Source organism: Bombus terrestris, chromosome 2 (genome assembly GCF_910591885.1).
Source record: "Bombus terrestris chromosome 2, iyBomTerr1.2, whole genome shotgun sequence".
NCBI classification, from domain to species: domain Eukaryota; kingdom Metazoa; phylum Arthropoda; class Insecta; order Hymenoptera; family Apidae; genus Bombus; species Bombus terrestris.
In genome coordinates this window covers 15,856,640-16,280,684 of record NC_063270.1, presented here as the reverse complement: position 1 = coordinate 16,280,684, position 424,045 = coordinate 15,856,640, and the positions used below count along the sequence as shown (strand labels likewise).

The window sequence follows — 424,045 nt, the reverse complement described above, 5'->3', positions numbered from 1 at the left end:
TGACAGCCATTAGTTACAACTGCAGCAACCTAATTTTGTTTATGTATACTGCCTCGTCTTGTTGTACAGATTACATATAGTTATACTTATGTATACTATATACCAGATGGCGCAATACATATTCTGTTTCTCGAAAGTTACGAAAATCTCTCTCGATATATATTTGGAAAAAAAATACAAGTTAGGTTGTAATACATTGTCATATCCATAGGAATTTTTGCATGTTTGTTTCAGGACAAATGATTTTTTATTAGAAAAAATTAAATGATTTATTTAATTATTATTCAATATGATTTATTGATTACATTGTACTTTTAGAGTATTTAAGAGAGTAAGTACGTTATTTTTCTTTATGCGGAAGGTAAAATTATAATGTACAAATATTTTCCTAGAAAAAGCGCAGCATAATAATATTTAGATAATATTTGTGAAAACAAATATATGCCTAAGAAGTTCTTATGTAGGAATGAGCTTACTAATAGATTCCTGGCGCAAGATATGCCTTAAACCTTCATTACTACATATTTTTTCGAGGATATATAAAAACTGAAATTTTAAACTCCAAGTTTCAATTATTACTCAAATATACCAAGCATCAAATAGACACAATAACAATAAATACGAAGGATTATTTCAATATCGAATCTTTAATTATCAGGATGCGGCTAGATCGATTTTATGGTAAGATGATCATTAACATTATAGAAATATGTCTATTACAGACAAAATACGGGAAGTAGGAAATAGTGATATGTCTATATAATTCTATGTTTCTATATAATCACGGTCTTACAATTAACATAATTTATTTATCTTAAAAATATTTCGAAAAGTGATTTCCATGCACATTGGGAGGCATATGCATGTATACATATAGATGCATGTACATATAGATACATACATTGCATTCTAAAGTTTCTCTTAAGTAAGTTAACAGAATAATTAATAGATGGTTTAAGCATTATTATTTTACTCGCAATAATAAGAATTCTATAAGCTATATATAAGTTGAATAAAGTAAAGTAATGAATGCAATATTTTTATATATCATATCCATCTGAATATTTTATGTCTGGAAATTTTTAAGTGTAAATTTATGCAAAATTATAAAAACGCCATTTTACAAAATTTAATTTTTGGTTCTTTGATTACTAGTACTCGGCATTCATACGTATATGACCATTGGCCATTTTCGGATTAATTCTTTATTTTTCTACATATCTACAGCAAACCATGTACTACTAGCATCAAATTATAAATAATTTATATTCAAAAATATTTAACTTTTGTTCGAAACATTTTCTAGTATTACGAATAATAATTACAGTGATATTCATAGAAATCGATCTAAATGAGACACTCTGTATACAACAATATAACTACATATTGTTATAAAAGCAAAAGACGTTACATATTCTGAGATGTACTCTATAATTAAACTTAATGTGCTCTATAATTAAGCTTATTAAATTTTTGAGTACAGGGAAATTTATTTACATATGAAATCGTGAAACTTATATTAATTGTTATACATATTTAATATAGCTTTTTGATGATTTATTACCAGGTTTTAAAACATAGTCTTATAAATAATTCAAGATTATTACAAATTTGTATGCGTATGTAAAAATTTTATGAAACGTACATTTCAAAAGTTAATGATATACGTTACAAAACGTTCTATAAATATTTTTAATAAGAAAATATCTAAATGAAATATTTCGGTTTTTAATATTAACACCGAGTTTGAGAATAAAAATTGTAATTTATTAAGTCATTACAATTCTACAATGAGATATATAGGTTCAACAAATTTTAATCGATATGACACCGATTTAGGAAATGTAAGAACATGGAATTTTAGGAAATGTAAACACATGGGAAATGTATATATAAATGTATATAAAAATTATATAAAATAAATTAGTCCAGTATTTAAAACATTAAATTCATTAAAGAAGAACAATTCAAAATCTTAATTGTAAAAGTGGTCAATATTATCGTAACTTGTAACTTGGTCTTCCGGAACGTTGTATATTTGATTCAGAGAATATATTAATTATAAACTGCGGTCAAAAGTAAATTGTTTATCCAAAGTATAAGATCAATAAAAAACAAATAAAATTACATAGCAAATAACGATATAAAATGATAAAAATACTTATAAGAGTAGAATATATAATAATAAGATTTATATTTATTTTTCGTTCCTTTTACTTTTTCTTGTTAGAAGAAATTTAAGGACAATTCATTTTCGATAACTTTTATTACAAAACCTAAAATTAGAATTAATCGTCTTTTATTAAACGACTGACGCTGTAACCGATAGATGGCTACAGCATTATAACTTTTCTCGTAAGAGCTACAATCTTTATAATAATGTATAACTACTACGGCACATATGTAAAACGCAATACTCTGTATTTAATATCCATATTAAATTTTTGATTACTAGAAAATATTAGAATATTTCTAGACATAAGCAATTGCAAAATTTACATTGAACGTTATTTCTTGTACGCGTATGTATTTGTAGTTTTATTTATGTTTACGTCCATGTTTTCATAAATGTTAATCAGAACTTAGAATGCGTTCTCGGAAGATTGAGGTACAATATATATTATTACAATCGCTATGTGAACATGTAACGTTTACGATAATTGTAGACGAAACGATCGCCAATCCAATCTTAGCAACGCAGATACTTAAATTCAAATGCTACCTACTTGTAATTAACCTGCTGATCAAAATTTAAACCAGTCCCACCTTCAGTATAATTATTCCAGATAACTTTTCTCAGTTATAACTGTTTTTCCAGAAATTTTCGTGGCTCAATTTTTCGTCATATCCAACGTTCACCAAATCCTCTGATCTTATTAGAAAGAGCAACGACAGAATTTAATGTCACGAGACTGTACTCAAACGCAGATGATCTATCTAAACTCATTTGCGAAAGTTCGATTAATGTAACGACTTGACAGGATCAGTCTTGTTACGAATTTATCAAGTTTCACATTACACGAATCAAGATGAAATAGAATATGAAGATTTTTCACTTTCTTACGATATTATATACGTACATGTACATATATCCACCAGAATCTGCATTAGAAAGTTAGATCTTGAGTTTTTTTAGACGACTCACTGTTTCGCGATTTCGGTTCCTCTTTTCGAGCGTAACTCGAAACAGCTACGCTATATACGCTATATATGATTGATTTGCTGCAGAAGATAGAAGAATGAAGCTGAAATTATGAAAGATCAACTACGAAGAAGTACGGGAGCATCGTCGCTGTATGATGTCTCTGCTACGAGTCAAATTTCCGTAATACGTTTATTTATTTATTACCTTGCACGCCGAAGAGTAGATTGCGAATAACGTGGAGTATAAAAGAAAAAAGGGGAAAGATTCGCAGCATGTTTTAGCGTTCAAGAGCGAATTGATTCTTTTAAGAGAGAAGAGTAGCTTTTTCTTGAAGATTAGATGGAAATACGACCAGGGAATATCTACGCGTAGAAATGAATACGCGTAATGGCTGAAAAATCTTTCATTCTGGAATATTCTATTTAGACAATTTTCCTGGGCCCATCTGTGAATCATAAACCATTATATATAGTGGTATTTTAATAAATTGTTGTTAAGTCTGAAAACATCGTCTCGTAACTTTGTAATTATTACGAGTGAATAGGTAAAAATTTTGCGAGGTATGAGCTTTAAAGACGTATTTTTGTTTCTAAATATCTTTGTTAGAAATATCTTTTACCGTGAAATATATAGGAATAAAATATTTTTGGTCCTTCGTGTTAACATTAATTACAAATGTTATTAATTCCTCTCAATTTTATAAGGATTGTATGAACATGTGTATAACATGGAGATGGAAAGAAGTCCTCTGGAAAGAATGCGAGCCTGATTGGTTGTTTTTGACAGACTCAATACAATCTTAGAGCTAAGCACGAGTATTAGTCGAAAGTATTACATATATTTGTAAACATAAACGATGTTGCATCGCATGGTGCAATAGAGAACAATAAGTACCTCCCTTGCTCTTGTACCTTTCCGCGAGACTCCTTCCATCTCTGTTATATTGTAGATAGTTGACATTATATTCGATAGATGGCTATGTAACTTTTTTCTCACTCACAGTAGTAGGTAAATCCATAAACTTTAAATATCGTTCCGTAAGATAGGTGTGATTGCAATACTCTGTAAATATATCCATATTTTTATCATTTTTTGAGGCGTTATTAATTTCATTCTTAACGTGTTGGATTATTCAAATGCTATTTACTTGTAATTAACCTGCTGATCAAGATTTAAACCAGTCTTACCCTCGGTATTATTATTCCAGATAACTTTTCTCGCTGTAACAGTTTCACTAGAAATTTCCGTGACTCAATTTTTCGTCATATCCAACATGCACCAAATCCTCTGATCTCATTAGAAAGAGCAACTACGGAATGTAATTTCCGAGACTGTACTCAAACCCAAATGATCTATCTAAACTCATTTACGAAAGTTCGATTAACCCTTTCGCTTCGGGTGCCGCTTATAGACGGTGCCCGCGAGATGACCTGTGGGTACAAACATCGTTTATAGGCAACATCCACGAAATGACCTGTGGATACGAGCGCCGCATATAGGCGGCGGCCACGCGACGAATCCTGGTTTCGGCACCCCATATATCGGACATACACCAATGCCATCTGTAGTCAATAATATATTTCTTCGTTATCGACAGAACATTTTCTGTCTGATTTTATCGATATATTGGATTAATCGCTTCTTAAAAGTTACTCATTGTTGAAACAACATCAAAACGTTTTACGCAATATATTTCAAACGTCCAAACGATCGTATACTGTTTCGTGTTAAAAAATCTGCTAAATCCATTGACAATGAAACGATATTTCATATACGGTTCTTACAAGAATTATTGTTACTTAAGACCAAGAAAAACGTATATACAGCAACCACGCACACAGTGCGCATTTCTGGCGCGCGCTTCCATTCAGTGACTGTACTTCGGCGGACCGGGCTGCCGAAGCGAAAGGGTTAATGCAACGATTTAACAGAATCAGTCTTGTCACGAATTTATCAAACTTCGCATTACACGAATCGAGATGAAATAGAACATGAAAACCAGGAGCCGGCGATTTCAACGCAGACGGTCTATCCGGACTGATTTCCGAAGGCTCGACTAATGTAACGTCTCAACAAAATTTTAGTCGTATCACGATTTTGTCCATTAGTTTTACTATACGAATCAAAGTAGGGTATTTTATGAGTCAGAAAGGGGAAAGTTATCGACACCCAGTAAATTAGCTGTACCATGGCCTCAAGATTTAGAATCGAAACGAATCGATATCCCAATTACATGATTCGTTATTTCTATACAGAGAATCTTGAACCAAAGTCGAACGGCATGTCTGGACTACAAAATGAGAAGCAAACCTTTTATTTACTGTATCCTTTAAACTTACGTTTCGACGAACCAGAGTATAAAAATCCATTTCGATGTCTGCAAAAATTAAAACTACCGACCAAGAACGAAGAATTTATATCTCTGGCTGCTAAGAAAGAAGCGCACTAGTGTGAAATCAGAGATCGGTTGAACGAGCAGTGGACATTTATATTTCCGAAACAACGAAGTTAAATTATTTAATTTGGAAAGTATTACACCGCAAACTGCTGAAGAACTGGCGGCAAATTTTGAAAGAAAATCTCGACGATTAACTATCCGGATATTCTGGTAAAACTTGTACAAAAATCGAGGAGCGACGTTACTGGCCGTCTGTTAGATCGGATATAAGGAAATATGTACGATCGCGTAATTCTTTTCGAACAAACGAAACAAATCATAAGCCAGCCAAACGATCTACGGAAGTAACCACCACGACCACCACAAACCATTTGGAAAGCTAGCAATAGTCATGGTGGGGCTATTAACCGCTCACCGAAACTAGGATCGGATTTATTTTTACCGAGCAGGATGATTTAAACAAATATGGCTTTGCCGAAGCTACGTCAAATCACGAGTCATCGAGTGCTGCGAAAATATCAATGAAGATATCTACACAGTTTGGAATCTCAAAAACGTTTTCTACTGACCACGGTGCAGACCTTATGTCCGAGTCGACGAAACATTCGAGTAATTTGTTTAGAAGCGAACGTACTTGCGCTAGCCTTTGCCATTGCAAACCCGGTGGATCATTAGAAAGATATCGTCCGAATCTAAAGGATTAGCCGAAGCATTACATCAAGACCAACCGAACCGAACCGATACGCCTCACTCGCAAGGTTCAGTTCGAGCGCTTCAACGCAGAAATCCGCTGACTCAACGGCATACGAGCCTCTATTCGGTCAAAAGGCTTCTCTACCGTCGTCGATTTTAACCCTTAGAGTACCGTGGGCGCATATATGCGTCTGGCGAAAGCTATCGGTGTGGACTAAGGACGTATATATGCGTTTTCTGTAAGTGCCCGGCATGGACTAAGGACGCATGTATGGGTTTTTCGATCGAGGTGGTATGTGGCGATAGGTGCGGAAGGAATACTCGGATGTTCAACAAAAAGTTTATTACTATTAACAATCAACGAGTCAACAATTTATATGATTCACGCTTATGATCAACCATCGAGAGTTTACAATCTCGGCTTGTGTTTGCTTCGCTACGATACCGAACCTTTCGCGCTTCGCGGCTTCAGGCAGGATGACTCTTTGTTCGAAACCAAACGGATTCTTTTCTTAGTTGCCCTTCGATATCCCTGCTACACACGCGTTTATTAGATGTACCGCGGCGGTTGCCATTCTTCCAAACATTCGGCGGAAGAACCATAGGGATATCGATGGCACATTAGGCACGTCGGCCTTACGCTTTGAAGATATAGCGCTTTGTGTCGCGAAGCCGTTGGAAAGTTGCGTGCTCGTGTGCCGCCACACAATTTTTCCCAACACCTACGCGGAAGTAATACTATTACGTTTGTGTGAAATAAATATTTTTTTTTTATTTATTAGAATATTTATGTGGCGACACTCGACCTCGGAAATTTCCAACGGTTTCGCGGCACATCTATCGCTTTATCTTAAAAGCGCTATGCCGACGAGCCTTAGGTGTCATCGATATCCCTACGGCTCCTTCGCCGAATTTTCGGGAGACCGCACACGTAGCAGTCGTCGCGGACTTCTAAACAAACGCGCGCGATATCGATGGCTAACAAAGAAACGAATCAGCGTGGCTTTCGAATCAAAGAGATTCAGTCTGCCCCGAGCTGCGAAGTGCGAAGGATTACGCGAAACGAGCGCTCTACTTCCTATAACCTGCGTTAAGCACTGATCGTTACCAAGCGTGCTAACTGTTAATTGTTAATTGTGTTAATTGTTGTTTGTTGCTAGTTGTTATTGGACGTCGGTTGTTAAGTTAATAAGCGTTTTTTGTTGAAACATCTGAGCATTCCTTCTACACCTGTCACGACATACCACTTCATTTACGATCAATCCTCGTTGAGAATTTTCAGTAACTTCATTTGGCGTGATACAATGGCATGGCTTCTAATAGTTTAATATTGTCGGTTCTAGTAGAATCTAAGGATTTAATCTAGAGGGTATTTTCTTTTTAGTCTGCGGATCTGGTCCGTCGTGTCTAGTAGTTGGGTGACTAATGGCTTGTGGTGGTTGTTCACTCTTGTGTTATATCTGCTTCTGGACTTGCGTATTTCATCTTTGACCGTAGGTATCTTGAGGTCACGGTGGATCGTTTCGTTGGTAACATACCAGGGTGCATTTAATAGGCTGTGAAATAAATATAAATGCATTCCTTACGGCAGTAAACAAATGCCAATAGTGGCCCGTTATCGTTGAAGCGGTCACCACTCGTAAGAAAACTCTACATCCGGTTTTTTCAGTTTTCTCAAGCACTGAATTTTTCACGCACAACTAAATTACTAACTTGCGTTATATTTACTAAATTTACTTTCCTAGTTTATCGTTTTCTAGTTTATTAGCCAAATTCTAGTTAACTGTAAATTTCGATGTTTCTAACAAATAATGAAAAATAACTACAAAATAACGCTCTCGAGTCGTTTAATCTCGCGCAGAAGAATTACTATAACTTATTACGATTTGCGCTTTGAACAGTCGATCAACAGAGTTCGGTCTAACGACAAAGTATTCCGTCCACAGCGATCGTTAGCGCTAGACGCGCGCCGTCCGCGCGGACGGCATACGCCGCGAGTATTCGGCACTCAAAGGGTCGAGAACTCGAATTTCGCTGCACCTACGACGATGACGCTCTTACGTCGTTACGAAATGAAGAGAATATCTTGGTCGAAGTAGCAAAGGAAGACTTCGCGCGTTCGAAAGACGGAAACGAGGAGTATTACGATAAGAAGTCCAAGGCAGTAAAGTTTCAAGCAAACGATCTCGTTTTCACGTAGCAAGAGCGAACTAGGGCAGCTTTGGATGGAAAGTTGTCGGGTAACTTCAAGGGTCCGCGCAGGATCGCTCGAGCGTATTCTAACGATGCCTTGGAAGCTCGAAGAGGAAAGGGAAATGTCGAGTATCGTCCTGACATTTTGAAGCTCTGTGTTTCGAGCAACTACGATTCTGTCACGACCGGCATACTTCAAATTCGATGGACCGATGACGGAGATAGAGATGTGGCGGCCTTGGCGACAATGTATATCGCCGAAGTGCCTAATGAGTCATCTGTATCCCAACGGTCCTTCCACCGAATGTCCTAGAAGCGTGACAACGGTCACGTACGCCTACAGGGCAGTGGGGATATTGAGGGATGACAAACAAAGAAGAAACAGATGTTACCGAAAGTCAAATTGTAAGAGCTTCAGTCTTGGAAAGTGACGGCTGGAGCTGAGAACAGAATCGCAGTCAGTGTAAATTCAGAATACAAGAAATAAATTCTCTGTTTTCTTTTTGTTACCTTAATTTTTTCTTTTCGTTCGAGCCTCCTGCTTTTTATTTTACGTGACAATTCGAACGATCTTGACTCCGATCGTATTTCCTAATCTCGCGTTCGACACGCTCCAAGTCGATGCTTCCCTTCCGCATTCGGGCGGATTATTTTATAACGCGAAGAAGCCTCGTCGAGACATCAAATTCCGTCTGTTAATTAACTCTGTCCACGCGCGTCAACGTGAGCTACTTCGTTGAGATTATTAGATGTGCAAAGAGAGAAACGCGTGGATAAATTGCAAGGTAGAAACTATATTTTAACACAGAAGTGTAATTACAAGTGGGAATAGAATTTGAGCTGGTCCAGATCCGCGCGCTAGTGTCACGCGAAATATATCAAACAAGCTACGAAAAATATAACGTCGATCTGCAAACAGAAGATCGAACTCTTCATTTCCACGCGATTGATACGATGGTAAACGCAACGACAGATTTTATATTCAGACAGAAGCTGAATGGAGCTGGCTGAAGTCTCCGTTTATACATTTTTTGGTTCGGGCATGTCGAGGAGCTCGGTGTAGCTTATGACGTGGAAAAGTGTCCCAAGGTCGGGGGTTCACGTCTTATCTACGACGTGGACGAAGGTGTGTCATAGCTCCTGCGTAGGCTACGATGATAGTGTAACCCCGAACTCTTTTACCCTGACGTCACCTTAGGCGACCACTTCTGAATATTCTCAGGACAGATGATACCTCTAAATACCCTCCGGACGGTTGACGCTTCTAAATATCATCCGGTCAATTAACACCTCGCCACCCTGATAAGAAAACTTCCAGGAACAATATCCCCTCCATCATTTTCATCGTTGCTGCTTAGTATTTAGACTCCGAATAATGACGGCCGAGCCAGTCTGAACTGTGAGCCGATACTTGAACATCGTAAGTGGTAGCCGAGGGTCTTGGACTCTTGAGAAATAAAGTCTTTTTGTATCATCAAGAGAGTTTCCTTTTTTTTACGCGACAATAGGGTGGTGATGCGTCTAAAGGAGTCCGAAGCTCGGCGATGGATGTCCTATGTTCGATGCAGGTTGCGACGTGATCGATGTCGCACTAGCAGTGTTACCCTATAACCGAAAGCCCCGAAGCCAACGTCGCCTGTCTACCGTCTATGGTCTGCCTTGGTCCCAGTCCAGTCTTTTGTCTACGCGTCGTCGACGGCTTCGGTGCTGGAGGAAACTAAAAAGACCAGATGTAGAGTCTTCTTCGAAGCGGTGACCACTTCGACGTACTCGCACGAGGCAATCTGCACTTTGGGAACGTTCCCTGCCGAGTCGTAAAATCCTTGTACGTTTGAGTCGGAAGCTCCCGCGGAACACAGTCGCGGTATCTTCCGCTGTGGCTAAACCGTTCGGATTTATCTCCGAAAAATTGCGAAACGCATCCGAGAAGAGTCACATTTCAAGCGGTCTCCTGGAACCACCGAAGCAACGTAAGCGTCGAACAGCGAGTAATTGGTGGAATCTCTCGCGTGCTAAATTGGCTAATTGGAATAGCCGACGCAGACGATGCTCGACATTATCGATATAGGCAGTATTAAAATCGCTCCTCGGCGATAACGAACAAACACACACGCTTCTGAAATCTCCAAGTCCAAACAATTTGAACGGCGTTACGAAACCTCGACAGATCCCCGCAGTCTTTGAAGACCACCTCGGATATGCTAAATATTAATACAAGCGTCGTTAACAAACAGATATGCAAACGAACGCGACGTTAACTCGTCTGTCTATCCGAATGCGCGAAAACCGAGCGTGTAGCCTACGGTTGATCCACTGCGCTCGCGTCTCCGCCGAATATCGCGGATATACCGAGGCGATTAATGCAGGAAGCCACGACGCGTAGTCTCGCCGTTCGCGACAATCCCCAAGAATCTCTGCGACGAGTTAAATAATTACGAAATCGAGCTGGAAGCCAGAACCAGTCGCAACAGCGGACTACGACAATTCACCAACAATTTGCAAGCCAATAGGAACGCGCATTCTGGTTGCTGTCGCGATCTCGTGGCGTTCCTTTCGAAATTCCTCCTCGCGAAGGGAGCCTCGTTCGACTCGTGCGAATTAATTCCGCTTCCTGTACGAAGTTCTCATAGTCCAAGTTCGTCCATCTTCCTCCGTGTGGAACCCAGACGATCGCATTCGATGCTGTCGCGATCCAACATTTATTTCTCGCTCCTGTCTCGATCGTCGGATTGCAACGAACACCTGGCCGACGCGCCAACGTCCGCATCCGCGAGGCTACGGAGCGAGCAACGCGCGAGGCGACCTTCACGCTGGACGCCTGATCGACCGCTCGATGACCGCGAGACGAGGGCTGCAGGGTCCGAGATCGACGTACACGGAGGTACACAGCGGCCAACCGATGGACCCGCGTTCTACGGCGCACGCTGTGCCGCCGGAAGGTAATTTGCGAAGAATGGCGCGGCATCGCGCGTAGGACGCAGCGCTGCGTGGAAGAGGATCGCCGAAATAATTGTGGGAAATAAGCGCAAGGGCTACGCGCCGTACGTTCCGGAACCTTGGAATCGCGTCGACGAGAATATTCGCCGCCGCGTGGTTGCGATCGGCGCAGGAAAAAGAGACCGCGAGATGAACATCGAAACGCAGGAAACAGAAACTGAATTTGCCGAGGCGAATTAAACCAACGGTCGATACGAATTAATAACTCGACGACCGGAGAAATAACTCGCGCGTAGTGGTTTACGATAGCGCTGCGTGCGATCGGTGCTCTGTGCCGCTTCGAACGATCTACGGAAACCGTCGCCGTTATTTCGGCTGCGGGAAACTGCGAAGATCGTTCTGTCTCACGAGGAACCGCAACGACGGCGAAGTAGATCGTAAACGACGAGAAAGTCTCGTTAGTTGCGCTTTAACGACGATATTCGCATGGAACATAGAGAAAATTGCAGTGGAATCGTCGCGCGGCGATCAAGTCGCGTTACCGATCACGCGGACGCCGCGCGAAGAAGTACGAAGAACTACGAGAAGCGCCGAACTCCGTTTCGTCGTGTATTTTACGAAGAACGAGTGCTCGACTGGTCGTATTTTAAGAACTCGGAAGACAGGGCAATGTACGCTTCAGGGAACGCGAAATTAGCGACTTCTTTTGCGGTCTCGTAGCTTTCGACGTGTTTCGATCGAAAAAGCAAGCTTTCAAGCCGCGGAACCCGCTGGTTCGAATGTTACGCGTGCTTAAAGTCAAGCGTTTTTGGCGTATTTGATAGGATGCTCTCACGCCATGTTGCTTTCTAGCTATCGTTTGATTGGCTCGCATCACGGTCGTATGGTAAATCTGGAAACTACCGTGGCGAGGGTACGGCTCTCAGAGAGGAAATGATGTCGCAGGAATTTGTCCGCGGTTAGACGCTTCGATCGAGTAATTGGGACTTGTCGCGTAACGCCATCGCGCGGAGGTAACGAGAACTTGGTTGTTTCTGTCTTTTTGTGTTCTTTCTTAGTGTGTCGTGCACTCGTGGTAAAACGAACAGCAGCGGGTATGGACGAAAACAGCTAAAATGCTACGATAACGATAATAGAGAACAATTTTTGTCTTAAATATATGATCTTTACGATTACATGGTCGTTATTTTGTATTCGACTAGTGTGTGATAAATGTTACGTAATATAAATATCTTTTTCTTTATCGAAAAGCTTTGTAAATTGTAGAGTCATACTGTAATCTTGCTTTTCCATTAAAGAATTTAATAACATTGAAACGTTTCATTCGCGAATAATATTTTGCACGTGATATTATTTACACGTGTTACAGATAGCGTTAATAGTTACACAATTTTCTGACGATTCAAAGAAAATTGAAAGCTAATTTACCTTCCGATATACGCGTCGAATATAAAAGTATCAAACATATGTGCACGTGCTTGATTTTAAAGTTGCAGTTCTTTGACGTAAAACTTTTTTGTTGTTAATAAAAATACATATGTAATAAAGCTTCGTAATTAATATTCATTTGAACAATATCCTTCCATACCAAACGAAATACCGTATACGCGCTTATTTTAAATAAACGTTGAAAAATTATGAACAGTAGTTCAATTTAGTCACTGAAAAATCTCGCTAATGTAGTTTATATTCTTTACCTTGATGCTTTCACCGAAAGATAGCGTCACATACGAAATCCTAGCTTCTCCATCGCGGCGTTTACGGTGGCCAATTCGTAAAGCACAGCTCTCGAAATTCAGAGCCACGCCCCCTCCATAGGAGTTTCCAGATTTGTATACGCGACCGTGGCCTACAGCCAGCGACCACGCTCATTGGTCGAATCGTGGCATAGAAAACCAATATGGCGTCAAGTAGCCTATCAAATACGTCGAAAATGCTAGATTTCACGTACGCAACGCCCTTGCGCCAACGAATTCCACGCCCTGAAACTTGTTTCTCAGATCGAAACGCGTGGAAAGTTAGGGAATCGCAATGAAAAAGTCGATAATTTCGCGTCCCCTGAAGCGCAGCAAAGCCCGAGAAAGTATCACTTCGTTGCAAATTGCTGCATATACATTTCAATATATAACAATTTCTCCCCTTTTGGATTTTTCCTGCGATTACGATTATAACGATCGTACGTAGCATAAATTACAATCTGACGAGCTTAACTGCGATATTCATACGTTCACACGGTCCTTAATATTCTTCTATTCTTACGTCATAGTGCTTCTACGAACTATATTCTCTTCTATTTTAATATTCCCATTTCTTACGCTCTCGTCGATCCGATACTTCCATCTCTTACACATTCTGGCAACACTGTACGCGCAATCGTTCGTTCCTTTTGCTCTTCCATGTTAAAGCGAAGGATTGAGGTTAGTTTTAGACGTCGCGGTCCACGCGTTATGCCGATATAATAATCGTAACACTAGCGCCAAGTAAAGCCAAGTTCCGTAATACGTTTATTTATTTATTTATTACCTTGCACGCCGAAGAGTAGATTGCGAATAACGCGGAGTATAAAAGAAAAAAGGGGGAAGATTCCAAGCATGTTTTAGCGTCCAAGAGCGAATTGATTCTTTTAAGAGAGAAGGGTAGCTTTTTCTTGAAGATTAGATGGAAATACGACCAGGGAATAGATATTCCGCGTAGAAATAAATACGCGTAATGGATGAAAAATCTTTCATTCTGGAATATTCTATTTAGACAATTTTCCTGGGCCCATCTGTGAATCATAAACCATTATATATAGTGGTATTTTAATAAATTGTTGTTAAGTCTGAAAATATCTTCTCGTAATTTCGTAATTATTACGAGTGAATAGATAAACATTTTACGAGGTATGAGCTTTAAAAACGTATTTTTGTTCCTAAATATATTTGTTAGCAATATCTTTTACCGTGAAACGTATAGGAATGAAATATTTTTGGTCCTTCGTATTGACATTAATTACGAATGTTATTAATTCTTCCCAATTTTATAAGAAGGGTTGTATGAACATGTGTATAACATGGAGATGGAAAGAAGTCCTCTGGAAAGAACGCGAGCTTGATTGGGTGTTTTTGATAGATTCAACGCGATCCTAAAGTTAAGCACGCGTATTGGTCGAAAGTGTCACATTTATGCGCAAACATAAGCAATGTTGCATCGCGCGATGTTGAGCAATAGAGAACAACAGTAAGTAGTTAACCACCTTGATTCTAAACTACTGTTCCTCGAGACTCTTCTTTCCATCTCCGTGTTATACGTATTAAGTTTGGCAATTAAGTGGTTGCAGTTTTTGTCAATAAGTGGTATTGACAAACGATTTTCTTCCTATCACGCATCTTCCAACCATAAGAATTTCTTTGTTATACTTTAACGCGAGAGATATTGCGACGAAAAATTATAGCATATACTTCTGTAATCTGAAACTTTTTGAATCGTATCAACCTTAAGGAATGGTATTTAAAGTGCATGGGTTTACTACTACTGCGAGTAGTAAAATCATGTTAACTATTGGATTGGCAACTAAATGATTGCGGATTTTGTCAATAGGTGGTATTTTTTCATCTTCTAATTTCGAGTTATTCAATATTTCTTTTTATTATTCCAATGTATACCTGGTATACCATTAAAAAATAGAAAGAATAAAATAAAAAATAATAGAGGAAAATAAAATAAAAAATAATAAAAATAAAGAACATAAAATTTGAATATGTTCAGATAAGAACTGATAGGGTAAACATGATATACTTTCAAATTCTTTTTTTTCGGAAATAAAGCATCTTACGGACAAATTTTACTCTATTTTATTATTTTTATATTTATCACGTATCAAACATATGTGTGTTTGGGAAATGTACAAATAGTTTAGAAAATTTGAAATACAATAAAAGATTGTAAGGATTTAAGCTATTTTTGAAGCCTAAATTCAACTTTCCTCGATATATAATTAACATAGCAACCAATAGGTGGCTTCGGTATTATCATCTTACTCGCAATGGTAGTTACCTTGTAAACTGTATATAAGTTGAGAAAATAAATTTGCCGATGCAATACTTTTATAAATCATATCCATATTAATTTTTTGCACGGACAACTAGTAGTACTATCCGCGAAAATTCTAGCGAAAAAGCAAATAATATACTACTTATCATCTTATTGAGATTTTCTTTAGTTATTCGATTCGCTTAGGAAAGACTCAATACTAACTAATTATACTTATCATTTTTTTTGTGATATGCTTAGAATTGGAATTCATGGTTATAAAATAAATTGGTCCTTCCAGTATTTAAAATACTAAATTTATTGAACAAGACAAGGCAACTCAAAATCTTAATTGTAAGAATGGTAACTTGTAACTTGGTCTTCCGAAACGTTGTGTATTTAATTCAGAACAAATCAAATTACATAACAAATAAAATAAAAAATTACAAAAATACTTATTAGATGAGTAAGTATTTACGATAAGGTGATTGAATTTGAGCACAATATTTTTTTATTTTGACCAATCCTCCTTTTCTAGCAATCATGAGTAAATCCAGGAGATGTAATAAGATATTGAACAAAATTGTCAACATCAATGAAGATTGTTCTGAGGATACCTCCAAAGAAGATCAATATGAATTAAGCCAAAGCGAAGCTGACAGTGAAAGCTCTGAATACATTGAAAGTGGAGAGATAAAAGGATCTTCGGATAGCGAAGAGAAAAACTTCTTGAAAGCGTGTCGTAACAAGAAAAGGATGCGTATTCTTTCTAGTTCTGACTCCGAGGATGAGAGGACGAGCATTCCAAGCACATCCCAAAATGTAATAGGTGAAATTGAAATTGCAGTTGACGGGACACAGTGCATAAAACTGAAAGCAGGCGGATCTAGGGGTAGAACGTACGAATCGTATGCTATTCAAGGATATCGCAGGGCCTACTGGCTATGCTAAGAGAAATATTATGTCGTTGTTGTGTAACTAGTGCTTTCGAATTGATAATTGACAGACACAAAACGGAATACGTAAAAGATTGCACCGAAACCGAGGCGCATCGAGTTTTGAAAGAGGACTGGACAATCACAGTTGCTTAGTTACGTACTTTTACGACAGACAATTTCTTTACTAGCATCCCGCTAGCTAAAAATTTGCTTGCAGAAAAAACAATCTTGGTTGGGACCATCCTGTCGAACAAAAGAGAACTGCCGAAACCAGCGAAGGAAGAAAAGAACAAGATGACTTTGTCTTTCTCACATTTATATAAATCAGAAAATTGCACGTTTACTGTAAAAGTAAACCTAACGTAAAAGTCCTCCTTCTAAGCACCAAACATACAGGTGTACAAGTAGAAGACAATTATACACGTGTTCCAAAAACCATTACTTTTTATAATAAAACAAAGTTTGGTGTGGACGTCGTTGACCAGATGCCATGCAAATATAATGTGACAGCGGGGAGTTTCCGATGGCCCCTTCAAGTTCTTTTTAATATTTTAGATTTGGCAGCGATAAACGCGTGGATATTATATAAAGAGTGCACCGGATCGAAAATATCCAGAAAGGAGTTTATATTTTGTTTAGCCGAGGAATTAGCTGGAGAAGATAAGGAGAATATTTGCCAAAGATCAGACGCTTCATTTCTGTCACCTTCAACGTCAGAAGTGCGGAAAAGTTGCCAAGTGGGTTACTGCAAAAAAGATGGAAGCAATAATTGTTGTATATATTGCAAAAAGATCGTATGCGGAAAATGCACAAACAAAATTCAGTATATTTGTAAAAAATGTGCTCAGTAATTATGATTACCCTATAATAATTAATAATTAATTATCATTTCCGTGATAACTAAAAAAAAAAAGACTTTTTATTTATTAATAATTCATTTAAATGTGAAGCCTAATATTGTTCAATTCAGACTTAATTTGAGTAAATCGATTTTTAAAAAAAAATGCGTATTTTCGTTTAGCCGTCAATTTTACGGGTGCTCATAGAAATAAGTATATAAGAAATGCCCGTGATCCTAGTGTTTATCGTTTCCGACAAATTGATTTTTTCGCTAGGTTATCGCCAAACCAATTTTCGAAAATAGTCCTTTTGCTGATATCGACGTAACCACGAATGAAAGAAATTTTTATGTCAATATATGTAAATTCTAAAATATTTTTGTTAGGGATATTTTTTACCGCAAAATGTATAAGAATAAAATATCTTCAGACCTTCATATTAGTATTAATTAATTAAATAGTTTCATAAACATATATACGTTCAATAAATCTGTATCGAGATAACATTTCTTACTAGATGCTGACTTTGTCTAGGCACGTTGAGTTCAATAATAAGCTGTATTCAAAAGTACATTGTCCATACAAAGCACAAAGTCGGATAGAACGGATTAATATTTTTATATTTGTCATATTTCAAACATGTAAGTATTAAAAATATGTATAAACAAGTTTTCAAAATTTAAAACAATAGAAAATTGTAAAGGATTAATTTTTTAAAGCCCTGAATTAATTTTCCTCAATAATTAACATAGCAACCAATGCTTCTGAACTGTTCTACGAGACTCTTTTCGATCTCCATGTTACACATATTAGGTTGACAACTAAGTGATTGCAGATTTTGTCAATAAGTGGTATTTTTTCATCTTCTAGTTTCGAGTTATTCAATATTTCTTTTTATTATTTCAATGTATATCTGCTATACCATTAAAAAACAAAAAGAATAAAATAAAAAATAATAAAAATAAAGAAAATAAAATTTGAATATGTTCAGATAAGAACTGATAGGGTACGCATGATATATTTTCAAATTTATTTTTTTCAGAAATAAAGCATCTTACGGACAAATTTTATTCTACTTTATTATTTTTATATTTATAGCGTGTCAAACATATGTGTATTTGAAAAATGTACAAATAGTTTGCAAAATTTGAAATGCAATAAAAGACTGTAAGGATTTAAGCTTTTTTGAAGCCTAAATTCAATTTTTCTTGATATATAACTAACATAGCAACCAATAGGTGGCTTCGGTATTATAATCTTACTCGCAATGATAGTTACCCTGTAAACTGTATATAAGTTGAGAAAATAAAATTGTAGATGCAATACTTTGATAACATATCCATGTTAAATTTTTGGTGCTGGAGAATCCGTTTCTCAAAGATAATTCTAATGCAATAGCCAAATATTAATTTTATTAAGACTTTACTTCTCAAAGATAATTCTAATGCAATAGCCAAATATTAATTTTATCAAGACTTTACTCTAATTATTCGATTCGCTTTAAGAAGTCTCAATACAGGCTAATAAACTACTTGTTTTGTTACATATTTCTTACAATTAGAAAAATTTTTCTGGGCCTCATCTGTGAATCATAAACCATTATATACAATAGTATTTTAACAAATTGTTGTTAAGTCCGAAAACATTACGAATGAATAGGTAAAAATTTGGCGAGGCATGAGTTCTAAAGACGTATTTTTGTTCCAAAATATCTTTGTTAGAAACATCTTTTACCGTGAAACGTATAGGAATAAAATATTTTTGTTCCTTCGTATTAACGTTAATTACAAATGTTAAAAGTCATCCTAATTTTATAAGAAGGGTATATGTTGTACATATGTATAACATTGTGATGGAAAGAAGCCCTCTGGAAGGAATGCGAGCATGATTGGTTGTTTTTGACAAATTCAACACAATCCTAAAGCTAAGCACGTGTATTGGTCGAAAGTGTCACATTTATGTGTAAACAAAACAATGCTGCATCATGTGATGGCGATTGTACCGTTCCACGAGACTTTTTTCCATCACCGTGTTATAGATAGTTAACATTTTACTCGATAGATGGCTATGTAACTTTCCTCTCACTCCCAATAGTAGTAAACCCATACACTTTAAATATCGTTCCTTAAAGTAGATACGATTGCGATACTCTGTAAATATTCATATTTATATTTATTTTTGGGTGCAAGTAATAAAAATATTTGCGTCAAGTCAATCTATGTGACAAGAGAAACAAAAGTGACAAAAGAATTTTTTTTTCGGCAGGAGGCAAATATCATGAAAATATATTGACATAAGTACCACCGGTCTATTGTTATATCAATAGTTCATAGATATATCGGTATAAGCATATGTAGATCTTAATGATATTAATACTATTTAAAAAGAAAGGCGGTGGGTAATAATTCCATCTAAATTTTCATTTTCTAATTTCGAATTATTCAATATTTCTTTTTATTATTCCAATATATATCTATCTGATCAACCAGTTAAAAATATGAATATCGTTTTCGACAAGTGAGTTTCTTCGCTAGATTATCGTCAAACCAATTTTCAAAAAGTCTTTTTGCTGACATCGACGTAACCTCGAGTGAACCTCGAAAGAAATTTTTATGTCAATATATGTAAATTCTAAAATATTTTTGTTAGGGATATTTTTTACCGTAAAATATATAAAAATAAAATATCTTCGGACTTTCATGTTAGTATTAATTAATTAAATCATTTTATAAACATATATATGTTCAATAAATCTGTAACATAGGAACTTGAATTTGGCTAATTCCGGACTGAGCAGCAGTAAATAATCGACAAGAGCTTAAATTGAGAACATGAGAAAATAAATGAAAAATGCAAAATAAAATTTTTCCACTTAAGGGCACATTTCCAAGAAAATAAAATTTGAATATTTTATATATCGGACAAATTTTATTCTATTTTATTTTTATATTTATCACGTATCAAACATATGTGTGTTTGAAAAATGTACAAATAGTTTACAAAATTTGAAATGCAATAAAGGATTGTAAGGATTTAAGCTTTTTTGAAGCCTAAATTCAATTTTCTCCGATATATAATTAGCATAGTAACCAATAGGTGGCACCGGTATTATCGTTTTACTCGCAATAGTAGTTACCCCGTGAACTGTATATAAGTTGAGAAAATAAAGTTGCTGATGCAATACTTTTATTAATCATATCCAGATTAATTTTTGTGTAAAGAATTCGTTTATGCATTCTTATTAATATTATCGGAAAAAAATATTCTATTCATCTTATTGAGATTTTCTACTTATTCAAGTGGCTCTGAAAATGCTGTGAATATTAGTTGATTACACTTCTTAGTTTGTTACATATTTGCAATTAGAATTCGAGGTTATAAAATAAATTAGTAGTCTTCACTATTTAAACTATTAAAGGTTATAAAATAAATTAGTAGTCTTCACTATTTAAACTATTAAATTTATCGAAGGACAATTAAAAATCTTAATTGTAAAAGTGATGAATGTTATTGTAATTTGTAATTTGTTTTCCGAAACGTTGTATATTTAATCAAATATACAGAACAAATCAAATTACCATAACAAATAACATAAAAAATTGTAAAAATTATAGATATGTACAAAACATAAAAAACCTATTATTAGGTGGACACATGAAAAACGTTAATGTATTAATGTATTATAACGTAAAATGAGGTTATTTTTATTTAAAAGCGTTTCCTATGTACTCTTACTTTTCTATTCTTTCTATTCTATCTTTCTATTCTTTCTATTCTATTCTTTCCTAGTAGTAGTAGAATGATGGAATAATATCATTCTTTAAGATGGTATCCCGCTGGGGGTTGCCATCCACATGTTATTTAGCAATTAAGTTGGAAAAATTTACCAAATGTCCAACTGGACAAATTGTAAAGCACAAATTAAATAATAAGAAAAAAAAAGAAATAGAAGAACTTGTAGACAATTTGGGAATGCTTTTGAATAGTCGTTCTTAATACTGTGTCCATTTGCGAGGAATGATGTCGAGAGCAATTGGCGATAGTTTTACTTTCAAGTGGACACTGAGCATTAGATGTAGGTTAAAAAGATTTTTCTTAATTTTTTTATTTTACTTCTTTAAATTGTGACACTTAATGAGAGAATGGTGTATGCAAAATTTTAAAGTAATCGTTTTGGCCGCATTTGAGTTAGAATTTTGAAATTTTTGTGATTTTTCGTAAGTTTCGAATGTATCACTCCGCTGTTTGAGAGAGCTATTGGTGAATATTTTTAAATATAAATATTACTGCCAAAAAATACACTTTGAATATTTCTTGGGGGTGTTCTGAATTAAAATGTTAAAAAAATCGTTTTTTTATTCATAAATCGATAGATAAACTAAGAATATGTTTACAAAGTGACAGAGGCCAATTCTAAGTATTTCCAAGAATATAAAGCCGAAAGCAGACGAGCGTCGAGCAGGTATGCCAGCGCTCGCCACTTCGACGGTATTCAAAAACTTTTACAAGTATTTTGAAGATAAATCCGTACGGTGATGATTGTCCTGTTATAAAAAATGAGTGTGTGGGGCACGTACAGAAACGCGTGGGTTCACGACTTCGAAATATAAAGCAAAAAAAGAAGCCTTTTTTTCAGTTCTCGAATTAATTTTTATATTCTATAAACATAAACTTTATTAAACAAAAACAATTTACGATTTGACTTGTAAAAGTGGCAAATATCACTAAGGTATACGTGCTTCATAAAGGATAGCTTGTAACTTGCAACTGGAAACATTAGTGTCTTCTATTTATCGTTACTTGCCAGCTGAGTCGTCACGTGCAATGCGGTGATCGCGCCATCTCGGCAATTTCGTACCTATTAAATAGTTGACGCTATCTTCGTTAGATGGCTTAGGTAATTATTTTCTTCCTCATAGTAGTAATAGATCTATAATCTTTTTACAAATTGATTCGTTACATAAATTCGTATGGATTACTGTACATTATATTCTGATAAGATGTTTTAATGTTTTAGTTAATTTGCGTTATAGCACTTTTCAAACAAGGTATTGAACAGCTCAATCACCTACAAAATTATCTAAAAAAACAATAAGAAATAATTATACATAATGACACTTATTACAATTATAATAATTATTAATAATAATATTACTTTAATATTTCCCAGGTTACATAGCTATGTTAATAAAGAAATTAATTCCGGAAATTATAACCAAAAATACATTGTTTGTACGAAACATACGATAAGTAAAGAACAAATCAAATTATATAACAAATAACACAAAACAATATATACTACATATGCATAAAGTAGGCACATGGAAAATATTTCGTAATGTAAACTAATGTGAACTTATTTCACTAAAATCAGCTAGTTTCACTCCCATGAGCTTATATATTACTAACGATAAATTTCAAAATATATATAATACTTTCCTCTAATTTTCAATTTATGGCTTGATCACTATGGCTTTTAAATGATAAAGAATAGATAATATAAAAGTTCTTAAATACGATATACAGTATACCATAAAGATACGTGTATTATAAGATAGAATGCATCAATTTATAGCATTCATTTATTTTTTCAACATGTTTACTGATATAAAAACGATTATTACATAGCAATACTTTTTAATACCGAAATAAGGAATTTTACTTCGATTTATTTTACACCGTAACTTACATCATTGCTTAAAAAAAAAAATATAAATATAAAAAAGAAAGAACCCTCTTTAGCTCCCTGTGGCTGGTAACACCTGGACCAAAAACTGTTCACCCTTCCAATTTTTTTAGCTCCCTTTCTCCTATCTATACATCAGATTTAAAATTTCACCCCTCTCAGATCGCCCGAAGGGTTGTTTTATATAAGAATAGAGTACCAAATATATTCGCAGCTTATCCTTCAGTCTCTCGACGTAGTGCGTAGCCTTCGCTTGCTCGTGTTCCACATACCTTCTTATTTACTGTATTTTTATTAACATTAGTGTAAAGTGTCTTGATAAAATCTGCTTCCGAAATGCAATTACAATTTAAATACTTTATACATAGCAGAAATTGTGTATAACTTGGTAATAACATCTTTCAATTAATAACAGTAAATAAGCTATTTACATACAAATAATACATTAAAATGTATACCAGTATATCGCATTAATAAAGTTTATAGTAGAAAGTTACATTTCGCGAAGAGAGTAACCTCATAAATAAAACATTTAATCGTTAAATGTTTCGAATTTCTTATACTAGGACTCGATAATTTTAAATTTATATAAAATTGCGAAGGTTCGAAATATGTTTTTTTGAATTAACAACAAAATTATATAAATATTTTATTAAATTATTACTATCAATTAAAATTACAATTAATCTTTAATTGTTCATGAAAGTACACATTTAACCTACAAACAAGGTAACGAATATATACAATAAATTCTACTGTAATTCTATTATAATTATCTATTTCTGGAACTTTTATTTTTTATAATACGGATGTAATATGGTGATTATATATACATACATTTGTACGCCATTTTGTATCCGATCGGTCATTAAGAATGCTGTCAGAACATCAAAACTAGCCAGGGGTTGTTTGGACAATATACTGGTTTCTGGAAACGGATTCGAGGAGGTGCACATAAGAATCGCCTTTCACCCTCCTATTTTGATGCCCCATTGGTCAGATCAATTGCTATCCCCGGTCAGGACTATCGATTATTTGTTACGGTTTTTCAAACTTATCTACAGTGGCTAATTTCAATAATTTAATAAGTATGGGATCCATTGTCAAATAATTCTCTGTTTATTCTAACAATATCTTTTAAATTAAATTACTTTACAGCTAGCATAAGGATAATGTTTAAGAGAATTCTACCAAAAACAGTGATAAAAGGTTCATAAAAAAGCTCAATATTGTTATTTAGCATGTTTACGACTAGTGTAGAATATTTCTTAAAAATTAAATTCTTTCTGATAATATATTTTACGAATGAAAGGTTACCTGTCCGAACATGTTATTTCCAACATACGTGTACGATACGTAAATCCAAATTAAAGAACATTGAACCATTTAAAGTAATTTGAAACGTAATAAAAATGAAAGTTTAATATAGCAAAATTATTATCCTAAAATAAATTGCAGATAAAAATATATATTAGGAAACTACGTAAAATAAAGTTAAACCAACATTTCTGCAAATTAAGGAATTCCTTAGAACGGTCATAAAAATTTTCTTTAATCACTATTTATGAGCAATCATTTTTACTTTCTTATCTCTACGTGATATGCGAAGAAGGTGCATTTACACAAGTAAAAAAATTATCAATAAAATGGTCATCATGAAAAAACGCCATTTTGTCTACCGTAATTGCGTTGGTACGCCTGTGAGAATGCGAACCCGTGATACCGATGCGCATATGTGCTGCGTAGTCAAGGGATGGTTAGAGGGTGGTGAGTCACGTGATTTTGACGGAGACGTTTTCGGATTGGTTGGTTGATGTCTGATGACGTAATAAGTTACACGACGCGCGAACCGAGTCTAGCCACAGGATGACCCGACCCGAACGATGACAGACTGACGAACGTATCCACCCACTCCTATGTGTTTAAACACTTGTATTATTTATACTTCATAATCGTTTTTCCTTATGTTGGCTCTCCATTCTAATTCTGAGAACTAGTTGTCCGTTCATTTCACACTGAAAATAATCTTCTTTAATAAATAGCGTCTCGAAGGCTTGATCTATCGTTTCAATTTTGGAATTAATCTTGTTTGCCTTCCTCGTTACAATCTGTGAGATATTTATGTAATCGAAGTACTTAAAATTGTCTGTTCTCCATTTTCTAAATTTGTCGAATTTTCGATTAGATTACACGAAACATTGGATTGATAATCCTTCTCTCTGAAGGTAAGGTACAAACATAGTAAATGATTCATTTATGATTCGTATTTCTGAAACTCCTGACATTGATATTATCTTTTCACATTATGCTATAAAACGTTAAAATTACTTAAAAGACGATGAAAGTTTTACTTGTGACTTCTATATGTATAAGAATATAGCATAAATTAATATTCAGCAGAAATTTCGTATAAAAGATCGCTGACGTATCAATACATTATATATAAGATATCAAAGATCGTATTTAACAGAACGTAGCTATTATTGCCTCGACTGATTGTACTTGAGTCGAACATTCTTATCTTACTGACTTTGAAACAATATATTTGACGTGCATCATCGAGTGATCGTTAAATGAATTGACAATAGATTATCGAGAAGTATCGTGGGTTTTAAAAAAGTATAAGGGACTTTGTCGTAGTGGGGGTAACGAGCTACAGGAGAAAGATCGGGCACGAGTGTTCCAGCATTCCGTAACGGGCGCTCGTGATCGACGGAAGTGTTGTGCCGGCGTGAAAGAGCTTTCATTCAGAAACATTGAAAAAAATCGATCAAGACGATCTCGTCCGAGATAGAATGACCTCATTTCGCGGTAGAGGTTAACGATGTTTATCGTTATCGAGAATTTGTCATCGGGACCACATGAGGACAATCACGCGGTATCCTAACCTCACACGATGCTTTTTGAACATGACAGAAGACACACTGACGTCGGAAGATTCTACCAGGTATCTTGAAATTAATAATTTATAATACTTTTTCCTATAATTAATAAAAAATACATAATGCAAATACTATTAGAGCATGTTCTAGAATGCCTCTGTTTATATATTTCCACTTTTTATCATACGCGTGGTACCATAGTAGTCCGGTACCATAATGTCAGAATAAATGTTAATATTGTGATTATTGAATAACAGCAGAGTTGTTCGTATGAGAATCGATGAAAGTTTATTTCTAAACTATACTATTTCCCAATTCTGCTAACGAATACCACGTTGTTCTATACGAAAAGAATTGCACGTTTTATATGAATAATTTGAACGAACTAAATCTGTTAACCTAGCTTTTTAAATGTAAATTTTTCCATAGTATATTCCGACCAACGTAATTACGCATAACCTAAAAATTAGAAGAATGAGAAGGTATAAATTTCTTTCATCGCACGATCCTCCGATTACTTCTTAAAGATCAAGACATTTTTAAAAGTCTTAACGTTAATTACCAATCTCTCGGCTCGAATATATTTCTCATTCTTGGCAATAATGGCTGAGAAAGTGCGACAGAAGTTGCAGCAACGTTTATTTAAGAAGCGTGAAGTGAGAATAGACGGTTGAAGAAAAAATATAAGAAAAGGAAAAAGAAAGTAGAAAATTATGTAGAAGCGGATTGCATAAATTGAATTTCGCACGATGCAAGCTTCGTGATTATCTTTTCGCCGTGCGCGCACTGTCAGCATACTTCTTAATTGACGCTAACAGGTTTCCTTCCTGTACGAATACCGTCCTTTTTCTTTTTTTTACCTCTTTCTTTACCTCTCTCTCTCTTTCTATCTTTCTTAATCCGCAGATCTATCTTACGCGATAAACGATGTTTTTCACGTGAACGTGACGTCACGTTGGCGGGTATAACGACCCCTTGCATGGCTCATGTATTATCATGTTATTATAATTGAACCGTGCTTTCGGCGCACTAATTGAGAGAGTGAGCATAATTAATTAGGAACGGGCTAGCCGCCGTTTCGAATACCGTTTCGGATTGTTCGCGTTCGACTATTTGCTAAAAAAATCGTACCGCGTTAAAATATCGCCTGCTGGGAATTAACCGGTCGGCCATCCGCCCGTAAATATAATTGCATTTCAAAATGCATCACCGTAAAGCGTTGATCTAACCAGTCGATAATTGCAACGAACTCTCGAAGAATCATTTATGACAGGTACTTGTACTTTCGTCGTGTCTTATCGTGTTTTATATAACGTAGCTTTTATTAGATTAGATTTTTTTTTTATAATATTCTATAATAAGCATTCTTCAAGAATATATAGGGTGTCTTATTTTTGTCTTCTTATGGAAATATCTTAGAAACTTTTTCTATTGGACGAAAATGTTTCTAACGAAATTCATTTTACTTTAGAAATATTTTATTATGATCTGCAATTGTGTAAACGAAGGCTGTACCATGCTTTAAGCCTCATTACAATACGTACATACGTAGTTTGTAATGATTCCTTTTAATAAAATAATTCTTCTCTAAGTGAAGATATTTTCAAACTTTCAAGCTAATTTTTATTTTCCCTAAACAGAACTATAATATTGCATACGTAGTATCAGTATTAATAATAGTAATATCGATATAACAATATTTGAATTAATAATTATTCGGATTAAATATTCGGGTATAATAATTTCGAATAACCAGTAGTTTCAAGAAACTCACGCAGAAAACTTTTATTTGGTCACCCTGTATCATATGCAGCTTAACAAAGTTGCAAATTGAAGAAGCCGGTGCGGGAGAAAAGAAGGGAAACTCGATCAAGATATAAAACTGCACCATATTTATAAACACAAATTACCGTCATAAATTACTCTTATATAAATGCTGGTATATCTCGAAATCGAGCAAATTATCTTTTCCTCTTGGTAGGCTGGCGTACAAGCGACCTTGCTGCTCGGTCAATGTTCTCGCTTTCGAATTCGAGAAAAATACCGGAGCCGCGTTTTACATGGCGGTGAAATATCGAAAGCGGTCTGGTCGTTTACTCGTAAAAACAAAATCAGTTTTTTCACGGAGACAGACAGACAGACAGTCAGAGAACGGGCAGCGAGCTTTTTTTCAACGGAATGATCGGTCGTGCCAGAATAATTCGATACGCTTCCCCTTCTTTCTTTTTTCTCTTCTTCAGTGGCCTTTTTCTCGCGCGCTTTTTCTTCGTTCCGCTCCGTTGTCGTCGCTCAACGCCGCAAAATCGTTCGATCGATCGCTTTCACGATCCCGTATTAAAATGATCGCTCTGCCAAAGCAAAAATAATCGTAACACATCGATTTTCGTCCAAGGAAACGTTGCATAACGCAAATCGAATGTTATTTACATGGAGATATACCGCGAGGAATTTAAAGTTCAAGCGAATTATCCGATTTCGCAAAAATTTCTCCACATCCGTAGCCTTAATTTAAGTTATGTTACCTGAATTCGATCAATTCGAAATTAGTTTCTCAAGGAGTTGCTCGGATTAGTCACGCTATCTGATTTCAAGCCACTTGAACGACTTTATCAGCGAGAACCTGTTATTTATTTCATTCGAAACGTTCTTTCCAGTTTCTGCGTTTGTTCCCAACAGTCGACTCGCTTCACTTCGTGTCGCTTGAATTCAAGCAATTTCACCGATGTGAACTTACACTGAACGCGAGCTTGCACAACTTGAAACAGTTTTTCATGTCTCAAGCGCACTTGACTTTTTTCTAACTATTCCTCGAGTTCGAGTAACTTGTCCGATTCGACGAGGATCACGGTGAACTCGCAGAGCTTGAAGTGTCTTCTCACTCGTCAAATGCTGTTGATATTCTTTTTTAACTATTCTTCGAGCCAAAGTATCTCGGCTAATTCGACGAGGATCAACGCGAATTCGAACAATTTGAAATATCTTTCCACTTTCCCAGTAAAATTGAGATTCTTCCAACTATTCCTAGACTCGGAACGTAATTATTACGTAACGTAATATCATTCCGAATTTCGTGCTTTCTGATCCCTATTGATTTTCCAATTTGACGATGATTCGTTTATCGGTATCCGATTAACACGATCCGCATGATCTTAGACACACGCCATCCTGGGTATCCATTTTCCACGAGGAATCCATTCGAAGTCAAATTACTTCAAATTAAACGAAGATTATTTGATCTCGATTCGAGTAACTCGCACGAACGCAAGTTCGAAGTTAGAGTAATACGAGGCTCGTGGTAGATTCGTAATAAATCATTAGGTGTAGCGTGTTACTTTGCCCGTACAAAGATAAATGTACTTGCTAGACGCTTGTCGTAATTCACTCATTAGACGTTGTTCGTTTTTCCAGCGAAGAAAACGAATTATTATATCGAATAGGATAGAAACAATAAAAATAAAGAAATCCGCACGAAGGATACCAAATACCATCTTCGATTACATACGCTCATCAACTTCATCCAGTCTAGTTTCTACCTTCTTTTTCCCCCGATTCCATCGAATTGCTTCATAAATCTTGCCGTTTGAAATTTTTACAACCAAACCGAGAGTTTCTTGTTGCGGCTATTAAGGTGTACAAAGAATCGGCCAACGATCCTCGAGTTTTATCGATTCCGGGCATTAGCGTTCCGTCAAGTGTGTCGAGAGATTCGGTCCGAAAGAAAGTACCGTAATTGCCGTCGCGTTTGCGTTTATTCTTCCACGATCCGCCGATGGAAAAGGGAAGAAAATGGTGCAGGGGAAAATGGCGGAGCGTGGCTATGGCGTTTCGACTATGACTCATCGGTAGTAATCGTTTTTACGACGCTACCACGGGCTCGCTAATTTTACGCGATATTTTACAGCCTCTCCGGTGACCTCGTTTTTCATAGTCAAACCGCAGAGAGCCGACGAGACGTCCAACGACATTGTTGGAATCTCGCGAATGGACTGCGCGATTCCATGAAGTCATCGAATGCTCGACATTCCATCCTAGCAATTCCTATCGATTGGTTGCGTTTAATAAAAACCGATGTTACGGACGTTAGAAATGTGATCGTGATAATCGAATGAGACGAATATCGATCATTTTTGGAGCAGATCCTTCTGAGTTGGATTTATTTAATGCCCGAAAGAATTGGTCAAACGTGTCTTTCAGAGAGTTTCGCTCTTTTTTAAGCTTTTTTAACATTATTTTATACTATCGTGAGTACTATTATGGTACTACTATGTATGATACCAGTATGATACTGAAATGGGATTGCAACAGTTTCTATTTAGCTCCAAATCTAACTTTGATTCCTCAGATTTTGAGATAATTAGAGACTTCTTTAAACGACTATGATATAAATACAGATTTCAATATTCTGCATTAGACGTAACGTGAATGGAGTAATTAGCTATTCATATCACGACAATCAATAACTAATGATTGTATAAGTAATAGCTAAACAAATCATAAGCAAGCGGTTAATAACAGAAGTGAAGAGAATAAGTAAATAGGAAGATATTTCTTACGAATAGGGTTTACATAGTATAATAAACACCTATATCTTATTTGATAGTTGCAATATTATTAAACTATACCATTATAGGTTTTATAAGCGATATATGTAATGTATAAATGGATATTGCGATAAGTACTACTACTCGTGTATCTTTCTTGATAGATAAACAGATAGATAGATAAATTAGGTCAATGTTTCAAAAAATTGTGCAAATATTTAGCCAAGACTTCACGATGCCAAGTACGCTTCACTGTATTCTGTTCCTTATCATTCTTTGGAGAATCAGAGGATTAGTCGTAATGACAATAATAATCTACAAATATCCCACGTGTATCTACGTGTTACCTAACTATTCGACAAAAATTCCGTCTTATTACATTTGGCCGTATCTCTCGAATCAATCCGCGTTATCAAATAATCGCATATTCAAATAACACGTACGTTGTATATTCTCCGAAAATCGAACGATTACACGAACTAAGTCGGCCAGACCTGCAAAAGTTTCTCGATAAAGATACTACGTATCTAAAGGTGACACAAACTTTCTTTATTCCTGTAAACAGCAGATATCAATTACTATCATCAGGACCAAATAAATAATCAACGTTGCTATTGCCACGATGATTCACTCGGTACAAAGTTTCCTGGCCTAATAAAACAAGTCGATATGATTTCTTCCGAGGTTCGTTCGTTCTCGATGCGATTAAAGGAGGTTAAAAACCTCTTCTTCCTCCTCAGCTTTCCTCTTTCTCCTTTTTATTTATCGATCACCTCGAGGTATATACCGTTGTCTCGGACAATCGGTAACTTCTTCACGGACCGGCGGAGATTAAAATATTTGCGACACGATGAGAGATATTCCAGTGGCGTTTCGGCTCTCCCTCGGATAGAAACTAATAAACGACACTCTGGCGAGCTCGTCGCACCTGAGCCACGTACCGTTCTCCGTTCGATCATTCATTCCGGGACGAATCCGATTTTAATCGCGCGCGAGACTCGCGCGTTTCGAAACAGGGATTTCCCCCTTCCTTCCATCGATTCGATTTAGACTTTAAAAACGCGCAGCTTTTTGTCGTCGTCTGGATCGAACGATCTTCGACCTTCGAAACGCGAAGCATCGCCGATCGACGCGCAACAAAAGAGAGAGGGGTGAAGGGTGGCGCAAGCTGGGAGAGGGAGAGGTAAAAAAAAAAGGAAAAAAGGCTTTGCACGGGCTGCATGCTATCACACCACCTGGATCGCATTGTTCTCCCGGATGCATTCATCAAATAAATTGCTTTCATCGAGCCGAGTGTCGGGTTAGCCTCTCGATTCGCGCGTTTGTTACTTTGTTCTGGTTTCAGGATGACGATATGTGTTATAGAGATATAGTATATATATATATACACACATATATATACTAAAAAGGAAAGAAAAGGGAACGAGAGAGGGGTGAACGCGTTCCTGGTAAACGATTAGAAACAGCAACGGTGGAAATTTTGGTGTAACAGTTTCTAAGGTGAAAAAGCGTCACGTTTTTTTTTCTTCTCTCTTTTTCGGTCGAAGGGTGAATTCGTGGCCCGACTATAGGGGTGAAAAGCTTCGCGTCATCGGTGTTGCGTACGTGTGTTCGCCGGCAGCCACTCGCAAGATGGTTCCTTCGGCTGGAAAAAAAAAAAGGGAGCATTACCGTTGCTTATCCCTATCCTGACCCATCGTTACCATGGTGACGCACACCACGGCCAATCCCACCCTTTTACGTTAGGGGAGTCCTCCAAGGACCACGGGAAATTTCATTTCTCTCTGATCAACGGACAAAAAAAATATATAGCTAACTGCGTATTTTTTTCTCTCTTCTCTCTTCTCTCTTCCACTGTCACCGGTATCCGGGTAATTTTCTGTACGTTCGTTCGGCCCTGATTCTTTTGTCGGTTTAAAATCCACCCCGTGGATACCACGGGGATGAAAGGTTTTCTCCAACGAAAAACCCGAAAACGTACCGGTTTCACCAGTTTCAAAGGCTTCATATTCCTCCCTCCCCCCCTCTCCCTTTCTTTCTCTTTTTTTTTCTTTTTTTATCGTTAGCCAGTTCGCTAACCGGAAATTTTTCGATATTTCTATACGGACGCAACAAGAGCGTCGAGTATATCTCGCGTCATCGGTGTGCACAGCTGCGAAAGCAGATACTCGCGATATTGTACAGTTTGTTCAACTTCGTATCAAAAATCTCAAAAGTGCCACTGTACGTTTCCATCCTATGTAGCGACTTCCAAGTCTCTCCTCTTCTCCTTCTTCGTCTTCCTTTTCCTACTCCTTCGTCGAGCCTTCTCGACGCCACGATCGTCGATGAAACTTTCTAATTAACCCGGCAAACGTTGAGTCCCCGTTCCGCGAATTTCTCGAAGCTCATCCGCAGCCCTTTTAGCAGCGTTCGAGGCACGGACCTCTTACGATCCTGGTTTCAGGCTTCGTAGTTTGTACTACTTATGCTCGATCGTAGACCGGTTCGACTTGACGCTTTTTACCTGTTCGGCTACGTATGTATGCATGTTCGTGTTTGTAAATCGCGATATCGGTTATTATCGGAGCCTCGAAGAGAACTGGCCTTCACACGTTACTGACGACCAGCCGTTCTGACGAAACCGCGATTGTCTTTCATCGAGATGCCACTCGAGAAGCTTTCGGCCTTCGATCACTTTTTCATCGATCCTCTTTGTATTGTACGTAACCGATGGGCTCGATGTTTCGTCGAAGCGAAGTTTCAAGGAAATCGTAAATTCATAGATGGGTTAGATGGGTCTTTTATAAAGTACTTTGGAATCGAAGAGTTTTCAGGATAATATCGTTTCGTAGCTCTTTGTTCGATGGTTCAGAAGTCGATTCTGTACGGCTAGTTGGACGTTTCATGAATTGCAAGTATACTTTGATCTTTCAGGAATTTTACAGTAAATTCGTTTAGTAACTTGTTCTTTGCTCGTTTGTTGAACGTTTTTTTACGGCTATTTTCTGGCGAGTATCTCGGTCGAATTTGAAGAATTTTTAGAATAAATTTAGTTATCGAAACCACGAATTTCACAAAGCAATTAATTCATTGTATAAACTTAACACACGATTTATTGCACGCGTGTACACCTGTACGTAAATTATGGGTTTTTATACATTTATGGAAAATTTGAAAGTGCAAAATTGTACAGAATACACGTGATATGAGAAAATATATAGAAATATAAAATAAAGAACATATATCCAGATTACAGTGCTTTTTACAACATTCGATAGGTAAGACAATTTTCTTCCAAGATTTTACTTTCTGAATTATATCTTCAAAAATATCTGCATAAAAATTCGCAGTTTACTTCTATATATAAATAATATTGTACTGGGTATAACCCTCGTACAATAAATAAATAAATAAATAAATAAATAAATATGTATAAACACATAATAAATACCATTATTAATGAAATACTGTTTCTTGTTTACTGTTTTACAACGGAAGAAGGAGAAATGGTATAAGTGAAAGAAGTCGGTTCGGGAAAATAAATTCCAATAGAAATATTTGGATCGAAGTAAAAAGGTCTGGAAATTCATAGAAGGAAAAGGATAGGATAAATACGAATTCTGTATAACGTTTCCTATATTTGTCTCGCTCTTCAACAAATATCACTTGTCATCTTTATCTCTCAGTTGTCTGTTTTATATTCGATTGACGATCGAAATATTTCTCTCTTATCAAGAATCTGTCAGTCTCCGTTCTCAATTAAACTCTCTCCTAATTTACCCCATTGTTCTCTAATTGGAATACCGACAATTCCACTTAATCTCTTGATAGAATCGAGAATATTTTATCTTCAATTTCGTACTGTGTCTTTCCATCGATGTCAAAGTTACCGAAGCTGTTGCTGTTAATACGTCACTGTATACGTGTACTATACAGATGTTTGGTCCCGTATATCGAACGCTGGGTTTATAATGCCAAAGAGAGAGGCAGACAGAGCGACAGAGAGGAAGAGAGAGAGACCGAGAGCGGGGAAGACGACGACGCGAGGGTTAGCGGATTATTCTCTACCCAACGGGTGTAATTGAATTTTAAACTCCCCAAGCCCGCGTGCATATGCGCCCATTCACGGCTACGTAGTTCAGCCGCTTCGTAGAAGTCGCGGATTTCATACGTGAGAGAATCAATTGAACGTTTCCGCGCAGGAAGTGTTTTGTCCCTGCCGATATCCGTCAACCACCGTACGTACACTGTACCACGTGTTCCGCTATTTACACGGAAAAAATGTGCATGGTTCGTCGTAAGCCGTGAAAGAAAAAAGAAAAATAAAAGTCCAGCGTTGCAGTTTCCATTGTGATCGTACAATGTGTATAATAGCATCACCTTATCGGACGGTATTTCGCATTCCTCTTGCTCAGCAGCGAGCAGACAAAAGGAGAGAAGACCGTGTTGTAAACGAGAAATGCATATCGAGTGGTTTTAGTGCGTTTTAGCGCAGCTTCCGTGGAAAAGTTGTACGATTCTTGAAATGGCAAGTACGCGGTCCACTTGTTAACCCTTTTATTCGTAACAATGATTATGACCAACGTCCGCAAAGCGACTGTGAGAAGATATTAGCATTGAATTTATGGAGCGACTGCACCAACGGTCTTTGCAGACATTGATCATCTGAATTGGTTTAATATTTAACATCTTTACGCGTTCTCTGAATGCCTATACGTATCGTATCTTTGCTTCAGAATCACATCTCGTTGGAAGCATTACCTTTTAAGAAAATGCAAAGATATTTTCGTATATATAGCAGTTATATATATTATGTAGTATCGATTATGGTAATATATATAGAATACAGTATTAAATATGGTAATTGAATAACACTTTTAATGTAGTAATATTATTTTGTTAGTTAAATTTATCATTAGCGTATGCAATTATAAGAGTATACTTTTGACGTGGAATTAGAACATGCTCGCACAATTTTTTTTTCTTGTGGCGATAATTTTACACACGCATTTTATAGTATAATTGCAATATATACATATTTGATTAGCAGACGGCGGATGTTTATCCACTTGTGAAAAATTTTATAACGCAAAAATGTACAGAACGCACGTAATGCTATGCTATTACAGGAAATATATAAAGCAAATTAAACATGGTAATATTTCATAGCGTAAAAGATCACTGTTTAGTTTTTATTTTTTCAATTACCTCCGTAAAAACGTAATTTTGCATAAACATCCGCAGTCTATTAATTAGCTACTATTCTGCCAATTCTACCACGCGTTATATCTTCCTTCCTTCTTTTTATATACTATCATAAATTCTATCGTTCATACACGCGAATAATAGCAAACATACTTTCTAGAATATCCTACAATAATTGCTTTACCCATCCTGCGCAATCTTATTTTTATTGACGTCGTCTATGTACTTTGTTTAGATCTATCGAGTTCTTTCAGATTTTTATGGTTTAATAAATCGCCAAGAATTCTTGGATATCCTTCCAAGTTTTTAAAATATCAGCCAATGATTTTTATTGCTACATGTTGCCTTAATTTTCTGAAGGAGGATTTCTCGCGTAACAAGTTCAGAAAAGCAAAAACATTTTTTACGTAAATCGATATAATAAAACATTTCAAAAGAATACTTCGAAAAAGTGGACTCTAAAAGATAAAGAAGTTACAGGCTGATTTGTGAGATGCGTCACAGTTCAAGAATCATCGACGATGTACTTTAAACGCGATATATTTTCACGAAGCTGTGTCGTTTAAACTGGTGTGCGCGAGAGCTGAGAAATTAATTGACGAATCAATTTCGAACAAAGATCGTTCAATTTCTTACAAATTCTTCCAGGACTGGAGCCCGAAATTTTTATTTGCTTCTTTATTTATGATATTCTTCTAAATAATACGAGCTCTACCTATTCACTGGAAAATTACATTTTTCTTCTAAACGCTAGAACTTTTCTACTTTTCCATGGTTTCTTCCAAAATAGAGTCAAAATTTCTCAACTAAGCCACGACGAGTATACTCGTCAAACACAGAGTATGGTTTTTATAATATATTAGGTTGTCTCAAAAGTTTCTTTCGTTTTAGAAGGAAATAATTCTTCCTTTTATCTTTTTAAAAATTCATCTTTCTAAAAAGGAAGGAATTATTATAGAACGAAAGAAACTTTTGGAACAACCTAATAGAATTAAATCGTAATGAAATAGCTCTTTCATTTTTTAATTTTATCACTGACAGGACTCGTGGTAGCAGAAAATGTTGCCATTTCTTCATGACGAGTATCCTCGTCGAAAACAGCTAACTGTTAGGCAAAGCTAAATTTAAACAAAAGTACGAAAAAAGAAATGATAAATTACCTAAAATTAACGGTTACGAAAATAGGTCAATATGCAGATGGAAGGTTAACCAACGTCATCCTAAAAAATGATGAATATACCGGGAATAGAAGAAATTTCAGGTTACCCGACTAAATTACGTAAATTCGTAGGCTCTCTATTAATTCGTCTACCTGAAACGTTGGGAAATTATCCGTCGAACACCCGCGAGACATCATTTTGTTTCCAGTCCCGGGATAAAAGCCTTTGAAAATCTGTCTTCTGCCCCACGTATACGCGATCTTGAACGTTCCCTACTGCAGATCGAGTGTCCGTACGTGAGATGGTGCGCGGAGAGGCAAACAAAGCTGAACGTTATACGGGGTGAGCCTGTGGGACTTGGTTGGTCGCAGGGCTCCTCGATCGCGTGGAAAATACGAGATACAAGTGTTTGATTCGTGGAAAATGTTTAATCGGCGAAATGCACGCTCGTTTTGTTCTCGAGGATGATAGGATCGCGGGAGTGTGACTTTCGTAGCTAATGTTTGAGCTAAATAGGCTAATGCACCGGGGACAATAGTGGTTCTCAACACGGTGATTTTCTTTTCAATGCGCGACGCTCTAGGACGAACAACTATTTTGTGAAAAACAACATTTCGCGAAAATTCCGAGGTACGAATTTCTTTTTTACGTTGACGTAAAGATTAAAAGTTGCGAAATTTCGTATTAATATCATCGATCATTCAGTCGATGGCTTATGCTCGATATCAGACTTATGACCTCGATTGTCATCAATTAACTGAAAGGCTTTGATGCTGACTATGACAAATTTACACACTCTGTTATTTATACTTTATCTTGGTGTCGTGTGCGTAATCTTCCCGAATCTTTGAATTTTAACGTCGACTTTCTTTACAAAATTCTTTCATAATATAATAGAGCTTTGAGATGTAAAATAAAATTTCTGCGAATCTTCCGACTCTTCAAATTTTATTAACAAAATTCTTTAGAAAATGCACTAACGTCTAACGTAAAATTTCTATGGATCTCTTGATTCTTCTTCAATAAGGACCGCAAAAAGAAATTTATGGAATTATCACCGATCGAATCTTCATTCTTTATCCGACTTTCTTTCGGAAGAATCGCTTGATCCAAAGGAATGAAACAATCTCCAGGACTTTGTTTCCAGGTGGATCGTGGAGAGCCTCTGCGGGGAATGCGCTCCTCCAGCATGACTCGTATTTACCAGACGCGGTTCCTCTGCCACCGCCGCAGATTCTTAACTCGTCCCGGCGACCCATCGTCGGGCCGGATCACGGACAATGTTTCGGATTTCCAGCAATGCGGTTCGACGTATTACCGGTATCCAGGTAGGAACATAACGCGCCGTCTTATCGCCCAGGTGAATCCAATTAATTGGGAATCAAATTCTAATTAAGGAACGCGCGCCTGAATAATTGATGTGCTTGTACTCAACAGAGCGTGATCGGTTGCCATATTGCAGGCGGAACGCGTTTCCGAATTAATTGCATCGCGGACTAATCACCTGAAATAAAACAACATTTCACCGACGTTCATTGCCTCGATCATGTGAATTTTTTGATTTTATATCGTTCTACTTTTATTCGATTTCTTTCGTTTTTTCTTTTTTTTTTTGAGATGTAAAAGAAATTTCATACAGCGTAGAAAATAAACATATTCGTAAATTAATTATCGACGATACGAATAGAAGATAAAATTTCTATCCAATTAGAGGAAAATATTCTTCGAATCATTTTCCTAACAAACTATGTAAGCAGACTAGATAGACTTTCCAAATTTTTCTACAGTTTATATATTATTCTATATATTCTTCACTTTGCTTCAAGCTTTTGTCGATATCTTATTTCTTAAGGCATAATAGCAGAAGGAGCTAATGTAGAAAATATTGCTTACAACAATTCTTTTAAGAAATTTAAATTGTACAAGTACGTAACTGCATAGTACAATCTGTCCCAAGTTCGAGAGTTATGTTTGACTAATCGGTAGATTAATTCACAATAGACATGAGAATTTCGAGAGTTTCGTAAGTTATAAGTAGCATATAACCTGGTACATAATGTGTTTAACCCACTGTCTTGATCCTTGGAATTAGGTAACAGACCGTCTTGACTTGGAAACACTTGGGACGCTCGCGGAATTCGCACCTTACCGCGCTTCGCTCTTGAAACTTGTTCTCCTAGAGCGATGAACTTTGTGGTATCGCTATAGACCAGTTGGCGCTCCTATGTAGCTGATTCTATTACTCACTGCATCTAATTCGATGCAATTTCATTCACTGTATTTCAAGCTTGGCAACGAAGAACAATACTCTACATTCTCCTCAAAAAAGATAGAGATATTTCATACGCGCATGTAAATTATCTGGGTTAAATTGGACGTGTATTTAAAAAATTTCTCCAACTCGAGTCTTACATTTTTTAATCTATATATTTTATGTATTTATATATATATATTTATATACATATTATATAATTATCAGCAAATTTCTCATATTGATTTATTTTGACAATGACAAGTTTCTAAAATATTAAATGCTTCGATAAGAAGTAAAATTGTTCGAGACTCTATGCTTCGAAGTTCATACAAAAGAAATATCATAAATTCCAACAAAGAAGAGGATTCTCAATATCCTGGGAAAGACCGAAAATATATTTCCCTCAAACTTAATGGAATTTTTTAACGATAGAAAATCATGATTGGATTATGTTGCAAAAAGGTTCTAAAAATGATAGCAAAGTTAATTCTGAATTTATATAAATCGGGCCACTGTTCAAACTACACTCTATCTTTATTCTTTCCAATATATCACCCGACAATTTATACTTCGATTATTCCAATTATTGCATGATCGAACTTGAGTCTCGTTCCGTGCCTTATCGAAAGGTAGTTATATCTGTATCACGACGAGGAAAGGAAAAAGAGGGAAAAATGAAAGAATAGAAATATTTTACGATAGCGGTGGAAGAACAATCGCTCGATTTCCTTTGTTACTTTCGGTGTGGAATTCTCGCAAGAAGCCCAGGAAGTGGCGGGTTAAGCGTTCCTCGCCGCACGGAATCTTTGCCAAGCGATGCTTGCATTACGTTTATTGCCGCTCTCTCGGAGGCCGAGTTCTCGGTATTACATCGTTTCTAAGCGCATTTGCAACCGCCGCCTTCCTTCCTTCGGGCTACGCTCGCAGATGCTCAAGGCTGTACGACAAACGGATCTATCTCCTACCTTTCGAATTTTCCATTCTTTTATTTCAACGTCAAACGGATGAGAAGAAACCGTATTTTCCTTTTTATTCGTATTCGTCGTTGTTTTTATAGCTACGTTGTAGTTACTTTTATGGGATAGTTTCCGTTCTTGGAACAAAGAATTTTTTACCATCGTCAAAATTCTCTTTCAACTTCCTCCATCGAATTATCCTTATATCGTTCTCCGCATTTCGGACGATGTTTCTATACTAGTTTCGCGATACGAGAGTTCCGACAGTCGGATTTATCTTCCAATATGTTTAGCGATATAGGAACAATTATTACGCAAGGTAATACCTTGCGCTTTTTAACGTAGCGCTTTTTAACGTAATACCTAACATCGTAGATTACGTCTATACTTAAACGAGAAATATACGTATAAGGACGACAGGAATCCCTTTTTCTGCAGCCCGACTAAATCGACGAAGAAAAACTCCGACACTAATTCGAACAAGGTAACTTATCTCCTTCGTTCCTCTGATTTACGTATAGCTGTGAGTCAAGGATGACACGAATCTAAGTAAAAAAGCATGTAAAGTACTACGGGGACGGTTTTCAAGTGAAATTTCTTGGAAACCAGATCGAGATCATGTTCCAGAACGTGCAACACCATAAAAAGTTGAAGGAGTTTTGCATCTCGAATGACATTTCACACGTTCTCACTATAAACCGAGAAAGCGATAACACGAGCCTGGAAAAGTTTCTCAAAAATCGGACACGAAGATATCCTAACGCGATTGAAACTATAGAACCTCAACTGGCTGATGTGCCACGAAATCCAAAACGACTAACAATCCAAGTACCGCGTATATAAAATCACCTTCTCCTTGGGAATAAACATCCAGCAAATGAGAAAGACAGGAGTCTTGCTTCATTGCAAAAGCTTTCAACATGAAACGCACGGACGAATGTCCTTCTTCGACCGTAACAAAACTCGAACTACATAAAACGCGCAGGATAAAAAGCCGATAGTCCACTTGCTACAACTTTAAAGTGGACTAGCCAACTATAGCGAATGAACATCACTTTTGGCACATCTAGTCAACAAAACACCGACTTTCAACCCACGCATACACAATCGCTCGACTCGTCACGAGTCGTTCGTTCAACTTCCTTTAATCGCTCAATTCGCTTTAACACTCGCCAACAAAACACATCGACCATTAAAATCCTACGCGCAGGCTGTCACTGTACAACCAGAGCTTAGCGGCCAAGTTCCAAAAAACGATTAGCCTCGATGGGATCATTCAAACCATCTGCCAAATCAAAATCGTGTACAATTTAAATCGTATCGCGTGTAGTTCTAGGCAAAACGTGAAATTTAAAATCGTGTTATCAAGCTATAAACATTTAGCTGAAAGGCTTAAAACACGCATTATTTACGTAGTTCATTCGGAAGGATAATATCTTCTTAGAGACGGTAGCAAAGGCGTATATTAAAAGTGTGCAGGAAAAATTCGAAACCAATTTTTGAGAGTCGCTGTAGACACTACAGTACATGGACATTACACGAGGATACAAAAATAGCTTATCTCATTACTTTACACGTAAAGCTTTAAACGAATTGACATTCCGCTAGTAAACGAAATAGCCAGCTACAAAATTGGCGAAAGTTCGTATAAAAATATTTAGACGAAATATCTGTCAACTCCTAAAACCCCTAATCTCACCTATTTAGCTTACATACGTACTAGGTTTTGAAACTATTTCCTGCCTCATTTATCTAATACTAAAAGTATCTTGTTGATAAAATTCTAATGTATAAAAAGAATACAAAAAATCAATAATAAAGCTAATTCATTCTTGTAGCAATTAAACGTACGCAAAAGTGACAGAGGAGAAGAAATCAGAGAAGAAGAAAGAAGCCAAAAAATATACACACTTATGAACTTTTAACAATCGATATCGATAATATGTTATTTTCGCCCATGTGGGTTTGTGCATTGACCCCTTTTTCTTGGTCTTCGGTTCGACCTACAAGTTTTATGTGTGTTCTGAACCATCAAAGCCACGCTGAAGTAAGCACAATAGCAACTACGAATAAATCAAGTTGCAGAGGAGCCGGCTGAAAAATCGACTCGGACGACTCCATTTGGGGCTCGAGCCGAGGAACCCTCGATTATGAGCCAAAGCAGATAATCCATTCAAATAGAGCCATTCGGATGAAAGAGGTGGTCATTCTTGCTACATCGAATTTCCACGAACTTAGCATACGTATCTTTTAGATGGCGCAATACCAAATATTCATTTCCTATGATATCTGACAATAATTTATGCAAAAGAACCTGTCAGGTCGATTCGAATCCATCCGAATAGCTCTATCGACTAGATTAGCTCTTTTATTTCAACGTTCAAGAAGAAGTTGTATTTTTCCTTTTTGTCCCCAATATTTTTATACTATTTTTATAGGATACCTTCGTCTTCGGATAGCCGATTTCCTATCGTTATGTTTCTTCTGATCTTGCTGCTTGGAATTATATTTACAGAATTCTCTGATAGATATATATAGTAATCGTTATTTTTACGTTACATTTATACGACAGCTTCATTTCTGAAATACGCAATTATAGTTTTCTCCATCCTCATCGAAGTTTACTCTCAAGTTTCTTATCGTATAGCATTCAATCCTCAGTTCAGCATCAACTTTCTACGTAGAATTGTCGTTGTAATATGTATCAATGTCTTCATCGATATTTCTAGTACGCGAAGAGTTGCATGTTCGAGGTAATTGGTTTTCCGTCTTCATAGAATTTTCCTCTCGACTTTCTACCATATTATCCTTCGCTTCTCACTTACGATGGAATCATGTTCTCAACGTTGGTCAATATTTTCATCAATATTTCTACGCGCCTTCTAAATAATGGCCTCATCTTCGAAACAGGCAATTTTCTATCGTCATTCAAGTTTCCTCTCAACTTCGTATTGTTCTCAACTTCTCACATGGAATTATCTTTACAGTCACTGATGACACGTGCTACGCCGATGGCGCGGTGCTCGTTTCCACGAAAAACCATTATTCACCGTTAGCAATCATCGCATTGTGCCTTGGCAAATGACAGAAAATTATCCTCGAAAGTAAAGTGTTTCCTTAGGAGGACGACGAAGAAGCTGGTTTCTAAAGCTATACACCTAGAGATCCTGTAAGCAAAATATCGACACGCTTACCAATCGAACAATCACCTTTTTTTCTACAAAGAATTGCGTTACAGACAGGTGAAATTGCAGCTGTCTTTAATTAATCGAGTCTTGTTGCATGCAATGGCACGGTTTCGATTACACCTTATTATTGTTTCTTCATTTTTGGCATTTTCTTCACTTTCGTATTACGAAAAAGGGTTAAGACAGAGCTACATCTAATTTAAGAGAGTTTGGAATTTTTTCGTGGATCTTCTTTAGGTCGTTGCGCAGAACCATCTGAAGGTAGACGATTGCTTGCCCGGGTCCTTTTATAGTGACCATTATAACGCGTCCAGAGAAGTGTAGGGTTTATCGGCTATCATGACTTGCCGTATTATGTATATTGCTGGTCCCGGGTCTTTCCACCTGCGAGACCACAAGGTTCTATCTTCTTCCTCCTTCTCGTTCTTGACCAGTCAATTTTTTCGTTCCTGATCGATCTAAAGTTTTCTGTGAAAAGATTCGAAGCGATCGTATCCTTAGCATCCTACACGAACCTCGACTAAACCAACTGCTTTCTATAATTCTTTGGGTACGTTGAATTTTCTATCTCCTGTTAACTTTGTTCTTCATTTAAACAAGAGAATACGTATAGAACAGAAATTATGTTTTAAAATAAGAACTGATATATTAACCTTCTCTAGGCAAAACAGTAAAATTTCACCCTTAAATTTCTTTCCTCTGAATTTGTATTTTTCTTGATAAATATTTCAGACATTTGGCATAATATGAAAATGTAGGTCTGCGTACGAACGATTCAATTTGCCTATAGAGGATCGACTGTAAAAATTAGAAATTTTGTTATTAGGAAACAGAAAGCTTGATCGTTAAACGAACTAAACGTCAAATTTCAAAGCTGTTTCGCGATAAATATTTCCCAATTATTTCAGCCGAGGAAGCCAAATTACCAGTGCAATTATTCCCGCTTCAAACGTAAAATCCTCAAACGTAAATCCACGAATAAACCCGTTGACAATGGAAGCCGCATAGTAGCTCATTACCGCGTGGACCGTGTGATCATCCCTTTAATTAAAAGCGCCGGTGCACCGATTGTTCCCCGGCGGTCTACGCAAACAAGCCATCATCCGTTGATCGACGTGGAAGAAACGAAAAATACAGATATTATATCCGGAGGAACTTGGAGAAATATCATTATGGGATAAAATCCGACATTGCGTCCGGATGAGCTGGGCAGAAATAAAGGAAACGGCAAGGACGGGTCAATTATTTTTCTCTCGTTTGTCGTTTATTGGCAATGAACGGTGTAGCCGGTAATTGTTCCATCACGGCTGGCTGAAAAAGCGCGTGACCAGCCAGCCGCGAATTTCTCAAGAAACGAACGATGGAAGAGGCCAATGAAGGAGCCGATGAACTTTTCTTCCGATTAATGAGCAGCCAGAGGAGGCCACCGATATCCGTCCGCCTCTCGAGAAATCTAACCTAGTTGCCTTGGAACAGTCTTCAAACCTTTCTTACGCGATTCTTCTTCTTCTTCTTCTCCTTCTCCTTCTTCTTCTTCATCGTCATTTCGGTTCGTTCAGTGGCCACGAGCGTAACATGGATTTATTTCACGAAAGCCAAAGGACGGGTTATTTTATTACACGTCGTATTTCATAGCGCCAAATCGTTCTGTTCCCTGTCACGTTTGCGTCACTGTGTTCACGTATTTTCCTCTCCAATTATTTTTGATTTGTTACGAAACAAAGGGAAACATCGAACAGGCCAAAGAGCTACAGGCAAAATGGACGTGAGATGGATTATACGGATGGATAGCGGTCAGCTGTGCCAGCGATGATACGTTCGTGCGGTGAACTACGTTTCCTGGAATATTATGTAATTGTTATAATAAGATTCTTAATGACATACCTTTGTAGCTCGCGACATTTTCCAGCCGCGTAGATTACTCGAATCAAATTGCGCGTATTTAGAAAATTTCACAAATTCGGATCTTAAAATTTTGTTAATCGTTAAATTTCGAAGACCAGTTTGCTGAAAACGAGAAGCTCGATATTAAACGCTTCGATAAGAAATAAAATTATTCGAGTCCTTTTATTTCGAATTTCGTATTAACCAACAACGCGAAAACCTTTGTTGTACCTACAAGATGTCTTCCTCTAAATTAGTCGTCATTCGTAAATTGTTTTATGCGTTTCTTTTTAAATTATCCATCGTTCGTAAGACGTCTCTATCTAAAATATCCTACATTTCTCATTTCCTTAACGATATCGTTACAATCACGAGTAGAAAAATCGCTGTGCTCTAAAGGACGTTCAATGTAAGTCTTCGGTAATTCTACGATTCGCCACGGTATAAAATAGTATAAGAACCGATTTGAAAGAGGAGACCGTGACATTGGACCGAGATTTTTCCTTGGCGGAAAGATCGAGCGATTGTTCGCGGGCCAGCGTTTCCGGCGCTTCACTCTCACGATCGAACCGTTCGATTTCTTGCTCCTGACTCCTCGCGGATCTCTCCACGAATCCAATTCAGCCGTTTCCTCGAGGTATCCGGATAACCGTGGCGAGGAATTCTTCTCCGCTGTGGATAATAGAACCCGTCCTGTCGTTTTCTGCCGCATCACCGTGCGTAACCGTGCTGCCCTTCGGTAATAGCGTTCTAATGTTCCCCGTAGTCCCCGATTCCGGGCCCTTTTTATTCTTTCCTCCTTTTTTTTCTCTCATTCCCCGTTTTTACTCCCCTTTTTTTTCCGCAAACAGACGTTAACGCGTTATTTCGTAAGTTTGCTACTCTTGTTGAACGGTGACGCGACTTTTCTGACCCGTGGAAAATAGGATTGTTCGGAGAAAGTTTAATTAAGTTCGAAAATCGAAGCATACGGTGGCTGGGTCGTGTTCACGCTCGATTTTTCGGGATCTGTTGCGTGTAGGCTTGCGGCATTGTGAGGATGAACGAGAAACGACGCGATAAATGACTTACGAAGATAGACAGGCCGATACAGAAATCCTAAAATATCTCTATCCAGTGGAAATATTTTACTTTTAAGAATCGATACTCTCGATGTTATTTTAATTACATCGTTCTCTATTAGGAGGAATTTAATTTATATAACGATAGCAGACTCTGGGAATATTTCTTGATCAGACGAATTAATCTTTTTGCTATCTCAAATATGATAGTTTCTTCAGGACAAGAATCATTTTTTGATACGTCTATTTTCGTTCAATAACTCTGATAATTCCGTTGGTTCAATCTTTATTCATAAAACTGACTCTCCTTTATAAATTCTTTTCCTCCTCTGACTTGTTCTAAATGATCTGACACACGTGTTACAATAATTGCATCTCTACTTGTTTCGATACTTTCGAAAGTTTTCCTAATTAATAGAAACCATCAGCTATAAAAAAAGGTAATATCAGGAAGAAAGTATATTAAAGTTCGCCTCTACATGAGACGCAAAGATGTTTTCTAAAAGTATACATACGGTGACGTAAATGGTCCGATACTTTTGCACAGCGCTGTATGTTAGCCAGAGGGGAAGGTTAAACAGTCAGAAAGTATTAGATACCTGAACAGAGTCGTATCCACTTTTATTCCAGCGATGTTTGCCTTGCCTTGATACGCCGTGAAGGTGATTTATCGCGCGGAATTTCAGACCGTGAAAATATTTCGCGGGAAAGTTCACTGTTACGCTTTTTAATTATCGAAAGAACGATAGGATATCCCGAGAGATTGAAATCTAATACGCAAAAAGCCTGGCGCAATTTTTCCTACAAGATATCCAATTTACGTAATAAAAAATCAATATTGACCTTAGCGTACTTCACCGAGGAATTTAGAAACTCACGTTTGAACTATTTAATTCACCCATCACCGACCGTGGCTATATTAATAAATCACGCGATTGTTCGACGAGTTTCGAAGCTATTGAAAACGTTACAGCTGCGCAAACACGCATCATCAGGTGAAATCGTTCACAGTGCACACGATTTCCTGCCCCGTTTTTCCTCTATAAAGAAACAATTTACACGCGATCCTGCATTCGAATGCATTTAACGGAGATCAAATAGAATCGCGTTCAAAGATTATCCATGTCGAATATATCATAAAACGAACGTTTTACGTGCGGTAGAACGTTTGTGAAAATATTTTACGAATATATTATGTTTGTTATACGAAACCTTTTGAAATGTTACGAAGGCTGTAACGAAACACGACCATCACGATCGTGTCGATAAGCCGTAAAACGAATCTGAAATTTTACGTACGTAGAGTTTATAGATTTTAAGATTATAAGATTAAGATTATAAGATTTTTATTCGCATATCGAATGGTCGATAGTTCGTTACGTTAAGAAACTACGGTATTTGGTGGAATCATTTTTAGTGCTAATTCTGTTCAAGACCACTGCTCGTGCTATGTAACGTAAATTATTTCTTACGCTAGATATACAGAGTGTTTCATAATATGTGAGACCCATTTCAGGACTAGGCAGGTGACACAGAAAGAGCGAAAAAGATTCCTACAAACGTGTGTCATATTTGATCTCGTTTCAAAGTTACAGCCACTTTTGTCTTACAATAATACGCGCCAGATTATTTTCATAAAATGTACTCGGAATGGTTATCCTGCGTCTGTATTATTCAACGTACACCGGGAATTTTTAAAAGATTGCGAAATTCTCTGACACGGTGACTAGCGTGCGAACCGAGGTTGGTAGTTTCATTTCTTTTACGAAGATAATTTGTCGTGGCTTACTGTAGCGCAAAAGGTGGCTATAACTTTGAAACAAGGCGAAGTAGGACGCGCGTTTATACGAACTTCGTTCATTGTTCATTCCCTGTCCGATCTTGCCACATATTATGAAACACCCTGTATACTTGGAATAAATATATCTTGCAACTTTTATATACATTAAAAAAAATACCGATACAACTATGACAGCCGTGTTTCGTTATGAAATTAATAAAATTTCAAAAACGTACATACAATATATTCGCGAGAATCGTCCACGATAAATGTCCAAATATTTCCGTGACTCGCTGTATGTATCTATATCGTGCGCCATTGCGATTATCAATATCGTAACGAAGATTGAACTTTGCCGACCACCCTATTGATATTACACGTCCTTCTATTACACGTCTTTCCCCGTAAACGCAAGATACTCGATTAAATTGGCAATCTAGGGACGTTGAATTTCCTAGGCCGTGATTAGTCTCGCGTTTGTTAACCGGTTTGCCACGTCGGACGTCCCGATATCGAAACGTTAATTAGAGCCGATTAGAGGCCAGTCGCGATCGGATCCATTAACGTTAACGTGAGCGGTAGAACCGCGCAAATTGGACCACCCTATAGACGGCAAGTACGCGGTACACGTTCGAGGATTCTCCAGCGAACATGATTTGCTTCTCAACTCGGTGCAATTCCAAGTTCAAAGCCACTGTGTGTGCGAGCGTGTACGTGTCTCGTTTCCTTCTCGGTTTCACGGATCCTCTTTGTCTTCGCCTCGATCTGCACTTCGTAGCAGACCTTTCTCCACGTCGCATTCGTCGCTATAGCTTGCGAACCAGTGACGTAGCCAACGTGGCTGCCAGCAATTAAGGGCATTCGATAATGATGGAACTGTGGGGAACCAGGAACCGCGTGTATCTCTCTTACTCGCTTTGGACGTCTTCTAAGCTGCTTAGAGAGGAGAACAAATCTGTCACTGTCAGACGTCTATTCACGATCGTACCGTGCGCGCTAACTCGATGAAAAAGCAGAGGACGTAAAGCAGTGAAATCGCAGCAGCCGAGCCGCGGATGGGCTTCACGGTGATTTTAAATCGTGTTTTATTCAACCGCGCCGGGGATGTTCTGTTAGAAGGAGTGGCTCGATACAGTAGATTCTGGAGAAATGACGATTCACGTAATTATGTAGAGACGTTGGCGAGAGGTTTGCCGGATATTTAAGACGTTCGAGAGGTCTCAGACAGGTCGGCGATAATTCGTTTGAAGGATTACAGCGCCGAGTAACAGCGGTCCAATTCTTACGTTTCAAATTAGACTCAATTTTCTCGTCAATCTTTTGTAAATCCCAATTAAATTCCTATTGTCAAATACAAGTCTTGCTTTTGATTTTGAAATTTTTTACTCCGAAACTTAACAGAGTTTGATATTTTTCAACCACTTTTTCCCAATTTCACTTCATCGTTGACTCACGTCTCTTCACACGCTGAACGTTTTCCTCGGCCGGCTATGTATCGAACGATTTTTTCCCCCTTGCCTTTAAAAACGTGTAATTTGCAAGGTTCGAGCGTACCTTTAAGAAACGAAAATTATAGATCGAAACTGGAGATAGAAGGTAGCGATAGGTTTTCGGAGCGGAACGACGTGCGAGCGTAACGCGCGCGCAAGAGGGGAATATTTTCGATTCTATTAGGCCACGGTTTAAATTTGACGCGGAGTTCGTTCGAAACTTGAGGTATTTGTTTAAGGATCGGAATTCTATCAGGCTTCCCAATTGTCATCGATGCTTTTCGATTGAACAGATTTGCCTGGAGTGGCTGGTGAATATTATCTTCCTTCTTTCTCGCTCCGTCCCGTTACCTCGCCGTTTTTTCTTTTTTCTTTTTGTCTCATTCACCTCTCGAGAACTCTCTTCCTCGAGTACAGCTAGCACGTGCTCGTTTCTCAGCGTACGTACTCGATGGGCAGGATTTTCGAGGGTAAAAAACTCGTGTTCCAACGCGGGGACAAGGCTAAAAGCACGACACACATCGGATTACGTGTCTAAAAAGAGGAAGAAACTGATCCACGGGGAAAAACTGAAGCCTACTTTATTTCAAAGCCTTTGCCAACCGCGATCTCTTCGATAATCCGTTATACGTCTGCTATAAGAAACTTTCTCAAGTTTTTAACATTAGGTCGCAACATGCGAATAACGATCCGTTTCTTTCTGCTAAATTTGATTCTACTTTCCAGTAGAGTACGGCTGTCGACTTATCGATCAGGTTACTGGTTAATCAGAAGTTTCTATAATCAGATAATTATCAAGATGGCTAAACCTGGAGTCAGGAAAATGACTCATATTACGTATATATTCATTGTATCTATAAAAGGAGAATTTAAGAAAATTCTACATATATATTGTACTATGTATTTTGGTATAATATGCGAGATACGTTACTTGATACAACTTTGAAATATTTGATACATGAAACAGGAAATATGCTGGATAATAAATGTCATAAATATAAGAGGATATAAAAATAATTCCACCGATAGACGATACATTTACCGACATAAGTAGAAGAATGTAATGCGTTCGAACAGACGTTTTATTTCCTGATACTAATCGATCTTTGCTTGCTGAAACTTGGAAAGGCAACAAAAATAAAACGGCAATAAAAATCGAAGAGCCGCGTATAACCTTGACTCTGCATGACTCTGGGACAATTAGGGCCTCTGTATTTTAAGTAATAAGGACAGAAATCCAGAAGGAGAAACTCGGATCCTCGTATTTCAGTATAAATTAAGCATATCCCCTTTCCAAGCGGAGTTTAAAAATATCTCGCTCGTATAAATCGATATTCCTCCACGTGTCTCTCTTTTGTCCATCTAAAAATCATTAAACCCCGTTTAAACTGCCTTTGCCAGCATTCGTCCGGCGTTTTTGTCCTATGTGCATCACAAAATCCAAGTTAATCCAAAGGTGGTGTGTTTCAACGGTCGTGAGGCAACTAAAAGGACGTCTGGAAGCGAAGAGAAAGGAAGAAGAGACGCGGAGAACCGACACCAAAGGATTATCGCAGCCGTGTTGCATAACATGTCGTTGACCAAGCAGGCTGGATTACTCATGCTCCGCGTCGGGTGACCTTGTATCACAATCGAGCCTCTAACCCGTTCAGGCTAGGCCGATTCCCTCCGAGCCGACGATCCTGGACCAACCGGTGGCCCTGGATTCGAGGGCAATGCACCTTCTCGCCGGCTTCGTATCCTCCTCTTCTCTTTCTCTCCTAGAACAATGCTATATAAAGATCGTGTGTCACGCGTGTCTGTCAGGATTTACACGTTTTGCTCGCTCTAACATGATAATAACGTCGGGCAAATTTCTTCATGGATGCACACGTAGTCGTTTTATTATCGAACACGACGCGTCAACAGGTCGATGTTACGTTTTAATGATTTGCAAGATTCGCTTCGATTCAGCAGGAGTGGGGGATGTCGGTCTCGTTGATTTGGAAAACAACGATGCGAAATCACGTAGTACGTATTTTTGGAGTTCTTGGTTGCGACTCTTCTTTGTCGAATACATCGTAGAGTCGCGTGTGATTTTCATTCTTTCGATAGAGTTGATGGTTTGACCTTTGAAATTTGTCACTCGTTGGAGGTCTTTGGAATTTGTTGGGAATTGTTGTATTTGCGGGACTAGAAGAATTCCTCTTGAGACTATTCCCCGAAGAAGTTTTTGTAATACGAAGTTTCGTGCAGTGACTGATTGCAACGTGAGTGTTTGGAAAGTAAATATTCGCGAAGTGGGTATTTTTAAATCGAATACCTGCGATGTGAATATTTGGAAAGTGAATGGCTGTAAACTAAAGATTTCTAAAGCGAATGCTTGCAAATAAAATATTTGCAATAGGAAAGCTTGGAAAACGAATGCGCGTAAATGAAACTTGGCAAGTGGAATATTCGAAAACCGAGTGCTTTTAAATTGAACAGTTGCAAAATGACAACAGGGCAAGTGAGTGCTTTCGAATTAAATAATTGAAAAGTGAATCCTTCCAAATTGAATAATGGCAAAGCGAATGCTTTCGAATTAAATAATCGCAAAGTGAACGCTTCCAAATTGAATAATTGCACGATACTTCCACGGCACTCTGTTTTTAACGTAAACTAACTTTTACTGAAAAAGACGAAACGTCGATAATATCCTACGCTCCAGAATTTGATTATTTCTCTCTTCGATAAAAATGCGCTTGCAACTTTCTTATTGCCACAGAGAGTGCGTAATTTAAATAGACAAAGTCTATATTTTCTTACAACTTACTTTTGGATATCATCAACGCTAACACGCTAAATAGAAAGCTACTTGTTGCCTTATTATACGAGCTGATTTTATCTTCTTCGTCGTATCATTGTTTCCTTTTTTTCGATGGAAATTTTCGTTTCCAAGTCGAAAGTCAATTTTAAGTGACACAAGATGAAAGAGGACAAAGAAGGAGACACGTGCCTCGTCTATTTTTGAAAATGACTTCCCTGCACGATTCAGTAACTTGAAATTTTAACGCGAATTCCCTCGTAACGAGCTTAATCTCGTTAACGGTATTCGCCTCCAGGATTCTACATAATGTAATCGTATCTTCGTTTCCAGCCGATCTAATTACGAAAATGAGTTATGCATCTCGGATGCTTGTCATATTTTCGCGAGCCACGTCGATAAAAATCTGCAGTTGCGTTTTTAATCAGCGGATACGCGATAAACTTCGTGATCTTGCACAAAGAATTTCGTTTATGAATTTTCTACTTTCACAAGGTTTGTACCGTCAAACGTGCTGTAAAATTATCGACACGTAATTCGAATGAACTTCGCATCACATTCCGCAGATTGTCTTTTTTAATTCTTATTTGATCTTCTTCTTCGAAGACTTTAGTACGAAAAGAAAAATTTAGTACGCTTTAATACAAAAAATTAGCGTACGAATGAACGTAAAAGAGTATCAATAAATTAAAATCTATGTACGCGCAGTTTCTCTTTCCTGCTCGAAAAAAGAGGAAAAACAAAAATGGATACGAAAGAAAGAGACACTCGACTCTCATCTAAAATTACTTTGTATTTCAATAACCAAAATACACACGGCTCTCTTTCAAAAAAGCAGTAGGAGGATGAAAATTAAATGCCAACAAGAAACATCCGAGTCTTTCCTAAAATTATTATTTCAATTTGAAAAACGTACGAAATATGGGAGAAACAAAACTATGAAAAAAAAAAAAAATATCCTCAAAAAAAGAAAGACAAAAAAGAAGAAATAAGAGGAACAAAAGCAACTGTCTGCGAAAAGCACTCGGCTCTTTTCTAAAATTACTATTTTAATTTTCAAAAGCTCGCAAAATATAGGAGAAACAGAAATAGCCAGCGAAAAAGAAACAACCGGTTAGTTCGCTTCCAATCTCCGTGATGCGCCAGTTCGATGGAGTTACAGAGGATAATGGAATCAATGCTCCTGACGTATCCGGAATTGCAAGGATCTGTCCTGCGTGCCTGGATCTGTCTCCGGCTGGCAGGTATCCGCGGAAGCGACGCTGTTGCCTAATTAATAAAATAAATCATCCTCCGGTGCATCGACCCCGTCGCTGCATCAAGCCAGTTTGACTGACAGTGTTTCACCTCCGCCGTCGGCTAATTGTCAAATTACAAAGATCGAGAATATCTAATGGACGTCGAGCATAGGACGCGGGCGACGCGGCTCGTCGCCGATTTTGAACGACTGCCTCCCCTCTCCGCTGTCGCGCCGATCGCCGTTGCGCCGATCGTCACTGCGCAGAAGCGAAACGCGCCCCCACCACTGACCACGGCTAGCAACCCCTACCCCTTTTGCACCTGCAACCCTTCCGTCGGTTTCCAAGTTACGTCATTCGACTCCGGGACTCCGGCGGTCGTGGTCCAACGCTTCCGCTTCCGGTTCTCCCAGTCACGAGGCACGCTCCTTGCTTCACCAACAGCTGGACCTTGGTAAAGACTTTTCACTTCTACTCTATGGACTTTGTGATACGTGGTATACACCGAGTAACATTTATACGTATATTTTGTAGATCGTAGAAGATTGTTCGATCGGTATTGCTTTACCGTTTGATCTTTTCGTTCTTCTTTCGTTTCTTTTCATTTTGTAGATTTACTTTTATCTCGTAGTGACTTGTCTCTTCGTTTGGTTGCTATTTGATTCGGTATTGTGTCGTAGATCGTTGTAGATATCGGACGTAGAATTAATTTTTGTTTCGCCGCTATTGGTAGCTTTATGTGTAATATAATTAACAAGGCTTTTGGCGTAGAACTGTGCTAGGTGCAATTGTAGATTTAGGTTTCGATCGTGGTTGTAATCGATCATGTATATTAAATTGTGAATCGAATTGCTTTCGCAGTGTCTTAAATTCAAATACGCGCCACGGGATTTAAAAAAGCAACACGGTCGGTAAAGAAGAAATCCGCTAAAGTACTTCGATTTTAATCCGAAGAATTTACGTTGATCTCTCTCACGACGATTTCGCTTAACCGAACGAGCCTTTAATCGAAATTTATCGAAGAATATAATTAAAAAAGTATCGCCGATAAGGATCTTGTCGAATCATTGTACGTACCTTCCGCGTAAACGAACGAAAGAAGGAAGATCCGTCGGCTGCCATAGCTGTACCAACATGTGTTCGATACCTTACGTGTAATGAAATTATGATTCGATAGCCCCGCTGGGCCATTCGTCTCAATCATGTTTCCGAGAAGATTGACGAGCGTGCAAGGTAGTTTCGATGTTTTCCAAGCTTTCGCGATTCTTTTCAAGCCTCATAAGGAACCTTCATCAAAACGAAATTACCTGCATGTCGTTGTTAATACCACGATTCCAATGTAATTTTAACTATTTTTTACATTTCCGTAGATTCACACAATTTCCAATAATCTCTTTATTCTGTGTTGCAGATTACGAAGAAGCGATCGTTCTCCGGATATTCGTCCTGTAAACGCTCTTTATGCTTTTGATTGTTGCTCAGAAAGCCTTGATTACGATATTGGCTTTCGGGCAATAATCATAATCACGAAAGGGCAGAACCTCGACTCTGCCTGTTGCCGATGGCACCTGTTACTTCGAGACACAGCGCAATTTCAGATTTCGTTTCTTCTCCACGATCGCGAATTCTACGATTAAGGAAGAAACTGTTCTTCCACTGAAGCGTATATATCAAGAATATTTATTAGTGACGCGCGAAGATTATTATCCGAAATAATTCCAACTAATATCAGAACGTGACAAGTCAAAGGAAACGGTACAACAAAACGTTGTCGATCTAATAAGCTTTTGGAAAATGAAGCGAAAAATCTTCTGCACACCACTGAACGTAATTAGAATTGTAACGATAGTTACATTATTATTATTATTGTATCAGTAGTATTAGTATTACTTGTATACATTCTATAGTGCGTTATCAATATATGTCCATCAATATGTTGCATGTATTTAATAATATGTCAATATTATTTGTATAAGCTCTTCTATCGTTACAAACTCAGGCTCTAGTTACAACGTATATATACATATATGTGTATGCGTGTGTGTGGGCGTGTATGGGCGTATAAAAACGTTCTTAATTTCTCCTACAAATATTATATAATAGAGAAACCGATATTACTCTGCTTTCATAGTTTTTGTTATAAATCCATCGTTTTAGAAATCCAATGAATACCAGGTTGATTAAAGCACAAAAGAAAGTGGAAAGGCGAAAGGAATTGGTTTTAAAGCCTGCAGGCATTTAAGTTGAAAACAAATTGATGCCGTTTGCTGCTGTAGATCTGCGTCGGAATAAAAATAACTAAAAGAAAAGATCCTCTTTCATGATGCTGCACTTTATTCAATTTCATCCGCGATACCCTCCGCCAATCCCCTCCTTCCTCCTCCCCCCCTCTCTGTCTCTCTCTCTTTCTCGCTCTCACGGAAACGAATTAAATTATTCCTTTGAAATTATAATTGCACACTTGACTCGTGGAACCATCGACTAATTGTTACTTGAACGATCGATTGACCGATACTCGTAGCTAATTGTACCGCCACCGATATGTATCGTATACTCGATAATAAACGATCGTTTATCTCGTATATCTGCCTACCTCATCTGTTTCGCTTGTTTTTCACGCACTTTATACAAGTGGCATTCGATAACTGTTCTTCGACCACGTAAGAAATTAATTTACTATTTTCGTTGCTGTCTTCACTACGAATTACGATATCTTTTTTCGTTATAAACCGATGATAATCGTAAGTAACCGGTGCTATTGGAAAACAGAAATTTTCATTTCAACGTTTATTATCCAACAGAAGAAACGTTCAACGCGCCCGTAACCGTGAATTCGATCGGTGAAATAATATTTCGATACATTCATCGTCGTTACGTCCGAAAATATCTCTATTTGTTATATCCTCGCAGAAATACTTTTCTAGTACGTTTCCACAGTGCTATTATATTTATTTACGATCTTTAAAATACTTACAATTCAATTTCCTTCGACTACTTTTATCAATTTATTTCGATATCAACGGAAAGAAGGATCTATTTTACTCTAATCCTAATTTCATCATCTTGCGGATCCACTGCAACGATTCTCCGCATCTATCGTAACTCTATTAACGATTACCATATTTCCTCGAACACGGCGTTTCTCCTCTAAAAATTCTATTTCTTCCAATTTCTATCTCTAGCAACAGCAAATGCAGCGTCGTTGTTCAAATATAATGTTCACCCACGCTTGCTCAAATCCAACATTTCCCACGCAACAATTCTACTTCTGTCAATTTTCATTTTCCATACGTCAAACACAACTCCATCAATGCCTAACAATTCCGTCGAGTATCGTTATTCAGCTGCGACGCGCCCCGATACCGTTTGTTTTAATCCGAATTTTACCATCTCCAGGATCCACCGTATCCTTCGGCAATCCTATTTCCCCTACAAATCCATCGAACACGTTCGCTCGCCGATAACTCGGTTTCTTCCAATTTCCATGCTGCACAATTCCGTCGATTCCCAGCAATTCTCCGTCGTTATTCAAATATAACGTCCATCCATATCGTTTATCTGATTTTCCAACGGCGAAACGGATATACGATGTACACGCGAGGGAAGGAGCCCGATAAAATTCATAAAGAATTCAACGTTAATTACCGAAGATGGCCCCGCCTGGAAATCCGGTTTTTTTATATCCTCGGAGAGCACGCGATATTTTCGAAGCTCAGCGAGAACTTTCTTCCACGCTACATCCTTGTCAGCCACCTTCGTTTCCAGAAGAGAGCAACGCCGAGACGAGCGAGATACATCCGGTTTCGGCGCGTCGATGGTAACAGGTTGCGACGTCCGGGCGTTCCTCAAAAACTGCCAAAAAGTCGAGGCAACGAGGGTCGACAGGTGAAGGAACACGGACAATGAGAAATTCCGGTGCCGCGAAAAGGGGCAGACGGGTCGGCCAACGATGCATTATTTAAATTTTAAAAGCGTTTCGGAGTGCCGGCTTAATTCGACGTCTAGTTGGCTCATCCCTCGGTTGTCGTGCGTGGACGACAAACAAGCATCGAAATCGCATACGAGAACCTTTCACTCTCCACCCTCTGTTGCATCGTTGCGCCTGCATTATGGCAGAGAGATAGCTCGCGTGAAAAGCTATTTACGTTTGCCATTTCGATCGCCGATAAACGCGGCAAGAACGGAGATTTTAAACAAGTTTTGCGCTATTGAATTAATAGAACTTTTAAGTATGAAACGTAGATTCCGTTAGGAATTATAAAATATGGCAATTTTAATATGTCGTGAAAATAAGATTTACATGTGCAATTTTTTTTAGCAGAAGCTGTCTAGGTAAATGTTGATCGTTCGAGTGTGGAAGAAAGCCTCGTTCGGCTTGCGAGCTTTTAACACCTGTTCAAGCCAACTTCAAGCATTCTTGTTGTGATTCCACGTCAGATACAAAATATTCTATTTTATACGTACTTTCTATCCGATCGATTCTCGATCGAAAGAATCGAAAGTAAAGTTTGAGAAGGAAATAGACTTTGTTATGCAAATGCAATCTGTCTTAGCGACATACCATTTAAAATACAAATCGCAGTTATAAACGGAGAATTTAATTACGAAGTATCTTCCGATGTCGCTCGGTGGAGGAAACGAGTTTAGAAATTGCAGTTAAACAAGTAGAGTATGGGCACGTGTGATCAGACAGTAGAAGATTTAACGATACGAACAGCATTTAGGACAATTCTTATATTTTATTTATATACTAATCGTTTTAGGAAATAAATATATTAGAAAAATAACTAATTCATTTTATAAGGGATAAGCAGTATATGTTTAACGGGAACGTGTGTATGTGACTATTAAACAGTCGTATTTTTACGACTGTCCACCAGCAAAATCCGTCTCTTTAAATTTCTCGACAGTCCTGATGATCTGTCGTTCCTCGAAACCCGTGGAAGTGTAATCCCCTGATAATACTCTGACAGAGATATCCCGAAGCGCAAAGTTTCGTATCACGGAGCATACTATCGAATCTTAAATCTTTGTAACGTATATACATTTCAGTCGAATTTACACGGATCATCGTCGTAATGTTTAACGCGGTACTTACGATAATTAAAAAATAAAAGAAACAGATTCCACGTTACATCGTATGGCGCTACATTAACTAAACGTAATTCTCATTCCATATTTACACGCAGGTACGTTCAAGCGTTAAGAAAATTATTAAAAGCTCTAGAAATAGTTTCCGAAAATAATAGAGCAAAAGTCATCTAATAAATCTTATCGTCCCTATTTTCCTGACAAACATGATTCGATCCTAATTTCAGCGTCGTACTACTGGCATTAAATTAATCCGTTAAACGCCCATCGGCGGATCGAAAAATGTTTAAAACATTTTCTATCTTTCTACTGTAAATCTATATAACGCGCGGAATCTCGATGGCAGTCCATATTTATATAGTCAAAGAGGTTGACAGATCGACGTTCAGTCGCGCCTCGTTCGCCTTGTGCCGATGAATATTTCAGTCACTCCTGGCTTCAGCTGTCAGTCCACGGGACAGGATGCGCGAGAAAGAGAGGAAAGGGTGGAAAGATCAAGAGAGGAGGAGGAGGAGGATGTTCAGTCGCTTCTATGTATAGAGACGTATGGCCCGACGAACTTTCGACCTGAAATGACCCGGGATGCAGTCACCTCCGCGAGTTTCTACCTTCCACGGTGGTAACCTCCCTCTTTAGCCTGCAACCATTTAATGATCGATTTTAATCCAGGATACTCAAACGATTGTCTATGAATAACAGGAAATTACATATTTACCTGCGTGCGTCCTAGATCAACGAGCGGCTTCCACGTACGCTCCGGACGAACGATGATCTTTCGTAGGATGAATTTAATAACTGGAACCTCCATCGAACGATCATCGTATCGATCCCCTCTTTTCTTTTTCTCCAGCTGAAATTTTATCATCAGGCTAGACACCGTTCGAAACGTACACGAATTACTAAAACCATGGCTACTTAGCGATGGCGAGCGATGTTCGAGTTATTAGCGGTGTTAGTATGCCGGAATAAATGTAACCAGGCTCCTCTTGTACGATGGAACTTGTACTGTTATCATCTTCACACGCTATAATTCGAGTTTCTTGAGAAATTCTCTCCTGAAAGAAAGAAAAAGAGGGAGAGATATGTGGAAGATTTTGTCCTATATCTTGTTGCGTGATTTTTCTAAAATTTATTTCGTTTATACGGTTTCATATAGTTAATGTACATGTTATAATTTTTATTTTGTTAAGGACAGAGATTTAGTTAGAAAAATGTTATTGTATGAAAAACTTATTGTATGAGCTTACGAATAAACTTTGGTCAAAGCTAAGTCGTAACACGTAAAGATTACTCTTTGTTCTATTTTTAATCTAAATACTTGTTAAATATCTAGTAATCTAGCTTGTAACATATAAAATTAAAATAAAAAATTAATTAAAAGGAACGTCTGCGTAATGGAATTTTACTTTTTACGAGCTACGATTTGTAATTCGTACGTTCATTAATATTAATAATTGACAAATTATCGTGCAAGAAGATATGCCACGGTGAATTTTACATTAATAATATTGGCATATATTAAAAAATTCGTACGTACATTAGCAAAGGAGTTTAATAATATGTTACCAGAACCGATATTATGTATTATGATACAACGACATATGTACATACATATACATATTACCATGTTACTTTGAGCGATAATCTCTTTCGGCGTAATTGAGTAATTAATTGCGGCACGAAATTGCTGGCCGTCGTCATTTGCAAGAATAAGATGTACGTGTTAATGTAATTAAATTTAATAAAGAATTAGGTGAGAATGAACCCGATATATACGATATCGTTAAAAGTGTCTGACTTAAACTCTAATTACAAATTAGAACAAATTCCACGGTGTACTAAATAAATTGAATTATTCATTACGCCATTTTTCCGATTTAGAAATTTCATCGTTACAATTTCGCATCGTTATTCATATTTGAAGCTAAATCAACTTTTGTGAGATTCAACGTCGCGTGAAGTACAGAAACTGATTTCGCGGCGTATCTATACGATGAATTAAATTGAGGATAAGTGCAACTGTCAACTGACGTCGACTGCTTTTCGTGAATATTCATTTGCATCGTGAAAGGATCGTTGAACTTCACAATTGGATTTATAAAATGAAATCGTATAGATACCCTTCACGTTTCCAAGGAAAATCTATCGTTATATTATAATCGATCGTTTATACAATGGTCGAACATTTCGATTTAATTTATGTTTTTGTAATTTTCTTTTGCGTTTGGTCCTCTCTGATCGTTAGACCGGGATATAAAAATGGAATACTCGAATTTATGATTGCCTTTGCACGGAGTACTTAAATCTCTCTTATCTTGTTGATAAGAAGACTTTTCGTTATTGAATCGTTGTCATTTAAATCTTAGGAATTTTTTAGTAATTTTTTTAATAATTCTTCAATCTACCTTTTGCTCGATGTGAATAGACGAATAAGATATGCGAAGCTTGTACGATTATTTTGTATTATCAAAACTTAATTAACCCTTCGTGATATAAATGTAAACTCCTTTGGAATAGCAATTAGGAAAAATATATTGCAATTATTGCAAAAGTGGATATAGTGATTGAATATATATAGAAAGTTCAATTTATTTTAATTAACGAAGTTTTATCGTGTTTTAACCGCGATTAAAAGTAAATAACGAAATAAATTAGAACATAACAAAACACTATCGGTGGCTGTTCTTTCGTCTGACGGCAGCTCGATATAATGCACATATCCGCGCACACAAATGCAATTTATATATAAATTTACAATACCGTTGAAATTATTGAAAATATTCGTTTCGCGATATATACCGGTTTTCGTTCTATGTAATGCGTTTGATAACCATTTGTTGTTACATTTCGTAAAAGTTAGAAATTTTGTAAACTGTTGAACAAAATTGACATCTTGTATCAGGAATGCATGAGCTTCGAAGAGGTATTCTTTATTTTGCACAAAAACGGACTTCGTAACCGCGCGATTTTAGCTACCTTTCACTCGCGTGTTAAAATCGCGAGGCACATAGATTTTCGCGTTCTTGGAATGTTTTAATATTCTAATAATTTCAAATAATTATAAAGAACATTAAAACGCTTTATTTTATATTTAAATTAATTTTTATATAAAATAAAAATATAAGCAGTAAAAGATTACGTGAGAAATAGATAGAATATAATAATCATTTAATTTGATCTATAGTTAATATTATAGATTTATAATTAAGTCCAGTTTATCTGATTAGTGGGACACGTGGTGCTAGTTTGATATTAGTCACGTGTATAATCACGTGTTCATGGAGTATAATATAATTTACATGTAAAGTACAAAATTTGACATGAATGAAGACAACGAATCGAATTTACGAAAGCTTTTCATAGAATCATTAGCGAGCGATAATGTTTTTATAATAGCAACGACAATAGATACAGGTAGCTAAATGTTCCCTAATTAATAAGATTAAAGACACGTGGCTACTTAGAGTAACCTATAAATTGTCTAATTTTAGGTTTTGAATGGCAAGCAGTGGATGAATGCAAAGAGAAATTAGATAAAAATGTTAAGATTGTTAAGGAACGCGGCAAGATTTATTTTAATGTATATTGGAGTCAATTCGCACAAGTAATATTATTTTTGTTTATTTTAAAACTGATGTTTTTAATATGTAAATTTATTTCTGTGGAATAATATTATTATTGTACAGAAAACGAGTTAATAATATTATTTTATTTGAGTTGTAATTTTAGGTACAAGAAATGAGATCGATAGACAATGTTTATATTGTCGCAGATGTTAGAAAATTTGAATTCTCAGGAAATAGTAAAGAAGCTGATTTACAATTATTTAAAGATGCTGTACATAATGATATGAAATTAGAAAAAGCTTTGAATACTTGGAAAAGTATTACTGGTTTTCGAGGGAAAATATATCCAACTACCGATGAATATAATGTAGCAGAAAAAGATCGTAAGCTTTGTAACACAACTGTTACACCAATCACGGTTAAAGGAAGAAAAAGAGGGCAAGATCCATCTGACACTAAGGAAGATGAAATATTAAGATATAGAGTAACGTGTGAAAGAACTGGAAAACATACATTTGGATCGGCAGAGGTTGCCAGAGCTATTGGAGGAGAATTGCAAGATAAATATCTGTGGCTTGTGGATCTATCAACATATTATTTAGAAGTAGTTTGTAAAGTAATTGACAGTAAGTGAAATAAATTAATATGTGGTTGTTTTTTATTGTAGAGGATAATATGTATTATATCATGAATAGATGAATTGATAACACAGTTACGTATTACACATGAATCTAAGCATCATAGGAATATCATATGTTTTGGACCAACTACTCTTAGAGCAACTGTATCTTATAATTTATTAAGATTAGCTCATCCTAATCCAGGAGACATAATAATTGATCCAATGTGTGGTAGTGGTTCCATCCCAATTGAGGTAATACAGACACATACATTTGTATTTCAATATAACATAAATATATTATGTTAAAGATAACAATTATTATTATTGAAAATTACAGGCAGCTTTAGTATATTCCCAATCTTATATTATTGGAGGGGACAATCATCCAAAAGCTGTACATAACACAAAATCTAACATAGAGGCATCTTCCTCTAAATGTAAAATTGACTTACTACATTGGAATGTTTCACAATTACCTTTTAAAGATTCCTTTGTTGATATTATTGTTACAGATATGGTATTGAAGTATTTAAATATTATAACATTTTTATTATACGTTACCCTATTTATTTACTTTATCAAATTATCCTTATAGCCATTTGGGAAAAGGAGTGGACGAATGATAGACAATAGAATACTTTATAAGCAATTCTTGATAGAGTTAGGACGAATTATGAAACCCTTAAAAGGTCGGAGTGTTTTACTCACTTACGACAGGCGCAGCCTTAGTATGGTACGCTATTAAAATTTTGAAATCAGATTTTTGTAGAATTACGATTGAGGTTGTTTTCTTTGTTACAGGCTTTACAAGCAGCTGGAGATTTGTTCTATGTAACAAAAACTTTGAGTGTGAATATAGGTGGTCTCCAAGCTGCAGTTTATGTCTTAAAACGAACAGATATACCCTATGAACAATTTAAACCGAAAGTTATTAAACGCATGATGTGCAAAAAGAAATAAAGTATTCTTATTAACTCATGTTAAAAAATAAATTTAAATATCTTTATTTTATATCTACACAAGTTCACATTTTGTAAAAGTTTAATAAAAGGAAATTTTTATATTTCTTATAAAAGAGTTTTTATTTAGTTTATTAAATAATAAACTTTATAAGAAAAATTTTCTTCTACTCGTTTCCATATCGTGTCTTTTTCCTTGTATAATCCATTCGTATTCTCCATATTTGCTGTCAAATGTTCCATGTTGTAGTGACTGTAATTTTAGGGTAAATCGAGGTCCTAACTCTCTCAATCTGGGTTTATTCCTTTCCATGTCAAACTGATATCTGTAATATCATTTGTGTAATTGTATGTTCATTAAGCATTCTACCACGATAAAGACTAAATTATTATACCTATGATGCCTGAAGAATATATAGTCTCTTTGATTATGGAATGTTACCACTCTCCTGCCTTTAAATTCAGGTTCATAATGAAACAGTGCCCCTAACATTCTACCAATTGTGCATCCTAAGCGAGTAGTAAAATTATTTAAAATAACTTCTGGTCTATGTTCAGAAATTTCTTTGTGACTACGTTTTAAATCTACTGTTAATTTAACATTGCTAAGTTTAAAATGTGCTGTTGGTCCATCAGGTAAATGAATAACTAACAAACCATCTAAGAAAACTTATAAGGAAAACATTAAATATACAAATAATACAAAATTGTTCTAAATAATTCAGTTATAAATGTATACAAAGGATACTTGGTTTGCACTGATCTTCATTAACAATTACAATATCAGTGAAATTCTTTGCTATAGCACTTTTTACCATTTTTTTTACTCCAGAACGATTTCTATATAAAGAGATAGAATTCGGTATTATCCTTGTTAATTCTCTGCCAAAAATTCTGGTTTTTCTTGTCGGATTGTCACAAAAGCTAATCAAAACTTTAGGTTCGTAAGCATGCTTATAAAAAGGAGCAAATTCATCATGTTCAAAATCAACTTTAAGCTCTGCATTCTCTTCATCATCAAGATCACCAGAAACAATAGTTTCATCTTTCTCCCTTAAGCTCTCAAGAGTATGTGGTACTTGTTTTGGACCACCTTCTTGAATTCTTTTCTTCTTGGCTTCTTTTTTGGCCTTTGCTTTCTCTTTCATTAACTTTAGACATTTTTGATGTCGGACTGCCTTGCATTTTATGTGATTAAAGTTGCTGTCAGATGGCAAAATAACCTCTGATGTTTTGTGTTCTGAAGTACTTGGTTCTTCTTCCTTTTCCCCTTGTTGAATTCGACTCAAAGGATTTATTCGTAAACTTTTGAGCTTCATTTTTATAAATTATTTGTTTTATTTCGATATAAAGTTATTACTTAGTACCGTGTATAACCAAATATCTTACACGTGAATATTACTCGATAGTCAGGTTATAATAGGTTATCATTTACTATCTAGTTGCAGTTCATTGCCGCCAATTTTCAAACATCACTCGACGAAAATTTCTAAGATATACAATTATCTTTATTTTGCATTAAAAAATTTAAATATATATACCTATTTATGCGTTTTATCTTAACATAAAAAATATTTTTGATCATTCTTACAGATTATTTAATTTATGTACAAGATATCAAAAAATTATTTGTCATGGTTTTGGAAGATGACTACATTTTCGGATCGGTGGAGATTTGTTAAAAAAAGTGAACCGCAAAATTGACCTGATTTTCAAGGTTAAATTCTTTTTTTATTGCATCACGATGAACAAAAGTCATGTAGGAACCACAGATCACAACTTAACCATTTCTGTCTGCAAAAAGAATATGAAAATTCCATTAGTTTTTAACAAGCAATAGATATTCACTTTTCCAAAGGTCAAAAAATCACTTCCAAAAACTATGACAAATAATTTTTTGACATCCTGTACATGTAAGTGTAATATTAGGATAAAATTTTTTATACATAGAATTCGGCTAAAGTTTAACTGTACAGCTTATTGAAATAGGTTTAAAATGTTATTTCTTATACACAAATATTAAATGTTATGCTTGGAAATTAATATGAACACGTGTATAATAAAACACTTCATGGGAATGAATCCTGTTTTTGAATACCCCTTTGACATTAGAATGTTCTAGTTAAAAGAATTTCACTGTTACCCATAATATGAAAAAGACAAATATGGAAAACAACATTAAATATAAGATGTAGTAAGTATGACTTCCTTTAGATAAACGTAATACACGTGTAACTGCGTTTGTTAATGAACCACTTGTCCTTTCAACATCCTCATCCTGATAACAAAAAGTTTCTTCTATATACTTCTATCTTCTATATATACTCAGTAGATTTTTATCTACACTAATGTGTTATTCACCATTCCACGGAGCATTTTATCCTGATATTCCACTTCATTTCCAATGTCAATCGATAGTGACTTTAGGGCATGAATTTTGTTTTTCAAATGATCTGTCATTCTTTCATTCTCATCTTCCAAATCTCCATGGCTCGATGTAGTTGGTACTGGTTCATAGCCATAATCTATCATAAAATATCAAATCATATTAAGTTATAACAATTAAACATTATATTGAACTTTGAATATAGGTTAACCTACTTGTATGAATCCTTCGCATTTTATTCTCAATTTTGGCGGTTAATTAATGTACTTTTGCAGGAAAAAAATTATAGTGAATCTAAACAATAAACGTGTCACATAAATATTAATACAATAAGACATAAATTAAACAAACAACTGATATTTTAATTATAAATATTACTTAATATTTGTAAAATATCTATCGTTTCTTTTAATATAACTTTTTACTATTTTTAAATAATTTGATAAAATATTGGAACACATATAAACATGAGTTTTACAAGTTGAAATTTGTATTTTTAATTCACATAAAAAGTTTGAATTAGAAATTAACATGTCATATGCAATATTACAACAAATTGTTTGTTTTATTTCATATTATATATTCGCGAAATTAATAAAAATATTTAATCTGTTTTCATACATATTGATTATGTTAAAACACAATTACAAACCATGCGAAAGGAACTGTCAAGGAAGCGAGCAAATAATATACGTTATACACATATGTATACGTTAAACGTGGTGAGAAGTGATGCATGTACATATGACGTATATATGTCAACGTCAACGTCACGTTACGGTCATGATCATGATATGTAATCAGCACTGATCATCATTATCAATCAGGGTTGCCAACTTCGAAATTCGAAACTTTAACCTACTTTAACTTGGATTTCAAATATGATATAAAGTGTTCAAACTATTAACAATCAAATAAATATGATTGTACTATTTAAAATTACGGTTTTGAAATAAATAATATTGGGATCAATATATAGTTTTTATGAGAATATATTTCTATTTGAAAGAGGACTATTACTATCAAAATGCTGAAATTCTAATAACGTATATGTATATTAAATTGATCCAATTTATATTTTATCGACAAAGTATTCTCTGCTGATCATAGGACATTAAACTTTACCAAAATTTGCTTTTTATTATCATTAGTACATTTATGACGGTTAAGGGTTTCATATAAGTTTATAACATAAAGTGAGGATTCCGATTAATTCATAATGTATTGTTTACATTAATTTTTGGTAAATTGTAGTATCATACAATTATTTTATGTTGTTTCTTCTCGATTTTATTATCAATTACAATATTATGTTAAATATAAAGGCACAAACAATGAAAAGTAGTTATCTAATTTCTAGATTCCTACGAGTCTATTACTTGTTTCAGTACAATCTTTGATACATAGTTGTCACTTAACGTTAATATAAATCCTTAGCGATAGGAATACTCATTATACCGTTAAACCTAAATCTTTGATGTTGAACTTAAATACGTTTGTTATTTCTAGATATTCACAACCCTATGTAAGAATACGTTCAACGTTAAGATTATTCTTATACATCCAATTCCTAACACGAGGGTAACACAGATAAACGAGGAATGAAATGAAATTACATCTTTTGTATTGTGTTCTATATAATATAATATATAATATATAATATATATATATATATACTGTATCCTGAAATAATTTCAACAACTATTAAACTTAGTAAATTTTCCTCGTATGCCCTCCGATATTTTGTTATGTACGGATGCTATATTTATACTTTCACATCTATAACATTTCTACTTCAACATCGAACGATCACCAATAGGTTCTACAAATTTCTCCGTATATAAATTCAACATTATAGTCACGGGAATTAGAAATCTCGTATTTGTGCACCATATAATCATTACACATATTGTATCGTTTTCCTCTATGTGTATCAGTACACAATTATTCTACGGATAGTTTGATCCCCAGGATTTAACGGAAATTAGGCCTGACAGTTACAGAATATGTTATAGAGTAGATATAAGAAAAACTTTCTGCGACAAGAAATTCGGATTGTTTGTTGATTCGTTCTTTTTTTTTTTGGAATGTTCAATGTCACAGGATGTTGGAAGACATTACATACTTAATTCTTTCCCTGTGTGGGCTCGTATTTATATATAAGAAATTTTTTTGTACTTTCACACATGGTTTCTAAAAATGTAAAAATTGAATTTTGAAGTTAACCATTTAGTCATCGTGACATCGTATAAAATTTATTAACAATGAAAATGGATTCATCTTTTACTTTGATAGCACCTAGAAAGAAGTTTCAAATTTTATACAAATCCCTCCTATCTACTAACGATATGAAACAACACGTTTCACAGATACCTTTCCTATGGACTAACTTTACAAAACATCCTCAAACTTTTTTTGAATAATTGTATACAAAGTTGAGCAGTTAAATACACATCTTAAATTAAATGTTTGCGCTGAGACTGATGAATGATTAGGCAAGAACATGATTGTTTCATCTTAAAAAATTAAAATCCTAAAATATTATAAATCGACGATAAATACTAAAACACGTTAGCAATAAATATAGGAAACACGGAACGCCGATTGTATTATTGCTTATTTGTATGATGCGATTATAATTCAAATTATTTACTAGTACGTTAAATATCAATAAAAAAAAAGTCTTCGAATATTGTAAATTATTTAGCAGAATATTTTGAGGTGTTTAAGGAAACTGTTGAAGAATGAATTCGCCGGGATGGAGCTGGGCTTACAGGAGCTGAAGGAGAAGGGCCGGTAGGTGTTGTTGGTTTGGAACTTCTTCTACTACGTCTCATCGATGAATATGGACTTGTTCCTCTATTCACGCGCTCGTGTGCATAGAGCAATACACCGATATCTCGATTACCTGCTTCTAACGCGATTTTTAGAGCGGAACTACCATCTATATCAACGATCGATGGATCACAGTCTGGATGCGCAAGTAACAATCGTACGATGTCCGTGTGCCCATGTTCCGCGGCACACATTAAAGCTGTACTGCCATCTTCATCTTGAATGTTAACCGCAGCTCCAGCATCCAGAAGTAACTGTGTCATGTCTTTACGACCATGAGATACTGCCAACATCAAGGCAGTTTGACCATGCTGAAAAAGATTACAAATTTTAAGTATACAACAAAAAAGGCAAAAAGTAAAATCATACTAAAGTCACTACTTAAAGTACTCACTAATTTTGCTCGAATATTAACATCTGCAAGCTGGAATAACCTATTAGCCACTGAAGCATGAGTGGAATTTCTGACTTCAGCAAGAGCTGCCAACATCACAGCCGTGTATCCGGCCACATTTGCTTTGTTAATATCGCAAACTTTTGAATCAAGAAGTATAGATACAACATCAAAATTTCCATGAGATACTGCATAATGCATTGCGGTGTTCCCACTTGAGTCAGTCATATTAACAATATATTCCAGCAAAGTACTTGAACATTCTTCAAAACAGTCTAGATAATCTTCAACTTCTAAGGGATTGGCATTTACTGTACTTGAAACTTTGAACCATTCTTGTTGGATGATATTAATAGCATTTTTCATTTGATGAGAGATATTTTTACTAGGAGATTTTTTAAAGCTGTCGTTAAGAACCTTCATGGCGGCCTGCATCTCTTTCGATGGTTCAACTTTCTTCCTGGGTTTTTCTTGTATAGGTTGGAACAATGCAGATTCTGGAAGTTCGTGTTTTTCTTCACTATCTGCTTGTTTTTCTGTATTATATATTTCTTCTGATTTATCATCTTTTCTTTTCTCTCCTTGCAATTGTTGGATACTATAAAAAGTATAGAGAAATGTAAATATAAAAATATATAATATATAACAAACATATAATAAACATATAATATGTAAAGTATATAAAATATATGATATACGTTTTGTTATTGGAGAGGATTAAATAAAATAAAGTGATTAAAAAGAAATCAATTACCCTTTCTCAACGAAACAAGCAGAATTTATTTCGGTGAGTTCGGTATCGTTAACTAAACGGGTAGTGTGTTGTTGTTGCTGCTGTTGCAGCATCGATTTGTTGAGATCGGATACACGATTTACTTATTCACCATAGCGAAATCGCAATGATTTTAAGTGCACTTTTTTCTGTCACTGACCTCTACGACGTTATTTACGATTTGACCTCTGCGCTCTGCTCCGTGAAAATACTTATGACGCATAGGACGCGCAACCATGGAGTTCGAAAAAACCAACAAATCCTTGATATGCACTTGATTGTCACTGACTATGCGATAGATTGATTCACCATGGTGCCAACTTCTTTACTACCTTTTTTACCGAACTACCCTTAATCTGGCCTTTCCACCCTATAGATGGCGTACGTAACATTTTCTAGCGCTTATATCGACAGATATCGAACGATCTTATAAGATAATTTTTTGAAAAAATAAATCTTAATATGTAATTCAAATGAATTAATAATGATTACACATTACTAATTTCTAATCTACATAAGGTTTTAAGTATGTAAATAATAAGATTTACCATCGTGTTTCATTGAGAAGAGTAATTAACATAATAGAGATGAGAGAAAAATAACGGGAATGTTATCCTTAAATAAATTACTAACCGATTATTGTTGTCATATTGTTCCTTGTTATCGGAATCATATCGAATCACACCTGCAGGTATCTTCGTATACGTATCCTGTCGTTTAAATTGTCTTCTGTAATCTATCGTATTGTTCAACGGTATTTGAGACGGTCTCGGTATCCTCGAGACGAGATTCGTGTTCTGATGATTCATATTATTTTCCGCGTTGTTGACAATTTGTTTCGCCAAATTCTTTATAGTCTCCTTACAATTATCACAATAATTAGCAGCGCATGAGATAGATATGTGTGGTTTGATCGACTCTCCGACCGAGACGTCCGTGAATTTCTTTTTTATCGGCGAAGTACCAAACTCTCGTTTTCTAGGCGCTAGACCGGAAGTGTCGGTACTCTTTACCGTGGTTCTCACTAAATCATCTACCATAACGCTAACAGATTTTGTAGTCTTTCTTTTTAGCTGAGTATCGCCGTAATTAAACGAATGACTTCTCGAGTTCATCGAATGTAAAGATAACGACTGAGTAGCAACTGGATCGGGACCAACAGCGACGGTTCTCGTTGCAGGATCAGTTCTAACCTCGATTCCAATTTCAGACATCCTCGGTTTTGCCATGACTCCTACGTTCGTTCTCATCTTAAATGGTTCCGCCACCTGTATGTACTGATCCTTCTTCTCGACTATTTTTACCGGATCTGGGGTACACTGACAACCCCTAGACACTGTATCTTTAATTAAAGTACTCTTATAAATCCTGAGAGCATCATCCACGATAACCGCGACATCTTCTTTCGTTAAAACGTCTTTCATGTTTAACCCTGTCGATGTTCCACACGATCTTTTCTTCGCTTCTTTCTTTATTTCAGGTGCTATATCCTCGATCACAAATCGACTGTATACAAGATCCTTTAACTTGTTCCTCGTGTTAACCGCAACATCATGAAATTTCTTTACATCTCTGGCCAATTTCGGGCTGGTAGGTGGTATCGTTTCCATTTGAAGTGGGCTCCTTTTCAAACGATTCCTCATTTTTGCCTCCAACGTTATGTCATCATACAGTCGTTGGTTACGGGTTAAAGTCGATCTCCAACTGTCGTGGGAATCGCTCGAGTACAGCTTATCAAGGCTCGACGACGTTCGATCGTCGAACAATGTGCTCTGGTCTTTAATTTCAGGTACGATTTCTTCGATTTGCAATCGACTCTTTTGCAAGGATCGTTTTATCGGCGTGCTCGTTATCATGCCGACGTCTCGGGTTCGAACCTGATCGCGTGACAATTCAACGTGTTACTACGTAGACGTACTACGTACGCTGCCATAAGTATCAGGATACCCGATACTTGATACAAATCTAATGCTATCTACTGCTTTTATTTTCTAATTATTTTATTATAAAATGTCACTTATTGTGTTCTTCCACTGTCATCTTCACACATATATAGATGAAATAAAATTTGTACAAGTCAATCAATAAATATAACAAGGTAGATGTCCTGATACTTATGCGCGAATACGTATCTTTCATTTATTCGATTAGTTAGAACACTACCGTTGGCTTTTAGAACGAAGAGCTTAGAGAACTACTACTTCGCGGAAGCTAATCGGCGCAAGTTAATTACCCAGTTCGCAGCTAGTTTTGTAACAAAGTTTTCGATGCAAACTTTATTTTGATTTACGTAAGCGACGTACCTGACACGATGAGAAAATTCGCGCAGATTCTATCGGCTTAACCTTTAATTCAATTACAGCGTAAAAGTGTGATGCAAACGAAATGTGCACGGTGACCCATTTTCGTTCGGCTATAAATACAAACGCGTATTAGGAAGCGGAATATCGGGCTCGTAATTAGAATCAGCAGATGCCAGGCAACCAAGAGAGAGAGCTAACTCGTAAAGGAGACTTAATAAAATAAACCGTCCAATAAAAACCATTGCATACCGTCTATTATTACTCCTTTATGTTCACCGATTAATTTATTCCGCCTCAAATAAAATCAAGTAAAACGGACGGTTGCGTTCGAAAAACTTTTCTTTCATGCAAATGGTAACAAGCTAATAGAAAGGTGGCTCGCGCATATTCATAAGAAACCCAAGAAGTAGAAACTGCATGAAATTAATTGCATAGAATCATCCTGCCGAAAAGAGACGGGCTCGCGTTTCAACGGCGAATTTAAGCCCCATACTTTCTCACCAGATCCGATAAAGCAACATTCGCCTAACTATTTCGCCGCTGTGAGTGCAATTAAAAGGTAACCGAGCATCGGGTATATGCAAATTTTCCACCTCGGTCCGTTGAAGTTGGTTCAACGCCGCGTTCTCAACGTGTTACGGTTTCTCAAGCGATGGAACATAAGAGAGCGAGAACAAAAGGAGATCGAGGGGGCCGATAAAACGGCGTGAAACGGAAGTCGACGGCGTACCTGCTGGTGCGAAACACCGACGTCCCGTGTCATTACGCCGCACATCGTTCCCATGTCTCTCGTTGGAGTGGTCGTGTTCCTCAGATTTCGCTGGGAGTCGCGTTGTTCCGAGAAAGACTGGCTGCGATGCCTGTGCAATACGCTATCGTCGTACTGCTTCGTTTTGCTCAGCTCGTCCACTTGTCGCAGCAGATTCCGCTTCTCCTCTTTCAGCACCGACACTTGCACCTGCGTTCCAGACGTCGTCAAAAGGGGAATGTTATGGCATTTGGGTACCGTCTAATGTTGGTTTTGCTGTTTAGCGTTTCGGTGACACGGGGAACTACTTGGATGGTATAGAGTCAAGGGTTTGATAAATTTTGGATACTTGAAAATTTAGGCACTTGAGATTTTCGAGGTTTTGGTGTTTTGAGTTTGGTAAACTCTTAGAGATTTGCATATATCTAACAGGGGTTTAGTGAATTTTGGAAACGCAAAGCTTTAAGGATTCAGAGGCGTTTAGGTGTCTAAGGTTCGGTGATTTTCGAAGATATAAAGATCAACGCGTTTAGGGTTTAGTAAATTGGACTCTTTGGAAGTTGGAAATTTCAGGCTTTAGGCGTTTAAGATTTAAGGAACTTTTCAAGATCTCGAAATTTGTGAATTTAAAGGTCCAGATGTCGTCCAATATTGGAATATTGTTAGTTCCACACGTTTGTCCTTGGAATTGAAATTAGATCAAAAAACTTAGTTTTGACGTTACAGCGATACATTCTTTTTCAATGTTTACTGTATGGAAACTTTGCTTCCGAATAATCGTTTTGTGTCACCGATAAACGCGAAGCACGGAACGTGCCACTGCGACCGTCAGCATTTACTTTACGACACGTAATTACGTTTGCTTGACGAGAGTATCGCAATGAAAAGAAAGAAATTAACTCGTGTTATAACGAGGTACGAACGCCGAGAAAAGCATGCTAAACGAAATGTGAATTTCTCGAGTGTCGGTTCAACGAGCAACGAAAGTCTCTGTGCGAAGTTATTGTCTTTCCTTCTTCAAAGTTCATTATGTTGTTGAGTCACGAGTTTGCGATATTTAAAAGGACGACCCTGCCCCCCTCCCGTAGAAATTTGAACACGATTACGTTATCGAAAGAAGGACAAACATGATTCATGAGATTTACGGTAAGAAAAACGCTTCAGATTGAAATCAAAATTATTCTGTTCACCTGCAACATGGGAATTGCCTTGACCTGTTCCTCCAACTCCCGCATCCGTTCCAACGACGCTGCCATCTGTTCTCTGATGTTCTACAAATACACAGGTTTGCGTTCAGAGTAATACGATCTTATTGTCGTAGACATTGTCAAGCGTACGAGTTCGATTTTGTTTACTTGTTGCTCCTACCTGTAGCGCGCCGGTGCTGAGATTCGAATTTCCGCTTCCGACGCTCGCGTTGTCAAAATCACCCCCGGCGTGTTCCGTTTGCGCGTTGTTCTGCGCTGGTGTGGCCGTGTTCGTTCCATCTAGAGAAATATTTTTATCATTTATTCGCAATATTTATTTTTTATTCCTGATACTTTGGAATCGATATCGCGGAAACTAGTCTATGTCCTCGTTTATCATCGGATGAAAATTAGAAGGATCTAAAATTATCTTTATCAAGGTTCCATAACTTCTGATTTTAATTACTGATTTAATTAAATACATTTCGTCTATGATATAGCTACAGTGTACAACGATTACGTGTATAACATGCCAAGTATTTTGTCGAAAGTGTGTCAAGTATTTTGTTTCTTTGAGAAGAGACAAACACGGATAAGGGTTATTTTTGTTGCGAGCTCTTCAATTTATCTTATAATCGTGCAGTGTATGGAGAACATGTAATATACGTGCCGCTACTATTGCGCGCATATTGTACTTTTTAACGACTAAGGATCTTGCTTTTGACATTTTGCACGAAACCAGCAAATATTAAAAAAAACTCACGTGCGGTGAGGTACATATTTCAATTAATCGCACGTGAACGATATGTAATTAAACTTGGTGGATTCAATCCCGAATTTAATTTCAACTGGCAGCCGACGGAATGATTCTAATTATAAGAATGTCTACTCGTGAATGCCACAGAAATTCGTATTAAAACACAATTCTATGTAATGAAGTCAAACCTTCGTATCGTGCTTTGTTCTTTATTAAAGCGAGCTGAATTTTTCTACGTTATTACGAAAACGAAACACGTATTACACGCGACATTCGGAAAAATTGCTGCTTAATGAAAACAGAATTGTTTGATCTTTGCTTCGATGAAAGTGTACGTTATTTTAGCCAAGGGTTTCCTCGATATATCTGTTGAAATCAGTTTGATCGTTCTCTCCTTAATTTAATTATCGAAATAATTCTACGAAATTTTATGAAGTAAAACATTTCGTTATTGATAACGAACGGAAGTATGTCGCCCTGAATACAAACAAATTGTTCGTGTAATTAAATTAACAAGCGAATGAATATTTGATTGATATTATTATTGATATTACTCTAATATATGATACGAGTGGCACGTGTAATATGTGCAATACGATGTATAATAGTAACGTATAAATCGACGTATAGGACGATACAAATAATAAAATGGACAGTTGCGCAATGTGGGAACATCTCGTTGCGATAATGTTTTCCTTGAATATCCAAATTCCCCTGGTGTACGTTTCAATCCAGATAGCAAAGTTGTGTAACCGATTCATCAGAAACTAAGAGAAAAGTAAATATCTTAGCGCGCTGATGAAATTGTATCGATTAAATAGAAAATGTATACGAATGTACATGTTGCTCGCGAAAAGTATAAGAAAGTTGTTATAGCGCAGCGAAAAATATTGGACACTGTGCAACATAGTGATACCTTTTAGCGCGATGTTCAATTACCGTAGTTACGCAGAATGCGTCACGTAATATACACGCGAATAGGTTAATGGGACACCTGTTTCGTTGAAGGCGTAGAAATATCGCGATGGAAAAATTGCACAGCCATGGAAATTACCTTTTCCATGTGTACAAGATTTTTATTTTAGATATAAAATAACGCGTATCTTTTGCATAATTGTATAAACATGTCGTTCGACCATGGAAACATTAGGGTAACGAATAGAAGATACTTCCATAGATGAACGCTTTTGTCGAAATCATTAGCGCCTGAGGTCATTAGACGATCGTAAAAGATGATTGAGATGATGTTGTTAGAGCTCTAGGTTATTTGGGAGCTAAGTGGGGTCATTGAGATTATATCATCGAAACGCATTTGGAGGTCAAATGGGTTCACTGAGATCATGCAATCGATATTCAAGATCATCTAACGACTACAAAAGGTCATCGACCTTATGTTATTCACGTCCACGGTCGTTTAAATGTCCGAGCCAGTCACTGCGTGCAGTTGTCATTCGCAGTTATGATCATTTAAAAATTGCAAAATATTTTATGCAGAATACTATTGAATAAATAAATGTCGATTAAATTATTTGGTCCTGACTCATTCGTAGATTAACACGAATTGATTAAAAGGAGATCCGTAGCTTTGCTATTTAAATTATAGGATATCTGGTCTTTTATCTCAATCGTAAAAAATATATCGCTGATAACAGTATTTAATTAAAAGGAAACGAACGATCAATTCTAACACGTTATAAATGTTCAATTAATGTCTCTATTTCTAAAAACTGGAATTACGCGTTATCTGCATGTGAAGTCCGAGGGAACGGCAATCTAATTTTCTGCGTACACCCCTCGTTCGTAACAATACGGTTCTCCACTGGAAACAGCCGGAGGAACAGCGTACGTTACGCAAGCACTGCGGCAGCGGTGTTCACCTGCGCTGTCGGTCAATTTTTCTTTTAATTGATTGTTGCGTAACGGACCGCGTGGCTGCATGGAAACGAGCTTGGACAATAAAGAAACGCGCCAGACGGCGGCATTTCGAATGCGTTTGACGATATCGTGACACACGTGTCTCAGGCTCGGCCTAATGCCAAGGGGTTTGCCGCACGCGAATCGCGTCACGCGCTCTCGCAGAACAACGTTCGTCCATCGTGTGCCACTTTTTCCCTTCGTTACAGTCGACGCAAGCTATATAACCGAGTCATGAAATCGGTCAGGCATCAAAGTATGCATGTTTTATTTAAGAATAAGCGCCGAGTAAGCGGATTGACAGAATAGAAGAGAAAAGGCCATAAAACTTTGATTCTTGGACGGCGAACGATCGGTCAATTTCGAGTCACACGCATACCGCATGATCACTTTCCAAGTTATATTTATTCTTATTTCGTGTAATTATTTTGTTAAACCGCGCGAACGGTTTTATTTGTCAAGCAAATTTAGTTATATCCTAGTCGTGGATTTTTATGCATTTATGGAAAATTTAAGGATTACAGGGTAAATCGACTCTCTCTCTTTCTCTCTCTGTTTTTAAATTCTAGTTTCTTAGCTACGCTCATGGAAATATAAAATTGCATAAATACCAGAAAGGAGTAAAGTAGGGGTAAAGTAAAATATTCGAGACTCGTGATCGTAATAATCCGGCTTCCGTTGGATCTCGTTAATCCTTAAACGGATTAGTCAAGTTATTTAAATTTAAGTAAAAGGACTCGAAGTCAAGTTAGTGGAATTTAATTTGAACCCGAAGAAGGGGGTGTAAAGTTGTTTTAGCTAACTGGATGAAAGCATAAATTTTGTGACAGATTACTTCTTCCTTCGAATTAATCGGTTGTTTAAGCAATGGACGTTCGATGTCTGCTTTCAAAGCTTCGCTATTGAGACTCTCGAGGAATCTAGGACTACCTCGTTGACCTTTTTGAGGATACAGAATTAACGAGTATCAAAGAGCTCGCAGGCTCATTGAGATAACCAACACGATATACAAAGGGTACGCTTTAAGATCGGATCGATCTGCCATTTATCAATAAAATGAAAGTATCGAAGATGTTTATTCATCTTGTTCCTTTGCGTTTTCCTTTATAAAATGACATTTTTCAATTTCCCTTATAACGAGATAAAATAGCTCGTAAATTCGACTGTTATAAGATCAATACGATTTTATTAGCCATACAGTCGTTTGTATCAGAACAGTTAGAAATAAATTCTGCACCCAAAGGTGCACCTGCAGCACGCGGAACGAAGAAACTTCGCCGTTATCGATCGATCCTGTTGCTCGCTATAAAATTCATAGATTTAAATCGGCTTTCTAACAGCTTACTCTTTAAATCACAGGAGATTCTAGAATCAATTTTTACCTTTGAAACTTCTTTCCATTATTTTTACCGAGTTTACTTTAAGGCGTTGGCTGAACGAATATTATTTGGAAAAAGAGCATACAGATTTTTTAAATCTTTCAATTCTTCCAACTGAAAGCTGCTTTTCATTTTGCTCTTTTTCACTTTATCCCGTGTACTGTTATTTTTTCCCAGAATCGCTTATATACATATAAAACGTTTATTTTCTTAAAAAAACATTGTTACGGTAGCATTTCGAAATATCCAAAATTTCACAAATATGACCATTTTATTTATCTCTTCCTAGACCGATGCAACGACATAACCCGAATATTTAAGAGGTAATTTTTAAAACGATTGCTGGATTACTATATGATATATATAACATAATTATATATTATTTTTGCTATTATACGATATATATACATAACACTATTGACATCACTGAGATCAACTGGGACATCCTAGAAATTATACTAAAAACTATAGCAATCTAGGTTAATGAAAAATACACTAGCGATCACCATGAAAATCAATCTTTGTTAAGAAGTTAAGTTTTTGCATTTCCATCAAAGAATTTCCCAATTATAATTTGATATCGCAGGAACTTTAGAAACTGACAGGACATGTAACATCTACGTTGACGAAAAATTTGTTGAGGAAGTCAAGAGCCTTACGCAGCCTTTTAGTACTATTGAATGTCCTTAAAAGGACTCGACACGGTCCTCACGCGAGCCGTGACAACGCGAAGGATACACGAACGATCCAGCCATGTAAATAATGGCGCGCAATCGTTACGTTGCGCTTTATATGGACGAAACTGTGCTGGTTTCTCGCGTACGTTGTACATGTGGATTAGAAACAAGTACAGATTCCTTAAAAAAAAAAAAAAAAAAAAACAAAAAAAGAAAAACGAAATAACCGTCATCGGTCGTGAAAGTCAAATTAAAAAGGAGCACTCGATTTCCCTTTCTTCTTCCTTCCACAAATTGAAGGATTTGTAGCAATAAACGAGCAAAACATCTTTCTTTTCCATACGAACTTTTAAGAGAATTTAAGTAGTTTCTTCGTAATGTCGCGTATTTCATCAAAACATTAAATTTCCACATTATTCGATGCATTTTCCTAACGACTAACCAGTTTCGTTATTTATGAGACTCTTTATTGGAATTTAGAATCTAAATATACTTGGGACGAGACTGTTACAGGAATATTTTGAAAGAATTTGTTTATCGAAAAATTGCTTGGATGTAACAGAAGATGTCTGTAACGATAAACCTATGTCTTTGCCAGTTTTCGTGATAGCTTTTCCTCATATGAGAAAATTAAACGAATATTCTGGCCATTTATCGATGGCCAATAATATCTAAGATTCTTATTGCGACACTGTGGCAACATTTAATTCACGTGGTTTATATCGAATCTCCTCTTTCTTAATATGATTGTTAATCTATAAGTGACAGACGATAAATTTTAACCGATGGTATTAGCTCGTTGAATTCAAACTCCAAATGAACGATATTTATCGACGATAAATCGGCGACGATCTTAAATACGAAGGAATCAAAAAGATCTTCGAAATGATTGGGTGAAAAAGGACGAAACAAAGGAACGGTTGCCTGTGAATAATTTCCGATATATCCTCGCTCCTCGTCCATTCCTATATAATTTGATTCCATGTCAAACACTCTAATTAAACGAACTGCTAGGCAACGAAAGATCGTATCCATTAAAATTTCTTCCACTTTCCATTCGATTACTGCCGGACGTTTCGTTTCTTCCTCTTTCTTTCTGGAGGGGAGCGAGAAAACGTACAGATACGAATTTCTAGGGTCAAAGTGGCCAAACACGCGGTAGCATGATTCTCCTATCGCGATGATAATGAATTCTTCGTTTGTTTTAGCCTTCAGATAAAGTATCTTTTAATTGCTGTTGACGTTGAAACACGCGCGTCTCTGGTAGGAAAAGCGTAGTCTAAGCAGCGGTTAGTTTCGAGTATGCGAAACGATATGCAAACAGCAGACGATAATTCACGCAAAAATATGATGAGAAAAATCGATATGACGTAAGGATTTGTTATCGTAACGTTTCGTAGATATCGCGAAGAAAAACAGACGCGCAGACTTGTGTATTGTTCGCCACTATCTATCGTTGAAATTCGAAATATATGTAATATGAAATTTTTCCATTTGATGATCGTATAAAATAAATAAATATTAAAAGAAATATACACATATTTAACTAAATAAACGTTTCGTCGTAATTCCGTAGCATCGTCGATCGCGACCTACTCGCGTACTGCTCGGCAAAATGTGAAAAAGTAGGAAAGTAAGGAAAATAGGCTCACGGTACTTCCTCTTCGCCTTCATCTTGCAGAAGGGTATCCTCTTCATAATAAAATTCTTCACCCCCATTTTGCCAATGTCTCGCCCGCTATTCGACCCGCGAGAACCAAACTATCAAAACGAAACACTTGTCCACAGGTGTAAAAACCGATTAATTATTCATCCAAACCCGATAACAAGATGTTCCTCTAAGATTCAATATTTCCATACGCACTCTGGATCGCACGAATCGCTGCTGACTTCATGGAAACTCGAAAACTTTCTCTGAATTATCAGTCAGTGGAAAACCGAACATGATGATTTAAAGCGGTTGCATGGTTCGTTGTCCGGTGCTTAGTCGTTGTTTCGTTCGTTCGTTGTCGCATCGATCGATCGATCGTGGAGTGACGCAACGAATCCGGCTGAGAATCGCGCGATAATCGAGTTGCCCTGATAATCAGAGCAGTCGATTCTCTTGGACTTGGATCCCCATGGATTGCATGCCGTGTCCGGGGTTTCTGTCGTTGGTTTTTCCAGCATTCGTGCCACTGTTTTGCCGCGGCCACTGTTTGCGTTTGACTGTGACGCCGAACTCTGGGCTATAGCCAACCAGGACTCTGACTACTCACGATGAGGTGAATGGAGAGGGGAAATGTGCCTCTTCTCCTGTTCTTTGCCCGTAGCGACGGTACACTGACTGACGAGCGTGTGTGCGTGGTGCATGCATGCTCGGCGATTTCTTAATCGCCGTGGAAATAATGTTTCGCCCTCTCTAATTCGTCTAAACTGTCTGCTTACGAAGCTTCGTTTTGGCAACGATTCGCAGACGTCGAGAAGACATTGCTAGATATTTTGGTATATTTTCGCGATTGTTTCGTGATTGTAAAATTTAATTTGACAATTAAGTTTCTTCTTTTTTTCCTTCTTCTTAAATTATTAACAACGACCAACTCGAATAATAATTTCTTCATTTAGAGTTCCCTTATCTTCTTTCGTATATTTTGTTTCATTTTTCCTGTACAAATAAATTATATCATATTTGCATCTGCAAGAGCTACGATCGACCTAAATGAAATCGATGCTTCATACGTTTTATAAGTCCAAAGCGTCGTATTATTGTTGCAATTCTCCGTAATACTCTGGTTTTGCAATTTCGTAATACTCCATCGTCATAATATTTATCAAAGCGCAAAGCTTCTCGCAAGTCTATCTCTTTGAAGTACAAAAATAACAGGCTCGAGGTGGTCGAATAATCTAGTTTAACCGCGATGCACTAAATCGTGTATGGTACCGTATAAACGATCCGGCTGGTGCAATCGTCGAATCAAAAGCATCGCGTTTACGCGCGTGAACAACATTTTAAACGTCCTCGAGCGCGTTGAAACGTTTAGTCGGCCGACCATCGATCGGCATTTTCGCTTGACCATCGCTTTCACGCGCCGCGCGTTTCCTGGTTGCCTGATCGTTGTCACCGTAGTCCCAATCGTCGTGGGCCCATCGATCGTGTTGCCACTTTTTTTAAATGCCACCGGTTTTACAGCTCGTCGTCACGAAGAGCAGTTGCGACAGTTGCTCGTACATGCGTTTAGGTCGCTGACAGGTGCACGCCGCCATATGCGACCACCTTGCTCCGACAAGGTTGCACCAAAATGGTTTAGCGTTCTCGATGAAGTCACGTCATACCTTCCAAATCGAGTTAAATGGAGTGCCACCGCATTCGCGCACCGATGTTTCGCACAGTGATGTTTCGAATGGAGAAGTCCATCGTGTTCCCATCTTCTACCACAGACGTTTCTTCGTCCGTTGCGTTGCCAGAAACGCTTTTTCGATATTAAACCACGTGTATTTTCGGACGTGGAATCGCGGCCTCTAGCGAATTCGTGTCACACATTTACCAACGTGGTATTTTTGTACCGCTAAAACGTCTTTCGCAATATCGTGTCCCTTTTTTGAAAACCACCGATACGTTTGGATTGTTTGCTTTCGAGTGGAAAATTTGACGAAAGCTATCGTTGATACGGTGTCAAAGTACTCGTCACACATATATCTTCCTGGAACTTTCTTCCCTTGGAACTTTCAATAGCGCTTAATGTGAAAATTCTGGTACGATGGCGAGGAATACGAGTTATACTTAAAACACGAAGCTTTTAATTTCCAGCTTATGAAAGTTATAAATTACGACTTTGTACGTACGCGATTATCGTATCATGATAGGTCTATCTTCTAAACGACATAAAGTGTTTCTATTCCCAATAGGAAAGAAGGAATTTCAAATGATTAAGTGGCTGATTTTATCATATGGAAAAGTAATAGTCATAAAAGGAAATTGTAGAGCAACAAGTTAATCAGGATGCTGCTCTCTGTTCCTTGTGAGATTCGATTAGCCGCTATCTAACATCTATAAGATACACGCGCGATTTCAACGCGTCACGCAAAAGCGAAATTACGAGAATCACGGAATCTTCGCCTGTTTTTTTTTTCTACTTTCTAAGCATCCTCGCGAAGCGGTTGCTATTGTTAACGCTTTAATAACGTCTGGAATAATGTCGACCGGTATGCCGACGCTTTCGTTAAATTGTACGCGTCTACACGCTGATGTTTGATCGCGGAACACTCGGCGATATAACGTACGAGCCGAACGTAATTTTCGGAACGAGTTTTTTTTTCAGCGATCAACGAGTCGTTTCTGAAACAAATTACATTATTTTACGAGTTTTACGGCTACGTTCAAGTTCCTAATGAACCGTGTCAGTCCGATTTGATGCACTTTCGCGAAAAGTTCGGGTGCTTTGAGAATCCTGTTACCAACGTCGAGAGAAAGTTACGCTCCATTAGAGTAATGGGCTTGTTCTGTTTCTCCAGAAAATCCTAATCTCTTTACGCGAAACAATTTTTGAACGTGTTCCCATGTACATTTTTAGGAATTTATTAATTTAGTTCCGACAAATATTTGCAATTTCCATGATTCCTGATCTTACTCTCGTTTTAATAAACAAATAAATAGATATTTAATGTTCTAAGAGGATGTAAATAATGATTCATGAATTTATCCCAGTAATTTCCGAATGTTCATGTGCTCTCGCGTAGGAAAATACAGAAATTTCTGTCGTTTTAAAAGAATCGTTGTCGTAAGATCGAAATGAAAAACCAGCGACATTAACGACGATTCTTTCGTATTTGTTTTGGGCTCGGGAAACTTTTTAGAAACAAGAGAAATGTATAATTGATTTGAAACAGCCTTAAAGAGCATAACGAGAGTAAATCGCGTATTCGTTCCCTATGTTCGTAAAACTGGCGAATAAAAAGTTGCCGGGCTTGTTTGAAAAAATGTAGTAAGATGATACCAGATAATTCAATTTCCAATGTAGGAAGAATTGATGGAAAGCAATCTCGATATTCAATCGCAGAAACCTCTGATGCTGATCGATAAAACAGCATAAAAGGAACCTCTCGCATAATATCTCTCTTAATAGAATCGACTCTTTCAAGAATAGCTGCATCCTAACCAAGAGGAAAAAGGAGAATCATGAAACAGGATACGAAACGCAAAAGGAAGCATGGAAAACGAGGGGAGAAAAAAAAAACTAGACAGAAAGAGAGAAAAAGAAGCTAAGAATAACTCCCTCTTAGTCAAGAGGAGAAAAGAAAATCATGAAACGAGATACGAAATGCAAAAGGAAACGTAGAAAACGGAAAGAGAGCCAAGCTAAGAACAGAGAACGACAGTTCGATGCATAATCTTTTCGCATTCCTATCCGCTGGCGTGCAGATCCTACTTTTGTCAGGGAAATCGGCCCGGACGAGGAACTTGGAATTAGTTTGGTTGAAAGAGGACAGAACTTCGAACGTTATTGCCATGGGGTTGTAACACAGGTGCCGTTGAAGCGACGGTGCAACTGACGCGATGCCACGAGCACCGGAAGCAGGTGGTTCCAGCCACGCACCGACGACTTTGCTGACGCGTTCCGGCGGCGTTCGAGCGCGGACTCTGCCGAAGAAGCCACCGGGACTATCTTTAAACCGCGATTTACCAGTCAGCCCAGCGATCAACGGCCGCGTGAACCATTCGCGATTTACTCGTCACGGAAACACGGGAATTGTATCGAACAACCGTTTCTCGCGATTACTTAACGGTGCGGCCGGACCGGTGCCGCGTTTTATTCGCCTCTCGATCGAATTATTAGCTTAGGCCTCTGTAACCGGAATTTTACTTGCTTCGAGGGATAGAAGCGGTAGTTGATTATGTCTTGCCACTTTGATTTGAAAATTAGAAAGCGATTAGATCGTACGATCTTAGATTACCGTATAGATTAATGATTATTGGTAGAATGGTATAGTAAGAAGAAGTATACATAATGGTACGATAACGAGCGAATAAAATGTACGAGTTAGAAATGCGAATATATAAATAAGGAAAGCGTGTGGGAGAAACGTACGAGTGTATGTTTCTTGGTTTTTCGATTTTTATGTCAATCGACGGCTAAGATAATTGCAAAAGGTATACATAATTTACTTCGAACAAAATTATCAAATTTTCTGAACGATTAAAGATACGTTTGAGAAGATCGAAGGAGAAGCACAGAATATCGTAATTCGAATTTTAAAATTGCCTCGTTGTACGCAGCGTAGAAACTTCCTCGAAGAACACTGAGAAGAACGCACACGAACGAGTACCGATTCTCCTAAAATCTCTATCTGTTAATTCGTCTTACGTAAAACATGTATCCTGTTCGCAACCGATCTCGCGTTCCTATTCCCTCAAACGCATTACCTTCTACACTATATAATTTTCTATTTATTCAGTTCCCATTGTTAGGTTTCATACTCGGCGCCGAAGAAGTCCAATTTATCGGAAAGTGGAATCAAAGAGAGGAAACAGCGTCGTTCTCGTCGGTAGGACGCGCGTTCCCGGTTCAAGAAGCTTCTATTGTCTGACGACCGATAAGACAGGAAACGGGAGCAAGTGCGACCCAGGTTGCGAAACGTGAGAATCTTCCTGCAGACGAGCGTGCAGCCACGTCTTGGGATTGAGTTTGCGGTCTCGTGAGAAAATGACACGATCGTCGTATTTCGTCAACCGAACCGTCAACCGTGTCATCAGTAAAAAACTGAGCCGCTTTGTTTCAGCGAAAGTGAAAACCGTACCAAGTCGAAGCGAAGCGTTCACGAGGACGACGAACCGAGGACCGAAGAAGTTATCCTTGATGGCGATCTTTCATCTTTAATGAGTTTTAACGTACAAGGTGTACGCGAACGAAAGAAGTTGTGCGGTCGTTCGTGTGTCTCCTATCGAGTGTATTGTAGGCGCCACTCTAGGAGTATTCGTCTTAGGTTGCTGCATAAATTCTCCTTGACTTTTTGTTCGTACAGGTAAGCTATAGATGTTGATAGAATAAAACTATAATATTGTTATGCAAGTCGATGTAAACGCGTTACTAAAGCTCACGAAAGATAAGAATAAGATATGTATTTTTATGTTAGGTATAGAGAAAGCTTTTTCCAAGTACGATGACCTTGGTGGCAACGGATTTTTATCCTTTCAAAAGATTACAAAACAATTTAGAAAGAAAAGATTAAATAATTCTTAGGTCGTAGAGAAGAAGAAGTTTCTTTTAGATATAATAAACCCGAAGATAAATCTGAAGATTTTTTTAAAAAAATGTACAATATCCACGCAGATGGATGATAGATTTGTGGAGGATGTGCTCTGACGGATACAACTCAATGTCTCAGATTTCAGTGTTTTAATTCTAGGTATATTTAGGACGAAAAATTGAGAAGCAACTGTGCAATAGAATTGTATCTTTTATTTCTATCAAAATTAAATTCAAACTTTTTAAACTATGGGAAATATAGACTGCTATAGATTGGTTCTTTTCTTCAAGCCACCATGTATACAGAAAAAGTAGTTCAAATCATAGAAGCATTAGCAGGTGAACCGTTCTCCGAGTGGAATCCAATTGACGGGGCAATTATTCGATTTTCGATCGTGAATCGCCCGCACTTAATTGAAAGGAGAAAATTGTATTCACCTGTTTAACCGATTGCCTCCTATGACGGGCCCGTTAAACGGATAGTAAAATAGACCACTCGTTAAATCGCATGAAAACCATTGAAACATTCTGCAATAACAAATTTTTGATACGACGAAATACATTACCGCTGATTGGTCTCCACATATCATATACGTACGTATTTTAGTTGATTTGTAACAATTTGTAAAACGTGTAAATGAACGAGTAACTCGTGATTAAATGGAATTCTTATCATTTTACAAAATCACGAAATATTACGTTCTATTTATACGCTTAAATTATACGTTGCTACGAGTCTAGAAGTATCTTTCGTACGTGAACTTTATCTTAGAGATCGGATACTCTTTCCTAGGAAATTGTTATATATTTTCTTTTTTTTTTTTGTAATTTTGAATCACTCTTTTGGTTTATCTCACTTCTGCAGGGTACTGCTAATTATCTCTATCGATGTTCTTCAAGTCAATTTCTCCATGCCATAAAAACAGCACATTGATACAGAATGCGATCAATACAAAATTTTGACCGGCGATTCGAAGATCAAATTACATCTCGTAAAAGATGAACAAGCGTCCGAATACCTTCGAAGCAACAGTGTACGTACGTAGGAAAGCGCACACGAGAAATTACGAAGAGAAATTTTCATATAGTTCGTATGCATTCCTCGTCAACTGTAATTACACGATGAGTTGTTGCGTTATAGTTTCGACCTGCCACTCGTTCGATCGCGAATACGTTTCGTTTCGTAGGAAACGTCAGCCAGTTCCAAGATTCATTTTCTTCCTACGCGCGATTCACTTCTGCTTTTTATTTCGTTCCTCTCTTTCGTTTCCTCGCTGGTTTCTACTTGTCTCTATGCTCGAGCCCCCACGTTACAAGCGTATGCATTTCGCGGCGAGAAACCACCTCGAGGCGATTACGACGGAAAGCAACTCATTAGCGAGACCCGTGCATTTATTTAACCGGTGTACGAAGCATTTCAGCGAAACAGTGACTCTAAAGCGAAGGAAGCATTTCTCTTTGCACGGCATTATCGTGTATCAGGTCATTGGGCCATGGAGAATCCAAAGATGGCCGAAAGGATTCAGCGCGAGGAAATCAAATGTGCGTGAAATTATCGGATCTATTCCCTTCTTTTTCTCTTTTTTCTTCCCCCTTCGTTTCTTCGCCGCTGGAATTAATATCGGCTGTGATCGGTTGCATCGTACGGTTCCTCCTTTTTGTATCGTTCAACAGAAAGACGCCTCTGTTACGACACGTAATCAGGCTGCACTTCGCGAGACGCCAATTGCGAGCGAATGGAATGAACAAAAATTAAACAATTTAACAATTCTTGTCTTGTGATTTTTTTACGAGATATCTACGTGATCGTGTGATATCGAAATAGAGCTGCGGAATCTCGATTATATCGGAACATTAATTAACCCATTAAGAAGCAACGTTGCGTCAGCGCTACATTTTATCTGTCATCTTTTTCGATCAACTTATATTATCGAATTCTATCTTTTTAACGTCGCGGCTACGAAAGAGAATTCCAAGGATCGGCTCGATATTTTTCTCTACGAAGATTCTACAATTTTATGAAACCTAAAGGATTTCAAGCATTTATGACATCGATGACACATTTTTTGCTGCATTTCTATCTCAAAGTTTCTACTTAATATTAACGTTCATTGAGCGATTCAATATAAGCGATTTTCGTTCATACGTAATGTAATAAAATTAGATGATTATCGGTATGGCAAATATCATGATCGTTTCGGGCAATCAAGTTCTATCGTATATTACACGTAATCCGTGTTCGATAACATACAATTCGAGGAATTTCCAACCAAAGTTACAATTCAAACTGTATTTTATTAGAAATACAGCCTGCTTTTATCGAAACCACAATTACGACTCGATAAATGGGACGAAACGATTGAGTAGAAATGAAAAATAAATATGTCTGACCGTTCTCTGTGCGATCCTCTTTATCGAGAGTCTTGGTGGATTTGGATGAACGTTTCAAGGTCGCCTCGAAATCGCCCACCACGTCGCTGAGGTCGAGAGCCGTTGATACTTGCGTGCACTCTTGCTTATCGTGGGTCGACCTCGGCAGAGTCGTCACGCCATTCGTTGTAGCAGGTTCCTGTGGTATTTTCGGTAATTCCGCCTCTATTCCGACGAGGGCTGGACTCACCTAAGATTAAAAATATCAAACAATTTACGAAACGACCTTCCTTCTGTTTATTACGCTTGTCTTTCATTCTTTTCCTCGAGGTGAACATCGTTGGACTTTCGTTCGACCTAACTCTTCGAGGACCAACCAGTGAAGTAATGTGTCGATGTTGCGTAAATGCAACATTTAAAATACGGAAATAAATCGTTGTCGAGTTACAGAAAATGTAGGTAGTATAGTCGATACGTTATATTATTACGCAAATCAAAGATATGGAAAGAATTCCTATAATTAAAAAGATATGTCTTATCTTAAAGATATAAGATACCTCAATCTCTTTAAATTTCATGAAACTGTACCGAGGAAATAATAACGAAAAACTATTGAGCCAATTTCCATTGATTGTAAGTGTAATGCGAATTTACATATTCAGAAATATTACGTTAACAGAATCCTGGTTTTTAATGGATCGATATAAGGTGATTCTCGCGATATTACACGAGATATAAAACGAAGAAAAGGAAGATTAAAGAGGATTCTATTATCACGGAACGAAAGTCCATCTGATCTAGGTAACGTTAAACCGTTCAACGATTGACGTTCGAAATGGAGCGTCCTAGATTCACAATTTGGATCTAGGAGCAGTTTAATTATGGAATGAAGCGATCAATTACCAGACCCAGGAGAACCTCCATCGACTGGCATTGCCTTCGACGTTCTCTTTTCTTTCGTCTTTCGATGCTAGACCTGTCGCCGGCACTTCCTGCTGCAACCGCCTCGCAATATCGCACGAAGTCCAGGTCGATGTGGTAGCCGTAAGGGCAGCAAAGACACTTGGAGCCTGTCGAGCCGGAAACGTAGGCCTGCGTCCCCACTGAAGTATACCGGCAACAAGTATTAAAAATATCGTTATCTATTTCATAAAAATTTTTATCTAACGCTTGAATCAAATGACACATAAAATATTTATGTTAACCACTTAGCGCACATATTACGCGCGGTTGGTGACATATACAGGTATAAATCACATTTACTTTAGCTTTATGAATTTAATACGATATATCGTACGTGTACGTGGATACGTATTGTGTATGTTGATGCAAATTCATATTTTTATGAACAAAATTAACTGAAAGAAATGAAAGGATTTCCAGGCAGAAATCCGATTCACTCGCCAAATATTCTGGAATATATCATACACGGTACATTTTAGATATTTCTGCATGTTTCGTGCATTTTATGTATTTTTTGTATATTAAAATATTTCATTACTCGTATTACCAAATATTAGAAAATGTATTTTCGTTTGCATGTTACTTTTGTATATTCCGAATCAAGCAGAGCATGGACAATGGTAACAGTTCTTTCATCGATGATTCCGATTAAACCCATAACCGATGTCCCAATTACGCACTGTATCACGTACACATTTTTTATCGAAGCATCTTTCGCAGAGGATTCACCGACCGAATCCTCGAATGCGTTATACTAGCAATTTAGAGCAACATCGATCTTCTTCAAGATACTCGAAAATAAAATGACCTTATCCTTCTTCGAATAGATCGAACAGAAAATCGAAGGAAAAATATCTTTCGAAGTTAGGTTCGGTCGTATTTTATTTCAAGAGGCGGATATAGCAAACGTCCAACCCTCCTAATGATATTCGAAAAGAAAATGATCTCGTCTTTGTTTGATGGATTCGATAGAAAGGATCTATCTTTGGAAATTAGATTCGATTGTGTTTTATCTCGAGAGGCTGATTGTTCGAGGGTAATGACCGATGCGAAGCGTAAACCGAAATATGTTGTAACCATTGGCGATCATCCAAAGCCACGGTAATAATAATCTGGCAAAGTTCGTTAGCCGCGACAACGTGGGGATCCCATTTACGTGTCATATTGGTCCGTTCATGCTATCGCAACGTATACGTGGCAATGACTCAATGAAGTCCTGCCGCTGTATTTAAAGATCGTAGAAAAGATAATCGCGGTAAACATATTTTTCTTGATTTTCTGATTTTAGTGGACGTCTTTTGGTGATTTGAAGGAAGAATTTTAATACGAAGTAGTCGAAGAAAGGAACAGACTTAAGGTCAATTAAAAATAGATAGGAAATGCACGATCTAATAATAGTATTCCTATAAATCGATTAATTAATTTATCAATTAACTTTAAATGTACAAGACATATTTATTCTTAAAAACAAACGAAAAGATAATTCTAGCGTGGAGTTGATCGACACAATATCAAAAATTATTCTTTTGCACGAGACGAGAAATTGTGATTTATCGTATTTTTCATTTGCGACTTTCACGCATTGTCGTCTTTTACTTGTTCATTTTATTTATGTACGCGATACTTCTTCAGATAATTAAGGGATCAAGCTGATCATGAACTGCAGTAAAGCGTATAAAGGAAATGGTGCCGGAGATTCGCATGAAATTTCAATTTAGAGTTTAGGGAGAATCCGGCTGCTTCATTAGTCGGATCGTTTGTACTTTGTTGAGAAAGTTTCCTCGGTTAGAGGCGCGCTACCGGGTTTCCAAAGTTTTATTGTATTTATTTATAACGATGCGATGCAACGAAAACAACTCGTTGTTTTATCTGATAAGACGAAAAACTTTATAACTTTTTCATTCTGCTATTTTTTAGGACTCGAGTATTTTCAACTAGACAGAAAATTTGGATTATCAGCAGAGTATATCGTTATCGCTAAAATTATCACAATGTTATTATCTATTAATGTCACTTACGTAATATTACTTACACGTTTTCGTTGAAAATGCAGATCGAAGATACATATCGAATATTATATAATAAATTAATAATAAATTGTATAATCTTTTGCAATCGAAATAAAGGGTTTTTCGATACGCACTTTAAATCGTATGAATTATACTCGACATTGCTAATGCATATCATTATCAATAGTCCACGGATTAATATTCATTTATTTATAGGAAACATAAAGATGCAGAAATAATTACATGTAATTCATATAATTTGAAAAGATATATAAAATATTCAAAGTATAGCACTGCTTACAATATTTAATCGTGTTCATAAAAGTATAAATTTATATAGATATCCGCAGCCTAATTATCGATAAAATTATCGCAATGTCGTTGTATGTTAATGCGACTTACCGTTTCCGTTGAAAACGCGAGCCGAGGTTACAACGGTCAAAGCCATTTTTCTACACAATCAGTGTCACTGTGTTTCACCACCAATCACAGGAAAACATCCTCACCACCCTGAAAATAGAAAGAAAAGCCTTCGTTAGTCTCTCTTTCTCGTATTATAAATTTATTATATATTATAAATTCATATCGTGTAGTAACACGCATGAGAACAACGCTCGTAACAAACGGAAGGAAATTCATTCAGAAAATATGTTGTAATTTAAAGAGAGAAATATTTCGGAGAAATACGTTTATTACATGTATCTGACTAGATTTATTAGAGAGCGGCGCTAGTATTATTCTACGAACAAAGATTCTCAGAAACGTGTAATTTCATTAGGCGTTCGTTGTACATTCTCTATTATCCGTAGTATCGTGGAAATTTAGGTATACATTTTTTCCTGATACTATTTGTAATTTGCAATTTATTTACAATAAATTAGTTATACAGATATTAATTAGACAGAAAAAGAAGATTGTTTAATTTGGAACTAAATGTAACAGTCTTACTCTAATTCGACCACTCTCGCAACTGCACAACGCCAACAACTCAATCTCTCAGCTATGCTAGTAACTCACGCAACTCGACAACGCTAACAACTCCATTCTCAACAACATTAACACCTCTCGCAACTCGACAACGCTAACGACTCTACTCTTCGATTCCTCGATTAACTCTGACCTCTCGACTCACTCTCATTTTTCGATCAATCGTTCAACGCTTCTCGATCAACAACAACTTTTTTAGATTCAAATCGTCCTCCTTCGTTGGCGTTATTTTTTCCCTCTCTAATCCCGTCCTGTTAACGCTCCCCAAGAACTAGGTGACTTTGGTCACATAGGCTTTTTTCCCTATGTAAACTAACGACCGAAGGACAGACGACATTGTTTTGATCGATTCCTAATCAGACTTTTTCCTCGCGATACTACATATCTATCGTCAGAATCGCGTTAAACGTTGAAGTTCAACCCTGAAGATCTGCGACCTTTCTTTCGCCGATTCTTCACCAGCGAAATCTTCGTTTTTAATAAAATGCGCTATGGAATTCCATGCAGCGTGCGCGGCAAATAAATTAGTTTCGCGGAATTTCAGGCTGTCGGATATAATTGACGATACAAAGAAAAATCGCGGGATGAATCGCGATAAGGTTCGATACGGATGAGCGACAGCGATACGGTTGCCGTGTTTCAATGATCTGATTATGCGATCAAACCAACGCAAGCAAACTTATACCTTCGGTATATGTATATGAATTTGTTATTATGGAAAATGTACGAGTTATGATTGGTAGTATAAGGTTCAAAGCCAGAGAGTTAAAGAAATTTGTTTCTAAAATTTTCAGTTTTTCGATGCTTCAACGCGACAAAATTTAATTACGAGTATGCAGAATCAAATAATTGGGCTTATAGAAGTTACTGTTATAAATCGTTTCATTGCATCCTGATATTAATTTTTGTAAAAGGAAATATTCTGTTTTCTTCTGTTTTCCTTTTTTTGTCAATAAATTTATTTATCATCTTTGGGAATGGGAAGAATAAATGGAGAAGAAAAGATTTTCAATACAATTTCCAACGTGATATATAAAAAGTAGAAGTTTTTAGTTCATATTAGAAGAATATAAAATATGCAATTGGAAAGATAAGGATTAGTGCAGTGTATTACAACGTTGTTATGATTTCGCAGTGGAGGCACTGTGCGATATAACAGCTTCATTTCTAACAATGAAATTCCATGTTAATATACACTGTGTCGATCGGAGTACGAATTTGCCAAATTGCAGAGTCACCGCTGTAAAATTCCAACGATATCGCATCGTTCGTCTGCGCTGGGGACGTAGAAACATAAATCTGTCGAAACGCATAGCACGGTGCAATTTAACAACAATGAAACTGTGGAAGGTCGTAACCGAATAACCACGATAAAAGCGTCCTGCAACCAAATTAAATTTGTGATACGTCGATCGAAAGAGCTTCCCAGAAAAATCATTTCGACAAACCTATTATTAGGATAGTTATTGACCTAAACGTGTGATTTACAGTTTATGCTTGACTTATTTGTTGTATCCAAAGAAAAATTATTTAAAACATCTGAGATACTGTAACCACGGTATTACATATCTGGGAATTTTGTCAAATTTTTTGACTGAAGAGCCTAATTTTAAAAAATTAAGAAACTTTTAAAATGCCAATTTTTTCTATCAAACTTATTAAATGACTACATTTATATTTCTACGGAAGAAATTGTTGCGAATTCTCAACTAGGTGACGATCAGTCAGCAACTGATCGGTTGATATCGCGAACCGTGAACGCTATTAACGCTCAAGGTAAAGGTAGATTAAAAATGTCGAGTAAAATATAACGTAACACGAATAATATAACACGAGGAGTATGACGCTCTGACGAAGACTGTTTTAAAACTGTTTGAAGAAGCTTCGCCTGATCCTAATATACCAACTCTCCGTCCGGGGGTTTTCCTTCTTACCATGGTTTCTATGGGATGGGAATCTATTTCTTCCAATCTTGTAATTGCGTATCTTGGTGGGCGCATATTCTCTGATGTTGCTGATTGATACCAGCTGTTTACTTTAGAGCGGACCCACCGAGTACTTAGAGCGTTAATTAGCCTCTTAATGAGGTCTGCGTCGTAAAGTTTACAACTTGGGAGATGGGAAAATCAGGTTTTCCTAAAAAAGGTAGACGCGATGTCCGAGTCGTAAACGGACGTTTATTAACCAATAATTTTATCAGATTTTTCGTAATGGTGTGACATATTGTATCATTAAAACTACGACTCCGTTGAATTGGTCCGCGTTATTAGTGCGAAATCGCAGCAATTGAATTGGTAATCCAAACCGGATCTTAGGATCAATGCAGGCGACTGAAACGTCGCTGTGATTTCGCAACGGTGACGCTGTACATTTTGGTAAGTTTATATTTTTCACGAAGCGATCTACGAAATTGTATTGCTCGTCGACATCGAGTCTTACATTGTCAATAACGGTATTACAAATTTATTTGCGCTGGATTATTAAGAGTATAATATTGCCGAATCGCGCAATGTCATCGCTGTAAAACTGCAATGCAAAGTAAAGAGAAAATCGCGTTATCGGTCTGCATCGGGTCTCTACATTGTCAATAGCGATATCATAAAGTCGCGCGTATCGGATTATTAAAAATACAACCCAGCCAAATTGCACAATGCCATCGTTACGAGGCTGCAACAAAATCGCAAGGTAATCGCGGTTAATTACGCGCTTTGATACGCATTGAATTGTTAAAAACATAATCCTATCAAATGTCTATCACCGATACGAAATCACAACGACGTCCGATTGCTCATCCGTGCCAGTCTTAAAGGGATAGAAACGTTAACACGAAGGCTCATAATGCCATAGCAATGCAAGAGCTTTAAACGCGATATCTACGATGTCCCGTACCGTGCGGCTAATTCCGTATGCCGGATTTCTGGTCTGACGGCAACACGTCCTCTTGGCTTCTCTTCGACTTCGCGAACTTTAATTGTTCCACGCTCAGCTTCGTCCAGTTTCGTGCGGATATTTTTACTATCGTTTCCGGTGAAGATTCTTAGCGGATGATTTGCCTGGCTTTCGCGTCTCCAAGAATTCACCCGATGACTACATAATACAGCGTGTGATTTCGCTGCGAATATATTTAGATATACCGCGGATAAATACGTTTCGCGCTGTAGCAAATAGAGAAACCGTGTTTTCGTTAGATGCAAACTAAACGAGTCGTGTCGATACGGGACCACTGCGGTAATTTTCTTCGTTGTATCACGTGAAAATTCACCTTACGGAGTAATTCGTTGTATCTTTGTCTAGATACGTCTCGAAGATAGGAATGATTTCCCTATTACAGTGAGAATAATCAATTTCACCTAAGAGGGTAATTCGGAAATTAGTTTGGAAATTATGTTGGAAAGTGATTTCGCATAGCCAGAGGGCTGCTACGAAATTCTCTAGGCCCTTTTTAATCCTTGGCCTGGAAACTTCGCTCCGTACTACGTGATACATTTACCAAGGAATCATTCCCCGAAGTAATTAGGATTCACGTCGCGATCTGCTTGAGGTCGTAGGGCCGGACGGAATAAGGGACCTTACGGCGAACACGTAACAACGCATTTCCTCCTTTCCTCGACCGACGAAGTCACGACAGTTCGTTAATCTTTAATGAGCCGCCTAACGTCCTCTTCGCTTCAAACTAATCGGTATTAATCGAATAATCGTGAGTTAAAGGAGTAAATGTTCGAATATCGCAGAAGGAAAACACGACGAGTATGTTTTTATTGATTTTCTGGTTTTCGTGTTACTCTGCGATTAAATTTGTATTTTTATACGGCACAATCGAAAATCGAAACGATCTGTTAAATTCGGAGATGCAGATTTTTTCAAAATACCTGATATATTGACGAAATTTGGCAAGCCAAAGATATGTATAGTTATCAAGGCAAAGAATATTTTAATTTCTTCGATGTTTTATACATTCGAGTTTTAAGACAATTTCTTTTCTACTTTGAAGAAAATAAAAGAATAGAATTTCGGAAAAATTGACGAACGCCATACAGAATCTTAAAACCGTTTGGTTGTAAAAAAGCAGGCAACGTGGCTTATCGTATTCTTCCCAAGTCCTCGTTTACATTTATCATAAATCTTCCGACCCTTCCGATCAATTTTTTCGAACGAGGTAAGGGGACAATCGAGTTTTCTCGAAGGGAAAGTCTGTCGATTTTCTTAGATGAGACCGGCATTCCTCTCACGAATGAGGGTTACTTCTTCGAATCGAAGTCCACGCAAAATGGAAACTTGCGGCTCATTACGTATGGAGGTTGATGCAACGAGACGTTACCTTGGAATCTTCGAACGGATACGTTGATCTTTACCAAGATAAGAATATTAAATTTAAGACTCTGCCGATACGTACTAGCGAAATTTCCGTTTTTCTCGTTGGCGAAAGATTCGCGAGATTCGAATGAATTACAACGGGCGGTAACGATATTTTGCAATTTTTATTGTCCAGCGTTTCCCGTTGAAAAATTGATAAATTAATCTGAATGTAAAGAGATACGTATGGCACAAACGATTAGCAAAAGATAAATAATAATCTGTTGAGTTACGAAGCTATAAAATGTCTACGGTTATGAGATGGACCGACGGTATGCTAATACATTTATTTTTAAGTATTCATTCGTTCGTTTAAATATTCATACGCTGTCATTTGTTTCTGTGACGTTATTATAAAGCGACACGAAGGCAATCGTTATCTAAGAAGGTACACCATGTAAAACGTTGTTTATAAGCGGTAGCTGATAAATGGAAATAGTGTGTAAATATTTACCATGGTGTTAGGATGGCTCGTGTTGAATTTCGGCGGCGTGGATAGAAAGACAAACTCTTTCACTCGAATCCTTTGAAAGTAGTAAGCATTGAAATTCAAGCAACGACAGCGACAGCGTGCGTGTGCAACGTCGATTCATCGACGACTGATTGCTTTTGCTCTGACTAGCTCACGCTTTGCCACGTTTATCTTTGTAGCGTTGATAATTTCGTCAATAAAGATCCGTACACGGTATATGATCGTACGCAGTCGTTATTGTGATCGATATGTCGTATTTGTTAGTCATCATCGATGATCGAACAGAATTGTGTAGAAACGATGTATGTAAGTAAGCAAAGGTCTACACAATGATAATAATCGATAACATTGCAGATTCGTATTAGCAACTCGAGAAAAGATTTATTACGTAGGATTTATTACGCGAAGGCATTTTTTAAAATAAAGTATCTTAATTAAATTCAACATTTAGCTCTTTTAATGGATTATTCTTTCGTTAATCCCGCGTGTGATTAATCTCAAATTTGAAAATTTTAAAAGGGAAGAAAAAAGTGGCACGACGTCGCATTATGAATTCTCTGCTTTAAAACGTATGGAAATTTATAATTGGGAATATCGATTTTTTTTTCATTATTTTCAATAGAAAATTATTATTTATTTCTCGCTATATTCTTCCTTCTTTTGCCTTAGAATCATCTATTCGATCGATTGATGGGAAAAGAAAGAACAAGTAAGTTTTGGATGTTTCTTAAAATGTTATTCGTCACGCAAAGGATTAATAGGCAAATTCTATTAGCCGCAAGCACGTAAATACGACATTGACCCATGTAACATTAACTTACCGCTCGTTAGTGCTAAACCATCAAAGCCAACACGTGTTTCAATATTCTATACACTCGGTTCAAAGACGTTACAAGACACGACGTTTAATCCTCGTTATCGAACATCTTTGAACTATCTTCTGGTAAATATTCCAAGGCCAACAAACAGTGTACTCATCTTCAGCATCACACGAAACTTCTTAATGATTTAACTTTCGACTATACACGACAAACTACGAGAAGACACAAGGTATACGACTCTGTTCATCGATACGATCGAATCAACGACGATATTACGAAGGAATAACTGACAAGCAACTCACGTACAGTGGCTCAGAAAAGTATTCGAACGGTTATAGAAACCTTCCATGAATATATTATGCGTATTATGTAAACCATCTTGAACTAGCAGTGCAGTAAGACCCGCTCATCATCATGATTATACCGATAAATATTGAAACCAATTTGAAAATACAAATATAGAAGAAATTTCGCGCAAATATACGTTTCGCACAGATCACAAAAATATTTACACGATCAATTATCCATTAGACGAATAAGCTTCGACATTCAGTGGACGTATTTATCATTAATGTGTGTAACTGCATAATAATTTTTCACTAACAGTAAACGTATTTGCGATAAACATCTCGTAGCTTTAATATACATTTTCAGATTGTTTTCAAATTCACTGGTTGAAAAACGCTGCTAATGAGATTTCACAATGTCTTGTGTGATAATGTAACACGTACTATATAAATATAAATATGTCGTGCGATAAGTGTTCAAACACTTTCATGGATCACTGTAAACGTAACTAAAGCCATAGAGGAAGATTTCGTCGAACGAAAAGCAAAGTAGTTGATTACACGCGAACCGTGGCCTAATTTCAGAAATTTAGTCGAAACCAGCATCGAACGATACGCGATGGCCGAAATTTCACGTTGGATTTAGATTCGACACCGACGGAAGTTTGCGAACGTGAAATAGCTACAACACGACACTGCCTACCGCCGAATGGATCGATACGCAGTTTAGTTGATAAACTGACCAACTGATAGCACAGTTCGCTCACGAAGCCTGTTTGCGAGGATCTATCAAACGTTTGCTGCTTCTGTCATATGACATTCCTCGTTGCCCTAAATTGATAATTTGTGAGGTTTGAAGGTTTGGACGCGAGCCGACTGCTTTCCGATGCTTTGGTCACGAGTCATTCGATACTTAATCGATCACTTCGTTCTGTACTCGAGTTCTGCGATTTTACTGAATTCTTGAAAACTTTTAGAAGAATTAAAGTCATTATTTTGGCGATTTTGAAGTTGGCTAAAAGGTCTTCAAAGATGTTCGAAATCTTCAAAGATCTTCGAGATCTTCGAGATCTTCAAGGTAGACAGTTTTTGACAATTTTTATAAATTCTCTCTTCACAAAAGAAGTTTTATCTCCGCAATTGTCAAGTTCGAGTATTCTGCTTTTTTAAAAAGTCTTTTTTTGTTTTCATCGACATATTTTATTTTATTCGTAAGATGAAATAAATGAACGTCTTCGTCGTAAAGCATAATTATACAATTATGGCATGTCGTATAAGCTGTACGTATATTCATTTCGTTTATGGACATATTTGAGAACCGTGCGATGAAGATGTCTTCGTCTTTATCATCAAAGGAGTCCTCTGCGTTTTTATTTTAACACAGGTCTTATGGCTGTAAAGAACGACCGGATCAAGAAGATTTTTCCTGAAAATGTTTACTACGTTCGCAATACCTTAACTTAATAAAGTTCCACTTTTATTAAATATTAAATTTCACGTTGGAGTTTAAAAGTTGTACTTCTGCTAATTAATAAACATATATAAATGTTATTGCTTTCCCATGTTCCTTCGGTAGACAAGTAATTTATCGCAAACTAAAGAACTTCTCTTTTGCCAACCAATTAATTACGCCGAGCTTTCATAAAAACTCGATACAGCCAGCGTAAAAAAGTTCTTCCTTTCTGTTGCCTTGAAATACCCCCGGTATATACGAGCATCAAAACCGGTATCTCAAAAAGAACAAAAAAGGAAGGAAACAAAACCATCCATGTTTCCATAGTGCACCTATTGCGATTCGTTGAAATATACGTTCGTTTTGTAATCAAAGTCTGTCTCTAACATTCGAAAAAAGTATCAATACCCATATTCACTCGTATATTGTATAGATTTTCGCAATACCTATGCAACCTGCGAAAGTGAAATACTTTAATTGTAAGATTAAATAACTGGGCACAAAACACGATCCAACGATATCAAATCCAACTAATCGACGATGCAATCGATGCAATTATGCGTGCAAATATAATATTTCTATGCATTGTGTCACATATTGAAATAGAAATTTTTTCGGTGCAAAAAGTTAGGATGGTGGTAATTTGATTCAAATATACCCAATTACCTACGACCCTATGCCAATTAGAAGCTAAAATCTCAATTAATGCAACTGTGTATTTATCGATATTTACAGCATTTTGATCGTACTTTATGCTTATATACTTTTATTTATATACTTTACTATAATACTATACTACTATATAATACTATATTTATATACTTTATATATTTATATACTTTTTATTTATATACTTTACTTTATATACTTTTTTCGGTGCAAAAAATTAGGATGATGGTAATTTGACTCAAATATACCCAATTACCTACGACCCTATGCCAATTAGAAGCTAAAATCTCAATTAATGCAACTGTGTATTTATCGATATTTATAGCATTTTGATCGTACTTTATGCGTAATTACGAAGCTATAAAACAGTATGTAACACGTTTCGACTACAAGTTAACACAAATGTAAAAATATTATCAGAGTGCATAGGGGTAAATCATTTAGAGTATCTCGCTGGCGTCCTTGCCAGATTAACCTTGCGCGGCCACTTTCATCCCCCAGCCCTCGTTATCGTCGGAAAATTACCTCGTTAGCAGAGTGTCGAGCACGACACACAGTTCCATTGAATGAAACTGTATTGGAACCAGTACTCTTCCATACAGAGTCCAGCATTACGTGCTATGATTAACGTTCCGTTGTTTGTACAACGATAAACAAAAAGGAAACCGAGGAAAATTGGTTTTATCGTGTCGACACTAGGGAAAGAGTTGTTTGCCAGCGCGTCCAACGGTTCTTCTCGCATCAGATAAGAGATTCTGTCGCTATATCGCGAACAACCTTCTGCATTGTAGCTCGTCCTCTTTGTCTGTCTGCGAGATACTCGCATGCTAGGCTGTACAATGGCCTGTAAACAATAGCGAAGAAATCACACGACAAACGTTTGCGTGATTATGAAGTTTCTCTTGAAAAGAGAGGCGTCGGTGCGTTTCTTTCGAGCGGCCATTGTCCAGCCAATTTGTTCGCTATTTTATTTACGACTTCGTGACTTCGACGCGGGTAAACCGTCGTTCCGAATGCGTGGGTGGCGGTCGTTCTTCGAATGCAAGGCGAGAGAGAGGAATGACCGCTGTTCGAATAATTCAATTTGGAACAATTGCCGAGGAAGCGAAGGAGAAACTCAGGAAACTTGATATTGTGAATTTTTGTTTCTTCGCTGGTTGTAAAATCTGCCACTCGCCTAGTTCTCGTAAATTACTATGTTTCGAATAGGAACACGGATATACTTGTCGCATTTACAGAAGAGCGATCGCAAAGTAATTTCATTTTATGATTTTCGATAGAACTATTTACATTGCGTAAAGAGCGTCTTAGAAAGATATCCATTTTGTTCTTTTTAAATTACCTTTTTAAAATATGAAATCTAAATTACCTGATACAAACATTTAGTCCGTTCGAACTCCGAATAAAAATATAACTTTGAAAAACATGGCAAAAAGAATTCAACAGTTTTTCCATGGCTACAGTACCTCAAGCTTAGAAAGCAGATAATTTGAAGAGAAATTAGTTCAGTATGTACAGAATGTTTCATAACACGTGGAATCCATTTCAGGAGTGGATAGGGGATACGATAAAAACGAAAGTAATTCCGTACTCCTATTCGACATCCCTTCAAAGTTATAGCCATTTTTGTGTTTCAATAATCCACGACAGTTTATGAAAGAATGCTCCGCACGTCGGCGAAATTCGTTCCTACGACTGTATACAAACCGAGGATGGTCATTTCGAGCACCATCTATAGAGATAACCTGTTGCGGATTATTTTACGTGTTATGAAATACCCTGCATATACAGGGTGCGGCTAAACAACGTACAACGAATAACACAAGTTGGTACGAGGCGATTCCTTATGAAAAAATAAGAACAAAATATGAAATAAAATTTGTTCGTTGGAGGCTTAGTTTAAACATGGCTAATTCCGGACTAGACGGGACTAAATAATCGACAGGAGGTCGTTCTACGCGTGAAAATAAGTCGAACGCGCAGAGTATAATTTTTGTCTCAAGGCAATTTGTTTTGGAAAAAAATAAATTTGAAAATTTATCATACGCGTGTATTAGGTCGATTCTTGACTAAACATGATGGAATTTTATTTTCTTGAAAACGAAGCCCCGAAAGGAAAAATTGTATTCTACATCTTCGACTTATCTATTAACTCGGTCCAATAGTTCAATTTCCATCACTTTGCACAAATGTTATCGGATCGTTGTAACGTACATAGATGCAACGCGAAATAAGCGATAAACTCATTTTCTTTTCCTTTTTCTCGACTTAGAGATCATCTCCATATCACCGGCACATATCCCATCGAAATTCCTATCGTTCCTACGAAGTATATCTTCCGATTTTCTCTTTTCCTACGCCGCAGCGCTAAAGGCGCAACAGATATACCTCGAGGCGTTGTATCGGTCGGTTAAAAATCGCATCGGTAATTACAAAGCGTGTATAATTAAAATGTAATGCGCGGGTGCGTCAAAGTATCGTGCAGGAGTCTGTGGAAGGAATTAACGGAACACGAGAGCAATTAATTTCCTGTTTTCCTGCCGTTTAATTCCACCTCGCTCCGACTTGCCGCTTTTTCTCTCCGTCTTTTTTTCCCTTCTCTTCAAAGGGTAACATTAACCCCGCGTTGTGCGGTCAGATAGTAACGAGCACACGCCAGCCACGAGGCTCGCGAGTGTATAAATAGGAGAAGAGAGCCGTGCAACCGGCGAGAGAAACGCGCAAGATAAAAAGTCATACGTGCCACGGTCAAAGCAGCCGCCACAGATGACGAGGAGGAGGATCCTGATGGAGATTAAACATCGGGTCCCCACCGGCGACCATCTTCAACGTCTTCAAGGAAGCACTTAAACTTCCGTGCACCGGTGTAAATCATACGCTTAACCGCGTCGTTGATCTCCTGTGTTTCCTCTCGAGACTCTTGTTTTGGTAAAAGTATACACACGAGTCTATCCATCTGTCAAGAGGAACTTGTATCTAAACCGTGGATGTTTATGAAAAAAGATGCAACCACAATGGGTATCTACTTCACCTACTACGAGTTACGGCTATTTTGTATATTTATGTTGTGTTTTATATATTTTTGCGTCTTCGAATTTCACATAATAGTGCTTATGAGAAGTCGAGGAGCTCGTAACGACGAGATAACTCTTCGTCAAATTCGACTTTAGGAATGACAAATAACAATAACACGTTCTAATGGTCAGAAGCTAGATAAATTCCGTAACACGGTGGGATTAGTATTATAAAAAGCGAATTACGGTGGTGTGCAAAAGTACAGAGCTGGTAGATTTATATTTTGAAGGCGATATCAAAGCACTGTGTATAACCAGATATAGCAGTGTTTATTTATTTTACTGTCTTTTACTTGCTTATGTAAAAATTATATAGTGTAACGAATATTTTGTCAATAAAATCGAAATACATTGAACAAAAGTCAAAGACGTTACGGTATACTTTTTCTTCAGAGACAAATATGGATAAGGATCGTTTCTATCATGAACCCTTCGATTGTTTCTCATCTTTACTTCCTTTGCTTTTTTCTTTCTTTTGTCTTTTATCGAACAGTGTACGATTTAAAAATATCTAGAATTCCCGGAATGACGTTGTCTCGCGTACACACCCCTTGTTTGTTAAGCAAACAGAAGAACGACACCGTAGAATCTTTAACAGTCGACAAAATGGAGAAGGGAGATCGTAAAGGAGAGACGGTTCAAAGTTCGCCATGAGATCTTGCGAATCGTAAATTTTATTTACACGCTCCGTAAGCGCCACTTCATTCAGACGGTCGCCTGGTCGCCTGGCTGCCTCTGGTCGCCTCTTTAAATAACCAACCCGCGAAAATCGGTGCAAAGGCAAGCCCACGAAGGTCAAGATTTAAAGTAGCTGCTGCAATAAGGAGGCAGCTCCAATTTTTAGTAATTTGGCTGAATCGACAGAAACCGACTCGAAGTTAATTAAAATCGAATCACCTTCTGCAACGTATTATAAATTCATAGTCAATTAATGTTCATAGTGATAAACGTTTTTTGAATATCTCCCTTTAAACGCACTCCTTTGAATATGAAAGCTATTCATTTCTTCTCCAATAAACGTAATTCAAATATCGCAGTTGGCACCCTGCAATTTTTAATTCGACTTTTTCCTGTCTTCTTTATTCCTTCGTATCTTTCATCCTCATTTTATCCTTTCGCATATTTCATCAGCTTTAATTTTCTCGTATAGCCTTTCTCTTCTGTCATTTTTATCTCTGTTCTCAATTTAGTAATACAAATTTTCGAGCTTTCGTATAATATACGAAATCTACGATATTTGTTCTCCATCGACAAATACAATTCCAACACTGGAACTGCCTCCTTATCGCTGCAAACTTTTCGTCTCTTCTTTCGCCTCTGTGATACTGGCTTTCTTTGCATGCTGTTTAACAGGATGCGATTTATGAGTTTGAAGGAGTCTTGCATATGTCTATATCGTAAATACGAGAAGCGTCTACGTTAGCATGTACTCTAGGCCCATTAAAATTTTTCTCAATGAACGTACGACGAAAATATCATGGGCAACCGGATGACGAGACCATCGCGTATTTTTGTCATTTTCTTAGGCCGGTTCTGCGTCTTCGTTCTTTCGGTGCTTGTATAAAAACAGGAAATACTTTTTGCCCGTTGACAGCAAACACGAACGAATAAGCCGAGGAGGAATGAACTCTGTACTTACTAGACTGACGAAGTGCAGTTATTTTTCTACGCGATGTTATGGTTAGTTAATCATTTCTGGGGAAGAATGTTCTCCTTGTTAAATTTTCTAATTACCTGCTATTTATGGCTACAACTGGTCTTACGGTAACGTACAATGCAAACGGAGAACAATTCGTTCAAATAAAAGGACAATAGTTTTCTTTCGGAAGAATTGTTCTACCAGAAACGTTATCTGTTAAGCTATTAAGGTTGAGGCAGTGATGTGCAGAAATTATGTAAACGTATATTCTTGGAGAACGTATGCAAATAAAGTAATCTACATCGTGAAAGTACCAAACTTCGCGAGCTTTTTAAGGCATAAAAAAATCTATTTGAATAATAAATATTTTATGGAAGCTTGGGAATATAAATCAAATTTCCATAATTTGGCAAAAGGTAGTTTGTATCGTGGAAGATAAAATAATAGGGATAAAGAAAGATATTATACAAATCCGCGGAATTCTCTACCACGAGCACGATATTTCAAAAGTAGAATTCGGTTAGGTAAATTGATTGAAAGAATTGCAAATGAAATTAACGGGATGTGAAAATAGCAGATTATGATATTAATAAAGATTTTATCGTATTTTATCGAGTTTAAGAATTTCCTTTAATTATATTTAAACCGTTTCTCACAGTAAATGAGTTAAGTTAATTCATCGCCTTTGTAAATGTTATCTCTGGCGTAGGATGAGCTGGTCTGTCTATCGAGAGTTCCACATTTATTTTCATCAACTGTATTCTCTTATAAAGTATAAAATAGCACATGTAAAATATCAAGCTTCGTCAGGTGGATTGGAACGTATGTGGATCCTGCGAAATTTACCCTTTCATCGCTCTGACAACGTTTAATTAAAATACACACACACACACACGAACAATCCATTCATCACTCCGACACAATGAACTGCACACAGATTCAAGGATTTCTCGATACACGACACGCTGATAATCGCGATTTAGTTGAGCATGAAATTGATCTCTCTATTTCTTGCATAGCTCGGTAATAGGATATTGATAGAAATTATATCCGCCTGGCGAATCACATCGATGGAGATAAAATTAAGCTGCCATTGATCGCGATCTAAAAGATCATCGCGATAAATGGTCGTTCCATGGATCGTTTCACAACATCCTTTGATCCCAACCAATGATAAGATATTTATGCAAATTTGTATTTTCGTGGAAACGGACAAAGAAATAATATCTAAGAGAGTTGTTTCGTCCACTAAATATTAGAACGAGTATCTTGCGACTATACTTTGGATATTTTGCATAGTTATGTAACTTTATACTTTCCATGCATACATAAATATTTGCGGTCTCGCTTTGAATAGAAAATGACGGTTTTCTGAATAGAAAAATCATAAAATTACGTCTCCGGCATTTACGTACAGAATATTTTAACGTTTCATAGAAATTAGAATAAACAGATGCTTGAAAAATTTGTTAATGTATATTACATCGAACGGCTATGTACATAGTTTCGCTGTTGCATTTCGCGAAACTGCACTTTCTTCCCCTTCAAATATCTCTCTAACTTTCCCCTTTATTCCCGCCATGTGCCTTTTTTTACACCTCTTCGACGCTTTTCCTCAATGATTATGCATCGATTAGAAAATTTTCTTGAACGTGCATCGATTCTAATTTAACGTACATTTATTCGCGTGTCTACGTTTATTTATGATTGTGATATATTTTGTCCTCGATCAAAATTATATTAAGAACGCTTTTATTTCTGTTTAATTACCATAAATCTGGTTTTGCTATTTGCCGTGAAATAATAGCAGTAAATCCGGTAAATAAACCAGCGTGTAAATTTAACCAAGCTGTCAAGCACGCACGGATTTATTTTCGCGTTGGAAGAAATTAGATTGACTTCTCAGCCTATCGACCGCGTTTAATTATAGGTAACAGAGCCGGTCATATTTTTAACCGAAAACATTCCCGTCATCAGACTGCTATCGAGTAAGCGGCGCAATGTCAATCCTGTTTCTAGCGCAGCAATTTGTCCTCGTTTCTATCTTACTTTTATCATTCAAATGTGAGATAAAAGACACAAGTATTCCAAGAACGAATATTTTCTTGTTCCCTTCACGCGTTAGTTACCTGGCATTCTTTTGCATAATCAAGCCGATATTATTAATGAAATTTTACACGTCACTAGTTACAAGTTACGAACGTTAATAAAATCTTATATAAACACATACGTTACGACAGTGACAAGTTCGATGATTAAACAACCCAGGTTTTACGAATAGCTTTTACAAATTACACGTCAGAATCCTGTTACAAACAATTGAACCGATATTATGAAATTCTACGAACAGCGAAATTTTGCATGCTGCTAGTTACAAGTTGGCAACAAATTCCCTCGCATAACAGCGACAAGTATGATAACGAAACGAACGAAGTTGTAATAGGAGAGGAGATAGTATACAAAAAATGTTGGATGAGTCAAAGGTTCTAAGTGACCAAACGTTTAAAAATATAATAATTGCGCAATTGCGTATGACACATACCTTTGTTAAAAATCCGTTGGTATTTACCAGATTACAAGCATCGAACACACGTTCCACGCAATAACTTGGAAACGATACAAAGTTCAAAATTACCACCACTTGCTCTCCGACGATTTACCAACGTCTGCTTAATGATCGAAGATCGAAGTTTTAACGAGGTAATATTATACGAAGGTTAGAACAGCGTTTCGTATGAAATTATGCATTATGCACTATGGAAGAGGGCGACGCGTACAGGTGTAACTTGTGAAAAATGACGAAATGCAATTATCGAAGTGCTGTGCCGCGGATCGATGAGCAAAACAACGTCGCGAGTACAATCGCGTCGGCATCAAATATCGTTTCCTAGCTACCATTTACTATCCAACGAAGAAATCGAATAGCACGAGCCGGAGAACCGCGAGAGCTCCTCGGGCTTGACTTTGTTTTGCATAGATATGGTCGGGCAAATGAACGACTTCCGGCCGGTTGGACTTGGAATACGGGATCCTCGATCGCGCCTACGACTCGTGATCTTTGTTCATCTCGATAAGAAACGCTGTTAACACGTTGACCGCCGTTGAATTTTGCCTTCAGAGTCACGATGAATGGAAATATTCTACACCATAAGATCGCAAAATTGTAAGAGATTAATCGAACGAACGAATCGATTATATGCTAATATTATCTGCGTCATTCGCGTTGTTGAACATTTTCTAATCGTTGAAGTTTATCTTATTTTAATCGATTAAAAAAATTCAGTAAAAGCGATATCAATCGGTGTCTGTGTGTTCGAAACGGAAGAGTATCCTCTGTACGTTTACAAACCTGAATTGATAATTCGAACGTAGCAACTGACGTGTAATTTAAAATTGTTAATGAGATACGATTTCAATTGTTGCTGTAACATACGTACGTAGCAATTAATTAATGAAGTAACTTTATCCGGGAATTAATAAGGTAAACAGAAGCGGGAAATAATTTATTCAGCCATCGTGGATCATTTTCGATATTGAGAGAGTTATGTAATCAGATTTCAGTATTATATCAAGCAGAGTAATTTTCAATGATTTTTCCGACATCGACCATAGTTAACGCTGTACAGGTAATAATATGCGATTACACAGAACTTAATTAAACCATGCGTATTACTGAATACGTGAAATCAGTTTCGAGAAATTAACAGATGCAGCGAACAGCTTCTAATTTGAGCGATCGCTTAATCACGCAGTACATCCACTATGGAACTGGTCGTTAAATAACGGAGAAAAAGGAAAAGACAGTTATGAAGTTGTAATGATTACAGGAAGGAGCGAACTAAACAACAGACTTGTGCTTTATAATTTGTTAAGCAGAGATCGTACGACGTAAAGAGTGGCATTGGTGTTCTTTGATCGACTGCAACGACAAAAATTAGCTAGACTCTGTCTATAATTTTTAACTTAAATTCTATAAGTTTAATTAAATTCTATTTACTCGTGTCTTTCATTCTTCTGTCATATTAATATATAAAATATAATATAAAAATCTGTTATATTTCACTTTCTCTAATATTCGCAAAGGTATCGTTAGTCGAGCTGTTATCGACTATAACTACGAAACTTAAGAAGCAATTGGTAACGAGCACATGTTCCAAGCAAATTGGTTACGCTTGTTCGACTCTGATACGAAACTTTGTGTATCGAACGGCGCTCGAACCTGGCTGTCGTCGAAGCTGCTCGACCCTACACCAGTGCGCAAACATCAATTTACAATCGACGCTTTAGCGTTGCCGCAACGAGTAGATTTAATTAACCTCATAACAGCTCGGCCTGCGTTAATTTAGTCACGAGGTACGTATGATTCTTTTGCAACGATTATCGATAATACATCAACGCGGAGAAGTGATTCTTAAGATACGTTATATTTCATTTAATACGTTATATTTCATTCCGAGTGATATAGCAAGCGGTGAGTAGCCGGTATGATTAACTACTAGTTCGAGAAATTAGAAACGCGCATTAATCTCGTCTATCGACTAGTCATTCTCTTGTTCCTTGCCTCGCAGCGTAAAGTCCGACGTCTTACGGTCGATCGGCAGACTATTCTCTTAGACCATTATATTACTTTCTATCGCATCATTCATAATAAGTAACATTTCACTTTCACAACATTGTTACGTAAATTAATAAAATCGATTTCTAACGCTGCCGCTATTAATTCTCACGTACGTGAATCTTTTTTATCGATCTCTTCGGAAACTTTCTTACAAATTCTATATAATCTACGTAAAAGTACGTAACGGAGTTTTCGAGCTTCTCTATTAAACGAAGAAATTTATTCAAAATACGTATCACCCGAATTAATCATTTTTACGTTGCACATTACCTAACATCATTTTTACACAGAATGACGAGAGGATTTTACCTATGCAACAAATTACACACTTCCACTGAGAAAAATCGTGCAACTTGCATGATCGCACTAAAATGCACGTGCATGATTGCACTTGCGAACCATTCATCATCTTCCAACATTTTTTCTAATTACAGTCAGAAACAGATATGGCTTGTTCCAATTACGTGAATTGCTCTGTACATATATATATATATATATATTTAATTCGTATACATCTAAACTATACCGACTATATAGATCTGTCCAATCTACGCTGGATCTTAGCTGTAAAACAACCTTAAAGCTCCCAATTCTTACATAGGCCCAACGTAGCGGATGTAACGCGACAAATGTAATCATATTACGCAATTATATCCAATTGGATTTATAAAATCCATGCAAAATTGAATTTTTATATAATTAAATATTCTACGTTGGTTCCGGCAGTTATAGGACAAGAATAGACCGAATAGTATTTTACACGAATCTACGTCCAAATGTCCAGAAACAGCATAAACCTATTCGATCGTAATTCGTTCGAGTAACAATTAATTAACAGGCATCGAAAGGACGATCGTAGATTTAGGAACGAAGCAAAGGGTCAGTTTTGCGCAATCCAAGAGGGAATTTCTCTTCTCGGCGTCTTCCAGAGCTCGTTTCAGCTCGCGTGAATTAATTATCCCGCGAGTTTCTCTCCTCTTGTCGTTCCTTTATTTTCTCCTTTATCGCGGCTCGTTTTACCCGCTCTGCGCGTGTGTGAGTGCTCCTTTATTGGGCCTGTAACACTGGGGCCTGATGCAACGAGCCGCGAAGGCGTAAGCCGCGTAGGCGTACGCACGACGTTGTGTTGTCTTCTCGTACGCGATCGCGTGCACAGTGTGGGTGATCGAATGTAAGGGGTGCCTGGAAACATTCGTACACCTGACGTAACGAACACGGACCAGGATACGGCGAGGACACGCGTCTCTGTCCCTGGCTGGAAAGCGGGAACCAAAGGGATCCGCGCTCGCTTAATCACTATCGTCCTCGAGTCACGTAAATTTCCGCGCTGTCAATATCAGAAGCCATTCTCAGCTGCGTCCTCTATCGATCGATAGAATCGCAGCAGTCGGAGAAACGACTCGCTGGTAATCTAGACCGGAAGTTGGATAATAGAAAAGGAGCTGAAAAGCGGTTCGGAAAAATCCTTTTGACCAAGTTTGCTTTTTTGTTGAGTCCAAAGATCGAGAATTTATTCAGAGGCTGTGAATGTAGGGTGCAGGCGATGACAAGTTTCGGCCGCCGTGGAAGATCAGTTTCTTGCTTTTGACATACGAATGCGTTCATTTGGAAAAATAGAGTAGTCAGAAGACTAGTTTTGGGGAATCAAGCAGGTTTAAACCTTTATCTTCGGTGTATTATACACGGTACACACGATCATTCGCGGAACTGGATGTTAGAAAATTAAACTTTCCAGTACCAAGAGAATTTAATTTCTTAAGTTTGATATAAGCGCTGTTTTAATTTCTTGTCTTTAATGTCTCGCGCTGGTACGTTCGTTCGTCGAATTGGATAATAGATGGTAGAAAGTTGACGTTTAAGGAGCAAGAAAGTTTAATCGTTATTTTGCAACCTATTGAATTGTAAAACTGGATAGTCGAGGTTAAAAAAGATCGAACTTTAATGGACTCAGGAAGTTTCATTCCTTCCTTTCGCGACGTATCACGTCGATGAGATTCACGAAAGTAATTAATCAAAATTAGAAAGTGGAAGTTGAGAAATCACGAGATTATAATCTCGCGTTTTTAACCTACTAATTTCTGAAATTGAATAATCCACGACAGACGATTGAGATCTATACAACCAATGAAATTTAATTTCATCCTATATAATATGCCGACACATGTAAAATCGAACGATGAAAATTAACAAGTTCGAGTTCGAAGTATCGAGAGAGTCGAATGATTTACGATACTGACTAATCTAACGAGGTTAAAAGGTTGAAATATTCTTTGCCCGTTTCACCGTGTTAACCATGTTCGCATTATAAAGCCTCGAAGGACGAACACGGTCTCGTTCTTTCCTTTTCTTTACGAGAAAACATCAGTTCAAGGTTATGGTTTCCAATCTAAACATCTCGAAGGCGCCGATTTTACGATCGCTAGAGGTTGGGACACTTGGTTCCACCCGGTACATGAAAAGGAACATAAGAGAACCCACGTGGGCTCACCTATCAGCCTTTCTCGTTCGCCCATGCACATTACGCACACGCGTGTGTGACATGAATAACGCACGACCCGGTTCGCGATCATACAGGCATATTCCTTTAAAAGAGCTTTAAAGACCGGCAATCGGGAACATTACGCGCGAACAACGTTCTCCATATACGCCATTTTGGTCGTTTGCAGATTCCATTAGATCGTTCGTGACAATCTCGAAAGTAAGAGGAGCGTATCGTCGTTCAAATATAATTTCATCGTCAGGCCAGCTGCGTATCTTTACTGTTTTTATTTCGAGGTCGTACATGGGAAATTGTCGGCCTGTTTTCTCGAATGGGAGAATCGAAACACCATGAAATACCGGAGTATACTATATCGAGACGATGATGGTTAAGCTACGTCCTTGCTGAAGCAACAACGAGGTATTTTTCGTTTCTTATTGAATGAACGAGGATCAGAGAAAAAGAGAACAGCTGTAAATTATATGTTACAGAGCAGTTTGATTAAATTCACTTTTTATAAAGTTATGAATTTCACGTTATCCAGCTAGGTAATTCGTATTCAACGTCTGAAAAAAAGAAATCTTATTTTCATAAATATATTTCTCATAATGATACCGCGTAAGTAATCGTCGATTCCAAAGAAAATTTCTCAAAATAATGCACGTAATTGTCATTCCTCCATACAGCTGATACGTAGCAGCTTTTACGTAGCTGATCGGTTTGACTACCGAGAGGCTTACTTGTTTCTATCGCTATGCTTCCTTACGTTCCTTTGATCTTTACCGCTTTGAACGGAAACAGGCAACAAGCATTACCTTTTGTTACTACGTATATAGCGCTAAGAACCCGAAGAAACACGAACAAGCATCGAACAATAACTAACAACTTTTTCAACAAACGATAGAACATCCACAAAAGGTTCCTGGTTTTTGCTTCGGCGAGGATGCAGCTTCAGCGCGTGTATACGATACGCACGTGCAGAAGTAAAGGAAAGATCGAAGGAGGCACGGAATGAAACGCGAGGCGTAACGACGGTATAAATAACGCTGACACGAGGAGCACGCGTAATGCCGATCCTTGAAGACGATTTTCTCGGTCGCGAACCAAGGAATTCCGAATGACACGCGTATTTTCTGTGAACGTGCCTAAATCGCCGGCTCAAGGTGAGGAGTACCAACGACCACGGCGGTAAACCTTCGCTTGGAACTATATTGGCATTCGTGTTCCGAGCACGAAACGTGTTCGAGCTTCTTCGAAGTCAGATCTCCCCCGCGGATCTCTGTATGTGGCAAACGCATACGATTAACTTTATTTTCTCTCGTGTTCTCTGTTCTCGATTCTTTTCCCTCGTCCTCTTCCCTTTCTACCATTTATTTTCCTTTCTTTATCTTCAATTTTACAAACGTATAACATGTAGCTCATTTAATTTGCCTCTCCCATTCGCGTTCTCTCATTCTTTCTCCTGCCCATCCGTATTTTCCCCCGTTATCCGGTCCTTTCATCTCTAACTTCGATTTTACAAACATACAACGTAGTATTAATTCTATTTGTTTCCCTTTCGTACTATTCTGTTCTCTTTTCCCCTTCGTCCTCTCTTCTCTACACTTTCCTACCATCTACACGATTTTCCTTCTCTATCCTCTTTACCTATACGAATGTACAAACCTTTTGTCAATTCCCAATTATCACAAAGTATCGAAATATCGAAAAAATCTGAATGGCATTCTTCCGGCTGCGTTTATTCTTCTTCCTACATTGTTATTACTGTTGTCATTTGTTCGTAGTGCACGCATTGCGACTTAGGATGGCTTTACATTCTCTTGAAATACGTGTTTAAAACATTTCTATGTTATAACGTTTATGCTTTTTTCTCCCTTGTCTAGAAAAAAGTCTCGCTTTTTTTCCCGCACTTTGCCTTTTCCACGAATTTCTTTATCTTCGACTTTAACGATCCAATGTTTTTCCCATTCTTTTTACCTTTGCTCGTTCCCCACCTCTCCTCCCAACTTTAACGTTCTTGTTACGCGTCGTTATCTCTTATGCCCTTTTCTATTCGCTTCACCCAAGCATCGCGGTTATTCCCGCTTGAGTTTTTGTGCGTTTTTCATTGCCACGGGCGATCATGAACACGTCCCAAGACCGGAATATGCGATTGTTTCCTGGTTGTTATACCGAACGAGGCATTAAAAAGCGCAGCCAGAATGCTCCATGCGTCTTGCGTTTGACATGCACGAGTCCAGCGTGGATCGTAGTCGTTTTAAACGAGCAGGCATTCAAAGTTCTTCTAATTGATTTATCTAGGTGATTTATGTTATCTTTGACAGTGATCGGGGAGGAAATGCAGCTCGTTCTATCGTTCGTATCTATGAACGAAATATTTCACGATGTAACGCCGTGCATGCAACGTTATGCACCGGGTATTTCGCGTGTCTTTGTAATAACACGTTTATCAAAATAATAGTACTTTTATAGAGACTTCAAAAGCAGAAAATCACAAGCTTCCACGAATAAGACAAACGACAGTTCGAGCAATATTCTTTCAAATATTACGCTCTGTATTAATTCAATCCTCTTTTGTTCTTTGGTTCCTGGAATACTTTTATCGTTAAAAAGTTGTTCGAGCGTGAAAAAAAATACGAGAAAATTGTTCTTGTTACGGATAAATTTTTGCTCCAATTTCATGCTACAGTTTCTCATAAAATATTCTTTCCGAGTCTTTCCGACTGTTGGAACGAAAAAAGAGACTGCGATATAAAAATTCAAAGACCCTAGTAAGATTACCTCGCCTGGCATCGTTATAGGATAATAGATATTTTCTTTTTCCTTGACATATTCTCTTTTATGTTTCGTTTATCAGGGATCGGGTTCCCGAATTACAATAACAAAGCTGGTGTTAAAAGGTGCATTCAGCTTGTTGAATGCGCCCGGAGTTGCATTGTGTCGGGAAGAAACGGCTGCCCAATTAAAACGGTGATTTATATTTCTGTCGTTGAACGAGGAAACCGAGATTCAGCCGAGGTCAGATTCGGATTCAGCTAAAAGAAACGGTTAGTTTTTGAGCGCGCATATCGAGCATCGTAGTATACTTTTTGAATTAATGCGTTTCATACGTTGCGTGGGAATTTCAAGTCGGCGAGTTTTATGAATCCATTTAAAATTCACCCGGTTTTTCGAAATGTTCTCCGTGTATTTGATCAACTGTACGAATCTGAATTTTAAATCGACTGAATATAAAATCAGGTGATTTTAAAATAATAAGAGAACGAGATTGATATGTTCCGTTATAATTACATTCCGAAATTCATCTGAACGCATCGAATATTCCGTCGAATCTAATTTTACCGACATTTTTACGGCAATTTCATCGATGATCGAGACACACAAAAATGAGGAAGGAAATCCCATAAATTTTTCTTCGCGGTTTAGCCTCGTGCTATTTAATTCCGAAGATGATGTAATATATTCGAAAAATATATACGTAAATTTTCGAAAGATAAAAACATCGCTCCAACTGAACGGAAAGTAATCGAAATGAAGCTTCTAGACATCAAGTTCTCTTTAGTATTTCTTTCCTATTTCTCGAGCACGCTGTGACATACTGTTTCAATTATTTCGATCGAAAGATATATCAATTTTATTCTAACGAAGCTAAATATCAGCCAAGTTCGAGTTACTCGATTACTTTTCAGAACCGCGATATAAAACACTGGTATGGCTGAGTGCGCGTCAAAAAATTAACGAGTAAAATCATTGAATCGCGATTGAAGTTAATTTTTAATTCCAAGAGAAATTTCGTGAATCTCTCGTCCGTCAATAATCATTTTCCAATTTCCAATATCTATTGTGTCTGAATCGTATTATTTTTTTTGTTTAACCATCCGTGCTATCGTCATTGTTGCAATTTACAACAAACGCTGCAATTTCAGATCCGTTATCGTGTCGATGAGTTTAAGCTTTCCGGGTGGAGCGATTTTGTCGACGTTTGTTTCTATTCGTTTCTATGAAATTGTATTAAAAATACCTTTATGTCATTTAGCAAATCACGCAGAAACGATTAAATCGATACGATAACATCGATCTTGAAGCTTTTCAAACTTCAATTACATTTGATTTTAATTTGTTATATTTGATTACCAAGGAAGATCGATCTAAAGTTCGCCTACTTGCTCGACGCGAATCTTTCGATTTCACCAATATTAACGATGACTAGGTGACTCGTCGGCTACTGCACCATACTGGATCCATCGATCGCTGATCCAACACGCAAAATAAATTACTGTCGTCCACGTTATACACAATGCACAGACGATCGATGATTTATGCAAGTTTCTCTCGCGAGCTTCGCTGTTTCGCGTTTTAACTTAGCTAGTCATGGTTCGCGAATGTTTATGGTAATAAACGAGTCTCGCCTCTGCGTATAAATAGTTATAGCCATCTGGCGATAAAAGCTATCTTAACCCAGGTAAACTCGACTTATTCACACTTCACACTGAACTCATCATCGTTGGTTGTATACTCTTCCTATATTTCCTAAGATAAGATAATCGAATTTATATTGACGCTTCTTGCGTCACTGTCATTGTCGTCTTACATAATGACTAATAATGACATACCTTCGTGTCGTAAGTCACGTTTCCTTTTTTTTCACGCTATTTCGTCGTCGCGTAGGTCAGAATAATTTCCACGTTTTCGGATTTCACTTTTGAAACGATCGCACAGCATGTTACTAAATTTAATTGTATTTACGCTGCGATATCGCATCTTTCCTATGGAATTATTTTCTTAGAATTACGAAATATTTGTATGGATTGATTCTCCGGCATTGACAGAATGACATTCTTCTGTATTATTTGGTGGGTTGCTAATTAGCTCGGAGAAAGAATTTCATTCAGAATCCGAAGTTACGTAATCGAATATCTGTGCTAGGTAAATATCGAGAAACCAGTTCTTTCGTTTCAACTATGTATCGTCGAGACATAGGTAGATGTAAGAGGATGGATCGTTTAATATTCAATTGTATTTTATATTCTATATTTTACGCAATGAACGCTGTTCATATTTTTACATTGCTTTCCTTCGTCGTATGAACCAAAGCAGCGCGTTAAACTCTGAGACAAAGGTAAGACACAGAATACCGTATTATTAAAATAAAGATTTGAAAACAAAAATAAATTTTGTCATGATGTATTATGAAACTGGAACTCGATATTGCGCTAGAAAGAAAGTACAAATTTAAAGAAACTCATGAATTTTTCACAAACGCGCTTTACATAGCCAAGTATCGAACAGCTTTGGCTCCGTATCTTCTCTTTTTCATATATATATAATTTTCCGATACATAATTACCATTATTCCCTTTTTTTCGTTATATCCGGTTTGATGTTCACGGCGGAAAAGCCACAGGCTGGTTGGTAATGCGGCACGCGCTCACGAGTGTTGCTAATTTAATGAAAAGATCGCATACCGGGAGTGCATCAACATGCTGACCGGGCACGATTATCGGTCATTCGAATAATTACCAAGCACGAGCCCGACGAGGACAAAAACTCGGCCGAAAGAGCCAACTAAGCGAACTATAATTTATTTCATCTGATTTATTATCTACCACGACTCTATAGTTAATTCTCGATTCAATGATTTCCCTACTTTCCACGCTGTTCTTGTTTTCGCGCAACGTGTGCCAACCTGGCAACATTAAAACAACAGAAAGTTCGTTGAATATTCCACGGGAAAAAATGATTCTAACGAGATACGTGAAAATATCGAGTCTGGGATAAAATATCAGAGAAAAATCATCGAAATATGTATTATTGCTGGTTAAATCTCCGGAAAGTATGGCAAGGCAATGTTTAATTCGATTCGAAGGTTTTCAAGCTTTTTGCACTAAAAATTTTCGGCAAATAAGTTTTCGAAGATCGGAGAGAACGAAGTTTTGATAAATAGATCATTGATTTAACGTTGCACTTCTATCGATGCTACATCGACGAGATAACTTTACGGTTTTAGGTTTTGCAACGTAGAGTACACACATCAATCCGCTTTTTTTTGTTTGTTAAGCAAAACGAACACGAGAAACGCATCCGACAGTTTTCCGATGATACGAGTAAAAGCAGTCGCGTGTCTTGCGACTACTTTGCGAAATAAAAGTTTACATTTTCTCCGACGATGCTGTGGCATGAGGTAATACGACAGGAGAAATTTGTTCTTTTTCCGGATCATTTCAAAAGATTCATTTCCGTAGCCGTAAGGAATTTCACTCTGAACCGACGTTATTCGAAGACATTACCTTGCACATTCTACGAAGTGACAATTTTAGTAAATATGTAAATATGCGTGTTGTAAAATTCATTATCGTTTGTTAGACTCTTTGTGGCGAAATAAAGAATATCTAGAATATTTATTCATGATTTCAAATTCCCTACAGTGAAATTAATTAGAAATACCGCTGAACGAGTTAAATAAGAAAAGAAACGATTTAAAATTTCCATATAGAAAATTCTTTATCCAGTGAAATAAGCAATGTTTGTATAGATATCCTTTTCACTTATCGTTCAAATTATATGAGAATATGTTTGCTTAATTTTACCTCAGCATACTAATAAACCATCGCGAGCTACAAATTGTACATGAAACGTGATTCGTGTTTCTCTTTTAACGAACCCAGAGGCAATGCGAAAGAGGTGGAATGAAATTTAATATTCAATCAAATTCGCAAAATATTAAATTTTTAATTCTTTCCCTGTTAATTTTTGCCTAAATTCCGTTTTTATACTCTGTACGGTTCTCTTTAATTCCAGACATTTAAAAAATAAAGGTTCGTTTTTTAACCTTCTGAAAAACACGTTGCAACAAATTTTTTTAATCATTTGGTTTATTAAAATTTATATCACAAAAAGAAGAAACGACGATTTATCGTAACATAACATATTTGTCATTTTTCCACAAACACATTGTTGTGTCACATTTTTTAAATCAGTTTGCATACTAAACTCTACCCCATCAAACATATAAACGTCCTACTTCGAAGAAGCTAACAACAAGTACCCATAGTCTGAAATTTTATCTTAAGGCTTCCTATAATTTTATTCAAAGAATGTCACGTAACTCGCGTGGAAGGTAGAAAAATTCCTCGTTTGTTTCGATCGGATAGCGTCACTGTTGGCATCTGGCTGCGATCGAGCGGCAAACGTAACGTTCGATTAATTAAGAACGAACGCGCATCTCGCGAATAACGATGTTGCCGCAAGCGGATTATATATTCGCGGAGCGTATTTCAAGGCGATTACGTTTGCTCGATGACGACGTTATACGCACCGTATACCACGAGTTATTCCCATAGCTATCAAAAGCGCAACTCTGCCGCGCCAGCCTGCCTGACGATTATTAACATCGTACTTATTCCTACTGCTGACTGAGGAAATAATGTCAAGGTCGTTAGGCGTGTCTGCAAAACTATACCAATTGAATAAACTTGTAAGAACATAGTGGAATAAACTTGATAAAACACATAACATTATATATTCATATTCGCTCAAATATATTGATTATTATATATAATAATTAATATACGTAATATACATATAAATAATAATAATATTATAACATATTTAATATATTAAATATTTAATAATATAAATAATAATATATTTATATACATATAAAACGATTACACTAGATTTTACGTTTATGATTTGATGACAACATAGATTGATTGCATCCAACAATTACAATGCACGAATGAATGAATAAATATAAATGTATTTAATTAATAAATGACTATAACACAGGTATCAACGTGTCAAATAGAAAAGTAACTAATAATTGTGACAGTGGAGAGAGTACTAATATAAAGAACTTGTAAAATAAAACTGTTTACAGATAACTGAAAATAAAGATGTAGCTAATTAATTACCTCGATCGTAATATGATAATGATAATAATAATAGATAGGGGGGAAACTGTTATCCAAATAAGTCTATGAGGAATAAAACAAGTTGCTGAATCTTGGGAAAATTCCGCGGAATTATGTATTCATTTCAGCAAACAGTGAACTACCTCGTTAAGCAGGGCTCGAGCAAATACGAACGAACAATGCCACGTGAAACTCGCTTTTCATCGAATGAAACTGCTACAGTCAGGAGATCGGATCGTTTTACGATTTCAGCCAGGAAAGTCGATTTCGTTTCCGCGAAATGTCACGAAGCGTTCTTGTGCGTACTTATGCTTACGGTTCTATGAGAAATCTCCTACTTATGTTAGTTCCTATCGATATAGTATGGTAGCCATTTGGTCAAGCGGACAAGTTTTCGCGAGATTTCAGAGAAAACTTTCAGAAGTTTATAGATATTGTTACTTTATTACTCTAGCAATAACTAAACTACAAATTTTTATGCCATTTTATTTTACTCTTTTTTATATAGAAGACGCATGATATGCAAAAATGTCCAAAATATACAGCGTTCGTATTTCTATAGATATTCACAGTCTATCGATTACTTTACGCTGTAAATTCATTTACTGGAACGAAATTTTAGTTAACGTTCGACTAGATAAACTCGCGTCCATTGCGAATCTACTTATTTGACTGCGAGCTCCGATTATACGAATGAAAAATTATAGCGAGAAAAATCATTGAATTCCTATTATTCTAAATTTCAATCATATCGTATCCCAAAGCTACAAAATCTGCGATCGTTAATAAATACTAATACACAAAAGGCAAAGAGTATCTTCCGCGTTACGCACATGTCACACAAATAAAAATATCTAAGATCTCGATAGAGTACCATTGCACTTTATGGTAGTGGAACGGTTGAGGTATCTTTCTATTCACAGAGAAATACCAATTTCCATCGAATTCGTTATTACACCAATTACAGGTTAAATCTCGAAATAGCTATGTGCACGCACGTGAGATTCGTGGGAACAAGCAAACGTGGAATTCTGGAAAATGATCGCAGCAAGAAGTTAAAATATCACTGGGCCAGCCTGGAAAATTGCCGGCGAGTTATCGATAACGTGGCCAATCCCTTCGCGTTGGTTTGCCTCGGTTCGTCGTTGCTTTCGATGAACTTTCTACGGTCGCTTTAACGAGCTTCGGAACGAAGTCTCCGCCAAATAAGGATTCCGTTTGCCTGAACGGACGGTCGATGAAAGGTAATGAATAAGTTGAGATACACTTGAAAGCGGTTGCAAAGCCAGCAGCCCGCTGTCTCGACTGGTAATTTATTTGTTTAATCTCGCAGACGGTGTAATTAACAGAGAATTTGCTGTATTCGAAATACGTTCGCTTGAATTACAACAGAGAAACGCCCTTTCGTTTGTTCCTTACTTCGCTATACAATTAATTTTGCGCCGAGTTTTGATCGCATAAACGGTTTTACCATTTCGGTTTAATTGTTCTTGCATGTAATTCATACTTACTACATCTTCCCTTGTTATTATATCGTAAAATTATATCCGTTCCTGGTCATACATCTGAAGCTTTTCCTTCTTCCTACGGCTTTCGTACGAAATGGTTCTTTCGAATTACTTTAGACTCGAATGTGGTCTTTTATCGTCAATAAATTTCTTAAATAAATTTGAAGAAAGTACGAAAGAATCGCCGCTCGATTCCTCGCTTTAGACGTACGTCACAGATCTTTTTGAAACGTTAAAAATCTTGTTTCTTAAAACAAGGATGAGATTCGAGAATAAAAATTCTTGGATCGCAAGTAAGTTGTTACTTTTTAATCTATCTTTTGAGATTTGAGTTCATTGACTTGTTACAGATAGTGTTTTTTTAGCATATTTCATTGTATTATACCGCATTATCGACTACTCGGAAGTTAGATCGATTAACCCAATAATATTTTGGAAATTACAATACGTATAACTAGTTTCTAATTTGTTTGAAGAAAGGGTTAATCAGTTTCAGTCGTGGGCTTATTAACTCGTTAGTAATTGTGTTTTTAATATATTATGGGTCGCTCGATAGCTAAACCGATTAATTCGAATGATTAATAAATCGATCGGTTTGACTTGCGTGTGGCTCGTGCTTTGATTAAGTATGATATATTCTCGTTGGTATTAACTGTTGGTGGCATAATATATTAGCTACTGTTCGACAGCAAAAGTGTTAGCGTCATGCCAATTCACGTCCCAGATAAAATGCACACGGATTAGCATAGAAGTGACTAGAACGTGCATGTGCTAAATACCCTCCTTTGTCCAAGTCAAACAAAACGAGTATTACAAATAGTTACGTAAGGCTGCACATGTGCAACGATGCTTTTAGACGCACATGTTCGAACAACGTCAAAGAACCGGAATAAGGATTCTTCTGCCGATGCTCTAAGTCCACGAATTAATATAAAAGTTCACTTGTGCATATACACCATATACGTAGAATAAATATAAAATCCTTCATCAAATAATGTGTCTATTAATAGAGAGTCTATCTGTACCCGAGTGTTTAAATATGTATCTTCATGAAGGTAAATTGACTCTGATTTTTAATACTGAATCAAGCAATTTCAATTCTGTTTACAAATGTCCTAGTTCCAAGCTTGAATATACATTAGCCGAATACGAATATGACTTGCACGATGCAAATTCTATGCATAAATGAATGTAAAAAAGGTACAGAAAGTTTAAAAAATACTTGGCTACACTCTAATGGACTACATGTACATATACACACGTATGTATAATATAAGACCGTATAGCCTCTAGCTCTTATCATTAAACTATTCATAGCTCCAATTCTAATTACGAATACTTCAATTCCAGTTATAGGCGGTTTTACTAGAAACATAATTTGCACGACACAAACTGTACGTGCGAATAAAATAAAAAGTGTACGAAGGAATTAAAAAACGTCTACTAATTTCTTCCCTCTAATTACCAAACTTTTCAAACGTAATTACTTGCCGAAAGAAACAATACCGTCGTTACCTAAAATTCGTAAATACATAAAAAATCTCACTCTAGATATATTCGTAAAACCTTCTTTAAGAAAACGAAGCTCGTTTTATGGCAAAGACGATCGAGAAGAGCGTGGAAGGCGTCGATGAACTTTCACCCGTTTCAACGAGTCACGTAACAGATCGAATCGTTTTCTATTCGTTACTATGGCACATGTCAAAAGCGACACGCTCGATCAAGAGGAAGAGAATAAATACGCGACTGTACACAAGGGTTAATAACTCTCTTTGCTAGAGGGACGCTCAAACGACGCGTATACAATATGATATATACGTTAATGGCAGCCTAATGCTTGGGTGATCGTTGCAGGATTATCAGAGATAACTTGGTATTTGCAGCGTTAATTGCACGCACTTAGGGATCGTGCACGCTTCGGGATATAACTGGCCAGCAAAGAGAAAAGAACAGAAGAGGCAATATATACTTGAGAGGGTTTGTTGCGATGCCAACAGGTATCCTTATATGTATCGACAGAAAAGCCGCGGATCTTGATAAGTTACGAGACGAGGACCGACTCTTTGCCGGCTGGATTATAAATATCGCATCTGTCGTTGGATTTAAAGAAACTTTGCGACGTGTCAATTGGCAAGAGCGCGAGGAAATCGTAAATAATCGATGCTTCGAGCAACTGTTGGTGATCTTCGAAACGTGGCAATATCGGCCAACTTTTGAATCGATAGAAAATCAGTTTAAAAAGGAAGATTCGACTTAACGCGCAAGTTTCTCTTTGCTTCGCTAGGAAATTTACTAGTAAGCAAAAGTTTTCTTAGAATTATACAGAATCGAAGAGGCAGCTCCGCTTTTCAGTACCTTGAGAAAACCAACAAAAACGAAACTCATAGTCAATTAATATTTGTCGTAATAAACTAAGATGTGGTGCACTTTGATACAAGCTACACGTCGATTTGTAGATTGCATTCGTAAAGACGAATGGCTAAAATAACGAACTTCGTTTTATAATTTTAATTCATAACGTTACACACAGTTGGGCGCTTTTTTGACGTAAAATCTCTCTAAAAATATTCCTCAACATTTGTCGCTGTGTGTTTAAGGAATTGACACGTTTGAACGGAGACGTGATTAATATATCGATCGCGTGGGTGCGAACACTCTTCTCGATTCCTTGGTTAGAGTATTTATTTTATGACAGTGCATCATATAGGATATTAAATTGTATAAATTCTTTTGTTTAGATATATAAATAAAATTGTCATCAAATATTTAATTGGCCTTATACCCTCGATAGTTCACCGAGTGACTGTCGTTCAAACAGATAATCTCCTATCTATTTAGCACAGTGTATTTTGCGCCTATCTTTTCTAAATTAATCATCACACTTCATATTTCATATTTTCAAGCAATTAATCTATTCGACAGGATGTACCATATTTGAAAGACGAAACAAACACTGTGTGCATAATATTCGATTCGCGCATTAGAATGATTTGCATTTTGCATTTAGGCGATGAAAATGTCGCAGGAGGCGTTCTCTTGGGCGTCACTTGCAAAATTGTCTATTTCCATTGTTTAATATTTATCGTTATAGAACTAATCTTTTCTGCTTTTATGCTTACTAGTAAATGAATCTACGTTTGAAAAAATAAATAAAAAAACTAGATAGTCCGATAGCTCGTACCCTAACAAACGAAATAAGCTTGTTCACGTGCATTGTTTCGAAGAGATTTTATATTAAATAAAACCTTGTCCGGAGAAACAAATAAAGAAATAAACAAACTATCGGCATATACTTTAACAAACTGGATAAACCTGTCCACTAACTCGTTTAGTCATTTTCAAATAATTTCACGAATGTGTTGCTTTATATTACCTCGAGATTGAATTGAAAAGAATCTGGAGGTCGCAATCGGTAACGTTTGATCCAGGCAGTAGCGACAAAAGCCAACATGTGTTATCGTCGTACGTATTTCCACGTAACCGAAGTCCACTTGTTTCCACGAGCACGAGATTATGCGCGTGCGGAATGTAAGCAGCGATCGGATCGCTCGTAAACACGAAGAAATAGCGGAACGCGATATGTAAATTGTAGACGGCGGTGTAGGTGTAGTTTGAGCAACCGATAAAAAGCGTCGAGTTGGATCACCATTTAAATTCGAAAGAAATTATCATTTCCTATAAATCGGTATTCTCTGGTCGAGCTAAAAGTATACGAAAACTTGCTTCCTATATAGTGTATACAAACGCGTCGATCTACAATTATATTAGAAAGAACTTTATATAATAATTTTTCAAATTGAACGAAACAAAAATTAAATTGAAAAATTAGTTAAATATTATGCGTAACGTTAAATTGTCATTCTGAAATTAATAGTATTAATTATTATTTCTCTAAACATTAGATGTCTGAAATTGAAGAATTGATCTTCTTTTATGTCCTATTAATTCCATCGACGTCAATTTAATCGTACACTGCGTCTCATAAGTATAAAACCGTCTAAATTTTGTCTATTTTACTTGACATACTTCTAATCAAATTTTCTCGTATCTCATCTTATACCTGCGTGCGACTGAAAATTTTAGATTAGCTTCATGATTATGAGACGATTAGTGTATAATACGAAACATTGCGTTTTCTATCGATTTAATGTAGACACGTCATAGCTCGCAGCTATCAGAATTTTATCGCGGATTTACGACTTCGAGATCGTAGCCCAGGTTATTGACTTCGCTGTTGTGGCACGTAAAACGTGTATACGACACGCATGAAATAATTATTCTTAATAAACTAATATATCGACGCAACCTATACGGAGAAGACGCTTTAATGAATGCATCATCGAACCCTGTGTGCTCCGAATCGCTGGTGAATACGATCAATGGATAACGAGTGGACGTTCAATCACCAGGCAAATCAATTAATCGTACATCGAACATCCTCTTAGTACGTGTTTATCTTCCGTTGCTCTGTTTTTGCATCGACTAATTACCTACTAATTGCCAGTTTCAGTCTGTACTAAATTTATGTCGTCTACATGGCAGTTACGAGATGCGATACGATGAATTTTAATATGTCCCACGCTGATTCGCGTCATTGTCCTTCGAATATCGTTTGCTTTACCAATTATCAACGACAGACGGAAAGTCAGCTACGCGATTTCGAGATTCAGCTTCTGATTCGTGGCGCCTGACCGATCGCAATTGGCACCTCTATACCACGATCTTGCGATAAAACGATAAACCGTAGGACGCAGATCGAATTTTCATTTATGACTTGTTGTAACGATAAAGAGTAACGTACATGTATATACGACAAATGATAAAATTAATTGAACCATCCGGTATTATCCAAAGTAATCGACTCCGCTTTCTGTAAATTTCAGGATTTCGTTACATAGGTACAGGATTAATTCAATTTTTGAGAAACCAACCAGTTATTTCCATAAGCGCTAAGCTTTAAAAAGATCGTATAAATAATAGTAAACTCTAAGGTAAAATTTAAAAAATCCTCTTTGCAATATGATAACGTTTCTATACTTTCTATACTTGACGAAATCAACTATGCGCCGAAATCCTATCGATAGATATAGGAATAATACGTAATATCCTTTCGTAGATAATTTCTTCGATTCTCGTTTATCCATGTACGTGCATAAATATAAAAACAAGTATGAGGCGCTTGCAAATCGTTCAAGGAATGCTATCCCACGGTAAAAGCCGTGTATCCTACACCGCTAAAAATCACGAATATCCCAAAGAGAATGATGAAAGAAAATCAGTTACAAATATCGTCTATCACTGTCTATAGATCGAGTAATCTATCAATAAATGCAATTGCATGGCGGAATTTCGTTGCCGGTTAGATACCGGTTTTTCGGCACAATGTCACGAAGGCTTGCAGTGGGACAGCGCTTGTCGATCGCTTTTTGCGCGGCTCGAAAATCGACTCACCGACCTGTCAATCGTCCGCGTCCTCGACGTGTATCCCCGTCGTCATCCTGGATCGATCGATCCACGCGATCGTGGTTGCGCACCGGGAGCGGGAAAATGTCGAGGTGTACACGATCGAGACAAATCCACGCGCTGGTCCCCGTACAGACTCGAAGAGGTGACTGGGAGATTCTGAGGACCGACGGTTCTGGTTCACGACTGGTTCTTCTCCTTCTCCTTCGGCCTCTGGCCCCTTCCATTACTCGCTATAGCACCAAGCAAAGAGAGACACGCGTATAGTCGTATTGTGAACGTTAGACGAGGTCGGATAAAACGCGTGTTCGAAATAGAAAAAAAAAAGAGAGAGAAGAGAGGGAGAGAAAAAGAGACCACGGATGCTAGAGAGATCCAGCAGAGACGCCAGCAACGGCAGGTTGCTCCTTTCGAAGAGAACCTTCGGAGGGACGGGGTGAAGCCCTGGTTGGTAGGCCCCACCGGGCGAAAAGAAGTCGATCAGGTAAGGGTCAGGGACGCATTCGCGATTTCTGCCTCGGTCGCCAGATGCTCGATCATTCTGTGTCGTTGGAATCAAGCAGCTTTTTTGCCATACGCACTGCGTGATAGGAAGAAGAAGATATACGGACGTTGATTTAACGATGCTTGTTAATATCTTAATAATTACGAGAATATATGGATAGTTTAGTAGACAGCTGTGTGAGTATTTCGATCGTATGTTGATAAGAGGCGAGGAACGCGTTATTAGAGGAGAGGAATTACTTTTTCGAAAGAGGGAGTCAAAGCGAAGATTGCACGATCACCGTACAAATAGCGCATCAACGAGTTTTCATCTCGGTTTACGTAATCGCTGGTAAGAGCGATATGAGATCACACAGCCGAGTAATAATCGGCGGTGCTTTCACGCCGATCGTTTTACGATTATTACTAGCTACTTCTCGATTTGCGCTGATGAAGGTAAATACAGACCGGGAAAGGAAGCGTCTCGAGAGAGTGATACGATCTTATATACGTTCGTAAGAGCGATTCGAAGAAAACGAGGGATAATCTTCTGGCGAAGCCACGGAGAATGTATTTTTACCTGCGCCCGGTTTCACCACAAATTCGAGCAGGGAGTTCGCTCGTTTTCCTTTGAACGCTAGCCGAAAGCAGGAAGAACGTGACAGGGAAGAAACAAATGACGTCACGGGGTACTATCTCGAAGAAACCGGCTATTCAGTTCGCGAATCTTCGGCCCTGAATAGAACCGTTCAGGACCTAAACCTCACCGAGTTAGCCCGGTTTGGGCGCAGATTAGTCTGCGGACGTTTGTAACTTCGTCCCAGGTAGAGGAGATCTGACCGATAAACTCGACGCTATGACCCAAAAACGAGCACGAATACAGGAAACGTCTTATTTTTTTTGATTACGTCAGGAATCGTCTTACTCGACGAAGGACCGAACAGGTACGTCTCGTAACAGTATGCACCGAGTAACTAGCCTCGACCGGTCGGCCGGGGTTAAAACGACGCGCATTGTTCTTTCGAAACACGGTGTCTCGTTACTTGCGGTGCTCGTGTGGTTGAGCTACGGAGGGCTTAAAGTTATTCTTGTTGGTAGATCTTTATATGTAAAACGAAGAATATTACAAGAATAGCAAAATCGATTTCAAACACTGGCAAGAAGTTGCTCTATCGATCATAGAGATAAAGCTACCTGTAAGTATATACGCGTGATAACGTATCTTTTGGAATTTGGAATAAAATCGATCCATTTTCGCTCTCTGTCTCTGCTGTTTGTCTCTCTTTCTCTCTCTCTCTCTCTCTCTCTCTCTCTCTTCCTTCGCTGGGAACCCTATTTGCGTCACCCTACCAGTCGAGGGGTTAACGAGCCAAGCTCCGTAATAACGTAACGTCTTACCAAGAGCAAGGCGTGTTTGCCTTGAGAGTGACGCGATGCTCCGCTCGCAATGGACATACGCATACACCGACATCCGTAAATTCTAGTCACGTCGTACACAGTTGCGTTCGGAATCAGATGAAACTGATAACCGGTACACCGCGGTGACTTTGCGGTGATTTGTTTCCCCGGATTCCAGGGCCAAAGTCAACAATAACCAATGGAGACTCGATGTCGGCGCGAGCAGTGGCAATGACCCCGAGAATCGCGCGAATCTCTCGATAGGGTCCAGCTGCTGCTTCTGCCGCTAGTTTAGTCGACAAATAGATCTCGTGCTTTTCCACCTCGCCTGTGCTCTATGCATTTTCGAGCGGGATGAGTCAGTCTTCCACTCGAAGTTCTACCGGTCACTCTTCTATTTTAATAATTGCCGCGGCGGTCCACCTCTAATTTTACCTCGACAAGAGGTCTGGTAGCGAGACGGTGCAGCGAAGCTACGAGCGCGAGCCGCCCTCTTCACGCTTCGTTAACGCGAGCGCTTTTGTTACGATCGAGCGGAGCTCCAGCTGAAAACACGCAGAACAGTGGAGCGGGCTGAATTAACCATGTCGTGCGATTTCATCCGTCTGACACATTCTGTTGCGCGTTCCACCAGCTCCAAATCGAGCCACGGCGAATTAAACGGTCTGCTTCTCCTTACCTAACTTCATCAGCCGCTTCTAAATAAATGGAATCTGGCTTCTGCGGACTGTCTGATGTTGTAAGTATATGTAAAGAGGTGTTCCTTGATGCGCGAAGCCTAGTTTAAAATAAAAGAGAAAAAGAAATGAGAAAGGCGAGATTCGTTGGCAGATCTCTGAGAAATAATTTTGGAGTTAATTAGCAGAAATATAGGACTTACCTTTATATGTATAGGTCGCTGATGAAGTGCGTGTCGTATGTAGAAATCGTACGAACTGTCTGTAACTTAGAGACGAATGTTACAACACGGTGCGAATAGTACTTTGGAAAAATATAATCTCGAAGAATCCGTTGCCTGGATGGATGCTCTAACAAAAATAAACGGTTGAAGATAGCAATTACGTTTTAAGATCTCCGGGATGACTAATGGCGAGGAACGCTGCGATGAGATAGAAATCGGTTGTCGAGTAATAGGGCTTTAAATGCCGGAATTAAATTGTAGCGGAATAAACATCGAACAATATCGAATCACTTTTTCCATTTCTCTCGACTCTTGGTACCTTGACTTTGCCTGCGAAGCATATTATCCTTAACATAAACATCCTTGTTGTATATGCGTGCTAACTTGAATTTATCGTCGTACGTGCGTTGTTTGCAGAGGAATAGTATTTTTGTTCCGACAACGCCAAAGGAAAAAAACAACTTGTTTAACAACGTACGCTCGAAATAAAAATATAAATTTGAAAAATAAACATGCACGCGAAACGATGAATACAAAAAGTATCCCGATAGAGTTATACGAAATTTGGAAGATGAAGAAAACAACTGTTTAAATATTCTTCCGCGATTCTATGTAATAATACGTATATGTAATATGAAAAGAAATAATTAAATAAAAAAGATTTGTAACTAAAAACAATTTTCACCTGTTATATCGTAAAAATGTCGTCGTTAAACAATTCTTAGACGCAGCTATTAAGTTCAAGACCGTCCAAACTTTGTAGTCATCGTTAGCGGAATCGCGCAGGCTTGATAAGGATCGTTCTCGATCGAGATCGATGCGAATCGATCACGTTCCGCGCACGCTTCCCATGCTGCTGCTTGCTCGATAACCAATGGAAAAAATCTGGAATTCCCAGTGGGTGGACCAGTTCTTCGTTCCCGAAGATATCCGAGCGTGGCGTCCTTTCACGTTGTACACGTGAAACTCGTTCGTTCTGTGAACGTCTATAGTCTGCACAGAATCTTATCGTACTTTTATCGATCAATCTATTGCTCTAAATAAAGATATTCTATAAATCATTATACACGTATGATAAGATGTAATAATTATTGAATCTTCCAGTATTTTATAGTATTCCAATTTTTCCATTATTTCTTTGTAATAAATTACCTTTCGCTTTGAATTATGTAGAACGTAACACGTAAATTACTTCGTAGAAAAGAAAAACAAATAATCCAAATATAAAATGATTTCAATCGACCCAATTATTTTAATTATTAATTATAGAAAGCTTTTAAATATTTTAAATTCTGAATTGTACGTTATTTCACTCGTTCCCCTGCAAATCAAATAAAACATTTTGTTGCAAATTATTTCCTCGCTTCAGATCCACTGACAGAGAAACACGTCGTTCTATCATTTAAAATTCTTTTATTTCCGAAGCTTTGTATGCACATATAACGATCAACGATGTAACAATACCGTCTCTGCTGATCGCAATCAAAAAGACTCTCTCTTCTTCTCCAAACTTTCTCTCTACCTCTTTCTCTCTCTCTCTCTCTCTCTCTTAAGCGTACACGCGTCCACATTCTCTCCCTCTCTCGTTTTTTAAATAAAATCCAATCACCCAATCCCTCAACTTCTTCGTTTTATATTTAATAAATTCTCGCGTGATTTCAAAGCGAACAATCCATTTAGCCGTCTTCCCCGCTGTAAAGATACACCGGCCACTCGTTACACACTTGATTTTGTAATCGACCAACGAGTCTCGTTATGAAAATCGTCGCAGATACCAGTTGCTCGACCAATGGCTGAAGAAGAACGCTCATAATACTGTTTTGGTTTCGCCTTCGAATAAAAAACACCGAATCACGCATGTCACGTTTCTTTTTTCACGAACGACACACATATTATTGGATATTCCTACGAAGTCATTGGAGGAGAAAATTCCTTTCAAAAATTTGTTGACGTCAAACAAGGAAACGTGAAATTTTATTCATTCGTTATTTCTTAGTTTCTCCTTTGATCGTAGTTTCCACCCCTATTTCAGTTTCTTTCTTCTTTAGACAGAACGTGTAAGGAAATCATCTGTTTTACATCTTTTTATTTAGTCTGAATTTTTGTAGCTCTGTTTCTTCATATAGAGTTAAAGATGAAACCGTACAGGAGAATAGCGAAGTTCCTTTAGAAGGTAAAAATCGTTGCCTAGGAGCGAAGGTTTGAAAAATGTTAATCTAAGAATTATTGTTGTTAACGTTTCTTCGTTTTCCGCATATACTGACGAGCAGCAGTTAATACTGTAATTATTTATATACTATTTTAATTAATATTCCCTGCAGATGTTTCGACAGATATTCTCCAAAAGTAAAAAACTTCGGATTAAACATCGCCTATGTTATGAGTTACAATGAGAAGAATACGTATGGATTATATTACAAGTTCCAACTATGAGCCTTTACTCGTCAGTCTACACGTAGTTCTCATGCAAAGACTCTATTACAAGTAGTCTAGTCCGCTTTCCAAACTCTCGGAAACGAGCGATGGAATATGTGCAATCACTCGATACAGTGTGACCTATAAAAATCTATGTGTTTCTCGAGCATGCGTTTAAAGCACCAGTTCGATGACGATTACGAAGGAAGCCACTAAAAGAACGTTGAGAACGGTCCTTAATTTTTCTTTCTTTTTTTTTATCATTTTACAATCGTAAAAATTTCCCCATCTTTCATCGAAGAATGGAAGAAACTCTAGCCTGAATTATTTATTATTACATAGAAGTGTCGTTTATAGATTACAAACATGCTAGATACCTGAGAAAAACGTGATCACGAACGTGTGTCGATCGATTATCGTTTAACATTACACTTCCCTCCATTTTATTATACAAATCTCTGTGTACATCGTAAAGAGTGCCAACGTCTTCGTTGCTAGTCGACGATACATCGCTACGTTCTCACGATAAAAATATTATATCGAAAACTTCGATGATATTCTTATGGGATAGGAGCGGTGTAATCGTACAAAAGTAAACGGTCGAAGAGAACATCGAGTACGGAATTTGTTTCTCGTCGAACGAGCCTATGGAAATCGTACAATTAGTATCGATCTACATGTATGTACTTATATTCTTCTCTTTCAACATTAAATTAGTCTCTTGTCAGTTGTCGTGTTTTTTTTTTTTTCTTTTTCTCGTTTATCATCGATAAATCGTACAACTATCATCGTATTACGAACGTGGTAATAATATATTAGACGAGTAAACGCGACAATGCTTTATTACTCTGTACCTGATGCATCTATGATTAATTAATATTGAATCGAAGACGATGGTAATATAATGATACAGTAGAACTTCATTCGCTCGAATGAAATTTTAGTTAGCTCAATTAACTCGGATATATTATTATTTCAAAAGATACGTTTCATTTTCATATTATCAGAATTTGTAGTCGTACCACTAAATGATACGAAATTTAATACACCTGACCTAATTAATTCATTAATATATGAATACCATAATAGACGCAATGGTGTGTAAAATCTTGTAGCTACTGTAGGTAGTTACAAGATATAATGAATTCTTTTTATATTATTTCTTTCATAATGCAACGTTATAAATGAAATTCTACTGTATTTATGTTTCATATTTTTCATTCGGTGTAAGCTACCGAGTATGTAGGAGTATTTACATCGAAGCGTTATATCGTGTTTTGTTCCTTTTTAAGTATCCAAGTGTGTACCTAATTGATGAATAAAAAAATATTATTATTAAATATCGAGAATGCACAATGATTCGCGTCATCGACGACGCACCTAACTGCGAACGCGGCGTCTATCTTCTACTATCGAATGCAGATCGTATTGTACAAAGTCAGTCGCTGCTCGTGAATACTAAACGACAATGTCATCGATGATTTATGCCACGTTACAACGTTATACACGTATACACTTACGAAGCTAGCCTTCAAAACGTAAACGTATCTTTCTTTCCACATTCTCCTCTTATATCCCTATCGTGCTTAAGAGGAGGAAGTGTCGGAGGAACGCGTGTACTGTCCAATTTCAAAAGGTAGTCGACACACTATTTTAAGTATACTTTCTAATTTTACGTTCTAGCGGGTCTCCTCTTTCTTTCTTCGTCTCGTAGGAAAACCTGCATACCAGAAGATAATTGCTTTTAAAATAACGCGTACAACGTTACCACGTGGGGAAAGAAAACCTCTATTATCATGTGCGAAGAGGCGTCGTCCTAGATAATTGAAAGTTTTGGAGGAAAAGTGTTACAAGCGACACAATTCTGAAGTCTTAATCATAGGCCATGGAAAGTAGTACGAGTGACAAAATCTCTAATTTTCATAAATCACGACCTTTACTTTACCTCTTAACCCAAGCGAACCGAGAATTTTCTAAGCATCAACATTTTTGTCAATTGTGAAAATTCTTAACAAGGAAATGTATATTATTGGATGAAACTATCGTAGTAAAGTAATTTTTGTATAACACAGTGATTTAACATTAAGACGTAAGACTACCAAATACTCGGTGATAATATAGTAAGCACGCAAACGTCTATGGTTAAAGTTTGGATAAAATTTTATATATCCTTGTGTCGAAAAAATACAAAAGCACTCGTATCACTTTTCCAGTAAATCCTTCAATCGTTCTATATTCGAACGACGAACGCTTTGTTTAACGAGATCCATGCTCGTAGAATGTTTCATCGGCGGGAACAACGATCGCGTTTCGATCCCCACTGCGTCAGTTGTCTTTATTTCCTACCCTAAATACGATTAACTGCGTCGACCACGTATGATAAAGGAACGTGGCATTCACGTTTCTTGCCTAACTTTGAATAGAATGGCGAATTACGTTTAATGAACGCGCGAATCAAAGCGAATTGAACATGGTTTCGGAATCGCGATAACATTTAGGGAACTCTTGTCACGGGCAGGCTTTCCAATCAACCGATTTAACTCCACGCTTGGAATTCAATTTTCATGCATACTGGGAAACCCAGTGCGGTTCGCAGCTCCATGAGGGCATGTTTTTCTAGGAAAATGCCACGCGATTCACAGAGAGATCGTGTCGATCAATTTCGATAGCGTATTAGACTTGTAAATTACAGTACAAAAAGCGTAAGATCTACTATGAATAACGATATATCGTACATGTGTTTCAAAGGTGTCACAGTCCAAAAAAATTCGATCCTGTGTTAGAAAAAAGAAAATTGTCAAATGGGGATTTTGACAGCTAAAAATGGGAGAGTTTGTACTTTATGCGACGTTGTGCCATCGGTTGAATAATATTTTCTAAGCTTTTAAACAGTTTCTTGCTGTCTCCGAAAATATTTGTTCGACCTGTGTCACTTCTGAAATATATGTGTGATATATTAACGCATTAAGGATCAAGTAGCGACATGACGATTTAAAGTTACGTAAACGCAACGTTACTAAGGATGTTTGGATAAAGTGATGAATATATTGATTTTTCAAAGCACGAAAGACGCATTAGAGTAATAAATAGAAATAACGACAAAGTATTTTGAATTCAACGAAGAAAAAGAAAGACGGCTTAAAGAAAATGGCAAAACTTTAATTCTGTTTAGTTTCGAAATGATAGAATACTCTAACTAAGGGGGATTTAAACTTTAGATCTAGATGGAAGAAAAATTATTAAGCAAATCCTTCAAAGCCTCTTTCGTAACTTTCAATGTTAATAAATAACAGAATTTTCTAAAATAAATCAATTAAAAATGTTGCCACATTAACACGATTTCGATCCTTAATGAATTAACCGATTAATCACGATACGTATGAAATTGAAGCGTAACGCCGCTCGATAATCTTCCTCCTCTCAATCGCTACTACTTTTCTATTTTCATTTTTCTAAATGATATGTGACGAATACAAGCGACGCGCACGAATTTTTGTACCATCGTTTCTACGCCTTTCACGTGATCGTTTAATCTCTATATGATAAAAAGATCGATGGAAATATACGCGAGAAGAAAATGGCTGGAGGATGAAGACGGACTGAATGAACAAAATCAAGTATACAAATAAATATAAAACGTATATTTAAATTAAATGCCACAAAGTATTTTGTTGTATGTTCTTGCGTCACGAAGTCGGAGTTGTTCTAATTTTCACCTTATTCGTTTTTTTTTCTTCTTCTCCGCGTGAAATTACAGTGCTCTGAGACGACGAGCGAGAACGTATATTAACGCACGCGTCATTTTGTACACGGAACAAAGAAAAAAAGCAGAATCATAGTTCTGACGCTTCTGAACGTATACAGGGTGATTCGGAACAGGTCATGCAAAACAGTTCGAATCTACTGCATAGTTCTCTCTCTCTCTCTCTCTCATTCTTTCTCTCGCACTCTTCCTTCCATTTTCATTTCTTCTTTTCCTAAACTTTAAAATAAAAGAGACGAAAATTCGCAACAATATCCTAATCCGACTAAAAACTCCTTTTTTATTTCCTTTCTATTCGTAAATCGGTCAATATCTTTTAAACATGCCGCAAACGTACAATTCTTCTCTTCCTTCGTTTTAAGCGTACTCAGTCTTATGCGAGCCACGAAATGTCTGGTGCACCGCAGTTTCACGCGGATTCGTTTAAATTTCTACTGAAATCTGACGAGCGAAACGAAAATACTAGACGCGTGTTCCGCACTGTCCGGAAGGTTCAATTTCATCGGAACGAAAGAGGAAAGAGCAAGAAAAAAGAACTTAATTAAATCGTCCAACGATCGATCGAACGTAGTAAAGTCGTGTTTCTATACCGTCGAGGAAGAAAAGCAATAATAAAAGCGATACGATATATGCAACGTTCCAATTAAAAATCGATACTACTTACAAAAAAGAGAAAAAAGAAAAAAGAAGGTGAAACATATATTTCTCGTAGATTGTAAACAACGTACGAGAAGTTCGGTTGTTAAATGACGCGCAGAGTGTAACAGCACCGATAGAAAAATCCTCTGACGCTTTTTAGCCGCGTGTTCAAACTGGCCGGGAATCGAGCAAATTGTTCGTACGAGACGAAAGTGTTCCTCTTGAACGTGTACAACGCGTCTCTTAATCTTTATATTACGGTAATAATGAAATTAATATTATTGCTGTGCATTCTCTTAATCGTGGACTATGTATTATTGCTTCACGAGTTTTCTTTTTTCTTTTCATCGTCTTAAAAAATCTTTCATTCGAACGATCGCGAACCACACTTTCCAACGATCGTGATCAGAATTTCTTCTATTTCGTAGAAAATCTTAGAGATCGTCTGTGACTAATAGCATTTCTTTTTTTCTTTCCGTTTCTTTCTCGACATGTAACACTGTTTTAACAAGGGTTGTTGCCGTTGATTACCGACTTTCTTTTCTTTTGAAGAAAAGCGCTGTTGCTTGAGTCGATCAATATTTATAACCTCGGACCGCTCGAAACTGACTCGAAGCTCGCGCCAAATAACATCGATCGATGAACACTAACGTGTGGTACGTAGTTGGTAGTAGTAATAGTCTAAAAAAGATCATACATATTTCGCGCATGCACGCAGCATTTCGTGCGCCACAAACATGCACAGGGCACTTGTTATGTACAGGAGATAATTACACGCTATACGTACACGTGTATCGTTAAATATACGATCTACGTTAAGTTACTTATCTTCTTTTGTTCTCGAATTATACAGCGTTTAAGGTACACTCGGAAACGAGCGGGCTAACAGCATTTCGACGTTTGCGATTTTTCACTAACATTCTTCTCTTCAACTTGTCAATAGAATTATTTTTATATTATAGATTTATATATGTATATATATAATATATACCTATATAGATTTCATTGATACCATAGGTACATGGGTAATTGCTTACGCGATTTATGTACAAATTATCACTGTTTCAGGTAGCCGAGAAGATCGGTAAATCGACGATTAGAAACGATTTGGTCATGTCGGTCCGTTCACGAGTTTTCCTCTCGTCCTCCATTTGTCCGATATCGAACGATAATTTATTGCTAATAGTATTTCTTTTCTTTCATAAATTCTCTATTTTTCTTTTTTACATCGAACGATCGATCGACGAATCTTGCTCGAGAATATATTTTTCACAGAAACCCACGCTAATCGCTACTATGATCGCTAATGAATCCTTAAGGCGAAGTTTATGGCTAGAATCGTAAGGCGATGTTCGTTTATATGGTCGATGAGAAAGTGTATACCTTGCACACAACGAGCTGTTTCATCGATCGATCGTTGTCCAAGTTCGATTTACATAAAACGAACAGGACAATACCAGACCGACATGTCTCCACGTGTTCTCCTCTTCGAATAATAGCAGTAATAATAACATCGTTAGCATTTGTATTATTTATACTGCGCGGTAACGAAAAAAATCAACGTCTCTTCTTCGGCTCGACATGACGTACATCCACGTCATTTTCCCCCTATTTGCTATACTAATTTTCTCCCTATCTCCCGTCTTCCAATTTGCTCTATCTATTCGTCGTCTTATATACTCCCTCCTTTACTTTCTTCCGTTCTTTCTTTTTCCCGTTTCTCGCTACATTCGTCGATGAAACGAAATAATTTACGAATCAGCTCATACACGTGGAAAAAGCGGAAACTCAACGAGATAAAACCTCGAAACGCTACAAACACGATACACAGAGCGAATTTATTCATCTATAGCGAAAGTCGTAGCCGAACTAAGCGCAAACGTTTCATTTTTTTTTTCCTTTTTTGCCTAACATTTCCTCTTCAGAGATCAGCAGTAATCATTACATCCTATTTGAAGTACACGAGAGAAAATTATAATAAGTTTGTATTTGTTCATCTTCTGACTTCTAAAAAGGACTAATTTAATATGAAGCAGTTGAAACAGAAGTATTTTCGTATGACCCGAGAGAGTCGAAGATATTTGTGAGAATTGTATAACTAAAACTTATTAATAGTTTTTAAATGATCAAAAAGGTGGTAAAGGCACGCGTTTAAGCCCAAAATCAAACGAAAAGATAGCTCGGATGGTATTGAATTTTGTATTCAAAATTCAATACCATCAATCCCATCAATACCATCAATTCAAAAATCAAACGAAAAGATAGCTCGGATGGTATTGAATTTTGTATTCAAAATTCAATACCATTTTGATTTGATTGATCAATACCGTTTGATTTTGGGCTTAAACGCGTGCCTTTACCAAAGGCAAAAAAGGCAAAAAAGCAAAAAAATACAAAATTCAATACCTCTGCTACAAAAGTCGGGAAACGTGACTTATCATTATTTTCATCCGTGGACTTCGAATTCCTTTCTATACCATTCCTAATTTGGCCACCTATCTGTCATTACTCTTTCATTCACTAACGCATGCGCACGATTTAGAATAATCTTGACTAATCATTAATTAGTTAGATATCACAATCTATGATAAGAAGTCCGTAAATATATGCATAGATATACGCCACCATACGCGCTATGCTGGAAAAACCGACATAGCGCCACGACGCAAATTAGAACCGACAGTTTTACAAAAATAAATTGTCTCGGGTGGGATAATAGTGAATGGTGGTTGGTGATGAATGGTTTACCTACTATATTCGGGACAATGTGTACGGCTTTGCTAAACTCATCAGCCATAACTCGACTGACTGAAAGACTCATCGAATCTCCCTTTGAAAATTTCGTACGAGCTTACAAGAAGCTAAAGATTGCCTGAACGAAATTTTCGCTACGTGTGCTGTTGTCGTTGCCTACGATCCAGTGGAAATTTCTTCACCGATTAAACGGAACCCGCACACACGATTTATCCGTCGAATTTTTCTATTTTTTGTAAAAACAAAAAAAAAAAAAATAGAAATCGTGGCATTAAACCGGAATCGCTGGATAAATGCGTTACACGATGTACACAATTGTGCAATAGAATATACGTATGTACGAGAACAGAGGGAAGCAGAGAAGACTAAGAAAATATAGAATAAAGAGAAGAACAAAAAAGAAGAAAAGAAAATAATAAAGGAGATACAAATAAGAAAAGATATAAAGGAAGTATTGATGATGGTAGGTAGTGAGGTCGTATATGTATATATGTATATATGTATATACGTAAAAACGTTGAAGAGATCGTGATCGATAAAAAAAATATATATATGTATAAATGTATACTATGATCTATGTATGTACAAGATGAGACCCTCTGTACGCGAACCGCAATTTAATTGGAAAATAAGTCGAAATTCTACGCGCAAGATAGTTCGATGATCGGCCGCTCCGTGTCACGACTAACTACGATTTACATTTTTTTTTTTTTTATTAAACGTATTTACAAGAGGATAGCTGGCCGTAAATGATTAATCCGTCAAATTGATTATTTACAAAAAAATTCAGGGCTGACATCTCAAATGCCATTCAGCGGCGTCTCCTAAAAGAAGAAAAAAGAAGAAGAAAAAGAAAAAAAGAACAAACACTGCTTATTGAACCTTTTTAGCTACTCTTCCTACTAAAAACCGTTTGTCAAACTTCCTGTACAAAGAAAAGAAAGTTTCTTTCTTTTTGTATTTGTTGCTTGGTCACGTAATCCTTTACCCTTTTTACAAGCACACATACACACGGGATAATCGTCTAAAATTCGATGTAGTTTCATTTCACTTATTATCATCGTCGCTTCTTTCTTCACTGAAAACCTCTATTTTTAACAGACAAACACGGACAGTGTGACTTATTTCGAACGCGTCAAACGCGTTTTCACACTGTTTCCTTTTTCTATTATTTCTTCCTCCTTTCTTTTTTGTTTCGAACGGACTGCCGCGCCGTCGGGACGAGGCACAGCGATCAGAATCGAATTTATATATCGGCCTGTTCCGCGAGAGATGTTGCAACGATCTTCGGCGCAAAAAAATTAATTTTGTGAAAAAAAACCATCATACTCATATATGTATTTCAGTCAAAGTTCTCTAATATCGACCTATTGCCAATTTAATACTTGACGATGAGGCTGGCGTTGCTATTGTCGCATCACTCGGTGATTCGTACGTTCTTCTGTGAAAAGTACAATTATCAAAACAGAAGCATCGTTGCGAGATACGAGATGTTATTTCGTTTTCCATCTGGCCTCTTGAAACAACAGTTCAAACAAGATAATGATAATGTTCCAGGAACGTTAGTCAGCGATTTCGTAAATCCGACGAATCACGTCCGTAATATGGTTCTTCCTTAATCAGTCTCTATAGTATGGTAGAAATGGTTGCAAAGTAAGTATCGAGAGACAAAGAAGAAAATTTGGTACGTGCTTCTGTTTTCATTTGCGGAACCCCGTTTGTTCCAGTTGTACGCGTATATCCCCTAAAGTGATAATGCGATTAACCTGTCTATGAACCTGCGATGATGGTAATTTGTTGTTTCGAAGGAAACGATCGTCGCCTGGCGGAATAGAGACCGACATTGTTGTACAAAATGAGAGGACCGTAGATTTGTAACTATCGTATGTTCCTGCTCGAGATATTTCATTTCGGCAGGGAGAACGAAGCATGCAAAAACACATATATCGTTATCATGTCAATTCCACGTATAACCAATTAATTGCTCACGTGTCTTTTTTTCCGTCGTGCGCATGCTCATCACATCGAAGTTCACCGCACATCAAGACTTGTCCCCTTCTCGACAGGCTTCAGACCTAGACCATCAACGACGACGGCGACGAGGACGACCATGAAAAAAAGGATCTCGAAAAAAAGAGGAGGTAGACAAACGCCCATGGCGTACGGTCCTCAGCCTGGAGTGGGTGGGGTCTTATGTCAGTGAATATTAAAGTTGTACTGCTTACGGCTGGACGAAATACGAAGCCACCGACTTACAGCCAGTGGCTCCGGGTGACAGTTCGACCAAGATATATCCCCGAAATGAGGATAAGGCGAGGACGTGGTCGTAGCCTCAACCTGTATCGCCGTGGACAGGTCCTGTTGATGGTACTCGTGTTTGGTCCTCTTCGACTGTAGTTGCGTAACAGGACTCGAATGAGTCGCGTGATTCAGTCTCTTTCCATTTATCTGAGTCGCGTGTTGCTGTTCCAGCTGTTCCAGCTGTTCGAGTTGATCCATAGATTCGAATAGCAGACTGGGCATGGATGATATAGGAGAGTGGGCGATATTGTTTGAACGTGGTATTTCGACCAGCAATTTGGATTTATCCTGGTATACAGGGGAATAGATGGTCATCGCCGCTTCTGGATCGATGTCCATGGGTGTTTCAGCCTCGAGAACCGTCGTGACCAACGGCGGTTGCGTACACGTGGCTGGCAGTGATGCTGGCACCGGTATAGCTGGGGATGCTGTGCTCGGTATCAGCGTGGCGACCGACGACGTCGATTCCTCGTTATTAGCCGGTAACGGTGACAGCGATGGCAACACCACGGATATCGGCGCCATCATCGAGCTCGATTGTGTCGAACCGGTCGAGTTCACTAGCGACGATTCCAGACTCCTCAGCTCCTCGTTGACGAAGTCCTCTTCGAGCTTGGTCTAAAAAAGAGAAGCGTTGGCGACTCGCAATAAGAATCGTAGGGCCCATACGAGGTGTTGGCGTTTAAGTGCCCAAAAGAAACCATGCCTTACAGGTTTAGTGGAGCCATGCGGGGCCAGACACCGATAAAGCAAATCAACAGCCTGCAATAACAAAAACAGAAAACAGGTATCAACCGACACCCTACTGGCGGGCAACTGTTCGCAGCTGACTCGTCTGGCTCGTCGATCGATCCATGTTTGTCAGCCATATTATTACTTCTCTTTCTTCAGTTCTTTTCTTTTTCTAAATCCTTCTTTTCTTTTTTTTTTTGTTTTTTTTTTTATCTTTTCTAGCCTCGCTATGTTCCGTCTAATGCGTCTTAAGAGATCTACGAAAGCGAACGATCTTTGGGTATCGACTGATACCTGACACCTAACGCCTTCTAAAGCTCGAAAGATTAAATTTCGACGGGAATCTACAAATATGAATCTGTAGTATCGTTTCACCTGTTATTTATTCCAATCTAATTTCTATTAATTCTATTCGTTCTCTACTTCTAAGCGATTGATTCGATATATCTCACGACGATGTTTTTTAATTGAACTAACGTAACAGATGGCCATAATTGATCGATAGTTACGGCCGTAGGAAGATTCGTACATTTCTTAAAGACGCTACGGACTTTTTAACGAAGAAAGTTTGAAGTTCATAGACTGCGACTTACAGATTTTTCTTTTACTTGAAGCATTGAAAATCAAAAATTTGCGACTATTCTAAAAATTCTGAACGTCAGCTAATGCTCACACCGATAATTACCCCAAAGTTAAGGTAAATGAACTTTATTTCGTGATTAATTTTACTCCGTAAATGAAAGAAGTATTTGGAATAAAAGGGATTCAGAAATGAATCTGAATAGAATAAAAAAGAGGTAAATTACTTCGCTGTTTGCATAACTTTCCAATATTTTCATCATAAAATATCGAGAAATGAAAGTTTCGATGTACAGACTACACGTTACATATCGATATTACCAGATCATGCATAACTATTGCTTCACAAAAACAAGATATAAAAACAGTAAGCTACCAATATATTACCAACATATATTTTCAAAAAGAAAAAAAAAGAAAGAAAACTAATTAGAATACTCGTCGAAGCGAATTTCCCCTCAAAACAATATATGATACACAATATACCTAACAAAATTACATTGCACGATTGCGCGACAAAGTACAGACGTCTAAAATACGTATATCCAAAAATAACAATCTTTCAACATACAACAAAGAACGAATTTTCTTTCAATCCAACGAGACACAACTTTCATTTCCAGTCAACCAAACTAGGAGAACAAAAATTACTTCAAATGTTTCTAATAACTATTACATCCTATTCCCAGAAACACCAGAAACATCTACAGTATGGAATTGACAATACAGCATTACTAACTCATATAATATATATAAAGAAAAAAAAAAAAATAATATAATGATAAAATAAAACAATAGGATTTCGCCTCGCGAAGGATCATCACACTGTACACTCTTACTAAGGACATACCACAGAAGGGAAATTGGAGAATAAAAAAAAAAAATACAAAGAGAAACAATATAGCGATACGTTGGCCCTTACCTTTGGCAGTGGATATGTGTCTGGCAGCGATAAAACGGGTGGTGAGCTGGGGGTTTCCGCTTCGATGGTCAGGGCGGGGTTGGTGGGCGTTAAGGGGTTCAAGTTCGAGGTTCCAGAGGACACGGTCACTGTACCGGTCACAGTCACTTTTGTCGGCCTGTTCGGGACTTCCTTCGAGGCACGATGCTCCGCGAGGAGTTTGTCAAAGGTTTTACTCCGACCGATGACTGTCCGCCGCAACGAGACCGTATGCGCTTTGCACGTAAGCGACCTGGTGCAAGGCTTGCCTGTTTCCTCGTTCCACACTCCACAGTGTCGATCTGGATCGTACTCTCGATCTTTGAGCAACGATCGATCGGTTTTGAGTCTCTTTCGACGAGGTTGACTGGTCGCTGTGCCAGGGCTTTTCACAGGACTCGAGCTAATTACAGTTCCTGATCCAGAGTTCGATGTTTGAACAGACGATGGTAACGACTCAAGAGGCGATCGAGGTGACGATGAGATCGGTATTGATGAAGATGACAAATTCGTTGAGATGCTCGGCTGTTCCGTGTTCCGTTTCACGTTCGTGTGATTGATCTTATTGCTCCCGCTATTTGAGATCTGAGACGATGACTGCGTCTTTTTCAGTTTCGACACCTTGCAATAGGGCGTCTTCAGTGGAGTTTTTACGACTGGAGTGGAGGGAGGTGGAAAATTGACCGTACCAGAAGGATGGCGACTTTCTGTGACAGAATATCAACAGTATTATGTAGTATAGTTTATGCAAGGTAGATAAAAAGTTCTTGGATAAGCGATATTTTTTAAAAGAACGTTTTAATGAGTCTAGTTACTTGTATTTTTTTCTGTTTCACTTAAATGACTTATGAGGAAGATATGTATGAAATGTTATTATGAAACAGATTATGTATGAAAAGAATAAGTTATCTATGAAATACTTATGTTTCTTGTATGTTTAAAATTACAATTGCTCCCTCAAAATAAGTAGAATGGATTCTACTTGATATAGAATTAAATGTAATACTAATATTTGAGCAGAAAGGAGAAAAGTATAAAACGACATACCCATATGTTGAATGAGAGCCTGTGGTTTGACTATTGCATGACAGGTTTCACATACTACCGTGTAAAAAGCATCTCTTTCAGGACAAAATCCATATAAATCAATGTCTGAAACAACAATTGTTTTGTTAGAAAACAGTTACAATTCCAGTCTCTAAATAATCTCTACTATGTTAAACTTACCCTCAGCTGAAAGCCTCGTAACTGAACTAGTAAGTTGAGCATCTGGTTCTTCATCGCCTGAAACAAGTCAAATTTTCTTATGGATAATATGACAAAGTAAGCAATGCATAATATAAAGACATTTCAATAACAACATCGTTAACTTATATGCAACACACAAAATGTATTATAAACATATATCTTCAAATTAAATATTTGACGAAGAAACTATTAAAAGGATTATATACCATGATTAATATTATGCTTAAACATAAAGTTCACGTTCATTATATTATAATTGTATTTACCCTGTTAAAAAAGATTTAAAAAATCATAAGATATTGTTAGCTTCATATCTACTGACTTTTATCCTTAAAAGATCATTTTTCATTCATTCCCATCAGTTTCCAAGCAGTAATGTGAAATAAAAACACAAACTTCTGGGTAAACAACTTTTATTATGTTTATATTTCTTACATGCATAATTCTTGTAACAAAAAAGTCTTATAAGAGAGAACAGAGCACAAATATAATAAAAATACAAGTGTACATATATTCGTTCAAGAAAAAGTCCATCAAACAGCGCGAGTTCGGTCGAGATCGTTTCACGAAATTCAGTGATCCATGCTAATGTATTATTTCTATATGCTCTAATCTAACGTTTCGACGCTCCATCATTTTCACAAACGGGTTTTACCACGAATTACATAATTGTCAGTGGAAAGAGCCAATAAAATACGCGCGATCGTCTACGAAAATGTCAACCGTGATTAGCGCTGGACAATTGTTGACAACCGTTTTAAATAAATGCGTGTCAATGCGGGCCCTAACGATGCCCTGCGTCAAGTCGACAGACAAAGGAGCATCGAAGTTGAGGTTAGGTACACGAGCTAGACGCTCGCCGTCGTCACGGTTTTAAACCAAACGAGAGCAAACGAACGAACATTTTCGATGAGATTCAGCGCACTTACTCAACGGCTTGTCTCGTCCGATTTTTTCGATCCAGCTGGACCAGGGCTGGCCGTGAAAGAATGTTGGGCTGTCACTTCCCGACATTGCCAGTGGCGCTCGCGTTGTGAATGAAACACGATGCGATTTCTCGTGTATATAGCGAGGCGAAAGTGTTTTGGGGCCGGGCCGCGTGGACTGTCAGGTGCCGCGGGTCGCGTACGGTCTGTCTCTTTCTTAACGCGATAAAACTTTAAATACATTTGCTCATAGAGTATACGCGTTCTCATATACGAGAAAAATAACCTACTGAACTTTCGAAATTTTGTCTGGCAAGACCCTGTCGGCTAACATCTTTCACGGAGCGATATATTCTATCACTTCTCTCGCGTTTGTACGCCCGAATACGAGTAACACGCTTCAGCGTACCGCACGCACGTAAGGTTATTACTGTGAGATCCGAGCACTTGCATTGGACGGACTAACGTGACGTCATCGACGAATAGTCAGCTACTCGTGCGCAACTCGTTTGGACCAATCAGATCTCTAGATTTCTGTCCTATCTCGTCTCGTCGCGATACCTTATTGGCGATTCTGGCTTGCTCAGCAGGTGGATTGCAAATTTAAAGTTTTTCAAGTACAGTAGAATTTACCACGTTTAATTACTATCTTTTTATTCCTTCGTAAAAGACACAAAGTTTAAAAACGATATTACAAACGCTCCCTTTTCTCTCCTTATATAAAATAATAATATACAAAGACATTGATAATGATTCGAAGCGTATTTTTACTTCGACTATTGAAAATCATTGGATATTTAATCCTGTGTCGGTAAAGTAACTGTATCGAAATTAAGTCGTACAAAAGATTTAATTTGACTAGCAAAATAACGACGGCAATGTACGTCGTCTGAAATTAAATACGAAGCAACGAAATTCGAAATATTTAACCCGCGAAAAACGGTCTCTGATTCGGTTGCGTTTCAACTGGTTGAGCTCTATTTTTTGAGTCACCGCGGTGTTCTTGAATTTGTTGCCAATTTATAAACCAAAACGGTTGTTTTTCTCTCGGCCAGGTTTTGATTCGATTTACTAAGGCAACATCTCCCATAGCGTCTACTGGCAAATCTGGAGGAATCGTTGATGTTGTGATAGGAGTATTAGGTGCTGCAGCTCCTACTGCTACTGGTAGCCCATTGATATTGTTTACATCGATTCGACTTCCGACGGTTTCAGTAGTGGCACTAGCTACTGCTGCTTGTTCATCCAGATACTGTGGAAGGACGCCAGGGTATGACTTGCTACTTCCAGCATAAGTGGGCCTCTGCGATTGGACCAAAATAAAGGTGGTGAACAAGATTACTGCGTATTTTATCTGTAACGATAATTTTCAAAAAGATATTAAAAAACAAAAAAAAAAAAAAACAATTATTTGAGTCGATGCTTCTATTAATGTTGTTATTTTTATTAGTCCAATTTTTTAAAGTATATTTTACTTACCATGATGTTTTAAGTAAATATCTTAATAAGTCACTCTTGTAAGTACGTATAGATATTTCTCTGAGATCGGCAAACTAACCGTTCGATTTCTCCGTTGAAACTAATCTATTCAACGCGATGGAGTCTCTTGTATATAAATCCGCAGATACCGGATTCCCCACCACGGAACCGGTCGAGTCATACGCATCGATGAGAAACCGCCGTAACTTCCCGGGCCCATTCCCTCTGATGCGTGTACGCATCCTATAAGATACGAAATTGACGTCCGGGAAATTTCGCACAATATCACCGTCAATGCCTGCCTTTCCTACCAAGACTAATTTCTACTTTCGACGATGAACTGGATTCTCGTGAAATCTTCCTCGACACGCATACGGAACCAACAAGCGAATTTGTCGAAAATATCTTGACCTCAAAATATGAGTAGATGAAATTGTCGACTTCCTTTGATAAATAAAGATTTCGAAGGAAACATGAGAAGCTTTTTTTACGTTTCAAAATTTTCTACTTAGGTTTAACATAGTTTTACATAATTAATCGTTTTCTGTTATTCTCCACGTAAACAATATTGCTTCTAAAATATTTTCATAACGAGTTAAGACTATTAGTAATTTCTCAACTTTAAAATTGTTTAGCTAGGCTTAAAAGAATTTGATATAAATTAATTGTTGTTTAGAGCATATTTCCCAATTTATTTATATAATGTTTGAAATAAAAAGATTATTTGAATATATAAGAAGATACAGCGAGGATTCTTGTACAATATGGAAAGTTAGACGATGTTAAAACTGCGGAATGTTACAGGATCGGTAACACATTCGACTTCTGATTCACACGACACTTAAAATTACAAGGCTTTTGTTGTATCCGAACAATTGCCATCTTTCATCTACACATCCATCTATATATATGTGTATATATGACGGAATGTTAATATTTGTCTGTATGAAACGTGGTAATGTTGCGGTTTCGTGGTGACATCATACACAATTATATACACAATTTTTCGCCTTTCAATATTTGATACGGAAAAAAGTAAAACTACAGAAAAAATCTGAGATTTAAACGTTCATAATAAGTATGAAGAGATTAATACGTTAAATTAAGTGCAAAACGATATTTCTATTTTTGTACTCATATTTTATTCATATCTCTGTAAAAGCGAACAATATTTTCAGTGATTCCCACCATACAGCGTGCGCCGATAAAATTGTATTAATTTGTAATGTCTGCCTTGATAAAGAAATTATCTCGAAAGAAATAGTTCTCCGTTCGACGATAATCCGAAAAGATGGAATTGCGCATGAATACGTCAGAGGTTAAAAAGAATCTATGATATAAATCTCCTAGTGCATTGGACCGAAGATTTTTGTTTGCGTGTGTATAAACTCCTCCAATCAATAAAGTCAGAGTTATCGTCCGGGTATAATAAAATGTCCACGATAGCCATGGGAATACCAAAAACGCAAAATATTATAATACTTAATTCAGTTATTCCACGCTATCCATAGCGATGGACCGTTGCGTAAATGTAAACACAGGTTTCAATCAAATACGATAAAATCTTTGACAAAATTTCCAAAATATAGTATAATTTAGTTTTCCTTATAATCAGGCTACATATTTTTATGCAATTTGTTTTGTCTCTGAGGATAAATAAGAAATAATTTAGATCATTTCATTTAGCAAATATTCTACTTCGAATATCTTGTTATAGTTTTGCATATTATGCGCATTCTAAGCATTTTGAATTTATGATAAAAATTTATAATATCCAAAAATCCGTAATCTACTTATATTATATACAGTTAATGAAGATTGAATTTTTTAATTACAGCAATCATTTATGACTACTATAAATAAACTATCAATAAGTTTCCATTGAATTATAAAAACAATGTATCTGTACATATTTCGTTGAATTTCTTCTCTTGTTTTTTTGTTTCTGTGATGGTACATTGCTAGCGCGTGTAGTGAAAACGTATGGAAGGGGTAATGATCTTTATTGTCAAGGTCTAGAATGGCTACAAAGTCAACATCTACCTCTTACTCATCTTGTGGAAAAGGAACGAACAAGGATCACTAAGATCTTGTAACGGTAAAGGTGCTTTGGATTTTCCCCATCATTATACCAAAGACGTTCATGCATGTCTGTGAAAGATGGGATCTACGGAAACATATAATTTAAAAAATATTTAGCCTTTATAAAAATATATAGCAGCTTGTATAATATAACTCTATTTAAAAGAATTTCAAGAGAATTTCAAATAGTACAATATATAAAAATGTGTGTCAAAAATCGTGATGGAAGAATGGGGATTCACTGTGGGGATTCACAAGAGATATATAGCGTGATAATCTTTGATATAAGACTCCGTCTTCGACAAAATTAACTATGATGTTTCGTCAAGTATGTATGTGTTTGAGAGATAACGAGAGTCGGTTGGACTGGTTTTCTTTGCATTTATGTACTGTTCGATAGTATACGCAGAAAGGGGGTGATTCCCCATGTAAAGGAAATCGACAGTGTGGAGTGACGAATTTTTATATAAGACTTGGTTTTTTCGAAGAAATCAACTATGTGGTTTCGTCAAGTATGCGTAACGAGATAACGAGAGTCGGTTGAACGAATTTCTTCTGCCAATCAGTTGGGTACAGAATACATACTTGATGGAAATTCACAGTCGATTTTCTTTAATACGAAGGCTTATATTAAAAATTTTCATTCTACATTTTCCACTTACTTTCGCATGCGCAATCATTCCCTTTCGATTTTTAGCATAATTCTTGGTACATCCTGTATCTGGAAAAATGAAAAAAGAAAAGGAAACGTTACATAAGATATTTTGACTCGGAAGGGAAGAAGAATATTTTGCATATTTTTTATATTTGTACGCGTTATATGCATACAGTGGAACTTCGTTTATATGAACTCCACTTACATATACGAAGGAAATTTTAGTAGTGTCTGGTCGTCTGAACTTCAGCTGAGCTCCTATTCATCTGAACTACTGCCGAGCACAATCCACTTATCTGAATGTCTTACTGTAAGATGTAAGCAATAAACAGTAGAGACACGTGTTATTTGACACAATCTCTTGCCTCGCAATCGATACAAGTTTGCAGCATTATTATATATTTAAGCGTAAATATTTCGTGGAATCTTGTATAAATATAAATTGCTATTAACTGAACGAAAAAGTCACGATCGGGTAAAAGTAGACGGGTTTCTGTTATATGAGCGACCTGATTATACGAACCAACTTGTCCCCTAACAGGTTCATATAAGGCGTTCTACTGTACTCTGCATTTTTGCACACATTTAAATTCCCCATAAATAATCACTCGCAGTTTACTCATCAGCCTTGAATAACAAAGCTTAAGAGAATTGGTTCTTCACTGATTACAGAATGTATCTATAATTCGCTTCGATCGTTTGTTTCTTAAGATGACGAAGCACAATGTTTCTGATTCACATGTACACGTAATAAGATTTCTTCGATTGATACTATAATTAACGATAATAAAATTACAACAAAGGTTACAAATTTCATGCGAAATGGCTGGACTACGCAATAATTAAGAATTTTCTCTTAATTTGATGCAAAACTCACATCATGGGTATTACACGTTCTATTGGTGTAAATGTGTTTTCCTATGAACTTTGACATTTACAATTACGCTTGCAATAAAGCCGATTCCAATCGACAATCCATAAATAAGGCAAAGAGTGAGCAATGTTATTGAGTGTATAAACAGATTACTATCTAATTTACAGCATGCATTACGAATAATCGTCCGATATTATATGCATTGCATTCGTTAAGAAATATGAGTTGTTACTAGCCAAAATAAAATGCTGCTTTTATCTATTGATAATTGGTAGATTGCGGATATTTACGCAAACTTATATTTTTATAAAACGACTAAAACAAATGTGTTTCATCTACTAAATATGCATTAGAATAAGTACTGATTCTTCGGTATTTTATATGTTTTTGCGTATTATACGCGTTCCGTGTACATTTATGTACTTTAGAAATTTTCATAAATGCATAAAAATTCGCAATCTTATAATTAGACTGGTGTTTTGTATGTGTCGTTGAAAATCTGCTCTCTGCTCTCTCTCTGTTTTGTATGTGTCGTTGAAAATCTGCTCAGAAAAATAGTGTTTGTTTCATTTATAAGGAGAGTACGTGTTCTTATATCGATCATTTGTACGACCACCGAAATGTAAGAATGATAAAATTCTATTATTCATCAATACCAGTTTGACGTTTCAAAGAAGTCTTAGAGGACGACAAATTTTCCTCCAACGATAAATGGAATAATATAATGCTTTATTCTAAAAACGTTTGAATTTTCACACATTTGTTGCAATGAGCAAATAGTACGTGTTCGTGAAAATATACGCGATTTAATTAATTCGCAAAATCTCTTGGGTTTATCGAAATTGTAATACATTTAAAAATATACATATATAGATATACAATATATGTCGATGGAAAAAGTGTCGTGTGATTTAAAGTTTTTGCAAAAATGTTTTATATATAATTTCCAAGATAATATTTTATAATTCAAGATTAATAATTCATTAGGATAATATTATTGCTATCCAATTCTAATTAGCATCATCATGACGTAATATATTCCCACATTTTGATATAGGTTACAATAAATTGTTTTGTAACATACGCGTAATAGCTTTTGAACCACGTATTTTATCATGTCTACGTCATAAACAGAGTATAATTTAAAATTCACAACTGCAATTTGTTATATAAACTAGCCTCAACTTCCTGCAGCTGTTTGTTCATCGACCGATGAGTATCTTGACCGACACTTTTCAATTTTATTTTTGAATCACGAGATGGCTATAGTAACTACTGTTCAGGATGATTCCTTCATAGAAGAATAATTCTTGACTTTTCTATTCTATTCTTTATAAACTTATTTATGAATTAATATCTATACCAGTATTAATTTGAAATATGATTAGTAAAAGGAAAGAGAATTAAAGAAAATACGATTAGTAAAGAAAAGGAAATTCATTATATTGCAATATTTTGACGTGGATCATTTTTATTCTGTTTTTAGTCAATGTTAATGATGCAACATCATTAACTACATCATCATTGACTAAAGTATAGACATGATATTATTATATGGATCTTTATCTTTCACGTTCTGAAATACCGACCTGGAAGAAATCATATTTCTTACGCCCTCTATGATTTGCTACGGCGGAAATAGGAATTAAAATTAAATTTTATTACTCAACTATGTACAACATACAGCCAATAATATACATTCACTATGATAAAAACTAAATATTTATCTACTTTACCTTACTTTATCTACTGAAATACAATGGAATACCAATAATTCCAAACATAATTGTCTATAACTTAATCATGTTACATACTAATTGGATACCTGTTACACGTGAATCGATCAAAAGACAATATAAGTGTATACGTACCTCCATCTCCGTTAAAAAAAGTTAGATATTACCAAACGTTCTGCATTGTCACCGTTAATTGTCACATTCGTTACACTCTCGCGTCTATTCTTTCGAAGTTATCTTCGTACTTAACCAATGATCTGCACAGAATGTAACCAAAAATTTAGGATTAATGTATAAAGCTGAAGCAATTGTGTTAAAACGAATAAATAATCAAACTCAAATTTAATTAAAAGCTTATAATACAAACTATAAATGATACTAACATTGAAATAGGCGATCGACGACAAACGAATAGAGAAAGTACGCAGAACTATTGAATCTCGTGAAACTCTTGAAACTCTTGAATAAATATACCCTATAATAAAGTACTAAATAAGAACGTATTAGTTAAACAAACCTGATTATAGTCGATAGAAGACAATAGATAAATACTACTACGTCGTTGAAGTTAAAGTCACGCAAAGACGATATATCTTAACATCACGCTTTTCCATAGTACAATGACATTTCGCGCCAAAACATCGCCTAACTGACTTCTGATTGGCTAGTGCGGAACGACTTCTCATTGGTTTAAAGCCGCGCACAAAATTGAAATATCGTATACCGCGAAATTTGATTTAGTCGACGAACGATGTATAGCAGTTACAGCGTAGATGCTTAGAAGAAGTTTCCAAAATTTGCTATCTCCTTCATATTTACACCGATAATATTAATCGAATTTAATTTATCGCTAATCTTTCTTTATCATTATTGTTATAATTAATTTATTACGGTGGATATAACATTACTCTTTTATTAAATGAAATAATATAAGTAATTAAAATAATAAATTAATCAAAGTAATATTTAATATAATCCTATATTATTACAAACTAAAGCAGACATCAGTAAATGTATAAGATTTATATTCTAGGCCTTGCTATTCGAGAAAAGTACGTTTTATTTTACGAGTATAACGGGTAAATTATTTTAAGGAAAATAAAAAAGAAAACAATTGTATTTTAAAAATGCATACTACGAAATTTTAAATATAATTTATTACAAAATATATTTTATTCCATATTTAGATAAATTTATTTCATCTTAACTCGCTCCTCCATTTATCTATGAAAAGAGTCATCACTGAATCAATAGCCCCAGGCCTGAAAAATTTTTATTCGACTCTGCTGATCGACCGCCTTCGGACAATGCGCATGCACCGTTCCGTTTCTGGATGGGAAAATGTATATATGAATTTGAAAAAATGAATAAACCCCGGCAGTCAAGAGGAGAAGGATTCACATAAAATTAAAATCGTGAACATTTTAAACTCTCAGCTTCGCGATTCAAACCGTCACGTTCATATCACAAAATACGGGCTTATTACTAATATATCATTTTATGACATATTATATCATTTTTGATTATAGTAAATACTCATGACACAGTTATGAATTATATAGCAAATAATGAGAGTTAATTGCCTGCAATCGCGATTATATTTTTATATACATAATTAGGGAACTTATTGATTTTCAAAATTGTAGAATATCAAATTCAAGGGAAAATGTTTGAGACTTTTTGCTGATAAAAACTAAATACTATATTTTGTCTAAATGATTGTAGTCCTCAAAATAATTTCCATTTGTAATTTATAATTTCTGTATTTACTATTGGAAGCTATAATAATTTATTAAAGTAAAGAATATATACAACTTTTCTGTATATTATAATATTTCTTCTAAATTGAATAGTAGAAAAGTGTAAATTTAAAATGTTCATTATCTTTTTAATTTTTGCCTTGCATATTGCAATTCTGTTCGTTGCATAGTGTCGCTATCTCTCGCAGCTCGTAGTACTTTCTATAAAGTATTACAGAATTTTCCATAATTGCTCGAAAGATCTTGCTGATAGAAAAACTATATTAAAAAATTCTATTCTTCCAAATAGAAAATGGAGAGAAACGGAAGTTTTATTATATTTTATGTAACATTTCACAAGTCTTACAAAAAAAAGTTAGTCCTATTTCTTTTTATTTATTTTTCCACTCACTCTTGTATTTTTTATTTTATATGTATTTTAAGACAAAATAATCTTCAAGTAACATCAGGAGTAAAATCAATGGCGCATTTTATTTTTAATAAAAAGAATTTAAAACGTTCGATTCAAACTGTTTAATAAGCAAATTAACTTGAAATATGCTGCAATGACTTAAACGAGCTTAGAAAATTGAGCCATTTAAGCATGGGCCAGTTTTCTTGATATTTACAGAAAGCCATCATTGTTTCGTCTATTATTGGGCTAGTTGTCGACGTCATCTAATTTAGTGTTGCAAACGAGATCATTGCTGCTGATCAACGCGCTAATGACAAAATTACTCTCTTTGTTCTACAAGATAAATGTCACTTTCAAGGTCTTTGCCAACGGTATCCCACAATTTTTCTCAACTCACCTTTTTTCTCATTTTTCTTACTACCCTATAACTTTTCCTTTCTACACGCTCTTCTTCCTGATTACTTAAAAAGATTATATAATGATGTGTAATTCAAAATTCAAATAACAAACTTGTTCAATGCATTTAAATTAAGAAAATGTATTTAATTATTACAATATTATTTGTTATTTAATATTAGAATATCTAACGATTAATTACTATGTATTATTATATTAATTTCATTTTTATTAAATTCGTTATTTCAAGAATTCCCTACGCGTGAATTTCTCCCGTCTTCCTACCACGTATTGTGAAATCATACAAATCGTCATCCGATGTATAAATCATGGAACTTTGACAAACTGTTGAAACCCTAGGGACTATCAAACTTCAATCACGCAGTTAATACGCTCGTTAAATATTTGTCCCTGTATACGTTTGTCCATCAATTAACATGCTTCACTAAATATTAGTCTAATTCTGTTTAATTATATCTTTCTCTATTGATTCTACGTATATCAAATTGTTAAACCAACAAGTTTGTATATTTTTATTCGCGGACAAATCAAATATATTTCAAGACCATACGAGAAAAATACGATGAGACTATGATCACGTTTTAATAGAAGATCAATTTCTAAATTCACCACGGTGTCGATCAATTCTATATCGTCTTTCTCCAAGTTTCATAAGATTGTAGCATCTAGATGAAATAAGAAATAATAATAAAAAATCATCGAGTAAATTCGTGACATTCCATTTCATCGTCAGAATGCGGTTTCGATAGAATTTAATTTACTGAAAAATATTACAAATGATATCTGTATTGCAAATAAAATCGCGTTAACGTAACGTTAGTCTTTAAAGAGTTAAAAACGACACGAATTATAAGAAATTGATAAAATGGATGTATTATATCACGTTCTTTCTGTAAGTACAAGTCTTGATTTGGAAGACTTCGGAATTTGAAGAGATCTGTGATAAAATGGTAATTCGTTCGAACAAATTTATTGTTCTGTCTATGGAAGCGTATTAAATCGCACAGCGTCTATTTCGCGTCAAAGCATATAAAATCCTGGTCTCTCTACCAAGGGAGGAGAACTTCGTTTGAAACCGAACAACGACACCGACCACACGGCATGAACTTTATTCTAGTGCCGCTTCTCCTAGGTCAGTTAGGTCCCTCGACTGCATGTTGTTATTATACTCGTGACCGGTTATCGTTGGTATCGTCAATGGTTCACGAAGGACGGGTCAAGCCAGTTGCAACGATACGTTAACACCGTTGACACCGAAACTCTCCCCGTTCGATTCGTCGATTATGTCAAATTTCTTCGCGCCCCTCGAGGACCGTGCGACCTAATTTTTAACCTAGTACCTTCGATCTTTGTTCCATCGCTCGCGATATCTCATCCTCTGATCTTCTACCGTCGTTAATTGTATTTCCATTTTCTGATCTTAACGTTCGAATTCTAACGATTCGATTTTATATTCGTGTAAAAATTTATCGTTTGTAATCGATTCTCATAATCCAATGACCCGATATAGTCTAGTATCGTATCCTGTAACCTTTGTATTCCATCATTTATCCCGTATTCTAATTTCTATATTCCTATGCTAACGATTCGATTCTATATTCCTCGAGATAAATTCATTATTCATAACCGATTCTCATAATTACGATCTAACGATTTTAATTCTAATTTAATAACTCTTACCTCTACATTTCATATGCCAATCTTTATATTTCAATGCCAATGATTCGATTTTTATTCGTAAATAATTCTATCGTTATTATTAACCAATCTTTGTAATTGCAACCTAACGCCTCTAATTCTACTCTAATATTTCCTTTGGATTCGTACATTTCCTGTATTTTATTTGCTAATCTCCGTATTCCATCGTTTAACGTAATAGTTCAATTTTTGATCTGTTTTACTATATCTGTTTTGCAGGTGTTCGCGTACCAAGCGACGAGAGGCTATGGTAAAATGGATCAGAATACACCTTCGATGCAAATTTCACGCCACCATACACGGACCAAGGGGAATATATGGGGTTAAGTATGTCGATTACGCTAAAATGCCGATCTAAGGAACCAGATGGGTTACAATGTCACTACGAAGACGTCAAAATTACCAAATTCTCGTTAAACATATTCAAAGTGGATGCTGTCGTTCCATTTAAAGACGCAACTTATCAAGAATTTGATTTCGGAAACGAGACTTTTGAGTTGGATTTCTACGACAGGGGAATTAAAGAATACTTATTCGAAGAGAAGAAACATCTAATGTAAACAGACATCGATCGATAACGAGAATAAGATCAGTGCAAAAGGTGGAGAAACTAGAGAATTCGAGCATGGGCAAGTGTTTCGTCTGTTACGAGCTTTCACAGAAGAACGTGGATGATCGAACGAACAAGGGGCAGTTTCAGTTTATTTGATTAGCCGATCAAACGATGGACCGTGACATTACGAAAAAGGTGTATTTGAACGATTGCGTTCTGCGTCCGATTTATAAGTTTGAAATTAGACGCATGTATAGCGTGGCCCTTCTACTATCCAAAAAGGAACTGGTACGTGATGATTTCATATTGTATCGACAGAATATAATGTATCCTACGATGTATCATATAATGTTACAACAGAGGTTCAGTTTTTCAAAACGAATATTCATTTTTTTCTGGAGAAATGTTTATACTCCAAGCGAAATGTCAATTGTAAATTTCTTTAAAGCGGTTTTTTTTTTTTTTTTTTTTTTTTTTTTTTTTTTTTTTTTTTTTTTTTTTTTTTTTTTGAAGAAGAAGAAGAAGAAGAAGAAGAAACTGGAGCATTTCATTCGGCCATTGCGCGTTGTTTATGGTTTTATTTTGGTTTTTTGAAAGTTTAGAATAGTAAAAACATTGGACGTGAATATAAACGAGGATCTATTTATAATAAAACAATACATTATCAGCGAACATTCATATAAACTTATTTATTTATTTTTCTCATTGCTTTTGCTACTTATTTATTTCGTTCTTCTTCTTCAGCAAATAAACCAACGCTCACGCAAACCGTCGTCCGATATATGAATCCATCGAACTGTTGAAACCCCGAAAATCATCAAATATCAACCACGCAATTAATACGTTCGTTAATTATTTGGTCCTGTACACGTTTATCCGATAATTAACAAGCTCTTTCATGCGTCTAACGTATTCTACATAATTCATATCTTTGCACAATTTTGAGTAAAAACACTTAAATTGCAACGTTTTAAAATTCTACGTATGAACTTCTCAGACGTCAAACTGATAAATTCCTTCTTCTTATTAATTTTCTAATTTCGTTGCGTAAATATACGATTAATATTGAATTTTTGACAAACAAATGGCTTATTTACATAAGCTAATAGATCGCGTTTAAACAATTTAGAAAAACAAGAATTCAGTGTCAGTAGTACCATCGCTTTTGTTCGATGTGGCTTAGAACAGAAAAGGAAATAAAAATCGTACGTTTCAATGATTCCCTGGTTAGGATTAGGTTTCAAGCTAACAAGATAACAAATTTCATATCGATCAATATGACTTTTTAATTTTGACTCAATCAAAATCTCAAGCCTCGATGATTTCAGTTTTAAGAAATGTTTCATCTAAATAAATCGTTTATACCGTTTCGTATGAAATTTGTTCAGTTGTTCATTTGTCATAAAAGATTGAAGCGTTTCTTCGCTACTTGACTTCTTCGAACAGATAGTTGTAAGAAATACTTTAACCTGCCTTTTCAAATGGTATTCGAAAGGTAAATGCTGTTAAAAATGCGAAAGCGTGGGACAGCTCTGTCAGAAATCGAGAAACACGGAACATCGGTATCAGAGATAGAAAAACATCGAAGCAAATTTGTGTACTAGTGATCGATTCGAGAACGACGGGAACGTAGACGGTCGTTGACATGTAAAGTAATTGCTCGGCTAGTTTCGAAATGGCGTGTTAACAGGTTGCGGGAGGGTCCCTTCATGGCCCCGATTGGAACTACTGTATCAATTCTCTAAGCTCTATCGCCGGCTGTGCACATATACCTCTACACGCTTTATTTTCCAACTGGAAAGAGAGAGCCGGCTTCGGTAAATTGGAGCTTGCTAATCGTAAGAAGAGGTCAGTAGTGCAGTTTAGCCACGGTATAAGAGCGGCCCCAACATCGCTTTACTCCACTAAAGTAGTTGAACGTTGCACGGTATCACCATGAACGTAGTGCTGAACGTGGTGCCATTTTTCTTAGGTAAGCCATGCCACAGACAACGATGGCGCTCGTACACGTGTATCTTCTCATCATCTTCCATCGATCATCCTCGTGTATCTTTCTTCGTTCGCGCATCTATGTCTCTTAATCGAATCTTCGTTAAAAAGGAAACGATTATTATCTCTCCGTCTATCTATTACAATTTCGTTTAATCGTGATCGATCGGTAAGTAGTGGCTCTATTACTCGGCTCGGGCAGAAAATCAAAAGTATAAAGAGCGGCGAGCATGAAGTACAGCCGCGTGATACGAAAGATAACACGGGACCGTCTCTAATCGGTTCTATTCAAGCCGGTCCAATCATTCAATTCACGTTCACGTGTGCTCGTGGGTAGATCGCACGAGATAGAAATCCGCGACATATCGTGTTCTCGCCGGATCATCCCAGAAATGTGCCACGCAGAAACTAAATTTAATCATTTCCGTGTCTTAAAACCTCTTCAATTTTCGTACCAGCATGCAAAATCGTGCTATACGTCTGTAACTGGTGAGATGGAGTCTACGAGATATCTTTGAGATATTTTTATTTTTACGGTAATTTGGAAAATATGCATAGCCAGGCGTTTTATTATACCACTAAGGGGCATGGATATGTATGTATTCCAACGAACTATAATTCTAAGAAATATGCCAGAGCGATCGAATACGAATATTCATTTTTACACGAGTGCATGCGTGCATTTCGGTGTGATGCTTCATCCGTTAGAACACAAATCTACTCCGATTTAATATATAACTTACTCAACTCCTAAAAGTTTCTATCTACGTCCTGTTATATGAATATTTACGAATATTTACTTAAACTATACTAGAATTACCAGGTATTCGATGAATATTTCATTCTGCAAAAACCAAAGAATAAGCTTCGATGAAACGGATCAGTGTGTAGCTTCTCTGCGTGACACGAGTCTGTCATGAGACGCGACACACTTAGCAGCTGGTCATCTAGGCGCAACTCTGATCGCGCTGACACGTTTTCCAGCCGCACGTGTCGCCATTGATACTCCATGGAAGTACGGGCCAGAGTACACTTTCCACGTTCAAGTAAATTCAACCGCGATTCCCGAGGAAGGTAGCTACATGAGTATTCGGCTGAACGTCGCCTCGAAGCTGGTATGTCAACCGAAAGGATTCTGTATTCTCAGTTGTCGTTTTCGAGACTCGAAAGCGGACAGTTACGCGACTGAAAGCCTTGATCCAGGAGCACCAGCGGTCCCGGTCAGCCAGGTGTCGCGACAAGAAGCGTACGAGATCAACCAGGATCAATTTGAGATTAGATTCACCGAGCACGGACTGGATAGTCTCGTAGTGAATGAAAATATACAGCCAAGAGAGCTGGATATGATCAGGGTGATCGTGGGACAGTTGAACATCGGTGTATTGGGAGAATACGATCAAATGGTCGAACTGATGGAGAACTTCACGCAGGGAGAGTGCGTGACGATGTTCTGGGTGGAACGGAATGTGGTTGGTCATGCTTTACACGTGAACCGTGGCTACGTTCTGGAGACAATATTCGGATTGAAGGATGGACAGTTGGTGCAGATTAAGAAGATTAGAAATCTACATATGTGCACGCACAAGGTGCCGTATTTCTTCGGCAGTGCCGAGAGCATCAGACAAGTCAGCGACGTGGTGTCTACTGTTGTGAGTATTTGGAAGTATTTGGTTGAATATTGATTTGGATTGGAGATTTTTGGGAGAGGGGGATCGAATTGTTTAATTTCATCGAGGTTAATTAGGAAGAATTGCTAATTGGTATTTTTAGAAAAACGATCGGTTTCTGAGTGATTCAAATTTGATATTTAGAATTTGGTCTGATAGAAGTTTTTTAAAATCTTCTAACGACTAATGGAAATACGTCTTTTAAAACTATCTTTCATTGCAGAGTTCGTCAGAAAGTCACATAGTAATCACATCCACCGAGTTCATATCTGGTACGACGAACGTGATAACTACTAGCAAGGTGTCTGAAGAAATGGTAACGACCTTATACGAAAACATAAGTGTGAGATTAGAGTCGATCCTACCCGCGCTAAACGAACCACCCAAAGTAAAGGATCCTGAAACAGCTAGTATGTTTATTGGAAGATGGTTGATGGAAAGTTCGATGGAAGATGACTTATCATTGGAAGTTTAAGATTTGCGTCGATATCTGATCATTTTCATTGATGTAGTCTAATGACGATAAAATTCATCTATCACTATTGTTGTAAATAGTGTGTAATTGTATTGTCATGTGGCTCTGTAAATAATAAAGTAATCTTTCGTTTACATACATAAATCTCAAGTCATTTATGTTGCTTTATAAGATTATACATTTTTTTAAAAGAATTTCGTTAATAAATTTTTCTAATGAAACATATGAATTTTTTTTTTTAAGCAGGTAAATATTGTAAGATTAATGTACATAATAATATTGTATTGCTTGTAATAACACAACGTATGTTAATTCATCCATATCCACTTAAATGTTACTTGAACAATTTGTAATAAAAAATTACACTGTTATCTTCGTTTATAATAACACTATGTTTAGGGTAACACTGTCAATTTAAAGGAAATTGAATATTCACCTAAATAGAAATTGCTCAAGCATTTCTGCTCTAAGTAATTACATAAATTAACGCAAGAAGAAACTGAAAATGCAAAGATTAAAAGCGCGTTCTGCTTTAATTGCAGACTGCTAATTCGATTTGCTGGAAGGAAGCAAGAACTATGTTTTATCGTATATCTACGTTTCATTAGCAACAAGTAGAACGCGGAAATTTACAAATTCCTATTTTTATAAATATAATTTAAAAAACGAAACTTGAACAGAGATCTATTTAATATCGTAACGAGTATTAATATATTTTGGATATCTCACACATTTTTGCACCTTCATACAGTGTTTTTAATTTTATCATTGCGTGAACAGCGTTGCTAAGATCTTCGAAATGTAGCAAACTATACTTGGAGCAGCATATGCCAAAGCTGCATCAATTAGAAATGCTATCAGCGAATCTGCAAAATGGAATTTGACCGTTAAATGTATTAGATCATCCCATAAGTTCGTGCCGACTTTTGTGTATACATTCCATGTGTCGATTTATAAACATACGGCGATAAGGGACCAATGCGCTTGAAAAATGGGAAGAAGTTGTACAACGAGAGGGGGATTACATTTTTTCATGAAACTGAAAGGTATGTAAACAATCTTAACATATATAATCGCTCGAAAAACGGAACGAACTTATGGGATGACCTAATAGATGCGTTTAACGATAACGAGTTTGTTTGCATTAGTAATACGTCCGTATTGTAAGCAATGTAAGTGCGACAGAAAATCAGATACATCGTACGGTAAGCGTAGAAGAAGACGAAAGCGTTGCCCAGACAGCTGACACATATAACACATGGCATATATGCCACAATACATCGAATCCTACAGAGACTTTTGTGCAGAAAATGTCACAAACTCAATGCTCAACACTGTGAGCGTAAAAAAAGTAAAAATATTAATAAAAAATAAATATCTTCGGAATATTCCAGTTAAAAAAAAAAATCGCGAATGCCTGTTTCTGCTTGCAGTAATGATATCTAGCAATCCCAACAAGGACGAAGTAGAATCGAAGAAACAGGAAAAATTAGTTTCAGCTCAGAGACTGGCTGTATTATAAGCAAATTATTTGTAGAATGGGTAAGGCATATTATAAGATTCCCGAAGATATTTAAAGATAAAAAAAAGTCCTTGTAACTATGAATGGATGTATTACCCGTACTGAAAACGTAGACGCCATTTCACTAACCCGCGGTCATGAAATAATGATGTTGTCGCTGTCTGCACACGCATCGGACTGCAGCCCCGTCATGTTTCATTTTTCAAACACTTAAGCAGCAGATAGGTGACTTCACATATCCTGGCAAAAATATAATATAGTTTCACTTGTCAGGGAAATTCACCCCTTAACACCGCTGAAAGTAGCTTAGACGAACCCGAGGTGTGTTAATTGTTTAATAAAACCATTTTGTTAAATATTTGTTAAGTGGTATTTAAATGTTATAGCGAGAAATAAAAATTGATGCTATATTTAATTGGCGATTTCCACGTGAAATTAGATAAATGTACGTCGATCGTCCGAGTCGATTATTTCTTAAAATTGTGTGAAGGATTTAGGACAAGAATTTCGTATTTGATGTTTTGCAAAGATGTTAGCGTTTAGTATAAGATTCAACTAGTCTATACAACGGAGAGAAACGAATCGGCGCTTAAAAATGCGCGTCGGCTGAATGACAATGGGTCAATTCAATTTTGGCCTAATGACAGGGTCCGATATGACGATACGATGGTCCCAATGGAAAAAAACCTCCGAATAAAATAATTTGTGCAGTGTGACGCGATGAAGAATAGTTCCGAAGAAACGGTCTATACCAACTTACCGATTTAAAATTGGGAATTGTCCGATTTGATGAACCTGAGAAGAATTATAATACTCCCGATTGCCACACAAATTATCGCGACTTTTATCGACGATGACTTTGAAGGGACTGAAATAATTTTTCAAGAACTTCCATCAAACAAAATGATCTTGATATCACTTCGAAGGAAATGAAAAGACTTTAAGGCTATACGCGCACTAGCGACAGTTTTGTCGCTGTGGCTTGTCAATCAAAAGTTCAATTTCTTCTTTGAATAACAAGAAACGTCGTTCTGCAGTCGTACGATGCGCGCACTTCCATATAAACGAATGTCCTTTTCGTAAGCGACAAAACTATCGCGCAACAAATTGTCTTTAGCGCGTGCACAGCAATTTTCAAATGACCTAATTTGAAGTTGGATAATCTTCAGGTTGAGTAACTATTTTACTCAAATTTCTATACTTAAGGCTAATAAAATCAGAGTTTTCGACAGGGAGATCGGCCAGCACCTACGTTCCAATTATCTCGATGTAGTTTCGATCGAAATGAAGAACGACTACGAAGTATGATTAGAGAGTGACATTCTCTGACGAAAGATTACGAAACAATCTTCAGGATTTAACAGATCTAATCACTGATATAGTCACGGTCAGATCGATCACTTTCAAATGTTCCAAAAATCCTAATGATTGATCAGATCTACTGCGTATGAACGTGAGAGGAAATAAAATGGAAAAGGGCGTCCTTCGTCTGGTTGCCTTGTTTCCATTCGGCTTAAACGTTTCCCAGAACGACGATTGTGGAGCCCATTAAAATCTTTAAAGGCGTGTCTAGACTGGAACGATCTGGGAACTATGGAAAATGATATCAGGCGTGTGAGACGGTACGGAAGATGTCTGCAGGAACCACGATCCGCACGGAAGCGGTTGTTAATGAAATTGTTTTCAAGGAGACAGCAATGAATCAAGTTATCTGTCGTATAAAGAGGAGACAGATAGAACACGGTCGCATCAGTCGTCTCAGTAGAAGCCGTTCGACATGCTGATAATAATTCTACCATTTTTTCTGGGTACGTACGTACGTGGATCCGTTTTTTCACCGATAATTCGATGAATGAAAACTCGTCGCTCATACGTCACTCTACATTACATCATTTTCTCAACAGTATCTTTTCTCTCTCTTCCCTTTGCTATATCCCACCAGACTATCCGAAAATCGACATATTTTTGGTTTCAAATAAATTTGAATTAGGTTACTTAAAAGGGTGTTTTTTTTTTTTTTTTTAATATTTCAATCCTTAAAAGTCGAAAGCAACGAAATTTAACTCTTCTGGCATTATCGGATCATAGGTGACCGTAATATTCAAAAATCGGAAACTTTACAGTGTCAACATCATATTTGCATTATGAAAAACAAAAAGTGCGAATGCGAATCATCTAGATTTCTCGAAATTCCCCCTCGTTTCACGGTACACGAATATCGTGAACTTATTGCTTGTTTACCCCTTCCCTCTGTTTCACGAATTTATTTGCCTACACATCCTATTAATTCGCTCGTGGGGTTCGACCGATTGGGTATACTTTCCGCCAAAACACCAGCGGTTTCAACCACCGACGGCTTTAAAGTAAACGTTGAAGGGTGATTTCGAAGCACGCGCGTGAGGAGATACACCCGCTGATACCATATACATACAATACATATGTAAACGGAGGGGAAGATATTTGAACATCGGAATGAAAAACATCGATATTTTTCAACGAATAATATTGATTTCGTTTCTTCCGCCAGATTTCTCCACTCTACCGAAATTCATTAAAAGTACCAAAAGATTATACAAATAATATCCCAACGATTTCGAGGAAATATCTATTTCGTCCTATACAGTGCGAACCACGATACGTGGTTAGCTTAGATCAATCTATAGTCGACCGACCGAACATTTTTTTGATAGATATAACATGATTCCAAGACAGCTTTAAGACGACCGTAATGGGCTTTTCGTTAACTCTTGTTAATTCTTCGGAGTTTTTAAGGTCACATTCAGGTTTTTGTAGATAAAAGCCTGTCTTTTTTTTTACACCTATCTTTTAGCAGATATCGAGAAGAATGCGACAAATGTAACAAATATCTTTTTTTCCATCTGAATCGCAGAAGTATTAAAAAAGTGTCTGTCGACTGTAATACACCTGCGTAGACGGCAAATTAATTACCGTTTAGCAAATGTCGACTGTTATTTTTCTAACATTTCTTCGATTCTAATAGTAAAAATTTAAAAAAATTATTGGTTTATTTAAAAACTGAAGTGAATGAAGCGTGACCTTGGAAACTGTGGGAGAAAAGGAGAGATGATAAAAATGTATTATAATCATCTTAAATCTCTACGAACCATATTGTATATCGCTAACGGCGAAATAATTTAAGCTAATCATATTTTGCGATTCACTCTGTGTATATCTCGCTTCATTTTAATAACTTACTTATAGTGCAATGGGCTAGAAACCGCGAGAAAATGGCAAAAGTCATTTTTTATACTATAGTTATGGTATACTATAATGTGAAGTCTTCAAAGCTCCAAAATCCAAGATACTATTCATTTCAGATAATTCTGTGATCTTGGGTACAGTTCTGAAAACAAGATCCAAAAATTTTAAATAAAGCTAATTGCTGCATGTGCCTGTTCTAGAATATTAATGTATCATAATTGTATCATAAGTATTTGTTCAAGGTACAAATAGTGCAAAGTTTATAACAATTAAAAGTTTGATAATGTTTTTAAAAAAAATGATTAATAGCGATAAGTATCGGACCTGTTTCGTATGAAAGATTAAATTGCTGCTAAGAGGAATATACAAATTTCAAGTGCAGCCTCCTGCAGCTTTTAACTCTGTTCCGATTTTAACCAATAAATGATAATTTCTATCGTTTTGGACGCCTGTAGCTGCATAATACATACATAAAGCTGATCCTACTTGAAGAGGGATTTAAAAGATGAGGGTTGAGTTTCATCGCGAAAATTTTACTCGTTGTTAGTATTCGTTGTTACAAATGCTAGATATTGATTTTCTCATAGCATATTTCTATTCCATGGTATTAGTCTTGGCGAATGTGCACAGTGAAACATGCCTCGTATTCTTAAATTTTGTTTGATTTTATATATTTTTAAAATCTAAAAGTTCTATGTAATCTATTTATTACACCTATTATTACTTATTATAATTTTTAATGTTACGTATCTTATAGTTATATATAGCGTTCATAAGCTAATTACACGTCATTAATTTATAAGTATATGTACATTATAAAATTTAGAACAATTCGAAGCCGAACTTTGGTTTGGGATGCTACTTGTCTTAAAGCTATCTGATGGTAATCGGTGAATAGAAACGAAATACACCGATTTTGAGTGTCACAGTCTATTGATTCTAAAGTTATACGTGTTAAAGTTTGACACTTTTAATTAAATCATAAAAAAAGTCGAATTAAATAGTAAATCCGCGTATATTGTCGGGAAGAATATAGTGCGGGCCGCTTGCAAAATAGTTGGGGAAAGTGTACGTGCACAGTGTAATAGATGGGCTTACGAAGACTGTATCGGTCGGGAAACAACAAAACTTAATTTAAATGAACAACGATAACGCTATCAAAAGTGATTAAAGACAATAATATATAATATAAAGATAATATTTTCGTTTTATCGTTATTTTAAGTAGCGAAATAGAATTTTTTAATTTCATTTCTTTCGTCCTTTCCTTCATTATGAAAGTATCTACCAAGTACAGTTTGGTTTACACAATATACTTTATTAATCATAAAGTCGCAAAATTAAGTATACGGTTTTATACTGATTTCCCTTAGATGATGTTAGCAAATACTGAAACAATGTTTTGCCACCAAACTATCCGAGGGAAATGCAATAGAAGCAAGAAATAAATTTTATAAACAAGGTAGACAATATCGCGCACGGAAAAATAGCAGGATAAATTACCTCGGAGGCGTATTTAAATGAAGCCCTGGGTACTTCAGACCTGTTTATCTCGAGTATATCTTTCATAAACACGATTCAGCGACGTGAGAAGCGAGACAAACATGATCTGAAAGCGAAGAAAATATGAAATAATGAATAACTTCTACTAGAAGTTATATCGTTACCTCGATAATTAAAAATGACGACGAAGACTCTGATGGTGATGAAGATAATCAGCGTATATACATGTAATTTACCTCGCTATTTAGACAACGTGGAAATTAATTCGCAGGTGTTCTAGATAATACTCTTGAATTATATTTTTCTATCTTCTAAAGGAAGCTATTAAAACCATTTCCAGACCACTGTGCACAGTACTGAATCTGACATTGGTAATTTGTAATTTTTCTGTCACATTCGTTGTCAGCGACCTGAAAATCCCTTAATCACCAATTTGTAGAAAATTTCGATGAAATTTGAAATTTTAGCCATTTGTTCGTGGTTTTGTAATAGTGTAGTTTCTGGCCTACTGTGACAGTGTTTCGGAATTAATCAATTTGAAGTGTCTTTTGCGCGTCTGCTTTGTGTACCGTCGCGTTTCGTATCGTAGTGTCATTCTAAGCTATATCGATCACTTTTTCCCCTCGATGTCCCGAGTCCTGTTCAGAACGAAATATGTTAAAATTGAGATTTAATCGAAATGAGATAATGAGATACCAAGTAGTTCACATGAAGTTAGAGGAGCGAGGAGTTAACTCGCCAGTTCATTTATTTCGATTATAAAAATTGTTTGAAAAATGTAACCGTTCCAATTTTGCGATTTTTCCTCATTTTCGTGAAAATGGGTTGTACGTTTGAATTTTTATCCCGGAAATTATCTGCCGTATTGATAATACAAGGAATCTTAATCACGTTGAAGAATGATTTTTGCGATATCGAAAGATGTAAACAATTTTGCAAATTCCATCTGAAGATCGCGTTCTTAAAAATCCGACAAAATTACTATCGTATTCCTCGATATTTTCTCTATAAAATGGCTCAATCCCGTTCTAGTACGGTCTCTGTTGATATCACAATAAATTGTCAAAGACAAATAAATTGTCAAAAACCGCGGTACGTCCGGTATCAAATTAATGGACCAAACGGTCCTCTGACAATATTTAATATACGAAACAATGCGTAATATCCTGCACCGTCACACTGTTTCAGTGAAATCTACAAAATCTATAAAATGCAGGCTCGATACTGTCCTTTATGCTACTAATTCACTGTTACTCAATGACATTTATTTTATAATTAAATTTTATAATCAAATGATAATCAAATGTCTACCAGCCTGTTTATTCTATGATTATTTGTAAAGAAATAAAAACTACGGAGGGTGGGGGATTATCGTGATGGTGGAAAATTTGCTACATATTAGAAAAGAACAACAAATGAGTTGTTCTGATAATTTTGTATTCGATTCGCAATTTTTAAAAAAATTAACGATTACTACAAATTCGCCGTTAGTAATAGACTCCTTTATTTTATTTAAATACGAAATCTATCCGCGTTCTAGTCTGTGAAATTAACATAATAATTTTCTCGTTCAAGCATTGCCAGGATCGGATTATGGTTTCGCGAGAAGGCTAGAGGCTACACCGAAAAGATCACAAATTACTTACAACAATTTAGTAGCAACAACAGCATATTAAAAAGGCTGTCATGCCGATTCTTTAATATCGTATAAAATTATACGAAGCACATTTCTGATAAATATTGTCAAAATTAGTGGTTTTCGTGGTTGACTTGTACGTATGTTTCAGCTTCACAGTTGACAATTGACGATGTTAAAAACAGCCTGTAAACTGTATACATATATATTTGGAAAAATATATGTAAGATTCGAATTGATTATATAATTTGTAACTTTTATAAAATTTAGCTTAAAAATTTAATACTGAAATCAAGGTGTTCTTAAAGCATAGAGCCTGGGGCTGCAAACTTACTTATCCCTCCCTCTTATTCTGAACCTAAATTAATATTTCGCGTAATATCTTCCTGTTACAGGAATGAATCTCGTGCTATTTTTCTGCCCTTTGCACAATACCACGCATAAATCCCACGAATTTAATTTCTCTTAATTAAATTAAATTGTATTAAATTAAATTAAATTAAATCAAAGAAAAATTGCCAAAAATTTAAGGTTTTATATATTTATATATAGTGCAATAAATAAATATACTATATATTTTATACATTAAAGATAAGTTTTCTAGGAATTTTCAATTTTATCATTATATTAAATGTCTTTTTTTTTTAAAAAGCTTCTTGTTATCGATTTGACATGATGGCAAGAAAAAAGGGTTTCTGAAGAAATTACTAAATAGAGGAGATACGTCTAAATAGACAAATAAAGCGATCTAGATGAAAATCTTTATAATCTTCTCATCGAAATTAAAGTCCCTTGCACTTTCTTTTATGGAAATTGCTCGATAACATGGTACGTGATATATTTTTAATCAATAATATAGTTAACGTAACTAATAGCAAAAGCATAGGTAATTAAATTATACAAATATTTGACGAACTCCACTGCAATAAAATTTCTTAATAATCGGAATATGCGGAACCAGTATCATCGAATTCCGAGTAAACTACAGCGTGATAGGATTAGCATATGTAGGTATGATTGGCATAGCGATTAATAATCGCGATTGTAACCAGGGTGTTCCCGGCGAGCATCGATTAATACCTGCACGATATACTGACCGTAAATGCGGCTTGGTACAGGCAGATAGAGTAAAATACATCCCGTCTGCTGGGATGTGTGATCTATTTTAACTAGTTTAACAGGCTCCTTGTCATTGCAGCGGCACACGTGGCCGTCTACGACAACGCTTATGGGAACAGCGATTGGCAACGATACGGTCCAGAATGCACTTACGAGGTGCTGGTGAACATGTCTTTGGCCAATATCGTCCACGAGAAGGACAATTTCTGCTCTATGATCGCGTCAGAACTGAAGTGCCGTCCGAAAGGCAGTGACACGCTAAGTTGCCGTTTTACGAATGGAAAGATCATCAGGCCCGATCCAAACGACGATAGATGCTCGAATTCGAAAAATTTCGTTCCAGTCACCGATAGATTTATCAACGAAGAACCGTTCGAGATTAGATTCAATTCAAAGGGGATAGAGAATTTAGTGGTGCCGAGAAATATTTCTAGATGGAGCCTGGATATGATAAGGGTGATCGTTGGTCAGCTTAACGTTGGCTTTGAACTGGAGGATGGACAGGATCGGTTCGTTACCATGGAGGATTCTAGTATGGGATACTGTGAAGTAGAGGTCAAAGTGTCAAGGGCAGGATATGAAAGGGGAGTGGTAGGACAAGAGGGATACGACATTGTCTTTGAACCTGAACGACCAGATACGCTGCCTTTGAGTGTGGCGAGTCTGACTATAGACAAGGTTAGACAGCCCAAGCAGTGTCCTAATAGGAAGATATACTTCTTCGGGAATCACGAGGATTTTAGTATAGAGAACAAGAATACTTTCATGGATATGGTAAGTTGTTGGAATAAACGAAATAGAAACTAGGTTCAGGTTTGTTTTATTCGGTAAACATTACAACAAGTGCCTTATTATATATTGTACATTCGTATTTCTACACAATCAAGTCTATCATCTAACTTTTTAATGTTGTAACACCTTTTGCAGACTACCTCTATCAGCCAGATGCACATTTCACGCGAGAAGATGTACTCGTTCACAGAATCTAAGGGCGTAATGAGAACATTGAATAGACCAAGAACGATGCGAATGCATCAGAAAGTAGGCTTGTCTTTAAAAAGTATAAACCCTGCTCAAAGTCCATTACCCGAAATCAAAAGTCCTGCGTCAACTAATTTATACGCGTACACTAATTTGGAACGAGTTCCTGAATACAAATAAGACACATAATAATCCTACGCATAATTTGTATAATCATGACAATCACTTGACAATAAACGATTTACCAAGACCACGATTCTAATTAAACGTTATATTTCATCTTTATATGTACAAAGTTGCGTTAAGTTTTAAAGGCTATCACGAGAGAACAATTCAGCACAGCATGTTTTCTTTACATTAAAGGATGAAGTTAAGCAAGCGCAATTAAATATTATTATTCACTACTCGGTGAAAAATAAATTTCTTGTTAAAAAATCATTATAATTGGATTAATACGTGAATATATTTAATAGTGGATATAATTAATAGTGACCAAATTATATTGATTAACGCCACTTGTACCGGTGCGAATACAAATCACGCTCAACTTATTAATAGTGTACAGGGCAATGGAATTATGTATACATCAAGCTTATCATTAACTTGAGATCCAATCGCCACAATTACAGATTTCGTACAACCACAAATGTATATAGATCACATGTTAGTAGCATTTTTAATTTTACGCTATATTTAGTGCGCTGTCTAGTAAGTAAATAAATAATCTAACCATTGTTGCATATACGTCTAAATAAAATACGACTAAAGTAGACATTATTTCATACTTTTTAGCGCTTTTCCAAGTCGGCAATATCTCTTTAGCAAACGAATTTTTTATTTCACATTCTTTATCGAAACGGTCAATATTACAGAAACAACGTAAAAATGGTTTTAGTTATCATCATTACAAGACGATAATTTATTTCTATCTATTCATTATTTACTTCGAATCTCAATTCTTATTAACGAATGAGCGAATAATCGTCTCGTAGTGAAGGTAAACTTATGCCCGAAAACGAAACCTCAGAACAGTGAAACGCAATTTCAAAGCGCCCACCCACGCTACTGTTTTTGGAATCTGTTTACTCGGTTTTTCATAACAGAATATCGAGGTAAAAGGATATATCCACAGATCGGATACTTTCCAGACAGACGTAGTATAGTTGAAAAAACTGAAATACAATTTTCTCTTCTACGTTTTCTCTTCTACAATTTTCTCTTCTCTTCTACAATCAACTTAATTGTGTTTCTTTTTACCTCGTGGAACTATTCTAAGCCCGAGTATGTATATGCTACCTGTGAAATGAACTTTCCTAGTTTCGTACACGTCATGTGTTTAACCTATCCTATAACTATAACTATATTATACTATAATATATATACCATAACTATAACTATATTGTATTATGACATATATATTAACTATATATATATAACATATAACATATAACATATAACATATAACATATATATATATATAACTATAACTATATTATACTATAATATATATACTGTAACTATAACTATAGGTACGTCGTTAGTTGTAATTTCTTTTTCATGGTAAAAATCAATTGAATGTTTGGTTATAATTAATATTTTAATGAGAGGTTTTCAACGTTTAGCCGCGATGGAAAAACATACTTTGACAGGAGATTCCCCGACTTCAATGGAAATGGATTTCACTAGTTTCTAATGAGCTCTCGATGTATTTTCTGTAACAGGCTTTGAGTTTCAAACATAGCTCTGCATCTGGATTATGAATAATCGAATAAACCAAGGAAGGAGGGTATTTAAATTTTCTCTTCTTACTCGCATTGCAATAATGATCTCGGTAAATGATCTCTTTATCGATGAATTTCTGCTATTTTCTGTATCATTAAGATCATAGATCTTTCAACATTTATTGAAAATAATTTGGAACAAATAGCAGGCAATGAAAAAAATTCCAATAAAATTCAACAATACGCTATAGTATCGGAATTTTAAACTGTGAAGTAAATACGGTATTTTTATTTCCGAAAAGTTTATTTAGGCCATACGATGTATTGATATAACACAGTACAATAAATTTTTATAAACATTTATATAATAAACAGTTTTTGTTTATTATAATGTAATTATTATATATAATAATAAATTTTTATATGATAAACAAAAAATGATATGAACTAATAAACAAAACAAAATTGGGACATGTTGCACCGACATGCGCAATATTGCAATCGTTCTTCTCTTGTGATGTTATTTTCCCTCGATCGACGTGCACCAAGACCTTGCTGGCTGAGCCGGGGACAAACCAACTGACCAATTAAATTGAATCGCATAGCCGGTACGATTAACTTTATTGAAATCTGATAGGGACTAAATGTGCGTAGAACAATTTATTGGAAAAACAAGAAAAATTTCATGAAAATTTCTAGAAATTTACGATCTTCACACACGAATCGAAACTTTCAGATAAGTTACGTTTGATTAAGGATCAATTTATACTATACGGACCGTCGCGTAACGGCAACGTAATGTACCAGAATCGGCACGACAGGATATTGAAACGTGCATTTTAAATGGGGCCGTTTGCGTTATCAGAAAAAAATGAAAGATCATAGCAAATCATAAAGAACAGCAGAGAAAGATGAAAAATTATAAAGAACACATAAACATAGAAAGAACGAAGACTCATAAGACAAAGATCGAATAAGCGTGGAAATTCAATGAAGAGCTCGGAGGAGGTGACGTAAAGGGAACGAAATATGGAAAAATATGGTACGAAGGAAAGGTCAGTTTTTATTTTGATCGAGTAGAAGCTGGTAACTTCCGACCTCGCGTATCTTCCCCTTCATAACAGGTGTTAGCCCCCCTCTACCACTGGTTGCTCCTTTAAACACTAATGCAATACTGGGATGTGGCATGGGGTAGTATCTCGCACACGATAGGTAGAAGTAGAAACCCCCACCCGTAGACTATTAGATAAGCAAAACAGGGTGCCTCTGCGCCTGCGGTACTCCTGGCGAACATTTATATGTTACCTCCACCCTCTCGCCAACTAAATCAGATATCAGTGAAGTCGTCGTCGTGATTACTCGGAGGACACTCATATCGGTTCCTCTATCTTCCCTATCTTGAAATTTTGTGATATTTACGTAAAGCAAATATCATTTGCAATTATTTGAAGAGACTCTGTGATATACATACGTTGGAGAACAAGCAAGCTTTATCGGTCAACGTGGTCAAGAATTTCGTTGATTCCAATCTTCGTCAAGAGGTGGGTTCAATTATCCTTATCGTAAAGAAACAAGAAAAAGCAATCGTATGAAAAGTATTTGCACATCATTGTATTTATTATTATAATATTTACGTATTGATTAATTAAGCCCAGGTATATTAAACTTCGTGTGTTTTGGTAGTACTTTCGTGTGATTAGCAAAATTTAATACTTGAATATGAAATTAATATGAAAATTAAATGCAGAACCTGATAGAAGAAAGGTTTTATTAGAAAATAAGATTGTTTGCAAATATTTTTTGTAGCCGCTGTATACTGTTTGTGTGTCAAATTTTCCTTCATTTCTTAATTCTTTAAATTTTTCTATTTTGGTACTTTTTTTTTTGTTCTGAGAAATTGATCAGTTTTCGAGTGAAAGACATGAAAATGTAACGTAAATACCGGAGATTTCAATGGTCTATGAGAAACAGGCACCCTTCTTAGATGATAGCAATTGAATCGGACAGAAAACAAATTGATTAAATCATTTAGATTAACACTAATCGTGTACTCTGGTATTAAAATTCAACAATGTGCAAAAAGTGGATTTAGCCAGTTTCGCCTCAGATTGTTAGTGATTCAACCCTTAACTTGAAAAAATAATTTCTCTTTTCGTATGCACAGATGAAATACTTCGAACGTGAAAAAGTTTGAATATGCAATCGAAGAATTACGTGAACTTTTAAATTCGACGATAGGCGTTTAATTAAATTATGTAAATAGTATCTTGATCTTCTGAAAGATATCCGCTAAAAGATTCGTATTATTATGCTAAACAAAGATTCAAATGTTTGATCCTAAAATACTTTTTAGCCAAAACGGACCTAAAACTAAATAATGAAATTATTTCAGAATAATGGAGTCTACAACTGTCAAGACCTACAACAAAGAAATCTTACGTCTGATCATGATCGAACAATTATCAATAGTCGTAATCCATATGCGCGTTGAAAATGGTGACGTGACAATTAAATCCACCACATCTGTCAAGTATCGCAAAATATGTCACGAAGAAAACCAACTTTTGCATCTGGTCGGCCATTTAATCCCTCCAGACGAAATTCTCATTCCTTTTACAAAACGCTTTTCTGAATTCTTAAACATCGATATTCATTCCGTTACCGAAAGTATCGAGAACATCTTCAGCTCAACTTGTGACATTGTTCTAGACTTTAACTTACAAAAATTGATACAGCTGTCCAAGAAACGAGATGCTACGATTAAAGATATAATAACAGAGATGTTCTGGCTACCAAAAATGGACAAGAAATTAGGAAGCGGAAGTTGGTTCGAATCAGTCGATCGAGGACATGTAGTTCCTTTTTACATGACCTGTTGCGATCAATCAAGCGATTTTATCGGATATTATTTAAATTACTTTGACGTAATTGAACGATCAAATAGAAAAATAATAAAGTGGTATTTTTTGGATATTAATATCTTTCTTACGCAAGACGCTGATTCGTTATATAAAAAAATGGAACAAGAGAAGAACAAAAACAAGCAAACGAGAAACCTTACTATATTGAAAAAGATAGACGGCGATACGACACATCACATGATTCACGTGATTCGTTATTTCTCTAAAAAAAGCAAATCGCAAGATGATAGTATCGTCGATTTACTTAGAAATCCTTTCTTACCAACCGATCGAATTCCCTTTATCACACAGAGCTATGATCCACGAATGTCAAAATACGTGTTTCATATGGTGTATAAGGATAATATCGAAATGACCAATGAGAATTTTTTTAATCTGTTGTCCATGCTACGGGACATTTTGTGCAAACTGAATATTCGCTCCGTCGTGATACAGAATTGCGACTCTTTCAATTTGCGGGATGTTTTATATATGGTCGAGTACATTTTGTGTGAAGAGGATATCGCTGTGACGATCGCAGGAATGTAGAACTGTCAATCATGCCTCGGTAAATGATCAATTTTCTCTTGGATGATTTAGAGTTTTGATTAATGTGATTTTGATTAAGAATCAATCCGCCTCTACATTACAAATACGCGGTATAAAGCTTTAAATTGAGATAAGTTTAATGAAGAATTATTCACTTAATTATCTTCTAACTAAGTTTTATACTACTTTTACTTTGATAATATATGAGTATATTTTAATCTTAAATATCATATATAGACACAGAAATATAATAGGAAGAATTACTTTATTTGTGTAGATAGATTTCCTAAGAAGTAAAATTGAAAATAATTCGACTAACTCTATTATGATGTTTGTTAATGTATTATCGTACCTTACATATCTCTATATGAAAGTATTTTCATTAAAAGAATGCTATTTTTTGAGAAAGCGAATTTGTACTGTGATGTGATATCGATATAAGAATTGAACAAGGATCGGAGTTAGCTCTTTCCCAGTTTACTTGTTTTGCAGAAAAAATGAAAGCTAACACAGCTAACGCAATGATAATCACAGCTAATACAGAGAGCTGACATTTCCTAAAATACTTATTACTATAATTTTATAAAATACTTATTACTATAATTTTATAAAATACTTATTACTATAATTTGATTCGTGATGATATGATTATACATTTTATAATATTTCTCATATTTTCTGAACTTTTTAAATTGTAAAGATATTTTCATATTACGTATTTTGATAGTCAAATATATTGGCGAAAATTTCTCTTAGTATTACAAAAATCGGGAAAGGCATTCGTATATTTTTTTAAACACTTTACAAAGAGTACTAACTAGAAGAAAAAGAGTACATACTAGAAGAGAAAAGTAGGCAAGACGAAAGATATATATTTTTCATATTGTGAACGTTTTAGATTCTTTAAGAAAAGACTATTCCATTCGAAATATGATTATACATAGCAGTTATAGAATCTCTTAGGTGATGAAGAAATATGTTTGCAAAGAAACCGAAAATAAAGTAGAACAAATATCTATCTTATCAACAAAATTAATAGAAAATAGCCTATCTTGGATCAACAAAATTAATAGAAAATCATATTCAATTTCCTGAGTGTTAAATGTTGATGAACTAGAGTTACAGCCAATACACATGAGCGATGCGACATCGTACTGGTGTCATTGCATAATTGTCACCGATGGACGATGCGATATCGCTCGTGTACGTTACACGATTAAAGATAGGTATATGTGCATGTAGGTGTTACGTTTTTTACGTTTTAAATCATCTCAAACCGATGAATATTAATTATCGATCAATGGATGTTGTTATAATTATTACTATAATTATTATTATTATTTATTATTATATATATATTATATTATTATATATATATATATATTATATATATATATTATATTATTATATATATTAATTATTATTATTAATTATTGTTATAATTATTATTATATATGTGATGATTAAAATTGTATTCGATAAATGTAATCAATAAAAATTGTTCCTTGAATCGCGTGATATAATTTTATTAATACCACCTGATCGATTGTTCCACTTACTAGAGGCTTCGTTTTAACAAGTTAATTCATTCTCCTGTATACATATATTATATTTTCTCTTCTTCGAATGTATTCTCTATTTATGTTAGATATTAAGTTTGATAAAAATTGAAAGATGTTCGTTGCTAGACAGTTCGTAAAGCAGATGCAAAAGTTGATTTATTCTTTTTCTCTAAAAAGTTCAAGACAGAGGGAAAGCAAACGCGTAATAGAGAAAATTGAACAAGTACCAGTAACAACGCGTTATCAAAGAAGCGACATCATCGATTAATTAAACGTGGCCCGTTTACACATTGAGATCCAATCGCATTTAGCTGTCAACTACACAACTGTACACACGCTTACACTTTGAAGTTCGCGCGTAACTTGCGTGCAACAGAGGATTAAATATATATATATATAATACTTTATAATATCAAATATACCGAAATCCACAGCGATGGAAAGACAGGATTTATACTGTGCGTTCTATAACTACTTAATGAATGATCTGTGGCTGAAAGTCAAATTGATGCAAAACTATTTTTTCCGAAATTAATTATATATATAATACTATCTTTACTTTACTTTTCTTCTTACTTTTATTATCTAATACTTTTCTCTTCTGTCGTTTCTTTCATTTCGTTTCTTCGTAGAATCTCTCCTTCCCTTTTCTTCCACAGTTTCTTCCTTCACTTCTGTCTTGTTTTCTTCTCCACTTTTCTTCACCTTTTTCCTTCCATTTTCTCACCTTTTCCTTTCTCTCCTATTTCCTCCCTTATCCTTTTCTACCTATCTTCATCGACTGCTCTTCGTCCTGTCTTTCCCTCCATTTACTTTTTCTCCTTCCGTTTCCTTCTCGTCCTTCCTTCTTAACTTGGACAGGTCAAGTTCTTGCAACTTCGTCCCGACTATAAATGCGGAAGGTGCTTAACGAGTAATGGGAAATAAGAGAAATACAACGATATCTTATTTTTGGAAAAGCCGAATTTCGTGACCAGTCCGAGAGACACTACTCGGAACATGGTAACGCATACTCGAGCAGACTGGTCTCTCGCGTTAGCCGCGTAACGAGTTTAATAGAATAACACACTTCGATAACACGAACCACTCATGGTACGGATTACGGTCGTTGAAGTGTCAAAGTGATAGCTTAATTCGGCCAGCTTACACTGGGTCACATCGTTAATCGTATAATTTTATTTTCAATGAAAACGAACTTTCGCGCCAGTTTCCACCGATCAAGGAATTATCGCCTGTCAAAGTGTATCATTAAAGAGTAACAAAAATTCTATATACTATGTTACAGAAGTTCGTGTGAACTTAACAGTCAATAGAGTCTAACGAAGATGAATAGTCTAAAAGGAATCTCTTTCTCGTTCAGTTGCGTTCAGTTTAATGAGGCAATTCATGAAAGTTGCCACGACTCTCCTAATCGTCAAACCATGAAAGTTACATGCGATGTACACGCGCATTACGCGTACCTGTATACACATATATATATATACACACATGTTCAGCTACGTCGTAGGACAAAGATTATATCGAATTATCAAACACAAGCACGGTTGTACGAACTGTCACTGATATAAAGGAGCTTTCAACTGCTACGAGGGCAATCCAGTGGCTAAACACGTTGCAACAACATGCACGTCGTACTAATCCCATTTTTTCTAGGTCGGTAAGCCATTTAATTTTAATCAGTATTACAGCCTACACTAGTACACCTTCTCGCACAGACCAATTTACATTTTGCCGGTCCCATCGTTAATGCATGAAACATCGAAGAATCGATCTTATCGATTTGTAATGAGGGAAAATCGATTTGATCGTGAAAAATGAAAAACACATACGGCATATCGGTTTTAGTTATTTAGTATCATGTTCCTGCTGCGTCTATACCAAGTGTTCTATTAATATTATTATTGAGTCAGCAATTAATGTTACAAATGTCAATAGTAATTTTGTTTAGTTTCGCACGAATTTCTGACTGAAAGGTTCTACGTTGACGAGATTTCATCTTACAATCTTCGAGTTTCTGAAATATGTACAGATTCTAATATATATATATATTTTTTTTTATTTTTTATTTTTATTACTTTTTTTTATTATTTTTTTTTTTCCTTAGTAGACACGTAGCGACGTAGATTAAGGTTGCACATTGTATTATTTACGAAGTAGAAACGATTACGTATTTTACAAAATTATTTATCTTGATCAAAACTCTTACGATCATCTGTGATACAACTACCGAACCATCACTGCTTTATATCTACGAACGAAATTAGTCCTGTTGGAAAATTTCACGAACAGACGTGTCTAAAACGAGGAAAATTCAAATAAAACAACCGCGATCCTGTTTATAATTATTACAAACTGAGATTTTACTATCTTTGCGTAATATTCGTTAACGATAAAACTCCCAATTGCATTTCATTTTAATCTAGTAATTTTTAACAAGATGATTTCGAATAATACGATGACTTTTAAGGGTTGACCAGCCCTCATAAAATAACTAATCTCGTCGATATTTCCTTTATTTAGCGGCCAACGTCACCACGTTCGATTCACGTGCGTGGATATACGGTCCAGAATACGTGTTCGACGTGAATATCACACACGCATTGTCCGATGGTCTGTTAGGCGATGCACTCTTCCAAACGAGCGTAACCACGACTCTAAAGTGTCGTCCAAAATCGATGGATCAGTTGCTTTGTCATTTCGAAGGTATCACGGTCGAGGATATAAGCGGAGGTCACATCGAACTAGGAGAGATAGGAACTCCATTCGTAATAGAATTCAGTGCACGAGGAATCGAAAATATCGGATTCTCATCTGCGATCAACAAAAAGAAACTAAATATCCTTCGAAAAATCTTCAGAGAATTAAGCACCGAAATAGACCTAAGCAGATACGCAAACGTCGTATTGCCATATCTCTCGTACGCGGGGGATAAAGATTACCCGTTAAACGACTGTTCCTCTTTGTTCGTCATTTACGAGCTCTACGATTCTGACAATCTGTATAGAAGCAACCGAGGGGAGAGTTACGATCAATCTAAAAAACAGAATTACAATTTGGAGGTTTTGTCGTTACCAAATCGAAATACGGACAAGACTGTCGTATTTGAGAAGTGGACGGACAAACGCAATAGCAGATGTCATCCGACATTGCAGAAAACAATGACGAATTTTGAAATTGTATGTGTCAAAAATTAGCCAATTTCGTAATCAGTAGGCTGCAGTTGTTTATGCATTATTATGGGATATTTAGAAACGTGAACATTCGTAGAACGTATATAGCATGTTGAGTAATATGAGGATCATAGCGAAAATAGTACGACGAGCAATTGGAAAGTTAGTCTTATCGAAAATGTCGACTGTCGTAATATCGGATGTACCTTTGGTCGTTTTATAGAATTTCATAAATTTATTAACATCCTAGATTATTTACGTTTTTAGAAAACTTGCTTATCTTTGGATCTAAGGATTTCAAAGAGGCGCCGTTTCAAACCGAACATTTCTTTCGATCGTGTCCGTAAAAAATACGAATTTCTATGATCTTTGGCCGTTTTATATATTTTTACCATTTTTCCCATAAGTACGAAAAAAAAACTGACAGATTACTGACAATTATCGTCTAAGTAAAACAGAGAGTTAACGCTTATCTTTTTCAGGACGAATATATCAGCAGAATGTCTATCAATAATAACACGTTTGAGAGTGAAACCAGGATAAGCCAGAGGGTGTCGAACAACATAGCCAAAAGAAATTTTACCCTGCAGGATATTACTTCCGTGAAACTACTTGACGTAAAACCCGCTACGGATCCACTGCCGTTTCTCAATTTCGACAAATTTGAGAGACTACATCCCATAGAGGCAATGGACAACGATAATAATAATTAGATATTAAAACCCCCGTAGAGGATTGACGTTACTCTCCGTATAAGAGGATAGAAATATTGTAAAGGAACTGTAATCAAATTATATGCAATAAAAACTCTTAACTCTATGTAACTCGAATACGATTCACTGTTCGAAAGAACAACTAGATTTTTGAATTTGGTACTGTTAAGACGATCTACGACTGCGAGATCGCTCTTGCTTAACTGATAACGTGAAACTAGCTACAGTCGGTATAGTAGAAAACACTGTGCCCCTTATCGAGTTGCTTTCTAGAAATGAATTACATTTATTTTTAAAATTCGAATTAAAATTACGCCGATTACCGTTAAATGGAATAATGTCCATGTAATAGGATAAATTAAAGCGAATATACCGATTGAAATTTTGTTAATATACTCCTTATAAAGATTGTGATTATTATTCGAAAGCACTTTGTCAGAGAAAATATATTTTAAAGGATGCAATCGTAGAATCAATGGAAACGTTATAGAATTTCATTTTATATCTCGAATGTTGCGAGTTATCCCAGATCGAAGTAGCATAATTTGCGATTACAGCGTCGGTGGTGGGACGGCTTAATTAAATTACACGACGAGGTCGTCAGAGTATATCGGCGATATAAAAGGACCTTCAAGCCGAAGAAGAGTATTAAACCAGTTGAGAGCAGTGCTACGACATGCTCGCCTTATTAATCCCGTTCTTCTTAGGTCGGTAAGCCAATTTTCCATTTAACTGTGTCTTTATCGTCAATCTGTCTGAATCGGGCCAGGAACTGCTTATGCAAACGATAATTCACAGCTAATTGCAAATCGTAACTTCCTTCGATAGCGCACAAAAAAAAAAACGTCTACAGGCGTTAATCACTTTAAATCGATATATTAAATAGCTATTTATCATTTATAACTATTTATTCATAATCATTCGCTCATTCGCTTGTTCATAACGTACAACTCGCTTCGCTCGTAAAATTTTCAAATTAGAACGAATATTGAAATAAAAAGGAAAAATTAGAATTTTGTCGTCCTGTCCCATCGTCGTTTCGTTACGTAGAGAATGCGCTTTAATAATAATTTAACACGTCCGAACAGAGAAACTAATATTAAAATTTCCTAAAACCGAAAAAATCGGTAAAAAAAAAAAAAAATAAATGTACTAAAATAACTCGTGAAAAGAAGCTAACGACAAAAACGTAGAGTTCCGCTTGCGTTGAAAGAAGAAACCGTGACTGTGTCAACTAGAGTAAGTGCTGTTTAGCCTAGTTCAGTGTTTGAAAATTAACGTCAAAATTGATTAAATATCCGGAGAAGTAAATCGTCTAAACTAAAACTATCTGATCAAAGTGTCTAACGAGAACTTAGAATTCTGTGTGACAACGAGTTGGAAACTATAACTGTACCAATTAGAGCAGGTGTATCAAGTGCAAAAGTACAATATATTAAAAATTATAAAAAATAAATCGACCGAGGTAAAGAAAATTACAAGAAAATTAATAATAAATAGTTGCAATGCCATGTGTTTGCGCTGAATTGTATAAAAGCTGTGTCTAATGAAATATCTAATAAAAATCTCAAAGAGTTAAGGGAAGACAGAATTGACGAACGAAATTAACTGATCCTACGTGTGAAAGAATTAACAACGATACCGTAACGTGCGTCGAACGATAAAAATTATTCAGAATTTTATTGTATTTCAGTGGCCCGGGTGACGATCGACGAGAGCGTCTGGAAATATGGACCAGAGTACGTGTTCGACGTAGAGATGAACGTTACTTCGACTCCGATGAACCACGATGGAGTTCAAACGTCAAACTACACAGTGATGAACCTCTTCTGTAGACCGACAGGCTCTGATAGATTGTACTGTCATTTGGGAAACGTCAGACGGCAAAGCATCGACATCACGAACGACAATAAAATCGACATACCAGAGGAACAATCGAGACACCTAATGAGCGAGGAACCATTCGAAATAAAATTCAGCGAGTCTGGCATCGACCATCTGACGGTGAACGATCAAGTCGAAGTTGAACATTTGAATAATTTTAAATTGATCGCCGAACGACTTAATATCGGAGTGGACTTGAATGGCGTGCCCGATGGAACGTTCCACGTTACGGAGAACACGACAATCGGAGAATGCGACGTGACCGTTACGATAAATCACTATCCCTCCAAGAGAATGATGAACAAAATAAAGAATAACAGATACGAGCTGGAATCTCTGGCACGATTGAACAAAGTTCCCAGCGAGACTATACTGATCCAGAAAACGACTAATCTGAATAACTGCAGCTACTACGCATCCTTCTACTTCGGATCTTACGGTGCCAATATCGTGGTCGAAGCGGATCTCGATTCGCATCTAGTGAGCGACTTTATCCATGATATTCGACGATTTAGAAGAAATTTCTTTTCTTTTAGCTTTCGTCAAATTTGTGCCAATTATTCTAGAATTATTCTAATATTATTCTTTGTAATTTGTGATTGTGTAATTCCTTGTAAATCTCATTTTGGTAATTTTATGACTCTTTGTAAATTTGCCACTAGTCATCCTTTTGTAGGTTTAATCTTATTGGTAATTTCGTAATTTCTTAGAAATTGCAAGCAGCAATTTTCTAATCCTTCGTGGATCTGACGTTATTAGTTTCGCGATTCTTTGTACTTTTATTATATCGAATTTACCGATACGAAAGTTATATCATACGAAAAAACTTGCTAATTAAAAAATTAGACCCGCTCTAACGATTCTTCTCGTGTTTCTAGGAAAGTTCGACTACGCGTGTCTTCGTGAGCGACTATCAGTTCGTCTCGTCGATGACAAGGATGGGCACTTTGGGCACGGAAAAGAAGAAACTGTCGGCTATGACGCAATACGTAAGTGTGTCTCTGAGAGATATTCGAGCAGCCAAACGAGAATTGCTTGAAATTCCTGATTCATCGATAACTAGCATCGTGGCGAATTCAGAGATGAAGAACATATTTCCGATGAAATAAACGATTTCTGGGATAATTTGAAATACAGTTATAGATTAAAAAGACAAATTATAATCTGTCGACGTCAAGCACTAAGTTAAAAACAGACAAGATATTAATGTACCATAGAATGTTTTGTCCAATTTATGATAAAAAAATAAACGAAAGACAATAAATAGTCTCATATCAAAATACATCAAAATACCTACGATCTCTCCTATTATGTATACTATTTTATCGGTATCATACATTATTCACCTTAAATAACGCGTTTACCATTTACATTCTTAAAATCTTACACAAATCTTATTAGATAAATTTCTTTTTATTTAAATTACGGATACATTAAATTATATATCTACGGTGACCCACACACGTCCATATACGCACAGAATATCGTGTGTATGTGAACGTATACACATTTCTTTTCTCTGGTTCAGCGATCATTGTAAGTTGAAATTGATTGACGAATCGATTAAAACAAAAATACAGGGAAAAAAAATCTTTTAGCGTAACGTGATTCGTGATCTTCCCCCTGCGTCCACGCGTGTCTTTCTTTCTTCTTTTTCTTTTTTTTTCTTTTTTTCTATTTTTTTTTTGTTTGTTTGTTTCTTTTCCTAATCTAATTTTCGCCTTAGGGAACAGAGCAAAATTTCTCTCTCCTTACTAAATCTTAAATCTAGGTGTTCGGATTGCAAACGGCCCTCTTTTAAAAGATTTACGTCCCGATACTCGTGGAGATTACAGAAGAGAATATCGAAACGCGTTCTTCAGCGTTTCGAATGTTTCTAAATTTCTTTCTCATCCTTCGAATTCGATTATCTCGACTCAGGATACACGGAATGTAATTTCGTATCCTGATACTTCAGAAACAAATGCAGCCTGGTACGAATGTTATCTATGGAATGGATAACGTAACGCGCGATTTCATCTAACGGTCGAAAGGATAATTTGATCCTTAATTAAGAAACGCTTAGCTTGTGTCCTGTTTCTTTGAGAAACTTGTCTTGTTTCCTTTTGTTTCCACGTAGGAATGCCCCAAGCATCGATGGATTGCACGTTCGATATTTAATTCTCAAGTTACGATCGATCTTCCCAGTACGATCCTTCTTTTCGTACGATTCATCGATTAACCAACCGACTTTTAATCTTAATTTAGTTGAGACCTAACGAACATATAGTCGTATAGTCGCGGTAGAAAATGCATTTAGATTCTTCCTCGAATACATAGCGCGGTCCCTAAAACGTTTAAAAGCTGAACTTTCCGTACGAAGCTCTCGACAAGTCGCTCGTCGCGCTTATTCATCGCATATAATGCGCAAAATTTCTTCTCTAATAAAACAGAGGAAAAGAAGACGGTACAACAAGTACAAAGTAAATTCAGTCGATCGACCTTTCGCTTCTATTGCCAAATGACATCTTCGAACTACGAAAGAATGATTCGTCGTTGAAACGAGTGAGGCATCGTTGCGATTTTGCGTCGATAATGTACGAATTGACAGTTTAATCGTCTGATTGGAAAGGCGCGTGAATTTTCTGTAGCTGGTTCAAATTTGGCGCGCTATGTGAAGTTGCGACAACTTCACGTCGCTCGGTTACACCAGCCATTGATTCCTTGTAACAGCGAAACGTTATAGCTTTGGAAATATCAATCTGTCGAATCGTACGACATCGCTGCAAAGTGATTCGATGCGAAACTGCGTTGATAAAAGATTCGATGAGAAACGATGCAAAATTGCAACGATATCGCGTAGTTCGTCTGCAACGAACCTAACTTGCACGCTCTCTCAGTTACAGGGTGCGCTTCGTTGCGTCGGAATACGCGCGCCAAATATAAAAAAATTCGTACGACCAAGAGGAACCAGCGTCGTTTCGTCGCTCCCTGTAGAATGTAGGTTGAGGCGTCCTCTTCTTTCTTTTTTAAATACATAAGTACGTTTTGTTGGAATCGATCGTTAAATATTACAACAAGCATCCAATCACGATTACGATTTCGATATTTATAATGGCACGATTACAATGATCCTTGTGCGTTCATTTCGTTCGTCGACGATATATGGAATTGGTTCACGCGTCGCATCGATCGTATTCACCGTGTTAAATCATGGCGAATGACTGGGTACAACACGAAAATAAAAAAAGCTTGACACGTCACAAATTTACGACGATAGTTTCTTCAGTTCTTATACGTTCTCCTTTGTACGTTGCCTTCGATTGGTATTATTCTTTCTTTCTTTCTTTCTTTTTTTTATTAAACGAATCCAAATATCGTGTATAATTCGTCTTCAGACGTATCGTTCGATGAAAATGAAATATTTGCCTGAAAACGATACGAACAATTTTTTACGAAGATCTATTTAGAGATGAACATTGGAAAATGGTACCCCGCGATATAAGCTTCGTATAAAGCAGTTTGTTGTTTCTTTCTTTCACTAGATGCATAGATACAACGTTCTCCTAGAAGTTTCGTTTCGTTTGAATTGCTCGATTGATTGACTCATTGATCGAAGACATTGCCATTGTAAAGTTTTGACAATTTTCACACTCGCAGTATCAAACACGTGTACACATCTCAAATGTATATGTATATATGATCTAAGAATGTAAATATATGTATATATGTATATATAATCGACAATTTGAAAGCCACGTATATCCGGTATACGCGAATTATTTCGTCCCCTCGAGTGTACCGAAGTCTCTTAACGTTCAGATATTTCGTATAAGATCGTGATCGTCGTATCGAATCTTCCTCTTATCATCGATACCATTGACAGACAGACATCGTTACAAAATCGATTTATACAAATCAAAAAAAAAAAAATGATCACGGTTACAAATATTGAGAGAGTGAGACGAGGGATATGATTGCGGAAACATTGCGGAGAAGGAGAAATCCCATATCACAAACCACGGTGCACAGTACATACTCGGCGAACAATCAGCGATCGATAAGCAACATTATATCTCGTCGAAACATGTTTCCTTTCCGCAAAAAACGGGAAAAAAAATTGTTATCTAAAGCGTCGTCCGAACCGTCCGATTATGACAAACACTTTCCACTTGTATCCTCGTACGATTCTTACTGAAAGCTCGTTAGCGAAAGTCTACGTGACGATTTGTCCTGTACTCTCTTCCACTCTATCTACTAAAAAATTTCAAAAACCACCATTTGGAAAATCACTTTCGTCGCATGCTCTGAATCAAACGAAATCTTGCGAAGTATCTGCCTAACTAGCGGACGACGTGAAAAGAACGTGTTCGTTTAAATCGTCGTCTCTCTGTATTAAGCGATTTTTTCTTCCCCTTCTCTCGGTCCGGTATTTCTCCATTTTCCTTTTCTTTCTTCTCCATTCTTTTCTCTTTCTCTTTTCTTTTTTTTTTTTTTTTTTTTTGTCGCTCCGGTCTTGGAAAACAAACTACTCTAACCTAGGTGTATATACAATTATTACGCTCGTAGAAGAGACACGGCGCGCAAACCGTGGCTCAGTCGACACAGTTCCTGCCGTGCACAGCGAAAACACCGTACGCGGACGAATCGCAAGCGGCGCGACATTATTGACCGTTGTTCGCAATGTTGTTCTGCTGCTTCATGGAATCCATATTGGGGATGTAGTCCATCGCCATCAGACAGGCAAACACAGTCATCACCATCTTCGGTTTCACCTCGGTTATGTCCTCTGGCAGCGCGTACACGCGTGCGCCGCATTTTCGGGCCAAGGATATCGCGTACTTTGCGTTGTCCAGATTGTTCTGAAATGAAATTCACGTGAATTAGTGCGTTAATTTCGTGTAAGCGAAGCGATCATTTGGATGGTTTGTTTGTCTCCTCTTGTTGATTTTTTACAATGTTCGAATCGTTTGGGTTTTATAGAGTTTCGATCCAAATTGCGCCGTTTCACTGGTAACAAATCTCTTCGGTTTGTGGAAAATGCGAAAGAATCGGTTTACGTATATGGTTTTTCGCCTTTACTTCGTGGTAACTTATTTATTAAAACATTAGGTCTTTCTATTCTTAAAACGATACAGATACTCGGATATAAATATTCAAAGATTAAACGCGATTTTCTAATTTGAATTGTATATTTAAAATATCGAAATTCATGTAAATTTTATTGTTATCTTTTTTAACTTCACCTTCGGGCAGGTTACATTATATTACGTAAGTAAGAAAATAAGGTTCGTATATCAGGCAAATTATGCATTTTGCAGGTCATTAAAGTCATTTAATACCATAGATACCACAGTCCATAAATGGCTTGCAATATTTTCTAAGGCAATGGCAAATTGTTTTATGTAAATCGACACAAGTTGCTCGATGATTATTTCGAAACTATAGAAAAAATATTCTAATATTAACAAAGGCTCGTTCGTAATTTTCCACCAACCATGAGTTCATTCCCGAGAGAAAGCTTCGTAATAAGAAACGACTTGGCTGAACTCTAACTCGAGACGTTTACGATCTCAACAACTTTAAAATCAACAAATCAACCAAATTCTATTGCCTTGAAGCAAGAAATCCCTACAGCTCACCTCTTCGGTTCCACCTTCCTTCACGAGGTCGTAGTTCACAGACCCCGGCTTAATGGCATCGATAAGATCGATCACCACCTTTCCATCGGCTATCGACGAATCCTGGAAACCCTTGATACCACTCGTCTTCCCTGCCGTTTGAAGCTTCGAGTTCACCCACTGAACGATCTCCTTCTCGACCAAAGTGCTACCTTGGGTGCCTGCCAGCGACGTGAGAATCGACAACGTGTACGATCTCATCAACTGCCAGATCAAAGCCAAAGTCAACGTGGCGTTTCCATCGTTGATATCCTGGCCAGCGATTCCGACCAACGAGAAGTTCATCGTTTTCCCAAGCTCGACCGCGTAATTGCAGTTCTCCAATTTCTCCATGAACTTGCGCAGTTTCGTGAACTTTCTGTGCACCCTGTTCCAGTTCACGGTGCCTGGTTTGATGATGTCGTAAAGCTGGAAGATGACAAGGCCATCGGCCAGATCGGAGTACAGCCAATTCACATGAGGCATCACGCCCATCGAGTTCATCCAGTTTCGATACGTTTTCTCTTCTCTCGTCTCTTCCAGGGATTCCAAGCCTTCGATGCTGCTTTCTGGTTTGTCCAGGCCAGGATAGTTATTGAACATATTGGCGACGAAGGCGAGATTCAGCTTGTATATGCCATTGACCACGTCGCTGGGTGTTACGAAGCTACGGCAGCCCAGCTTAGCCGCCTGTTGCAACATAATTTCCGCTCGAGAGGTGTGGTTCGGCTCCATTAGAGCCTCCAGAGTAACTCCAGCCGTGTTCGGTGCGATTTGCTTGATGAGGTACGTATAGACCTCCGAGTCGGTGATATCCGTATGGAAATTGTGGCATCGTCTGGCTATACCGGCGTTTTCCAGATGATGGTTCACCCATCTGAGCAGGATAGATTCCGGTGATAATTTTAGAAGATCTTCGATGCGTTCTCCGTCTTGTAGGAGAGTGGCCAAGCCTGGACAATTTTCCAGGGTGATCTGGTTGAACAGGCCGATACGTATAATTTGCCATAGAAGACCCAGGACCAAGTGAGGCGAACCTTTCGTCAGATCGTGCGCGTCGATATTCACGATATTGCAACCGATAGCTTGGGCTGATGATAGGGCCAGCGTTAGGTTCTCGTGTTTCTTGTAGAGGGTCAGGTTTTTCTTGTTGATGGTACGTTCGTCGATCGTGTCTGGGCAGGAGTGATTGATTATTTTGCTGAAATAGAGGACATTTTTTTTTAATCGTACGTAGCAATTTCTAATCGATTAGGTAAATAATAATTGGATTTGTCTTTCCGAGCGTCAAAATAGAAGGATTCGTGTGTTTATAGGCTGAGCGATTTATTTGATCGACCAGAATGTTTTTCGGAAAGAAAGAAATTAATTATCTTGGATAAAATTTCTATTAATTGGCGTTTCATGCAGTATTCATTGTCACTTATTAGAAGAAATAATAGATAAGTTACTAGAACATCTTCTATCTATGCTATAATCCACTTATTCCATCGCTATCGAATTTTTCATTTTTATTATTAAAATATTAATATTCCAACTTATAGCTGATCTGATTTTCGAACATTCATCTCGTCGACAAGATTCATGAAGATTAAGACCAGATATCGATATATTTGAGAAAGACTATTCCCATAAAACTTGTATTAGGTCATCCCGTAAGTTCGTGCCGACTTTTGTGTATATCACATTTCATGTGTCGATTTATAAACATACGGCGATAAGGGACCAATGCGCTTGAAAAATGGGAAGAAGTTGTACAACGAGAGGGGCATTACATTTTTTCATGAAACTGAAAGGTATGTAAACAATCTCAACATATACAACCGCTCGAAAAACGGAACGAACTTATGGGATGACCTAATACAAAGTACAAGTTTAAAAATGTTCCCCTGTTACGGAACAATTTATTAATGAAATTTTCAACAGCGATTAATTTCAATGTTAATATCGTACTGCCTCTTTATAGATCAAAATATACAATTGCAATTGCATACTCTAATTATACATTTTGATCTGTAACAATTACTTGCAATTTGTAGAAATCCTCGAATAAAAGCGTAAATGTAAAAATAAAATTTCCGAACACTATTTTTGCAACCAATCTAATAAAAATAGAAATATCGATAGGTTCATAGTCAAGGTGATTTATTATATATAATCACATGTTGTAAACATATGTATTATATCTAATCATACGTTATGAATAATCACACAGATCAAAGAATCGTGAACGTATCAATAAATAATCTATTTTATACAAGTTACATATATATATATATATATATATAGATAATAGAAAATATAAATTACATACCAGAGAAGAATTCCATCCTTAACCTTGTCGTATAAGGTCTTGCCTTCCGGATCGATGAGCAACAGATGTTTCAAGTCAGGATCGTGTGACAAATTTGTGTTGATCCAGTCGCTGAAGGCGAGCTGTTCCTCCAATCTAACAGAATGCGTAGTCCCTTCGCTGGATGCCTCGGAAATTCCTCCCAATGTTTCTAAATTCTCCTTCTTCGAGACAACTTGTTTAAACGTGGATCCCAATTCGTTCGCCTTCAGTTCTTTACAGAGTTTCTCAAACTCTTCGAAGGATAGTCGTCCCTTGTGCTCCGACCTCTGCTTGTCGTCGTATTCCTCGATCATCTGACGCACCTTGTAACCGGGCATCTTGAAGCCACAGATGTCCAAAGCGCTTCGCAACTCCGTAAGATTGATGAACCCGTCCCCATTCTCGTCGATCTAACAGAAACGAAGTTTCTTTAGACTTGCAGTCTCTTTCCGGCTACGGTTAAAAGAGGCCAAGGACGTGCTTTTGTACGTAAAGCGTTCGGGTGCATGAGCTGGATTCGAGAGTCACGGGATTCAGGAAAATAGTTCCGGTTGCTGAGGATTCAGGTACTCCAGTTCTCGGGTTTAGGATTTTTGGAATCTTTGGATATTCGACCAAAATCGCGGAGTGTTGATGTTAGAAAGAAAATAGCTTTGACTCTTAAGGATTCTTCTAATTTTCAGATCTATCGTAGGATTCTCGGAATCTTTGGACGTCGCAGTTGGACTGAAGAGTCGCGGTGTTCAGTAAAAATAGCTTTGATTCTTGAAGACTCAGGATTTTGGAATTTCCAGATTCGTACGTAGAACAGGATTTGCGGAATCTTTGGATGTTAAAGCTGGATCAGAGAGTTGCACTGTCGAGGAAGGATAATTTCGATTCTTCGGGATTTGAAGGTCTTATAATCTTCGGGTCTGTCGCAGGATTCTTGGATCCTTTGGATGTCAGAGATAAATCGGAGAACTGCAGTGTTCAGGAAAAATCGCTCTGGTTCTTGAGGATCGCGATTTCAGGTACGTAAAGTAGGGTTCGTACGTAAAAATTGAAAATAGTTTCGCTTCGCTTATGTTCAAGGTGTAAAAATGTACAGAATATATACGACGCACAAAAATACATAAAACATTCAAAGTAGGAAATTCCTATAGCTCAATTGTGCCCATAAAAATTCATGGTCTAGTAATCATTTGTGTATTAACGCGTTTAAGTACACGCTGTTAGCGTGTTAGCTAAAACGCGGCAACTTTCCTAGTTCGGCTTTCGTATAATTCGATCGCTTATCTAATCGAATCGGAAATACTAGAAACAGATACCGTGAAAATTCACGCGAGTTCGGTAGCGGAACTTTCCGAGAAACAACCGCGTTCCGAAGGAAAAAGAAACCCTTCGACATATGCTCGGCCAATCCCCGATCGTTTAAACACGAGCGTATCGCACGTGTGAATGGAGGGAATAATGTTTCATCGCCGCCTTTCAACCAACGATATCTAGGTCGTCTGCAATAAAAGTCTCGTCGTTAGTTTTCAAGTGTGCAGTCGTGATTATAGGCGGTGTAATTTCCACGGAGAACAATAGTCAATGACGACGTTAGGAATGGTCGTGCATGCGCCTTCTTGGAAAGCTGCATCGGGGTTAATCGACAGTTCTTTATGCCAGTTCGCGGGAAACCGTGTTACAATCGACTAATTACCATTTTATTCTTGCCACTGAATCGTTCTTCATTCACCGAGTCGGTCGTTTCTCTTCTATCATCGCGAGACAGTTTTCATCGCCTCTTAACTCTTTCGAATACTCCGATTAAAGAACATTACGCATACTTTAACGCTACCTACTGATATAAAGCAATAACTGAATCTGGTTACTCCGTTTTATCTCTCCAATTATGAAATATTAATGAATTAAAAAAAAAAGCAGCCTTGGTATTTCTATCAATGGAGATATCTATGTTTAAACTAGCTTAGACGGTTGTACTGTGTTTGTTCCGCCACGATTATACAATAGAGATAGAAAAAAACAACAAAGAAGAAGTAGTTTCGATTCTTGAGAACACAGATCCCAGAGTATTCAAATTTACCATAAGATTCTTCGAGATTTTGCGTGGTGAAAATTACCTAGAGGAGCTCAATGTTGGCAAAAGAAAAAAATAAATCTCCTTTTTGAAGATTCGGATGTTCGAGCTTCCAGATCTAACGCACGAGATTCTTCTAACTTTCGAACGCAACATCTTGATTCGGAAGTTTCTAAATTCATTCGGTGTAATATTGTTCCATTCTTGGAATTCACTGATAAACTTCTACACGACAGATAAATCAACGAATGATTCAACGCGCAATTACGATCCGCCCAAGCTATTTTACGACACTTTCGATTCACATTATGGTTCACACTTATTTCACGAGCATTCGTCGAGAAATCTGATTTGACGGTTAAAAATGGACCGGCAGATGATCGTGGCGTGCCTTTCACGCCCAACGATTAATCGATTCGCTTCGCGGACACTCGTGCGGCTTACGTAAAGGCGTAACTCGACGGAAAACCGATTGAAGCTACTTACTAGGCTGAAAAAAGAAGAGAAATCCTTCGAGAATTCCTCGAGAACGTCCCATTTTTTTATCTCGCGGAGCTCCATGGCAAGAGTAGAGGAACGAGAACGTGGAAGGTAACACGCTCCGACAAAAATGATCAAACCGGGTTACGATGCTGCGAGGGACTGAATGTTGCATTTAGACTCGGTTGTTATCACCGTTATCGGATGTTCGATAAAAAGGAACGGCCAAGAAAAGAAATTCATACGATAACTTAACGCCTTATCGATACAATGACATAATAACGTAAGTCGTATCGAATGATTTTCCAATTATTCGGAACTTCATTTGTATACCAAATCGCGAAAGAAAGTGGCGTAACAGATTGTTTATCTGGATGCTATCGCTTATCTCATGCGACTTGTTAATCGAGAGGCTCGGAGTATAAGCAATACGAGTAGCAAGATCATTGAGAAAATTGCGGATCAAATTGGTATTTAACAGAAAAATCTCTATGTGTTTACGGATATCGATGCATCGAACGATACTAGCCACTATCAACAGGAAATGTCGCGTCGATCGATCTGATAAAATAAATAGAAATCTTATTTATCGTTTCATATTTTCGATTTATAAATCGAATAGGGTTAAAGGATCGTGTACGTGTCTAAATTTTTGGGCTTGAATACTCCACGCGAATAAAATATCTATCTTCGAGTGTATTCAAACGTTAAAAGAATTAGATGTCGACATTATCACGGGAAATAAGTTTAGGTATTAGATGACTTTAGATAAGTATAGATACTATTATATTGTCTCCTGTACTTATCTGCTTTACAGCAAAATAATACACTCGAACGATTTTTTCTCTGATTATCGTCAGCCGTTCGATCGTTTCTTTATTTTCATGGTCAAAGCTTCGTGCCACAAAAATGTTCCATCCGCGACTAATAAGGTAAACAGAAGGTAGAAACGATACATTTCGTGAAATTGCCGCGCAACCTCGTAAAACCCGATTACAAACCCACGCCATTATTGACAGACCGAAAGCACAACAAACTGATTAAAGCGGTTTCCCAGGGTTTATCGCATTAAAGTACCGCGATTAAATGGCCGGCTAATTGTTCCGTGTAACAATCCCTAATAGAACGATAATAATCGTCTATCTGAAAAAAGGCAATCGCATAACGATTAGCGATCGGCAGCGATAACGAGTGACTTTTTAAAAATTTTGTAACAAGCTCGTGATAATCGGGGTATACGGAAAACTCTTGTAGCTACAACATTTCACCATTATTCGTTCTTTTGAGAAAATCACTTTTGATAACTTGGTGGTCTCCTGCTACACTTTTCTACTATTTTTATAACTTTAATGGAAATTTAAATTTCCGAAATGTATGTATTTATGCGTGTAAGTTGATGCAAGAAGCGCCGATGTCATATATTCGTAAATTGCAATTATTAAAAATAAGCTATTGTATATTTTATATAAAAGAACGACGATTTCGAGTTCTATCCAGAAATTACTGTAATAGCATTCGTACATGCAATGCAAGGATTTTACGTAAAATAAACTTTCTCCGAAAACTACCAAAGCCAACGTAGGAAACGCAAACAGCCTAAGTTTTGATTCTCTCTTTTCGTATTAGGAAAAAAGTTCGAGACAGCGACAACTCCTGTGTCAGAAATTATTTAGCCGTGAATTTTCTAACTCCTTTTTGTAACCATCTCGTTGCAACAAACCACAAATATATTTTCGTATAGCTAACAACCAGACTGGACTGCTTATACGTTTTTTAAGGATTAGAATGTAGATATAAAAATATGCAAAATACCCAAAGCAAAATATATATTCGTTATAATATTTGAAAGATCGAATTATTTAGATTTTTAACTACTTTCATTTTTATGCGATCGATAGGTGGCTTTCCGGATAACCGCGAGTGTTTTGTATGGGAAAAGCGAAAGAAACAGAACGAAATAGAAAGTCGAGTAATAGACGTATTTCTCGTCGAATTTTCAGTATTGTCAGAGACAAATCCAAGTTTTGTGGACGAAGCAAATATTCGCATAATTTTCTACGAGATTAAAAGACTAAAAAACGTAGTGCCAAACGGGATAAGCGAGCGTTCTTGATTAAACGATATGAAAGTAACGTCGCGATGACTTAATATCGTGGTATTGCGCTCGAAATACCGAGAAGTCAAGCGGAGCGCGTTGACCCGGCAAAATGCGGCAATTCGATCGTGGGTAATTTGTAACCAGGTCAACGTAAATCTACCTTTCCACCTACCATTCTCTCTATGAAGTCGAGTATCGATAACTGTCTCGTTTTTCACTCGGCGCACGATCCGATCCGCTTTATCAATCAATTCATAATGTTTCTCATTGCGCTAATTCTGTGTAATCGCATTACATTAATGTTAATAAACCTAGATCGAGTTGTTTGAGATATTGCATAACGTTTGCTGTCGTATAATATTTAACATTATAACTTTCGAAACTCTTATAATTATATATTAATGGAAATAGTCTGGCGTGTATTTAATGAGATTAAACTCTTATCCAGTAATAAAATGAATTAACTTGAACAAATGTTATTGCTAATTCGATATTCAATGCAGGGATTAAAAAGAAATATCCTCTTTGGGATCGATTAATGGAAGAGATTGAGATCGGTTAATAGAAAATAAGAACGGTTCTAAACGAATCAAATCGATGTTAAATCCGAGGTTAGATCGACGAAGAGCAAGTAAATAACGTTGAACTTCTGTTCAAACATTCGACCCAACCTAACCCCGTGTGTCCCATTTACACAACCATCGTCCTATCATCGTACCCTATTTTCTATGATAAGAAATTCCGGATATTCTAGGAATCTACAAAATCTACTAAAAAAGAAATTCGCCACTGTATAGATCAAGGTTTTTAGGAACTCAATCTTGAATTTATTTAAAAAATAAATAAAAACTGCCACAAGAACCCCTCTCATCGCAAGAATTTAATATCGTTAATATCATTATTCAAGAAAATTCTACCAAAAGACACCTTTCAATTTTTCTTACATTTCGTTATACTACACATTGTATAAACAATACAGCGATATCTATACCTTTAAAAAATACCAAAAAGTATTAAAAATAATAATAAAAATCACTATTCCATCAACAAATCGACATTTCTTTGCGTTTCGATTGCCTCTCAAACGTTCGCAACGATCGGTCGATCTTGCCCCTTAAAGTATGCAACTACCTGCATCTCCGTGCAATCTCGGACACGGGTCGACTGTGAACTGAATAACACGCAAAGACGTGAGAAAGCACAACGTTAGCGCGCAAAGACAGTGACCAACCAGGAAAACAAACGAAGAACAATATAGCACATTACAGAGTTGGCACGCTGATTGTGCAACTGGCAAGAGTTATACATTTACTCAAGCTTGAAACGCCTACCGGTTGCTTACTCGGCTAGATTGTTCGCTTTCTCGAATTCTATGGGCTGCGACGATCGGCCGCGATCCGCGGGACGTGAAGAGGAATTACAGGCGTATCGTTGGAAACGCATTTTTGCATACGAAACGCATCAGCGTTCTCTGGCATCCGGAAGGTGGATCGTAACGTAAGGAGCAGCATCGATTGCGCGAGTATGCCCGAGAATGTTTCGCATCGAAGACTCTGTTCTCTCTCTTTTCGTTCCACGGTGTTCGAACGCGAACAACGGTTCTGCAATTTTAGTTTGTACCTTGTCTTTCGTTTCATCGAAGGGTCTTTATTTGCGCAATTCCATGCGTGATTTTTTATGAAAATACGAATAGAGATTTTTATTTTATTTTATTTATCTAATTCGGTTATTTCATGATTGGATTCTAATAAAACGTGACGCAGATATAAAACTGTGCATTAGTTAGATAGGCAATTTTATTTTATCGTACGAAAATAAAAATGTTTATCGAATCCAGTTGTCTCGTAATTGAATAGCAACGAAATGTAATGATCGTAAAGAGTTAAATTAGTAAAATCTAGAGAAGTTGGGTCAACCAAGAATCTAGCTCAATATATCTATATTAGTAATTTGAACTAAAGTTGAACTTCAGTGTTTGATCAAATATCGAGTATCAATATTCTAACAAATTATAGTATTCTAATCTCAACTAATAATTATTATACATACTTGTCCTTGCATCTTCGACACTCGAAATTCAGTCACCTGTTCTAATTACAATTTATGCCAAATTTCCACTATTAATTCCACAGTATAATGATAACAATGACCAGAAATTATTCGAGAAGAGCTGCTGCTCTTTCACGATATGTAAAGGTATCTCATTTTACGTTTACGTTATAATGATAGTTCATTTTATTTTCCATTAATTTACCTTTACTCTGGAACTAAACCGTTTTCATTTGCAAATGCAATTTTCATTGAAGGCCTCGTGCCTTTTTCAAAGCACGTTACTCAGGACCCGTTTCACAAATAGGTAAATTACGTACTATATTCGTACTCCTAACATAAGCGTGATTGCGTTTCCCCCCGTGGTCACGGCGTTTCGGAATAATGAGTACAAAAAGCTGAAACACCGTGCTGTGTAATGACTTTCTCGAGTTTTTCGTTGGCCGACTGTGATCTCATACGCTTGGAATTACAAAGGCACGATATTATTGTAGCCAGCCTCTGGTACGAGCAAATGCAACCTCTCCGAGATTCGAATCTCAGTTTATAATGGAGCTGGTCGAGGGCTTGAAAGACGCTATGGTGTTAGAGATTTTACTTACAAGAACGTATGATGTCTGATATTTTACATGTGTCAGCGATGTCTCGAAGAACAATCGTATCCAAACAACGATCCTAATTTTCCTTGTAATTGATTTATCCTTGTAAATTATCGTGCAAGCAATTCTTTTAATTTAGTCTTGTACACGGTTTTAATACTTTCGCAATTGAAAGTCGTTTGGAGCGGAATAAATCAGAAACTGATTGCCGTACAGTGCTGTCTTTAATATGTAGTTAGGAAAGGTGTAAATATAACAATTTGTTTCATAACATCCTGCTCGTAATCATTGATCTAGAGGTATTTCAACTTAACTCGCGTATAATATCGATTACAGAAGCTTGACGTGTGTTACTTAATTTGTACGTGTTTAATTTTATTTTACAAAAATCGTATATCGATCAACGAATACAAATTAAAAATTATAATGTGTATCCTAAATTATTAGAATCGCCAGTGGACAAAAATCGAAATAATCGTTGTTCGATTTTGATCTTATTATTCGACGATAAAGTCAGTCTGTATGTAATATAAATTTAAAGAAAATATCGACAGAGGATTAGCAAAAATCGATCGTACATCGAAATCTGATCACTTGAAAACTAGCTCGCTCGTTGTACATTCTCTTTTTAATTGCCAATTTTAAATGCCAATTCTTGTCAAATAGCGTATGTCTTTCTTTCTTTAAAGAACAATTTTAAAACCCGATTCCAACCATCTTGTAATTTTGATTGTCCTGTATCAAGAAGTTATTGTATTACGTTGCTATATAATATTCTTCCGCCATTAACTGCTAGCCCGAATGTTATCTATTTAATAAAATTCGTAATCGCGAGTTGCTCGAAGACTGGATTTCTGACCACGCCTGTTCCAAGAAAATTTTTAAAGCTACGCAAAAGCTGTTCTTTGCTAAATATCAATATCTGACAGAATAGAAGGCTGAGATAAATGATTCCCGCGCGACGCTCGAGGAAAGCATTTTTTTTTTTAATTGAAAAGACTGCTCCCGACATCGGTACTATTTACATAAACGTCACTGCGTATGGTTAGACAAATAAATAAATATTCAAGATATTCCAACCGTGGCAGGTAGTAGGGAAAACGCTAATAAAGATTTGATAAGCAGACTTTTACTCACGTCGGATCCCATCTTTTATCTTCGTCCCGAATCTTCGCTCAGACGCCGTACGCGAGAACGAAGCTCGCGAACGTTGCCTGCGAACGCGCGAACCTGTTCTACGAACGTGGCTAGCTTTGATTTTCATCGGGAATCCTCGTGCAAATGCCGCACTGTGCAACGATCCGAGCCTCTTCGAGGCTACAGGAAGAGATACTTATATTTTATCTTAATCTTTCAGTGTGATAACTAAATGTACACACGTCTACGTATATTCCTGAAGACGTTAAAAAAGCATCATCCTTTACAATAGGAAACCGTGAACAGAATTTTCAAGTTCATCTATACCTGCGCACTATTTCTCCGCATTTTTTAATTTCCTTTAAATAGCATAATTTCACATCAGCGCTATATTCGTTAATTACTTTAAACATACTCAAAAACTATCTCCAGGAGGGTCCAAACTCCTCCAAAACTATCGATTTCTTCCGCATAGCCGCGTTCCTATAATTGCCAACGATGCGAAAGGGAGCGCCCGGTGATTTCGCGGCGAGATATCGTAGAATAGGTCGCGAAGGGCGCACGAGGGGATATCCAATCTCGCCACGAGGCTTCGGCAGATAGGTTGCTCGGACACCCTGTAGACGCGGGTGCTCACACTGTTCACACTGCTCAGCCGGGGTCAGACTTCTCTCTCGGTTTGCTTTCATCCTGAGAACTGGTTTCGCTGGCGTCGCGTCGCATTGCGCTCTCTGTCCCCGCCCTTCTGTGTTCGCGTGTTCCCTCCTCCGTCCCTCTTTGGAAATCACGATTGAATTACCCTCGAGGAAAAAGTAGTCAGCTCCGCTGTTATTTGTACTGTACGCGGTTGCGTTAATAGACAATCTGGACTAGGCCAGAAGAAACCACCGTGAACTCGCGAGGGAACGGTATTGCCCTTAATGCGGCATAACAACTTTTGCCTCACTTTCTTAATCTAACGGATGATCGTCTCCTCGCCAAGTATCAGCATCGTTGGTGGAAGTGATACATGGACAAGTCATAGTGTCGTTCAGGTATTAAAGTTTGTGTGTTCGAAGAGCAGAAGCAATTGGAGATGTACAGTAGCTGGCGAAAATATCTGGACATTTACATAGATATATCTTTTATCAGTATATTAGGTGTGTCGTGAGAAACTTTTCAAAATTACCACTTATTTCATTGAATCAGTGCTTGCAGGATATGAGTAATAATTTCTTTCGCGTGAATAAAATTTTGGGGGATACTGAAGCTGGTAGAATTCTGCAACTTCTTTTCCAGGATTTTCTGGACGCTTCGGTTTTATGAAACACGTACAATTCCGAAGTTTTGGCTGGTAGTGTGCATAAGTGTGTATAAGTGGAGATAAGAAAGTTCGTGCAAGAGCGTGCAGCGTTAATCTGGAATTGTTTGTTCCTTCGTGGCATATTTAAAAATATTCTATACAATGTGCGATCCATTGTAGAAAGACTACAGAAGAAGGACGCGATAAAATCGATCGCGTTAATTAATCCCGCGTTATCAAAATTCTCTTTTTATTCGATTTCGAGCTGAAACATATATTTCTCCATCCTCTTCCACAATTTAAAGTATTACTTGTCGTAATATTGGAATATTGTTCGTGTAGCGATTACACCTTTGACTGTGGACCTAACAGATCCTTCCTATTTTTAGTTATTTCACATTAAAATATTCCTTCTTAGCCTGGAGGTGACGTTAGAATCAACAAGTGTTTCTACGAAGCTTTCCCCCGGTCATCTTCGAACGCTTTCTATAATTTGAAATACAAAATATCTCCATAAAATACGTACAACTAAACACAGGTACATCGATGCATCAACGTTTTCATTTTCGATATTAATGTATCTCTTTCACCGCATATAAGTAATCGTTACGATGACGAAATCGTCTTCTCGGCGTGTCGCGGGCAAGAATCAACGATATTGCAAAATTGTGGTAAAATCGAGGTAGGAGTTGTAATTGTAAATCTGACAGTGCAAACATGACAACAGCGATAAGAAGTTTCGTAAAGGGACGCCTTTACGAGACCGGGGAAGAGAAATTCCTGGTAAAGCGATAGCGTAAATTTGGGGGATATGAAAGGATTCAAGTACAAAGCGTATACGACGCGTTCCAGATTTCGATCGTTGAGTCAACGGGTTTCCTTGATTTCAAGGTAACGATAGAAGTGACTTAGCTACATCACGATGAGGTTCCACCTACATGAAACACGTGCGACGAGTTTCTTCTTCCACGGCGAATGCTCGATGGACTGAAGTCGAGCTTGCGGATACGTACGCGTAGTGGATTCTACTGGTAATTACGTAATCATATGCAATCGTGGAGGTGTATATGGAATATACAGTCAGCCGCAAAATTTTGCATATACTCCTTGAAACATAATAACAGAATTGACGATATTTAATATTTAATGCTAATATTAAACGCTGACAATATATTCGATTGACTTTCATATCAGTTTCGTAAATTTTCTATTAACTGACCTTAGATACATTTTAAAGAACACCAATGTACATTTACGTATTATGTACGTACATATATTTACATATTGCGCATTATGTATATACATATATATATATGCAGTATTACAGAAACTTTAACTCCAGTAATTTTGTCGACGTCAAATTTTGCATTCGTTAAATGTAAATATATTCTAAAATATAGCGCAATATGTTACGATGCCTTTGCCAATATTTTCCAATATTCCTAGGATCGAATTGTGTATTAATTGTATATTAGGTATAAATATTTCAAAAGATAGCGCAATGTATCGCGGTTATGTGGGAGGATTGCTTTACAGGAATAGTAAGTTACAAAGGTGTACGTACACCTGTTGTGCTTACACGGAGCCATAAAAAAGTAGAGTATAAGTGCTGTATAGGCATCGATAATGGGCTAAAGGCCAACTGATAAAATTAAACTATGACTTTTGTGCTAGACTGTGTGTATATGTCTGTGCCTATATACTGTTTCGTGGCCGTAAAAAATCGTAAAATGTTAAGAAAGCCGAGTAAGAACGATGGTTATTCGCAAGACACACCTACTAATCGTTGAATACGATCACGAATAAGATGACAGTCAATGATGGCGAAGGCTGATTAGTCATTGATGACTATCGTCGGTTCGATTTATAATTCGCTAGAATTTTCGAAACGTCGACGACTCGTCATCGGAAATACATCGACGCTGGCTTATCGCCTGCGGAATGAAGATAAAACGCAATTAGACGTAATTAGAATGCAGACGAAGACTAGTGGTTAGCAGTCTAATGCGGAAAAAATAACTGTACGTATCTGACGTTAAAATTCCTTGGAACAATGCCGTTCAGCTTAAACTTTCTTTATCTTTCGCTGAACACGGAAGTGCCGCGGAACAAAGCTACTAATTGCAATAAATTATTGATCTAATTTAACAGTAGATAGGGTGGCAGAAAATAAAATGGTTTCTATGTAACTGCACGACTTTACGTCTTTTGAGGAAGAGTGGTCGATATTGATGGTAAAACTTATGACACTGAAACAGTAAGACGTTTAGTAATTGACACACGTAGTCAACTATAAGCTCAGAAAGCTCTATAGAAAGAACCATAGAAATCACGAGGCTCGATATGAGACTCAATCTGCAACCAATAGAAATAACTAGGGAAGCTAGACAAGCCAAAGTACTAAAGAAGTCAAGATACTAGACGAACGAAGGTAGTACTCGACAGTAAGAAGGCAGAACTAGAAATAGGGACTCTTAAGGTCATTAGGATTCTTGAGACCCACGAGACCTTCGTGGTCATTAGGATTTCTGAGGTCAGTGAGATCTTCCATCGTAGCAGTCATTCGGATAATTGGCTCTACCGTAGCATAATTGAAACTCCGGATTTGCCATTAGAATCCTCAACGTCAATTGAACCTCTGAACTCTAACTCCGAAGGACCTTCAAACATCCAAGGTTTCAGAGATCATCTCATTTCTCTGACACATCTCTGAGACCTTGAGACTGTGACATTTTTGGAGCTCCAAGACCTAGAAACTATAATATTTCTGGATCTCTGTGACTCTACAGGATTCTGAAAATCCTTAAACTATCGAGACTCTAATAAATCTTTGAATCCCACGGCATCGAGTCTCATAGAAATTCGCATAACCCGGATATAAAGTGCCTCGCTCAACGATTTACAGACTAACATCGTAATCAATGCTAGTGCCTGCTGATGCTTACATATACCATTTGCTTAATAGAATTTAATGACTTCGGTATTATGTATATTAATTCTAAACAAGCTTGAGAACTTCTACATTATATTCAACGAGTTCAAGATTACATATATCTAGGCTGAACGGTTTCCAGGTCTCCTCCATTGAGTCTATGCGTCTCTAATTTACCAACAGCGATTGGAGCTTTTGTAAAATAAAACATAGCAATAAAAAGGCACTTATTGAAAGAGAAAGTCATAAGCTTCGTATTCGAAAGTGTGAAATTTCATTACTATGGATAATTATTTCGGTCAATCTATATAAATTCAGGAATTTATAGCGCGCTTCCAGAGTAATTCGATTCTGCTTGATTTTAAATTCATCCTCGCACTCGTTTACTCGAATTGTTAGAAAATGAATTTGCTTCGTTGTTGTAGCGACCCTTCGATTCCAGTCTCTACAGTTTTTCAACGAAAAATATAAATGGCTGAGTATCGAAACTACAGTGGACGCGAATTAGACGATCTGTCTCCGGACATCGAAAGTCGCTTAAACAAAAACGTATGGCGCAGGAATATCCCGGTGATCAAATAATTCTGGTGTGGAAACCACGCAACAGGGAAACTGCCTGTAACGTCCGACGAAATAACAGTTTTCGTAACGAATCGTGATACTGGATGGTACGGTTGGTAAGTTTTTGTCAGCAGGTTTAATTTATATGCGGCAGACTGCACGATGCGTTGTCACGCGGAATAAATTACGGCCGCGTTTTACACGCGCTGCTGAAAGCTCGGCAATGATCCCTTAATGGGCGTCACGACAGAGTAAAAAGTTCGCTAGTCGCTTCGGAGTTAGTTCAAGTGGCGATAATTGAACAGCTTCGAGCGAATCGTTCTTGATTGAAGGATACGTTTCGCTGGCGCTCCTTGGTTTCTCTCGCTACACGTTTAATCTAATTCCATTGATATTTTGCCACAAATCATCAGATATACCTAGAAATTACCATACGGCAAAGTAAAGCTTCGAGTCGTACAACTGAGATTTGCGTAACTAATAATTTCGTCTTCCTCTATATTTTACCTTTCAATTGCAATACAAGCGAATAATCGACAAATTTAAAGAGAACGTGGATGAATGAATACTTCCACAATTCTATAAGAATTTTTATAGTGGTATTTATTTTTATAGTACGATCGTTGAATTAAGAGCACGCGTAGATATTTCGTTTCTTTAACGACCACGTGTATACGTATAATATTATAAATTAAATCGTTCTTGATTAGTGAAATTATTATTAAAATAAACGATCGCGTACATGACCCGCTCAGCAGACAAAGTAATCAATTCGAATATTTCGCTAATTTTTTAAATTTTCCTAAGTACATAAATACGCGATTAATTTTCAATTCTTATAAATCTTCTATATAAATAATAGTAAATTCAAAACACAGTATTTATAACATCAGCGCATCATTCCATTAGCAAAATTGAAAAATTTTACAACTCGTCTCACTTGCCAATTCATTAATATTATTAATTAGTAAATGATCGTACACGGGGGCCCCTATTGTCCTCTTTTAGAACACAAAAGTAACAGTTGTCAAAACTATGCTGTCACTTTCGCCACAATGGAATAAGGCCAAGAGACACAAAGGACATACGAGAAACGAATGTTCTCTCTTACGTAATGATTTAACCTTTCCTTACTTTATAGCTACGTTTATCATCCCTGGACGTTACATACTCAACGGCAAGCACAATCCTCCGAAGCCTAGTTTCATCGCGAAAAGCAACGCTTCGTATACGCGAGGGATTAAGGAAGACGTACGACAACATATGGAAGCTTCGCGCATTTCGCGATAACGATGAAGGAATAATCCCGTGTTGTACATCGTATTCTAAAGTCCAGGTGTAGTTCGACCAGTCAACGGAAAAGTATGGTATCAATGTTAGTCTATTGATTATTCAGTATTTATTAAGAATTGTTGCAGCGTCTTGAGACGTTAGCCATCGATTAATCGTTACACGGTTGTCCTCGGAGCCGTTCTCTATCGTCGAGACTTTTGCCTCCACCGGTCGTGTCACACGCCATTCGATTCGTGCGTGATTCGGTTTCCAACGTAGGCGAAAGTGAGATCTAGCGCGATCAAGGTTAACGATGCCGATCAATTACCGGTATAATTAATCACCGAGCACCGAATCGCGTGGCGGATGTACGCGGAGAATGCCAACTATTTTCGCTGATCCAGCTTCCGTATGTTTCAATCCATCGAAGATTTGTCAGAAAAAACTTTACGACCATTTAATACCCATAAAAAGAACACACTTTGCAATAACCGCAAACTAATTACAATGATTTTCTACAACGCGTGCGTAACTTCAATTCTAAATTTTTGTCCACGTTTTTCTGGAACTTATTATTGAATTATATGTATATTTGTCGGGTCGGCGTTAGAATCGGGGTTGTGGGCGTTTGATGAATCTCCACTGGGATTAGCCATCGGTGTGGTACAGCGAATGATTGAGTTTATTAACACAAATATGGATATAACAGATTTGACAATTAACTGCGGCGATTGGGCACTCGTAACACTAATGACAATGGTCTTAGGTTCGATAACGAATCCGCGGTCAACGTCTAAATTGTACTCAATCTTAGAACGTGGAGTAATCACTGCGTGTAAGAACGATACTTCAATCGTTGATGAGATCGTACGAGAGAGTATCTCTCCGTCACGGTGACGCTCTCAAGAAAAACTATGAGGGGTATGTCTAAGGGCACGAGGTCATCAGATTCGTGGAGAAAAGTCTTCGTTCGGAGGGTGAGGAAGGTGGTCAATTTCCATGGTAGTGGTTAGAAAAGGATGCTAGCCGCCTTTGAGGGAAAGTTGCTAGCGGGAAGCGTCGTTCGTGAAAAAAATAGATTTCTCTTATCTTCCGGTAGTTGGGACAAAGACTGTTTGTCTATTTTCGATAACTAAAACTTAAGATTTATCATCATCAGGCTAGCTGAACATGTACTGTGGATATGCATCGACATCTGACAATCATCCTACCCGAAGAATAGGGTCTGCGTATGACGAGCCACGGGACAGAAACCGTTGGAACGTTTACTGTCGAGTGCCGCTACGGCTATTTCTTTTAAGGGGAGCTATAGGACTTTTCCACAACTTTGTTAGACAAAACGTTCATCCTAGGTTCGGCGACTGGTTGTCGTCTCGAGCCCAAGCTCACTATCATAAATCTTGAACAAATACAGTCGGATTGAAGTTCCAAAGGGAAGGCTCCGGTGTCCTTCCATCTCCGACATATGTATATAATATTAGAGCTTTTCTTGTCTTGTTAAGAGACCAACCACCTCCTCCCTCCTACGTTCCTTTCCTAAAGGCCCCTTTGCCAATTGACCGCTGCACGGCCCAGATAGGTTTTCTCTACAGGGTGCACAAGAGAGTTCAAAGAAAAAGGGTCTTCAACGTAACCTAAGAAGCCATAACTTTCGGATTTACAAAGCCTTTTATGCACTTTAACGATACTTTCTTAAAACAGATGTTCAATTTCAATTTCTCTTGGACGCGTTAATCAAGAATTAAGAACCTTTTTGCTTCTTTTAATGGATATATTAAAAAGTAAAGTTTGGCCCCGTAACTTCAAAAGACTACACACCAATCTACCCGACGCTTTAACGTTTTACAAATTATAAAAATATATCTTTGAAAAATACGAGTAACGCCTAAGACGTTGCAGCATTTTCCGCGTATTCGCGGTAAAGCATTTGAATTTTATCGAACCGCTTTGATACTATTCTGTACGAACAAAACTCTAATAAATCTCTAATAAATTACCAAACATCTATATAACAATATATTTTATTATTTCATATTAATGATCCGTATACTATAATCGTAATCTTATATAATCCTGCAAAAGTACATTGAAACTCACAAGTACATGTACAAACATAAAATAAACATAAATAATAAACGCAAGTGCAAACTAAAGGTACATAAAATCGACCGATTGACTCTTTCCCTTGTAAGAGATATACGCTACACACGCGGCTCGTGCTCCAATTTTGGTTGCACGCTCGAGATGTAATAAATACAATTCGAAAGTAGAACGCCTTGAACCCTATAGTTACGACTACTAGCAAGTCGTTGGAACTAGTTTCTGCTTGCACGGAAAATGGGACAAAACGTTGTAACGTTCAATTTACGTTGGCTCGTTGGTCTTGCTCTCTAAAGTGCAAACACTATCCAGTAAGTCGCCGGGAATTGGGCTATTAGCTAATTCCAGTGCTTCGGGGTTGTACTACGGAACGAGAGTGTGTATCGCGGCACGAATTGAGTTGAAAGTCGAGGTTTGTGAAAGGTGCAGCTCTATAACATATTGGATAAGCTTCGGGTTGTTTATTGTTGTTAATAAGACTCGTGCACTTCCGCTTGTAAGTATAGGGACGCTGATCGATTTATGGTAGCGGTATGTCAGTTTTATCAAAGTGTATAAATTAATGATGAATTACTCATTCGAAGGGGAAATTCTTGTGGAATCGCCAGTCGATAAATCTAAATTACCTATTAAGAAACACAGCGGTAATATATTTTATTATTTGCTGCATACCGCTGCATCAAAAGTTTTCCTATCGGTTTAGATGATTCTTCTTAACCGTCATTTAATTGGAAAATTAAAAACTCTGAAGCAAGTCTGTCAAGCGACGAAATAATTCAGTAAGAATTTGACAATTACGAATGCCAGTTTTATTATTGCACACCGATACGCTAATTTGTATTAGATAATTAAAATTAAATTTGTCAAAAATAATCAGGTGTCCGGATATTTTTCAACGCGAATATACATGATATTTTACGTGAAATAATTTCACGACCGCGTTTACTCGAAACGTAGGATTCAAACACACGTTCGAATGGGAAAGAGAAATACATTGAAAGACATATTTAAATAACAAGAGACGTGTTTGAACATCTTCAAAAGCATATGTATTTGTATGACAGAAGACACGTTTAAACATCTTGGAAAACATATTCAAGATAATATTCTACCTACATAATGAAACACAAAATGAGTCAGAAAAATATGAGTAATTTGATTAGGAATCTTACGAAACAGTGAACAAATTGAGACTAACCAATCAATAAGACATTCCATCCATGACTAATGGCTACAAATCACATTCTGCTACACTCTGAAGATTGACCAAACGATAACTTCAATAATCGCAAACTATCATTCCTCCAATCATATGACGATTGTGTTCAATCCAATGAATCAACTTCCTACGAGCAACAAACGAATTATTCGACAAAATATTCCAGTTGCCTGTATTATAATATAGAGTTTGTAAAAAGGAATCCGATGGTATATACGTGACCACGTGTGATCCAACAAATTCTCAACTTACGAGTCGACCGAGCGAGATCGGTGACGGTGAGTCAAGCTCGCATTCTTCCAAGTACGATCACCTCTGATTTTATTTCATTGCTCGATGCGCTCGCAGGACCTCCTTATACGTGCATACGCCTCTAAACATAAACCCAAGTCGTGTTTCTCTGTCCCACGAGAGAACCTTCCATTCACCACTTTGTGCGCGCGCGTGACAATCGCGCTCCACCGATTTAATTTCGGTATACATTGTGTTTTTGCCTGTTTACCCGAATCTGGGGCACGTTGTTTCAACCTTTTTAAACCACCATTGTTTGCCTCAATAGAGAGATTGCGTTTTTCATTTTAATTTCGCACATCTAATTTCGCGCGCGCAACTTTTATAAAGGTTGAAATTATCATAGATCTGAGATCGTAGATTTTAGATTATAGAAATTGTACCAAGACGTGGGAATTGCAGTATCTCTAAAAATTCTTTGCTTCGTTCGCGTAACTTCTAGCTTTCGAAATCTCAACTCCAGGCAACCTATTCCAAAGCCATCGATCGTACGCGATACAAAATTCGCGAATTAATCACCACGGTAGAGATTAGCATTAACCTGCTACAATCGAGTTCTTCTTTGCTTGTAAAAAGAACATAAATATCATTCACTTGCGCTTATTATCCCAGTACTATACGATATATCTACGTTAGCCGCTACACTTGTACTCTCGCTACTCCGACACATAGGTCTTTTGTATTTCAAAATTACGTAACATTACAACGAGTTAATTTTCTCATTTCATGCAACAATATATCTAAGGTCGTGTCGGTTTAACAAGAAACATGTCACGCTGATCCGAATGTACTAAAACGTGCATCTACGCCTCTTCCAGCCACGGAGTTAATCGCACGGGGCCAATTAACGTGGCATAGCGACATTTTGCGCAAACGACTCCGGTGACATCGGATAATAGTTTCGTCGAGGTTTTGTGAACCTGTCGCGTTGCAGGTAGGTAATTTAACGCTGCTCGATTCAGAAGCGCTTTCCGCTTGCGACATCGCGGTCGTGCTGGCGAGGCTGGAAAGTTTCCCTCTGACTAAAAACCTCGACTGCCAAGCAAACGTCCATAAACGATGAAAGATGTCGGTGGAAGCACCGATACTTGATCCGAGTTCTAACGAGTGTAAGGCGAACGCGTGAAGAATAGGACGTTGAAAATGCAGTTTGGAAAATAAATGCTGTACGTTAAAATCGAACTTGCCGGTTTAATGAGGCGAAACCATTAATTGAGGACTGATATTTCCTTAATGCAACGTTCGATTTGTGGTTTTCTAGGACGCTGACATTTATCAAAATTTATACTTTTATGATACGATGAATACAGTTAAAGATATAGCTCGCTAACAATTATTAACGATCGAAATTGCAGTTCAATTAATTACGTACGTGTGAATACTATATTTTCGTTATACTTTATACATAGCTTGCATTACAGTACTCTTTACGCTTCGTATTATTTATAATATAACGTCTAATTATTTCTCTGTTGCTAAACCTGCACACGAGCATTCATTCACAGCATGCGTATAATTAATCGGCAGTTCTCGTTCCAAGAATAGTAGAAATCATAAATGCTAATTGCATGGAACAATGATCGTCGGTTGAAGAAGAATTTCTTCGAACTAGCTGCTTTCCAAAAGTGTTATTCATCGACATACTTGGAGTATCCTCCTTCGAGTTCCTAACAACTCCGACTTACTCACCGATGGTATATCTTAACAACCATAACCTTCACCCCGTTAGTCTTTCCATAAACATTCCTACAAACTACCCCATTATCGCTGTCACTCGACGACATATTTATTAACCCGTCAAGGATCAAGCGGTGAATTAATATGTAAAAGTTGCTCGAGCGCAATGTTAAGTTATCGTTCTGTCGATGTACCGAAAATTATAATAATAATTGACATAGAAGCGCGCCATATGTATAAATTGGAAAATACTAAAATTTTTTCGAATTTCCACCTCGGTAATCTTCGATTATCTTGAGCACTATAATTACAATTTATGTATAGGTTTAGATTTAAAACTTGTTAAGAAACCAGTTATGAAACAGAATTAATGCATTTCCATTTTACCGTAGTTAATTGAAGATTACATTTAAGAGTTAATAAATGATATCCATCGTATAAGAGGTAGGAAGAGGAATTAAAATTCAATGTTCTAAAATTAAGTAACTTTCTCTTTTTCACGAGCAGGAAATTTGTTGCAGAAACCTAACTGAAATATAGTGTAAACTAACATCTTATATAAATAATTATCGTTATTATAATAATTGAAATTTTATGTAAACCACTCTAATCGCTATAACGATACTAGTCGATATTCGATATTATATGTAATTATAATGCATCGTACGATATTTAATATTCGAACAATACACTTTCATCTTCTTCTTTAATGTTACCCTAGAAACTCTCCCTTTGTAAGACTCGCCCGGAGCACAAATGTACTGGAAATCGTTAGCAACGATCTACGCGGACTTAACGAAACGACAGTGGCCCACTTTCTTGCGCAGAGTCGACAAGAAGTCGGAGACGAAGAAAATCAGAGCGCAACCCTCGATTGCGAATTAAAACAAGCGTGTCGATGCATCGCCAATAAGTTCGAAAGAAGCGCGATCATCTCCACGCGATTCATATTGCTTACACGGAACAATATCTCAGATAAGGTACCTTGTTCCGTATAATTCGACTCTATTTTTAATGCTATCTTCGGTTTCCGGCCAGTCACCCCGTTCCAACGATAAAATAACTTTTGACAAAAATTAGTTACCATAAAGAAAGAATAAAAAAGGAAGAACTAATCACATGTAGCGACTCGCGAAAGCGTTCGAACGCTTATAGAAACTTTTTACGAATATACTGTATGCGTTGCAGGAAATATTTCGAAATTTTATTGCTGTTACGATCAGACTATCGTCAAGTCTCTGTGCAATATTCGATTGAAAACAACGCTGCATACATCGATTCTTACAGTCTTATCATTTAAATTAAAACCCGTGAAAACGTCCAGCAACCTGGGTTTGTTCCGAACGATGACGCGTAACTCGTTTGAAATAATTTATCTCGACGCGATCAAGGACCGACGTATCAATTTTTCCATCGATCCAATATAACACGCGAGCTTACAAACGAAACACGCTTTTGCCTTTTGTGGCTTTGCATCGAACGATATATATCGTCATACTTGTTACATATACCGATAAAACAACGATCGATTTGTCAAAACTTATCGAAGGAAATTCGTAGAAATTCTAGAGCGATAAAAGTAGTACAACTGAACGCGCGATGGCAGTAGCGGATGCACAGCGAAAGAATTTATCAACATTCGCCACAATAGCCTGGAGCTGCAAAAAGGGGTACAGAGTTACGCAGATACGGTGATCTGAAAGTAGTCGACGAGATGCAGACACTGAAACGACTCTCTCGATGGATCTTGTTTCCTGTGGTCATCCACCGGTCTTTACACGCGACACGTAGACACGCTATACGGCGTGGCCGTTACAGTTATACAGTTTCGATTGCCAACTGCGCTTTAATCCCTTTCCAAGTATAGTCGCGAGATTGTTTTGTATAAAAGCTAGAACATCACATCTGCGCGGCTCTGTACACTGTTGACTCAGCTGACAAGGTCTCGAGCTTTCTTAATGCGATGACACACGATCCGCGTTTTATCTGCGTAATATGGTATAAACATAGTATTGCTATTTGCGAAAGTTAAGGACAATATTGAAAATTAAAAAAGAATACTATTATATTTATAGAGGTTGACTCAGCAGGGTATAACAACGAGTAAAGCTTGCAAGATATATTCTATGAAGCTCGTTTTGATTTTGTTTCACCTCGATGAATAAATCTAATTCTTCCCTGGTATACCTTTCTTCTTCGAAGTCATCGCCGCATAAGAGTTTCATCGCGAAATCGTAGATGATATTGAAGACCAAAGTATCAGCTTCTTTCTATCTTGTATTTTTATAATTAACTTTTTAACCAAATTTTAAACGACCTATCCTTATATCGCACCTTCTGCTCCACTATGCCTATTGTATTTAGAATATCTCGAGAACGTTCGACCGTTAAACCTTGAAATACACTGCACGAGAGACTGTTTGGTAAATGCATCGAGATTATGCCGCGTCGATAAACCAGATAAATAAATAAAATAACGGAGCAGCAAGGCGAACGAAAAAGACGAGGTGGCGGTGAGCGGAGGAACGAGAAGTTTCCATCGAAAGAATTCGAAATCACGCAGAAGCCATATTTCCTCTTTCGACATTGGAAACATCGATAATTATCACGAGGAAATGGTAAAACCACCGGATGACGAACGGTCCGCGCAACACCGAGGAAGTTCCCAGGATATAGACCGTCTCGGTTATCTATCCATTCGCCGGTTTCTTCCGAACGCGACCTGCCAAGGGAATGCAGAAAGTCTGATCTTCTTGCCCCATTGTTCGACGACTCTCGTATTAATTAGAGGCAAATGCTCCGACACTCGGTGGAATTTACATTGAGAACCGTACGAGACCAGTGTGAGAGGACTAACGGTTTTACGGGCATTCCGGATATTTTCAACGGAGGATATTTTCGTCCCACGAGAACGCGAGAACCTGACTGTTTCGAGAAAACACGCGGCCTCTTTCGCTTTGGAATTTGAAAAAGTCTGGCTAGCTAAGGACAAACTCGAACGACTGGCGTCTCGAGTGCCGTGAGATCGATGATAGTTACGAAAGCGTGTACGCGTATGTTCCTCTTTTATTCTTACTCGAACCTTGAAAATATTCTCGACGTAAAAGAATATAATCGATAAATATTATTTTTAAAACGGAATATATAATTCCACTCGCAGAATGGGTCACGACCAGAAAATGATAAGTATCTTTGAACGTAATCGTACGATCTTATTAATCTCGTCGTCTCTAATATTCAATTAGCCATCGTCGTTTCACCTTCTGCATTTTTAACGTCCAATTAACCATCGTCTTTCGCTTTACATTGAATGTATCGAGGCTAAAGTATCCGGATAACGAACTCGAAGCATAAAAATCGTATGATACTTTATTGATAAAAATTATGCAAAAATAAAACCAACGAGGCATTTACCTCGACACTGAGAATCGTTATAGACGCAAACGGAAACGTCTTTAGCGAGCAATTAAGAGGCTAGAGGTGGGCATGATTTCGTTTTACGCGGACTCGTTAGCACGGCTTAATCACGAGTCCTCGCCGATCATCATGCTAACGTTTCTATTACGATCGACCTTCGGGAGTCGTGTTTCGATTAGCAAAGCTACGGGGCGAAACGCAAAACCACCGCACCGGTTGACAGATTGAAACGTATGCACCGGTACAGTAATACTCTCTCTCTCTCTCTCTCTTTCACACACACACACACACACACACACACACACACACACACACACACACACACACACACACACACACACACACACACATATATGCACACGATACTGTCATTCTCACAGATCGGTAACTCGACCAAACTTATTAATCCAAGGGATCAACAGCTACCCTGTAAGAAGATACATCCGTGACTCATCAATTTCGAGATACCTTATTTATCCATAAGGCGCATTAAGGGTGAGTGCTCGGAAGCTTATCGAGGCGAACGACTCTTTTTCTCTTGCGAATGATTGGTTTAATGGTTGGGTTATCGCTCGGCAAAAGAGGATTCGAAATGCCGAAGAATTCTGGATACGTTTCGGAGACGTTGGAAAGTTGAAAAGTTTCACCGAGAATAAGATCATTACGAATTTAACCCTTCATCTGCGTATGACGTCGTTTTTGATCGGTAATTTCAAGTAATTCTCCGTTTCTTTTCTGTTTCTTCATATTTTTGGTTAAATTTTACTTTGCTTAAAAAATTGGTAATAAAAGAAGTAAGATATAGCGGTAAAAGTTATTGGATGGCATTCTAGTAACTTGGAAGAGTATTCCAGAGATTTTGGGAATATCTTAAGACGCAAAAAACCACTTGCTATGAAAATACAGCTACCCGAGAGTTAAGACATTCGTCGTTATCGAAATACGACATATTTTTCCTTTCTCAGAAGCTGCATATCTTTTTCATCAGAGACTTATCGAAGAATTAATATTCAAAGTAGATAAAAAAATATAAAAAAAAGTAGATAGAATTAATTTTTGTATGTTTTCTCTGAGTAAAAAGAAACATTTTAATACGAAACATTCGTAGAAGGGAATTATTATAAATAAGTAATAAATAGATAATAAGTAGATAGTAAATCCACAATTTTCTGTCTAATACTTTTGTTTATTTAACTTAAATAATATTATTCCCTATAACTAACGCTATTAATATTTTTAAGTATTCAAAGGGATGACGAAAACGTATATTTAATTTAAAAATTAAAGACAAAATTAAAATTGTCCACCTATAAAAGACAGAAAATGTGTTTTTCATTAGTACATTGTTTCTCAACATATTCAACGGTCGGTAGAAACGAACGTGTTAAAAATTCTGTTTTTAGAGGTTTAAAGAATTTTGTTATCGTGTATAGAGAAGTATATTGTTGTTGAGAAAGTGTATGGTTCGTCGATGATTCAGTTCATATTTTCCGGAAGATTGTTTGAAACGTGGATTGTTTAGGAAGCTTGAACAAGCGAAGCGATGAAATTGTGTTCCAAAAATGTCGACGAACTCTGTTTCTCTTTACCGTAACTTCGTTTACGTATACGGGAAAGTCTGCGAAAACTCGAAGCTAGTGTGGCAGGAAATCTTTGTTGATCTTGAAGGTCCTTGTAAACGCTGCAGGATGGGAATATCCGCTCGCCCGATCGAACGTGTACAAGGTGCACTTTCGTGCTAGAGAAATGGCCTACGTAAAGAATATTCGCGCCGACAGTTTTGCAATTCATAGAGAAAACGAATTGCATGTCGTCATGCGAAAAGAGGGGGAATTATGGAATTCGTTTGATCGACGAATTTTCAAATATTCCAAGAATTAAATTTTTCAATTGTCAAATATTCCAATGGCCAAAATTCGGAATTCTGAAATATTCTCCAATAGTGCAAACTCCGATAATTCAAAATCCTTAAATATTCCAACAGCCATATTTCCAAATTGTCTTAATCTTCCAATCTCCGATTTTTAAACATTTCGATTCCTAATTTTTTTTACTATTCCAATGGTCAATGTCTGAGGTTTTAAAATATTCCAGCAATCATCGAATTTCCGAACGTTCCAATCGTCCAAATTCGAATTTTCAAATATACTCCCGACCATAAAAATTGTCAAATCTCTGATCACCGAATTGTCAAATTTTCTCCACCGTAAATACACCGCCAAATGTCCCTCGTGTACACCTATGACTTCTTCCTCTCGTTCCCAAACGCCAAAAACGCTTTCATCGACCGGTTCACATGAATCATCCGCCGCTCATTTCCTGTGAATAGTAGCATTTGGTATTCTCCTAAGCCATCATGCAAAACTACATGTATTCCCAGTACTCAAACGCTACACGCGTACAATATATATATTTAAGTCGATCTTTTCGGCGAGAATCTATCTTCTTATAAGATTGGACATACTTCATCGAACTGACCAGATATTTCTATCTACGACGATTTTACATACTTTTACAAGCTGTCGTTAATCTTCGTTACAACGTTAATTCGATTGATTTTCATGCTATCTTTATAATTGAGATCCAATGTATTTATGAAAATCGAGTAAATATAAAGTACTCTTTCCTTAATCGTACGTTCGATTCGTCGAAGGAAGTTCGTTTCATTGACGCCTTATCGCGGCACTTGCAAGTCTGGAATCTCGTTGGAAAAGGAATTAATTAGAAATACAGGCGTAATAAGGAGCTAAGCGTGGGAACCGAACTGGCACAGGACGCGTGTACATGCACACGACACCCTGCAAACGTACGCGTGTGTATTTATGTGAGAAAAAAGAACCAGGAAACAGCACTTTGATACTCTCTACTATGAGTGGAATTAACAACACTCGACCACGTTTTCATATACTGGCTGTAAAACCTATACAGTTGGTGGAGCAAAATATTCGAACAAGATTTACCGAATATCTTAATCGTACCAGTTGCTCTTAAATTTGCAGTAAAATAAATTTCAAAAATGATTTTACGCTCAATATGTTCTATCTCGACTGAAGCGCTTCAAAACTTTTAATAGTGCAATTTTATCCTAGAAATTTTACGTGAAATAAAATGATTAAAAATTCCTCTTCGTTCTTTACTTAGTTTTCATTTGATGTAAAATTCGTAGGATAGAGTCATGCAGATTGAAACTACCAGGAATTTCAACGATCGATTAGGATAACAGATGGTTAAGGAATGAGAAAATAAATGAAGAGGAATCGTTAATTACTTTAACCGTCAAATAATCTGACAGTGTTTCGAGGAAATGAGCTGTTCTTCGTACGATTATCTCCACTGCTTGTTATTCATCTTTGCTTATTATTCGTAGACGCGTCATTGTTGCTCTACCACGACTCATCGTCAGCCAGCTAAACGATATCTCGAACAACCTAAAAAACAACAGCTAATATCGACAGCATGCGCTTTTTATTATCCTCCATCCCCGATATCTATCGCCAATGGATACCATCGAATACTCGCAATCGTTTTAGCTTATCTATAGAACTGCAGCAACGACCATCCAACTTCAAACCTCCGATTGCCATCGATCGCGTCCCAACAATGGAAACGATATTCAGACGATTCTACGTATAAATAAAATTCTGTCGCAAAAAATATGACCAGCTGACTTATTCAACGAAAGAGGACAACTCGATATGAAACATTCCCTTATACAAACAGAACCTTACTATAAAAATACGATCAGCCGAGTTGTTGAAGGAAGAAGAGGAATCGATCAAATTCAAATGTTCGAGGGGAATACGACGCACATGAAAAATCAGCAGGCCGATTCACCCCTGCTGGAGCTTCGTAAACCAACATATTTTATCTTTATAAAGAGCACATTCATAGACGAGAAATTCCTGATGCAAGTTATGACCGCATTTTTCCACCGCTGCACGCAGAAACAGCAGAAACATTGTGCACCACGAAATTACACTGGATGCAAAACGAGAGAAATTTCTCGTCTTTTCTTTCCTCCGACGGGACGAGCGCAAATAGCGGGGCATTAAGTTTTACAAGGTACAACGTGCGTTAAGCAAGAAACAAGCTCGAACAAACGAGCTTTACACGTTGCTAAATGATCAAAGTACGAACGAATAAAGTGGAAATCTCGCGGGACCTTAAGCTACGTGTTATTCGATGGTTAAAGCACAGAGAACGATAGATAGGCTTCGAAAAGCGGTTGTTGTTATTAACGCTAGAACTACCGGCTGCTGAAATATAAGACTCGCGTCGGGGAAATAAAAATGGAAAATTTGCTCAGGAATATATAACGTAATGTACTTTACATTACGTTACATTACATTAAATTTATACAATTTCTATGAAAAATTACGAATTAATGGTTTTGGCTTCCCTCGTAGTTCTATCGTTTATCTGTTATCCAAGAACAACGATTTAAGTCTTGAAAGACGATTATGTACCGAGTAGAATAAGTGGACACGTTCATCGCGAGCAAGTTAAATAATTTGAAACGCAAATAAAAAGATATGTAATTTGGAAAAAAATAGGAACTTTGCAACAGATATAGAAAAGATTAGTATAGAAAACGGTCTACTAACAACGAATACATATTCGAGAATCATCAAACTGTTCCCCAAAGCTCGATAGATTACGACAATTAGATCGTATGGTTGCTGGTCGCGTGATGAATATTTGACGAATACCAATACTCTGTGCATAAAATTGGCTTTAGTTCCCTTTTGCTTCTATGCATATGAAGACATTACCGATTAAATATTTACTTGCAGGAGCATTCGTTACTCACTTCGATAATAAACAATGAAATGATATTCATACGAATTGGTAATTAGAAAAACGGAAGTCGCTTGTGATTAAAAAGTTGCAGATGGTCATCGAACACTTAACGGTCTTTTGGCACGAAACACGATAAAGTAATTATGTATACATCGCGATGTTGATTATCGACCGAATGGTTCGGCGTGTTCTTTGACATGCTCCATTTATATGGAGATTTCAAGGCTGGCAATTATCATGCCATTTAGCATCCATTATAAACGCTATGAGTGATTCACTGTCGAACTTTTCACCCGAGGTTCAACACTCGTTCGACTTCCGGTTCTCCTCTTGTGCACAAGAAAGTAAAAATACGCCGGTTCTCAACTCGCAGAGCGTTGAAAAATATGATGAAAGTACGATGAAAATGGCGTTGAAACAAAGAAGAGAATATTACTCGATAAAAGTAAATAACAAGAATACAAAAATAAAGGCGAATTACATGAATGGGAAAGTAAGCAAAGTTTATAAATTATAAGAAATTTTAATCCTAACAGGCCCATAGAACGTTAATGAGTTTGACCACTACAAAATTATCGTGAGAGGAAATAAGATTAATGTCATCATAGGATGAAATTTCATCTCGTTTACATTTGGAGAATTTTATTTTAGAAATCAATAAACTCGAACGAAAATGGAATTAAACGTTTCATTATTACTCGATATCGGATTAAAAGTGAAATAATAATTGCTCGTATAAATAACATTGCAATTATTACCGAACGTTAATACTGAAAATATATATATTGACATAGGCTAGAATTTCGATCGTTACACAATTTCTATCGCAAATAATAATATAAAATCGCAATAACAAAACATACGTTATACATTAAACATACGTTAAACGTACGTTTCGATATTACAATTTACAATTAACGGAAAATAAATGAAACACAAATTAAATAGTGTGGCAACATTTAAACACGTCATTGCATAACATCATCCGTTTTAATGCAGAGACTAATTAGCGTGAATCGAAATACGACAGACGGTAAATATAACAAACGACAGATGATCAATCAAACTCGTCACAGCTGTTATCAAATTGAAAGCGTTCTAAAATTCTGCGCGATCGCGTCGCCTTCGAAAGTACATTCGTTTTATGATGCAACAACGAAAAACGCGATATTCCTGAAGAGTTTTTCGACCAAAATGCATGTTTTCGTTCTGATAATGTATCATCGAGGAAGTGCGATTGTCAGACGAAATTTGGAACATGCGAGCAACCGGTGACTCATACGAATGATAAGAATCTTTTATTTAATTCATCGTTATTCCTCGATTGATTTTTCCATTCGGTATTATCTTTTGTTTTTTATATAAGAAAAATCCATGGATGAAGAATTTTCCGATTCAATATCGTCGCGCTTTCTTTCGCGTTTGTACGAGAAAGAATCATGGACGAAGAATTTTCCGCGCCGATGCCATTGTTTCGTTCGTCTTTTCACATGGGAAAAATCCACGAATCGAGAATAACGTCTGGAAAATGGCATAAAACACACCGCTGCACCTAGGAACACGACGCTTCATGGCGACTTTATATTTTAAACGACCGATCGCAGTCCATTTACTATTCCAGCGACGAGTAGTTGCATAATAATCACGGCACGCCATTACAACAGAGACTCGTTGAGCAACAATTCGAACAGAACGCATTGTTGGCCTATGAACGAGCTTTTACTCGAACCACGTGCCATACGGTTACACCACGGCGCACCACAGAGAAAACGAGAGAAAAGAAGAAGAAATTCGGCGTACAACGAGCTGACAATGAATTGTTCGCCGCGATATTACGACATCGTCGAGGCTCAACGAACGTTCTATCTTGAGCAATATTCGCGAGACACATTTTAAACAAACATTCGAACGGTATCCTTGATTCGGAACCAATGTAATTGTCACATCTCGCCTTAAGATAAATTACATATCGAACTGAACGACAAAGATCATTCGATTTACTTAAGTTTCTCGAAGGGAAAATGAGACCAAGCATCGTTGAAGCTTAAAACCAATAAAACGTCTCGTACGGCGATAAATGAGATACTAAATTCAATGAATAAGATAGGAGGTTATTCGATTTAATTAAACGAATAAGATAAAAAATTGTTCGATTTAATTAAAAATTTTCGAAGAAGAAGAGACCGAGGATCGTTGAGAATGTAACTGCAGCATCTGGTATGGCGACAAGTGAGATATTTAAATTGAATGAGCAAGATACAACGTTGGCTTAGTTTGATTAATATTTTTCAAAGACAACAAGAACGAGAGAACCAAGCATCGTTGAAATTGCGTATTGCGTAAATAGCAAACAGATAATGTAAGTTATTTATGGGTTACTTTAACTCGAAAAACGAATGGTTTCGGTCGATCCACAGGCACAAGCTTGATAACGTATACCTGATACAACCTGCAACACCTCCTTCGTGAACATTATAACGCATTGCTGCATTAATTTCATGCTCGCACAGGTGTGAAATAGTTTTGGTCCGAAGCCACGATCTCACGGTTACCTGAGAAACACCCGATGCATGAAATATAATAACAAATCCCGAGCACCTTCTGTGAAATTGCTCTGAACGCGTTCAGTTTTATTTGAACGCGTTCGGTTTTATTTAAACGAGCCTGTTACAAACATCGGTGAACTCAACTAATTTTACTGTTGTTTGCTATTACCCGTTTAAATGCTATTCAATTACTTAAAGCGTTCATTGGGCGTATTTGAAATTCAAGGCATATGCTTCTACCATAAATTATAATTCAAGTAACTTAATATAAATATAAATTATAAATTATGAATATGATATCACTGAAATTTTCTAAAACACTCGATAAATACGATAAATAGTATAGATATTATAGATAGTAGATATTCTTAAAAATACTCGCATAATAATTTCTGTACGGCTTTGCGATACAGAAATTATTTTATTATCATATATCGTATGTTTGTGTTATATCAACGTAAAGCGCAACGTAAATTAAAATTAATCAGATAAATAAATAAAAGAATAAAATAAAAGGACATTTAAATAAAAATGAAAAAACCACGAAATCGTGGGAAAAGCTTGAATAACAATTGGCGCAAAGCACTCGTGCAAAATTTCACAATATAAAATTAATTTCTGTATGAAAGTCATTTATTTGTTAGCACGCAGCACAGGCAAACGTACAACGAAAATTTTATCAACGATAAACGCATTGTTAAGGATTACTTTACAAATGCTTTTAAAATGTTTATGCTAAATATATATAACGTTCCTTTACTTCCATGAAATTTAGGTTACGCCCTAAACCGGCCGTAAATGCATTCTACGATCGTTTCGGGGAGGCGTGTTTTCATTCCCTGCTGCGAACTGAGAATGGTAAACTGGGTCCGCGTAAACGTAGGTATTTAATTCTCAGGAGTCCAACGTCGATAGTCTATTTTCGCTTTGCTGGAAAGGACCAACAGCACGATGGTCTGGATAAGAAAAGAACGACACGTGCCTACGCACTGTAAGGACGCTTCAGGGGGTTGCGAACACGTGCTCCTTTATTTACAGCAAGCCATTTTACCAACGCAACCGGAAGAATTAGTTCAACCGTAGGGTGAATGTGTTTCTAGTACTCTCTATTTAACCACATGACTTTAATTGTTTTAAGCTTTGATTCTATTCTCTGAGCGTTTTCTTTTCTAAAGAATACACGAAGGAGATACGAATAATGTTCGATAGTTAATTCGAGGGTTTTTGGAAGATACGTTAATTAAAAAATCATTGAAAAGTATATTATATATTGCTGTATATTTAGTACTGCCCAAGATTAAACTATTAAGTTCTTAAAATGTTTATATTACTATAAGCTAGTTTAAGTTACTTTTTAGATTGTAATCTAGCTTCCATTTACTGATATCCGAAGGTATAGGTGTCTTAAAAACATAATCAGAAAAAAAGATTCGCAGGAAGAAAAAGAAGCGAAGAATATATGTTTTTAAATATATAACTGTCGCTTATTTCTATTCTACTAAACTCGAGAATAATCAAACGTATGAATTTTCACGTATCAACCTTCGATTATAAGTATTTCGTCGACCGACTCAAACTTTCATTCAACAGCATGAAATAGTGCAGCGATGAATGAAAATCTATTCGTATTCTCTCAGTAAGTAAAAACTATGGAGTAGATTCTTGCATAAAGATAATCTTTAAAAATCGGTACAAAGCCCAGCAACCTATCTTCCAAAAATACCACGCAACCAACTTCTGGTTCTATTAGACGAAAGACAAGATTCTTAATACGACCGGAAGATTTCCGGGATTTTTTAATTGGAAACTCGCCAGAGGCGAGAAGAAAAAGCGGAAAAAGATATATCCGGAGCTGGCTACATCGCCACCCTTTTCACAGGAACACTCTTCGCGACATTGTTTCTGACGGGGTGACTCTCAACCCCTTGTGCAACGAAGCGACCGTAATCCACACCGACACACGGCCACCATCGCGTACTGCATATTTACATACTCGAGGGGTGATTTAGATGCGCTAAAAAAGCCTGCTATGCCAGGCATTAAAGCCGATGCAGCATGAACCAGCAGAGTAACCAGAGTAACCAGAGTTTTCGAAGCGGACTCGGCACGGTCGAATCGACGCTTTCGAGAATTCGAAATCGTCCCTCCGGATGTCGTTATCTGATCTGTGTCTGGAATTCCGCCTATTACGCACCGACCAATGCGAATTTTTTCCTTGCCGCGACAAATTTTCTTTCGTTATAGTCCCCCTTTTCTGTCTCTCCGAATATCCATTATTTTTTTAGTCAATAAAGTCTCGGGCTTTCCTATGTCGTCAAATCGCAAATGCGCAAATTTTCTCTTCTCTTTTAACGAAGAGGAAAACTGAACGTTCGTTTCTTCGTTCTCAATAAGGTAGATTAAAAGGATGAAGTTACGTAACATCCGCAGAATTGTTGATTGTATATATCCGTAACTAGACTGTGGATGATTGTGCAAATTCACACTTTTAGGAATACAAGTTAAGAAATAGAATTTAAACAGAGATTCGTTTCGCCCCTCAAATATATCGTACGCAACGAATACTCTACTTTGGGTAATTCGTATATTTTTACGCGTTCTATAAACATCCGCAGTCTATAATCTACTGAATCGTGGATTCGTAATATCAGCGTAACGATAATCAAATAAAAACTGTGACTCTCCTCTCGGAAGCAAGAGGTCTAGAATAAAAAATTAACGAAGTGATTACGCGTCTACGTATATAGGCGATAAATAATTAACATACACTTTGTTCGTTTTGTCATCCACTACTAACGAAACGCAGTAAGAGACAACCTATTTCCATTAATATTCCAAATTATTCCACGTTTCTTACGTAATTCCTCCATAAGATATTCAATTACAAAGAAATAAAGGAGGAAAGAGACGAAAGTACGAGATGTTTCACCGTGTTCTATAATCGCTTTAGGACTCTCTAGAGTCTAGAGTGACGAGGACTCCTACGACTCCCTTTCGAGCACTCTTGGCCAAGTGCAAATATGAATCCCACCTCGATTACTTCCACTAACGACTTTCGCTACCGGAACGTAAATCCGAGACAGCGCAGGAAACGGAGGGAACGTCTATTAGATCTGTCCCGCGTCCTCCAACCAAACGAACCGAGTTAAACCCCAGCTGAAACTGAGTTAAGCACTCCGATACTTCGAGCACCTTGACCGTCGGAAATTGCCGTCCAAGAATTCGATCTGCTTGAATAACTTAAACAACCCTATTACCCCGACGAATATCAAATTGCCTCGGGTCAATCTGATTGATAAGATGAAGCTTCTTTTTTAGTTCGAGTACCTCGATCGTGAAAAGTCTGTTTTATGAGTTCAAAGAACTCCAAGAGGTCAAATGATCGTAACCCATAAACGATATCGTTTGAGTCATAAATGATTATAGTAGTCGGAGGTAAATATAAGTTACGATACTTCATCTTGAAGTATGTACATGTATAATCTTAATTAATGTGATTGACATCGATATATAATTAATATCAACCGTATCAATTGAAGGATAACGCTTAACGATCGACTGTACTTTCTTTTCACGATGTAATCTCTATAATTTAAACGAGTCCCAACTATATTTAAATTCCACGATCATTCCAATATATACTACAATTATTCTATTATAAACGTCATTCAATATTACTTCGACAAACACGTTCGTCAAATTTTCGACTTCCTACAGCCTTTTATTCCTATCACGCGATATTTTTACATATAATTAACCTAGCAAATAATTTCATCAAGAAATATCTCGATTATCGTTCCAATCGTTTATCTTGAGATTCCCGTGTATCCATATTACTCCGATGTTTCAAATTTTCCTATTTTATCATTTTACGACTTCAAAATCTATCCAGCTGTATAAAATCGCGAGATATGGCGATTGAAAATTTAAACGTGGCGCGGCTAGGCCCACGCTGAGCGTGACGTCAAGGGTGGTCCCCTCGGTGCTCTTCGACGTACACATACACATTCGTACGTGCGTTTTCGCAACGTTGCAACGGGCAGGATGTCGCGGAAGGGGTTGTGTTCTCGCACCGGTAACGCGATCAATAAGATAATTGAAGACTTTCTCGACAATGCCGGCGGAAGGGAGCAATTTCGCCATCTCCCTTGTACTTGAGCAAGGTCATTGTTTCCGAGGGGATTCTCATCTCGTTTCTAAGCACCATCCGCATCAACGGTTATAATTGTATCCTGCTGGTTTAAACGCCACGCTAGCTGCCTGCCTACCTTCCATACTCAGAAACGAATAAATGCACGAGAAATCCGACCCAAACGGTGGCCAGGACCGTGACTCATGAATTGCAGATTCGATCGATAAAACGGTGACGATAGGTTACGCGTGAAATAAAAAACACGACGAGTACGTATATTCGGATTAGCGATAGATAGAAACAAATATGGGAAGCTCGTCTTCTATTTCTCTGTTCTCTTTTAGGTTTCGTAAATCGTTTTACCACGACAGAGAAAAAAGTAGAATATAATGAATCCTCTGTTATAAAAATTAACCGATAATAGTTTAATAACAACTCGTATACTAGCTAACAAATACTAGTAAATTTCGTAATTAAAATAATAATTTGTATAACATTATATTATTGTATTTCACTATTATATTCATTGCAAGATAACGTTATATTCATTGATTCTCAATTTCCAACTCAAAATTACAATTACTATTCCTGTAAGCAAAATTCCAGTTATAAAGGGTTAAAGAGCTCTATATTGAAACATTGTAAACTCGTATACAAGAACAAATTCAATTAATGCTCAGCCGCAGACACGCGAGCAAGAGTAAAAGGTTTCACGAAACGAGACACACAAGCTCGGTTAAAATCAACCGTGAAAAGTGAACTTGTAAGAACGAGGAATAACCACTTGGTTACGAGATGCTGTCGCCCATCGAAACCGATCGAAAAACTGTAAATGGTGTGCATACATCTTGATGCACCATGTATATCCGCGAAGAAACGATCCCAACGGTAATAGCGATATATAATTGGAACAAGCGTAGGTATTTGAAGGACGAGCACGTGCGATCACGGTCACGTGTCTTCCTTTTGTACATTAGAGTGCAGCGACACGAGTGTTCAAGAGCTGAAACTCTTCTCCGAGTATGGGCATAACGGTATCGAGGAATTTTAGAGACATTTATCGGGGGAAATTAAAGGTCGAACGATCGGTTCCGTTAGGAAAGTTACATCGAAAGCAAATCCTCCTAAAACGATGAAGCAACATAGGGTTTACATACAAAGCGACTTTTGTCACATTCTTTGGTGATTCAGCTTTCTGGTATCTTCGTATCAAATTGTATTGTACTCGATATAATCGTTTCTTTCTCTATCGGTAAATTAACAAGATTTAATAATCAAATTATTATTGTTACTAACTACATTCAGATACATACTGATTATTAAGCCTTAAATTTATCAGGTAAATACCATATCGATAAATACTTCGATACAAATACAAATCGATATCTTCATGGTATATGGATAAAATAACCAGAATAAGATGCGACAGCTTTCTAATGGTTGTTACAAGCGAGATTTGCGACATGGTGGAATCGATATTAAAATCGATCTATATCCTGACTTATTGTTTGATAAAAATAACCTCCATTAAAACTAATGTTCACCAAAATAGTTCTTATTAAATAAATACAGCTATTTTCATATTCCTATTAGTATAATTGTTAGTTTTGCAAGATATCAAACTCATTGCTTTCTTACATGACAACATAACCTTAGTTAAGAAAAAGGATAATTGATACTTTTCAATATCCTTTTCAATGTGTTTGTTTTTGCTATACTATGAAGAACAATCAATCCACGTAAGAATGAACTGGCCCCTATGCTAATTTAATTTATTTTTTAATTTTTTGCTCCAAAAACACCTTAATCCAATTAATCCAATTTCATGATCTACTTGTGATGTTATATAATACACTGAATATTTTGTTTAAAAACATTAAGAACTATCCAATAAACATTAAAAATGCTTAAATTATTTGAACATTTTTCCCCCTGAGAAAGTATAAAAATATATGCAAGGGTCGATTTTGCGTGAACCCTCCATTTATATAGCATGTAAATAACACGGGAAGATGATAAATTTCGTACAGTTAATATATGGTGCTTGCCGTATCGGCATAAGACAGAATGTAAATAAAGCAAATGTCGGTAAGGCGAACCGCGAAAACAATAGATAATGCGTGACTTATAACGAATGTTACAGTTAATGGACTTCTTCATCCGGACTATTTAACAAGCATGACAGCACGCAGCGCAAAATACGTTACGTATACGTATAGTAATAAGTGGAGAGAGTGGTTACATGTTACACGTGCGTGAACTTGTGTACGGAAGAGTATAAGTGAAAAGTGACCGGGTTACGATACTCGATATCGAACGTAATTACGCGCTCGATCGATTTGAAAAATTGTTGACGTTCGATGCAGCTCAGACCGACACAATGTGCCCGCAGAACGTACATGCGTCATTTTTCTAAACGAATTACACATGATTCATATCCTCGTTACAATACAACCGCATAATGTTGCACTGATTCATAGATGCTTGTATGGCTTATTAGAAAAACAGTTGGTAAGATGCTATAGTACATTGATTGCCTGATAGATTATCATTATTGTATATAACATTGTAATATAGTATTTATGGCAATTATAATACGTACTACATATTCATAAAGTTTTTAATACTCTAATGTAAAATATTAAATTCTTTCATAAAGTACTTAATGCTTTTATGGACGGTGGGAATTATTTTTCTCACCAATTAGTCACGCGTATGTACAATGTGAAAATATACTTTCATTTTTGCAGCTAGCATACATGAACATTCGTAAGAAGGAAAAGATTGAATATTATTAAATATTAACTCAAAATAATATATTTAATATAGGAATGAGAATCATGGCACTCACAACCCTATTTCTAAGAAATGATGCACAAAAAAAATATATCGATTTCACTAAAATAAATATAATATATTCTACTTCTATATTATATGTCTTGTAGTGAAAGTTTTGCTGTTTCACAAAAGTTTTAATTGTACCTACAGAAAGATTAAACAATTTCTAATTTCTTCACTAAGGGATGCTATATACATAATAGAAACAAGCGACACCACACAGGCGCTGTGTGCAAGAAATACAAAATTTGCCCGGCAGTCGACGTATTAACAAATTTCGACCAAACTAATCATTCTGTTACCATACACGTATTTGTAAATAGAGACGATTGTCAACGCGATGTGTACGTTTGAAATTTCGCGAAGGCTTAGCGTAAAAAACGGATAAACCGAGTACAGGGCGGCGACACCCGGCGTAGTCCCTACGAGGGTGGGTTTCCACGAAAGCATGCTGATAAAACCGGCGATCGATAAGGAGCCGGGGTATACGTAGTAATACGTGCAACATCAACGCGAGAACCATAGTAACGGATGCCTTACGAGTCGATTGTTCGAAATTCGATGATCAGTAAAAAGGACAAAGGCAAAAGGACTCACCGCTTGAAATTGCTCCAGCAACTCCTGCCGGTCGTCGATCGCAGTGGCCATGTTGTTCGAATATATAATCCTTCCGTCTTTCCTTTCTCTGCAGTCCCTGCGTGTAGCCCTTTTCACTCCCTCTTTCTCCTCTCTCTTAATTGATGTCCAGTGTACAGCGGTACACACCAATCAGACAGAGAAAATGTGTAACACGAGTCGGTAATTTTCACCCGGGGTACACGCGGGTAGTTACAAAAACGGTTACCTGGGGCGTTCTCGCACCTCGCGTACGCGTTTTTGGTTACGACGCGGTTACCAGTCAAACACCGCGAGGACGCGTCCTACTATTACGGAGTCGCAGCAAATACTGAGGCTCCGTACATTGTACACCAAACGAAGCGCGCGCCAGCCAGCCGAGCGCACCCGAAAACGACCGAACCAGAAAGAAGGGACATTGCTGTCTTGACACCATAGGACAGGTCCGTGCCAGGTTCATCGAAAAACTTCAAATGTTATAAGTTGTAAACATTATCATGCTTAGTTTATCTGTTTAACACACAAACAATCCTTTATTGACTCTTCTCTTCTTTTCTTTCTTTTCAGTCGTTATATTTTTTGACGGAACAAATTTTTGGCGATTTCAAACCAGAAATATCGAATCGTTATTATCAAACTATGGATTTTTATGCATTTATGAAAAATTTAAAGGTGCAAAAATGCATAAAATGCATGTGATATGCAATATTCATATAAAATACCCAAAGTACTCTATAATATTTAATAGGTAAAAGAATTTTTTACCCAGATTTCATGCTCTTAATTATATTTATGAAAACATGAACTTATTAAATATACGCAGTCTACTTATTATATGTATATATAGGTATATTCGTTGACTCTTTGCCTTATGATTTCTTTGGAAGCTGTTTGAATAAGCGTTTAATCGTTCACTGTTATAGCAATATATGACATATAAATTACTTTTGTAATATTATGTGTAATTTGTATTTAATAACTCGCAGTCTGAGGTATTGGAAGTGGATTTTGATTTAAACTTTCTTATAAATTTAATCTGCCTCTGTTCAAGTCGGATAGAACTATAATATATAAATTGTTCTGAAGCAGCATCGATCGATTACATATATTGAAAAGTACGGGAAAGCGATAATGTAGTATTGGATTGGCAACTAAGTAGTATCATATAATGACAAGATCCGCAATCACTTAGTTGCCAACCCAATAGAAGCTGTTTCTTAAATTTATCTTAAAATTTATTATTATTTACCTTATTTTCTTGCGATAAGTTTAAACTAATGGAAGTGCGTGAGTCATTTTTTTTTTTAACTGAACATTAATCGTTTACTTACGTAATGAAATTAAAATATGAACAAAAGATCAGTTTGGAAACTGACTTGAAGATATAAGGTAAGTAGTTAACTATGTTTCTGTTATATTTCTACGATATATTCTACTCGATATTGGTCGATAAAAATATTCTTATAAATATCCTGTAACGTAAAAAATATTCAATTCTGACATTTTATACTTCAACTTATGTTTTATGGATGAAATGTGGAATATTCTAGAGAACAAAAGCATCTCTTATTTGGATCCACTCCCTTCTACTATCAAAGCGTTTTACTTTTAAAAACCTGAGGGCGGAAGTTGTCCAAAGAGCGTCTCTTCGATCTGACAGAAGACATTCTCTCTATGAATCACTTCATTCGTCATAGTTTTCTTCTTTCACCAAATACGAACCATAAAATACCTTTCGATTCGTCACCATATATCGCCAAATTATATTGAATCAAAATTCTTATTAAACGAAATAATGCTCGTTCTGCGAAGGATTAAGCTCTTTTCTTTTACCTTGAATTGCCTTTATGATAAAATTGTTTAACATGTCACGGAATTGCTAGTATCTCATGCCATAAAAGTAACGAAATGTTACTTCCATACACAAGAAATTGCACATATGTAAAATCGTCTGTAGAATAAAACTAAATATCTTAAGCGGAAACTTAATGACACAAGAATATATTTGAATGTAATTTGCGTTATATAAAATAATTTGAAATTTCATTAATACCGTAGTGACTACGTTACGGACATTTATGCAAACTCACATTTTTAATTAAAGAAGTGGAACATAAGCAGAGTTTTGTTTATTTCTACTAAATGTTATAATAGGCAATCTACTTTGGATATATTATATATCTCGAAATTTTCTATAAATGTATAGTAACGAGACACAGCTATCATTAACATCAAAATTTAGAATCCGAAGTTACAAAATCTTCGTTGCAAACATACACATCGCAAAGATATCCGAGCAATCAATTATTAATTACGTTAATAAACCTTTAATATATTTAAAAAGAACACCTTTAACGTTAACTATACGTTCGTAACAACTATTCATAGTCTACCAAATACTTTTACGACCTCTACACATTTGTCGATACGTATCTTGTAACTTCTTTATGCATTTCAAACTTTGCCAACACATTACGATAGTAGTATCTCGCTAAAAAGTTAAAGAAATTTCGGAAAATGTTGTACGACGACCATAAGAACATCCAGAAAACTTTTCTATGATAATTGTTTGAGCTTTCGCGAGCCACTGTACATTATTATTCTGCTTCGATATGGCAACTGCTCTATCAAGAACAAATAAAAGAAAAGGTGACACGATATTCGATAGCCATTATCTTTATTACATACCTCGTTTTCAAAATGTTTTTTGTTTACTAGTTTTGCTGCAAGCATTATCGCCTGTGGATAATATCGGTGATATATTCGCTACCGTTTCAACGCGAGGTGAAATATTAAAATGGAATGTCTAATTGGAAAACCGTGACTCGATTGACCACGGAACAACTTCGTTGTTTCCCGCGAAGTTAAGCCGACCCTGGAACTTAGTATTTTTGAATGAATAAAAGAATATATTTGTAAAGTATAACTTAATGACGATGAAGATGCCACGATAAGACAAAACACGATGCCGATGAGTCGCCGACTTTTAGGTTCACAGAAACGAACAACGAAATCCCGCGATAGTGAATCATTTTTTTATATACACAGTAAGAGACAATAAAACGGTCGCTTAAATTGCGCGATGCGACGTGGAGTCCGTTTCCATGCTCGATTTGCTGTTGGAAGGCATCGTTAAACGAATGGACAAAGCAATATACATAATTCCAGCGCGCATTTACGAATGATATTTAAATTAGTAATGTTACTGTATATTAATTACTCTTTATTATTTAATAATAAAGGACGGACACGACCGTTATCGACAAAAAGCACACAAAAGGGAAACAAAATAACCTTTGAAAAATAAAATAGAAATTTGTTTTTTATACAAAATCAATTTATACAAAAAAATACTAAAAAAATAGACTTTATCTACGTCGTATGTAGATCGCTGAGCTGGCCAAAATTGTAATATTCATTTGAAAAATCATATTCACACTCTCTAATCCTTCTCCTAACGCCTGAAATATTAGTTTTGCCGAAAGCTCTATCCTACACAAATACGAATCTTCTTCGGACCAGGCTTATTCAACTTCCCGTTGTGCGTGATATGGACGAGAAATTCATGTCTCCCCGAACTTTCGTGTTCCGCCGCTCTTTATTGACATTCTATCTCTCCCGCCGGTTACACGAATACGCTTCCACGGACATCGACCTCTTTGAAATAATGTTACATCATAGAAGATCGGCAATGACACTATTTTTAACAAAAAAAATGTCTTAAATGTCCGATGCATTTCCTACACTTGTACCTTTTATCCGATATACTAGCTTTTCTTTGTTTAAACTGTTTGGAAAAAAAAAAACAAGAGAAAAAACAGTTTATGGTATTGAACGTACATGTACTTACACATTTACATTTAATATATTTTATCGGAAATCAAAGTGATATAATCTTACAAATAAAGGCTACTTTAACGCTATTTAGCCCTAGGTTACATTTACTGTCTCATAAATATTTCTGTCTAAAATGATTCGTGTATAAAGGAAATAAACGATGTATCTATTATGTTATACGATAAAATAGTTATTTACGCAAGTGATGATGATAAAAGATCGTATATTCGTTGGAAGCTTTCCTCGTGATGGAATTGGCTTTTTTTTTTCTAAGGACAATCGAGAAAACACAAATAGATAAAAATAAAATAAATACATAGATACACGATAATGATTTTCTATCGACTAAATTTTTGGTGAAAAGTTTTCTTTCTTTTTGCGAGGTTAACGTTCGGAATAACCAAAACACGCTTAACGTAAAAGGCTTTATAGTGATCTTTCCGCATAATATACAGAATAGAAAGGAACAAAGAAACAATCGGATTTAACATAAAGATGGTTACTAGCAATGATGCAACGAAAATTAAGTAACATTTTTTGACTATATCGTTTGAATGAATGTGAACGATCGAATAAATACTAAGTAATCATCGTATGTAAGTCGAACAAAAATTAAGTTTTAAAACCGTGAATGACAAATAAATATTAATTAGCAGAAAAATAATTATCATCGTGGTCAAACAGTTTACAACGATATCGCAAAATATAGATTTCAAGTAAAATTGCAGGCATTTCAATATATCATAAAATTTTTAGTAGCCTGACTCCTCTTAAAAAATGTGATTTCATCAATCATGTGAATGAACAAATTACATGTTAAAATAAATATTAGCTGCGCATGAAAATTAAATTGCGTTACGTGTAAAGCTAATGACATATAATTATAACTTTGATTTATGAAAACAACGCACAATACTTCGTTTAATAATATCCTTCTCAAATAAATTCGATAAATTTATAATCTACTAACGGGTGCACGCTCCGTCAAATATTTCGTTACAAAAGAGAACCGAAATCAGTACTAAACACGTTGCGCTTATTATCAATGAAAATTATCGAAAATGAATTTCTTTCCTTATGATGATTAGCATAATTCCTTAGAAACGCGTAGGGACTTGCCTATATTACGCCGAACGACAGATCAGTATTCAACATAGTGTACGCTAATATTTAATGATAAAGTACAACGTTCAAATATGTCCATTTTGCAACAGCTCTAAGTAATCACGCAATTTCAATATTTTTTTTTTTTTTATGTCACTAGTCTCACAATGTATTTTTAATGATAGTGTACCACCTCATAAAGCATATAATTTTATTATTCGTTTCTTTCTTCTTTTCCTTTTCTTTCTTCTTTTTCAATGCTTATCTCGACTAATAAAAAATGATTCTAAGTACTTTGTATAAAATACAATAACCAATGTACGTACATATGTATACATATATATATATAATATACATAATATAAAATAATATATATATACATTATCATATATTATATATATATGATATAAAATATGATATATATATATATATATATATATAATTTATTATATATATTATTTTTATTACGAAAAGAAACAAATAAAATTCATATTTCGAAAAATCTAAACGCGAAAACAACACTATCGTTAGAAATTCACTGCATTCCCGCGTAGCCAGGAACAATAATCAAAGAGATTATCGAGCTTTTTTTGTATCTGTACAAAAATATATATGTGTACACATGTCTCATTAAATCTTTGACCTACAGTCTGTTTTAAACAAAACGCACAACATACTAATCGTGGATTATGTATAATATAATATGTTGGTATTTTCCAATAGCTACTGTTATTTTAAAATGAATTCTGTTAACCATTGATCGAGCAATTACCATTTCCTTAAGCTACGACATCTAACAGTGGAACATTCGTTAACAAAATTCATTCGATTTATGCTAACATCGACGATTCGAATCGTATATTTTGATATGCAAATGTTTAAAACACACTGTACGCCGTGTCATCCCACACATAACATGCATTCATATAGATTCTAGTTCATATGGAAACTCAATGGTTGAAGTTCGTTTTCTTTAACAAGTAATTATACAAAATTTCTCGTGCTGCGAGCACAGCTCATTCGATAAATCCACAATAAAGTTATTTCTTTTCTTTACACAATGCAGTTTTTCTTGGCACATCATGCAAAAAAACCACATTAGTAGATAGAGACACGCACATAACACTTTTGCACAAGAGTTAAGTATATTAAATTTTTATGTATAAATAAAAAAAAGAACAAGAAAGCCAGTTCAAGAATCGTATTAAAAAATAATTAGAAAATGTAATTATTAACTTATATACGAAACACGGTTTTGTACCAGAGTCAACATTAAATACACAAATTACATTTCGTAACCTATATTTCACACCAATGGATAACAACGTATCTCTTACGTTTTTCCGTTTTTTTTATCGAGAATGAGATCCATATTTGCAACACTTACGACATTTATAAAATGGTTTATTACGGAATATATTTTATCGTTAGTATAAGTATCGTCTTTATAACATTTAGTGATTTTATAATACTTTAATGTACAAAGTAATAAGTAAGCTTTAATTATACTACAACGATGCATTACACCATGTAAATGTTAACAATATAGGACAGTTAGCAGTTTTAAATGTTGAACGCGAACTAACGTTGAGCGTATAAAATGAAAGGATCGGCACACCAAGGTATAAAGTTATTGACCTATTAAATATTACAAAGCGTAATACAATCATAAGGATTGAAACAAATATTTTTATCTGTTAATAGTTTGAAATCGTAAGAAATTAATATTTTATAATACTACAAATAGAATTTACATTATAAAATGTATTTTTTTTTTTAGGCCATTTGGGAATTGTTTGACGAAATCAATAATACCATAATATAAAACGATATTCTAGATGTTTGTGATAAGAAAGATGAAATGAAATGAAAAATTAAATGATTTACAAATTCGTATAAATTATATAAGTTGTACACTCTGGTCCAAAATCCAATGAATTGCGATCAATTGTTTCAGGAAGGCAGATTTAGATATGCTATGTATCTGCGTGTCAATTCTTTGTTTTATACAAACTGTGACTTACTTCTATATTTCAACCTAATTTCTTATATATATATATACATAAAAGACATATATATATATATATATATATATATGTATGTATATATATGTATATATATATGAATATGTATAATATCTACCTTAATACACACATACGTCAGTCTATCTGTACATACTATTTTAGCGCAAGGGAAGTTCTCTTACACCATTACAATTAAAACTCGATACAAAAACCGACGGAATCTTTCTTCGAATAGAAGTAATTTGTGGTGACTTCTCTTTATTATATATGTTATCGCCGTCGTTAATGTTTCTTTTTTGTCACAGATCGTCTAAATCATTAGATCAAACTATGCCCTCCTTTCCTTTCTTCGTTATCTTTTACATTTTTTTTTATCTTTTCCATGCATTATTTAGGAAAAGAGCGTCACATTCACACTATAGATTGCATTATGAATAATGCTTATCGTTAATTATTCAACAGTCGTTGGTCTCGCAAAACCTGTATTTCCTATCGACCGTTGCAGCGAGAGATAAGAAATAAGAGTTACAATGAGATGCAAAATATCTGTTTTCTAAAATCCCATATAAACCACAAAGTAGTATATCACGGTTCATCCGCGATACTTGATCTGTACAATATGTATTACAATTTAAAAGGTTTTTTTAATCATAATCGTATACTTAATTCAAAATTAATATCTTATTTTACTTAAAAGCAAGCAGGTTTTCATGTTATAAATTAACATTAAATATTAATGTATGAAATTAGCTTTCCTTCAGTATAAATAAATGTATTGGACTCGAACAACAAATCTTCTTAATAAACAACTGTTTTATCTTAGAAAAATAAAATACAATGCAATATAATACATACAAAAAGTTGATACCTCTCTACAGGGTACCAAATCAAAATAAAAAAATAATATTCATAATCGTCAATATTGCAATTTGACCGCATTATAATACTTTATCTCCAATATCCGCTCGCAACAGTAATCAAACAGCATCCGATAATCTGCAGTACCAACTGACTGAATGATGATTGTAGATGATATTAATTGTCGGGCTGTAAGTTCCCAGCCAATTGAATTGATAGACATCCTAGCCTTGTACAGAGCTAACGAGGTAAAGTAGGCTAGTAAGTCTTGACGAAGGATGTGGTTTCTTGAATGTCTGCTTCGCTATCTGTGCCCTGGTATCCCTGAGATTGAGAAAGGGAAAGAAGTGCATCCAGGCCTAATGATTCAGCTAGGGGATCTGGCGCTCTTGACTACAGTATAGACAACACAAAAAAAAATATTGCACTAAAACTATAATATAATATCATTTAACAAATGAAGAAGACTTAAGACTCAACTGAATTCAAATGAAATCAAGAATTGGGAAGTAATTGAAATTCTGTGTAAAACTAAAATATTACACAACAAAGAGAAAAGATTTCAATTTCACCAAGCAGCTAAAAATACTACAAAAGTAGCAATGACATCCTAAGCATATTAATTTTAACTTACCGTTGAGTTTTGCTCTGCTTCTTTACAATTACTACATATGTAATCATCCTCCTCTGCAATTTCTGTACGATCCAAACCAACACAATGCATGTGGAACCAACCTTCACAGCCACCATCACACTGTACCCAATCAACTTCCCTACCTAACATAAACAAAAACAAAACAGTAATATATAGAACAGCACGCGCGCGCGCACGCACACACACACACACACACACACTGTAGTAATAAATATAATTATACTAAAATATTTTGTTGAAATATGTAAAGTATTCCTACCGCTAGGTCGTAAGCAGTTAACAGCCGCACAATCATCTTCTTCGTCTGAAGTATCCTGTTTGGTCTTTTTCCTGTTACCACCCCTTTTCTTTGGACCTTCTTCTCCTTCTTTACGTTTCATCTAAAATTTACGTTTAATTGAAACCAAAGTAACAGATTCGTAACAAACACCGTATTTATATGAAGTATTTTTAACTAGGAAATGTTCCAAATTCAAGCTTCGCTAATATATACAAAGCATTTCTAAATTTAAATACCTTTCGAGGTCCACGCTTTATTGGAACTAGAGAACTAGCTGATTTTTTTTCTTTCTGCAACGCTTTGCGCTTAGCTAAATTCTTTTCTTCCATTTTTTGTTTTCCAAGTTTTTTCAATAATTCCAATTCATCGGATTTTCGTTTCCTTCCACGCTTTTTTACATCCTTTATATCCTGATTCAAGTTAGTTTGAACTTCCTCGTACGATGCATACTTTCGAACCGTACTAGGACTATTTGTATGACATAGTATACGCCAGATGTGTTGTGTTTCATCGAGTGCAACTTCTAATAAATCGCCTTCCATCATCAGTTCTTCGAGACGTAACCTTGCTGTTTGTGAAAGTACAACCGCAATTTCCGTTGCATCATTTGATTGTGTTTTACGCTGAATTTTTGATACTGTAAAGGAAAACATAAACATCATGAATACTACGTTTATATCTTTAACATTTATTATTTTTTATGAAACAGGATCTTACTATAGGAATACGCATGTTCATTACTATTGAATGTACTACAACTTGGCTCATCGTCATCTATAGTAACAACGTCGTCATCATCATCCTAAAATATATCATAAATATATTCAATAGTGTATAATATAGACGTATTTCAAATATTGTGCTATATTATAAATTCTATACATAATACTATTTATATAATAGACATACCGCAATACTAACTACGCTATCATCTGAATGCACACCACTGAGTGGTGCAATTGCTTGTACTCTCTGATGTAATTCAGGATTATTTGCTGCCTTTTTCAGTTCGCTGCTGATAATCTTTTCTGTCTTTTCCCTTGCAGCTGCTTCCACTAATTTTTGTGATAATACAGACAATTTTGCTAGTGCAGATGAAATTTCATCCGTGGCTAATGCCTGTCGAGCTCGATCCTATTCGATGTACGTATACTATGTATATTATGTATATCGTTATATGTTATAACTCAATTTGTTAATGTTAATTTTTACATAAACCTCACCTGCCAATTCATTGCACGTTCCGTTAAACATTGTAATGCTTCACCTTCTGGTAAACGAATAGGAATTTTTTGAAGACTAACTAAAAGTGCAAGAATCGTTTCTAACCGTGGCCGTCGTGAACGTAAGCAACATGGGCATAAAAATTTCATTTCTCTTGACATTGAAAATTTTCCTTTATACGATGTCTTTGGTAAAGGTACACAGTTTGCTAAAATTACAATATATTTTGACTAATTATAATTGAGCTCAACACCTATATTCATTATAATGAGAAAATATTACTTACAATGAAACCAATCCTTACAAAGCTCACACTGAAGCATGACCCCGAATCTTGGTCGACGACAAACACAATACCTTGAATCGTCAATTTCGGTTTTCATTAAGTTTCTTTCCCTTAAATTTCGCATCGCTTCCATTTCGCGTTGTTCAGCTAATTTAAACGCAGCTACAACGGTAGCTGAATCATTGGAATCATCCAATTTTGTATCACAGACAAATACAGGTCCTATAGAATCTTCATTCTTACTCTTTTTAGCTTTCAATGCTTGTATACCAACGCCAATTCGTGGTGATAAAGCTTCCATTAAAGTATAATGTGAATTTTTCCTTAGGAATGTTCTTGCTGTCCTTTCTTTCCAGGTTTTTGCTTGTGAAAGAGTAGATTCTAAAATTGGAAGCGTATCTAGGTGCAGTGGAATACTTCTACCTTTCTTTATTAAATCATCTAGCGTATTATAGTATGGAAAGTTATCTCTTGCTTGTATCTCTTCCATTATTTTTGTCCAATTTTTTGCCTTGTTTAATGTATCTTGAAGGATATCTAAGCTTGGTAGGTAAGCTTCTACTTTATCAGCTTTACGAATAAATTCTTCAAGAGATGTAATAGTTTGTCTATTTTTTGTATGGAAATATAATTTTGCTTTTTCTTCCCAATCATCAATTGCAAGCATCAGTGCTTGCAACTCTGAGACAGTATTTTCTATACTTAAATGAGGATGCATTATCATTCCTTTCTCAATTAATTTTGCTAAATCATCACGATGTATTGACTTTGGATCTTCTTGAACAGACTTTACTTCCTCAAGCCATTGCATTTGTGTTAATTTCTGTAATAAATAAATGTGATTATATATCTAAGAACACGAATATATTCTTGTCAAATACGTGTATACATTATATTTATATATTTACTTGTCTCAAATGTGTAAGTTGAGGTAGTTCAATACAAATAGAATCTCCAAATTCAATACATTTTTCCAACTGTTCAATATCACAATCATCCTCTTTAGATTCTAGTTCTTCTGCTTCTGTTTGAAATTGCAATACTTGATCAAGTATAAATTTTACACCATCAGACTCCTTGAGTTCACAGCACAGATTTGTTATTTCTTTATAGAAAAGTGTTAATTCTTCTACTGTAAGCTTGTACTTAGTTTCAACAGATTGTCTGGTTCTGTATAAAAAATTTCAAATAAGTGAACTTATCTTAATACAAATAGTGATAACTAATATGAACATAAACCAAAAAACTTCATAATACCTGGTACGTTGTTTATTACTCAAAAGTTGTTGTGCAACACTTGCACACTTTTCAGCATCTTGTACAGCAGTTGTTAAAGCTGTAAGCAATTCACTTTCTGGAAATTTTTTACTTTCGGCTTCATTTAACAGTTCTTTTAATTCACTTAATTCAATTTTATCACTCTTTTTATCAGGATCCATTGCCTCTTTTACTTTTGTTACCCAGGAGTCAAATGACTCTGCTTTCAATTTTAATTTTTGTAACATAATTGGTAATTCGTCTAGAGTATAGCGATAACGTAGTGTATGCTTATCTGGAGGACAATCACAAAGATCTGTGAAATGTCTTAAACAAACTAATTGAGAACTTTGGCATGAACATGTAACTGCACTCAAAAAACAAGTTGTCTTGCAAGCTTCACACTGTCTCTCATCGTCCGGTAAAAGTTCAAATGCTTCTCGTTCTGCTTCTGTTACACCCTGAAAGATATAATTTTTACCACAAAGATCATTCATGAGAACATACACCATTCTTACATTTTAAAAGAAATATTACAACGCAGAATGAGATTATCAATGAAACACATGTATCCATCTGTAGATAAGAACACTTTAAAATAGAAAAGATTTTTACAAATATATTATTTGTTTAAAATTAACAAAAATACTTTTCAACAAAATTACAAGAAAAACTATAAAAATCTCTGAACCAACAGAGAAAATATAACGGCTGTTTAGCATCATGGCAAGACTTTAAAAACATAACCTCTATTCGCCAATAAAAGTTATATAATCAAAATGAGAGACACACCAAATAGGTATCAACAAGTCAAGGTTGATAACTAAGGAACGATCGCACAAAAACTATTTTAATGATATGAATGTAGGCTAACCAAAAATAACGAAATATAAAGGCATTAACGATGATTATAACGACGTCGGTGAAACTACGATGCCCAATGGTTGGTAATATCAGCCGCACACACGTCTTTCACCGCGTGTGCCCGCATGGTTACGGTTATGTATGTTTGCCGACGTGTACGTGCAATGTTGTATGTGTAAGTCTGTGAGGGAATGTCTCAGCATATACTATACCATTTGACCTAAATATATTAGGCTTTGCATTTAGAATTATAATCTGTTCTATGTGAGAAAGTGATTTTGGAGGCAACATTTAAACGTTAAAAATACTTATGAGTTCAAAAAAGAATTAGACGCCAAGCATCTTATAAATTTTAATAAAACAAAAGATGAAATATATATTTATAATAATTAATAAATTACATAAATATGCAATTTGATAAACTTAACAATTTAGTTGTATTGCCTATAAGTATTTTATTTTTAAAATACATTTGTGATATCTGCATCGAATTTAAAAAATAAAAATTATATTATTTGAAAAATAGAAATATATCACTTACCCATTCCAACAGATTCTTCCGTAGTTTCTTCTCATCATCTACCATTTGAAGCATATCATGGTAAGTTGCAGTTGCAATTCCTATATCTAATGAGTCTGGGTCCAATGACATTTTACACACCAATTCATCATGAGAAAATACACAAAATCGTCTTAAATTTGAATAATGCGTTATACAATCTCGTCCAATTTTGAGCTATTAAACATAGAATAACTGTATAAACTAAGTACAAACATGGATATAATATAATATGTTGGTAATAAGAATTTAAAATGATAGTATACCCAATCAGCGGGAGCAAAATTCACGGCTTCAGCAAAATTGTAACCCTGATTAAAACCTGCATGATACGCTCTCGGAAATGTCACTACAAATTCTCCCGCGTGTTGATCAGTTCTAAATACTGGAACGCCTAAAAATCAAATATAAATATTAACAATAGTTTATACTAAATAGTATATACTTAACGAAATGGCAATTAAAAATTATATCGTATTACCTTCATTCGTTAAAATGTTTGGATTCATAATAGTAACTAACTGATGAAGTAAATCTGGTTGACTATGAAACAATTCTGGTGCAGCCGATTTCATTGAGTGTTCGAAACGTTCCGCTTCAGAACCTGGTACACCATACCATGTTTTCGGCTCTCCCCAATGTAGATAATTGATTGAATAACTCCAGTGATCCTCATTATGCCAACAAAATGTTGCAAAACACATTCCAACATACATCCATGGAACTTTCATACCACTAATATCAGCATTTATATGACCTAATACACTTCCTCGTAAAATTGGTAAATTGTTCAAATTCCATGAAGATTCAGCATATTCTTGATCACATGTAAACAAATTGACGCTTGTTTTTGTTGGAAATCCCGACCCGTGATCCATTGTATGTAAATCTGCGCCATATTCAACTGTTACATCTTCGTCAATTGAAGAAACTATTCGCCAAAATTCTTTTTCTACTAGTGATGTTGGCACCATCTACAAAAAGTATTGTCCAATATTTGCAAGTATATTACAACATTATAATACATAATAAGATAACATACATGTACAGGCATGTTAAAATAGTCGCTCTTAAATTGATCAGCCATTTCTCCAAATTGCTGAAGTGTATATTCCCTTTGCGCTTGCTCAAATCCGAATGCTTCCATTGGCTTGGAAACTTCTTCAGCAACACATTTTGGACATCTCCAATCACCTTTTGGTATTTCTGTCAATGGTGGCATAAGACAAAAAGTATGATAACTATCATCACACCCATCACATAAAAGCATGCTTTCTTCATTATCACCTCTTCCGCAATTGTGACAAATATACTTTGCCAACTAGAAAAATACACACATGAATTAAGAAAGAGAAAATAAATTGTATAAATACAGATCACAACTAAATAACATATGATATACACTCACTGGATCAACTTCATAAATAAGTTTTACACCCCTAGTTTTGTTTGATTTTTTTCCTTCTTTGGTATTAAATCCAGCCATTTTTGGGCCAGGTCCATAAAACTGTAATTTTTTAAGTTCTTTACTATTATCTTTATCATCATATTGTTTATTTCTAATTCCATCTTTACAATCATTGTCAGAATCACATTCCTCTTTACAATCCTCTTGCTTAATAGATACTTCCTGCTTTTCTTCTTGACCACTAAATCTCTTAGAACGACGGGAAAATTTCTCAGGTGGAGGTTTAATTTGTTGCCGTGATATAATTCCATGTGGTTTATAATCTCTATCCTTTTTCTCATTTACATTAGAATCTGGTTCAATTTTCTGTATAATTCAACATATGATATGTGCGCATTAATTATTAAAAAAAAATACGTACAGCATCTAAATAAGAAATAACTTACAATATCTGCCAATGTCTTTCCTTGTTTAAACACATCAAATGGATACAAAATACGTTCGTAGTGATTTTTTAGAATACTTCCAACACTACGACCAGAAGGATAACCTAATTTATTTGCAATTTTTGCCCATCTCCTTTCCTTCGTAACTGTGTCAATTCCCCCTAAAAATAACATTAATGTATTAATATTTAGAAACCATGAAGTAAAATATTAACAATTAAATAATAAAACAACAAACCTTCATCGGTAACTATCTTGTGTAAAGAATATAAATCAAGTGCCTTGCGTTCAACAAGGGGGATTTTTAAAGATGAACCTTGAAGTTCCCAGAATTTTGCAATCTGATCCAAGAAATTAAGTTTTATCCTGGTTTTTGCCTCCAATTCATTTAGCCTTTGTATTCTTGGAACAAATTTGAATTTATCTACATCAACAGCAAATGGTGGCTGCCAATTCTACAAACAAAAAAGAAAAGAAAAATTAATAAAATTTATACATATCTTATCTATTACAATATAAAATACATACATTACACGTATATACAAAATAAAGTATAAAATACATAAGATGATACAATATACAAAGTAACTTAGTATTATATTAGTATATATATATTATAGTAGTATTTATAGAATATGAATTGTTAATAACTATTACATAAGATCTTAAAGAGGTAAAGTATTCCCAAATATTTACAAACAATTCGATAACAAAACAAATTAAGTATAGTGAAAATTATGTAAAATAAGCATCCTAGTGATGCAAAAATTCTGGATTATTTTATTTATACATATCTCTGTTTATTAAAAGAACAATATAAATTTATTTAATCATTTATAATATTTATCTATATAATGTCATTTATATAAAGTATAATACAAAAAAAGTTAAAATAGTACATTTTGCGAATTATATACATTTACTACGATCTGGATTTGCATTCGATATACGTCGGAATACTTACAGGTCTTCAAATGATTCAATTAATTTAATAAAATACGCATTAGTATTTAGAGCATATATAGTAATGAAAATATAATTACGGTCTTTTATTGATATTTATCTGGCATAAGGAAATAGTAGCAAAGAAATTACTTTCGTCTTAATTTTATTTGTTCTAAAATATCAGAAATTTATTGATGAGATACATAGTAACATATAAATATATATACCTAAATAATCGATAAATGCTTTCGTAGCTTCATCTCATCACCGTGACGCAACACCATTGTAAGATCAGTCGACTTTTAGAAACAACAAGTAATAAAGAGCATAAAACTGCCATCGAAATAGAAATGTGAGTGATTTTGTTGTGATGATATAACATTTAATGTGTTTACAAACGATTACATAATTATATCAACACAATAAAAAATTAGACATATTTTTAACATGATGCATATTGCTGCATCTCGAGTTGAAAATACATAAATATCATGAAGATTTTCTCCATATACGACGCCCGTTTAATGCCGTGACCATAGTTATTTCCGTAATGGCGTCATCCCGTTACAAAATATGAATTTTCTCAAAGAGTAATAAATGACAGATAACTAGATTAATATACAAATTACAATTAGATCGAAGTTATCAGTTAGACAAAAGAGATCGATTTTACAATAAGAGATAACAATTGTAAAAACAATCAATTTTTTAAAAGTTAAAGTGTTTGGCATGGAGAGGAACATCAGCAGTCGTAATGATACATTTATCGTTGCTAGACTAAAAACAGTATATACTATAAATCTAAAGAATGTTTACGTGAAAAGCTGTGAGAATAATATTTTTATGTTTTAAATTTATACACGTTATGATAAATTTGTGAAAATCACCATACCAAATTCATAAATCAAATAATCACCAAATTAGTGCTTTAAATATATAAAAATATACTTTCACTCGGGAAAAAAGTGTATAATACATTCAAAAAAAAAACAATGATTGCGTAATTTTCTCAGTATAGATTTTATATAATTCATGTTAAATTATTACCTATGTGTGCTATACTGTTCGCACGTTTTGTGTGATGCATTTTAGACGATTATATATTTATGCATAAAAAAACCAAGATTTTTGACATCCAATTTATATCGAAGGTATACTTCTAATTTCTCATTATTTATTTATCCTTTTCATGATCAACAATAATTTTACGATTTATATTGTAAAATCTTCCTTTTCACATGTGAAAACAAAATGGTGGCTCAAACAGATTCTAACGGTGATACAAATCAAACGAACAATTTATGGAATTTGAACTAGAAATCTAAATATTTTACATAAAGCTGATATTTCCATATATGTATATATAGGCAGCGAAAAACATGGCAAAATTTGATGGTACTGCGCATCGGAACTTTCTACTTCGTAAAACACGAAATTAAAACAAAAAAAATTATATCAAATTCTTAGAACAAACCAAATACAGAGATTCTCGAAGAGAATTGCCATTTGACACAACGAAGCATATTTATTCATCAAAAACTTGTGATATTTTTAGGTAAAATCGTTTTACTTCTGGGTACACACAAAACTGATTCCCATATCGACAATATCACGATATCAGAATTGTCTCAAAAAGATCTTTACCTATAAACGCTGATAATTATTTCAGCGCTTCCTCTGTCGATGTCATGGATATTGTATAGAATTTCCGAAACATTTCAAGACGTTTTCCTAAGGTGACATTGTTTCGATTGTCTCGGCCATTTTACATAGCGTACCTTCTAGCTATAACGATATTAATGTCGCAATAAAATGAGTACCCAACATATTTCATTTCAGAATTTTTTAGTAGTTCCTCAGAATACTGTCACTCCCAATTCTACTTCCTATTCTAACCCGTGAAGATATTGACGTGTGTATTGCATCCTGAAATGTCGATATAAATGCTAACAGCATACGCATACAAAATAAAAAAACCCTCCGAGATAATAAATCGAAGTCTTTTCTTCCCTTTCGATCGTATTATCTTACGACTCGTATCGATACGAAACAGTCACGACTTTTGCCAGATCCGTACTTTTTTAACGCGAACGGAAAATTCTATCCTTATTAATCTATATATAAAAGGAACACGTTATACGGGTAGAAACGAATTTTCCTCCTTTAATTTAATTGAATTTTTCTAAAGTACATGTTACATAGGAACTCATTTATTTTATGATGTCACGGCTATGTGATGTTCGTACGGAAGCGTCATAGTGCGTAAACGAGGTCGTGTGTGCATATCTGCACGTTCACGACAATCACAAGAAAATACAATGTTATTCATTCGTTCAAGTCTTAGGTCTTTAAGCATGGAACAAGGATGATGCTTGTATAACGTGTCCTTCCTATGATAAGGTAAATGAAAGAGAAAGCAAGGAAAAGAAAAAGATTGATAGTAGGTATGATACTCACAGGCGGCGGTTTGATCTTACAAATGCCAGACTTCTCTGCGATCGGTCGTATTTTTGCAATGTAGCCAAGAGGGTCGTGAAACTCTTCAATACTCGGTTCGAAAACCGGCGCCTCTGGAGGTATGACGAACTCGAAGTCCGAATCACCACGATCACAAGCCATGTCTTGAATGCAACGATAAGTCCCGAAAAAGTCTTCACAACCGAAGTTCGTGTCGAACCTCGATACCATGACTTGAATACCTCGACACAGCTTGGACGCGGATAGGTGGCCCACACGACACCTAACGTGGGTGAGGACCTCGCGTCAGGTTTAGCACCGTTACTCAGTCACCGGTTGCAGCGATTTATTTAGAAATCTGCTTCGATAAACCATCTTTATTAACTGCATTTGTGTACCTCGTGAGAAGCAGTTGACAATGTATGCAATAAGCACAAAACACAAACAGTAAACACTAACCACGATATCACACCGAACCTCGCACACGAGCAACTGTCCCATAGCCCCATTCCGTTATTCGTAAACCTACCTCTTCTTCCCTTACTTCATTACAATGCAATAGTGGCGCCATCTTGCATCGAAGAACGGATTATGGAACTTTTTCGCCTACAATTTTTGTATGTATGAAGCTAAGATCATAGATGTAAATATATCAAAATTATTTGTTCATAGGAAGAACTTTTAAGAATTCACATAAGAACATGATAAATATTAATATTTTTAACGAAACATTGTATTTGAATTATAAAAAAACGCACATTAAAGTTATAAATACAATAAATGACAAATAAAAACAAAAATTCCCTATGAAACGCTGGTGATTCACTTTTAATGAATCACCATACATAATGATTACCATAATCAAATTAATTAATCATTTATAAAACATGAAACGAAAAATGAAATATTATAACTACTTTACGTGTTTGAATCGACTATGTGATATGATTTTATTCAAATGTATTAAATATTAAATCACTAATTGACAAAAATTAAAATATACGTACTATATTTATTTATATATATGCATAAGTTGTTCATGGGAAAATCATTTATAAATTTCCACTACCAATACATAGTATGTAATTTTAACATAAATATTCGTAGTATTTGAATGTGTTAATATTAATACAAATCTATGTTAAATCACATAATTCAAATTTTGCGCCCTGACACGCAGATAACAAACATGCCATCTAGCGAATATACTTTAGAGGTATCAGAATCAGATATCTGTACGTATTGGAACGTTCCAAATCGATAGGTATATCATTATTACGTAAGTTATATAGTTTTGAAATAATTAACTTCATTTTTTACACTTAATAAGTGATTATTAGTATTTAATAAGTAATTAAAGTAAGTAAAGTTTATTTCTAAAAATTATGTTTATGAAACTCGAAATATTTTTTGATGTTATTTATTTTGTTTCTTGGTTATATTCGTTTATTACTCTCATTTATGTTTTGAAGTATTAAAATAATTGTTTTGTGAATTCAGTCAAAATGGGAGGAAAGAGGTTTGGAGAACTTGAAAGAGTAACTGGCGTTACATTTTTCCGTCTTAGTCCATATGAACAAAGTCCTTTTGCTGGAATACGTGAGGCTTCTAAACGATTTATAAAACGTTGTAGAGCGGAATTTTTTTTTATTACACCTCGTAAGTGTTTTTTATTGATTAATAATAAAATAATAATTTCAATGTGTTCTTCTCTAAATAATAAAATAGTAGAAGCGTATTAGTATAGTTGTATAACTTAATACATTTTTATATTACAGCTAGCATTATATACCTATCTATTAAAATATTATACATTATATTTCAGCCTTTCTTTGTACTTACCTACTAATGGAATGGGCAAATGCTGAATATTATAAACTACAACGTAAAAATCCAAAAGATTATGAAAATGATACATAATCTTTCAATATTGATAAGTAGATATGGCTATAATTGATAGCTTAAATGTAAAATGTAACATTCATGTTAAATGAAATTTGATTAGAATGTTAGCGTTAAAATGAAATTCATTAAATATTTGAAAAGAAAAGTATATTTTAGTTTATTCAGTTGAAATTTTTTTCAACAAAGGTATATTCTGTAGAATTGCATCTAATTGTGTATATTCTCTACTAAATTTTATTTGTATTTAATGTAATAAATAATTGGTACGAATAAAATAATTTTATTCTTATAAATTTTGCTACCTGAAATCATTTTAATATTTACTAAATATTTATATTGTATTTATTGATAGTTTTCTTTTAATTTATATGTTTTGTTTTATACCTCATATTAGTCTGTATAACGTGGTGTGATGTTACTTTTAAAGAGAAATTTTCATATTTTTTCGTCATAATATTACTTGTGCAAATTTTTTTGGAATTTCTATAGTATCACCTAAAATGTAAAAGATACCAGTATGTACATATATCCTTTATTGAATAATTTATTTTTAAAACATACAATTTTACTTCAATATGTTGTAATATAAATCTATATATTTCAAGAAATCATAATGCATAAGTATTATAAAGGATTTATTACTTGTTATTAAAGTTATTATATTTTTACTAAATCGTAAATTTTCCATCTCTTTTTAGTTTCTTTTTTTTATCATTTTGGCAGCCCTGTTTTATAACTTTCATTTTTATTTTATTTCGCTATAAAATTTAGGAAACCGTAACATCGACGGACATTAATTACTCGTTACTACCAGTCAATTACATCTCAATTACAATATCCTGCCCCATCGTGTTGAAAATATCTGATTCCGTTAGATCTAACCGCCATATTGTATAGCTACGGTTCGACCAATGAGAGAGCACGCATTAGGAATGCACCTGGGCAAAACAGGTAAGAAGCAAACAGGCAAAGAGCAATCAGGTAGTCGTTCAGGTATTTCCAGTCGAGCATGTTCGGCACGTAGCTCTCTGCCAAAAGCTTCTCCTCCTTCTCTTTTCTCTTTCTTTTTTTCTCTTTTAGTGTGTGCATATTGTGAACATTTTGTAAATAGGTAAGTAAGAGACCGGTGTGAAACAGTTTTTTGTACGCATTTACGTCGCACGAGCTGTGATTTTTTTTTTACCGAGTTGTTCCGTACGGATCCCAAATTGCGGAACAGAGGAATTCAGCAGACTCGGTGAAACGCTGCTGTCAAGGTATTTATGGAAATGATTTCTTGAGTGGAGTCATTGTACCGAGTACACCGACGTGGATTTCTCCCCGCGAAGAATCGTCTGTCGTGGTCACACCTGTTGCTCTACGTCTCCGATGATAATCAGCACTCGACCATATATATCTATATATACATACTTCGTGCCTGGTCACGGTAACGGACTTCAATAAGAAAAATCCTACTATCGCGACAACATGCAATCGAATTCCATTAATTGACACATGTTTGTATTTTAACCGGATGTACTTTATTATCTTTCCTCCTTTATGAGAAAGATGTGCGGTCGATGTACTCGGTAATACGCACTTACGGGGAAAGATTCGATGCAATTTTATTTCTATCGAATACTTACTTGATCGAAAATCGAAACGTAATACAATCGTACGGTAAACAATGCAAAGCCACGAGACGACGAATTCATCTTGCGTCTCGATTATTGTGCCCCGAAAAAATTTTTATGCAATTGACACTTTGAAGTCATCATAAAAATATAGCGTACGATTTTCTCGTTAAACATGTTAACTATGCAAACATTATAGACTAATAAGATTTTGATTCCCCGTGCATAATCTTTATATATATATATAAGTATGCATCGTATGTAATCGTAAATAGTAGTGAACATTTTTGTCGCGTTATCAGCATTGCGTTAACGATGAATCGCAATGATTCATTGTTTTGGGACTTCATTTCTTTCTTATTTTTTTCACTAACATTTTTTATATCTTTTTGATAAAATAATATATCCTGTTTTTGTTAAAAGGTGTAAATAATGGGATCAATGATTGTAAAAATGAGAAAGAATAGCAAACATTTTTTCACCGTTTTATAAGGAGATTCCCCGCCCATGACATTTTCGATAGACGTTCTCTCGACTCAAGCAAATGCACCGTTTGTCGTTAATCGATAATGTTTTCGAATTTTGAATACTATTGTTCTTAATAAGATTGTGTCCACGTTAAATCGCATGTCTTGCAAAGATTCCTAAAATTTCTTATTGGCTAGATAGTTGATGTACAAACGCAATTACACGGGTTATTTCGTAAGTTTTTACGGTACTTATCTTTTATCCGCTAATAACACGAATACGTAATTTACATTCTCTCCTCCTTTATAAGGTATAATAAAGATGAAACATAATTGGTGTAACTATAAATAATTAAATATATACGGAAATATGCGTAAAAGAACATAAAATTCCAATGAAACCTCCAGATTATTTTAATCCCTTAACGACGCGCTCAAAGCATCGAAGATGTCTATGGTACACTGTGACTGCACGGCAATCACCTGTAATTCACGCCTACGAAATACCTACGTATACTGATTATGATCGTCGTGACATAAATTGCAAATATTTATCGTACTCCGCGTGCATCGATATTGCATCGAACGACCTTCGATACCCTGAGAAAAAAGGGGATGGATTCATGTAGTTTTTGCCACTCACGCGTTTACGACATATATCAAATACAAATAATACTAGTTATACAACTATACAGTTAATGTCTCGAAGTCAATACTTTTCGTAGCCACTGTATGAGATAACTTTGTAATATTTAGTATGTAAAACTATTGTTGATCTATATTCATAACAATATGAATTTGTATAAATATGCGCAATTTGATAATCGATGAGATCTCCGTAAAACAAACATAATTTCTACTTTTTGTGCGTGACTTGTATATGATCGTTTACGAATAATTTCATTTTTCAGTTACAAAATACACACGAACAAATATAAGGTAGCGACTTTTGCGTGACGAATTCAAGGAATGCCGAAACATCGAGCATGTTTTGAAAATAATGTTATTAGCCATTGTAATATCGATAAGCATTAATTGCGTTCGATTTAGAAAGCCGCAGTAAAATGTTCGAAAATTATCCTAAAATCTCGATAACGCGTATGTATCATTGACGGGTCGGCACCACTGTGACAAAGCAATAGTTCATGGAAGTACATAATCTGTTCGAGATAGAAACGACGAAAATACTTATTTATCGACCAGGTATCACTGAGTTAATCAGGATGTTTCGATTAGTCGAGATTAATCCCGACCATGGATGCAAGTGAGTGAAAAGTTCATTCGCTCGGTCCATTCACTGCGAAACTTGTTCGCAACCGGCGGATCAGTAGGTATGCGAGGCGCATTGGCAACTTTCTTTCCACTTTTTCAGTGCTCATACCGCCGTATGTCCGCGATATGTTTACTTTCAACAGGCATTTACGTGTCGTACCTCCACAAATTGTTATTTTCTTGAAAGCTTTGGCCCTCGACTGGTACCAAGTCTTGCACAATTGAGTTAATATTATTAATGAGATATCACAAGTTACATGTTATTAGTGAACTAGTGGATATTTCAGCAAATTTATTTTTTTATCGTATCTCAGAATTGTTTTATCCACTTTGGATATTCGTATATACGTATCTTTGTATATTATGTGCATTCTATTTTCCCATAGGTGCATAAAGATCAATATAAATGCAAAGTTGCGAAAAAGAAGTTTAACTTGCAGCTTGAAATTGTCAATTCATTAATATTATTAGCTGATAAATTATTGTGCAACAGAATTCAGAGTATCGACTTTCATCTACGTATTGCATTTTAGGTAATTAATATGGTCCATCGTTAATAGTTCCAGTTGGTTTCTTCGGTAATCTATCGCTGAATCTATGGTTGAAATAGAAGTGGTAATTGACTCTATTAAAAGTATTGCTATTAAGAGTACTTTTATTAAGTGGATCTAATTTGATCTGGTTTTATAGGTTGTGTAGCAAGTATCTTACCTTAGTATGAGACTTGAGCGTTGAGACCTTAAGAGTTAATGCACAATAGTAATAGGTGTATCGAATGTGTCTTTGAAAATCCTTGTCAGAGCTTTTAAGATACTGGATTTAAGATACTGGATGTATCTAATAAAGTGTTTTGTTCCTTTTCCTAATATGTATTCCGGATGATACTCGTATCAGCCTAGTAAGAAGTTCTAAAGCGATGGTTTAGTCCCTTTATATTGTATATATTTTATAGTATCTATCTTAGATTCTATCTATTTTATATTTTATATTATTTCTCCCTCGTTCAAAAACTTTAATTGATTCTTTATTTGGTTTCACCATACTCAATAGTTTTAAAACTGACTTCATAAAGTGACTCTCTGGTATTGTGTATGTAAAATAAACAATTGTTATGCGAGTAAAATATACTAATACTACATATGTAAAATAAACAAACATGTCTGGTATTTGTATCTTACTTACATTAGAAGAATAGAAATACTCGAAATTTCTTAGGAATATATTTTCGACAATGAATCAGACAAAATGGTCAATTGACATTATATGTTCAAAATTATTTTTTGATAAATCGACAAGAAACTAACAAAAAAAACTGAAGGATAATAAAATACTAAATTATTATAACAAAGAATGTAAAGGAAATGTATTGAAAAAATTCTCTTGAGATACTCCTTTTCCACTGTTTATTACCAATTCGATATACCTCATTATCTCGGAGGATCTAGAGTGATTTTAGTCCCTCGAGAAGGGTGAATAACCTTCACCACGAGATATTCCACGCACTGGCGAATGAAGGGAATGCGAGCAGTTTGTTGCTCGTGCTATGATAAATCGAGAAGACGCGGATTTTACGATGTTGCTTGTAAACCACCTTGCACCAAGGAACGTTACGTTAACGACGGCATAAATTCCTCCCCTTTCTCGCGCACTCGAACCCCAATCTAACGAGCATGTTGCGTTACGTTGTCACGAAAAAGAAGGAGGAAGGAAAGCCTCCAGGCGAGAAGCACAAAATTTTTGGTCCAAACGAAATAAATCTTTTAAAAATTTCAAATTCCTCCTCCATTTCTTAAGTCAATCACACGGTACTATTATTATACGGCCCTTGTAAATTACCTTTGCGTAATTTTTATAGAACCAAGATTTTTTCATTTCTATTCCAATCTTTTTGTATCCTAATTGGCGAGGATGGCGATAGCCAGTTAATGAAAAAAGATCTTGGTCAGTTAACGAGGTGCTAGCTTGTGCGAGAGGAAAACGAGAATGTCAGATTTCCCGTTCCTCTCCCGTGTCATTTAGACTTCGCACTGCGAATCAGGTTCCATCCTGCATGCCCACTTCCAAGTCAGGCGGATAATATTCTTGAGTAATTTACCTGCATTACACGTATGTAACTGTGTTGCTTGTATACTTTGTAGAAAGCATGGAAATTTACAAAGGTGATTCTTAGTCTTACAATGAAAGTCTAGAAAGATGAAATAAATACATATGATCTGTGTAACTTGGCGCTTAAATCGTTTTATCATTTATTAGGATATCTAGTATCCTTGAAAACTATTTTATAGATTAGATACTCGACAAATCACGGCATAGTATTAAAATAGGCAATCGTTTTCTTATCTTTCGTAAATATTCAGGTCATTTTGAAATATAGAAGCCAAAATTCTTGTTTTCGAACAATGCGTTATTAGTGTTTTAAAAGAAATAAAAATTCCGCTACTTTTAGAATTAACAACTTCCAACATTCTTGCCCGATTTTCTTTCTGATATTTTCTTTAGGTAGTCATCAAATAAAAGTTCCAAACACGGTGTTCAGCTTGGAATACAACCGCCTCGCGGTAGAATTCCATCTTGGACGACGGAGAAGAAGGCATCAGAAGGTTGAATGCCGTTTCCGTCAAGTACGGTCAAGGACGTGGTTACTTCAGCGCATTCCCCGGATGAATTTTTCTCTCAGGGCGTGTCCGCATCCATAAGCAATTATACTTGTATGCTTGTCGCCGGATCGTAGACATCCAAGCCTTATAATACGCTCCTTTTATCTTTTCTTATGTTCCTGTTCGTACATATTTCGATCGTGTTGACACATAATCGAATTCCAAAAGAATATGTACTTCGATCGGTGTTCTTTTTGCGTATTCGATCGGTCACGACCGATACTCCCGGGAATTTACATAATTTAATCCTTAGCAGGGGATGGCGACATCTCGTGATAAGGGTTCCCATTTCCATCAATTCTCATTGGATACGATTGGCTGCGATTCTCATTGGAACCAACGCCGTAGGAATCTCACCGTCTTTATCTTCGATCGTGACAAACGATCGTTAACGGAGTGTAAATCGTAGATGGGATACTTCACTTTCTACTTTTCGATCCGTGAATACTTGACTTCTACATCGATTATTAGCACTTTATCGACCTGCCATTTTTATTACAGAGGAACAATGACTTGTTACTGTGGGGTACTTTTAAAAAATGAAAGTAAATATTCATTGTCGTTTCTTAAATTCTTCCGTGTTAATGAGATGATGTAGCAAGAGTTTGGCACTGCGGGCGATACAATGTTTTGGCGCCCTCTATGCCCTTAATAGTGGACAGCTGGCTTCAACGCTTGAGGGCTCATGGTCTAGGAGTCTAACCTATCTAATACACTGAAATCAAGAATTGACGTTGGACATATTTTCTGAAACATTGCATCTATGCACTTTATGCGTTTTTAAAGCTTTCAATATTTACACATTACTACATGATTATTAGATTGTATTATTTATGCATTTTATACGATGAATATACTTAATATGCGAAGATGTATAAAATATCCAAAAGAATGAAGCACTTATTACAGTCTTTGATAGGTGAAACTCTATATCAGTAAATGAAATTTCTATTTAGAACTCATTTCTTTAGCTATATTCATAAAAGTATGAAATAACATACATACATATAGTATTTTAGTGACTATGTATTTTATGTAGGGCGCTAATCCACGTTTCCGATAGATAATGCTTTTATTCCACTTTTTACCGCATAGTTCCTCAGATTATTTTATATCGGTTGTATGTTCCTATATTCTATTTATCTTCGTTTTAGTTCCATGATGAATTCTTAAGAGCTTTGTAAAGTGCGTTAGAATGTTCCTCACGGTGAAATATAGAGTAGCGAATTTGAGCGAGAACCGATAAAAATCTAGAATTCAGAGCGACACCAATAAATTTAGCTCGTAATCTCGAAATGCATCAATATTCGGTGACGAATGAAAGTATTATCACAGATTAGCGTTTCTTTTAAAATTCTATGTAAATATGTAAAAAATACGATTCTCCATTTAATTTTTTGTAAAACGGTTGTGTTTTGTTTCTTAAAACGGTTGTGAAAAATCTTTATTCCAGATACTGTTATAGCGAGATTTCTGTTTTGTTTACAATTCCTATGTTGCTTCCAGATTATTATTCTTTCGATTATGTATCGATTACAAAACAATTTTAGAATTGAAATATTGCTCCATTGCGAACAATCCATTATGTGACTTTTATTACTTATTTTTATTGTATAGTTGCTTAAACTTCAGACTGGTAAATTATATTACACTAAGAATTCTCTATTTTACAGATTTATACAGTATTTTATAGAAAAATCTGGTCTATGGCAATACTTTTGTTCATCACTGTGTACACGACTTCGATTCTGAGGCATATGAACGAAGCCCACACTCACCTTCCTTCCTTTTCCCTTCCCTTTTCAACGTAGCTGTTATTAAGTCGCTGTTACGACACCTCTACACCGCGGTTACGACTTCGACCAGGGAACGAATTGCTCCATCGTTCCCGTGCTCCGGGGCTCTAAACCTAACCTATAATCAACACGAATCGTCGATATATCGGATCACCTTGCGCCTTACCAAGCTTATTATTCATATATGTATACTCATCATGATAACAATCGCGCGCGAGAAGATTGTTTTGCGTTTCTAACGAAGATAGTTAGGAACTTAGTTAGACACTCTATTTACCAGATCCGTCAGTTCGTTCATGCGCGAAAAAAGATATATGATTCTGGCGCGTGAAAAGGGAGGAACGAAGATAGAGTATAAAAAAGAGACGTACAAGAGAGAGGGTTATAACAAGGCTCTCGATCTTGAGGAAACCAAACGAACGTTCCCACCGTCGATGATACAATCGATTTTTATCGAGTCGCGTATCTCGTCTGGCGTTACGCAACGCCATTAACCGATCGCGATATAGTTCTACGACCCAAATCCATCGACACGTAAAATGATATACGTTTGAAACGAAATTGGGCCGCGAAACAAAACGCCCTCGTTCTCAAACTGGCCACGTTTCGAACTCGTTTTCCGGCTTCCTGATTAAATCGCGAGAATTTCGCATATATTAAAATGTTATATATCCGTTTAGGCCTTAATGATATGGAGGAACGTTTAAATTACGTTAAGTAAGAAACCAGTAGGCGGTTTGAATTAGAGAGAATTACGATACGGAACGGAATGAAACAAAACGAGGAGGAAAAGTTGGTTTCTTTTTCTTTTTGTTTCTTTTTTTTTTTTTTCTAAATATGTTATTAAAGACTAGATTCTTGATTTCTAGGGATTAGAAACAGCATCGTTACAGTTGATAGGAACGTGTAACAATGCCTTCTCCGTTATGTGGATTCCCAGCATGCCTAATCCCAACAGTAGGTACGCATAGTGAAAGCATTCACCGAACGGACGAACGTTTATCCACCGGCAGGAACCAGCGTCGTTTCCACGTTTCAGATTTCGAATATTAATTACGTTCTCGCCGCTTTTACCGTAGTTTCATTGCGTCTGGAGAGAGAAAAACCGGAAAGACCGGGATCGTACCGCGCTTGTTCTTAAATACGTTCGATACATATACAACGCGACCAATCGCCGTTTGTCGATCCAAGTATCCCTCCTTCGCTGGTTTGAACATTTGAAAATGACTGTTAGTTACGACCTAGCGTGGAAATCTGGTTAAATGTGTAAATTAAAAGTAGCTTGGCCACTGCTGTTTCTGGAAATCTGTTCAAAGAGAAACTGCACATTTCATTTTTCAATAGGACTTGTTTTCAGATACAGTTAGTGTATTTATCTTTAAGTTCTCTCTTGCAAGGGAATATTTATCCATTTTGTAAATATTTTCATTTGAAGATATTAATTTTCAGTGCCTTTATAAATCCATTTCTACTAAATGAAATTGAATTGTATCGTTATCTGTTATATGGTAGCTTTAAACAGATGTTATTTCTGTTTACATAACTTTAAATGAACTACATAATGCATGCTATTTGGTGATTAATTTTATACGAATATCGTTTAGAAAGACACTGAATTAATTCACGCACCTAATATGTTCATTCTAGTAACTTCCTATCGTAGACTTATCTATCTTCAGTACATTATTTCGGTATCTAAAGAAGCTTAAAGATATAGAAAAACAAATAAATATAAGTAACAGTGAAAAACAACGATAAATCACGATCACGTATTAGTCTAGGGATCTAGGCATCGGTAGAATTTAGTGTTCTTACTGATTACCTCGAATAAATCATCCGGTCCAAAACAAGCGCCCTCTCCGCATACGAGAAGACATATGAGCAATTGTATGCAATTGTATGAGCTGGAGGAGCTGTCGGACTTGTAGTCACTTTGAGAGCCGAAGGAAAACTCTGAAGTTTGTTCTGATGTGATTACGGAGGAAAGCTCGGTATGGGTGTGCCCTTTGAACGAAGAACGCAGATTTGTTGCTTACATTTTTAGTCAGGAAAGTGAGGGCAATGATCCGCGATGCCGATTGTGCGATTATGACCGATGTTGGGAAGGAAGAAGCCTCTTACCAACGTGATTCATGGGCGACATTGTTTATGGGAAAACCAGCTTTTCCGTTAGGCAATTATTTCGTTTTTCCCATTTAGTAACTACTTAACAATGAAGGACAATGAAGGACGTCGAGCGGACCTTTTCACGCGACATAACACTTCTCATTATTTTTCATTTCACCTTTATCAGACATTTTAGACCGACTGTTCGATGGGCCAAGAAAATATCCTATTATTCGACGTTGTTATGCGAATCCCTTTGAACGACGTTTTGTTGAAAAGTAGACGCGTCTCGTTGCAAATTTACGACCTTTACGAACGAAATAGCCCGCCAAGCCCGCATCGACAGCTTTTATTCAGCACCTGGTTGAAACCGTCTGTTTGCGCCCGTATGGATGTGAGACGTTTACACTCGTTTAACAAAGCGTCGTCGAATCCAACAGGTTTCTCTCGGAGTAAATTCAGAATTTCACATTCCTCGCGCATAACTATGCAAAAACCAAGCCGTTTTCATAGTTTCTCTCTTTGCCCCGGTGCCACTTAGAGAATATATCGTTTCATATATTTCATAGAAGGGACCGATTTTTCTTCGCATTTCATCCATTTGGAAAATATTAACGAGAAACGAAGGTTGTACGATAGAAGCGCTTTTGAAAAATCGGTGAAGGATAATATAGCATCTATTAGAGAAAGGTAACGGAATGTTAGGAACGCCTGTCGAGGAATACAAATAGAGCTAGAAACTTGAATGACCACGAAACCCATTCATACCTGGCAACGATACATTCTACAAAACTGAAATAGGAAAAAGTAATGTGAAAATTGCACGCTATTCACAATGGCTTTTTAATGAACGAAAAGGTAACTCGCAATATTTCTACAGTGTCATATACGAGGAGAAAAGTAAAAGAAGAAATGAAAAGGATTTGATTTTGTTTCTTGAATAAACTGAAAATTCCAAGCGATTCAGGATGGCCTTTTAATAAACAGAAAGCAGAAAACACTTGCGATATCCAAATTGAATAAGATAAAGATAATAAAAGAGGGAATTAAAAGAAATCAAAGTTTCTTAAGTAAACTAAAGCATCTTTTTCTATTTATTTACCAAGTCTTTCGTATTCTGGAATTCCTTTTCGGGTACACAGCGGTATTTTCGTCCTTCTGTACATCTTAGCGCCACACAACTCGCGAGAAGGCTCGTTTCTGCAAATGTGTTTGTCGATGAATAATATTTATTGGCCCATTGTGTCCGAGGGATCTCACCTCCGGACGCTGAGGTTCGATAAGTGGAAGGCACGCGAAAGGAATTCTCGACATGTCTGGCGAGCGAATTAGGCTCATTGGAATTTCACTTTGGTTACAAGCAGGCTTTCGTGCCGCCAAGTATGGTCCCCATGACCCGGTAGCCGGATACGATACGCGACGTGCGAGTATCGACCGTCTCTATCATTAAGTTATTAAACCTGTACGCCTAACGAACTTCTGTGACATCGTTATTATCATCATATTACGCGGTGAATTTTCTAACAAAAAAATCATTTCGAATAAAATAAAACGACAATTTTTCAATAGGAAATAACACTTTGTTAAATTTATAAAATAATGGTGGAGTATCTATTTCTTCAACTTGGATATTCGTTGTTCGTTGCAGATAAAGGATAAACGATTGTCTGGTCACAATGCCGTACTACAACAGTGGACACAGTCCTTCCACCTATAATAAAGGTAATAGTGACATAATGTTAGATTGCTTGTTCTTGCCATCGTTAAACTTAACGAGGATGAAATTATTATAACAAGTAGATTGCGGATTTTCATGCACCTATTTATTTATTTATAAGGAAATATAGTACTTGTTATAATATTTAATAGGCAGAGTATATCTCGGTTCCATCTTCTCCATTTCGTTTCAAAAGTATGAATTTGCATAGGTAATCTACGGTATTACTCATCAGTGTATCGTTTTATAATGATCGTTGAAGTTCTATATATATATGTTTCTTGTTTGTCACGGTTAAATAGCAGTAGTTTGTTATTAAATTAGTCGAATCACTCGAATGATAATTGAAACAGTTATTAAACGAATTAACAATGATACATCAGATGGAGGGTCGAGTGGTCCATCGAGCACATCGGGCGGCCGCGTGAGCAGTTCCGAGCCGACATACATGATGGAGCATTTGGCCACGTTCACGGTCACGAAGGAAACCGGTATTGTTTATCCAGCGGACGGTATGCGGCGACTTTTGCAGTTGGAGAAGAGTAACGGCATCTGGAGTCAAAAGATGCAGCTCCGTCTAGAACGGAACTGGGTGCTGATCATGGACAACGAGACGGGGGTAAAGATTCCTCTTCAGACACACAGAGAAATTCTCCACTGATTTTTCCAGTGAAAAGAGAAAAGAACCGTATAGTAACTAGCTTGTGTAGTTACCGTAGGCGAACGATCAAATACGAAGTGGAACATTTGTGAAATTACTTTACGTTACGAGTCTCGAGGCAATTTCACTTAATGCATCGTTGATAAATTCGTATGCAGGCCGTCATGGAGCGATTCCCAGCCTCGTTGATACAGGAACCGACCGCGTTCACGTCGAGGGACCCTATGGAGATGTATAACAACATTCTCGTCTTCACAGTGGCGGATGACAGTGGTTCCGGTCAACGGGCAGAAATGCATATATTCCAGTGTCAAAGCGTCTCAGCCCAGGATCTCGTCGAGGATCTAAAGATGCTACAAATGGGTAAACTGGTACCCGGTGGTTCGCCAAGGGGACCAAGAGGTCGTATACCACCGCCTCCTACTTTACCACCGCCAGAACCACCCTTAAACGGGGTTAACGTCCGAGAACAAGTATCTGCCTTTAACGCTAACAATGGTAGGTTCTTTCATTTCTTCTCTTTCTTTTTTCCTTCCTTCTGCTTGTTTCTTATTTTTGTCTACTCACTTTCTTGAATATTTCATGAAGCGTATAGTAGACGCATATAAAAATGGAGTAATTTAATTCTGCGTTACAGCCGACGGTCAAAACGATATATCTCGCGAGGAGAACAACGACGAGGTATCCTCGACGTCCTCTGAGAAATACGAACGCGACGTAACCATTCTGAACCATTGTTTCGACGACATTGAGAAATTTATCGCGCGTCTGCAACACGCAGCGGCTGCTTCCAAAGAGTTGGAACGTCGAAGGCGCAATCGGAAGTCGAAGAAGAGAAATCTGGGTGATGGGATGTTAACAATGAGGGCGAAACCACCTCCGGAGATGGAATTTATCGATATATTCCAAAAGTTTAAGCTGTCGTTCAACTTGCTAGCCAAACTGAAGGCTCACATTCACGACCCTAACGCTCCCGAACTGGTACACTTTCTCTTTACGCCGCTGGCTCTGATCGTGGACGCGTCTCACGATACTAATTACGATCCGAACTTGCCGAGCAAAGTGGTATCGCCGTTATTGACTAGGGAAGCGGTTAACTTATTGATCAATTGTGTCACCAGTAAAGAAACAGAGCTTTGGCATTCACTGGGCGACACGTGGTTAATACCACGCGATCAATGGAAAGGTCACGTTCCCCCGTATCACCCTATATTTATGGATGGTTGGTCTCCGGAGTATCCAATACCAGAGGATAGAGACCACGATCATCTGGCTTCCCTGTTAAACGCTGACAAACAGAAGAGGGACGAGCTCCCTGAACAACAAAACGATCCGTACTATAACCACCGAGAAGTGGACGAGTCTCATTACAGCAGCGATTACTTAGAGTACGAGAGTAGAGAAGAGCGTGCTGGTAACGAGTACTTTGATAGAAATTACGGGACTGCCTCGGAGTTGTATGGTAGAGAAGAAAGAGTAGTCGATCAAACGAGAGCGCACAGCGATATATCCGTGGACTCGATCGAAAGAACACCGAGAGCCGCCGGTATGGAAAGGGCTCAGGAAGCTTGGTTAGACGATCTGGTAGCCAGACACGCAAAGATCGTACAGGTTACTTATCCGAGGACGGCGAACAATGATAAGGAGTTGACCGTTGTCAGAGGCGAATATCTGGAGATCCTCGACGATAGCAGGAAATGGTGGAAGGCGAGGAATTCGAGAGGACAGGTTGCGCACGTGCCTCACACCATCGTCACGCCTCACAATCCATCCCATTCTAACGATAACGACGTCTTCAACAATCCTTTGTACACGAGCCGATACCCGCGACAGGGGCACGGCTATAATTACGAGGTGAGAGACATTGTGGCTTCTATACCCTTAAAGAAAAGTAATTACACGGGAATGGTTGTGAAAGCTTGATTACAGAAAGAATAATTACCGTTACGAAACTGTGTCACTGCTCGTGATCATTATAATTATCGTAGAATTGCTTTTTAATAACTATATAGAAACTAACAAGTAACATATGTATATATAATATAATACCTTAACCAAGATTCAATAAATAATAGATTTGCACGATTATCTTAGTTAAGATATTGTTTTACGATAAAAGTTACTTTTAATTTTCAGGATTCCGAAATCGAAAGGACCAGCACTAGTCCAGGACCAGAAGCCACCCATCGAACACACGCGATCCCACCGCCTGCACCTGCAGATTGGGTGAGAAAAGAGAGACTCGGGAAAAAAGGTGAATTCCGGTACTTTTAAGCTATTTAGTGACTCAGAGTCGTGTAATTTTGTCCATTGCTTGAGGGATCGGAGAGAAATCGAATCAATAGGATAACTTTAAATTGTGGTCGTCGATATCAGGAGACTTACCACGCTGGACCACCCAAGCAGTACGCAGCTAAAGTGCTTGAGACTTTCACGGCTTGGGTTCCTGTAGTTGAAGCTATCGAAGGCTTATTTCTCGATAGTTTCAGCTGCAAGATAAAGCATGCTATGTTGGAAATGATCAATAATTCAACGAATATATTAGCGCCACAGCGTTTATGTTGTGCCTTAAATTGCTGTACAAGTTGTACGTTCTGTTCTTGTAAGCGTTCTATGGTTTCCAATCTTTTTCTTTTTTTTTTTTTTTTTTTTTTTTGTCAATACCGTGTTTTTTCTACTTGTATATATCATATAAATATATAAAGAGGTATATGTGAGCAATATCTAGGTCGAATTATCAATTATCGTTATCGCAATAGGGACAAGGTAAATGAAGAAATTGTATTTGTTGGTTCCGTCATTCAACTTCTTCGATCTCTTATCCAAAGTTTTCTTCTAGAATTTCTTTTATAATTTATATCGATGCATCGGATGCCACTTCTTTTCTTTCTCCCCTAAAGCCTTAAGATAAGACGATGATTTTATCAGATACAATACAATACAAGTTTGCAATCAAAAATAGAATTGCAGTGAATGTAATAGGATGGAACATATTTTATAATATACGAACAAAATTATTGGATATTTTATAAGCAAGTTACAGACGACCTTCGTCTTCCACGTTTGTTAAAAACATAACCGACGTCGTTATACAAATCTCGTTGTATAGCAAAATCTCAACATCATCTGACATTTTACTACAGTCCATTAGAAGCGTTCGATTTTATTTTAATACCGTACCTTTTTCTTTTATAGTGACCGTAGCGACGATACCATATTTTTTATATTTATCGACTAACCAAATCTTAGTATATAATATTATATACGTACTTAACAGAACAAAGGATAATATGTATAGTTTCATTGTTAGAAAAAGAAAAAAAAAACGTTGTAACGTAAAGGCGTCGAGTCAAGTGGACTGGTTAGAAGTTTTCCAAATTGATCGACCAAGAGATCGTGGTGAAGTCACTGTGTCCGTCCATTATTATTATTAGATATTCGGCTTCACTATGACAAAAAAGCTTGTATGTAGCTAATCGTAAATTAAAGCTGTTGATAAAATTCCTCTTGGAATAATAGAAAACGTTGCTGTTGGTTTTGACGTCGAGTCGAAGCGACCTCAAGTATAAGTGTACTTACATTCATCGATCTTCTGACTTACTTCTTCCTTTATCAATGGCTTTAATCATCGACACGAATCTTTCTCTCGATGCTTGTACGTGACGTCACATGTGTCTGTATGCATCAGTGTGAATAAGCTTGTACAAATACGCGAAGGGCAACGCCGAGGCAGAAGAATCGTTGGATTTTCGCGATTCCCCTTCTACGAATCGTAAGACAAGACTGGAAGATCGAACCGAGCTCTACGTATGATGACGATCAAAATTACCTGTGCGATCAGAGAGCGAGAGGAAAGAACGTAGCTTATTTTCTCTTATCTATACTTCTATGACGCGGATGCGGAGAGATTTTGCGGCTACTGATTTATAATATTTCGAGAAACATCTCGAGCTCGGCGCGAACTAACTGTACGACGCGTTGTTGCGATTTTGCACATCGATGATGCTCTATTGTAGTTTTAAACAGACGAATAACATCGTTGCGATATTGCGGTGGTGACACCAAGCATCGTAGCAAGTTTCGCATATTGATCTGATGTTTCGTATTTCGGAATTGTTATATTTACAGAAATGCGAAGAAAAGACAATGTAGAGAATATTGCGAATGTTAAATAGCACGACTATCGTTACTGTGAAATCGTAACAATATCGCATCGTTCGTTCGCGTCGAACTTTAAGCTTCCTCGCTTGCGAAAGTCGAGCTACTCTGCCAGATTTATTAAAAAAAAAAAAAAAAAGAAAAATCATATTTGTTTCGTCGATTGATACATCGATATTCCATTATCTCTAATAGTTGCACACGCGACGTTCAGACGCTCGATTGTTCGAAAAATGTATAGCCACGAACTTGGTACGGTAGCTCGACATTGGCTCTTGCAATTTGCTCGTTGAAATTAATCTTCCAGCGTGGCAATGATTAAAGAGAAAGTGAAAGACGCGAAGCAAAGTTTGCGTGTAACGACGAACGATAGAACGTTGCTTTCTCATTGCCCTAAAGTTTCGTAGTAACATCGTGGTATAGAGACAATTATGCGTAATTATCGATTTATTCTCGAGCGAAAAGATTATTTATACGCAGAAATCAATGGTAGAGCCGTTCTCGACGATACGATGTTAACTAGTCGACCTAAAAATGTTATACGCGAGAAACGATATCACAGGGGGAAACATGTTCAACGATACTTGCAAATTAGATCTTGAAATTCTTCTTCGCACCTTCAATCTCTTTAGGGTACTATTCTAATCGTGTAGCAACGATCAACCATTATGCGAGCAATCTCTACGAACCGTGAAAATTCTTCCACGAGGGACACTTTGCAATTAATAATTAAAAATACGATGCACGATCACGTAATCTACATTTTCTATTAACTCTTCGAACGAGTGAAATCGTTTCTTTTCTTTTCTTTTTTTTTTTTTTTCTTAACTTTTTAATTTGTTTTGTGTCCACGGAATGGGGATTACGATCCGTCCAATATTTTGTTGCACTGTAATTTATGTACATCACTTGATTAATAAATATACTCGGTTACAGATAGTACTTGTTTTTATGCGTATAACACTTAGTTGATAGTAGTATAGTGTTTATTTGGTTGAGAAACAAAGTATCGTATTTGTTACTTTTCTCTGATTACGTCTTACGCCGGTATCTTTACTGTGGCCCCGTTGCGTTTGCTTAAAGTGTGCTTCTTAATGTGATCGTCCATTGAAAAAGTGTTTAGTGATATCGTGCTCCAGAAATGTTGGGGTAAGTGGGTTTAGTCGTTTTAACGTCTGTGAAATTAAGTATTGAAATATTATTTTATGTTATCGATTATTAATGGTATTATGCGTGTTAATTAAATTTCAGACGAATCCACCGAAGAGACGAAGTCTATCGGTAGCAATAAAGTGACATTCGCCATTGATTATGAAACTAACGATGATAAAAGGGAATCGTCTATCGATAGATCGGAAATCAAAGATAAGAAACCAAAGTCCAACGAACTGACGCAGGTGGTTGAAATCCACCCACCACCTCCGCATGTGAACGATGAAATTGTACCGGAAACACCAACAACACCAACAACACCATCAACACCATCAACACCATCAACACCATTAACACCTTTTGTACCACCACCACCTCCACCGCCTCCTCTAGAGAATGAGTTATCCATTTCTTCGACAACGTCGACCATGTCGTCTGTTACATTGAAGAGTAATCATTCAATTAGCGGTAATATATACATTTTTACAACGCACAAAACTGTTTAATACCTGGTGTGTTTGCTTTTCAAGGGAAGAAAACCGAGAAAGAAATGCAACAGGAACTGAGACAAGTATTAATGATATTCCGTGAGAAGAAAGAGCATTATAACGATAGTATGAATCGCGAACCTGCCTTGGACAAATATTCCACCCCTCGAGAAGTACAGTATTGGCTGGCAGCCAAAGGATTTTCAGACAAGTATGATAGAGTTTGATTATTTGTTTCCATGTATAAAGAATATTTCCTTATGCAAACCCGGAATACGATTAATAATAAAATTTAACATTTGAATATTTGACAATTTAAGAAATTGGAAAATGTTTAATTTTTTCAGAACTTGTAAACAGCTAAAAGATATGACTGGTTTGGAGGTATTTGATTTAACTAAACGACAACTGGAACAATATTGCGGTATTGCGGAAGGTAGTAAACTCTATGATCAAATTTTAGCTGCACGAGCTGAAAGCGAGGTGAGTAAATGTAAAAAATAAAACTTACAGATTTTAAATATTACAATTTAACTTTCTTACGTTTATAGAAGCACCCTCGGATGTCAGAATTGAAACAAATATTGGAGAAAGCTCGACATAAAGTTGAAGAACAATGAAACATTCACTGCCAAATACTCCATAGATATATACAATAATAATTGTACATATCTTCCGAATGTATGTATTTAAAATCACACAGATACATCAAGAAATGTAATAATGAATTATGAGCAATATCACATACACCGGTAAATATGTACTTAGGTATTTTTACAAATCAAATATTTAACTGAGATTCTTTATTCCATTTTCTACAATACATTGATACATATATACCATTAATGACAACAGGGAATGTTTGTCAATATCCATTAGAAACATCATTCACCAAGTAACAACGTGATATTTCCACAACGAGCGTTGTTAGTAGAAAATTAGAAACATCAGTTCAATATTGATGTCAAGTCTTTATTTCAAGCGATCACATACATTGTAACAGACATAAATAGGTACTCTAGCTGTATCATTCATTATATCGATAAACTATACACTTCTTTCGAATACTCGACTCGAGGTCACGCAACGTGAACACATTGATAATTATATTTTTATAAAGGTAAATCTGTTATAAAGCCCTCGCAATATTTGTCATTTAAATAATAAATTCCCGTACAAACTTTTATATTAGCAAATGGAATACAGTAATGCACCTATCGAATGCGGCAATGTAAAACTTTTTACAAAGAAACAGAAATGATTGCTATTGAACGAACGCAACATGCACAATAACGATGTTAAGACTTAATGAACGTTAATAATGTACAGACTATAAAAAGAAACGGAGACAACGCTTTTCATTAAATCGTATGATACGTCGAACAAAGTGAAATCGTTTCCTGGTTAATCAAGCTCCAAGCAGTCTTACATAATCAAATACGTCCAGCTATATAATTATCGTTAGAAGACAAAATAATGGATCTAGAGAAACGTTTTCGTAATAGAACTATTTCGGTAAAATAATTGCAACGTATCGCCTATAAGATTACTAGGATAAATTATTTCAAAATATAATGAAGCGTGTTGTTTTCCGTGATCCCTAACAACTTATTACGGACTCTACGCGTGTATGTAGAAACTCTTAAAAACGTTCCCGAAATTTCGATACAAAATCTACGTTGAAAAACTCTCAGACATCTTGTTCTTAAATGCGATCTAAGTCTCATCCTAAAAATGCGTCACAACGTTATTCGCGTTTTCTGTAAGTGCTACAATAGTACCAAACATTTTGGTCATTTACGAATAGCTCACGTAATTCTCTTACACTCGTAAAATTTCGAGTTCATTCACCTTACACGATAATAATTACGTAATGAATATTTATTATGCGACGATTATTACTGTTTAGTATAATTTACCCTTAATGTTATTATTATTGTTAAAATCATTATCGTTAACTTTACTTTCGTAGACGTACGTGTCTTAAGGATTTAATAAAAGTATCATTGGATACATTATTTCATTGACAGAGTTTTCTTTAAAAAAGAAATGGGTAATCCTTGCAACGTGTTAAAAATCGGAATGTAGGATTTATATTATTAAAGTATTGAAAAAACATTCTTTTTTCACGCAACATGTGACTCGACTAATTAAATCAAATAGTACTAAGTGACTTTGTAAATATATCTTTTCATGTAAAATTTTGTAACAGCAATCGTAAGCGAACAAGTGTGCGTTCTTGTCAAATACATCACATTAACGTCTTCCTTCCGGCACAATGTTGTTGTTAATTTGTGATCTTTAGCATCTTTGTCTTTGCGTGATCTATTTATGAATTTGTGCGTATTTCAGTTAATATAATATTATTACAAGCTTATCGTTGTTAAACGATAAAATTTTCTTCATTTTTGGTAAATTTTCAAAAGTTTGTACATTTTTTAAGCAGACAAATGCTTCCTAATGCCAAATATTTAATTACGTTACTTGTTTCAATATTATCGTAAGTTTCAAGATCACATTATCGTTTGAACTATTCTAAACTCGCAAATATTCTACAACTATAGTAAAAATATAGTGAAAATTATTCAAAAGATTTCCCGTTTTTCATTTCATTTCTCAACCATTTTTTTCCAACTTATAGACTTCATCCTTTTATATGATAATTAAATAATATATCAATATCTGACGAACATTCAAATGTAACTTCGCATATATAGTTTTTATAACACGGTTACTTAATCCTTTGCAAAATAACAATCTTCCAAGTTCCTCGAATTGTTAAACTAAGGATTACTTTAATATTTACACTCATTACAATTAACAATATAATTAAACGAAACATAACGCTAGACTGTGATAGAGAAACAAAACAATTATTGTTTAATCGAGGATTAACTTAAAATTAATGGTACGGTGTTCGACTCTACGGCTAATGATAGCATATAAAATATATAATATTAACATTATGCCCGTAAGATAGTTGCATGCCAGGTAAACCTCGATTAAATGAGAATGAAACAACAGTTTTTTTGTAATATGTACACCGAGCATATAATGATGTTTATGTCATCGTATGATATCAGTGACGAAACTGATGATGATCAATGTATACCGGTGTTATATAACTTATTAGACGATACGGAAACAAAGTTACAATAACAACTGATTTCAACAACAGTCAAATGTACGACTTATGTTCGGTGACCAATGATCGTTCATTAATGATCGACTGTCATTAGTAAGTTTTACTAAATATGTAGGGTATTTTTGATCATGTAAAATGACTTGAAATATTACATTACAGATGCGAATATTGTTTTGGAGTAATATAATTATGCAATAAATAATTTGCATATCAGCTTGACCTTAGAATCAACAGAAATACGTACATCTTTACAAAATGTTAAATCTTCTTATTTGTTTCTCAAAATATCCAGAAAAGCAGGAAGTAATTTCTTACTCGTAATTTCACTGTAGAAGAAACATAAATATATAAAGTATACATATGAAAATTAAACCACATCGATACCCGTACGTAATTCCGTTATTCCTTATAGTATATAATAAAACAACATATTATACAAACAAACCGAGATGAGTTTGCAGAACTCAAAGAGAGTGTCCAAGAAGAACGGTAAAATAAACCTTTAATCTGCTAGATACTCAACAGATACATATATCTATTGCACGAAGGGTAAAGTCGACGATGCGAATTAAGTGCGAGTGACGAAAACGCGTGAACGTTCCAAGGTCAAAGAATGAAGCGTACGGTACACAGAGAGCGGGCAATGAAGCGATAGTGAAGCGAAAAATAGTGTGATAGATGAAAATACGAACGTACGCTCTACTGACCGGTGGCATCCAAGTCCTCCTTTGATGGAACAGACCTTAATCGATTGGGAACGTATATCAATTGAAAACGAAACTTATCGTTAATAATTGAGTGAATAGCGAACCTGAAAGCGGGCTGATAGAGAACAGTCGCGTAAAAACAAGAAAAATGGAGTGGTTCTTTTTGTATGCACGAATAAAAGAAAGATGACGAGAGAAGGATTTCGTTCCTATTTTCTCTGCAAGGAAAGATCCCTATATGCAAAGCAGACCTTTAGATTCTGTCTTTCATAAATTACCAAAAACCTCCTGCACTGCGACCACCTGGTGGATTATTTACGCGGATACAAGCTCTTCTTGCTTCCTCGACGTCCTCTGCGAACATACAACTCTTTCAGTACCGGTTCTCTTCTTCGAAAGAAACAAATTCTTTTCTCCATCAGGTACTTACCGCTGATAGAGAAAGTAGAGTCTTGCAAATTTCTTTGTCCCTCTAGTCGCGGACCTTTCGACGATGGCGTAACCACCGCAGAATCTGGCAGTGTCGGCATGCAATCAGGTATTGAAATCTTCGCTTTCGGACTCTCGTAAGTACCATTCGTTTGATGATTCTTCGCGAGTGCTGCGGCCTTTCTTGCTTCCTCTTTGGCCTTCGCGATGGCGGCATCCTCCTCGGCGTACTTTTTCGCTTCGGCTTCGCTTCGTGCCACTCCGCGTGGTCTCTGTGTAAATAACATCCCGGAACGGTAATTGAAATTGATTTGTAGGTCGTTAGAAATAACTGTTTGCTTTTGTGCTTTGTAACGTTCCACGTTTACATACGAATTAACCATAAAAAGAGGGGCGCACCTTTTCTCTGTCTTCTATCATACTGTATACATAATCAACATGGCTTGGGGTCTCGACAAACTTTCCAAAGCCATGGACAGCCTTTAGTTCGCACTCGTCCACGCAGACACGGCCTTCCACTATAACGTATTCCGGTACTCCGTGAACTTCCATACCCTGGAATAGATTAAAATTGAATTCAGTGTATTCGCGAAAGAAACGAAAGTACCTAGGTAACAGCAATTCAATAGCAGCGGGTTAATCATATTTTTTCTTTATCGCTCTTAACGATACCAGCTTGATTGAACTTCCTGCGGAACATGGTTGACGAGACAAATGGAAAATAAATCCTAGGGCGCGTGCTCTCGATCTCGCAGGGACAAAGACTTTATTAAAGCTTAATATCAGTCAGCCCTTACCTCGAAGATGTTGAAGTCAACGGCCTGAACATGCGTCTGAGCGGAAATCGTACGCTTCCTGTTGGGGTCCCAGACAACGATATCTGCGTCTGAGCCGACCGCTATCACTCCCTTTCGCGGATACAAGTTGAAGATCTTAGCGGCATTGGTGCTGGTCACTGCCACGAACCTCGTAGGATCCATTATTCCCGCGTGTACACCTTTCTCCCAAACGACTGACATCCGGTCTTCCACGCCATTTACACCATTGGGAATCTTCGAAAAGTCATCTTTGCCCAGAGCCTTTTGTTCGGCGTTGAAGGTGCAATTGTCGCTACCGGTTACTTGAAGGCCATCTCTGGCGAAATAGAGCAGGTTGTTTAAGTAGGTGACTTGTAAAATAAAAATGCCGATATCTTAGGAACATAGAAAATAGAATATCGCAGAGAATATTCTATAGAACCAAAGGTTACCTTGACATCTGACAAGCTAGAAGAATTTTCTAACGTGTAAAGTATAGATTATAGAGTCGTGATATGACCGGTTTATCAACTAAATAAGTAAAATTGAATGCTGACCGTGGAAATGATCTTTAAACGAGTTTTCCTCTGCCCGTTTAATTAACTCTAATACCAGCAGCGAGATAAGAGGCGCTTCCCACGCGATGCCTATTAAAATTACGTTCAGTTAGCCTCATATCGTGCGTGCCAATTTGTTACTGTAATTTATCGCTGTCATTTGAATACGCGGGGCATCCAGATGCATACGGGTAACGCTATAATGGGAAAAATCGTTTTATCTCGTATTGCTAACCATCGACGGTCTTTCTGCATTAAGTTCCTATACAGCAATGAGCTACTTATCAGCACGAACCGGGAAGTACTCGAAACACTCGAAACGGGATAAACACGGCAAGCCATCGGATAGATCACCACTTTGCTGTAGCGTCTATTTCATCGGTCGTCTCTTACGATCGCATGATTTGTCGATCACACCGATATAGACACTCGAAACTTCGAAAATTAACAACAACGAAGGGGATAGAGCACCGATATTTTTTTAAATATACGTAGCATTACTATATAGATAGTATCTCGATTCGTGTCCGTCTCCTTGATTAATGTCAAAAGATTGAAAACTTTGGATTACTTACTGTGACAGATGTTCGATTAGATAGGCAGGAGTGGTAGAATCGGGTCTCAATGGTGGGCTAGTAATGTAACGTCTCGCTTTTTCGATATCTTTCCCGTATTGTTCGCTACCATCGATACCCACGGTACTTGCGAGAGTCTCTCCAAACAGGACGACACCCTCCGACCTTTTCGAGGACACAACATCAGCAGCGGACTTGCTCGACAATGCCGTTACGTACAGCGGACAATTCACCTAAACCGCGATCGTCTCGTTTATCCTGACGTTGATCTTATCAGTCAAAGCGCGATCACAGCCGAAAAAAGCGAAGATTATCATATACAATAGTTCGCTAAACTATGTAAAGACTTATTGAAATTTTGTAGGAATATATGATAATCACATTAGCAGAGTTTAAATCAAGTCGAAATCGAGTTAGAAATGTACGTAAAAGTTACAGAATTTAAACGGTGAATTTTCCATCGTATTGATAAACTTCAAGCATCAGATTTAACATTGATTATATTTTTAGTCTAAACCAACAATTCATATTCTATATCAATTGTTCATTAAGTTTATGTTTGCGACCGTTATATACATTCCTAAAGTGATTTCCGATTTTACTATTATAATTATGATAGTTGAGTCTCGTCGCAGTGTTAATAGAATATCAAAAATCTGCATATAATGCAGGTTTTAAATATGAATTTTTACATTGTCAAAATCATCTTCGGTTTTCTTATGTTTCTTAAAGAAATATTCTTTTCAGCCGTGTTCACGATACCGTGTCTAACTACAATTTAGAGACAACTTCGAGTTGAGCTAGATTACGCTTGTACATCGAGGGAATCGTGCCAGGTGATTTCAGACTCACAAAGAAATAGGGCAAAGGAAAAGTAAAACCGAACTACAGTTACGATCAGTGTGCATGCACAGGAATTTTAGCGGAACATCTAAATATAATTTACGGTGCATGCAACATCGGGCAGCTATTATTATACCTTAATTGTACTTCAATGATCGTCTGTTGCAACATTTTAAAACACGATGGAGAATAATCTGGTTTTATGAAGTTTCATCGTCTAATGTTTCAGATTCATAAATTTGTACAAACTTGCAAGGTTTCACAGAGACCACCTGGACTTGTTCAATTTAATCCCAGGTGTAAGTAGCTCTGTAATTCTTTTAACACAGATTATTCTGAGTTTATGAAACCACCTTGAAATCTCGATATCTGAGATAATAGGTTTGTAGGACTTCGACAGTTTTACATCTAAGACTACAGAGACTAGTTCTGTGATTGTGATATCTGTTAATGCGTAGTTTTAAATAGTTTTTATGAACCAAGACTACCTCATATCTCATATTTCTTACTTGTTTTCTTACATCTTTTCTGAATCCCTATTACTTCCTATGCTATTCATTGCAATAGTAAAAACGGTATAGCTGAACTAAATGGCTAGCATTAGCATTGTAAATTACATACTTTTCTTAACTAAACTGTAAGGTGTAGTTCTTTCATAAGCATCGCATACTATTCTAATCATTTTTCGGTCAGCGAAACATACTATTTTACAACCAATAAATTACTTTCTTCATTCACTCGTGAAATGGAATGTATAGAAGACTACGTATAATTATAACAATATCGTGTGATAAGTGGAAACACGAAGAGACTATGCTGTGGATGTCAAAGTCACCCTATCGAAGGTCCACGGTGGCTTCGACTCACTTGATCAACATATTCAGCAACGCACAAGATGTATCTGGGTCTGGTCTGAGAGGTGGGCTCAAAACATGCGCTGCTGCGTGTTTCCAACATTTGTGCGCGTAGTTGGTACCATCTGTGCCAATTGCAGCTGCCAAGGTCTCGCCGAAGACGCAAGCGCCACGCTTACGCGCAGCATCCACCGCTTCTGCGGCGCTACGACTCATCACATGCACTATATACAGTGGACAATTGACCTAAGCATGCAGAATTTTGATCGATTTATGCTTATAACGTCTTGTCTGAAAAACAACGAACCTGCCTTTTGTAAGGGTAATCTCAATAAAGTCTGATAAATTCTTAAAATGAAACTGAGCAATCAAGTACCTTCTTCTTTAAATAAGATCATAGCGCAATTGTTCTCTACATTTTGTCATAGTTTGACACGATAAAAAAGGAAAATTAGTTGTTCTGCTTTTAACTGAAACTGAATTAAAAATGTCATTCATTCCAAAGTAAAACGAGAGTGACAAAAAGAGGGTGATACGATCGTTAATAAACAATCATTCAAGGTACTACGATACATTGATCATCAAAGTAGCGGTGCTTGAAACAGTAAACAAGCGTACTGGACAAATATAAAGTGATCCTCTCTAAAAATAGAGTCCTCTCCAGACTGTCGCCCTTACCTGGCTAGCTATAACACATGCTCTATTCACAGCCTCCGCTTCCACTTCTTCGGGGCGAGACATTTCATGACCTTCCGGCCCCGTGACTCCTGCATCGAGCAATCGTTTCGTGTTCTAAAACAATTTCGAACGTTCTTGTCTACATATATCCCTGAATTCGTGGCTGCAAACGTATCGTGTCTATTTTCGCCGGATAATAGGGGGCCAAACATGGTAACAGTTGTTGAAACATTCAAACAAAGCGTATTGCTCGTTTACTTCAAGGATAACTATACATCGTAAATCACGATGCGCCTCTTACCTCCGCAATAATATCGCCATTTTCCGCATGAACCATGGCAATGGCACCGAGCTCCTTGCACGCTTTGAACGTCTCAATTAATTCTGGATCCCTTAGCATAAACAGGTCGCGATAGGCCATAAACATTTTAAAGCTACTGACACCGTGATCCTTCACCAACGTGGCCATCTCCTCTTTGACCTGCAATATAAATCGTTCAGCTGTAATACAGGGGAAATATGAGCGCCTAGAGCGAAACAGAATCGCTTTAAAAATAGAACCGAATCGCTTTCGTGAAATAGAATCACTTCGAACGAAATAAAATCGCTTCGAACGGAACAGAATTGCTTCGAACGGAACAAAATTACTTCGAACGGAAGAAGATCGTTTTGAACGGGACAGAATCGCTTCCAATGGAATAAAATCGCTTCGAACGGAAGGGAATCGCTTTAAACGGAACGGAATTGCTTCGAACGGACGAGGAGTCCGACAAGCGTCAGCAAATAAGGAGCACGGCGATTTACATGCATCCGTACGCAGTTCGCTTGCGATTTCCTCACCGATCGTTTGGTATTCCATTCACGATCGTGATTACAGTTACAGAGCCGGCATATAGCAAGACAACTGCAGCTACCAGATTCGTACGATTTGCCAATTTGCCGCGGGATCGGTTTTCCCATATTTAGGAACGATCGGAGCGGACTCGTCGCTCGATGAGCAAACATCCAGGCCGATGCTTTATGCTCGTTTCAAGTCTAAACGATTTATTCGATTCAACGACTCTGGCAATGATCGATTCGCAATTTTCGTGCAGTTTTTCTGTTCAATCCATTCCACCGATTTCAATCGTCCGATTGATCATTAACGTTCGACAAAAGAAACGTTCAAAAGAGGGAGAGAGAGAGAGAGAGAGAGAGTCGAACGTAACAACCCTGGCAATTTCCGACGATCATCGGCGGATTACGTAAATTCTATTTGCGATCTGAATACTACTTGTTAACATTACGTCGCTTCGTGTTAATACAGACTATGTTTAAGTTCGCGGAGAGATGTCGGTGAACTTAAAAGACCCACAAGAAAAAGGTCATGCCCAGACGTGCTTTCTTTTCTAGGAAGGACTCGCATTACGGTAATTATCTCATTCTGGTTGACTAAGTAGAATAGAGGACGCGTGTGAACTGTATCATGCTGGCTCTGTTTGTGGTTGTCGTCTCAACCTATCTGTCAGATCTTATTAATTCAACCTTCTAGCAACATATTTCTTTGTATTACGATAACGGTGATATAAAGATGGGACGACATTGAAGATTGTCTTGGACGCTTGTTGATCTGTTCAGAGGCTCACTTTTGGACTCCAGGACGTGACAGCGACGTGGAGCGAATAATCGCAGCAGACTTTCTGATCGGCAGACTCTCGGTACCTCTCGTACGCCTCCAAAAGGGATTCGTCCTTCCTGGGGATGACGAAGTCGATGATCATCGTCGTACCGCCAGCGACAGCTGCCTTGGTCCCCTGATAGAAATCGTCGACCGATTTGGCGCCCATTAGCTCGCATTCGAAATGGGTGTGTGGATCTATGCCACCAGGCATCACGTACTTCCCACGGGCGTCGATGATTCTAGTGCCACCCGGTATTATCAGATTGCGACCCATTTGCCTAGAAATAGAACGTTCACAATGTAAATGAATCCAGTGGTGGAAGCGAGCGATTTAACGCTCCTAGCACGATCGATTGGTCGATTAGTTTATCGGAAATCTGTTTTCTTTCTTTTTTTTTTTTTTTTTTAACAAAAGAATCACGATTGCGAATGATCGTTAGATATTTTTGAGTTTCAAGGGTGATTAGAATGCGATCTATGAAAGTAAAGAACGATACGTGACTTTAAATATTTGATTTTTTAAAAATAGTGATCAGACAGCTCTACTTTTCAATAATTTAGGTAAACCTAGACAAATCAAGTAGTTCTTCGAACGCGTTAAAATTCATAGTCATATACTATGCGTATTAACAAACTTCTGTATTTTAGGATATGAAACCTGTACCATTCTCTTTCTTTTCTTCTAAGTATAATTTAAATGTTGTTGGAAATCCTTCGATTCTGTTGCAAATAAAAATACTAGATAATATCTACAACTGTCCCGATATTATTTTTAATCTTCGTTCTAAAGGAGGAGCAATGGCGTGAGTAGATCTGCAATCTACGATTGGTTTGTTTAACATCGTTTTTCTAGGAAGAATCAATGATAACCGATAATGTAACAGCGGTATCGATTCTTGCTATTTTTCGTTTAAAAAATTCTAACGTTAAACTGAAATCGTTCTTCTCAAAATGAAAATACCGAACAAGATTAAAACTTTCCAGCATTAATTCGAATCTTCGTTCGAAAAGGGGAGAGCAATGAGGCGAGTTGACCAACAACCTCTAACCATTTACACGGTGCATAATCACGTGGCTTTAAGCAAAGGCTCGATATTACCTGCTTATTACCTTCTTTAAACCGTTCATTAGGTAGTGCATGTCACGCTTGCTTGACAAATTGTACCGCCCATCATCGCGTTATCTTTCCATATTGCTCATTGATAAAACAGCCAGCGTTGTATCGCGTTTCGCTTGCGTAAAGTGGCGTGCAAACACGCGAGTAGAATACTCAATGAAACGTTGATCGTTCGCACGCGTAAATTCAAAAGTATGTTTGCTCGCGAACTACAAATGTTACAGCGTGTAGCTCAGGATCATCATTCTTTGACTTGCGCAACGATTCCGATTGACGATCATCAACGTCAAAGGAAAACGCCGAATGATCAATCCACCGTATCGAAACGAGGCAGAGTTGCAGTTCCATCGTGAACGAAATATGCGCTTTCGTAAGTAATACGTCGATTACGTTGGATATCGTCGAATTAAAAATATTGAGCAACACGATAATAGCTGGATATACGTAATAAATTTAACATACATGTGCGATAAAATATAGCTAATAAATAATAAAAATTGTATTCTGTTATTAAAGTATTTTAAGTTCGATTTAATTTTAATAAACTAGAAATTCAATGTGTAAAATATTAAATGGAATTCTGTTAATATCCAACTTTCTCTATATGTTAATTTCCTAATTATAATTAGTAATTTTGATTTAAATATGAAATGAAATATTAATTTTATTGATATGACATGTAATCTTAATTTAGCTAATATTTAACAATAAGTAAAATTTTATTCGATGATCAATATTTATAAGAAGCTAAGTGATTACATAATACGCTATACTTTATAACGTTATATATTGTAGTGAAACGTATTAATTTATCGTGGTTCTTGGAGCAAAACAGATGGAACTCTCGTGGCAGTCAATGTGTTAATGACGTAATTACACGCGTCTGAAAATAAATACAGCAAATGTATATAAGTATAAGGACTCTTACTTAATGATACCGTCTTCGATGTAAACGTCGTTGTCCGTGATCCCATCGTCGTTCACCACCTTGCCATTCTTAATCAGCAGCCTGTTTTGCGCGCTCTGGAAACAGAACAGTTGGTATCAATTTACATACCTTTTTCCAAAACGGTACCGCAACTTGTAATAATGCTACTGAATGATAATCTTTAACGAGATTTTCTTGCACGTGTGTATTATCCACTTATATATTGCGCTGATATCGTATACATATGTAAAACTCGGCGATTAAAGAAAATAAATGCACATCGACAAGTACCACGCGAATTATTTACCACCTGTCTTATCGGTGAAGTTATAAAGTGAAGTGAAGTTTGTTACACAGTTAAAACCATTAGAAATATATAAACGGTGCTTATAGATAGGGGGAGCCGAGCGTCAATTTTCCAGTTGATATTAAACTTTTATAGGTCACTCGTCCACGAGACTTCTACTATGTGGATGAAAATTTCCGGTGTGTAGATTGACGTAGTAAAATATTTGGATATTAATTATCTTTAATAATATCGACTAACGCTAATTACGATAATATAATCAATTACGATGAATTCTGATAATAATAAAGACATATTAATTATCCAATTGCATTCGGCTATTTACAGTTTAATTACATTTCTTTTACCATATATTTGCCCTTGATATTTGCAAAAGCTTCCATATATAAACCACGGTGTACGAATTTATCCTTTGATATTTAGATAATGCTTATCTTCTATTTATCATCTGATAATATCGATTCGTTATCTATTTATCTGTAATATCTATAATCATTCGGATACGCTATCGCTCAAAAATACCTGCACGTTTGCTCTTCGACATGATGTATATCAATCATAGAATTACGGATAGACCAAACTACTACGATTTTATTATTTTGCCATTATTCAATAGGTAATTTAACGTTATGGGCTGGTGATTCGATAGAAAAATAGCGAGTGTCGTTTCCGATTACTATTACGTAATTAATATACTTTTGTAAAATTCGCTTACTCTATAAACCAGAAAAATGTATTCGCTCTAAATATATATCAAGGCTTATTGATCTAACGAATAATAATTGTTGAAATATTTCTATGACTTCTACGAAACGAATATTTACAATAAATCTTCCAAATTCTATATACATATTCAAACTTGTTCCAAGCCTTATCAACATAGCCATGATAATCGTGTTTTAACTCGTGTTTCACTAAGATATTAGCGAAGTTTCATCATATAAGCGTATCTAAACATTCGAATCATACAGTGTCATCTAAAAAACCTCTGCCTCGAATGAAATTACTTCTCATTGAGAGTTGACCAAACCCCCTGCACACTGTCCTTGATATTCGTTTGCAACGTGCGTCGGATCCAACATCCGGTGCAGACGATTAATGTGCGTATATTACCTCCACACTATAGTATACCAATCAGTATATAATAGAAGTTACGCTTCACGCACTTCCGCCAATGCTGAATTTAGAGCAGTATAACCGATGTGCTACGACTGATAAGCGTAAGATCCCGTATTCCGCGATACATCTTTCCATCCGAAGGAATACAGGTTTCGCCTCTATCGTAAACGTTCTCGACACGGAAAACGCGCGGTTTTTCGCTGATCCACTTCGGACATTACCATACAATCAGGATTTGAAAACCGTGCTCGCCATATATGTATACGTGCCATTTCCGCAATGAATAAAGGAACACATCTCTTTTCGTTATGTTTTCGACGCTAACTCTCGTGTAAATACTAACAATTTTTCCCACATCTTTCAAGACAATAAGAAATATCTACACGTGAGTGTATCTTCTTAAGATTCACACTTTTTTAGTCCTACATTATGTCTTTCAACGAACAACACTGTTTCAGAAGAACTATTCTGTACTATAATAAGAAACAGTTACACGTGACTGTATTTCTTATCATCCTTACATTATGTCTCTCGACTAATTATGAACTTCGCAGGAATTATCATTTAAAATAATGGGGAATATTTGCACGTAACTGTATTTTCGTTAAAGTCGTACCTTTTATTATCGTACTATCCCTCTGCTCAGTAACAAAACTTTGGAGAACTTATCGTCCAAGATAACAATTCAGATTGTTCAAAAATCTATCTATGTATGCGTGATTATATTTTCTTAACATTCGTACTATTCATTCGTGTGTCTATCGTTATGTGTCTCGATTGATTATTAGAAAATCCAGATACCCAATTCGAAATATCACGCAACCCTTAAGAATCAGCAAATTATCGAGCACAATAGCATCGTGATTAAGAACAAAGATCCTGACCTCGCTTTATGCTCGTTGTAGTATAAAGAAGAGCAGACAAAACGTATAAATATTAGCGTGGATCTCGTAGGTGGGGCAAACTGAAGGGAGACCAGAGAGAAAGGAGTGCACAAGGCTGCATAAGGGACTTTCGACAACCACCCCTGAGGCTTTCCCCGTCCGTAGAAAGATGAAAGCGTATAGGGGAGAAAGATCAGAGACGCCATAGGAGGGAACAGTGAAAAAAAAGGACAATCCATCGTTGTCGCCAGCACCACCCACGTTTTATAACCGATCCAGGGTCCGTACCCTTTACACTGGCTAATGCAACGCGTGGTGTAACAAACCCTTCACGCAGACTGGAGGTCTCCACCCCGTAAAATCGCTTCGAACACCCTGTGTGAATTTAAACCACCGTGAATAGCCGTGGCTTTCATGAAATCGATCCCAATCTGCCTCGCCCTCTCTGATGTAAGTGTTGCTGCAAGGTGTACTTTGTTAAATCGGATCTTGTCAAACAAAGGGAGGGTGATATATTGGATGTTGGAAAGGGTACAAGTCGTTAAAAGAATGCAGCGTTTTCTTAAAGCAATGATTTTGCAAGGGATATGCTTTTTCTAATAAACTTTGCATACTAAACCATCGTAACCATAGAATGAAATGGTGGCATAACCTTCGGTCTAAACCAATGGAAATGGAACGAATATCGAGAACTCGTTGGCGCAATTCACGTGGGCAGAGACCTTGTCATCTTCACGGTATAGTTATTAGGCACGGACGCGACATGTGCGTTTCATGTGTTAGAGAATCTTCGCTTGGATATTTTCAGCAGACGACCGCTTAAAATACGTTAGCCGTACGTCGGCGTGATTTTCGAGAAAAGAAATCCTACCGTTCACTTCTCAGACACGTTTAATACCATTTCGTGTCAGTTGCGAATTTAGCATCTACCGTGAATCCATATGAAGGCCACAGGAGAAGATTTTCCGTTTTTACAAAGCAATTTTCAGATTCGGTACTAATCCTATGTTCTCAAAATTATCTTATTATTTGATTTTAGGAACATCTAGGTGTACTTCAACAGCCTCTTCATAATCGTAAAAATATCGCCATAATATTGAAGTGCTGAAAGACGATAAAACACTGTTTACCTTAACAGTTATATCTTAAACTTCTATAAAGCTTTGTCAATTATATCTTTCGCTCGAACGGATTCTTTCCACTTTTAGCCACGTATATTGTGTAGAAATGTTCCTCTTTAATCGTAATACGACATCAAAATCAAAAAATTAACAGAAATGATACGTATTTATCATACTCTTCCCCTATAAACTCCTGTGTTTTAACAATTCTAGCCTCATTTCGTTCACAGTTCGATCTATCAATTTACACGTCTGTTATCATATATAGGTCATCAAATGGAGTAAATCCAAGTTTCGACACGTTCGGAATCAAACACAACGAGAATGATGAAACGAAGAAAAACGTGGATAAAAGCACGAGGCGACGCGTCATAAGATCTTCCACCCCCGTACAGAAGTACGCCCCTGGTAAAATCGATATCTCCAGCATTTCCCGGCAACATGCCACGAATTCATCTGAACTCGAGCAAACATCGCCCAAATGGAAGATCTTATCGAGCAAATGAGTGTCTAGTACGAGAATTCAGATCACATCGAATCGCATGCTCCGCTTTTATCGCGTAAGTTCGAACACATTAGAATAAGATAGATCGTATACGGTTGCATGCGCCTAGAAGACGCTGTCGCTTGGATCGCCGTTCCAGTTCGTATCTGGTCCAATTAAAAGGCGATTTCTTCGTTAATTACTATATCCAGACCATTCAGAGCGCCAGCCGTCAAGGCTTGACCGCTTTCACGAAGGGAAAAGGATTTTTCCTGCGTTCTTAAGGAGCGAAACTCACAGGTTTCTATCGTTGATTTCTTCGAAGAAAATGAAGTGGACGCGTACACGGAGAAAATACTCACGGTGGCTGACTCGTCCCGCTCCAACGAGACATCGTACAAGCAACTCTCTGGCTGGTTAACACGACAAACGTTCGTCAAGCTGCCTTTTGTACCGTCTAAACGTGCTCCAAAGGTGCACCACATATTCGGCCATTTAATACACCAACGAGACCAAAGAGCTAACGGTAATTGCATAACGTTACATAAGAATGGGTGGCGCATCTTCTTAACGCTTTCTTGGAGTTTCTTCGAGTAACGAAAGTTTAAACGCGAGGAATGAAATTCGTGTTAAACTAACATAGGACTGTAGTCGTACTCGGCTTATGGCGATGTAACCTTGTATATAGATATACCGTACACGAGGTGTAAACTTGGAGATTACGTTACTTGAGATCTAAATACATCTTAATAGCGAGAAATGAAGAAAGCACTCGAAGTGATTTACCGCAAAAGATACCGATAGGCATTGAACCAAATGGTAGAAGTAACGTAGTCGTGTGCATTTCTGTGACTCGAAAACCGTAAGTCGTATCTACCATTGGAAATTTCGACACGCAATCAGGAAATCACACCTTGCCTCAATAGGCGAAGAACGTGTGTACGATAGAATATACTTAAGTATAATCCGTCTACGAGTCGTCCTTGCACTTGTATAATCGAATGAAGAAAAAAGGGGCGAAAAAAGGTCAATACTGATCCGATAAGCCGCTCTAATTTCAGTTGGCGATAAATTTGCCGCGGGAACGACCAATGTGACTCGCACCTGGCTTCCCAGTGTCTATTTATGTCGGTAGAATAATGCCGGTAATTTACATTTTGGCTGACCGACTTCCATTCGACTAAATTCTCCGTCAAGTTCTCGGTGAAACAAACAGACGACGATGAGTATACCCGTGTCGAACCACTTGTCGCCAGTGGAAACGCAAAACGAATCGTAAGAGGCTCGAGGGCCTAGCTACTCGATGAAGTTCTTAATGAACAGGACTATTATTCCGTACGCGGGATTTGGATCCTTTTTCTCAACAAATAATTAACTTCCTCTCCAAGTCTTCTGTACCCTTTAATGCAGTAGATACATTAAAAATGTTTTAGAGATCTATGTACACAACGAGACTCTTCATTAATGCTACTCGAAATTTATATACAGAATGTAAACTACTTTCGTCATTATTATTTCATAGAGGACCAGAGAGACAAAGAGGACCGGAAAGATTACCTCGCTGAATCTTTTATGCTGTCTGATGAAGTACGAATCTAAATCAAATTTGAGCGACTTAAAAAGCTCGATTACATTCTTACTATTGTTTCAATCTGCATATATTGGCCAGCCTTATAAATAATGCAGTCTTTTTTAATTGTTCGATGATGCAATCCCAGTGATCAATCAGTGACGTACTTTCTTGTATAAAACTCCTACGGCAACGAGATCCATTGTGAAAAATTTAATTCGAAAAAGAGCCATCCATCCTAGAACAGCTTATAAGTTAACATACATGCGAAAGTTCTACATATAGAATTTCAAGTTTTTCAATGTTTCCTCAGAAGAGTCAGACGGATCAGCCGTTTTATATCTTCTACACCCTCGAAGCGGGATAAAAGGCACGGGCAAAAATGTCAGTCACCACCCACGGTTTATTTTTGCTCGCGGAAACCATCCAGCTCCTGCGAACAGCTCGCAGAGACATAGAGTCTAACGGAAGATCCGTGATTCGATGGTTCTCTCATATACGATTTACCGTCTGGCTGTCGTCGAGAACGTGCACAGTGCACACTCTCGTAAAATCAAGCTCCGGTGGTTTTTCCGACTTCAGGTCGGACGTATGTAGTGTCGACGAACTATTGATTCGCCGGCGCAGCCCGCGTTCCCGTGCTTTTATAGCACCCACGGCACAGTGCCGTACGATTTTCCCAAGCGTGTACGAATTATCGTCACGAATCACACACTGTATTAAGCCCTTTCGCGTCATCGGCGTTTACCAGGTTTTGAAACTAATATCTATAACTAAACGCTGAAAATACAGTTAAATTTCAACCACATGCGGAATGTTCACTTTTCTAATTCTAATAATACGTCATGTATACACGTACTATGTCAGATAAACGACGAATTGATCTTAGTTGTCCGAATCGTTAAACCGGTGTATATGCAATATTTTTCCAAATAAATCTTTAACCAGATAGAGTTTTTTAAAACGTTATCTACTTAATCAGTTCATATGCTTTAGTGCACGACTTTGCGGTTTCATCGCTACAGACAATTGTCGATTTCAGGATAGAATCATTTATTTAGAATAGAAATTTAGAATAGAGTTGAAAAATGTTTGGAATGGAGCTGTTAGAATTTGTTCTAATTAAATTTAACTTCGTTAAATAATCTTGAAAATAATTTATCCTGTTAGATATATAGGAGGAAGCACAAATTATTATTAACACGTATATGTGTAACATTCTAGTAATTAATAGACTTTGTTGTTAGAATTCACATCTCTTAATCTTACTAAAAGAGCGAAAAATATTGAAAGTTCTAAGTGGTCCTAATTCGATGACCACGGACCGTGGTTCACGCGAACTTTTAGCAAATCGGAACTCGCGGTATTTGATATCGTTAGAGCACCTTCCGCCTGTGAATAGCTCCATCTTTCACAATTGAGAAATTCTCACGCGTTATATAACGATGCATCGTGTAATTAGGGAAATTGTTTGGAGAAACGAAAGAGATATATATTGGTATCTATTTATGCCGAATCTTTGATGCTATGATTGTATGTTAAAATACACTTTCTCGTTCCCATGCTTCGATCTTAACGTACGTCTATATAGAAAAGTAATTGACGTATAAAAACTGGAGCATAACGCTTAGCAAAATTGCGTTTAATTTGAATTAATAATTACGATTGTCTTTATACTTGAATACCTCTTTGCGTCATTCTACGTATTTGAGCGTTACGTGATATTAATTTGTGAAAAGTGTACATTGCGTCATCGTGGGAAGTAAGTGAAATGCAACCACCCCCTGAAGAATTATAATTTCGCCCGCACTATCTGTGAACTGAGCCTTCTTACGTGATTGAACTATTACTTATTAGCGGAACATTACAAGTTACAAATTACAAGATACGCGTTACAAGTTACGAGTTACGGTAACAGGTTTGGAGATAAAACGAGTTTTTTGTACAAGTGAACTCCATTAATTGCAAACCTCTTAATTATGCCATTGGTCGAAAAGATTGTAAAATTGCAAAAAGTTGTCGGTTCCTTAATATTTTTGATTAGTAAATTAAATAATTAGTAATTAAATAAAAGAACTGTGATATTATAATTCCATAGGAAGGATTCTGATCGTAGAGCTTTATGGAACTGCTTAACTAAGAAAAAAAAGTGTAACTGTAGAAAAGTGCAAAACGAGTTTGACTAAACACTATGCATCCGCATTCGATGTAAAACGGTAATAAAATAATAATGCTATTGAAGAAGCCAATTATTACTATCGAGTCTAATCTACTAATCTATTTACTATCTAACAAACTGAAAAATGGTAATTTATGACATCTTGCTACAAATTGGTCATTTAATTCGCATATTGCGTTTGCATACTCTGAATTTTACTGTGACTCGGTTCTATAGATGCATCGTATGCATAAAAACATAACTGTAGTACATTTATATTTCTGTAGACATGCAAGTTGGCTCTTTTCGCGAGAGAGACCGGTGCGGTGCCGGGCGCCAAGACGCTCCGATCAATAAGGCAGCAACCTTGCGATCACTGCGATGGTGCGAACTTTCGGTTTTAATAGTGACGCAGAAACATCCATATCTATCTATTTACTTTCTACCATAACGCTCCTTCTAAATACTTCCTTTGAACTACATATTACGGTATGTACCTCTTCGAGGTTACGATCCGTTTAGCGAACCTTATGGCCTGCGGTAAAACAAAGGAAACAGGATAAGGACTTGGCAGTATCAACAATTAATACGACAATTAACACAAATAAAGTATGACGCCTTCTCAACATTATATTGTCGTTATAGTTTCGTTAACGATAATAATTAATTAATCTTACTGTTGATTACTTTTTTCTATTTAATGACGACTCATCGGTATCAAGACCTGATACGAGCAACTAAAACAAATAAATTATGTTTTCTTAATATTGTACCGTCGTTATATAATCATATAAATATCAATAATTAATTCGTTTTACTATTAATCATTTCTTTTTTATTTTTCGTTTGTTAAACACATCTGTGCTATCGATCGTAAGTTCGTGACCTCTTACTGCGACGTGTTCAAGTTAAAATTATGAACATTTAAAATTATCAACAAATGTGATATCTATTATATTTATATTTTTGATATTCTAAATACGAGATATAATACGTAACTCGACTGAAATTGGAATAATGAAAGAAACCTATAGATACTGTGATAAATGAATATTAAATTAACCGTTATAGACGAAAACAAATCGATATGACGTTTTAGGCAAGGGCTATTCTAGTCACGAATTCACGTCAGGCAATATAGGATGTACGTACTGATTTTATTGCTGCACTAATCATGTTTCAGAGATACTTGCATCGATTTACATTGCACACGGTCCATGGGCGACTATCATGGTCGTTTATCTACATACAGCCGATTATTTTTACAATTATATAAAGTTTCATCTTTTCTTTTCTGATACTAATTATCGAGCAATTACTTGTTGACTAGTTCGATTATAAGTAACAAATCTTTCCATTTCTTTTTTTCTTATATGGGTGAAGTGTTATGTCAAAGTCGAAATATTACCGTATAACGCGCTATCTTTATTTTTAAACATCTATTTTATTCGTTGTAGGGCACACGTTACTCACAATATGCTGTTATCAAAATTTATACAAAAAATTAGTTTGCATGTGAAGATAATGATTATATATATGTATAATTTTGGTAGGAAAAGAGTGATTACAGTGCTTCGTAATAATGTGTATTATAAAATTCATTAAATTTCGCAATATTACACGTGATGCAAATACTATTCAATGCATAAGACTAAATAAACCGGTGTTTGCTGCACGTACATTTACGAATAAGAAAATTTTTGCGCAGTTTATTTACGTAATGATATTTAAACTAAAAGGAACCAGCTCCTATGACCACCGAAATAATAGAATAGAAATAAAAACAGACTAGATCGACAAGGAACTGACCTGCAGGTGAATGGGGACCTTCTTCACCGGCGTGCTCATTTTTTACTAAAGAAAGGATTACGTTGTCTAAAAAGAGTGAACCACACGATCTTACCGGACACGCAGTATATGCTATACCAACGCTGTACGTACACACTATTTTTGCTTAGAAAAAACGTATCACTTGCGCGAAGTTTTCCCGAGGTAAAAATCAAAAGGCGCAAGATCGAATCGAATCGAACAATCGACTGCGACTGACGCTACGGGCTACGAGTGCGCGTCGCACCACGGTGGTAAATTTTCCTCCCTACTCCCTTCATTTCGGGAAAGGTGGGGACCATCCCCACTATACATCTTATGTTCATCATATTCTGCAAATAATTTCTAAGTTACTTTAAGTTCTAAAATTTCTTAATTATACATAATAAAATAAATCCAAAAAGACTGGAACTCTTTTTATCTTATTTACATTTTGATATATGAATATTGAAATCATTACAAAGATATGCTGTATGTAATTTTATAGCCGCTCTAAATTCAGAAATTTCTTAGTAATTTGACATAATAAGATAAATTCCAAAAGAGTAAAACTACACTTAGCACATTTGCATCTTGGTATATGAATAATAAAATTATTATAAAAATTTCATAGAAATTTAGGCACTTCATTGTAATTGCTATTATCAATTGTCGTTGTTAATCGTACAGTTTGTAGATATGTAAACGATATATTTTAAAAAGTCGAAATTAATAAGAGAGATATCTGTATAGATTGAATATGTTCCCGCCAAAATAAAACGCGATACTTCCGTTTAAACATGGCTATTCGTTTACATATGAATCATGATTTGTCCAAGGAAAAACAAAGTGTATTACATTTAATGCCATGCAAAATTTATGGCGATGAGCCCGCGAACGTTTCTACTTATTTTACACCTTACATTCGTGAAGTAGACGATAAAGGTAAGTTCATTCAATTTGAATTAATTATCGATAAATATACTTGCATGTTTGTATGCATATCTTTTTCCGCAAATAATATTGCTTTAATCACATTAACATTTAATATTTAAGATTAAAAAATAAGAATTATCCTTGTTTATATATAGTTTATAACTCTTCATTTCGTGGATATCCACTTCAAGGAAAAAAGATAACGCTACCATCTGGATACAAAGGTATTACATTTATTGAACATAAAAAACCAGAAGTAGAACATGTTGAACGTAATTTATACTTCACGGGAGCTTTCTCTCAGTTTACATACTGGAATTATGATAAATTGCCATCAAAAAATGATGGTTTAGCAGCTGCTATGGATTGGATCGATATTGCTGAAGCAGTAAGTTGTTAAATAAAAAATAAAACTTCATTGTAGTTTGTAGAATATAATAAATATTTAATTATATTTCTTCCATAGCTACATTCTACAGAATCATAATTAAAAGTAAATCTTAACATAATTCAAAATACATGTTATACATTCAATGGATTATACAGATTGTACTATTTTAATACAAAGATAAAAATAAATATATTTTGTATATTTTATATATGTTGTAGTTTATTAACCATATTATATCATGAGCATATATTTTTGTCATACATAACAAACAACTTATAATTCCTTATGACATATTGTAAACATAGCAAATAATTTTTGGTTTATTTAGGAAAGCTGTTTCAAAAATGTGCAGTCTTTTACAAGATAAATAGTATATTTGTAAGTCATTTTCTTATTTTTATAAATATATAAAAGTTGCAATGAGGGAAGATGAAAGCATTTACTACCTTTTTGTTAGCACAGAAAATCTTTTCTTATTACACATATATAATACTACTGAGTGTAATATATTATAGTATTTTTAATACTGCTTATAATGACATCAGCGAAATAGACTGTTACTTATAAATTTATAATCAGTGCAATATAATCCTTTGTTAAAGTTATATTCAATGTGACATTCATATGCAGCTGTTTGTTTATGATCTTGTTTGTATAAAATTCATATAAAATGTTTTTTAAAGACTATTTAACATAAGTTGGCAGTTTTGGAATGAATATTTGTAAGAAATACATGCACAGTTTCTAATAGAGTTTTTTTATACATGCATATATGTATATAGATAGAAAAGTTAAACTAGTTCTAGTTTCATGTACATTGGCAGTATTAAAGGCAAAAGAAGTTTTTTTTTTAATTATAAAACAATTAATATTAAAAAATTAGACACATTCATAAATGTTTATATTAAAAGAAATCTTAAATATACTAAATATCTAAACACATAAAATAAATATTATAAAATTACTGCTAAAATATGATAAAATTAAAAACAAAAACAATAAAAAATAAGATTTATAGAAACATAAATTTTTCATATAAATTAAAGCATTTTTAGTTAATAAATACTTTGGTATGTAAGTAATAAATTACTATAAAATGTATTCTTATTATTAAGGATTTCCTGATCAGTCTACACAACCTATTTACAACTGCATCATACTTCTAATACCCAGCTAATCTAAAAATAGGTCCATCATATATCACTTCACTTCATTTTAGCAAAAGCACCCTAATACTTATTTATAAAATTAAAAAGTAGGTTTGTGTGTGATATTTTGTATTACTACAAAAAAACCAATCACATTATTTTGTCTTGTATTTTATAAAAACTCTAAAAAGGAAAGGTGTCCTTATCACTACTATTACTATACTGTGTATGCATCTTAGCCCTTCTTACTGTTACTAAAACTAGATATACATAGTAAACAATCTGTGACTTCTACTATTGCACGGTTCTTAATTTGTACCCTGATTTTTAAGTATTATTTTTGTAACTTACTTAAAATTGTTTAATTATTCAAATTCAATAACTGAATAAATTTAAGAAAAAATATTTTGTAATAAATATAATAGTTTTCCTAGATATCTTTTAGTTGAAAACCATATAGTATTTTAAATACCATTATATAGCTCAATGTATATTTTAAAAAATGAAATGAACAATTCTATTATCATATAAAAAGTAATTGTAAATTAGTCAAATTACTATAACTTTTGTACAGTTCACATATGACTATATAAAACACTTATTAAATCTGTGCATTTTAAAAATTATTATATAAAAATTATTTTGACTTTCATAATACTGATTATGAGAATGTACCTAACTCATTTGTTTGCTCTTGATGATACTTGTTCTGATCTTGTTGTTGTTTAATAAATGCACTCAATCTGTTAAGTAAGAACTGTTTATCATGACCTTCCAGCACTAATTGATTCTTTAAAACTGTAACCATGTGTTTGTTTGCTATTGATACAGCATAATAATAATATAAAAGTAAAGTAAGAATAACAAAAGCTGGTACACCAAATCCAGCAGTACCAAGGAAGTATAAAATAGATTGAAGCCAATAAGGAAATTCTGCAAACATCACAATTAATAATGACCATACAGACTTGAAACCTCTAAATGGTCCACAAGATTTTGATGGCACTATTTCTGCAATAGAGTAACCAATTGGGACTGTAGATAAAATAAAAGAGATCAATAGAATCAACATAAAAAATGCATTCGATTTACTTGCTCTGTAAACTTTACTTGATGGGGTACTGTTTACTAAACAAGCAAATTTTTTTATATAGAACAGTACAAAAGTACCAAATATTGCAATTAATGGTAATAAAGGTGCATAAAAGAAACCAAGCCAACAGATAGTTTGCAAATAAACAACATCTAACACATGCTTAGGTAAATCAAATTCTTGTTCTCCGAAAAAACGTAATACTTTGTTTTCCGTATGTTTTGCTATTAATGACCTGGGAAAATTGACAAAAAATGTCATGAAAAGTTGAAGAAAAAGATCTGTAATATAGAGTTTGAAGAACTGTTGTCCTACAAATGTTTCCCAGCACAGTGGTCGTCTATCAGCAGTACATTTATTATACGTTACCTCCGTTACAATTAGTCTATAAAATGATGTGAGTAGAACAATGAAAGAAGAAAGTCGTAGAAATACAGTTCGTAAAAGAGTTATGCGTATAACAAATGAAGGACTATAATTTTCTAAAGAGACTAGATATCGAAATAGGAATGGTACTGCAAGATTTAAAGCAACGATACATACGTACGGAAGAAATTCAAAAAATAAGTAAGCAATTTTATTCAAGGATAAAGATTGCAAGTCGTATGTTTCATTGACTTGTGGTGAAACTTGATCGAAAGAAAATTCAAATATATGATAAATCAATACACCAGAACCACATAACACTACTAGAACTATTAAATTAATAAAGAAACGCATGAGAAACAATTTTGTTGTTTCTTCTCTCGTTCGATTTTGTCTTTCTTCTTCTAGTCTCTCAGCTTCTAAAAATGCTTTCATTTCATTGTATAATGCTTTATGCTTTACAGCTGCAGACTTTTCATTATGTATACAGTAATCCCAACCACCAAAAACTAAATTACAATATTGATAAAACTGGCCTTCATTTTCGACTACCCTCTGTTTAAAACTTTTAGCAGCTGACTTAACAATAGCTATTAAACTAAAAATAAATACACCAACAGTTGCAGAAATATAGGATAATGGTAAATTAAAAAATATACCAGAAGTATCATAAGTCATATGACTATATGCACCGTAAAACAATAAAGTATATTCTAATATACCAGTGCCCTGAAAAATATCTGTTATACTACTACTTTCTTGAGTTATGTTCCAATATAACTCTGAACAACAAGATATACTACTACTATTATTAGAATTTATGCATGACTCATCTTCTGGCATATCCAATAATATTGCAGGTAACACAATAAATGAAAATATAATTATAAATAAAAGAATATTAAGATATAATAACCATTTGATGAATAAAAAGTATGCAACAACTCCCATTCCAAAATTCCCACCAATCGTTTTAAGACTATCATTCCATAATTCCATTTTCGAATATGCTTCCTTCATTCTGATACGAAATTGTTGCCAAGCTTTCCTTCGTTGCCATTTCAATTGCTCAAAACCTTGTAATCTTAATTTTGTAGCACTCTGAAATATACATATAAACAGATATATAACAGTTTTAAATTCTATTAATAATTCTATTAATTTGATTAATGTTATCATTAACATACTTGTAACTGATTCTTTAGTTGTATTTTCTGTGCCATACACACAGGCATAGCTTTGATTTGCATTATTTCTTCCCAAGTACGTTCTTCATTAGATAAATTTTCAGATAAATCTGGTAACATAGACACTGCTGCATCATGAATATTTGTTGACATACGTCTTGATGTAGTTGTACCTCGAGATCTTGTACTAGTACGCCTCCTTAATGTTGTTTTAGTATCATTACGTATTCGTTTGGCAGTTGCTATATCAAATAACAAGAACAAATAACATTAACTGGTATTAATATCAAAATATTAAGCATGCAATATTTTTTTATGTACAAAGTCTATTATTCATAAACTTACCAACGCGAGACTTTTTACTTGGTAGTAAAGTGGCTATATGAGAAGGATCTCTTTGTAATGCTTGTTGTAAATCTGCTTCAATTGCTGCGGGGTAACTTTCCTGATAAAATTCAGCACCAGCCTCTTCCCAACCTTGTCCTTTGTCACAAGCACGTTTCTTTCGTTCTCCCCCTGACATTTTTTCTTTTTATGAATAGTTGTAATTTATGTATGAAATTTTCTTCAAAAACCTTACACACAAAATTGAAATAAAAATTATTCATAATAAGTAAATTTACTTAAAACATTTTGCATTCCAATTCACAATAAAAGCATCCAATATTTATCAAATTTTTATTATTTTTATATATTTAATTATTAGTTAATATACACAAATATAAATGATGTATCTTTATAATTTTCTGTCAAATTATAATTTAAACAAGTTCCACTAAGAAATAACGCTAACAATAAGCTTTTATATGTACGTTCGGTTAAAAGTACCTAATTGATAAGAAGTACCGTGAATGAATCAGTCGATCAAGTATTTTGTAATTGTGTCATTTCTTGGGGATACATATCATCATTCTTTTGTTCTGGTCGATAACAGTACTCATAAAAAAATAACACTTGAACATGCAAAACACTGATCTTCATAAGTCATATGACACATACATAGATTGCAGGTGTAAACTATGACGTAGATTACGCGAGATATCAACATATTAAATCAAACCAATATTAAATTTAATATTTCCGTATGGCAGAATTTTTTATTTTTCCAGGTGAATAAAGCAAAATAAGTACAACGATTCAACCAGAAAACGCACATCGGCATTTTGTTTTGCCATATATCTAAACCCGTGTAATTTGTAGACGGCTGATAAAACACTGAATCATGAACCAAAAGCAATATAGAAGGTATCATTCTACTTCTGCAAAGTGCACTATATCAATGTTCTAATTGTAACTAACAGAAAAATCCGAGTACGATTAACTTTTTAATAGATTTTCGCAGTGTAATAATCCTGCTTTTACAGATTACAGTTACAGATTAATTAATTGATAAATTATCAAGAAATCAAGAAAATAAAAAAATTAAGCCACTTGTTATACGCGTTATATATATATATATATATATATATAAATATTCATATACATTCAAATATAAATTATTGATATGCAATCATAATATATATTTAGTAAGTATTTTATGCAATTAAATATTTTAATCGATCAATTAATCTCTTCACATCATTACATTATACGACTTAATTTCAACACATCTGTCATTTCTTCATTGTACAAAAAAAGTGCATATTTACAAAATCCAAATACAAATACATAGCCAAAATTAACATTCAGAACACAGTAAAGTATTCTAAAGTAGAATATAACAATTATTATAATTCTATAAGAGTAAATAATTTATCTTACAAAAATAGTATCAATGTTTCTAATTCATTTTTAGTTTAGAATTAATATTTTCAATTCACATAATATTTAAAAATATAATATAAATTAAACAATTATATGTTATATAAAAATTCATTCATATTAATTATTATGCTCTGTGATGTAAATATTTTTTGCTATTACTATTATAAGCATAAGAATAATATTTTACATAAAATATTTTAGTATTGTCGTCCTCCTCGACTTCCTCCGCGATTATATCCACCACGCTGATAGTTATCTGTTCCAGAATTGGCGCCACCCTGATTCCAGCCTCCCTGAACTCTACCTCCTCTTCCTTTACCACTACCTCCTCTTTGATACTGTTGTCCGCCTTTATATTCAGATTTGTATCCTGAATAAATTGATTATTAATCAATAATTCAATTAAAATTCTTTATAAAATTTATATGAAACATTATTATAAAATTACTATATTTACTTATATATACATTTTCACTTTTATTATTTATACTTTTCAATTAATTACCTCCATCTCTGTTATCTCCGCCGTAAGTATTATTTCCACCGCCTCCATAACCACCTCCTTGTCCACCATAGCTGCCACCATGCCCTCCTCCATATGCACCTCCTTTGCCTCCTCCTCCGTAACCACCTCCTTGGCCTCCTCCTCCGTAACCGCTTCCTTGGCTTCCTCCTCCATAACCACCCCCTTGGCCTCCTCCTCCGTAACCACCTCCTTGGCCTCCTCCTCCGTAACCACCCCCTTGGCCTCCACCTCCATAACCACCTCCTTGACCTCCTCCTCCGTAACCGCCTCCTCCATAACCACCTCCTTGACCTCCTCCTCCATAACCACCTCCTTGGCCTCCTCCTCCGTAACCACCTCCTTGGCCTCCTCCTCCGTAACCACCTCCTTGACCTCCTCCTCCATAACCACCTCCTTGACCTCCTCCATATCCTCCTCCTTGCTTTCCTCCATATGCACCACTATTAGAAGCATAATTGGAACCCTGATATCCAGTGTCTACATAACCAGTATTACTGCTATATGAATTTCTATTATCACTGGTGTAAGAATTAGAATTTTGAAAATTGCCACCTCCACGCCCACCACCTCTACCACCTCCTCGACCTCCGCTATAATATAAAAGTATATATATTCATTTCGAATTATCTTACCAAAACGTATTTTTTTTTACTTTATCTTACCCAGAAGTTAAAGGTCCAGGTACTCTATCCTTTTGCCAAGGTGGCATTTCGGGTGGTGGTGGTTCCTGTTCATATGGTCTTCCACCTCTGTCTGGTACCTCTCCTATAATAACTCTATTAATTTCACTTTGAGTATTTTTCCTAACACTTGCGTTGCTTGTTTTCTCCATTAATGCAATATCATCTCTTGCTGCTAATAAATCAGCAAATGTAATATCTGGTTCTGCATTCAAAAGTTTCCTAGTTTCTTCATATTGTCTATTTAACTCAGCCTCTTGAGCTTTTACTTTGTCTGACCACTATGTTTGAAAATAGAAATCATATGTTTTTTTAAATTATACATAAATATAAATAGCTTTTGTGACTTTATCTTAAAAATAACTATGTATACTTACTAGAAAAGATTGTACTGTTACATCAAGCCTCTTGAGCAACATATCACGGCGCATTCTGTATTCATCATGTAACTCTTGTTGTAAATGTTGAAGATCATTCCAATCTGCTTCTGAGAATTGATGACTAATTAATGGTTGGCCTACAAGCTCAGAAGGAGCTGTTTTTAACACTTCAGTCAATTTATTTTGCAGTCTTGTAAAAAGTTTCTCAGAAGTGATATCATTTGGTGGCCTTTCAAAATTTAAAGCTATTGACATATCTTTAAGATCTTTAGCTGTGTCACTCTCTTCCTACATAGGGTATATATACAAACCATCATTAATAAAACTATATCATTTATATATTTTTGTCCTACTTTGACAATGGTAACTTACAACAACAACAGCCATGGAATTTGAACTTTTATGCTTCCTAAATTCTAATAATCTGCAAGTTTTTAATTCTGCTCCTAAAAAATCTAACAAAATGTACCTATCTTGTTCAGTTGCTAATCTTGCATTAACATTACCAGTCATTAATCTCTCATTCATACATCCTAATTCCTTAAGAAAACAGCTTAACTCTAAGAGGAAAGAACTAGAATCATCCGGAGACATTATGGCATGAATAGTTTCATCAATATCATTGAGTATTGCAATCTCATCTGCTAACCATGCTACAAGCTTTGTAAATTCTGGAGATTTTGGACCTTGTTTTACAGCGTCCTTAAACTTATTGGGATCTGTCAATTGACCATTGTACCTATAAAATAAAATAATTTATCAGATAACATAATTAATAAAATTTATGTTAAATATGTAATTATAAGTAATACATCATATTAGTAACTTTGTATGTTCAATTAAAGTTAAATAAATGTACGTAAATAACAAATTTCCTTTAAATATCGTATAGTTTTAATATTAATTCATTAACTGCCATTATTTTTATTTCAAGATCATAAAAATTCTAATTAATATTAATCACGATATCCATTAAACATTTTTTATTTTAAGTCATTAAAAATCGCCGAAACATTTATAAAATTATATAATTTCGAAAAAATATTGGCAGTTAATAGATTAACGTTCAATATTATAACCTCAAATTACATACCCAAGTTTTTTCATCCTCTCCAGTAATTTAAGTTCCATTTTGGCAAAACCTTTAATCGAATAAAACAAGTAATTGTTACCGAAACATAAAATCTTCTAATGAAACCAAAATGATACATACTTACAAAAAAATATTAACAAATTAAACACAATACCTTTCTTTGCCGTATATACTGTCAATGTGGCAGACTCTAATATGAGGTGTGTAGGAACACGTGAGGTATATACGTATATGTATGAAATTATAAATTGTAGATGTATTATAGGTAATAGTATAGGTAGGATAAGATATATGTATAAGATGTACATATATATGATATTGTTTGTGCTTAAATCTTCTGTGCGGTAAGTTCTATTTTGAATTCTCTAATTTTGTAGATTTGAATTGTCCGCAAAAATTGAAATATTACCTAACACTATCAAAGAAATGAGATATTTCCTTTGAAAACTGACTCTTTTAAATAATTTTATCTATTCATATGTCCTGAACAATGTTAAGTAACAATAGGCACATAATTGTGTAATATAATTCAATTGTAAAATATAATACAGCTTTCGATAAAGTCACAGAAATGTAAGGTTTATATCTTTATTGAAATGTTTCATTTTAAAACAAAATAATTATTTATTATAATTTTTTTTAAATAAAAAGAACGAATATATGTAATCTGGTATGATTTTGCAGCATTGCAGTCAGAAAATGTCCTAAAATTACAACACATGCATAGGTACGTAGAATTATGTAAAGTGCTGCCTTGCTAACTGACCGAAATTTTGTCTTGCTAATTGGCAATCTCTACTATTTATTAAAAATTCTTTCCCGAAGGGGTGCTCCGACGTTTTACATATGTATATAACGTGTTTCTTTAATTTTATTTTGTTTGAGTCCCGATATTTGAATTATATTTAACTTCTTTTTCCCGTGAATTTTATGTTAATATACATAAGTCCTTTAATGCGCAAACATTCTATGTCTTTATAAAATTTCTTCTGGATGTTGGAACATGTACTTTAAATTTCAAACATTACTATTAAGTAATCTGTAATTCATCCTAAATTCTGTAATATTTTCGCAAATTTGTGGATTGTACACTAGCATAAAGACATACATATACATATGTATTAGAATACATTAAACTAATATATAAGTATGTAGAGTATCCAATAATCGTGTTTGTAATTTCATAGTTACACTTAACTTTTGTTCCGATCATTACTAACATTTCAATACATGTTTATAATTTATTATTTTTTATATTTTACATTATACATATGTAAGTTGTGAATACTAGTAAAAAATCTACAAAGGGAAATGATAAATAAAATTAGATCATGATTATAAAAGTAAAAATATGTAGATTTTTAGTGTATTACATGTACCATACTTACAAAGATAATTTTAAGGTATGCATAATTAACATTACAATTAATATATACAAATACTTTAATTTGTAGAGAATTCCAAAACAACAATGGCAAATATTGTTCTTAACTTTAACTTATAGGAACAATCATTGCCATTTGTATAATAATTTATTAATACTGGCATAGCTTTAAATGTCAATAACTGCATTTACATTGCCAGTAACTTTACATTTGTATATTTGTAATATTTTACAACATTATTATTTATACATTGTTAATAAATCATGACAATATGACAATGTCTTTCATTTTAATAAACATTATTTAATTTTACACCTGTATTTAAGTACGTGGATATAACAGAGGTGTCCTAGAATTCTGTTACAGATTTCTTATTGTTAAACAAACAAATGTTATAGATTTTGATTTAATACAATTAAATATTTTATTATGCCTCTGGCACAAAATTTCAAAGTTAATTTTATAATCTAATGTGTTGATATAATTTATTTATATCGTTCTTTTAAAAGATTTTTATATTATGCATTTTTCAAATGCATTTTATAAAAATCTTTATACCAGAATATAATATACTCTTTTGTGAGTTTAGTTTTGTAATGTACAAAAAAGTATATCTTTATACATATTTAGTAGTGCACATTAGAGGATTCAACTTACATAATTCTATTTGACTGGCAAATTGTACATTTAACCTTTATATATAGATATAAATATTATTCTAGTAGTATACATTTAAATTTATTTCCAATGGTGCTTTGGCAAATATGTTTTCATAGCACCATAAAAGTGCAATTTCATTGTGAAGCATATAATTTTAGCTAATCTTTGTACTACTTTTATCCATTTATACTTCAACCATGAAATGCAAAAAATAATTCTTGTGTAAAACTTCAACAATAATTCTGAATGAATAAAATTTTGCTAAATATAATAAATAGAAATGTTTTTTCTGTGTCTTTTAATATTATTCTAAATATTTAATACTACAAAAGACAGTAGTATAAGTCAGTCATTTATAAAAATGAAGTTAATAAGATTATACAATTTTGTATTACTTTCTGACTGATAAAATAAGCCAGATGTCAAAGCTTTCATTCTTACAATTTGTACATCTAGTGAATTGAAATTTTGAGTCTCATCATGCAATCAAATAATAATTAGTTGTCTATATTTCCTTCATAGAAGGATTCACACTTTTCTAGCAAACGTAGAACTGGATTTATGTTATAAGGAAACAAATCTTTTGATACTAATCTATCAATTGCTAAACGAAGTCTTATCAATATTGTCATGGTATCATCTAATTCTCTTCCACAGCAAGAGACAAATTCTGTCCAATTTCTTTTAACATATTTCAAAAATCTCAATAAGTATAATAAGAAACAGGTCTCATTACTGACAAGTAAATCTAATAAAACATCTGGATCATGTGATACAGCATGTATAAATTGTATGAAAGTTAAAGTTGGACTAAGCATATGACCAAGATCATTTTGTGGAGGTCCTCTATAAAATAAACCAACAGCTACATCTAAACAACATACCATGCCTTCAATTAAAAAATCATCTTGATCATGAAACATTTGTACAACCCACTGTGATAAAGGCATTTCAGGATGAAATGGCATTAATGTCTTAACACACTGATCAAGTTGTCTTAGAACTTCTCTAATGCTCCTCTCAATAACTGCCATATCAGCATCAAGATCTTCTGCTTCAGAACCCAAGGAAGAGTCACTAGAATCGCTACGTGTCTCTTTAACTGTCACAGCAACACTTTTTAAAACTAAAAGCACTATTTTTTGCAGAAGAGGACGATCACCTTCACCAGATCCTCCTCCAAATCTTCCAGAACCATGTCGATACGGTAGAGCATCCAATAATCTCCAATCTTTTACAGCTCTTACAATTAAATGTGCAAGAGAACAAGGCTCATCTGGCAATACATCTTGTAAGGCCAAAGTACTTCCATAACACAATACTTCATTAAATAACCCAAGAAGATGTCTCCAAATCACACCAGGAACATTGGCATTTAAAAGTACAACCAGGTTGTCTAATTGAGAATAAAAAAGTTTGGTATCAATAACAGATAAATTGGCTTTAACAGAAATGATGGATTCCCACAAATCAAGAAATGTAATGACAGCTGATTCATGTTGTGGCGTATATGAACTTAAAATAGCATCAAATTTTGATACTAGTATAGTCCATTTAGATTCCAATGCTTTGACACACATTGCTTTTACTGGTGTACTATCAAAACTTTCTGTATCAGCAATTGATATTGTATTACAATGAGATGGTGGCACTATACTGTCTGTATCTTCAAGAGGATGGATACTGCAGTCCTTGTGTTCCACAACTCTTTTTACAACATCCAAAGTAAATAGCATTTGGCTTGGAGAATGAGTATTTACTAAAGACTGTGTTAATCTTTCCAACCATGCTGTGTCAATATTTTCTTTTGTTATAATAAAAAATGATGCAAGAACTCTGCTAGCAGCAAATGATATAAATTTATTTGTTGTACATGATAGGTCAATTATTTGATCTATAATGCCATGCTCGTTTCGCGCCAGCGCATCACAAACATCTACTACTCTCCTGCACATAATACCTCTAACATTTTGTTTAATGGCTAAATCAAATAATAGTTGTAAAGTACTTATAAATTCTAAGGTTTGATCAGGTTCCCATTCTGATAATAATGAAGATCTAAAAGTGCCATCTGCAGCTTCTACTGTTGCACTAGTGAATGGTTTACGTAAACTGCTTTCTGGTATATTACATAAGCATTGTGTCAACAGACTATTCTGTAATTGCTCAATATCTGATAATGTATCTTTTTCAACTTCATCATTTTCAATGCGTTGTTTCTTCTTTGCTGGCTCCTCCATTATGTTGTTAGGAGGATAATAATAACAGTGCCAAAGCACCATTAGCAGCACTATTCTTGCTGCTTTCTTCTTTTAGCTTATAATACTCTGTCATCAGGTTCATGAAATATAGTCAACATCAGCTTATTGTGTGTACAAAAGTCATAAACACATTAGCAGATACAATATACCTGTATTGACAAAAGAAAACACATTAATTTAAATCCTTTGGAACTTGACTACTTTTTATGATATAAAATATTCTTGATTATATCAGATATTTAAATAGTACAAATACTATTTTATTTTATTTTTCTTAAAAAGAAGACTATTTTAGGGCACAAAAGATTTTAACCAATATCTATGTTATTTAATAGTATTCAATGAATAGAATCCAAAAATATCAATTTTGAACTTAAGAAACTTTTCAAATCAAATCAGTATGATTTAACCCAAGCCTAACCTAACCTAATCAAAATCCAATCCAAAACTTTAAATACAAACACAACCTCGCTTATTTAAAAATTCAACGTTGTGATTTACTGTTTTGTCACAGAATCCAATGTATCGCTTGAAACAAAAGTAACTTTCAAATTCTAAATTTCTTAAATCCAAAATTGGTCTTTTTAAACATTGTCATATATTATCAGGAAATATAAGAATCAGTCAAAAATTTTTGGTGACCTAAAATAAAGTTTGACCAAAAGAAATGTCATAAATATAATCTGTCATAAAACAGAATTTTCATTATTCAATGATGATTAAAATATTATTTATAAGAGAATTTTTAATGAATCAATGTAATAACATCAATCAGAAAAGTAAAGAATAATATTAAAACTTACAGAGAGAAATGACTTCTATTTTCATTAAATTTCTGAAATGTTTGTAAATTCCAATACTTTTATAGGTGTACGTAAATAAGTATGTATGTATATGTTTACGCATTCATTCATACGATGATGTATGTGTATATTCTTTTTACATGCCGTGATCAATCAATTACTTAATATGCGAGGCATCTTTGCTAATAAACTTGAAATTATATCTGTTGCCAGACACATTCATAAGATGTTAACCGTGAAGACTTTAACACAGGTTGCACATGTAATATATATAAACCGACGCTTGGTGATACGTTAATATGCACACAGAAATATTCTCTACCGATACCTTGACAGACAGTTAAAATATATCAAGAGGATATTTGACAGTATTCTTTTCGAGTTATACCGTATTTCACTATTTTAACAGTGTAAATATATTATTGTTTGTGCTCGAAGAATTTCTTTTGACTAGGAAGTGACAGAGCACTCAGACAACTTTGCTCTGTTGCCACGTATACGTGCTACCGAGTAAAAATAAGAAATACGGATTTATATTGTTTAGCCGTAAATCTGCTCCAATTAAACAGTTCATATCTTACGTCGAGTGGTAAAATGTTAACCCGATAATGCATAAGACACGAATTCTTCGTGTTTATTACGTATTTTTCGGATGGCATCATGCAGAGCTGCGTAACACAGTAGCTCCTCCTCGCACATTCCACAATGTACTAAGTACGAATTATTGTAATTACTTTAACAATAGCCTCCAAACCGTTACTAAACTTTATCAAATATTCATTAAATGCCTATTTTTTCATTTTTCTTAATAAAAGTAATCAAAATCAAAAAGTCGTATAATAAATACACGAGATGATCGGCAACTCTGCATCGATGGCAGCGCTTAAAAATTTATACATACTCTTACTTGTTAAACAGTTTCTATTTTAATGATTTGCCTAATGTGAAATTATAAGTAAGACGACGTATTTCGATAGTTGTACCGATAGGAAAGATTGTATAATGTTTAATAAAAGAAGAGAAGATTAAAAAAAATAAATTATTCAACATTCTTTATTCTATTACGTACTATATGGCCAAATTTATCATTTGCCTAATTTGATAATTACATTTATAGTAATAGACATATGATTCTTTTTGCTTATAGATTAATATATAAAGTATCATTAGAAAATTTATTAAATATTAAAAACTAGTATTGGATTGGAATAAATAATGAATTGGAATAATGGATTGTGATTTGTGTTCAACAAATTTTGAAATTAGATTTGAAAAAGTGATTAATTATAAGCAATATAAGTTTTATATTTTACAGATTTCAATTTTACTTTAAAAGTATAAAAGTATATAAATCTTTTTTCGTTTATTTCGGACCAATTAGCTTATACAGTATTATTTTAATTTTTGCATAGGAATTTTTATTCTCAATCTTAATTATTTCTGGAATATGACAAGCATGTTTAAGAAAAGAAGAAAATTATATACTCTGATCAATTGACAAATGATCACTGTGTGAACTCGCTTTGTCATTACATCTTTCATATTGTAGGGTAGGACCTATCTATATGCTGATTTGTCATAGGTATTTTCAATGACGTAGGACTGCCATATTTTTTTCTATATGGGGCCTGCTAGGGGGTCAACCAAATTGTTGGGGGTTTGGAGGTGGCCATGCAAGATGTTTTGTGATAAACGAATGGTGCGCATAATAAACAATTAAACCAATATTATAGCGGGACGCGTCGTTTCGGCAGATATGCTCGAATCGTTTGAGCAAGCGGTCCGGATTGGCAAAGAAAAAGCCTTTCACTCAAAACATCTTTCTCACATGCGATAGGAATTTTACGTCACAAAAATTTTGGTCGGGGATGAGAGTGTAGTGCCGTGACGAGGTTATATCAGAAATTGGGACAATGGCCCTTTAAAATTTATGTACGTTTCATTTTATAATTATTAATATTTAAACGAGAAGTATTTGTATAGTCTTACTATACAATACCGATTTCTTCGAACGATACGAGTTGTCTTGGTGATTTTGTTGAATTCGTTGATCGCGAATGCGGTGCCCTACCCCGCTGCACTATTTTTGTCTGTACATTTTATTTACACGTATTTCTCTTGTTGCGTGTTTTCTTCGCCAAATATTTTGGCTATCTTTATAGCAGTTACGTAATTTCCGACGTGAGTAATTCCGGCACGATGGCCGATGATGAATTAAATGAAACTCGATTGTTTTACACGTAGTGGCGTGTGGACATATATACCACGCTAAGTTAAAGGGAATTGATTTTTGACATTCTTTGCATAAGAGTAAAAGAAGCTCAAAGCGTGCTGGTATATATCAATAACATGAACGGGAAACGATCACTGCACGGTTGTAAACAAAATTAATGTTTAAACAGTGAAAGTGATCCTATTTAGATATGTCTATTGGAAATTATCTTCTTAAGGTAAATGATTAGTATACAATTATACTTGTTGTAGATACTGTTTGTATTTATATTTTTTTAATTGGTCTTTTGAATACTTGTAAAAATGTAGTATAACAAAAAATTTTTTTAATTGTTTAAGATATCTTTAGTTGCATCTTTCATATTTATAAATAAAACATTTGACAAATTATGAATCCATATCCATATTTGGTTGAGTGAAATAAAGAGAGATTAAATTAATAAAAAGCAAATGTGTTATGTACAGAGTTATTGACAATGATTGACATGACAATATTTTAAATATTTAATTCATTATCTTTAATGGAAGTATAAAATATATGATTAATTATAGATTTATATTAAATTTTATGCATAAAAAATAATAATATTAAATGTTTTAGGATAGTCATCACATCATAATGTGGTGGTTTAAAATACTATTGAACAATATTATTAAGAATGACAGAAATAGTATCCAAGAATTTTGGTAAGAGGCAACCTTTTCGAAAAAGAGACATGTCAGATTCGTCGCAACACCAATATAATCAACCTCCTCCTGATATTATGCCAAAGGGACTTGCAATCAATGGTATATTCCCAAATATATAACAGCTTTTTGTAACAAAATATGTGTCATTAAACATATTATTATTATATTATAATATTATTATTACTAAATAATAATTATTTTCATAGGCATAGGAGGAAGGTTGCGCCAATTAGAATCTCTTTTTATTGATGGTCCTGTACAAGGGGAAGGAAGAATAGGCCACACATTTTCTATTGAGACACTTATTGATATTTTACTTGTCTTATATGATGAATGTTGTAATTCTTCCTTACGACGTGAAAAGACTGTCTCAGATTTTATTGAATTTGGTATATTATATATACATAATATATGTGTATTTTTTTAAATTTATAATTTCATATTACAAAAAATTCATATATATTTTTGTAGTGAAACCAGTGGCTACTTGCATTAAGAGTTTGCAATTGGCACGGGAGGATTTTGAAATAGTAAAAGTTATTGGTAGAGGTGCATTTGGTGAAGTATGTGTTGTAAGAATGCGTGGTTCAGACAAAGTATTTGCAATGAAAATTTTGAACAAATGGGAAATGTTGAAGCGTGCAGAAACTGCATACTTTAGAGAAGAGAGAGATGTACTGGTGTATGGTGATCGTAGATGGATCACAAATCTTCATTATGCCTTTCAAGATGACAATAATTTGGTAATTCTTCTAAACATTAATAACAATTAGAAGCATTTATGAACATAAAAATGTCTTATGCATTTTAAATAATAATGTGTAGTACTTGGTCATGGATTATTACTGTGGTGGAGACCTGTTAACACTATTGAGCAAATTTGAAGATCGCCTTCCAGAAGATATGGCACGTTTTTACATAGCTGAAATGGTTCTGGCTATTGGGTCCATACATGACTTACGTTATGTACACCGTGATATTAAACCTGATAATGTTTTGTTAGATGCAAATGGTCATATTAGATTAGCAGATTTTGGATCTTGTTTACGATTGTTTGAGGATGGCACTGCACAAAGTAATGTTGCTGTTGGCACACCAGACTATATTTCACCAGAAATCTTAAGGGTAAAATTATATTTCCATATTATTTTATATATAATTATTATTTTTATAATTTATAAATTATGTAGTAATAATTTGTATTTTACTAATTTATGATATTTATTACTTATGAATGTTAAAAAGAATACATTGAAATTCATATAGGCAATGGAAGATGGTCAAGGACAATATGGACCAGAATGTGATTGGTGGTCTTTAGGAGTATGCATGTATGAAATGTTATATGGAGAAACACCATTTTATGCAGAATCTCTAGTCGAAACTTATGGAAAAATTATGAACCATAAGGTTATTAAGTAATTTGAATTATACTTATAAATGTTGTTACAATGATATTATAATAATAATTATACATATATACTATACACATTAATGTGTGTATTTTACTTAATTTCAGAATTGCTTTGACTTCCCAGCAGATGACATGTATGAAGTTTCTGAAGAAGCTAAGGATTTAATGAGGAAATTAATATGTAGTTCAGAATTTAGACTAGGTCAAAATGGAATTGATGATTTTAAGGTATTAACATGTAATGTGTTAACTTAAAAATTATATTATTATGTGGTTATAAATAGAAAATTAAATTTAATATAATTAATTCTAATTATATAACATAGAAACATCCATGGTTTGAAGGAGTAAACTGGGAAACTCTTAGAGACAGTACTGCACCTTACATTCCTGAAGTTTCTTCACCAACAGATACATCAAACTTTGATGTTGATGATACAGATGTTCGCAGTTCTGATGCTGTTCCACCAGCAGCAAATTCTGCGTTTTCTGCACTTCATTTACCGTTTGTTGGCTTTACTTTCACTCAAGGAAGGTAAGTAGCATCTTTTACTTCTTTATGTTCCTAAAAAGAAGCGTACTTAATATGGTTTTGTATTTATAAATTACAGTTGCATATCTGATCTGGGTTGTTTGTCTGTTATAACTCAAAAGGATAAACGTGTGCAAATACTGGAGGAAGAAAATGCACAACTGACACAAGCACTTGAAGATTTAAAAAAACAAATTAGCATGAGTCATTCTTCCCCAGGAATATCACCAGATTCTAATAATGCAACAAGAAAACTTCAGGATGAAATAAATACACTTACTAAACGCAACTGTGGTATAAATATATATCTCTAAATATGTACTACTGTAAAAAATATATGAATACTTAATCATGTTATTATTTCATAATATTTCTTTATAAATTTCTAGAATTAGAATCACAGTTAAAATCCATGGAGGTCCCTCGTGAATTACGCAACTTAGATAACGGTGATATCACAAAATTACGAGAATTAGAAAAATTAGTACGCTCTCTTCGATCAGAAAAGGAAGAAGCCATTAAAGATAAGTTAGATGTCCAGGAGAAACTTAAACTTCAAGATAAAGAATTGAAAGATGCATTAACACAACGTAAACTAGCAATGGCTGAATACACCGAAGTTACAGACAAATTATCGGAATTGAGACAACAGAAACAAAAATTGTCTAGACAAGTCAGAGATAAAGAAGAAGAATTGGAGGTTGTAATGCAAAAGGTTGACAGCTTACGACATGACATTAGAAAAGCGGAAAAGTTACGTAGAGAATTAGAGAATCGAGTGGAAGAGGCCATGGCTGAAACGAGTAAAGAAAGAAAACTAAGAGAACGTAGCGAAGAATATTGTAAGCAAATGCAGGAAGAAACAGAGAAAATTAGGCAAAGGTCTATGGGAAATGATGCAAGTGCAAATCATGCATTAGCGACACAAGAAATTAATAGGTTAAAAGCAGAAGTGGAGAAACTCGAAGTTCAATATAATGAAAATTTGAACCAACAACAAGGTAGGTTCAATCTTGAAATTCGTAGTCTCCAAGAACAATTGCATGAAGCTGAAACAAGGAGAGATTTATTGGAAAGGGAAGTCCAGTTAACGAAAGAAAAATTAGATAATGCAAGATTAGAAAATATCACTGATAGTGAGGAGACTATAAATGAATTAAACAGACGTCATGAAAGAGAAAAAATTATGCTAGTCGAAGAAAACAAAAAACTTATGTTAGAACTTAACACTCTTACCGATAGTGTTAATAGAATACAAGGTGAAAGGCGACAATTAGAAGAAGAATATGAGGAACTAAGAAACAAGAAGGAAGCTATTGCACAATGGGAAGCTCAGATTACCGAAATTATTCAGTGGGTATCTGATGAGAAAGATGCTAGAGGATACTTACAGGTCTGTCCTACCTATATTTATTTTATTAATGATGATCATTAGTATTATAGTATGATATGTATCTCAAGAACTGTTTAATTTTGTGCTTAACAAATTTTAGGCGTTAGCAACAAAAATGACAGAAGAATTAGAATTTTTAAAACATTCTGGTGGTGTAGGTGGTGTAGGAAGTGGTTCTACAATGGCAGATAAAAATTGGCGAAATCGTAGATCACAAAAGCTTGACAAAATGGAGCTTTTGAACTTACAAAGTTCTTTACAAAGTGAAATACAAGCTAAGCAAGCAATATCTGAAGAACTTACAAAGACGCGTTCAGATTTAATTGCTGCTCAAAAGTAATTAATTTAAATATATTATAAATAAAATAAATTTTAATGACGAAAATATTTTTATTTCTCTAAATGTCACTGATATAATTTAATAATGGTAAATCATTGTGTATCTACAGGGAATTAAGAGATTTCAGACAACGATTCGATACACTCACGCACGAGATAAAACGCAAAGAAATGCAAATAAAAGAATTGCAAGCGAGGCTTGACACAGGCGATGGCTGTAAGTACATTTCATATAGCACTGTTACAAAAAGAAATTTCGTAAAAATTTTATTGTTACGTTTTTATAAAAATTCTGTACGAACTATTATTATACAAACTGCTGCGATACATGCTGTGTATGTAATTTGTAAATCTTTTAATCTCTCTCGTACGTTGTTTAGGCGGTGAATATATCTGTTCGGTGTTCTACATATTCTGTAAAATATTCTGTATTATTTTAATATGTTGTGGTACGGAGTATATGATTTATATATACAATTCGTAATAAATAGAATAGAATGTTCGTCATAAATAGATACAAAATATTATTTATTAAATATATAATACCGTATGTGATTTAAATATTGTGTGATACAAGAAATTTTTATACATGAATTCTTATATAAATATGCTAGATTGTTTTTCTTAATTTCAAATTTGCATGCATATAGCAAAAGGTCAACAGAATCAAAAAATTGTTATATAAAATATATAGCAGGAATCATATATAGCATTCATACTTCTCAATATAAATTCTTAAGATTTGCTTATTAACTCTTATTTTTGTCTCTCTTATCTAATAAAGAATATATATTAATTAACATAAATAATAAAAGTTTGTTGTGAAGATGCATGAATGGTGTACATGATTCTTTGCACTTGCATATTTATATTATTACGTAGTATATTACTTTTATATTATAACTAAAATTACAAGTCATTATAGCCAGAGGTATGATTTAATAATCTCTTTAGTTTTAATAGTAAAATATAGAATTTCTAAGAGGTATAACTATATGTGAATACCATCTATTTCTTGTAGTTTGCATTAGTTTAATTAATGGCTTGATATTATATTGGTGTGAGTCAGTGTGTGGTTATTTTTTTCTTTTCTTAATTTTTTTTATAAATGTGAATAGTAAGAGTTGGTGTGTGTTTCTAGACTGATATTTTAATGTATTTTAAAACAGTTACAAATATGAAAGTGCAATTCATTATACATATATATATATGTATATTATATTATTATATATATATATATATATATATATATATATATATATATATATATATATATGTAATAATATCATTTTATGGTCATATATATATATATATTATAATTGATCATATAAATATTTTAATAATATTACAAAAAATGCACGTATTTTTAAAATATGTTATAATTCATAGGTATTTGGCACAAATGAAAATTGAATATATGTGTATCGGAATAATTCAGTTGTTGTCTTAAAAAAACATAAGGCACTTGATTTTTAAAATGTGATGTTTTCTGACATTGTTAGGTTGACCTTAATATTTTAACAAAATATTTTGTCTGTATTATATGTAATATATTTAACTATTTCACTATAATACTTCACTTAGGTAATATACTAAGTATAAAAGTTATTGCCAATACTTACTTTACCAATAATAGAGATCGTTACTATTTGGATACCTATCCAGCATAGTAATTCGGTTCTCCGGTACGGTATGCGATTCTGATTTCTAGACTACAAAGTGCCTCTGTTTATTGGCGTAACGAGCTGTGTCTGGGGCCTCTTGTTGCTCATCTTCAAACTGTATTTGTGACAGCTGCCCTATCCAGCAAAACGTCAAGAAAATCTCCAAACATCGTTAGCACCAAACCCCAACGCATCATCGTACATCAGCCGTCGTCACCCCTACCAGTAATGCGTGCTTCCCGCGTCACGACATGTCGCTTATTAACTAGATTCGTTCCCGTCAACACATTCATCAGTCAGAATGCCGTCGCCATCGTATCGCCACCCGGTAAATGAAGTGGCAACAAAACGCGATTTTGATTGACTAGTCAGTTGGGATGCTAATTACAGAACACAGTGCTATGTTTTTTATGATTATAATTGTATGAAACATTAAATGTTTTTCTTTGAAAGGGAGCGTCAAATGTATCAGATTGTTCTTATTTAAAACATAGCTCTATGTTAACTTTAATTTCAATTACTGTGAAAATCAGTTATGTGTTTCTTGTATGTTGAAAATAATCATCCCCCAATTAAGGATAGTGTCAGTAGCTTTTCATCGTTTTAGGTGATGGTTGTCCTTTGTTAATTGTTGTAGCTGATAATCACTCAGTTTTGTAATTAAATGATTAACAGGTATGTTGTGTCTGAATGTTTTCGCCTTTAGATTGTTTGAACTGATTGACTTTTTAGTACATCTTATTACATGCTTGCTATTTCTGCTGGTAAACAATCAACCTTTACCTGCATAATAACGATTACTATTTTAACAGAGTTTGTGTGGTGCAAATTGCAGTGCAGTGATTATATTAAAATGTTCAAAAGAAGATGTTATGAAATTTACATTGATTTATGTATCTACTTGTAGAAAGAGAAACATAATTCTTTACTTTTACATTCTTTATATATTAATAGAATATAGATAAAAGTATTACAGATATTTTTTTCTTTATTAGTTTAACATTATTAAAAATAATTTCAACATCCTATAATAAAAAAAAAGATGTTACCATTTTTTATTCTATTAATTTAACATTTTTTTTGTATTTCAGTTTTAGAACGTCCTACATCTCAAATGTCATATTTGGAACATTTCTTGAAAGAAACTGCAAGCAGTACACGCCACGGAAGTGCAGATAGTGTAGAAGCCGATATCGAAGATAATCGAGCACCAAGTATCTCCAGCAGTAAAAGCAACTTATCTGAACTCAGTATTGTAAGTATTGTTTTCTAAGTTTAATATAACATTAAGTGTTTACATATTAAAATTCAATATATATTAAATTTTAGGATCCCACATCTCCGTTATCTCATGAACTTCTCAATAAATCATCAACATCTCATGGACAAACCAATCTTCAACCAAAACCAAAATCTCACCAATTCTTAGTAAGAACATTTTCAGCACCTACAAAATGTAATCATTGCACTTCACTGATGGTAGGTTTAACCAGGCAAGGAGTTGTATGTGAAGTTTGTGGCTTTGCATGTCATATGCCCTGTTGTGATAAAGTTCCATCGATGTGTCCTGTGCCACATGATCAAAGTAAGTTATCTTTAGGAAATCATATTTAGTGCAATTTATTTTGAAGATACAATTCTTTAATATAACATAATAATAAATACTTTTTCCAGCAAAACGACCACTGGGTATTGATCCTACACGAGGAATAGGTACAGCTTACGAAGGATATGTTAAAGTGCCAAAAATGGGTGGAGTGAAGAAGGGCTGGGTTCGTCAATTTGTGGTGGTTTGCGACTTCAAATTATTTCTTTATGATATTTCACCAGATCGTAATGCATTACCATCTGTTTACGTGTCTCAAGTCTTGGACATGCGGGATGAAGAATTTAGCGTTAGTTCTGTTCGAGATTCGGATGTTATACATGCTACAAAGAAAGATATTCCATGTATATTTAGGGTAATGCTTAAAGTCTTTTGTTGTATTTTTATTATATATTCCTCCAGGATTTATTTTTATCTCATGTTTATTTAGATAACGACATCTCTACTAGAACCACCTGGTTTAAGAAATCACACGTTAATGCTTGCAGACACTGAAAGTGAAAAAACAAAGTGGGTAGTTGCTTTAAGTGAATTACATAGAATATTAAAGAAAAACAATCTTCCTAATACAACGGTAAATACAATATATCGATGTATATATTAATAAGATATCATTCGATCTCATTCATTTTTATTTATGTTCTTATTTTTACGTTACAGATTTTTAGAGCAAAAGAATTACTAGATAATACATTGGCGCTCATTAAAAATGTGATGTCAGGAGCAATTATTGATCCAGATCGTCTAGTCATTGGCACAGAAGAAGGTCTCTTCTGTTTAGATTTAGATCGTAGCGGTATGTTCTATCCTATATATATATATATATATGTGTGTGTGTGTATACAAAATCATTTTGTTATGACTAATTTGTATTACATATTTAGAAATTGCAAGAGTAGGAGAAGGCAAGAAAATATATTTACTGGAATATGTAACAGAAGAACAATTAATAGTAGTTTTAAGTGGAAAACAACGTCATGTACGGCTGGTCCCAGTACGTGCATTGGATGGAGATGAAGTTGAATGGATTAAAGTTGCAGAAACTAAAGGATGTATAACTTTAACTACCGGGATAGTCCGTCGCAGTCCACTAACTTATTGTTTGTGTGTTGCCATAAAGAAGCAGGTAAGATATGTTATTGTATAATATCGGATCATTAATGTAATGGATATTTTCTATATTTAATGTCATTTTTCTGTTTTAATTTAGAATGCATCACAAGTCATTATTTATGAAATTACGCGTACGAAAACACGTCATAAACGTATACGTGAACTGATGTTATCATGTCATGCACAAACTTTGCAAGTTCTTTCTGAAGGTCGCTTCTGTGTCGGATATCCTTCCGGATTTTCTATCTACAGCATCTTAGGAGACCATCACCCTATTTGTAAATATATAAATCCGACTTCAAATAAATTCAGAATTAATTTGAGACCTATAAATCTTTTACTTTTATGTTTTAGCATTGGTCCATTCTGAGAATACGCTCTTAGGTTTTCTTACATACAGTGCTGTGGATGCTTTACGTTGTATCGAATTGCCACGTGGTGAATTCTTATTAGTCTTCCATACATTAGCAGTTTATGTTGACAGCCAAGGCAGAAAGAGTAGAGATCGTGAAATTATGTATCCTGCTGTTCCTACAGCAGTTAGTGAGTATTATTCTTAAAGCATAATATGGAACATGTTAAAACGAAATGTAATTATAATCTCGTATTACATATTACAAATATAACAAATATTACATGTACAAATATAACAAATGTACATATATTGCATATAACAATTATAACTTTATGTTACAGGTTATTGTGAAGGCTACTTGCTAGTTTATAGTGAGACTCACATTGATGTGTTTGACTGTACAACTGGAGATTGGTTACAAACACTTAATGTGAAACGAGCACGACCACTGAATACTTCAGGTTCTTTAACGTCCTGTGTCATTAACGATATGCCACATGTTATTTTTCTGAGCAATTTACATCAACGTTAGTATACTTCATATAACAACAATCATAACTATAAAGTGATTAGATATAATATACAATATTCGATTTAATATAATAGGAGAACTACTTAATTTAACACCACTAGATGCAAGTGGTAGACAAATGACAAAACCGCGAAGGAGATTTTCATTAAGAGAAGGAAATAGGGCTGTTCGTCCTACTGATAGACGTTCCAAAATGATATCTGCTCCGACGAATTTTAATCATATCAGTCATATGGGTCCGGGTAATGGAATACAGGTAAGTTATTTTAAGTTTCTTTTTTTTTGGTTAATACATATATTTTTTGATATACATCTATTTTATAAATGTCTTATATTTTATATTAGATTCAACGATTATTAGACCTGCCTACTACACTTGAAACAGCTGATCAACAACATAGCGGTCATCACAGTAGCTCTCATCTTCATAGCAGCCAACAAAGAGTAAGAGTATAATACATCTTTATGTATTTCTAAAAACATCAAATGTCTACTTACATTTTTTTTCTTAGTTGTATAGTCCTGCAATTCAAGCATCAAGTAAACCAGCGCCACTGCCGCCTAGGCATCCACCTTCCGATACCCGACGTCTTAGTTCTCATATATCCAGAAATTCCGGATATTCACCGCATAACGGTATTTATATGCTCAATCGTATTGTATTTTATTCTGTTATATAATTTTATTTGAGATATCTTACATCACATATAAAATCTTTTCTTAGGTTCAACATCATCACGCAGAGGACCGGCACCGCCACGACCAACTGCTACTCCACCTTCATTACCCCGTACTCCTGTGGACCAAGTTGATTCGGAATCTGTGCATCTACGATCGCATACTCCACTTTCTCTTGGTAGCATCGCATCTTTACACGACAAGGTATTACTTTTTTTCTTATTAAAAGTATTAACCAAATATAAAAATGATATAGATAGAGAACATTTAATGTGTTCTAAAATGTTTGGAGAAATCGTACGTTTAATAAATACATACAATTTTTCATTAATGTAGGAACACACCTCTGGTGGAAGTCCTAGACATTCAATAGCTTCAAACAACAGTTCAAATCCATCGACGCCACCAAGTCCCGCTCATGATCATGGTTCATCTTCATATGATTCATAAAAATTAATTTAACATTTCTCATAACATTAATAACTTACTGTAATCGCGTCTACTACCTGAATAATAGGATTACAGTATCTATGATAACATTTTTACATAAAATGACATCCGTATTTGATTTTTAGCTGGACAGTTATCGTATTTATTTCTTTCTTTTTTTCAATTTTGTGCAATACATTTTTCTAACCTTGTGCATTATGTTAATTATATTACAAACGTCTAACAAAAGGCATAATACTCGTATATACAAATGAATTAAGAAGTTGCATGTTTTAGTTATTTAATTCAATAATCAATACAAAGATTTCATAAATATATTAACATTGATTTTGGTATCATGTTGCAATAACTTTCTGATTTTCAAAAACTTATAACATGTTATATATTTAACAAGGGAATTTACAGTTTATGTAATGATAAATTGTAAATAATTTATGTTCGGAAATCATTGAATCAGCTTTACGATGCCATATATTACCAAAGTAGGTATCATTTTAATTTCCTCTTTTTTTCGGAATTTTAATGCGAATACTTTGCATAATTTTAATTATTGATCATCGTAATGAATTACCTTAAGTTAATAAAAATTGAAATCTCAGTCAAATTATCTAGCAATAAAAAATTAATCTAATTAATCTATCGTACCTACCTTTTGAATCTAGGTATAAATAATAGTTTCAAGTAAATTATATACTTAGTCATTCTTAGTGACAAATGAATTCAGTGGAAGTGAATCGATCTGATGCCTTATGACTAAATATTTTCTATTGCGTCATAATGCAGTAAGGTGCATCATTTTATTCAGCATGTGAATAGTAGAAATAATCGTGCAATGTATCTAAAGCTCCTGCTAATAAATAGCTATTAAGCAAGGCGGCTATATACTTTTACATGACATATGAGTATTATATTTGTGACAGTAAAAGAGTGATGTTGAATATTGATTTGTCCTTACTGCGACAAAAACTGATTTCTCGTTTATAAATGTACTGCTTTCTCTATAATTAAGGCTATAAATATCATTGTGGAAACTCTTTTTTTTTAAATACATATACGTATTTAAAATTTGTCAGTCAAATATTAACAAGTGCAATGCATAATGACTGAGAATAGAATCGAAACGAAAACGGAACGACGATGATTAAGTATCGTTTATTTCAAACCATGAAATTCTGAAATCCTTATTTATATTTGCAACAATTTGAAGAGAGTGTTAAAAAAGATTACACTATGCAACATCTTTAGTACTTTTATATTAAAAAATTTAAAAACCATTGAATTTACAAAAAAAAGAATAATGAATTATTATGAAATTTTGAAAAAAGTATTACTTGATGATTAATCAGTTACATTTAGTTCTTTCTATAGTTGTAAGACTAGAACAAAACAAATGAAATTACAACAAAGATAAGAACAAGATAACAAGTTTTATATGTTTTAATGTATAAAATATATACATTTTTCATGTACATTTATAAAAATTTGCTAACTATACTAGAAAAGGACAAAAAAGAGTTGGTAGAACAAAATAATTATCTCAGGATTCTACGCCAGTAGTTAAAATATGAAATAACATTTAACGGTCAAGAATCCCGAGTTGCTCCATTCTTATTCAAGTAATTATGGATTGAAGATGTTGTTTTATCTTCATATCCCTAAACACGGCATACAGTAAAACAAAGAGCCAATAATTACAGTACGGATTCAATTTTTGCATACACGAAAATAAAGTGCATGTAAAAAAATAATGCTGAATCATGCATTTAAATTTACATATATTTATAATGAATTTTAATGAAAAAAGTTTAAAAAAGTATCGAAAAGTTTATGAAATATTGAAAATGTTACGGTAAAATATTGATACGCTACATTCCGAGCAATTCTTTTTTATTTTCATAAAACAATGACAAATATACATGAAAATCGAAGTTCCAACTCTTTAAAAAGATCATCGTTGATGGACATAAAGTTAGCATAATAACTATAACATGCGTATAATACCAAAAAAAGAAACTTGAAACGACTTTATCACATTTGTGTAATGGTAAGACATGAAAATATAATTATAAAAGAAATATATATCGACTGCAATAGGTTTGACATTCTTATATTAAAAATATAGAAGAAACCGTTAATAGAAGAAAAAAAGTGTTAATGTTATCAGACAAAGAATGTAATAGTACAGATATTGCTGTCCATACCAGAATAAAATAAAGTTTAAAAATGAGTTCTAGAACTATTCTAGAAATGTCATCGTATGTTTATAAATTGTAGCAATGTACGTGTTATTGTACTTACCAACGAAATTCAATGATTTGTCTATTATCCGCAATTGTTACTTAAGGGTTCTAAAATCAAAGATATGTCTGTTTGTCTTATGTTGCCTTGTATCTAAACCGAGTTTGTCTATAAATAGAACATACGAAGAAATAGTCACTTTGTATAGCATTGATTTTATATTTTTGTAAATAATTCAATTTCTAAATAAGGTTTCAATTTCAATTTGATTTTAGACCCTTCGAATCTTTCATTTTCCTTCTTTTTCTTTTAGTCTGCACATATATGACACTGAAATCTTGAGTACGTCGTTTTATAACATGTAAAAACTGCGCTATAATTATGCTTTTTTTAACGCATAATCAAAATGTACGACTGGCATTCTGCACGAAAATAGAATGGTTATATGTATGCATATACAGATTTGTATGATTCAATAGTTTACTTTTTTACGAGTTGTTAGAATATTTTATGTAACAATTAATAATGATTTATGTATCCCATTGGTTTAGTACCAGTGCATGTAATGACCTGATAATTAATCTTTTTTTTAGCAACTTAGTTTAGCGTATTCTATACTATGAATTTATTTATAACTAATATGTGCATTATATTTACGATATTTATTAAAAGCAATTGCAAGCAATTATTTGCATTTTGAATAATGAATTGTATCTCATTGTATATTATTTAAAGTGTGTCATTATAGTAAGAAGTACTTACATTATGGTAAGAACAAACCAAATTCTTATGTTTGTAAGATTTCCTCACAAACATTTTTTTTGTAGGTTTCATAGTATTTATAATTTTTGTTTTATATTTTGTTTCATACAAAATCTATGATAAAAGATGAATATATTTCCTTTCTCTTAAATTCATTCTTTGCTGAAATAATAATAACTTAATTTTTTTGTAATAAAGAATTATATTAGTAAACTTGATGTATGAGTACAATATAATTAATGATTAAAACTGGTCTCAATTTTAGGTATTATTATAATTAACAAAACAAAATAATAATTATTAGAATATTTATTTTTTAAAATGAAATCATTAACAGTAAGACAAAGGTCCCTACTGAAACAATAAACTAAATATCATTATAAAAAAGATCATTTAAAAAGATACGTAAGCTTTTGTACTTATATTGTATATTGTGCTTTATATGCTTCATTATTTTAATATTCTATATCGCATAAATAATTCATTTCATAACTCTGTATTAATACAATTATCAGTGAGGAATATAAAACATAACATGTTTTGGTCTATAAAATATTTATGATGACTAATTACTTTTAATACCTTTTTTTTTTAATATAATACATATATGTATATGAAGAAGACATTCTTTTTTAAACATATGTCGTACAGAAACGCACGAATTTAAATTTGGTAATTTCGTGTAAATTAGTATATTAAATAATTCTATTAATCCAAATTAATTTTAAATCTAACTTCAAAAAAAGCTTTCTATAATATAATTATATAAATAAAGAGTAATTAATATTTTTGTTAATTATTATATTAGATGTAATTGTTATATATCCGAAATTGTTCTATAAATAATTCATTGAAAGATATTCATATGTTAACATTAAATATAATAATTTTATGATTGATAACATCTATGAATTTTATGCAACATGTCACTTCCTAATATTAGTCATTAAAACAGAATTAACAAAACATTGAATTGGCACTAATTGTTACTTGTTTTTTTGTGTTATATTTTACAAATATGATATATTCAACAGAATTTTTTTGTATTTATATCATATTCGAATAACTTTATGAATTTTTCATTTTTTTCAACATATAACATTATAAACTTGGTGTCAACAACAGTTTTAGTAACATTAGTAATGATTTGTATGTCATGAATATTTAAAAAGAACTCATTAGATTTTAAATCTAGCAAATGCTTCCAAAATTACAACATTATATTAATTCTATTGTTCTGTATTGCGCAAAATTCAAAATCACCTTTGTGGAATGTGATATCCATATAGTGAAAAACTGTTGACTCAATATTTTAATTATAAAATTATAAATATGTTCCTTATAAAAGTATTTGCACAAAACATATTTTCATTAAATCATAGATGAAAAGTAAGTTATTCTTAATTTATTTATTTTATATGAATGTTAATATATATATATATTATATTATATATATATTATATACGTATATTACATTCATTCTTCATTTAAATTTCCTAACAATATTAATGGCAGCTGTACAGAGAGGCGTCGCATGTATACATAACATAAATAATCATAATATCCAAGTAAACCAGGTTATTGAATGTTTAGAAAAACATCACTTGATAATTCTAAAATATAATTTGAACGAATTGTATGTTTTACAAATATTAATTTTGAAATACGATTTGAAATGAAAGATATTACATGTATAAAATCTAATTCACAAAAAATTTCTTAAAAAATTAATGTGATTAACTAATAAATGAATACGTTCCAGTCTCTTTATGCCTTTGTTTTATACGTAATTATCTATTAAGTGTATACCTATTAAATTTCGATTGTGTGATACAACAAAGAACACACGCGACATTGTATACTGCCGTCCAGAATTTAAAAGACGACATGTTGCAAGAAAGGCATTTTTTCAGTATTATTAAATCACCACTGGAATTCTAGAGTACAATATGAAATTTGTACCTCATCTTGACGGTTTTGTTTCTCGGATTCCATGGTCTTGACGATATAGTTACTGTCACGATAAACTTCCTTTGCGCATAAACTCTCTAAATGGTGTAACTCCTATGACATTTTAAATCTCTTCGTTTTAAAAAATTGGCCAAATGTTACAAGGAAGTATCAGAAGACGTACTTTCAGAGGATGTACTTTCATGGCTGACTTGATTCAGAGAATGTTGAAGTGCATCAGGCGTTAACCATTCCTTTGGTAGACAACGTTGAAGAAATGGTACACAAGAACTGAAATATGCAAGGCGATTTACCCAACCCGGTATTTCTTGACCACACAAAATCTACAATTTAGAATAAAAATATAATATTAGCATTGTATCAATTAATAAATGATTATATACTATTTTTATATACATACAAGTGTAAGTTGACTACTAAAATGATTACAATTTTTATTCATTAAATGGTAACGATCACCCCTAAAATCTTTTCCTAATTCAGTAACGATCCTAGTTACATCTTCTTCTGTGAAATCTGTATATCCAATGTGTACTGATTGCCTACGATGATGAAAAATAAATATACTCCTTTTTTGAAATAATATGAACGCATCCTTACTAAAATATCTGTACCTATATCTAAATTGCTCCCCTAATTCTTCAGCAACTCTCGGTGTGATTTCAAAAATTCCAGAAATTGGTTTAGAATGACCTCCATACGCATATTCTGCAAATTGATTGAAATAATTCAACCAACTTTAATAGATTCAGATGGAATTAAAAGAAATATATATATATATATATATATATATATATATATAATACATTATATAAATATACCTGTTCCATATATTTCAACTCCTGAATGAAATACACCCAATCCAATTGGAGTAGTATATTCATTTATCCAATACTGAAACATGAAATGTATTTATTACAAATGTGCATCAATAAAAATTAAAACGATATTTTAGAAAGAAACTTAAAAGGTCCTTACCATATCATAAACATTAAGAATTATTGGCTCTCTAGCCATTTTTGGTATTAATTCTTCGTTATCCTGTGGATAACCCAGACAACTAGGAAAAGATAGATTGCAGCTAAGACCTGACGAAAACATCATAGAGATACCTATACTTGAAGAGATGAACAGCAGCACTACCTATGTTCCAACGCACCTAATAAGCAAATACATTTGCTATATACTGGATCTACACTAAGCACATAGCCAAAAATTACTACAAAATATAAAAAAGAATGATGAAATAGGAAATGTCTTATTTATAATTTTCAAGTAAGTGTGGTTAATTTTATATCAAATCACCTTAATGATTCATATGGGGTTACACAAACAAAAAACAGAAATGTAATAAAATACATATTATTGTCACATAAATATTATTTATTAACTACATAATAATCAGTAACTTCATGCTTTTCTATGTAAAAATATATATTATACTTTGCAAAATACATAGCAACAAATATGTTTTTCTAATAACAATATTGCAACTTATAGAATCAAAATGATAAAATCACCAATATTATGTTACTTAATCTATCATAAATGCTAAACAATAACAATGCCAAAGTCAAAATATAAACAAATGATATTTTGAATTAGATTTATAATTTACTACTCTGTTGTTGTATTAATAAAGTTGTAGAATGCAGAATGTTCAAAGATAATGAACAAATTTATTAGTGATATTGTCTGGCAATGAGTAAGGAACTAAGAATGGATATACTTCACAATAGAAGAAAAAAAGTGTATTGTGAATCATCAGGTCAAAGGTTTTGTTAAATGATATTTTTAAATAAATTGTATTACCTAAAAAAGTCGAGATTTTAGCACTATCACATTTCTTTATAATTTGTCACAGAATAGTTCAGTACATGTTAATCTCCAAATTTTCTTGAAAGAATTGTTGATGTTAAATATTGCAGAAAGACATTGTACAAAATTGCAAGTAAGTATACTCGCAATAAATTAGCGATCTTCTTGAAATGTCAATAACAGTTATTAAGTTCTTATGAAAATTTAATAACATAGATTTAATAACTGAAATTCGTAAAAATTACGTGCAAATAGCATACATTATGTCAATAAGAAGTCTCTCCTCACTTGAAGTGTGCTAAATTATCAACAAAATCCTTCTTGAAATCTGTAATTATGTATCTTAACTTTTTATTGTGTATTTTTAATCACAAACTTAATTAAATGCACATAACAAACATTAACATTAAAGATGTTTTAAAGGGATTTAGACAAATTGTTTATAATTAGAAACGAATGGCATTTGTCTAGGGATATCGAATAATTGTCTCTAGTCTAGATGAATATCAAAGGTTGAATAATTACTAAAGAATTTTTTTTTCGAAAGTTATACATATGTCTGTAAAATTTTACCAAAATATTAAATATTATATTTTTCTATAATTTTCCTATACTGTTGCTAATTCTAACATTTTTTGTTTACACAATTTTAATATTTTTAATACTGATAAAATATAATTCGCAAGACATAAGCATAATAAAAAAATAAAATAATTAAAACAAACTTTTTAATATTGTTTATAAATATAACTAAATATATATAAATAGTACAATGCCACTATTAAGATTTTTATTAATAAATTTACATATCAGTATTATTTGAGACTATCTTAAATTAATCTTATTCTTAATTGAAATATTAAGTATAGCACTATTCATCTGTTTTTATGATTAATGCTATCAGATAAATACTGTAGACAGAAAGGAAATTTCCTCTCTGCTATAAATACATATGAAAATAAATATTTAGTGATAAAAGATTGTTTAGACATAGTTTTAAAAAATTCAGATTACTTGTTTAAAATAGAAAATTGGTACAGCAATCAGTCATATTTCTAAATTTTTTAGGGTACATATGTATCTAGAGATATATAGTATATAATTTATGTATACATAATGAAATGCATGTGATTTGATTGTTATCCTGTTACTATTGAGATAGATACGATTTATTTGAAACATTTTACCACACTTTACAAGCAATTTATGAAACAAAATATTACTCTTATAAATATACACATATATAAGCATATATAGCACGCATTCTTTTACTAATTTTTAACACTCTTTACATAATTATTGTTCAATTTTTCTTATTTTTAAACGAGTGTGCGAATATTATATTAAATATGCTACCATAAATACAATATTTTCAGATTTTGTATTTTGTATAAAGATATTTACAATTATTTTATTCTATTTTACTAAGAAAACATTTTCTGGATTTAAAATACGCAATTAAAGTTTAATTATTTACATATTTAAACACCTCATAATAATGTCTTTTTGTAAGAAATTTTCAAAAATTAATATATTTGTCCAATGAATGACCAAAGTGTAATTTGTTTCATATAAATAAAATAATATCACAATTGAGTTTTTATAGAATTTAATAGTCTATTCTTATCTAATTGTTGTGCATATATTGAACTACTGAGAAATTTAATAGTTTCAGTCATCATGTTTAATATATAACTTTGCAACGTATGTATGTTCAAATAAGTATATAATTACATAAATATCTCGTGAAATATTTGTCAATGCCACTCCTTTAAAATCAATTCTCTTAAGTATTGTTAATATATGCAAGATATCTTTCTAAATATATTTCTTAATATATGTAAAATACCACCTCTTCCTTATACAAATTTATTTTTATGCAGGTAAAAAGTCTTAGTTATAAAGCTTATTATTGCATACATAATGTTGCAAGTCACAAATATTCTAAGGTATAAACTAAATGAGGTACAAGTAGAAAATTTTGCCAATTATAAAATGTAAGCCTAACTACCTACATCCTTAATAAGTAAATGTATTTGTACCTACATAAATGTACAACATATATTTATAAATGTATAAACAGAAGAGAACTGTATCTAGATTATCTTTAATGCATATATATTTGGAGTACACAGTAACTGTGTAAATCCAAATATTGTTACTTATTATAGATGTGTATACATGAATATAAAGTACTTAAAATATGAGTGTTTTACGATAATCAAGCCGTACAAAATATTTTTAAATAGGAAATATGTAGTTTTAACTAGTCTGAATAAAATTTATAATTTAACAGAACAAATACAAAAATATAAAAATTTATGATTAGTGAAGTAAATATATATAAGTAACAAAACTGTTCATATAATGTAAATTATAAATTGTCTGAATAAAATTTGGTGACATTATATGATCGCATACTTTAATTATTGTTTTAATTTAATTTTAAATTCGTATTTCTAATATTTTATGAATAACTATGTATCATAATCTTCATCCAGAGTAGCAGTATGAGCAAAATTTGATGTTGGTTGATTATTTGTATTTACACTTGTTGTATTTGTACTTAAATTCATAGGTTTAACTTCTGTATAAAAATTAGGTTGACTAATTTGAAATGATGGAGGCACAGACATTTGAAATTCTGGAACTTGAGGTACAGTATTTTTTACCATTTCATTACGAGTACCTGGATTATATATTCCAGTTCCATCACTGTTTTCTTCATTTTCATTTTCTTTCTTTACTTTAGTAGTTAATCCCATCTCCTGCTTTGAAAATCTATAAAAATATAAGAATATATATAAAATTTACAAATACGAAGTAAGTTATTTACTTACCCTGTATCTGGCTGTTGTGTTGTAGGTAAATAGGTTGATGTATTTGATACATTTGTATTTATTGGAGCAGGTGTTAGAGGTGGTGTAGGTACTTCCTCATCAGGTCCTGATACATCTGGTAAAGAATTTACTAAATCTTTTAAAAAATCAAAACGATTCTCTGATAAAATACATTGTTTCCTGCAAAGAAATTTAATGCAAAAATGATCAACAAATCAGTTAAAAACAAGTATTGATTTAATTAATTTTAGAAAAATCTTACATATGAGAAGGACTCAAAGTTTTGGCATTTTTAGCATTTGTAATTTCCATGGATTTTGTAAGTAATGAATGTACAAACAGTTCTAATGTTCTAGGTATAGAAATAGTTAAGGAATTTATTTTCAAAATAAAAATATATAATTAATGGCTTAAAGATCTACGATGTAAACAACAATAATTCTTATGCTGGCTTATGTTGGCATTAAAATTATTGTTCTTATTATTAATTTAAAAAGGATATAAATTATAATCGGCACTGGTTGTGCAACTTTTCCAATTTCTTCATCAGTTTGCATAATTTTTTTTATTCTGCCCTAAGTACATTTGTAAAGATAGGTTAGTCATATAATTAAAAATTAATATGTATATGGTCTTTTTAAACATATATTTCTTTATAATTTAAATGAGATTACAAGTAAATTACATTGTTTTTATTCAAATTATAAACATGTAATTTATATATGAAGTGCATTTTCGTAAAAAACTTTCCCAAACTATACAGAGTATTTTAATACTCACTGCTGGAAAACGTGCATTATATTTTTTCTTTTTACTTGGCATTATCACAAAGTGTAGTACTTCACCTTACGCAAATTGTGTATAAATAAATCAGAGAATAAAATTTTGAAAAAATAAACGCGTTTATTGTATGTTGTATTTGCAGGAATCAAGGTGTTCCAAAACTTGACATGTATCTGTAACCTCTATGATGTATACATATACATTTTCAATAATTGTAAAGTATTTTACGTTCGTAAATGTAATACTTAATGCTACATTCATAGAATATAAGCTACTATGTGTTCTAAAAATACTTGAAACCAATATGTAATTTTAGATCTTAATTTCTGAATATTAATATTCATTGCAGTAATATATATATTTTCGTATTTATTGTATTAATATATATTTCCCTTTTCTGTGCAAAAATAATTTATTGATTATACATAAAATTACTAATGGCATATCGTAAATTAAAGATGTTGCGTGACCTTTCCAAGATTTGGGGAATTTGGCGTGGTTGCAGCCAGTGGAGTACTGGAGCACTCTGCACGCGTTACAACTACAAACAATTTTGAAACTAATTCGATGTTTAAATTTATGTTTAAGACTAGTTATATTTAAAACTGAATATTTATAATAGATTGACAACTTTAACAAGATTTACGCTGTAATGAAATTTACTGAGATGTTGAGCTCAGCGTGACGGTTGTAACGATTCTTTAATTGTGAGTCGCAGAGTGGCTCATTTATTTGCTTGAATTTACATGATAATCTATTATTAATTTGTTATCCAATAAGACAAACTCTTATTAATTAATGCTAATAAATTTTATTTTGATTGGAGTTTACAATATTAAAAAGCGAGCGATTTATGCTTTGGCAAAGCACTTTATCATGGTAACGAAAGTAAATATGAAATTCGAGAGTAATCACAGTTGTTACTGAGAAATAATTTTGTCATTAATCAATAAATTTGTTAAATAGCTTTTGTTCATTGTTTCGGCTATGTTACTGTACAGTTAAATTCGCGGCGCTAGAATTAACCCTATTATCATACAAAATATTCATGCTAGAGAGAGCCACAGGCGTACACCAGTTCAAAACAAAGACGACTATTTATAATCCATCCTTACAAAATAATGTGAATTTAGGAACGATGATCTAGTTACAAATTTAAATTTGGGACTCTGTCAAATTGCGGTTGTGTTTTTCTTTTAACTTTGTACTAATTTGATTATATGTAAAAGTTTTATACCTATAACCTATTTTTAAAATACTAAAACAATAATGATGTTTTTGCAAATATATATATAATTTAAACTTTCATTTTAATGAATACAAGATGAATAACGTCGTATTATACTAATGTTTTTAACCTATAATTGCAAATAATTTTAATTGATAGATCAAATTTATTTTATAATGGCAAACTCAAGCAACGATAGAGTTGTCGTTTTAATAGACATGGATTGTTTTTTTTGCCAAGTTGAAACAAAACTGCAACCAGAATATGCTGGAAAACCACTTGCAGTTGTACAATACAATCAGTGGAAATTAGGAGGGTAAAATATTCTAGATAATATAAATTATACTTAAATAACTTAAGTAAATAGATTAGAGAGAGATTCTAAATATTGCTAATATTTTTTAAATAGGATAATTGCTGTTAATTATGAAGCAAGGGAATATGGTGTTACAAGACATATGAGAGGTGAAGAGGCAAAAGAAAAATGTCCAGATGTTGTTTTAGCTAGTGTACCATGCCTTCGTGGAAAAGCTGATACATCAAGGTATATCAAAAAATTATGCATTTAATATTTTTTATATACACACAATGTGGGTGAATTACAAATGTTTGTATAGATATAGAAGTGCTGGTCGTGAAGTTATTAATGTTATAAAGAAACATTGCAATATAATAGAACGTGCTAGTGTGGATGAAGCATATTTAGATATTACTGACTTGGTTTGTAAAAAGATGTCTACATATTCTATTTCTTTGAATCATTTAGTGACACAGCTTTCAAATACTTTTGTAGTAGGATATTCAGAAGTTGGAAAAAATGATGAAGGTAAGAAAAAATTACTATAAACTTTTATGACTATAAATAAATTTGTATATAATGTTTTTATATGATATGGGCTTTTATATGGTATGGATTTAGAAGAGAGAAGTAAAGGTACAAAAACTTGGATAATGAACGTTTTCGAGAATCTTGAAGACATAGAAGCGCAAAAACTCGCAATAGCGGGACTTATAGTTGAAGAAATAAGAGCTGACATATTTGATAAAACAGGATTTAGATGTTCTGCTGGTATTGCAGAAAACAAGGTAAAAAGGTGTACCATTTATTTCATTACCTATTTAATTAAAAAAAGTAATATTGTATATGTTTAGATATTAGCTAAGTTGGCATGTGGATTGCATAAACCAAATCGACAAACAATATTACCTGCAACTGCAGTATCAACTCTGTATTCGACATTGCCAATCAAAAAAGTTAGAAATCTTGGTGGGAAGTTTGGAACTGTTGTTGTTGAATCTCTCAATTGTAATGTTATGGGTGATTTAGTACAGTATTCACTGCAATATTTACAAAAACGATTTGATGAAAAAACAGGGTATATTTATGAACTCATAATTTCTCTGAAAATAATAATGTATAAAAACGTTACTTTGAAACTATGTTATATTAATATATTTATTCAGATTATGGTTATACAATATTGCTCGAGGAATAGACAATGAACCTGTTAATATACGATTAGTATCAAAATCAATTGGAGCATGTAAAAAGTTCCCAGGAAAACAAGCTATTGTCTCATTAGATGTGGTAAAGTACATAATAAAATTTGTACATAGGAAAATTGTGAATTATTTCTTTACATAATATTTTGTTTACAGTTAGAACATTGGGCTGGTGAATTATCAGCAGAAGTTTGTGAACGTCTTGAACAAGATCTTGAAGAAAATGAGCGACGAGCAACGTTAATGACAATATGTTATCAGTATTATCAAAATAAGGCTACAGTATCACAATCACGTTCATGTACTTTAAATTCATATAAACCAGGAAATATGGCAATTCGTTGTGTACAAATCATATCTAAGTCAACACAATGTCCAATTGCATATTTAGGTATATCAGCTGGTAAATTTATACCAGCTAAAGGTAGCGGCAATTTTCGGAACTTTTTTAAATCAAACGAATCAGAGCCTCATAAGAAAATAGATGCACAAACAAAAAATACGAAAGTAGAAAGTATATATTCAGTAGAAAATACTACTAAGAAAATAAAAAGTGATTTAGATGTCGATAAAATTATCAATGTAGATTCTAATAGTGATGAAATTAACAATGCATCAAGTAATAAACTAAAACATGTTGGGGAAAAATGTTCTAGAATAAGTGCACAATTAGGTGAACAAAGTTGTAATATCAAAACAGATTGGTCTCCTACTTCTAGAAGATTAAATAATTTAATCAATTCATTAAATGAAGGAAATAAAATAAAAACATTTTATGAAAAGAAGACAAATTGTTTTAATTTGAATGATCCCTTAGATCAAAATGATTTTAAGGAATCATTTTTTATGAATGTTTTCAACCCAAAAGAAAGTAATTTGAAAGATACACATGTAAATGATATTAGGTTGATTGAGTTAAACGACAATGTAAATATAGATATTGAGTTTGAAAATGTAAATGAAGATAGTGTAAAAAACGAGAAAAGTTATTTTGACGAAAAATTGGACTTGAATATAAAGGAGAATAGTGATAAAATGTATACAAACAATGAAATAGAAAATGGACCAACTTCTTCAAATATAAAATTAAATGAAAATAACAAAGTGATTAACGAACAAGATATAATACAACTAGAAGAAATATTTCCTGATTTGAGTAATATTGATCCTACTGTAGTTGTATTGTTACCTTCATATTTACAAGAAAAAGCAAAATTATATATGAAAACGGAAAATAAAAAGAATATTTCAAAAGAAACTTTAGTGAAAATGTTGAAGGGAAAAAATAAATTTAAAACCAACGCTTCAAAAGGAAGAAAAGATAATGATATTTCTAATTTCCTAATTAAAAAAAACTCATCTAACTCAATTGAAGTTCCTTCTAAACAATGTTTAAAATGTTATCAAATGATACCTACATTAAAATATCAGGAACATTGCGATTTTCATGTGGCTGAAAGTATGCAATGGAACTTAAATAATTCAGTATTACATACTACAAATATAAAAAGGAAGGAACGTACAAGTGATGTAGATACCAATTCTATTAAACGTCGATTAAATGCAAATATTTTAAATTCTCATAAGAATCACAAATCCATATCATCATTTTTTTCGTAATATGAATTGACGTTTTATATATTATATTGATACATTATATCTATCTCAACGAAATAAATTTTAAATAAATATTTTATGTATTATTTGTAAAAATATACTTACATTTTATGAAATATGTACATATATATTTACAACATAATAGTCTTCTTAGAATTGAAGTAGTTCTTCTCCTTCAATTTTATTTGAATTAATGACATTTTTTAAATAAAAAGTAATAATACTGTAATATGCATAAAATGCTAATGTTGTATTGATTCATAATAAATTTTATTTAATTATATTGCACCAGTATCATTCATTTAAATAAAATAAAATGATAGATAATAATTAAAATAATAATAATAGTTAAAAAAATATTTTACTTTTAGGTATCTTATAATATACTTGTTCAACATTGATAAATTATGTATATGTACAATTAATACTTAAAAGTCGATTTGTACTTAAACAATCGAGTTTTGCAAATTCCGTTTTCACGCTTTCTTTGTATCGTTTCATTGAATCTTGAAATGTAGAAATCGTTGCTTTTATTGCATCGTTAGATGCCTTTAGCAATTGAAATGCTAAAAAAAATAATGAAATTTTAAAATGATATCTGAAAAAATTATAAAATTGTACCTTGTTGTTTATCAATCTCTGCTTTCTCGATAGCTCTCATTAATTTATGCATAAGTCTTAGTAATTTTAATTGTTTTCGTGACAACATTTTTTGGAATAGTATTTTTCCGAATTTTTGTTCGTGTTTTTTTATATATACGTCCAATTTAAGAACTGCTGCTTTTTCTGTTTGACTGTGCCATAAGATCTTTTTACAACATATATTTTTATCCATAATTATTGTCTTAAATTTTACATTATACACATTAAATTGTACATTAGAAATATGAAGCTCAATAAATAATTCTGTTGTTTTTGAGTATAATTAAAAGTTTATACACACAGTGGGGTCACCCTATATATTCTGAGTTGAAAAAATAAAGAAATTTGGTGATGATATAAATATATAAAAACATATCTATTTATTCAAAAACAGTAATAAAAACATACATATACACTTTGGATGTTACAACATTTATGAATGTTTATAGGAAATGTATAGTTTAAAGAAAATATTTAAATAGCATTATATCCTTTTTTCCATACAGTGTCTTTTAGATATGCACCTATCATAGGATTATTGAGCATCGTTTCTACAATATCTTTAAATCCCAGTTGACTGGCTAATACATATTTACACTCCACATCTGATAATTCAGAAATTAATATTTTCATGTTATCTGTCATAGTATGAGTAATGCTTTTTTCCAGTCTGTACCTATAATAAAGTCAATAACGATTAAAATGGAAAGAAATGTTCAAAAATAAATTATTTCTTTAAAACAATAATTAACTTGCCTTCGTACACAGTTTCTTACAAGACCAGGGGTGAGCTTATTTGCTGCTATAAAATCTTTCAAATATTTTTTTTCTCCATTTAATATACAATGGCTATAAATCAGATTAGCCCAATCTACGTGATGATTATACGCATGAATGACAATAAAAGCTTGAGAGAAGCTTAAGTTATGACATAATACTTTATCAATATCTCCAGGTTTTAAATTAAGTATACAGATTACTTGTTGATTATAAGACACAGTATTAAAAAGTGAAAGTTGGAGAGCAACTAATTGTACTTGATCGGAACATTGATTAGCAAGATTTAATTTATTAGCCTATAACATACCCATATTATAAATTTTTATTTATACAAATAATCTAGATAATGTTTTACCTGTAAATAGTATTCTGTTGCGTGAGTATAATTAGTAACAGCTAAGTGTAACTGTTTCAAAATATTTTCAGTTTTGATGAATTTTTTTTCATGTTGAACAGTATTTTGCAATTTCATAAGATCTTTTGTAGCATCTGATATTATTGTATTAATTATATCTTTCGCTTCATTTTTCCACATATGCGCTAGTTCATGATATAATTGGAAATGTAAAGCTACCAGAGTAAAAAGTTCTTTATTTTCAGGACAATGACGCTTCAAGAATTCCAAAATTGCTGTTTCTAGCCCTATTACCTGTAACATGTTTAATATAATATTGTATATAGTATTTATATATGTATTTAGAAAAATAAGAAGCGTAAAGAAACCTTATTTAATCCTTTTCCAAGTAAAAATTCAAACTGATCATTTTCTTTTAAAATTTGAAATACATAATTCATTTCTGTGAAACGACCAACACCTGTTACAAGACGTACCTAAAATTGTTTGATATTATATATTTTTTCAGTACAGTGTATAAAATTTTGTTTATTTAATTCTTGCAAAATAACGTACTAGTAATGTCCAATACTTAAGATTCTGCAAAACATTTGCGAAAATTTGACATTTACATAATACTGATGCTATCCCTTCCATATTGCAGGAAGTTGTAAAACAATCATGAGCACGTATTAATAATTCTGCAATTGTCTTCAGAGTAAATGCTAAACAATAGAAGAGGTTTTAATAATAAATTTAGTTATTATAGGAATGTAACGATAATTATATTTTATTATAGTACCGCTTGTTTTTTCGCCATGAGAATGTCCAAGCAATTTATTTGCCGTTTTTAAGAGTTTCCAACCAAGGAGTGAGACATCATTGCATAGTTCCATAATAACACGAAAATTTGTATTTAAGGAATATCCCCACAAGAAAACGTTATTTTCATATCCACCTATAAAAGCAAACTTTTTACAACCGTGTATAAATTTACAATATCATTACATACCTTCTACCGCACGGTTAATATTTAGAGTGATATTTTCAGCCAAAAATGTTGCAACATTATCATTGTTTATTTTATATGCAATAACTATATCATTAATAATTTCAGATTTATTTCTAATATTATCACTTTCTGTAATTTCTTGTAAAAATTCAATTGGATTGTTTAACATTAACAAGAACTGATAACTTTTCTCCAGTTGCATGGCTAATTTATAACATAATACAATGCGAAGACATATGTCTACTCCATGTTCTAGGATATTAAGTAATTTTTCTAAAATTGATAAACACTCCATTTGTATTCCATGAACATCTTCATGTTTTAGTTTATTCATTTCAGTACTGATTGAAGTGATCACTGTAATCAAAGTTTTGTTATAAATATGTGCTAGTTAATAATTTGTTACGATGAAAGTATAAATTAGACATACATGAAGAAGCTGAAGAAAATCTTTGTAAACCACGATTCTTTAAGGCATTGTATTTTTGTTGCTTATTCTTATTTACTTCTTTCAGAAGACTTTGTTGTTCAATATTTAAATCATTTGGTGAAATTTCTCCTTCTGCTAAACTCAAACATAACATCAGAATTTGTAAATCCTACAATTACAATTAGTACAGTTAATACATATTTATTAATGAAGGTTTAATGAAATTTACCTTATGTTTGTAATTAAAAATTGTACTTATTCTTAATGCTGTATCCAGTTTACCTAAGTCAATTAATGTATTAATTAAACTTTCAATTGCATTTTTCTCTTGTATGTTACTTAAGGTATAGCCAAATTTCAATTCATTTAATCCTGATAACAATTCTGTTTTTAGTTTATTGAAGATATAAGGTCCATCATCTAATTGCACATTTTCAGGACCTGCTAACATACATGATTTCCACATTGCTGTTTCAAGAACATCAACATCTTGTTGCTCTGTTTCAATATTCTTCAAGGTTTCAAAAGCTAGTTTTAATATTTCATATCTGTTAAAACATATATTTCATATTTGATTAAACTTATATATCATTGATGTCTCTAGATAAAAAATATCACATACCTTTCTTTATGAGAAGTAACTTTTTCAGCATGCTCAACAAAAAATTCTGCTGCTTTTTCATATGAAATGTTGTATTTTTTAAAATTTAATGCACACTCGTTCCAAAAATTATCTTCAATTTTCTCATTTTTTTGTATATGATATTTAAATTTACTTCGGCACTAAAAGTATTAATAATTAAAATATTAATGATGAAAACTTGTACTTATATAAAAAATAAGATAATACCTGAGCTAAGATTATTTCAGACGAATTAAATCCCGCTACATTTGATAATTTTAATGCGCTAGTATAATCTTCAGTTCTTATTAAATCATTAATGCATCTATGAATTTCTGTATCAAAATTATATACATTGTCTGATACTGTAAATGCCGCAAAATCTAATGTAACATTTGTTTTTTGAAGAATTTTTATAACTTGTAGCAAAAATGGAAAGATTGGAACGAAACCTGTAATGAAGAAAGAAATTAGTTTATGTCTGATGTTTATTATCAATTATTGAAATAATAATTCATACAAGATAGCAGTACCTGGAAAATTCTTATAAAAGTTACATTTTATCAAAATTTCGAGAAATTTTATTTGGAGATGTGTACTTCTTAGACCATGAGCGAGTGTTGCAATAAGGCATTTAATTGTAACAATTGCAATCCAGTATAAATTATTCAAGTATGTGGTATCTGAGCAATTCCAATCTATAGCTTCCTGAAAAATACATAATTCTCATATTATTTCACGTAATTGTTAAATACTGAAATAGTGCTTGATACATACATTACATTTGAGATCTACACATTGTGCTTTAAAATCCAATAATTTTTGTTGGCAGCTTTTAAAATCACCATAAATTACACATTCTATGAGAAAGTCAAAAAATAAATTGAAGAGACTTTCCTACAATCAAACTGTATTAGGAAAATAAGATAAAACAGGATATTCATATAAAGGTAAAGTATACTTACAGGCATAAAAATTTTGTAAGCTTTACTAACGATAGTAATATATCCATATGTTACCATTTGATCCAATAAGTTATAAACTTGGTTAGCTGTCCATACTTGTTGTTCTAAACATTCTTTATAATTAGAAAGAATTTCTTTATCTGTGGTAGATATTACCATCCATGAATAACAATATGTTGCAATTGAAGATGGCTAAAAAAGATATTCAATAAGAAAAGCATGGTATGTTCTGGAAAATTTTATAGTTGAGAAAAATATGAAATTACTAATATATAAAATACCTCATAACAGGATGCTAAAACTACAAGGAAAGGCTTTGAAGTTAACTGGGATGAATTGATTAAAGCACCAGGTGGATCTGGGCTTTGATGACATTTCAATATAATCAACCACAAATCATCATTTGGAGAACAAATGTTATCATTTACAATATATTCATTTATATTATGAGAATCATAAGTGCTTGCTAAATCTGCTGTGACTGATGAATCATAACTGGGTGATCCCTATTTAATAACAATATAATATAGTATTTAATAAAATATGTTTTGTATATATGACATTTACTACTTACACTTTGTTTAACTCCAATTTTGTAATATAGTGATTGTCTAACATCTCGTGATTTTATCTTTTGTTCATTACATACAGCTAATTGAGATTTAGTGAGTTGAATATTACTCAAACAAGTTAATAAATGTTCTTTGAGAATTGTGTCTTCAAAATGTTCTATATTTTCTAATATCTAAAAGCAATGAAGAGGATATTTTTCTTTTAATTTTAGAAATTTTGTATAAATTAATTAAAACTCAAAATTATTACCTGGTTTAGGGGATAATTAAAGATGTGACAAACTAATACAAATTCAAACCAGTAATTTTTACTTGCTAAAAATTTTAAAAAGCTGATTGGGAAAGCAAAGTTGTGTGCTGCTGCAAATCGTACAATAACATCCCATATTTTTAATACATTTATGAACTCTTGACTATCATTAATTGAACTTTCAGTACAACTTGTTTGAAAACTACTTTCAAGATAAGACATTACAGTCTTTAAATCATTTTCATTTTTGTATATTATATTTTCTAGCAAATTTCCTGTTAATTAAAAAATATATTGGAGATCTATGATTACCAATACTAATAAATATCCAATGAACATAATTACCAATAAGAATATTAATCTGTTTATAAATGTAATTTGCCACGGTTATATGCAGCCTTAAATTTTCTGAATCAATACCTAATATTTCCATGAAAGAAATACAAGTATGTAAAATTTCGGGTTTCTCTAAATTTCGTAAGGCAAGATTATGCGCGTACAGAGCCGCTTTATATTTCCTATAAGTGTAGTATAAATGTACATAATATATTCTGAAATACATAAACACATGAATTACTATATAATTCTTCTTTACCTTCTAGAAGAAATATTTCCAATTAGTTTTCCTTGGGAATGTTTTAAGCTAAATATAGCCATATTAGGACGGGCTTCTTTCAAATAGTATTTATATGTTAAATCTTCTGTATATCCATATTTTTTAACAAGAGTTTCATTAGAAAAATGAGGCATTGGTTCATTATTAAAACGCCACTTATATAATTGTTTAACGTTCAAATTTTTGTAACCATCTAATAATTCATACATTGTAACTTTGTTCTTTGGTTCTTTTTTTATGATGGATTCAAGAATTGGCACTTGTTTTAACGTATTCTGAAGAATTTCATTCGAAATATCATAGTTGCATAATTGCAGAGAATTTTTACTTGTAAATATATTTTTTAGAGTAATTTCTTTTAGTACTGTGTCTTTATCTTGATTGCATATGGTACTTTCTCTAGCCTGGTATGAAAATATCAATACTAAAACTATTAAATAATTTTGCTTCAAATATTCGGTTACATCATCAGAAAGATAGTAAATTGTTTTAAAAATTCCTTCTGTTAATATATCTTGTAACGGTTCTTGATTTTCACACATTTTTGTCAATACATCATACAATTCAATGATTTTGGTTTCATCTTCCTGAGTACTTGTTTCATTCAAGCAATGTGCAAGACACAATTCCTTGTCAATTTTTTTCATAAATTCAGTTTTATTAATATTACAAGATTTATACGATAATATTGTATTGAATTTTGATATTGTCATTGTACTGGAAAATATACGTGCTAGTAATAATTTTACATCATGTTGTTCTCTCTCTACAAATACGCCATACCTATATATTAAATATTAATAAATAAATATTTAAATATTTAAATATATTTCATAACAAATGTATTTTATATGGACTTACCTACATAAATGATTTTTAGCTAGATCTTTTATAAGAGTACTGGCATCTGAAGAATCAATAGCTTCAATCATATCTGGTACTATATCCAAAGTATGAAATAACGACTTGTATTCTTCATTAACTTCGTTTACTTCTTCTATTGTATCACTGCCATAGTAAATGTCAATCCAAAATCTCATTAATTCAATTTTATTATTTGACAGTAAATAATCCCATAGCATAGTATTAGTTATATTTTTTGAAAGAGATTGTTCAGTTATAGAAAAATATAATTCAGTACATAATGCTTGTTTTATATCTTCTGGTAATTTTATAATATCCTCTATACATAAAGAAGAGCTCAAGCCATCTTCAACCCTAAACAAATGGTATTTCTTATCTTTTGATCTATTTAAACTAATTATTTATGAAGAAACTTACATATATTTTTGTTCAAATTTTACAATACTTTTTATTATATTCCATGAATCTATGTATTCATTTTCAAAGTGTGCAACACTTATTAGATATTCTGATAAATAATTTCTTAATGTAAAATCCTTGCAATTTACACAAACTTTGAATATATATTCTACTGGATTTTTGTCCTATAAAAGAATTGCTTTAATGTAAAGAATAATATATTGCTTGTCAGTACCTAAAATTTGATATACCATATTATTTAAAACATGAGAGGCCCTGTAAATTTGATGTTTCTTTAGAAGTTCTATAATCCAAGTTTCAACTTCTTTGTTGAAATAATGCTGAGCATCTTCGATAGAACATCTCCTTCTATAAGCTAGACATTTATAAGCAAGATTAATGTGAGTGCCCTTTGCAGAGGCTTCTCTAACAAGTTCTCTGTCCCCTAATATACGCCAACCAGACCAAATAATTGCAGGTTCTCCAGTTAAACATTCAATCGGAATGCCTCCCACTGTTGTTTTCTCTGCCATCTTGTTAATATATTTTTTTTATAATATACCTGTATCATAATATTTTGCTGAAACAATATAGATTTCAATACAATTTATGTTAGGTTTTGTAACATATTGTTACTAACTTTTCATTACATTATATTTTACTGTAACACTTAACAAATGTTTTTACGTTATTTTATTAAATATAAAATTATAAACTACAATACTATTAGAATACAAAATTTTCTCTTTGCTGTTATCTATACACAAAATGCATATATGACATATAAATGTACATTATTGTTGTATACTACGCAATAAACGTTGTTTAACGTTTTACTTTTGTGAAATGTCAAGCTTGGTGAGAATAAGAACTAAGAAAGATTCTTATCATGCTGTCACGGAGAATAATGAAATAATTACATTTGTTATCGATTGATGGTATTGACTATAAATAAAATCTAAGATTTCAACTAATTACACACAAATTATGTGTAAATTGCATTTCCAGTTGTACATTTTAAATCATGAATGTATAAAACGCAAATGTTCATGTTTATTCTCAATTAAAGGTTGATTAGCTGAGAAGCTAATAACTCTGCTGATAATGAACTACCACATAGTACCATCTGAGTAACACTATATCATAAATTGCGTTAAGATAATAAAAATGTTGCTATGTCTTATTTTTTTATTTTCTCTACTAGAAATACTATAAAAGTACATAAAAATTAATAAATTATTACATAACAGCAGTCCGAAGGAAACTTAAATACGCCAGTGATGATTTGAGAACCTACAAAGACAGAGTAGTTTTTATGATCGACGGATGATTTTTCAAATCCATAATTATGCAAATATTTAAATATTAGCTGAATATTATTAGTCACTTACACTTCCAAAAGTTGATAAAGATAAATCAGCTATCTTGCCTGCGCTAATTTTAGCCGGATTATTCGACATAGCAATGACTAAAATAAGACCCTGTATTGTCTTAGTCGGTAAATGAAACCAGTCGATCATGAAACAAGACGTTCCAACACTACTGCTCTATGATCAAAATCAGAAATAGAATAATAGATTAAAAAATAAGTACACAGTCTGAGCAAGTTATTAATAAATTTTTGTAAAATATAATAGTTTATCTCAAGGAATCATTAATCTATATATTTATATAAATTATCAGCTATAAATTAAATTTGATAAAAATTTATTAATAATATTATAAGTGGAAAAGTTATGGAAGTATTTTTCATTTTTTAAAGCACATTGTATTTTTTAGTAAATTGTGAAAATATACCTTTTCTATTAGGAGTTCACCAATATAGCACAATATAAATATGTTAAATGTCAGAGATATTAGTAACATTGTATATGTCGTAAGACTGATGGTATTACTCTGTTCCCAATCCTGTTATAAACAAGCAATCATGAATTTATAGGATATTATAACGAAAATAAAAAGAAACGCACCGTTATACAATAATATTCGAGTAGACATATCATACAGGTGGATCCAATGAATTCTAGGAAGCATACTTCTTGTAGCACCATTTCTACTGCTGCTGAAAATCTATAATCGGTTATAATACAATATCACGTACCATTTTTATACTCACTGACATCTATAAAGACTTCTTTATATCAATTATATTATGTATATTAATATCAATACATTTATCACTTGTTTGTACCTTAAAATTCGCAAATGACGTTCAACAATTTCTATCAATCGCGCATTTAAATTAAGCGTTTCCTTCATATATTCGCCACGGACAAGATCATTCAATCGAGATATAACGATGTCGATCTGTCCACAGGTGTGTGTTGCGAAAAGAGCGGCTAATCCACAAGCACCGGCAGTTATGGAATACATCACGTATCCACACATGCAGTGAATAACGTACACTAGATCGTAAATGGGGCTACTCTGAACGTCGTACAATGCGCTATATGTAGGATATACCAGAGGTTTGATTGTACGATTATGTTCATCGACGAACGTGCCGATCGCGTACTGCAAAATCGAGTGATAGATTGTTCCGCCGGTGTACATGAATACGGCGCAGATTATCGTCAGATTTCGACCCACTCGCCCGTATTTTAACATTATTTCGCGATCCTTATGTAGTTCCACCTGCCAGTAGGGACGTCCCCTTAACGAAACACTAAACGGTTCAACTTCAATGAAATGTAAAAGAAACATGAAACTTATGCAATAGAAATATTAGAATTTATTCGTCTTTCCGAAGATATGGAAAATTTCAAAGTCAAGCGTCGATGATAACCATATGATGATTGTATGTATACACGATAAAGAAAATACGTATATCACGCAATACATATTATATTTTGTGATACGCAACGGTATAGAAATTAATTATATATTTCATTGTTCATTTTAATTTAAAACGATACAATTCTCGTGAAAGAAAAATTAATGAAAATCAATGAGAATCGATGAACGCGTTAATTCACTGACCTGTTCCCAGTCAATCCACACCTGTTCGATGCAGCCTTTGATCCTCGGTTTGCGAACGGTGAGCGCCCAGTATTTCATCAACGAAGTACAACAGAAACTCAGTAAACCGGATAATTTTAATCTCATTATAGTATCTTTTTCTTCGAATATGATATGCAGAATGCATGGAATAATGGCGAAGAGTAACACAAAATTACTCAGTGCAATTGAGATTTTTGTTAGAAATTTTTTGACATCTCCTACTACTGCTGGCCAAATGCCAATGGATTGCAGGATCCACTTGCTGTGTTTCGTTACATAAGCGATATCTTTCTTATAGTACAGGTTTCGCGGTGTGTAATCACACTTATGTTTCATAGAGAGATGCATGTTCGCGGATAGCTCAAAAACAACTGTTTACGATAGTCCAGTAGCATTGATTGAAAGTTGAGCTTGCGCTTCTGATATCGTGTGCGTGCATCTCTTTCATTACTTTCAAATCGATTACCATCAGAGAAGGGGACGTTTGAAATTATAGCGAAGCTATAGTATAACTTTCTGTCTAGACGTGAGTGGAGAGAGTTGGAGAATAGGTGCACAACGATTAAGCACTTGTAGTGTTAAGAAAGAGTATAGCGTGTATGTTTGTAGCAAATAGTAATATTTAAATACGTGGGTAAGTAACTCATAAATAAAATACTTCGGAATTTGTATGTGGTTTCTTTTGTCACTTAATATGCAGAAAATATTTCTAAATGTAATAAACATAACAATTCACGTGACTGAGATTAAATAGCAATAGATATAAATAAAATGTATTATGTCTTTACTCTGATATTTTAGTATGATTTCAGTAAATAAACATCGATATGTCGATGTTTCTCGTGATGTTTTGCCATTTGGTTAAGCTACTGCGAAAACGATTATACATATACGGTCATCGAAATGTCATATATCATTATCAAACAATAAAAATAATATATTCAATGAATCACCTGTAATAATATTTGAGAATATCGAGTATTTAAACAGGACTGAATACTTTTACGATATAATTGTTTATTTATCATTCTACGCTTAAATATTGGGAAATTGAACAATTATTAAATTACTACACAAGGGCAGTTCGGAGGAAATTTAAGTACGCGAATGACGTCTTTAGAACCTGTAAAGATAGAGTTACATTTAATTGTCAGCAGATAAATAGCTGACATCAATTTTGAATAGTTAGAATATTTGTAAAAAATTACACTTGCGAATGTAGACAAGGATAAATTAACTATTCTACCGGCGCTAATTTTTGCCGGATTACTTGACATTGCGATGATCAAAACGAGGTCTTGCACCGACTTGGCTGGTAAGCGGTACCAATCTATCATGCAACAGGATATTCCAACGTTAGTACTCTGTAATATAAATAATGCAAATAATAAGCAAAATTTTGTAACAAAGTATTACAGATTACGAATAAAAATATAACGCAAAATACCTTTTCAATTAGCAGATCACCAATGTAACATAGTAAAAACATATTGAACGTCAAGGATATTAACAATAACGAATATGTTGTCAGACCAATTTTATTATTCTGTTGCCAGTCCTGTTAGAAATATAAAAATATTATAAATTAGTAGAATAAAAATAAATATAACAATACCCATAAAATTAAATACGAAAATATAAATTAGGAGCAACAAAAATGTACCGTTATGCAATAGTATTCGAGCAAGCACATTACAAACGTTGTTCCAATGAATTCTAAAAAGCACACTTCTTGAAGAACCGTCTCAACCATCGCAGAGAATCTACAATAGCACCGTATGTATTTATTTAATAATAAATATCATTTTACTTCACCTCAACCTTATTTGTACTTTAAAGTTCTTATATGATGTTCAACGATTTCCATCAGTCGAACGCTCGTATTAGAATTTTCCTTGGAAAATTTTCCATCAATCAAATCATTCAGTCGAGACATAATGACGTCAATCTGTCCACAGGTGTGTGTTGCGAAAAGTGCAGCCAGTCCACAAGCTCCAACTGTCACAGTGTCAAACACATACCCGCACATGCATTGGAGAATGTACACGAGTTCATAAACGGGACTTTTTTGAACGTCGTAAAGACCACTGTACGTAGGATATACCAGTAATTTGATCGTACGATTAAATTCATCGACGTACGATCCGATCGCATATTGCATGGCCGTGTGATAGATTATGCCACCGCTGTACATAAACACAGCACTGTACACGGTCAGTCTTCGTCCAATCTTCCCATATTTTAGCATTAACTTGCGATCTCTTTGGTATTCTATCTGTCAATTGAAAAAATAATGCAGTTACATATATCTATATTATTAGACTGCCAACATTTATGCAAATTCATATTCTTCGGAAAACTAGGATTAGAAGGCTAAAATCTGGGCAGAAATTTGCTTCAATTTCTCACGAATACATAAAAATTCGCAATCCATTTATCACTTTTCCATTGGGATATACAGATATACTTGTTGCAACTGACCTGTTTCCAATCAGCATATAACTGTTCGATACAATATTCGATTTTCGGTTTGCGTATTGTCAGAGCCCAATATTTCATCAGGGAGATAAAAGAAAAGCATGTTAAGCCCAGAATCTTTAGTCTTAGCAAAGGATCTTTTTGCTCCAATACAATGTGTAGCACACACTGCACCAAGGTGAAAAACAATATTAAATTACTTAGTCCGATTGCGATTTTTGGTAAAAATTTGCCGATACCCTCCACCATAGCCGGCCAAATCCCAATGGAATTCAAAACCCATTTATTGTGTTTCGTCACGTAAATGATATCCTCTTTGTAGTTTGGATTTCGCAACTGATCGGTCTGACTACGAGTGGAGAGATGCGTACTCGTGAACATGTCGAAAACAACTGTCCGCGACAGTCCAGGTGCATTGATTGCAAGGTCGTTGAGCTTGCGCTCATGATATTGCGTGCGTGCATTTCTTGCACAACTTCAAAATCGATTATTACTCATCAATGTCTGTAATTGTAGTGAATAGCGAACTTACGATGCTATAGAATCTAACTTTCTGTCTAAACACGAGTGGAACAGATTGGATCATAAATGCAGGACGATTAGGAGCTGCTGATGTTAAGAAAGCACAATATCGTTTTGTATAGTATGTGTGTTTAAGTAAAATAACAATATATATAGGTGAGTAATTTATTAATAAGATATATTGCAATTCCTTTCCTTTTTCTTTGTTAAAAAAAGTAGTTTGAAAGCTTAATATATATTTTGTAATTTATTTACATTCTACGTTACTGTTTATTTAATTTCACAATTAGTGCTAGTTAATATTAAACGATATTTTTAAGTGCTGGGTTTTTTTACATGAAAATAGATTGTGACTGTTTGTTTTATGTGAACATAGTAAATTATTGTGCCTGTGATTTGATATAATATAATGTTTATATGGCGTCGTGTAATTAAAAACGATTAATAAAATATATTATCTTTACCTTAATATTTCCGCATGATATCACAATTTTATGATTTCACAAACTAATAAATTTTTATATGTTAACATTTTTAATGATATTTAATAATATTCGCTGTACGTATTTATCAAAATGTTAGGTATCGTAATGAAAGTAAAAAAATAATGTATGTTATATAATATATATTTAAGTAGCAAGGAATGTTATTACAACACATTGCATTATTTACTATTCTACAATTGGATATATGGAAATAACGGAATAATTATTAGATTATATTACAATGGTATTCCGGACAAAATTTAGGTACGCGAATGATGTCTTCAAAATCTGCAAAGGTGAAGTTACATTCAATCTTTAATCAAATGAAAATTTAATTAAAATCTTCAAATTAATTCGTAAAAACTATTTGTAAAAACCTACATTTCCGAAAGCAGGCAGAGATAAAAGAAATATTCTGCCGGCGCTAATTTTCGCCGGGCTATTCGACATGGCGATGATCAAAATGAGATCTTGCATTGTCTTGCCTGGTAAGCGGTACCACTCAATCATATAACAGGATATTCCGACGCTAGTACTCTATAGCAAATAATATATATCTACAGTAAATAATAAATTATAAACGAAATTGATTAATAAATTTCCATAGTGACCAATACTTTGTTATATTGAGAAGATTGGAATATTACAAAATACCTTGTCCATTAGAAGATTGCCAATATAGCATAGCAAGGCCATATTAACCGTGAAGCCAATTAGTAGCATCGAATATGTTGCCAGACCAATTTTATTATTGTATTGTAAATCCTACTAATAACATAAAAATACCATAAACTCCTAGGAACGCAAATCAGACGCATCAAGAACGTACCGTTATACAAAGGTATTGGAGCGAGCATATTAGCAATGTGGTACCAATAAAATCGAAGAAGCACACTTCCTGCAGAACCGTCTCAATCATTGCAGAAAATCTACAATAGTACGCGATATGTTTTTGGTCAGTATCAAGCAACGTTTTACTTTACCTTCGTACTTTAAAATTCTTATGTGATGTTTCACGATTTCCATCAGCCGAGTGTTCGGGTTAGTACTTTTCTTGGAAAATGTTCCATCGACCAGATCATCTAATTGAGATATAACGACATCAATCTGTCCACAGGCGTGTGTTGCGAACAGCGCAGCCAGCCCACAACACCCAACTGTCACAGAGAGGCACATAAACGCGTATACGCATTGGAAAACGTACACGATTTCGTATACAGGACTTCTTTGGGTATCGAAAAGTCCACTATATGTAGGATACACTAATATTCTGATTGTACGATTATTTTCCTTCAGGCTCATTCTCATTGCATACTGCATGATGGTAGTGTAGCACATGCCAGCGCTGTACATGATCACGGCACTGTATATGGTCAGATCTCGACCAATTTTTCCATATTTTAGCATAAGCATACGATTTTTTTGAAACTTTACCTGTCAAATGATTTTTATATCTTTTATATAAAAAACGCTTGTACTGAATCACATTTATAAGTGACTGGTCCTGAGAAAAGGTGGTGCTAGTGATAAAATTTTAATTTACGACAATTGTGAATAAAATTGCATCTTAATACAGAAAACTGCGTGCTTTTAGACCGTAAAATACTTTACTACATATGCAGTGGGTACAAAAAACATTTTTCACGCCACGCTGTTGTATATTAAATTTCGTTTTCGTATATTTTCATATGACTACAAAAATATGATATTATGAAACTGGAATATTATATATAATCATATTATATGTTAAAATTTTCACCGAAACTCACAAAAAATCTTCTAAACAAATATGTAGATTATGTATTTTTCTTTCTTTGTTTTTATGTAAAATACACTGCCAGCTATAAGTACATATTAGGATATTTGCATTATATATAAAAAAATATGATATTTGATACAAATTGCGTGCATCTCATTATTTCTATTTTCCAATTATCTCATAATTTTTGAATAATTCCATATTCTATAAACTTCTTATTTCATTCACATCATATATCCCCTATGATGTAACATATTAAATATCGTAAAATGTGATAAAGTTTTCTAATAAATGTACAAACAAGTGAGTATCCTGATACTTAGAACCGGCAATATCTATCATTTTTCCACTGAGTAATTCACATACACTTGCTCGACTCACCTGCTTCCAATCTGTCTGCACCCATTTGATACAGTATTCGATATCCGATTTGCGCGCTATCAGAGCCCAATACTTCATCAGGTTGATTGAAGAATACCAAGCCAAGGAACAGAACCTCAGTCTCAATAAAGGATTCTTTTCTTCCAATGTAATGTATAGCACACACTGTACTATGGTGAAAAACGGCACAAGATTACTGAATCCGATTACGACTTTTGGCAAAAATTTGCCTATGCCTTTTAACACAGTGGGCCATACTCCGATGCAATTCAGAATCCATTTATTGTGTTTCGTCACATAAATAATGTCCTCCTTGTAGTTTGGATTTTGCAATTGATCTGTCTGACGTCGAACGGAGAGATGCATATTCGTGAACAGATCGCAAACGACTGTTTACGACAGTTCAGGTGCATCGATTGTAAAGGCGATGAGCTTGCGCTCGTGATATCGCATGCATGCATTTCTTGCAGCAATTCAATATCGATTATTACTCATCAATGAAGCGAAAGTCTGTAACTGCAATGAATAGCTAACTGGTAACGGATATAGAATCTAACTTTCTGCCTAGACTGGAGGGTCTTAACCTTCCGAAGTTATGGAACACATTTGATTATAAGAGACATTTGTGGAACACTGAAATCCCTGATGCCACGAAAGTGACAATAAAAGTAAGCATGCACATATCTTTCATTAAGAATTATGTAGGTATTACAGGTTACATAATACTGAAAAAAGCAATAATTTAAAACATATTGTATTTATGAAAAAAGAGTTATTTTAATTGTATTCTTTCGTAAAACTACTTCAAATTAATCTTGATTCCATACCTGAGCTTGTCGGTTTTCGTGGATTTCAGTAATGTTAGATCTAATATATGATATTTCCTTCCTCATTTCTTTGTTTATATACATAGATATAGAAAGGTTTTTAAAAAGTATGTTTTTAATGGTCTCGAGATGATATAAATTACAATATTTATTACTTGATCTAATGCAGATTTTTAACTGTTTAATAATGTATATTTTAGTAGTAACGAGTATTTTTACAGTATATTTCTTTATTCACTATTTTACAACTGAATACAAGAAAATAACAGAATAATTGTGAAATTAGTACATAATGGTATTCCGGACGAAATTTAAGTACGCGAATGATGTTTTTAGAACCTGCAAAGATGAAGTTACATTTATACACCGCTAAATGAAATTCGATTTGTATAAATTTTGAACATGCAAATCATAAACAAAATATTTTTAAAAACCTACATTTCCGAAAGTGGGTAAGGATAAAAGAAATATCCTACCGGCGCTAATTTTCGCCGGACTATTCGACATGGCAATGATTAAGATGAGATCTTGAACTGTCTTGACTGGTAAGCGATACCAGTCAATCATATAGCAGGATATTCCGACGCTGGTACTCTGTAGTGTAAATGACGAATAACAAACGAAATTGATTAATACATTTTTGTATATTGATTACTTTACTATATTGAAAAGAGTTGAGTATTACAAAATACCTTTTCTATTAGAAGATTGCCAATGTAGCATAACAAGAACATGTTGAACGTCAAGGATACTAGTAGCATCGAGTATGTTGCCAAACCAATTTTATTATTCTGTTGCCAATCCTACTAAAAACATAAAAATACCATAAACTTCTAGAAATACAAACCAGCAGCAACAAGAACGTACCGTTATACAATAGTATTCGAGCAAGCATATTACAAACGTGGAACCAACGAATTCGAAAAAACACACCTCCTGCAGAACCGTCTCAATCACCGCAGAAAATCTACAATAGTTTGCGATATGTGTTTGGTCAGTATCAAGCAACGTTTTACTTTACCTTCGTACTTTAAAATTCTTATGTGATGTTTTACGATTTCCATCAGTCGAGTGTTCGGATCAGAATTTTTCTTGGCGAATTTTCCTTCAACCAGATCATTTAATTGAGATATGACGACATCAATCTGTCCACAGGCATGTGTTGCAAAAAGTGCGGCTAATCCACAACACCCAACTGTCACAGAGTTGAACACAAACGTGCACATACATTGGAGAACGTACACGATTTCGTAAATGGGGCTTTTTTGAGCATCGAAAAATCCACTATACGTAGGGTACACTAACACTCTGATTGTACGATTATTTGCCTTCAGGCTCATTGCCATTGCATACTGCATGATCGTAATGTAGCACATGCCAGCACTATACATGAACATGGCACTATATATGGTCAAATCTCTGCCGATCTTTCCGTATCTTAGCATCAGCATGCGATTTTTTTGAAACTCTACCTGTCAAATGATTTTTACATTTTTACAAACAATACTATAAGTGAGTTGTTTGGAGGAGTGGTGCAAGCGATAAAATTCTAATTTGGGGAAGTTGTGGGAAGAGTTACGTTTAAATACATACATGTACTTCTAGACAGTAAAATACTATACGTTTACTGGCGCAGAGTCTCCAAAAGTATTTGCATACCATTATATATATTATAACATTTACATAGTTAATTAGGACCAAGTATATTAAATTTCGTGTCATAATATTACGTATTCTCATATACTTACAGAAATTTGATTCTAAGAAAATGACATACATATACAGAACATAACAAAGAACACTTCGTAATATATGCGTATAATTTATAGCTTAATATGGCTCACATAAGTAAAATTACGTGTAAGTACTCTTTGTAGCCAATTTTAACTATAAAAATTTGGAAGTTTCCTAAAAAATTTTCTAGATATATTCGTATATCACGTATCGTTTCTTTCTGTGGCTATTTGTCTTTTTTTTTAATACAAAGTGATTGCTAGCCATAAATATTAAGACATCTGCGTTACGTTTAAAAAAATGTGATATTTGATATAAATTGTGTGCTTCTCATTATTTGTATTCTACAGTTATCACATAATTTTGTATTTCATAATTTCATATTCTGTAAACTTTATTTTACTCACATCATATGTACATTATAAAGTAAAATATTAAATATAATAAAACGTGTTAGGGTTTCTAATAAATGTTGTAACAAATGAGTATTCTAATACTGATAAGTAACAGTGTCCATCACTTTTTCCATTGATGCTTCGTTCTTTTATTCTTTGCTTGACTGACCTGTTTCCAATCTGTCTGCACCTGTTTGATACAGTATTCGATGTTCGGTTTGCGCACTATAACAGCCCAATACTTCAACAGGTTGATTGAAGCAAAGCAAGCTAATCCCAAGAGCCTGAGTCGTAATAAAGCATCTTTTTCCTCTAATATAATGTGTAGTATACACTGCACTACCGTAAAAAGCGACACCAAATTACTGAATCCGATTACGATTTTTGGTAAAAATTTGTCGATGCCTTCTACCACAGCCGGCCACATCCCGATGGAATTCAGAACCCATTTGTTGTGTTTCGTCACGTAAATGATATCTTCTTCGTAGTTTGTGTTTTGCGGTGGAACTGTCTGACGTCGAACGGGGAGATGCATATTTGCGGGTAGACCGAAAGCGACTGTTTACGACAGTTCAGGTGCATCGATTGTAAGGGCGATGAGTTTGCGCTCGGGATATCGCGTGCATGCATTTCACGCAGCAATTCAAAATCGATTATTACTCATCAATGTAGCGAACGTCTGTAATTATAGTGAATAACTAACTGGTAACGGGTATAGAATCTAACTTTCTGTCTAGATCAGAGGCTTGAACCTTTCGAAGTTACGGAACATATTTGATTATGAGACATTTGTGAAACATTGAAATCCCTGATGCCACGAAACTGATAATAAAAGTAAGCATGCACATATCTTTCATTAAGAATCATGTAGGTATTACATGTTACATAATACTGAAAAAAGAAATAATTTAAAACATATTGTATTTATGAAAAAAGAGTTATTTGAATTGTTTTCTTTCGTAAAACTCCTTTAAATTAATCTTGATTCCATACCTGAGCTCGTCGGTTTTCGTGGATTTCAGTAATGTTAGATCTAATATATGATATTTCTTTCCTTATTTCTTCTTTTATGTTAATAATGTTTTCAATTTTTATGTTAGCTATTGTTGAGAAACTTGGATCACAAAAATATGATGGTAAAAACTGTAATAGCATGTTTAATGTCCTTGTGAAGATAGTTTGGTATTTCTTGTGGGCAAAAATCCAACATTCCTCTTCGTTTTTGTAATATGTGATTTTTCCACAGAGTTACTTGTTTCTGAAATGCTGACTATGTGTTATTGGATGTTAAAATATTTTCATTGTTTCTTTGGATACTTATATGGTTGCTATGCAAATAATTAAAAATGTCTGCTAATTGTGTCATTTTAACACAATAATATTGTTTGTCAGATATTTTACAAAATTATCTCTACTCTTATGTACGGTCCGGAAGGATCATTGACTCAAAAACATCTTATACCGTAGTACCAGCACCGATACATTTTGTAACTTAGTATCAAAGCTTTGTGTTAAATAGTGTTTCGCAACACCAGCAAAATCTTACTTCTGTTGCTAGCTACTGTCCCAAAACACAGAATGCAGATCGATATAAAAACCATCGCGTGACCGCCGGAAAGAGTTCCTTAGCTTGTTCTTTCATTCATAAAGCATCAAACAGAAGGCAGTGCATAACTTGTATACATCTGTTTAGTATCGAATTTGTTAAGAACGTACATCTGGAAAACCAAGTTCTCAACCTTCGCCTTCGTTAATCTGAACCACTGTATCCGGATATCGAATTAAGAGGATTGGCATGTTTTATTATAAAGTGGCGTCTCTACTTAGCAGGAACGATTATGGTATTGGGCAATGTTTCTCCACATATAAAAAGCTATGGTTGTTGATTGTACGTAGACATAAAAGATGATGTCTGTGTAATATGATGTTTATATAGCTTCGTGTAGTTAAATACGAATAAATATAATACATATATTACATATACGTAAATATTTCATCATGACTTCACAAACAAACAAATTTTAATATGTCGTCATTTTCTATGATCTTCTACCAGGATAAGTTATTATCAAAATCACTGTACATATTTATCAAAATGTTACGTATCAGTATCAATGTAAAAAAATAATGTATACTATACAATATATATTTAACTAGCAAAGAATACTTTCATAATACATTTATTTATTTACTTTTCTATGATTAGACATATGAAAATAATAGAATAATTGTGAAATTAGTAGATAATGGTATTCCGAATGAAATTTAAATACGCGAACGATGTCTTTAGAACCTGCAAAGATAAAATTACATTTAATCAGCCAAAGATAAAAAATTCGATTTATATAAAATTTGAACATGCAAATCATAGATGTAACGTTTATAAAAACCTACATTCCCAAAAGTAGGCAAAGATAAAATAAATATTCTGGCAGCGCTAATTTTTGCCGGACTATTCGACATAGTGATGATCAATATGAGATCTTGAACTGTCTTGATAGGTAAGCGATACCAGTCAATCATATAGCAGGATATTCCGACGCTAGTACTCTGTAGTATAAATAACAAATAACGAATAACAAATGAAATTAATTAATACATTTTTGTACATTGATTACTTTGCTATATTGAAAACAGTTGAATATCACAAAATACCTTATCTATTAGAAGATTGCCAATGTAGCATAACAAAAACATATTGAACGTTAAGGATACTAATAGCATCGAGTATGTTGCCAGACCAATTCTATCGTTCTGTTGCCAATCCTACTAAAGACATAAGAATACCATAAACTTCTAGAAATACAAATCAGCAGCAACAAGAACGTACCGTTATACAGTAGTATTCGAGCAAGCATATTACAAACGTGGAACCAACGAATTCGAAAAAGCACACTTCCTGCAGAACCGTTTCAATCATCGCAGAAAATCTACAATAGTACGCGATATGTGTTTGGTCAGTATCAAGCAACGTTTTACTTTACCTTCGTACTTTAAAATTCTTATGTGATGTTTTACGATTTCCATCAGTCGAGTGTTCGGATTAGAATTTTTCTCGGAGAATTTTCCTTCGACCAGATCATCTAATTGAGATATGACGATATCGATCTGTCCACAGGCATGTGTTGCAAAAAGTGCAGCCAATCCACAACACCCAACTGTTACGGAGTTAAACAAAAATGTGCACATGCATTGAAGAACGTATACAATTTCATAGACAGGACTTTTTTGAGCATCGAAAAATCCACTATACGTAGGATACACTAACAGTCTGATTGTACGATTATTTTCCTTCATATTCAATCCCATTGCATATTGCATGACTGTAACGTAGCATATTTCAGCGCTATACATGAACACGGCACTGTATATGGTTAGATCTCGTCCCATCTTTCCGTATTTTAACATCAGTATGCGATTTCTTTGGATTTCTACCTGTCAAATAATTTTTACAATTTTTTTTATAAATACTCATGTTTATAAATGAATGATTGAGAGAAATATTTTAATTTGGGGAAATTGTGAGTAAAACCACATCTTAACACAGAAACCAGTATGTTTACAGATTTTAAAGTGTTGTTAGAGTTAACAGTTTTACTATATGTATAGTGTCTACAACAGTACTTGCATCCCATTTTATAGATTATAATATTTACATACTGATTAATTAGGTTTAAGTATATTAAATTTCGTATCATAGTACTACGTATTTTTATAAAATGAAATATGTAGAATGTGATAAAAATGCTCCATAATATGCGAGTGAAGTTTATAATATAATACAGTATAACATAAAGAAGGATTTGTGCAAACATTCTTTATATATTATTATTCTTCATGTACACTGCCAGCCACAACTATTAGGATATTTACGTTGTATATAAAAAATGTGATATATGGTATAAATTATAAGCTTCTCATGCTATTCATTTCGCACTTATTTCATTTTTCTAACATATTTTCTAACAAGTGTATACAAACGGGTATCCTAATATCTACAACAAGAAGGGTTCCTCCTTTCTATTGAGCCCTTCACATATACTTGCGCGACTGACCTGCTTCCAATCTGTATGTACCTGTTCGATACAATATTCGATATTCGGTTTGCGTGCTATCAAAGCCCAATACTTCATCAGGTTGATTGAAGCAAAGCAGGCTAAGCCTAAGAGCCTCAGTCTTAGCAAAGGATCGTTTTCTTCCAGTGTAATGTATAACACACACTGCACTACGTTGAGAAACGACACGATATTACTGAGACCGATTACGACTTTTGGTACAAATTTGCCGATCCCTTTTAGCACAGCAGGCCACATCCCGATGGAATTCAGGACCCATTTGTTGTGTTTCGTCACGTAAACGATATCTTCTTCGTAGTTTGTGTTTTGCGGTGGATCTGTCTGATGTCGAACGGAGAGATGCATATTCGCGGGCAGGTGGAAAACGACTGTTTACGATAGTTCAGGTGCATCGATTGTAAGAGCGTTGAGCTTGCGCTCATGATATCGCGTGCGTGCATTTCTTGTAGTACTTCCAAATCGATTTTTACTTATGAATGTAGCGAACGTCTGTAATTGTGAAAATAGATAGTAGTGTTCTCAGCTATACGATCTAACTTTCTGTCTAGACATAAGTGGAATAAGTTAGACCATAAATGCACGACGATTAGCAGCTGTTAATGTTATGAAAACACAATATCATGTGCGTGATATGTATGTTCATGTAAAATAACAATATATACATGTGAGTAATTTATTAATGAAATACGTTACAATTCCTTTATTTTTTCTTTTGTTAGAGAAAGTAGTTTGAAAAATGTAACACATATTTTGTAATTTGTTTGTACCATAATATCTTATATTAATTTAATTATCTAATCACTGTCAGTCAATTTTGCGCGATGTTATTAAATATTGGTTTGTTTTACATGAAAATAGGCTGTGACTGATTGTGTTATGTGGACATAGTAAATTACTGTGTCTGTGGTTTGTTGTCATACAATGTTCATGTGGCATCGTGTAATTAAATACGATTAATAAAATATGTTGTTTTTACCTTGGTATTTCTTTAGAATTTCATATATTAGTACAATTTAGTATATCGTCACTTTCTATAATCTTCTGGTTGATCAATCTATTGTCAAAATCACTGTATGTTTATCATAATGTTATCTATCGTTATCAAAGTTAATAATAATGTATACTGTATAATGTACATTTAGGTAGCAACAAACATTTTTACAATATATTTCTTTATTTACTATTCCATAAATGAATATACGAAAATAACGGAATAATTATTAAATTATTACAGAGTGGCATTCCGAACGAAGTTTAAGTACGCGAATGATGTCTTTAGAATCTGCAAAGACGAAGTTAGATTTAGTCACCGATAGATTAAACGTTTGATGTGCGTAAATTTTGAACAGGCAAAACATGAAGGAAATATTTATAAAAACCTACATTTCCGAAAGTAGGCAAAGATAAAAGAAATATTCTGCCGGCGCTAATTTTCACCGGATTATTCGACATAGCGATGATCAACATAAGATCTTGAACTGTTTTAGGTGGTAAGCGGTACCAGTCAATCAGATAGCAAGATATTCCGATGTTAGTACTCTGTAGTGTAAATGACGAATAATAAACGAAATTGATTAATACATTTTCGTACACTAATTACTTTGATAGATTGAAAATAGTGGAATATAACAAAATACCTTTTCTATTAGAAGGTTACCAATGTAGCATAACAAGAACATATTAAATGTTAAGGATACTAATAGCATTGAGAATGTTGCCACACCAATCTTATTATTGTCTTGCCATTCCTACTAAATACATAAGGGTATGGAAAATTCCTGAAGACATAAATCAGAAACAACAAAAACGTACCGTTATGCAGTAGTATTCGAGCAAGCATATTACCAACGTGGAACCAACGAATTCGAAAAAGCACGCTTCCTGCAGAACCGTCTCAATCATCGTAGAAAATCTATAACAGTAGCCGAACTGTTGTTTGTCACTTTCGTGAAATTTATTATTTTACCTACGTACTTTAAAATTCTTATGTGGTTCTCTACGATTTCTATCAGTCGAGTGTCCGGCTTAGAATTTTTATTGGCGAATTTTCCATCGACCAGATCGTTTAATTGAGATATAACGACATCAATCTGCCCACAAGCGTGTGTTGCAAAAAGCGCAGCCAATCCACAACACGCAACTGTCACAGAGTTGAACAAAAGTGTGCACATGCATTGGAGAACGTACACGATTTCGTAGACGGGACTTTTTTGGGCGTCGAAAAATCCACTAAATGTAGGGTACACTAGCACTCTGGTTGTACGATTATTTTCCCTCAGGACTGATGCCATTGCATATTGCATGATTGTAATGTAACACATTTCAGAGCTGTACATGAACACGGCACTGTATATGGTGAGATCTCGACCGATTTTTCCATATTTTAGCATCAGCGTGCGATTTCTTTGGAATTCTACCTGTCAAATGATTTTTATGTTTTTTTACAAACGTTCCTCATACTAAATCATATTTATAAGTGCGTAGTACAGAGGACAAATGGTATAAGTGATAAAATTTGATTTTAAGGTAATTGGGTGCAAAACTTCACTTTAGTACAGAAATCAAAAGGTTTCTGAGCTTTTCACATAGGTATACTTGTCCGACTGACCTGCTTCCAATCTGTCTGCACTTGTTTGATACAGTATTCGATGTTCGGTCTACGCGCTATCAGAGCCCAATACTTCATCAGATTGGTTGAAGCGAAACAAATCAAGCCTAAAAATCTCAGTTTTAATGAAGTGTCTTTTTCTTCCAGTATAACGTAAAGCACAAACTGCAGTACGTTGAAAACCGACACGAGATTACTGAGACCTATTACAATTTTTGGTACAAATTTGCCGATGCCTTTTAGCATAGCGGGCCACATCCCGATGGAATTCAAAACCCATTTGTTGTGTTTCGTTACGTAAACGATGTCTTCCTCGTAGTTTGGATTTCGTGGTTGTCGAACGGAAAGATGCATACTCGCGGGTAGGTGGAAAACGACTGTTTACGACAGTTCAGGTGCATCGATTCTAAGGGTGTTGAGCTAGCGCTCGTGATATCGCGTGCATGCATTTCTTGCAGCAATTTAATATCGATTATTACTTATGAATGTGGTGAAGGGTTGTTATTGTGGAAATAGATGGTAGCGTTACCAGCTATAGAACCTAACTTTCTGTCTAGACGTAAGTGAAACAGATTAAATGATAAGTGCACGACGATTAGTAGCTACTGGTGTTAAGAAAACACAATATCGTGTGCATGATATGTATATTCACGTAAAATAACAGTATATATATGTATATATGTGAGTAACTTATTAATGAAATACTTTTCAATTTCTCTTTTTTTTCCTATTTGTTAAAAGGAGCAGTTTGAAAAAAGTAGCATTTTCTAATTTATTTTTATTATAATAGCTTATTATTTATTTTATTATATAATTATTGCTAGTTAATATTATGCTATATTTTTAAATGTTGGCTTCTTTTAGATGAATGTTGGTTATTGCTGTGTAGACATACGAAATTATAATGTATGTGCTTTGGTGTAATATGATGCTTACAAAGTTTCGTGCATTTAAATACGAATAATAAAATATATTATTTTTACCTTGATATTTCTGTATGATTTCACATGACAATAGATACTAGTATGTCGTTATTTTGTACGATTTTATACTTGGGTAACCTATTGTCAAAGTTACCTAACATATTCACCAAAATGCTGTGTATAGTTATGAAAAGAAAGTACTATATGCTATAAAATATAAATTAAAATAGCAACCAATACTATTACAACAAATTTCTTTATTTAATATTACACTTGGATTACGAAAATAACGGAATAATCATTAAATTGTTACATAAGAGTATTCCTGATAAAGTTTAAGTACGCGAATGATGTCTTTAAAATCTGCAAAGACGAAGTTAGATTTAGTTACCGATAGATAAAACGATTGATTTGCGTAAATTTTGAACAGGCAATACATAAAGGAAATATTTGTAAAAACCTACATTTCCGAAAGTAGGCAAAGATAAGAGAAACATTCTGCCACCGCTAATTTTCACCGGACTATTCGACATAGCGATGATCAACATAAGATCTTGAACTGTTTTGACTGGTAAGCGGTACCAGTCAATCATATAGCAAGATATTCCGATGTTAGTACTCTGTAGTGTAAATGACGAATAATAAACGAAATTGATTAATACATTTTCGTACACTGATTACTTTACTATATTGAAAAAAGTTGAGTATTACAAAATACCTTTTCTAGCAGAAGATTGCCAATGTAGCATAACAAGAACATATTGAACGTCAAGGATACTAGTAGCATCGAGTATGTTGCCAAACCAATTTTATTATTCTGTTGCCAATCCTATTAAAAACATAAAAATACCATAAACTTCTAGAAATACAAACCAGCAGCAACAAGAACGTACCGTTATACAATAGTATTCGAGCAAGCATATTACAAACGTGGAACCAACGAATTCGAAAAAGCACACTTCCTGCAGAACCGACTCAATCATCGCAGAAAATCTACAATAGTACGCGATATGTGTTTGGTCAGTATTAAACAATGTTTTATTTTACCTTCGTACTTTAAAATCTTTATGTGATGTTCTACGATTTCTATCAATCGAGTGCTTGGATTAGAATTTTTCCCGGAGAATTTTCCATCGGCCAGATCATTTAACTGAGATATAACGACATCAAGCTGTCCACAGGCGTGTGTTGCAAAAAGAGCAGCCAAAGCACAACACCCAACTGTCACAGAGTTGAATACAAACGTGCACATGCATTGGAGAACGTACACGATTTCGTAGATGGGGCTTTTTTGAGCGTCGAAAAATCCACTATACGTAGGGTACACTAACACTCTGATTGTACGATTATTTGCCTTCATATTCAATCCCATTGCATATTGCATGATTGTAACGTAGCACACGAGTCCGGTATACATGAATGCGGCACTGTATATGGTGAGATCTCGTCCGATCTTGCCGTATTTTAGCATTAACAGGCGATTTCTTGGGAATTCTACCTGCCAAATAATTATTGCATTTTTGTACAAACAATATTTTAGGTGGGTGGTTCAGGGGAGAAGTGGTGTAAGTGATAACATTTTGATTTGCGCAAAACTACGAGTAAAGATAGATTTTAATACAGAAACCAGTATGTTTCCAAATAGTAGAATACTTTACCAAACATGCAGCGACTACAAAAAATATTCTACACATCGCTTTATTTACTATAATATTCTATTTACATATTAGTTAATTATGTCCAATTATATTAAATTTCGTATCATAGAATACTACGTATTTCATGTGACTACATAAATTTGGTACTGTGAAAAATGAAATATACATACAGAATCCGATAAGAAGCGCTTCGTAAAACACGCTTATAATTTATAATATAATATAACGTAAGTAAAGCTTTATGTAAATATTGTTTGTGGCTATTGTCCTTATAACGTACTGAGAGTTAATAAAATATTTTCTAAATAAATTTGTTAACTAGGTATCGTTTCTTTCTATAGATATTTGTCTTTTATTTTAATACAAAATGCACTTATATTGCCGGTCATGAGTATTAGTAAATTTACTTTGTGTATGAAAGGAGCGCTATATTTCGTGTAAATTATATACTTCTCATGCTATTTTTATTTTACAGCTATCTCATAAATTTGTGTTTTGCAATTTTATATTTTATAGACCTTATTTTACTCACACCGTATGTTCCTTATAGGACATATTAATGTGAACCATTAAATATGGTAAAATTTGTTAGAATTTTTTAACAAGTGTGTAACAAATGGGTATCCTAATAACTATAACCAATAGAATTTTTCACTTTTCCACTAAGCATTTTACATATATTAGTTTGACTGACCTGCTTCCAATCTGTCTGTATCTGTTCGATGCAGTATTCAATGTTTGGTTTGCGCAGTATCAGAGCCCAATACTTCATCAGGTTGGTTGAAGAATAGCAAGCCAATCCTAAGAGCCTTAATCTTAGTAAAGGATCTTTTTCTTCCAATATAATGTGCAGCACACACTGCACTACGCTGAAGAACGATACGAAATTACTGAGTCCAATCACAATTTTTGGTACAAATTTGCCGATGCCTTCTAACACAGCGGGCCACATCCCGATGGAATTCAGGACCCATTTGTTGTGTTTCGTCACGTAAATGATATCTTCCTCGTATTTTGGATTCCGCGGTTGATCGGTCTGATATCGAACGGAGAGGTGCATATTCATGGCCAGGTGGAAAACGACTGTTCACGATAGTTCAGGTGCATCGATTGTAAGGGCATTGAGCTTGCGCTCATGATATCGCGTGCGTGCATTTCTTGTAGTACTTCAAAATCGATTATTACTCATGAATGTAGAGAACGTCTGCAATTGTGGAAATAGATGGTAGCGTTACCAGCTATAGAATCTAACTTTCTGTCTAGACATAAGTGGAACAGTTTAGACTATAAGTGCACGACGATTAGTAGCTGCTAGTGTTATGAAAACACAATGTCATGTGCGTGATATGTATGTTCATGTAAAATAATAATATAATAATAACATGTGAGTAATTTATTAATGAAATACGTTGCAATTCCTTTATTTTCTCTTTTGTTAGAGAAAGTAGTTTGAAAAAAGTAACACATATTTTGTAATTTGTTTGTACCATAATATCTTATTATTAATTTAATTATCTAATCACTGTCAGTCAATTTTGCGCGATGTTATTAAATATTGGTTTGTTTTACATGAAAATAGGCTGTGACTGATTGTGTTATGTGGACATAGTAAATTACTGTGTCTATGGTTTTTTGTCGTACAATGTTCATGTGGCATCGTGTAATTAAATACGATTAATAAAATATGTTGTTTTTACCTTGGTATCTCTTTAGGATTTCATATATTAGTACAATTTAGTATATCGTCACTTTCTATAATCTTCTGGTTGATCAATCTATTGTCAAAATCACTGTATGTTTATCATAGTGTTATCTATCGTTACCGAAGTTAATAATAATGTATACTGTATAATGTACATTTAGGTAGCAACAAACATTTTTACAATATATTTCTTTATTTACTATTCCATAAGTGAATATACGAAAATAACGGAATAATTATTAAATTATTACATAGTGGCATTTCGAACGAAGTTTAAGTACGCGAATGATGTCTTTAGAATCTGCAAAGACGAAGTTATATTTAGTCACCGGTAGATTAAACGGTTGATTTGTGTAAATTTTGAACAGGCAAAACATAAAAGAAATATTCGTAAAAACCTACATTTCCGAAAGTAGGCAAGGATAAAAGAAATATTCTGCCGGCGCTAATTTTCACTGGAGTGTTCGACATAGCGATGATCAACATAAGATCTTGAACTGTTTTAGGTGGTAGGCGGTACCAGTCAATCAGATAGCAAGATATTCCAATGTCAGAACTCTGTAATGTAAATACGGAATATCAAACGAAACTGATTAATCCATTTCCATACATTGATTACTTGACTATATTGGAAAAGGTTGAGTATTACAAAATACCTTTTCTAGTAGAAGATTACCAATGTAGCATAACAAGAACATATTGAACGTCAAGGATACCAGTAGCATCGAGTATGTTGCCACACCAATTTTATTATTGCTTTGCCAATCCTACTGAAAACATAAAAATACCATATACTTCTGTAAGCACAAATTAGCAGAAATAAGGACGTACCGTTAGACAATAATATTCGAGGAAGCATACTACCAACGTGGTACCAACGAATTCGAAAAAGCACACTTCCTGCAGAACCGTCTCAATCATAGTAGAAAATCTATAACATTAGGCAATATGTTTCCTGATACTTTCATGCAACTTTTTACTTCACCTACGTACTTTAAAATTTTTATATGATGTTTTACAATTTCCGTCAGTCGAGTGTCTGGATTAGAATTTTTCTTGGCAAATTTTCCATCGACCAGGTCATCTAATTGAGACATAATGATATCAATCTGTCCACAGGCGTGTGTTGCAAAAAGCGCAGCCAATCCACAACACGAAACTGTTACAGAGTTGAACAAAAGTGTGCACATGCATTGGAGAACGTACACGATTTCGTAGATGGGACTTTTTTGGACGTCGAGCAATCCACTATAGGTAGGGTACACTAGCACTCTGGTTGTACGATTATTTTCCTTCAGCATTGATCCCAATGCATATTGCATGATTGTAATGTACAACATTTCAGAGCCATACATAAACACGGCACTGTATATGGTGAGATCTCGACCGATTTTTCCGTATTTTAGCATCAGCATACGATTTCTTTGGAAATCTACCTGTCAAACGATTTTTATGTTATTTACAAGCATTCCTCATACTAAATCACATTTATATGTAAGTCGGAGTGTAGTTCAGAGGATAAGCGATACAAGTGATAAAATTTGTTTTTAAGGAAACGGGGTGTAATCTTTCACTTTAATACAGAAACCTACAAAAGCCTTCTGTGCTTTTGATATAGATATACTTGACTGGCTCACCTGCTTCCAATCTATCTGCACCTGTTCGATACAGTATTCGATATTCGATTTGCGCGCTATCAGAGCCCAATACTTCATCAGATTGGTTGAAGCAAAACAAATTAAGCCTAGGAATCTCACTTTTAATGTAGTGTTTTTTTCTTCCAGTATAATGTGTAGTATAAATTGCAGTACGTTCAAAGACGATACGAAATTACTCAGACCTATTATAATTTTTGGTACAAATTTTCCGATGCCTTTTACTACAGTGGGCCACATGCCGATGGTACTCAGGATCCATTTGTTGTGTTTCGTCACGTAAACAATGTCTTCCTCGTAATTTGGATTCTGTGGTTGTCGAACGGAAAGATGCATATTCGCGAGCAGATCGAGAACGACTGTTTACACAGTTCAAGTATATTGATTGTATGTCGCTGAGCTTACGCTTGTGATATTACGTGCGTGCATCTGCAACTCTACTATTATTTGCAGCTACACTTGGAAATCGATACGACTGAAAAAAGGGAACGTCTGGAATTATAGCATGGGATATTTATAACAACTAGTAGCCAGTTCCGCAAGATAAACAGAGAAGATGGAAAGCTGCAATTACGTATAAGTGCTTGAAAGTTTGGTATTATTGTTTTTCAAACGATATACGACTGTAAGCTGTATAGTTGTGATCTTGTATTGAAGGAGATGTATTTTTATAATACATGTAAATGGAATATGTTATAAAATTTTAAATTTCGTAACATTAGTATATTCTGGAAATTTCTGTCTTTTTACTATAAAAATTCACTGGAAAATTATATTTTTTGTTCGTTTTAAAAGGAAAAGAATGTGATGGCTGCATTTTGACGCATGAAATAGCAATAAATAAGTGCAAGTTGTAAAATTTTATCAACTGCTAATAGAAATGTTTCTATTTATATTTTATATATATATATATATATTTTCTCTCATTGATTTTAATACTGAACAAATTTGAAACAATTCGAATTTAGATTGATTATCTGCTATGATTAATTTTGATACCTGCATTTTAGATTTAATAAGTGATATCTGCAAAAATAATTTTTTAATAGTAGCATAATACAATTGTATGGTTACGATAGTGAAAGATATAAGTGTTCTTACCAATCTGCAACTGTTTGAAGTAAATTCAAATAAACTAATGATGTTTTTGCTACCTGCAAATTTTTAAGTGCAGAAGTTTATTATTCTATTTTATTTAAATTATTCGATTCGGTATACAGTGAAATTGTTTACAAATCAGAAACTTACGGAGCTAAAAGTGTTCAAAGATAATTCAATTATTTTTCCGGCAGTTAGTTTTGGTGGATACTGAGATATAGAGATCAGTAGAATGAGATCGTAAGCTTCTTTAGCTGGCAAGTTATACCAGTCGATTTCATAAGAAACTGTACCAATTTCGCTACACTAATTATGATCATTGAGAATATCTAATGAAATAAAAAATATATAAAAAAGAAATTTGTACCTGCTCAGAAAGTAGTTCACCTATGTAGCAAAATATAAATATATTAAATGTAAAGGAAGTCAGCAGAGTAATATAAGTGAATGTAACGATTAGATCAGTGCTTGCCCATTCCTAAAATACATTTATCACAATTATGTTCACTTACAATCTATCTTCACCATAAAGAAATATATACTAATTCAATCGCCTACCATCAAACAGTAATATTCCAGCATACACATATTCATCGTGCACTCTACGATCTCTGTCAAGCAAATCTGGTACAAAGCATCTTCGATATTTTTCGAAAATCTGAAATTTCCAAAAAAAGAAAAAGATATATGTGCATGTAAAATATTCAAATATCTGTATGAATACATTTGAGAAGAAAAGTAAGTGGTCAATTGGGATAGCAGTCTATGAAACAGAATCGAACTGGTATTAATGTTATTGTGTTTTATTTATTATATATCCTCATCATATATCCTTACATTACACAGATAATTTAGTAAAAAAAATTAAATTAATATTTATATTATTGTGTAGGTGACCAGTATTTAGCGAAACTCCTTTTATATCTATTTCCACCACCTATCCACTTACTTTTGTTCCCAACAGTATGTACAAAAGATGTAGGAAAATGTGCACAGACTCTTATCGTGTTAAAATCCATTCCTATTAAAACAGAAGTCTTGTCGATTAATAAATTCAATATGCATTACCTTAAAGTTTCTACGTGATCACGCACAATAACAGCGAAAAGGTCACGATCCTTGCTCTCCACCAAATTCTGTAACCTCACAATCTGTATTTGAATCTGGCCACAAACATGAGTAACAAACACTGCAGCCAAACCATATGCAACCGTGGTGATGCTATACATAATCATAGCAGCGAAGCAGTGAAGAAAGAACACGATTTCATAGGTAGGACTAGATTGCGTATTAAAAAACGGATCGTAACCGATATAAGTCAATGGTCTAACTGTGTAATTCTCTCTAGTCTTATCCGTGGACAAGAATTGCGCCACCGTGTGATAGGACATTCCACCTGTATATATGAAAACGGCACACATGGTAATAAGCTTTCTGCTAATGCCTGCGTATTTTAACATAATCTGCCGATGACTCGGATCCTGCACTCTCTTCCAGTCATTTTTGAGCTGTCGGATGCACCTCTGCAGGAAGGCTCCTTTTAGGGCAAGGTAACTGTACTTAACTGTGGCAAATACACAGAAGCCAACTGGACCGAGCATTTTCACCTTCATGTAAAGATTTTTCTCTACGAAAAAGAAGTGATGGCCAGATGGTAAGATGATGAAGAATATGCTGCAGAAGCATATGATCATAACTACGACTGAGAGGAGCTGTTCCAGTTTGCTCGTGTGATCGTTAACGAGGGGCCACACTCCAATCAGTTTCAACAGCCATTGACACATCTGCAGCGTGTAATGTATGTCGTTCTGGTAATGGTTGTTTTTCAATTGATCGTCAACTATGGTGTATGATCGATCATACATACTGGCAGCTCTAGTGCACACTGTCGACTGACCGATAGGATAGAAACTTTCAACACGATACTGTCAGAACGCAAGCGCGCGCTTCTCCGTTTCGATGAACTTCTCCACATGCTTCGTGAATGAGGGGGCTTCGTAGGGGAAACTTTCTTCGGTGATTATTAACCATGCAAGGTTTTTCATCTTTTACAGGTTCTGTATTCGCATGTTGGAGGAGAGGTTTAGTAGAATTACAGTGCAAAGAAATCGTGCATTTAGCTAATAAACGTGTGTGGTGTTCTACGTTTAATATTTTGCTGTAAGGGGTGAAATACTTTATTGTGATTTCAATGTGATGAGATGTGAAGTATGAATTAATATTTTTATATTAAATACATATATTATGCTATTGAACGTCAATGTGTATTGTATTTTATGTTGCATATATATTTTTATTCTATCGATGTTTTAAATTGTAATAATTTTTATATATGTATCTATTTGTTATTTAAACTTCCATTTGAGATCGTGAAATGATCATAATTATACAGGATTAAAGGATCTTTATCGGACAACTGATACCAGTTCGTCATGTAAACATGTCACCAACTTTCTGGTACTGTCAGCAATATAAATTAAGTTCGATTACGCTTTTTGGTAAAACCATACCGGTGTCTTTTAGCACGGTGGGTTACATCTCGATGGTATTCTGATTTTGTTTGTTGTGTATCGTTACGTTATCGATTTCTTTCTTATAATTTAGATTTCGCGGATGATCTTTCTGACATCGGTCGCAAATACAGTTATTTACAAATTCAAGTGCATTGATTGTGAGGTTGTTAAGTTTGAGTTCGTGATATTTTGTGCGTGGATCTGAAAATATATTACTATTTGCAACTATACTCGCAAATCGATGCATACAACTTAAAAGAAAGGAGCGTCTGGTATTATATAAAATGAGTAAAAATACAGTTAGAAACCAGTTCTGTAAGGCAAACAGAAGAGATCGAAAGCTGATATCATGCATAACTGCTCGACGATTAGGTGTTATTGCTTTTCAAATGGTATACGACTGTAACCTATATAATTGTTATGAAAAGATGCATTTTATATTGAAAGAAATTGCACTTTTAATACAGGACAAATTCGGAACTATTTCTATTTAGATTGATCATCTATTACAATTAATTCTGATACCTGAATTTCACATTTCGAAGAGGTCATCTGCGAAAATAATTTTTTAATAATATGATGATATGATTTTACGATTCTGATAGTAAAAGATATAAGTGTTTTTACCAATCTGCAACTGTTTGAAGTAAATTCAAATAAACTAATGATGTTTTTGCTACCTGTAAATTTTTAAATGCAGAAGTTTATTATTCTATTTCATATAAATTATTCGATTCGGTATACAGTGAAATTGTTTACAAATCAGAAACTTACGGAGCTAAAAGTGTTCAGAGATAATTCAATTATTTTTCCGGCGGTTAGTTTTGGTGGATACTGAGATATAGAGATCAGTAGAATGAGATCGTAAGCTTCTTTAGCTGGCAAGTTATACCAGTCGATTTCATAGGAAATTGTACCAATTTCGCTACACTAATTATGATCATTGAAAATATCTAATGAAATGAAGAGAATACGCAAGTAAACAAAATTGTCTTGCAACTACCTGTTCAGAAAGAAGTTCACCTATGTAGCAAAATATAAATATATTAAATGTGAAGGAAGTCAACAGAGTCATATAAGTCAATGTAGCGATTAGATCACTGTTTGCCCATTCCTAAAAGATATTTATCATGATGTCAATTTCTTAAAATTTATCTTCAACATAAATAAATATATATTAATTGAGTTGCTTACCACCAAGCAGTAATATTCGAGCATACACATATTTATCGTGCATTCTACGATCTCTGTCAAGCAAATCTGGTACAAAGCATCTTCGATATTTTTAGAAAATCTGAAATTTCGATGTATTTACTTTTCTATATAAAATTCCGTCTATAATATAAAAGATATTTCAACATGTATATGAATACAGTTGAGCAGGAAAATAAGTAGTCAATTAGAATGATCAAGAATAGTAATCAGCATGAAGTTTAATCGTACTGGTGTTAGTGTTATATTGAGTTTCATTTATTCTATGTATATCCTTATACCATATAAACTATTTGGTAAATAAATGAAATTAATATTTATATTATTGTTAAATAAGTCATATTTAACGAAACGCCTTTGGTGTTAATTTGAGCTACCTGTTTACTTATTTTTGTCTCCGTCTGTATGGTATATAATCTATAGTAAAAAGCTCACACATTCTTATAATGGTAGAAATATTATCAATTGATAAATTCGATATTCGTTACCTTAAAATTTTCACGTGATCGCGCACAATAACAGCAAAAAGATCACGGTCCTTGCTCTCCACCAAATTCTGCAACCTTACAATCTGTATTTGAATCTGGCCACAAACATGAGTAACAAACACTGCAGCCAAACCATATGCAACCGTGGTGATGCTATACATAATCATAGCAGCGAAGCAATGAAGAAAGAACACGATTTCATACGTAGGGCTGATCTGCGCATCGAAAAACGGGTCGTAACCGATATACGCCAATGGTCTAACTGTGTAATTTTCTCTAGTCCTCTCCTTGGACAAGAATTGCGCCACCGTGTGATAGGACATTCCACCTGTATATATAAAAACAGCGCACATGGTGATAAGCTTTCTGCTGATGCCCGCGTATTTTAACATGATCGCTCGATGACTCGGATCTTGCACTCTCTTCCAGTCATTTTTGAGCTGTCGGATGCATCTCTGCAGGAAGGCTCCTTTTAGGGCAAGGTAACTGTACTTAACTGTTGCAAATACACAGAAGCTAACCGGACCGAGCATTTTCATCTTCATGTAAATATTTTTCTCTACGAAGAAGAAGTGATGGCCACATGGCAAGATGATGAAGAATATGCTGCAGAAGCACATGATCATCACGATGATTGAGAGGAGGTGTTCCAGTCTGCTGGTATGATTGTTAACGAGGGGCCACATTCCAATCAGCTTCAACAGCCATTGACACATCTGCAGCGTGTAATGTATGTCGTTTTGGTAATGGTTGTTTTTCAGTTGATCGTCAACTATGGTGTATGATCGATCATACATACTGGCAGCTCTAGTGCACACTGTCGACTGACCGATAGGATAGAAACTTTCAACACGATACTGTCAGAACGCAAGCGCGCGCTTCTCCGTTTCGATGAACTTCTCCACATGCTTCGTGAATGAGGGGGCTTCGTAGGGGAAAACTTTCTTCGGTGATTATTAAGCATGCAAGTTTTTTCATCTTTTACAGGTTCTGTATTCGCATGTTGGAGGAGAGGTTTAATGGAGTTACAGTGCTGAGTAATCATGCGATCGGAGAATGAGCGTATGTTGTGTACCACTTATTTAATTTTACTATAAGTGACAATATATCTTATCGTGGTTTCTAAATGGCTGTGAAGAATTAATATTTCTGTGTCAAATACATATATTGTTTTATTGCGTGCCAGTATATATTGTATTTTATATTGCATATACATTTTATTCTACCGATGTTTTAAATTGTAATAATTTTTATATATGTATCTATTTAATAGTCTTTAGATTGTTTTGTGTAATGGACTTCTGTTTTATTTTAGGAAAATTTTGTTGTACCTGTTGCAGTGCGAGAAGTTGTTCATATGAAATTTTACTCTACATCGTCCAATTGCAACTTATAGCAATTGAGTCTCTAAAGCTTAAGGGCAGTTTGGAAGAGACCAGGGATAGAATTGTATACTAGGTAGAAGAAATGAGTGTTCACTTAATGAAGTTCTACTACTAGGCAAGTTATTGGGCTTAGTTAGAGAGCGTAGACAGAAAAAGCAATTAGTTAGTGCGTGTTTCATAGAAAGAGAAAGTCCAGTTGCGACATACAGGTCACATCAGAGCAGCGACAGGTGATCGCGTGCGAAGTTCGAGTGTTCGACTACAGGTTTGCAGGCAAGAAAATAATAAAGCGCGCAGAGTTTAAAGAAAAGAAAATAGTATACTAATACCACATAATTTTGCGTTGTTGTGTTGTCCTTTGTTAGAAGCAGCTGTCATTTCCTTAAACTTCTAAAGACTCGAAGGCTTTACAATTGTCTTGATGCGCTGTGACAGTATCTTTTTATGTTAGTAGTGGCTATTGAATTTTATTATACACCTTATGAGTTATAAAAAAGGCGAAGGCGATAAAAAAGGCGATATTTTGGAGGAAATATCTTTCAGAAATTTACATGTCCGGAAATGTAAAATTAAGATCTCTTTCTTAATGGATAATGAAAAAAAGAAAAATGTAAGTATGGGAAAAAGAAAGAACGGAAGTTAGAATTCCTGTTGTGTATCCTTTCTAAAATACAATCACTAATTCAGTTTTTAATATCACGTTTCTAATTATCAAACGTTTGTCGTATAATTTCGTCCGTTGTATATTTTAGAGTCTAACACTAAAATAATTCAAATTATTTCAATAATAAATTTCAGATTTCACTCAGAATATTAAATAAATTATGTAAATTTCAGGTACAGCTTCAGCATCCCATTTGGGACAGAATGTCTAAAAAAGTAAGTATTCAGTAGTAGACTAACATTATTTTATGGTAGTATTGTCAAAAATCATACATTTCATTACTAGTCTGTAACTGTTTGAAGTAGATTCAGATAAACTAGCGACGTTTTTGCTACCTGGAAATGGTAAAGCATAAAATTTTGATTTAATTGTGTCATAATATTAAAACTATTTCAAAAATAAGAACTTACAGAGCTAAAAGTATTCAGAGACAATTCAATAATTTTACCGGCCGTTAGTTTTGGTGGATATTGAGATATAGAGATTAGTAGAATTAGGTCGTAAGCTCTCTTAGCTGGTAGCTGATACCATTCGATTTCATAGGAAGTTGTACCAATTTGGCTACACTAATTACGATCATTGAGAACGCTTAATAATGTAAAAGATACATAAATAAACGAAATTCTTTTTTAACTACCTGTTCAGTGAGAAGTTCTCCTATGTAGCAAAATATAAATATATTAAATGTGAAGGAGGTTAGCAGAGTCATATAAGTCAATGTAGCGATTAGATCACTGTTTGCCCATTCCTAAAAAGTATTTAACATAATGACACTTTCTTACAATTAGTCTTTAAAATACATTAAGACATATTAGTTCAATTGCTTGCCATTAAGCAGTAGTATTCCAGTATACACATGCAGATCGTGCACTCTACGATTTCTGTTAAGCATATCTGATACAAAGCATCTTCGATGTTCTTTGAAAATCTGAAATTTTCATACATTTATTTCTTTATATAAGATTCTTTTCGTAATATAAAAGATTTCGTTATACATAAGAATACAGTCGGGAGGGGATTAAGTGTACAGGTGGAGTAGATATCAATGAAGTTTAACCGAATTAGTATTAGTAGTGTATTGATTATTACTGTATAGCATTATAATATATAGATTATTTATTAAATAATTGAAATTAATATTTACATTTTTTTGTAAACAGGTTGTATTTTACGAAAGTTTATTGATACCACCTTGCACTACCTATCCATTTATTTTTGTCACTGACTGTACGATACATAAATTGTATGAAATGTGCATAAACTCTTATCATGTTAGAAATCTTATCAATTAACAACTTCGATATTCGTTACCTTAATGTTTCCGCGTGATCGTGCACAATCACAGTAAAAAGATCACGATCCTTGCTGCCCACTAAATTCTGCAATCTTGCTATTTGTATTTGAATCTGGCCACAAACATGAGTAACAAAAACTGCAGCCAAACCATATGCAACCGTGGTGATGCTATACATAATCATAGCGGCGAAGCAGTGAAGAAAGAACACGATTTCATACGTAGGGCTGGACTGCGTATCAAAAAACGGATCGTAACCGATATAAGCCAATGGTTTAACTGTGGAATTCTCTTTAGTATTATCCTTGGACAAGAACTGCGCCACCGTGTGATAGGACATTCCACCTGTATATATAAAAACAGCGCACATGGTAATAAGCTTCCTGCTGACGCCCGCGTATTTTAACATAATCTGCCGATGATACGGATCTTGCACTCTCTTCCAGTCATTTTTCACCTGTCGAATGCATCTCTGTAGGAAGGTTCCTTTTCGGGCAAGGTAACTGTACTTAACTGTGGCAAATACACAGAAGCTAACCGGACCGAGCATTTTCATTTTCATATATAAATTTTTCTCTACGAAGAAGAAATGATGACCAGATGGCAAGATGATGAAGAATATGCTGGAGTAGCACGTGATCATGAGTACGATTGAGAGGAGCTGTTCCAGTCTGCTAGTGTGATTGTTAACGAGAGGCCATATTCCAATCAGCTTCAACAGCCATTGACACATCTGCAGCGTGTAATGTATGTCGTTTTTGTAATGGTTGTTTTTTAGTTGATCGTCAACTATGGTGTATGATCGATCATACATACTGATCGCTCTAGCGTGCACTGTCGACTGACCGATAGGATAGAAACTTTCAACACGATACTGTCAGAACGCAAGCGCGCGCTTCTCCGTTTCGATGAACCTCTCCACATGCTTCGTGAATGAGGGGGCTTCGTAGGGGAAAACTTTCTTCGGTGATTATTAAGCATGCACATTTTTTCATCTTTTATAGGTTCTGTGTTCGCATGTTGGAGGAGAACTGTGTTGTTTGAGTGGAGTTACAGAGCGCAGAAATCGTGTGATCGGATAATAAGTTTGTTATAGGTGATGACATATTTTATTATGGTTCCTAAACGACGTATGATGTGAAGTATGAATTAATATTTTTATGTTAGATATATATTTCAAATTATAATATATATATCGTACTACTGTATGCCAGAACGTATTTGCTTTGTGTTGAATACACATATTACACTATTAGTGTTTTAAATTGTTGGAATCTGCATATATATATATATATATTTAACCATTAGCGATATTTTCCAAGCTTTTCTGTCGAATGTTTTATGCAATGGATGTTTTGTTTGAAGAATATTATATGGTAACTTTTTACGTTAGTAGCAGCTTTAGAATTTAATTATACGTGATGAGGTTTATGAAAAGGGATGGAGATGTTTTAGGGATATTTCCAGCAATACTATTTTATATGTCTGAAAATGTAAGATTAACATCTTTTTTTTAGTGGGTAATGAAGAGAAGAAAAATATAGGTATGGGAAAAAACGAAAGTTTAAAGTTCTGTCGCATATCGTTTCTAGAATTCAATCATTAATTTAGTTTTTAATGTCACCTTTTTCAATTTTCAATCGTTTACTGCACTATTCTGCCTGTTGTATATTGTAAAGTTTAATATTAAAATAATTCAAATTATTTCAACAATAAATATCTGATTTCACTAAGAATATTAAACAAATTATGTAAATTCCAAGTACAACGCCAGTATCACATTTGGGACAGAATATCTGTAATAATAATTTTTCAATAGTAGGATGGCATAATTTCATCTTAATATGATCAGAAATCGTAAGTTTAATTACCAGTCGGTAACTGTTCGAAGTAAATTCAAATAAATTAGCGACGATTTTGCTACCTGGAAACAGTAAAGAGTAAAACTTTGATCTAATTGTGTCATAATATTAACACTATATCAAAAATAAAGACTTACAGAGCTAAAAGTATTTAGAGACAGATCAATTATTTTTCCTGCCGTCAGCTTTGGTGGATATTGAGATATGGAGATCAGTAGAATTAGGTTATAAGCTCTCTTAGCTGGCAGCTGATACCATTCGATTTCATAGGAAGTTGTACCAATTTGGCTACACTGATTACGACCATCGATAACATTTAATAATGTAAAAGATACATAAATAAACGAAATTCTTTTGTAGCTACCTGTTCAGTGAGAATTTCGCCTATGTAGCAAAATATAAATATATTAAATGTGAAGGAGATCAACAGAGTAACATAAGTTAATATGGCGATTGCATCGCTATTTTGCCATTCCTAAAATATATTGTGAATAACATCTTTTCATAACTATAGAAAATAAGGAGATATTAGTTGAATTGTTTACCATCATACAATAATATTCAAGTAAACACATTATAATCGTCGATTCGACAATCTCCGCCAGACATATTTCACGCAAAGCTTCTTCAACATTTTTCGAAAATCTAAAATATCCACGTGTTTCGTTCTCTAACATTTCCTTCATTTCATTCATAAAACTCTCATTGTATACTTATTTTACATTCCTTACCTTAAAACTTCCACGTGATCGTGCACAATAACAGACATAGAATCATGGCCGTTGTTCTTTCTCTTCTCATTCTCCACCAAATCTTGCAATCTTGCTATTTGTACTTGGATCTGTCCACAAATGTGAGTAACAAAGATCGCAGCTAAACTGTACGCAACCGTTGTCACGCTGTACATGATCATAGCAGCGAAGCACTGGAGGAAAAACACAACTTCGTACGTAGGACTAGATTGAGTATCCAAGAACGAATCGTAGCCAGGATAAGTCAGTGGTCTAAATGTATAATTCTTCTTATTCCTTTCCTTCGATAAGAATTGCATTACCGTGTGATATGACATTCCGCCAGTATATAGAAAAATGGCACAAAGTGTGATGAGTTTTCTGCTGACCGTCGCATATTTTAACATGATCGTTCGATGATTCGGATCCTCTACCATTTTCCAGTCCTTTTCAACATGCTGGATGCACCGTTCAAAGAAGGCTCCTTTCACACCAAGGTAACAATATTTAATCGTGGAGGAGAGACAAAAGCCAACTGGGCCGAGCAGTTTCACTTTCACGTGCACACTCTTCTCCACGAAAAAGATGTGATAAAATGATGGTAAGATAATAAAGAGCAAACTGGAGAAGCACATGATCATCAGGATGACTGAGACAAGCTGCTCCAGTCTACTGGTATGATTATTAACGAGAGGCCACACTCCGATTGGTTTTAACAGCCATTGGCACATTTGCAGCGTGTAATGTATGTCGTTTTCATAATGTATGTTTCTCAGCTGATCATCAACTGTGGCGTGTGATCGATCATGCATACTGACAGCTCTGGTGTACAGGGACGACTGATCGACAGGATAGAAACTTTCGACACGATATTGCTAGAACGCAAGCGCGCGTCTCTTCGTTTGAACTCCTCCACGTGTGTGCGCTTTGTAGACAAGGGGACACACAGTGGGGAAACTTTCGTCGATAATTAGCGAGCACTCATTCTTGTTTCTTCATTTGCAGGTTTTACATTCGTTGGAGGGTAGATCGAGTAGAGACATAGTGCAAAGAAATTATTTGATCGGATGATAAGTGTATGTCGTCTACTTCTTCTATTGAAAGATTTTTACGTATTATTGCGATTCCTTAATGCAGTGAGATTTGAAATACGATTATATCGTGCACCAATATTGGTATTGTTTTATATTAGCTATACATACTATACTATTGATGTTATGAATTAAAAAAATGTTTACGTAAACTGTGTTATTTTCTAAATTCATTTTTAGTATATTCGTTTTTAATATAATGTATCATATGATACGACTGTAAAAGTTTTTTATCTGTTCTTCAGTTTATATAAAATTAGATCTTCAATTACATCTTAAATTACATTTCCAAGTATCTCATTCTAATGAAAATTTAGCGTTAGTGTTCAACAAAGTACAAAAAAGAGAAACAAAAAGTTTAGGGGAACTTTGTGATATCATTTTTGACTTTAATATCCATACTTCTCTTTTAATATTCTCTTTAAATTCTTAACGTATAATCGTAAATTTAATTTTCAATTATTTCTTGGATAAATCTATCTTCCAAATTATTTTAATACGTAACACAAGTACTTTATTATATTAAAATAATTCTAATCATTTCAACAATATATTTCGGTTTAAGCGCAGCGTATCCGATAAATCACGTAGAATTCAGGTACAGGGTTCTTTCCTTTACCATATCTTGGTAACTTTATTTAGAATTCAGTAACCGTTCGCAGCATGTTCAGGTAAACTAGCGACGATTTCAACACCTAAAAATAATAAACATTACTATTAAAAATAATAATGTTAAATTTCATTCGTTAAAAATTTCATTTTCAGTTCGGGATCACGTACAACACCAAAAGTGTTCATCGATAGAACGAGTATTTTTCCAGCCGTGAGTTTCAGTGGGTATTTCGATATGGCGAGCACCAGAACGATGTCACGAGCTTTTCTCCCAGGTAGATTATACCATCCTATATCGTACAAAGCGGTCGCGATTTCGCTACCCTGGTACAACACTCATATCTATTATGCCAATGGTTAATTATCCAATGGTTAAGTGTCTATGTTGAAACATGGAGTGAATAATGAGGCGAACAACTGTATGAATGAATCGGGCCTTGAGTGTATACTTTTTATAAATACCTGCCCAAGAAGAAGCTCTCCTACGTAACAATATATCAGTATATTAAAGGTGAAAGAAGTTAAAAGAATGATATACGTTGAGATCGCGGCTGAATCGCTAGTCTCCCATTCCTAAAATATATTGCTTTATAATTGTTGTTTTAAACGCATATCCTGTGTTTTGGTATTTGAAATTATACATATGTTATGATACATATACGTGTAATATTAATTACATAATAATTTATACATAATTATACATATACGAGATTACGTTAATAGTATTTGTTATTTGATATACATAGAATAATAATTTGCGTTACTTTTACCATCATACAGTAATATTCGAGTAAGCATATTAGCAAGGTAGACAGCATTACTTCTATCAAGAATAATCCTTGTAATGCAATTTCAATGTTTTTCGTAAATCTGCAATGTCATAGTTATTTCTCCAGCAATATAATAATATATAATTAAAGGGTTCAGTAGGAAAGTCGTATAAGTGTACGTTTTTCTAGAAATGAATTAAGCACAGAAAACGATGTATAGAGGATTTTTTAAATGAATTTTAATGATATGCTTTAATGTCTAAAGGCACAAAGATTTTTCTATCAAACTTTGCTCACAATTTTCTTTTCTTTCTTTTCTTAATTATTTAACTGCTTTACCTCAGAATCTCCACGTGTTCACTCACGATAACCGCCAGATGATCCTCGATCCCATTTTCCAACGCCTTCCCATCCTTCTTCAGGTTCTCCAGCCTCAACGTTTGTATCTTAATCTGTCCACAGGCGTGCGTAGTAAAAATCGCCGTCAAACTATATGCAGCCATCGTGATGTTACCTGTGACCAGAACGTAAACACAGTGCATACAATACACGATTTCATACGTGGGGCTTTCTTGAATATCGAAAAATGCCTCGTAGCCAGGATAGGTGAGCGGCCTGATCGTGATGTTCTCATTAATCTTCTTCTTCGACAGTAATGGCATAATAGTGTGATAAGACAGGCCACCGGTGTACATAAATGCCGCACATAAAGTGATCAGATTTCTGCCCATCGTTACGTATCGAACCATGATTGCACGATGATCTTTATCTTGCAGCATCTTCCAATTTTTCTTTACATGTTTGACGCAACGACCGAGTTCTGAACTTTTTACGCCAAGGTAACCGTACTTAAACAGTGCAGTTACACAAAATGCTAATGGACCCAAGAACTTGATTTTCATGTTCATGTCTTTTTCATAGAACAAGATATAATAACCGAATGGCACGATGACAAATTGCAAGATTGAACAGCAAATTATGATTAACAACACAGACACTATTTTCTCGAATTTGTTCACGTGATCGTGCAGGAAAAAGTAGATGCCTAAAGGCTTCAAGATCCAATGACAAAATTGGAATGTGTGATATATGTCGCTTTTGTAATGGTTATTTTGTGGATGATCGTTAACATCGTTGGAGGATCGCATGTTGACGCTTTCGGCGCACAGCGTCGACTAAACTCACTGAACAGTGCTCACAACGATACTGAAAGGGATATATATTGGGACGCAAGCGCAAAACTGAATGAATGAAACTTTATTTCATAATCGATAGGTATTACGCGTATTGCAGTCACATGTTGCTCCTGGCTGGCTGTGTTTGGTTTTCCACTGTGGGGACTCGTCTCTATAGCGATATGTGGTCAATAGTTCTTGTCATTTTGCTTAACCTTGTTGTTTTTCTTGGGTCTCTATGGTCGAAGATGATATTTCTATATAGATAACTTCTAAATATATGATTTTAGAGTTTTATTATTTTTTTTTATGCTACATTTCTCATGAATAATCTATTTCAATGTTTGAGAAGGAGATATCTGAAAGGATGTAAATGCGAGAAGGAAAGAAGAACAACAGGATTAATGTACTTTTAGTGCAATTGTAAAATTTTGAAACAAATTTTTGTGAAGTACTATTTCTATCTTGTTTAAGAAGTATGGATGTGAAGCATATAAAAAAATACTTTCGAATCATATAACATATTTCTCTATGTTCAAAGTAAAGTCATTTGGTATCTGCGACACATATATATACGAGGTAAAAGAAATACTTATTTATATATTCAATTTTACATAAATATGTTTGAATAAAAAATCTACTAACTTTATTATCTAAATATATTTTTCTTACATGTGCAGTCTATATCATGGTCGTTTGACGAAGCATATTGAAATAGGTGAAAACAGTTTTTATTATCTGTAATTGCAAAAGATATTTCTTGAGAATTAATGATATTATTTTTTAAGAATTAAGAGAATTAAAAGGACATACATTACCAAAAGTGTACACGGACATGGTAATTATCTTCCCAGCTGTTATTTTAACTTCCATATGAGATCGCGAAATGATCATAATTATACTAAGGATATTTTTATCAGGCAACTGATACCAGTTCGTCATGTAAACCATGTCACCAACTTTCTGGCACTATCAGCAACATAACCGGTAACTCAATCAATCATGTAGATAATTATGTTTAAGATTTTCGCTTAAGTTGCCTGTTTATTACCTGTTCCTTGAGTACTTCACCGATATAACATATTAAGAAAATGTTGAAAGTCATAGATAGAAATACCATAACATATATGATCATAGCCTGAACATTATGTTCAGACCATTCCTAAGGAAAATATAAATATTTTTAATTAGATCGACCATCTCTATTGTCTACGTTGATAAGTATTACAGTTTCTTCTTTTCTGCCTCAATTTGTAAAACTTAAACAAAATTTTATATTATCATATTTGTTATTGTAGAGAAGATATTTTTTAATATCATATAATCATTATCAGATTGTAGTGGCAATGGTAAATAAAATGTATAAAAAGTTTGACGCCCAGTCTCTTTGTGGAATTGAGGCAGTAGTATCGACGAATATATAGTCAGACAAATTATTTTTAACAAGGAAACATATAAAAAAGTTACAAGTTTTCAGGACAAAGGCAAAATTTCAATGATTAATGAACATTGGATATTTATCAATAATAACAATGGTAAATGATAAATGATAATGGACATATTTGATAACTACTGAATAAAAGATATAATTCAATAATTATTGTCGGAAATAATGAAAGTTTCGTTTTATAATTCTTTTATCGATACTTAGGGATAGAATACAAATCTTTCCATTTTCCTTCGTTCTCCTCTAATTTATTTCAGAAATTTTGCCTCTGGTCAGTAGATCCATAAAATTACCATATATCTATATATTTATTATTATATTAGCATACCGCAAGTATATAATAGCAGGGCATGCACATACCCAGCATACACTTGAACATTTCCATGAAGCATATTGGGCTCATTATACGTTCAATACGTGCTATCAAACTGTATTTAATATTATATTAGGTAAATTTATTAAAATATCAGGATAAAATAAAATATTACCTTAGAACTCTCAGATGATGTTCAACGATTACACCGATTTTGTTAATCTGGGCCTGCTTATTCTGTTGCTTGGTCTGATTTGTGAATTCGTCGACCCACGTCACCATTATGTTCAACTGACCAAGAGCGTGGCTTGCAAATACGGTAGCAAGACTAAAAGAACCTGCAGCGCCCGAACTCACTACAAGTGCCGACAGGAATTGTGTACCGAGGATTATGTCGTGTGTCGGATTAGTCTGAACTGCGAATTTATATGCCGGGCAAGGTAAAGTATAAATGTCCATGGTTTCGTTTCCGACTTTGATGGTCCGTCTAAACGCACCCAATACAATGCAAGTATAAATCATGGTGCCCTGCATGAAACCTGCGCAAAATCCAGCTACGTAACGACCGAGTTTCGCGTTTTTCCACATCTCATGTCGATCCTGCACCCTCGTTATCATTTTCCAATCGGACCGCACACGTTCTATGCAATAATTTATATCCTCTTGACGTAACAACAGCACAGCATAATTGAACCCATCGACACACCAGTGGCTTAAAGGACCAAGCGTCTTGAGTTTCAAGTAAATATCTTCTTTTACGAGAATTATATGAAGAAAACCAGGGACTATTGTGAACAATACGATGCACCAACAGATCACGATTGAAATTTGCGCTAAGATCTTTTCGCGTCTCGTGGTAGAAGGTGAGTTGGGCCAAGCACCCATTGGTTGTAAATACCATCGACTCAACTGTATGCTGTATTCACCGAGATTACCATACTTTTTCTTAGCTGCAACCAGCTCGTCTGCCATTGTATTCCCTGATCGAAGTTCCGAATGCAACTGAACCGGGGGAACAATAGTTCGCGTTGCTTATTGCTTGCGCATACTTCGTCAAAGGATTCGCGCCGATCGATTCGTCTAGTGACCTGCTACAACTTTTTGCTGTGAACGAATCTCAATGCGCTTCAAGCTGTTGATAGTAGTTTTATGAGTTGAGCAATATTGGAGGAGTGGAGCGGAGAAGGACTTGTACATTCGCAGAGGAGACATTTTAAGTGTGAAATATGATTTAGAAATCTAAAATGTGTCAGATCATTTCGGTGCACAAGTTGGTAGGTGAATGTGTAAAGTTTGGAATAATTCTGGACAAATAATCATTCTAAATTTTAATTATTGAGTTATAGTTTTGTTATCATAAGAAATAGGTAGATGTAACTTTAGTTTACAGAAGAATGTGTTTTCAAGTAGTGATAGTACAGTATATTAAGTATATTGAGTATATTGAGATGACGGCTGTAACATCCGTAGTCAGTAATGATTTTAATACCTGTAATAGAAGACATTCGATTGAAGTACATTGCACCATGATTGATAGACACTTGTGCGTAAGTGCGTATTAGCTACAATGAAGTTTTAGAATTGCGCATGTGCTAACAGCATGGTACATGGAAAATCAGATTCGAGAAACTTACTGTCTGTGCAGTTGAAATCTCCTCATAACCACCTGTTGATTCAATCCGTAGCAAGGTATGTATGTGCATCTATACAATCCAGTGAAATTTCTAGAAATGTTTTTACGAATGAACATAAATATATTTGATATTGTTTGAACAAGTAAAAAATAATTAATCCATACTAATCAATAATAATTTCAAAAGCTATTTTAGATTAAAATAATAATCATTTCATATGGACTTTCAATAGTATTAATTTTCTAGGCCTGTTGTCCAATAATTAATTGTCTAAAAATATGATTAGATATAATTATAATTTTATCAATCATCTCGATGAGATTTATGCTATATGTTCTTTTTTACAGACACTGCACACCTCACAAGCACACATTTAATCATCATAAAAGGTGAAAGAAATATTTTTTGTACCTCCAAGTTGTTTCAACAGAAAAATGATAAAGTTTATTGTCTAAGTAGATATATGTTAAAGATATGTGCAGCTTATGTCATCGTCGTCTGACATAGCATATTTAGATATCCAAAAACTGTCTTTACTATCTGCAATCACACGTGATTCCATGAATATTTTTGAGTGAACTTCTTTCAAAATTAAAAGAATTAAGAACACGTACATTAGCGAATGTTAATACGGACATGTCAATGATCTTTCCCGCAGTTATTTTAACTTCCATGCTAGACCGAGAAATGATCATAATCAGATTTATGATATCTTGGTCAGGCAAATGATACCAGTCTGCCATATAAACCATGTCTCCAATCTTTTTACACTATTAGCATTTGAGTCAATGAGTTTAAAGTATTAGATTATGTTACCGTACGTTCATTACCTTTTCCATTATTATTTCACCGATGTAACATACTAAAAAAATGTTGCAAGTCATAGATATAATTATCAAAACATATGCAGTTATGTTCTGAATATTATGTTCAGACCATTCCTGAGGAAAAGTAAATATTTCCAATTAGATCCAACAACTATAATATTCAGACGAATTTTATAGCCTTTTTATTGTTTTAATTTGAGGAGCATATATTAATCAGACTTAAGTATTTGTAAACGCGATATTAGACATTATTCTTTTGAATTTTCAACATAGAAACGTACGAAACTTATTATATTGAAGGCCCACGGAGCGAAAGCAAATTTTCAAACAATTTAACACAAACTATTTTTAAATTTAATAAATATATCCAATGATTAATCAGCATATTTATCAATGACCATTATTATATTATTATAACGAATACTTAATAATTAATTTATAAATTCAAAGATTCTGTCACAATAAAAATCTCACTTGACAATTGCTTTTTTCATTTCATGGTAGAAATTTTGTTTCCAATCAGTGGTCCTATAGAATTACCATACACATTTCTTAATATGTTTAGCATACCACAAGAATGTAATAGCTAGGCATGCACATACCCAGCATACATTTGAACATTTCCATGAAGCATATTGGACTCATAATACGTTCGATACGTGCGATCAAACTGCATTTAAGAATACATTAGTCAAATTCATTAAACTATCAAAGTAAGAATATAAAAACAAGTATTACCTTAGTGCTCTCAAATGATGTTCCACGATTACACCTATTTTATTGGCACGAGCATTATTATTCTGATCTTTCGAATGCTGATTCACGAATTCGTTGATCCAAGTTACCATTATGTTTAACTGACCAAGAGCATGGCTTGCGAAAACTGTAGCAAGACTAAACGCGCCAGCGGCGCTTGATGTTGCGATAAATGCTGATAAAAATTGTGTACCAAGAATGATGTCGTGTCCTGGATTAGTTTGAACTGGAAGTTTATACGCTGGGCAAGGTAAAGTATATACGAGGATGGTCTCATTTCTGACTTCGATGGTTCGTTTAAATGCTCCTAATACAAGGCAAGTGCAAAAGACGCTCCCGTGCATGAAAGCGGCGCAGAAACACGCGATATAGCGACCGAGTTTTGCATTCTTTAACATTACTCGTTGGTCTTCCAACCTTGTTATAGTCTTCCAGTCGGTTCTTATATGTTTTATGCAATAATGTATGTCACCTTGGCGTAGCAACAACACAGCGTAATTGAATCCTCCGACACACCAATGACTAAGTGGACCAAACATTTTTAGTTTGAGGTAAAGGTCCTCTTTCTCGAGCAGGATGTTTAATACTCCAGGAATTATAGTGAACAATGAAAAGCACCAACAAATCTCATTCAAAATCCATGATATGAATTTTTCGCGGTTAGTAGTAGAATTTGAAGAGGGCCAAGCGCCTATTGGTTTTAAGATCCATCGGTTCACCTGTATGCTGTACTCGCTAAGACTACCAAATTTTCTTTCAACTGTTACAGGGTCGTCTGTCATTGTGTTCACTCAGCAATGTCGCCGTTGCAACTGAATCGAGGGGACAGTACTCTGTGTTGCCCAATGTGCGCGCATACTTTGTCAAAGGATTCGCGCCGATCGATTCTGTCAGTTGCAGTTTACCGCTTTTTGTGGCGGTAAATTAATCTATGTGCGATTCAAATTGTTGACACTTGTCGTACGAATTGGACAATGTACACGTAATAGAGATCGAGTTACATTTTTATAAAAAATACGTGTTAAAAAATCTTATTACAGAAATTAATAGGTGAAGGTAAATATTTTCTTTAAATAATTGATCTGCTTGGAATATAAATATTATACCGGAGTTCGTAGATATTGTCCGTATATGAAATATATATTTGAGTGCACGACCGTCAAGTTGATCCTTTAATCACTCATGTGGTGAGATACAGACAAATATTATTGCAAAGTACTATATTTTTCATTATTTTAGTGCAGTATTTTTATTGCACTAAGTATCTCTTTTATTGTTCTTGAATTAATATGAGGTAACTCCCAAATGACAAGCGATTCGAAATGTCAAATGGTCATGTTGAAGCGTACAATGTATTTATTCGAAAGAATATTTCAAAAAATAGCATGGAAATACTTTTAAGATTTTAACATTTTTACTTTACAGTGATTTACAAATTTTCATTTACCTAGGCATTTATCATACTTAAAAATGAATCCATTTTTCTAAAATATAGTCTCTCAAATCAGTAGAACTTGGAAACACTTTTTGTCCGATAACTACTTTAGATTTTAAGAAGAAAATACAAATGCAAATATAATATGATTTCGTATTTTCATGTAGTGAGAGTACGAAGCAGACTCAAATATGCGAATGCGGACTTTAACACCTGCAGCGGAGAAAATTCTACAAGAATGCGGATTATATAATTCAAAATAATCAACCAATAGATAAATATACGTCACTTACGCTGCAGAAACTGGCTAAGGATAATTCGACGAGTTTTCCAGCTGTTAATTTCGTGGAAGTGTTTGCAACGGCGAATATTAAAATCAGTCCCAGTGCCTTCTTTTGTGGCAAACGATACCAATCGATCATATAGGCCGATAGACTAATGTTCCTACACTGCAATATTGAAATTACAGTATTTTATTAGAATTGCATTTATAGTTCAGATAAAATAATACCGAACAATAACTTTCAAAATAAGTAAATTACCTGTTCAGATAAAATTTCCCCAATGTAGCACAGGATGAAAATATTGAACGTAAATGATATGAGCAATGTGCAATAAGTCAATGTTCCTATAGTTTCACTTTGCTCCCATTCCTAGAAAACTGACAACAAAATATAACAAATGTAATTTGATATATCGATACAGTAAAACTCCGTTTATATAAACTCTACTTATTTGAACAAAAATTTAGTTAGTAATTGTAAATTAGTAAATGTAAATTTAGTCAATTAAATGAATTTCGGTTGTTTGAATCTGCTAATGTGAACATGGATTCCTATTAGGTAAACGAAAGATCAAAGCTGGTGAAGAGAAACGTAGGGCCCTCATGATATGAATTTCAATTATATAAGGTATTTGTCAATATTGTCAAAATTATGCGTAATTATACAAGTTTGTATAAAAGGAGTTCTACTGTATTTTAATATCTTTATCAGCATCACTTCATTACCGTGAGTAAATAATATCCAAGGAAACAAATATTCATCGTACAGCCTATTAGTTCCACGAAACATATTTCGTTAAGGAGGTCTTCTATCTGAGATATAAAACTAAAAATTGATTGCAAATTATACGTTTACGTAGTCTATACGATCTACATGAACATTGAAACACTCTTTACCCTAGTATATGTAAATGATGTTCTACAATATCGCCTAATCGTTGTTCATGGACGTTCAAGTTTTTTTCTTCTTCCAGACTACCGACAAGTCTTTGAAGCTTTTTCACGAGGATTCCAAATTGTCCGCACACGTGCATAACGAATACAGCAGCCAAGCTACAAGCACCGACAGTTACTGAATATATCACAAATCCAGCCAAACATTGCATGAGCTGCACGATTTCAAACGAGGGACTAGTCCGTGGATCCAGAAGACCGCGGTAAATAGGAAACGCTTGTGACCTCACGGTTTCGTTGTCGATGATTTCCGTGCGTTCGGTGCATAATGGCATCACGGTGGTATAGAAAAATCCACCAGAATACATGAAGCCAGCGCAAAAGATCGCCAAAGATCTCCCAATTCTTGCATTCTCTTTCATAATTTCTCTGTCTTCTTGTCGCAGTTGCGCGTGAATACGATCCCAGTCTGAGCGAATATTCTCGATACATTTTCCAATCTTGGCACCACGAGAGACGAGGATATAATATTTAATCGCAGCCATCACGCAGAAACTGAGCGGACCGATCATTTTGATCTTGGTGTCGAGATCGCCTGTTTTGTCGAGAAGAGTGCAGAGAGCGCAAGGTACCAGGAGGAAACTTATTAGAAAGGAGCTAATTAAGGTGAGGATTATGGAATTGATCTTTTCTGTTGGTGTGATACACAGGGAGATAGGCCAGACTCCGATTGACTTGAGTAACCAACGATTTATCTGGATGCTATACATCCAATCTTTGTCCCATGAATGGGTAGATGGATTTAGAAGGACGACCATACTGTATGGAATGATATCAACGAGTCGAAAGTGCACGCACAACTGAAGGGATGATGAACGGTGATACATCGATTACTGAAGCTTTCGACATCGCGCATGTGCTAATTTCGTTGGCTTTCTCTCAACAAACCTGATTCGAGCAGCTTGCCAGTGCAGAACTTACCTCCTAACCACTAGTTGATTCGATCCGCGAGGAGGTGTGTATGTGTGCACGACAAAGCCATATGTGCGAACGTATGGTATTGGAAATGTTTCTCCCATGAATTCTATGTAATTTTTATGTGCGATATTTCAATGCGATTGAAGCGGTTACAATACGTTTTTCGTAAATGCTATCATTCTTTCTTTTCTGTATCTTACCTCATATTGTTGTATCACGTTTGTGATCTGAATCACAGTTACAATTCAACAAAGGCATATTGCATTTGTGATAAAGTTTAGTTTTCAATTAGTTTCAGTTGTATGTGTTACAGTAATCGCGTGAGTTAGTCACTATGCGTAAGATAAGGATGGGATGACGGAGGATAATTTGGACTTTTTCGCAGGATGGGATAGCTGATCAGAGGTATGTTTTAATCACCGGTTATTTTGACCGCACACGGTAGGAATAGGTATACACGAAGTGTCGTTAGGTTTAATGTTAAATAATTGGTCTGGTTGGAATATATTGTACTGCAGTTCGTAGATATTGTCGGTGTGTGAAATGTATATTTCAGTGCACGACCGTCAAGTTGACTCTTCAATTACTTACGTTGAAAGATACAGACAAATATTATTGCAAATTACTATATTTTTCATTATTTTAGTGCAGCATTTTTATTGCACTAGATATCTCTTTTATTGTTCTTGAATTAATATGAGGTGACTCCCAAATGACAAGCGATTCGAAATGCCAAATGGTTATGTTGAAGCGTACAATGTATTTATTCGAAAGAATATTTCAGAAAATAGCATGGAAATACTTTTAAGATTTCAAAATTTTTACTTTACAGTGATTTACAAATTTTCATTTATCATACTTAAAAATGAATCCATTTCTCTAAAATATAATCTTTCAAATCAGTAGAACTTGGAAACACTTTTTGTCCGATAACTAATCTAGATTTTAATAAGAAGATACTAAAGCAAATATAATATGATTTCGTATTTTCATATAGTGAGAGTACGAAGCAGACTCAAATATGCGAATGCGGACTTTAACACCTGTAGCGAAGAAAATTCTACAAGAATGCGGATTATAAAATTCAAAATAATCAACCAATAGATAAATATACGAAACTTACGCTGCAGAAACTGGCTAAGGATAATTCGACGATTTTTCCAGCTGTTAATTTCGTGGAAGAGTTTGCAACGGCGAATATTAAAATCAGTCCCAGTGCCTTCTTTTGTGGCAAACGATACCAATCGATCATATAGGCCGATATACTAATGTTCCTACACTGCAATATTGAAATTACAGTATTTTATCAGAATTGTATTTATAGTTCAGATAAAATAATACCAAACAATAACTTTCACAATACGTAAATTACCTGTTCAGATAAAATTTCCCCAATGTAGCACAGGATGAAAATATTGAACGTAAATGATATGAGCAATGTGCAATAAGTCAATGTTCCTATAGTGTCATTTTGCTCCCATTCCTAGAAAATTGACAACAAAACATGACAAATGTAATTCGACATATCGATACAGCACAACTCCGTTTATATAAACTCTACTTATTTCAGCAAAAATTTAGTCAGAATTCAATTAAATGAATTTTGGTTGTTTGAATCTGCTAATGTGAACATGGATTCCTATTAGGTAAACGAAAGATCAAAGCTGGTAAAAAGAAACATGCGGCCCTTATGATATGAATTTCAATTATATAAGGTACTTGTTAATGTTATCAAAATTATGCGTAATTATACAAGTTCGTATAAATGGCGTTCTACTGCATTTTAATATCTTTATTAGCATCACTTCATTACCGTGAGTAAATGATATGCAAGGAAACAAATATTCACCGTACAGCCTATTAGTTCCACGAAACATATCTCGTTAAGAAGGTCTTCTATCTGAGATATAAAACTAAAAATTGTTTGCAAATTATACGTTTACGTAGTCTATACGATCTACATGAACATTGAAACACTTTTTACCCTAGTATGTGTAAATGATGTTCTACAATATCGCCTAATCGTTGTTCATGAACGTTCAAGTTTTTTTCTTCTTCCAGACTACCGACAAGTCTTTGAAGCTTTTTCACGAGGATTCCAAACTGTCCGCAGACGTGCATGACGAATACAGCAGCCAAGCTACAAGCACCGACAGTTACTGAATATATCACAAATCCAGCCAAACATTGCATGAACTGCACGATTTCAAACGAGGGACTTGTCCGTGGATCCAGAAGACCGCGGTAAATGGGAAACGCTTGTGTCCTCACGGTTTCGTTGTCGATGATTTCCGTGCGTTCGGTGCATAGTGGCATCACGGTGGTATAGAAAAATCCGCCAGAATACATGAAGCCAGCGCAAAAGATCGCCAAAGATCTCCCAATTTTTGCATTCTCTTTCATAATTTCTCTGTCTTCTTGTCGCAGTTGCGCGTGAATACGATCCCAGTCTGAGCGAATATTCTCGATACATTTTCCAATCATGACACCACGAGAGGCGAGGATGTAATATTTAATTGCAGCCATCACGCAGAAGCTGAGCACACCGACCATTTTGATCTTTGCTTCGGGATCGTCTGTTTTGACGAGAAGAGTGCAGAGAGCGCAAGGTACCAGGAGGAAACTTATTAGAAAGGAGCTAATCAAGGTGAGGATGATAGAGTTGCTCTTTTCTGTTGGTGTGATACACAGGGAGATAGGCCAGACTCCGATTGACTTGAGTAACCAACGATTTATCTGGATGCTATACATCCAATCTTTGTCCCATGAATGGGTAGATGGATTTAGAAGGACGACCATACTGTATGGAATGATATCAACGAGTCGAAAGTGCACTCACAACTGAAGGGATGATGAATGGTGTACATCGATTACTGAGGCTTTCGACATCGCGCATGTGCTAACTTCGTTGGCTATCTCTCAACAAACCTGATTCGAGCAGCTTGCCAGTGTAGAACTTACCTCCTAACCACTAGTTGATTCGATCCGCGAGGAGGTGTGTATGTGTGCACGACAAAGCCATATGTGCGAACGTATGGCATTGGAAATGTTTCTCCCATGAGTTTTATGTAATTTTTATGTGTGATATTTCGATTACAATACGTTTTTCGTAAATGCTATCATTCTTTTTTTTCTGTATCTGACCTCCTATTGTCGTATAACGTTTGTGATCTGAACCACAGTTATAATTCAACAAAGGCATATTGCATTTGTAATAAAGTTTAGTTTTCAATTAGTTTCAGTTGTGTGTGTTACAGTAATCGCGCGAGTTAGTCACTGTGCGAAAATAAGGATGGAATGACGGAGGATAATTTGAACTTTTTCGCAGGATGGGATAGCTGATCAGAGGTATGTTTTAAATATTTGAAGCATGATTTGCAGACGTGATACGTGTCAGACGATCTCATGCTGGTGAGTGTGAAGGTATATTATATATACTATTTTTTAATAATTTCACTGATATTCGAATTAGCGTTTAAATGTTATATCGAGGTTCATGGATATTGACTACAGCGGAATTATTCATTATGCGATGACGAAGGGAAAGCAACCCTTACTTTCTGTTTTTAACGACTTTTTCTGCGCTTACGTGTCCTTTTATTCTGATAAAATTTCTTACGTTTATAGAAGATATGAAAGATATACACGATTTTCCGTTTTATATATAAACTAAAATATTTCCTAGGATGTTAAAAACCTGTTTAGTTGTCAAAACAAAAGTAAGGTTACAGGACAAAAGGAATAAATTATCTTTATCCATGAACTCCCGTATAGCATTGCTAATATTATACTTACATTAAATATTTAATAATTACATAATAATTATAAACCATAAGGTTTAAGTTTACTGTAACAATTATGTATTAATATCTATAATAATGTGTTATAACTTTTCAAAAGGATAGACAATGTCATATATATGTAGTATCGTGGACGAAAGGTCTAAGATATCGGTCGAACCGTAAACAAAGTGGCGAGAGCCGCGACATCGTCGGGTACATCAATGTGTCGTCGGTCTCCTTTTTAAGTGAATACTTTCGTGGAAAGGGCCTGCGTGACTCTGGCCACGGGCGTTTTCGGGACACGTGTTCCGAAGGACGGGAAAAGGCAAAGAGACGCTAGAAGCAGAATTAGACGAGAAGCCGGAGAGGACGTATGCAAAAGGTGTGCAGAGTGTGAGTTGAGAAGCGAGAGCGAGCGAGTGTAGAAGCCGGAGAGTGTGAATCGGGAAGTCGAAAGCCGCCTATGAGAATAAGACGTACAACAGCATTGTAATCATTTCGTTGCTTCGAATACTATTTATTAAATCAAAACATCATTACTTGTCCTTTCCTCTGAAGACCCATTTAGATACTACATATATTTATATCATTGTCACATGTATTGTCTTGTATATATAAAAATAATAAGCAATATCTTTAATACTCCTTATATTTTAAATTTTACAAGTTTACGCATTAATAGATCAAAAATGTACTGTGTTATGTGACTTGGCGCAACAGGTTGAAATATGTGCAAGCAGTTTTTATTACCTGGAATAGTAGCAGATTTTTCAACAATTGGTGAATATAGATAAATATAAATAAACTGATAACTTACATTACCGAAGGTGAATATGGACATATGAACTAGCTTACCAGCAGTGATTTTAATCATCATGCTGGATCTTAGGATTATCTGAATCAAATTAAGTATATCCTTGTAAGGTAAGTAGTACCAGTTTGTCATATAAGCCACTTCTCCAACTTTTTCGCACTATTGAAAATTTTCTCGGTAAATGTTGATTATACTTGGAAACAATTTATGTTACCTATATGTTTGTTACCTGTTCTTTTAGTGTCTCACCAATATAACATATGACAAAAATGTTAAAAGTCATGGAAAAAAGTATTATTAAATATGCGGGCATATACTGAATATCATGATCTCTCCATTCCTAAAGAAAATATATTTTTAATTAAATTAACTACCTTTTATTCAATGAATTTGAAAGCAATATTGTTTAAAGAAAGGCACAAATTTTGAAGAAAATATATCACCAGATTGGTTAAACGTATCAACAAAAGTTATTAGATATAGAAAGCTGGTAATTCAAAGCAATTTTTTTTAATTCAATGTAAGAGTTTTACTCAAAATAAGAATTGCAATATCAAAATAAGTATCGTTTCCAAGATACGTATCTATGTATAATAAATTACTATTAGGGAACATATTGGAATGAGTACATAAATGTATATTTTTCTCTCTAAAATAAAATAGATCTTTTAGGAACGTACCATAAGGATATAATATCCAATCATGCACATGTTCATCGTACACTTGAACAGTTCCATGAAGCATATTTCATTCATCACATCTTCGATACCTGCTATAAAACTGCATTCAATATGTACTTACAGTATGTTACGAATAGTCACCGAAATAACTCAATAAATATTCTTCGATAAATCTTACCTGAGAACCCTGAGATGATGCTCAACGATCTCGCCAATTTCATTCAGTCCAACATTTCTACTATAATCCTTCGACCGATTCACAAATTCCTTGATCCATATCATAAGAATAGTCAGTTGGCCATACGCGTGGGCTGCAAATACAGCAGCCATGCCAACTGCGCCAACTGCGCTTGAATTTGCGATAAATCCAGACACAAATTGCGAAGCAAGTATGATTTCATATGTTGGACTAACGTCAATTGAGATTAAACTTTTATAGAAACCGCAGGGTAACAGACGTATAATTTTCGTTTCATTTCCTATTTCGATGATTTTCGTGGCGAAAGCCGCCATCGTGCAGTGTGACAAGACACCAACTTGCATGAAAGTAGCGCAGAAAACCGTAGTATAGCGGCCAATCCTCGCATAACGCATCATTACCTGTTGATCCTTCTGTCTAGTTACGATTTTCCAGTCATTTTGTACATGTTCTATACAAACACGCATCTCTCTGCTTCGTAACAACAAGGTGCTATAATTAATGCCACCGATAAGCCAATGACTAAAAGGGCCAATTATCTTCAGTTTCGTGCGAGTATTCTCATCTTCCAGAATGAGGTGGAGTAAACAAGGGATTATGGTGAACAACACGAAGAAGTAACAGAGAAAGATTAAAACAAAGGAAATAATTCTTTCGAGCCTCGAAGTGGATGCAGATAGAGGCCATACTCCGATTGGTGTGAGGAACCACCGATTTAATTGCAAACTGTAATCGCTAAGGCTATACAAATTTTTCTCGACTCTTACAGATTCTGTCATCGTGGTCACTCGACGAAGTTATGAGAACTACTGAATCGAATGTTTGACATGAATGGAGTCGGTGCATCAGAGTGCACAACACTTGCATGAAGTTCTGAGTGATTCTACGACGATCGATTTGTCTGGACAGTTTTTACAACTTGCACGGTGCACGCAAAAGCTATCGTGGGAACGCACAACGTGTACATACACATTGTTAGTTTTACGACAGATTATGTTGGGTTTAGTTGCTATATGATTGAATTGATGAAATCATTGGTGCGGTACTTTGCGAGATGTGAAATGTTCTAGATTTTACCATTCTAGAAATTAGTTTTTTGAGATATGCAACGAAGGTAAATGTTTGTTTTATTTTCATTGTTGTACGTTTTTGGTATGTTAGAGTTCGTTAATTTTTTGATCAGGTCAATGTTGTTTAAAGGACCTACATATTTCGAGGCTCGAGTGTTTCATTACTGAGCATGTACAGTTACATGATTTCAAAATATTGCATTGGTATCACATATATATTTTAATGTTGTCTGTAAGATAGACAGATAAATTTTAACGAACGAAACGAATGAAAAAATGGTGGCTGGAGAAGAAAAGAGTACTCAGACGCCATGATAGTAAATACATTTCAATATTATTAGCAATAAATACTAATTAGCAATTTTATCATTTTTCCATATTACTATATTGTAAGATGACAAATTTCCAACTTGTCTTGATTTAATATTCGAGGATATTCGTACAAAAATGTCATGCGATATATTTGCAAATCTTTATGTTTTAAGTCTTACAATTTTATGCATAGGTTTTGCCAGCGGTGCATATCATCACGTCACTTGACGCAACAGATTCAAATAGGCGAACGCAGTTTTCATTACCTGGAATACCAATCATTTCCACATGGATTGAATACTTTACAAGGACAGAGATATGTAAATGCATGACTTACATCACCGAATGTATTTATGGACATGTGAGTTATTTTTCCAGCCGTGATCTTAATTGCAGAATTGGATCTTGAGATGATCAGAATCAAATCAAACATGTCTTTATTAGGCAAATAATACCACTTTGTCATATATACCACATCGCCAAATTTTTTGCTCTATTAGAGATTTGGAACGTCGATTACATTTCGAATTAACTATACTTAAGTTATCAGATTATTTTATCTGTTACCTGTTCTGTCAATATATCGCCGATATAACATACGGTAAAAATATTGAAACTCATGGACGCCATTATCATGAAATACGTAGTCAGATTCCGAATATCATGTTCGGCCCATTCCTGAAAAAACGAGTATTTTACTATTAATTGAATCAATTGCCTACGTCCTTTGGATTATGGAATTCGAAAAGTCCCAAAGTAAAAGAATCGTAATTAAAATCATTGCAATATTCAAATACAAGTTACTTGAATTAATAAAAAAAGTGTAGCTGCACTCGACAGTAAACTTTCTAGCGGTTTCTGTTCTGTGACCCGCTATACAAAGGCCCTATCCTTTGGACAAGGTGATTGCCAGACGTCAAAATATTTTTATAGCACATTTTCTATCTAACCTAAGGACCCGCTATAAACCTTAGGATTTCCCTAGCTAAGGTTCTTCAAACGAGCAAATACCCTTGGTTTTAACATTTCCTAAAGTTTATTACATACTACAGGAAGATACGGGAAATATGGTTTTTCTCACGTACGATGCTTCCCGCTAGCAATTTTCTCTCGAGGGTGGTTAGCATCCTCCCTCAACCTAGAGATCCTCCATCGACCTAGAGATCAACCAATTAACAGCAACGTCCATTTCCCTCACTTTCCTAACGAAGATTTTCCTCGACGAATCCGACGATCTCGTACCCTTAGACATACCCTCTGAGACAGTTTTCCTCTGCAGCATCATCGCGACAGAAAGTCAGTCGAGTCTCGAGTCGATAGTCGCTAGTCAGCAGTCGCTAGTCTCCAGTCAGCAGTCGAGTCGTTAGCTGACAGTCGATAGTTGAGCAATCATCATCCGAATTAGCTCCGCGCACTCTGAATCGCTATCGTAACGCATCGCCTAGAAGTCGAACTTGTATCCGCGAAGAGCAAATAGCTATTTGTTAATAAATATATTGTTTACACGAGTGATTTTTCAGCACCTATCACAAGCTAACCACCTCAAAAGTATCACAAAGTAAAAGAAATTTTGAGCCACTTGAGTGTCTAAATAAATTATAGTTACCATAGAAACACATAAAAATAAGCACATCTTATATTTTTTATCTTTACGTACCGTAATAATGTAATATCCTAGCATGGATATATCAAGCTTGCTTTTTAACAATTCCATGAAACAGAATTGTGTCAATACGTTTTCGATACCTGCTATCAAGCTGTAATCGATGTACACATGAAAAACTCCGCACTAAATTCCCGACAAAAATGCAGAAATATATCTTACCTGAGAATTCTGAGATGATGTTCAACGATCTCACCTATTTCGTTAAACTCAACATCTTTCTTCTGATCTTCCGATCGATTCACAAATTCGTTGATCCATCTCATCAGGACAGTGAATTGACCGTAGGCGTGAGCTGTGAATACAGCACCAATTGTGATGGCGGCAACGGCGCTCGAATTTACAATAAATCCAGATATAAATTGCGTGGCGAGAACAATTTCGTTCATTGGACTGGTATCAACGGGAATTAAATTCTTATACGCAGCACAGGGTAACATGTGAATAATTCTGGTTTCGTTGGCGATCTCGATGGTTTGGGTAGCGAACGCTGTCACCACGCAATATGTCAAGACGCCACCTTGCATGAAAGTAGCACAAAAAGCCGCGACAAAGCGGCCAATCCTTGCGTATTTCATCATCACTTGTGAATCTTCTGGTCTCGTTACTATCTTCCAATCAGTTTGCACGTGATGTATGCAATCACGAATGTCGTTGCTTCTTAGCAATAAATTGGTGTAATTGATGCCTCCGACAAACCAATGACTAAGAGGACCGAGTACCTTCAATTTCATGTAAATACTTTCATCTTCCAGAATAAAGTGGAATATGCAAGGGATCACGGTAAACAATATAAAGCCATAACAGAGAGCGATTAAAATAAACGAAATGATTCTCTCGCGTCTCGATGTTGATGTGGACGCAGGCCAGGCACCTATTGATATTAGTAGCCATCGATTAAACTGCAAACTGTAATCGCTCAGACTATCAAAAGTTTTTTCTACTACCGCAGACTTATTCGTCATCGTGTCCACTAAAGTTGTGGGGACGACTGAATCGGATATTTTTCATGAAAGGAGTAAATGCATCAGGTTGTATAACGCTTGCGCATTGTTCACCGAACGATTGTAAGCGGGTCGATTCGTGTAGTCAGTCTCTGCAACCAGTTGCAGCGGTACACGCAAATGTGGAGGTTTAGAAGTTGTTGACAATAATTTGTGAAGTGGAAGCCTCTGTATGGTTTAGTGGATCTATTTAAAATATGGGAAGATCTATGGAATTTTTGCTGGAGTGTTTGAAAATACAAACGATTTCATTAAGGCAGTTAAATTTTTTAAATACTAAACACGATTTGCACAGGTAATTCAGAAAATGCTATGATATAATTAGAGATTAGTGTAATAAAGATTATGAGTTGACAGAGTTGACTATATTAGGGTCATTTTTTGAACAATAATCGGCGGAAAATTGATTGATGGAAATTTCGAAGATGGACAGGCGAAATGGTCAGAATGGATGGTCAGAAGATGGATACATCTATGCATATTTATGTACTGTGATTTACTTATTCTAAATAATGGAAAATCATATATGTTTCGTTTTATTTGTTTAATATTCCAAATCTTTTTCTCACAGCTAGAATAAACATTTGTTTCGTGATATAAGTTGGGATTACTTTTCAGTATATCTTAGCAAAGGTGTATAAGAAATATCTCATGCATAAAAGTTACACGAATACAAACAATATTTTCAACAATATTATTGCCAGTATCTATACTTAAAATCGTAAAAACTTGTGCAGTATAAACTATACTTTAAGATTATATTTTATTACGTCACTTGACGTAACAGGTTCAGATACGTGAAAGCAGTTTTTATAACCTGGAATAACAATGATTTCATGAGGATAAATATGTAGATAATGTGTACAGTAGAACTCCATTCATTGAAACGGAATTTTACTGTCTGATTAAATGAACTTCCATCGTCTGACTTCATTATAGGAACGCAAATTTCTATCATTCGAATAAGAGATAATCGACAGTCAAATTTTATATTTTAACTGTTTAATAAATTCAGATGGATGGTGTTCCAGCATAAATGGAAATATAAAGCAGGCTTACAGTACTGAACGTTTGAATGGACATATGAATTATCTTCCCTGCGGTGATTTCAACGACCACACTCGACCGCATAATGATTAAAATCAACTCAAGGATTCTCTTTTCGGTTAAGTAGTACCAATTTGCCATATACACCACGTCACCGACTTTTCTGCTCTGTTAAAAATTCGTTCGATTAATATTCATTATGGCTTTGATCTATTACGTTTCAGTACCTGTTCTGTCAATGTTTCGCCGATATAACATATTACAAAAATGTTGAAACAGATTGAAGCCAGAAGCATGGAATAGGTGGTCAAAATTTGAATATCGCTATCGGACCATTCCTAAAATATGCAAAGAGAATGCAAAGATCATACATAGAAAGGATCTACTAATAAAATAAATTTTATAGTTTATTATTTTAATAAATCTTCTTTAGTTTAATATATTATAACGAGAAATATCAGTGATTGATATATACCGTAACAATGTAATAGCTGAGCATACACATATGCAGGGTGGATCTAAGCACTTCCAAGAAGAATATTCGATTTACCGTCTCCTCGATACTCGATACAAAACTGTAATTGGAACATAGGAAAATTACAAAAATACAAACAAGGACATATAAGAACGATTTAAAACAGAATACCTCAGCGTTCTCAGATGACGTTCCACGATAATCCCTATGTTCTCAAATGGAGCTATTTTCTCTTTTCTCGATTCATTTACAAATTCTGTGATCCATGTCATAACAACATTCAACTGGCCACACGCGTGAGCAATTAGAACAACCGTTATACTGAGAATCCCTAGTGTACTAGAACTTACGATGAACCCAGTTAAAAATTGCATAAAGAGAATAATCTCATTCGTAGGACTTTCATTGATATCTATCAATTCTTTGTATGTCACATATGGCAACTGGTGCACGATCCTCGTTTCATTACCTACTTGGATTACCTCTGTGCTCAACGCTGTCATGAAACAATAACAAAAAACACCACCTTGCATGAAGGCCGCTGTTGAAGCCGTCACATAGCGACCAAATTTCGCGCTCTTCAGCATCACTTGTTGATCCTTTTCCCTTTTCACTGTTCTCCAGTCTGCTTGCATATGCTCGACGCAACATCGTATATCTTTACCTCGTAATAACAGAGTAGTATAATTGATGCTACCAACGCACAAATAACTCGCAGGTCCAATCAGCCTTAGTTTAATACGAAAACTTTCATTTTCCAGGATTATGTGGAGTAAACAGGGGATTATAGTGCAGATTAAAATGATATAGCAGATGACGATTAAAACGAAGGATATGATTCTTTCGAGTCTCGAAGTAGAGGGAAAAGAAGGCCACGCACCGATCGGTTTTAAGAACCAGCGATTTAATTGAAGACTGTAGTCGCTACGACCATCAAAGTCGATCTTTATAGCTACAGTTTTGTTCGTCATAGTGATTACTCATCGACGCTGTAAAAACAACTGAATCGAGAATAGCTTGCACCGCGTGTGCCAGTGAACCAGGATTTCTCAACGCTTGCGCAGCTTTCTCAGAATTATAAATTGTACATGCCGATCGATTTGTCTAGTCAGTCTCTGTACCACTTGTTGGAGCAGTGCAACTGAATACGTTTAAAAGTTGTCGACAGTTGAAAAGATGTCGTGTGACGTACATGGTGCATACGCAAGGAGAATAATTCGTGCGATATATCGGGATTGAATTGGAAGTATAGAAAAATGTATATTTCTCGAATAATGTAGGTTGGATTAATTCAGCCATTTCAGGACTCAAATATTTCAAGACTCTTTCTAAGCTACATTTGTGTGTTATTACTCTATTACACTAAATGAATACAATGGCATGATTGATTTTTAAGTAAATTTTATTATCATGTGGAGATAAAAATTCGTTTAGTTTGACTCTTCGCTTTATCAGCATAAAATAAAACACTCAATTTTCGTGATTACGATGGGGAACTTTTCCAGGGAGGGGTGAATGGAGTACTCGAAAATTACAAATAATCTCATGGATGGAATTGCTATTTTTTAATACTGAGTGCTGAAGATCAATTTTTGGTTGTGTTTTACATTATTCGAAGAGTACTACAAATAAAAATAAGAATTAATGTAATAAATAGATTGCGCATATTTATGTAAATTCATATTTTCATTACATTCATTATACATGTATATTCGTATATCAATTATATAAGCTGACATCATCTTTTACGAAAACGTGTACATATAGAATGATGATACGACTAGAAATTGTAAACCGTATGAATTGTTGCTGATTCTTCTACTTAAAGCTTTCGAAATTAGAGTTCCGAAAGGCAATTTTACTTCCATATTTATACTTACTACATCATGATTCGATTTTATTTCACATTTCTTTATAGTTTCACGATTGACGTTTTCTAATTTTTATTGTTCAAATTAAAAAGCAATTCTGATTACGGTTGAAATTCACAATTTCTGACATCAATTTTTAACATAAAAATTGTATACAATATACATAGGTATATTTCATTCTTTATATATAACATTTTTAAAACACGTTACACTTTTTCTAGGATTCCATTTTATCTCGTCATTTGCTGTAACATATTCAAGTACGCGAAACCTGTTTTTAATACCTGAAACGGTAGAATAGTCGAATGAATAGACAAGACGAGCATAAGTACAAGTATCGAATTAACTTACATTACCAAACGTATAAACGGACATCTGAATGAATTTTCCTGCAGTCAATTGAACAACGATACTCGATCGCGCAATGATCAAAATCAAGTCGAGGATTACTTTATTGGGTAAATAATACCAGTTTGTCATATAAACCACTTCACCAACTTTTTGGCACTGTTAAGAATTTGTTCGATTACTTATGGTCACGATTTTGATTTTTAACATATATACTGTTTAAAATTAATATTCATATCGCTTGACATTAACATTTTAATATCAAAATTACAAACGACTGAAGTATGAAACCTTCTAACAAAGGAATCTAAATGAAAGATATACAAAGAGATCATTCAAATCATCAAAAACATAGTCTTGCAAATCTATGCATTTACTATACAAGATTATGAATTATTCATTTTAGTTACTGTGATAGTTTTAGTGTTAACGACTCTTAAATACCTGCTCCGTTAATATTTCACTGATATAACATATCACGAAAATGTCAAAACAAATTGAAATGAGCATCATAAAATACGTAATCAAATTCTGAAAATCATGGTCAGCCCATTCCTAAAAAGAAATCGTATACTGAATGAAACAATAATATGCAAAAATAGATTCTCGAAAGAAATACCTTAATAATAATAATAATAATACATTTGACAAATACCGAAAGAATGTAATAGCCAATTACGCAAATATCCATCGTGGATCTGAACATCTCGACAAAATATATCTTGAACATCACATCCTCGATACACGATATAAAACTGCAATTAACACACAATGTAGTCGCAAAGATCGCTCCTACAAAGGTAACAAGAAAAAGAATAAAAAAGTACACCTTACTTCAATGTCCGGAGGTGTCGTTCCACGATCATTCCAATTTCGATAAAACTGCCAGTTTTCTTCCTTTCTCTGGCCTTATTAACAAATTCGGTGATCCATACCATAATTACGTTCAATTGACCGCACGAGTGTGCAGCTAGCACAGCTGACAGACCAAAAATCCCACTTGTACTAGAATTTGCGATAATAGTGGACCACATTTGCAAGAGAAGCATGATTTCGTTTGTTAGACTATCGTCGACGTTCACCAGCTTCTTGTATACTGCGCAAGGTAACAGGTGTAAGACCCTCGTCTCGTTTCCAATTTGTATCTCCACCGTATTTAATGCTGTCACAAAAAAGAAGCACAAAACGCTACCCTGCACAAAAATGACGGAAAAACCCGCTATGTAGCGGCCTAATTTCGCGTTCTTCAGCATCACGTTTTTATCCTCCTCTCTGGTCACTGTTCGCCAGTCAGCTTCTATATGTTCTATGCACTGTCGTATATTTTTGCCTTGTGTTAACAAAGCTGTGTAATTAATGCCGCTGAAGATCCAATGGCTCACATAACCGAACATCTTCAATTTGAAGTTAAAGCTTTCGTCTCCTAGAATCATTAGCAGTAAACTAGGAATCACAGTGAGAATTACAATGCTTAGGCAAACGATGTTTAAAATGAATGAAACGATCTTTTCGAGTCTTGTCGTGGAAGGAGACGATGGCCAAGCGCCGATTGATTGTAAGAACCATCGATTCAATTGAAGACTGTAATCACTGTTGCTCTTGCTGTCACTTTCTACTATCACTGTTTCGTTCATCATCGTGGAATGAAGCCGTTGTTAGAAATCAAGCATTTACATATAGAGGATGTTTGTAGATGTTCAACGCTTGCGCGGGTTTTTTATGTTCTTGTTCGACTGATCGATTTGTCTAGTCGGTAGAATTTTTTTAGAATACTGCGAAACTATATACGCATGGAAATTGTCAGCTGCAATCGTGTGAAATAGTTGATGTGGATGCAATGAATCATTCTGGCTTCTAACTTTCAGGGTGTATGTTTAGAAATATTTTTAGTAGCAGATGGATACGTAATCGTGTTATGTGCTAGGAAGTTGTAGTTGAGGGTATTCTAATTTGCGCTTATGATTATGATAAATTTCATGAGTGATATAATAATTTGAGATTGTTTATTTTTATATTTTTTCTAAAATCTAACGTGTGTTGTAACTGTTTTTCCAGGAAAACGGAATACGGAATATAGGAATCGTAGAAATTCTGCCGCACTGAACGCGTGAAACTCTTTATTATATCATAAAAATATTCAGCGCTTTACAAACACAATAATTGATCATTTAATGTAAGTATTTTATTTCTGGTCTTGTCGGTCATCAGTGACGAATATGTCACTGAAAAGTCACTCGTGACAGTCAACATGTTACTCATGCGATATAATACATTGCGGTCATATCACATATCACATTGAAAATAACAACGAACGATTATTCGCCTGTCCTTGATGCGGTATGTAAATGCTTTATAACATCGTGCGGATCATGTTGAGGTACGCGAAAGAAGTTTTAAACACCTGAAAGACAAAATATACATGAATTTGTATTAAATATATAAAATTCTACATTAGCTATTATCCGCACTAGCTGTAAATTGTATCAAGAATTCTCTCCATTATATCATAAGTATATTTATATTTTATCGATACTTACGATGCCAAAGGTCGTGATAGATATTTGTACGAATTTTCCAGCAGTAATTTTGACCACCATACTCGATCTTGAAATAACCAGGACTAAACCGAGAGCAGTTTTGTGAGGTAATCGGTACCATTCAGTCATATACACCTTTTTCCCAACTCTTTCACCCTGTCGTGTATTTGATAGTTTGAGGTTTAATATAAATACTCCTTTATTGTTACTTTCTTACCTGTTCAATAACTATTTCTCCGATGTAACAAAATATGAATATATTAAATACCATGGATGCATACACGATAGCATATACAATTCTCATATCTTTCGATTTTTCCTGTGAAATTGAAACATATGTAAACATATGTATAGATATGCGAATTAAGTAGAAAAGACAACGTATGAGTCGCGGTCCTGTATTTTGATGCTAATTTATTTATGTTAGAAGATAGCTCACTGTTTGAATCATTTTAGCTCTAACTAGATGATGTTGTAGAGAAATATTTCTAAGTTGTTTTGGTAAATATCCACAAAAAGGAAGTCACCACCGATTTGGATGATTTTGAAATATGTTGAGTGCTAAGTGTATGAGCTTTTTCCCTCTACATGTAAAATTGTTGGTCTTAGCCTCCGAATTGGATTGAGTCAGTACTAGTATTAACACTTTGACTTCCGCGTAAAGTTACTAGTAACTTTAAACAGTAGCCGGCGTTTTTTGATAAAAAATTTCAAATTCGTAATCTCTAAGTAAAGGGTCAACTTGCGCGCGATACCAAAGTGGTGTCACCGGGCACTAAAATTTGGCCTGCACTTTACAACACATTGGCGCCATCGGACGTGAAAGTGTTAATCGCTTTGTCGGCATTGATATGAACAATGTTGATATGCCACCTTACGACGTAACGCGGTAGTCGGATTAGTATTATTATTAACTCAATCCAGCTTCGAAATTATGGTCAACCGACAGTATATATGTTTGCATATAACTCCAAAACTCAGGCCGATCGGTGGATATATATGGATCAGTGGCTCTCTTTTTGTGAATATTTACCATTATTTTTTTAGTTTGTTTTAAAACATACCGTGAGAAAATAATATTTGATCATGCACATGTTTATCGTACATCCCACCAACTCAACGAGACATATCATGTTCATAACTTTTTCTATCGAGGCTATGAGACTGAAAGTAATATTATCGTCATACGAATTCAGCATAAAAAATTCACCACGAAATATCATTACTAAATAATAAATATATATATACATCCATCATAGAAAATCAATTTAATATAAAAAAAGTAGCTTAGACATGATCGAATTATTTTGTGATGCTGTTACATTAATTTCATGTTTCTTTTATTTAGTTTAATTTTAGTCTAAATTGAATATCTTACTTGAATTCTTAAACCTTAACTATTCGAAAAAGATGAATTATAAGTACAAGTAATAATCAATAGAATAATTAAATAACAGTATATCCTACAAGATACCGTATTCAATAAATGAAACATGTATAACTACATGATAACTCGCGATATTATCATACTTTGCAAATCTTGGCTGTAATTAAAATATACAACAAAAAGAAAAAAATAAAATAAATAACATTGATGTTATCAAATAATAAATATCAGTAAATGAGACATATATGCACAAATAACAGCACAATAACCAGTAAAGACCTTAATGTTCGCAGGTGATGTTCAACGATAATACCAAGTTTCTTCTGAGCGACCGTCTGTGCTTCCTGTTTCTCCTCGATTTTCGTATCCACCAAATTATCCAACCTGGCCACCACCATATTCAATTGACCACTTGCATGCATCGTTAGAACAGCTGCCAAACCACAAGCTCCCACCGTGACAGACGTCACGATGAGGCCAGAAAGGATCTGCAGGACAAACACGATCTCATTCGCCGGACTAAATCTAGCGTCCAATAGATTCGTGTAAATCGGACAAGGTAACGGATACATAAAATAACTGTCATTCCCAACAAGAAACATCATCTTCTTAAAGCCTTTAGTTACGTTGAAGGCCAGAACGCCACTGTGCATACAGAATGCAGCTATGAAAGCGATGAAACGTCCGACCTTCGCGTACTTGAGCATCATTTCACGACTGCTGGCATTTTCAACGACCTGCCAGTCGCGTTCCACGTGTTTTATGCAACGGATTATGTCGTCGGTTTTCGACAAAAGACAACAGTAATTCAGTTCTCCCATCAGCCAATGACTCACTGGACCAATGATCTTCATCCTCGTCTTCGAGCTTTCGGCTTCATACACAATGTACAATATGCAAGGTACGATTGTGAAAATGATCAACGAGTGGCAGATAAAGTTCAACAATTTTGTTAATAATCTTTGCGTTCTGTTTGTCTTAGTAAGCTTTGGCCATGCTCCTATTGGTTGCATTAGCCAACGATTCACTTGGATGCTGTATTCGTAATCATGAGCGTAAAAAGCGTTGGATATCGGTGGTTCGCTGGACATGTCCACCATGATTACTTCGCGGAGGTCGTTTGTCGAGTGAATTACTCAAGTTTCAGGTACAATGCCATGGCAAAATGGCGCGTGCGCGAATTTTTTCTCGACCCCGTATCGCCATAGCGCAGCTGTTGCCTTTCAAAGGGTTCGAGCCCTTCTAAGTTCTCAGTTGGAGCTTATACCACTCCATGCATTATTTACGACTTTTGTACGACAGGATTGATGACGTTTGAAGGTAATCGATTGATTGATTTTTGCAGGTGACAATAGTGTACTAGTGTGTTGTCTGTTTCGCAGTAGGTTGAAGGGATCAATTTCTAGAGGATGAATTCCCATTCGGGGAAATTCCTCATATTATTTCTTCGTATCGCGTCAGATGTAAGTACTTGTGTCACAATTTTATTAAAACTGTCCAGGAAGGGAATATTACCGAATGCCTAGTTGAATGATGTTATTCTTTTCGAATTTATAGCGGAACGAATTTAAGAAAACTGTAGACTGAGAGTTATTTCGCAACATCGATAAAGTCTCTTCTTTCCTATTTAAACTAAAGCTATATTGAAGTACACAAGTTCCGGTACTTCAGCAAGATTAAAATTAATATAAAATATTAATCGCATTTGGATAATTAACAACATAAGGGTATAAAGTATATATAACAGTTCAAATAAATTTTTGTGCAATATATAGGAACATTACATAGGATGTATTTAAACTATATTATACTTTAAAGAGCGCCCATGTTAATGTTCGTATATTCGTTTTGAAAAATTGACAATAGACCGATAAATTTTTAAATTTAAGGATTCTATCGAATGCCTAAATTTATGTCCTTCTTGTAATCATAATCTGGAAGTAAGGTTTATCTGTGCGGGTGTAGATTCGGCAATTTAGAATATTTAACAAGGGACTGTAGAGAATCCGCAGGAGGTATCAGGTTAGAAGACATAGTGATCGGAAGACGAGAGAGAAAGGTTGTATGATAGCTCGAGAAATTGAAAAAGAAAGAAGAAAAGAATAAAAAAATAGGGGACAAGTAACCCAAAGAGAGTTTTACTGGACGCAAGGGTGCAATAACTAGAGTGGAAGAAGACGAGGGCCATGCACCGATTGGTTTTAAAAACAATCGATTCAATTGAAGACTGTAATCACTGTTGCTGTTGTTGTCAGTATCTATGATCATTGTTCTGGTTGTCATCACGGAGTGAGACTGCCGTTAGGAAGCAGTCGTGCAACTATGGGGGATGCATGGGGTGAAGCAACGCTTGTGCGAGTTCTTTAGATATTCATTCTACCGATCTATTCATCAATTGGTAGAATTTGTTTTAAAATAGTGTGAAAGTATATACGTTTAGAAATTATTAATTGCAATTGTTGGAAGTAGATGTTGTAAGTGCGGTGCAGTGCAGCATAATTGAGTCAGGTGCTAGGGAGATGTAGTAGACTTAATTTGTGCTAGTGACTATGATAAATTGAATGATAAGTGGTAGAATAATTTGCATTGCTTCTGTCGGTATTTACAAATGCCAGTCCTAGGATTTCATTTTTATATTATCGAATAATATTACGAACAAACATTACGAATAATTATAATGCTTCCAATGAAGCATTCGAAGAGATAACATGTAATAAAAACATGAGAACAATAGAGTATAGCTATAACAAACGATTCTTCGATCTATCGCCCCATAGATTTTTTACACCACAAGTATTCTTACACTTAACTAGATCTATTAGGTTGTCAATCATGTATTATAGTCTGTAACATTAATCATAAAATTAGTTCAATCATCGACTTATTTATTTGTTGACATTCTCTTATAATATCCTTTCAGAATTCCACAGTTTCACATCATTTGCTGCAACAAATTCAAATATGCGAAACCTGTCTTTATCACCTGAAATGCCAGAATATTTCATATGAACAGACAACATTGCTATGAGTACAAGTATAGAATAAACTTACACTACCAAAAGTGTAAACGGACATATGAACTAATTTTCCTGCAGTGATATGAATGACCACATTTGATCGTGCGATGACCATAATCAAGTCGAGGATTGTTTTACTAGGTAAATAATACCAGTTCGTCATGTAAACGACTTCGCCAATTTTCTTGCACTGTTAAGAATTTCTTGAATTAGTCATCACGAATTTGATTTCCAGAATTTATATTACCCCGTATTAACATTAGAGCGATGTATGAAACATGTAGGTGCCAAAGAAATTGAAAAAATGAATGACATATGAAAAAATCATTCAAATTACCAAAAATGTATCATTGTGAATCTATAAAAGTTATATGAAAAATGATTAATTATTAATTTTGATTACTCTGTTAGTTCTAGGGTTAGAGTGTTAATGTCTCGCTGATACCTGTTCCGTTAATAGTTCACCGATGTAACATATTATGAAAATGTTAAAACAGATTGTAACGAACATCATAAAATACGATGCCAAATTTCGAATATCGTGCTCATCCCATTCCTAAGAAGCAATCGTAAAAAGTATAGAACAATTATACAGAAAATTAAAGTTATATCTACTGTGGAAAATAACAGGCAAACAATAAAAGTATAGTAATTATGTACCGATAGAATGTAGTAGCCAATTACGCATATATCCATCGTGCACCTTAACATTTCCAGCAAACAGATTTTATTCATCACATCCTCGATATATGATATAAAACTGCAATTAACAGGTAATATCCAAATGATCGCCCTTAAAAGCCACACAAAAAAAGATTTTTAAAAAAACCTTACTTCAATGTCCTCAGATGTCGTTCCACGATTACTCCAATCTGTATAAAACCACCAGTTTTTTTCTCTACTCTGGTTTCATTGACGAATTCAACGATCCATAACGTAATAACATTTAGCTGACCGCATGCGTGAGCGGTTAGAACTGCTGCGAGACTAAAGATCCCAATTGTACTAAAATTTGCGATAACAGTAGACCAAATTTGGAAGAAAAGCATCAATTCGTTTGTTGGAATTTCGTCGACGTTCACCAGCTTCTTGTATACTGCACAAGGTAGCACATGTAAAATTCTCGTCTCGTTCGCAATTCGAATCTCGACTGTATTTAATGCTGTCACAAAACAAAAGCACAAGACGCTTGATTGCACAAAAATAGCGGTGAACGCCGCTATGTAACGACCGATTCTCGCGTTTTTCAACATCACGTGTTGATCTTCCTCTCTGGTCACTGTTTGCCAGTCAGCTTCTATGTATGACACGCACTTTCGTATGTCTTTGTTGTGCATTAATAAAACCGCGTAATTAAAGCTGCTGACGAACCAATGATTCACAAAACCGAAGGTCTTCAATTTGAAGTTGAACGTCTGGTCTTCCAGAATTATTACTAGTAAACTAGGAATCGCGGTAAGAATTAAGGTGCTAAAGCAAACGATGTTTAAAGTAAATGAAACGATCTTTTCGAGTCTTGTCGTAGTGGGAGACGATGGCCAAGCGCCGATCGGTTTTAAGAACCACCGATTCAATTGAAGACTATAGTCACTATTTCTCTTGCTGTCACCTTCTATGATCACTACTTCGGTCGTCATCGCGAAATAATGCCATTGTTAGAAACCCAGCGTCTACATATAGAGGATGTTGACAGAAGTTCAACGCTTGCGCGAGTTTTTTAGCTATTTGTTCAACTGATCGATTCGTCTAGTCGGTAGAAGTTTTTTAGAATACTATGAAAGTATATACGCTTGGAAACTGTCAGTTGCAATCATGTGAAGCGGATAGCGTACATGGAATGAATCATTCGTGTGCCTAACTTTAACAGTGTATGTTTTCAAATTTTTAGTGGATAGTGATATGTGAGTGTGTTATGTGCTAAGATGTTGCAGTTGATTTAATTTCTACTAGTGACTATAAGAAATTTTATAATAAATGATACAATAATTTGCAATATATTTGTCGGTATTTAGAAATGCCAATTCTAATCGAATACTAGTACGAGGAAAACATTATCAGTAATTTTATTGCTTCCAAACAATTAACAATAGATAAGATAAAAATATTTTATCAATTATATCTTAAACATCTATGTATTATCGATACTTACAACGCCAAAGGTCGTGGTAGATATTTGTACAAATTTTCTAGCAGTAATTTTGACCCCCATACCCGATCTTGAAATAACCAGGACTAAACCGAGAGCAGTTTTGTGAGGTAATCGGTACCATTCATTCAGATACACTTTTTCCCAAATCTTTCACCCTATCGTGTGTTTGATAGTTTGAGCTTTAATGTAAGCACTCCTTTATTGTTACTTTCTTACCTGTTCAGTAATTATTTCTTCGATATAACAGAATATAAATATATTGAACACCATAGATGCATATAGGATAACGTATGCAATTATTACATCCTTCAATTTTTCCTGAGAAATTAAAATATGTGTGTCGTACGAATGCTAGTGCGAATTAAGTAGAAAGGTCAACGTATGAGTCGCGTTCTGTATTTAACGCTAATTAATTTCTATTAAAAGATATCTCAATGTTTGTTTCGTTTTAACTCTAACTAGAAGATGTTGTGTACACATTTTCAATATATAAATTATTTCTTTTATTTCTATTTTGAAACGTACTGTAGTACCGTGGACAAAAGGCCTAAGAGATATCTAGTAAACTATATACAATGTCGCGAGAGCCGAGGCGCCGTCGGGCCCACCAATGTGTCGTCGGTCCTTCAATTGAATAGTTCCGTAGAAAAGGCTTACGTGACCCTGGCCACGAACGGTTGTGGAACACGTGCGTGGTGGGCCTAAGAAAAGATAAAGGGATGCTAGAACAGTCAATGTCAGTGGAGAAGCCAGAGAGTGTGAATCGAAAAGTCAGAGATATCAAGTTAGATTGAGACAATTTTACTTGCATAGACATAGATTCCTGTATCATGATCAGATCTCATTTCAAATTTTGTTGTAGTCTCATTATTGATGTATTTCAATCGTAATTAAATGCGGAAATAACAAAGAATTTTTTCTGTTTGAAATTTACGACTTCTAGCCTGTTAATTTTTAACATACAAAATTTTATGCGATATTTACGTATATTTTGTACTTTATATACTAAATTATTAAAAACACAATATATTTTTCCAGGATTTCATTTTATTACGTCATTTGCTGCAACAGATTCAAGTATGCAAAACCAGTCTTCACAACCTGAAATGGCAGAATATTTCACGTGAACAGATAATACAGTAATGAGTGAGAGTATCGAATAAACTTACACTACCAAATGTATAAACCGACATATGAACTAATTTTCCTGCAGTGATTTGAACGACCACATTTGATCGTGCGATGACCATAATCAAGTCGAGGATTGTTTTACCGGGTAGGTAATACCAGTTCGTCATGTAGACGACTTCGCCAATTTTCTTGCACTGTTAAGAATTTGATAAATTAATTACCACGATTTCGATTTATTCCATTTATATCACTCCGTATTAACACTAGGGCGAAGTATGAAACATATAGGTAGCAAAGAACTTAAAATAAAAGACACATGAAAAAATCATTCAAATCATTGTACCATTGAATCTATAAAAGTTGTATTAAGAACGATTAATTATTAACTTTGATTCCCCTGTTAATTCTAAAATTAGAGAGTTAATGTGTTGCCGATACCTGCTCCGTTAACAGTTCACCAATGTAACATAGTATGAAAATGTTATAACAGATTGCAACAAACATCATAGAATATGATGTCAAATTTCGAACATCATGCTCCGCCCATTCCTAAGATGAAATCGTAAAAAGAATAGAACAATTGTACAGAAGAATAAAGTTATATCTACTGTGGAAAATAACAGGCAGACAATAAATATATGCTAATTATGTACCGACACAATGAAGTAGCCAATTACACATATATCCATCGTGCATCTTAACATTTCCAAAAAACAGATTTTATTCATCACACCCTCGATATATGATATAAAACTGCAATTAACATTTAATATAATCCAAATGATTACTTTTAAAAGCCACACAAAAAAATAATGTGGAAAGAGATCTTACTTCAATGTCCTCAGATGTCGTTCCACGATTATTCCAATTTCCATAAAACCATCAGCTCTCCTCTCTACTTTGGCTTCATTCACAAATTCAACAATCCATAACATAACAACATTTAGCTGACCGCACGCGTGAGCAGCTAGAACTGCTGCAAGACTAAAGATCCCAACCGTACTACAATTTGCGATAAAAGTAGACCAAATTTGCAAGAAGATCATGAATTCGTTTGTTGGACTTTCGTCGACGTTTACTAGCTTCTTGTATACTGCACAAGGTAACACGTGTAAAATTCTCGTCTCGTTTCCAATTTGAACCTCGAGTGTATTTAGTGCCGTCACGAAACAAAAGCACAAAACGCTACCTTGTACAAAAATTGCGCAGAAAGCAGCTACGTAACGACCGAATTTCGCGTTCTTCATCATCACCTGTTGATCCTCCTTCCTGGTCACTGCTCGCCAGTCAGTTTTCATGTGTTCCACGCATCGTCGTATGTCTTTATTGTGTAATAACAACACACTATAAGTAAAGCTACTGACGATTAAATGACTCACGAAATCTATGCTCTTCAATTTCAAGTTAATACTTTCGTCTTCCAGAATCAGTTGCAGTACACTGGGAATCGTAGTGATAATTACGGTGCTGTAGCAAATGGTGTTTAAAAGAAACGAAATTATCTTTTCTAGTCTTGTGGTGGATGGAGACGATGGCCATGCACCGATCGGTTTCAAGAACCATCGATTTAATTGAAGACAGTAGTCACTGTTGCGGTCAGCCTCTATGATCACTGCTTCGTTCGACATCGCGGAGTGAAGTTGTTATTAGAATGCAGCCGCGCGTCAGTGGGAGATGCATGGAGCAGTGCAACGCCTGCGCGTGTTTTTTAGGTACTTGTTCTACCGATCGATTCGTCTGTTCGGTAGAACTTGTTTTAGAAAAGTTGAAAAGTATACTCGCTTGAAAATTATCGGTTGCTATGCTGTGAAGTGGATGGCGTGTATGCAATGATTCATATCCCTCCCTACGTTAACTGTATAGGTTGTAAAATTTTTAATAAGAAGTGGCTAGTCATCCGTACGTATTTTAGATGCTTGGTAGTTATAGCTATCTTAATTTGTGCTTGTGATTATGTTGAATTTCGTGATAAATGATATAATAATTTCCGTTCTTTTGTCGATATTTACCAATGGCAATTTTAAAATTTCGTTTCTATATTATCGAATATTATTACGAAGTGGGACACGTTATTTATAATTGTAATCTTTGCAATGAAGGATTTCGATAAAGTAGTAGTTTATAAAAATATAAATAAAATAGAGGAGTATAGCTATAACGTACGATTCTTCGGTCTGCCGCTCCATCGATTTTTTATTTTGTAAATTTTCTTGTTCTTAACTAGATCTATGAGATTATCAATCATTTCTTGGAGGTTGTAAAATTTATTATTGTTGAATGTTATTAATAGTGATTATTAATAGTGATTATTATTTGCAGATTCGTGTTGGCATCACAGAGCATTGGTCATTGTTCTCCGCCCTGAAGTTTTCCAACGCGCCGTTGGGAATCATTCTTCTTGATTTGAATAAATCACGCGACAAGCATCCGCTCGGGTGAAACACCTGTGATAAGGTTTGCAGACTATGAACTCCAACTATGAACACCCGCAGAGACTTCAGAGATCACATTCGTGCTATCTATTTAGATGGTTGAAACTTAAATAGCTTTCATCCAAAATATTCTTTTATCAAATATTCCGATGTGGTTGAAAAATCTTCGCGATAGTTACATATGTAGTTGAACCCGCATTTTTGCTATAATTACTGAAACATAATTTTTGCTTTCATTTTACGTCAGCCAATTAACAATCAAAATATTTACAAGTCGATACCAGGTTAGATTAAGACAATTTTACTTGCGTAGACATAGATTTCTGTACTGTGATTAGATCTCGTTTCAAAGTCTTTTGTAGTCTGATTATTAATGCATTTCAATCGTATTTAAATGCGGAAATAACAAAGTTGAAAAAAACAAAGAATTCTTTCTGTTTGAAATTTACGACTTCTAGCCTGTTAATTTTTAACATACAAAATTTTATGCGGTATTTACGTATATTTTGTACTTTATATACTAAATTATTAAAAACACAATATATTTTTCCAGGATTCCATTTTATTAAATCATTTGCTGCAACAGATTCAAGTATGCAAAACCAGTCTTCAAAACCTGAAATTGCAGAATATCTCACGTGAACAGATAATACAGTTATGAGTGAGAGTATCGAATAAACTTACACTACCAAATGTATAAACCGACATATGAACTAATTTTCCTGCAGTGATTTGAACGACCACATTTGAACGTGCGATGACCATAATCAAGTCGAGGATTGTTTTACCGGGTAAGTAATACCAGTTCGTCATGTAAACGACTTCGCCAATTTTCTTGCACTGTTAAGAATTTCTTGAATTAATCATCACGATTACGATTTGCTTCATTTATATCACTCCGTACTAACACTAGGGCGAAATATGAAATATGTAGGTACCAAAGAACTTAAAATGAAAGACATGAAAAAATCATTCAAATCACTAAAAATGTGCCATTGTGAATTTATAAAAATTGTATGAAGAACGATAAATTATTAATTTTGATTACTCTGGTTATTTTAGAATTAGAGTGTTAATGTGTTGCTGATACCTGCTCCGATAATATTTCACCGATGTAACATATTACGAAAATGTTATAACAGATTGTAACGAGCATCATAAAATACGAAGACAAATTTTGAATATCATGCTCAGTCCATTCCTAAGATGGAATCGTAAACAGAATAAAACAATTATACAGAAAAGTAAAGTTATATCTAATCCGGTAGAAATAGACAAACAAGAAATATATATTAATTACATACTGATAAAATGTAATAGCCAGTTACACATATATCCATTGTGCATCTTAGCATTTCCAAAAGACATATTTTATTCATCACATTCTCGATATACGATATAAAACTGCAATTAACATACGGTATAATCCCGAAGATCAGTACTGAGACACCAACAAAGAAGGAATAGGGAAAACATCTTACTTCAATGTCCTCAGGTGTCGTTCCACGATTGCTCCAATTTGAATAGAACTAGTCTTCTCTCCCCTAGCCTCATTAACAAATTCATTGATCCATAACATAACAACGTTTAGCTGACCACACGCGTGAGCAGCTAGGACTGCTGCAAGACTAAAAATCCCAATCGTACTAGAATTTGCAATAATTGCAGACAAAACTTGCAAGAAAAGCATGATCTGGTTCCTTGAACTTTCATCGACGTTTACTAGCTTCTTGTATACTGCACAAGGTAACACGTGTAAAACTCTCGTCTCGTTTCCAATTTGAATCTCGAATGTATTTAACGCTGTCACGAAACAAAAGCACAAAACGCTACCCTGCATAAAAATGGCGCAAAAAGCCGCTACATAGCGACCGAATTTCGCGTTTTTCAGCATCACGTGTTGATCCTCCTCTCTGATTAACGTTCGCCAGTCAGTTTCCATGTGTTCTATGCACTGTCGTATGTCTTTGCTATGCAACAACAAAGCTGTATAATTAAGGCTGCTGACGATCCAATGGCTCACGAAACCCAGTGCCTTCAATTTGAAATTTATACTCTCATCTTCTAGAATTATTAGTAGTAAACTAGGAATCACAGTGACAGTTACGGTGCCGAAGCAAATGATGTTTAAAAGAAACGAAAGAATCTTCTCGAGTTTTGTGGTGGAAGGAGACGAGGGCCATGCACCGATCGGTTTCAAGAACCAGCGATTCAATTGTAGACTGTAGTCACTGTTGCTGTTGCTATCAGCTTCTATCACCGCTGCTTCGTTCGGCATCGCGGAGTGAAGTTGTTATTCGAATGCAGCTGCGCGTCAGTGAGAGATGCATGGAGCAGTGCAACGCTTGCGCGTGTTTTTTAGGCGTTTGTTCAATTAATCGATTCGCCTAGTCGGTAGAACTTGTTTTAAAAAAGTTGAAAAGTATACTCGCTTGGAAATTATCGGTTGCAATGTTGTGAAGTGGATGGCATGCGTGCAATGATTCATATCCCTCCCTACGTTAACTGTATAGGTTGTAAAATTTTTAATAAGAAGTGGCTAGTCATCCGTACGTATGTTAGGTGCTTGGAAGGTATAGCTGTCTTAATTTGTGCTTGTGAATTGTTGAATTTCGTGATAAATGATAATAATTTGTATTATTGCTGTTGGTATTTACAAATGCCAATTCTAAAACTAGATTTTTATATTAACGCATAGTATTACGAAGAAAAAATTATTGGTGAAATTAATTTTTCCAATGATGAATTTCAAAAAAATAATACGTAATAGAAACATGAATATAACGGAGTGTGACAACAACGGACGGTTCTACAATCTACCGCTAGTAGATTATTTACTCTGTATGCTTCCTTGGTCTTACGTAGACGTATTATATTGTCAACCATTTATTAGAGTTTGTAAAATTGATTATAAGATTATTTCAACCGCCTAATTATTATTATGCTTTAACACCCCCAATAACATTTTTCCAAGATACCATTTTATCACATCATTTGCTGTAATAGATTCAAATATGCGAAACCTGTCTTTACCACCTGAAATGGGAGAATGTTTAACCTAAACAGATAATACAAGTCTGAGTACTAGTATCAAATTAACTTACATTACCAAACGTATTAATTGTCATTTGAATCATTTTCCCTGCAGTCAATTGAACGACCATACTCGATCGCACGATGATCAAAATTAAGTTGTGGATTTCTTTATTGGGTAAATAATACCAGTTTGTCAAGTAAACGGCATCACCAATTTTCTTGCTCTGTTAAGAATTTGTCGTATTAATCATCACGATTTTGACTTGTTGTATATCACTCTGTATTAATACTATAGCGAAGTATGAAACATATAAGTACCAAAGAACTTAAAATGAAAGATACATGAAAAAATCATCCAAAACACCAAAAATTTATCATCGTGAAACTATAAAAGTTACATGAAAAATGGTTATTTTTTAATCTCGACTACTTTGGTAGTTCTATAATTAGAGAGTTAATGTCTCATTAGTACCTGTTCCGTTAATATTTCACCGATGTAACATATTACGAAAATGTTAAAACAGATTGAAACGAACATCATAAAATACGATGTCAAATTTCGAATATCGTGCTCATCCCATTCCTAAGAAGCAATCGTAAAAAGTATAGGACAAATATACAGAAAAATAAATGTATATCTTATGTGGAAGGAAATTAGCAAGCAATAAAAATATAATAAATATATACCGATAGAATGTAGTAGGCAATTAGACATATGTTCATCGTACATCTCAACATCTCCAATAAATATATTTTGTTCATCACAACCTCGATACACGATATGAAACTGCAATTAACACGTAATAGAATACCAATGATCACTTTCGAAACAACAACAACAAGAAAAAATGAATTAACGATAGATCTTACTTCAATGTCCTCAGGTGTCGCTCCACGATTACTCCAATTTCCTGAAAACTGCTAGTTTCCTTAACAAATTCAGTAATCCACGCCATAATCACGTCCAGTTGACCACACGCGTGAGCAGCTAGTACAGCTGCGAGACTAAAAATTCCAACTGTACTAGAGTTCGCGATAAGAGCAGACCAAATTTGCAGGGAAAGCATGATTTCGTTTGCTGGACTTTCATCGACGTTCACCAATTTCTTGTATACTGCACAAGGCAGCAAACGTAAGACTCTCGTCTCGTTTCCAATCTGAATCTCGACTGTAGTTAACGCTGTCACGAAACAAAAGCACAAAATGCCACCCTGCATGAAAATAGCGCACGAAGCAGCTACGTAGCGACCGAATTTCGCGTTTTTCATCATTGCGTGTTGATCCTCCTCTCTAGTCACTGATCGCCAGTCAGCCTCTATGTGTTCTACGCATTGTCGTATGTCTTTGCTGTGTAATAACAAGGTACTATAATTAAAGCTGCTGACGAACAGATGACTCAAGAAATCTAGGGTTTTCAACTTCAAGTTAATGCTCTCGTCTTCTAGAATGAGTAGCAATACACTGGGAATCGCAGTGACGATTACGGATGCGAAGCAAATGATGTTTAAAATAAATGAAACAATCTTTTCCAGTCTTGTGGTGGATGGAGACGATGGCCATGCACCGATCGGTTTCAGGAACCATCGATTCAATTGAAGACAGTAGTCACTGTTGCTGTCAGCTTCTATGATCACTGCTTCGTTCGACATCGCGGAGTGAAGTTGTTATTAGAATGCAGCCGCGCGTCAGTGGGAGATGCATGGAGCAACGCAACGCTTGCGCGTGTTTTTTAGGTACTTGTTCTACCGATCGATTCGTCTGGTCGGTAGAACTTGTTTTAGAAAAGTTGAAAAGTATAGTCGCTTGGAAATTATCGGTTGCAATGTTGTGAAGTGGATGGCATGCGTGCAATGATTCATATCCCTCCCTACGTTAACTGTATATGTTGTAAAATTTTTAACAAGAAGTGGCTAGTCATCCGTACGTATGTTAGGTGCTTGGAAGGTATAGCTGTCTTAATTTGTGCTTGTGAATTGTTGAGTTTCGTGATAAATGATATAATAATTTTTGTTTTTCTGTCGATATTTACAAATATCAATTATAAAACTGCATTTGTACATTATGGAATAGTATTACGAAGTGGAACACGTTATTTATAATCATAATGTTTGCAATGAACGATTTCGATAGAATGGCTTTTTATAAAAACACGATACAATAGAAGAGTATAACTATAATGTACAATTCTTCGGTTTACCGCTCCATCAAAGTTTTAGTTCGTAAGTGATCTTGTTCTTAACTAGATCTATTAGATTGACAATCGTTTATCATAGGTTTTAAAATGGATTATTATATTTGTTAGATAATTACGTCTTACCATTATTTGTATTTCAAATTCTGCAACAGCATTTACAAAGAATTATACAATTAGAAAATTCATTCATTAGAAACGTATTTAATCATATCATTTATCGTAACAAATTCATATATTCGAGGCCGATTTTTACTTGGTACGATAGAATATTTCGTGTGAAATATTTTAGCTAACGATTTGATACTTTACGTTTTGTAGTAACTGTCCCTGATAGAAGCAAGAGGTAAGAATTCGTTGGGCGAATCGCCATGCGATCACGAGGGATTAAAATTTCCGGAATAGTAGAGGGAAGCAATATTAAACACCATGGACGTATACACGATAGCATATGCAATTCGAATATCGATTTTTGCTGAGAAATTACGTAAAAAAGACCATATGAGTGGTCATCCTCTATTTAACGTTAATTTATCTTAAAGTATTTCAATGGTTACGTCATTTTAATTCCAACTGATATGACATGATATTGTTGAAACATTTTCAACATATAAATTATCCTTTCTATTTCTATTTTGAAACACATATTCAACGTACAACGTACAATACAATAGTTTGCAATTATCTTAAAAGCATATCTGGCTCAAGTACAATTAATAATTAGTAAGAAAATTAATAATCAATATATTCTCACTAATGTCGTCAAATAATCTGTCTCAGCTAATGAGACATATATGTATATATAAATAACAATACAATAACCAGTAAATACCTTAATATTTGTAGGTGATGCTCAAGAATAATTCCTTTCTCTTCTTTCTATTCCTCCTCGACCTTCGTTCCAAACTATCCAAACTATCGAACTTGGTCATCACCACGTTCAATGGACCACTTGCATGGATCGCACGGATAGAGACCAAGCAACAAGCTTCCATGCCACGATGATCCCAGAAAGAGTCTGTACAATGAGCACGATGCCATTCGTCGGGTTGAATCTAGCGTCCAACAGATTTGTCTAAATCGAACAAGGTAATGGACACATGAAATAACTGTCATTCGCCACATGAAACACAATCTTCTTAAAGGTTTCAGTTATATCATAGACCAGAACGCCACTATACGCGCACAATGCAGCTACGAAAACAATGGAAAGTCCAATTCGCGATCGCTGGAATTTTTGACGACCTGCTAGTTGAGTTCCGTGTGTTTTATACAACAGACCAGTAGTCTTGATCCTCGTCTTTGAGCTGTCAGCGCCATACACTTGGATAGTACATTCGATATCACGAGGGTAAAAAGTGTCAAATATCGGTGGTTCACTAGGCAGGTCTATCATGATTACTTCGCGGAGATCGTTTGTCGACTGAAACCCTCAAGCTTCAAGTTTAATGCTATGGTAAAATGGTGCGTGTGCGAGTTTCTTTTCGACCGCGCGTCGCCATGGTGCAGCTGTTGCCTTCCAAAGGGTTCGAGCCCTTCGGAGTTCTTGCTTGTACTGCATGTAATACTTTATGCGTTATTTATAATTTTGGTACCACAGAATTCATGACGTTGAGGGTCATGGATTAATTGATTTTTTTTTAGCGTCAGCAATACACGAATATGCTGCTTATTTTGGAGCAAGTCGAAGGAATCACTTTCTAGGGGATGAATTTCCATTCGTGAAAACTTGTCATATTCCTTAGGGTACTTTCTGTTGTATATACGTAAAACTGGAAACTAAGAAGCGCCACACATCATTGTTATAGCATATACTAGATATTCACGAGCATATGATGGCTATTAATGGACTGTTTGTTTTTTATATGTATAACACAAATTCGATTATTTGATTACGTTGACCAAGGAGCAAAATATTCATTATAAAAATTTCGCAAAAGGTATTTGAAAGATAATGAAAGTATATTAATCAATTGAAATACGAATACATCGTGTAAGAATGTAGTACATTAATTGTACATTAGTTCTATGTTTATATTTTTCATATTTGTGAAAAATTTTCTATTTAAATCGCTAAATATGCATATATACGCATTTCTGTATAGAAAAGAAATAATATAATCAATGAGGATACAGACCTAAAAAGTTCATAGATTCATGATTCAAAGGTTCGTAGCTCAAAGGTTAAAAAATCTCAAATATAGCACATCCTACTCTACTGATAACAAAAGACATTAATCATAATTGTATTACCACTGTTTGTATTTAAAATTTGACATCATCTACAGAAATATTTAAATAGAAAATTCGTCAAAATTTAATCACGTCATTTGTCGTAACAGGTTCAAATATGCGAAACCAGTCTTTACCACCTGTAACAACAAAATATTTCACGTGGGCGGACATACATACACAGGAGAGTAAATACAAGAGACAAATCGACATACATCACCGAATGTATATACAGACATGTGAACCAATTTTCCAGCAGTGATATGAACGACCACGCTCGATCGTGCGATGATCAAAATCAAGTCGAGGATTATTTTATCGGGTAAATAATACCAGTTTGTCATATAAACCACCTCCCCAACCTTTTGGCACTAAGAAGAGTTTGTTTAATTAGTAGTGATCACGATTTTGATTTTCCGTATTTATATTATTTGATATTAATATTTAAATCACTTGACAATAACATTAATATTAGAACTACAAACGACTATAATGTAAAACACGCAGGAAAGATACCAAAAGAGAGATATATGAAGTATAAGAGAGATATATGAAAAGAAAAGATCATTCATGACATCGGAAATGCATAGTTGCAAATCCATAGAATTTCTATTCAAAATTATCAATTATTCATTTTGGCTATAGTGGTAGTTTTGGCGTTAACAACTTTCAAATACCTGTTCCGTCAATATTTCACCGATGTAGCATATTACGAAAATATTAAAACAGATTGAAATGAGCATCATAAAATACGTAGATAAATTCTGAATATCGTGGTCAGCCCATTCCTAAAAAGAAATCGTACAATGAATAACATAATAATAAGCAAAATTGAACCCTGAATGTAATTTGGAAAAACAGACAAATAATGATAATATATTTAATACGTACCGAAAGAATATAATAGCCAATTACACATATATCCATCGTGCACCTGAACATCTCTAAAAAATATATCCTGTTCATCACATCCTCGATGCACGAGATAAAACTGCAATTAACACATAATGTAATACCAATGATCACTCTCGAAACAACCAACAAAAAGAAAAAATTAATAATAGATCTTACTTCAACGTCCTCAGGTGTCGCTCCACGATTACTCCAATTTCCCGAAAACTACTAGTTTTCTTTCGTTGCTTTGCTTCCTTAACAAATTTAGTAATCCACATCATAATTACGTCCAACTGACCACACGCGTGAGCAGCTAGTACAGCTGCGAGACTAAAAATTCCAACCGTACTAGAGTTCGCGATAAGAGCAGCCCAAATTTGTAGAAAAAGCATAATTTCGTTTGCTGGACTTTCATCGACATTCACCAACTTCTTGTATACTGCACAAGGTAACACGTGTAAGATTCTCGTCTCGTTTCCAATTTGAATCTCGGTTGTAGTTAACGCTGTCACAAAGCAAAAGCACAAAACGCCACCCTGCATGAAAACGGCGCACGAAGCAGCTACGTAGCGACCGAATTTCGCGTTTTTCATCATCACGTGTTGATCCTCCTCCCTGGTCACTGTTCGCCAGTCAGCTTCGATGTGTTCCACGCAATGTCGTATGTCCCTGCCGCGCATTAACAAAGCCGTGTAATTGGCGCTGCTGACGAACCAATGACTGACAGGTCCCAGTGTCTTCAGTTTCATGTAAATGCTTTCGTCTTCTAGAATCATTAGTAATAGACTAGGAATCGCAGTGATGATTACGGAGGTGAAGCAAATGATGTTTAAAATAAATGAAACAATCTTTTCCAGTCTTGTGGTGGATGGAGACGATGGCCATGCACCAATCGGTTTTAAGAACCATCGATTCAATTGAAGACTGTAGTCACTGTTGCTGTTGCTGTCGCCTTCTGTGATCACTGGTTCGTTCGTCATCGCGAAATGAAGCTGTTGTTAAAAAGTAGCGAAGCATCGATAGGGGATGCATGGGTTGGTGCAACGCTTGCGCGGGTTTTTTAGATGTTTGTTCAGTTAATCGATTCGCTTGGTCGGCAAAACTTGTTTTAGAATAGTACGAAAGTATATTTCTCTTGAAAATTACTGGTTGGTATCGTGTAAAGTGGATGGTGTACATGCAATGACTCATTCGTGTCTTCAACTTTCAGAGTGTATGTTCTGAAACTTTTAGTAGAAGATGGGTTGTGATACATAGTTGTGTTATGTGTTGGGAATTTGTAGTCAGAAACTTAATCTGTGCTTGTAATTATAATAAATTTTATAGTAAATAATAATTTTCATTACTTCTGGCGGTATTTACAAATACCGATTTTAAGACTAGATTTCTATATTACTGAACATTATTACGAAAAAAATTACGAATAAAATTGAAATCGTTATTAACAAAATTAATGTTCCCAGTGAAGGATTTCGAAAGAATAACGTTAAATAAAAACATTAGTATTATATAGTGGAGTATAATTATAATGGATGATTCTAGAATCTACCGCTTTTAGAAAGCATCGATTTTTGACGTGTTTTTGACCGTAAGTACTCATGTTCTTAACTAGATCTATTATAAGATTCGTTATAAAATTAGTTTAGTGGCATAATTATTTATTTTTTGTCACTGCCCTAACCCATATGAAAAATTTGC

The 424,045-nt window shown here is 35.1% G+C and overlaps 48 protein-coding genes, 7 long non-coding RNA genes, 2 other non-coding genes and 2 pseudogenes across 100 annotated transcripts; 13 read left to right on the top strand and 46 right to left on the bottom strand.

Moving 5' to 3' along the window:
* Nucleotides 1-21,772: 21,772 nt before the first annotated feature.
* LOC125387186 lies at nt 21,773-24,282 on the bottom strand. The gene is made up of 3 exons (XR_007227750.1): nt 24,158-24,282; nt 23,678-23,907; nt 21,773-22,234 (listed from the first exon to the last, which is right to left on the bottom strand). It is a non-coding gene; the product is annotated as an uncharacterized LOC125387186 (long non-coding RNA).
* Nucleotides 24,283-53,403: 29,121 nt separating this feature from the next.
* LOC125386106 lies at nt 53,404-55,555 on the top strand. Its single transcript, XR_007225975.1, has 2 exons — nt 53,404-53,700; nt 54,658-55,555. It is a non-coding gene; the product is annotated as an uncharacterized LOC125386106 (long non-coding RNA).
* A 6,027-nt stretch (nt 55,556-61,582) lies between these two features.
* LOC100650110 (THUMP domain-containing protein 3) lies at nt 61,583-63,517 on the top strand. 2 transcript variants are annotated; one of them, XM_012320262.3, is made up of 8 exons: nt 61,583-61,751; nt 61,829-61,941; nt 62,067-62,529; nt 62,599-62,777; nt 62,863-62,962; nt 63,038-63,042; nt 63,121-63,258; nt 63,327-63,517. In XM_012320262.3, exons 1-8 carry the CDS (start codon nt 61,658-61,660, stop codon nt 63,483-63,485), a joined length of 1,251 nt encoding a protein of 416 aa, XP_012175652.1. In that variant the 5' UTR covers nt 61,583-61,657; the 3' UTR covers nt 63,486-63,517. The 2 variants fall into 2 exon arrangements, with proteins under 2 accessions (XP_012175652.1, XP_003393947.1); XM_003393899.4 differs by having other exon boundaries at nt 61,585-61,751; nt 62,863-63,042.
* A 40-nt stretch (nt 63,518-63,557) lies between these two features.
* On the bottom strand, nt 63,558-64,840 carry LOC105665621 (probable ribosome production factor 1). The gene is made up of 3 exons (XM_012320263.2): nt 64,233-64,840; nt 63,880-64,144; nt 63,558-63,810 (listed from the first exon to the last, which is right to left on the bottom strand). Exons 1-3 carry the CDS (start codon nt 64,801-64,803, stop codon nt 63,633-63,635), a joined length of 1,014 nt encoding a protein of 337 aa, XP_012175653.1. The 5' UTR covers nt 64,804-64,840; the 3' UTR covers nt 63,558-63,632.
* LOC100650235 (BET1 homolog) lies at nt 64,799-66,683 on the bottom strand. Its single transcript, XM_012320264.3, has 4 exons — nt 66,523-66,683; nt 66,086-66,164; nt 65,846-66,009; nt 64,799-65,762 (listed from the first exon to the last, which is right to left on the bottom strand). Exons 2-4 carry the CDS (start codon nt 66,102-66,104, stop codon nt 65,607-65,609), a joined length of 339 nt encoding a protein of 112 aa, XP_012175654.2. The 5' UTR covers nt 66,105-66,164; nt 66,523-66,683; the 3' UTR covers nt 64,799-65,606.
* A 384-nt stretch (nt 66,684-67,067) lies between these two features.
* On the bottom strand, nt 67,068-127,325 carry LOC100649916 (KN motif and ankyrin repeat domain-containing protein 2). Of its 6 annotated transcripts, none has more exons than XM_012320259.3 (10): nt 127,125-127,325; nt 91,804-91,911; nt 89,333-89,532; nt 88,451-88,679; nt 74,291-74,409; nt 74,113-74,193; nt 72,905-73,132; nt 70,505-71,748; nt 69,100-69,697; nt 67,068-69,016 (listed from the first exon to the last, which is right to left on the bottom strand). In XM_012320259.3, exons 2-10 carry the CDS (start codon nt 91,847-91,849, stop codon nt 68,570-68,572), a joined length of 3,192 nt encoding a protein of 1,063 aa, XP_012175649.2. In that variant the 5' UTR covers nt 91,850-91,911; nt 127,125-127,325; the 3' UTR covers nt 67,068-68,569. The 6 variants fall into 6 exon arrangements, with proteins under 6 accessions (XP_012175649.2, XP_003393945.2, XP_012175650.2 ...); XM_003393897.4 differs by having other exon boundaries at nt 127,129-127,290; XM_012320260.3 differs by lacking the exon at nt 127,125-127,325 and adding an exon at nt 107,699-107,720.
* Nucleotides 127,326-132,561: 5,236 nt separating this feature from the next.
* Nucleotides 132,562-146,348, bottom strand: LOC100649615 (ataxin-7-like protein 1). Of its 2 annotated transcripts, XM_012320250.3 has the most exons (6): nt 146,219-146,348; nt 145,269-145,325; nt 145,089-145,193; nt 144,024-144,748; nt 142,502-142,552; nt 132,562-142,408 (listed from the first exon to the last, which is right to left on the bottom strand). In XM_012320250.3, exons 1-6 carry the CDS (start codon nt 146,301-146,303, stop codon nt 141,686-141,688), a joined length of 1,746 nt encoding a protein of 581 aa, XP_012175640.1. In that variant the 5' UTR covers nt 146,304-146,348; the 3' UTR covers nt 132,562-141,685. The 2 variants fall into 2 exon arrangements, with proteins under 2 accessions (XP_012175640.1, XP_048267848.1); XM_048411891.1 differs by lacking the exon at nt 142,502-142,552.
* Nucleotides 145,686-147,851, bottom strand: LOC105667096. Of its 2 annotated transcripts, none has more exons than XM_012320254.3 (2): nt 147,695-147,851; nt 145,686-147,569 (listed from the first exon to the last, which is right to left on the bottom strand). In XM_012320254.3, the coding sequence occupies exons 1-2, from the start codon at nt 147,695-147,697 to the stop codon at nt 147,141-147,143; spliced, it is 432 nt and encodes a 143-aa protein (XP_012175644.1). In that variant the 5' UTR covers nt 147,698-147,851; the 3' UTR covers nt 145,686-147,140. The 2 variants fall into 2 exon arrangements, with proteins under 2 accessions (XP_012175644.1, XP_048267902.1); XM_048411945.1 differs by having other exon boundaries at nt 145,686-147,518; nt 147,695-147,814.
* An 11,826-nt stretch (nt 147,852-159,677) lies between these two features.
* Nucleotides 159,678-162,138, top strand: LOC100649490. Of its 2 annotated transcripts, none has more exons than XM_003393894.4 (3): nt 159,678-159,835; nt 160,837-161,501; nt 161,743-162,138. In XM_003393894.4, the coding sequence occupies exons 1-3, from the start codon at nt 159,799-159,801 to the stop codon at nt 161,992-161,994; spliced, it is 954 nt and encodes a 317-aa protein (XP_003393942.2). In that variant the 5' UTR covers nt 159,678-159,798; the 3' UTR covers nt 161,995-162,138. The 2 variants fall into 2 exon arrangements, with proteins under 2 accessions (XP_003393942.2, XP_048267867.1); XM_048411910.1 differs by lacking the exon at nt 159,678-159,835 and adding an exon at nt 159,942-160,341.
* A 3,040-nt stretch (nt 162,139-165,178) lies between these two features.
* On the top strand, nt 165,179-172,226 carry LOC100649251 (vitellogenin). The gene is made up of 3 exons (XM_003393892.4): nt 165,179-165,324; nt 171,075-171,769; nt 171,923-172,226. The coding sequence occupies exons 1-3, from the start codon at nt 165,294-165,296 to the stop codon at nt 172,154-172,156; spliced, it is 960 nt and encodes a 319-aa protein (XP_003393940.2). The 5' UTR covers nt 165,179-165,293; the 3' UTR covers nt 172,157-172,226.
* LOC125386305 lies at nt 165,331-170,367 on the top strand. The gene is made up of 2 exons (XR_007226326.1): nt 165,331-168,511; nt 169,816-170,367. It is a non-coding gene; the product is annotated as an uncharacterized LOC125386305 (long non-coding RNA).
* Nucleotides 172,227-173,079: 853 nt separating the features above from the next.
* On the bottom strand, nt 173,080-180,238 carry LOC125386301. The gene is made up of 2 exons (XR_007226324.1): nt 179,285-180,238; nt 173,080-175,253 (listed from the first exon to the last, which is right to left on the bottom strand). It is a non-coding gene; the product is annotated as an uncharacterized LOC125386301 (long non-coding RNA).
* LOC100649369 lies at nt 180,223-182,697 on the top strand. Its single transcript, XM_003393893.4, has 3 exons — nt 180,223-180,361; nt 181,229-181,884; nt 182,361-182,697. The coding sequence occupies exons 1-3, from the start codon at nt 180,331-180,333 to the stop codon at nt 182,589-182,591; spliced, it is 918 nt and encodes a 305-aa protein (XP_003393941.2). The 5' UTR covers nt 180,223-180,330; the 3' UTR covers nt 182,592-182,697.
* A 231-nt stretch (nt 182,698-182,928) lies between these two features.
* LOC105667095 lies at nt 182,929-185,739 on the top strand. The gene is made up of 4 exons (XR_007226117.1): nt 182,929-182,936; nt 183,188-183,298; nt 184,285-184,955; nt 185,354-185,739. It is a non-coding gene; the product is annotated as an uncharacterized LOC105667095 (transcript).
* LOC100649047 (plastin-2) lies at nt 184,283-230,906 on the bottom strand. Of its 2 annotated transcripts, none has more exons than XM_003393891.4 (4): nt 230,542-230,906; nt 192,429-192,859; nt 190,097-191,315; nt 184,283-189,316 (listed from the first exon to the last, which is right to left on the bottom strand). In XM_003393891.4, exons 1-4 carry the CDS (start codon nt 230,590-230,592, stop codon nt 189,119-189,121), a joined length of 1,899 nt encoding a protein of 632 aa, XP_003393939.1. In that variant the 5' UTR covers nt 230,593-230,906; the 3' UTR covers nt 184,283-189,118. The 2 variants fall into 2 exon arrangements, with proteins under 2 accessions (XP_003393939.1, XP_012175637.1); XM_012320247.3 differs by lacking the exon at nt 230,542-230,906 and adding an exon at nt 195,001-195,149.
* Nucleotides 230,907-234,405: 3,499 nt separating this feature from the next.
* Nucleotides 234,406-249,270, bottom strand: LOC100648929 (lysine-specific demethylase lid). 3 transcript variants are annotated; one of them, XM_003393890.4, is made up of 18 exons: nt 248,764-249,270; nt 245,600-245,816; nt 245,362-245,522; nt 244,916-245,281; nt 244,550-244,828; nt 243,989-244,481; nt 243,774-243,901; nt 243,490-243,684; nt 242,085-242,545; nt 241,736-241,997; nt 240,828-241,650; nt 240,541-240,749; nt 240,227-240,451; nt 240,035-240,119; nt 239,554-239,954; nt 239,297-239,417; nt 239,017-239,159; nt 234,406-238,775 (listed from the first exon to the last, which is right to left on the bottom strand). In XM_003393890.4, the coding sequence occupies exons 1-18, from the start codon at nt 248,992-248,994 to the stop codon at nt 238,641-238,643; spliced, it is 4,935 nt and encodes a 1,644-aa protein (XP_003393938.1). In that variant the 5' UTR covers nt 248,995-249,270; the 3' UTR covers nt 234,406-238,640. The 3 variants fall into 3 exon arrangements, with proteins under 3 accessions (XP_003393938.1, XP_048267816.1, XP_048267811.1); XM_048411859.1 differs by having other exon boundaries at nt 234,406-238,706; XM_048411854.1 differs by having other exon boundaries at nt 240,239-240,451.
* Nucleotides 246,628-248,139, top strand: LOC105667094. The gene is made up of 2 exons (XR_007226325.1): nt 246,628-247,457; nt 247,574-248,139. It is a non-coding gene; the product is annotated as an uncharacterized LOC105667094 (long non-coding RNA).
* A 663-nt stretch (nt 249,271-249,933) lies between the features above and the next one.
* LOC100648669 (cytochrome b-c1 complex subunit 8) lies at nt 249,934-250,946 on the top strand. The gene is made up of 3 exons (XM_012320245.3): nt 249,934-250,042; nt 250,264-250,422; nt 250,589-250,946. The coding sequence occupies exons 2-3, from the start codon at nt 250,269-250,271 to the stop codon at nt 250,681-250,683; spliced, it is 249 nt and encodes an 82-aa protein (XP_012175635.1). The 5' UTR covers nt 249,934-250,042; nt 250,264-250,268; the 3' UTR covers nt 250,684-250,946.
* Nucleotides 250,947-251,630: 684 nt separating this feature from the next.
* On the top strand, nt 251,631-270,778 carry LOC100648158 (epidermal growth factor receptor kinase substrate 8). 4 transcript variants are annotated; one of them, XM_012320237.3, is made up of 10 exons: nt 251,631-251,924; nt 262,228-262,301; nt 262,680-262,915; nt 263,116-263,455; nt 263,595-264,811; nt 265,094-265,211; nt 268,367-268,735; nt 268,798-268,966; nt 269,103-269,238; nt 269,307-270,778. In XM_012320237.3, the coding sequence occupies exons 2-10, from the start codon at nt 262,256-262,258 to the stop codon at nt 269,373-269,375; spliced, it is 2,700 nt and encodes an 899-aa protein (XP_012175627.1). In that variant the 5' UTR covers nt 251,631-251,924; nt 262,228-262,255; the 3' UTR covers nt 269,376-270,778. The 4 variants fall into 4 exon arrangements, with proteins under 4 accessions (XP_012175627.1, XP_012175628.1, XP_003393931.1 ...); XM_012320238.3 differs by having other exon boundaries at nt 251,633-251,779; nt 268,367-268,717; XM_003393883.4 differs by having other exon boundaries at nt 251,633-251,779.
* Nucleotides 251,859-255,108, bottom strand: LOC125386430. Its single transcript, XR_007226572.1, has 2 exons — nt 254,732-255,108; nt 251,859-254,615 (listed from the first exon to the last, which is right to left on the bottom strand). It is a non-coding gene; the product is annotated as an uncharacterized LOC125386430 (long non-coding RNA).
* LOC105667093 lies at nt 255,407-259,020 on the bottom strand. Of its 2 annotated transcripts, XR_007226571.1 has the most exons (4): nt 258,845-259,020; nt 258,456-258,591; nt 257,683-257,927; nt 255,407-257,392 (listed from the first exon to the last, which is right to left on the bottom strand). It is a non-coding gene; the product is annotated as an uncharacterized LOC105667093 (long non-coding RNA). The 2 variants fall into 2 exon arrangements; XR_001099735.3 differs by having other exon boundaries at nt 258,456-259,020.
* On the bottom strand, nt 267,238-290,749 carry LOC100648273 (dihydropyrimidinase). Of its 6 annotated transcripts, XM_048412675.1 has the most exons (12): nt 290,498-290,748; nt 289,186-289,223; nt 281,046-281,140; nt 278,966-279,278; nt 277,642-277,821; nt 277,341-277,454; nt 274,966-275,198; nt 273,834-274,170; nt 273,436-273,591; nt 273,038-273,308; nt 272,886-272,961; nt 269,707-272,642 (listed from the first exon to the last, which is right to left on the bottom strand). In XM_048412675.1, the coding sequence occupies exons 4-12, from the start codon at nt 279,272-279,274 to the stop codon at nt 272,600-272,602; spliced, it is 1,719 nt and encodes a 572-aa protein (XP_048268632.1). In that variant the 5' UTR covers nt 279,275-279,278; nt 281,046-281,140; nt 289,186-289,223; nt 290,498-290,748; the 3' UTR covers nt 269,707-272,599. The 6 variants fall into 6 exon arrangements, with proteins under 6 accessions (XP_048268630.1, XP_048268632.1, XP_012175629.2 ...); XM_048412673.1 differs by lacking the exons at nt 269,707-272,642; nt 289,186-289,223 and adding an exon at nt 267,238-268,290; XM_012320239.3 differs by lacking the exons at nt 274,966-275,198; nt 289,186-289,223 and adding an exon at nt 276,676-276,908.
* A 510-nt stretch (nt 290,750-291,259) lies between these two features.
* Nucleotides 291,260-292,027, top strand: LOC100648047 (ribonuclease H2 subunit C). The gene is made up of 3 exons (XM_003393882.3): nt 291,260-291,439; nt 291,586-291,818; nt 291,897-292,027. The coding sequence occupies exons 1-3, from the start codon at nt 291,295-291,297 to the stop codon at nt 291,915-291,917; spliced, it is 399 nt and encodes a 132-aa protein (XP_003393930.1). The 5' UTR covers nt 291,260-291,294; the 3' UTR covers nt 291,918-292,027.
* LOC100647926 (transmembrane channel-like protein 7) lies at nt 292,021-297,043 on the bottom strand. 2 transcript variants are annotated; one of them, XM_012320235.3, is made up of 4 exons: nt 296,444-297,043; nt 295,961-296,190; nt 295,616-295,857; nt 292,021-295,529 (listed from the first exon to the last, which is right to left on the bottom strand). In XM_012320235.3, the coding sequence occupies exons 2-4, from the start codon at nt 296,136-296,138 to the stop codon at nt 293,631-293,633; spliced, it is 2,319 nt and encodes a 772-aa protein (XP_012175625.1). In that variant the 5' UTR covers nt 296,139-296,190; nt 296,444-297,043; the 3' UTR covers nt 292,021-293,630. The 2 variants fall into 2 exon arrangements, with proteins under 2 accessions (XP_012175625.1, XP_003393929.1); XM_003393881.4 differs by having other exon boundaries at nt 296,462-297,043.
* A 103-nt stretch (nt 297,044-297,146) lies between these two features.
* LOC100647606 (protein FAM98B) lies at nt 297,147-300,296 on the bottom strand. 3 transcript variants are annotated; one of them, XM_012320234.3, is made up of 7 exons: nt 300,213-300,296; nt 300,059-300,107; nt 299,338-299,704; nt 298,963-299,253; nt 298,568-298,866; nt 297,885-298,495; nt 297,147-297,749 (listed from the first exon to the last, which is right to left on the bottom strand). In XM_012320234.3, exons 2-7 carry the CDS (start codon nt 300,094-300,096, stop codon nt 297,577-297,579), a joined length of 1,779 nt encoding a protein of 592 aa, XP_012175624.2. In that variant the 5' UTR covers nt 300,097-300,107; nt 300,213-300,296; the 3' UTR covers nt 297,147-297,576. The 3 variants fall into 3 exon arrangements, with proteins under 3 accessions (XP_012175624.2, XP_048268613.1, XP_048268616.1); XM_048412656.1 differs by having other exon boundaries at nt 300,183-300,284; XM_048412659.1 differs by lacking the exon at nt 300,213-300,296 and adding an exon at nt 300,179-300,203.
* Nucleotides 300,297-300,632: 336 nt separating this feature from the next.
* LOC100647720 (protein lines) lies at nt 300,633-306,162 on the bottom strand. Its single transcript, XM_003393880.4, has 2 exons — nt 305,168-306,162; nt 300,633-304,513 (listed from the first exon to the last, which is right to left on the bottom strand). Exon 2 carries the CDS (start codon nt 304,383-304,385, stop codon nt 302,601-302,603), a length of 1,785 nt encoding a protein of 594 aa, XP_003393928.1. The 5' UTR covers nt 304,386-304,513; nt 305,168-306,162; the 3' UTR covers nt 300,633-302,600.
* Nucleotides 306,163-306,504: 342 nt separating this feature from the next.
* Nucleotides 306,505-323,533, top strand: LOC100647370 (serine/threonine-protein kinase Genghis Khan). 5 transcript variants are annotated; one of them, XM_020868384.2, is made up of 27 exons: nt 306,505-307,617; nt 308,001-308,188; nt 308,296-308,478; nt 308,561-308,832; nt 308,915-309,214; nt 309,356-309,499; nt 309,609-309,731; nt 309,830-310,038; nt 310,115-310,329; nt 310,425-311,428; nt 311,529-311,764; nt 311,878-311,984; nt 313,562-313,759; nt 314,523-314,686; nt 314,761-315,016; nt 315,106-315,392; nt 315,468-315,611; nt 315,698-315,833; nt 315,922-316,163; nt 316,248-316,428; nt 316,505-316,693; nt 316,847-317,032; nt 317,112-317,293; nt 317,383-317,481; nt 317,550-317,673; nt 317,762-317,919; nt 318,052-321,088. In XM_020868384.2, the coding sequence occupies exons 2-27, from the start codon at nt 308,059-308,061 to the stop codon at nt 318,163-318,165; spliced, it is 5,583 nt and encodes a 1,860-aa protein (XP_020724043.2). In that variant the 5' UTR covers nt 306,505-307,617; nt 308,001-308,058; the 3' UTR covers nt 318,166-321,088. The 5 variants fall into 5 exon arrangements, with proteins under 5 accessions (XP_020724043.2, XP_012175618.2, XP_012175614.2 ...); XM_012320228.3 differs by lacking the exons at nt 313,562-313,759; nt 318,052-321,088 and adding an exon at nt 323,306-323,533; XM_012320224.3 differs by lacking the exon at nt 313,562-313,759 and having other exon boundaries at nt 308,006-308,188.
* On the bottom strand, nt 321,457-325,419 carry LOC100647491 (deubiquitinase DESI2). Of its 5 annotated transcripts, none has more exons than XM_012320229.3 (7): nt 324,949-325,419; nt 324,115-324,295; nt 323,958-324,030; nt 323,751-323,844; nt 323,537-323,678; nt 323,300-323,459; nt 321,457-323,229 (listed from the first exon to the last, which is right to left on the bottom strand). In XM_012320229.3, exons 2-7 carry the CDS (start codon nt 324,238-324,240, stop codon nt 323,183-323,185), a joined length of 642 nt encoding a protein of 213 aa, XP_012175619.1. In that variant the 5' UTR covers nt 324,241-324,295; nt 324,949-325,419; the 3' UTR covers nt 321,457-323,182. The 5 variants fall into 5 exon arrangements, with proteins under 5 accessions (XP_012175619.1, XP_012175623.1, XP_020724044.1 ...); XM_012320233.3 differs by having other exon boundaries at nt 325,215-325,419; XM_020868385.2 differs by lacking the exon at nt 324,949-325,419 and adding an exon at nt 324,755-324,931.
* A 666-nt stretch (nt 325,420-326,085) lies between these two features.
* Nucleotides 326,086-328,820, bottom strand: LOC100647056 (dr1-associated corepressor). The gene is made up of 5 exons (XM_012320223.3): nt 328,575-328,820; nt 328,297-328,369; nt 328,057-328,150; nt 327,795-327,974; nt 326,086-327,735 (listed from the first exon to the last, which is right to left on the bottom strand). The coding sequence occupies exons 1-5, from the start codon at nt 328,614-328,616 to the stop codon at nt 327,432-327,434; spliced, it is 693 nt and encodes a 230-aa protein (XP_012175613.1). The 5' UTR covers nt 328,617-328,820; the 3' UTR covers nt 326,086-327,431.
* An 899-nt stretch (nt 328,821-329,719) lies between these two features.
* LOC100646939 (DNA polymerase eta) lies at nt 329,720-333,208 on the top strand. Its single transcript, XM_003393874.4, has 7 exons — nt 329,720-330,121; nt 330,215-330,349; nt 330,423-330,631; nt 330,725-330,891; nt 330,958-331,181; nt 331,270-331,393; nt 331,465-333,208. The coding sequence occupies exons 1-7, from the start codon at nt 329,982-329,984 to the stop codon at nt 332,926-332,928; spliced, it is 2,463 nt and encodes an 820-aa protein (XP_003393922.1). The 5' UTR covers nt 329,720-329,981; the 3' UTR covers nt 332,929-333,208.
* Nucleotides 333,209-333,263: 55 nt separating this feature from the next.
* Nucleotides 333,264-333,796, bottom strand: LOC125385842. Its single transcript, XM_048409575.1, has 2 exons — nt 333,547-333,796; nt 333,264-333,491 (listed from the first exon to the last, which is right to left on the bottom strand). Exons 1-2 carry the CDS (start codon nt 333,758-333,760, stop codon nt 333,331-333,333), a joined length of 375 nt encoding a protein of 124 aa, XP_048265532.1. The 5' UTR covers nt 333,761-333,796; the 3' UTR covers nt 333,264-333,330.
* A 128-nt stretch (nt 333,797-333,924) lies between these two features.
* Nucleotides 333,925-341,291, bottom strand: LOC100647764 (spatacsin). Of its 7 annotated transcripts, none has more exons than XM_020866921.2 (23): nt 341,205-341,291; nt 340,663-340,991; nt 340,430-340,596; nt 340,010-340,366; nt 339,128-339,931; nt 338,878-339,050; nt 338,533-338,807; nt 338,285-338,455; nt 337,992-338,216; nt 337,711-337,902; nt 337,523-337,642; nt 337,279-337,453; nt 336,974-337,197; nt 336,746-336,906; nt 336,353-336,671; nt 336,124-336,292; nt 335,694-336,050; nt 335,484-335,639; nt 335,258-335,406; nt 335,071-335,178; nt 334,703-334,996; nt 334,324-334,643; nt 333,925-334,243 (listed from the first exon to the last, which is right to left on the bottom strand). In XM_020866921.2, exons 2-23 carry the CDS (start codon nt 340,942-340,944, stop codon nt 334,042-334,044), a joined length of 5,400 nt encoding a protein of 1,799 aa, XP_020722580.2. In that variant the 5' UTR covers nt 340,945-340,991; nt 341,205-341,291; the 3' UTR covers nt 333,925-334,041. The 7 variants fall into 7 exon arrangements, with proteins under 7 accessions (XP_020722580.2, XP_020722586.2, XP_048265485.1 ...); XM_020866927.2 differs by having other exon boundaries at nt 341,249-341,266; XM_048409528.1 differs by having other exon boundaries at nt 341,052-341,261.
* A 98-nt stretch (nt 341,292-341,389) lies between these two features.
* LOC105667092 (odorant receptor 13a-like) lies at nt 341,390-344,277 on the bottom strand. The gene is made up of 6 exons (XM_012320219.2): nt 343,391-344,277; nt 342,603-343,045; nt 342,382-342,481; nt 342,209-342,319; nt 341,803-341,958; nt 341,390-341,704 (listed from the first exon to the last, which is right to left on the bottom strand). Exons 1-6 carry the CDS (start codon nt 343,757-343,759, stop codon nt 341,651-341,653), a joined length of 1,233 nt encoding a protein of 410 aa, XP_012175609.1. The 5' UTR covers nt 343,760-344,277; the 3' UTR covers nt 341,390-341,650.
* Nucleotides 344,278-344,408: 131 nt separating this feature from the next.
* LOC105667109 (odorant receptor 13a-like) lies at nt 344,409-346,292 on the bottom strand. Of its 2 annotated transcripts, XM_012320327.2 has the most exons (6): nt 345,893-346,291; nt 345,244-345,686; nt 345,075-345,174; nt 344,859-344,969; nt 344,620-344,775; nt 344,409-344,534 (listed from the first exon to the last, which is right to left on the bottom strand). In XM_012320327.2, the coding sequence occupies exons 1-6, from the start codon at nt 346,268-346,270 to the stop codon at nt 344,481-344,483; spliced, it is 1,242 nt and encodes a 413-aa protein (XP_012175717.1). In that variant the 5' UTR covers nt 346,271-346,291; the 3' UTR covers nt 344,409-344,480. The 2 variants fall into 2 exon arrangements, with proteins under 2 accessions (XP_012175717.1, XP_048265509.1); XM_048409552.1 differs by having other exon boundaries at nt 344,409-344,775; nt 345,893-346,292.
* Nucleotides 346,293-347,039: 747 nt separating this feature from the next.
* LOC105667108 (odorant receptor 4-like) lies at nt 347,040-349,869 on the bottom strand. Its single transcript, XM_012320326.3, has 6 exons — nt 349,037-349,869; nt 347,888-348,330; nt 347,726-347,825; nt 347,551-347,661; nt 347,278-347,433; nt 347,040-347,184 (listed from the first exon to the last, which is right to left on the bottom strand). The coding sequence occupies exons 1-6, from the start codon at nt 349,400-349,402 to the stop codon at nt 347,128-347,130; spliced, it is 1,233 nt and encodes a 410-aa protein (XP_012175716.2). The 5' UTR covers nt 349,403-349,869; the 3' UTR covers nt 347,040-347,127.
* Nucleotides 349,870-350,083: 214 nt separating this feature from the next.
* Nucleotides 350,084-354,045, bottom strand: LOC105667107 (odorant receptor 83a). The gene is made up of 6 exons (XM_012320325.2): nt 352,162-354,045; nt 350,893-351,335; nt 350,731-350,830; nt 350,556-350,666; nt 350,302-350,457; nt 350,084-350,202 (listed from the first exon to the last, which is right to left on the bottom strand). Exons 1-6 carry the CDS (start codon nt 352,525-352,527, stop codon nt 350,146-350,148), a joined length of 1,233 nt encoding a protein of 410 aa, XP_012175715.2. The 5' UTR covers nt 352,528-354,045; the 3' UTR covers nt 350,084-350,145.
* Nucleotides 354,046-354,140: 95 nt separating this feature from the next.
* LOC105667106 (odorant receptor Or2-like) lies at nt 354,141-356,742 on the bottom strand. Of its 2 annotated transcripts, none has more exons than XM_012320324.2 (6): nt 356,048-356,742; nt 354,985-355,427; nt 354,823-354,922; nt 354,648-354,758; nt 354,387-354,542; nt 354,141-354,285 (listed from the first exon to the last, which is right to left on the bottom strand). In XM_012320324.2, the coding sequence occupies exons 1-6, from the start codon at nt 356,411-356,413 to the stop codon at nt 354,229-354,231; spliced, it is 1,233 nt and encodes a 410-aa protein (XP_012175714.1). In that variant the 5' UTR covers nt 356,414-356,742; the 3' UTR covers nt 354,141-354,228. The 2 variants fall into 2 exon arrangements, with proteins under 2 accessions (XP_012175714.1, XP_048267283.1); XM_048411326.1 differs by having other exon boundaries at nt 355,261-355,427.
* Nucleotides 356,743-357,410: 668 nt separating this feature from the next.
* Nucleotides 357,411-359,030, bottom strand: LOC105667105 (annotated as a pseudogene).
* An 809-nt stretch (nt 359,031-359,839) lies between these two features.
* Nucleotides 359,840-363,169, bottom strand: LOC105667091 (odorant receptor 83a-like). Of its 2 annotated transcripts, XM_012320218.2 has the most exons (7): nt 362,955-363,169; nt 361,952-362,461; nt 360,655-361,097; nt 360,493-360,592; nt 360,318-360,428; nt 360,064-360,219; nt 359,840-359,962 (listed from the first exon to the last, which is right to left on the bottom strand). In XM_012320218.2, exons 2-7 carry the CDS (start codon nt 362,321-362,323, stop codon nt 359,909-359,911), a joined length of 1,236 nt encoding a protein of 411 aa, XP_012175608.2. In that variant the 5' UTR covers nt 362,324-362,461; nt 362,955-363,169; the 3' UTR covers nt 359,840-359,908. The 2 variants fall into 2 exon arrangements, with proteins under 2 accessions (XP_012175608.2, XP_048267274.1); XM_048411317.1 differs by having other exon boundaries at nt 359,840-360,219.
* LOC100647649 lies at nt 363,170-365,296 on the bottom strand. Its single transcript, XM_020867302.2, has 5 exons — nt 364,597-365,296; nt 363,953-364,395; nt 363,791-363,890; nt 363,616-363,726; nt 363,170-363,517 (listed from the first exon to the last, which is right to left on the bottom strand). Exons 1-5 carry the CDS (start codon nt 364,948-364,950, stop codon nt 363,296-363,298), a joined length of 1,230 nt encoding a protein of 409 aa, XP_020722961.2. The 5' UTR covers nt 364,951-365,296; the 3' UTR covers nt 363,170-363,295.
* Nucleotides 365,297-365,530: 234 nt separating this feature from the next.
* LOC100647531 (odorant receptor 4-like) lies at nt 365,531-367,946 on the bottom strand. The gene is made up of 5 exons (XM_003393958.2): nt 366,781-367,946; nt 366,271-366,370; nt 366,080-366,190; nt 365,863-366,018; nt 365,531-365,768 (listed from the first exon to the last, which is right to left on the bottom strand). The coding sequence occupies exons 1-5, from the start codon at nt 367,575-367,577 to the stop codon at nt 365,712-365,714; spliced, it is 1,221 nt and encodes a 406-aa protein (XP_003394006.2). The 5' UTR covers nt 367,578-367,946; the 3' UTR covers nt 365,531-365,711.
* Nucleotides 367,947-368,848: 902 nt separating this feature from the next.
* On the bottom strand, nt 368,849-370,939 carry LOC100645430 (odorant receptor 4-like). The gene is made up of 5 exons (XM_048411308.1): nt 369,926-370,939; nt 369,420-369,519; nt 369,229-369,339; nt 369,000-369,155; nt 368,849-368,905 (listed from the first exon to the last, which is right to left on the bottom strand). Exons 1-5 carry the CDS (start codon nt 370,720-370,722, stop codon nt 368,849-368,851), a joined length of 1,221 nt encoding a protein of 406 aa, XP_048267265.1. The 5' UTR covers nt 370,723-370,939.
* Nucleotides 370,940-372,255: 1,316 nt separating this feature from the next.
* On the bottom strand, nt 372,256-374,082 carry LOC100646697 (odorant receptor Or2-like). The gene is made up of 5 exons (XM_003393872.3): nt 373,286-374,082; nt 372,803-372,902; nt 372,612-372,722; nt 372,385-372,540; nt 372,256-372,309 (listed from the first exon to the last, which is right to left on the bottom strand). The coding sequence occupies exons 1-5, from the start codon at nt 374,080-374,082 to the stop codon at nt 372,256-372,258; spliced, it is 1,218 nt and encodes a 405-aa protein (XP_003393920.2).
* A 1,053-nt stretch (nt 374,083-375,135) lies between these two features.
* Nucleotides 375,136-376,759, bottom strand: LOC100646817 (odorant receptor Or2-like). Its single transcript, XM_003393873.2, has 5 exons — nt 375,862-376,759; nt 375,676-375,775; nt 375,495-375,605; nt 375,268-375,423; nt 375,136-375,192 (listed from the first exon to the last, which is right to left on the bottom strand). Exons 1-5 carry the CDS (start codon nt 376,671-376,673, stop codon nt 375,136-375,138), a joined length of 1,236 nt encoding a protein of 411 aa, XP_003393921.2. The 5' UTR covers nt 376,674-376,759.
* A 422-nt stretch (nt 376,760-377,181) lies between these two features.
* LOC100646577 (odorant receptor 4-like) lies at nt 377,182-379,491 on the bottom strand. The gene is made up of 5 exons (XM_048410422.1): nt 378,674-379,491; nt 378,335-378,434; nt 378,027-378,137; nt 377,733-377,888; nt 377,182-377,647 (listed from the first exon to the last, which is right to left on the bottom strand). Exons 1-5 carry the CDS (start codon nt 379,480-379,482, stop codon nt 377,591-377,593), a joined length of 1,233 nt encoding a protein of 410 aa, XP_048266379.1. The 5' UTR covers nt 379,483-379,491; the 3' UTR covers nt 377,182-377,590.
* An 801-nt stretch (nt 379,492-380,292) lies between these two features.
* On the bottom strand, nt 380,293-382,340 carry LOC100646456 (odorant receptor 82a-like). The gene is made up of 4 exons (XM_003393870.2): nt 381,445-382,340; nt 381,285-381,384; nt 380,561-380,671; nt 380,293-380,478 (listed from the first exon to the last, which is right to left on the bottom strand). The coding sequence occupies exons 1-4, from the start codon at nt 382,239-382,241 to the stop codon at nt 380,293-380,295; spliced, it is 1,194 nt and encodes a 397-aa protein (XP_003393918.2). The 5' UTR covers nt 382,242-382,340.
* Nucleotides 382,341-382,913: 573 nt separating this feature from the next.
* On the bottom strand, nt 382,914-385,268 carry LOC100647410 (odorant receptor 22c-like). The gene is made up of 6 exons (XM_003393957.2): nt 384,469-385,268; nt 384,301-384,400; nt 383,734-383,844; nt 383,518-383,673; nt 383,315-383,443; nt 382,914-382,993 (listed from the first exon to the last, which is right to left on the bottom strand). The coding sequence occupies exons 1-5, from the start codon at nt 385,266-385,268 to the stop codon at nt 383,387-383,389; spliced, it is 1,224 nt and encodes a 407-aa protein (XP_003394005.2). The 3' UTR covers nt 382,914-382,993; nt 383,315-383,386.
* Nucleotides 385,269-385,779: 511 nt separating this feature from the next.
* LOC100646332 (odorant receptor 67a-like) lies at nt 385,780-387,937 on the bottom strand. Its single transcript, XM_003393869.2, has 5 exons — nt 387,102-387,937; nt 386,931-387,030; nt 386,464-386,574; nt 386,215-386,370; nt 385,780-386,134 (listed from the first exon to the last, which is right to left on the bottom strand). Exons 1-5 carry the CDS (start codon nt 387,914-387,916, stop codon nt 386,081-386,083), a joined length of 1,236 nt encoding a protein of 411 aa, XP_003393917.1. The 5' UTR covers nt 387,917-387,937; the 3' UTR covers nt 385,780-386,080.
* A 1,053-nt stretch (nt 387,938-388,990) lies between these two features.
* Nucleotides 388,991-391,057, bottom strand: LOC100645979. Its single transcript, XM_048411287.1, has 6 exons — nt 390,061-391,057; nt 389,882-389,989; nt 389,760-389,763; nt 389,449-389,559; nt 389,200-389,355; nt 388,991-389,119 (listed from the first exon to the last, which is right to left on the bottom strand). The coding sequence occupies exons 1-6, from the start codon at nt 390,873-390,875 to the stop codon at nt 389,066-389,068; spliced, it is 1,248 nt and encodes a 415-aa protein (XP_048267244.1). The 5' UTR covers nt 390,876-391,057; the 3' UTR covers nt 388,991-389,065.
* A 1,444-nt stretch (nt 391,058-392,501) lies between these two features.
* LOC125385993 lies at nt 392,502-394,544 on the bottom strand (annotated as a pseudogene).
* Nucleotides 394,545-394,933: 389 nt separating this feature from the next.
* On the bottom strand, nt 394,934-397,624 carry LOC100645862. Its single transcript, XR_007225795.1, has 5 exons — nt 396,759-397,624; nt 396,591-396,690; nt 395,501-395,611; nt 395,271-395,426; nt 394,934-395,199 (listed from the first exon to the last, which is right to left on the bottom strand). It is a non-coding gene; the product is annotated as an uncharacterized LOC100645862 (transcript).
* Nucleotides 397,625-399,099: 1,475 nt separating this feature from the next.
* On the bottom strand, nt 399,100-400,119 carry LOC100645744. The gene has a single exon (XM_048410383.1). The coding sequence runs from the start codon at nt 400,091-400,093 to the stop codon at nt 399,245-399,247; it is 849 nt and encodes a 282-aa protein (XP_048266340.1). The 5' UTR covers nt 400,094-400,119; the 3' UTR covers nt 399,100-399,244.
* A 1,949-nt stretch (nt 400,120-402,068) lies between these two features.
* On the bottom strand, nt 402,069-403,169 carry LOC100647289. Its single transcript, XM_048410390.1, has one exon. The coding sequence runs from the start codon at nt 402,976-402,978 to the stop codon at nt 402,172-402,174; it is 807 nt and encodes a 268-aa protein (XP_048266347.1). The 5' UTR covers nt 402,979-403,169; the 3' UTR covers nt 402,069-402,171.
* A 369-nt stretch (nt 403,170-403,538) lies between these two features.
* LOC100647176 lies at nt 403,539-406,408 on the bottom strand. Its single transcript, XM_048411273.1, has 5 exons — nt 405,545-406,408; nt 404,943-405,042; nt 404,088-404,287; nt 403,879-404,026; nt 403,539-403,742 (listed from the first exon to the last, which is right to left on the bottom strand). Exons 1-5 carry the CDS (start codon nt 406,363-406,365, stop codon nt 403,692-403,694), a joined length of 1,320 nt encoding a protein of 439 aa, XP_048267230.1. The 5' UTR covers nt 406,366-406,408; the 3' UTR covers nt 403,539-403,691.
* Nucleotides 406,409-409,112: 2,704 nt separating this feature from the next.
* Nucleotides 409,113-409,919, bottom strand: LOC100647057. The gene has a single exon (XM_048411269.1). The coding sequence runs from the start codon at nt 409,917-409,919 to the stop codon at nt 409,113-409,115; it is 807 nt and encodes a 268-aa protein (XP_048267226.1).
* A 1,142-nt stretch (nt 409,920-411,061) lies between these two features.
* LOC110120240 lies at nt 411,062-413,807 on the bottom strand. Of its 3 annotated transcripts, XM_020868230.2 has the most exons (5): nt 412,394-413,807; nt 412,216-412,315; nt 412,001-412,111; nt 411,601-411,756; nt 411,062-411,532 (listed from the first exon to the last, which is right to left on the bottom strand). In XM_020868230.2, the coding sequence occupies exons 1-5, from the start codon at nt 413,188-413,190 to the stop codon at nt 411,482-411,484; spliced, it is 1,215 nt and encodes a 404-aa protein (XP_020723889.1). In that variant the 5' UTR covers nt 413,191-413,807; the 3' UTR covers nt 411,062-411,481. The 3 variants fall into 3 exon arrangements, with proteins under 3 accessions (XP_020723889.1, XP_048266329.1, XP_048266326.1); XM_048410372.1 differs by lacking the exon at nt 412,001-412,111; XM_048410369.1 differs by lacking the exon at nt 412,001-412,111 and having other exon boundaries at nt 411,062-411,756.
* Nucleotides 413,808-414,559: 752 nt separating this feature from the next.
* LOC100646940 lies at nt 414,560-416,583 on the bottom strand. Its single transcript, XM_048411266.1, has 4 exons — nt 415,476-416,583; nt 415,299-415,398; nt 414,679-414,834; nt 414,560-414,610 (listed from the first exon to the last, which is right to left on the bottom strand). The coding sequence occupies exons 1-4, from the start codon at nt 416,270-416,272 to the stop codon at nt 414,560-414,562; spliced, it is 1,104 nt and encodes a 367-aa protein (XP_048267223.1). The 5' UTR covers nt 416,273-416,583.
* An 11-nt stretch (nt 416,584-416,594) lies between these two features.
* LOC100646818 lies at nt 416,595-418,679 on the bottom strand. Its single transcript, XM_003393952.3, has 5 exons — nt 417,901-418,679; nt 417,718-417,817; nt 417,503-417,613; nt 417,099-417,254; nt 416,595-417,030 (listed from the first exon to the last, which is right to left on the bottom strand). The coding sequence occupies exons 1-5, from the start codon at nt 418,677-418,679 to the stop codon at nt 416,980-416,982; spliced, it is 1,197 nt and encodes a 398-aa protein (XP_003394000.2). The 3' UTR covers nt 416,595-416,979.
* A 2,602-nt stretch (nt 418,680-421,281) lies between these two features.
* LOC100645402 (odorant receptor 4-like) lies at nt 421,282-423,693 on the bottom strand. The gene is made up of 5 exons (XM_003393862.2): nt 422,525-423,693; nt 422,345-422,444; nt 422,131-422,241; nt 421,669-421,824; nt 421,282-421,593 (listed from the first exon to the last, which is right to left on the bottom strand). The coding sequence occupies exons 1-5, from the start codon at nt 423,325-423,327 to the stop codon at nt 421,543-421,545; spliced, it is 1,221 nt and encodes a 406-aa protein (XP_003393910.2). The 5' UTR covers nt 423,328-423,693; the 3' UTR covers nt 421,282-421,542.
* Between the last annotated feature and the right edge of the window lie 352 nt (nt 423,694-424,045).

Coding starts and splice junctions, on each gene's coding strand:
- LOC110120240 (XM_020868230.2), bottom strand. CDS start 413,190: ATGTCGAACGAAGCAGTGATCATAGAGGCTGACCGCAACAGTGACTAC. Junction 412,112..412,215: donor TTGGCTACTTCATTGTGTCG/GTACATAATTAG, acceptor ATTTCATCTTAG/GAATGGGCGGAGCATGATGT. Junction 411,533..411,600: donor CGGTTTATACATTTGGTAGT/GTAAGTTTATTC, acceptor CTGCCATTTCAG/GTTGTGAAGACTGGTTTTGC.
- LOC100646939 (XM_003393874.4), top strand. CDS start 329,982: ATGGCAAACTCAAGCAACGATAGAGTTGTCGTTTTAATAGACATGGAT. Junction 330,122..330,214: donor AATCAGTGGAAATTAGGAGG/GTAAAATATTCT, acceptor TTTTTTAAATAG/GATAATTGCTGTTAATTATG. Junction 331,182..331,269: donor CGATTTGATGAAAAAACAGG/GTATATTTATGA, acceptor ATATTTATTCAG/ATTATGGTTATACAATATTG.
- LOC100648158 (XM_012320237.3), top strand. CDS start 262,256: ATGCCGTACTACAACAGTGGACACAGTCCTTCCACCTATAATAAAG. Junction 268,736..268,797: donor GAGTAATCATTCAATTAGCG/GTAATATATACA, acceptor TTGCTTTTCAAG/GGAAGAAAACCGAGAAAGAA. Junction 268,967..269,102: donor GCCAAAGGATTTTCAGACAA/GTATGATAGAGT, acceptor TAATTTTTTCAG/AACTTGTAAACAGCTAAAAG.
- LOC105667108 (XM_012320326.3), bottom strand. CDS start 349,402: ATGCATCTCTCCGTTCGACGTCAGACAGATCAATTGCAAAATCCAAAC. Junction 348,331..349,036: donor TGCAGACAGATTGGAAGCAG/GTGAGTCGAGCA, acceptor ATCATTTGACAG/GTAAAGTTTCAAAAAAATCG. Junction 347,826..347,887: donor CATCACATAAGAATTTTAAA/GTACGAAGGTAA, acceptor GTACTATTGTAG/ATTTTCTGCAATGATTGAGA.
- LOC100647057 (XM_048411269.1), bottom strand. CDS start 409,919: ATGACGACCGAAGTAGTGATCATAGAAGGTGACAGCAAGAGAAATAGT.
- LOC100647410 (XM_003393957.2), bottom strand. CDS start 385,268: ATGACAGACGACCCTGTAACAGTTGAAAGAAAATTTGGTAGTCTTAGC. Junction 383,674..383,733: donor GTGAAATAATAATGGAAAAG/GTAATGAACGTA, acceptor AAATGCTAATAG/TGTAAAAAGATTGGAGACAT. Junction 383,444..383,517: donor CCGTATTAACATTCGCTAAT/GTACGTGTTCTT, acceptor GTGTGATTGCAG/ATAGTAAAGACAGTTTTTGG.
- LOC100645430 (XM_048411308.1), bottom strand. CDS start 370,722: ATGTATGATCGATCATACACCATAGTTGACGATCAACTGAAAAACAAC. Junction 369,520..369,925: donor GATCACGTGAAAATTTTAAG/GTAACGAATATC, acceptor TCGAAATTTCAG/ATTTTCTAAAAATATCGAAG. Junction 368,906..368,999: donor CTCTGAACACTTTTAGCTCC/GTAAGTTTCTGA, acceptor AAAAATTTACAG/GTAGCAAAAACATCATTAGT.
- LOC100650235 (XM_012320264.3), bottom strand. Junction 65,763..65,845: donor ATAAAATGCTCCGTGGAATG/GTGAATAACACA, acceptor TTTTGTTATCAG/GATGAGGATGTTGAAAGGAC.
- LOC100646940 (XM_048411266.1), bottom strand. CDS start 416,272: ATGCCGAACGAAGCAGCGGTGATAGAAGCTGATAGCAACAGCAACAGT. Junction 414,835..415,298: donor CTGGCTATTACATTTTATCA/GTATGTAATTAA, acceptor AATTCTTAACAG/TGCAAGAAAATTGGCGAAGT. Junction 414,611..414,678: donor CGGTTTATACATTTGGTAGT/GTAAGTTTATTC, acceptor CTGCAATTTCAG/GTTTTGAAGACTGGTTTTGC.
- LOC105667109 (XM_048409552.1), bottom strand. CDS start 346,270: ATGTTCACGAGTACGCATCTCTCCACTCGTAGTCAGACCGATCAGTTG. Junction 345,687..345,892: donor TATATGCTGATTGGAAACAG/GTCAGTTGCAAC, acceptor TTCAATTGACAG/ATAGAATACCAAAGAGATCG. Junction 344,776..344,858: donor GTGATCTGCTAATTGAAAAG/GTATTTTGCGTT, acceptor TTTATATTACAG/AGTACTAACGTTGGAATATC.
- LOC100649916 (XM_012320259.3), bottom strand. CDS start 91,849: ATGGCTTTGACCGTTGTAACCTCGGCTCGCGTTTTCAACGGAAACG. Junction 74,194..74,290: donor TCAGCACCGGCGCGCTACAG/GTAGGAGCAACA, acceptor GTGTATTTGTAG/AACATCAGAGAACAGATGGC. Junction 71,749..72,904: donor TCGGTGTTTCGCACCAGCAG/GTACGCCGTCGA, acceptor TCACGCGATCAG/GTTCGAACCCGAGACGTCGG.
- LOC100645402 (XM_003393862.2), bottom strand. CDS start 423,327: ATGACGAACGAACCAGTGATCACAGAAGGCGACAGCAACAGCAACAGT. Junction 422,242..422,344: donor TTGGCTATTATATTCTTTCG/GTACGTATTAAA, acceptor ATTTCTTTTTAG/GAATGGGCTGACCACGATAT. Junction 421,825..422,130: donor GTGAAATATTGACGGAACAG/GTATTTGAAAGT, acceptor AACTCTTCTTAG/TGCCAAAAGGTTGGGGAGGT.
- LOC100646817 (XM_003393873.2), bottom strand. CDS start 376,673: ATGCATGATCGATCACACGCCACAGTTGATGATCAGCTGAGAAACATA. Junction 375,776..375,861: donor GATCACGTGGAAGTTTTAAG/GTAAGGAATGTA, acceptor TGGATATTTTAG/ATTTTCGAAAAATGTTGAAG. Junction 375,424..375,494: donor GCGAAATTCTCACTGAACAG/GTAGCTACAAAA, acceptor GGTCGTAATCAG/TGTAGCCAAATTGGTACAAC.
- LOC105665621 (XM_012320263.2), bottom strand. CDS start 64,803: ATGAAGCTCAAAAGTTTACGAATAAATCCTTTGAGTCGAATTCAACAA. Junction 64,145..64,232: donor TGAAGATCAGTGCAAACCAA/GTATCCTTTGTA, acceptor AAGTTTTCTTAG/ATGGTTTGTTAGTTATTCAT. Junction 63,811..63,879: donor ATATTCTTCAGGCATCATAG/GTATAATAATTT, acceptor ATGATATTACAG/ATATCAGTTTGACATGGAAA.
- LOC100650110 (XM_003393899.4), top strand. CDS start 61,658: ATGAATGAAGACAACGAATCGAATTTACGAAAGCTTTTCATAGAATCA. Junction 61,752..61,828: donor AGCAACGACAATAGATACAG/GTAGCTAAATGT, acceptor GTCTAATTTTAG/GTTTTGAATGGCAAGCAGTG. Junction 62,530..62,598: donor AGTTTGTAAAGTAATTGACA/GTAAGTGAAATA, acceptor TATCATGAATAG/ATGAATTGATAACACAGTTA.
- LOC100648047 (XM_003393882.3), top strand. CDS start 291,295: ATGGCTATTCGTTTACATATGAATCATGATTTGTCCAAGGAAAAACAA. Junction 291,440..291,585: donor TCGTGAAGTAGACGATAAAG/GTAAGTTCATTC, acceptor GTTTATATATAG/TTTATAACTCTTCATTTCGT. Junction 291,819..291,896: donor GGATCGATATTGCTGAAGCA/GTAAGTTGTTAA, acceptor TTTCTTCCATAG/CTACATTCTACAGAATCATA.
- LOC100647491 (XM_012320229.3), bottom strand. CDS start 324,240: ATGATGTTTTCGTCAGGTCTTAGCTGCAATCTATCTTTTCCTAGTTGT. Junction 324,031..324,114: donor TTCTTAATGTTTATGATATG/GTAAGGACCTTT, acceptor TTCATGTTTCAG/TATTGGATAAATGAATATAC. Junction 323,230..323,299: donor TGAAAGTACATCCTCTGAAA/GTACGTCTTCTG, acceptor AAAATGTCATAG/GAGTTACACCATTTAGAGAG.
- LOC100647606 (XM_012320234.3), bottom strand. CDS start 300,096: ATGGAACTTAAATTACTGGAGAGGATGAAAAAACTTGG. Junction 298,867..298,962: donor TAACAGTACAATCTTTTCTA/GTAAGTATACAT, acceptor TTTCAAACATAG/TGGTCAGACAAAGTAAAAGC. Junction 297,750..297,884: donor CGGAGATAACAGAGATGGAG/GTAATTAATTGA, acceptor CAATTTATTCAG/GATACAAATCTGAATATAAA.
- LOC125385842 (XM_048409575.1), bottom strand. CDS start 333,760: ATGGATAAAAATATATGTTGTAAAAAGATCTTATGGCACAGTCAAACA. Junction 333,492..333,546: donor AGAGATTGATAAACAACAAG/GTACAATTTTAT, acceptor TATTTTTTTTAG/CATTTCAATTGCTAAAGGCA.
- LOC100649251 (XM_003393892.4), top strand. CDS start 165,294: ATGCTGATAATAATTCTACCATTTTTTCTGG. Junction 165,325..171,074: donor AATTCTACCATTTTTTCTGG/GTACGTACGTAC, acceptor TTGTCATTGCAG/CGGCACACGTGGCCGTCTAC. Junction 171,770..171,922: donor AGAATACTTTCATGGATATG/GTAAGTTGTTGG, acceptor CACCTTTTGCAG/ACTACCTCTATCAGCCAGAT.
- LOC100645979 (XM_048411287.1), bottom strand. CDS start 390,875: ATGGTCGTCCTTCTAAATCCATCTACCCATTCATGGGACAAAGATTGG. Junction 389,356..389,448: donor GGGAAATTTTATCTGAACAG/GTAATTTACGTA, acceptor TCAATATTGCAG/TGTAGGAACATTAGTATATC. Junction 389,120..389,199: donor CCTTAGCCAGTTTCTGCAGC/GTAAGTTTCGTA, acceptor TCTTCGCTACAG/GTGTTAAAGTCCGCATTCGC.
- LOC100646577 (XM_048410422.1), bottom strand. CDS start 379,482: ATGCGATCCTCCAACGATGTTAACGATCATCCACAAAATAACCATTAC. Junction 378,435..378,673: donor GAACACGTGGAGATTCTGAG/GTAAAGCAGTTA, acceptor ATGACATTGCAG/ATTTACGAAAAACATTGAAA. Junction 378,138..378,334: donor TCGAATATTACTGTATGATG/GTAAAAGTAACG, acceptor AATATATTTTAG/GAATGGGAGACTAGCGATTC.
- LOC100647720 (XM_003393880.4), bottom strand. CDS start 304,385: ATGGTGCTTTGGCACTGTTATTATTATCCTCCTAACAACATAATGGAG.
- LOC100646818 (XM_003393952.3), bottom strand. CDS start 418,679: ATGTCGAACGAAGCAGTGATCATAGAAGCTGACAGCAACAGTGACTAC. Junction 417,614..417,717: donor TTGCCTACTACATTCTATCG/GTATATATTTAT, acceptor ATTGCTTCTTAG/GAATGGGATGAGCACGATAT. Junction 417,031..417,098: donor CAATTAATACGTTTGGTAAT/GTAAGTTAATTT, acceptor CTCCCATTTCAG/GTGGTAAAGACAGGTTTCGC.
- LOC100648929 (XM_003393890.4), bottom strand. CDS start 248,994: ATGGTATCGAGGTTCGACACGAACTTCGGTTGTGAAGACTTTTTCGGG. Junction 243,685..243,773: donor ATTTTGCTCCCGCTGATTGG/GTATACTATCAT, acceptor TATGTTTAATAG/CTCAAAATTGGACGAGATTG. Junction 240,120..240,226: donor ATAGCGTAGTTAGTATTGCG/GTATGTCTATTA, acceptor GATATATTTTAG/GATGATGATGACGACGTTGT.
- LOC100648273 (XM_012320239.3), bottom strand. CDS start 290,536: ATGAGCACGCCGGTGAAGAAGGTCCCCATTCACCTGCAG. Junction 281,141..290,497: donor AGGTCCCCATTCACCTGCAG/GTCAGTTCCTTG, acceptor TTCTGTTTCCAG/AGCGCGCAAAACAGGCTGCT. Junction 277,455..277,641: donor ATGGCGATATTATTGCGGAG/GTAAGAGGCGCA, acceptor AAATTGTTTTAG/AACACGAAACGATTGCTCGA.
- LOC100647056 (XM_012320223.3), bottom strand. CDS start 328,616: ATGCCAAGTAAAAAGAAAAAATATAATGCACGTTTTCCAGCA. Junction 328,370..328,574: donor ATAATGCACGTTTTCCAGCA/GTGAGTATTAAA, acceptor AAATGTACTTAG/GGCAGAATAAAAAAAATTAT. Junction 328,151..328,296: donor ACCAGTGCCGATTATAATTT/ATATCCTTTTTA, acceptor CTATTTCTATAC/CTAGAACATTAGAACTGTTT.
- LOC100647289 (XM_048410390.1), bottom strand. CDS start 402,978: ATGATGAACGAAACAGTGATAGTAGAAAGTGACAGCAAGAGCAACAGT.
- LOC100649490 (XM_048411910.1), top strand. CDS start 160,245: ATGTGCCACGCAGAAACTAAATTTAATCATTTCCGTGTCTTAAAACCT. Junction 160,342..160,836: donor GTGCTATACGTCTGTAACTG/GTGAGATGGAGT, acceptor CACGTTTTCCAG/CCGCACGTGTCGCCATTGAT. Junction 161,502..161,742: donor GCGACGTGGTGTCTACTGTT/GTGAGTATTTGG, acceptor CTTTCATTGCAG/AGTTCGTCAGAAAGTCACAT.
- LOC105667091 (XM_048411317.1), bottom strand. CDS start 362,323: ATGAATATGCACCTCTCCGTTCGATATCAGACCGATCAACCGCGGAAT. Junction 360,593..360,654: donor CATCACATAAAGATTTTAAA/GTACGAAGGTAA, acceptor GTACTATTGTAG/ATTTTCTGCGATGATTGAGT. Junction 360,429..360,492: donor TCGAATACTATTGTATAACG/GTACGTTCTTGT, acceptor TGTTTTTAATAG/GATTGGCAACAGAATAATAA.
- LOC100647176 (XM_048411273.1), bottom strand. CDS start 406,365: ATGGTGGACATGTCCAGCGAACCACCGATATCCAACGCTTTTTACGCT. Junction 404,288..404,942: donor TCAAATATTATTTTCTCACG/GTATGTTTTAAA, acceptor TAAATAAATTAG/CATCAAAATACAGGACCGCG. Junction 404,027..404,087: donor GTTATTGAACAGGTAAGAAA/GTAACAATAAAG, acceptor ACAGGGTGAAAG/AGTTGGGAAAAAGGTGTATA.
- LOC100649047 (XM_012320247.3), bottom strand. CDS start 195,075: ATGGAGCTCCGCGAGATAAAAAAATGGGACGTTCTCGAGGAATTCTCG. Junction 191,316..192,428: donor AAGGATGGAATTCTTCTCTG/GTATGTAATTTA, acceptor CCTCTATTTCAG/CAAAATAATCAATCACTCCT. Junction 189,317..190,096: donor AGGAAGGTGGAACCGAAGAG/GTGAGCTGTAGG, acceptor ATTTCATTTCAG/AACAATCTGGACAACGCAAA.
- LOC100646697 (XM_003393872.3), bottom strand. CDS start 374,082: ATGTATGATCGATCATACACCATAGTTGACGATCAACTAAAAAACAAC. Junction 372,903..373,285: donor GATCACGCGGAAACATTAAG/GTAACGAATATC, acceptor TGAAAATTTCAG/ATTTTCAAAGAACATCGAAG. Junction 372,310..372,384: donor CTCTGAATACTTTTAGCTCT/GTAAGTTCTTAT, acceptor TACCATTTCCAG/GTAGCAAAAACGTCGCTAGT.
- LOC100647926 (XM_012320235.3), bottom strand. CDS start 296,138: ATGTCAGGGGGAGAACGAAAGAAACGTGCTTGTGACAAAGGACAAGGT. Junction 295,858..295,960: donor AAGTAAAAAGTCTCGCGTTG/GTAAGTTTATGA, acceptor TATTTGATATAG/CAACTGCCAAACGAATACGT. Junction 295,530..295,615: donor AACTAAAGAATCAGTTACAA/GTATGTTAATGA, acceptor TGTATATTTCAG/AGTGCTACAAAATTAAGATT.
- LOC105667092 (XM_012320219.2), bottom strand. CDS start 343,759: ATGCATCTCTCTATGAAACATAAGTGTGATTACACACCGCGAAACCTG. Junction 343,046..343,390: donor TGTGGATTGACTGGGAACAG/GTCAGTGAATTA, acceptor CCCTACTGGCAG/GTGGAACTACATAAGGATCG. Junction 341,705..341,802: donor CTTTATCAACTTTTGGAAGT/GTAAGTGACTAA, acceptor CTGTCTTTGTAG/GTTCTCAAATCATCACTGGC.
- LOC105667107 (XM_012320325.2), bottom strand. CDS start 352,527: ATGCATCTCCCCGTTCGACGTCAGACAGTTCCACCGCAAAACACAAAC. Junction 351,336..352,161: donor TGCAGACAGATTGGAAACAG/GTCAGTCAAGCA, acceptor ATCATTTGACAG/GTAGAGTTTCAAAAAAATCG. Junction 350,458..350,555: donor GCAATCTTCTAATAGAAAAG/GTATTTTGTAAT, acceptor TTTACACTACAG/AGTACCAGCGTCGGAATATC.
- LOC100648669 (XM_012320245.3), top strand. CDS start 250,269: ATGGGAGGAAAGAGGTTTGGAGAACTTGAAAGAGTAACTGGCGTTACA. Junction 250,423..250,588: donor ATTTTTTTTTATTACACCTC/GTAAGTGTTTTT, acceptor ATTATATTTCAG/CCTTTCTTTGTACTTACCTA.
- LOC105667106 (XM_012320324.2), bottom strand. CDS start 356,413: ATGCATCTCTCCGTTCGACATCAGACAGATCCACCGCAAAACACAAAC. Junction 355,428..356,047: donor TACATACAGATTGGAAGCAG/GTCAGTCGCGCA, acceptor ATTATTTGACAG/GTAGAAATCCAAAGAAATCG. Junction 354,923..354,984: donor CATCACATAAGAATTTTAAA/GTACGAAGGTAA, acceptor GTACTATTGTAG/ATTTTCTGCGATGATTGAAA.
- LOC100649615 (XM_012320250.3), bottom strand. CDS start 146,303: ATGTCGGGAAGTGACAGCCCAACATTCTTTCACGGCCAGCCCTGGTCC. Junction 144,749..145,088: donor GGCTCTCATTCAACATATGG/GTATGTCGTTTT, acceptor ATTCTGTCACAG/AAAGTCGCCATCCTTCTGGT. Junction 142,553..144,023: donor ACACATATCCACTGCCAAAG/GTAAGGGCCAAC, acceptor TTGTTATTGCAG/GCTGTTGATTTGCTTTATCG.
- LOC100646332 (XM_003393869.2), bottom strand. CDS start 387,916: ATGGTCGTCCTTCTAAATCCATCTACCCATTCATGGGACAAAGATTGG. Junction 387,031..387,101: donor CATCATTTACATATACTAGG/GTAAAGAGTGTT, acceptor ATCAATTTTTAG/TTTTATATCTCAGATAGAAG. Junction 386,135..386,214: donor CCTTAGCCAGTTTCTGCAGC/GTAAGTGACGTA, acceptor TCTCCGCTGCAG/GTGTTAAAGTCCGCATTCGC.
- LOC100647649 (XM_020867302.2), bottom strand. CDS start 364,950: ATGCATCTTTCCGTTCGACAACCACAGAATCCAAATTACGAGGAAGAC. Junction 363,727..363,790: donor TCGAATATTATTGTCTAACG/GTACGTCCTTAT, acceptor TGTTTTCAGTAG/GATTGGCAAAGCAATAATAA. Junction 363,518..363,615: donor GTAATCTTCTACTAGAAAAG/GTATTTTGTAAT, acceptor TTTACATTACAG/AGTTCTGACATTGGAATATC.
- LOC100647531 (XM_003393958.2), bottom strand. CDS start 367,577: ATGTATGATCGATCATACACCATAGTTGACGATCAATTGAAAAACAAC. Junction 366,019..366,079: donor GTGAACTACTTTCTGAGCAG/GTACAAATTTCT, acceptor GATCATAATTAG/TGTAGCGAAATTGGTACAGT. Junction 365,769..365,862: donor CTTTGAACACTTTTAGCTCC/GTAAGTTTCTGA, acceptor AAAAATTTGCAG/GTAGCAAAAACATCATTAGT.
- LOC100646456 (XM_003393870.2), bottom strand. CDS start 382,241: ATGGCAGACGAGCTGGTTGCAGCTAAGAAAAAGTATGGTAATCTCGGT. Junction 381,385..381,444: donor CATCATCTGAGAGTTCTAAG/GTAATATTTTAT, acceptor TATTAAATACAG/TTTGATAGCACGTATTGAAC. Junction 380,672..381,284: donor CCTGCTATTATATACTTGCG/GTATGCTAATAT, acceptor TATTTTCCTTAG/GAATGGTCTGAACATAATGT.
- LOC100649369 (XM_003393893.4), top strand. CDS start 180,331: ATGCACGTCGTACTAATCCCATTTTTTCTAG. Junction 180,362..181,228: donor ACTAATCCCATTTTTTCTAG/GTCGGTAAGCCA, acceptor TCCTTTATTTAG/CGGCCAACGTCACCACGTTC. Junction 181,885..182,360: donor CAATGACGAATTTTGAAATT/GTATGTGTCAAA, acceptor TATCTTTTTCAG/GACGAATATATCAGCAGAAT.
- LOC100647764 (XM_020866921.2), bottom strand. CDS start 340,944: ATGGCAGAGAAAACAACAGTGGGAGGCATTCCGATTGAATGTTTAACT. Junction 337,643..337,710: donor CTTACAAAATTTTTATGCCT/GTAAGTATACTT, acceptor GTTTGATTGTAG/GAAAGTCTCTTCAATTTATT. Junction 337,198..337,278: donor CTTTTATAAGAATTTTCCAG/GTACTGCTATCT, acceptor TCTTCATTACAG/GTTTCGTTCCAATCTTTCCA.
- LOC100647370 (XM_020868384.2), top strand. CDS start 308,059: ATGACAGAAATAGTATCCAAGAATTTTGGTAAGAGGCAACCTTTTCGA. Junction 316,164..316,247: donor GTGTTGCCATAAAGAAGCAG/GTAAGATATGTT, acceptor GTTTTAATTTAG/AATGCATCACAAGTCATTAT. Junction 316,429..316,504: donor AGGAGACCATCACCCTATTT/GTAAATATATAA, acceptor TTTATGTTTTAG/CATTGGTCCATTCTGAGAAT.
- LOC100645744 (XM_048410383.1), bottom strand. CDS start 400,093: ATGACGAACAAAACTGTAGCTATAAAGATCGACTTTGATGGTCGTAGC.